The sequence below is a fragment of the Lynx canadensis genome, chromosome B4 (genome assembly GCF_007474595.2).
Source record: "Lynx canadensis isolate LIC74 chromosome B4, mLynCan4.pri.v2, whole genome shotgun sequence".
NCBI classification, from domain to species: domain Eukaryota; kingdom Metazoa; phylum Chordata; class Mammalia; order Carnivora; family Felidae; genus Lynx; species Lynx canadensis.
The window spans coordinates 126,186,904-126,674,490 of record NC_044309.1 but is presented as its reverse complement, the minus strand read 5'-3'; the positions used below and the strand labels follow the sequence as shown (position 1 = coordinate 126,674,490).

Below are 487,587 nucleotides of genomic sequence, written 5' to 3'. Positions count from 1 at the left end.
GTTCTCCCGGCCTCAGAGTTCTGGCCCCTGGCACACGGATGCTTTGGTTGTTTCTTAAAGAAGAAACGGAACTTGGCTGCTAAGCAGGGCTGGGCATTTTGGGGAGGGGCTCGTGATGTCGGTTGTCTACCGGGCCTCACTGGCCCAGGTCTCCCCACCCCAGCTTCCTGTAGTCCTAGTGAGCTGGGCCCAGGCTGGGCGAGGAGCCAGAGTGGATCAGGTGGGGACTTGGTTTGACCTCAGTGATGACGATACCCAAGGGGAGAGCCGCTTGCCCTGCCGTGACCCCCACCCCAAAATGCCGCCACCATCCACAAGCATCAGGTCATGCTGGCCCTTGATGGGAGCCAAACCATGTGGGCAGAACTTGTTTTTCTCCATCTTCCCACCCCCACAAAGCTTCCTCGTGGCACACAAATGGCAGCCAGAACTCCACGCTCTGCAGGCGAATTAGCTCTCTGCATTAGGCAAAGTGGTGACACCTGTCAGGTCCTCCAAGGGTGGCACCCGGAGGTATATGCAGACCCAGGGGACTCGAGCCTGCACAGCCAACCCCTGGTTGACAGAGTGGACAGGTGGTGGCCCCTACCTTTTACCTTGTATCTCCATTTTCCTCGACTTTTTCTGCACGGCCACCTTTTCCAATCTTTTAACTGAACGAAGTTCTCAGGCTCCCCCTGTTGGGTAAAGAGCTCACTCGTACCATACACACGATGCACGGCTTGGGAAAATCATTTAATGACAGAGAAAGCACACCAAACTAGAACAGAAGCCTGTCAGGACTGGCCGCTGTACAAATCGAAGCCCAGAGGCCCCAAACTAGCACTAGACATTCACAGGGGGAAGTCAGTCGTGGTGAAGGGAACATCACGCAGCATTTCTGAGGACACAGAGGAGGCAGGAGGCAGCAGAGACTCACGCACGTGCTGTGTGTATCTGTAACTTGGACTCCTCTGCAGGCAGTTTTTTTCCTTTCTTTTTTTCTCCCTTCTTCATTTGATTGTAGGGCCTGCGGTGGTTTGCAAATGACCAAGTTGAAGAGAGGCCTCATGTATCCAAATCACGTGAGAGCCGATGTTGGAGGCAGATGCGGCCCAGGAGCTGCTCCAGGGATCACACCCATGTAACCTGGCCTCAGTCCTGTGAACAGTGGCTCAGGGAGCATGACAGCAGCTCTTTTAGAATCTGGGGTCTGTGCACAACTTCCCAAAGGCATGCTAGGAAATAGGGTTACCAAAGAAACTTTGCCAACCCCAAAGGGCAAAAGTCATTCTCGTTTCTATCTAGGTTTCCAAGGAAAGGACAAGAGAAAAAGGCAGCAACTGAAAAACTATTTGGAATATTGTGGCACTTCACCAATCTCTTTTGCTTATAATATATGGCAGAGAAAACGGAACCCTGTCGATAGGAACTTTCATCAGAGATAACCCTATACTGTACATTCTCAGAATACAGAAAGAATCCTTCCTATCATACATATTTCATCTTTAAAAATAATCTAACATAGTCATATTCTCTGGCTAGTAGCAAACTATTAACATCTTTTGAGAGTACAGAGAAAACTTTGGGATTCATAGTAAATTCTTGGACGTGCGCGCCCCTCCCGCCCCTGATCAGCATCATCTATGAACACATTTCTGCTAAAGCATCCCAGAATCATTGTTAAAGGAAAGGAATATGTTACAGTTTCACCGAATGGATTTTTAGCAAGAAGTGATGAAACATTTTTACCTTGGCAAAAATGAAGCACAAACATAATGTTTCACTGGCTCGGGCCCATGCAGATGCATGTTTGTTACGTGGGGCTGTTTTACTGTCACCCCGAAATCACAATTAGCATGCAAGTTGTTTTCAGCTATTGAGTTAGAGATAATTATTGGCAGTGCACCTCTTTTGTGTAACCATGATCACTAAGGCAAGATTATTATTTCACTTTGTATAGAATATCAGCAGTATCTTGTCAGATGCATGTTTATACGGTATAGACCTGCGACTTACTGTTTTTTTTTTTTAAAAACCAAAACTCAAAACACAGATCCCTAAACACGATTCAATTGAAAATGAACTGTTGCGCTTTTAGAAATAGATTTTTAAACTACAAGGCTGCCCTGTTTTTGTTTTGTGTTTTTTATGAACATTTTAAAAAGTTCCCACCCCTAAAAATTTGCCAAATTATTTCTTCATTATTGGTAACAGTCTCACCAATTTGCTACCACGGTTGACTCTCGCTGAGCTGTAGCTACTAAGGTCCTTGATGTGAGCACAACACTCTCTGGGGTCGGAACAGTTCAGTTCTCCAACTGTCCACCTGCAACCCGAATGACCTTTACTCCTCAATTCATCCATTTAACAGTGGTCCCGGCAATGGGCGTTCAAGTGCCCCAGGGGTGCTTTCGGATGGGGTTGGCTTGGCTGTCCCATGTTGACCTTCAAGCCCTGGACCCCACTGCAGATCTGATCTGCAGACCAGTGGAATGTCCTTTGTTTCTCAATAGGAACACACAGGAGCTGGAATTGCTTATTCAAGAAAAGCTCGGGCAGGAGAGGCAGCTCCTTGGCCTAGCCAAAAACAGATGCCAGGTGAACTTTGTATGTGTTTGTGTGAAGCCAGTGCAGCAGCAGAACTGGAAAGTCCCCAGGGGACTGTTCCCTGCGCTGGACGTTTCATACAACAGAACCTTTGGAGGATGACAAGTGGATTGACTGAATCCTGATGGCCAACGTCCTCTGTAAGTCCTGGAGCACATCCTGGCCCGTCCCTTCACCATTTTTGTCATAGAGGAGCTGCTTGAACGCTTCGTTTTCGATGAGGACCATCATGTTTTTGAGAAAGTAGCCTTCGCAATATGCGGAAAGCTCTGTGACTCCAAGAAACTGTGGAGGGCAAGAGGAAGCAGGAGACGGTTATGTTTCTGAAATGCACCTGGCTGCCTGCACAGCTAATAATGGTGAACACCTATTAAGGCAGATTGACTATAAAAATGGCCCCGATTCTCTAGGCTTTGCTGTATTCACCCTCATGGGACAAGACTTGGCAACTTCTCTCATGAGAGGGTTGGAGTCCATTTCTTCACTGCTTGGCCTTGTGACTTGCTCAGGCCAACAGAACACAGCAGAAGCCACAGTTGCTGATTCTGAGCTACCTTCAAGTGGCCATGTCTGTGCTTCTGCACTCTTGCTCAGAAACCTGCCTCTGTCACGGGAGCAAAAGCCCTGATGAGCCTGCTTGGAGGGTTAGCGGCTCCATGAAACTGAGAAGAGAGAGTGACAGGGGCCAGCCACGGTCAACAAAGCCAAGCACAGCTGACCAGACAGCTGACGTCAGAAGCAAGGCCCATGGAGACCAGAAGAAACTTCCAGCTGTCCCGTCGACTCATGTGCCGAAGAAGGTTTACTGTTTTATCCCCTGGGTTCTACGGTTCTTTGTTGTGGCTGTAGACAACTGGGACATGAATGGAGTTGCAGACACAGCTCTATGCTCTTGGAGTATTATTAACCTGTTTGACTGTCACAGCAACCCCGAGTGGGCACTGACTACCAATTCTCTGTATTTAGAGCAGTGGTTCTCAACCAGGGGTGATTTTTGCCCAGGGGACATTTGGAAAAGTGTGGAGAGGATCTGATTGTCACGACTGGGTGGTGGCGGTGATGTGTGTACTACTGGCATCTAATGGGTGGAAGCCAGGGATGCTAACATGCCACGATGCACGGGACAGACCCTGCAGCAGAGAATCCTGTGGCTCAAGCTGGCAGTGCTGAGGCTGAGACACTGATCTAGAGATGGGGTTCCTCACAGACTGAGCCGATAAGGAAGGGATTACGTTGACCTAGCTTACCTTTATAAGCCGAAGCAGAGGGCTTGACAGATGGTAGACACTTGGTAAGTTGTTTGTTGGATGTATGAGTGAGCAGTTAACTCTCGGAGTAATGAACTAACAGTGAACATTTACTGGGGGCTTACAATGTGCCAGGCACCTTAGTAGGCACTTCAAGTACATCATCTCCTTTAATCTTCAACTTCCCTGAAGGAAGGCAGATTACCACCTCCAATTTACAGATGAGGGAACAGACAAGAGTGTAGGTTACACAAAGTCACACAGCGTGTCAAGGGCAGAACCAGGAACTGAATCCTTAAGGCTGTGTGCTTAACCATTAAGACACTGCCCCCATTCTGACACCATTAATCAGAGGCCAGGTATTCAGTCTCCTGTGCGCGTGGTGGAGGAACTCACGTTCGAAGCACAGAAGTAAATGCGGACATGTGGGCTGGCTGTCTTCAGATCTTTTCTACAGTTTCCAAAGTCCCTCTATGGCAATGAACTGGAAGCTCAGAAGTTCTTAAGTGCTCCTTGAGATAACATCCCACTGCTTTCTTTAAATGTTGATTTATTTAAATTATCCAAATGCTGAATCATCCTTCTGAACTATCCTGTCCTTTAAAACAAGAGACGTGGAACACCTGGGTGGCTCTGTCGGTTAAGCTCTTGACTTCAGCTGAAGCTGAAGACACTTTTCTGTGCTTCAGTCACAGACTCAAGTGACTTCAGGTCATGATCTCCTGGTTTGTAAGTTTGAGCCCCGCTGAAAGTGCAGAGCCAGGCTGCTTGAGATTCTTTTTCCCTCTCTCTCTTCCCCTTCCACGCGCTCTCTCAAAATAAATAAATAAACATTAAAAAAATAAACCAGAGGGGCGCCTGGGTGGCTCAGTCGGTTAAGTGTCCGACTTCAGCTCAGGTCATGATCTCGCGGTCCGTGAGTTCGAGCCCCGCATCGGGCTCTGTGCTGACCGCTCAGAGCCTGGAGCCTGTTTCAGATTCTGTGTCTCCCTCTCTCTCTGACCCTCCCCCGTTCATGGTCTGTCTCAAAAATAAATAAACGTTAAAAAAAATAAAAAAAAAAAACCCAGAGATGCACTTAATTGTTAGATGGGAAATGATAATGAGGCAGTGCTAACAGGGCTATCTATGGTGGAACGAGCTGGAACACCTGGATTTGAGTTGGGGCTCGCCCACCTCCCTCAATATGTGACCAGGGCTGGGCCACTTGGCCTCCAGCTTTAGGTGCATCATTTTCAAAATAAGAATTATGACACCTGCATCCCAGACCATGATTCTGCCGTTTGTCACAATTAGGAGAGGTAGGTTAGGAATGTAGTTAAGGGAGGGGCTTCTGGCTTCTGAGATCCTGCCCTGGCCCCCTCCCCGCCCCAGATTTACCACTAAGCTATTGGCTGTTGGGCAATTTATACAATCTCTCTTTGCCTCCAAACTCCTATCCATAAAATGGGGTTGATGATAATACTTAGTCAACAGTCTGTTGTTGCGATTAAAATGAGATAATGCATGGAGTGACAGAACAATGGTCTGTCAGCATTCACTCAATATTAGTCAGCACTCACTCAATATTGGAGTCAGCACTCACTCAATATTAGTTGTCATTCATTATAAATGTAAACTATTTATCGCTCTCCTTCTCACCCACTGGTATCCAGTGACCCTCATGCACAAAGTAGGTGGCCAGGCTGGGAAAAAGGGAACTGACTGTGTCTATGGAACCTAGCCCAGCTAACGGACCAAGCTTGTGGCCATGAACTCACTGACACCATTCATTGAGCCAATGGCAACTGTGTGTATAAAAACCACGTGCAACCTTGGGTATGTCAAATCACTTTTCTGTGCTTCAGTTTCCCCAGCCACAGAATGAATGGCGTGACTCAGAGGGTACGATGCTCTTCAGTGCATTTAGGAAGCAGGTAATTATGCAGTCTCTGAGAAACTTAGAAGACGTGGTGAGGTTTATCAGGCAAGAGGGCTTGTTACCACCCAGGGTTCCCATAGCTGCACAGTACCCTGGAGTTGGGAGAGATCTTAGGATTGCTTTCATTCTTTCAACATGAACCCTGACATTAGAGTCACAGAGTACAAGCCCTCATTGTACAGGTGGGGAAACTGAGGCTCAGAATCGCCTATCTTTGATTCTGTGGACACAGAGAGCACCCCCCTTGACCACACCTGGCCACTTGCTTTGTATGTAAATGTCACTCATCACAAGTTAGTGTAAGTGGAGAACAACAAGTACAATAAATACTTACATTTATATTTGGTGATATTTATTCAGTGGTGACTATACATCAGACCCTTGCCTACCTCCACACAAATAATGACTGACAGAACTGGGGTGGGAACTCTCATCTCCTACGCCAACGATTGACAAACTACAGGCCTGTGGGCAAAATCTGGCCCGCTACCTGTTTTTGTGAATAAAGTTTTATTAGAACAAAACCACACCCATCATTTATGCATCATGTATGGCTGCTTTTGCATTACTATGGCAACCATATGGCCTGTGTGAAAATATTACCTGGCCCTCCACAGAAAACCTTTGCTGGCCCCTGTCCTAGACTGTAATTTTTGCAAGAGCAGAGCTCATGTCTTACTAATTTTTTATTATATTCTGATGAATACAGTTCCTGGTAAATAGTGGGTGCTCAATAAACACTAATGAATGAATCCCTAGTTTTGCAAACCTGTGTTCTTTCTAGCACAGTGCATGGTTGGGCTTACTTCATTAGCTTAGATTCAATTTGATGAACCAGCCTCTTCTTTTTCTCAGGTTGAAAGGGCCATCAGAAGCTTCAAGGCCCCCTTTTACGACTGAATAATTTGGGACAGATTTACCAGGAAAAAAAAAAAAAAAAGATGGTTAAGCCATGCATTTATGGGATGGACTTCTCATCTGTATAAAATTCCACAGCTGTCTCAAACAGTTAGATGTAGTATAGAGGTAATGTTGCCAAGGTCTTGTTAACATTTGGGACATTGTTATTAGCATGTAAACTCCTGTGTTTCCTGGGGTTCTGAACCAAGGGTTGGTTTTTCTTTTCCGTTTTTACTAAACTCGCCTCGATGTGCAGTACGATCTGCCAGAAATAGAATCCACATGCATGTGCTCGTTAGTGGTGTTGCAGTATCTGTAGCACAGGGGCAACAGCATACAGAACGGGGAAAGGGCAGGGGCTGGCTGGCTTTGCCTTGTCTTCTATGCAAATGTCACGAAAGGCAGACTTTTGCATTGGAAACACACCAGGATGTGGCCTGGGAGACCGAGGCAGAGTCTCATGTCTGTAAAAGGCAGAGCTCTGGCTGCAAAGGTACATAAACAGAAGGGGCAGTTCCCTGCCATAGGTATTCAAAGCCCATAGCACTACTGTATTCCCAACCTGGGCTCCTCTTGCATCAGGCTGCATTATTAAAAATTTTTTTTTTCAAATTTTATTTATTTTTGGGACAGAGAGAGACAGAGCATGAACGGGGGAGGGGCAGAGAGAGAGGGAGACACAGAATCGGAAACAGGCTCCAGGCTCTGAGCCATCAGCCCAGAGCCCGACGCGGGGCTCGAACTCACGGACCGCGAGATCGTGACCTGAAGTCGGACGCTTAACCAACTGCGCCACCCAGGCGCCCCATCAGGCTGCATTATTAAATACAATAGCTACGGAAGCTGCCTGCCAAGGAGCCTGAAGTGGTTAAAATGGATTGCTGACAACATGACAGGCCATGGCAAAGCCACTTGTGGATGCTGGGTTCACAGGACAATTGGAGTGTCTGTGGCCAGGAGAGGGGGAAGGACCACAAGATTCATAATCAGGCTCTCTTCTTGGGTAGAGAGCAGTCTCTGGATGCTTTTCTGCAGAGTACTCAGTTTAAAGATTAAAAAAAAAAAATGTGCTGTGTCCTGAGAGACCAGATTTTGGTAAAACCCTCATTTAACCAAAGCACCTAGTGTGTGTGTGTGTGTGTGTGTGTGTGTGTGTGTGTGTGTGTGTGTAGTAAGTAGTGTGTAGATTTTGATTTACTGATGGCCAATGAGAAGATCTATTCTGTGTATCAATGATTATTGCAAATATTTCAACCATTTATTAGGCCAGAGAGCAAGGTTAAGAGCCTGTGCTTTGGAGTAAGACAAATCTAGGTTTTCCCATCTGGGTATATACCCCAAACCCCAAAGAACTAAAAGCAGAGAGTTGAACAGATATTTGTCCTGTGTTCACAGCAACACTATTCACAGTAGCCAAAGGGTGGAAACCACCCTAAGTGTCCACTGATGGATGACTGGATAGACACGATGTGGTCTCTCCAGACAATGAGATATCATTCAGTCTTAAAAAGAAATGAAATTCCAACACATGCTACAGCATGGATGAACCCTGAGGGCACTGTGCTACCTGAAATAAGCCAGTCACAAAGGGCAAATACTGTACGATTCCATTTATATAAGGTCCCTAGAGTAGTCAAGTTCATAGAGACAGAAAGTTAGGTGGTGGTTCCCAGGGCCTGAGGGGAAGGGAAATGGTTCCCAAAGTTTCAGTTTGGGAAGATAGAAAGTTCTGGAGATAGATGGTGATGATGATTTTACAACAATGTGAACGGGCTTATGCCGCTGAATGGTGCGCTTAGAAATGGTTAAAATGGTAAATTTCATGTTATGTGCATTTTACCACACACACACATACATAAATCTCCATAGTAGCTGTGTGACCTTAAGCAAGTTCCTTCCCCTGTCTGTGCCTCAGTTTTCTTATTATAAGACTAATGATAGCATTTACTTAAAAAGGTTGTAGTGAGCATTAAAAAAGAAGGTGTAATACACAAAAATAAATTCAAAATGGATGAAAGACCTAAATGTGAGGCAGGAAACCATCAAAATCCTAGAGGAGAAAACAGGCAACAACCTCTTTAACCTTGGCCGCAGCAACTTCTTACTCAACACATCTCTGGAGGCAAGGGAAATAAAAGCAAAAATGAACTACTGGGACCTCATCAAAATAAAACACTTCTTCACAGCAAGGGAAACAATCAACAAAACTAAAAGGCAACCGACAGAATGGGAGAAGATGTTTGCACACAACATATCAGATAAAGGGTTAGTATCCAAAATCTATAAAGAACTTACCAAACTCAACACCCAAAAAACAAATAATCCAGTGAAGAAATGGGCAGAAGATATGAATAGACACTTTTCCAAAGAAGACATCCAGATGGCCAACAGACATGAAAAGATGCTCAACACTACTCGTCATCAGGAAGATACAAATCAAAACCACACCGGTCAGAGTGGCTAAAATTAACAACTCAGGAAAGATGTTGCCAAGGATGTGGAGAAAGGGGAACCCTCTTGCACTGTTGATGGGAATGTAAACTGGTGCAACCACTCTGGAAAACAGTGTGGAGTTTCCTCAAAAAATTAAAAATAGATCTACCCTATGACCTAGCAATAGCACTACTAGGAATTTATCCAAAGGACACAGGAGTGCTGATTTGTAGTGGCACATGTACCCCAATGTTTATAGCAGCGCTATCAACAATAGCCAAATTATGGAAGGAGCTCAAATGTCCATCAACTGATGAATGGATAAAGAAGATGTGGTATATATATAAAATGAAACATTACTCAGTGATGAAAAAGAATGAAATCTTGCCATTTTCAACAAGGTGGATGGAACTCGAAGTTGTTATGCTAAGTGAAATAATTCAGTCAGAAAAAGACAGATGTCATAGGTTTTCACTCATATGTAGAATTTGAGAAACTTAACAGAAGACCATAGGGGAAGGGAAGGAGGCAAACCATAAAAGGTTCTTAAATACAGAGAACAACACACTGAGGGTTGATGGGGGTGGGGGATTGGGAGGGGCAGGGAAAATGGGTGAGGGGCATTGAGGAGGGTACTTGTTGGGATGCACACTGGGTGTTGTATGTAAGTGATGAATGACAGGAATCTACTCCTGAGGTCAAGACTACACTGTATTTTAGGTAACTTGACAATAAATTATTTTAAAAAAAAGTAGGTGTAATATGGCTCTTAGCACAGGCGCCTGCACACTAAAAGGGCTCGTTGGATGTTGGCATAAGACAGAAAACATCTCAAATGCAACCTGAGTTTTCAGGATCACTCTACAAAGCAGCAGGTGTGGGAGATGTCTCTTGAGCTCCACTTACTCAAAAGAAGACTTTTTTGTTTTAAATTCCTGATCTCAACTCATTTCACTGTTTCTTCCTAGCAAATGCTAATCTGCCCATCCTGAGCACATGAAACAAAAATAAAATGGCACCTGGACAAATTATTTGACTTCTGTCGGTCCCAGTATCCCTACATGCGAAATGGATTGGATGAGATGAGGTCAGTGGTTCCCAAAAATTGGAGTCATGACTGGCCTTAGGACTGAAGTCACAACAGTAGCCTAGGGAGCTTGTTAAAAATACAGATTCCTAGGTTCCACTGCAGAGACCATTGTGGGTGGGGGGCTAAACACATTCAGGACTCTCCCCAGGTGATTCTGATTAGTCCACCTGACCAGGAGAACTCCTTGGGGGTCTCCAGGGCTGGTAACCTGTTCTCAACCTTGGTCACACTGGAAATCACTTGGGAAGCTCTGGAAAACACCTTTCCCCGGGCTCTACCACCAGAGGTGAGTTTAATTGGTCTGTGATAGGTCCCAAGCATAGGGATTTTAAGTGAGTGCCCAGATGATTCTACTGCGCAGCCAGCACCAGGAACAGAGTTCTAGAACAGTGATTCTTGCCCTTGAGCATGCATCAGAATCACCTGGACGGCTTGCGAAGCCATAGGCGGTGGGTCTCTCCCCCAGAGTTTTTGATTCAGAGTAGGTCTGGAATGGGGCCCTGGAATATACATTTCTAACACGTTCCCTAAAGATGCTGATGCTTCTGGACTGGAGAACACTCTTCGACAACCACTTGCTACTCAAGGTGTGGCTTAGACTAGCAGCAGAGGCTTCACCTGGGGGCTTGTTAGAAATGCAGAATGCAGGGCCCACCCTGGACCTGCTGAGTCGGGGTCTGCAATATGATTCGTGTTCACGTTAACATTTGAGAAGCACTGTCTCAGAACAACTTTGCTTTGGGAACTTCTGAGTTCCTGCTCTTGTTGTATTTGGGAGGGGTGACATAAAAGGAAAGGCATCTTTTCTAGAGCAGGAGGCTGATGGTGGGAGGAATGCAGGGGTGGCTCAGCCTGGAGCAAGCGGGCCAGTACCAGCTCTCTGCCTTGACTCCGTGTCTGTGAAGGAAAAGCCTGACCCATTTCAGTACACGGCGCATGCTCAGGGCAGCCAGAGTGGGACTGATTACCTTGGCGTGGTTGTAAATATCCACGCAGTTGTCGGTATTGATGCTCTTTGCGCAGATAATCTCACAGTGTCGCTGCAAAGCCTCCAGCTGGAAAAATTTAGCAGCAGACAGAAGCTAAAAACCATAAAAAGAGCCCATTAGTGGCTGGGAGGTGGAAATAAAGGGATGACAATCATGGGGAAAAATCCTTATCTTCCGCAGAAGTGTCCCAAGGTGAAAGGCTGGGAATATAGGCATTGGTAATGTCACTTTAAAGCCCAAAGGAAACACTAGCCACTAAGATAGAGTGATCGAACTCTGTTGCAGGGGAAGATGGCAGAGGAGAGGGGTTTGAAGTGAACCAGATTCACATCTATTCTAGCAGGGGGTCGAGCAAAAATGCCTGAAGTTGTTACGTCCAGAAATATGGGTGAACACCATTAGTCAGCAAGATGGATTTCGGTGCGGCTCACTCCCTCTGTTCATCCAGGTGTCCACACAAATGTCCCCTCAGAGAAGCCTCCCAGACCACCCCGCCTCAGGTCATCTCCCTTCATCACTGTCTGCCTTCCTTACCCTGTCTTAGTTTTCCTTAGAGCCCTTCTCTCCCCAGACATGATGTCATGCCTGTCGCCCTCAGTCCATGAGGGCAGAGATCTCTATCCCTTTGCATTACTGCTGTAGCTTGGCCCTAAGTGTTCAGAGGGATTGCCTTTGGGGAATGGATGGGGGCACGGGGGATGAGGGAGCCTGGGTGAGCTGCTTTTTGTGACCAGCTCTTCTGTATTATTTACATGATTTACGTGTATGTTCGTTATTTTGATTTTAAAATAAAAATAAATGTTACAGAAGAACCTGCGTTCTCAGATGGTAGCTTGGTCCTGAGGTAGAGAAGTGTCAAAGGAGTGGTCCAGAGAGGCAAGAGAGTAACTGTGGGTGGGTGGGTGGGGATGACCATGGAAGGGTTCTCAGAGTATGATGGGAAGGATAAGCACCTTATTGAACATAGGAACTCTTACAATCTTAAAAATCCAATGAGATAGATAATTATTCCCATTTCCAGGGAAGGAAACCGAGGCTGAGAGAGGTTAACTAACATGTCCAAGATCACACAGCTCAGAAGGGACAGAGCCTGGATTTAAACCAAGTTTGGTTCCGACTCCATGTTTTAACCCCTGTGTGGGGTCACCTTTTGAATGACTGATAGTGCTCCGACATCTCTAATCAGCCAGGCACCCTGGACTCCACAGACACCTGAATGGACCCTGGCTCCTTTGCTCAGGATTATCGGAGTAATCTTGGCTTCCCGTTCAAAGCTTCCAGTTTTGAAAAGGAAAACCAACAAGGGGTCCAGGTTTAGGAAAGAGCAGGGACTCTTGGCTTTGGGCAGAAGGGAGCAGAAACAAGGCCCCTGGATTAGGGAGGGGAGACAGGCTTAACGGTGAGGTCGACAGCAGATGGGGGAGAGCCAAGGAGACTCAGGAAGGGGGGATGGTCATCCTCAACTGGCTGGAATGCTCCTGGCTTCTGTATCAACAGACGCACTGTGATTTGGGGAATGTTTTCCAATGACAGAAGTCACAAGGGTAGCTCCTGATGACGGTATCTGAGCCCTAGTTGTGCCTAGACTTAGTCTCCGCCTCCACAGGCAACTTCCTTTACCTGCCCCCCCCTGCCCCCCACCCCAAAGCCAATTAAAAGTGGATTTCACAGAGCTGCTATTCCAAGTGCACTGAGCACCCTGGCCTTCCGGAAGGGGCTCTGATGCAAAACCCTCGGGAGGCAGGACCCCAAACCCTGCACCCAAGTGAAAACCCAACACAGGTCCCCCCAGCCACCGCCAACACCTGCCAGTGACCTGAGTTTACAGAGGAGCCACCGACCCGATGACACAACAGTTTCCTTACCTCCATTATCTCGTTGTTTTTGATGAGAAGTGACTCTGGGCCACCGTAGTAGAGATACTGCATAACCAGCTGGAAGAAAGGACACAGCGAGCAAAGCATCAGTCAGTGTCAGCACACAGACACCGTCAGCTTACAGCCGGGCAGTCTATCGGCCCCTCTAGGACACCTGTCCCCAGCGTGGCCATTCCCGCTTGATCACTGCCTTGTAGGAGAAGTTCCACTTAGGATGCTTCTCCCGGCTGGATGTTTTTCCTTATGGCATGCTGAAATTTGTCTCCTTGTGATTCTGCTGGGTTCCAAGTGCATGCCCGGTATCACATTAAACAATTCTGAACAATTCTCTGTTCTCCATCTACAGATGGCAGTCGCGGCTTGTCTTTCCACCTCCCATGCCATCAGGCTGCCCCCAAACAAGCAGTTTAAGGAACCTACGCTAGGGGTCGTTCCCCTGGAAGCATGGCCCAGTTTGACAGGATTCTTACTTAAGTCCCAGGGGATGACTCTGGGCTCCCATGGGACCACCTGCTCCTCATTACAGCTCGACAAGACCCAGGATGAAGCCATTAGGGGTCCACAGTTTCAATGTTTCACTGATGATGTGAACAGTCTGAGCCAGGCTGTTCTTTGTTCATGTATTAAGGAGGCCTGAATGGTGTGCAAAGTCCCAGAGCTTTGCAAATTGGTGTCCCTTTAGAATGAGGCCCCCAGGTGTGTAGAACTGGTTGTCACTACCTCCCATGAAGCCATTAATTTTTTTCTTTTAGTATTTTTTAAAAATTTTTATTTTTTTAAAATGTTTATTTTAGAGAGAAACAAAGTGCGAGCGGGGGAGGAGCAGAGAGAGAGAGAGAGAGAGAGAGAGAGAGAGAGAGAGAGAGAGAGAGACAGAATCCGAAGCAGGCTCCAGGCTGTCAGCAAGGAGCCCGACGTGGGGCTTGAACCCACGAACCATGAGATCATGACCAGAGCTGATGTCAGATGCTTAACCGACTGAGCCACCCAGGCACCCCAAAGCTTTAATTTTAGGTGGTGAACATGCTCTTCTCCACCACTGTCTTCTGCCTTATGACACATGGACTATACCTGCCTCACCCCACGGCAGTTGTGCTGGAAACATCTGTAGACTGGTTACGTCCCATCTTTGGACACTTGTAAAATGAGGCGCTGGGGCTGGGCTGTCCTCCACAGTCCCTTCAGACTCCAGTGGTCTGTGACCAACATACGGCAGTGGTTAAGAGCAAGGACCCTGCACGTGGGCCCCCTCAGCTTCTGAGCAGCCCTGCCGCTTAAGATCTGAGGGACCTGAATTGAGTTAGGTTCTCTGTGCCTCAGTTGCATCATCTGCAAAGTGGGGATAATATTACCTACCGCATGGGGTTCTGAAGAGGGTTAAATTATATGCAACAGGCCTAGCAGGGGCCTGGCACATGGCAAGAACTGAATAAATCTTAGTTCTTCAGTGTTCTCTGAGGTGGAAAAATCTTTCTCCAGTAGTGCTCTGCTGTGCAGTGCCACGTTTTTATTCAGGCCATTCGAGACCCTTTGTGACTGATCTCAATCTACCTTTTGCACGAGTGTTTAAAAGTCATCATTTAAAAAATATGTATGTTTACAGCTTTATTGAGGTCTATTTTACATAATGCAAACGCATCAACTTAAAGCATACAGCTCAGTGGTTTTTAGTATATTCACAATGGCGTGCAACCATCACCACTATCTAATTTTAGAACATTTCTAACACGCCCAGGAGAAACCCCGTACGCATTACCAACCAGTCTCATTTCCTCCTGGGCCTGTCCTGACAACCACGATGGATTCGCTCATTCTGGACATTTCCTATCAGTGGAATCACACAACACATGCTCTTTTGTGTCTGGCTGATGACACTTAGCGTAATATTTTCAAGGTTCATTCTTGCTGTCACTTCTCCTACATTCTTTATTGCTGAACAATGTATCACGTTTTGTGTATCCGTTCATCAGCTGAGGGACATTGGATGGGTTCCACTGCTTGGCTGTTATGAATACTGCTGCTATGAATCAATTTACTTTTTCAGATCTCCTCTGTCACTCAAGCCTTCTCTCATCCTAATCTGGACAACATCTGCCTTTTATACTCTGATCACTCCCACCCACTTGCCTCTAACAGAACCTACCACTTCTCTTTCAGTCCTGCACTTTTGCCCATGCTGTTCCCTCTGCTTGGATGCCCCTCCCTTCTTCTCCACCTGTTGAACTGGGCCCCCTCTTTTGGGATCTCAGTGGTCACATGTGTGGAGCCTTCTTAGATGTCCTAGCTGTAACCCCTGGCTGGGCACACATCATCCACAACTGCAGTGTTACTTCCCACGAGAGCTTGATGGGACCGTCTATGTCTTGTCCTTCTCTGCATTCTCGTGCCTGCACTCAGCAAGCGCACTTTAAACAGGAACACGAGCCCTCGCCTCACCTCCTCTTTCGTGTTTGAGTCTCCCACGGACTGACTTTGGGCTTCTGTGCCCACCTGCCTCGTCACAGGGATGGTGGTGCATTGATGGTGGTGGCTGAGGCTTTGGGAAATGATAACACAGCATCGTTTACCCTCCCCTCCCTCATCCTGATGGGCCACAGGCATCTAACGTATCATGTCAGCGAATGGGGGGATCCTGGCCTTATGTAAATCAACGGGTCCCCCCAGCGCCTCTCTTTTACAATGGCCAAACCGATAATGACAACAATACGAGCCATGACAATAACTACCCCGAATACAGGGCCTCTCCATTTACAAAGTGTGCCTCCATCATATCAGGTCATTCATTTGAGGTTGGGCTGTTGACTTAAAATGCTGCTCCTTAGCAGATGCAGATCCTGGGGCTAATGGGATTTAAACTGGGCTGTCCCTTGCCGTCAGACTCTGCCAACACAAGCCTTTTCTGCAAAGGGGGCAAAACGAACCCTTATTAGGCCAAAGGGCCTGTTTATGGAGTTGTTTTCCTTGGCAGCTGTCAACCTGCATGGAGCCGGGATTTAAATGGCATCCACGGCCTCACGGAGGCCCCCACTTCCACGTGTAGCCTCAGCTGCGTCCTGCTCTTGCCCGTGTGTGATGTTAAACGGTCTTGTGGGGAGGAAACTCAAAGCAGTCTCATTTAACTAAAATTCTTCTGTCAGCATGGAAGTGGAGTGAACAGGCCCCTGGGAGCCTCCTTCTGGGTCGGATTCAGCCCTCCTTGGCCTATTTCAAGCCACAAATGAGGCTTTTCTTCTTTTATGGGGAAGGGACAGGCACACAGAGAAGTCCCCAGGGCCTGCTAAATCTTCCTAACTCATTACAGTAACTCCAGGCTAATGTGGCCAGGAAACCTTCCCCAGGCAAAAGCAATTACAGGCCTTGGATTCCTCTGGGGCCACGCTTTCCCACGTAGGTCTCTCGTTCAATGAATCTGCACAGCAAACATTTATTGAATGCCTACTACAAGGTTCTTATTACAGGAACCTCCCCAATTAGTTCCAGGCTTTATGGCAAAAGTGCCCCCTTCACGAGCACTCAGGAGAGCTGGGGAGGCATGCATCTTCCAGCACTTAGTTCATACTCAAACTCGAATGGGCCTACGATTCTTTCTTCAGGGCCGGGTGATTTTTTTTTTTGGTGGGGGGGGGGGGGGGGGGGGGGGGCCCAAGTCCCTGCAGTTGGGGGGCAACTAGGAGATCAGGTCTGGAAGTCAGTCAGGCCTGGGTCTGAACCTCAACTTGGCTGTGATGAGTAGCCGGAGCTGGGGCCACTACCTTCCTCCCTCTGGGTCTGTGTACTGGCTGTAGGTGGGAGAAGAGCTTCCCGGAGGGGCGGCTGGAAGGACTGAAGGAGATGATGTACGGCAGTGGTTCTCACAGTGGGTTCCCTGGACCAGCAGCATCAGCACCACCTGGGCTCTTGTAAGAAATATAAATTCTAGGACCCCACCCTAGGCCTACAGAATCTAGGACTCTGGGGATGGGGTCCAGGAATCTGCATTTCAACAAGTTTTGTGTTTTAGCGAGCAACCCCCTTCCTCCCCTGCCCTGGAGATTCTGGTGCCTGTTAAAGCTTGAGATCCACCCTAGTGCAGAGCACTGTGTCTCCACCTTGACTGCATGCTGGCACAATGGCAGATGCTCCAAAATACTGACACCTGAGCCCCAGCCCCTGTTCTGATTGGTAGCCTGGGTGCTGGGAATTTTCAAAGCTCTCCAGGTGACTCCAATGTCCAGCAGAGGCTGAGAAGCACCAGCTTTGAGCCTGACACATAGCTGGTGCTCAAGAAATGGGCACTGTTATGGGGCATCTGGGTGGCTCAGTGGATTAAGCGTCCGGCTCTTGGTTTTGGTTCAGGGCATGATCTCATGGCTTCGTGGGTTCGAGCCCTGCATTGGGCTCTGGACTGACAGTGTAGAACCTGCTTGGGATCCTCTCTCTCTCCCTTTCTCTCTGTCCCTTCCCGGCTCTCACTCTTTCTCTCCCTCTCTCAAAACAAATGGAAAAAAAAAAAAAAAAAGAAATGGGCACTGTTATTATCACTGTTCCCCTGTAGAAAGGGTATTCTAGAACCAAGCATCCAGGCTTTGGCACCAGGAAGACTGGGCTCCAATCCTGGCTGTCACTAAAGTAGCACTAAGACTTGGGGCACGTCATTTAAGTTTTCTGAGCCTCAGTTTATTCATCTCTAAAAATGGCAAGAAGTATCCAGATAAACATGTGCAAGCAGAGGTTAGTGCCTCATTCATAGCTGGAGCCCCACAGAAGTTTCTTCTCTGCCCTCCCAACTCTAATCCTAAAACAAAGCAGCAGTTTCATGGAAAATTTCAAACTCAGAAGTCACCACCATTCTAGAAAGGGCTGTGGCCACTTTGCTCTCAGTAGAAAATGTGGTGAGGAATTGGGGTGAGAGTCTGGGTCTGGGGGGGCATGCCAACTCCCTGGTCCCACACTGGGGATCCAGCTCCTCTCTGCCACCCCCACCCCAACGGGATGGCTCTCCCAGACTGGCCTTGTCCCTGGAAACTGCTTTAATCCTTTCCCCAATGCTCAGTCCATAGTAACCTATCCTACAGGGTCTTGTGCTTAGTAGGGAGATGGTTTACCAGTTATGAGTTAGAAAAATAACAACCCACTTAAAAATTGCCAAGTTGAGGGGCGCCTGGGTGGCTCAGTCAGTTAGCCATCTGACTTCAGCTCAGGTCATGATCTCGCCGTTTGTGAGTTCAAGCCCTGTGTCGGGCAGGCTTTGTGCTGACAGCTCAAAGCCTGGAGCCTGCTTCAGATTCTGTGTCTCCCTCTCTCTGTCCCCGACCTCTGCTCATGCTCTGCCTCTCTCTCTCTCTCAAAAATAAGTAAACATCAAAAAAAAAATTTGCCAAGTTGTCCTACTTGCTAATCTCTTCAAGAACCCATGACATAGATAGAGGTGGTATTAACTTGTTAAAAATGGAGAAAATGAGGCTCAAAGAAGAGTGTCTTACCCATAGTTACTTGGGAAGGATTCTTTCATTTGAACTTTCAACATAACCAAAGAAATACATCTCTAATGGTGGAGATGCAGGTACCTCAATAGGCTTTAGGGGCCAGTGTGAGGGCATGGTGGCTTCCTCTGGATATCCATGGCAGCCCTCTGGACAGCAGGATCTGAGGGGCCAGGGAAAAGCCACCATCTGGCCTGCTTTCTTCCCACTTGGCTCATACTGAGTGGTCCCAGTGTCTTCTCAGTCTCCAATATACCTTAAGACCCAGCTGAATAGACTGATAATCACTTTCCCTCAAACACACCCCATGATTTCCCACTTTTGTCCATTTGCTTATGCTGTTCCCTGCCTCCCACTGCAGTTCCCCCTTTCCTATCCACCAGATGAGCAAACTGAGGCTTAGAAAGGTTGGTTCTTTGCCCATCGTCATGTGATAGACACCAATTTTAAATAGGAGAATGCAGCATTTTAGTCCTGGGCTGCAGCTCTTTCCTTCCAAGTGCAGATTGGAAACCTGACCCGTGGCCCTGGTCATGGCCAGCCTTGTCTCCACCCCTCACCGCCCCCCCCCGCATTATCTCTGAGTTGTCTCAACAACCCTCTTAGAGCATGAATCCCTGGCACACCTGCCTGAATCTTATCCACTCTTACTGCACTCCTCCCAAGGCCCTACTTCCTGAACTGGACCGCAGGAAACAACGTTCTGTTCAGAATTCCACAGATCCCACCCCCAGGTCACCCACGTCGGCTGCCTGACCCTGGCTTGTGGGAGGACAGCATGGAGGGAGGGCAGTCGTTAAAAGTCCACTGACTCCTGATCACATTAGGCTCAACCATGGTTTTGGGACTTCACCCTTGCTGTTCTCTGCCTAGAATCTTCTAACCCCCTTTTTAAGCCCCGAGCCTTCCTAGGGTCCCCCAGCTTCTCTTAAGCTTTCACTATTTCAGCTGACACCTCATAGGAGACCTTCTCCAACTCCCCTGGTCCTAGTTGTCACAGCACATCGCCTCCCTGTCCCCTACCGGTACCTCCCCACATTATATTGTAAGTGACTAATTACTCAGTTACCCGCTCTATCCCGTGACGCCCCAGGGGAGGAATGTCCTTTATCCTTGTGTCCCCAGGTCCCAGCAGAGGGCTAGGCAACCAGTAGGTGCTCAACTAATGCTGTAGGGATAAAAGGATGGTAAGCCGGAGGGTGTGTTAGGAGGGGCCCAGTGTGCAAGGAATTGAGGACTCTGCAGTGGCTAACCCACAGGTGGATGACCAGCACAATGCCCTAGGTCACAACTGGGGCTCACCTGAAAGATGGGGTACTTCACGTAACCGATCTCTATGCAGGTGCTGTCATTTGTTGGTTTGCTGGAGAGGAGTGCTTTGAACCTGAAAAAGAACACAAGAAAGGAGATAAAAAGACCCACACACACATCCACAGTTTGTGAGAAACACCACTCTAATGAGAGAAACATGTAGTATCTTGTATTCCCTGCCCCCCACTCTGAAATACATCATCAGTACATCCACAGATGTCATAATGCAATGCCACCCCAGTAAGATACCATAATCAAATCTGAAGTTACAACTTTATTTTTTTTTTAAACTATTTTTTTTAGGGGGCGCCTGGGTGGCTCAGTCGGTTAAGCTTCTGATTCGGCTCAGGTCATGATCTCACAGTTCGTGGGTTTGAGCCCTATGTCGGGCTCTGTGCTGACAGCTCAGAGCCTGGAGACTGTTCAGGATTCTGTGTCTGCCTCTCTCTGCCCCTCTCCTGCTCACGCTCTGTTTCTCTCAAACATAAATAAACTTTGTTTACTTATTTGGGTGTAGGTAATCTCTACACGCAACGTGGGGCTCAAACTCACAACGCTGAGATCAAGAGTCGCGTGCTCTTCTGACTGAGCCAGCTAGGTGCCCTGAAGTTAAAACTTTAAAGTTAAAAATAGTAGTTTGAACTGTTATTTCTCAAACAGGTGACTGGAACAGAACAAATACCATTTAAAAGCCCATCTGTCTGTCCCACAGGACTTATCACGAAGGCTGCTTCCTTCATGGGGTCCTCTGATACCCGTGGTGCTCCCCACCTCCTGTGCACCTTTGCTCCTGGAGGGCAGGGACTCCGCCCTTCTGCTCTGCTGCATCTCCAGAGCCTATGCCCTTCCAGATCTGCTGCATCGTAGGTATTTAATCAACAACCGTTGACTACCTATCGACCTCCCCACGGATGACCTGCTGATGGGCTTCAGATGTGCTTTCCGGCGATCAACAAAACTGTAAGCTCCTAGTGGGTACAGACCCAGTCAATGGAACACCCTGACACTCAAAACATTTAGGCATAAGCTGTGTTCTTTCCTTCAACTTATAGTTTTGAAATAATAAGATTCGCAGAACAGTCATAAAGACAGTACAGAGCTCCTGGATGCCCTCCACCCAGCTTTCCCGGATGTTAACATCCTACACAGCCATGGTTGTCAAGACTAAGAAATCAACACTGGTATGATATCTATCCTGCTTTTCTACGGCATCATAACCGAGAACCGTGTAAGGCATGGCGTATTCTTCTTGTTGTGGCAAAGCAGACATCTGGGGGTTTGCATGTGATTTTGGGGAGAGGCAGTGGAGAGTCCAGGATGCTTTTAGGAACCCAGGAAGTGTTGGTCACATATATTCATTAGCAAATGTCCTAGAATTGGGTTCTGTTTCTGGGTACCCAGTGTCCTGATCACTTTGTTCATCCTCCCCCCGCCCCCTCCGTTCCCAGCAGCCTGCCTGCTCATTTCAGCGTCCTGCCTTCCTCTGTGACAGAGCTTTGCTGATCCCAGTTCAGCGCTTTGGATAATGCGGCTCTAAACGGCCAACTTAACTCCAATCGAAAGCAGAGAGAGCAGTAGCAGAGGAGGGAGTGATACCACTGTCAACTCCATAGTCAAGGAAAAGTCAGGTTCAAGACCTATAAGTGTGGGATGGCTTACGCCAGAGTTCCTGGATATTTGGAGGACAGGCCGTTCCAGGCCGCTGTGTACGATATTTCAGGTTGTACACTGCGTGAGGGCACTGGGCTGGGGCAGCTAAAATCCAATCCACGCTGTGCTCTGGAGCCCTGGGCCTGGTACACACTCTGCCTGCCCAGAGGACCGGTGCCCTTGCCTGAGTCACACAAAGGCGCTGCTGTTTATACTACTGGCTGCTCTGTGCTTAAAAAAACAATCTCCAGAACTTGCTCTGTATCCATGGAACAACTCCCCCACCTTCCCCTGCCCCTGGCCCCAGGCAACCCATCCTATTTTCTGTCGCTATGAAGCTCACCACTCTTGGTTCTGCACATAAGTGGAATCATACAGTGTCTGTCTTTTTGTGACTGCCTTGTTTCTTTGCATCCCACCCCCAAGGTTTATCAGGTTGTAGCATCTGTCAGCTCTGCCTTCCTTTTTAAGGTTAAATAATATATGTATATACCACATTTTGTTTGTCCATTCCTCTCCTGGAGGGCACCTGGGATGCTTCTGAAACCTGTTGGCTGCTGTGAATAATGTTGCTGTGAACATGGTTGTACAAATGCACTTTGCTCTCGAATTCTTGATTTTGAAAAGATCATCTTCCAGTCCAGGGAAGATCCCACCAAAATTGAATTTCAGAGACTAGTAACAGCAACAGCCACACTCATAATTGAGCTGCTTTCAAAACTGACCATACGTACCTCGGAGAGGCGGTAAATAACAGCACTTTGTGAGCGTAAAATGGTCTTCCTTCTACCAGAAAGGTAACATCAGACATTTCTTTATTGTTAAGGAAATGAGGATCTAGAATAGGAAGGGGAAAAAGGGTAGCTTTAGTGAAGAGAAGGGTGAAGTTTACATTTTTCTTCTGGAAAGTGCCAAGAAGAGCCGACAGGGGAAACCATGGTCATAAAATACTCATTGGCGAGACAGAGGCCAAACAGGAGACAGAACCAGTCAAAAGAACACTCAAATCACTGAAATTCAGTTTTTTTCATAGGAAATCTCCGTAGCTTATTTGTGATTAGAAGTAGCATTTCCCCAGAGGAGACTCAGCCACGGCCTGATGCAGATGATTTTCTGATGGGAAAGGCAAATGTATGCCCACCTCCCCTTTGCTCCTCCTACGTGGGCTCGGTGCCCTCCCTGCCTGATGGCAAAGGGGTCTAGAAACTCTGCCCCCTTACCACTGTATTCCAGGTGGTTCAAAATCCAAGCCCCTCTCTCCCAGAATCAGAGGCACTGAGCCAGTCCCCTGCTCTCATCAACAGCGACAACAAAGGAGGTATATCACTACTCGCTGAGCACTTACGACATGCCAGGCGCTGTGGAAGCTGGCACGCGCACATGCAAACTCATTCGGTCCCGGCAGACAGGGACCATCGTCAGTTGTGCAGTTAGGAAACAAGCATGCAGAAGTTTGAGCCAGTGACAGGTGCAGTAGCCAGGATCTGAACGTGGGCTTTGAACTTTGAATTCGGATTGGAGGGTCTGCATGATTAAGCACTAGGATCCCTAGCTCCACCCCCCTCACCCCCCAATTTGTCTGTCCTTTTAGCCTCTGAGACCTAGAGCTCCTGAAGGTGCCAGTCTGTCCTCAGCTCAGTGCTTTTGCTTGTTGGGAATATCCACTAACATCCCTGCCCCTACTGGGTTCCGCCCCACTCTGCTCCTGAGTCAGTCTGGACCCCTGCACGAGGGCAAGGTGGACCTGACCTCTGGTGGGGCTTCCTATTACGTCACCTGCCCTGACCTGAGCTGCGGGGCCCGGTGGGGGGGGACCTTTAGGAGTCTCTAAATGGGAGATTACCTCTCTGCGGCGTCTGCACTCAAGCTTCTGAGTCTGAGGATACACGATGAACTGCATTCTCAGCTCACGTGAAAAAGATTCTTCCTTGCCTGTGAACGGCACCACCATCTACTGGTTGCCCAAACCAAGGATTCGAAGGCAACAAGACACCTTCCTCTCCTGGGCTTACCCAGATCTAGTCTATCACAAACACTGTCCCCTCTTGCTCCTAAGTGTTTCTCGATTGCCCCATTTCTCTCCATCCCCAATGCCCCTGCCTTTGCTAGGCCACAAGATCTCTTGTCTGGGGACCCGCAGGAGCCTCTGTTGGTCTCTGCCTCCAACCCGATGGTCCACCTCACCACAGTCATTCTTACTAAAGGCAGATCTGATCACGCCCCTCCTCTGCTGTAAACCTTTCCATAGCTCCCTAGCGCTCCAAGAATAGAGTCCAAACTTCTTAACAAGCCTCCTTGTGATTAGACTGCTGCCTTCTCTGGCCTCTCCCTAGTCACATCCCCCTGTCAACCCGCAGTGTGCTCGAGCTACACGAGTGCCACATACTTCCACCTCTGGTGCTTCACCTGGGACACTTCCAACTCCTTCCAAACCTGGTTCACCCCATGTGGGCTTCAAGATTCAGTGCAGACACCTTCTATCAAGGCTTCTTGATAGAAGCCTTGCCTGACTCCCCCCACCCTCCTCAGACTGACCAAGCATCCCCTACCTGTGCTCTCATAGCCCTCTGGTGTAGCCTCATTTGCTACAGAGTATTCACTGTTACTTTGCCTCCCTGTGACTTTGCTTGGGAGATCAGGACCTTGTCTGTTCTTTTCACATCCTTGCTCTGTGTCTAGAACAGAAAGGTGCTAATGCATAGGAAGAGTGTGGGCTCTGAAGCCAGAAATCTCAGCTCTATGACCTTAGGCAAGTTATTTAGCCTCTCTGTGCCTCTGTTTCCCTTTCTGTATAATGGGAATGGTAATACCCATTACACATCTACATCATTTACAGTGAGCATTAAATGAGTTAATTTTTGCAAAGCACTTAGCAACATGGCTTACACACAGTACTACTCAATAAACATGACTATCATAGTAGATGCTTAATTAATATTTTTTTGAATGAGTGAAGAATGCCTTGACTCTTGTTCCACAGTCTTGTTCTTAGATTCTGCCAAGGACAACAGGCTCCTTCTTAGCCTGGGGACTTGCTTGTTGATGGGCCCTTCCCCAGGGGTTAAACAGTTGTCCTGAAATAAAACTCCAATTGCTTCTTTTGGCTGGGTTTAGGCTGTCCTAACCATTAAGAGTGGGGACCAACCCCCTGGATATCTGGGGGCCATGACCCCAACTGCTGGGCACACCCTGACAACTCTATCTTGGACCCCTGGCCGGCTCCATTTTGCCCAGACCCTGGACCCAGAATTTGTCTTCTAGGCCAACTCTCCTCTTCCAGCCCCTGAAGGTAGGATGGCCCCTCAGCCCCTGTGCTGCCCCAGATGGTGGTCCTCCATTCATACTTCTGTCTGTACGTATAGCTACCTCACCTCTTCCCATTAAAAAAAGTTTTAATTTAGAACATATCATAAAAGCATAAAACAGTCAAAATCACTTACAGTCCCACTATCATGAAAATATTTTATGAAAAAAAAAAACCCTCAAACTTCTAAACAATCCAGACGAAGAGAGAAGAGAGGCCACAGAAGTCCTCAGAGTTGACTAAAATTCACATCTCCGCTTGCTTTAAAGACTAAAAGTTTGGAGTGACATTCTCCCTCTTTTCAGCATCCACTCCTTCTCACTCTGTCTACCTCCAGATAGCCATACTCCTGTTTCCCAAATTGCTAAACTCTCCTGCCTGTAGCCCTTTGAACCATCCTCTCTCAGAATTCACTGGGAGGCAAGAGGACAATGCGTCACAAAAAATCAGGCACGTGCTCTCCAGTTTGCTACAGTCCCCACCACTCCCTATTGTCTCACATGGAAGCCATTTCACTCACTTATATGACCTGCCTGGCCCTTGTGACTGATCATTCATGTCTTCCCTTTAAAGCAGGTCCTTAAAGAATCACTATTTGACAACTTGGCAGTTACCCTAGTTTGAAATGCTCTATTGAAGATGCCAACCCTACCTGGTTCATGTTCCATCTATTCATAAATATGTTCTGCCCCTTTTCTTCCATATTGTGAGCTTTGAGCTTCTCCAGTCTGCTCTTCTTCTGTTGATGCTATAACCCTTGGAATTCCAATGCTTGGCCTTAAAAACTAGGTCCTTTTGATTGCTGAAAGAAAGCTCAGCAAATCTGGAAGGAAAAAATGTTCCCTCCTAGCCTATAACTACGGGAAAGGAGATTTTATGCTGTGTCATTGAGACAGCCCTTACAAATGTTTGCTCTAACAAGGGTGTCTGTTAAGGCACTGAGATGTCAGATGTTGCTATGGCCTGGGAATGTAACGTTCAGTTTCCAAAGTCTGTTAATTTGCTTCATCTTTGTGATGTGTTGCTCTGACAGCATTTTAATTAATACCTGTTTTCTACAAGGTAGAAATATTTGCGGTTTTGGTACGTCCTACTTTGCCCACATGAATGGGCAGAAAGGAAAACAGACAACATTTGACGTGGCTCCTCGGGTTTTCACTTCAGCAAAAAGTTGGTGTCATTTCAATTAACAACTTTTTCACGACAGGAGCAAGAATACTTTAAAACAGTTCCACGAATTCAGCCTTTTCACTAATTTAAACTAGCTCACCTGTTCCAAACGTAGTGATTTTGTTAAAGGATAGCATTTTCAGATGCTTCCATTTCTCAAATGTTTCCCAGTCTTTGCAGGAAACAATAGGAAGTAGGAAAGTCCCCAACCTTCATCCTAAAAGGATTTGTCTGTAATATTTTATTCCCCAGGAAGCAAGGAGAAAGTCCCTTGCAACAGAAGGCTGGTGTTTTGGGCTTCAAGGCAGCGAAGCATTTCTTTGCTTTATTTCCAGACTGATCAGCCAGGTTACGGCAGCCCCAGGATCCTTGGAATGAAATAATTGCCTGACGGAAAGTTTTCTCCTGGAAAATTCCAGAAGCTGGGACTGTAGAAGGAGGGAATCATAGCTTTGGGAGGAGGTGGGTAGCTCGTGAAGTGAATCTGAAGGCAGCACAGACCTTCCCTTTCTTCCACTGAGATGTGGGGGGATTTGCAGTGCCTGCCTCCTGGGGCGGCTTGAGGGTTACCTGAGACGGGGAAGGTCAAGTGCTAGGCTGGGGTCAGCCCAGCGCAGTGTCCAACCAGAAGAAAAAGTGATTCCTGGTACTCTGATGGCATTTCAGAGTATCCGGTCTCTTCAGCTCGGGTATGTTCCCCTCACTTGTGTATCTGTGTGTGTGGGGTGGAGGGGTCGGGCACTTATTTCTTCTCCTGGGTCCCTGCAGAAGGACTCCATTAGAAGAACACTGCGGGCCTGGCACTGTCCCCTGCTTGTTCCTCCTCAGGGAGGAAGAGGGACTTCTTAGAGGGGGAGCGGTCGGGGCAAAGAGCTGCCTACACAGCTCTGCCCTCTTTTGGAACCAGAATCTACCTGCCTGCAGGAAGTGCATGGGCTCTGGGGCTGTCGTCCCTGCGGGAGAAAATCCCTCGGTTAGAGGGACTGGTGGGTCTCCTTGTCCACATTTCCAAGGTACAGGCTCCAGTTATCATGTGAGGATACCCTGATCACCACCTGCCTGACTCCTGTATCCATCTTAGACGTCCTCCGGTACTGTTCTTTTGGGCATTTGCTACCTCTGTGTCCTCAAACCACAAGGCAACAGCGAGGGGCAGGGCGCGGTGAGGCACTCACCCAGGCGCGAGGTCTGCTTGCGCTTGATCTCCGTGAGCTTGGGGATGGGGTAGGGCCCGTAGCAGTGAGTGAAGATGACCGACAGCTGCTGGCTGATGACCTCGTTCTGCGGAAAGGAAAGCACAGGTCAGGCTGCCAGGCCCTGGGCGGCCTCCTCCAAGATGTCAGCAGGAATGCCTGTCCCCGGGCGAGGGGGGCCCACAAACTTCTTGCAGGTTCCAGAAGCAACCCCCCACCCCCCCACCTGGAACTCACACCTTGAGGCTGCTGTTTCTAGTGGGTTCACTGGTGAAAGCTTAATTGGTAAATAAATCCTTCTTTCTTTCCCTACTCATGTATCATCCATTGGAAAGCAAGTTCATAGCTCAAAGAATGGCAAGTAAGTTTTTACCCCAAACACACCTTTATCAATACTCAGAATTCTGGAAGCAGCGAATTACCCTGAAAACAGCAGCAGGAAACCCTTTTGATCCTGTGACTGTGCTCTCCGTTACCCAGACACAAATGCTCCTGATTCAGCTTTCTTACAAATTTGACTTTGGTGCTGAAGCATTTCCGGATCCAGGAATGCTCAGCTGAATCACTTTCTCCAAGAAAAAAAAAAAAGGGGGGGGGGGGACGAGTTCTGTAACAGCTGCCTCCGATTGCTCAGGGACAAAGGAGTCTGTTTCTGATCGCCCCGTGTCCTTCACGTTTTTGCCTCTTTCCCCTTGGGACCCACTGCTGTTCATTAGTCTCCCTTCAACTGCAGGTGTGTGGGAGGGAAGCCACAAATCACAGCACTTGATGCTTTTTATTGGGTGAAGGGGGTTGAATCTAGGGGCTGAAAATGAGGATGAGGTAGAAAGACATTTATAATATATTAAGAAAAGTAGGTTACAACACAGTTTGTACCATGTATTTTTGGAAAGAAAACCCCACATATATACTTGGATTGACAGGTATGTATAGAAAATGCCAGGGAAAACAGAATAAGCTACCTTTGGCTGGGATTACAATGTTTTCCCTTTTCTTTTTATCTGCATTTTCTACAACAAACGAGTGTTGCTTCTGTAACACAAACAATAAAGCTCACTTTTCATTTTAAAAGATGGGTTTGGGAAAACTGATGATGTCAGTGGTTCGAGATATTCTTGAATGTGCTTCACTGTGCTCCCGAAGCAGAAGGATACAGCTCAACACGTGAAAAGGAACTGACCGTTTGGTGAAAGTGGAGGAGATCCCACGAGGCACCAGGTTACCGCGGACGAGAGCCACAGAGGTGCCCACAGGTGCAATTGCTATCGGACACAGGGACTCTGCTTTCAAAGATGACGCCTTATGACCTTATGACCAAATGGTCTGAAGTGCTCCTCCCAACACTCACAAAGCGATTGGCTGTCTCAATGGCTTTGTGTGGCAAAGGAACGAGAACTCGGAGAACCGCCGCACAAAGCCGTGAGACAGACCAAGTGTGGTCTCCGGACCAGCAGCCATCAGCACTGCCTGGGCTTGTTGGAAATGCAGATCCTCAGGTCCCATTCCAGACCTTCTGACTCAAACACTTGGAGGGGCCCAGCAATCTGTATTTTATTTAACATGTTTTCTGGTGATTCTGGTGTGCTGTTAGGTTTGAGAGCTACAGTTAAAAAAATTTTTTTTTAATGTTTCATTATTTTTATTTTTGAGAGAGAGAGAGAGCACAAGTGGAGGAGGGGCAGAGAGAGAAAGAGAGAGAGAGAGAGGGAGACACAGAATCCGAAGCAGGCTCCAGGCTCTGAGCTGTCAGCACAGAGCCCGACCCGGGGCTCGAACCCACAAACTGCGAGATCATGACCTGAGCCGAAGTTGGTCGCTTAACTGACTGAGCCACCCAGGGACCCCGAGCCACAGGTTTTATGTACTGATGTTTTCTCTTGAGTTTGACCTCTGAGCTGGGGGCTGTAAATTTGCTACCCGTGGTCTAAAGCCTGCCACTCAAAATGTGTTCCCTAGACCACCAGGAGCAGGATCACCTGAGAGCCTGTCTGAAATGCAGACTCTCACTCCAGGCCCATTGAATCAGAATCTGCAATACGGTGCCCTGAAGATGATTCCCATGTACACTAATGTTCAAGAAACACTGTATGGTAGGCACAGCTATGGCCCCCTGGAAGACTGCATCCCCCAAATCCCTGGGACTGAGAATATCATGAGATACCATGCCCGTGAATACGTTACATTACGGGGCAGACGGGGCTTGGCAGGAATAATTAGGGATACTAACTATGGTTTAAATGGACCTTAACATAGGTATATTATTCTGGATTATCTGGCCAGGCCCAGTGTAATCACACAAGCCCTAAAATTAGAGACAGGAGATGAATTCAGAAGGGATGGAGAAGAGGATTTGAAGCCTGAGAAGGACTTGATGTGCTGTCACCAGCTTCGAGATGGAGGAGACCGCGCGGCAAGCTAGAGGGGGAATGCAGGCAACAAGAGTGGGAGAAAAATGGGATCCCCAGCTGGCAGCCAGCAAGGAAATGGGGCCTCATCCTACAACTATAAGGAACTCAATTCTACCCAAACCTGAATGAGCGTGCAGGTGGAGTCTTCCCTGGAGCTTCCAGGAAGGAACAGGGCCCTGTTGACATCTTAATTCTGGGGCTCTGTGTTTCCCTACACAGAGAGCCCAGTGAAGTACTGTGCCTGGCTTCCAACCCATGGAGACCACGAGATACTGAGCAAGTGCTGCCTTCAGCCTCTACACTGTGGTAACTTGTGCAGCAATAGAACACTACTACATCCCATCTAGAGTCTGCCTCAGGTGGATTGCATTTCATCATCCTCGTGACCCCAGTCTGCCAGGCGCACTAAGCATGCTCAGTGAGGACCTGCAGCTCACAGAAAAGAGGTGGCCTGTGTCTGCGAAATGTGCCGCACAGACTGGGTGATGAATGACGCTGGTCTTGCTCACTTACAGCAGGGAGTGCCTAACCACCTCGGGTGGGGGGATGAAGATCCACTTCCTATGAGAGAGGCCTGAGCAGCCCATGTTCTTCTGTGGAGACTGACTGATCAACTCAAAAGGTACTTAGGAATCATCCGAGAAGTGTATTCAAAGTAACCCAAGCCGGCAGGGCAAGACCCCTCCTCTCGGAACCCATAGCTGGCTCGTGCTTGGTAACTTCAGTATGTGTTGTACCACCTGATGAGGTATAGGTAAGGGCTGACCATGTCTGTTCCAAAGTGACAGTCCCCAAATACTTACAAGTTATCTGGAAGAGTGTCATTGCCCACCTAGCTGATGGCTGCACATAATGACTTGATTCCAAGGAGAGCAGTTGGGAAAAGGGGGAACGAGTAAGCCTGCAGCTGAGGAACTTGGCAAGAGCCACCAGAGGCAGGTGATGAAGGTCACCTCCCATAGTGAACACTCATGTGGAGAGTGTGTGCCCTTGATGTGGTGGGAATGGCATCTGACCTCTGTAGTCCTCCTTCCCAAACCATAACCCCAGTCTAACCATGAGAAAAACACCCCGAATTCCACTAGAGGGCATCCTACAGTAGTATGTCTGAGCAGTATTTCTCAAAATTTGTCAAGGTCACCAAAACCAAGTCTGAAACGTGGTCTCAGCCAACAGGACTAATGTGGTATCCTGGATGGGATCCTGGAGCAGAAGAGGACATTAGACAAAAACTAAGGAAATAGGAATGAAATATTGAATTTAGCTAATAATAATGTGCCAGTGTTGGCTCTTTAATTATAACAAATGTACAATACTAATGTAAGATGTTAACAATAGGGGAGTGTGGGCTAGGGGTTATATGGGGAAACTCTGTGCTATCTTCTCAATTTTTCTGTAAATCTAAAACCATTCTAAAAAACTGAAGTCTCTTCTTGGAAACAATCTGCCCAATAAGGAAACAGAATCATTATGATGGAAGTATTAGAAGTTCAGGAGAAGGGGAAAGAGGGGGAGTCAAGGATCAAAGTGGACATCAACAGTTCTCTGGGTTTTATTTGTTGATCCCCTAAAGGTTTCATGAATGTGAACTTTACCCCATTTGCTAAGTGATGCAGCCATTCGTGACTTAATTCTTTCTTGAAATATTTATTGGGCATCTGCTAAATACCGGACGCCATGGGAGGGGTTGTCAGTGACGCTCTGAATGTCAGGGTCCAAACTGCTGCCTCCTTTCCCAAGGCTTTCTGGCTGCCTCTCTTTCAGACACCGGAGCCCTAAGAGGAAACTCTCCACTGTGTCCTTGAATTCACCTGTGTTTGTCAAGGTGTCTGCTTTGTGCCCTTTCCTGTGTGTTTCCTCCAGGGAGGGGGGACTATGGGTATCATTCACTCTAGTTCTCCAGCACCCAAAATGAATTGGGTCTCCAGGAAGGCTCCCCTAAGCAAGAAGGGGTGTTGTAATTAGTATCGGTTAAGAGCTCTAGTGGGGTGAGACCCATTGGGTTAGATGGTCAGTTTGGAGCAGTGAACTGGGTTATTCTTTGGGTTTGGTTAGCTCTGGGCCCAAACCTGAAGATGGCAGATTGGAATTAACCAAACTTGAGGCTCAGTCTGTTTTGGAGGCATGGGTAGGTGGGGTAGTTGTACTGTGATAGGTACCTATATTCTCCTCTGAGTTGTACATTTAAGAGAAGTGCTTTTAGGTAAAGGTGCCACAAGGCTTGACTGGTCTGTGCATGCAGGCTCTGAGCTGGGAGGCCAGAGCAAGTCCAAGGAGGAGGCGTGGGCTGGGGACGGGTGGGCATTTGGCTGGGCCCAGGTACATAGCACCTGGTTAGCGGTTGTCACTGGCACGCTGCTGGGTACCAGCCACTCAGGTCTCTCATGGAAAATGCTGGGTGTGCACATGGGGTGAACTCAGATCCTCAGGACTCAGAACCGCGTGGCTACAAAGAACCAAAAGGGAATGAAGTTCTTAATACCACAGTTAGCAGGAGCCTCCTGAGACAGATTCCTGTGGATTCAGGGCTGACATCTTTCCTCTCTTCCTCTGACCCTCACTTCTCTCCTAAAAAGATACCAGAACATTTTCTCTTCTTCAGAAAGGAATGCTGGGATTGATCCCAAAGGTCCTTTTCAGGTGGGTTAGGCAGGGCTTCTACCCAGTGGTAAAAACATAGACAGCAGGGCCAGATGGGGTTGGGCCCCAGTCCTGACTCCTCACATACTAGCTCTGTGACCTTAGGAAAGTTACTCAGCTTCTCCGGGTCTCTGTGTCCTCTTCCGAAGTGGATTAAAAATATCTGCTTGGTGAGGTTGCTAGGAGAGCTAAAAAGGATAGCGCATCACAACATGCCATTAGCTTGAATTAAAGGAAATTGCTGAGATTTGACCATTCTTTAACCCCCAAACAGCAATTTCCTATAATTCAAACCAATCTTTTTCTAGATTCTAAAATGTCATACAATTAATGACAGCTTTTAGGAAGAGAAAAAAAAAAACTCACTGCCTTAACAAACATTCATTTTTAAGACCCATTTCAAATTGTGAAATGCTAAAAGGTGAAAAAAGCCGCATCTCAAAATCAGGAGATGGTGGAAATACAGTTACTTTCTGGGGATACCGGCAGTGAGTTCTCTGCCTCAATCCATCATCAACAGCGGTTTGTCTTTAGACTGGCCCTCCTGTGTAGGATATGCTGGGCTGACCTGGAGCAGTGAGCCTCTCTTTGCCGTAGTACACCTGGGAAAAGGTAAAGGGATGGGAAGGGCACCAGACAGAGTCCCATGAGGTCAATGCACAGTCCCACGTCTGTCACTGGAATTGTGTACAAGATGAAATTAAACAGATAATAAACTAAAGTGCTTTTAAATAGTCATCCATATATTTTGATATGTACTCTCTATTCATTGCAAGTGATGTGGGCCTTCTATTTATGGTAATACTATAGCATTTCCTTTCTAAGTACATTTAACATATGGTAAGGTGATTTAAAGGAAAATATCAAATAAATAATAACCAGTGAAAGTATCTCTTAGGAATGAAAGGGAAGCTAGACATTTTCAGATGAAGGAAAATTAAGAGAATTTGTCATCAGGAGACTTATCCTAAAAGAATGGCTGAAGAAAGTTCTCTAAATTGAAAGGAAAGGATAAAAAAGGAAGCTTGGAACCACAGGAAGAAAGAAACAGTAAAAGAAGTATGGATAAAGATAATAGGCTTTCTTTCTTTCTCCTTTTGAGTTTAATTATGTTTGATGGTTGATGCAAAAATTATAAGAGTGTCTGATGTTCTAAATGAGGAAATATTTTTTTTTTTTAATTTTTTTTTTCAACGTTTTTATTTATTTTTGGGACAGACAGAGACAGAGCATGAACGGGGGAGGGGCAGAGAGAGAGGGAGACACAGAATCGGAAACAGGCTCCAGGCTCCGAGCCATCAGCCCAGAGCCTGACGCGGGGCTCGAACTCACAGACCGTGAGATCGTGACCTGGCTGAAGTCTGACGCTTAACCGACTGCGCCACCCAGGCGCCCCATAAATGAGGAAATATTTAAGAACAACTATGTCATAAATGGAGGAGGATAAATGGGCATAAAAGGAGGTAAGATTTCTATATTTCACTTGAACTGGTAAAGTGATGACACCAGTAGACTGTGCTGTTATGTATATATCATGTAATACTGCAAGCAACCACTAGAAAAGCTACTTGAAGCTATAGAAAAGCTATCAAAATACTACAGACAAATAAAAATGGAATTAAAAAAATGTTCAACTATCCCACAGGGAGGCAGGAAAAAGAGAAACAAAGGCAGAGAAACCCAACAGAAAATAAAAAATAAGATGACAGGAACACCTAGGTGGCTCAGTCAGTTAAGTGTCCAACTTCAGCTGAGGTCATAATTGCACAATTTGTGAGTTTGAGCCCCACTTCAGGCTCTGCGCTGACAGCACAGAGCTTGCTTCAGGTCCTCTGTTTCCCTCTCTCTCTGCCCCTCCCCCACTCACGCACATGTGCATACTCTCTCTCTCAAAAACAAACTTAAAAAAATAAGATGGCAGACTTAAGCCCTAAAGTATCAATAAAATGTGAATGGTCTAAATACACCAATTAAAAGAGATTGGCAGAGTGGATGACAGTATATGCTGTTTACAAGAAAATAACTTCAAATATAATGAAAATGGCAGATAGTAAGTATAATGGTCCAAAAAAATCACAAAAACATTAATCAAAGGAAAGCAGGAGTGGCTACCGTAATATTAGATAAGGTGGACTTTAGAGCAAAAAAATGAACAAAAGCAGAGAGGAGCATTATATAATGATAAAAGGGTTAATTCACCAGGAAGACATTGTAGACCTAAATATATATGCACCAAATAACAGAGCTGCATAATCTGTGAAGCAAAAACTGATAGAATTGAAAGGAGAAACAGACTAATCCATAATTATAGTTGGAGACTTAACACCCCTATCTGAAATGATAGAACAAGGAGGCAGAAAATTTGTAGGATATGGAAGAACTCAACAATACCATCAACCAACAGAATCTTAGGGACACTTATAGAACACTTCATTCCACAATAGCAGAAAACTGTGTTTTCAGGTGTCCACAGAACATATCAAGATAGACCATACTTAGGGCCATAAAACCAACCTCAAAAACTTAAAATAATCAAAATAATACAGAAAGTATTCTCTGACCACAATGGAATCAAATTAGAAATCAAGAGCAGAAATATAAGAAAACCTCCAAACATCTGGAAACTAAACAACACACTTTGAAATAATTCATAAGTCAAAAAAGAAGTTATAAGGGAAAAATAAAACGTTAACACTGAACTGAATGAAAAATGAAAATAACACATCAAAATTTGTGGTATACAGCCGGAGCAGTGCTGAGAAGGATATGTACATTATCAAATGCATATATAAGAGAAGAGAAAAAGTCTCAAATCAATAATCTAAGCTCCTACTCAAGAACCTGGAAAAAGAAAAGCAAAATAAACCCAAAGCAAACAAATAATGAAGATAGGAGAAGCAACCAATGAAGGTTAAAACAGAAAAATAGTAGAGAAAATAATGAAACACAGAGTTGGTTCTTTGGAAAGATGAATAAAATTGACAAACCTCTAGGAAGACTGACAAAGAAAAAAGGACACAAATTAGCAAAATCAGGAATGATACAGGGGTTATCATTACATCAGAAGAATAATAAGGGGATTATGATGAACAACTCTACTCACATAAATCTGTTAACACAAATGAAATGAGTTTTTTCCCTGAAAAAAAAAAAAAGCAACTCACCTAATATTAAATAGATAATTTGAATAGCTGTGTAACTATTAAAGAAATTGAATTCATAATTAAAAAAAAAAACTCTCCCCAAAAGAAGTCTTCAGGGCCAGACTGAAAATGAAGAAATACAACTATCTTTATTTGTAGATGACATGACTACCTAAGTAGAAAATTCCATTGAATCTACAGAAAATTCCTAGAATAAACAAGTTCAGCAAGGTTGCAGGATACAAGTTAAATATACAAAAATCAATTATATTTCTTTGTGGTAGCAATGAACACATGGACAGAAAAATTAATATAATATTTATAATTTCTTAAGAAAAGAAATATGTATATGTAACTCTAACAAAACAGGACTTGTATGCTGCCAACTCCACAATATTGATGAAAGAAACCAAAGAAGATCTAAGTACATGAAGAGACATACAGTTCACAAATTGAAAGATTTAACATAGTAAAGATGTCAATTCTCCCTGAACTGATATAGAAGTTTGACACAATTCCTATCAAAATCTCAGCAAGATTTCTTTATTGTTGGTAAAGCAAGTTTATTCTAAAATTTATATGGATGGGTGCCTGGCTGGTTCAGTCACTAGAGCATGCAACTCTTGATCCTGAGGTGATGAGTTTGAGCCCCATATCAGGGATAGAGTTTAGTTGGAAAAAAAATAAAATTTATATGGAAAGACAAAGAACATAGCTAAAATAATTTTTAAAAGAAGAATAAAATGGGAGGAATAAGTCTACCTAACTTCAAGATTTAACTATAGCTACACTAATCAAGACTGTGTGGTAATGGTGGGGGGACAGACATATAGATCAATGGAACAGAGTCGAGAACCCAGAAATAGACCCACACAAATATGCCCAACTGGCTTTTGAAATGTGCAAAAGTAATTCAATTAAGGAGAGACAGCCTTTTCAACAAATGGAGCTGGAAAACTAAACATCCATTGGTAAAACAAGCAAACACACACACACACATCAAAAACCTTGATGTAAGTTCCACACTTCACCTCAGGCAAGATGAATCACAGACTTCAGTGGAAAACATAAAACTAAAATTTCTAGGAAAAAAATATGAGGAAATAGTCATGATTTAAGGCTAGGCAAGAAGTTCTAATACTTGATACCCAAAGCATAATCTCCATAAGAAGAAAAGTTGATAAATTAGATTTCCTCAAAATTAAAAGCTTTTGCTCTGTGAAAGACTCTATAAAGAGGATAAAAAGATAAGCTATAGAATGGGAGAAAATATTTGCAGGCCGCTTATCTGACAACAGATTAGTATCACTCAAAATTCAACAGTTAAAAAGCAAACAACTTCATTAGAGCACAGACAAAAGACACAAAGAGACATTTCACTGAAGAGGATAGCCAGATGGCAAATAAGCTCATGAAAGTATGTTCAACACCATTAGCTATTTAGGGAAATGAAAATCAAAAGTACGAGATATCACTTCCACATCTATCAGAATGGCTAAAAGAAAAAATAGCAATAACACCAAACAGTGAGGATGTGGAGAAACTGGATTATTCCTACTTTGCTGGTGGGAATGTAAAACCTTAGCAGTTTCTTTGAAAATGAATCACACAGCTACCATACAAACCAGCAATTACACTCCTGGGCACTTATCCCAGAGAAATGAAAACACATTCACACAAAAACCTGTGCACAAATGTTTAGAACAGCTGTATTTGTAATAGCTTGGACCTGGAAACAATTCAGATGTCCTTCAGTGGATGAGCACTTGTACAAACCACGGTATATCCATGCCATGGAGTACTGCTCAGCAATGAAAAGAAACAAACTATGGGATCATCCAACAATCTGATGAATCTTCAGAGAATTATGCAGAGTGAGAAAATCCAGTTCTAAAAAGTCACATACTGTATGATTCTACTGAAATTACAGTCTTGAAAATAAGAGAAATGGAGAACAGATTAGTGGTTACCAGGGGGTGATAATGGAGTGAGGGCAGAAGGGAAATGGGTTTGGCTAGAAAAGTGCAACATGAGGAAATCCTGTGGGTGCTGGAAATTTTCTGCATGTTGACTATATCACATTGGTATCTTGGTTGTGATATTTTATGGTACTCTAGTAAGAGATTGCCAATGGGGGAAACCGAGTAAAGGGTACATAGTGCTATCTCTGTATTTTTTCTTACAACTGCACGTGAATCTAAAATGATCTCAAAATCAAAAGTTTAAAAAACTATTTCAATTAAAAAAGTGAGAAAAAAACGAAAAAGTGTACAAACCACAAGAAAAAACCCCCCACAGATCATGTCTTGTCTCTGTCTAAAACCTCCAGGGGTGTTCTATTCACTGCACGTGGAGGGAAACCCAAGCTTTTCACCATGGAGAAAGACTCCGTGCAATCTGATTTTTATCTCCTATGCTTCTCCCTTTGTCCCACTGCACCGGTCACATGGCTTTTCTTCCTGTTGCCCCAACACACCGAGCACGTTTCCATGAAGAGCCTTAGCTCCTGCACTCCCTCACCTGGAATGTTTTTGCTCCAGACCTCTGCATGGCTGGAGCTTTTCCTCACTTCAGTGGTTGTTCAAATGCTACCTTCTCAGAGAGACCTTCCTTACATCTTGTCTAGATTAGGCCTTGGCTGCCCCATCCTCAGAGAGACTATATTATTGTCCAATTTCACTTTTTTTTCCATAGCATTTATCAGGCTCTCTCTCTCTCTTTTGCTGATTCATTTCCTTGCTTACTGTCTGTCTGCCCCTCCCCTGCACATAGCAAGCTCCAGGAGGGTAAAGGACATTTCTCTCCCATCACCATTGCAGCATAGTGAGCACGTGTGACTGCTGAATGATCAGTGCCCTGGGGAATTATGTGTGTGTGTGTGTGGGGGGGGTGGTGGAAACAGGCCAGGAACTTTCTTGAAACAGATGTATATTAAGAAATGACTATTTTTGGGGCGCCTGGGTGGCGCAGTCGGTTAAGCATCCGACTTCAGCCAGGTCACGATCTCGCGGTCCGTGAGTTCGAGCCCCGCGTCGGGCTCTGGGCTGATGGCTCAGAGCCTGGAGCCTGTTTCCGATTCTGTGTCTCCCTCTCTCTCTGCCCCTCCCCCGTTCATGCTCTGTCTCTCTCTGTCCCCAAAATAAATAAACGTTGAAAAAAAAATTATAAAAAAAATAAAAAAAAAAAGAAATGACTATGTTGTTTGGCTCCTGGGAAATCTAGAGATGCTGAATTCTTCTGAAGTTAAAATTTAGAGAAGGGAGCAAAACACATCTGCAACTAGATTTCAAGTAATGTATGAATGAACACAAGTCAAGGATGGGAAGGCGTATGCTTCACTTCATAGTGTAGCTGTATTTCTGGGAGTTGACGATAAAGTGAATTTCTTTATTGCATTTCTATGTTCTTATGCATTATTACTTATCTATCTGATGAAACCAGATACCTGCCCACACAGAACAGCAGATGAAATCTGAACAGGAACCCTTTAATGGAGAAGGAACTAGGCTAGGCAGTTGTGTGATGTGTGGCTACTACTATCCTCCGATATGAAACATTGGAGGGCACAGCTTTGTAGCACTTTCTCAACGCTCTGAATTTCTCTGCCATCATCTCTCTCTAGTCTTCTTTTGACCACAAGAACATCACTCATGCTTGGGGAATGCTTGGCTGGCTTCACATGGCAGCGGTGGGAAATTAATCACCTCTTTTTCCTCCCACCAGGAATGTACATGATGTGTAATACCACACTTCACCAGTAGGGGTTGCCACTGGACCCTTATAAGGGCAAACCCCACTCTTGAATGCACTGTCTTTCCCAGACTGTCCTTCTGACAAGGAGCTGCTTCCTTTCCCTGGCTCCCTCCATCCTTGAAGATCAGTACAGCTGATGGGGGTGGGGTGGGGTCGGGTTGGGGGGAGATTCTAGTCTACATCTCCTGGCAAAGGCCCCTCCCTTCTTCCCAACTCCCAGCCATTGGCTGTCCTTTTGGGGGTAGTAGCTGAGTGGGGCATAAGGGGCCTACTGGGGTGCTGGCAATGTTCTCTTTCTTGGCCCGGGCGCTGATCACACAGGTAGGTTTAGCCTGTGAAGATTCACTGGGCTCTACACAGTTATGATCTGGGCACTTTTCTGTACATACGTCATACTCCAAAATTCCAAAATACAGTTTATTTAAAATTAAAAAAAAATTTTTTAAACATTTATTTATTTTTGAGACCAAGAGAGAGAGAGAGCATGAACAGGGGAGGGTCAGAGAAAAAGGGAGACACAGAATCTGAAACAGGCTCCAGGCTCCGAGCTGTCAGCGCAGAGCCCGACGCGGGGCCGAACTCACGGACCGTGAGATCATGACCTGGGCCGAAGTCGGATGCTTAACCGACTGCGCCACCCAGGCGCCCCAATACAGTTTATTTTAAAAACCCATAGATTACAGGGGCGCCTGGGTGGCGCAGTCGGTTAAGCGGCCGACTTTAGCCAGGTCACGATCTCGCGGTCCGTGAGTTCGAGCCCCGCGTCAGGCTCTGGGCTGACGGCTCGGAGCCTGGAGCCTGTTTCCGATTCTGTGTCTCCCTCTCTCTCTGCCCCTCCCCCGTTCATGCTCTGTCGCTCTCTGTCCCAAAAATAAAATAAACGTTGAAAAAAAAAATTAAAAAAAAAAAAAAAAACCCATAGATTACATTCACTTAATACACAGGATGCCTCAGTAATTTCTGGAATTCCCACTATAGTCTGAAAAAAGGAAACAAAAACCAAGAAACCAAAAACAAGTTTGAACACCTAACCCTGGGAACAGACTTAGGAATGTTTTTCACTAAAGTGGTTGCTTAGGTAATTGCAGGTGAAAGCTTCATTCATTCATTCATTTGTTCGTTCGTTCATTCATTCACTCATTCATTCATGTTAGAGGGATGAAGGGTGATGGGCAGGGAGAGTTTGGTTTTGAAATGCTTCCATAGGGTTTTGCGCTCTGTGGAATCACTGAGGCTCATTACCCAGGAGCTGCACTCTTGCTCCCACTTTGGGTCCTGTGGTGGGGCCTTCATCAAGTGCAAATCCAGCCTGCAGGGGGCCCTGAGACTCTGGGCCAGGATGGGCTGCTGAGAATACCTAAGGAGAGCTGCTTTGCACCCCAGGCCAGGTGTTCCGAGGCTCAGAAAGCAGATGGGCCCGGCCGGCCATGTCGCTGCTGCTTTGCTGTGGGGCCATCCCTGCTGTCAGAGAAGGTGGCTCCATGCTTCCTTCTTCACTCTTTTGGAAGCCTGTCAGCCCAGCCTGGTGGGGGAACCCACGGTGCCCTTTTAGTTCACAGGCCCATTTCTCCTGAGACTTCAGAGGTTCCCGTGTCTTAGAGGGACCCCAGACTTCTGCAAAGTCTGTTCTGGAGCAAAGGGGTAAGAGGCTGGTGCTGGAGCCAGGCTGCCTGGGGTTAAGCCCAGGTCTGCCACTTACAAACTATGTGACCTTGGGCAAGTAATCACCCTCTCTGTGCCTCAGTCAACCCATCGGTCAAATGGGGGATAAGAACATCACCTCCTTCAAAGATTGTGAGGATTAACTGAGTTAATCTTTATGTTGTGCTTAGAATAGTGCCAGGCATATAGTAAATATAAAAAATACATATTTTAGCTTAAAAATCCTCATTTGTGTCTTGAGACCATTATAAAAGGGTTCCGAGGTTAAATGAGTTCGGGAAACGCTTGATTGCCTTTGTGAATTAAGGTATTCAAGGCTCTCCGGGCGAGAAATTGGAGTAAACCAATGTTAGCCTGTAGAAGGGGCTGAAAGCCCTGCTCTCAGGCCAGTATTCGGGGCTGGATGGTACGTGCACTGCAATGGGGTGTTAAATACTTTGGTACCAACCCCGCTGAGGGAATGGCTTTTACAGAACACCCTTTGGGAAATACTCGAGGTGAGTCATACTCCGGCGAGGCCGGCTTCGTGACAGGGTCACTTGTACCGCACTCACCAAGTTGCAGAGCCAGTTTGGAGGGCACGGACTCATTTTATCTTCACACCCACCCTAAGAGCTCAATATAGTTACTGTCCCCATTTTCAGGTAGGGAAACTGAGGCAGAGGGAAGTTAAGTAACTTGAGTGGGGTCATAAGGCTAGTAGTGGCGTAGCGAGGTTTGGATCCCTATAGTTTGGCTCCAGAGTCCATGCTCTGACCCACTGTGCCATATAAATATATATTCATTCCCTCGTGGCCCACTGGGGAGCCCTCAGGTACATGGTAGTTGATGCACAGACTCCTCAGAGCCTCTCAAGGCAGCCTGGTCACCCTGGTGTTTCCATGGCCACAGTGGTGGGGCATTTGTCACAGTCTCCCCCTTGCCCTTGGCTCTCCACCCTTGATAGGATGGCTGGGGGATGGGCATGCCACTGCTGTCCATTCTCGAAGTTCTCCAGCAACACACGCAATGATGCCAAAGGCCCCCTGGCAGGGACGGAACATCTATACTATATCATCAAACAAGTGACTCTGAAGAGATTTTTAAGAACTGATCTCATAATAGCCCAAGGGATGAACTGATGTTCTGAAGGGGCCGCAGCATTTATTTCTCTGTTGTAGGAGTAAGGGGACCCAGGAGGAAGTGGGGGGAGACTCATCTGATCTTCTGTACCTGAAAAATTTTCTCCAGGGCCCGGCTTTGTGGGAACCCTGGAAAGGTCTGTATCCCATGGATCTTGGGAGCTATACCATTTCCCTCTTCCTGCCGGATTCCTATCTGTCCGGCCAGGCCTGCTCACATCTCGGCACCTCCCTGACACCTTCCCTGACTGACTCACACCCCTCAGAGCCCATGCCACCATTCAACATTGTTTCATAAACCTCAGATGCCCTTGGGGCACGTGTGTTGGCAGCATCTCCCCAGCTTTCCTGCAAATTCCCTGGGTTATTAGAAGTGTCTTGGGACATAGCAGGTGCTCAATAAAACAGCTGCCCACAATGACTGCACAAGTAGCTTTAGTCAGCCACGTACATATGCCACCAGTGGCCATGACTGCAGGATTCGTATCCGGAGGGCAGGATCAGGCTAAGGGGCCATTGAGGTCGGGGACCTCCCCGCTTGTTCTCTGCCGCCGACCGACACCACAGCGTTAAACTCCTCTTACCTTGCTCGCTTTCAAGATCTCGAACATCAGGGGCAGGCCTTGAGTAATGAGCTCCTCTGTGTACTCCTCCTCCTGAATGGTCTTAAACTCCTTCAACAGGCACTGGATAAGAGGCCTGCGGTGTTGCTGGAAGGCGATCCGCAAAGACTCCAGCCACGTGTGCAGTGTCCATGGGACACCTGGGAGAGGGAGGGGAGGGCACGGAGGGGAGGAGAGGGCGAGACAGAAAACAACCACAACAGAAGGTGTGTTTTTATCTGGAAGCTGGCCTTCCCCCAGGACATCACCAAACTACGAGACCAAGAGACCGACTTGGGATGAATACAGCCAGGGTAGTTTGTATTTTTTTTCTCCCCCTGAAGACTTGCAGATGTTGAAACTAAAGATCACAATTCAATTCCCTTAGCTATGGGTGTCCATCTCTGCATGCTCGTCACATTAGCGGGGGCTGCATTTTACAAGCTAGAACCACCGTGTAGAACGTGGAATTGTCACACGCTGCTTCTGCCTACTCCATACTTCTGAGTCCTGACTTCATTCACCTCCACCCCTTCTGCCTTCTGGGGAGACAGAAGCCCAGGGAGGGAAGTGCCTTGCCCGGGATGAGATAGCACCAGGCGAGAGCACAGAGCTGGTGAAACCCATCGGTGGACTTTGTCATCTACCGCACTGGCCAGGACGGACGCGTATGTCGGAAAAAGACCCGGGAGGATTCTGCCGCTGCTCCCCTATGCAAAACAACTTTCCCATCTGTGGGCACTTCATCAGGTTCTTCCTCCTTTAATAGAAACCCCTCCAGCAGCTGATTGCTGTGATTTGCTTCTCCCCTGTCGAGGTGAGGCACAGAGGAAGAATGCGTCTCACTACTGTTTATAACGAGCAGGCAATTCAGAGCCTGGAGCGTCATCATTATGGTAAACAGGCTCTCTGGGCAGTGGCATAAATATCCCACAGACTGAACAGCTACCCTGAGAGAGGGGCCCACGTCCAGAGCAGCAACAGGGGGCCTCTCCTCAGGCCCTCAGCCCACCTTGACCTGCCACTCCATGTGTTGAAGGCCCAGGCTAGGTCCTGCTGTTCTTGTGCGGGGCTGTTGCCTCTAGACCGGGGAAGACTGGGCGAGCCTGTTCCCTGGACGCACGGAGGAGATGGGTCTGAGCTCGCTCATTCAAGGAAGAGCCACCCCCAAATTTTCCCGAGAGTGGCTTTGCCCCCGCAAGCTCAGTGGGTGAGCCTGGCAAAGAGACGCCCTCGTCCTAGCTGTTGGCCTGGCCGCTGCTTCGTGATTTGGGTGCTCTAAGGCAGTGATTCCCCAACCACTGGGAGCCACCTGGGATGATTGTTAAACATAAAGATTTCCGGCCTTTATCCATCCAGACCCTCAACAGCAGAGCCTCTGGGTGTAGGGCCTGGCAATCCGTATTCAGACAAGCTCCCAGGTGATTCCAATTCCTAAGTTCTCAGGGTCCAGAGTTTGGGAATCATGAGAAAATGACCTGAGGTCAGGCGTTTGGGGCTGGAAGGGTGATGCTGTCTTTGGGGATAGCTCGGGCAGTTTAGCCTGGAAGGGCTCCAACCAGCAAATGCGAAATTCCCTGGGCCTGTGTGTGTGTGTGTGTGTGCGCGTGTGTGTGCGTGTGTGTGGGTGTGTGCACGTGTGTGTGTGAGTCACCTAGCACTGGGCAGTGATGCTGTGTCCAGTGGCGGAGGGTGCCCAGACTGACCTATGCTCCTGATATCAATTGTGACATCCACGTAGCCATGCTCAGCGCTGTGATACATGGCCTCCCTCAGGGCTCTCAGTTTGGCCTTGCTGTTGCGGCTGGCACAGAGGGGAGGCGGGGCTGTCTCCGCCAGGTCAGTCCCCTCGGCCAGAATCTCCTCCAGGGACAGGATATCACTCTTCTCCTTCTCTGGCTGAGCGAGCAGTTTGCGGAACACATTCCTGTCAATCATAAACCCAGAGAGGAAGACACTCAGAGATGGAAGGGTTTTGCCGGGGCAGGGATGGGGTGTGGGCAGTGGGGACACCACTCGTGTGAGACAAGGGAATGGCAGGAACAACTCTGGAGTGGTGGCTTCAGAGGCCTGACCACGGGTGCTATGTTTTAGGGCTGGGTGGAGGAGACGGTGGAGCATGACTGGCTTTGTTTCCTGGAGGACAACCTGGAGCAGCTAAATGCTTTCCACAAGTATCCAGAAGGCTCTAGAACTGTGCTCTTTTAACCATCAACCTGCACAGGGTCCCACATGAATTTGCTTTACATGGGGTTATGTGTAATAAAATTGGATGGGGTAAAACCTGAAGGCCATGTGACAAGAAATAACCAAACACGAGGGGTTTTATTATTTTTTAAATGGATCCTTGTCACTTCATGGCAGCTGATGTGACGGGCTCCGACCAACGCTGGCAAAGAGTGGCATCTCTGTGAGGCGGAAGCTGATCCGGGAAAGGACAAAGCAAGGCAGTCTGAGTGGATGTGCGCTGCACAAAGTTGGCTCTGAGCAGAAAGCTGGCAGTGAAGGCCACTGTGGCCAGGCCTGGTGTCTGGCCTGCCTCTGGGCCCCACATCCAGAGATATAGTGGGTCTGGGGTAGGCCTGGGAATCTGCATTTTTAACAAGCACCACTTGGGACCTTGTGGCTTTGGCCCATCCTAGCCTACCTGTGTCCGTGGGCTGCGGCCTGGCTGAAAGAGTTCATATCACCCTGGGGGGTTGTAGAAATTCCATTCCTGTACATGGTTCCTATCAGGGGATCCGCACCACGCTCCAACAGCAAACTAACCAGCTCAAAATTTCCTGCAAGCCCAGAGAAGGGGGTTTTATAAGCGAATAAAGCAAACACACGGTCACAGACACAGCGAGGGCCGAGGTGGTGGAGACCCTTGGCCGGGATGAGAATCAGCAACTCTTACCTACGGCAGCAGCCAGCTGGAGGGGCGTTTCCGAGTAGTTCTCCTCGCCGTGCTCCACGGAACCTTCCACCTTGGCCCCGGCGTCCAGGAGCAGCTGCAGAGGAAGAGTGGCCATTGAGACATTTAAAGACATGTGCTGTGAGGACACGTCAGGAGAGCTGGTGGGAGTCAGCACAGTGCCAATGTTCCTGCCCTCCCTCTGGGTCAGTGGCCATGTGCACAGGGTGAGGGCAACTGTACCTTGGGGGATGAACTGATGGCCCCTCGAATCTACTAGAACCTCGGACTATCAAAGTGTGGTCCACGGAAAAGCAGCATCAGCATCCCCTGGGAGCTTTGAAATGCTGGCTCTCAGGGCCCACCCCCGACCAACTGAATGAGAGTGTTTGCATTTCAGCAAGATCTCCAGGTGATTTATAAGTACATTGAAGTTTCCAGAAGTGCTGACTGAGCAGCTCATGGCATCAGAGTGCTGGAAGACTCCCTTTTCGGGTCGGTTACACAAAGCCTCGGAGAGAGCATTAGAGGGATCTCTTAGAACCACAGAATCTTGAGTTCTGAAGGACTCTGGAGACCACCTGGGCCAATGAGGGCAAGGATGCCTTCTAGAACACTCTGGATGGCTCTGAGTATAGTTTAGCCAATGCTAAATTTCCTGGTCAGGAATTAATAAAGAGGCAGAGTGAGAATCCAGGAGTTTACTCCGTTCTGTGCATTCCTGAAGGGCTTCTTCAAGATGGAGATTCTGTCTGTGCCAGATCTCACTCTCAGTGAATGTGCTCTCAGGACCACCAATGGAAAATGGGGAGGGGGGGCAATCTACCTTCTTTGCTACGTATCCAGGGCTCCCTCAGGGCACAGCCAGGAGAGGGCTGACTCCTGGCATTCCGGGACCTGTGTACCTGCAGTGAAGAGGTGGCCTGACTTCTTTTTGGGTTTGCCTGGCTGCCCGCTGCTCCTATTCCTGATTTAAAGGCTTGGGGATGCCACTGCACTTTAAGGGTGGCATTTGTGTCCACTAGGCCACCTCCCGATCCCTTCTTTCTTATATTCCTCTACCAAGAGTGAAGTGGGCAGAAGTTTCAGCTCTCAGCATAACACGTCATACTCTCAACCTCCTGAAACATGACTTTGGGTCTGTCCTAAGGAGTCCCATGACTGAGGAAACAACAAAAGATTCCTGTGGATTTCCAACATTGCCTCATGGTCCCTGGAACACTTATTTCCTGCTCTGTAAACTTCTAAGACGCCTGGAGCACATAACAGCAAGTATTCCTGATGTACCCACAGCTCAGCACCATGAGGCCAGGTGTGATAATGGACCTGGATGCTGAGTTCTTTTTTCCTGATGAAGTGAAGAGCAAGTTTAAGATCTAGAATATATTCGATGGCTATTTGTTGAATACCAACTGTACAAGAGCCAGAAAAAGTATAACCAATACATACTTAAATGCCCAACGGCCCTCGGATGAGGACATCTCTCCGTACTTGGGGAGCCTTGGGTAGCTGTTTCAGAAGACACATCCAAAGGCCTTACTCTAGACCTCTTGGATCAGATTCTCAGTAAGTAGAATCCAAGCAAGTGTCATTTAGAATCATTCCCTTGGCAACTTGGGGATGCTTCTTTCCACTAGTTAGAAACCACTAGATTCTACACAAACACCAGGGTCACACCTCAGGGGAGGTTCTAAGGTCTCACACCATCCAAGTCTCACGATTCACATTGCGACAAGCAAAATGAACAAATCCACAAAATTGCAGCTCAGGCCCCACCCCCGAGCAACCAGGAACAACTTCATAAGTTTACCACTCTTCTGTGTGAGGCTGCATGTGGGTATGTGATCGTTTCATATTGGTTAAGGCCAGGCCATATAGATCATTACATATGATATTTTCACTTATATGATATGAATGTGCTATATTTAGTTGCAATTAACCAATATGAATCTCTTAGGGAATATGCATGCTGGGAGAGGTGACAGATTTGCATGATGGAAGAGGGTAAAATTAAAGGTCAGATGTGGATAGGGAAATACATTAATATACCTGAACTACAGGAATATGTCCATGCAACACAGCAAAAGTCAGAGCCGTCCAATGGCGGGTCTCAGGGTGGACGGATGGATATTTATGAGGAGTACTGACAACCTATAAACAAATTGAAGTTATTTTCAAAATGTGACCTTCACAATATTTTGATTAGCAAATCTGACCTATCTGTGGCTGGGCATGTGGGCTAGAGATGTACAGAAGGACATTCTAGAAGTGCTTTGGGAAATGTCGGTAACAGTGGGGTAGTGACTTTATGTTCTCTGTGCCTCATAAGGTCTCTTTTGCTTCTTGTCTGAAAGGAATTAAACCGATGATTTCTGACTTCCTCTGAGGTGCCTTGGAGAAGCTGTAATGGCAGCTACCACAAGCCAACTCCCCAGCCTGTCCCCTCTTTCTGCTTAAGGAAGGGTGGTGGTTCTGAGAGCCATAGGGTGTCAGACAGCATGAGATGCCATATCATTACATTCGCACCTTTAGGGGAAATTCTCAGCAGCAGCAAACCCCAGGCAAGGCAAGGTCTGCTTTGAGTTTTCAAGCCAGGGAAGACCACTACCCATCTGATGGAGTCACATTCCCATCTGGTCACAGCTCACCCTACCCTGTTCTCATTTCACAGTTCTTCTGGCTTCTCAGTTGACAAGGACCCTCATGCTACTGGAAACCTGGGCACAAAACCTTCCCTGGACACACCACGAGTGAGCAATCTGATACTGGTCCTTCAATATGGGGGGCCTCAAAACACTCTAGGCCAAAAGAGAGGCAACAGGGAAGCTGAAGGTTGGGGCCCTTCAGGAGTGGCACCCACACATGGCTTGTCTCCCAAACACCCCTGGGACCAAACAGCTGTGATGTCTGACTCATTCAGAGCAGCTGAATTCACTCGTCACCTGTCAGGGTAGGCCTTGAGCTGGCTAGGAGTCATGGAATGGGCTAGAGAGGATCAGAGAAGCCCACCAGGACCCAAAGATGAGGAGCCCTTGCAGGGGTCTGCATGGTGATGGGGGATTCATAACAGGCAAGAAAATCCCCAGTACCTGAAACTTATAATATCCAAAATGGTCTGGATGCAAAACTAGGTCTATTGCCTGTTTTCCTCAGATGAATATAAAACTCACTAATTAAAAAAAGCACAGTACTAAGACTACAAGAACATCTAATTTTGAACTAAAAAAGTTTTATAGGGTTGCTGAGTTAGGACTGCAGCATGCCAACCTTCCTAGCCTCTGGGGCTGCCAGACAGACAGGATAGGACGTGGTCGAAAAGCGTGACTTCACCTATCACAAGCCTCGTGGTGTGTGTGCGCGAACCAGGATTGACTGAGCCCCAAACTTATGCTAGGTCCTCTTTGTATTTATTTCTTCCAGCAACTCTCTGAGATGGGTGTGATTATTCTCCCCCTGTTGTGGATGGGGATGCTGAGGCTCAAAAAGGTTAAGCCACCTGCCCCAGCACAAAAGCAAGTTACTAAGACTCAGCAGTTTCGGAATTTGAGCTTAAGTGTCAAACTCTAAAGCCTGCGGGGGTGCGCTTCCCATGATAAATACACCACACTGCCTCACGGAAGCTTTGCCATTAGCTTTAGGACCTGTGGCTTCAACTCAGCCAATAGGCGAACCAATCAGGATTTGGTTGGGAGGGGGTAGGATCTGAGGGAGCTACACCTTAGGTCAGGGTATGGGAAGCAGCTCTGTCTTATGTGCTGATGGCTCAGGAGAGAGCTCCCTGCCCTGATCCCAGAAGGAATGGATCAGTAATAAGAATCAGACTCAGTTCAGCCGAGATAAGGGAACGCTGGTGCTTCTTGTAGCTTCATTGGTTGTTTTTAAATGAAATATGCATGTGGGCAGCTCCCTGGGATTTGGTTGGGCTGGGGCCTCCAGATGGAGGAAATCTACCGGCTGATTTGACCTATTTGCTGGACTGACCGCCCCCAGTGGTGGCTCTCAGGAGAAAAAGCCCCCCCCCCCCCTTTGCTCGTTTTCCCTGGGGGACTGCCAGGCCCAGGGGCCCTGTAGCCCTCTGCACCCTCACCTCGACATTCAGGTCAGCTCCGGCATCCAGCAGCATCTGAACCATTGCCTCGTCCCCACGGACGCAGGCATACATCAGGGGGGTCATGCCCTGTGGTGGGTTAAAAACCAGAGAATGGAGAAGGTTTACAAGGTAGCTGTGTCACTGGACGATAGCAAATGGAAAATCTTACTTGTGTGTAGGTGGCTATGTTTGTACTCAAAATCCAGCATTAAAAAAATAAATGTGCTGCCCTTATGACTCATAAAGTCACAATCCTCCCTATTTTGAAAACCAAAATGAAGGCAAAAAAAAAAAAAAAAGGTGGGGGATTGCCGTTTTTGCAATTATCTTTGCTTAAGTTGGAGTATTTTCATTTGTCTGTCCTAAGGTGCAAGAGACCTAAGGGTGTTTGCTAAAACACGTGGCTGATTTCAACTTACAGGTCTTGGGAACTTTCTGGATTCTGTGGTGTCAGTCCTAAGTTATCTAACTCATAAACACTGTTTCCTTGACATTTTTATCTTTCACAATGTAAGTATCATCTTTGCTCTACACAGCTGCTGGCCAGTGTCAAGGGAAATTGGATGCCTCTGAGCATGCCCCCATCATTGATGTCTGGTTTATCATTTACAAGCAAAAGGCAAGTGAATGAGGAATGGTTTTTAGGAATTCCATGTTTGCCAGTGACTCCTGCTTATTTTGAAGTTCCACAACCATTAGAAGGGAGGGATGGATTTTTCAATAAACAGTGTTGAGAAGGTGGCTACTTGGCAAAACATGCAAGTTAGAGCTTATCTCGCACCATCTAACTGGATCTGTTTCTAGGTGTAAAAGTAATGGAAGAAATCATGAAGGAAAAGCATTATGGTGTTGAGGACCTAAAACCGAAAACATAAACAAAATTGAAAGGTAGGCAATAAACTGAGACATATTTGTCACAGTATAAGAAAGGGTTATATGCCTAATATGTAAAGAGCTCTTCTAAATAGACAATCAAAGCTCCAGTGAAAAACTGGCAAAACGTAAGGAAAATGTTAATAGGGAGGCGCACCTGGGTGGCTCAGTCGGTTAGGCATCTGACTTCGGTTCAGGTCATGATCTCACGGTTCATGGGTTTGAGCCCCGTGTCAGGCTCTGTGCTGACAGCTCAGAGCCTGGAGCCTGCTTCGGATTGTGTGTGTGTGTGTGTGTGTGTGTGTGTGTGTGTGTGTGTGTCTTTCTCTCTGCCTCTCCCCTACTCACACTCTGCCTCTCAAAAATGAATAAACAGTTAAAAAAAATTTTTTTTAAAGATTGATGGGGAAACACATATGTTGTTGGAGGGTGTGTACAAGGAAACAAAGTCTCTGCGAAAGTCAGTTCAGAAAGGTTGATGTCTATGAGCCACTACATCCACTTTTAAGAACTTCCCTAACGATGAACACAGTGTAACGTATAGGATTGCAGAGTCACTATGTTGCACACCTGAAACTACTGTGTCAACTATACTTCGATTAAAAACAAATTTCCCTAATGAAAAAAAATTCCCTAATGAAATAATCAGGGATTTTGAACAAAGACTTGTGTAAATATGTTTAACTCAGCATTATTGATATAAGTAGGGAGAAGCAACCTAAATATCCAACAACTGAGGTATGGTTAACTGAACAAATAATAGGACCATTTTATGTCGCCATTAAAAGTGATTTAAAAAATAGTATTTAATGATACTGCAAAGTACCTATAATATAAATTGTCGAAAAAGGCAAGATATTATAAATCTCTGTTTTAAAAAAATATAAATGTGTGTGTGTGTGTGTGTGTGTGTGTGTGTGTGTGTGTTAGGGATCCTTGTTGCTCAAGAAAATTCTTAGCTGCTATTCCTTCCCTGGAACTCACTGCATGAGCTGCCCATATGAGAAACAGCTCCATCTGTCCCTTGTGACTTTCCATCTGGGGCTCACATTGAAAACTGCTGTTTGTTTCTCTGTCCGTGACACCTTCATCCACATGGTGTCTCCCTGACTGGTAGACGCACGAGCTTCTCCCTGTACCTCAGTTTCAGGGACTTGGGGGATAGCTGCCTATATCTCTGAGGTGCCTCCCAGGGTTCCCCAGAATGACTTTTGTGTATCTCAAACATACCCTGAAAGTTTTGTAAAAATACTCCTGCAGTTGTTCTGTGATGCAGTAACAGACAGGCAGGCAGAGAACTAATTTTAACCACGCTGAAAAAAGGACTTGAGGGACACATACTAAATATAAATGATGGCTATCTGGGTGATGGCATTATTTCCTTTCTGGAATAGGCCTATTTTTCTCAATTTTCCATTTCAGCTGCAATGATCATGTGCAATTTCTATAAAGATGAACAAGGATATTTTTATATTTTAAAAACCGAAACTAACTCAATAAATAAATAAAAATCACCCTAAGTCACCAGCAGGGGGAGTGTGTGTCCCGTGCCTGCTGTTGGCAAAGTCGTGGGGCAGCGTACCTGGCGGAGGTTGGAGGGGTTGCCTGTTCAGAGACTCGGGCCCTGTACCTGTTCGCTCATGGTGTTGATCCCATCCGGCCCTAGGAGAGACACCGCCTGCTTCACCAGGTCCGTCCGCCCACAGTTCAGCATCCGGAAACCGAGGTCCTGTTTAAACTTGGCTTCGATGGCCACAGCGTCCAGCTTCCGAGAAGCACAAAAGCAGTCGTCGGCCCTAAGGAAGGGAGAGACGATCAGTGAGGTGCAGTGGCTTCGCCAGGAACTGGTCCTTGAGGACCAGTGAGAGTTAGAAAGCACCAAGGATCCTTTGCCTTTGTTTTTCATGTCAACTGCCTGTTCCAAGGCTCCAATTAAAATCTGGATGTCTCGATCCTTTGTCCTTTATAACTGCTGCTGATCTGTCTTCCTCTTTGCTTCCACAGCATACTGAGCTAAGCATGGTGACAGCTAATATTTACTGAATGTTTACTGCGGGCTAGGCCCTCTGCTAAACTCTTCACACGAATCAGTTTGTTCAATCCCCACACAACCTCAAAAGGCAAGTACTATCGCTACCCCTCTTTAAACCCTGGGGAAACAGACATAGATAAAGGAGTTGCCCAGGGCCACAAAGCCAACAAGCTGGAGTAAACACTGTCCCAGAACCTCCTTTCATCCCCTCCCCTTGCTAATTCAGAGAGTAGAAACTGAGGAAAGGAGCCAGGTGTTCAGAATTCCTGGTTCTGCTTCTCCCTAAGCCAGTTTGTGGCACAAGGGAGGGCACAAGCCCCTCCCTTACGTTTGTGAGGGAACTACCTTCTTTTTTATCGTTGGAGGAAATGAGAGGGGCTATTGTTCCAGAAAGTTTATGGCACTGAGGCTCCCGTTCATCAGTAAGGCTAGGAGCTGGGGGAGAGCATTTGAGGGCCGAACCACAAAGGGAGCCTCAGAAAGTGGGGGGGGATAGGTGTGTGCTTGACTCTTCATTGAGTTTCTGATACATCATTCGTCTCTTCTGGCAGAGGAACCTTGGGCAGAAGTCTACCCTGAAATATAAACCCAGCTGTAGGAGATACAAGGGCTTGGACAGGAGACCGTAAGAATTTGCTTCTGGCCACCAGGGGGAGCTGCTACAGTGAAGATAGAAACCAGAGTAAAAGACTGGAAGCTTGGTGTTGATGTGGGGTCTAATCTGCATGCCCGCCTGAGCAGCTGGGTGTCAGGCTAGGTCTCCAACAGCCTATCTGTACAAGCACAGTTGCCCAGGACCCTGGACTCCGGGGTTAAGACCTTTTCATGGCAGGCAGGGGAGCCAAGACCACCCAACACTGTCGGAGGACTTTCTGGGCACGCCTGAGGGCTCCCCAGGTGGTGGGAGAGGACTGAAGGACCCTGGGCCTCAGCATCCAAGATGCAATCCCCTAGGGCACAGAATGGAGCTATGCCATAAGGCATGGTACATGGGGCTTTGGACTTGGGACTCTTACAGCGAGGGTGGCTAGATTTAGCAAATCGAAGTGTGCTGTAGCAAATGCGGTGTGGAACAAATCTACACTAAAACACTGCTTATTTGAAATTGAAAGTAAATGTTTTTTTGGTTTTTTTTTTGACTTGGGAAAGGGCAGAGCCATCTGTCATGATTTGAAAAGAGTCTGAGGACTTAAAAACAGAACAAACTGAGGGTTGATGGGGGGTGGGAGGGAGGGGAGGGTAGGCGATGGGTATTGAAGAGGGCATCTTTTGGGATGAGCACTGGGTGTTGTATGGAAACCAATTTGACAATAAATTTCATATATTAAAAAAAAAAAATGAAAAGAGTCTGAGGAGAGACCATGGATCCCAGCATCTCCAGAGTTAGAGGAGAAACCCCAAGTGGGGTGGCAGGCTTCATCTGAGTTCCCTAAAAAAGTGGTTAAGAAAGAAGCTTCAGGCCAAATGGACAACACAGAGCAAAGCGGGTGAGGGCAAGGTGCTGGGGCATACAGCAGAGGCTTCTGGAGGGGGAAAGGTGGGTGTTTGCATGTGTTGTGTTGACATGTCTGGAGCCTTGAATGGGTCAGGTGCATGTGCAGATCTTGGGGAGGTATCAGATTTGACTAATTGTAAGGAAAACTTTTCTTCGAAAAGACCATTATCTAGTTCAGGAAGAGGTTGGTTTGTGAACTCAAGAGCCTCCTTCTTAAGAGCAAAGATGCTATGAATCGTCATTGTCAGTGAATTTGCAATCTCCTCTCTCCTGTCTGCGTCGAAGTCCCTTCTGCTATCCTCTATGCTTGACTAATTCTCTCAAACAAGCATTTTGTTTTTTCTCTGGAGTCAAGCTGAATTCCACGTGACTGGCTAAATGTAACTGAGCACCTACTGTGTGGGGGCACCATGGCAGGGGGCTAGGAGGTGGAAGACACAGACCCCGCCCCGTGTTCCCCGAGCGTCCAGACTCATAAACCAATAATTCCAAGAACATCAGGACAAGTGTTTACCAGCTACAGAGGTCCTTGATTTTAATTAGAAAGAGACAAATGGCAAGAAAATTACTGTAGCAAAGATGATGATAATTGTTATTATAGGAAGCTAATGTTTACTGAATTCTTGCTTTTGAAATCTAAGTTCTTTCCATGTATTAGGTCATACAATCCTCACGACAAGCCCATGACATAGGGGCCCCATTCTAGAGGTGAGAAACCTGCCCAAGGTTCATCATGACAAGCCCATGACATAGGGGCCCCATTCTAGAGGTGAGGAACCTGCCCAACATTGACCAGCGATCTGACACCCCAGTCTGACCTTGCTCGGTGGGACCTGGCACTTTTCCATTGTGCTGGTGTGCCCACATATAGAGGTGCCTTCTGTTTTTTTTTCAAGTGTTTATTTTTGAGAGACAGAGAGACAGACAGAGCAAGAACACAAGTGAGGGAGGGGCAGAGAGGGAGGGAGACACAGAATCCAAAGCAGGCTCCAGGCTCCGAGCTGTCAGCGCAGAGCCCAGCGTGGGGCTCAAACCCATGAACTGCAAGATCATGACGACCTGAGCTGAAGTCAGACATTTTATCCAACTGAGCCCCCCCCCAGGTGCCCCTATACAACTGCCTTCTTGAGCGCATCTCCTGGATGTCTCCCAGGGCCCTCACATTTAGTATGTCCAAAATGCAACTTGTTCTTAACACGTCCACCCCCTGCCCTCCCAACCTGTCCCCCAGTCATCCTGTCTCCATGAATGGCACCATTGTCCACCCAGGTGCTCAGGCCAGAACCTTCTCCCACGCTTGTGTCCATTCCATCAGCCGTTGATTTTGCCACCCAAATCCCAAATCTGTCCACTGCCCTCCAGCTCCACTGCCCACACACTGGTTCCAAACCCCAGCCTCTCTCGTCTAGTAGTGCAGTGGCCTCCTCACTGGTCTGTCACTTCTATTCTTTTTGCCGTCCAAACCAGTCTCTTACACAAGGCAAGAGTGAGCTTAAACTGTAAATAAAACTGTGCTGTGCCTCTGCTTAAATAAGACCTTTCCAATGCCTTCCCATGTACTGAGAATAGAATCCAGCTCCCCCAGGATGGCCCACAGGACTCTGCAGGGGTGGGGCCTGCCCTGCTCTCCCACCCTTCCTTTGGCAGGGGCCACTCTCCACTGGCCAATCTCTCTCCTGACTCGAGGACTTTATTCTTGCTCTTCCCCCTCCTGGCCCCTTCTCACCCCTCAAATAGGAGCTTGAATGTCACGTCCAAAGGAGGCCTTCTATAACAATTTCATCCTTCCTTTTGTTAGCACCTTTTACAATCTGTGACTACTCTATTCATTCTATCTATCTATCTATCTATCTATCTATCTATTTATCATCTATCTATCTTCTTATTTCTTTTCTCCATGAGGCTGTCAGCCTCCTGGGGGCAGGACCACATCTATCTTATGCCTGTGTTATGTGCTTAAAGCATGTGGCATTAACTGATAGGTAAGCCATGCACGGCCTGCCCTTTATTCGTGAGAGCAGGCCCCAGGAAACACCTGTTTTTCAAGAATTCCTCAGTCATACAAAGTAAGTAACGATTCTGGTTACTGAATTTTACTGGCTAAAGCAGGTAAGAAACATCTATAAAGGTTTCTGTTCAACTGGTTTGTTAGAGAATTAAACTCTGCCAAATTTAAATTCCTGCAGCATTCCTGTAAACACGACTCAGAGCTCGATTTACTGTCTCTGGAAAGCCTCGGAAGGATCTACCACCAAAGACCAATAGGTCCCCCTGTGCCTGCCTAAGTGTGGGACTTATTTATGCAGAAATCTACTCAGCCGGTCACCCTGGGGCTTCACCAGAAGGTGATCAGCTTTGTGGTTTCCCTTCCAGTGGCTTTCAACGATGCCATGAAAAAATGTGATCAATTTAAATAAGAGGTCAGCTACCGAGGTAGTCAATTTCTCTGATTTCTCAAGGGCCCTGGCCCCAAGAGATTGGCTCAGTAGTTTCCACCACTTCAAGAATGTGCCTTCAGAAAGATGTTTTCCAGGAAGCCTGCAGGCCTGAGCACACACACACAGCAAGTAATCGGGTTTTCTCCCCTAGGAAGGAGTCGGCATTGAGGCGGGATGTTGGTGCATTCTGCTGGTCTCTTGATGCACTCCCAGTGACGAATGGGAGCTGGTGAGGCCTCAGACACATTTTACTCACGTATGAATTTTTAAAGCTAGCACACATAGTAGTTGTGAGCATGAACTCTGATTCTCAGTTCTGCTATTTAGCAGCTGTGTGATCTTGGGGCAAGTCACTTAACCTCTCTGTTTTTGTCTTCTCATCGGTAAAATGAATTTAGTAATAATACCTTCCTCACAGGATTTTGGGTGTGGATGAAATGAGATAAACCATGTACAGTGCTTAGAAGGAAACAGAGTTTAGCACATGGCTCTCGTTAAATGTTACAGATCTCCTATTACGATCATTATTGTAAATCACCAAGCAAGGTGCATACTGGAGAGAACACACTGAATTTGGAAGAAGCAAATACAGAGACTCGGAGACTGAAGAACACTGTAATAACAGTGTTTCTTAAGGTCTCAAATAGACACCACATCTAACCATTTTCACCAGAATAAAGGCAGTCCTTCTCCCAGTGGGGAAACCCTGGCCCCCAGAGAGACTGCCATGCCCCAGCATGGTTTTGCCAGCAAGCTGTAAGGGAAGGAAGGGGGAACGGGGGTCATGCCTGATCAAAGTCCAGTTTCTGGAATAATTCAACAAGCAGGAAATGGCAGGACAGAGCCACTCAAGGTGCTGTGGGCCTGCCCGGCCAGGCTCCCAGCCCCTCTTTTCTTTCCCACGCCCTGGACCAACCCTGATCCCATGGGTGCTAGAAAGTGCCAGCAGTTCCCAGGCTCCCTGAGCGCTGACTCTGGGCTAACTCTGGGAAGCCTGTCCCCAAGGGTGTGGGCTCCGAAGTGTGACTGCCTGGGTTTGTCACCTGGCTCTACCCTCACCAACTGCTTATGCTGTGCACCTAACCCTGCACAGGTAACTTAAACTCATTCCATTTTCTCACCTGTAAAATGGGGACACTAACATTTATACACATTTTACTGATTTAATAAATATTTATTAGTTCTTACCGTGTACCAGGCATATTATAAGATTTTTTTTTTTACAAATATGAACATGTTCAATGCTCACAATAACCCTGTGAAGAAGGCATTATTGTTATTTACCTATTTTATAGACAAGGAAAAATGGGGCAGAGAGACGTTAATTAACTTGCTTATTGTCACACAGCTAATAGGGGTCAGGATTTAAAGCCAGGCAGTCTGGCTCCAGAGTCTGTCCCAATAACCACTCTGTACAGCCCAGTTTTTAGCAATGTGCTGGCAATCACAGGGCATCCATGCGTGACTCTGGGATCTGAACCTCAAAGGCCCAAACAGTCCCCGCAACCATGACCTTCCCTCATCAGTAATAAAGAAGCCAGCCTTTATTGCATAGCTCCCTGTGTGCCAGGCAGCATACTAGGTGCTCAATTCCTCCCACTTCAACTGACCTCTCCTTGAAGGTCTTATCATTATTCCCTTTCTACTGACAAGGAAACTGAGGCACAGGGCTGAGTGCTCGACCCCAAAGCCTGTCTCCCATGGGGCAGACGGAACCCAGCGCTCAAGACCAGAGTTCATATCCCTTTGTGCTTCATACTTGAAACCCGGGACAGGTGGCTTAACCTCTGTGGGCCTGTTTTCCCATCTGCAAAGCAGGGTTGACAGCAGCACTTCTGTCCCCAGCAGCTGTGACAAGGATCCAGAGGTCGTACTTTTGAACCACCCGGCACAGTCGTGACAAAAACTGCCCGATACGGAGAATGCACCATTTTGTAATTGTAGGTCCTCTTTCCAGGGATTTAATCAGGCCATCTGGAAGTCCCCCACCTCCCCATCCTCCAACGCCGCACTTCTCCAGTCCTTTCCTTGCCCCCAAGGCCCTTTCCAGCTGCTGTGGGGCCCAGTGCCTCTGAGCGTGGCCCTCACTGCGACCCGGCTTACAGAGCCTGAGACAGTCCTGCCATGGCTCCCACAGCTTCTCACTTCCCCTTCAGGGTTTTTGTTCTTGTTCATCTGGGTCTTACCAGTAGGCTGGCAACCCAGGACAGAGCAACTTCCCAGGCCTTTCTCAGAGGCTGTGGCCAGAGGTCAGCTTGGGAGGGGAGGCCATGTGAGGGGTGGAGTCACTTTGCTCTGCTCCCATGGAAGATACCAGTGCCCACCATGGTGGGGCGCAGGCGGAGGTATTTGGCCGCTGTGGGGATCATCCTGGGAAGGTGCAGCCCCCCTCTGCCCCCTGGACCCCAGGACCTGTGATTCGGCGTATAGTACGGTTCCCAAGGGCTTGAGATCACCTAAGTTGCCTTGGAACAGAGTAAAGATATTAACAGTAGTCAGAGAAATAGTGAAGATTTACAGTTTTCCTAACACATTCTAGTTAATTCTAATAATGACATTGACAGGTAGCTTTCCCTATGCTAACCATTTCCCATGTAATAGCTCACCTCATCCTCAAGATAACCCAATGGACTGGGCACTGTTCTCTTTATTTTACAGATGAAAAACCTGAGGCATGGAGGTTATGTCACTTGCCCAAGGTCACATAGTGCATAGGTGGTGAAACCGGCTTTCGACCCCGTTGGTCCGACTCCTGAGCCCACGCTCGCATCCTGCTTAAACCCTCACAGGAGCCCCAAAAGCAAGCATCCGTACCCCCATTTTACAGATGAGGAAGCAGAGACCAAGAGGAGTTAAGCATCCTGTCCTAAAGTCACTTGGCTCCTTCCACCTCCATTTCAGCCCAGATCTGTCTCATCTCAATGTCAGACTTGGGTTTGTGTGTGATCTCCCACACTCTGTCAGCCGAATTCCACAGAATCTGACATTAACGAATGCTTGCTGTGTGCCACGCACACTGGGGGGTCCAGAGAGCCCACCTGGATGAGATTTCTGCCCCGAGAGACTCGGAGGCTAGGGGACATGCCACGATTCATTCATTCCCACATACCGTTCACTGAACACCAGCAACAGGCAGGTACAGGGTTAGGTGCTGGGGTCCCACAGCAAGCGAGCCAGATCAAGCCCTGCCTTCTCAGGCTACACGGACAGAAGGATACTGAGCAAGTTGTTGGCTCCACTGGTGACCACGTAATTGAAAATGGACGTGTCTTGGGAGAAAAATGAGAACAGAACCCTAACTCAAAGTAGTAACCGAGAATCGAGTCCCTGGCCTTTCCTGTTCCTCGGGGGGGATGCTAGAGAGATTTATGATGTCGAGAAGGAGACAACAGGTGCTGATTTCATTATCTGGATCTTCAGGAACTCACTGAAGGGTGGTGAAGACAACTAGTGATGTTGATGTATATGCCAATATAGCCTATTTCCTGGCTGCATAACCTTGGGCAAGTTCCCCCATCTCTCTCTGGGCCTCCCTTTCCCCATTTATAAGTTGGGGAGAACCAGTACCCGTGTTCAGGTTTTGTGAGGAATAGGTGAGACAGTGCATACGAATCTATTTTGGCTATTCTGGAGCCCTGTTCAAATACAGACACGTGGCTAGAGGATGTGGGATGTGTAACGCTGGTACAGACTATGGATTTCTAGAAGATGTGCACATATTTCAGCCACCTGAAACGCAGCACGCACATTACAGGCACTCAGCGCCCCTAGTACCTCTATGCGAACTAGGGTAATATGTTGGCTATGAAGCAACATATAAACTAGGCATGGAAAACAGGGTTAATCTCAGGCTCCAACCCTGATTCACTAGTGCGGCTGGTTGGAGTATGGTGTTGTGGTTGGTTGGGGTGTGGTGTTAAGGAAGATTTTTGAGGCCATGTCAAGGCTTTGCCAGGAAAGAGGGGCATGTAGGACCCAACAGAACAGTTCTGAAAGTAACTGGTAAGGCAGAAATATGGCCAAGATAAAGGCTCAGATGAATGTGACTTTAGGTCGTGGCTGCACCACCCATCAGCTGTGTGATCTTGGATGAATCCCATTTCCTTCAACAGCCTCAGTTTCCTTATCCAGAAAATGGGGGTGTTAGGCTGGTCAAGCTCTTGGGTGCCTCCAAGCATGGACATTCTCTGAGTTTATCCCATGTTTTCTGGTGCTCATGTATTATCCCTTACTAGGCAACAGCTTTCCTCCCTGGCTTCATCCCAACATTTTAGCTTCTCTGTCTTTGCTCTTATTTCATGCAAACACTTATTCGTGGCCAAGGGGATCGTCTGGGAAAGGAATGTGTCACAATGACCACCATCTTCCAGCATCCATTCTCCACCCCCTCCTTATAGTAATACAGCATCTTCTGACCTCACTGAGTTTTGGCATGGCACATGTCTGTCCGGTTAGAAATTATATTTCCCCTTGTGGTCAGTGACAGCCATTTGACTAAGTTCCACTTCCCCCTCCCCAGCTGATAAACAGACTTGCCCATGTCCTAGCTCTGACTGTGCAGGTGAGCCCAATGCACTAAGGCAGGGCTGGCAAAGTTTTTCTTTTTCAAGTTTATTTATTTATTTTGAGAGGGACAGACAGTGTGAGTGGGGGAGGGGCAGAGGGAGAGAGGGAGACACAGAATTCCAAGCAGGCTCTGTGCTGCCAGTACAGAGCCCAACGTGGGGATTGAACTCATGAAACTGTGATATCATGACCTGAGCCGAAACCAGGAGTTGGATGCTTGCTTAACCAGCTGAGCCACCCAGGTGCCCCAAGTTGGCCAAGTTTTTCTTAATGAATGAGGTAGCCGCTATTTTAGGCTTTAGGATAGATGGTCTCTGTTGGGACTACTCAGGTCTGCTGTTGGGGCTCGAGGACAGCCAGAGGCAACAGGCAAACAAATAGGTGTGACTGTGTTCCCATAAACTTTTGTTAAGAAAAAAGCCAGGCTGACTTACGGGCCATAGTTTGCCGATGCCTGCTCTAAAGGAATTGCAGAGCAACAAGATGGAAGGAATTTGGGTCTTCAGGGGGATCTTGTGGAGCAGAGGTGCCCCATGAGCTTGCACTGGCTGATCTATTACACGATGGAGAAATAAACATCTATTATAGTTACGTCACTGTACTTTGAGATACTCTTATCATTTGTCTGACTAATACAGGAGCTAAGAAAGTAACTGCCCCTTATGGCTACTCTCCGAATACATCAGAATGGAAAAATAGCTTTCCTAGAATTTAAAGGGCCAGATTGGGCTGCTTTCTCCCATTTCCTAATTTCTGTGTCTCTAGATAAGAATACGAGAGTCTGTAGGTCCAAGGCAGGGGTTTACTGCTATAGAGTATGTAGGAGAATAAGGTTCTTGGGTTTCATTTATAAGGGTCTGGTGGCCCCCAGGATAAAAGCAAGACAATGTGCTCTCAGTGTGCCAGCGGCTGCACTGGCCAGGCTGCCTGGGGGGATCCTGAGGGTGTACCAGGGCCACAGGTGCCCGGCCCTGGTTTCCCAGTTTATTGACCTCCTACCTGGAGGAGGTCAGCCTGGGGGAGGTGGGGGACGGGGGCACAAAGCCAAGAATTGGCTGGTTTACACTTCTATGGAAAAGCAGCCCTGTGGTTCTCAAAGAGCCACGAAGACAGCCACGTTCTGTTCCTGCTGCAAGGCACAGGAGGTCTGACTGGAAGAGAGTTTCAGAAAGCAGGGAGAGGTGCAGGGTGTGGGTGCAGAGGGGCAAACTCTAGGCCAGGGCAGTCCTAAATCCCATGCTGCTGGCCGGCACAGGGTTTGGAAACAGACTGAAAACTTACATGTGGGGCACCCACGTGCCCAGTCCTCTCTGTGGTCCTTCATCATGCTGGGTCCACTCGTGTGTGTGCCCTGCCTGGCCTCGGCCTCAGAGTTTGGACCCGGGCCTAGCTAAGGATGAATGCGGTCAGTTACAGATATTAAGAATTTAAGATTTAAGAATTCTTCATTAATTCATTCTGATCACATATTACTTGTCAGGCAGTGTGCAAGGCACTAAGTGCTTCCACACTCAGAATATTTTATTGGTTCCCTGGGGTGCCTGGGTGGCTCAGTCGGTTAAGTGTCTGACTCTTGATTTTGGCTCAGGTTACGATCTCACAGTTTGTAGGATTGAGCCCCCCACAGCGGGCTCTGCACCTACAGTGCGGGGCTGCTTGGGATTCTCTCCTCTCTCTCTCTCTCTCTCTGACCCCACCTTGCTCATGTTGTCCCTGACAATAAGTAAACGTAAAAAGTATTTTTTTGGTTCCCTAATAATAATAATAATAATAATAATAGCAAACACATATCATTTATTGTGTGCCAGGAACTATTTTAATTTTACACACCTATATATATATATATATATATATATATATATATATATATATGTCCTACACACACCTGTGAATGAGTGGGTGTCTGTATATACATGTAAAATATGTATGTATACACACACACAGATACTCATTCATATATATGATCTTACCTAATCCTTACTTTAACCCTACACAATTTATCTTCACCTTTCAGAAGAAGAAACTACAGCACAGAGAGGCTAAGAAACTCACCGAGGTCACAGAGCCACCAGGTGGTAGGACTGAGATTTGAACCGGGAAGGCTGTTGCTGGAGCCCAGCTCTTTTCACCCCAGCCCACTGCCTGTCGGTTCTAGTAAAGGTCTTCCACAAACACATAGATTCTATGCTGACGCTGCCTGGGTCACTGCTAGATGTCAGGTGCTGTGCAGGAAGCCAAAGAAACATAAATTCCCACTCACAGGCCTCAAACTCGAGGCCCTCTTGTAACCGCCCCTCCCGAGAGGTCCCCATCACCCAACCATTTCTTCTTTTATTTTTTATTTATTTTTTTTAGTTTTGAGAGAGGGCCAGTGCGGGAGGGGCAGGGAGAAAGGGACAGAGGATCTGAACTGGGGCCTGCGCTGACAGCAGCGAGCCCTGTGCAGGGCTTGATCTTATGAACCATGAGATCATGACCTGAGCCAAAGTCGGATGCTCAGCCGACTGAGCCACCCAGGCGCCCCCATTTCTTCTTTCTCGCCCTTCCAGCCAATACGGCCTGCCGCCCACTCAGCACACAAGCCTCCCGGCTGCTTTCTGGTCTGCATGCACAGTGTGCCCCTCGCTTCAGATCCTCTCCCCGTATCCTGCTTTCCTTCAAATCCTATTCCAGATACAAGTACCACCTAACAGCTTTTGGCTTGCAGCATCCCAGAATGTCGGTGCTGAAAGAGAGCACTGGGGCCAACTCCTAACCTTCCTAAGATCAGGAAACTGGAAGCCTGAAAAGGGTTAACTAATCTGAAGCAGTTACAGATGCATTTAGGAGCAGAATGCATGTCCTCGGCTAGGGTCATTTAGCAAGTCTCTCTATGGATACCTGTAGGCTTGTGTAGGGCGGCGATTCTCAATCAGGGGCGCTTTTGTCACCCAGGGGACATCTGACGATGTCTGGAGACAGTCTGGGTTGTCACGAATAATGAGGTGCTCCTGGTGTCTCATAGGTACAGGAGACTGATGCTATTGCATAGGACAGCATCCCCCTTCCCCAAACAAAGAATAATCCAGCCCCAAATGTCCACAGTTGAGACGGGTTGAGGTTGAGAAATCCTGGGAGAGGGTAATAACGTTTTTTTTTTTTTTTTTTTTGCATTGTCTCTTCTATATCGAGCGGTTCCCATTACAGGATTCTGTAAGCGTGACAATAAAATGGTGGCTTCAGAAATGAATCGTGAAATGACAATTCAGAGGACGACAGGCCTGACTTGGATACCAGCCCCTGGCCCCCCTCCTCAACACACTTTCCCAAAAAAGCCACATTCCATTTCATAGGCTTCAAGTACCCTAGTGGATGAGTTTTTCCTTTTCTTTTGGGTAGCAAAAAGATGAACAAATTGAGGCTGTTCTGTGCTGAAGTAAGTCACACCAAGTTCTCTGTGCACCTTTCTAAGGAAAAAAAAGTATATATTATTGCAGCGAATGGAACATGTAACAGTGCAAAGTTCCTAGGAGAAATCTTTGTCCAAAAATGGTGTCTACTTGCTGTTTAATGCTGCTATACCAAAGTACAGAGAAGGGCCGGCTCATTAACCCGACTCGGATAAGATAAAGAAAGTGTGAGTCCATGTGCTCCTCCCAGCTAATCTTTTCTGCCTTGGGAGAGATCCCAAGGGGCCTGGAACCTTTCTCCTCTTTAGAAGTAGATGGCCAGTTAGTGGCAAAACCCACTGTGTTTGCCTCCCTGCAAAACAAATTCTGGGTCCATTCAAATATGTGAAAAAAGATGTCTCTCAAATGCAAGGGCTACAAACACCCAGGAGAATGAACCTAGTGTGCTTATTTCTGAATGTGCTGTCATGTGATTTTGAGTAGAAAATGACGAAGCATCATTACACATCTCTTGCTTTGGCATCATGGCTTATTTTAAGAGTCGAAAATAAAGCCTATCCTTTAGAGAAAAGAATCACCCCTAATTTTGGCAAGGCCTTAACGTATCCCTTTTTGGCAGAGACTGGTTATAGTCCCCCAGAGAGTTCTTTATCTCCTTCATGTATTGTTATAGGACCTGAATTTTTAGCTGCCCAGAGAAAGATGGTAACTCCCCAGCTCCCTGACGATCAGATGTGGCCAAATGACTAAGTGCTGACCAACAGGAAGGAAGTAAGGGGAAGTGATGTGTGCAGTCTCTGGGGTCTGCTCTATCCTTCTACTTTTCCTCTGCCCAAGAGGCAGAGAGGAAGTCCCGGTGGGTGGAACCAGCCATATGGCACCACGCAGAGGAAGGTAGCACCTAAGGAATGGTGGAGCAACAAGAGGGAAGGTGCCTGGGTCCCTGAGGTGGAGACGCCATAACAGCCCCGACTGCTTATGCCTGGATTCTTGTACGAGGGAGAATTTTAAACTCCTCTCTTATCCAAACTACAGGTATTTTGCATGTCTGTTACACCTAATGAATCTGTATGCTAATGAATCCATTCCGCAACCGGTTTTTAAATTAAAATCAGTTCAGGAAAGCACACAGCAAGTGCTAAGTACCCACTACCTATTATGTTAGGTGCTGGAGATTCAAAGAAACCAGCACACACCCCATTCCCCAAGGAATCTAGAAAGAACTAGTGGTCTTCTATTTAACAGTTTTCACAAACACACACACACACCTGTTCCCGTGGTATGAGAGCAAAGTTTGAGTGTTACAATTCCAACATTCCCAGTGACAACAGCCCCATAGGATGCTCTATGATGGGTGCACAAATGATTTCTGTAAAAGGCCGACTAGGAAATATTTTAGGCTTTGTGGGCCATACGGTCTCTGTCATAAGTACTCAACTCTGCCACTGTGTGAAAGCAAAGTGTGAAAGCAGCCACAGGCTATATAATAAGCAAATGGGTATGGCTGTTTGTCCAGGCAATTTTATTTGTAAAAATAGGTGGCAGACAGCTCTGGTTTGCCAACCCTTGTTCTATGGTAAAATATTTAAACAGGATAACCTTCTCTTTGGGATTTACAAGAAACACAGCATGTTAAAAGCATGGAGAAAGTTTTTTTTTTTTTTTAAAGCCTATTTAATTTTACTTTGCCAGTGTTCCCCAAATTTGAACCGCTTAACACTTTTTTTTAAATAATGCTTATTAATATCCCATAACTGGCCTTCTAAATATGCTGTTGCAAACACTGGCTAAGTAACTTTTATTGTTAATAAATTAATTTAGGCACACATAAAAGAAAAAGCAATACAATGACCACCTATATGCTTACCATTATAATTATATTTATAAATATATAAAGCATTATAATTACAAAGTCCCTTAGACCCCCCTCCTGATTCCATCATTTCATCTACTTCCTGAGATTACCCTATCTCATCAGGTTGAATTTATCATCCTCATGCATGCTTTAGATGTTTTACTGCTTTTATTAAATTCCTGATAATATATAGACTGTTTTGCATGTTGGTAAACTTTATGTAAATGTTAGCACACTACACAAATCCTGTCTCGATTTGCTTTTTTTTTTTTTTTTTTAACACACTATTACATTTCTGGGATTTGACTGTGTAATAACATGTAGATCTGGTTCATTTACTTTCCTTGCTACTCGGTATGCCATTGAATGAACATTTACTCCTTCTCTTGTAGACAGCTTGTTTCTTTTCCCTTTTCTTCATTTTGCAATTATAAACACAAAATGAACACCTGATTTCCATGTGGAGGAGTTTCTCTAGGGTATAAACCTAAGAGTAGAATTATGTGTTTCCAAGTTTCCTTGAAAGTGGACTCAGAGTCCCCTTCAGTGATGTATTGGGGTTCTGACTGTTCTAGATCTTTGCTCAAATCTGGTATCATCAGACTGTCACTTTTTTGCTGACCTGATGGGTGTGAAAGGCATGCCTAGGTGTGGTTTTGAATGCACTTCAGGATTATAAGTAAGGCTCAGCCCTCTTCATAGGTTTCTTGGCCATGTGGCAGCATATTTCCACGTTAAGCCTTCACAGGCATCTTTGGCACTGGTCAACGCTATGTTAGATTTGCACAAGAGGCTGCCATGCACCTGAATTTCTTCTTCTTTTTTTTTAATGTTTATTTTTGAGCGAGAGAGAGAGAGACAGACAGAGCATGAGTCGGGGAGAGGCAGAGACAGAGAGGGAGACACAGAATCCGAAGCAGGCTCCAGGCTCCGAGCTGTCAGCACAGAGCCCAATGCAGCACTCGAACTCACAAACCTTGAGATCACGACCTGGGCCGAAGTCGGATGCTTAACTGACTGAGCCACCCAGGCGCCCGGCACCTGAATTTCTAAGAGATTCTAAGGCTGGAGACTGTAGGAGGTGGGCCTCATTCAAAGTTACTTTCACACTTCCTGATGTTGATTCTTTGACTGGAGCTACTCCCTTCAGCAGAGAGAATGGGGCTTTGGAGTCTGTAGACAGACTTGGTTCAAATCCAAGACAGGACACATTCTACATGTGATAGTGGGTAGGTTTATGAACCTCCTGGAGCCCCAGTGTTCTCAGATGTGCAAAGGAAAATCGAGCCCTTTCATAGAGCTGAATGGAGCAGAGCACGAGAAGCACCCAGGACAGTGTCTGGCCCAGGCAGGTTCTTGATTGTTAGTTCCTCTATCATCTGCTAACATACAGGAGAGATGGTGAGCTGAAGCTCTACCCGTTTCTTTCACCTTCTGCATGCCTCAGTTTCCCCCACAGGTAAAAGTGTCATTCCCATGTGCACACCTAATGTTAGGCCACAAGACTGAATAATCTTCAGGGCTAGACAGGCCTTTGGAGATCATCAAGTCTGGTGATTCTTAATGTTTTATAGAGAAATTTAATGCGCTGATGAAAAGGAAGTTCATTCTGGAAAAATGGCACAGACAACAGAACATCGTGATGCCTAGAAACTTGCTGAGTGATTGGGACCCGCTCCTTCGCTCTTACCCAAAGCACCTTTGTTGTCATGGTTTTGAACAAAGTACTTTGTACTAAGTACATGCCTTTGAATGAGTACGGTTGCCTAATTGCTAAGGGAAGAGAATATTCCTGTGTAAGTATTATTTTAAACTAGAATTTGAGAGATTTGCTAGCAGCTAAGTAAATAAAGCACCCTGGACAGAAATTTAACAGACTCAAGAGGAGGCCAAACAAAACAAAACAAAAAAAGGTCCCTGTTCCCAGGAAGCCAAATCCCATATGGCAAAGTACACACCCTCACAACTGCCAGCTGGGATCGGAAGCTCCAATTTGGAAGCGAGCCCCAAATGCCATTTAAGATGTAGTTCTCTGTGTTGCCGTGAAGCATCAACTGTGTTTCTGTTTTGCTTTTAACACTTGGAAAGCTCAGAACAAATTCCAAGTGTTGGCAAACTGTCTGTCGCCTGCAATATGGTTTCCGCCCATGCCAGGCTGCAGAAAGCAAAGGGTGCTGTGCTCCCCTCACCGGCATGCCCAGTGGCGTCCTTTCGTCTGCATCTTCTGTGCTGGCACAGCAACCTGGGGTTCCGGCGGGCCCTCTCCGTCTTGGTTCCCTTGGTGACCGCTGCCTCTTCTCTGGCCTAGGGCCTCTCTTCCCTCGTGTCACGGTGAGGCCTCTCCTTCAGTCCCTTCCTTGGGACGCTCTCACCCGCACCTGTGACATCAGTGGCCACCCATCTGCCAGCGTTGCCCCCAAAGGCCTCCTTAGTGCGACCTCTCTTTGAGCTCCACACTTGCTTACCCACGTCTCCCATGTCGAAGCCTGTTCTCATCTGTGTCAGTCCAGGAAAAGTCTTAGTCATTTAGTATAGTAGCAGCATAGTAACAACCTTCTGCATCATTCATTCGTTCATTCATTCATTCTACTGGGCCCCAACTAAGTGTCAAGCTCTGTGGTAGGCCCCAGAATTCAGGTATCTGATTTCTTCTTCTTCCTCTTCTTTTTTAAAAATGTTTATTTGTATTTGAGAGACAGAGAGACAGAGTGTGAGTGGGGAAGGGGCAGAGAGAGAGGGAGACACAGAATCCGAAGCAGGCTCCAGGCTCCAGGCTCCGAGCTGTCAGCACAGAGCCCGATGCGGGGCTTGAACCCATGAACTGTGAGATCGTGACCTGAGCCGAAGTCGGATGCTTAACTGACTGAGTCACCGAGGCACCCCTCAGGTATCTGATATCTGCCCTAGCCAAGTAAGCCAGTTGTCTGAGATAAAGTCCATGCTGCAAGACCCTTTCTTCTAGAATATTCTATGCCCCCTAACCTCTTCCCTAACTTCTGCTCACTTGGGGCAAGGCCCTGCCAATGGGGAGCCATATCTGCCTTTGTCCACACACATTCTCCTTTCCTTCTGCTGTCTCTTCTCACTACTGACCCCACCTCAGGTCACAAATGCAGCTGGTGATGGGCGCTCGACTGCTTTGAAGAAGTGTGGTTGTCTAACCATTGATGGCCTTCAAAATCTCCTACTTGTCACTGGGGTGGGAGAGTGGCCCCCTGGCCAGTTGGCCGGGTTGAATCTCTTCCTGCACCCTCGGGGGCTGGCTCACCAGCAGAGAGAGGAGGGTAGAGGCCTCAGCCTCGGCTACAAACCATATCCCAGATGGTATACTACCACATGCATTGAGACACTTATTTCCGCTCTCTACCAGAGGAAGCTGAGGCTATTGTTTTTGGTAACCAGGAGGTAACCTTCTGGGTCCAGAGTGGAGAAATAAAGATAATCGCTAATATCCGATGTGCATTTACTATGACACAAGTATACTATGTGGTTTACATGCTACATGGTGCTAATAAATACATATTATTTTACTGGATCCTTCCTACAACTTCATGAGGTGGGCATATGGTTGTCCCCATCTTGCAGATATAGAAACTGAGGCCCAGAGAGGTAAGCAACTTGCCTAAGGTCATATGGAGAGTAAATGGTCAAGCCAGGACTCAAACCCAGGTAGTCAGGCTGCAAGGCCTACACTCCTAACCACTGAGCTCTGCTTCCTCTCTGTTAGATGCTCGGGGAGCACCTGACTCACTGGCAACCTTGCTCTGGTGGAGAAGCCCTACATGGACTCTCTCATTTCTGCAGACAACCAGCTGGCATGGCAACTTGTCTTTGACATTTTCAAAACTGAATCCATTATTACTTAGCTCATATTGTCCTTGTCCTCTATTTGTTAAAAGCATCCCTAAGCTACACACCCTCCCAAGACAGAAACCTCAGGGTGAATCTTTAATGTAAAAAATTTGGTGAGGGAAACAGGTTACCACATGCTACAGAATGCAACAGTCACATGGGTTTCCCTGCCGTCTCTGTCCCCCAGTGTGATGGGTTGAATTATGTCCCCTTTCAATATGTTGATGTCCTAACTCTCCACCCCTTTACATGTGAATGTGACTTTACTTGGAAATAGGGTCTTTCTAGACGTAAGCAAATCAAGATGTGGTCCCGGGGGTGGGTCCCAATCCAACATGACTGGTGTCCCTATAAGATGAAAATCTGGACAGAGAGAAGGCCATGTGAGGAGGAGGCAGAGACTGGGGTTGTGTTGCCACAAGCCAAGGAATAGCTGGCTTTTCTAGAAGCTGGAAGAAGAAAGGAAGGATCCTCCTCCAGACAATCTGGAAGGAACATGGCCCTTGATTTTGGACTTCTGGCCTCCAGACCAATGTGTCTGTTGTTTTAAGACATCCTACCATACACTCATTTTCCAGTTCTCCTCCATGGGTGTGGATATGACCCTGGTTACTGGCTTCGTTATCTACCCTTCCAGCGACAGCCCAACATGGATAGCAAATATACGTGCATACTTCACACAAGGGTGACACTTTAGACACTATCCTGCATCGTCTCTTTCATTTGGTAACACACGACAGCCATTGAAAGAAATTGTGGTCAAATATATACAACACTGATTTACCGTTTTAAACATTTTAAAGTGTGCGCATTCGGTGGCATGAAGTACCTTCCTATTGTCATGACACCATCACCACTGTTCGTCCTGGGGACTTGTTCATCTTCCCAAACTGGATCTCTGTCCCCAGGAAGCACCAAACACCCCAGCCCACGGCTGCCAGAGCCATGCCTGATACCCCTCACTCCCTCACCCCACATACATCACCAAGTCCTGCTGCTTCCACCTTCACTGGGTCTCCGGCCCTCCCCACCTCTCAGTCCGACTGCCTGCGGCTCTCACCTGGGTTCCCGAAACAGCTTCTGGACTCTGGCCCCACCCCTGCGCGCCTCAGCCCATTATCCACACAGCCACCAGCCCTTCCTTCTAAACTACAAATCTGATGTCATCTCCCTGCTTAAAAGTCTGTGACGGCTCCTACGTCCTGCATATACAGTCAGATGAGCTCAGCCCTATTTTTGGTGCCTGGTCCGGAGCCTGGCCCGCAGGAGGTGCTCAGGGGGGTGGTGCTTGAATGGTGTGAATTCCTTAGGTTTCCTCCAACCCGAGCTCCCACCCTGAGGACCCCTGTGTGGTCCCCTCCGTGTAGACTGACTTCCCTTCCTCTCCTCTCTTCACTTTCTCCACCTGATCAATCTGTTCATTCATCAGCATTAAGATCGAAGCTACCTCGTATGTTTCCAGCTGTCCCGGAGCCAGATCTTTACTGCCCTATAATAGTTACCAGAATTTTCTGTAATTACTTGGGGACATGCCTCTCCCCCGCCTGGCCATGGGGGACACACATGGGATGTCAGCCACACAGAAGGTGTCTGGTCTGTGCCTGCTGAGAGCAGGACAGCCTTGCTAGCTCAGCTCTTGGAGCAGGCTTCATGGCCTGTCCCTGACACTGTTAGGGGAGAACAGCTAGCCTCACCATGACTCTCCTGGGATCAGGGAGAGGGCAGTTTCCGGTCTTCCAGGAGGCGCTAATGCACTGACATCAGTGTGGGGACAGCAGTGGCTCCACCAGGTCACCATGGAGCCCGAAGCATAGATTTAATGTCCGCTGGAGGTGAGGAAGGGACTGGCATTCTGTGGCTGTCCTTCCAATGCCAGCCCCTCTGGAGAGGCCATGGGGAGCTGCAGGAATTTTCCAGAGCCAATCAAGGACAAGGGCACTCCAAGGAAGAAGAGAGAACAGCTCTTGACTCGGTGAGAGGCTGGGGAGCCTTCCGGGGCCCACAGAGCCATGCCAGGGCCCAGGTGCTCCACTTCCACAGGTGACCTTCTGAGGGAGGGAATGGGGAGGCCTCCAGGTCTGGATTCAGAGGTGGATATGGAAATGACCGAGGGAAATGGCTGGCGTGGATGTGGCTCCGGATGGAACCCTTTCCCCCCAGTTTTTTTCCCGGTCTTCTGCCTAAGATACCAAGTGTACCTTTAAATCAGGAGTGTGGCACTGTCTTTCCCCTTGGGAGCCCAAGGTGCTCTCTGAATACCGACCATCCGCCCCTCCCTCCTCAATCCCTATCTACCCCACACTGCTTCCCTGTCTTTGCAGCACTCAGACTATGTGAGATCATCTTGCCCATTTGTCACTGTTGTTTATTGCCTGCATTTCCCCAGCGGTGCCTAAGTCCTGGGGTCCTTGCCCCCCCCCACCCCCAAGCCCAGAACAAGGCCTGGTTCCATACAGATGGGTGGAGAATGATGGAGAGTGTCTCTCCTTCTGACACAAGGGCCGGAAGTCCCCTCACGGGGCGATACTCTTCTTAAAGGGCCACAGATGTTCATGGGAAAGAGGGCCAACAGCTCCAGCAGCACAATGCCTGTCTCCTAGGTGACTCGGTGATCACCAGATGCTATGGCCCTGACGTGGCCTCCCTATGCCCCCCACAGGGCGTCACGGACCACCAGCACCCCCATACATGTTGATAAACAAACCTGAACCTCCAGCTGTCATTAGAGGCTATGTGGGAGGCACCAGAATTTTAGGACAGGTACTGTTGGGGTGCAACCTTCACCTTAGAACCCAGTTTGACCCAAACTGGACAAATGGCAAAAGCCTGTTAACCTCAAAAGGTGTCCGGGAGACCTGAGAAGGGTTAAAAGCAGCAGATCAGGGGCACCTGGGTGGCTCAGTTGGTTAAGCATCTGACTTTGGCTCAGGTTGTGATCTCGAGGTTCATGGAGTTCGAGCCCTACATCGGGCTCTGTGCTGACAGCTCAGACCCTGGAGCCTGCTTCAGGTTCTGGGTCTCCCTCCGCCTCTGCACATCCCCAACTCGTGCTCAGTCTCTCAAAATTAAAAAAAAATTTTTTTTTTTTTTAAATAGAGGTCAAGCAGGGTTCAATTCATTAAATTCATATTCGGCTCCCTTCTGGGGTTCCCCACCCCACGAAGCAAACTTGTCCTGTGAGATGGGCGAAGTCACCTGTTACACAGCAGCAGACCCAGATGAGAGCATCGAGAGTGTCGTTTGGCACCTAGTAAGTTCTCAGTAAATGTAACAAAAGAGGGAAGGAAAGAACGTAACGACCCTGGTCTCCTGAATCCCATCCTGATACCCTTCGCACCTTACCGCTCCCTAAACTTATCCATTCTGGGACAGCTCAAAATCTGTTTTGAATTTAAGAAATACTTGCAAAAAGTAACTGTTTCCTGGAGTGAGCTCATCGTTCTAATAACCCCTAAATCCTGTTGGTAGATGCTGTTGATCAGCTAAGATAGGATTTGAAAACATCCCTTATTATCATTATTTTAACACAGCCCCACTCTGGAGCAGAAAAATTGCCTCTTACAAATACAGGGAAATAAACAGGATTTACTCTGTGTACTTCTAAACTGTTTCAAGACCAATTATTAACAAGAAAATGTAAAACCCTGCCCGCATGTATTATTTGTTCTTTCTTTTATTCTACAGGCCCCCTCCCCCACCTCCCAAAGGAGAGGAAAAAGAGAAGAAATAAAAGGCTGAATTTCCCAGGTTTACATTATCTGATATTTTAATTAAGGAAGAATAAATGGGTCACCCCTGTCAGCTTACAAACTGCAGCCGCATCAAATGGTGTTCCTTTTGAATAAACCCCATCACCATGGTGAGGCTTTACTGTAGCCGAATAAAGACAAAAGCAGAGCTCCAGCAGCATTTGGCCAAGGTCACTCTGAAAATCAATGGCTGTACTAGCATCAGACCTGAGAATCCTTGACTCTGGTTGCTCTGTCCCAGCTGGTATCCAGGCTGCCTCCCACCAGGAAACCTCGGCCAGCTGGTAGGTAATTATATGTGCTAATAGTCACTGACACTCTAGTCACCAAGCACCGAGATCCCAAGTTCCTGCGTTTGTTAGAAGCCCCAATGACCCGCACTTTTCTAGGGCTGTTTACTTAGAGAAGCGGGCTCAGCTCAGCTGGGCTCAGAACCTGGAGCCTACCTGGCAACTTGGAAGGTGAATGTCTGGGAGTGGGGGGAGGGGAGAGAGCCAAGGAGACAGTGTTGTTACCTCCACTGGCCAGGTCCTCCATTCTAGAACTTATCTGCCTCACAGTAGCTGTGTGACTTCAGGCAAGTTCCATTACCTCCATTAGCCTCAGCCTTCCTATCTGTAAAATGGGATAAAAAAGTCTGCCTTGCACAATTGTTGGCGACTGCATGCCACGAAGACAGTGCCTGGCACAGAGTAGGTGTCCAAAACCTTACTTTCCCTGACACCCAGCAGACTCAGGACTGTTGCAAAGAGAAGAGCTGGAGCCTCAAGGTCAAGTCAGATTCGAGCTGGTGATGGCAGGCAAGGGTGGTGGGAGAAAGCAGGCAGATAAGGTGCCACCCCGAGGACACAAGGAGCAGGGGAGTCTAGTGGGCAAAGGATGGGCTTTGGAGCATGAGCCACAAGGATCCCACCCCTGGTACCTCCATCTATAAAGTGTCCCACCAACAGCCTCCTAATCTGTAAAGTGGGGAGAGAACTGGCACACAGTAGGTGCTAAATAAATGGCCGCCCCTTAGCATCTCCCCAAGACCTGTCGTTATTCTAGGTGACAAGGTCATCCCTTATGGGATGACAGTGTAGGCAGGAGCTGCCTAGACAGAAACCTGAGTGGTTAGAACTACGGGCCTGGGGGTCTGGGGCACCTAAATCCATGTCCTGGCTTCACCACTTACGAGTCCTATGACCTGGGGCATGTTACTTAACCTATCTGTGCCTCAGTTTCCTTATCTGTAAAGTGGACATAATAACAGTATCCACTTCGTAAGGTTTGGAGAATATTAGATATTAATGAATCTGTGTAAAGCACTTCAAACAGTGCCCAGAATATGGTAAAGCATTTAATAAAGGCCAGCAATGGTGACTTCATCAGCCCCCGTATGTTCCTGGGCCAAGGGGCATCTCTGGGGTTTCCGGGGTGGGGGCGGGCTCTGTTTTATGCTGTAAATCCTCTATTTCCTGGAAGACCCCAATCAGATCAGAAGGGTGGAAATCTCTGTGGCCTGGTCACACGATTGGGCCAGATGGATTTCAGAGGAAGGGCAGTTTCTCATTGGGTGCACAGTGGGGATTTGAAAATAGTGACTATGTATGAGTTCAAAGTCTTTCACAATGTGTGTTCAGTGTGTGAAGTCTCTAAGCTCTTTGAGGGTTTGTGTTCCAAGTTTGAATCTGTGGCCTCTGGGCTTCTGTATTCAAGGTATGATGTCTGCAAACTCATTAAGGTGTGGGTTTCAAAGTTTGCCTCTGAAGTATCTCGAGTATGTGTTCAGGGTGTGAGGCCTCTGAAATCTTTGAAGATGTCTGTCCTAAGGTGTTTTCTAAATTTATTTTTATTTTTTGAGGCATGACCGATGTATTATATTAGCTTCAGATGTACATAATACAGTGATTTAACACTTGTTATACTTTGTGAAATAGTCACCACCATAAGTGTGGTTACCATCTGTCATCTTACAAAGTTAATACGTATTATTATTATTATTAAAAATTTTTTTATATGTTTATTCATTGTTGAAAGAGAGACAGCACAAGCAGGGGTGGGGCGGAGAGAGAGGGAAACACAGAATCTGAAGCAGGCTCCAGGCTCTGAGCTGTCAGCCCAGAACCCAACGCGGGGCTCAAACTCACGAACTGTGAGATCATGACCTGAGCCGAAGTCGGACACTCAATCGACTGAGCCACTCAGGCGCCCCAGTTAATACATATAACTGACTATATTCTTCATCCCCGTGACTTACTTATTTTATAACTAGAAGCCTGTACTTTTTTAAAAAATTGTTTTTAAACATTAATTCATTTTTGAGACAGTGTGAGTGAGGAAGGGGCAGATTGAGAGGCAGACCCAGAACCCGAAGCAGGCTTCAGGATCCCAGCTGTCAGCACAGAGCCCAACGTGGGGCTCAAACTCACAGGCCGCGAGATCATGACCTGAGCTGAGGTCAGAGACTTAACCAGCTGAGCCATCCAGGCGCCCCAGAACTTTTTAATCCCCTTTACCCATTTTGCCTGCTGCTCATTACCCTCCTCTGGCAGCCACTAATCTGTTTTTTGTATCTATGAGTCTGGGTTTTTTTTTTTTTTTCTTCCCTAGATTCCACACATAAGTGAAAGCATGTGGTATTTGTCTTTCTCTGTTTGACTCATTTCACTTAGCCTAATACCCTCAAGGTCCGTCCATGTTGTTGCAAACCAAGATTTCATTGGTTTTTATGGCTGCGTTGTATTCCACTGTGTATAAACACCACATCTTGTTTATCCATTCATCCATCGATGGACATAGGTTGTCTTCATGTTTTAGCTTACAAATAATGTGCAGTAAACATAGGGATGCATATGTATTTTTTCCAATTCGTGTTTTTGTTTCTTCGGCTGGATACCCAGCAATGTGGCATTGCCGCATCCTGTGGTAACCCTAATTTTAATTTTTTGAGGCACCTCCATTACCGTTTTCCACGGTGGCTGCTGTAGTCTGCATTTCCACCAACGCTGCACGAGGGTTCCTTTTCCTCCACATCCTCGCCGACACCTGTTTCTCGTCTTTTTGCTAATAGTCATTCTGACTGGTGTCAGGGGATATCTCCCTGTGGGTCTGATTTGCATTTTCTGGATGAGGAGCAATGCTGAGTAACTCTTCATGTGCTTGGTGGCCATCTGGACGTCCTCTTTGGGAATATGCCTATTCAGACCTTCTGCCCATTTTATAATCAGATTGTTTTTTTGTTACTCACTTGCATGAGTTCTTTACATATTTTAGATTCGTATCTTGAAACACAGACCACCAAAAGGTTCAGAAACTCCACTCTTCCTCACAAATCCCCAATAGCAGATGGATGTGAAACATTTAACAAACAACTCAGAGACCTCAAACTCTGACATGAAGACCCTCAAACTGCTCAACAACTCACACCTCGGACAAGACACCCGAACGTCTCAGAGCTCTCATACTCTGAACGAAGATGCCCACACAGCTCATAAACATAGACCTGCAAAGACCATCAAATGGCTCAAGGGATTCACTCTATCGGACGCACATACCCAAGTGTTCAGAATGCTATACTCTGTGTACAGACTGGCTAATACTTCAGAGACCTCACAATCTGAAAACAGATACAGAAACAGCACAGAGACCTACAGATGGACATATCTTGGACACATACCTGAAGCTGCCTTGCAGATCATATACCGAGAATACAAACTCCCAGATAGCCAGAGGCCTTACACCTGGGGAAACAGCCAGCCAGTTCAGGGCCCTCAAGAACAAAGGCTCCAACCAGCCAGTAGATCTCACACATTGATACAGACCCTTTAAACAGCTCAGAGAACTCTCCCTCTGGGTTCAGAGTCCACACATCCAGGATGCGGAACCCACAAAGAATCGAGGGACTTCCAATCCTGCGCGGACCATACTAAATGGCTGGGCGACCCCAAATCTGGGATACAGACCCCCAACAGCTCAGAAACATTACACTTCAGGGACACAGACACCCAAGAACTCAGAGACCTCACACACTAAGGGGAAAAAAAGCCCCAAACTGTTTAGAAACCCCACATGCTCAGGAATGCAAGTCAAAATCACAATGAGTTATCAGCACACCCTTGTTAGAATGGCTAGCTATCCAAAAGCTAAGAAATAACAAGTGTTGGTGAGGATGTGGAGAAAAGGGAACCCCTGGGCACTCTTGGTGGAAATGTATATTGGTATAGCCACCATTCCATGATAGAAAACAGTGTGAAAGTGCCTCAAAAAATTAAAAATAGAACTACCATGTGATACAGTAATCCCACTTGTGGGTTGATATCCAAAGGAAATGAAAACAGGATTGCAAAGAGACATCTGTACCCCCATGTTCAAATACAGCATTAGCCACAATAGCCAAGATATGGAAACAACCTAAGTATCAATGGATGAATGGAGAAAGAAGATGCGAAAAAAATATATACGTACATAATGGAATATTATTCAGCCACGAGAAAAAAGGAAACCCTAGCGTTTCCATCAACTTGGATGGATCTTGAGGGCATTATGCTAAGTTAAATAAGTCAGACAGAGAAAGGCAAATACTGTGTGCTCTCATTTATATGTGGACTCTAAATAGAGCTGAGAGAGACGGAGAGTAGAATGGTGGTTACCGGGGGCAAGAGGGTGGGAGACATGGGGACATGTTGGTCCAAGGGTGCCAACTTCCTGTTATAAGATGACTAAGTTCTGGGGATCTAATCTACAGTATGGTGATTATAGCCAATAATACTGTATCATATACTTGAAAGTTGCTATTGCTAAGAGAGTGGGTCTTAAATGGTCTCACCACAAAAAGGAAATGGTCATCATGTGATGGAATGGAGGTGTTAGCCAACACTCTTAAAGGTGGTAATCATGTTGCAATATATAAATGTATCAAACCAACACCTTGTACACCTTACAGGTCCACAATGTTATATGTCAACTATGTATTAATAAAGCCGGGGGGGGGGGGGTGAAGAAAGAAAAATAGAAAGAAAATAGTGACAATGACCACCCGGAAGACAGCACACACATGCATACACACCTCTGAGCTTCCTGCTGTTTTGCATTTAGACCCAGGTTTTGACTCAGCTGGGTGGTTTATTTTCTTTCTTTTGCTTTGGATAAAAATGAGCTCCCATGCACGGGGCGGGGGGGGTGGTCCCCGAATGGCCCAAGAAAAATTCCCACCCTGATGGGGGAGAGACCTGGTTACAGGCGCGGGAAATAGAGGGCTCCCGCCATCCCTACGAATATGAAAAAGCAGAGATGTGCTTTCACCCAGCCAGCAATTTTACTGTGCAAGATTTTGTTGGAAAACTACAGGAAGACCATAATTTCTTTCTCTTGGAGTGAGGGAAGAGGGAGAGAGAGGGAGGGAGGGAGGGAGAGGAGGAGAATGAGACTCAAAGAATGTGAACAGAAACAGGCAGGCCGATAACTGGTCATCCAAGAGCGGAGCGTTCCCAACACGCCTTGCTCCCGTCCTCCTCCATCCCTGGAAGTGCGGGGACCCGCTTAGCCTCAAGCCCGCGTCTGTCATTTCAACCGTCTGCGGGGCGCACGGCGGGCGCCGGGCGGGGCTCGGCCGGCGGTCCCGCCCCCCCCCCCCCCCCCCGGGGAGGACGCCCCTCACTGCGCCCCCACCCGGCCCTACCTGAGCTGGCGCGGCTCGCAGTCCACGCCGGGCAGCAGCAGCCGGGCCGCCTGGCGGACGTCGTCGCTGTCCATGGAGAAGCTGCGGCGGTGGCCGGCGTGCGCCACGGCCACCCGGATCCACTCCATCAGCGGCGGCAGCACGAGGAAGGGCCTGCGCGGGAGGACGCGAGAGCGTTAGGGCGGCCGGGTGGCGGGGGCTGCCGGCTCAGCCCCACCTCCTGCTCGCCGGCCCCCACCCCCCACCCCCGCCCCTGAGCCCCCCCACCCCCACCCCGCTTTCCCTGGGGACCCTGACTCTGAATCCCCGTGTGGTGGGAGGACCTTTGGAGACATCCTGATCGCACGGGTGACCGCACCGGCGACCCCGGGGCAGACTCTCCGGAGTCTTTGGGCCTCAGTTTCCTCATCTGCAAAACAGGGATACCGTGTGACTATCCTGCGAGTGTTATCTCCCTCAGAGATCATGTGAACACACAGGAGATGGCTCACTTAAAGCACCAAGCACAGGGGCTGGCACTTAGTAGAAAACCCAAAAAACGCCTGGGGTTATTGGTACTTGGGACTCCCCATTCTGGATCCGGCCCTAAGGTGTCCTCCAAATCTCCCCTCCCATCTCCCCTGGCTCCCCTCGTGGAGCTCTCCCAGCCCCAGCTCTGCCTGAGCACCACGCTTCCAACAGCAAAGATCCAAGACCCCACGCAGTCTTCCCGGAGCCCGGTGGCTCTGCCCAGCACAGCCAGCACAACTGCCGGCGCCTGGGGGCCTGGCCACACCCCCTGAAGCTCCGGGAGTCTCAGGTTCCTCACCAGCTAAGGAGACCACAGCAGGGGCCAGCTTGTTGCAAGAATTAACTGAGACCCTGCCCCAGGCTGACCGTACTTTGTAAGTGTAATACATTTGTGCCAACTTCCTGTTTCTTCCAGTGATGATTACAAACTCTGTCCTCCCATCAGGATCGCTGGGTTGGCCGGGGAGCCCTATCTCAGGGATTCTGATTGAATTCATCTAGGATGGGGCTGGATACTGGCAGTTTTTACCCCCCCCCCCACCCAAGGGGTGACTTCATTGCACATCAAAATTATCTGGAGGGCTTGTTAAAATACAGATTGCTGGGCCCCACCCACAAGGTGTCTGATCCAGTAGCTTGGGGAGGTAGACAAGAATCTGCATTTCTAATGAGTTTCTGTGTGATGTAGATACTGCTGGTCTGGGGTCACACTCAAAGAACTTCTGCTCTATAGGAATGCAAGCTGGTGCAGCCACTCTGGAAAACAGTATGGAGGTTCCTCAAAAAGCTAAAAATAGAACTGCTCTATGACCCAGCAACTGCACTACTAGGCATTTATCCAAGGGATACAGGTGTGCTGTTTCTAAGGGGCACATGCACCCCCATGTTTATAGCAGCACTATCAACAAGAGCCAAAGTATGGAAAGAGCCCAAATGTCCATCGATGGATGAATGGATAAAGAAGATGTGGTATACACACACACACACACACACACACACACACACACACACACACACACACAATGGAGTATTACTCGGCAATCAAAAAGAATGAAATCTTGCCATTTGCAACTACATGGATGGAACTGGAGGGTATTATGCTAAGTGAAATTAGTCGGAGAAAGACAAATATCATAGGACTTCACTCATATGAGGACTTTAAGACACAGAACAGATGAACACAAGGGAAGGGAAGCAAAAATAACATAAAAACAGGGAGGGGGACAAAACAGAAGAGACTCAAATATGGAGAACAAACTGAGGGTTGCTGGATGGGTTGTGGGAGGGGGGGATGGGCTAAGAGGGTAAGGGGCATTAAGGAATCTACTCCTGAAATCATTGTTGCACTATATGCTAACTAATTTGGATGTAAATTTTAAAAAATAAAAAAATAAAAAATAAATAAAATAATGCTATTATTATCACACACACACACAAAAAGAACTTCTGCTCTAGGGTTGGTGGAGGGCCTGAGAATGTGCGTGTGCGTGCGTGTGTGTGTGTGTGTTAAAATGCACACCCGCCCCACCCACCTCATCTCCAGAGATGCTGATTTTGTCAGGTCCACCAATATAATTTTTTATTTTTTTATTTTTATTTTTTATTTTTGAGAGAGAGAGACAGAGTGCAAGTGGGGGAGGGGCAGAGAGAGAGAGGGAGACACAGAATCTGAAGCAGGCTCCAGGCTCTGAGCTGTCAGCACAGAGCCCGACGCGGGGCTCAAACTCATGAACCATGAGATCGTCACACCTGAGCCGAAGTCGGACGCTTAACTGACTGAGCCACCCAGGCATCCCCCACAAATATAATTTTAATAAGCAGCCCTTATGATGCTGATTTAAGTAGACCAAAGAACACACTTTGAGAAATGCAGATTTCACACAAACGTGCAGACCAAAAATGTTTCCTGTATTCGGCAGAACCATGGTTAGGCTGAGGCAAGCAGGGCACTCAGGGTGCAAAATTGAAGGAGGCCAGGTCATGCAAATATGTTCTAGGCACCTCTCCTGCCTCACCTTGACCCCAGTGCTGCCATTCAGTCCAGCATGGCTGCCACGGGGTGGAAAGAGGGTCATAAATGGAGGGTTGCCAAGGCAACAAACTGCTCACTGTATACAGGCATCCTGAGCTCCCTACCAAGTTTTTGGTGGCGAGTTCCAGTTTGCTAGAAAGCAAGCTGTATATCCAATGTTAACATTCAACAGCTAAGCTTTTTACAGTCGTTCTCAATTAATCCCATTCATGATCTCATTGAAATGCTTAGGACCAACCTATAAGCTAGTTGTGACTACGCCTATTTTCTCCATCAGGAGAATGACGTTTATTGAGGTTAAGTAGCATGCTTTTGATTACAAGGTTAGCAAGTGTGAGAGCTAGGAGTTAGAGCCAAGATGTCTGAGTACACAGCCTGTGTGCCATAACCCCATGTGGTACTGACATTCTCTTGTCTAACTTCCCAGCATGTGCTCTGTTACCAGCATGCACCTGTTGCCCCAGAAGAACGAGCTGATCTGGTTACGGAATTTCCATGGCACACCATTTTCATTTCCGGCCACGCAGCTCAGTCCCCTGTCTGTAAGGCCTCCAGCTTTTTAAAAATCCACACCCCACTTACCCTTCTAACTACAGAGCAAATCCTACCCTACCCTAAACATTCCTCCTGATGATCCACTCCCAGTGGACCCCTCCTATAATAGACCCCACTCCACCGACCTTACCCACTGGCCTTGCAGATGCCCCAGTAGAAGAATGTAAACTCCATTGGGGGCAGGGACCTGGGCCTGCTAGATTCACTGATTCAGCCACGGCCCCAGGAAGGCCCTGGCAGGCTGGAAGCACTTAATAAATACTTGTTCACCAGACAGACAAAGATTTACCGATTTCCTACCGGGTACAATGGATACAATCGAGTTTCTGGACCCATGGACCTGGGAGGCAGTCTCCCAGGGAATTTCTGCCTGAGTCAGCCCGCTGCTTAGGCTGTCGCCCTCATTCTCTCGTTCTCTCCATCACCTAAACTGAATCAGGCACTCAATAAACACACACTGACTTGGAATTGAATTGGATTCTACTGTTTCAGGTGAGCCGGACTTATTTTTGTCACCATGTCTCCGTCGCTGTAGAAGCCAGCCCCGAGCGCTCAGAGAACTCTCCTCTGGGTTGTTTTTCCAAGGCAGCCGCCATCCCATCTGGCCTTTCCTTTGCTCGGTGCCCCCCAAGCGCAGCCCAGAACTCTCAGCCCCTGGGGGGCTGCGTCCCGTCTCTACTGCAGACTGCCCTTCGGCTTCTGCCTTTTATGTGAGGTGCGAGGCCCAGGGCACGCCGCCAGCTCCTGATGAATACTGAAGAGGAGAGAAAGAGACACTGCTGTCTTCAAAATAACACCTGTACCAAGACAGCTGGCGAGCACCAGAAGAAGAAACCTTGAACCCTAGGATTCCAGCCTGCTCTGGACTTTTCTCTGTACCTATTCTCCTTTCACCATTGCCTTCTCTCTCTCCGTCACCCTGACCTCAATAGTTTATAAGCACATGAATTCTTTGCCAGCAACTCATTTAAAAATCTTCTTATCCTGTCTACTCAGAGGGGGGAAAAGTGTTATTTCGTGATGTTTCTTTTGGAGGAGTTTGGAGACGGGAAAGAATTCTAGGGCCTTGAGTTAAGGAGAGGATGCAGGAAACGGAAGGAGAAAGGCTGCATTCTCCTGATGTATTTTTGAAGAGAACCGTGTTCCATTGACTACCGACTTTGTTCTGAAGTTGTCTCCAGTGACTAAAGCCTACAGGAGGCTTGTGAAGCCCATGGCTCAGTGAAGTGGTTAATCTTAGACTGTGTGCTCCACAACAGAATCACGGGGTACTGTGCGTATGTCTGAAAATTCCCCAGGCCTTGATTCACCCCCAGAGTTTTGGTTTAACAAGTCTGGGGTGGGGTCTGGGCATGTGCATTCTAAATTTTTTTTTTTTAACATTTATTTATTTTTGAGAGACAGAGTGAGACAGGGCATGAGCAGGGGAGGGGCAGAGGGAGAGGGAGACACAGGATCTGAAGCAGGCTCCAGGCTCAGAGCTGTCGGCACAGAGCCTGACGCGGGGCTCAAACCCACGAACTCACGTGAGATCATGACCTGAGCTGAAGTCAGACGCCCAACTGACTGAGCCACCCAGGTGCTCCAGGGCACGTGCATTCTATTGTTTTTAATATGAAATTTATTGTCAAATCGGTTTCCATACAACACCCAGCGCTCATCCCGAAAGGTGCCCTCCTCAATGCCCATCACCCACCGTCCCCTCCATCCTACCCCCCATCAACCCTCATTTTATTCTCAGTTTTTAAGAGTCTCTATGGTCTGGCTCCCTCCCTCTCTGACTTTGGGCACGTGCATTCTAAATAAGCTCCTTCTGGGGTTTGATAACTCCAACTGGGTGGCCTGAGGTGAACAGAGGGAGGGCACGGTCAACTCAACCAGGGCAGTGGCCATTGAAATCTTTGCTGCGGTGTTCGAAGAGAAGGTCTGTGGGGTTGGGACCAGGGATTCTAGAAGGGAAGAGAAAGCCTAGGGGTGGGCTTCTTGTAGCATCAAGAGAGCAAGTCGGCTAAGGAAGGTTGTTGGGCCCCAATTCGAGTGGTGGGAGATGGAGAAGATACATGGGTGGGGCCTTTCTGAAACACTGAAGAGAAAGCTGGTGAGGAGGGTGACCGCCGAGATTTGAAAGGGAGTTTGGGCGGGGAGGGGCTGGGCGCTAAGGGGGATGGTGGGGTATGTGGGAGGAGCCTGGTTTGTCTGGGGTTCGGCAGAACCGGATTCTAGCCCTGAATCTACCAGAAGCCCACGGCAGGATTCTGGCTCTGGTCTGAAAACAGGTTCTCAGTGTTTTCATCGATAAAGCGGATGGGCTTGGATCAGATGGTCTGTTTCAGGAGTCAGCAAACCTTCTCTGCACAAGGCCAGATAGGAAATATATTAGGCTTTGTAGGCCATAGAGTCTCCGACTCAGCCACTCAACCCGGCCATTATAGTGTGAAAGCAGACCCCGACAATACGTCAGTGAAAGAACCTGGCTGTGTTCCACGAAAACTTTCTTCACAAAATCAGATGGCGGGTCATAGTTGGCCGACCCTGAGTCTGTTCATTCAGTTCCTTCCTCCTCTAAAATTCTTGGAGTATATTGAAATATAGCCAGTTTCCTGGGGGCTGAGGAAGACGCCCTGAAGATGGGCAGAAGCACGTGAAGATCTCAATGATGGGGACAGAAAGCTTTGGAGAGATTAGAAAATACGGCCCTCCCACAAGGAGGTCATGGTTGCATTTGGGGAATACTGAACCACAGGCATCCCCAGAGGCAGTACCTCAAGAATCAGGTCAAGAATACAACCCAAACCGGGGCGCCTGGGTGGCGCAGTCAGTTAAGCGTCCGACTTCAGCCAGGTCACGATCTCGCGGTCCGTGAGTTCGAGCCCCGCGTCGGGCTCTGGGCTGATGGCTCAGAGCCTGGAGCCTGTTTCCGATTCTGTGTCTCCCTCTCTCTCTGCCCCTCCCCCGTTCATGCTCTGTCTCTCTCTGTCCCAAAAATAAATAAAGGTTGAAAAAAGAAAATTAAAAAAAAAAAAAAAAAGAATACAACCCAAACCATGTCATGGGTGTGTAACTGATGAAATGTCCTCTGTTAACGTCACTCATTCATCCAACAATCCTTTAGAGAGCACCCATGCTGCAGGCACGCTTCCAGGAGCCGGAGACAGAGCAGAGAACAGGACTTGTCAGGTCCTTGATCTCACAGAACTAACAGTATAACAGGGATAACACAGATAAGGAACATATAAACCAACACGTAATAAAGCAACTACAAACTGTGATCAGTGTCAGTGCTGGGACAGAGAATAAACAGGGTTTAGGTGGAGCAATGTGAAGGCCTCTCTGAGGAGGTAACAAAACCTCAAAGACAAGAAGGAATTGGCATCTGTGAATGAGTGTGTAAAGACATGGATGTTCCAGGCAGCATTAACTGTGCAAAGGCCCTGAGGTGGAAAAAACCTTTGCAGCTCACCAAGGGCTTTCACTCATGCATCATCTCCTATACTGGCCCTCCAGGGATGACAGGGGTGGCCAGGACATGAATGAGGAAGGCTCGCAGTGGTAGGCTGAATAAGAGCCCCCAAGACATCAAGTCCTATCCCCTGGAACCTGTGAATGTTGACGGCAAAAGAGACTGCTGATGTAATTCAGTTAAGATTGTGAAAAGGGAAGAGTACCCTGGATTATCCAGGTGGGCTCTACGTGCAGTCATCGGGGTCCTTATAAAAGAGAAACAGGGAGATTTGGCACAGGTGATACTGAAGCAAGATGCTCTGTTGTGGGCTTTGAAGATAGAGGACGGGGGCACAAGCCAAGAGGTGTAGCTCTAGAAGCCGGAAAGGTGAGGAAAGGGATTCTTCCCTCAGAGCTTCCGGAAGAGAACAGCCCTGCTAACACCTGGAGAATAAATGTGTGTTGTTTTAACCCACCAGGTTTGTGGGGACTCATTACAGCAGCCATAGGAAACCAATAGGATCACAAAGCCGGGGGACCGATAGGGTTGCAGTGGGTTAGTGCGGAAACAGGGTGATGAAGAACGAAGCGCCAGCATTTAAGCTGAGAATGAAGGCGTCCACAGGGCTCTGGAACTCACCTCAGACACATAAACTGCCTTGTTTCTGAGGGCAGAGAATACCTCTGCATAAGGGCTGCACTGTATCCCCTCCAAATGCTTATGTTGAAGCCCTAATTCCCAGCACCTCGGAATGCAATTTTTAAAATGAGGCCATTAGGCTGGGCCCTAATTCAGTATGACTGATATCCCCATAAGAGGAGGAGATTAGGGGACACCTGGGTGGCTCAGTTGGTTAAGTGTCCAACTCTTGATTTCGGCTCAGGGCATGATCTCATGGCTCATCGGTTTGAGCCCCACATCGGGCTCCACGCTGGCAGTGAGGGGCCTGCTTGGGATTCTCTCTCTCCCTCTCTCTCTGCCTCTCCCAGCTCGCATGTGCGCTCTCTCTCTAAAAATAAATAAGCAAATTTAAAATTAAAAGAAGAGGAGATTAGGACACAGAGAGACACCAAGGGTGTGTGTGCACAGCAGGGCACGATGTGAAAAAGGTAGCAAGAGACAGCCATCTGCAAGCCAAGGAGAGAGGCCTTGGGGAAAAAAAAATCAAACCCGCTGACACCATGATCTTGGATTTCCAGCCTCCAGCACTGTGAGAAAATAAGTTTCTTTTATTCAAGGCGCCTAGCCTGTGTTAATTTGTTACAGAAGCCCTAGAAGACCAATACACCCGTGGTTTGACTTAAGTCCTGCCTTGCCCTTGAGGTTTTGGTCTGTGGTAGACAAATTTCACTTGGAAGCTCCAACTCTTTAGAGAGCTGACGGTTTTCAGTTCATTTCCTTGAACCTACTGACGACAGCGGGTGAGTTCAAAGTCATCAGGAGGCCGTTCAGGGCAGAGGTTGGGATTAGAACCTCGGGCTTTGGAGAGAAGCTGACCCAGAGCTGGATTCCAGCTCCACCTTCTGGCTGTGTGACCTTGAACAAGGTGTTTCAATTGTTGTGCCTGAGTTCTCTCATGGGAAAATGGGGATAATAACAGTAGCTGCTCAACAGGGTGTGGTGGGTTGCATAATCCCCCCAAAGACGTCTCCCTCCTAATGCCTAGAACTCGTCAATGTCACCTTATCTGGCAAAATTGTCTTTGCACATGTGATTATAAGTTAAGGATTTTGAGAAGAAAAGGCTACCTGGAATCATCCAGGTGGGCCCTAAATGCAATCACAAGTCCTTAGCAGAGAGAGGAGAGAAGGTCAAAGAAGGGAGAATAGGACACCTGGGTGGGTTATGCGTCTACTCTTGGTTTTGGCTCAGGTCATGATCTCACGGTTCCCGAGTTCAAACTCCGTGTCCGGCTCCACACTGACAATGTGAAGCCTGCTTGGGATTCTCTGCCTCCATCTCTCTGCCCCTCCCCTGCTCTAACTCTCTCTCTCTCTCTCTCTCTCTCTCTCTCAAAATAAATAAATAAACATTTCTTAAAAACTAGAAGGGAGTAGGAGATGTGAGGACGTGAGAAGTTACTGGATGAATGGAGGAAAGGGGCCATGAGCCACGGAATGCAGGCGCCCTTCTGAAGCTAGAACAGGCCAAGTGATCCTCCCCTGGAGCCTCTGGAAGGTACCAGCCCTGCTGACACCTTCACTTTAGCCCAGTGAGTCAGATTTCATACTTCTGACCTCCTGAACCGTAAGACAATAAATCTGTATTGTCTGGGGTCTTCACGTCCGTGGCAATTTTTTTTTTAACAGCAGCCACAGGAAACTAAGACAGAGGGCACTATCAGAATTGAATGGATTGGTGTATACAGCCTGGCACCAATGTTCAGCAGGTGGCATCTTCACTCATCAGCATCACTGGCGTGGTTTTTAGCATCACTCGAGTGTTCTCTGGGCTGGCGGAGGGAGAGCCTTGCTACACCACTCCTGTCTTTGCTTTTTAACGTTTATTTATTTTTGGGACAGAGAGAGACAGAGCATGAACGGGGGAGGGGCAGAGAGAGAGAGGGAGACACAGAATCGGAAACAGGCTCCAGGCTCCGAGCCATCAGCCCAGAGCCTGACGCGGGGCTCGAACTCACGGACCGCGAGATCGTGACCTGGCTGAAGTCGGACGCTTAACCGACTGCGCCACCCAGGCGCCCCTGTCTTTGCTTTTTAAATCAAGGCGAACCTCTGCAGTTGCTAGGCCTTTCCTTTATACATTGTGTGGCCTTGACTCTACATCTTTGTTATTTGTTAAGTCTCAGGCTGCAGAGAAATTTAGGTGTTCGAGTGTGATTTAGGAGCTCATAATTCCAGAGATGCAGGGAGTGAAGGAAAAGCAGCAAAATTGATAGCAGACAACATCCAAGGTTGGTTTCCATAGCAATATTCACTGTGATCTCCGTGTATTGTGGGCACGAATGCTAGGAAGACGCCGAGGTCAGAGGTGGCCATGGCTTATTTGCTAGAATGACAGGGTCCCACTGTGCAAAGTACAGTTGCACTGCCCCCGAGGGTGGTTCTGGCAGAGGGTCTGGAGTGGGAGAAGCCAAGGGGGTGCTCTAGGTCGGTGCTTCTCGAACATGAGCGTGCACATGAATCGCCTGGGATCTTGTGAAAATGCAGATTCTGATTCAGTGGGTCTGGGGCAGAGCCTGAGATTCTGCGTTTGTAACAAGCTCCCAGGCGATGATGCACCTGCCAGCGTATGGACCACATTTCGAGTAACCAGGCCCGAGGGAAGTATTATGACTCAAGCCAGAAACCAGGGAAGGTGAATTCTCTTATCATGTTTAAGGAGGAGAAAGTGAGTCCAGAAGTGAGTCATTTGCAAAAGGGGGTAGAGGCCCAGGAGACAATGGAAGGGAAGAAGGAGCTCTTTTGGATCCAGACCTCCTGAGGCCTGTGTGAGCCTAGTTTATGAGCCTGTGCCAAACTGCCAGGGAGGCGGGGAGAGCAGGTGTCTGGCAATTTCTGCTCTTATCCTGGGAGGTGGGTTCTGCCTCCCACCAGGATTCCCCTTTGGTCTTCCAACGGTCTTACTAAACCAAAGTTCTCAGTCTCAGGGAGTTTGTTCTCACCCAAATGCCCATCCCACTGTCTGATAGGAATTTTGTATTCATGACAGTGTTTATCATCATCCTGGGAATGTATCCTATGTGTGTATTCTTATTCAAAAGAATATATCTTATGATGATTAATTTTACATGTCAACGTGGCTAGGTCACAGTACCCCGATATGTGGTCAAGCCTAGTCTGGATGTTGCCACGAAGGTATTTTTTTTTAAGACGAGATTAACATTTAGATGGGTGGACTTTGAGTAAAGCGGATTATCTTCCTAAAGTGGGTGGGCCTCATCCAATCGGCTGGAGGCCTTAAGAGAAAAAGGCTGACCTCCGACCACCAGGGGGTTCTGCCCCCTAACTGCTTTCAGACCTGAGCAGACCTGCAGCCTCCTCCTTCTGTGCTGATGGGGGAACCCCTTCACCCTCACCCACAATCACCAGGGCAGGGAGGAAGCTTGGGTGCTGGGTCCCACAGAAGACTGCTTCCCAACACCCGAGTGTGTAGACACATTGCCTGGGGGCTGTGAAACAAAGGCATCATGGGTAGGATTATGCTTTTCGGGAAGAGCAAGCCATTTCACACCCAAAGGACAAGCCCTTTGAGTGTGGAAGTCAGCCCCATCAAGGGGTGATTATATAAATTCCCCGACATGGGGCAAGGGCCAAGGGTCCTTGAGTGAGGAGGCTGACCTCTGCTAATCATGCCAACAGGCCCCTGTGGCTGACCTTGGAACCTTCTTTGGCTTTCCTGTCACATATTCTGAAGCAGGTGATGTAGGGGGCTGGAGGGCTGCAAATGGAGGGTTGAGGTACCAGCAGGTTCAGGCAGAGCAAATATGATATATGAGTAACAACTGTCCCCTCCCTGCACCCTCGCCCCGCTTTCAGCTCCCCTCCCATCCTGGGGAGGAAGTTTTCTCCTCTGCCTGCCTCCCTCTGCTTCCCGTGGGGAGGAAGCTCCATCACGTACCTCCCTGCCCCCTAACTCAGCGCCACCCCCCACTCCTCTGCACTTTCCCACCTGCATCTAAGCATCCAACATGCTCCCGTCTCCCACCGTTTGAACAGGAGAGGAGCAAAAATGGGGGAGAGGAGGAATTACAGCTCTTCCGGAATTTCAGTCTGCACTCTCCGTCTAGTGCTGCATCTCGGTGGTGGCGGGGGCCTCAAAATCACCCGGGGAACGGATTAAAATGCATATTCCTGCCTTCCTGCCTGATTGCAGGGTGCGTTGGTTTCCTGGGGGTGCTGTAACAGAGTACCACAAACTCGGTGGCTTAAACAACAGAAGTGTATTCTCTCACCATGTCCGGGGCCAGAAGTCTAAAACCAAGGTTCCAGCACAACTGTGCTCCGTCCAGAGGATCTAGGGGAAAGCTCATTCCTTGCCTCTTCCAGCTTTTGGCGGTCCCCAGCGCTCCTTGGCTTGCGGCTATATCTCTCCATCTCTGCCTCTGTGTTTACATCATCTCCTCCTCTGGGGTGGGTGTCAAATCTCTCTCTCTTCTAAGGACACGTGGGATTGGATTCAAGGCCCACCCAGATAATCCAGGATTATTTCCCCACTGTTAGCACCCAAGACTAAATCACATCTGCAAAGACCCTTTTTCTTTGTAAAATACAGGTTGCAGAGATGAGGGCCATTGTTGAGACAAGCACCCTGGGCATCTGCCTGGTTCGTTCTCTGCAGGGGTTCTGATGCCCGCTCAAAGGGAGACCGTCAGGTCTAGAGGATGCCAGCTCTGAGCTGCAAGATGCATGGCAGCCCCGAAGTCCTTCCTCACACACCACGCAGGGACCAACAGACCAGCCTGGACCTCCCCACTCTGGGCTGCTGGCCGCACCGAGGCCAGGCCTGGCTTAGGGGCGCAGAGCCTCTGTGGTGGGAACCTAATCTCAAGTGGCTGGGATGATGGCAGGGCCTGGGATATAAATGGCCTGGGAGGGGAGCCGGGGCTTCAGAAGAGGGGAAGCCACAGGCTGTTTGAGGTGCCACAGAACCTTCCTCACAGCCTTGGGCACAACAGATAAACATTTGGGAGGTGGCAAATGATACAGGGACTCACATCCCAGGGGCAGTGGTTCCAGAAGCCTAAAAGGGCAGGGCTTGGGCTGTGGCAGGCTGAGAGGCAAAGGCCAGGGATGGGCCCACAGGGATCACCTGGGCCTGCCCCTGCTTCCAAAAGGATTATCATGAAAATCTGTAAAGGGAAGCACACAGCCTTACGAGGGAGACCTTTATATGTGGCGCTGGTGTGGTGGGAAGGGCACCCGTTCTAAAGACAGAAGGCCCTATGTTGGAGCCCAGGCTCCATCACTAGCTAGCTGTGGGACTTGGGCAAGTTACGGAACTTCTCTGTGCCTCAGCTTCCTTGTATGTAAAATGGGAGAAATAGCAAGGCCACTCCACGGGATTGTTGTGGAAGATTAAGAGAATCTCTGTAAGGTGCTTAGCACATAGTAAATGCTCAACAAAGTCAGCTGTTATTAAAGGCTCATATGTGAGGCATGGTTTTGACCATTTGTCTTTCATTGGCTCATTTGATAAGGACAAGAACTGTAAAGTAAGTACTATTATTATCCTCATTCTGCAGATACTTAAACAAGCACAGAGAGGTTATACAGCTTGCCTAAGGGGACACAGGTATAAGGAACAGTATTGGGGTGTATATGTAGGCAGTTAGACCCAGAGCCAGGGCTAGTAGCCACACATACTATCATTCCAGGCAGAGGATACAGCATGTGCAAAGGCGCAGTGGCAGGCTGGGGCATAGTGCTTTCGGGGAATTCAGCTTGGTGTGGCTGGAGCTGAGATGAAGGAGAGAGAGTAATGCAGGGGAGGGATGGTAGGATCACACTGGAGAGATGGGGGGAAACACCACCTAGGGCCTCGTAACTTCTGAAATAAAAGTATAAACTCCCAATACTTTACTTTTTCCCCAGAACTGCAGTGGAAAAACACAAAATCAGAAAAGTATTTGAAAAGAAATGTCAAGAATGGATCGACAAAAACACCTCTGAGAATGCAAAATGAAAGGTTCGCTGTAACTGTTCACAAAGTTAACAGAATATTTTTATACTCTGGTAGAGACCATTGGGTATCCCTCCATATGTGTTTTCTTCTTCTTCCTTAGTAATAAAACCCCCCACTAGTTAACTGGGCTCATAACCACCTGGCACACATTTTTCAGTCTCCCTTGTAGCTAGGGGACTGGTTCTTATGATAATATAAGCAGAAGTTTCTTTCTTTCTTTTTGTTAAGATTTGGAAGAATAAAGATTATTTTTAATTTTTAATTTATTTATTTTGAGAGAGAGAGAGAGAAAGAGTGCGCACAAGTGGGGGGGGGGAGAGGGAGAGAGAGAGAGAGAGAGAGAGAGAGAGAGAGAATCCCAAGCAGGTTCCATTCTGTCAGTGCAGAGCCCGATGTGGGATTTGATCCCACAAACTGTGAGATCATGACTTGAGCTGAGATCAAGAGTCGGATGCTTAACCTGCTGAGCCACCCAGGTGCCCCTAACCAGAAGTTTCTTGTGAAACTTCTAGAAAGGTCCCTAAAAGGAGGAAGCCCAGTGTTCTCTGGTCTATGTCCATTCTGCTGGCAAGAACGTAGACACGATGGCTGTTGCTAAATCAGAAAAACTGGACAAGGAGGTGGAAGCCACATGTAGATGATGACAGAGCAGAAAACCCAGAAGCACTTGGATTTCTGACATTTGCTTAGGTGGCCACACCTGGTCCTGGATTCTTCCTTCCAGACTTTTTTATATGAGAAATAAACTCTTATCTTGTTAAATGCCTGCTATGTGGGTTTTCTATCACTCATAGCCAAATCTAATTCTGACACTAATATCATTTCCCATACTGTTTAATGTTTATTTTTTGAGAGAGAGAGAGAGAGAGACAGACAGACAGACAGACAGAGAGAGCAGGGGAGGGGCAGAGAGAGAGGGAGACACAGAATCTGAAGCAGGCTCCAGGATCTGAGCTGTCAGCACAGAGCCTGATGCAGGGCTTGAGCCCATGAACCGTGAGATCATGACCTGAGCCAAAATCAACAATCAGATGCTTAACCGACTGAGCCACTCGGGCACTCCAACTTTTCCTTTTAATAGTTATCGTCTGAAGACTACAAACTTGGAAACGTGAAACTATCTGTTCCCAGAAACCACATGTATCAAAATACTTGTTACAATGAATTGTTTGTTCATTTAAAGCTGTAAACTATGTCATAGGAAATTGAGTTTATTAACCTTGTGAAAATATACTGACAATGGCTTTGAGCTCATTATAATTAACGTAACCAATAAAAATAATAACACAGATGCTCTTGAAGTCAGAAACATATATCAAAGTCTTGATCCTTGCAAACGTTCTCCGGCAAGGAAACATCACACATTTAAAATTAAGAAATCAGGTTTATTTTATTTTAGCTATTCCCCCCCCCCAGCTTTATTGAGATGTAATTGACATGTGACATTGTGTCAATGTGGGGTGTACAGTGGGATGATTGGATACATATGTATTGCAAAGTGATTACCAGGGTAGGGTTAGTTCACACATCAGATCTACTCTCTCAGCCACCTTCAAATATGTAAGACAGTATGGTTAACTATAGTCGCTGTGTTGTACATTATGAGATTCTCAGAACTTACACATCTTCTAGCTGAAGCTTGCACCCTTTGACCAGCCTTTCTCCACGTGCCCCCACCTCCCCACCCCTGACAACCACCGTTCTATTCTATCAGTTCAGCTTTTTTAGATTCCACACATATGCGAGATCATACAGTATTTCTCTGTCTGACTTATTTCACTCAGGATAATGCCTTCAAGGTCCATCCATGTTGTTGTAAATGGAAGGATTTTCTTTATTTTTCTCATGGCTGAACAGTATTCCAATAACAGATCAATTTTGAAACACCACGCGGAATCTCTTTCTTCCTTACAAAAAAGGAGGATAAAAGGGCGAGACCGAGCATGGCCCAGAGGCTCCCCTATGCCCTCCTTGGTGTCTGTGCCACCGGGCTGTGGCTTTGAGAAAACGATATTCTTGTGCTCTTGTAATAAACCCTTTGAACTCCTATTACCCTGCATTTGGCAGTATGACAAGACGGATTAAATTCGTACTCCAGCCCTGATCAATCCGAACCCTATGGAAACAGACTTAAGACAGCTGATTCTGCGGGTCTTCTGGGCCACCATAGAGTGACTGAGTCAGAAGCGTGTTTTGGACCAGCTGTGACTTGTCTCCCCTTGAGGCTCTGTGGGCCTCCAGGGAACTCACCAGTAGAGTTAAGAGAACCTTCTCACGTAGCTTAGAAGAATAGTGTAATATTTTGAAATAAATACATAAATAACAAAATACTGACATCAGGAAGTTGCTGGGGGGTGGGGGGAGCCGTGAAGGCAGCTTCCAGTAGAACTATCTGCTATGATGCAAATGTCCTGTATCTGTATCATCCAATACAATAGCCACAGACCACACATGGCTACTGAACACTGGGAATGGGGCTGGTGTGACTGAGCAGCTAAAATCCTAATGATATTTATTTCTGTATGTATTTATATTTTAATTTTTTAATTTATTCTTGAGAGAGAGAGGCAACAGAGCATGAGCGGAGGAGGGGCAGAGAGGGAGACAGAGAATCCGAAGCAGAGGCTCCAGGCTCTGAGCTGTCAGCACAGAGCCCGACGTGGGGCTCAAACTCACAAACCACAAGATCGTCACCTGAGCCGAAGTCATTAACTTAACTGACTAAGCCACCCAGTCGCCCCTAATGATATTTATTTTTAATTAATCTAACTGTAAATAGCCACTGATGGTTAGCAGCTACCCTGTTGGGTAGTGCAGTTCTAAGGGATGTGGTTCAGGTCGGCATATAATTTCAGATAGGAATCCTGGTATAAGGGGGTAATGGAAAGAGGGCTACAGTAGATATTAGGCAACCTAAGTTTTGATCCAGGTTTTCCATTATCATGGTCTACGTCATCATCATCATTCTCAGGATTTTACAGCACCCACCATTTCTTGAGTGTTTACAATGTGTCACGCTCTGTGCAAAAAGCTTAAACATATATTATTGCATTTAATTATCAAAACAGCCTTGGAAGGTAATTATTATTATCATCCCTATTTATAGAGGAGCAAACTGAGGCTTAGAAACTTCAGAAGCTAAGTAACTTATATAGCATATTTAGATGGGAGATAGGATACTGTAGCTACTGGGCCAGAGATTTGATCTCAAGTCTGCAAGAATCCAAAGTACACGAGCTTTGTCATTATATGGGTTCTCCAAAGAACAGTGAGGCACTAAGTTACCGAACATTGAGAAGCATCAGTTCCTCATCTGGGAACTGAAGAAGCTAGGCCAAATGAACTCTAAGATCTCCTTTTCCTTAAGGAAAAGGTCATGATTTCATACTGGCTTTCTGGGGTGGGGTGGAGGGCACTTTATATAATGAGTGCTATTATTTACAAATTGACCATGTGACTCGAAAAGACCCTGACTGACCTGAGAAGAGTCAATAATTTCCCTAGATGTAACCTAGGTGTAGACCTTGTTACAGAGACAGAGTGTTTAAAAAAAAAATCCCAGGTGACTGACTCAGATCACCAGAAAGATCTAAGAGTATTATTAGCCTTGGATAGAATGTGCTAAAGTCAGAAATAATTCTTCTGTGAACAGTTTTTATGGTAAAGATTATGGTGTGTGTGTGTGTGTGTGTGTGTGTGTTTAAATTAGATGATGAGAGCTTTATAATGCATGTTTCCTTTTTTTGCCTTGGAGGCCAGGAAACTCAAAGCTGAGTTTTGCACTCAATTGCAGTAATAAACCTTAGGAGAGATTTTCCGGTATAGAGGTGTTCTTTAGTGTTAACGACATACATTTTTTTTTTGTATCGCTATCCTTGTTTTGTGGTTCTGTTATGTCTAACTCACACTGTGAGTCTAGCTCAAATCCTTTTCTGAGTTAGATTACTTAAAAATTATTATTAGATAGAACATCATCTGTCTCAGATTATACCAAAGCCCCAGGAATAACTGGAATAATAAAGAAAAAAAGAGAGTGTCACCATGTAGAATGGGGAGGTCCTTTGAAAAGGTAGGGGATGGAAATAGGAATTTCCCGGTAAAAAGAAAATAGAAAAGGAACATGGGGAAAGGAAGAAAAGAAAAGGGAAATTCCCAGAGAGCCTTAAAAATCAAGGAAGAGACTAGGGTAAAAAGAGGCACTTTTGGTGCCCACACAAAACAACCATTTGGCCTTTTAGCAGATTTATGGGACCTCCACATAATGAGAAGAAAACATATGTGCAATTTACTTCTCTAACTAAACGTTACCAATTTTCCATTTTGCTGAATCTGGAAGTGAGAGATGACAGAAACCAGAAAAGAAGCTTCTGATTTTAACAAAAGGAAGTGCAAAAGGGCTATTTCGTAGGCTGGACTCTGGTACTATTTAGGAAAGGACTCCTTGTACGGGGCAGTGCTCCAGGGTGACCCTCTACGCCTACACTCGCAGAACATTCAGGGATGCTAATCACGTAGGTGGCAAGAAAACTGGGTGCGTCTGTTACCTACCTACCACAACCTGTCCAGCCCCCCTCAGGAGAGGTCCTGCAGCCTGTCTCTCTAAATCAGCAGGTGAAGGGGTTGAGTTCTAGGGCCAGCCCCAGGGCAGGCAGAGAAATTACCAACCAGAGGAACCAAAGCACATCGAATCCAGGGATGAGCCTGGGCCAGGAAGGGAGGCCCAGGCATGTGGGGGCCACCTTTCTCTGAGTTGGAGGAATGCAGGGTGGCAAGCAGGGGAGGATGTCTGGATTTGGCTGGGGTGTGGGTGCTGGTTCTGCATGGAAGCTGGGTGCACAGCGAATGGATGAGGCAAAGATGTCATCTAGCCCTTAGATCTCTCTCTCATCTGAAGAGTGACATTAATGCCCACTGGTCCTTCCTCGTAGGGCCACCCAGAGCACAACAGGCGTGGAAGTACAATTATACGGAAGATACACATTCAGGCATCTTCATGTACATCACGCATCTAACACATTTAGTCTGAGTTGTTACCAATTTAAATATCAGGTTCAGAAAAACACAACTGGAAAGGTAAGTCGGCTAACAAAACCCTCACTTTGTCAGGGTCTTGTCCTTTTCCCTTAAGCCCTCCAGCCTAAACTGTAGCAATACCACAGAGTGCCTAAAGGGGGAGCCCCTGCACACATGCTCCGTGCACAGGTTCTACTCATGGTTTTTCTCATTGGTTCCTTACACCTGTCCTCATTTTGTTTCCAGGTTCTCAGTCTTGCTGTATTCCTCTCTGCTCACCACTGGGTTGTGTCCAAGTTGAAAGCTTTGCTTTCCTTAAATCTGATTATACACACTGGTCTCATGCCTTCCACCTTTCTAAGTAGATCTCCTTCTCGTGTCTTCCCAGGATATAGCCCTCTTTCCCCAGCATGGACTTTGTGGTGGTGGCTCCTGCTTTGGGCTTGTCCCAGTGCCACCAGCAGAAACCAGGCCCATGCAATGGACCAAATGTAAAACACCTCATTAGCTTCTTCTTCGGAAATAGCCACACTGCAAGCCCAAGCTAAGTACATGTGATCACAACACTTGGGTGTTGACTCCATTGTCCAAATCACTAGAATGGGGAGCCCTGGAAATCAATAACCATTTCTATCTACATTAGGTTTCCCCCTTCTATGTTCCTGAGGACAGGGATTTTCATAGGAGCAGGTGCTAAGTAAATGTTTGCCAAGTTAAACTGATAGCTATTTCCAAGAGTGCAGGGCTCTGGAGTCAGACAGCTTTGGGTTTTTATCCTGGTGCTGCCAGTTAACTAGGTCAGTGGCCAAACCCAAGCAAGTCACATGAGCCCTGGTTCCAATCTGGAAATGGGGGGAATACGTGCCCTGCAAACTTGCCTGTCACACAGAAGGCGCTCAGTAAATTACAGCTGTCTTTAAATGGCAAAAAGTTCCATCTGAATTAGGAATTGGACGGATTCTAGAAGCCCCAAGGAGCAAACAAAGTAGTGGTGGTAGCTCCTGGGAGCAGATTTCAGCTCCAAATAAGTAAGACCTCAGAAGAGTGTCAGCAATCTGAAGCTGGAATGGAAGGGAAGTCTCTAGGGCTGGTGCCTTGGTTGGACAATCCCGTGGGGAGGACGTTAGGAAGGAGACACAAACATCCGGGGGATGGTTGGATTAGAGACTCCCAGTCCTCCATACCCTATGAGTCCCACACTCCAAATTTAGCCAGTTGGCTACCTCTACACAGACTCTTTCTAGAATTGGACCACTGCATTGTTTTCATAACAATTTCCTCATTCTAGTTGTTCTCTCCAATCTTTTCACGTTGCTGTTAAGATGAAATGTGCTAACATGTAAATCTGGTCATCTGATAAAAGTATAAATTCCTTGGCCTGGCTGTTTATGAACTGGCCTCAACCCATGTATGTTTTCATTCTCTCATGCTCCCACTCCATGCCTGCCCAACGTCATGTGCTCCGGCCACAGGAAATGACCAGTCTTTTCTGGAACACCCGTGCGTGCTCACATCTCCCTGCCTTAGCTCTGCTCTCGTCTCCTCCTTCTTTCCACCCTCTCCATCCAGTTAAACCCAAAGAGACTGATCAAACGTCACTTCCTCTGGGATGTATTCCCCAAGAGCTCCCCATACCCACAATATAGTTAGCTACTTGTTCTCATCGACCTCCATACAGCACTCATTCCATAATGCCCTGTTATCGGCATACTATGTTATAAACGGTATTATGACCCCAACCACATTGTAGAGGCATCAATTGTTCACCTTTGTACCCCCCAAACTTGCACATAGTAGAGCTTGCCACTACTCGAGATGACATTTTCTATTAGTGTCCTTGTTTCTTCTGTCTCCTCCATTAGATCATCAGCTTCATGGGAACAGGGGCTTATCCAGTGTTTTGCTATATCCCCAGTACTTAGTATAGTGCCTGGTTCATAGGCTGTCAACATTCTTTGAATGAATGCACAAGTGTTTATTTGCTTAGCTTAAATTCTGGTGGGTTTCCCACTTTATTGTGGGTGATGGTTCACCGGAATGTTTTCATAAGAACCAAGCAAAATTCTAAAAATAGCTAAATGTGGTTTATTTTCAGTTGTGTTGAGGGTAGGAATCCACATAATTAAGATTCAGTGAGAACCAGGCTTGGGTAAAAACTATGCTAAAAGTCGGGTCCAAAACCCTGGCCAAGGGCCCAGAATAAATCCCAGTGACCGTTGAAGACTTCAGACTCTAGGAGAGTCAGAAATGAAACGGAAACGATGGGCAGGCATTAGCACCACATGGGTCTTGAGATTAGATGTTCCCTGTACCCCCTCTGCCACTACAATGAAACTAGTGTATGTGGGAGGGGCTGGCAAATGTGACCCTGTCCACAAGGCTTTTGGCACAACATACAAGGCCGTGCCAGCTCCCGAACAGGTGAACTCACACACTAACGGGTTTTAAAGTTGTTAAATGGGATTATTCATAGTGCTTTCCCGTTTGTAGGTAACAAGGACAGACTTGGGATATTGCGTTGTTCAGAACTGTATGCTGTCCATACTAAGATAAGACCCAATTCTGTTCAGTTCAGTAAAACCCAATTCGGTTCAGTTCAATTCTTTACTCAACTCAAATAATTCTAGACATCTATGGAGCGTCTCATCACATATGGAATAGAAACCAAACTACGTCACGTGCCCAAAAGACTCTGCAAGATTTGAGTCCATATGACTTCATCTCCTACACTCTCCCTGCTCACTTATTCTGTTTCAGTCTCACTGGCCCCCTTGCTTATCTTGCATGTGCCAAGAATGTTCCTGTCCCGGGGCCTTTGCACTTACTATTCTCTCTCCCTGGCAAGATCTGTGCTCAGATATTGACATGGCTTACTGCTTCAAATGCAACCTCCTTAGAGGAACTTTCCCAGACCACCCCAGACCATATAAGTTGAAACAGCAACTTATATGACTCGTATGTAGTTTGAGGACCTAGTTTTATTTTTCTTTATGTTACTTATCTGTGACTGGTGCTTTATTATTTATGCATTTGTTCCCCATCAGGCATATGGTAGATGTTCTGTAATTGCTGAATAGATGAATAAATAAATGAGTGCCCGCTATGTACCAACTCGTACACTTGGTGATACTGCAATAGTCCCAGCCCTTAACAAACTCTTGGTCTAATGCAAAAGAAATGTGAAAGGAAGCTACCTAAAAAGCTTTATGTGCAAAGTTGTATGGGAGAATGAGTCAGAATAAGCTGCAGTTAAAGGGGTGGGAGTATGTTGGGAAATGCCATCTTGAGCCTGGGAGCAGAGAGAGAGAGAGAGAGAGAGAGAGAGAGAGAGAGAGAATGGTTCAGAAGAAGAATCGAGGCAGAGGAACTTAGTTGAAGAAATGCAGGACAAGTTCAGGGGAGTCTGTGGACTGAAGTAGCTGAAGGAAAAAGGGAGTAGGCAATATTGTGCACGCTGCTCACTTAACCTGTTCCCTGTTTATTGGCCATCTTCTTGGAACAAGGGTCTGTGCCGAGTTTTGTGGAAGACATAAAGGTTTAAAACCTGGACCCTGGTGTTGGATCTAGCAGAGGAGTTTAGTGTGGGCACACACTCCCATTTTCCAGGCAGCCTTGAATGCTAAAGTCTGTTTAACTGTCCTTAATTATCCTTGTATATTTGTTTGATTGGTCTTTGGATTGGTGGACTGGAGCATAAAGTGGTCGGCCATCAGGCAAGGAAGGACAGGTAACTATAATCCGAGGCCAACCATGGAAAGTGCCTTGTGAGACGGTCTTATAAGGTCCTCTAAAGAGGGACGGTGCCTCCAGGGAAGGATTTTGGAGGCAGTGGAATATGCCATCAGTGTTGGTGTTTTCAACAAGTTGGTCCTTGGTTTTGCCTATTTACTGGTTTCCCTTTTTCTTCACAGAATGTTCTTTCCACACTCTGCTGCCATAGAGTCTCCAAGTAAGGGGTGAGATTCTGCCTAAGGAACTAATAAGGGACAGTTGACAGAAGACTGCCACAAAGGCTCACTCCAGCCTGGGAGTTTGAACTTTCCAGTGAAACAGAAGCCTGGGAAAATATCCACCTTCTTTTCTAGCATATTCTGCCTAAATTCCTGGGCAGGCCAGAACCTGACGGGCTGAATCTTGAAAGAATTCCTCACATCAATCTGAAAGAGCTGAAGAAGCCCTCATCGGCAATGTTTCTTATACACAGGGAAAACAAAAACAGAGTGGTTTAAAATCCAGGATAATAAACAAACACGACCACCAAACAAGGGACTCCTGGAATTACGGAGACTTCCTAATCTACGGACATGGCCAAGGGCATACACAATGAACTTTGTGCATGGGGCCAGCTCAAAACTTGCATTCTGACGATGCTGTGTTAAGGCTTTCCCCCATTCTAGTTTATTATTATTTTTTGAAATTTTTTAATTTTTTTGAGAGAGAGTACAGAGTGCAAGTGGAGGAGGGGCAGAGGGAGAGGGAGGGAGAGAATCTTAAGCAGGCGCCATACTCACCACTCGATCTCACGACCGACTGTGAGATTGTGACCTGAGCTGAAATCGAGAGTCAGATGCTTAACTGACCGAGCCATCCAGATGCCCTAATGCTCTGCCCCATTCTAGAAACAGTATAGGACACAGGGTGGGGGTTCACCAGAGATTGCCCTGAGCAGCCCTTATGGTCTCAACATGGTCACACACTGTGTGGCTTTCGGAAAATCTCATGACTTTACTAGAGCCAGTGTCTTTAAAGTTGTGTCTGGTCTTCCCGCTTCCAGAATTTAGGGAGACTGTATGTGTGGAAGACCCTGGAAACCACGAAGTTTCAAGAGATCTTGATAATGACTATGGCCAGAGACCTTGCAGACCAGGTGGAGGCCACTTCTCACATTTCCCATAAGGTGTTTCCTCCTGGAAAACACAATGACATGGGATCTGGGATCGGGCTGGGTAAGCTTTCCATCCAAGGCTCTCCTTTTCTGTAATTTCTCACTCAGAGGAGTCATCAGAAGCCTCAGGAATTAACCCCTAGGTGCTCTACTCCAAAGAGACTACTTTTGTTTTTTTTACATCCATTCCCTCTCCATTGATGTTTTAGTCATGCTACTGTGTGTCGTTTTAAAAGAACAGCAATTCACCAACTGGAAAGACCCAAATGACCGGCAACCTGGGAACCGTTAGGCAAATTACAGTGCATTCACAAGATGGAATATCTCGCAGTCATTAAAAGTGATGTTTATGAACATTCTGTAGTGTACCAGGAAAAAGGCTTGTGGCATATTAAGTGAAATAAAAACAGATATAAAATTATATATACACAGTACAACTATTTTAAAAAGCCTCACTCTCTGCATTGGAAACAAAGATGAGAACAGGTACCCAATAATCATTTCGGTAGCAGAATTGTAGACAATTTTAATTTTCTTTCTTATGTTTTTCTGTATTTACCAAAGTTAAAAAAAAATGAGCAAAGGAACTTTTTGGTAAAAAAAAATATAATATAAAAATTTGACTTTATAGCACCTTGTATTACAGTTGTTAAAAGACGCAGCCCGTGAGGAGAGCAAAATGGAAGGAGGAGAGAATACGATTAAATCAGTGAAAACCTAGGACGAAGTTCCACTAGGAGGCATGCAGACACGTGTGGGGTTCATGTGGGAAGTCCGACTTTGAAGAATGCAAGATCAACTCAGATGCTAGGTCTCCTAGGCGAATGACCATATTTCTACTGCCCTGCTCCTTTCCATAATGTGTGAAACCCAGGTATGTGCTGGAAGCTGTCAATATCACTGTTTCTGAAAGGATAAAACAGAGTGGAAACTTGGCACAGGGCAGATGGTTTGAAAGCTGGCTGAACTCGGGGAGCATTCCCTCTTGGCAGGCCTTTCTGTTCCCAGGCACCCCGGCTGCTACTGGCCCTTGCCATGCTGGGCCAGCCCCCAGTTTGCACTGGGCAGCTTCAAGGGCTAATTTTCACTAATGTTCTTTAAAAAAAAAATGTTTTTTTCCCTGTAGTGCAGAACATTCATGCACACTGTCTGAAGTCCCAGACATAGGGCATGCAGAAGGCTGGCAGTTTCAGGCAAATGAGGAGGCATCAAAAAATCCAAGGAGGCTAATGTAGCTTCCCCTGGGATTGTTCAGGCAAAGGGAGGAGGCCAGTTGGTGACCTCTCTTGCTGGGGGACATGGGACATGGCACTCGGTCAAGCCACACGCTCGAGGACTCTTGCAGGAACCTTCCAACCAGCCCTCTGCATCAGGCCAGGTTCCATGTTCCTGCTGCCTTGCACTCAGATTGGTCTTTCTATCCCCACCCGGCTGTGCCAGGCCCTGGCTGCCTGCCAGAGAGAGCACAAGCTGATCAAAGCCCAGTCCCTGCCTCTGACCAGTCCAGTCCGGCAGTGGAGACAGACAGGGAAGAAAAGAACGCCGCCGAGGCAATGGCCACAGCCTTTGCCTCCCACGCGGGAGGTGATGAAGAGGACACGGGCTCGGGACTCACCCTGCGTGGGCTTAACTTCCAGCCCGGCCTCTCTCAAGCTTAAGCCGTGTGACCTTGGGCAAGTCCTTGAACTCTGTCGGCCTCACTCTCCCCATCTGATCTGAAACGAGGCAGAACTGCAGCATCTCAGAGGGTGATGGGGACGTTTAAGTAGGGCAATCGGAAGTGGCGCTCATCCCAGGGCCTGGCACACGATGGCTCCGGGTGTTGTTATAATTACTCACAGAGGGCTTCACAGAGAGCAAGTTGCGGGGGGGGGGGGGGGAGGGGGGGTTGTCCTGCTGGGGGTGGGGTGTGGCACAGGTTCCACAGCAGCGGTGAGGATGCAGCTGTCCCGAAGGCTGAGCAGGACGTTGCATCTGGCTAAGCCTTCTCCCTTTGTTCCCACCATTGAGGGAACAAAGGCCCAACACCTGTAGGACATAATTTGCTCCCACACACTTCCAACTCAGCAGTGACACTCTAAGTATTATTTAACTATCAGTAAGGCCCAGGCACCGCCTACCTCCTGTGGTCTTAATACAGGCAGGCCCCTCCCCCACCCCCGTGGACCTAGATGCCTAGCTGCAGGCGCTCGACGGTGGGGACGTGGGGTGGGGGCGTTTGGGGCCGTGGTTCTTTACCAATGCATCGAGAAGTATTCGGCATTTGAACAGCTGGCATAACAGCTGTACCTCTGTGAGCCAGCTGAAGGTCAGCTAGCCCCTGCCGCGGTCTCGCTCGCTGCTCTATGGTACTCTGGAGACTTCTGACCTTGGAGCCACCTGGATTGCCTGATCTCATCCATGCCTCCGTCTGGCCCCAAAACTACCTTCCCGGATCCCCTTCGGCCGTTGATCTGCATGCCCCTTCTGACCCTTTGCCCTTTCCTTCTCTGATGGTAAATGAGCTGCATAGGGCAGGAGCCATGTGAGGTCCCCTGGGTCGCCCCCCTCCCTGGCATAGGGCGTGGCACACAGCAGCCACGGGTAGAGTTAAGGGAGTGAGCTCTGTGGCCAGGCTGCTGGGCATGAATCCCCACAAGGCCACTACTGAGCCCTGAGACCTCGGGCAAGGTACTTATCCTCTCTGACTCATTTTCCCCATCTATAAAGTGGGGATGACAATAATACCTACCATCATGAGGTCATCCCGAGGGACAAATGAGTTCATTCATGTAAAGTACTTAAAATGGTGCCTGGCACATATAAAAACTCACTCAACACTGGCTCTTCCTATTACTATGCTCGGGCACTCAATTCACGTTCGTTGAATAAATGGATGAAGGATGAACAACTGAATAAGAAGTTCAGTGATAAATGAGTAAGTTTTGGGGGGCCTGGGTGGCTCAGTCGGTTGAGCATTTGCCTCTTGATTTTGGCTGAGGTCGTGATCCCAGGGTCACAGGATTGAGCCCTGCTTAAGATTCTCTCTCTCTCTTCCTCTGCCCCTCTCCCTCACTTGCTCTCTCTCTTTCTAAAAAATAAAAAAGCCCACAAGTTTTAAAAATTAAATAAAAACTGAAAAGTTCAAGTAGCACTGAGATGAAGACTGGAGAGGCAGGTTCTGGGTTTATAGCAATTGGTTCCAGGAGATAAACATGTTTCTCAGAGATGTTTAACTGCTGTCTAATCAAATGAAGTGATTTGATTATCATTATTCCACTTATATGAGCAATATTTATTGAGGCCTCAGCCAGGGAAAATACCAGAAGGAAAAGGGAAGAGGAGGGGGAAGCATATTAAAACAAGAACATTCCCTGGTTCGAGATTTTCAGGTTTTTAACCTTCAGAGGGACACTGTGCACTCCCCCTGGAACCCCCCGTCCTTCCCGTCCCTGTGGCATGGCATACGGCTGAGAGCGTGAACTCTGGACTCAAGCTTCCTGCAAGAGTCTGCCCCTGACTCGCTGTGTAACCTGGGCGGGCTACACAACCTCTCTGAGCTTGACCTTCTTCAAGAGAAGGAAGAGACAGCAATAGTGTAAGGGTGCTAACACACTCATGACATTCTGTGAGGACTCAGTGAGCCAATGAGCTGAGAAGAGAGCCTTGCACGTCCCAAACACCTTGTAAACTTTGGGGTGGTGATGGTGATGGTTGCTTCGAAGCACTTGGCTGCAAGGTGATCAAAATAAGAGGATGTAAAATGCGCTTCGGCAGGTCAGCTGGTCCCTGGTCTCTCGCAGAGACCGTACTGCTTTGGGAGCGCGGGTTTCCATGGGCTGTTTTTCTTTTTCTTAATTTTTTTTTTACGTTTATTTATTTTTGAGACAGAGCATGGACGGAGGAGGGGCAGAGAGAGAGACACAGAATCTGAAGCAGGCTCCAGGCTCTGAGCCATCAGCCCAGAGCCCGACGCGGGGCTCGAACTCACGGACCGCGAGATCGTGACCTGAGCCGAAGTCGGACACGTAACCGACTGAGCCACCCAGGCGCCCCCATGGGCTGTTTTTCTAAAAGGGGAGTGCTACCAGCCTTGAGTCTCCCGTTCAGGGCTGTCCAAGAGAAGTTTCTGTGATGCTGGAGACAGCCTATCCGGGCGCTCCGTCCAGAGTGGGGACCGCTCGCCACAGGCAAGTATTGAGCATTTGAAAGGAGGACAGGGGTGCTGAGGAGCTGAAGCTTTAGTTCTCTTTAATTTTTATTTATTTACATTCAAACAGCCACACGTGGCTGGTGGTTACTACACTGGATAGTATGGTGCTAGCTCCCCAGTCTCTGTGCGCGACGGCGAGGTTTTCCTTCTTTTCCAATAAAACAAAGAGAAGGTGTGTCAGAGCAGAGCGGACTGCTGGGGCAGCCAGTTAACCGGGGTTCAGAAATGGCCTGGATATTCAAACGAACAAGTGCAGTGCGTGCATCTGATCAGACTGACCCTGCATGTTGGGAGGGAAGGTTGTTCTTAAACTCGAGTCCCTCAGCTTATCACCTGTGGTCAGGAGCAATCTCTCTTCCTTGGCTGGAAAAAACTCCTGAGTCGAGGGGCGCCTGGATGGCTCAGTCAGTTGAGCCTCCGACTCTTGATTTCTGCTCAGGTCATGATTTCACGGTTTGTGAGTTTGAGCCCCACTTGGGGCTCTGTGCTGCCGGCAAAAGCCTGTTTGGGATTCTCTCTCTCTCTCTCTCTCTGCCCCTCCCCTGCTCATGCTCTCTCTCTCAAAATAAATAAATAAACTTAAAACCACAACAACAACCAGGAAACTCCTGAGTCGAAGCCATTTGACAGGCCCTGGAGGCTAGAGGTGTTCAACAGTGTTAAGCTGGTGAGCTTTCAGATTTGCCCTGCTGCCTCTCTCCAGACTGGACACCTGTGAAATCCCGCCTCACCTTTCCCTTGCACGCTTGTCGCTAATTTGCTATCCCTGAGCCACCTTAGCGGAGCCACCTTGTTAGGCTGAAGATGATCATTATATTCAGACACTCAGTGTCTTTCTTTGGCTGTTGCAGCCCCAAAGTTCTGCAGGCTGGCCATGTCTGACCTCTGGGATCCGCTCATGTCGTCAAATGGCAGAGGGATCCAGCATCTCATGAGGCTCAACGCAGCCCCCAAAGCCTATTGTGCGCCAAGCTCGACCAGAGAGACAAAAATCGCCATAAAAGCTTATTTTTTGCCCTTATGTAACTTAAAAATGGGGGGTGGAGTAAGTTGGGGAAATGAATGACAAACACAAAAACTACAATGTGTTGTTATTCACAGCGTGGCCCATGACCAGCAGCATCACCTCACCTGGGAGCTTGTTAGAAATGAAACATCTTGGGCCCTCCCCAGACCTATGGATAGAATCTGCATTTTAATGAGATCCCAGGGGATTCCAATGCACATTAGTGATTACAGTTTGAGAAGCCCTGTTACATTGTATGTTCAGGTTACAAGCACCATGACAGAATAATAATGGGCCTTATCCATAAAGAGCCTAATGTATGCTGGACTTTAAGTGCCTTATATAGATGAACATATCTATAAGACGTCAACCTGAATTAAGAGAGCAATAATCCCCACCATTTATGGATTCTCTGCTATGGGCCATTGAGTGTGTATGGCACTGACATAAGTTAGTTCATTAGTCATCGAAACAGTCCCATGAAGTAGGAATTATTATTTGTTTGCAGCTGAGGAAACTGAGGCCTGGAGCATGTGAAGCGTATAGCGGGTGCCAAGCTGAGGGCTGCTTGGGTTGACACTGTCACCACAGCTCTCTGGGCCAGGAGTTGGAACACATGGGTTTCAGACCCAGTTCTGTTCAGTTCTGCAAGCATTTATTGAGCACTTACTATATGCTATGCACTGAGGTAGGCCCTCAACACCTACATGGCCTGAGGCGGTAGGGAAGGGTTCCTGGGGGAGGTGATGCCTAAAATCAGTCCTGAAGGATGAACTGACTCAGTGAAGGATGACAGAGGGGAGGCAGTGTTCTGGGAGGAAGGCAAAGCATGTGCAAAGGCACTGAGGCACTGCCTTGCAAATCCACTGCAAGTGCATTTATGACCCCAGACAAGTCCACTCATCCCGCTGGGGCTCAGTTTCACCTTCTTCATCATAAAACATGTTCAACATGCCTGTTCTTGGAGTTCTCTCAACTTTAAATGTCCAATGATGGAAGAGTCCCTTGAAAAATCATGCTTTTGAAGTCTACTCAATGACACAGATCAACAAAACTGCAGGTACTATATGGTCCTTATTTTGTGAAATAACCAAACAACTTGGATGTAGACACAGAATATATACCCTATATGGTCATGGTGCTTATGGGTGATTCAAAGTGTCTTCTTTATTTTTTTTGTAGTTACCATGTTTTATTTAATGCATGTACATATTAGTTTTATATAGTATAAACATTCATGAAGATGATGAAACAAATTCTAGGGATTAGGGATGAGGCTTCCAAATGTTACTTCTTCTAAATCAAACCCCTTCGGTAGCAGAACAGCCTAACGAATGTGAGCACAGACCAGCACCTGACTCCAAGGGTTCAGACACTAGCTCTACAACTTTAGTTACATGACCTTAAGCAAATCAATCAACTCTAGTTAAATTCATATAACTTAAAAAAAAAAGTTTCACAAAACATACTTTACCTCATGAAAACTTTTTTTTTCCTACTGTAGTTCATTTATTAAAAATTTAGGTCACAACCCACAACGTTAGGGGTCAAAAAAACTTTTACTGGAAAGGGCCAAAGAATATTTTCAGCTGTGTGAGCCATCTGACACAGCTAATCAAAAATGCAAAAGCAGCCATAAATAATATGTAAACAAATAGGTATGGCTGTGTCCCAATAAAACTTTATAAAAACAGGCAGTGGGCCAGATTTGGCCTTTGGGGCATTGTTTGCCAATCTCTCCACTGCACTGATTTAATGGCCCATTAATGGGCTGTAACCCACAGTTTGAAAAATATTGGGATTAGAGTTGCTTTCACCTTGTGCCAGATGCAGCAATGCTCAAGTTACGAATGGATCCTGTTTTAAAACTTTGTCTCTCCAGTTAATTGTTTAGTATTCAACATGCATGTTTTCCTTCTTAGAGCCATTTACATGGGTGTTGGGATTCCAGGCCAATCCACCAAAGCCCACATACAGCACTGCAGAAAACAGGTCTCCCCCTCTCCATGTGTCCCCATTTGTCCATTGACTCTGGATTTCTCCAGGACTCAGCAGCACTGGGCTGGGCATTTGATGGGACTTTTGTGCCGGACATGATCACTGGCCTTGGGAAGATGAGGAAGTAGCATTCCTCCTCTGGGAAAATGCATTCTGCATCCCTGCTTAGGATGTCAGGAACAGTCCTTCTCTCTCCTCCTTGCTATCAAGGTTCCCAGAGTGTTAGGCTAAGGAGTCCTAATGTTGAGGCAGTATTTTGGTTCTCAGTTGTGGTGTGTAAGCCAATCAGTTGTGAGATGTGTGGCTAACAATGGTCAGAAGTACTCAACTGAACACGTGATTCACTTGTGTGTTATTTATACAAAAACAAATCAATTAGAAGAGTGTGGTGAAACTTTGTCAAATTTTGCGGCTGCCTGGAAACACTGATGACCTTACTGTGTTTAGAGAATTTCCCATATTATTAGTCCATGGTTCAAGAAGGTAGGAATTCAACTTCCCAGACTCCTTTGCAGCTAGGGTGCAGGCATATAACCCAGGCACCACTGATTTGGAAGCAAGTAGTATGACATAGATAGAACATGAAGCTGACAAGGGTGTTGGTAGAGACATTCAGCTTTCATGGGTAACTGTGACAGAGATCCTGCCAGGAGTGTTCAATGCCCAGCCTTGGTGGTATGAGGTATCTGCTGAAGCAGTCCTGGGGTACAACTTGGACACTGCTCTAGGTTGTGCAGCCCCAAAGCCTGCTTTTCTGGCTTTAACACCCATCAGAAGTCTTCTTAAGCTCTACTAAACACTTAGACTCATGGGACTATCATAAGCCACACATGGCCCAGCAGGATAGCATCAGATGTTCCTTTCAGTAGGAGTCCTTATAGCAATTCACCCATCCATCCTAGAGCTCTCTTCTGCCCGGGTGACACTCAGGTGAAAGTAGATGAGATCCACTTGGGTGACTGTGAGAACTATCATGGTTTATGAACCCCACTATCTCTTGTAGCAACTCCACAGATATAGTTTCCAAGGTCCATGCAAGGACACTGCCAATGACAAGAGCCAATGAAATCAGGGAAGCCCAAAGCTCTGGAGATTTATCAAATATTTATAGTACTAGCAGGTAAGATCAATTTTACCAATCAAGAGTTACTCTAACCATAAGCAATGCTGCTTGGTAATGTAGTTGACACTGAAATTTTTATCATATTTCCAGGAGAAAAGAGCTAGAGAATTAACACAACGTCTAATTCTGATGCGGAAGAGGAAAGGATCTACCTAAACTGGGCCTCCCAGAGGTCATCTTTCTGCTTTAAGCAGTCATAGTAGGTTTAACCTTTGCAACACAGTATTTTTACTAATAATGCTGTTTGTGTCAAGGATATCTCTGTCCACTTGCATTCTGATATACACTCCTCAGGGGGAAGGAATGAGGAAGAGTTACAACAGAGTGCTTGGAATTCTACACAACCCTGGTATGTCCACTGGAGTATGTTAACCTTAGACTATCACCTGTCATATATGCCACAGATGAGAAAGCATCAAGAACTGATGTGTTGGAGTGATCCTTTGGTAGGGTGAGTGTCTTGGAAGATGTATTCGGGTACCATTAACTTCTAATGTCTGTTATGTTTGCTTTATTAGCTCTGTTTCTTCAAGTGTAAATTCTTCATTTGTTAAGATGGTTTCATTTCTTTCAAACAGTTGGTGATTGGTGATTATATACTCATGTTTTAGGTCCAGCTTCCCTGGTAGACAGTGAACCACATCTGTTTATACAGTTCTGCTTGCAAAAGGGATTGCCTAAGTATATGTTTTTGTTTGCTTTCAGTGAGACTGGGGGAGGACAGAACTACCTAATTGTCTAGTCTTCTGGTTAAAACACATCTCTGTACCTCTCAGGCATTGCCAGCTACCTCAGGCAACAAAATAGTCCAATTTATCCTGCTATTTTTTTTTTTTTTCATTTTTTGGCCATTACTGAAATCATCCATGGCCAAACACATCTAGGAATCACTGATATTTCCAGTAATGATATAGGGGAGGAAAACCTTGTCCCAGACTTAAGATGATTCTATTTAAATTCAGTAGCCTCAGATCTGAGTTTTTTACATTTACATTAAGATGTTTACACTTATCATTACTAAAATAAATATTGCCTAATCATAAATCTTACAAAATAAACATTGCCTTATCATAAGTATATAATTATATATAAACATATAATAAAACAAATATTGCCTAATCATAAATCTTACAAAACTTATCTGGGTTTTTTGAGTAAAAATATCTGAAGTACCTGAAAGGTTTTATTTATTGATTGACAGTATGATATGTTTATTCTGACATTGAATTTAAATTATTGAAGATTCTGTCCTAGGAAAAAATTAAGTAGAATTACCTATTTCTTAGAAAATTCTTCAAAATATTGGATAAATATTGAATAAATGAAAGCCAGAAATAAAGATGACATCTGAACTAAGATTTCTTTGTAAAACATCTGATGCTCCAATACAAAACAGGCTTTGTTGATGACATTGGTTGTATTTATTTTTAACTAACTTAACAAACACTTGTTAAGCCTGTGTAATGTCCCAAAATACTATGTTGGGTTCTAGAAAAACATATAAGAGGCAGATTGTTTCCCTCAGGGAGCTTTATTATAAACTGAATTAAGGGATTAAAAAAATTAGGTCACAAACTAAGGCTGGGTACCATAATTAACAGCAATTTATTTTTTTCGATGGAATCTGAAGCTACTGTCTTCCTGGAGGCACTTGGAAGGTCAGCATTGTATTTCACAGAGCATCATAAATCTCCAGTGACCAGGCTTTGGCACATATCAGATTCAGTGATATCAAAGATTGGATTCTCCTTGATACAGAATGTTTTCCTCCTCTTCCTTCTCCATGTTGAATTTGCCAACACTTGACTTGAATAAAATTCTAAGTCTGACCTTTTAGTCTTAGACTCTACTCCATGTGGTCTGGGTCATGCCTGTCTGTCTCACTCTGGACCTCCAGCTCTTTACAGGACCTGTTCCTGGTACATGCTTCCAGTGACCCAAAGAGCTGCTCGGAAAGATTTTAGAAGCTCAAAAACTAGTCGCCAAAGTTCTGGAAAAACTTAAACTACAGAAATTTCACACTGGCACTGAGCTCCTTCAAAAACCCCGCAGTGAAAAATGAAACTATCCAAAACAAATGTAGCAACTCTAAAGCTATGCCCACATGAAAGAGTAAAATAGTGCATGTAGGCCTACTTCCAAATACTCCAGCCAAGGAAGGCTCTTTTGACAAGCAGAGATGATTTGAGGTATAAAACAATCCATATTTCAGTCAACAAATGTTTCTGGCTTTCTGCTGGGCATGGACAAAAGCAAATAATATTCAGTCCCTTTTCTGAAGAATATAGTCTAGTGAAAAACCATATAAGCACCATGGCCCTACTTGACATTGCTAGAATAAAAATAAAGAGTTAAGGAAATGTTGTTTGATTTTGGGAGTGAGGAGAGAGAAATACAGAGAGAAAAACAACTCCAAATTAGAGTCCATATCCCACTGGAAACTTCTTATTTAGAAGTTTTGGTATGGAGCTGGTGTAAACCCTTCACTGAGAACAGAAGTCATCTCTCCTCTGAAGCCCTTCCATGTGTGATTTCAGATGCTAAATGCCAAGGCCTATTCCATCAGGGAGCAGGAGAAATAGCTTTCTGTCTAGAAGAAATACACACACAGGTTTCTGCAGGGACAATGGTAACAGCATTTTGGAGGCTCCCCCTAATAAAAAGATGTATGGTATCAGCTACTCTTTTGGGGGGTGAGAGGAGAGCTCCTTTTGTGCCAGGCATGACACCAGAGTCTTAGCTACAATTTTGAATTCACTGCTTACACCAGTCCCATGAAACTTCTGTCACTCTCATTTTACAGTCAATGAGGTTCAATGAGGAAGAATGGCTTGTTCAAGGTCTCAGATAATCCAGTGAAGAAATGGGCAGAAGACATGAATAGACACTTCTCTAAAGAAGACGTTCAGATGGCCAACAGGCATATGAAAAGATGCTCAACGTCACTCCTCATCAGGGAAACACAAATCAAAACCACACTGAGATATCACCTCACGTCACTCAGAGTGGCTAAAATGAACAAATCAGGAGACTATAGATGCTGGCGAGGATGTGGAGAAACGGGAACCCTCTTGCACTGTTGGTGGGAATGCAAACTGGTGCAGCCGCTCTGGAAAACAGTGTGGAGGTTCCTCAAAAAATTAAAAATAGATCTACCCTATGACCCAGCAATAGCACTGCTAGGAATTTACCCAAGGGATACAGGGGGCACTTGTACCCCAATGTTTATAGCAGCACTTTCTTTTTTTTTTTTTTTAAATTTTTTTTCAATGTTTATTTATTTTTGGGACAGAGAGAGACAGAGCATGAACGGGGGAGGGGCAGAGAGAGAGGGAGACACAGAATCGGAAACAGGCTCCAGGCTCCGAGCCATCAGCCCGGAGCCTGACGCGGGGCTCGAACTCACGGACCGCGAGATCGTGACCTGGCTGAAGTCGGACGCTTAACCGACTGCGCCACCCAGGCGCCCCCGCAGCACTTTCAACAATAGCCAAATTATGGAAAGAGCCTAAATGTCCATCAACTGATTAATGGATAAAGAAGATGTGGTTTATTTATACAATGGAATACTACTTGGCAATGAGAAAGAATGAAATCTGGCCATTTGCAGCAACATGGTTGGAACTGGAGAGTGTTATGCTATGTGAAATAAGTCAGGCAGAGAAAGACAGATACCATATGTTTTCACTCATTATGTGGATCCTGAGAAACTCAACATAAGACCATGGGGGAGAAGAAGGGGGAAAAAAGTTACAGAGACAGAAGGAGGCAAACCGTAAGAGACTCTTAAATACTGAGAATAAACTGGGGGTGGGGGGTAGGTTGCTCTTGGTGGGCAGGAGGGGAAAGTGGGTGATGGGCATTGAGGAGGGCACCTGTCGGGATGAGCACTGGGTGTTGTATGGAAACCAATTTGACAATAAATTTCATATTTTTTTTTTTTAAAAAGGTCTCAGATCCAGAAGAAGCAGGGCTGGAATGCAAAGCCAAAGCATCCCAAAGCCAAAGGTCAGCCTAGTTTCCAAATCCATATTCTTTCCAGAGGACCAAAGTAACACAACTCAAAAAATGTCAAGTTCCACTCGGCATTTTGTGATGACCTCTGAAAAACCAACCAAAGAAGAAGGGAAAGACGGAGACAGAAGTGATTCCATAGCATTTTGGGCCATGTTCTCTTTACTCTGTTCTCCCTCAAAGTTCACGCATCTTCACATCTTGTCCCAGAAAGTCTGGAAACCTCAGAAGGTCTCCCAGACTTATAGCCACTCCAGCTACACTCTGAATTCTGAAAGGGATTCCAGAAGAGAAGGTGGAAGCCGTGTAAGGGAAGATGTAATGGGGCCATGCACGGGTGTTGTGTAGGGGCAGGGAGTACATCACATGATGAGATTCCTATTCTAGAAGTTTCAGTCTGATGGCTATGAGGACGATGGAGCTGGTCAGAGGATATTAAGCCTTACATCCTGGGAGACCATTTAGAAATCCAATGCAGTACAGAAGTAAGAGGGAACAAGGTACCCAACCACACAGTGGCAGCAATCTGGGAAGGAAGGGAGAGAGCAATGAGAGATGTTGCAGGTGCGGCATCAGTAACACACGTTGACCAGTGGCTGCAGGACGGGGTGAGGGGGAGGAAAGAGTGTGGGGCGAGGCCCACTTTTCTGGGTTGGTGGTGATGCCACCCTTAGAGATGAGGGAGAAAGGAAGGACAGCTGGTTTCAGAGAAAAGATGATAACTTCAGATGTGGGGTAGTTGTGAGCACGCACAAAGGGACATGTTCCACGGGCAGCTAGGTCGATGGGTTCATTCGTTCTCTCTACAAAAATTTACTGACTCCCCACCTAGCACCAGATGTTGAGCTTGGCATTAGGTGTGGAGGGACAACCAGAACAGATGTGTTCTCTGCCCTCATGAAGCTGACGGGCAATAAACGAACACGTAACGAAATTATGATTATCAACTGTAGTAAGTGTTATGTGGAAAAGAATAAGGTGTGATGAGAAGAACCAGTCTAAGAGTGTGAGACTTGATGGGGAAACTGAGGCTGACTAGGACGAGGAGGTTCTGGAGCTCAGAGGAGGTGCTGTCTAGCTGGAGTTGGAAGGGAGTCATCTGGGGGTCAAGTGCATGTTGGCAGGAGGTAAGTCAGAGATGCTCACTGTCCCACAGGCTGTCAGGGGGGTATGCCTAAGAGCTAGATGCTCCACAGGCCGAGGCTGCTGGCTCCCATTCTCTCAGCACTAAGGTTGCACATTCACAGAAAGCACTCCTGGTGTCTCTGACTGAAGTTATTTTCTGCCCAGGGACAAGGAGCATTTGGCCCCCTGAATTCGGGCATCTTCGGCATGTGGAAATACACGTAGGGTACCCACTGATTTGGCCTAGACCGTGGGATGCCTGATGAAGCTAACTCCAAACTGGATTGAAATATTCATGCTAACTTGAGATTCTTAAAAACAAAACAGGAACAAAAACTCAGCAACTTTTGTCTAACTCGTGCTCCATTCTCTTCCCTGAAATGAAAGCCAAGAGACATGGTTGTAAAAGGAAGCCCAAGGAAGCCCCAGTCCATTCCTGCAGCAGCAAAGCAGCCAATGAGCATTTCAAAATTGCTTGGAACCATTTAACAGAGAAAAGAAAACTGCATTGAGTCCACCAAAATGCAGATAGTATCTACAACAGAAGCAAAAGTGAACCTTTACTGAGCATTTACCGTGTGCTGGGCACTGTTCAATTCACTCACTCCTCCAACAGCCTTATGAAGGACTTACTTTTGGTAGCCGCATTTTTCAGATGAAGAAACTGAGGCATGGATAGGTTAGGGTGCTTTCCCAAGGCCCTCCCCCTCCTCTGACTTTTAATTGGAAGAGCCAGGATTTGAACCCACTCTCTGGATCACTGAGCCCACTCTCTTAACCACTCTTTTGATAAATGGGTCACTACTAGAGTAGTTGCAGCAAACAGGCTCATGTGGAAGCAGGGCCCGACTTGTGAGGCGCTGTGGGGAGATGGGCTCTGTGGGGTGTTCCCAGTGTGGTTTCTGATACTCTGCCTCTGAGAGGGTGAAACCGTCCTGGGGCTTTCCAGACAGAAGGGGACCTGGGAACAACTTAGTTCAGCCACTGGTTTACAGAAAGGGAAGTTGAGGCACAGAGAAGTGGAGGGACTGTGCTTGGGAGGGTCAGAAGCTGTGTCTGAGGAAGTGTCCCCTCCCTGGAAGCCCTCCCTTCTTCCCTTTCCCTTAATTCTGCTTGAGCCAGCCAGTCTCCTGGCCACCTCAGGACCCACTTCAGCTGAGCAGGTGTTTACGGTTCCCCAAGGGAGTCCCCAGGGCAGCCAGGAGGAAATGAAGACACCTCCCACCCAAGGAGCTGGTCTCCCCCAAAGCTGCCTTCACAAGGGAGCCACCCTGCACAGCAGAGTCCCTTACGCCTTCAGAATCTGCAAATCCACCTTTCTGACCCAGGCCGTTTTTAACCCAAACTGGATCAACCCTATGCAAACCCATTTCAAAGACCCCACCTGGGTCTCAGACACCCCTTAGAGCACAAGATTCCAACCTGGACCCCTCCAGCGAGTTTCTGGGCACTGTGCAGTTGTGACCACCAGCATGGCTCCCCTCTTGTACCCTTCTGCCACTCTGGAGAAAGCACCCACCCACTGCAAGGTGGTGCTGGCCAGAGGAGCTCCTCTCTTTGGCCATCCGGAGCCAAGGCAGATCTTACCTTTCCACCTGGAGGTTGACTTTGGAAGGCTCCACGTTGGGATTTTCCCATTCCATTTGCGGGCAGTGCATGAAATAGCAAAGGGTGTACAGGGCCTCTGGCTCCCAGTAGAGCGCCCCCTGCTTGTGGTGCAGGGGGGTGCCGTTGCCATGGTGCTTGGCATTGAGGGGCTGCAGGTGATGCATTGCTCGGGACACCAGGTCACCTGTGGACAGAAGTAAGATTTCAGATCCTTGTCAAGGCAGTCATGACTTGCAGAGAAGATGTGCTGAACATCTCTGCAGAGATTCCTTTTATTAAAAAAAATTCTTAATGTTTATTTTTGAAAGAGAGAGAGAAAGAGAGAGGGAGAGAGAGAGAACAAGTGGGGGAGGGGCAGAGAGAGAGGGGGAGACAGAATCCAAAGCAGTCTCCAGGCCCTGAGCTGTCAGCACAGAGCCCGATGCAGGGCTCGAACCCACAAACTGCCAGATCACCATGAGCCAAAGCCAGATGCTTAACTGACTGAGCCACCCAGGCGCCCCTCTGCAGAGATTTTTAATCCTGGGACTCCCTCATTCAACTGGAGTGGTCCTCTGGGACCTCCAGGTCTCACATCGAGTGGAGAGGAAAGCATCTGTTCAGTCACCACATGACTGTCCCTGCTTGCCAGGTTTGGGCTGCACTTGAAGCACAGAGGGCTGCTAAGATAATTAGAGTCCTGCCCTTCTGGAACCCACTGCTTCTAACAAGGCACAGGAAGCCCTTTGTGTACATCACCTTGGGACACACCTTCTGTCACATCCTTTGCTGTAGCCAGTACTGTCTTCCCTGCAGTCACAAGTATGGTCATGGACTACACTGTCTCTTGCCTCTGAGCCTGTGCACATGCTATTTCCTCTATCTAGAATATTCTTTTTCTCCTCCTCTCCAGGCTAATTCCTACTGATCATCCAGGTATGAGCTTATGTATTAACTTCTCAAGGAAGTCCTCCTGGAATCTCCCTCACTCCCTTGTGTGTTTATCACACTGTACTTTCTTATCACAGCATTTAGAGCACTGTGTTAGGATTGCCATTTCTTTGTCAGTCTTTCCCAGTGATAGAAACTCAGTCTTAAATGACACTTACTATATTGTACTTCAATTAATCCTCACAGCACCCTAAAGTGGGTACCTTCATATACCCATTTTACAGATAAGGAAACAGAGGCCCAAAGAGGTCAAACAACTTTTCGAGGGTACACGGCAGCCATACATGGCAGAGCCAGGATTTGAACTCAGGTAGTCTGGCTCCAGAATCCACGCACTGAACCATGCTCCTTGAGGGCGGGGGGCTTTGTCTTACTCTTCCCAGCACTAGCAAGTCCTGGGAACACTCTAGTCTTTCCCCTGCTTTCTCCAAAGGGAAGGAGTCTTCTCCTTCATCAGACCAATCTGCATGCCCCCAGGCTGGCCGCACAGGGAGGATCTTCCTGTGGGGAGGCTGGCTGGGTCTGGAATTCCTGTCTTTTCTAGGCTGAGATGGTGTTCCCCAAACTTGGGCCATTTTATACCACCTTCTCAAGTGCAACTACATCCAAGCATCATCTGTGCCATCATTTACTTAATTTTATTTATTTTTTTTTCAACGTTTATTTATTTTTGGGACAGAGAGAGACAGAGCATGAACAGGGGAGGGGCAGAGAGAGAGGGAGACACAGAATCGGAAACAGGCTCCAGGCTCTGAGCCATCAGCCCAGAGCCCGATGCGGGGCTCGAACTCACGGACCACGAGATCGTGACCTGGCTGAAGCCGGACGCTTAACCGACTGCGCCACCCAGGTGCCCCTCATTTACTTAATTTTAAATGGATTCATTTAGTTTTTTTAAGTATGGGTCTGAAGGAAATGTTCTGTCACTTATAAATGGATGATCAGTATCACTTGCCATAAACACAAGATCACTATAAAAGTTAATTCAACGAAAACAAAACCATATAATTAATTTATAGCTGAATTCTCATACTGGTTTTTTTTTTGTTATAAACAACAAGTGTTAGAGAAGTGTTAGGGGTTCTTACCAAATAGAGCCTTTCTTCTTGAAGCAAGGAGAATTAAAATAGAATTTTTCATTTTTTATTTTTTCCTCCAAATTTTTATTTAAATTCTAGTTAGTTAACATATAGTGTAATATTGGTTTCAGGAGTAGAATTCAGTGATTCATCAATTACATACAACACCTGGTGCTCCTCACAAGTGCCCTCCTTAATACCCATCCCCCATCTAGCCCATCCCCCACCCACCTCCCTCCATCAACCCTTAGTTTGTTCTCTATCATTAAGAGTCTCCCATGGGAAAAAAAAAAATCTCTTAGGGTTTGCTTCTCTCTCTCTCCTTTTTTTCCCTGCCCATATGTTCATCTGTTTTGTTTCTTAAATTCCACATATGACTGAATAAAATAGAATTTAAAAGGATCACTCCATGACCCATGTTATTGAATGTACTTCTCTGTTCCACTCATCCAGTAGCATGTGTTGCACACTTTGGGAAACACTCAACTAATATATTTGTGATGATTAATTTTATGTGTCAACTGGGTGAGCCTATGGTACCCAGTTGTTGGATTAAACAGTAATCTGTAGGTTGCAGTGAAGGTATTTTTCACATTAACCTTTAACATTTAAATCAGTAAGTTCTGAGAAAAGCAGACTATCTTCCAAAATGTGGGTGGCGAGCCTCATCTAATCAGCTGAAGGCCTTAAGAGAAAAGATGTTGAAGAAGGAATTCTGCTCTCACACTCAAGACTGAAACATCAACTCCTGCTGGAATTTACTGTCCCTCTACTCTGTCCAGGAACCCCCAGTAAGGGAAGGAGACTGTCTTCCCCATTCCCAATCCTTCACTGCCCAGTTGAAACCAGGCCTGCAGAGTCTATCACTTCTTTGTCATCCAGCTGTACCTTTTAACATGACACTTCGACCTAAAGTCCAAAGCCAAGAAAGTGAGGCCACTCCCTCAAAAGATTGACAAGAGGGCCATTTATCCCCCTTAGGGGAGTCAACTATGGAGATGAGGTCTCAGCTAAGGGTAGAAATGGCAAATATTCCCCTTTCCATTCCATGTCCATGGCAGACATGGTTAATCAATTGCAGAGCTCTCATGCACTAAGTGTAGATGTAGCCTCTAAATCCTTCTTGAGACAAGATTCCAAGTGGCCACTATTTCTTATAGGGGTTTTCAGAGGAAAAGAAACTTCCATGTTGTCAGAGTCCTGAGGCCTTAGCAGGTCAACCTAACCAGAGTACAACCCACTACGCTTAACGTCTGGACAGCAAGCAGATGCAGGGGTTGAACAGAGAGTAGTGGGGGGGTCGCTTCCTTACTCTCCCCTGCATCTTGCCATGCCTAGCTCAGAGCCTGACCCCCTGTCTCCATCCATTCCCCACAGCAGGAAAATATGCCCAAGAAACTGGAAAAAAAAAAAAAAAGAGTCAGAGAAGGAAATTCTCTTTTAGAAGTAGGTGGACAGGGAAGACCCCAAAGGGACCTGCAGGTGGAAAATATGGAGAACCAGTGCTCAAAGTTAGGTAGGAGGCAGGGGAAGGGATTCAAATCCCAGCTCTGCCACTCCTCTGTGTACAGCCCAGCAAGTTGCTCAACCTCTCTGGTGGGAAGTGATACGCCCCCATCAGGTGGTTGTGAGGGTCACACGCAGAATGAGGAAATGCCTGGCACACTGTTGGCACCAAATAAACAGCTCTCTTAGGCTCACTGCTCTTCCTTCTCTCTGGATGGCGAGATCGGGAAGGTGTGTGCCTGGGACATGCAGGGACAGTCCAGCCCATGCCCTGACCCAGTGCCTGACTTGCAGCTTCATGCTGGGGTTGACATCATTAGGAATCAATGCTACAAAGCTGCTCACCCCAGGCATGTGTTTGGGGTGCAGTTAGGTCCTTAACTGCTTCTTCTTCCCTCTTCTCTCTACCCTTTCATCTTTTAGAAACATGCTCCTCGGGAGGGAGGGAAAAAGGAAGCCAGGAGCCTGCTTCTAGGCTGGTCATGTCAGTCTGTCTCGTAAGGGGCGGCTCTAAGCACTGGCAATGTAAGAGCCCAGTTGGCCAATGCTGAGCAGGAGTCTGGAAGAAAACAACAGATTGGCAGGTCCAGGGTGGGATTGGGCACAATGACAATGTGTTGACTTTTCTGATGAGGAGGATGATATGAGGTAGATGGAGGTGGCAGCAGAAGTGGGAACCACGATACATTGAGAACCTGCTACCAGGCCACTTATACACTTTCCAGTTTAATTATATAAGAACCATATGGGACACACACCCACTTCAGAGATGGGAAAATCAAGGCAAGGGGCAATTGGCCCAGGTGTCACTCAGGAAGTAGCAGGCTGTGACTCCAACTAGGCCTCCAGGGCTCATGTTCTTTGTCACTACACCACAGTCCCTCCATAAAGGCACTTATCTAGAATCTACCTCAGGGCGTGGCCTTTGAAAAACTCTGGTGAAGTGTTTGAAGGCTAAATCCCAAGTCTCCCAAAACATATGCCATTGCGGAGTCCATGGGCCGGGGCTCAGGAGATTGGTCAGCCTCTGCTGACAGAGTAGAGCTTCCAGCTGAGGGGTCTCAGAGTCCGACTGGTCTGCAGGAGGGTGTGGGGGCTGATGGGTCAATCCGCATAAATGACCCCGCAGCCTCTTGGAAGATAAATTGCCCTAAGGGAAGAGAGCCTGGAGGGGCACATAAGTAACCAGCAACGTATAGGCAGGAAGCTGGTTATGGAACCAACAGAAGCCTGGTCTCTCAGATCAGAATTCCAGCCCAGGCGATGGCAGAGCTGAAAGAGCTTTTCTTGGAAAGCTGTGAAAGTGGGTAGAAGCCACGCAGCTGGGCTCTGCGGCCAGAGGATGAGGCTCTGATGGGCAACAGCAGACAGACATTTGGTGCTCCTGTGGGCATGACACTTCTGATAGTTTTATACACATGATACCCTTTAGGTGCCACACAACCCAATGAGGTAGGTCCTGATAGCGTATCTATTTTACAATTGAGGAAGCTGAGTCCAGGGAAATCATTTGGCTAAGTCACACTGCTACTGAGTGCAAGAACTGAGCTTCAAACCACTGTGATTTGGGCCTCTTAGCCACTATATCACACTGCCTCCATGATGGTAGGAGAGAAGGGGTCTTCATTCACTGGTAGCTCATCAGGAGCTCCAGAGATCATGGCTGACTTGGATACACCCAGAATTTTGGCAGAAAAGCTTAGCCCATGTTTAACTGGCATCTGTCAGTAACCACATCCTTGGTGGGCACAGAGTGGGGACAAGCACAGAGGCCATGGCAGACAGGGTCAATGGCCAGCAGCTTTGGAAAGTATTGCAGACTTCCCAGTTCTGCCCTTGGCTGTGATGTCAGGGTCCTTAAAGGTGGCCCTAGCTGTGGGCAGGGGCACAGTGTGAGGTTTCACACAGATTCATGGGAGGCCAAGATTTCAGAGTGAGCCACAGCAAGGCCAGAGGAAGGGATGGCTATATGTGAGATGCTACCTGGGGACTCTCAAAAACTGCTGGGTGATTCTGTTGCCTCTGGTGATGTGTCTAGTAAGAAGTTGTTATGGCCAAGGTCAAAGAGGCTGCTGCCTGTATTCTCCCCTAGGACTTTGATGGCTTCCTGTCTCACATTTAGGCAGAGGAAAGGGAAACAAAGGCAAAAATGAACTATTGGGACCTCATCAAGATAAAAGTCTTCTGCATAGTGAAGGGAACAACAAAACTGAAAGGCAGCTTAAGAACGGGAGAAGATATTTGCAAATGACATATCTGGTAAAGGGTTAGGATCCAAAATCTATAAAGAACTTATCAAACTCAACACCCCAAAAAACAAAGAATCCAGTGAAGAAATGGGGAAAAGACATGAATAGACAACGTTTTCAAAGAAGACATCCAGATGGCTAACAGACACATGAAAAGATGCTAAGCATCACCCAACATCAGGGAAATACAAATAAAAACCATGAAGAGATACCACCTCACACCAGTCAGAATGGCTAAAATTAACAACACAAGAAACAACGAGTGTTGGTGAGGATGTGGAGAAAGGGGAACCCTCTTGCACTGTTGATGGGAATGCAAACTGGTGCAGCCACTCTGGAAAACAGTATGGAGGTTCCTCAAAAAGCTAAAAATAGAACTATCTTATGACACAGCAATTGCACTATTAGGTATTTACCCAAAGGATGCAAAAATACAGATTCGAAGGGGCACATGCACCCCAATGCTTATAGAAGCACTATCAACAATAGCCAAACTATGGAGAGAGCCCAAATGTCCATAGACTGATGAATGGATAAAGAAGACTGTGGTATGTATATACACTGGAGTATAACCCAGCCATCAAAAAGAATGAAATCCTGCCATTTGTAACAACATGGATGGAGCTAGAGTCTAAGCAAAATATGTCTGTTAGAGAAAGACAAATACCATATGATTTCCCTCATATGTGGAATTTAAGAAACAAAACAGATGAACATATGGAAAGGGGTAAAAAAGAGAGAGGGAAACAAACCACAAGAGACTCTTAATGATACAGAACAAACTGAGGGTTGATGGAGGGAGGTGGGTGGGATATGGGCTAGATGAGTGATGGGTATTAAGAAGGGCACTTGTTGTGAGGAGCACTGGGTGTTGTATGTAAGTGATGAACCACTGAATTCTACTCCTGAAACCGATATTGCACTGTATGTTAACTAACTAAAATTTAAATAAAAAGTTTTAAAAAACCCACAAAAACCTATTGGGTGAACTTTTCAGAGATGCTGGATTTCCAGTGAGTTTGCACTTAAGAGGCAGGGTCTGAGGGCCCCCCTCACTCCCAGGGGGGGTGCAGGTGGAAGGACTTGGGCTCCCCAATAACTGACTCAGCACATCACTCACAGCCTTCAGGAGGAAAGCTGGGCTGCAAACAACAGGGGGGGAGTAGGGGGGAAGAAATGAAGGGAGAAAGGCCCCCATTAGGAAAATCTGAGGAGCATTTCTGTTTCTAAATCGTAGGATGCATGGTAACCTCTGGAAGGAGAACAGTAAACTGCTGGGTGCTTGGCCAAAGAACCAAAGACCCAGAGACTCTGAGAGTTGGGTGTGGCCTCCAAGCTGATCCTGGGTGTCCTCCTGGGTGTCATCTCTGTAGCATCCAGCGTGGGAAATGTCACTGTCACTATTGTTACAAACAGTAGTAACAGGTGCCATTCACTGAGCACCTACATTGGGCCAGGGACAGTGAGTAAGCACCTCACAGGCACTGTTTCTAATCTTCATGTGCTCTGCAAAGCATGTGTTATGTTAGACCAGTTTTACAGCACTAATCTGCAGCTGGGGGGATTTTGCCTCCCAGAGGACACTTGTCAAAGTTTGGAGACATTTTTGGTTGTCATACCCAAGGGCCTGATACTTGGTATCCTATGGATAGAGATCAGGGATGCTGCTAAACATCCTACAATGGACAGGACAGTCCCCACAACAAAGAACTTAGCTCCAAATGTCAATAATGCCAAGGTTCAGAAATCTTATTTTACACATAAGGAAACTGAGGCAGAGACAAGAGTCCAATCTGGGTCTATCTGACTCTAATGCCTGTGCCCTCACCCTACATCCTACTCTTCTTCCAGAGACGGCCCAATGCAGCTGTGGTCAGCTCCAAGTCCATACCGAGGCAATCCGGTTAATGAATGCTCCATGCCCTGATTGAGTAATTCCATTTCTGGGAATCCTTCCCAGTGTTAGAACCCAAAATGCAGCAAATCTTTATGCACAAGGATTTTCACCCAACCTTCTTTATGGGATCCAAAATTTGACAAAGAAATGTATGTTTAAAAATAGCAGCATGGTTAAATAAGCTCTGGTACATCCATGTGATGAAATAATAAATGGATGCAGTCATTAAAAATGTTTACACAGAACTGAAATAACACAAAAAAAATACTCCTGTTAAGTAAAGTTGAAAAACAAATGAAATTCACAATCGCATACTGTGAGATCAGGATTATGTTATTTATTTATATTTTATTTATCATTATTATTATTATTTTTTTAATTTATTGTCAAGTTAGCTAATATACAGTGTATACAGTGTGCTCTTGGTTTTGGGGGTAGATTCCCGTGATCGCTGACATACATCACCCAGTGTTCATCCCAACAAGTGCCCTCCTGAATGCCCATCACCCATTTTCCCCGCCCTCCATCAACCCTCAGTTTGTTCTCCGCATTCACAAGTCTCTTATGGTTTGCCTCCCTCTCTGGTTGAAACTATTTTTTCCCCTTCCATTCCCCCATGGATTATGTTATTTAAAAACTCTGCACTGAGTAAACATCAAAAGAAAAAAAACCCAACACTCCAAACAACCTCCAAAATATTGACCAAAGATTTCTCTGTCTAGTGGGATTGTGGGTGGCATTCCCTTCCGACTTGTCTATAGTTTCTGAATTTTGAGTTACGGCATGCATGACTTGGCATTATCAGGATAATAAGCTTACCAAGGTGATATGTTTTCTTTCGTATACCTTCCATCTACGTCAGGCTGGAGTATCATCTTTCCATACATCTTTCTCAAAAGCTCTCATGAAAAGTTCAGAACAAGAAAACTCACAAGGGAATGAAGAAGAGAAGGTCCATGATTTGGACCCCTGTACCACCCTTCTAGTTCCCCAAGATGCTGGGGCACCTCTGACCTTGGTTGGACTAACCGTCTCCTCTGAGCATCATTTAGCTAGCCCTGCACTTCCAGGTTCCTTGTTTTTGCTCCTCTTTTCTCACCTTGGAGTGCCCTTTCCCTCATTCTCTCAACTACTGAAGACCTTTAAGCTGTGACCAAGTATTACTTCTTCCATGCAGCTCTCCAGGATGCACCCAGTCAGAATCCCCCGTGTACCCACAATACCTGCTAATAAAGTCTAACATGTTACTTGTTTCTGTCATGTTTCATGGTTAATTGTTTGCACGGTATGCTTTCCCTACTGAGCCTCAAGAGCAGAGACTGTGCTTCATTCATTGTCCTGTTCCTGGAGGGGCAGAATGTGTGGTGGCTAAAAACATGCTGTCTGGACTCAGACTGCCTGAGTCTGAGCCTCCAATGTGCCACTAACTAGTTGCATGACTTTGGGTGAGTTATTTAACCTCTCTGTAAATGGGGATTTTTATAAACTAATGGATTTATTGGGTGGATAAAAATAGTACCTACCTTATAATATTAAATGAAGTAATGCATATAAATCACTTAAAACACTTGAAGTCTAGCATATCCTAAGTGCTTAATAAATATTCAGCACTATTTATTTTTTCTTATCACCATCACCATTGCCATCATCATCATATCACCATCACCACCATCATCGCCACCATTACCATCACCCTTACTACCATCATCTTCATCACCACCATCACTTCCATCATTAATGTCATCATCATCATCATCACCATCACCACACCATAACACCACCATTACCATCATCATCGCCACCATCACCACCATAATCACCACTACCATCACCATCATCACCACCACCACCATCATCACCACCACCATCATCACCACCATAATCACCACTACCATCACCATCATTACCACCACCATCATCACCACCACCATCATCACCATTACCATCACCATTGTCACCATTACCATCATCGCCATCATCACCACCATAATCACAACCACCATCATCACCATTACCATCACCATCATCACCACCACCAACCATCATCACCACCACCATCATCACCATTACCATCATCATTGTCACCATCATCACCATAATCACAACCACCATCATCACCACCACCATCATCATCGCCACCATCACCACCATAATCACAACCACCATCATCACCATTACCATCATCGCCATCATCACCACCACCATCACTTCCATCATTATCGTCATCATTATCATCACCATCAACATCATCAGCCTAGTTCCTGACTGGAGGCCCTAAGGTCATCTCTGAGGAGGTCTGGCCACGGGAGATGGAATTGGCACAAGTATTCTGCAATCGCTAGCCCCATCTCAACCACTACCCTACACGTATGTAGAGCACATATCTGCTGCTTCACCTGTCAGCTTCAGGAACTGAAAATAACAAACACACTTGTCACTAGCTGCTCTAAGTTTGGGCAGCTGCAGTTGGTTCCAGAAACCTTATAGAATTCACTTATAACCAGGTTTCTCAAATGTCAGCCATGGGGGAACACCATCAGGACTTCTCTCATATCTGTGGGCTGCAGGTACAATTTATCTACTTAATGTTTTTCTTTAAATTAGCTCATTCTTTCACTCATTGTAAAAGGAAGCTTCATATCAGTGCCATAAATGGAAAACCAATATTTTTCTAGCACTCATGAAAAATTCATAGCAATTAAAAATAAAAAGTGTTTTGTGTATCACCTATGATCATCTCCTGTCCCACCCTTGGGAAATGCTGCTGCAACCTGCCAGACTCAGGTTATCAGAGAAGCTCCCACTAGCCATCCCCCTGCATGCCAGATGTGACCTCCCAGGACAAAGGGCTATACATTCCAATGGCAGGCTTCTTTTGAACAGAAGACAGCAATGGAGACAGCAACTTCACCTTCTTCCTTCCGCTCTGTCTCATCCACACTCAGCTGCCACTTACTACAGTATGTTTTCAAAACATCCTATAACCCTGGGAGAGAAAGTATCGTCACCCTTTTTCCATAGATGATAAAACCAGAGATCAGAGTGACCAAGTCACTTGCCTTATGTTACACAGCATGGAGGAGAAAACAAAGGCATTCTCCAGCATCATAAACTGCTGTTTAACCTGCCTCACCAAAACCCCTTCCCTTGAAAATGAAAGAATGAAAAGACCACGTGTAATCCAAGTCATTAGATGCAACAGAAGACTGAACTCTGGATTCAGCAGGAAACTTACCATTCATTCACTCATTCATTCCATCAAATATTTAGTGAGTCCTACTGTGTGCCAGGCATCGTTCCAGTCCCTAAGGATATAGTGATATTAAAACAAAAATCTCTCAGCTGTCATGGGTTTACAGTTTTAGTGGCGTGGACAGAAAATACATAAATAAACATACAGTATGTCAGGTGGTAATAAATGCCATGAAGAAAATTGAAGCGGGAAGAGTGTATACAGAGCAGTCGGGGAGGGGGAGGCGGGTGGTCACAGGAGGACCTCTCTGAGGAAGTGACATTTGAGCAGAGGCCTGAATAAAGTGACAGAGGAGCTTTGTGAATATCAGGGGAAGAGCTTTACAGGCTGAAGGGGCAGCAGTGCAAAGGCCCTGTGGTGGAGTGGAGTATTTGAGAAATACCAAGAGGCCACTGGCCACTTTGCTACCTGAAAGGGTCACAGGTGCACCCCAGGGGCTAGAGGCAGCACGACTCTCTGAAAAGAGCCCAGCTACATTCCAAACAAGGAGAGAAACCCTCTTGTCCAAGCAAAAAGGACTGAGCTTTTTTTTCTTTCTAGTGATACTGAGGAGAGATAACCCAGAAACTCTTTTTACTCACTGTTGTAAATTAATGGCCCCATTTTGACTGCCTCATTGAGTGGAAGCGACAAGTTCACAGTTTAGTGTGAAAAGACAATAAAAAGAGGCATTTTACAATGAGGCTCTCATTTTCTCCCCTTTAAACCACAGAAAGCAAACACTGTAATTAATGACTGTCCAATGGGGTTTCATTGAGAGCTTGTGGCTAAGGCTGGGACATCAGGCAGAAGAAATGAGGTAAGACCTCAGAGGACACAAATGTGGCATTGAATGGAGCCAAATGCAGAGTCAAGCTGATTCAAAAGTAAGAAGATCCAGGACTTCTGCTTTTCCCATGGCCTTACTAGGAGAGACCGGATGGACCCAATTCCCTCAGATCTGCTCACTGGTTCAGGGAAGGAGTGCCTGAAGGAACTGCCCACCAGTCTCTAGGTCAACTGTGATGTTCAGTGCATCACCGTGTAAATTTTCTAGGGCTCAAGGTTAAAAAAAAAATCCCAGCCTGTGTTAGTTTGGGGGTCTCTTAGCATCCTAATTTAGCTTTGTGCTCAAATATTTTAGACACACGTAGGTTTAGTTCCAGGTCTCTGAGATCAAAATCCAGTTCCATAGAATATTTAATATTCGAGTGGACCTTCATCAGGAGTTCCCCTCATTTTCTCCAGATCTTTTTCTCACAGACTCATTCGCTGTGTGCCATCCCGTTATTCACTGACATGCGACAGCGATTTCCCACACTAGGAGTGATGTGTTAGGTGTTCGTGATGTGAAGCTGAATTGGAACACAGTGAATCAAGGCAGAGAAAGAAAAAACTGGGTTTGAATTACCACTGCCACTTACCAGCTATGTGGCCTTGGGCAAGACACATATCCTTCCAAGTCTCAGTTTCTTATCTGTGAAATGGGAATACCTTTAATCTATTTCAGACACTTGGCACACGGTAGGTGCTCCAGAAAGAGTGGACGTGTTTTTGCCCCAAGCCATAATAGGCTGGACAAAGATAAGTGCTCTGGACATCCTGATTGACCAAGTTCTGAATTTTAATGTGATGCTCTGAAGCTATAGGCAGGGTCTGAAGCTATAGGGGGAAGTCTCAGCCCGCAGGGTGGTCCCCATCTGGATAGAATCCTCTGTGACTTTTTGCACCTCCGATTATGCTTAGAGGAGAGCATCCACGATGCATCCTACAGAGCAAATGGCAGATCCTCAGAGCTGGAACACAGCCCTCACTGCACCTGTAACATGTAGAAACATCCAACGGGCTTCTCCCAGAGGGAGGGCAGTCTAGAGGCGAGGCGGAAAAGCTCAGTCCCAAGCCCTCCAGCTCATGGGTATGGTTGATCTTAGACAAGTTGCTCATTCTCCTCTTGCCTCCATTCCTGCCAGTGTGGACAACAGTCATTACACTGGAAATAACTCATGTGGATTTATCATAGTTCCCTGGTTCAGTAACATCAGCTGCTGCTATTATTATTACTGACTACTGAGAAGGCCATGGGTAGGGGCTCTGCCCTTGACCCTGGGCAGCCTGATTCCAGAAGAGCAGGGATGTCTGGGAACAAACTCACTGCATCTCGCCCTTGCAGAAAAACAGTAGTTTCTACAATCCACACTGGTAGAGTAATCTCTGAATATGAAGAACGGCTCTCTATGTACACAGAGACAGCAAGGCTTGTATTGATTCAGACCACAGAGCAAGCCACTCTAAATTACAGTCAGATCAGAAAAGAAGGCAATTTTATTACCTCCAGTCGCTGAGGTGGCTTATCAATGTGTTTCTGCACACACGTTCTGTGGGGCTGACTTAATGAATGTACAAAACCCCTTTGTAATTAGCAGCACCCCATTTGTATGCCAACAATTCGTATGTGAAAGTCAACATTCAACGAGGACGACAGCGTCTAGCTTACAGAGCAAATTGTCCTTAAAAACAGTTCATGCGGCCAGCCGCTCCTGTAGGCTGCCTGCTTTGGTGAAGTACAGATGTACTTAGCAAATCCTTTCTTAGAAGAGTGCCAGAAGTCGGTAGGGCCCCAGCCCAGGAGCCAGACTCCAAGAGGGATCCTTAACGTATCCCAGGAGAAACCTTTGGGATGCCAGTGCAGAGTCAGTGAGGGAGCTCTTCCCAGGTTATGTCCACACAGACACCACCCCACTCTGGGGGCTGTTTGGACCCGCTACAACCAAATCTCTGGGGAGCCGTTAAAATGCAGACACTTTCTTATACCTTTCCAATTATTGAAGATTTCAAAATATCATTCGCACACATCACTGCTTCAAAATAATGGAGTCATCAAAACTGTTGTTAGATCCTGGTACATAATGTGCTAATAAAAGTGTAGAATGACTACATCGCAATTTTGATTAAAAAGATTTAGGAGCTGAATTTTATTTATTCATTTTTAATGTTTATTATTTTGAGAAGAGAGACAGAGCATGAGCAGGGGAGGGGCAGAGAGAGAGAGAGGGAGACACAGAATCCGGAGCAGGCTCCAGGCTCTGAGCTGTCAGCACAGAGCCTGATGTGGCGATTGAACTCACGAGCTGTGAGATCACGACCTGAGCTGAAGTCGGCTGCTTAACCGACTGAGCCACTCAGGCACCCCTCAGTAGCTGAATTTTAATATAATCAGCCTCCTTTGTAAATGTGTCCACTTATTTCATGCATTTAAAAATATTACTCTGAGGCAGGGTCCACAGGCTTCACCAGACTGTCAAAAGGGTCCGGGGCACCCAGAAGTTTAAGAACAATAGCCAACTGGTAGCTGGAGACCCTGTGACTGGTGGCATGTTGTGACTTCTGGGTCTGATAAGAATCAAGCACAATTTCCAAATTCAGGTGCAAGGAAATCAGCTCCCTAATGACCACAGGGCTCACAACGGCTTCAATCAGCTATGACTTCTCTTTCTGGAGGGGCAAGCTATGTGCCTGTCCTGTGTATACAAGAATTCCTTTGGGAAGAGGTGCAAGTTGCCTTCTGGACCCTGAATCTTTCATGGTTCAGAACTGTCTAGAATTTCACACCAACTCATACTTCGACATAATCCAGCATTTCTGAGATCAATGCTCCGGTCCCATCAGGAACATAACAGTCAAGTAATTTGGCAATCAACGGAATCGTAAGTAAATACAGTTTTATTATTTTGTTCTGAATGGCCAGACTCAAAGAGCACAGCCCTGAATTAGAGGGTGCATAAACATGGCAAATCACTGCTCAAACTGGAGACACCCAACCTTCCTGACAATCCCTCCCTTCTCTCTGCCTTTCTGCTCCTCTCTCTCCCTCCCTCCCTCCCTCTCTTTCCCTCCCTCCCTCTCTCTTCCTCTCTTTCCCTCCATCCCTCCTCCTTCATATTTCTTGAAGGCGTACTATGTGCCGGGCAGTATTCTTGGCATGGGGATTACATCAGTGAACAAAATAAATATCTCAACTTACTCTCTGTAAGAATATATTCAGAGATAAATAATTTTAAAAAAGGAAATGAGTACAAATATAGAGTGTGGCTAGGTGGAGGGAGAAGGCAATGATTGCTAATGGTTATCAAGTTTCTTATTGGGGTGATAAACACTGGTATTCTAAAACTGATTGTAGTGATGGTTGGTATACCTTAGTGAGTAATTAAAACCCACTGAATTGCACACTTTGAAGAGGCAAACTTATCTCAGTGAAACTTTTGTTAAAGAACAAAAAAATACAGGAGGATAAGGGTCTTCAGAGTATCATAATTTTGTGTGAGACTTGAAGGTAATGAGGGAGTCAGCCATATGGCTATCTGGTGGGGGAGTGGTCGAGGAAGAGGGAATAGTAAGTGCAAAGGTCCTGAGGCATGCCTGCTATATTCACGGGAAAACAAGGGGCCAGGATGGCTGGGGTGGGCCTTGGGGGAGAGTGGATGAATAGAAGGGATATGTGGGGTGGCTCGGAAGCAACTGTAAGGGCTTACTTTAACTTTTCCTATGGGTCTGATGGAAAGTCAGTGGAAGATTCTGAACAGAGGAAAGATGTGATCTAACATATGCTTTGTATAAACATTTTTTAAATTTCTTTTTTTAATGCTTATTTATCTTTGAGAGAGAGAGAGAGTGTGTATGTGTGTGGTGGGGGGGCAGAGAGAGAGAGGGAGACAGAGGATCTGAAGAGGGCTCTGCGCTGACAGCAGACAGCCTGATGCAAGGCTCAAACTAGTGAACCGCGAGATCATGACCTAAGCCGAAGTCAGCTGCTTATGCGACTGAGTCACCCAGGCGTCCCCCGGACGTACACTTTAAATGGATCTCACTGGAAATCGACAGTGACCAGCCACCCTTTATAGACCATTTACTGTGTGCCAGCCACCATGGCAAACCCTCTCTATGGACATTAGCTCATTGAATCATCACAACTATACTATACTTTAAGTTAGGTACTATTTTTTCTTTATTTTACTTTTTATTAAAAATTTTTCTAAGTTTATTTACTTTTGAGAGGGAGAGCACCAACAGGGGAGGGGCAGAGAGAGACGGAGAGGTGGAGGGGGTGGGGAGAGAGAGAGAGAGACAGAGAGAGAATCCTAAGCAGGCTCCGGGCTGTCAGTGCAGAACCTGATGTGGGGCTCAAACTCACAAACTGAGATCATAACCTGAGCCGAAATCAAGAGTCAGACACTTAACCGACTGAGACACCCAGGCACCCCTATTTTCTTTATTTTATAGAAAAGGAAACTGAGGCTCAGAAAACTTACGACAGTGACAAAGCCAGGAAATTTACCAGGCCTGTCTGACTCGAGCCCTTGCCTTCCCCACGGCTATCATGGCACCGTTTTGTGCACACAGCATGTGCTCAATAAAAGGTGTCACCTGGTTGGTTACAAAGCACTGTCCTGAGGGCAGTGGCACGTTGGGCATGGAGAGAGCCAGAGAACGGCATCCACTTACTCAGCTCTGCGATGCTGCCCACACGGGTGGCCAGCAAGGACTGCTCGATGGTCCTCAACTCCGACTGGCTGAACATGGGCATTTCCCCCGGCTTGTTCGTCCGCTGAGGGTCTCTGTGAAGGTTCAGGCTGTCTGGCAGGCACAGCACCCCTGCAGTGGGTGGGGAGAGAGAACGAAAGAAAACAGGCCGTTATTTTTCAGTTAAGCAGAGGAGGGGCGCGAAAGCCTTGCACAAGCTCAAACCACACCAGAGTTGGTACTGCAAAGCCAACACGGGGACCAGGGCTCTGAACTCCTTTTAGAAGTGATGACTAGTTATTTTAAAAGATTTCCTGAGAATCCTGACCTGCTGATTTTAACAAACGTGTGGGTATTCATCTGCGTGCACACATTGCTAGGGGACACGAAACAGAACACTCTTTCCCCCTCCAGCCTGGCTTCTATCCACTCAGAGATGCCTTTTGAGAAGCCAGCAGTCACTGTCCCATTCTCCCTCCCAGAGGCAGCCGCCATCCCTGAGCATCCCTGAGCATCCCTGAACAGCCTGCTGGCAGTCGCTATTTGCCCAGAAAACTTAACTCTGGGTGGTTGGGCTGTTATTTGCTAGACAAAACTCTGGCTTTCTCTGTGGAGTTACATGTCAGGAGGTAGGAGAGTCCCCATGGACATTTATAACTTTATGGTGAAAACCTATGGGAAATCCCTGGAATCGAATAATTTCTTCCCTTCTTTTCCATTCCATGAGCATTTAGCAAGAACCTGAGAACTTAATTCGGTTTCTTATTTAGAAATATTCACTTCTCCCTTCACCACCCAAAAGTTCCTATGCAAAGCATGCTTTCTTGCTCCTTGACTTTGGGTTTGACGAACTGACTTACTTTGGCAGAAAGTATATGAAGGGACATGATGGAACCGAAGGCCTGAAAGTGCTTGTATGGCCAAACTTGCTCTCTTGTACCTCCGCCATCATCGTGAGTGGAACATTCCCTTGCTAGTCTGCTAATCGAAGGGGGGTGAGAAGACACATGGAACAGATCTAGTACCTCCCTGTAGCTTCGAGCTCCTCCACAAAAACAAACACGTATTTGGTATGCCTTTGAGGTAGAGTGGGGTTTTTTTACTCAGCATTGTTTTGGTGATAACTAACAGATACAACTACCAAGTGCAGATCATTGAGGACACAATGGGCAAGGCGGGCAGGTATTGTGCTGTGCTAGGGATTGAGGATTCGGTGATGGATAGAATACACACACTCTCTGTTCTCGGTGGGCTCATAGTCTAAGCGAAGGAGAAGACCGTTAACACACATAACCATGAAGCTGTATAGTACATGCTCCACTGTAGGAGAACAGGAGGAATGAAGGGGTGTCTTAGCAGGGATCTGAACAATGAGGAGTTGTCAATAAATAGGAAGCATTTATTGAGTGCCTACTCTACTCCCAACCCCGTTAGAGGGTTGCATTTTGGAGCTACAAAAGCAGCAGAAGACATATTTGAATAGTGCATAAACTAACCAAGGAGACAAGACTGCCAATGGGAAAATAACATGGGAACGATACAAGTGATAATATACAGGTGCTGAGGGACTTAAGCCAACTGGTAGGGGGAGTAGAGACAGAATGCAGAGGTCAGCAGTTCAAGCCCACTGCTTAGCCTGCTTGAACTACAAAGGCTCAGCAAACAAAGACTCCTGCTTTGCAGATGGGCAGGTGTGAGGAGGTACCAGTCACACACCAGTTCTGACCCGTGTTGCCCAATTAGTGACTCTAGACACACTGAGCCAGTCACTTGTTCCTGGGTGTTTCCCATTCACACCTAACAGGATGACACAGCGGAGAAGGCCATGCCAGTAGGTGATTTTTGGATGAATCCCGAAGAAGTAGATGAACAATGAAAATAAACGGTCACTGGTAATATTCTTACAATCAGGAAACTGATCAAATAAGTGTCTTTCTAAAATTTTTCTCTGATATTTTTCAGACATTTGATTGTGACTCAGGATAAAAAAACCTTTTACATCACAGCCCAGTGTATACACACACACACACACACACACACACACACGCACACCCCATACATACTTTGCATGTTTTCCATGAAAAAAAAAAAAAAAAACCTCATGATCCTTACTACGTAGGACGCACTGTCATTTTTTCCCTTTTCACCTCTCTTCTATCTTATTAATAAAAATGCTGGTCTGCAGCCCCCAAAATGATCTCATGACCCGCTAATGGGCCACGATGAGCAGTTTGGAAAACACCGTGGACTGTCATAGGACACAACTCGGCATTAAGTGGATAATACAGATTCACTGGGCACTCTTTAGTCCTGTGCAGAGCTCCACGTGGGATGGAGACGTGATGGAGAGCTGATCCCTGCAGTTCAGAAACTCTCAGCCTTGTAGGGAAGATAAGACCTTCACGGAGATGCCCAACATCCAAGGCGGGCCTCCTGCCTGTCTCCCTTCCCTCAATAGATGAGTCATCTTCCTGTTCACCCCAGGCTGGGATGCCCTGAGTCATCCTTGCTTCTTCCTGCTTGCTCACCTGCTGAGACATTTGGTCAGAGGCCAAGTTGAGTAGCCGTTGCCATGGCAATGAATGTTGGTCCAATCCCTCATCGGATGTCCCCAGTGTCCCTGACTCTTATTCAGAACACTACTACCTGTGGAGAGCTCACTGCAGATGATCATGACCTAGTGTGGTAAGTAGCTCAAGGTTCCAGGGGATGAGGTGGTGGTCAGAGGGCTTCACAACAAAGGTGACCCATCTCCACAAGTGAGCCCTGAGTGTCGGGGAGGACAAAAGTTTCCTAATTTATAGTACAAGTGACACTTACATGCACTCAGAGGATTGCTTTCTTGGAATCTGCATTATAGGCAGCAAGTTCTCATTTCAAACATCCATGTGAAACATTGCTTCACACACTGCTTGAGGTATAAGCAACTGGGGTGGTCTGGAACCCAGAGAACTTCAGTCCTGGCTCTGCCACTACCTATCGGTGTTTAACTTTGGCCAGGTCACAAAGCCTCTCTGGACCTCAGTTTCCTCTTCTGTGATGTAGAGGTCATAATGATGGCCTTGTCTCCCTCAAGGGGCTGCTGTGGGCAAGCAATGAAATGGGATAATGTGTATTAAAGCATTTTGCATGTGCTGAGCAAAGAATAGGGGGTCAACATATGTTAACTGTGATGAAAATCACAGTTAATGTGTATAAACCCAGCTTTGGACTACTTTAGGCTTTATAATAAGAATAAATAATTTCCCTTGGAAGTTTTCCTCCTTTTTTTAAAGAGGGTTGTCAAATTTACATGTGAAAATAGAATTATTCAAAGAAGCTTTGGAACCTAGATTACTAAGATTTAATAAATCTATAATGATCTATTATGCAAAGATCATACACCAGGGTTTTCTTTCTTTCGGAGGACTCTGGGATATATACATAAACTGGAATTATTTGTTTTTTGTATAAAAATGAACTGGGTCAATAGGAAGGTCCTAGCATGTTATTTTAGTTAGTACAGGCCAGAGCTTTGGACTACTCATCAATTTCCATTACTGGAGCCAAGGATAGCCACAGCCTGGTGCTTGAGACTCAAGTTCAAAGACAGGGGAACCAACATTCAAACATGACTTCTCTGGATCTGGAGGGAATAACCTCCTTGGGGAGCAGGTGATCATCAGCTATGGTCAACAATGAGTGTGAAGGGGTCATGGTCTCCCTGAAATTCTCTTACCTTGGGGTGGGTTGTACATTTGTCTAAGGGGAGAAGTTCGTTCACTTTCTCAAAGGGGTCTGTGGGTCCTAAAAGACGATGGCCTTTGAATGTCCATCCTCCCAGCTACAACCAGGTCTCTCTGCTTTGGGACTGGCTGTAGGTGGGGTGCCGGGGTCTGGCACAACCATGAGCTCCAATCCCACAGCAGCCTCTGTGCAACCTGGACAAAGAACTTCCCAGGTCCCCAGATTCCATGTCTGCAAAGAGGGGTTAAAATATCTCCTTCATTGGTTTATTGCAGTGATTACACAAGATAATACGTATCCTTAAAGCCTCTGGCCTATAGTAAGCTCCTGCTAAATACCCTGTTCCCACAAATGTGCAGTTTTGTTTATTTAATGTCTGGATTCAAACAGTCTTGAGGATCATCTTTCCAAAATCTTGTGGGACTGGAGACAGACAACCTTTTGGTTAGGTTGCTTAGAACATAAAATATGAGAACTCCTCCTCTGGGCCAACCACATGGGCATTCTGTCTCCGATGGGGACAATCAGGGCTGCATTTCTGCCTCCCTACGTGCCTACCTTCCTACATGCATAGGAAAGCCCCTCAGCAAATATAAAGTCCCCTCCCCCCATCCCTTCTCTCCTCTCAGCTTTTCTCCAAGTTCCATTCTATTATTGGATCTGGATGCCATTTACCCACCAAGAGAAAACCAAATAAGACAGCCACCAGCCCTCAGCCATTCTCCCCTCAATGACGATGGTGACGACAGTGATGGAGGAGTTCAAGGAGATTATGCACGTCTTGGCACTCAGTACACAGGCTTGGGTTCTGCTTTGTCTGTCTGGCTGCAAGAGGAGAGAACAAACTCTCCAAGCCTCGCCTGCCAAGCTAGACCTTGTTTGCTGCTCAGTTATACCCAGAATTTAAAGTGGAGGGTCCTGGCACCAGGACCAGCTTTAAGAAACAGGAAGGAAGCAGCTGGCGTTCAGCAGACCAACTCTTGAACGGGTACCAGCGAGACCTGGCCAGGTTCAGATTTCTGTGGTGCCCAACCCCAGCTGTGTGGCACAGGGCTTGCGACTTGGCTCTTCTGAGCTTCTGTTTCTTCCTCTGTAAGCAGTCTGATGCTATCTACTGCCTAGCATGGCTGGGAGGCCATAATGGGATAATATATATGGACAACCTGGCACAGAAAAGGGGGTCGATGAATGTTTGCTAATAATCCAAGTGAAGTTCTTCGAAGCTAAAGATTTAGGAATTCAATAACATGATGCCAGAAGGCTTTCTTTTACCGTTAAACTTATTAAGGAGCAAGATAGGAAGTTATCAGATTTTTAAAAATATTTGCACAACTGGCTTGAAAACCCCTTTTTCCTTTAAGATACTTGGCAGTGGGAAACAAACTCAGGGCTGGCTTGGCGAACCCATTCATGTGTGACAGGCATGCCATACTCCAATTAGAATAAACCCAGACCATGGTTCATTTTTCCTTCATAATGAATTACATTCAAAGGGAAAATTCTTAGGACTTCTGAAGTCAAACCATCAAAAGAAATGCGAGGTAGAAAACACAAAGATGGAGAATTTTCAGAAACGGGTTCAATAACATGCCCATAAATGGAGCCTGAAGTACTTAAACGGAATAAACATGCTGACCTTGAAAGAACATGAAGATACTTAGGGATAAACCACAAACATTGAGCCCCACAAGGACAACAGGACACATTTCTGCCCTCAAAGGCTCCTGGTTGGCAGGAGAGACAGACCCAGCACCAACGGAAACACTATGAGGGATGGATTAGGGCAGAGGCGTGTGTGAGGTCTCACTAGGGAGCACAGTGAGGTGAGCACACATTGGACCAGGAGTTTCAGGGAAGTTTCCCAGGGTAGCTTAACATGGGGGCTGGGACTTGGGGAAGCAGACACCCTATAGCTGTGGAGTAAGACTGTGGAATCTGGACCCCAAATGAATACTTAGGTTGAATTGAAGCTCTGCCACTTTACAGCAATGTCACCCAAGCCTCCCTGTACCTCAGTTTCCTTGTGAATAACACAGGCATGGTCATAGTGCAATCCTCATAGGGCCACTGGGTGATCAAATAAGTAAACACATGTGAATCTTGGCCATATAAATACCTCAGTAAATAGCTCACTATAATAGCTCACGATGATGATGATGATGATGATGATGATGATGATGATGATGATAAGGACATTCCAAGGAATAAAAAAGGCCCAGAGGCATGTGTTCTGCATGTAACTGGCTGGAGAAGAGGGAACAAGATGGAAACAGAGTGTGCAGAAGGAGGGACTGGGAGACAGGGACAGAGGGCCCTGGGTTAAAAAGGGTCTAGATTTAAAAACTAAACCTTTACCTTCCAGCTACCGTGTTTCTCTCTCTTCCTTTTCACAGACAAAATCCTAGAAAGAGTGGTCTGCACCAACTATCTCCGTTTCTTCCTGGTCCTCAGGATCAGACCTAGACCTAGTTATTGCCATTTCCGCTAAGTGCCCAGCAAGTTCACATTCATCCTTCAAGGCCCAATTCAAATGTCACTTTTGAGATCCTAAGACTCAAAAAAGCTACAGACCCTGTTCTTAGGGAGTTCCCAGTCCAGAGAGGGAGATCCTGAGAAATGATGAAATCACAGCTTATTGTAGCTGGTGTACTTGCTGCATGCTGAGGCAGAGAGAGTCAGGGACAAGGTAGGGTCACAAAGGAGGAAGTGGCCCAAGGTGACACCATAGCCTGCCCTCCCCATATGAGCCAGGTGCAGCCAGCTTTCCCTAGCAGTCAGCTCAGGAACAAGGGAGCTAATTAGAATCTGAGTTTGGGTGTGTCAGCCTTGAGAGCAGGGCACAGAGGCAGCCATGCTGTCATTAAGGCACTGTGTGTGGTACGAGGCACACCAAGACAGTGAGGCGACACTAAGAGCATAAATAAGAAAATCAACTTGTTACAGGACTGTGAAGAAACAAAAGCAAAATATTCTGCTCATTCATTAATTCATCCATTCATTCAGCAAGTACTGGTTCAGCACCCACTAGATGCTGGGGTGCACTTCCGGGTACTAGGAATCCCGTACCAAAATACTGGAAGCCCTTGCTGTCTTGGTACGTGTGTTCCAAATACGTAAGTAGAATATGTAGCTGGTTGGCTGGTAAGTGCCATGGAGAAGAGAAGAACGGGAGGATGGGGAATGCTGGGTCCAGGAGCAGGTCTGTCCTACTAAGAAGGGGGCATTTGAAGACAGACATGAAGGAAGTGAGCATGGGAGCCAGGCTGATATCTTGGGGGAAGAGCAAGCCAGCAGAGGGGATCATAAGGGTAAAGACCTCAAGAGGGGTGAGCTTTTCTTGCTGGAGGAAGGAACAGAAGGGGAGGAAGTAGTAGGCAATCGAGCCAGAGAAGTGCTGAGGGCAGTTTGGGTTGAGCCTCGTGGGCGACTCTAGACTTTGGTTTTTACTCTGAGGAGGATGGGAGCCACTGGAGGATTCTAAGTAGAGAAGCGATGTGCCCTGACCTTTCTGGAGGGCTGGTGGGTGGAGAACAGGTTGTAGGGAAAGGCCAGCGCAGAACCACAGTAGTAACAGTGAAGATGGTGCAAAAGTGATTCTCCACACAATGTGAAGGTAAAGCCAGTGGAGTTGCTAATCGGGTGCAGGGTGTCAGAAAAAGAGAGCAGCTGAGAACAGCTCCAGGGTTTTTGGTCTATACAATTGAATGGATGGATTTGCCATTTACCAAAATGGGAACATCGTGGGAGGGGCAGGCTTATGGAGAAGATCAAGAGTTCAGTTTTGTTCAATTTGAGATAACTGCTGGACACCCCAGAGGAGATGCTGGGCAGGCTTTCTTGTGTTCAATTTGAGATATCTGCTGGACACCCCAGAGGAGATGCTGGGCAGGCTTTCTTGCTGTCTCTCCTCACCTCCCATGAAGCAAAGCCTTATCATGTAAGCCCCATGGTGACTTATAGCTTTCCCCCCATGTTTCTTCTTCCCTGTCCCTAGGGAGCATTATTAAATATCCTTACAAGATTGTTGGATGCCCCCTCGTCCTCCCTCCTCTCCCAGCGTTCTCCCTTTATCGCATTATCCTTGCAACTTCTCCTATAGAGTCCTGAGCTACATGCATCTCATAGGGGCTTAGAAGGAGAAGGAGACTCATCTACCCAGTGTCCTTGTCTCTGTAGGGATGAACGCCTGGGTCCCTGCAGGGCTTGTGAGCAAGCCCAGGAGTCCCTGACTCCTCCTAAAGGACATTTTAGACCTCCAGCTAGGTCTTGGGTAGCTGTGGAAATGACAGAGGTCAGATTTTAGAGATCATCTGGTTCCCAGGACATGGACTGTGGCTTTCTGGAAGTTCTCTGAAAAACATCTCCCTTGCTCACTATACAGCAGTGATACTAATGGGTATTGAGTCACACGGTAGTGATAAACCTCAGCTCTGGGTGTGACTGACAGGGAAGTTGTGTGTTAGAGTGTTTTGAGTTAAAAACTGGTCTCTGATGTTTCAATAAACACGTGGCAACAGGCCAGAGTAAAATAATGAGGAGACAGCTTTATGGACAATGGAGACTCTCTTGTCTTACATCAAGGTGCATCTTGCTCTTGAGTACTTATAATGCAAATTCATCCACCAATCTATCTGCTCAACCATCCACTTATCCATCCATTCAAACTTCTGTTTATGTAATGGATCATCATTTAATCAATTAAAGGGTAATTAATTAATTAAGCTTTTTTTTTTTTTTTAGTATCTACTATGTGCTACACATTGTGCTAAGCAATGGAGATTCAGCAGGAAACAAAACAAAGTAGCAGCTCTTGTGGAGCTTAATTTCTATTCATCTATCTATGCACCCATCCATCTATCTCTCCTTCCGCCTGCCCTCCCTCCCTCCCTCTCCTCCTTCCTTTCCTTCTTTCCTTCCTTCCTTCCTTCCTTCCTTCCTTCCCATATAATCTGCCAGATTGGATTACAATGAAAAGTAAGACACAGACCCTGTCCTGAGACGTTATGAGAAACTCATAATCTAATGAGATAAGTACACATGCTCATGAGTGTCACAGGTGCTATAAGAGAAGTCCATACATGCTACACAGATGACACAAATAGAATCGGGATATTCCCCACCTGGGTGGTGTGTCAGGAAAGGTTTCATAGATGAGCTGATGTTCACTAGGTGAACTGGATTAGGGGGTGAAGGAGAGAAGGGCAAACCAGACAAAGCAGCAAAAGCCAAGGCATAGAGGCAAGAAAACTCCTGGTGCACTGTAGGGAGCACCTACAGCTGGGGCACTGGACTGAAAATCACAGTGAGGTGGTATCTAGGGAGGTAGGTGGAGACTGGATCATGGATGGGCTTGAGTGCCTTGCTGAGGGGCTTGTACATCATGAGAAGGGGGACAGTTGAGTCCTCTGGCCTCATTTGTTGCCTCCAGGAGGTCAGGACTCATTGCTGGTGTTCTGGACAAAATAACCATCAAACACCCAGATTCGTCCATAGTCAGTGAGAGATATGACGGAGGCAGAGAATGGCACCCTGCTCAGGCTGCCACCAGACCCAGATCAACACGTTGCCCCATACCATTCTTTGCCTCTCAGATCTCCTGGACTCAGAGTGCTGCCTGGGGGTCTTTTCTGGCTCAGTGGGTGTCTCAAATTTGACCTCTGGCTTTCCTGGACCCTTGATACCCACTTGATCCTTCTCCGTCTCTGTCCGAGCCTCAAGATCTTATCCAGCCCCTTGGTGTGGCTGAGCAGGGCACGTGGCTGGATTTCCTGACCCCTCAACACTGTGTTGACAGCATCCCGCCTAGGCTGACTCTTTGCTTCCTTATCAACATATTGAGATAATGTAGGAAGTTGGAAGCTTGCCTCCATATATCCTCTGTCCACTCTTCATCTTTCACCCATCTTAGCCATTCATTAAAAAAAAAAATGTAAGCTATGTTAACTAACTTGAATTTAAATTTAAAAAAATGTAAGCTAGCTAATTTCAAAGCATTAATTAGAAAGCTATCCATGCCCATTTAAAAAACTTCAACGCAAAGAAGGGGATAAAATGGTATACTGAAAGCAACCTCCTTTCCTCTCCACCAGTAACCACTGTTCTCTGTCGTGTAAGGTTTCAGAATTTTCTGTCCATTCTCATTTATTGACTTATTCATTCACAAATAGCTACTGAGCCCAGACAATGTACAATTTGCAGACAAGACAAACAACACACAAGCCCTACCCTTATGGAGCTCAAAGTCTGGCTCGGGCAACAAAGTCTGGCTTGGGTAATCACACAAATAAATGTACAAGTGCAACTGTGTGAAGTACCATGAAGAAAAAGTACATGTGTGTGCACCATACCCTAACCAATGTGACAGCTGAAAAATTGTGTCTAATTTGATCTCAAGTAATTACGAGCAAGACAACTTTTTCACAGCTACTAGCATCTGTTTTCCTTTGTTTGGGAAGTGCTTTTGCATACTTTTGCCTAGTGTTCTATAGAAATATCAGATCCTTACTGATTTGTATAATTCTTTCTATAATAAGGAAATCTGCCCTTTGTCTGACATGCGCCATGCACACATTTTCTTAGTTTGTCACCTGCCTTTGAGTATTTTTCAAGTAGGATTGTTTTTGTTCAACACAGGCAAATGTATTAGTCTGACTCTCTTTGAGTTCTGGGTTTGGAGTGGTATATTTTAAATTTAGGTGGCCCCTATTCATTTCTATTTCTTCTTTCTCACCACCTCCCCTTCTAATAGACTTTATTTTCCAGAGCAGCTTTAATTCACAGCCAGATTGAGCATAAAATACAGAGACTTCCCACATGTCCCCTATGTCCACTCATGCATAATCTCCCCCATTATCGATATCTCCATCAGAATGGCACATTTGCTACAATTGAAGAAGCTACACTGACACATCACTATTATTCAAAGCCCACAGTTTACATTAGGCTTCACTCTTGCTGTTGCACATTCTATGCATTTGGAAACATGCATAATGAATGACATGCATCTACCACTATGATGTCATACAAAGTAGTTTCACTGCTATTCAATTGTTCCTCCTCCTTCATAAAATTAGTGCTGTACCTATTCATCCCTCTCTCCTCTTAATCCCTGCCCATCACTGATCTTTCAACTGACTCCATAGTTTTGCCTTTTCCAGAATAATATAGTATTTAGCTTCTTCAGATTGTCTTCTTTCACTTAGTTCCTCACGTATTTTCATGGCTTGATACTCATTTCTTTTTTACCGCTGAGTAATATTCCACTGTCTAGATGTACTACAGTTTATTTATCCATTTATCTAGTGAAAAAAATCTTGGTTGCTTCCAGGTCTTGGCAATTATGAATAAAGCTGCGATAAATATCCATGTACAGGTTTTATGTGAACATACATTTTCTATTCCTTTGGACAGATACTAAGGAGCTCAATGCTATATTAACCTTATATCTTGGAACCTTGCCATTACTGCTTAATACTTCCAGGAGTTTTTGGTCGGTTCTTTTGGATTTTCTACATAGATAATCACATTATCTGTGAATGAAGACAGTTTTATTTCTTCCGTCCCAATCTGCATACCTTTTTATTTCCTTCTCTTGTCTCACGGTATTAGCTAGGACTTCCAATACAGTGCTGAAAATCAGTGGTGAGAGGGCACATCCTCACCTTCTTCCTGATCTTAGTAGGACAGATTCAAGCCTTTCACCATGAAGTATGATGTAGCTGTAGATTCTGTAGATATTTTGTCGATAGAGAGTTTTATCAAGTTGAGAAAATTCCGCGCTTCCCTAGTTTACTGAGTTTTTGTTATGAATGAGAGCTGGATTTTGTCAAATGATATTCTGTATCCATTGATGTCGTTATGTGATTTTTCTTCTTTAGCCTGTTGATGTGATGGATTACATTAATTGACTTTTGAATGTTGAATCAGCCTTGCATACCTGGGATACATCCTACTTGGTGTATAATTATTTTTATACATTATTGAGTTTGATTTGCTACTATTTTGTTGAGGATCTTTGCATCTATATTCATGAGAGATATTTGTCTGTAGTTTTCTTGTAATATCTTTGTCTGGTTTGGGTATTAGGGTAAGGCTGGACTCACAGAATGAGTTAGGAAGTATTCCCTCTGCTTCTATTTTCTGAGAAAGCTTGTAGAGAATTGGTATAATTTCTTCTTTAAATGTTTGGGACAATTCATCAGTGAATCCATCTGGGTCTGGTGCTTTCTGTTTTGGAAGGCTATTCTGACTCAATTTCTTTAATAGATATAGGCCTATTCAGATTGTCTATTTCTTCTTGTGTGAATTTGGTAGACTGAATCTTTCAAGGTATTGATCCATTTCACTGAGGTTATCAAATTTGTGGGCATAGAGTTATTCATAGTATTCCTTTATTCTTCTTTTAATGTCCATGGGATCTGTCGTGATGTCCCCTCTTTCATTTCTAATATTAGTAATTTCTTCTTTTCTTAGTTAGCCATTAGCTTGACCAGAGGCTTATCAATTCTATCTTTTTCAAAGAAACAGCTTTTGGTTTCATTGATTTTCTCTATTGATTTCCTGGTTTTAATTTCATTTACGTCAGCTCTAATTCTTATTATGTCTTTACTTTTGCTTACTTTGGATTAATTTGCTCTTCTTTTTCTAGTTTCCTAATGCAAAAGCTTAGATTATTGATCTTACATCTTTCTTCTTTTCTAACATATGCATTCACTGCAATAAATTTCCCTCTAAGCACTGCTTTCTCTGCATCCCACGCATTTTGATAAGTTGTGTTTTCATTTTCATGTAGTTAAAAGTAGTTTTAAAATTTCTTTTGAGATTTCTTCTTTAACCCATGTGTTATTTAGAAGTGTGTTATTTAACCCCCAAGTATTTGGAACTTTCCAGCTTTCTGTTTCTAGTTTAATTCCATTGTAGTCTGAGAACAGCCATTATATGATTTTTATTCTTTTACATTTGTTAAGGTGTGTTTCATGGCCCAGCATGTGGTCTTACCTGGTGAGTGTTCCATGTGAGCTTGAGAAGAATGTGCATTCTGTTGTTGGATGAAGTAGTTCATAGATGTCCATTTTTGTCCAGTTGATTGATAGAGTTTTATCATTTATATTCATAACGAAGGCCTCCAAGGCCTGTAAGATCCTGAATCACCCAAGAAAGATTAAATCATGTTCAACCAAGCTTTAGTGTCAAGTATATCTAATTGTGTTCTAAGTCTTCCAAGTTGAGTTCAGCTGTGTCCTTACTGCTGGATTTGTTCATTGCTGATAGAGGGGTGTGAAAGTCTCCAACTATAATAGTGGGTTCATTCATTTCTCCTTGCAGTTCTATCAGTTTTTGCCTTTTAAAAAAAGTTTATTTGAGAGAGAGAGAGAGAGAGAGAGAGAGAGAGAATGAGGGGGGGGGGGGGGAAGAGAGAGAGGGAGAGAGAATCCTAACTAGGCTCTGCATTGTCAGCACAGAGCCTGATGTAGGGCTCAGTCCCATGAACCATGATATCATGACCTGAGCCGAAATCAAGAGTCAGACCTTTAGCTGACTGAGCCATCCAGGCACCCCTTGCCTTTTGTTTTTGAAAGGTATGTTGAGGCTATTTTAACTGTTTCTTTCCCATTTTAATTTTAACTCTAAATCTCAAGTATCTGAATATGATTCAACTAGTGAAGGTGGTCACGCTAGAAAGCGAAGGAAGGAGATGATGAATAGTAGAGGTGGTATGGAGGTGTATCTATTTACAAAAACTTCTGGATTCATTATTTGCATATGCATTATGTACCCTGAAAAAAAATTTAGCTTTACCACCTCTTGCCAATTCCCCACTTCTACTGTGTTTCACTCAGACTTGCTTGATAAACATTTACGCATTGAATTAATAAGTGAGTCCTGGGTAGAGTTCTTGATGGAAAAGAACGGTAAGTTGTAAAGAAAGGTGTTAATGATACATTAGCACCCCACTGAGGATTTCTCTCTGTTACAGAAATAAAAGGGGGCCGCAAAATGAATTTCGTACCAGTTGCCAGAGCATTTTATGCCAAGGACAAATATCCACAGATTTGTTATCCCCAGGATGTCTAGAAACCACTTTCAGGTAATTGTGAGGGTACCTTCCACGGTGGAAGCCCATGTGCTTGGCAGGTTTTCAACTAGAAATCTCTTTCCAAGGGAGCTTCTGCAAAGTAAGAGCATGAAGATCATTTATATTCATAACGAAGGCCCCCAAGGCCTGTAAGATCCTGAATCACCCAAGAAAGATTAAATCATGTTCAACCAAGCTCTAGTGTTAAGTATATCTAATTGTATTCTAAGTCTTCCAAGACTGATTATCTTTAATTAAACAGCCTGGTGACTATAGACTTATCACTTATTTGATATGATATAGTGAGGAACTATTCACTAGGATGTTTAATCAGTTGAAATACCCTATGGCTGACCACACAGAATGACAGAGGGTGTGTGTGTGTGTGTGTGTGTGTGTGTGTGTGTGTGTGTTTACAGGCACAGAGGAGATTAGGCCAACATTCTGAGATCTGGCTAAATGCTGCTGTTAACATAGTGTAGATGTTAATGGCACATAAAAGCATAAATCTGCCATTCGCAGCCTTCCATGTACACATTGATATAAATAACTAATAGGGCTTTCACAATCCATCCAAAATACAAAGATTACTAAATTGGCTTTTAAAAACATTAGAATCCCATTAGGTTAAATTCAGCAGCTGATTGCTGAGCAAAATAAACCACAAGAGGACTCTAAATTCTCCTTTGTTGCTGCTATTAAAAGGTATTGCACTTTGGAAGAGGCCATGGACCCCTGGGGAAGTGAGCACATGGTTCTTGTTGGCGAAGCGGGGCCAAATCCAGCTATACATCTGGATAAGGATGCTTCCAGAGAGAGTTCTCCCCCAGCGCCTGGTCTGGGAGTTCTATCAAGGAATATATGAAGTAGCCCAGATGTCACTCAAGGTTTCTCACCCTTTTAATTATTATTATTATTATCATCATTATTATTATTTGTTATTATTCCCTTCCCCTCAATAAGCCTTCTTGGACCTTTTCTTCCCTCCCTGTCCCCCACCTCCACTTTTATTTTTGGTATTCTGATGCTCTGACGTCTGGGGCCTAAGGGACCATAGAGGGTCTGCCCCTCCCTTGGATAGCCAGTTCCTGACAGCAAACTACTTGCCAGTGAGAGTAATTTTCAAATGTGAACCAACCAGTCCAGAGCTCACACTCCTTCATTAGGCTCTCAAGCTCCAGGTCACTGTCCCCCTGCCCTAATCATCCCGGGGCCAGGTATCAGACAGCCAGGCACAGCCCCTATGCCCCAGAGCCCACTGAAATTCTTTAAACCAGTCAATCCTAAATCTGCTTCCCCTGCCTCACCAGCTCCTTCTAGTGGGAACCACAAGAAAGACTCATTTCAAAAAATTAAAAATAGATCTACCCTATGACCCAGCAATAGCACTGCTAGGAATTAACCCAAGGGATACAGGAGTGCATACAGGCACTTGTACCCCAATGTTTATAGCAGCACTTTCAACAATAGCCAAATTATGGAAAGAGCCTAAATGTCCATCAACTGATGAATGGATGAATAAATTGTGGCTCATATACACAATAGAATACTACCTGGCAATGAGAAAGAATGAAATACGGCCTTTTGTAGCAATGTGGATGGAACTGCAGAGTGTTATGCTAAGTGAAATAAGTCATACAGAGAAACACAGATACCATATGTTTTCACTCTTATGTGGATCCTGAGAAACTTAACAGAAGACCATGGGGGAGGGGAAGAAAAAAAAAGGGAGGGAGGGAGCCAGACCATAAGAGACTCTTAAAAATTGAGAATAAACTGAGGGTTGATGGGGAGCGGGAGGGAGCAGTGGGTGGGTGATGGGCATTGAGGAGGGCACCTGTTGGGATGAGCACTGGGTGTTGTATGGAAACCAATTTGACGATAAATTTCATATTAAAAAAAAAAGAAAGACTCATTTCCCTACATTTCCCCCTTCCCCTCTGCCTCCTGACCTGTCCTGGTGTACCCCATCCTGCCTACCCACCCACAGGGTGTGATGTGCCACACACATGCTCTTGGGGACCAAGAGTAACAAACTGTCTTCTCAAACTATCTATCTGCCTGATCTGTTGGCCTTACTGCACCTCAGATTTCATATTAATACACTACATTTTTAAACACCCCACCCCACGGAATTTTAATACCATAGATACACTGGTCCTTTGGAGTGTCACAAACCACTGTAGTGCTTAAGGGTTAATTTGTTTCCCACGAACCAATTTTTACCCCCTTGGCACTATATTGCCCTTGCTGAAAACCTGGCAGTTAAGTAAACCCTTGCTACATGCGAGAACAACTTGGGGAGTTTTAGAAAGTGCCTACACCTGGTCCTCACCCCAGACCAATTAAACCAGAACCTCTGGGGGCGGGGCCAAGACACTAGTATTTTCAGCATTCTCCTGGGTGATTCTAATCTGCATCCAGGTTGAGAACCTCTCAGTTATAACCCAACTCACAATTGCTGCCCCCCCCTCCACTGAGCCTGGCCCCCATACACCCCCATCTACCTTTACAGATGAGAAGAGCCACGGGAAAAAAACAGCTGACTCAGGGCTCCACGCCACTCGCACACTTCTGGAAGCTCTATCCCATCTGATTGCAAGAATTTGGTGTTCAAGTGCAGACAACGTGCCAGACTATTGTTATAGCCACTTGTAGTAGGTTGAATGATGGCCCTGAAAAGACACATCTGTGTCCTAACCATGGCGCACCTGGCATGTGATCTTACTTGTTCAAAGGGTCTTACAGATGTAACTAAGGATTAGAGTGGACCCTAAATCCAGTGGCATGTGTCTCTTAGAGAAAGGCAGGGGAGGATCTGAGACACAGAGACAGGTAGAGAAGAAGGAAGCAGAAACTGTGGTGATGTGCCTACAAGCCCAGGAACACCAGCCAGAAGCTGGGAGACGCATCCCACAGATTTACCCTCAGGCCCCCAGTACGAACTGACCCTGCGAGCACCTTGATTTCAGACTTCTGGCCTCCAGAGAATACATTTCTATTGTTTCCAACCTCCCAGTTTGTGGGGTTTTGTTTGGCACAGCCATAGGACTGATTTCTCCTTCTGCTTAGAGCAAAGACTTAGAGCCCATGACCACCCTGTCAACTGCAACAACCTTCAGTGGCTCCCCGCTGCCTGGAAGATACGATGGAAACTTCTCAGCCAGGCATTTAAACCTCCATGACCTTCACCCTACCTAGCTGTCCAAGCAAATGTCCCACGACTTTTAAAGTGACAGAGGGGCTCACTTCCCTTGATATGGCTCTCTATTTGCATGCCTCTGCTCGCAAGATTCCTCCATCCAGAATGCCTTTCCCTTGGCCTCTTACAGGGAGCTTTTCCACTTCCCTTCAAGGCACAGCTCAAATGCTACTTCCTCCCGCAAGCTGCTCCAGATTTCCCCAGATGGCTAGGATCCTTCTTTTTCCCACAGCAGGGTGACTTATGGAAATTCCACATCCGTTCAGCATCGTGTCAAGATAATAATAACAATGATGAAAAACAATAGTTAAGGTTTTGTGGCACTTGCCATCAGCCAGGCACTATTCTAAGCATTATGCACGTCTTAACTCTTTTAATCCTTACGACACCACTTTGCATTTGACAATTGTTATTATTATTATATTAAATATAATTTATTGTCAAATTGGTTTCCATACAACACCCAGTGCTCCTCCCAACAGATGCCCATCACCCACTTTCCCTTCGGCATTATTATTATTAAAGGTTAGACTCAAGCATGTGTGCATATGTACACACACACTTTTTCACCCTGTGTGTGTATATACATATACATGTTTACATACATATACATACACACACATACACATTTATAGTGTCCATCCATTCATTTAATGTGCGTGCGTGTGTGTGTGTGTGTGTGTGTGTAATCAAATGCCCTGTAGGACAAAGATTTGTGCCACATAGAAAACTGACACGCTTTCTGCCAAGGAGGAGTTTCTTGAGAGATATGAATACCCATTTTGAAAATTCGTGTTTTTTGTTTAGAACTGTGAGTCATGAAAGCCTTGAAATCTGGGAGGGCTTACACGCCCTAGGTCCAGCCCCTGCCCCCGAGTCAGCACAAACATTTCCTGAGCACCTGTTATGTGCCAGACCCTTGTCAGGAGAGATGGTGAAGCCATGGTCACTCATCATGAGAGCTTACAGTTAAACTCTTAGTTTTGGAAATGAGAAAACAAAGGTTTAACCAGAGAGGTTAAGCAACTTTCCTGAGGTCACACTAAGTTGGCTGAGTCCCATTTCTGGGTAATAGAAAGCCACTTCCAATTCCAGGCATGAATTACTGATTTAAAAAAAATCAGAATGCAATCCTATATTCCTAACATTGTGTGGTAGGCAAAATAATGGTCCCCAAAGATGTTCACATCCTATCCCCTTGAACCTGCAAACATGTTAAATTACCTGGCTGGGAGAGGGGGAATGGGAAGGGGGGATTAAAGTGGCAGACAGAATTAAGGTTGTTAATCAGCTGACTTTAAGATAGGGAGATTGTCCTGTGCTATCTAGGTGGACCCAACGTACTCATGTGAGTCCTACACATGGAAAGAGGCAGTGTCTGAGTTATGCAGTGCTCGACAGACTGAGCTGACCATAGCTGGTCTGGAAGATGGAAGGGGCCACCACCCAAGGAATGGGGGCAGCCTCTAGACACTGGAAAAAGCAAGAAAGAGGATTCTCCCCTACACCCTCTAGAAGGGAACACAGCCCTGACGACACCTCAATTTTACCTCAGTGAGACTCAGTTTGGACTCTGATCTCCAGAAAAGTAAGAGAATAACTTATGTTGTTTTAGGTCACTAAGCTTGTGATTTGTTACAGCATCTACAGGAGACCGATGCGCCCTATAACTTTAAGGCTGAGTCTTACAAAGCTCCTCAGGGGGCCTGATGGAGTCATTCTGAAGTGAACATCACTTATCTTTCTAGAAGCCCAGACAGCAAGTCTCACTTTAAATCTTAGGATCTGTCTGCAGTCAGGAAACTTCCATCAGCCTTGACTTTTTCCTCTCTAGGTAAATTCCAGAGTTTAATGCAGAAATAGAGATGACCAAAGAATGCCATTTTTCATAATTTTCTTTCTCACTTCTTCCAGACACTTCTCTCTTTGCCTCGAGATCACGGTCTCTGTCATTTTATTTTTAGAAACACTCTTTGTGTTCGTTCCTTGCAGCCCATCGAAGAAGGGATTTTTTGTGGGCCCTGGCTCAGATTCTGTATGGAGACTGACTTCCGCTTTGGGGATGTGCCTGAGATTCCAGGCCCTCCTGACGTGGAGGGAAACAAGAGGGGCTCACGGAGCAGGGCCAGGCTCCATGTTCTAGCGTGAGGAGGGGGAATCACTCCTGCCCGCTGGTCCAGAGGGTTGAGGTGGGAATGAACCACTTCCAGGAGAAGGAAGGATGCAGCTTGCTTCAGGTTCCTAATTTGGCTTCTCCCCAGTTCTCAGCATCGAACTGGGAGTGTTTCCTGCCTCCATTCTTGCTGCCATTCTGGACACTAAAGTCCTGATTTCTGATTAAACATGGTTTCCTATTTTGCATCTCGGTCTCTCCCCAGCCAAGGAAGACTTCACGTGACATTTGAGCTGAGATTTTTGGAGTGTGCGATTTTAAAAAGGGAAGGGCATTAATAATAAAGGGGGAAGGAGCTGGTCCAGGTAGAGGGAGAAACGGGGTAGAGGGGACACTCCTGGTGGAAATTCTGGGCAGGAGGCTGTGCCCGAGGAGAAGACAGGAGCCTAGGGGGCAAGATGCAGAACTATATATGAAAAGTCTTGACCCCCACAGTAACGTTTTAGAAGTTCAATGGGAGACCATTGACGTTTCCAAAGCTTTATAAACTTGGTAGCCATAATGGATATCCTACAGGGTGGTGTTTATCCCAGTGGGAGTATTAGTCCCAGCTCAGATAGTGGCTGCAGTAATAATGGAATTAAGAGTAGCAATAATAACAACAGCAGTAGCATTAGTACTATAGTAGTAACAGCAGCTGTAGTAGCAGGTGCACTGTGGGGACTGAGTCATCTGCACCATCATTGCTACAATTAACTGTCATTTCATACTTACTCTGTGCCATTCTAAATACTTTGAGTCTTATCTCGTGGGATCTGCACGGTAACCAGAGGAGGTCACCACTGGTATTATCCCCATCTTACAGATAAGAAAACAGAGGCAGGGGAGCGTGATGTGTCCGGGGCAAAACCGCACAGAAACCCAGACACCCAGGACTCAGGCACAGTGAGAAGCTGCCCTCTTCGGGCCTTTCACCAGGTGGGGCTGGCGTGCCCGGGCCCATCACCCCCAGGGTGTGGAGTCCAAGCTGGGCCCCAGAGCCCCACTGCTGCCTGCCTGGAGCCTGGTGCACCTGCAGAGCCCAGGAGCAGAGGAACACCACAGTGTGGCTAAGCCAGTACAAGTGGGCCTGCCTTCCCCCTGAAGGCCGGACACTGGCCAAGTGGTCCAGCGGGAGGCATGACTAAGGCAAAATGTAATTACCCCAACTGCAATTTAGCTCTGCTGCTGGCAAAACACGGCACGTCCCCCATCCACTCCCCCTTCCCAGTCACCAAGGGAGAGGGGGTGGCATTCCTGTGGACAGCAAGCCTCAGTTTCCAAATGCCTCAGAGAGAGGACCCTGGGGCAGGTGGGGGTCCTGGCTGCCCCCTGCCTTCCCCTGGGTCCTAAGAAGCGACTGCCAGTCTGCTCCCTATCTAGTCGTTTCCCTGGCTCTGTTAGTGACAGCTCCCCTGTGTCCTCCACGATCCCCCTGCAGGAGACAGAGCTTAAAAGGCCTGTTCTGCAGACTCCAGGGGGACTGTGATGCCATCTTTCCGTGCCTTGATTAAGAATGATCCTGGGGCCCTGCTGTAGGACAGGCAGACTCCCCTGACAGCACCAGATACAAGAAAGGGGGAGCGACAGTGCAGAGCAAAGGGGGGTGCTGCCTGGGGACAGCTGCTCAAGCTTGAGGGAGGGGGCAAGGGGAGCGGGAGGGCTATGGGGAATAACTCGGCAATTCTAGAGCAGCGGGGGAGAGGCACAGGCTTTGAAAGCCTGCAGGAGAAGAACATTAAAGAGAGGGAGGGGAAGGTTCCCCCAGGCCTCTGGTGGACACTCCAATGACCTCTTGGCTCTTGGCCCCTGCAAGGTCAAGCCTTAGAGCTGGGGCCACTCGGCTCCCTGGCCACACCCAGCCTGGGCTGGGAGAGTCTTCTGGCCCCTGGCCTTCGGTCAGCAGGCTGTGGGGCTCCCTCTGATGTCTGGTCAACTCCCTACCTCTGACTTTCCCAGACACTTCACCAGCGACTCAGCTCGAAACCCTTGGGGCTAGTCCTGCCTTTTCTTGCCCAGCCCCCACTATCGTGGGAGAAAGGAGGGACTTGGCAGGACTCATTCGTAGGGCCCAGAATGCCTCGATGCCTAGTGCTTTCTGGGAATCTCACAGTGCTTCTCAGATCCCTTTTCCTTCCAACCAAGATCCAGAATTCAATGCTCAAGATCCTATCATCTGTGTGCTTGTAACCAAACAGGGCTGGGCTCATATCTGCCCTCTTTCCTTAATTACCGTGTGGCTCTGAACAAGTCACTTGACCCCTCTGAGCCTCAATTCCTACATCTGTAAAGTGTGCATAACAATACCTCCCTTTGCAGGCTTGCTATGAGGTCTAAGAAGGTAAAATACGGTTTTACTGTCCTGGGACTGTCATAACAAAGTACCACAACCTTACTGGCTTGAACAACAGACTTACTGTCTCACAGTTCTAGAGGCTGAACATCTGGGATCATAGTGCTGGCAGGTTGGTTCCTTATTTATTAATGTATGTATGCATCTATAAATTATTTTAGGGGAGAGAGAGAGAGTACAAGCAGGGGAGAGGGGCAGAGGGAGGGAGGGAGGGAGAGGGAGAGAGAGAGAGAGAGAGAGAGAGAGAGAGAGAGAGAGAGAGAGAATCCCAAGCAGGCTCCACACTCAGTGCAGAGCCCGACATGGGGCTCGATCCCACGACCCGGGGATCATGACCTGAGCCAAAATCAAGAGTCAGACACTCAACAGGTCGAGCCACCTTCTAAGAGCAAAGACAGACAATCTGTCCCACGCTTCTCCCGGAGCTTCCGGTGATTTGCTGGTTTCTTGGCATTCTTGGAATGGAGAAATATCACTTTCATCGTCACCTCCTGCTCTCCCTGTGTGCATGTGCATCTGTGTTCAAGTTTCCCTTTTTTGTAAGGATCCCAGTCATGTTGGATTAGCAGCCCACCCGACTCCAGGATGACCTCATCTTTAGCTAATTACCTCTGTAACAAACCCATCTCCAAATAAGGTCACGTTCTGAAGTACTGGTTGGGGGGGGGGGGTTAGGGCTTTTGAGGGGTCACAATTCAAACCATAACCCCTATGTAAAGACACCAAGCTTGGAGTAAGTTCTCAAGAAATGCCAGACTCCTTTCCTTCCCCATAACAGAAGCTAGCCTCAGGGGCTGAGAGAAGTTTCCAGCATTCTGGGGCTCCTTGGCTGAGGATGCAGATTCTGCTTGGAGGGAAAATGCCACCCACAAGTGCCAGGGGTCTGCCTTCGTGCTCTGGCCTGACCTTCCCGTTAGGGATGTCCTGCCCAGAGAACACCTCCTTGTTCCAGGCTGAGGCTGTCCTCTGCATGATCGCTCCACCCACCTGAGACAGGGAAGGGACAGGGTGAGGCCAGCCCCGCCTCTGTCTTTCTGTCCAGGCTTCCCTGCAGGGACCCTGGGTGTAGAGGCCCAAAGAGCTGCCTCAAGCCCCACGTTACCCCTCTGGGCTAGCGCTTGGCCGTTTCCCTCTATTTTCTATCAGGAAGAGAATTCTTTTCTCTCCTGCTTGGCCCTGGGGAAGCAGAGCTCCTCTCTCCAGCACTGCCTGGGGGTTAACGTGCTTCCTGTTTATCTAATATCATTTTGATCTTAACAGCGGCACTGTGAAAACAATACCAACTAAACACTGATGCTGGCTGGCACTTAGTAATGTGGAGTTGCTTCCAGATTCTCAGCTTACTCTGCACCAGCAGCCGACCTCGGCTGGGTTATCTCCCCTGGAAGGCGGATGGCAGCCCAAGGGCACAAAGCTAATAAATAAACGGAGAAGTCAGCACAAGGTTTTTCCCTGCGGCTGTCCCCAAATGGGGCTAGCTTGAACTGCGACACGGTTTCCTTTGGTTGTGTTGAGGGTGGTTGGTTGGCTTCTTCCAGAAGGACTGGGCAGACCTCACGGTGGGGAGAGGGAAGCATCTAGGAGGGAGGAAGAAGAGAGGACAGCAAGGGAGGCAGGGGACAGTCTGAGGGCCTGATGCACAGGACGGGGAAGTGGGTGGGGGTGGGGCTTGGCCACTGTGGCTAAACTGTGGCTGGGGGCACCTGTGCACTGGCCTTGTGAGAGGTACTGGCTCTGGTGGGAAAGAGGCCAGCTCTGGAGCCTGGATGAGGCGAGTGAACATCCTGCCCTTTTGCCTGCCTTCCCGAGGGCACCTTGGGCCAGGCCCTCTCGTCTCTGATCTTCAGCCGCCCCATCTGTAAGACGGAGAGGGCTGGCACATGATAATTGGTAGCATCACCCCCATTTCTCAGATGAGAAGATGGTGCATGGTCAATGAATTATATTAGCAGGTGTGAACAGGTGGACATGAAAGGAAGCTTCCAGAAAGCGGGGGGGGGGGGGGGGGGGGGGAGGGGCGGCTGGGAGAAGGGATTCTTTCTACTCTCAAAATCTCATTTCTCATCCAAGGAATTTAGAAACAAAGTCTCCTCAGAAAATTGCTCCTTTTTACAGCCCTCTCCCGCCAAAGCCCCTGGACCCCAACTGTCAACAGCACCACGACTCATCCCATCATTGCATGAAACGGTTTTTCACTGTTAATCCTCTATTCCACCTGTTGGGCAAGGAGTGCATTCCATTCCATTTGCAGCTCCAGTTCTTAGCTCAAGGTCTGGGAAAAAACCCAAACATCTTGCTGCTGTTTGTTGAATGAATAAATGATCGAATCTGTGAAAGAAAGAATGACTGCCTTTAAAAGGAAACTGCGGAAACTGCCCACTTCTGTCACCACAGTCCCTCCGGTTTAGTAATGTTGTGAGCAGACCTGAAGAACAGGGTGTGAAGACAAGGACTGTGCACCTGCTCTCATCAACAGGACACTGACATGCTGAGGCATGTAGCCAAGGGGTTATTCTTCGTGTTACATTATGAACAAATGACAAGCGTGGAGAGCTGGTCTTCTTCTCCACGGTCTTGGGAGCATCTGATTCCTTGGCCACAGGGGCCTGCCTACTCAGATGTATAGTTCTATTAAGAAGCGTCAATGACTCTTGTAAAGGTGTGGCCCCAGCAGGCTTTGGAGCCAGGGAGATCTGAGTTCTAATCCCAACTCTGCCTCTCTCACAAGCTGTGTGGCCTTGGCCAGTGATTCAGCCTCTCTGCGCCTCTTTCCTCATCTACAAAAGGGGCTATCAATAGCCAAGTGTGGCTGTAAAGACTGAATTTAAGTGAGGCAGTTATTTAAAAGCTCCTAGCCCAGTCCCGGAAACACTGAGTGGCTAACATATGACAGCACTCTTTCTCCCCTGATCCTCATTGTAGGTCAAGAAAGCAAATTGCTGGGGCGCCTGGGTGGCTCAGTTGGTTAAGCATCTGACTTTGGCTCAGGTCATGATCTCATGGTTTGTGAATTCAAGCCCCGCACTGCTCTCAGCATGGAACCTGCTTCAGATCCTCTGTCCCCCCTCTCTCTGCCCCTCCCCTGCTTGCTCTCTCTCCAAAATAAATAAACATTAAAAAAGAAAAAAAAGCAAACTGCTTTGCCCAACCGTGCCTCAGTTTCTCTCTCTGTGAAGTGGGGCCAGTCACATCTGCCCAGCCTCCTTACAGGACTGTTGTAAAGAGATGAAGAAAGTAAAAGTGCTCTATAAACTTTATAAATGTACCAAGGCAAAAGGACTTTTATTTTGTAGTTAACTCCTATTGGGCATTTGTTCCAATTCAATTCCTAAGGGCGTGAGAGCTTCCTGGGCTGGCTTCCTCCTGGTGAATAGCCACATGCCTCTGCCCTTGACACTATCATTTCTGATCCTGTCACCTAAGAAAGCTGGAGGCAGTGCTATGCCACCATTTTCCCAGTCCAGATGGAATAATATTCTTACCCAAGTGCATAGATGATGCTCCTTCCAACCCTTTTCATGGAGCACTTTTGGTCTCAGTGATGACAGTCGGGCTATCACCCAGGATGGGATTGTCCACGATTTGCCCGCGATATCCGCCCTCTCAGGAGCACAGACTGGCCATGGGGACTGGAAATTCTCCCTAGGCAGGCCTGCTTTCACACAGTAAGCCAGGGAAGGTGGAGGAGGGCTAAGGAACAGCTCCCTTCTTGCAGTCACTGGAATCTGGCGGTCACTCCCTCAGTCATGTCAGGGCAGCCAGGGCAAGATTAGGATATTAGGAGTCTGTGGACACAGCTCCATCCACCTATGAGGGGACTTTTGCAAAGGGCCAATTACGCCCTAATTGTTGCATACAAATATAGTTTGTCAAAGCATAACTTAAATGCCTCAGGGTACCTCCCTATGCAATGGAGCCCTGCAACACATTAAAGGAAAAAAAATTTAAGGGTTCAAAGCCTTGAACTGTTTTGTTAGGTGGGGACAGACAGTCAGGTGGCTTCCACTTGGGAGCTATTACTCAAAATCCAACAACATTAAGTTCATGGATATCAACCCACACACAGCTTCTCTGAAGTCTGGATTATTCTGAGGATGGATTCCGGGAATTCAGAGCACTGGATCAGGATAAGAACCATTTTTTTAAAAGGCTTTTAACATGTATTGCCAAATTAGTTTTCTAAAGGTTGTACCCCAAGTGATATATACGTAAGTGACAACTTCAGCATACTTTTACCAGCACTCTGTGTTATCAGGACCGCCAGAATCTTAAGCCAAATAATATGCTATAAATAAAAGTATTTCAAAGAGAGCTTGAGATGTCCTTTTATTTCTTTTTTTTTAATGTTTTTTTTTTTTTTTGAGAGAGAGAGAGAGAGACAGAGACAGAGCATGAGTGGGGGAGGGGCAGAGAGAGAGGGAGACAGAATCCAAAGCAGGCTCCAGGCTCTGAGCTGTCAGCACAGAGCCCAATGCGGGGCTCAAACTCATGAACTTTGAGATCATGACCTGAGCTGAAGTTGGTTGGTTAACTGACTGAGCCACCCAGGGGCCCCTCCTTTTATTTCTTCTTGGAAATTACAGTCATCTTTGATGCTTCCTTCTTCCTTATACAATTATTCACCAAATCATATGGTTTCTTCTGTGCTAAGTTCTCTTATGTATTTTTTCCATCCCTGTAACATCCCCGCATGCACAGTTCCAAAGACCTCTCCAGGGGCCACCCATGAGTATCTCTCTCCTCTGGGTCATCCCGCCTAATTCCTCTCTTAAAAACAAAATTTTGGATGGTGGTGATGATTGAACAGCATTGTGAATGTACTTAATGCCACTAATCTGTATACTTTAGAAATGGTTAGGATGGTAAATTCTATGTTATGTTTATTTTACTGCAATTAAACAAAAAACCGTTTGATTTCTTCCCTGCTCAGAAAGCTTTAGGGGCTCCCTCTGCCTACCAGACACAAGTTCAAAGTGTTCAGCTTTGCTTTTAAGGTGCTACACAACCATAACATAACAGTACTCCTAACTGACACTGAGCCAATACTGGGGTAAGCGGTTTACAGGCACTGTCCTGGTCAACCCTGACACTGTTCCTATGAAAGATGGATGACCAGATGAGGAAATCGGGGCGCAAAGAGGTCTTTTCCTTTTAAGATCAGCTATATTGTGGAATAATTTACTGACCACAAAACATCCATTTTAAGCATACAGCTGGATGAGTTTTGACACAGCTACAACTTGCATAGTAGCAAAGACCCCAAACGAGTCATAGCCCATGTCCACCATCCCCCAAGCACGAAGAGATTTAGGTTGCCAGACAAGGATATACAGCCACCAAACGTAGTGGCGGAGAATTGAAGTCAGGTCTGATTCTGGAACCACGCTCTTGGCCTCCCTGTCCCCCTTGAATCTCCCAGTACTTTCCAGTTATAACTCCCCAGACGCGTCTCATTGATGGCAGCCCCCTGTACCTGAACCATACCATTGATCTCCCACCTCTGCCCTGGGATGCTGTCCCTCCTCCTCTCCTTGACTGAATTGCATGCCTTCCTAGGAGCTTGCCTCTAATTTCTCTCCTCCAGGAAGTCTTTCTGCCTTGCCCCAGCCAGCCCAAGGGCAGGCCCCCTCTCCCCTGAATGCCCATCACCTTGTAATCTGTGTAACCCTTTGGGTGCTGCTCAAATACTCAACTGATGGTGATCAAATACCATTTTTATTTTGGGGATTAAACAAAAATTGTCCTTTACCTCTCATGGACCAGATGATCCCTGAGTCTTTCTGGCAATGACCAGGATTTTGTGACTGCAAAAATGTAGCCGGGGTCTATGTCAATCAGTGGTTTTCCTCAAAGATCAACCCCACTGGAATGAAAGGAGTAAAATTACACCTGCCGACGTATTTCCTGGTGCCGGCAGAATTTCATGCAGACATACTCCTCATGAGCAATCAGTGAGGCCTTTGAAAATGTGGCCAAGTCTGAACACCAGCGAACGCGGCAGGTGACATCCCTTCCTTCTCCTGGCAATGCCTCCCAGCCAAGTTAAACAGATCCTGGCACAGAGCTTTGGCCAACCTTTCCCAGCCAAGAAGAGTGAGGAAGAGCAGAGGCAGTCAGAGGAGGGCTTCCTATTCCCAGAAAAACTCTCCCCTCTCTCGCCCATTTGCTGAACCCACTTCTTTGAGGCAAATTCAGTGCTGGGCACTGGAGCTCCAGTGGTATATAAGCTGACCTCCCTGGCCTCGAGGAGCTCACGCTCCAGAAAGTTGCTCCCACCTTAACCTTTAGTCCCTGAGCATCTCCTATGTGCCAGGCACTAGGGTGTGGGGTGAGGAAGAGCGTTTCTGCCCTCGAGGAAAAACTGCGAAGAGATAGACTTGGATGTACTTTATCATAACACAACGGAATGTGTGCTGTGTAAGAGTCTCTGTTTTCCATCTGTAAAATGGGGATAATAACTACCTGTGGCAACATGGTAAACAAACTGACCTCCGAAGACACACTTCCTGGGTCTAAACTACGACTCACAGTTGTGGGACTGTGGGAAAGTCACTTAACCTCTCTGTGCCTTGGTTTCCTCATCTGTAAAATAGTGATCATAAAGCACGTGACATGCTTAGAACAATGTCTGGCATGCATTGTTCCACGAACAATGTCTATTTGCTCTTTGGAGCCCCTTGCGGGGCCTGAGAAGGATATGATTAGCTTTGTCTTGGGCCTGGGTGGTTTAAGAGGTTTCTAGGCAGACAGACTACTTAAGCTGGATCTTGTAGGATTCATAGGAGTTTGCGAGAGAGAGAGAGAGAGAGTGTGTGTGTGTGTGTCTGTGTCTTACAGATCAGCCAACTTTTTTTTTATAAAGGGCCAGACAGTAAATACTTCCAGTTTTGTGGGCCATATAATCTCAGTGGTAACTACTCAGTTCTGCTGTTGAATGAGTATGGCTCTGTTCCAATAAAACTTTATTTACAAAAACAAGGCCTTAGGCCATAGTTTGCCAACCTCTGAGTTAAGAGGATTAAGGGGACACAAACCTGTATTTATGGCAGATAAATATGTCATATTTTTAATATGTCATGGTTCTTTAGATTAGTGCTTTTGGGTTTTGTTGTTGTTGTTGTTGTTTTGGTGCAGAACTGATCCTCAGGCTCTTCCACAGCAAAGTTGTAAACATTTTTTTAAAACTTCTTAAAACTAACTAGAGGGAAAATTAATGCACAGATAATCATCCCTTTATTAAAGCTGTGTGTGTGTGTGTGTGTGTGTGTGAGACAGAGAGAGAGGGAGAGAGAGAGAGAGACATAGAGATAGAGAGACAGAGAGACAAAGAGGCAGAGACAGCACAGCTACATCCCAGCCCGTGTCAGAGACAGCATTCCAGCATCTTCCCCTCCTGACTGACATTCCTGGGGGCCAAGAAATTTCAAGAAGAGGCAGCTCTGGATGGCACAAAGCCTGCCTCTTCCAGAAGTCCTCAATGCGTGCCACCTTGAGGAGGGAGGTAGGACAGATGCTGGTGCTCTGAACCTGCCCTCCCCCCACCCCTGGTTCATGTCCCTCCCCCCTCCGCCGCCGGTCATGTCCCAGTCGGGTCACCGGACCCTTACATGGGTTCTACCAGGAAAGGCTGGGCTGGTGTGTTAAGGCCCATGTCTGTCAGCATCGGGGCCCTCACTGTGTCCCCTGACCCCACACCTGGGTAGACTTTTCAAATGTTGTCCGTGTGGCCAGGATGGAATTTACAAATGTGGGGTACTAAAAAGAACATGGGCTTTGGAGCATGACCGGGGCTCCACCCTGAACCTCAGTTTCTTACCTGTAAAATGGGTTGCTATAAGGATTTTATGAGGCAATGGATACTAAGGAGCCATGTCAAGCACATTATTGAGCATCCAAGAATCTTGGTTACCTTTCTGCCCTCCGCACAAACTCCCAACCAGGTAGTTTTCCTGCTCCAGGCTTGGACATCTGTCCCCTCCACAGCTCACGTGTTCTGCTATTGAGAACTCAAATCAGAAAGACTCTGCCACTAGGCATGCATCAGAGAAACACTGAAGGAGTCAAATGGATATATGAAGTCATTTCTTCAGATTAACCACAGAGATAGAGTTTTCTTTCATGAAAATAATTTCATCCCTAGTTTTGTGCAGTCCTGGAAACATCGCTTTCCAGACAAAGTTATGCTGTATGTCAAGAGAACATGGGGGAAAAAAAGAAGAAAGAAAACAATGATCTCATTTATTGCCCTGCAGGTGGATCCCCCCTTGGGCTGGTAGAACAGCTGATTTATTTGCAAGGTTGGGTTATTCGTCTTACGAGTCCAAACATTCACCTATTTTCATTGTTCTGGCCTCCAAGGTGCAGAAACATGCACAGATACACACAGACAGATACACCCAGGGTCCCCTAAAGAGTGTCCCTCTTAGGAAGCAAAGGGCAGAGAGCCAGCAGAAAGAGGCACGAAAGAAAAAGCATCACGTGAACCAGATGGCCCTGTTGCTCTGATCTTGGGAGTGGTACCTGTGCCATTGTCCCCCACAGCCCCTGCCTGCCTGGGACACAGCAGTGGCAAGGTTAGGACTGGGGTCTGGAGCTGCAGATGGGGACTCTCCTCCCTTAGTGGGGACAAAGGTGATAGCGTTCACTGGTTTTCTGTTCTCCACTAGTTTTTTTTAAAAATTTTTAATGTTTATTTTATTTATGAGAGAGATAGAGACAGAGCTAGAGTGGGGGGAGGGGCAGACAGAAAGGGAGACACGGAATCCGAGGCAGGCTCCAGGCTCTGAGCTGTCAGCACAGAGCCCGATGCAGGGCTCGAACCCACAAACCACGAGATCATGACCTGAGCTGAAGTCAAACGCTTAACTGACTGAGCCACCCAGGCACCCCGTCCACTAGTTTTCAAATCTCTTGAAATCCTGGGGGAGCAGCATGTGGAGAGGAAAGAGGAAATGGATTTGAAATCAGAGGGGCTGGGCCTGCTTTGCCATAGGTACATCCTGTGACTTTGGGCCAGTTACTTACCCCGTGATCCTCAGTCTCCTCATCTCTGAAATGGGCATAATCTAATCTACCAGCCTATGGTTCTTGTACACATTAAAGGAGAGAACGTGTATGAAGGTATTTCTGAAACCCCTAGAGCACGCCTCCTGCAGGCTTCCTCACCTTGGTGGATATGCACTGGACATCGTCACTTGCTATTAAAGGCATCTCACACTGAACATGTCCCACACTGACCTGTTGACCTATGGCTGCCCCAAATCTCCTCCAGCGTCTTCCTTGTGCTTCCAGTGCTCCAGCCCAAACCCTGAGCCTAGCCTCAACTCCTCGGTCCTCTTACATCCACATCGAATCTGTCTGTTGCCTCTTCTTCAGAATAAGCTCAGAATCCCCACTGCCACCACCCTGGTGTCACCATCCATCTCTGACTGGGACTATTGCCATGGCCCCAGGAGTGGTCTCCCTGCTTCCATCCCTGCTCCCTCCCCCACCTGGCTCTATTCTCAATGCAGCAGCGAGGTGATTCTGTCTTAAAAAAAAGTTGCTCAGGTCGCTTCTCTGTTCAAAAGCCTCCAGTGCCCCCACCACACTGGGGTAAAGGCTGAAGTCCTCACAATGTCTGGGTGTGTGGGGGTCCACGACCCCTGGGGCTCGTCCGCCATCTCCTTCCCAGCTGGACCGCTTCCATGTACCATGACCCGGCCCCTTCACTTCTCCTTGAACGTGCAGGTAGACTCCTCCTTCGGCTTACCCTCCGGCGAGACCTGGACCCATCCTCTGCCTGGAGCCTCTCCCTGGACATCTCCCGCTCTCTCCCTCCCCTCCTTCAGGTGTCCCTGCAAATGCCACATTTTCGGAGGCTCTGGAACTCCTGGCAGAAGCCACAGCCCCTGCCCCTGGCATTCTCAGTCCCCCAACCCATGCTGTTTTCTCCCCAGTGAGCTTTTCTGATCTGACATACTATCTGCTTGACTTCTTACATATTCACAGTTAGCTCTGTGAAGGCAGGGGTGGTTGTCTCTTGTGTCTCCTTCGCCATCGTCAGCACCCAGAATAGTGGATGGCACAGAGAAAGCACTCAATGGACACCCACGGAAGGACTTCCAGATAGTTCTCTATAAGAGGCACACTCGATATTCACGGTGTGTGTTGGATTAAAAAGAAACAGCCTGGGTCCATCTAACCAGCCATCTTGTCTATATCTGGAAAGAGCTTTGGGAAAGCAGTTTGGAATCAGACCAACCAAGCTTGTTCAGCTTTTAGCTGATGCCAGTAAAGGAGTTTCCAGAGATCTGCTGGGGAAGAGAAGGAGACTGCAGGGAGAGAGGCTGGGGGTGCCTGGGAAGGGGCAGGGAGTGTCTGCTGTGCAGGGTCTGACAACCTGCTGGTCCCTGGCAAAAGCAGGGGCCAAGGCATCCATATGGTGAGAGCCATCCTCTCCACAACCCCCCCCCCCCGCCATGTGCCCTACGATGAAATGGGATTAAAGTAAGCATCAGAGGGAGCTCGGGGTGGGGGTGGGGGGGTGGAGAGGTAAGGGGTGTGTGTGCGTGGGGAGTCTCAGGGAGGAGATACCCTACACTCGACCCGTGGCCTGGAGTGGGAACTAACGAAGGCAATGTGCATGCTATTCATATTTACCAGAGGGAAGGCACTAAGGGCATGAAGTCATTTCCCAAGTCCTGGACCCAGGCTCTTCTGTCCTCCACCTCTGAGTCACTGGCCAGTCACTGGGCTGAGCTCTCAGCCCTGGGCCACCGTCTCCCAGCTCTCCCCCACCTCTTGTTCCCTTGGGCCGGTGACAAGACCAGGGTGGGACCTTGAGAGGCAGCAGCTCTGCCTTAGGAGGCTGTGGCAGAGTGGAAAAGGCAGGATGCTTACCAGCTAGGGGTGGTGGCCATGTGTCCTTCTGGTCCACCCAGTGTCTACTCCCCCTGCTTCCGGCAGCAGCACCCCCAAATTCCCTGTGAAGGACCTTCCCCTTCCTACTCCGTCCAGCCAGAGAGGCAATGTGGACTCTCTGTCTGTTCTGGGCTGGTCATTCCTTCCAGCACCCGGAGGCTGGATCAGTGGCGGACATGTTGCCTAATTCAGAGCCACAATGTGCTTTCTCGGGGACCACGGGCAGAGAGGTACTTTATGTCCTCCTTACTTGAAGCTGTGAAGGTACAGCCTGGAAAGCCAGTGATTATCTTGTCTGCACGAAGGGAGGCAATGCCTCAAGGAGAGAGCAGAGTTGAAGATAGCAGAGCAGAGTCAAGAGGTGGCCAGAGGCAGGATCTCACGACACTGTCAGTGTCCCCCGATCCAGCTGTGCCTGAGCTGAAACCTGGACGTTCCCATTACTGAATGAAGACACTTGGTTTAGTCTAGTCTGAGCAGGCTTTCCACTTGCCAGAGGATCCCACGTGGATACACACCCCCAGGCTTGGGCAAGTCAGCTCCTCCCCCTGGGTTTCAGTGCCTTAGCTCAACATGGCGGGGGGGGGGGGGGGGGTTCAGTGAGGTCCCAGGTCTCCTCCAGTGCTGTGCTGTGAGTCTGCACTGAGGGCCACCACCTTCAGCCAACTCCAGAATTCCTGCTAATGGGAAAGAGATGCACCCTGGTGTCCAGAGAAAATCAGGCCAAGTGTGTGCCGGGCAGGGCTTCCTGGGTCAGACCTGGATCCTCATGGTCCCTTTTGTACTGAGGGTTAAGGGATATCACGAAGCCTTCCATGCACCTGCTCACCACACACAATTCTATCACTCCATAGGATGCTAATTAGCCCTCAGCCTCTTCTGGAAGCTTAGCAATAGAAGGCATGCAGCCAGTAGCCCTGCTCAGCCTCTGTGCACATCCATAAGGCGGGACTTCCTTTGTTCTCTAAAGCAGGGTTCTGCATCCTCAACGCTACTGACATTACGGGCCAGATCATTCTTGCTGTTGGGGGGCTGTTCGGTGTATTTCAGAATGTTTAGCAGCATCCCTGGTCTCTAAGCATGAGACGGCAATAGCATCACCCCCCACCCCCCAGTTATAACAGCTGTCCAGACACTGCCACGTGTCACTGGGGGGCAAAGTCATCTGTGATTGAGAACAACTGCTCTAAAATACTGATTAGCCAAGGGGACAACTCTTCGTTCCTAAACCTGAAGTGTTCATTTTACCTCTATCCTTCCCTCTTTCCACCAAAATCAGTCAATTGATTTCTCTGTTTCTCTTTAGTCTTGTTTTTTGGTTCCAGGGATTGCCCCTGCAGAATTCTGGCCTTCACCTTTGGGTGTGATTCTCTATGCATCACGGTCACAGACTCATCTAAGATGCTGATGAGTGGGCCATCTCCTGCATCAAATGCCACCGGGGCACAAGGACACACGTACACACCATTCTGTCTATGATGTCAGAATCCTCAGACCCCTTATGGCTAGAGCGGCAATCCTTTCAGGTTCATGGGGCTTAACCCTTTCAGACCTTCTCATGGGTCTGAGCAGAATGAACACAGAACTTGGGGTCAGAAGACCTGGCTGGAGTTTGGGCTGTATTACTTAATTGGCCGTGTGACTTTGGACAAGCCATCTGAGCTCACTGAGCCCCGCTTCTGGAAAACTCGGGAGACCTCACTGCCTTAGGGCTGCAAGGAAAGTAAGGTACCATCAGATCCAATGATCTCCATTCTCTCTACTGTTCATTCCACCTGACGTTCCCTCTGCCAGGTTAATTTTCCTAGGGCACAGGTATGCGCGTGTTCTCCTCTGCTCAAAAATATTCCTTGGCTCCCTATTTTCCAGAGGATTGCATCCTTTTTCGGTCACCCAGTGCTCTTCACGACTAGGTCCTGTTTCAATTTTCCACCCTAGCTAACTACTTCAGTGCTTACATGTTTTCTGAGGTTTTTACCTACAAAGCTTTGTTCATGCTGTTCCTGTACCTGGAATGCCTTTCTCCATCCTCACTTCTATTTACCCTCTTTGAGGCCCGGCTCACAAAGGCCCCCTCCTCTGGAGGGAGACACAACCTGTGCCCATCCTGAGTTCCTGTAGCACCTGGCATCATAGGTTCTGTCTGTATCCCACAGCAGCGGCTTCGGACCCAAGGACATTCCTCTGCGTAGCGGTTGAGAGCGTTCCTCCGCGGCTGAGGCTGACTATCCTGGATCAAGTCCTAGACACCACTTGCTTCCTCAGTTCCTCTCTGGGCCTTCTCTTCCTCAGCTGAAAAATGGAGCTAATAATAGTGCCTCCTTCCAAGAATTATTGCACGCATTAAACACAGTGTCAGGCACTAAGCCAGGCTATAGGATCTCATATGGGCTTATATATGTCAAATATATATCAAATGCTTATATCACAGTGCCTGGCACAGAGGAGGCGCTCAATAAATTTCAGTATCATCACTGCCATCATTAGCAGGCCCTGGGGAGAGATTAAGAAAAAAGACTTCCACAGGGCTGAGGCAAATTGATAACGACCAACTTCTAATTCCTTAGTGGCCTCCAGAGGAGGAGCTCATTAGAAATAATAACAGCGAACACCTACTTTGTGCTCAGCAGGTGCCAGGCACTGTCCTAAGCATTTTATATGCATTTGCTCTATAATTCCCACTGCAGCCTGGAAGGCGGAGTCAATGAGCTCTCTTATAGAGACGTGCACATTGAATGCAGAGAGGGCAAGTAACTCACCTGAGATCACACAGCTGAGCTGAGCTGAGACTCAAGCCCAGGCCAACGGGCTCTTGAGCCCCTCTACACTTCTACCCTAACAGGGTGTGTTTGTGATGTCTCTCAAGGCAGAGACCCTGGGTAGTCCTTCAAGGGGCATCCTGGATCCGGAGAAGACAGTGGCAAAGCCCACACAGGAATCTAAAAGGTGCCTTTATGCGGGGTTATCTGTTGTTTAGTCTGAGCTCCGTCCGCAACCACCTGGGATTGGCTACCACACTGCAGGCCCAGAAAACATCTGGAGCCCAGATGTGTCTGCCATTCCCTGGGCCAAGAAAACGTATGCACAATTTTCAAAGCTTGCTGGTTCTCAAAATATTTTAAAATCCTTTGCAGGGAGCAGGGAAGAAGTTGGGGGGCAGAGTTAGAAAGAACATCCCTGAGGAAGGGTCTCAAACAAATCCCATTTCCCCTATCAGTTTCAAATGTCTGCAGGTTCAGGGGTTCAAAGGCTAGCACTCCTGGTTTAGCGTGTATTAGGGCGTACTTAGCAGCTGGTTGGGCCCGAGGCCATTCTGGGGTGTCGGGGGCTAACAAGGTGGGAATCTGGGACAGCCAAGGCACGGACTACTCTTGGATTCTAGATTATGATGAGACTACAGTCCTCTCTCCAAGATATGAGATGAGAAGGGTGTCAAGGCCCCTGTACCCCAAAACACACTAGTTATATAAACTATAAAAATGGAGGGATGAGACTGAATTTTTACCTGAGATGATTTAAGTCATTGTCTCGTTATTCAAACTCTTCAGATGATGGAAAAGGAAAAATGGTTTGGCAGTGTCTACTCTCACTGTCTTAACACGGATTGGTTGATTCTTTTCTTTAAACATTCACGTATTTGCTTATTCAAGCCACATCCCATCCCATTCATTCACCAAACGCCTACCGTGAGCACCTACTGTGTGCCAAATACCCAACTAAGCATGGGAGGCACAGCAGTAAATCAGAGTGATGTGGGGGCACCTGGGTGGCTCAGTCGGTTGAGCATCCGACTTCGGGTCAGGTCATGATCTCGCAGTCCGTGGGTTTGAGCCCTGCATCGGGCTTGCTGCTGTCAGCACAGAACCCGCTTTGGATCTTCTGTCTCCCTCTCTCTCTGCCTCTCCCCGACTCATGCTCGTTCTCTCTCTCTCTCTCTCTCTCTCAAAAATAAATAAACATTAAAAAAAAAAAAAAAGAAAAGAAAAGAAAACAGAGCAACGGGGCCCTCCCTTCATGCCTGACCGTGGGGCCTGGTCAACAGGATCCCAGCCCCTGTATTCCCTTCCAGCTCCTCTCCAACCAACACTCCCAGCTTTCAAAACTCAAATAAGATCATGGCTTCTTAAAAGCAAACATGTATGGCATATAACTAAAGACCAATTTAAAGTCACTGCATATAGTTTCAGCTCCGGGACAAGAATCCCCATGCTAAACCAACCCAAATAATTAGCAGCAGCAGCAGCATCTGTGCTTTGGGGAAGGCCTATGCTGAGTTATTACCACAGCGGACGAGCTATTTGACACAACGCCAGGCTCTCTGTAAGGATTTTTCTAGGGAGGCTTTTCTTCTCCACAAAGGGTTCAGAAGAAATCCCTTCAGGTCAATTTCAGCCACAGTTTTGCTTGTTCTGATCAACGGTCTTGTTTGATTGCCACTGGGACAGTATAACTGACCAGGTTCCCCTTTTCCTAATGCCTTCCAGGAAGCTCGGAGCCCGTTTACGGCTCACCAGAGCAAGCATATAGAGAGTGGTAGAGGGTTCATTTCTAAATTCATCTCATTTCTGGCTCTTTTTTGTGTCTTCACCTCTGTTTTTCTTTTATTTCTGTCACTGAGTTCACATTTAGTTTATCTTTATATAACCTTGAAAGCAAACTTTAATCCATTTTGGAACATGGTGGTAGATAAAACAGAATTAAGAATGGAATGAAATAAAATAAAGTAGAATGAAATAAAGTAACAGTTTTGAGCTTGAAGTTTTGAAAAATTCCAGGTCTGCCCATATACCAAGATGACATATATACAAGCATTCACACTAAAATACAAAGAGTACATTCTAGCATCGTCTTTCCAAAGGCCTACCAATGGAAATAGATTGATATTCCCATCCCAACTGATGCATCTGGCAGAAACAAATTTAAGTGCCGGTGTGTCTGCTAATGACCTTCCCATCCCAAGAGAAAATCGCTTTCCCTGCCACCTTCCACTAACAAGTATTAAGAGGTGGTCAGCCTTCCATTCCTTTGCTTTTCATAGTGATGTCTCTTGACCTATTTGTTGAACTTTGTATCGTGGTCATGTGCAAAAGGCAACAGCAGGCCTCTCTCAGGCCACAGGCCCCCTTGGCCCTGCTTCGGTCAGAGGTGAGAGACGGAAGTGGCCTTGTGCCATCTTTCAAAGCGCGAACACCAGTGCCTCGAGTTTTAAGCACAAAGAACCAACACGCTCAGAGCCAGAGCACAGACCTATTTAAATGCCCCTCATGAGCCAGCACAGAGCGCTGGCAGTCCTGGGGACACAGCTGATGCGGATTTCCTCGGAAGGCTGGACCCTCCAACTGGAAAACAAAACTGCTTTCCTTTAATTCAACTTAACATGTATTTATTGAGCACCTACTATGTGAACAGCATATTAGGCACAAGTATACAGGCATGAAATGAACAAGGAGTAGGTATGTGCATTTATACATGCACAAATAAGCAAATTAGCAAGCAAGCAAATGCACGCACGCAAACTTCACGCATGTCCTCACACGTATATGTTCCCTGCCTTCAAGGAGCTCACAGTCCAGCTGGGGGTGAAGTCCAGCTGGCCTACAGTCCTGGCTCGCTACCTTCCACCAATTTCTACGGAGACTCTACAACGTAGCTTAAGCATCACCTCCTCTGAGAAGCCTGTCCTGATCTCTCTCCAGCCTGTGTCTCCCCAGGCAGGTCAGGTGTCCCGGGTGTTACTAGGCCTAGTAGCAGTACTGATGCTATGAGATACTCACAACACCCAGGCTGTGCTACATAAATATCTGCAGAACGGAAGAGGGGGCGAGGGAGTGAATGAATAAATAAGTGGACGATGTTGCTGTTTTCCCCAGTGAACTGAACCAGGACTATCGACTCTGAGCAGCTGCTGTGTGTCAGGCATGGTGTTAGATGCGTTTCACATGTTATTTACTTCTTACGAGAACCTTAATGATGGAGGAACTGTCATTATCTCCATTTTTCAGATGGCAAAACTGAGACCCTAGGAGGTTGTCTGACATGTCTCGATTTCACCTTCAGGCAAAGGAGGAGCCAGGATGAATCCAGGCCTCTTGACACCCAAAGGGGAAGATGAGGGACAGATGGTTAGGTGATTTCCAAGGTGCTCATTTTCCACTTTGGCGGCGTTAGGATCCTTGGTTTTTCAGGACGCTCAAGTCTCTGGGTTACAGTTTAGAAGGAGGGCGTTGGGTGGTAGAACACAGCTTGGTGGCTGCTGGCTCGCACCTGGGCACCTGGCTCGCCAGGAATCGTCACCAGGGAGGGGCAGGCAATGGGCTGAGCAGCTGGAGTCAGCCCTGCGCACAGTCGTCTCCACCTGGACAGCAGGGGCCCCGGCCAGCCAGCCCGCCCCCTCTGCCCTTCCCCTCCTCCAGCAGGGCCCCTTCCTTTGCTTGTCTCTCTCCCCACCCAGTCTGCTGAAGGAAGTGGTGGTTTGATTCTGCAAACTAAGCAAATCAGGGCCCCAGCTGCTGGAGGAATGTTTGCATCTTGCCCCATCCGGCAGAAATGCAATCTATCGCTTTAATCCCCAGCCACCAAGAACCAACATCTCGATGCCAACACGGTGGCTCCAGGGGCCTGGGGAACTGTAAAGATGTTCTCTGGCCAGGCCAGAAAGTCCTATCCTGAGGCATGGTGCAACCATCAGCTGGCATGGCATGCTGTCCTGTCAGACATTTACCCGTGGTGGCCGGGGCAAGGCCAGAGAACAAATCGGTACAAAGGAATGAACGTGGGCTTTGGCGTAAGATGCCCTGAGTGCAAGGCCCAGCTTCGTCATGACTTCTTTGTGCCTCAGTTTCCTCACTTTTAAAAATGAGGACAACAACAGTGCCATCTGGTTTGCTGTGTGGAGGAAGTGAAACTGCTCATGTAAAGTCCCTACATCCCAGGGTCTGGCACAGAGATGCGGACGATTCACCGTAGATCTCTTGAGGGGTCGCAGTGCAGGAGGGTCTGGGTCAGATCTGGGCTCTACTAGGATCCCTCTGTGCAGAAGGACCGGAGGGGACAAGACTGCAGCAGGGCTCCCAGGCAGGAGGCTGGGGACAATAAGCCCCGGGCAACAGAAATGGTTTGCACTCACCCTTGGGTTCCTTCTGTTACTGGTGCTCTGAGCACCCAACCCATCAGCTGAGTCATGCTCGGTCCCTTATGTCCACCATATCCTTCGGTAATCACAACAAATGAATCGAGGTCTTATTATTATTTTCCAGGCTGCAGGTAAGGAAACAGGCTGGGAAAGGTCAAGGTCTAGTCAGACTTCCATTGAGCCCAGTAGCACACAGAGACTGCTTCCTGATCAGGGACCTGGGGTGAAGCTGTCCCTCAAAAGGCACCAGAGGGAGGTCAGTGTGAAGGCGTGTTGTTTAAAACCAAGCTGGGATGGACATTCCAGCAAATCCATTGCTGAGTGGAGTTAATGCTGCAGCCAGATAAGGAGCATGGGAAAAAAATGATCCTGAGAAGCCCGGTGTTGGGAGAGCCAGGTAAGTCAGGGAGTGGGCCAAGGCTAGGAGTTGTGAGTTAAGAAAGCTGAGTCCCTTTTTGATGGGGCCCAGCGCGGGCAAAGAGGCTGGTGCTTTTCTTTTCTTTTTTTTTTTTTTTAATTTTTTTTCAACGTTTATTTATTTTTGGGACAGAGAGAGACAGAGCATGAACGGGGGAGGGGCAGAGAGAGAGGGAGACACAGAATCTGAAACAGGCTCCAGGCTCCGAGCCATCAGCCCAGAGCCTGACGCGGGGCTCGAACTCACGGACCGCGAGATCGTGACCTGGCTGAAGTCGGACGCTTAACCGACTGCGCCACCCAGGCGCCCCGAGGCTGGTGCTTTTCAACAGTAGTTTCCAGACCTGGCCGGGCATCAGAATCACTACTGGGGTTGGTACAAAAGTATTGTTCCCGTGGCCCCAGCCTGGGAGAATGTGATTCAGTGGAAGGATAAGATCTCTGTGTTAAACTCACCTCAGGGGCGCTTCTGCAGCCCTGGGGGGCTGGGAACCAAGCACTGTGCTCAAGGTTGGTAAAATGTGGTACCAAAGGCAGGTTCATCATATTATTCACGCTGATTCAATGTACATTTGGCTGTCCCCTCCTTATCTGTCCTAGCGCCAAGGGCATCCTAATCTCAAACCTTTCCGATTTCTCTAATGCCCTGCCTCCCTGTGTGGCTAACCACCTCCTTCCCAACATCACTGGTCCAGCGACAGGCCCACAGTCCCAGCCTGTCTGCCCCAAGGCTGAGCCATTTCAGGAGACAGGCTCTGATTTCTTAATCTTTGCTCAAGCATCCCTGCTTCCCATGGCTTTTAATCACTCACAAAGGGCCTGCTGTTCGGAGCAGTTCTCCCTTAAATGTGTCGATATCTTGTTATAAATCTCTCACGCTGCTCCTTCCCAGGGGCCTGACTCAGGGTCACAACCGCATTAGAGAGACAGCGAGCTGAGGGGCTCCTGTCAAACCTGATGCTGGAGGTCCAAGCACATAGAAATCAGCCATCCCACCCACAGTACTATACCCAACAGGACTGTGGGCAAACCATCACCAAAAACATGCTCTAGAATGTTCACAGCAGCACCATATATGGTAGCCCCCAACTGGAAACAATCCAATGCCCATCAATAGTCAAATGGATAGATCCAAGTGGGGTTTCTTCATGGAGCATGATAAAATACAGTTATACGCAACAACGTGGCTACATCAAATGAACATAACATTGAACAAAAGAAGCCGGTCACAAGAGTATACACCCTGCATGCTTCCATTTATGGGAAGTTCACAAACAGGTGCACTAATCCATGCTGCAGGAGTCAGGATGGCATTGCCCTGGGAAGGGGCAGTGATGGGAAGAGGATACAGGGGAGGAGCGGTCATGCTCTGAGTCTTGGTCTGGGGGCTGATCACACAGGTGTGTTCCAGCAGTGAGAATTCGTGGAGCTGTATACTTCTGATGTGTGCACTTTTTGTACGTATATTACACTTCAAGTTAAAAACAGTCTTGCCCCAGAGATGTCCATGAACGGAAAAAAGAAAAAAAAAAAAAGGTACGAGACGAGGGATCCAAAAAACTGCCACATGGGACTCCTCTGTCCTCATTCAGCTACTGGCTTGCTGTGGCCTCACCTTGATCCCTGGACGCACTAGAGTAGGATGGCCTCTGTCATCCGGCGGGGCCTGTCTCTGATGATGGTGCTAAGGGACATGCAGAGGCAAAGGTCATATCCAAATATCTCTGACTTCCTCAAAGAACTCCACGGAACATCCCCAGAGTCAGCTAGACCTCTCTCAGCGCTCAATTTTGTCATTACGCCCTATCTCACCAGCCTGTGAGGTCCTCCGGGTAGCGCTCCTCTTTTCGCCGTGAGCGCCCAGCCCCAAGTAGAGGAACAGATCAACTTCTGTTGACCTGAACAGCCGATGTTCCCACCAGGGGCAATAATGACAACAGGAAGAGCCGATGTTTGTACAACCTTTCCTGTGTTTGTGCCCAGCCTTGTTCTAAGCCCTTTCCAGATAGTATCTTATTTAATTATCAGAGCAGCACTGCGAGGCAGGTTCTATCCACTAGCCCATTTTACAGCTGTAATCTGAAGAACAGAGAGCCCAAGTAATCTGCCTGAGGTCACACAGCTAGTAAATGGCGGGGCAGGGTTCCAAACTGAGCAGTCTGGCTCAGGATCCATGTTTTTACCCTCTCCCTAAAGATGTGCCTTGATTTAAAGAAGCTTCGATGGCTTCTGGCAAGATAGGGGCATCTACGATCCTGTGTTTGCTCTATCTACCTCTTCCCTTTGACATTTTATAGGGTGCCACCTTAGCCTTTCTTGGCCTTAATCCTCCTGGATGGGAGAGGCCTTTGAGGTTTATCTGTTCACATCCACGGCAGCCACTCACAGCCCTTCGTCAATTTGACTGCCTTGCTCTGGACTTTTCCAGCCTGGATCTGCCTTTGCTGTAGAAACAACAGGGATGGATGGAGAGTCTGGGCTCTGTCACACAAGACAAGTTCAAGAGCCCCGTGGTGTTTTCTCTTTGGTTCCCAGTATCCTTCCTGGTAATGACTGGCTACTCTACTTCTAGGTTTAGGAGGCGTTGAGGAGCCCCCAAACGCCGCTGGGCCAGGAGCCGGGGTGACCAGTCACCCGAGTCCCTGTTCTAAAAAGCGGGGAGATCGTGCTATTCTGTCTACTCCAGGGGGCAGGGTTATAACCAGGTCCAAGAGGAAGGTGTGGGAGCCTCAATGATTGCAGCCCATGTGCAGTTGTCTAGGAAGAAAGCCTTAAGGCAAGGGAGCCAACATTTCAGAACTCCAGGCACGAGGGGGAATTTGGCACCCGCCACGCCGGTGAGCCTCACAGCTCCATGAGGGAGGCGTTCTGAGTCCCATTCTGTAGATGAGGCTACTGAGGCACGGAGAGTTCACCCCACCACGGACTTCAGGATGGATGAGCCCACAGAGCCCCGCTAGCCCATCTTAAAGCCCGAGCTTCTGGATCGCTGACAGAGAAGCTGCTGCTACGTTTCCCTCCCAGACTCCAGGGCCATTTGCAACGAGTCCCATTTGCAAAGGCTACACATTGGGAACAACACTGGAACAAGCCTCTCGGTGCTACTGCCCTAAGGATTAACTAAGATGACACACCTCAATGGCTCAGCACAGAACTTGGCACACAGCTAGGGCTCAGTGTCTACCAGTATTGCTTTTACTACAACTCCATCCTCTCCCCTGCACTCCTTTTTCTTCTCCCCTTGACCTGCAGTGGGCACCCCTGCTTCTGTTCCCAATCCTAAGATTCCAGGGAAATGGAGAGCAGACCCCGTAGGTTCACCCAGATAACCCCTCTAGTCCCAAATCTTGTGATCCTTCTCTCATCCCTAATACTCCTCAGTACTATGACTTCACTCTGGTTACTTAATTTGCCTTGGTTTCCTCATTCATAAAACAAGGTGATAAAATCTTTCGTAAAGTTCTTATGAGAATCCATTGAGTTGCCATCTATATCTATATCGATATATATAAATGCTCAGAGTAGTACTTGACTCAATGCACCACGTAAGGATTTGTATTATGATTATAATGTACATATAATTATAATGTATGTGAAAAAACGTACTGAGCACCAACTGTATACATACAGTCCCATCCACCTATGCATCTGGCCATTCAACAATTTATTATTCATTGACTGCCTCCTTCATGTCTGGCACGCTGGGTCCTTCACATCTGTTCTCTGACAGCAACAATTCTCAACAACTGTTCTAAGGTGCTGGGGATGCCAGGGGGATTAAGACTGCCACACCTCACCCCCCCCCCTCGTCTCTCCCCCATTAGACCAAGCTCTCATTTCACCCAGATGGCCAGTGAGGCACCCAGCTAACTCCAGCTTTCCAGATGGCTCAGTGCCTTCTCCCCTGAGTTTCCATTCTGGGTGGGTTTCCTCCTCTCTGGCCACAATCCCAAGAAGCAGAGACAGCCCCTCTCAGCTGAGGTCCAGCCAGTCAGAGGCAGGCACTGGGAGAGGTGCCACCAGACTGGGGTCGGTTAATCTTGCCTTTAATTAGCATATGCGCTAAGTGACAAGGCCCAGGGGTGACCCCACAGATGGTAGCCTGCTTGGCCGCGAGTGATAAATTGGGTGTATCCAGTTCTGTGAAAGGCCGTGTCCATGCTGGTTCCTGTGACTGCACCTGTCACACCTGCTGCTCGGGGGGTAGCATGGCCGGCCCAGGCCCTCCTCAATGCCCAGGGCCAACGCCCAGGGCAGCCAGAGGAACATTGGGCCAAAGTGGAGGTAGGGAGGGTGGGAATCTCCATTTTCCCTGGGCCTCCAAGATTGGCTTAGCCCGACCAGATTTTTGGGAGGAAGGAACGAAACATTTATTGAGTCCTTGCCAGAAGCACCTTGCTAAGAAATAGTAATAACTACTGGGTCAGACCATATGAAATTGCCATTTCTGTAAGTCAAAAAGGAACTGAATACTGACAATCCCATACGGTTCAAACTATTATTATCTATCGAGCACTTTCTATGTGTCAGGCATTGTCTTCATATTAACCAGGTGAGTCTTTATAAGCTCACTCTTGCTGGTGGAAGGACCTCCTCCCTCTGGCTTTGTGCTTCAGAGTAGAAGGCTTTGATGGCAATAGCCAGCCTGTCACCTCACTGTCTCCATCCCGGTATGTTCCAGGCCCTGTCCTAAGTGACTGACATGTGTCACCTCATTTACTCTTCACAGGAGCCCTATGAGATGGGGGCCAGTGTCATTCCCATTTTAAAGATGAGAAACTCGAGTCCCAGAAATGTCGAGCAGCTTGTTCAAGGTCATCATAACTAGTAAAGGGCAAAGCCAGCACTGGAACCCAGGCTATGACGTGTTGGTGGTGAAGAAGCTCATCTCCTTCCTCTCTCCCTTCTTGTCTGTTTCTGGGAGTGAGTGGCTACAGGAGACACAGATTCTGCCTGTGGGATCCCTTTATGCAAAACCTCACAGGGGCAGGCTCTGTGCCTCCGGGGGACGGTGAAGTCTGTCCGGAGCTGCCAAGGGCTAGGGTCTGGCGTTACGAAGTCCCCTGCGGCTCCACAGGGAAGCCACCTTCAACCCAGCCTCCCCCCATCAGAAGGGCGATATCGTTATCCTTGTCTGCCTGCCTAGTTGGCTCGCTCTCCCTCTCTCTCTCTCGGAGAGAGAGGGAGTATGGGAAGAGAGGTGTTATTTATTGAACCCCTAAGATCCCCACACGAACCATCCCCATTTCACAGATGAGGAGGCTGAGGCGTGGGAAGGTTGGATGACCTGGATGAAATTCTCTGAGGTCAGACAGCCCTGCTCATGTCTGCTGGACCCTGTTTCAGCAAGGTCACCTGGGTCTAGTGGCTCCAAGCCTCAACTATCCTGAAGGTGTCACAACAAAAACAGAGCACGGAGTGGCCACACTCTGTGGCCACAGGTGAACAACACCATTCAGATCATAGAGTGGCCATGAGGATTAAATGTGATAAACCACAGGTTTAACACTCCTAGAAAAAAATGTGTGGTGCAGAGTCAACACTCAATTCATGTTAACTATTAGGTCAAGAGCAGCAGGGAGAACACCCACCTCCTTCCTACTCCCATATCCTGCTTTTTTTTTTTTTTTTTTTTACCTAGCACTTATCCAAATCAGAAATGATAGTATTTATGTATTTGTTGACTTTCTTATTATTCCCCACCCCCCCAACCAAAATGTAAACTCAACGAAGCTTACATTATCTTGTCTTCATTCTCTTGTTCATCGCTGTATCTCCCTTGCCTAAAACAGCGCCTAACACATCGTACATGCTCAATAAAATACTTGCTGAAAAACCTAGTATATTAATACCTGATGGCTTCTTTCCCTTCACAGAGTAGGAAGAACCACTCAGCCCACAACCCATAACCCAGGGACTGCTCCTCTTTATAGCTCGTCCTTCCCCACCCAGCCTCACCCACAGAGGACCTTTGAAGAGGCACCATTCATTTTCATGGTCATCTTCAAGGTCTCTCTCCCCCGCCTGCAGCCCCCAGCAATGTGTCGCTCACACTCACATCCCTGGCTCTCTGCAACTTCCACGGCCTCAGTGGCCCCTGCCAGAAGGCAGAGCCCCCTTAAGCCCTACCCGATCACAAGGCCACTGCCTGGCCAGCTTCCCTCTCTCTCAGCATAAAGGGGGAAGAAGCCCTTTTCCCTGTCAGGCCCACAGAAGTGAAAAATAAATATCCCACGCTGCTGGCTGACTCCAGCTCTACCTCACTGCTTCCAGGGAGCCCTTGGTCTTCAGATTTTCCCCTTTTTGGCTTGATTAAAACAATGCCAGCTCCCTGCTGCCCAGCCTTCTGAGAGGCATGCTTTGCTTTTAATTCAGCTGACCTCAGCTCCTGCAGGAAGGGCTCATATGTGAAAATCCAGGGGCAAAGGATGGGTCTGGCATGTCCTGGTTGTAAAAAGCATGGGCAAGTTTTGGCAAAGCCCAAGAACTTTTCAAGTCAAGGCAAAGACCAGGGGGTCTCTGCAGGCATCTCCTTTTGCCTCTTCCTGCACGTGGCTGGGGACTTCTGGTCCTTCAAGTGGATCACATCTGGAGGGATCGGCTGGTGGCCACATCTGGAGCCCTCTGAAGCCAGCCACGCCTCTGCTCTTTGTTTACTAGCCGATGGCAGGCAGCAAAGTGGCTCCAGAAAGGGGGAAAAATGCATAAGGGAAACCGTTCTTCTCGTACACAAAAGGTGGGGTAACCTTTGATGTAAAACAAAGCATTTTCTCCTTGTCCTTTCCCTAAAGTCCCTTTCTCTGAAAGAGAAAAGCAGGAGAAAAATGAGTGCCACTTCAAGAAGCTGGTTTCTCCCGATCCCCGAGTGCATCAAAATACAGACTGGATCTTGGTGTGTGTGTGCGTGCATGTGTGTGTGAATGTGTGTGTGTGTGTGTGTGTGTGTGTGTGTGTGAGCATGTGTGTCTCAGGGCTGTGCACGAATGCAGCATCTTAAGCAGGTCTAGAGTTAGCATCTGCTTAGGAGTCAATAGATGGGATTCAACTCAGTGAACAGTTATCGAGTGCCCCAGATGGCGCTGAGGACGAGAGGGTGACAAGACAGCTCAGGCTGCCAGGAGCTTGTAGGCTGTCTGTACCACGCCAGGCTGGGCTGGTCTTGCTGCGGGCACAGCATGCCCACAGGGAGCACTGGCCAGAAGAGGGCATGACGGTTGCTCTCCGCAATCGCACAGCACAAAGACCCACTTTTATGTGGTCCCAGCTAAGCTGAGGCCGGCCGTCACGCAGATGGCTTCTCTACCCCACCTGGCTGTTCCATTCGCGGCCCCCCAACTCTGCAGACAGTGAGCTCTGGCTAAGACTCTAGCTCACAAAACTAACCGCACGGACAGCTGCCCTTTACTGAATGTCCACCATGTGCTGTGTGGCACTGTTCTAAGTGCTTTACTTGATTTTTATCTCCCTCCACAGCCCTACGAGATTGACACTACGGACACCCAATCCCTTTTCCATAAGCCCTTGGGGCCAAGATGCAGTTCAGAATTAAGAAATGTTTGCATTTCAGAAAGATGATACAGTGGACTGCTGTAGATTACTGACACACACAGAGGATCCAGGAAGAAGCCCGTAGTCAATCACCTGCACACATCTGCAACAACTCGTAGGGATAACCTCACTTGGAATAATAAGACTACAAGAGCCCTGTGTCCTATGGGCCAGTTTGAGCCACCGAACTAATTTCTGCCAATGTACGGAAAAAACGCCTCTGGTTTCCAGAGCTTTCTGGGTTTTGGAGTTGCAGATAATGGACTATGAAGCCCTACTCTGCAGAGAAGAGTGAAATGTGGAAAGGTAGAGCCGGGGAAGAGAGGCAGGCTTTATCCCCAAGCCAACCACCTCCCGAACTGGGCTCTCAGCCCCTGCACATCACACAGCCTTTGAGTCCGTTGTTGTGTTCCTACCCTGCGATCCCAAATGCATCTTATGCTTTACTGTCTGGGACTGGGATGTAAACTGGCTTGCTGAGTTTGGAAATCTGGCTTTCATAATATTTTAAGACTTGTTTGCCTACTCGTAAAAAGCAATGAAAATAAGGTTTTCTACTGAAAGAAAAAAAAATGCATGCATATGTGGGAACTTCTGAAGAGTTAACCTCCACGGGTGCAAAGACCTGCAGAGGCTGCTCCCAGCACACCTCCCCAGACCTAGTGGTGTTCACACGCTTTTGTTCACACCCGAGAGCCAACCATGCAGGTTACTGAACACACCGGGGGCTTTCGTTCCTGTGGCTTTTGCAAATACTGTTCCTTACTGCCTTGAATGCCCCCCAATTCCTGTTACTGTTTGGCCAACTCGTATTCATCCTACAGAAGCCCTTCCTCGGTGAGGCATGTACTGATCTGATCTGGGATCACAGAATGAATTGCTGTGCCCCTCTTGGCCCTGCTCAGAGCTGTGAGGCTCCTGGTTAACTCTCTCGGGGCACTTTCCACTGAGCATTTGACCAGATGCCAGCAGACCCTGCCTGTTCTTTGGGATCTGGACAAGCCAGGCACCAGCTCCCAGTTCCACGCCCTTCTGAAGTCAAAGCCTCCCTCAAGTTGTCTGGAGATCGCAGAGTCCGCGGGCCTCTGCAGCCTCCAGTCTTCTTCCTCTGGGCTGTCTCATTCACACAAGGACCAGCACCTTCTCAAGGCCCACCACCAATCCGGCTCACAAAGCACACATCAGCAGAGCAGACTATCCTAGACACGTGCAGTTGGGGTGGCTGGAAGGGAGGTGATGTTTCCACTGTAGAAATAGAGCCCATCTCAAACTAAAGGGAGGGTCCTGTTCTTAAATGTCCCCCACGGGATGATGCCTTACTCCTCTACCCTTTGGGGTCCCAAGCCTCCGACCATCTCACCCTGTTTTCTTCTTGCTTCTGTTCCACCCTCACAGGAGCAGACCTAACTCCGACTCCTGTTTCCTTCACTTTTCCCTCGTGCAGGCCCTTCCCATCACCCCCCACCCCATCCCCTGGGCCTCAGGCTCCCACCTTCTACCGCAAGCTGCTCATCCAGACTTTTCCCCACAGCAGGCAGCATCCCTCTGGAGGATCGGTTATTTAATAGCCTCGTATAAAATGGCTCTGCTTATTACAGTTGTTTACTGTCTGTCTTCCCTGCGCTGTCTGTTTTGCCTAGCAGTGTCCTCTGTCTCTAGCACAATGCTGGGTGCATAGTAGGGCTTTGATAAGTGATTTTGTGGAATGAATGAATGAATGAATGATAAGCGAATAGCCCTGAGAGGCAGTACAAAATGCAGAGAAGAGTTATTTCCTACAAGAGCAGGGAAGACATAAACAGAGGAGAGAGTGTGTGTGTGTGTGTGTGTGTGTGTGTGTGTGTGTGTGTGTGCGTGTGCACATGCATGCACATGTGTGTTTTCTGGGAGTGGGGATCATGGATGTCAGGCCTGGGAATACGTAAGGTAGGAAGTGACAAGACAAGCCCATGAGATCAGGTGGACAAGCCCAGAGCCTGAGGCATGAGCCACCAAGAGCAGCCTAGTGATCAAGGGACAACAGTGGTGAGCTTGACCTCAGCACAGAGCTCCTGGTTGTAACTTTTCCTCCCTGGCATGTACATGAGGGTAGGCCTCACCTGTCTGTCCTCCTGCCCTCTCCATTCCTAAGCCTCCTAAGCTGGATGCCTCCACTTTCAGAATGAAGGGACCGAATTTGTTTTTAAATCTGCATGTCCGTTTGCATATAAGAGGCCATTACTGAGTCCCTACTCTGCGCCAGCTCCCATGCTGGGTGCTGGGGATACAAAGGTATTAAGGGGCTCACAGGCGTGGGGGAGGAACAGAGACATAACACAGATGATCCTAACACAGAAAGTGGAGCCTGGTGACCGTGAGCTTGTGCTCTGGAGCCAGACTGCTGAGTCAGACCCTGGGCTCTATCACCTAAACATGTGACCTTCTGAAGGTCACTGCACCTCCTTGCCTTGGGTCCTTCATCCCTAACATGTGGATAGTAATGGTGCCTACCTCTCTGGGGGAGTCATGAGTTTTAAATGAGTTAATATGTACCAAGTCTTCAGAACACTATATGGTTTGCAGCATATTCTGCGTGAGTTTGATATACTACCGCTACTGATGATAATAGCCATTACTGTCACACTGTGACAAATGCTACTGCAATCCTTGCCATGGTCCTTGGGCCCCATCTAGCCCCTCTCTGACCTCAACTCTCAACACTCTCTCTCCTGCCCACCCCCCACGCCTAGATCAGGGTTTCTCAATCTGAGCATGACTGATACTTGTGATCAGAGATCATCTTTAGTGTGTGTGTGTGTGTGTGGGGGGGGGAGACTGTCCTGTGCACTGTAGACATTTAGTAGCATCACCACCTCCCTCCCCTCACCCAGCTGTCATCTACAAATATTTCCAGGCATTGCCAAATGTCCCCGAGCAGGTAAAATGGCCCCTGATTGAGAATCACCACTTTAAATACACTGCTCTTCTTGCTGTTCCTCAAACAGATAAGCCTACTCAGACCCCAGGGTCTTAGCACCTGCTGTTCCCTCTACCTGGTGTGCTCTTCCCTCAGGCAACCACATGGCTCAGATCCTCCCTTTTATTCGCATCTCTGCTCAAACGACACTACCTCATCAGAGACGCCTTATCTGAACACTGCAACATGCAATGCGCGCACACACACACACACACACACACACACACACACACAATCCACATACCCATTTCATGGCCCTCAAATTCCTTTTCAACCTTCACCCTGTAGCTAACTACATCTGACCAGAGTTTGCACTGGCCCCCCTCAGAAGGCTGTGGGTCCGACACAATGTAAGACGCAAAGCCCGACTGCAACTGTCCCCAAATGTGGCTCCACCAGCCCCTTGAGCCTGTGCTTCCCCCACTGGGCAGACTCAGATGAACTGTGGCCATCACCTGGTCTCTCCCTTATTTTCAGATGGAACAGCAGAGGCCCAGAGATGGGGGCGGATCTTCCCAGCGTGGCAATGTAGGGACCAGAATCCCCATCTCTGCTGATGCCAGGCAGGGATGGCATTCTTTAGAAGCAGAAACGGAAAGGGAGGCTGGTTGAGGCCCCTTCACACAGCATTAGGGCAGGCTCTTTATCTGCAAAATGAGGGTAAGCCCCTTGTGGGGTTGTTGAGGAGATTAAACGAGAATGTTTATGAGGCACCCAGCACATGCCTGGTGCAAAGTAGCAGCTTAACAGATCACACCTGTTATTGCTGTTCTTATCATTATTATTGCAAGTCCTTATCGCACACCGAGTTTATGTGGCTTAGGTACAGGCTTTGGAGTCTGACTGTATTAGTGCAAATCCCAGATCAGTTGCTTACTGGCTGTGTGATTCTGGGCAAGTGATTTAACCCTTCTGTGCCTCAGTCATCTCATGCCTAAAATGGGGGGAATCACAGAACCTCCCTCATAGGGAGCTTATAAGGATGAAACGAACTCATGTATGCAAAGTGCTTAGTACTGTGGCCAAGTACCTAGCCGGTGCTCACTAAAGGTTACTAACACCAGCGTCATCAAGGATCATGACAATGACCATCGCCACCGTCATCGCCTCCGCCACTGTCCCCAGTACTACCACCATCAGGTTCTCATTGTTCCAAATTGCCCATGCAGTGGGGCACGATGCCAGGCCCACAGGAGGGCTCCGCAAATTTCTGTGTTGATTGACTTTCACATTTCCACCCCTTAGTTCCCAGGGAAGCTTCTGCTTCTCCCAAAACAGAGGATTTCTCAACTCTCAAAAACTGTTCTAACTACAAGAGAAATCACAGGAGGGCCCCAAAATGCACTCCAGACAGTTGTAGTCATTGAATATTAAACCAATATTAAAATCTCACTTCTTTCAAAGGTGTTAATGAAAATGAGACTTCAACTTTTCTGCAAATAAAAAGTGCAAAATTTACAGATTCCCAGGATCTGCAGAGCCCCACCAAACGGAAGCTGATTTAAGCCTTGCAATTTTCCCAGGGATCCTGAGGGCAACAGGAAACAGAAAGGGGCTCGGACTCCTTCCTCCCATTCAGACCATCTTCTCTTGGGGCACCCACTTCTTTGCCCCAACCCGAGATGCAAAATCAGATGGAACTCTCCAGAGGAACCATGGCTCCGGTTGGCCCTCCTTATTTATTCATTAGCAGCTTTAAGTCTGGCCGACGTTGGAATCGTGCCAGCAGGAGGACACTTGATTCGGCAGAGAGCTTCCCGGCTCCAGGCCTCGTTTATTTTCTTTCTCTGGAGGCTTCAGGGCTGCTGTGAATCTCTGAGGTTTGGGTTTCCGACTCCAGGCTTATCGGTGTCCTTCACCTCCCCAGCTTTCCTACCCTCAAAACCATCTTTTCTTTTTCAGGGCAAATGGAAAGTAGGAAGTTGATTATTCAGAAGCCTTAAGAGGCAAGGACTTAAAAACCAAAGGGGAGGGGGTGGGTATTTGGTTCCCACGGCTGTGGTGACAACCCCCCCCCCACAAACTCGGTGCCTTAAAATAACACAATCTGTTCTCAGAAGTCTGAAATTAAGGTATCACCCTAGTTGTTCCTTCTGGGGGCTCGGAGGGAGAATCCGTCTCAGGCCTCGCCCTGCTTCTGGTGGCTTTCGGCAACCGTAGAGCTCCTTGGCTCATGGCTGTATCCCTCGTTTCTGCCTCCGTCTTCACATGGCCTCTTCCCCCGGTGTCTGTTCTCTGTGTGTCCTCTTTTCTTTTTATAAGGACACCAGATTAGAGGCCCACCCTAGTCCAGCATGACCTCATCTTAACTAATTATATCTGCAAAGCCCTTCTTTCCAAATAAGGTCACTTTCCGAGGCTCCAGTGGACACGAATTTTGGGTGGGGACAGTATTCACCCAGTATAGGGGGCAAGGACTTAAATTATTTAGTACTTCTCCCCAACCCGTCCCCGGGACCCTCTCTCAGTGCCTCACGGAGCCCTCAGTCCCCCCAATGTAGCATGGAAAAGGAAGCAACACTGTGGCCCCTATTTGGGAGCACTTGGAGATTTCAAACCATTTTCCCAGCCAGTATGTCAGTGTAATCTCACAATGGCCATGGAGGGAGACGCAGTTTCCTCATCTTCCAATGAGAAAACAGCTCAGAGAGGTTAGGCCACTTGTCTAAGGTCACACAGCTGCTCAGTGGAGAGTGGGGCCTAGATCCCAGGCCTTCTCCCCCAAATCCAAGGCTCTTTCTGTCTTTCCATTTTCTTACCAGGGAAAAGGCAGGGACTGATGAGTTTGCAACAGAAAGCAGGTGGCTTGGAAACCTGTTGGGGGTTTGGGGAGAAACTGCGGCTGAAGGAGGTAAGAAGGAGTAAGGGAGTGTCCCGGGACACAGGTGCAGGGCCCCCGCAGGGTGGAGGGAGCCAGCTTGTTTTCTCCCCAAAAAATCAAGAGAAGCCTGAGTTTGTCGGGTCCCTCTTCCTGCAGTCCCCCCACATAAGCTCCCTGCAGGCTCCTCCCGAAGACTCCTGGCGCTAATTCCGTCTTCACCGCAGGCCCTTCGAGAGATCAAAGGGAGATGCGGTTGGGCGGCTGGAGCACGGGAGGGAGGAGCTCAGCCCGCCTGCAGGGGGCGCTCGGAGGGCCGGGCCGCCTGGAAGGACATCTCAGCGCTTGGGGGCGGGGGGGGGGGGTGGGGGGGGTGGAGGGAAAGCGCAGGCAGAGCCTCGCCTGTTTGATAAATGGCTATAAACTAGAGTTTGATAACTGGCTTCTTTGTGCCTATCCGCCTGGGGGCTGCCGCGCACCTGCTGTTCCCTCTGCCCAGAACATTCTTCCCAAAGAAGGGCACATGGGCCTCACTTCAAGCCTTTGCTCAAAATCACCTCATCTTTGAGGTTGTCTCTGACCAGCCTCTTAAAATCTGACCCCCCAGCACTCCCTAGCTCCTTCCCTGCAATTTTCTCTAACATCTTATGTATTTTAGTTTTCATTTTATAGCCTATCCCTCTGCATTGTAAGGTTCAAGAGAGTAAGGATTTTCATCTGTTTTGTTCACTGCTGAATCCCTAGTGTCTGCCATGTTACCCAGACCTCAATAAATATTTGGTAAATTAATACATGAATGGGTGAATTTACTACAAGATTCAGCATGGGAACGTGAGGCTCTGGATTCAGATTTTCTAGAATCGAATCTGCCTCCTCACTGCCTGGTGTGGGACCTTCGGCCTATTACCTAAGTGTAGCTGGGCTTTACTTTTTTCATCTGTCAAATGGGGATAGATAATAACAGTGCGTATCCCATACGGTTGTGAGGAGGTCAAGTGAGTGAATCTGAAGTGCCTGACACATTGCCAACCTTTCACGTATACATCAGCTGTCATTATTATTATTGGATTGTTATTATTATTTGGGAAAGAACCCTGCAAAGTTCTGCAGGAGATGAGGTAAGGGAGACACGCCCCCTACCCTCAGGGTTCTTAAGAATTCCAAGGCATCCACCAAGCTCCAGCATCTATCCCAGTGCGGGGCACGGAGTGGGCAGCAGATAAAGGGCAAATGCCTCATTCTCCGGGGCCCCTGACAAAGGATGGTTCTATGTTCCATGGCCTCATTCACGGGAGGCAGCAGAGGGGAGGTGGGAGGGTGGGGCGTGCCCAGATGAACTGGGCTGTCTGCTGGCTTTCCCTCACCTTTGCCCGGCCACGGAGGCCCCCTCAGACATCTGGAGTTCAAGTTCTGGCTCTGTCCCCAGCTGGTTGCATGGCTCTGGAACAAGTCACTTGACCATTCTGGGTCTTGGTCTCCCCATGAGAGGCATGAGGGAGTAGAGCTCCCTTCTAGTGGTGATGCTCTTGGGTCTTTATCTCCGCGGGCCTGACCAGGCCAGGTTTCCACCTTGAGGACTTGCAGAGGGAGACACATCCCACCAGATTCCGTCCTGACCCATCAGACCAGCATCGATGGGGCTGCTCTTCGGGGTCCAACCGGACTGCCAAGTGCCTGAAGGGTGTGGATCTTGGTCTTAGTGCCGACTGGGCTCCAGCTCCAGCTCTGCCCCTGCTTGCGTGACCTTACGTGAGCCACTCAATTTCTCTGAACCCATTCTCTTCATCTGTCGAATCACAGTTAAAACCCCTTCATCCCACAGAGAGGTGTGACCATGAAATAACAGAGCCTGCATAAAACCCCCACAGCAGTGCCTGGCACACAGTAGGGGCTCAGTACACTGTACCCCCCTTCTCATCCGGCCGGCAGGAAGGGGGAGATGAGGGGGAGGAAGGCAATGAAGACGGCAGCAGGGAGCAGTTAGCACGTTCTCGCAGCCAGTGTTGTGCAGAGTTAGATGCATCACCTGTTTCAATTTTCACCACCTTATTATTCCCATTTTACACGAGAAGAAACTGGGGCTTGGCAAGGTCAAGCAAGCTGCTCAAGGTCACACAGACGCTAATGGACAGGGCAGGAACTCAAACCCATTTCTTTGTGTTGCCAAAGCCTTGGTTGTTACTGCAATGCACTGACGGCCTCTCCCGGCCAAGCACTGAGCCGCTGGCTCCCTTGGCCCACCCGGCCAAGCAGGAAAGTACAGGCAGAGGAACAGGGTGTGAGGCTTGGCACACAGCAGGCAGCTGAGGCCGTGCCTCCACGGCTGTGGGTGACACTGCAGCTTTTTATCAAGTTCTTTGGGCCGTGTTCTCGCTGTCTGCCCAGAAAGGCTCTGCTCCTAGGCTGGGAGCTGGGACAGCTCTGCTCACAGAATCCTTTCTGCTCTAACTAGATTGAACACTGTGTATCTGTACCCAGAGACCCCATCCATTAGTTGATTAAAAGCCATAGATCAGCTTGCCTGGGACCCGCCAGCGCCATTATGAATAAGAAGTATCAGGAAGTCTCTCGGCATAACCAATGTCTTCGAAATTGCCATGGTGACAGTTAATAAAACTTCGGAGTCTGTCTTTCGGTTAGCCAGCTCTGCTGGCAGGCATTAACATTTGGGATAGCCTTTGAAACCATTTGTATTTAAATGAGGCTGTGAGTGCCATATCTCAAAGTTCCACACCCTCAGATTTAAAACAACCACTGCCATCAAAAATGAGCTTGTCAAACAATTATTCCCAGCCAGCAGAAGTGGCTCTGAACAGTCTTAAGGGCTGCCCAGGATTAATGAGAGGCAGTAAGATTACCGCAGTGGCCTTAGACATGATGACTAGAGCCAAACTGCTCAAGTTCAAGTTCAGGCTCCACCACCTCCTACCTGTGTGAACCTGGGCAAATTACATAACCTCTCTGTGCTTGTTTCTTCACGTATAAAATGGGGACAAAAAGCTTAGTAACTATTTCAGGCAGTTAGTATCAGGATCCAGTGTGTTAATATTGATGTCTCAGTTTGGGCTTCTGTAACTCAGTGCTTTATACTGGGTGACTTACAAACAATAAAAACAAAGCTCACAGTTCTGGCAGCTGGGAGGTTCAAGATCAAGGCACTGACAGATTCAGTATCTGGTGGGAGCCTGCTTCCAGGTTCATAATGCTGGCTTTTCAGTATACCCTCACATGGCAGAAGGAACAAGGGAACTCTCTGGGGTTTCTTTTATGAGGGCACTAATCCCATTCATGAGGACTCCACCCTTCCTCAAGGCCCTGCCTCCAAACACTACCACGTTAGGGGTCAGGCTAAATAAATTCTGCAGGGGACACAAACAATCTCTAGCAATGGCAAAGGCTTAGACTGGTCCACGTGTCGAGTGCCTATTTATTTACTTACTAAACATTTATCGTACACTGACCGTGTCTCCAGTGCCTCAGGCCTCTCTGACCCATACTCTCTGGTAGTGCCCTTCCACGCTGACTCTGGGCCGGACCCGGTGACTTCATTTGGCCACAAAAATGCAGTGGATGTGACGGTGCTCCAGTTCTGAGTCTAGACCTACAGAAATCTCGTCGAGTTCTATTCCTTTCTTGGGGCCCTAGCGTGGCGACGTGAATGAGCCGGATTCGCCTGCTCCAGCCTGACGGACCGTGGGGGAGAGCCCAGCCCAGAAAACAGGACTGACTCCCTGACCTACACCTGACTCAGAGGATGCATGAGAAATCCCAGCGGAGACCAGAAGAACCATCCGGCTGTGCCCCCCCCGAAACTTGTATTAATAAATCCTTATTGTTTCCGTGATTTGGGTTTTGGGGTGGTTTGCTCTCCAGCAATACCTAACTGACACAGGACACACAACATACTGAGAACTGAGTGCGATACTGCTCACACCTCCAGGGGTTCGAGGTCCAGCAGAAGAAACAACACCAAAAAATAATCCCATCACAGCTGGGCCTTGCGGGGTCACCCACTGAGCGGGAGAAGGGCACTGCAGGCAGAACGACCAGCATGGGCAAAAGCCGGGAGGTGTAAAAGGAGCGTGAATCTGACTCTTCGCTGGGTTTGGGGACAAACCCAGACGTTCAAGTATTTCTTCCCCACCTATTGCCATTCTCCGATGAGCAGGGGATCTGAGCATATGCCGTCCCTGAACCAGGAGGCATTACATGAACCAAACAACCTTCCCCACATCAGACACAGGAGACTCCCGTAATCATCTCCACAACCGAAGGAGGTAAGAGTTTTTCAAAGAGGTGAGGAGACTTGCCTAAGCCTCTCCCAGCCATGTGGCCCCCTGCCCCAGCTTTGGAAGCAGAGGGACAGCAGTTCAAACCACTCACTGGGTTTTGTGGGGGTTTTCCTGCCCCTTACTAGCTGTGTGACCTCAGGCTAAATATGACCCACCTGTAGATAAGGTGACACTTGCCAAGAGCTCAGGACATTTGCTATTACTATTCATTATAATTCAAAGTAAGCTAATTTAACAGAGGAGGAATTGAATGTTAACAAATATTAGAGGAAAGTGGGGAGTAAAGGAAAGCAGTGAAAATGCATCCCTTCCCCCAGCATGGGGGCCCTGGGGTCTCCATGCCTTTGGGGCCTGGAGTTTAGAGGTCAAGGGCTACTGCCTCCTCCTGCCCCAGGAAGGACACCAGTCCCTTGACAGCCTGCCTTCCCACCCCCAATCCATCTACGGCCTGCTGCAGCACGGCCTGCCCTGGGAGGCAGTGAGGACACGTCACCCAGGACAGATGCACAGCTGAACTGTTTCCCAGGACACGCAGGCTGGGCTGCTCGCGTATCTGGGCTCCTGCTGCCTCTAAGGAAAGTTCTTCAGACTTAATCTCAGAAACCCTGGGTGGATTCACATTCGCCTGCAAGAGGTGAGCCTCCTACTTAGGGGCAGGACCGGCTCCTGTCCCACAGCACCTCGTGCTTGGCTGATGCTCTGCCGACACCGACTTGAATTTCTTAATATTTAAAAAAAAATTTAATGTTTATTTATTTTTGAGAGACAGCGAGAGAGAGAGAGAGTGAGAGAGAGAGAGAGACAGAGAACATGAGCAGGGGAGGGGCAGAGAGAGAGGGAGACACAGACTCTGAAGCAGGCTCCAGGCTCTGAGCTGTCAGCACAGAGCCCAACACAGGGCTTGAACCCACAAACCGTGAGATCGTGACCTGAGCTGAAGTCAGATGCTTAACCGACTGAGCTATGCAGGCGCCCCTTACTTCTTAATACTTTTTAACCAGGGACCCTGCATTGTCGTTTTGCACCATGGCCTGCAAATCACTTGGACTTTCCTGCTTGTGGCCTATTCAAGTGTGAGTCCTTTGCTTATCCCCAGTCAGATCTGCATCAGCAGGGATCAAAACCGAAACCCCCTCTGGTCAGATGGACTTCGATATGTACTCATTCAACAAGCATTTCCGAGCACCTGCTGTGCCAGGCACAGGGCTAAGTGCTGGGGGTCGTGTGCAGGGAGTGAGGCATAGCTACCTGTAAGAAATCTGTGCATTCTGTCTGCACTCTTGACTTCCCTTCCTCCTGTCCCTGTACTCCTCCCACTCCGTGAACAATGCTGCCATCCCTCAATCTCTCCAGCTGGAGATCTGGGAGTCCTCATGATCCCTCCAACCCCCCACCCCTGTATGCAGAACCACAGCAAGTCCTATGGGTTTTACCTTCAAAGCTTAGCTCTAATCTGTGCGTGTCTCTGTCCCCACTGGTACCCCTCCTCCAGGCCACCAACCCCTCTCATCTGGGGGCTCCAACAACTCTCAGCTGGTCTTCCCACCTCCATTCTTGCCCCATCCCATCCACTCTCTCCTTCCAGAAGAATTAGATGTAAATAAATCATATCACTCTCTTGTTCAAAGCCCTCCAATCACTTCCTAAAGCTCTTAGTATAAAATCCCTGCTCCTAACCTTGGTCTCAAGCCCCAGTATCTCCTAATGTCACCTGATGCAGCTCCCCCTTGCTCGTGATTATCTAGCCAACCAGGCCTCCTCTCAGTTCCCTGAGTACGACAAACTCTTTCCTGCCACAGGGCCTTTGCACATGCTGTTCCCAAGACCAATTTCCCCATGCTGTTCCTTTCTCTTCTTTTAGTTCTGAATATAAATGTCATATCTTCCAAGCAGCTTTCCATGACACTCTGTCTAAAGGTGTTTCAGCCCTGCCCCATTACCCTGTATCCCATCTTGTTTTGTTTTTTTTTTTTCCAACCACCACTTATTACAACCGGTGATTATTTTGTTGACACATTTTTCTAAATTTTTAAGAATCCCCCCTCCATGACCCACCTCTGAAGAGTTCTGTAAGCTCCATGAGGGCAGGGATATTTTCATCTGTCTGAGTCACTCTTAGCCCTAGTCCCAACATAGTGTCTGTCACACAATCAGTGCTCGCTAATGAATGAATTCGTTTGCTTGCCAAATGAATGAATGGGTGAATGAATGAATGAGCTCACAGTCCTGTGCAGGAGGCAGAGAAGTAAGTCAATAATTATGATCCAGTCTATACCAGGGATGCTGCAGGAGCACAAAAGAAGCACATCTTTATCAAAATGAGGGATCAAAGGCTAATAATGGTTTGGCCATGAATACTCTACAGGCAGAAACGTATATAAAATGCTTAGCTCTGTGCCTGGTATCCAGTAAACACTTAATACCTATTGTTGGTTGTTGGCTATTGTTATTCTAGTAGTATTATTCTTACCCAATATGTTGATAGTTGAGCAGAGTCTCAAGGGGCAAATGGGAATTAAACAGAGAGTGTGGACATCCCAGCTGAGAGGTCGTGGAAAGCAGGGAGGCAGGACTGAACACGTGCATCTGGCTGGCTGGGAGGAGCACTGGGTGGGTGGAGAGAGCCCAGAAGGATGCATCTAGAGAAGCAGGCAGGGGTCAGATCCTGAAGACCTTGTCAGTCGTGCTAAGGGGCCCAGACTTTGGGGGCAGTGGGAAGCCCCTGGGGAATTTGCAGCAAGACTTGATCCGTTTTTGACAGTGCATTGCGGCATTTGTGCGGAGGATGAATTAGAAGGGGCCAGGTGAAGACAGTTATTTATGAACTCCAGGGAGCACATCCTTCCATCTCACGCAGCCCTTCGAAGGGCTCAGCATCCCGTAAAGCAGCGGGAGGGTGATGGGGTGTCGCAGACAACCCTGCCTTCAACATGCTGTAAATGGGCTCACCTTTGGAGTCTCAGCCTCCAGCTGAAATAGAAACGAAGTTTCCACCACACATTTTGCAAGGAAGAGGACAAAAAGAGGTATCAAAGCATACCAACCTCATCTCAAATTAAGTCGTGAGCAAGAGGACAAAAATCCATCCTCTGTGGTGCCATATTCTTCTCTTTTTAATGTCACTTCTTTCAAACCTATCAAAGCAAAGTGTGCTGTACATGACAGTCACATAATATCTTGGGGGCTGCTCCAGAGTCCATCCTCCCTGCAAAAGGGCACCATTTTTTTCTAATGTTGAATTCCTTGATCTGAGGATATTCAGAATTATTTCAATACTTTTTTTTTTAATGATATGTATCTTAACCCAGTAGGGGAATTTGAATTTTCTTCTGCCTTCTTATGGGGATAGATGAAAATGGGGACGGAAGGAAGGAAGGAAGGGAGGGAGGGAGGGAGGGAGGGAGGAAGGAAGGAAGGAAGGAAGGAAGGAAGGAAGGAAGGAAGGAAGAAAGGAGAAAGAGGAGGGAGAGAGGGTGGGCGTGAGGGAGAAAGGAAGGAGAAGTAAAAAGTGAGGGAGGAAAGGAAGGAAGGAGAGGAGGAAGAGAGGGAGGGAAGGAGAGAGGGAGAAAGAGAAAGAGAGAGAGAGAGAAAGAGAGAGAGATCTGTAAGAATAAGATAGATCAGAATAGTGACTCCCAAGAAGTGCTTCAAATCACTTCCTACCCATCCCGATGGGCTGGTCATGACTCAGAAATCCAGCAACCGTACATTAGTCATTTGGACAGCAAAAGTTTGCTATTAAGGGAAGACAGAGCATTGACATTTATTGAGCACCTACTGCATACCAGGCACGGTGCTACACTTGCCATCTCGGTTAAACTTAACATCTTTTCTTCGGAAATGACTATCTTATTACCCTTATGTTCAGACGCAAAAACAGCACACTGAAAAATTAAGTGATGTGGCTAAGGATATGCAGACAGCACATGACTGCTGACGCTATTAGGCTCCATGGCCAACACAGGGTGGCGCTTGGAGAGATTCCAAAGAAGTGGAAGGTGGGGCCATCCCTTGAGAGGCTCGGTGCCCCCGGGGCCAGGGAGGAAGATGTAGGCAGTGCCATGAGAGGCAAAGGAGGTTCTCTGCAGCCTATACTTTGGGACGTCCATTTGTTACTTGTCCCGCATGCCATGTGGAGACAGGATGCTGACGCAGGCAGCTTAGGTATCAGGAGTGCTGCTTCACTGGAGTGCACCGGGCCTGTCTGTGCTCCGAGACAGGCCCACCAGCAGAGGAAGAGAAATCCAGCCGCAGAGCCTCTCCGTGGCCTGGGCCTCCTGGAGCCTTGCACACTGGCTGAAAAGCTCTGGAGTCTAGCCGGCCCCCACTTACAACTTTACCAGTGGGAAACCTAAAGGCCCAGAGACACGAGTGCCTCGCCCAAAGCCACACAAGTGGCAAACGGCAACCCCAGAGTGGTCCCAGGTCACCTGGCTCAAGCCAAGGCTTCCTCGTACACCTCCTCCTGCCTCTTAGCAATCAGTACTAGGCTTCTGCACGATTCTCCAGATTCTGCTTGGATTCGTTCATTCATGCATTGATTCAAGAAACCTCCTCTTTGTGGTCCCGAGGCCCCACAACGAATAAATGTAGGCTCTGCCCCGGTTCACAGATGCAGCTGACGGTGGGTGCTTTGCAGGCCCTGCCTTGGGCTCCGTTTGGAGTTCTGCTTTAAGTTTAAATGATCTTGTTCCCACCTCTTCTAATTTCTTTGGAAACCGCCCTCTTTTGGCTGCCAACTACAGTGAAAGCAGTTGGGTTGGAGCTCCGACTCCGAATGGCGCCTCCTGGGGGCAGAGCGTGGAACTACAGGTCCGAGACTGGCTTCACGGAACGCTTCTCAGGTGGGATTTAGGCAAATCAGCCAAGCACACAGCTGTCACTCAGTGCGATTCCCACCATTTCCACACTTTCATTCATTTACTCCTCACAGCAACCCCTGACGTCAGTAAACGGTCCTCATTTTTGCAGGTGGATGAACGGAGGTTGAGAGGGTCGCATTCTGTGCAAGTCACCGTCACACGGCGCACCCTGCGGGGCAGAGCCTGGCTTGGGAGATGGTTGCCAACTCGGGTTAGTCAGATTCTGGCTTCCATCCGGGCCTTGTTCTTCCAATCTCCAACATGGGGATTGCAGAACTTACTTTTACAGGGTTGCCCTGAAGTACATTGAAGACAGTTCTGGAAAAGTCTTCCACCCGTGTTTAGTTATCAGCTCTTTCATGAATACTTGGGAGAGAACAACATCCGAAGGCTAAGCGGAGCGTGGGGCCCCTGGAGCTTGCCCTGGCCACCATCACCGGGCCCACATGGATGCGGGTCAGAGGCCAAGGCTCCATTCTCTCTTGGCCCTAATAAGCAAGTTCAAAATCACAATTTTTAGCTTGCAGGAGCACTTAACAAAGAGGCTGTGCTTGGTGCCTCTGATCTCCCTCTCTCTCTCGGCAGAGGAGACTGGGGACGGGCCCATAATTCACAGGGACAAAACCAATACACGGGCTGACCCATGAGTTCCATCGTGAACCTTTCTCCCTGGTCATTGTGAAAGTTAATGCAGTCTGGGGAAGCGCAGCAGCTATTTAAATTTCAAATGTGGCCGGCTGCCTGAAACATCCTGGCGTGCAGATCAGGGTACATTTCACTCTCTCACTATGCCTACCCCCAACCACTGGCTTGGGGTACAGGTCTGGGGGACTCGGATTCTCAGGTGACCACCAACACGAAGAACCAGGCAGGCCTTAGGGAGGTGGAGACAAGGTTTAAAAAGTCAACCTAATGGTCTCCTCTTCTTCGCCAGGGAGCAGAAGCCTGGGACCATACATTCTATTACCACTAATGTTCTGGAACAGACTGCTCCAGAACACAGAGTTAACTAAGGAGGGCTACGAGATCCTGAGTGGATGACCACCTTTCAAAGAATGAGACTATGCTTTTTAAAAAGTCTACTCTTTCAAAAATTACAAAGCTCTTATTTGGAAGGCACTTTTCAAAGCATTACATCATCCAATCTCCTCACAAGTTATTATCCCCATGTTTCAGATGAGGAAACTGAGGCGCTGAGAAGTTAAGTAAACTTGCCCAGGGCCACTGTCAGTTTGGCAGCAAGATAGTTGGGATCTGGACACAAATCTTCAGAATTTGAGTCCAGCCTTATCCTGCCACCCCAAGTCTATCGGACAGTGCATTTGGAAGGCAATTCTTTTCTCTGGGATTAGAGACTTCACCGGCGTCACGGGTCACTCTGGGGACAGATACAGAGGCTGAGGGAGCCTAGGATGAAGCTCTTTCAACCCAAGAAGGACAGAGGGGCTTCTCTGACTTTCATATGGTCACCTGCAGTTTGCCTCCCTGCCCACACAGTGAGGGACACCAGAGGAGGAAATGATCCCGGTCTTTTGAGGTGTCTCATTTATTGAGTTTGGTGTCCCTGCTCTAGTGCACATTAGATTTCCAGTCTCTGTCATTTTTAAAACCTGACCCAAGATGTGCCTCTTCCCCATCCCAGTTTGCATGGTGCAAGGCCCTCCCCTGTCTCCAAACTGTGCCCCTCATGAACCACCACTAACAAACACACCATTCAAGTAAAGACAGCAGACCCGACAGAATATGGTAGCTTTGGAACAAGTCCCCAGCCCACCTTTCTACCCAGACTAACCCCCAGCCCCTTCCATCTAGGAACTCCAGAGAGCCAAAACCCACTTCTCACCTAGGAGGGGAGCCTTTCTGAGGATGCATTCACACATCACCAACACTGCATCTGCTCTGCTTTAGTTAAAGCACTTTTTCCTGTCTGGGATGCCCTCCCATCCGTGGGAGGTAGAATAATGGCCCCCAAAGATGGGGCTGGAGCCTGGGAGGATGTCACCTAACATGGCAGAAGTGACTCTGCAGATGCGGCTACGTTAAGGACCTTAGGATGGAGTGATTCTCCTGGATTACCTGGGGGGGGGGGCAATATAATCACGTGGGTCCTTGTAAGAGGGAGGCAGGAGGATGAGGCACAGAGAAAGAGATGGGATGACAGAAGCAGAGGGGCAGAGAGAGATCTGAAGACACTATGCTATCAGTCTTAAAGATGTAGGAAGGGGCCGCAGGCTGAGGAACACAGCTGGCCTCCAGAAACTGGAAAAGGCAAGGAAGTAGATTCTCCCCTAAGGCATCTGGAAGTCACACAGCTCTACCTTGACTTTAGGGCCTCTGACCTCCAGAACTGTAAGAATCATAAACTAGTGTTATTTTGAGCCATTAAATTTGTGATGATTTTTCATGAGAATCTCTGTCTCAGAGTCGGCTTTTCAAGAACCCAACCCCCACCAAAGCCTTTGCTCAAATGAAACCTTCTCAAGGACTTCTCCGGTCCCAGCAACTCTCTGCCTCACCTATTCTGGCTTTTTCTCCATAAAACTTATCACCATCCAACATGTTCTGCATTTATTTACTTATTTACCCAACTACCTATTTATGTATTTATGTATACATTTACCTTCTGTCTCCTCCCCTAGAATATAAGCTCCAAGAGGGCAGGGACTTTGTCATGTTCATGCTTGTATTCTTTTCTAGACGCTAAGGCTAAGGGCAATCAACAAAACAATGCAAGGGTTGATAAACAGCTGTGGAATTAGTGCATTAATAATGAGTGAATGAGTGAGTGGCTTGTCCTTCTAATCACATGCTTCCTTGGTTGACTCCTCCAGTTTCTGGCGTCCCCACTGCCTGTTTCTCCCTGATGGCCTCCCACGGAGGCCAGTCCCTCTGCCAGGCCTGCTGCTTGGTCTTTCCAAGCTTCTCTCTTGCTCTTGAGGAACCCAAGAGAACAAGGTATGCCATTCATTTTCCCAACTTCCGACCAAATGCATCCTACCCTTTTGTGGACGTGTAACAGAAACATGGCTGCCCTGGGAATCATGTACATCAGGTGGAGGAGAGGAGACTCCAGGGCGGCAAGCAGGCCAAATGCCCCCAACCCTTTCCTCTGAGCTCTTTACTTAAGAGTCCCCCTGGGCCTCTGGGAAGCACAATTATGTCACAGGATTTACATGCTTTATGCTTTTCATGAGTCCCTTACCACCTATCCTGGAACCATTACCAGCTGGGAGGAAAAGAAAGGAAGGAAAAATGGGAGAAAGGGGGAAAAAAAAAAACACCTCATAGACCTCTTCCACTACTGAATTTCCACTACTCCACTTCCTAAAATTTTGGAGCCTGGTGACAAGACACTAGCAGATGTTAAGATATTTGGCAAAATAAATAATAAGCCTTCAAAATCAATGCTCTGCAGTTAGCAGTAGGCAATTCAATGGCAACTAAGAAAATGTTTGGCTTCCAAAGGGCCCAAAAAATGAAGTGAAATCTGTAGTCTTCTCTACTTTTCAAACACAAATTAGGTTAGAGACCAGAAAGGAGGGAAGGGACTGGAGAGAACATTCCATTAAATTCTAACAGGGCCTGAATTACTTTAGAAATTTCTACCTTAATTGGAAAACAAGGATCCAAATTGAAAACCTTCACTCATTCATTCATTCACTCGTCTATCCGTTTAGGTCATGTTTACTGAGCACCAGTTATGTAATCCATGCTGGACCCTACAAATGCAATGAAAGGATGACCCCTCACTGTCCTCAAGAATAACAAGACTATAGACCAAGGATGTTAAAAAGAAAAATTGATTCCAGGGCTCCCATTCCAGAACTACTGAAATCAGAACTTCTGGGGTGAAATCAGAATTCTGCATTTTAAGTAAATACCACAGGCGATTCTTAAGCTCTTAAGAATCTCGACTTGAAGTCTGAGAACCACTGGCTTATCATCCCCACAGGATCAGAGGCTGGTTCTGGCTCTTCCTCCAGCGCCCAGCTTCCAATTCAGAGTGTCATCCTCCTCTTCTGTAAAAGGGGAGACATACTCAAAACTCGTACAGGTCATTGTGAGAATTTAAAGGAGACTAAACATGTCATGCCCTTGGTTCAGGGTCCAGCATGGTGTAAGCATCCACTCAATGTAGCTATCGTCGTTATTGTTCTCATACTGCTGGGGGCCACCCCTTCCATTCTCTTATGCTGTCTCTTTTTTTTTTTTTTTTTTTCAACGTTTATTTATTTTTGGGACAGAGAGAGACAGAGCATGAACGGGGGAGGGGCAGAGAGAGAGGGAGACACAGAATCGGAAACAGGCTCCAGGCTCTGAGCCGTCAGCACAGAGCCCGACGCGGGGCTCGAACTCACGGACCGCGAGATCGTGACCTGGCTGAAGTCGGACGCTTAACCGACTGCGCCACCCAGGCGCCCCTCTTATGCTGTCTCTTTTTCCTCTTCTTCCTTTCCCTGCCCCCTTCTTTCTCTCTTCCATTTGAGAAATAATTACCATGTGACTTGTAGGTTCCCAGCGCTGTGTTAAGCAGTTGGGAAGTTCAAATGTGATCATCGCGGACATGGATCCAGGCCCGATGGAGGAGACATTCTCCATGCAGGAGAGTTGATAATAACTTGTGAGCAAACAAAGTAACCAAGACTGCACCAATTTCTATGAATGAAATAAAGAAGGCACAGAGATAGAGATTTAGGGAGGGACCCTAACTAGGACGCATGGTGAGGATGTCATCTCTGAAGTGGCAGCTGGAAGGATGAAAAAGGCTTGGAGACTGGAAACTCCCAGGCAGAGGGAATAACATGGAGGATTTTCTGGAAAGCAATAGTGAGCCTGAGGTATTTGGGAACTGAGGGAGATCAGTGTGGCTGAATGGAGGAGGCAAAGGGCTGAACCTGGAGGGGGAAGCTGGTCAGATGAGGTACAGCCTTATAGGCTGGTGATGGTCAGAATAGTTCACAGGCCTACACAGCATCCAAATGGATGCTGACCGTGGTGCTGAGGCAGGGGTCCCCAAGGCCCCAAATGCTCCAGGTGTTAACCCTTTGCTGATGGATTACGAGGAGCTGTGGGGTGGAGGGGTTCCTAGGTCATGAGCCAGACAAGACTTCTAATAAACCATATGGCCCTCCCAATGAATACCAGCTAAATATCATGCCAGCAAATAAGTCATATAAGGGCATTTAGATTTTATTCTAGGCACAACGGGAAGCCACTGATGGATAAAGCAATAGGGAAATAACGGCAGCAGGATGACATTTAAAAAACCTATTCTGTTTGCTCTGTGTAGATGAATGGGAGGGGCCAGAGTGTGAGGGGAGGCAGGGAGGAGACCTCTGTGCTGGTCCAGGAGAATGGGGGGAGGGGAGGGAGAAGCAGAGGATGAGGAGAGGTGGGGCCAGTTGGTGGTCTTAGCCCCTCCTATGTGGTCCCCAAGGCACACGGGAGCCCAGCCCACTGATGGGACCCCAGGCATCTCTAAGGGCTCACCAGAGGGGAATGTGTAGCCCAAGCATCCCAGCCAACAACCGCACAGACAGGTAGAGGTGAGATTTCTGACCTGCAGATCCCTCTCTGGGAGTAAGAGGCCCAAGTTGAGAAATGAGAAGCTAATTGGTCTGAATGCTTCCTTACTCATTCCAAACATTCCCAGAGCTAAAGTTCACACCCAGCTCATGTCAGATGGAGACAGCCAACCTTATTATTAAGCCAGGCATGCCTGGCTAAGGTTAAATCCTGGAAAAAGAAAAAAAACGCAGACATCTGAAGTGCTATTATCTACGAATTATAGCACCATTAAAGACGTGCAATTATTAGCCCTTCGTGTGTGTGGGTGACTGTCTATGTTCAAGTAACAAACAGTTTGTTCTTCAAGAGACAAATGTTAGCCACACTTCTATGGCTGTTAACAACCACAAGAATAAAATAAAATGTGTGATGCCTTATGTTTGCAAAACACATTACCATTGCTAATTGCCTAATATTGGCACAAGTAGGAATGCTTTCTTCAGCTAAACTGATATTAGATAAGAATTTTTTTGAAAGGTGGTGCGATTCATTGGCATTCAGAGCTATTTTACCTAGAGCAACTGCCCTCTGAGAGGCAAGCAGCTGTAGCCCCCTGATGCTGAAATGTATTTTTTCATCAAGATAATCATTACAAAGGACCTGGTGCTAATGTGCCATTTTGTCTCATCTTTGGTGAGAACTTGGGGGTCGCTAAATTAAATGGCTCCCAGAACTCAAGGGGGAGTGGGGGCAATGATATGGCTTATTGTTAAAACAAAAAAGAGAAAAAGGGAGATGTTCTCAGAGGGCTGATGCCTTTTATCTGTTGGAAGATAGGTTTCCAGAAAGCATAGGTATTTTGCGTTTCCTGAGGATAAAGCACTGAGCATGTAAAGAATATCCTCGTGTCTCTCAAGGCTGCAGCACACAAGTTTCTGACTGGCTTAAGACAGGGGAAGAGCAGGAAAAGGGCAGGGTCCAGGTGAGGGTTCAAACAGCTCCATTGGAGATTAACACCACACTCCAGCCTCCATCACGAGATTCTGCGGAGTCGGGATAAGACTTTTGTTTTTTTTTTTTTTTAAGGCAAACTCTTTTCTGTGGCCTGGAAAGGCACAATTTGATGGCTCTCCGTCCTCAGTGGAATGGCTTTCAGACAGTCCCCTCTACACCTGGTAATGCATGAAAAGAGGGGTGCTGTGTGAAACCTGCCCCCCAGCCCCCCCATCACGTTTCCAGAAAATAACATTCCATGGTGTTCACTGTAACCCAGAGAGAATCTGTGCCTTGGGGCCTGGTTGTACCACCTTAGACCTGAGCTCAGAGCAACTCAGAGTTTCTGGGTCACCTTTCAATGGCCTCCCCGTTAAAGAATATCCTCCGGAGAGGCCAGCTGTGGTTCTCACTGAGTGGCTCCAACCAAGGTCAAGGCTGTTTGGGGGTAGTACTGGGACAAGGGTAAGAAAAGGAAAACAAGCCCTCGTCCCCAAAGGGGACAGTAGTCAGTTGAATGCTGCACCCACACCACACACAAAGATATGTCCACATCCTAATTCCTAGAACCTGTGAATGTGACCTTATTTGAGATGTGATTAAATGAAGGATCTTGAGATAGGGGATCATCCTGGATTATCCAGGTGGGCCTCAAATCCAATGATTAGTGTCCTGATAAGAGAAAAGCAGCGGGGAGACTGGAGATAGACAGAAGAGGAGGAGGTAATGAGACCCTGGAGGCAGAAGCTGGAGGATGTGGCCGCAAATGGACATACGACTCAGCTGCCAGAAGCTGGACGAGGCAAAGACCCGATTTTCCCCTAGAACATCTGGAATGACTGCGGCTCTACCAATGCCTTGACTTTGAACTCCTGGCCCCTGGAACTGTAAAAGAACAAATTTCTGTATTTTAAGCCACCTAGTTTGCAGTAATGTGTTACTGCAACCGGAGGAAACTAATACACATAATCAGAAGATCTTACCCAGAGGAGCTGGGGTACTGCCTGGAGCCCAAGCTTTCTCAAGAAGGATCCATGGACCCCTAGATGCTCATCAGGGGATGGCTTTCCACCCCTGAAATCATACACAAAAATCTCTGTGACTGGGCACTCGGGCATTTTGGGGGGGGGAAGTGTCTGCTTTCATCAGCTTTCATCAGACTCTCAAAAGGGACAAGGACCCCCCAAAGTACCAAACACCACAGACCTCCACGAAGGCCCAGAGCTGTCCAGGGTCACACAACTCATCACCCATTCACTCATTTATTCTTGCAATCATTCTGTAAAGATTTGTCAAGCAACTACTATGTGCTAGGAGCCCAGCTGTGTGCTAAATAAGCAGAACTAGTAGATTTCCCACTATGCACTGTGAAAAAAATAGAGAGAGACAAGTTCAACACCTGGAGTCTCTACCCACTAGGTCCAAATTCCCTTAAGCCTTGCCTGCTTGTTGCATCTGGAAGACTGTGGCAGGCAGGATAAGCCTCCTGGATGCCCTGAGTCAGTCATCGGCTTGACTGTGTTGCCATGGGAAGCCCTCACACCCTTGCAAGTTCCAGAAATCCCAATAGGGCAACCATACTCCTGACTGCCTATCTCGCCCAGAAGTGGCCCCAAATCCTTGTTTAGACCACGTGACCACATTAGTGGCGTAGAAAACAGTCCCAGAGCTAACTGCAGGTTATGCTCAAAGCCCCAAGCCCAGCCTGTCCCTCCCTCTTCAGTACTCCCATTGGCCTTTGATTAGGCCTCTTAGCATTTGCCACATCATTCCTGAAAGGAATCAATAAGCTGTTTGAGGGCAGAGGTTGAGTGTTACTTTTTTAAAAGTGTTTACTGGGGCGCCTGGGTGGCTCAGTCGATTAAGTGTCCGACTTTGGCTCAGGTCATGATCTCCCTGCTCTTGGGTTCAAGCCCCACGTGAGGCTCTGCACTGACAGCTCAGAGCCTGGAGCCTGCTTCTGATTCTGTGTCTCCCTCTCTCTCTGCCCCTCCCCTGCTCATGCGCTCTCTCTCTCTCTCTCAAAAATAAACATTAAGAAATTAAAAAAAAAAAAAAAGATGACAACCAAAGAGGCATATTAGAAATGATGTGATCATTAAAAAAAAAATTTTTTTTTTCATTTATTTTGAGAAGGAGAAGGGCAGAGAAAGAGGGAAAAAGAGAAGCCCAAGCAGGCTCCACATGGTCAGAGGAGAGCTGGACACGGGGCTCGAACCCACAAACAATGAGATCACGACCTGAGAGCCAAAATCAAGAGTCAGATGCTTAATGACTGAGCCACCCAGGCACCCCAAGTGTCACTTTTGAATTCTCTTCTCTGAGTACCACATCTGACACCTTGGAGAGCATTCAGTAGGCATTTCCTGAATGAAAAAATGAGCCTGTGATGTGTCCCAGGTTCCCATTCCTTTCACTGTGGCTGAGAAAAAATCACGAAAACTCCGTGTGGACAGACATGGGGACACGGGTGCGTGGGCGCCATGCTGCGGCACAGCAGTTGGCTGCATTTTGATGAAGATGCTCTGGAAATACAGAGAAAGAATCTAAAACGGTCTGTACCTGCGCTGTCCCGTGTGGCTCCCACTCGCCACAGGGGGCTACTTAAATTGAAACGAACTAAAACATTTTTAAAGTTAAAAATTCAACTTCCCAGGCACACTAGCCACGTTTTAAGTACTTAATACGTGGCTAATGGCTGTCATAGCAGACGGCACAGCCATAAAACATTATCATCAGTGCAGGAAGTTCTGGACAGCCCACGGCTATGCCCTCTGGCCCCCTATCTCCACTTCAGGAATTATATTCTAAGGAAATAATAAAGGAAGACCAAAGTATCTCGTAGAGAGGGCATCATTTAAAACAAGGGAAGGCTTGGGGCGCCTGGGTGGCGCAGTCGGTTAAGCGTCCGGTTAAGCGTCTGACTTCAGCCAGGTCATGATCTCGCGGTCCGTGAGTTCGAGCCCCGCGTCAGGCTCTGGGCTGATGGCTCGGAGCCTGGAGCCTGTTTCCGATTCTGTGTCTCCCTCTCTCTCTGCCCCTCCCCCGTTCATGCTCTGTCTCTCTCTGTCCCAAAAATAAATAAAAACGTTGAAAAAAAATTTAAAAATAAAACAAGGGAAGGCTGGAAACATCCCAAATGCTTTTACACAGGAGACTGGCTGTGAAAGCTATATTAACAACAAAGGGAAAAATAATGGCCCCTCACATTTGTGTTTGTGTACGCAGTCAACAAATATTTACTGGGCACCTACTGTGCACCAGGCCAAATGAGGCAGAAAGGATCTCTGTCTTTGTGGTTCTTTCATTCCAGAGCGTGGGAGGCAGATGATAAAAGTCCACGAACGCATAAAGAAGATTATTGCGAAATGTGTTAAGTATCATCAAAGAAATAAAAAATCCTGAAACCACAGACGGTGATGGTGAGGGGGGAGGGTGCTATCAACAAAGGGTTCTCATGTGCCTGGGGTCCCTAACCCTGAGAAGACAACTTAGCTTCTCTCAGAGCATTTGGATTAAAGTTAGGACCCAGGAATATGCGCACACAAGTGTTTCGTGGAAGCAGCCAGGGAAATGGCCGGCGTAGGCCGATGACATTTCCATAAGAACACCTGTAGGTGGGGGGGGGGGGGGGGGCAACAGCCGTCAGAAGAGAATCCAGAGGCCTTGTGTTTCATCTACATTCAGCAAGTATGGTTTTGGTTTGTTTGCTTTTGTAACACAGTCAAAGCTCACGCTTTCAAAAAAGAAGCTTCAGCTAAGTTAGGGGCACACGGATATATTTGTGGGGGACAAGGAGACCACCTAGGGATGGTGCTGGTCACACTCGAGAGCCACCTTGTACCTCCTAGGTTACCCATCCTGAGCAGAATTAGTTATTTTCTCTTCCACGTCTCCGTCAGCTTTTATTCCTAATGCAGAAATGGTTCCTGGACATGGAATTATAGTTAGCATCTGAATCCTGGGTCTGCTTTAAGTATTTTTGGATGGAGTATCTGAGGCTGATGGAAGCTGGCATATAAATACCCCAGCCCTTGTGCCTTGCCCCACAGGTAGGATAATTCTGAGATGTGTGTTCTGTGCTGGCTGGAAATAAGCTGTGGTCACCCACTGGTAGCTGGCTTGCTCACACATTCCTCATTGGTTCTCTTCCCTTCCTTAAGTCATGTCTCCACTCCTCTACCTTCACTTCCCATGTAAATTTCTAGCACTCAAATTTTTCTTTTTTTTTTTTTTTTTGAGAGAGAGAGAGAACGAACACAAGCAGGGGAGGGACAGAGAGAGAGGGAGACACAGAATCTGAAGCAGGCTCCAGGCTCCGAGCTGTCAGCACAGACAGAGAGATCATGACCTGAACCGAAGTGGGATGCCCAACCGACCAAGCCACCCGGGCGCCCCTAGCACTCAAATTCTTGCTCAGAGTCTGCTTCTGGGGGCCTCAACCTAAGACAAGGTTAGGTCAGACACCTACCCTCTGTATGGCTGTTATGAGGATTTAAAGACAAGAATAGGTATGTATCATAAACCCAGAGTGGCACCCAGTAGGCACTTGGCAAATTGGACGTCCTTCCACGGGGGCTGCTCCCTGCTCAGGTTTTCTATCCGCTCCCAGCACTGCCTTGCCCATCAAGCCCTGTAGGGCCTTCCTAGGCTGCCTATGTCCTGCTTTACTATTTCCCCAACAGCTGTTTGGGTAATTACAGATTCTAATTATAACTCATCTTTGTGATTTGGATAAATCCATTAGAGCCACCTTCAACAAACCTCCATTGCTCTTCTTGTCTTGAACGTGTTAACCCTGCTCTGCCGTGAAGAAGAGGCAGGCAAATAGGTGTGCTTGTTAATGAGTGGGCTGTGAAAAGGAAGCTTTTCATAACAGAATCTCATTAAGAATCATCACCTAGCGCATGGGTCTCAAATTAAAGAGCGCGTCAGAACCTTTGGCAGGGTGGGGGTGGGAGAGCTTGTTGGGAATGCATATTCCCAGGCCCTTCCTGCAGAGGTTCTGATACAGAAATCTGGACAGTGCTCAGGCATTGCATTTCAACAACTTCCCCAAGGGATCCCCCACAGCACACACTCAGAAACACCTGGTCCTTTTGTTCCTTACTTGCGATGACCCTCACTGGCCCAGTGCTTGGCTCCGAGTGACCCCCCCCCCCCATCCATTCAGCAACTCTCAGCGCACACCTCTGTCCCAGCCACAAAGCTGGGAACCGGGGCCACCATGAAGATTTGCGAAATGAGAGCAGGGTCCTACCTGCTACTTTCAGCACCTTGGAGGCCTGCTCTAAACACACAGTAGGTCCTTTGTGAAGACTTACAGAACGCCAGGGCCTTCCTAATGTAAGGGGCGGATGGTTCATGCCTCCACAGGAATTGAGGGGCCACCTCATTGAGGACCCCATAGTTTGATGGTGACTCCAAGAGGTTAAAATGTACCCCAGGGTCTTACACACAAAATCAGCGTGCAGCCCACTTGTATCCTACACTTTACCCTTTTCCCACAAGCAAAAAAGGTTCTGGCTCTCTCTCCCGAACCTGTCAGCCTCCTAAGCCTGAGAGTGACCTCTGACCTCTAGGGCTTTCCACCCTCAGTACCACCTGGCTACACAAGGGAGGACAGAGTGGGTGGAGGGACATAATACAACCTCAGTTGCGGCTGCATGGACCTGACCTACATACTTGTCCAGGGGAAAAAAAGTCACAACGTGTAGTTTTTTCGGTTGACTATTTAAAGTGCCTACTATGCGCCCAAACTCTCAGGAGTGCCGAAGTGACTAAGCTAATAAGTCCACTTATGAATCGGAATGAGCGTTTTCCTCCCACTGGTCAGTGTTTAACAAGAACAGAAATCAAATCGAGTGAGTCATTTTTCAGCGCAGAATTGCAGCCTCCACCTTCCATTCATCCAGGTCAGACAGACCCTGACTCATTTACTAGAAATATCCAGCAGGAGCACGAGCACTTACATGTTCACATGTTTATGGTGTGTGTTTCTGAGAACGGAGAGCCAGGAAGCTTCTCCGTGTATTTTATAAAGTTAACACAAACTTAAACCATATGCAGTGAGGGGCGCCTGAGAGGCTCAGTCTGTTAAGTGTCTGACTCTTGATTTTGGCTCATGATCTCACGGTTCCTGAGATGCAGCCCCATGTGGGGCTCAGCACTGGCAGTGAGGAGGCTGCTGGGGATTCTCTTTCTCCCTCTTTCTCTGTCCCTCCCCTGCTCATGAGTGCACTTGTGTGCTCTCTCTCTCAAAATAAAGAACCATTTAAAAAAAGAAAACAAGGGGCGCCTGGGTGGCGCAGTCGGTTGAGCGTCCGACTTCAGCTCAGGTCACGATCTCGCGGTCCGTGAGTTCGAGCCCCGCGTTGGGCTCTGGGCTGATGGCTCGGAGCCTGGAGCCTGCTTCCGATTCTATGTCTCCCTCTCTCTCTGCCCCTCCCCCGTTCATGCTCTGTCTCTCTCTGTCCCAAAAATAAATAAACTTAAAAAAAGAAAAAGCTGCTGAGGATTCAACTCAGTTTTTTTTTTTTTTCAACGTTTATTTATTTTTGGGACAGAGAGAGACAGAGCATGAACGGGGGAGGGGCAGAGAGAGAGGGAGACACAGAATCGGAAGCAGGCTCCAGGCTCCGAGCTATCAGCCCAGAGCCCGACGCGGGGCTCGAACTCACGGACCACGAGATCGTGACCTGGCTGAAGTCGGACGCTCAACCGACTGCACCACCCAGGCGCCCCTCAACTCAGTTAGGAAGGAAGGAACGAAGGAAGGAAGGAAGGAAGGAAGGAAGGAAGGAAGGAAGGAAGGAAGGAAGAAACCATATGCAGTGATATCTCCTAAAAATTATAAGTCTTGACTAAGGGGATAGTTCATTCTAATAATAAAATATGGCTCAATATTAGGCAAAGAATAAAGTTCAATCACACTGATAGATCCTAGGAGATAAACAAATGATTTTCTCTGTACATGACAAAAGATATTTTCATAATTTGCTCTAAGATTTGAAAACCCAAGAGCATAGGACATTTTCTTACTGTTGTGGGCAGTATGTCTCTAACTAATCATCAACATCATACTTAATGATGTAACTGTTGAGGTATTCCCACTACATTCTAGTACAAGAAAAAGCGACCCAGCACCATTACTTGTCAACATTATCCTGGAAGTTGTAGCCAATACAATGAGAAAAGGATGAACGGATAGATAGGTGGAAGCAAGACAAGTATTGGAGAGAAGGGGCCCAAGTTGTGAGTCTACTCTGGTGGTGACCATCCAATCCAGAAAGCCAAAACTGTGAGGAAATGGGTGCTCCTGAACACTGATTATTAGAGTACAAGTTGTGCAGAATTTTCACGTGTAGCATTTAAACAACAAACATCAAAAGCAAAAGGCTTTTTCACACCTTTTAATCTAGTAATTGCCCATCTAGAAATGTGTCTTCCGGAAATAATCTGAGATGCATGGGCAAATGTCATGTTCAAGCACCCTCATCATTATGCTATTTACAAAAGTACAAAAGGAGAAACAACTTAAATGTCCAGCAAAATGTCCAGTAAATAAATAATCTTCCCTAAAAGTTGGATAAAATCTAAAGCAGTACTTTAAGATGATATTTTAAATTTTTTTTTCCCACGTTTTTTATTTATTTTTGGGACAGAGAGAGACAGAGCATGAACGGGGGAGGGGCAGAGAGAGAGGGAGACACAGAATCGGAAACAGGCTCCAGGCTCCGAGCCATCAGCCCAGAGCCCGACGCGGAGCTCGAACTCACGGACCGCGAGATCGTGACCTGGCTGAAGTCGGACGCCTAACCGACTGCGCCACCCAGGCGCCCCAAAGATGATATTTTAGATAAGCAAGACTTACTGCAAGAAAGAAGGCATCACACACTACTAAATGAAGAAGGGAACGGTACAAAGAGTATGCTCCGTATAACCAGATTTTCTAACTAATAGCTCTAAGCATAGAACAGACTAGAAAGACTCCCACACAAATGTAGAAACTTACTATCTTGGTGTTTTAGTTTCCCTTTTCTTCATGCTTATTAGTAAGTAGAAAAGTGTTTAAAAAATACAATGTGCTATTTAAAGATTAATGTGACACAACACTTACGAGCAGTAAGTGTGGTGTGCCGTACTTGGTAAGGACATGCTTGTATCTCAGAAGGCCGCACCTGCCACGGGCACCCACTGCCAGAAACGGCAAGGCCCGTGCGTGGACCAGTGACAGGCTAACAGCTTTTTATGTACTCTGGCTGATTTGGACCATGCATATCTGTGAAGAGAAACCAGATGTACACAACCATGAAACAGACTGTTTTGTGCCCTGAGCTCCGGACAAAACCTAACTCAATGGCCGAATCTCTGAGAAACCCTCATTCTCTGAGAAACAGCTTGAGGAGTAATGAGAAATGAGCAGTTTTTCCGGAGCTGACCTTGTGGTTCAAACCTGGCAGGTGAGGGCCAGAGCTTCAGAGAGCCCAGCCCACAGGGTAAGGACGCGTTCGGCCCAGGTGAGCGGATGAGGCAGCTGTGATTCACCACACACTCCACTTCCCTACCTCCCAGGGAAGAGGGCAGAACAGGCGTGAGAATGAAAACTTAACCACTGGCGTGGGCTGACAAGTGTAGTCGGCCAGTTGTCAAGGCTGACGGCAGAGTGGTTCTCATCTCAAGCCCAGAGGAAGGAGGAGACAGAGGGGCTACGGACCTGGGCGTCCAGGTGCGGGTCCGGTGGTGGGTGGGAGGAGGTGGGGTGCAGCCCAGGGTCAGCTCAGCTGGTCCTGCCCCTCCCCTAGGCACCACCCAGGCTGGGGCAGCTGACTCAACTCTGACGCAGAGAGAAGGCAGTGGAGCCTGCCAGCTGTTGCTGAGAAAAGACCAGAGCTTTTCCTGTGCTTTAAACCACAGAAACAACCCCACACCTCCTTCTGCCCTCACTCTGGCAACGAATCTTCCCTTACCGATGGGCCTCCCCTCCCTCTCTTTCCCCTGGACCTCTGTGCCCTCTGCCCTAGGTGCTTGGATTAGGGAAGCAACGTGGCAGCTACGTGACTGGGAACCCATCTCATCCCCTCTTGGTTCTCTCATCTATAAAGGAGGACCGACAGTAGCACCCGCTTTACAGTGCCTGGCACCTAACAAGCTCTCAGTAATGTTAGACTGTATTATTTTAACCCGATGCTGCCTCTTCACCGTGTGTACTGTTTTCGTTTGGCTTCTCCAAAAGCAGATCCTCAGGCAGGGACTTAGGTGGGAGTTGATGATTCGGGAGGTGATCCTGGGAGGCACCGTGAGGAAGCGGGGAGAAAAGCCCAAAGAAGCCTTGATAAGAGGGTTACACTATGGGTAATTGGGGCTCAGCCTTGCTGGGAACCCTCTGAGAGGCTCTGAGCACACCCCAAAGCTGTCCCACCAAGGAGGCAAGGACAACGGGTGTTTTAGCCACCAATTCCCATCCTTCATTGGCAGAGGGTTGCTCCTGGGGTGTTAACTCCCAATACTTCCACCAGTCCAGCTGGCTGCGGGCTGAAATGCCCCCATGGCCAGAGGACATGCAGGGCAGATATGCAGGAGTATGTGGGAGGGGACCAAGGACAGGGCCAGGTCACTGACGGCACCTGTCGTCGGGAGTGAGAGGTGTTGGGCAGTGTTGATTATGCTAAAATCTACCAGGAATTTCAGGGCTTATTGGGTAAGCTGGTCTTCCTTAGTAATACATTAATTTGCTCATTTCTTCCATCTCTTGTTCAGCCATTCACCAAGCAGCTACGGAGCACCTCCTGACTGCTGTGTGCCAGATGCTGCAAGAGTCAGAGGAAGGAGTTTGGTCTGAAAGGCAGAGAAGGTCAGGAGGGGAAGTCCAGGCACTCAAGGGACCAGCACAAGCTTCCTCCGGGAGAGAGGGAACCTTCGTCGTGCCGAGGAGGGAGGAAGTGGGGTGGCCTGGCTGGACCTGGCACCCTCGGAAAAAAAATGGGGTGGAGACAAGGAGCGTCAAGTGGGTTAAGGGTGTCCTGGGGGACTCCTACTTTCGTGGGAAGGCGCTAACATGCTGGGTGCAAGGTCAACACTCAGTCCATTGTGAAGGTTAGAATTAGACTGTGATCTGTAAACAATGGAGAGCCATCTTTAATTTCTAAAGAGAGACGTGGTGAGTATTTGAGGAAGCCGCTGTGGTGGGCTGAATAAGGATGCCTCACCAAGGATACCTACATCCTTATCTTGGGAATATGTTACCTTGCAGGACAAAAGGGACTTTGCACAGGTGATTAAACTCAGGATCTAGGGATGGGGAGATGGTCCTAGATTATCTGGGTGGGGCTGATGTAATCATGGAGATCCCTAGAGGAGGGAGGCAGGAGGGTCAGAGGTCATGGAAGAGAAGGCAATGTGATGATGGAGGAAGAGACTGGAGGGGTACAGCCACAAGCCAAGGAATGCCAGCAGCTTCTAGAAGCTGGAAGAGGCAAGCAACAGATTCTCCCATGGAGCTTCCAGAAGGAACCAGCCCTGCTGAGCCTTGTCTGTAGCTCTGTAAATCTCACTCTGGATTTCTGCCATCTGCAACTGTGAGAGAATGTGTATGTGTGTGCGGCTTTAAGCCACGAAGTTACAACGGCAACACGAAAACCACCACAGTGGCTCTGGGGACCGCAGGGAAAATGGATGACGCTGAGAGAGCAGCAGGAGAGTAAAGGGCCACTGCCAGGTCACAAGGGTGGGGCCACAGCGGCAGGCATGAGGGAGTGATGGATTAAAGAGGAATTGCAAGGTCAGAACCCCCAGAACTTGGCAGAGGCGGGAGTGGAGTGAGGAGGGGGCGAAGCTTTGCTCAGGTTTCTGGTTTGAATGATGGAACAGAATATGATGGGGGGAGAAGGCAAGCCCGAGCTCCAGGCCCTCTTGCCTCCCAGGGTCAAGGCAGTGCTGACCCTGCATCTCCATGACAGCTGCCTTTCTCCACCGGGCTGACCCTCAACAAGGCTAGCGTGTGCCAGTGAGCTAATCCGGACAACCCACCTCGTCAAGAGGGCCAAGAGAGCCACCTAGGGGGCTGTAGGGGCCATCTGGATGTTGCCTTGGTGACCAGGGAAGGAAGGGAAATCCAGCGGGTGGGTAGGAAGAGAGGCCAGCAGTGCCCCCTGCCTCCTAGCTTTGGAATTGGTGCCGCCATAGCAGGGGAGGAGCCCACTCCGCCTGTGGATTTGAAGTCCATGTCCCGCCAGGGATGGGGAAGGCCACCTGCTGGGATCCACACAGACTCACAACAGGCTGGCAGCCACCACTGCAGGTTTGGAGTCACCCCTCCCCCATCCTTGTCCCTATCCCTCCACCTACAGTCTGCGCAGACACAACGGGGCCAGCCGGCCACTCCTGGGCTCCAGTTCTGTCCTCCGTCAGTCGAAACTGCTCCAAAAGAGGGACGCGGCACCGCTGTGAAGTGCTGATGACACAAAATTGGAGGATAGTAAATAAAAAGGAAGCACCCAGGAGAGGAGCCGAAAAGGAGACACACCAGCATTTATACAACTACGCCCAGAACCGTGAACACCCCCCTCACTGGGGGTGGGAGGGAGGTGGGCCAGGAAGCCATGGGGGAAAATGCAAAGGCCTTCTGCAGCCCAGAATAGTCCCCCCTGGGAAGAATGAACTGCCAGAGTCTCATTAGACAATGATAGGAAGTCAAACCCAAGTGGGTACAGGACTCCCCCCATCTCTAGACCAGGAGGACTTGAAAGCTTACAACCTTCCAGGAAGACAAGGCAGGGTGGAAGGGTTAACACCATCTGAGATGCCCCTGCATGCCTGGACCAGTGCTAGCTCCAGAGGGTGCAGGCTGGATAGAGCCGGATGGATGCTCTCAAGGAGCTCACAGGCCGCTGGGGGCACAGATGTGGAAATAAATGAGTGCAGCGAAGTCCTGGGGGACATCTGATGAAAATCTAGATGGCATATGGTGGGCACTGGGGCCGCTCTGACAGAGGGGTCTGTTCCACCTGGATGATTCAGAAAGTCTTCTTGAACAGGCGATTCTTTTTGTTTGTTTAATTGAGGTGAAATTCACATAACATGAAATTAACCATCTTAAAGTGAACGATTCAATGGCATTTAGTATATTCCTAATGTTGTACAATCACCACCGCTATGTAGTTCCGAAACGTTTCATCACCCCATAAGGAAGTTTTAGACCCACTGGGTGGCCCCCATTCCCCCTACCCCTAAGTCCCTGGAAGCCATCAATCTGCTTTTTGTCTCTATGGATTTACCTTTCCTGGCTATTCCACATAAATGGAATCCATGCAGCATATGGCTGCTTGTGTTTGCTTCTATTCACTTAGAGTAATATTTTTGAGGTTCCCCTGCATCGTAGCATGCATGTGTCAATACTTCATTCCTTTTTATGGCTGAATAATAGAAGAGGTGATTCTTGAGCTGATCTTGAAGAATGAGTAGGTGTGTGCAAGCCAGGGAGACAAAGGCGGAATGGTGTTCCTGGGAGGGGGGGGGATGCTGGCAAAGGCACGGAAGCATGGAACATCAAGGTCTCCTCTGGGGACCTCACAGAGGTCAGGATGGCCAGAGGGCTGCAGGGCAGCCAAAGATGAGACTGGACTCCAGGAAGGGCCTAGCAGGTTAAGGGGGCTCTGTGCTTGGGTAACGGGAGCCACGGAAGGCAAACCAGGGCGCCATATGACTAGATCTGCATTTTAGAAAAGATGTTCTGGCTGCCGTTTGGACCAGCAGAGAGATGAACTGGATGCTCCTGGGAGGTGTTTGGGTCAGGACTAATTCTGGAGCCATAGGGACACAGAGGAGGGAGCAGCTGAAACCCGACAGGCTTGGCCCACCCACCTTGGGTAACGGATATATAGGAGTCTTGGATAAGTTCTGGAAGAGATGCCTTGAGGGTGGAAATGGGGGAGATGGGCTATCAGCTCTGATGGGTGAGTTAAGTTTTAGGGTTCTGTGGGTCATTCAGGCGGGCCCCTCCAGCAGCAGCTGGTGGTACCTCAGACTAGGCCAGGAGAGGGGTCTGGGCTGAAGAGGAAGGTTTAGGAATCTTGCTTCATGTATTTTTTACAGCAGTCTACGTCAGAGAATGGGCATGCGCCCACTCTAAAGACGGAGAAACGGAGACTCCCAGAGATGAAGCCACACACCTAAGGCCACGTAGCCGATTAAGTTCCGGAGCCAGGGTTTGAATCCGTGCTTGGCTGGTTCCAAAGCCTCGGAGCTTTCCGTTAAGCCAAACAGCTTAAATTCTTTCCTTGCACCTCCTATCCCTCCCCCCAAATCCTAAATTCACCCAGCACTTCCATGGGAAAAGGAATATGGGCCTGAACGTGCCACAGAGCAGCCATTCTGCCATCTTGATGTTCCACGGCAGGGGGCCGAGAGGGGAGAGGGAGGGAGGGGGGCGCTGTTTTCCAAGTAAACACTTAAAATTCCTGAGGATGCCCTGGAGATGCTGCTGAACCTGAATTAGACCCCAGCATCCACAGGGTGCAGCGGCCTCAGGTAAGGTAGCGGGGGAGCTGTCCCCAGGGCGGGGAGCTGGAACCGTGTGTGTCTTTTGGCAACACTTAAGGGCCCCCTCCAGCCTCTCAAGGTAATGGCATCAGCTGATCCCTCTCACATCACGTGGCCCAGCTTATGGCGCCACGGTGGGGAGGAAGATGCAAGTTAACAATTTCCCGGGCAAATCTGGGGCTTTGGGGAGCTTCTTAACTGGCAAGAATCAACCAACCCCAGAGGCAAATGAAATCCAGGCAAGAGAAAAACTACCCAAAGCAAGTAACTCGGGGATGTGATCGGATGTCATTCTAAGCAAGAGAGGCGATGGAGGAACCGTTATTTTAATGAAACGAAAACAGCACCTTCTCAGAATGTTTCTTTAAACGAGTCCAGCTTGCACTCTCAAGGCCAAACCGCCTGAGCTGCTGAGGACAAGGCTGGGAGCTGTACCACGCTGTCGTAAAACTTGCGTCTGTGTAATTCAGTGTGACCCAGCCACTCTTTTTCACAGAAAACCTGATGTGCAGAGGTCATCACACATCACTGGCTCGAAATTGGGAGCTCTGTGCCGAGATGGCCCACTGTGCTCTGAGCCGCCTCCTCTCCCGCCCCGCACTCAGCCCACCTCCCTGCTATTATGATTCTCCCTTCTCCACACACAATAGCTCCGTACAGTGTTCTGTCCCTTCTGAATGTAGGGAATATGGTGCTTCTTTTTGCTTTCACTGGGCTCCTCAGGTGGCTAGAGAACATGTGACTGCCAGTTTTTCAGGCTCAGGTTCCTTTTCTTGGCATGCAGATATCATGTTCTGCAGCTGGATAATGTGGGGGGAAGTACTTTCAAAACCGGTATCCAGAACATTGTAGTTTTCATCCAGACAATTACTTTTTGTGTTTCTGGGAAAGCACGTTTTGTGACACGAGAAAAAACGAGAAGGAAAAATTCTCATTTAGTACAAAACATTACTTATTCCTAGGTACTATAAACTGGTATTTTTGCCTACTCAGCACCCATTTTCCATCCTCCTAGGAATGCACAATTATTTTCTGGAGTGGGGGAGGGGAAGTATGTTTCTCCCGATTCCAGATTGGTTACATGGCAAGTGTTGCCAATCAGTGTATTCTATTTCCTTGGACACAGTGATCCGGTTAGGTATACCCAGCTGATGTAAGGTTGATGAATTCTCCATTTTATTGAATCCTTTAAGGAAGACCTATCCTTTTCCTATGGCAATTGCTAGCTGTACGGTTCATTTAAGGCTGGAGCTGCTGGGGGCTACCATGTGAGAAATGAAGCCAAACTAAGAGATGAAAAGAAAAGTGACTAAATCCTGAAGGTAAGATCTGTGCTCCTGGAACCAGCCATACCTGAAACCTGTGTATGGCTATACTGTTTAGCTACGGGAGCCATGCTGAGTTGGGTTTCTGTACTTACAAGCAAAAGGATCCTGATTCCTGTAACCTGACACTATATTTTGTACAAAGGAGGTTTCAGAATTTCTCTTTTCATTTTTTAAATGTTTACTTATTTTTGAGAGACAGAGAGAGAAAGACAGAGCATGAGTGGAATAGGGGCAGAAGGAGAGGGAGACACAGAATCCAAAGCAGGCTCCAGGGCTCTGAGCTGTCATCAGAGAGCCCAACATAGGGCATGAACCCACAAGCCGTGAGATGATGACCTCAGCTAAAGTCGGACACTTGACTAAGCCACCCAGGCGCCCCTCATTTAATCTACTTGCAAATCTTGCTGGATCTGCCTTCAGAATATATCCCAAATCTTACCACTTCTCATCACCTACACTGCTACCATCAAGGTGCAAGCCACCAAGGCCTCTCACTTAAACTACTGGTGTCACCGTTTCCCTTCTTATCCCTCATAGCTGATTCTCCACTTAGGCAGGCAGAAGGATCTTTCTGCAGTTTCACTCAGACCAGGTCACTCTTCTCAGAACCATTCAACGGCTCCCACCCCACTTTGGATAAAATCCAAAGGCCTTCCATCTGGCCGGCTCCCTGTCTGACTCCTCTCCCATTACCCCCTCCTCGCTCCCTGAGCCCTGGGCAGGCTGGCCTCCTGGCTGGTCCTTGCTTGCGTCAAGGACATTCTCACCTCAGGGCCTTTGCACCTGCCTCTCCCTGTCTGCAACCCTCTTCTTCCCATATTTTCCGGCCTCTCTCTTTGCTCAAATTCCACCTCTTCAAGGCCTCCCTTTACCATCCCATCTAAAACAGCCCCCTCACTCTTACCCCCTGGCCTTACTTTATCCTGTCGCCTTTTCTACCACCTGACATTACATGTATTTCCGTTTGTACACTGCCTGTGTTCCCCCCCCCCCCACTGGACTGTAAGTTTCATGAGGACAGGGCCCAGCACAGTGCCAGGCATGTCGCGGGCACTGGGTAAACATTTGTTGAGAGTCCGAGTGAGGGCTGAGCAGGTAACGAATGAGCTTGGGCGATGCACAGCTTCTTTGGCTCCTCCATTTTCCCATGTGTGAAGGAAGCGACGGGACAAGATGTATGGTTTTCAAAGTACATTTCATCTTCAGGCTGAGTGGGGGTGGGGGGCACTTCGGAGCTGCCTCCCTGCTTCAATAGAGCAGCTCAACTTTTATTTTTAGACACTGGGGTTCCACAGAAGAAGCAAAGGCATACTGCTGTTAAGAGGTGGCTCCGATGGTCTTCTGGGTGACTTCAAGGCTAAGCTGGCAACTTTCCTCCCCCTCACATCATTCTGGCACTTTTCACATTGACTCTTAGCAGAAGAGCCTTGTGGTCTTTCTCCCTTTGCCTTAAATCCTGAAAAGTCTGAGCAGATTCTCTTTCTCTTCATTAAAGAAGCACGGAGGGGTTACTGTCCTCTGGCACCAATATATTATCTGGTCAGTACTGCCCTGGAAGACCCCAGCAGAGAGGTCCCCATGCTCTGCATGTTTAAGGGAAATCCCCTCCCTCCTCCTCACTTGGCAACAAATCTCTCCTTTTTTCTTTTACCGCATGCAATTTAGAGAAACTGGCAAATTTTCTCTAAAACTACGGAGATGTTAAGTTTTAACAGGAAGGGAAAATCGATGCGTGCATGAGGCTAATTAAAAAAGCTCTCAGTAGGACTGTGCTTTTGTCCTATTCTTGCACCTTCTCTTGGAGGCAAAATTTTCCTCCGTAGACTCAGCATATTGAGAGATTCACCTGGGGGAGAAAAAGGCTCAGAGTAAACCTCAGACAGTAACCCTCCAGTGGACCTTCCCCAGGAAAGGGGCTCTGAGACCTCTCTTCTCTTTGAAAACTCGCTTAGAAAGTTGATAGAAGAGACAAGAAAAATTGGTAGCCAAGGCTTATGTAATCTGAGCAATACTGATTCAGGCAGCTCCAGTGGAGGATTCCTACCTGTAGGGGCAGGAGGAGAGATGGAAGGCAGGAGAGAGAAGAAATGGGTGTGGCAGGGGAGTGGCCTCGATGCCTTTAATTAACCTCAATTCCCAGGCAGGTCTTTTAATCTGCAGAGTCCAAAGGAGCTTCTGAAGGTGAGTTAGTAGGCAGTCTTGGCTGAGACTCCACAATGGAGACCTCAATGGAGCCCTGGTTCCAACTCAGGAAGGTTCTCTCCAGCACACTGCACTGCCTCTCAGGACTTCTAGTCAGTGTCAGAGAAGCCAAGGATGAAGAGACTCAGGAGGGACGGTGTGGGCAACGGTCAGGTGCGGCAGAAAGATCAAGAAGGACATCACCTTAAACCTCACCACTGGGTTGGCAAACTGGGGGCCCCTGCAAGGGCATTTTCAGTGAAGTGGTAGGGGACCCTTGCCTTGGGCTCGACCCTTGTGTGGGGAAGACAGTGCAAGGTGGTTTCTCTGACATGCAAATCTGACCACTCTTTCTCTGCTGGAAACCCTTCACTGGTGTCCCTCGGCCAGCCTTCCAATCTGGCCCACAGGGTCTCCTGTGACCGCCCACTGTCACCTCCCTCCTCAAACGGACGCTCTATTGCTGCCATTCTGCCCGGCTCTCTCTGCTCGCCATGCTGTGTCTTGCCTTTGTCCCCGAGGCTGCCTCTGCCACGAACACCCTTCCCCCAGCTCCTCCCCAGACTCTGTTCCTTCATCGGGTCCTCTCTTGTTCTTGCCGCAAGCGTGCAAATGAGTGTTCTCTGAGGCCTCAAGTGCTAGTAAATCTAGACCGCAAGTTAATGAGGGTGATAACGAAGTTCACTAACATTTACCCAGCACCTCCTCTGTGCTAGACTCTGGTCTAAGTATTCCTCGTGCAATAACTCACTCCTCCCATCCCATATGGTAAGGCCACGTCAGCCCACAGGAGAGAAGCCAAGGCACAGAAGGGGTAAGGAGCTGAGGGTAACAGGATAGCGGTGGAGTAGCCACAGGGAGTGTTAGGGACTAAGTGTTCAAAACTCATATGTTGAATATGTTGAAGCCCTAACCCCAGTGCATTTGGGCATTTAAAGAGGTAATTAAGGTTAAGTGAGATCATAAAGATGGGGTCCTGATCTGACCGGATGAGTGTACCTGTGAGAAGAGACACCAGTGGGCTCTCTTCCTCCATGCCCTGCCACACTCTTACCCGGACCACCCCCTCCACCATCTGATGCCCAGGAAGAGAGCTCTCACCAAACACCAAACTGGCTGAAGCCTTCATCTTGGACTTCTATCCTCTAGAACTGTGAAGGAAAAATTAATTTCTGTTGTTTAAGCCACCCAGGCTATGGCTTTTCATTACGGTGGCCCAAGCTGACTAATTTAGGGAGCAACAAAAACAGAGTGTTCCAGGAAGTTCTTTCCAACGGGGTAATCTTTCAGCTGAGGCCTGCAGGGGGTGGTCACAGGAATACCTGGTGGTGGGGAGACCAATCCAGGCAGAGGAAGTAGCAAGTGCAAAGATCCTGCGGCAGGAACCGTGCTTGCATAGTGGAGAAACAGAAGTGCAGTGAACAAAGGAGGCTGGTGCTGGGAGGGTCTGGAGAGGCAGGCACGGGGCAGAGCGTGGAGGGCCTCTTCGGCCAGGAAACAGGATCTGGATTTTATTCTAAGTGCCCCCCAGTGGCCTGCACCAATCTTACAAGGAGACCAAGGAAGACAGAGCCTGGAGGAGTGGCGTAAGAGAGAAGTTCACAGAACAAACATCTCTCCCTGGCACACAGGCCACTCACTGCACACAGCCATGGAGGCCGTGTTCCACACAACTCCACGGGAGCAGTTCACCAGGGCTCTGTTGTAAATGTAGCCCCTCAGGCTGTGTAACCCAGTGACCCTGCTCATCCAGCCCTCCAATTTGCTTCTAAGAACAAGCGTTCTCAAAGTGGTTCTGTTTTATAATTAAATTCCAGCAACCTGCTCCCCTTAACTGCATTAAATTACCAGGCCATCTGCTACCTGGGAACAGAGGAGCAAAGAAACAGCCTGGGTTGGGGGAAGCAGAGTCCCCAGGAGAGGTCTAGGCACCTCCTCCTAAAGGCATTCTTCCTTATGCACATCCAATCGCTCCCGCCCAGCAGCACAGGGAGGGAGAGAAAAAAACAATCTGGAGAGTGCGGGCAGGTTTATTGACAATTCTGGTTGATGTGCAGACACCTGGGAATGGGTATGAGATGAGAAATAGGAACCTGTAGTTCCCATGGGCTCAGCTGTCTCCTGGAGGTGAGTATCTCAAGCCCTGGGTATGATTCTGTTCCGTCAGGGTAGTTCTGACAACGAAACCACTTTCCAATCCAACACCTGGGTGAGGTGTGGCTTCACTATGCAGACTGGAGGCCACAAGACACGGTCAGTGTCTCAGTATCCACTGAGCCCCTGTGCTGCACCGGGATGGGGTCAGTGCTGGGCTTCATTTGAAGGGAAAGCATGTTTCAGAGGGAACAGAAGAGCATGGTGGGGGGTGGCACTTGAGATGCCTCTGGAAGGAAAGACAAATGCAACAAATTCCTCAAATATTTGACTATGGAAGACACGGAGTCCCAAAGATAATAAAGTCTCAGCATGCTGCTTCCAAAGGGCTCACATTCCGCCAAGGGAGCAGGACCATGTTCAAGTACCATAAGAGCCGGCAGTACATCTGTTAACAGAATGATGCCCAAATGCCACGGAGTGAAAGAGATATGAAAGAGTAATTCTGTCTGGGAAACATAAGGGATGCTATAGACAGGAGCAAACATTTGACATGCCCCCAAAGGTCTAATCCAATCCCTGTAAAAAGACAGGTGGGGTGGGGTACCTGGGTGGCTCAGTAGGTTAAGCGGCTGACTCTCGATTTCGGCTAACAGTTTCTGAGTTCGAGCCCCACATCGGGCTCTGTGCTGATAGTGCGGTGTCTGCTTGGGATTCTCTTTCTCCCTCTCCGCCCCTTCCCTGCTCATGCGCTCTCTCTCTCTCTCTCTCTCTCTCTCTCTCTCTCTCAAAATAAATAAACTTAAAAAAAAAAAAAGACAGGTCGGGTAAGTGCAATAATGGGCCTCTAAAGATACCCATGGTCTAAGCCCTGGAACCTGTGGATATCTGACTTTACAAGGCAAAAGAGACTTTGCAGGTGTAATTAAATGAAGGATCCTAAGATGAGGAAATTATCCAGGTGAGTTCAGTGTAATCATAAGGGTCCTTATAACAGGAAGGCAGGAGGGGGAGAGTTAGGGAGAGAGAGAGAGATAGGATGTTGGAAGCAGCAGTCAAAGCAAAGCCACTTGGGAAAGACGGATCATTGCTGGCTTTGAAGATGGAAGAAGGTGCCACCAGCCAAGGAATGTAGGAGCCTCTGAAAGCTAGAAGAGGCAAGAAACAGATTTCCCCCTGGAGTCTGCAGAAGGAACACAGCCCTGCTACCCCTCACTTTTAGTCCATTAAGACCCACCTCAGACTTCTGACCTCCAGAATTGTTAAGGTGATAGATTTGTGTTATTTTAAGCCACGGAGTTTGCAGTGATTGGTTACAGCAGCCAAAGAAAACTACTACCGTGGGGAAGGGCATTCCAGACAGGAAGAACTGTGCACACAGAAGCACAGAGGCCTAATAGGTACAGTTGGGTTTAGAAAACCAAGCGGGGGACTTGGCCACATAGTACATGCAGGTTACATGCTGGAGAGGATGTTGAAGAGTAGTGGGGGCCTTTGAGGCCATGCCTGAGATCTGGGAACGTGCTGTGTAAACATTAGGGAGAACACCAGGGATGTTTAAGCCTGGTTAGGTGGGCGGGGGGGTTGGGGGGGATGATCAGATCTATCTTTGAAAAAGACAACTCTAGTGGTGGTAGGGAAAATAGTCTGAAGGAAAAATGAGAAGAAAAGAACTAAATTAGCACCAGGAACCCCAACACCCATAACTTGTGGGTCATGGCTCACATCCAGCAGAAGTCTTGCTCCTGACAGGCTGTGGAACCTGTGGACAGGTGCGGATGGTACCATCTGACCCGGGAGTGAAGTCCAGCGTGGGCCAGGATGTGACGCCCTTCTTGTGGCTTCCTTACACCTACCATAAAGTCCACAAAACTTCCTGGAGTGAAGGGGAGTTCCTGAGAGAGAAAGAAGGGGGTGGGTTCTGGATCCTGAGACCGAGGAGGTATTGGCAAATGAGGAAGCAAACGCAGACACTTGGAGAAAATCACGGAGCAGCCACTGACCCTGAACGGGGGTAGGATTGGGGACAGCAGCTTTCCGTGGACACTGGGCTACACAAAATGGGATTCTGGGAAAGGTTTCAATTTTTTTGTTGTTTTATTTATTTTTGAGAGAGAAAGACAGAGCATGAGAGGTGGAGAGAGAGGGAGACACAGAATCTGAAGCAGGCTCCAGGCTCTGAGCTGTCAGCACACAGCCAGACACAGGGCTCGAACTCCTGAGCCATGAGACCATGACCTGAGTTGAAGTCAAATGCTTAACTGACTGAGCCACCCAGGCATGCCTCTCTAGGAAAGGTTTTAAAACCTTTACTGCCTTTTTTTTTTTTTTTTTTAAGTTAGAAAACTACTGCTCAAAATCAACCCCACAGATCTCTAGCTGAGTATCTGGGCCTTAAGGGAGCTCAAAGTCTTGCCCAAGGTCATAGGAGGGAAATGAAGGGCAGAGATGAACACTCCTGCTAGCTCTCTGTAATGCCAGCTTTCCATCACGCCAACTCCCTTCCTGCCTGCCTGGTTTCTAGGCCACAACATGCCGTTCACTGCCCTTAGAATGTCTGCACCCCTGTCGCTCGTGGAATACCTACTCTGTGGGGGATGAGAAGTGTCCTCATCAATTCCAAACCCTGAGAATAAAAAACATGATGGCGAGGGTAGGTGGGCTGGCAGGGGTGGGAGGACAGGATGCGGGACCAGAGTGCTTTCCAATAGCCAGGCACTGATTTCTTCTATTTCCCTGAAAGGTCTCCTAGGATGAGCTGAGGAACTTTCTAGAAGTGTTTTCACAACTTTTCCCCACTGGTGGGTCCTTCCATACACATTCCGGAGAACTAGGTTCTGCTGGGTACTCGCATAGCTGGTTAGGCCTCAGGTGGGCCTAGGAATTTACACAGGTTCTGCCAGCTGTATCATAAGGGGAGGGGGTCTCACTTCTCAGGGGATTATCGTGCGAGCTCAGCACCGGGTCTTAGCACATGGTGGACACTCGGTGAGGAAGAGTAACTGCCACTGATGGAACAGGAGCTCTGTACGGGCACTGATAGGGTTTTCCACATATTACCCCTGTGAGGTTTAGAATAGAGGCATCTCCATTACACAGGCTAAGATACTGAGGCTCATAGAGATTTAATAATATGTCTAAGGTCATACAGTGAGTTGAATGGTGAAATCTATGAATGTAGAAAGAGTCTTTGCAGATGTAATTAAGTTAAGGATCTTAAGACCATTCTGGATTATCTGCAGGGGGAGGACACTAAACCCAATGACAAGGGTCCTTATAAGAGACAGAAGAGGAAGTGGCCATGTGAAGACAGAGGCAGAGATTAGAGGTCTGCTGTTGAGGCTCCTAGGTGGCTCAGTCGGTTAAGCATCCGGCTTCGGCTCAGGTCACGATCTCGTGGTTCATGAGTCTGAGCCCCGTGTCGGGCACTGTGCTGACAGCTCAGAGCCTGGAGCCTGCTTCAGATTCTGTGTCTCCCTCTCTCTCTGCCCCTTGCCCACTCATTCTGTGTCTCCCTCTCTCTCTGCCCCTTGCCCACTCATTCTCTGTCTCTTTCTCTCAAAAATAAAACATTAGAGGTCTGCTGTCAGAAGCCTGGAGCCACCAGGAGCTGGAAGAGGCAAGGAAAGATTCTCCCAGACAGCCTTCAGAGGGAGCACACAGCCTTACTGTCAACGCTTTGATTTTGGAGATCTAGCCTCCAGAACTAGGAGACAATACATACATTTCTGTGGTTTCAAGGTCCTGAGTTTGTAGTAATTTGTTCCAGCAGCCCAAGGACACTAATATAGGTCACAAGGCCGGGGGATGGCCAAGGTGGGTGGGTCTGTCTGACCCCAAAGGCCGCACTTTCAACCATGAATGAATGGATCCATGGCTGGATGGATGAATGCAGGAAATCTCCTAATAGCAGAATATCAATACGGTTTCAATGACAGGATGGGGAAGAGGGAGATCCAGCAGGAAAAATCAATCGCTAATTTCTTTGCCATCAGGTATCACAGTTGACCCTCTTAATTCTGCCTGTTCGTTCGTCATTAGGGGTCCTGTGCTCAATAGGAAGGGGAGAAGGGGCCAGCAGGCCTTGCATGAAGAAGCCATGCCGTGAAATGAAGATGGAAACACCTGCCTGAGCCAGACAACTAGCTGCTTGTCAGCTCTAATGTAAGGGGGTCACTCCTGGAAAGAGAACAAGAGGTAACACAGGGAGGTGGCCGGTTCCTTAACAAACTATGCAGCAAAATGAACGATTTAGTCTTCAAAAGGTCATAGGGGTTCATCCTCTTTGCTGGGGACTCCTTGCCCTCCTACCTCCTTCCCCAGGCCCAAGGGATGGGTGTGGTGCCTTCACGGCAGAGGAAGGGCCAGCTAGTGGGATTTCCTGAATTTGCTAATAGGTTCTCACACTACAGGTGCTCAACAGAAGGCAGGAAGAAATTGGACATTCCAGATCTCTTTATCTAGGCGTTAGCTCTTTTTTTCTTTTAATTTTTTTTTAATGTTTATTTATTTTTGAGACAGAGAGAGACAGAGCATGAACGGGGGAGGGGCAGAGAGAGAGGGAGACACAGAATCCGAAGCAGGCTCCAGGCTCTGAGCTATCAGCACAGAGCCCGACGCGGGGCTCGAAGTCACGGACCGTGAGATCGTGACCTGAGCCGAAGTCGGACGCTTAACCGACTGAGCCTCCCAGGCGCCCCTAGGCATTAGTTCTTGACATCACGCTTCAAAACCACACAGGTAATGGAAGGGGGGCTGAAGGACCCTTTTTCTTACTACAATAAACACATCCACTCTGGTGGATCTGCTTAGATTCTGGGCTCCGTTAGGACATGTGGGCCAAGCATTTCCCCAGGCTGCATTCACCTACTGCGGTTCCTGACCACAGACTTTTCCAATTTGCAGCTGGGCCTGCCTGAATTATTTCAGGCTCCGGAATTTTTCCAAACTCCCATTACTGGCTGGCTGTGAAACAGAGCGTAAAATGCCAGTCATTTTTTTTTCCTTTCAAATTCCATAGTCATCTGACATCATAACAGATTTCAAACTCAGTCAGTCTGGATTCAAACACCTCTTGGCCGGCTCTAAAGGACAAGAGGCAGCTGGGCATGATGCAAAGCCCCTTGAACTTGAAGTCACAAGGGTTAAAGATCAAATCCTAGCTCTGCCATTTATGGACAGCATGGCCCCGCCAAGTGCCCTAACCTCTGAGTCTCAGTGTGTGTGTTCACCCAGTAACTAGCTACTGAGCTCTCCCACTGTGGCCAGCACTGCTTTTCTGCCAAAGGAGGCAGCCTACCAACAAGAAAAAAAATATCAGATGGTGATAAGTGGTACTCAGACCATTAAAATGGGCAGTGTCAGAGACAATGGCCGATTGCAGCTTTAGATAGAGCGGTCATGGAGAGCCTCTTGGAGGAGGTGACATTGAAAATAAGACCCGAGTGTCAGGAAGCCAGCCTTGCAAAAGCAAGGGGAAAAGCATTCCAAGAAGAGGAAAGGGCTAATGCAAAGGTCTAAAGGCTGAACCACGCCTGGAGATCCAGATGGAAAACGTGTGACCAGAGCATAGTGTGTGGCTTAAGACGGTGACATATGATGCTGAAGAAAGGCAGGCACCAGGCTGTGCAGGATGACCAATAAGGTGCAGGAAAAAATGTGACAGCTTTTAGTTACATCTACTTCTGAATCTAAAGGCAGAAGGAAATCAAACTCAATCTCACCATATTATTGCTACTAGTGAAGGTATTTAATTTCTAAATGAACATACACAGAATGAGGGTACACGCTAAAATTATTTTCGTGGGGGAACACAATAAAAAAAGTTTAGATGTCACTAATTTAGGACTTTGTAAAGAGTGAGCAGTGGGATGGTGAGATTTTAAGGAGCTCTAATTGGGAGGGCGACAGGAGCTGGTTGATATTTTGAAAGTATCGCTCCCTACAGAATGGAGCTAACTTCCCTGGTCCATGTGACCCACACAGGGTGCTTAGAGCCCCCGCTAAGATAATGCTTGTAACACTGTTTTTATTGCTTACAGAAGGGCTGTCTGCATAGCCTGAAATGTGTTACGACTCTTACCAAATACCATATTATCCCTATTACTCAAAAGAGTCTTACAAAAACTGATGCTCATTGGAATTCAAAAATTCTACCGGCCGCCGAATTTCACGTTGCCCTCCACCATTGGTTGCCCACACCATTAATTGGTGTGTCCCCAGTACGGTTTGCATCTCTCTGGGCCTCGGTTTTCTCATTTGCAAACTAACAAAGAGATCTCGGAGGCCCTGCCCAGACCTTCTACATCTCTGTACTCCTCTGCTAATGCAATTTCATGACTGACATTGCCACGGGAGACACAAAACACAAATGGCTCTCCTTCACTGCCTCTTTCAACCTTGCGAGACTGAGGTGTTCCTGCTTGGATATATAACATCCAATGGAAGTGTGTGGACTTAGGCATCGGAGCAAAGCTCAGACCATGAGCCACGTGGCCAGGAGCATCTTATTTGAAGTTGCCAAACCTCAGCTTCCTCATCTGCAAAGTAGGGAGGTACGTCATTCTGCCCACCACTCGGGCTGTCGCAGGAATAAAACGAGGCGTTGTATCCAGTGTTAGCGTCGTGCCTGGCATCCAATAAGAGTTCAATAAATGTCTGCTGTTGATGGCGGCAGTAAAGGAGAGTAATACAGGGCCGCCCTATAAACACTGCCAACTGTTGTCATAAGGCCAATAGGTCCCAAACGACACTGAAGTCGCTCATCTGTCTCAAGGAGTCAGAGTTCACATCCTCCAGGCGAGCACAAACTGAGTCACTGCCTCTTCAGCTCACAGCACAATAGGCCACAAGGGAACTTGCTCCCGGCCCTCAGAACCACTGGCCGAGCGTGGCTGGATGGAGCTCAGAAGTTCATAAACCACTCCATCCATTCATTGAATTCAATCTCGCCCCACAAGGCACAGCAGATCAGTCCTGCGGGGCTGAGGAACACAGTGAGAGGAGGCTGGAGTCTGCACAGCTCCCTGGGGCCCTTGGGCTAGCGGACCCTTGACTCAGAGATGACGGGTCCAAGGCTCACAGTCCTACAGATGAGAAAAGCGAGGGCCGAGGCGTCCTAGCATTGAGTCTAGGTAATACACCCACGAGGTAGGCAGGACATCTACACAAGACTGAAAAACCAAAGCTCAGGCAGGAGCCTGGGACCAAGGCTGGCTTTGCCACTCAGGAGCTGCATGAACTTGGGCAAGTTATTTAACCTTCTAGTGCCTCATTGCTCCCATCTGCAAAATGGAACTCACGGGTTTAATGTAAGATAAAATACATGTGTAAAACACTTAGAAACAGTGTCCATCACTCAGTGCTCAGTAAATATTGGCTATTCCCAGGTCTCCCTAAAATCCAGTCTGGCTCCCGTCCCCCCGCCCCCACCCCCCCGCAATCTTCCCAGAGATGAGCCCCTGTCACTAAGAGTCAAAGAGCTCCCCAACCATTGCCAGTGTTTAAACCATTTCCTGACTGTCTTTAAATCTGCAAATTAGAAATGTCAACACATGCCTTGAATGAGCCAGATAAGGATGGGACAGCAATCCGCTGGACTCCAGATTTTAATAAAAGAAAAATAACCAACAATATCAATTTCTTTAAAAAAAACACCTGCTGTACAGTTTCCAAATTCCCGCTCTTTGCATCTCTCCCCTCTCTATGCATGTTGCAGTTAAATTACCTTTCTCGGAAAATCTCGGCCACACAGAGCACGCTTGTCTCCTTACAAAGCTGCACACATTTTTAGCATCCACTTGGGGTTTTATTGTGGAGAGTACAATACACAGCAAGAGACAGTTTATCATATTTGGTCGGCTTGCCCCTCATTTTTCCAGCTGACAGTTTTATTTATTCCATTGCAAGGACAGATTTAATGGAGGGGCGGGGGTGGGGAGAGGCATTCCTGGGCTTTGCCATCCAGCCCTCCTGCGCTCATCCTTCATTTTCCCACAGCATTCCTGGGAAGAAGATCCCCTACTATGTCCCCGGGGCAATGGGGGTGCAGAAAGGAAGACATCTTCTGGAGCAGCAACCCAATGAATGTTTCGGGGCTACTGTCCCCACCCAGGGGTGCCTGGGTGGCATGGTTGGTTAAGTGCCTAACTTCGGCTCAGGTCATGATCTCGTGGTTCGTGGGTTCAAGCCCCGCGTCGGACTCTGTGCTGACAGCTCAGAGCCTGGAGCCTGCTTCGGATTCTGTGCCTCCCTCTCTCTCGGCCCCTCCCCCAATCTCCCTCTCTCTCTCTCTCTCTCTCTCTCAAAAAAATGAATAAGACATTAAATTTTTTTTTAAAGAACAGAAAAATGATACCTACGCAAATCACTGCCCCTCACTGCAGTTCTTACACTGGCCCTCTCCTGGGGCTTCTCGGGAGGCCCAGCCGACCCCATTAATGCCCCTGATTCTCTCTCAGTCCTGCTTTTACTCACACCCCCTTTCGTGTGACTTTGCAGTTCCCGCCACTGAAGGACCAGAGTCTATTTCTCTACCTCTTGACTTTGGGTTTGACCATGTGATTGCTCTAGCAACAGAATGAGGTGGAAGGGACAGTATTGTCCCAGCCTAAGCCTTAAGAGGTCTTGCATGTTTGCCCTCCTGCAGCTCTGCAGTGCAGTGAGAGCTACCGCTCTCTCAGACAGGTCCCAAGACAAAGACAGAGGAAGCAGAGCCAAGCCCAGACCTCAGCAAGGAGCCACATCCTGCTGGACCCCCAGCTTAAAACGCACAGTGGCACAGTCAAGCCTAGAGTAGTTCTGCTACCTCCCCTGACTCTCATATACGGAAGCAATTATAAATTGTTGTTTTAAGCTACCGAGTTTAGGGTAATTTGTTACTCAGCAATAATTAATCGATCCAAGAGAGGAGGAGGAGCATCTGATCCATGTTAAGCCAAGCCTTGTACATACATCATCACATTTCAGCCTTCCAAGTGCCCGTATGAATTAGGTACCATTTTATGCCCACTTTACGGGCGAGTAAACTGAGGCTCAAAGAGTAACGTGTTCAAAGTCACGGGTAAACACTGTTCTCAATGCTTTACATTAACTTATTTTTATTTTTTTAAGTAGGCTTCACACCCAGCATGGAGCCCAACACGGAACTTAAACTCATGAGACTGAGATCAAGTCCGGAGCTGAGATCCAGAGTCTGATGCTTAACCAGCTGAGCCGCCCAACACACCTACTTTGCATATATTAACTCCTTTAATCCCCGTGACAGTGCTAGGATGTGGGCAATGTTATTTTATTTTTTTGTTTTTTATTTTTTTTTAATTTTTTTTTTTTTAACATTTTTATTTATTTTTGGACAGAGAGAGACAGAGCATGAACGGGGGAGGGGCAGAGAGAGAGGGAGACACAGAATCGGAAACAGGCTCCAGGCTCCGAGCCATCAGCCCAGAGCCTGACGCGGGGCTCGATCGAACTCACGGACCGCGAGATCGTGACCTGGCTGAAGTCGGACGCTTAACCGACTGCGCCACCCAGGGGCCCCGGGCAATGTTATTTTAAAGAGGAGGAAACGGGAAGGGAAAGGCTAAGCGACTTACCCAAGGTCAAGCAGCCAGAGAGTTGGTGTGAGTAGGACTCAAAGCCCACGCCCGACTGATTCCAGAGCCCGAGTACTGGAGTAACGGAGTGAGGGCCTAGTCTGGGAGTGCGACTCAGAACTCCTGCAGGAATACAGCAGGACTTTAAAGATCAGGGAGTGTCAGCCAGGAATGGGGGTGGTGGGCATCAGAAAGTCACCTATGGTGGTTCCAAAGCAAGGCCCGGAGATTCATGCTTACGCTCCGCTTGTTTATTGGTTTAGTGTCTGTCTTCCCCCATTAGGCTCTACACTCTCTAAGGACAGGGAGTCCTACCTGTTTTGGTCACTCACATACGTCCAGCGCCTGCAACGGTGCCTGGCTCCTCATAGGTGCTCACTAAGCAGGCTGAATGAGCAAATGAAGGAGCGCTCCGTGAACGGCGGCTGTGGATTGGCTGAGGCGACTCTGGCACTCTGAGCTGACTTTAGGCTGGGGAGGCTCCTGGGCTTAACAGCAACAAGACCCTGAATCCTGGGGTGATGGGCAACGTTACAGAGCGGGTGGGTAAGTCATCAGCTCCATTGGTGGAGTCCTGCTGGTGCCAGGCACCATACTGAGCACTCTGCATGTATGACCTCATAATCCTTGACACAACACCCTGGGACAGGTGCTATCACAACCCAACGGCCAGCCCATTTTACAGACGATGAGACTGATACCCAGGGAGGTTAAGTAACTTATCCCCCAGCTAAGAAGTGGCAAAGTCAGTATTGGAACCCGGGAGTATGTATGACTCCTTCCCCCACCCCCCACCCGACTTAACCACTACCTGACCCTGCCCCCCACCCCCCCCCCCCCGCCATACACAAACCAGAGAGGGCAAAGAAGAGAACTCCCAGGTCATCCAGAACATGCCCTCGTTCACAAATGGGGAAACTGTGGTCAGAGAGTGGAAGCATCACGCCCAACGCAGGGAGCTGGACCCACACCTGGATCTCTAACCGCCCAGTTCAATCCCTGCTTCCCAGGACGTGTGGAGAGCAGGCCCGCGGAGAGCAGGGCGACGGAGGAAGCCGGCTCCACCAACTGCAGGCGGGGAGGCCTTCCTTGGCCGGGGTCCATGCCAGCGCGTGTGTCTATTTACAGCATGCCCCCCCCCCCCCCCCAGGGACTGGCTTCCCTTCCCGGTGTGAGCTGGCGGGTCAGACGCCCGCCTTGGCTCTGGCCCAGACTGGAGGATTTCACGTGTCTGCCGTTAATACTGCTCTCCTGCGGCCGCATGGCCGGACGAGCCAGGCAACTGTGCCAGCACTGACCCCTGGCCAGTCCCCGACACTTGGATGGTGGCTGCCTCCAAGAAGGGATGAGGCTCAATAAAGGAGATGTGCCTAGATTTAAAGGAAAATACAATAGGGACCACTGCCACCCTTTAATGGCTACTTACTATCCGATCCTTACGAGGACCCGGATAGGCTGCTGTTATCATTATCCCCATTAAACAGACGTGAAGAGCCGAAGTCACGCTGCTTAAGTAATAATCAGCCCTTAGTGTGGGCCAGGTACTGGGCCAAATGCTCTGCATGTATTAAGTCATGACAACACCACAAACACACCCCGCTGTCACCCCCACCATCCAGACAGGGACCCTGAGCTCCGAGAGATTAAGTACCTTGCCCAAGGCAGCAGATAGTAAGTAGAAGACCTAGGCAGCCTGATTCCTAACCATCAGGCTCTCCTACCTCTTGCACCACAGATGTGGCAAAAATCATGGCTTAGTGCTCTGATTACTAGAATTTGGGAAACACAATGGCCCTGGTCCATTGTGGCCACTCTGGTGACCCCACCTCCTCAGGGTCATCCTGAGATCTGCTCTGTCCCAGCCCACTCATGGCTGACTTCTTTGGGGACCCTCCACCCCAACACTAATACAACCCCAGCACACAGGTCCAGACTCTCCTGGGGCTTGCTGGTGGGGAGTTCAGGGCTACTCCTCCAGACCTTTGGTAGCCGAAGCTGGGAGGCTGCCTAGTATCTAGTTGGAGCGTTTTTTCGTGTTTACTTTTTTGTTTATTTATAACCGCCAGAAGCCTTTAATCAAAGTCTCCCACAGAAATCTGATAAACAGAACAAATAACAAGGTCACTGTTGTGGGATCATAGGATGCCAGGAGTCTGTGGAACCCACTTTGAAAACCCTTGCTCTGTGCCAACCCCTCGCTTTAAAGACAAGAACACCAAGGTTCAGAGAGGAAAACTGATTTGCCCAAGGTCACTCAGCAATGAGGAACCCAGCGAGGACCAGATCGGGACCACCTGGGCAGGGGGGCCAAGAGCAGGCTGGCAAAGCCCCAGATGTAGCCAGGGGGAAGCACGAGGGGCTAATGACCAAGGAGCTGGGCTCTGGCACCCCAAGCCTGGGTCCAGATCACAGCACCACTGCTTCCGGTGGTACGTCCTTAGAAGAGTTATTCCCAGGGCTTCATTTTCCTCTGTTGTAAAATAAAATTAATACCACATACGGTTGTTTTCAGGGAATGAATGAGACAGAGCATTTCCCAAGACACTGTTACATAGCAGGGGTTCAAGAAACATCAGACCATGGGGCGCCTGGGTGGCTCAGTCGGTTAAGCGGGTGACTTCGGCTCAGGTCATGATCTCACGGTCCAGGAGTTTGAGCCCCACATTGGGTGCTGTGCTGACAGCTCAGAGCCTGGAGCCTGTTTCAGATTCTGTGTCTCCCTCTCTCTGACCCTCCCCCGTTCATGCTTTGTCTCTCTCTGTCTCAAAAATAAATAAACGTTTAAAAAAAAAAAAAAAAGAAACATCAGACCTTATGAGGCCTCTCAGGATGGAGCCCATGTACACTCATCAGTTAGTTCAGGGTCTGTCTGTCTTGATCTCTGTCTCTCGCGCACACACACACACACACACACACACCCCTGTGGGCCAGTTTAGCCCACCCTCTGGGGAAGAGACTGCTTCCCCTTCACGGCTTCAAATGGATCCTTTGGAAGCTGTGATCCTCAGCTTTCTGGGCCAAAGAGACTTAGCTCTATCTAGAGGAATCATCAGTATTCTGGAAGGGGCCTGCCGCCCCGCCCATCTGCTGAAAGATCTGGCTGCAGTGTGGCCCTCGCCTCTGTCTTTTTGCAGGGGCTTCTGATATCCCTGACACACGCAGTTTTCCATTTTGCCAGTCCTCTCACTTCACTCCTCCTCGAGACCCTGAAGGCCCTTACAGCGGTATGCTATCACCCCAGCCTCTGGTCCTGTATCCCCTCCCTTGAAAAGAAGCGAAGAGTGAGCCCCCTTCAGATGCTCAGCTATCGTCACCAGCACTGGCAATGCTCCACACACACCCCGGCAGAAGGGTCTGCAGCAGCTGTGTGCATCTTCAGAAGGGCGGGCCGTATGAACTTGTCACAGTGTGTGCAGAGTGTGATGGGCCCTCCCTGCCCAGCGCTCCTGGACAGCAGAGCATGGCACGTTCACTGCTTGCCCGGTCTCAGCTGGCGCTCCTGGCTGGTCTGCCCAGCCCCACCCTGGGACACACACTTGGTTTCTTCCATCCATGTCAATCCTCATGGACACTGGCGGGTAGCAGCCTCCTCGAGGCATCCGTGGACTGAATGTCAGGCTTTAGGTGACCCAGGTCTGAGAGGCCCACGATGTTGGCTGGGGTGGCCCAGGGACAAACAAGGTCCCTTCAGAGCACCCCTATTCCATGACTGTCTGTGGCGAGGCTGGTCAGGCACGTGTTCTTTGGGAAGAAGAAAGGAGCATCTTTAATTAAGTGGATTCACTCCCCTCCCAGAGGCAGCCACCACTGGACAGTGGTATGAACACAGGCTCTAAAGTCACAGAAATGTGGGTTCAAACCCTACCTATCGGTTTCATGTCCTTAAGCACGGCACTTGGCCTCTCTGAGAATCTCACAGAGCCCTGGGAAGATTAAGAGAGATCGCGGATAATGGGTATCTAGCCCCTGGGACAGAGCCCGGCACCTGGTGGACCCTATCAGATCATAAACCCTAGTTGTCTCATCTCCCTTGGCAACAATCCCTTTCATGCTCTTTGCCTGAATGCACAGAAATATCAAGGGCAGCATGAAAAGGAGAAGATGCACAGTAACTTGTACATGATTACATATACAACATTATTCCCAACAGCCCAAAAGTGAAACAACCCAAAAGTCCATCAGCTCGTGAATGGAAAACGAAGCGGTGGTCTAGCCACACAGAAGAATATTATTCAGCCAGAAAAAGGGGTGAGGTTCCCAATACGTGCTACAACACGGATGAACCTTAGAAACAAGGGCCAGGAGAAAGAAGCCAGAAGCCAGAGGCAACATGCTCTATGATCCCACTTGCACAAAATGTGCAGAATAAGAAAATCTAGAGAGACAGAAAGTAGATTAGCGGTTGCTAGAGGCTGGGGGAGACTTGAGACGAAGATCGCTAATGAGCCTGGGGTTTCTTTCTGAGGTTATAGAAATGTTCTAGAATGGGACAGCAATGGCTGTGAACATGCTACAAACAACTTAAACGATTAAAAAGAAACCAAAAAGAAGAAAATGAGGTCAAATAAATGATGACAGTTTCTATTTTAAAACAACAAAAAAAAGAGGGGCACCTGGGTGGCTCAGTTGGTTAAGCGCCTGACTTCGGCTCAGGTCATGATCTCACAGCTCGTGAGTTCGAGTCCTGCGTCGGGCTCTGTGCTGACAGCTCAGAGCCTGGAGCCTGCTTCAGATTCTGTGTTTCCCTCTCTCTCTGCCCCTCCCCCACTCATGCTCGCTCTCTCTCTCTCTCTCTCTCTCTCTCTCTCAAAAATAAACATTAAAAAAGCAACAACAGCAAAAACAAACAAAAAAAAAAGAAACATGGTTATGTGCATCAGGTACAAAGCTCCTGCTGTTAGGTGACCATTAGGAGGGCATTAATCTACCAATTCAACTAAAAACACAAACCATTTATTAAAGTTCTACCATGTGCCAAGCCTTGGGCAAAGCGGACTGAGAGGCAAGGTCAGACCACCTGGAGGGCCCTCAACCAGCTCGGAGTCTAGTGGGTGGGGGGCACTTTACACAGTGCCATGGCTGTCACATAAATGTAGTCATGGGTGATGTGCTGTGAGAGATCAGAGCAGAGGAGGTGGAGCTTCCCCCTGGGGAAATCAGGGAAAACCCCATGGAAGAGGCAGTACCCCAGCTAGACCTTGTAAGTAGAATCCGGACATAGTAAAAATGTTGCGGTATTCTAGGCGAGCAGAGGCCCCAAGGTCGGAAAGGAGGAGGAATCTATGGGGAAAGAAAAGCCATTTGACTGGGCAAGAGGGTGTTGGGGGTGACAGAGACAGCGGGAAGCCAGGTTGTGCAGGTTACAAAAACAACAGCACACACACGAGCAGCCACCATTCATGGGGTGCTTACTGTGGGCCGTGATTGTCACAATCACTGTGTATAGATGAACTGTAATCGTTGCACTAACCCTCGGAGGAAGACAACGCTCTCATTCCCTGATTTATAGATGAAAAAAACTGATGCACAGAAAGGTTAAGGATTTTGTCCCAGGTCACATGAATGAAAAGTGGCAGAGCCAGCTGTCCAACCCAGAGCTGATGAAGCAGTGTGTAGTCTCCTGAGCCCTCCCTCTGACTAAACAGCTGAAAACAGCTAGGATCCCAGGGCAGACATTATGGCTGTGCAGCTTGTGCACTACACAATTCTAGAGGGCACCATGCACATAGATCACACTGTGACTGGTACCTTCTAGAGTTGTGCAGTGCACAACCTGGCCAACTGCATGCCACGGCCCAGACGGAGGTGCCTCCTAAGGCTGATGAATCATATCAACATGTGATCTACTCCCATCATTAACTTCCACTACTAACATCACTCCCGAGATCTGCTCGCCAAAGCACAGTGTTGTGGCAAAACAGCAGGGCCCCAGCTTCACACCAGCCTAGGTTTGCACCCTGGTTGGATCTGCCATCTCATGCTAATGTGAGGCCTGGGGAAGTAATACCAGTGCCTTCCTTGTGGGTGGCTGTGAAGTTTATACGAGCTCAGACACACAAACGATTCCTCAAACACAGCAGGCATCTGGCACATTGTAGCCACTGTGATGAATAAGGCTTGCAGTGGGGACAGGGCGCCCCGATCTAGGTCGCCCCAGCCAGGGAAGAGGCGGTGCCATCCATCAGGGCCGGCAGTGGCAGTGAAAAAGCGCCTGCCTCCGATGCGCGTCACAGCACCATTAATCAGTGCTCCCCAAACCGGGAGAAAAACTGGGTAGGCATTATTCCTAGAAGCCAGAGGAAGTCCCAGGAGAACCGAAATCCAGCAAGTTATTCACAAAACACTCCATCTTTCAGGATACTATGTGAGCTGCTAGAGTTGCTTTCAAAGGCAATCTTGAGCAGATCTGTGTCTATTATGCATTTTAAAGAGATTGGCGCAGTGACAGGGAGGAACTCACGAGAGGCAGTGGGGCGCGGGCACAGCTGCTACACCGTCTTGAGGAGAAGCTCTGTCTTCACAGGGCCAATTCCAACTGCGGTATCGCTGGTTACTCTCCCTCTGCTCACGAGAATATGGAAAGATTCTGCCGTAGAAACGAGTTCTTTCCAGCAGACGGGACACGGATCATTAAAATAAAATCTGGTTGCCACTGAATTTGTTTTCTACACCGATTCCAAAGATTCCGGCCATTTTATTGGGCCCCCTCTGTCTGCATACTTCTGACTTGGGGAGGGGGCCGGGAAAGGGTCCTCTCTCGCTGACATCCTTAGGGTTCCTACTAAACATGCTTGTTAGGCACTGTCTCTGCACTCTGGGATCTGGGATCACAAATGACTCTCTATGAGTCCTCACAGACCCCAGCCTGGGCCCCTAGAGAGCTGTATTTTTTTTTTTTAAACAAGAATGTAGCTACATTGATGGAGGGTTTTGTCAAGGGTAAGGGGAATAACGTTTTTAAGGATCAACTGCTGGTGAGCATTTTGCAGACACGACCTCATTTATTCTCCCTACAGCCCTAGGAGGTATTAGTAGGTATCAGTAGGCCCATTTGAATAATGAGAAAACCAAGGCCCACTGGACAGGTGAAGGCACATCTGGGCAGAGGTAGCTGGTAGGCAGGTGGTGCCCATCCCCCAAACTTTCCATATGGATTCTGGAAACAGACAGCCTGCTTAAACAACCCACCGCATTTCTGGCCTGTGTTGTGCCAGGCACGGAAATATCTAGAACCAGGAAGGCTTCGGCAAGTCCAGATCTGTCAGTAACAGACTATGGGTGATGTGCACATCTCTCCACCCTCACCAAGCCTTGCTTTGCTCGTCCACCAAATGGAAGTTAATGGGACCCACCTCACAAACATTCAGGAGGATTTGCTTACATCTGTGATCTACAGACCATGCCTGGGACATGCCTGGGGCATTACAGGTGCCACACTGAAGGTCATCCGTGTAAGCAGAACACGTGATTTGCATCCAAGGCTCACAGGGGCTCTGGAACCTGGAACAAATTGAGACGAAGGGGCAAGGATCCATGCCTAAGGCATGTTGTGGCTGGGGTCCACCCACCCTGCTTCCCCTCCCAACACAGCTTGGGAAGGGGTGAAACGTGGCAAATGAGAGACCCAAGAGCCACAGCTATCATCCTAGAAACTGTTGGCCCCACATTTCCAATCCATGGGGCTGGCCATGAAGATGCAAACCCAGAAAGAGGAGGTATTTAGGGGTTAGTAGAGAGAACACGATGTCACTAGTTAGGAATTCTGTCTGCAAGGCCTTGGGGTAAGGTAAAGCAGGGGTGGGGGTGGGGTGGTAGCAGGCACCCCCACCTCTCACCAATCAGAATCCTGGGGGAGGAGGCAGCAGCTTGGGGTGCTGGTCAGAACTTGAGAGAGGTAATAAAGCAACGTGTGGGGAAGCTGAAGCTCGGCTGAATCACTGAGAGAAGCAAGCTGCAGGACTGAATGGCAGTGAAGAAGTCCCAGGGGGCCATTCGGAGCCCAGCGGGTGTGGCCGGGGGAGGAGAAGGACAAGGAGATACCCATCCCGAGGGCCTTCCATTACCTCACTTTATCCTCAGCACATCCGGGGGAGGCAGCTGTTACGAGGACCACTTTACAGACGAGAGAGCAGAGGCTCGGAGAGGTAAAGATGTAGCCTGTCAAGTAGTAAAGGTGGGCTTGGAATCCAGGCCTACCTTTCTCCCTGGCCATGCTTTATCACGAGGGAGTGTAGTTAGTAGTTAAGCACACGGGCTCCACGTCAGGCTGCCTGGGTCTGCCTCCCAGCTCTGCCGTTCAAAGCTGTGTGGCTTCGGGTAAGTGATTTAACCATTCTGAGCCGCACTTTTCCCAACTGTAAAACAGGGATGGTATTCATAGTACCCCTCTCCCAGTATTGTTACAGAGACTCAGTAAAGTATGTCAAGTAGTTAGGATGTCAGAGGAAGGCTGCAGTTGGTGGCTGTTTAATAGTGACTTTCTTACTCTCATCCTCACCAAGACTGGCTTAAGACTCAAGACAGGGCCGAGCCAAGGCTCCCAAGGACCTGGAGAGCAGATGGGGAAGTAAGGCAGGAGGAACACAGGCAGGCGTCTCTGAGCGGCTATCACCTACTGTGTAAAGAGAAGAGGCCGAGGCTAAAACCGCTATGCATGTGGGATTAAAAAAGGAAAGAAGAATCCTTTTATACCACATTATTCTGTTTATTAGGTTATTCTTTTATAGAGAGAGCAGTGGTTCTCAGACCCTCGGATTTCAGAGATCAGGAATTTCTCCCCAAAGTAGAGAGCAGTATTAGGGACCAACTTTGAATCATATCAAAATGACAGAAGCAACCACTAATTAGTATCACCATCGTTTTGGATTTTTTAAAGGACATTGTTCGCATCAGCTCAAGATCAAGCACCAGCCTTCAAACTGTACAGATTTTGCAGGGTTTTTTGTTTTTTTTTTAACCTTATTTCTGTCTCATTTTGTCACAGACGGTTGAGACCCTTGGGCAGGGACCTGTGTGCAGGCCAGCGATGGGGCGTTCCTGGTGTTGAATATCCTCATCCCGCCACTGGGAATACTGGTGGCTACAGAGGTGTCTATGTCCTCTAATTACTGAGTGTTAATGTAATCAGCAAAGCGGAGAGCCAGCTGGAAAGGATGGAGTCTAACATCCCGCAAAGACAGACAGCTAAATAAGTCATAGGGCTTGCAGACAGCCTGGCTGCCGGGGTTATGTAATCACCTCCCCTTGGCTCCCCTTCCGTTGGTCTATTTCTCCATTTGGCCTTTTTTGTGCTTTTGCTTTTGCCTTCTGAGGCCGAGGCTCTACAATAGGCAGAGAAAATATTGGACATGAAAGAGAACCCATTTGGGAACATGGTACAGACAGCCACCTCATTTGTCTTCAGGCTCAGAACCAAACCCCAGGTTTCCATGGGAGCTGGGATGTGGCCACAAGAGAAGGCCTGGCTCTGCGTGGTCCGGCATGTGAATGTGGCATGGCCGGCCACGGCCTGACACACGGCAGGCAGGAGGCAGGGGATGGGCCTTCCCAGATGGCTGGTGGCTCCTTGACAAACTCAGTCAATGCATTTTAATTTGACCAGGGCCTTTCGAAACAGGGCTGCGGAGGGAGGCAGGAAGTAATCATTCTCTGCCAATCCATTTTCCTCTGGGCACCGGATCTACATGTAAAGAACCAGAGGAAGGAGATCGGCTTGAGCACGTTCCCAGCAGTCAACTGGGTAAAGGCCACTCCGCCAGGTAACACCAGTGCAGGGGTGTGAGTCTCTCTGTGTGCTCTGTGCACCCCCAAGTAACAGTAACGACAGTAAACGCGGGAGCACTGGCCACTTCCCAGGTACTGGACATGCCGCTTTGAACGCTTTATCTCACTGAATTCTCACCCACCCTGGGAAGTAGATCCTGTGACCATTCCCCTTTCACAGAAGAGGAGACTCAGGCTCAGAAAGGTTTGGTCCAGTGGGGTAGCCATATGCATGCAAACTGACACAAATTTCACCATACCAGCTCAGCGAAGGAACGAACAAAGACAGGGAAATAATGATTCCGCATGTCCAAAACCCATTTGTACATAAGGGGTGCCTGGAGTGCTTATTAAAAACACAGAGTACTAGGGTGCCTGGGTGGCTCAGTCTGGTTGAACATCCAGCTCGACTTTGGCTCTGGTCATGATCTCACGGTTTCATGGGTTCAAGCCCCGCATCAGGGTCTGCACAGCTTGGGATTATCTCTCTCTCCCTCTCTCTTTCTGTCCTTCTCCCACTTGCGCTGTCTCTCAAAATAAATACATAAATTTAAACCACACACACACACACACACACACACACACACACACACACACACATACACACACACAGAGTCCTGGGCCCTGACCCAGATCTACTCAACCAGAAATTCCAGTGGAGGGGCTGGTAACCTGTCTGGTTAAGTAAGTGTCCCAGGAGATCTTATCTGGGGGTGCACACTGAGGTGTTTATTACACACATATTAGCAAGTAAGTTAATGTATATAAAGCATTTAAAATGGTGCCGGACACATAGTGTTAGCTGCTGGAATACTAGTGATATGATGACTATTGTCATTTTGGGCACAGGTGATTCTGCTCAGTCTTCAGTCGATGAGCTCATGCCCAGAGTACAGGGGAGATGGGCATCTTGAGTCTGCTGCTTCCTCCAGGGATCCCAGCAGCTCAGACAGTCTCCTCTCTTGGCCCTGAGTATGAGTCCACTGTTCAAATACACAGGCAGAGCCAGATTCTAACACTGGAGGGAATGGGTTTGGGGGTGGCGAGCCATGCCCCTGCTGGGGAAGCCTGTTTCCACATGGCTCCTTTCTTCTCAACGTGTTTATTTTTTATTTTTGGGACAGAGAGAGACAGAGCATGAACAGGGGAGGGGCAGAGAGAGAGGGAGACACAGAATCGGAAACAGGCTCCAGGCTCCGAGCCATCCGCCCAGAGCCTGACGCGGGGCTCGAACTCACGGAGCGCAAGATGGTGACCTGGCTGAAGTCGGACGCTTAACCGACTGCGCCACCCAGGCGCCCCCACATGGCTCCTTTCCTGATGGTCTTAACAGGCCACCGTGTGACTTAAATATTGTTGAAAAAAGTCACTCTCAGAGCACGTGCTCAGTGGGCACCTCAGCACCCCTCCTCCCCAGCCAGCTGCGCTTCTGTTTAAAGAGAACTGGTTTTCAAATGCATCCTCTATACACACACCCCACCTACTTCATCTGGTGCTCAAGCAAAGAAACAGCAATCTGCTCCAGCGACGGAAAAAAAGCTAGCTGTGATGGACCTGTTTTGAGAATGTTGTACCTGTACATTTTACTTTACAGACAAATGCAAGGGATTTTTCCAGGATAAAACGGACTCTCACTTAATACATTGATGTTAGACTTAATCTCCGTCATCCCCACCGCATATAATATAGGTCTCCACTGTAACTTGTCTGGGATCACAGAAGTCAATGCCAAGTCTGGTCTGCAGAGTCCAGCATGTTAAGGTTTTACTGAGTGTACTGATTCTTAGAAGGTACTGGGGAGCCAAACTGTGCTTTGTAAATTGCACAGAGCTGTGTGGAGCTCCCTGTTAAATAAGTTCTGTGCTGTGTGAGTTTAGACCCTCTGTATAAACTGTAAACAACCACCTAGCTCTAGTTCCCCCAGCCCCGATTTATTGGTCTCCCAAGATGCACGCACTGTATTTTAAAGAGAGACTGAGCAGCATGGGAACTTTTCAGCCACATCCTGAAATGCAAGAACCAGAAGCGGGGAATGAAGAGACGTTTCTGAAAGCCTTGGAGCAGAGGCAAATGCTGCTGCACAGGGAGATGGCAACATGAAATGCAGTCCCTTGGAGTGGCGCAGGCAACCAGAGTGCTTTGCTTTTCAATGGATGGGCTCTGCTCCTGGCCTGAAGAGAACCCATCCTGGGAATCTACCTCCAGCCTCCTCTTTCAGTTGGAAAATGCTAATCAGTCCTGCCAATGAGCTTGGAGACTCTAAATTTTTTTCTGGGAGCCAACTTGTGCTGTTGTGCACATGCATTACCTAATCTCTGTGTGGATGGGCCTGCGGCCACGTGAAATTGCTCTGAAAAATGGCTCTATCCCAGTGAAGGCAGGCGTGCATAAACACCAGCTTCCACAAACAAACTTGGGACTTGCCTGCACACAGCCACCCACAGTGGTGTGGCATCTGTCACTGCTCAATGAGCCAGGCTTTCTTCTCCAAGTGGGGGCCCACCCCAGCCCCAACCCAGTGCCAGGGCAGACAGTTCACACAAGGCAGCCAGGCTAGATAGTAAGAAGTCCATAATTCATACAAAAGCCAAGAAAGCAGCAGAAGAGAGACAGCAAAGAAATGAAAGTCCTGGCCAATGACCCTGCTGTAAGTTCTCATAGTATCCTAGGCTTTTCTATCATAGCATTTGCCACAATTAGGATTTAGTAATAATTTATATCCATGGACAAAACAAAACAATGAGCCTAGAAAAAGACCCACATATACGTGTCAAATCAGTATAGAACAGAACTTGCATTACAGAACAGTATGGAAAAGATGGGCTGTTTAAACCAAGGTATTGGGACAAATGGCTTTCCTTAGGGGAAAAAAATTAAATGAGACCCCTACCTCACACCACACACAAAAATAAGTTCCAAATCAATTCACCATCCACATGTGACACTGAAACACAAACTTCAAAATTATAAGAAGGAAATATAAGAGAGTTTCTTTATGGTCTTAGGTCTTAACCAAGATAGGAAAATTATAATCATAAAAGAAAAGGTTGACCAATTTGACCATGACAAAGAAACCCCTAATGTATAAAGCCCAATGATAAGCAGTACACTGGGAAAAGGCTTTTGTAACATACGTAGTGGATAATCAGTCCCCAGGATTTATCAAAAGATTCCACACACACACACACACACACACACACAGGTAATAAAAGGGAAGCATCCCAGTAGAAAAAAAATGGGTAAGGAATTTGAATAGGTATTTTACTGAATAGAAGACCTAAATATCAGAAAACTTGGAATAATATTCAACTCTCTAGTGATCAGAGATATGCAGGTAAAGCCAAGTATGAGATGCTATCCCACACCCAATCAGATTAGCAAAAATTAAAAAGTCTAATAATACCAAGCATTGGTGAGAATGTGGAGAAGCAAGAACTCTCATACGTTGCTACAGTAAATCAGAACAAACACTTTGGAAAACAAGTCAGCACTGGCCAGCCAAGCTGCAGACATGCACACCCTATGATTCAGCAATTCTACTTCTAGGAATACCTCCCATGGGAGCCCAAGGAGAGGCTTATCAGCTGGATCACTGAAGCCCTGGGGGATAGCAAAGGTTGGGAATTTACAGAATAGCATGTGGCTATCAAAATCAATGAGCAGACTCCATGTTTCAACATGGATATACTGGAAAAACAATACTGGGTAAAAAAAAAAAAAAGTTGCAGAATACCACCTACAGTTCCATGTTACACATGTAAATGTAACACGAAATAGACCATCTGAAGGGCGCCTGGGTGGCTCAGTCGGTTAAGCTTTGGGCTTCAGCTCAGGTCACGATCTCCCAGTTTGTGAGTTCAGGCCCTGCATGGGGCTCTGTGCTCACAGCATAGAGTCTGGAGCCTGCTTCGGATTTTGTGTCTCCCTCTCTCTCTGCCCCTCTCCCTCTTGGGCTCGATCTCTCTCTCTCTCTCTCTCTCAAAAATAAATAAACATTAAAAAAAAAATTTTAAAGACCATCTGTCATTTATGAACACACAGAGAAAGCAAAATATAAAGACAGACTGTAAGACTTGCCCCAAATTCAAGATGGCTGCCTCCAGGGAAGGAAGGAAGGAAGGACCAAGGGTGACTAACGAGGAATTTCAGCTTTAACTAAAATGTTTCCCTTCTTTCATTTCAGAAAGTCATGCAAATATGTGAAATTCTTAACCACTGTTAATTCTAGTAGGGGGTTTTATATTCTCTGCACTTTTAATTACTGAAAAGAGAATTAATCCCCCAAATTAAAATTCATCACATGAGAAAAATCATCCAAGTCACTAGTGATTTCAGGAGTACATCCACCCCCCCGGGCAGATCCTGGGACTTTGTCTTGTCCAGTGCTCTGCACGCCCACCACAGTCTATCTGTGCTGAACGAATGAACCTTTCCAATGTGTTATACCTCATTCAGTCCTCACAACATTCTTAGAAGTGTCCCCATCGTACAGATGAGAAAACTGTGGTTTGGAATGGTTAAATGACTTTCCCAGGCTCACAAGGCTAGCAGATTTTGAACCTGGGTCTACAGGCATGGGTGGGGCAAGTTCAGGGCACACGAGAGAAGCAGGAATTTCGGGAGAAGGTGGGGCAGAGTGCATGAGTTGCAGGCATTGTTTTCCACTCTCCATGCGGATTAACTCATTAAAACAGCACGGCGACTTTATGAGGAATGTATTATTATTAATGTGCAGAAGACAATGAGGAGAGACAGAGGCGGACTAGGCTGGGTTGCATAGGGTTTGCAGTGCAAGGGCTGGGCACACTTGGCCCTGGACCTCCCAGGTTTAGGCAGGGCAGTGCCAGGAGGACCTGAAGGGGTCAGGAGCTAACAGGAAACATGTGTTTGCCCCAGCCAGGGCCACACCTTCAATGCTTATCCCCACTGTGGGACGGTGCCCAGGCCCTGGTCCTATCACCTCGGGCATCCTTCCAGGCCCAGCTTCCTGGTGCACATCACACCATGCTCCGAGTGTCTCTGGTCCACCCTTCTGTGAATTACTTATCCTGTACAGAAATGGGCACTCGGGAGACGGTGGGTGGGAGAGGGGAGGCAGCCAGGAATGAACAGCCATAGAGTAAGGGATGTGACCCAAGCTGGCCCCTGCTTGTGAAGGGGGGGGGAGATGTGACACTCTCACAGCACCTAGGGAGTGTGGCCAACTTGGGAGGCCATGGACACACCCAGAAAGATCCTCGGATGGGGTGGGTGGCAGCACCCACCTGACCAGGGTTGAGTGGGGGTGCTTGCAATGGAGAAAATGCTTAGACACACTTGGCACAGGAAGCTGGCCTGGAACAGTGCACAGAGCACCGCTCAACACGTTTAACACAACTCATTTGGAGCTACTGGCTGGGGTGCCGGCAGCACAGGTGAATGCCCAGATGGGTGTGTGCACTGGAGGGAGGGGGTGCCAAGGTCAGAGGCAAACAGCCTGGACCCCTAGACAGCATGAGCAGGGAACCTAAATGCCAGGTCAGGAAACCAAGCCCCAGCCTAAGCCCCAGCCTAAGAAGGAGCAAACCCAGAGGCAGCAGGGCAGAGAATAAAGCTCAGTAAGAGTGCAGGTAGGTGTTTGGGTCTGACAGGTGAGGACAATGAGAGCACTTCCAGAAGCCACCTGCTGATGAGGGTGGCAGTGGGCTGCAAATGCATCGGCTGCCTTGGTCAGACAGCAGGGGAGGACAGGTATGCAGGTGGGGGTGCTCAGAACTCCACAGAGAGGCCGGAGAGGAGAATAAGGACCCTGGTAAAAACCCCAGGACCTCTGCACAGAGTGGCCCTCCAGGGCTGGCCGCAGGGCTGCACTGGTTCTGCTGGGAGTCCCCAGGCCACCCCGACGGAAGTCCCTGGCCTGCCGCTATTTAGGGGAATAATGCTTTTGATGATCATCATCATCCTGGTGGTGATGACAACAGCTACCACGTATTGAGAACGTGCTCTGTGCCAGGCACCGTTCTACATGCTTCACAGGCATTAAGTTCCTTCGGCATTACGATCACCCCATGAGGAAAGTGTTACCTTGCAGGGAAAGAAAATAAGGCACAACAAGGTGAGGAAACATGGCTGGTCTCAGAGCCGGGAAGTGAACCCCATCGTTCGGCTCTAAAGCCCATCCCCAAACAGGCTGTGCAGACCAGCTCACAGGTGAACCTGCAGTGATGCTGTACCCTCGTTATCAGGGTGGCCGGGACCAGAACGGACAGAGATGGCGGTGCCAGAGGAAGTGCTAAGCCAACAGGATGCAAAACTGCCTAATGAAATGTCTTTTATAATTCTTAGTTCGACTCCAGAGCTCTGTCATCTATCACTCTGACCCCAGCTAAGTTGGTCATCTCCTCTGAGCCTTAGTCTCCCCCTTTGAGAAATGGGCCAACATGAGACATGTTCAACATCTACTGGAAGACTTATGTGAGATGCCCTGTACAAACTGCCTGCAGAAGACCCACTTTTGGGGGTTATTTGCAGGGCTTTGAGAAGCATCACTGGGTAAGTTCTATGCAAAAGGGCTCAATAAGCAATGGTTAAAAACCCTGGCTTTGGAGTCAGGCAACCTTGGGTGGGAATCTGGACCCCGCTTAGCTGTGCAACTTTGGAGAAGTGAATTCACCTCTCTGCGCTTTGGTTTAATCATTGACTCAACAAACGTTTATGGAGAGCCTACTATGACCCAGGCAACAGGCATGACTCTGTAAAGTGGGGCCAGGGAGGGGGGCTGTGAGGATTAAATGGCATCACCTCTGGGGAGGGCATCACCCAGTGCTTGGCCACAGTCACTGCCATTGAGCAGCTACCGTAAGTGCTAGAGCTCAGGGCCCCGTCGTTATTTTTTGTCTCCTGTCTACACTGCTACGGAGCACAAGAATGGCAAAAGGGAGACTCCGGATGCTTAGGGATCCTCATTTCCCTGGCTCTCCCTGGCAGCCCCCGCACCCTACGCACCTCTGCCGAGATGTGAAATGAGACCCAGAGATTGCCTCCTCAGCCCTGCTCCCTCTTCTTACTAGAAAGCAGTGTTGTTCCTGTGACCTCATTAGAACACCACAAAAGATTTATTTTTAAGATGGGAGCTGATGATTGCATTTTGCAGAGCAGGAGCTCCTGTCACTGCCTGATCCCCCTGCCCGGCACCCCTCAGGGAAGCATTTCCTGAGTCCCCCCCCCCACCCCCCCATGCCAATCACCAGCTTCTTCGACGGCTGCCGCAGAGGCACCGCCGAGGCCCTTGATCGGCACGTCCAGCACACCTGCTTCCCCTGTCGCCTCCCCAACGGTTCTTGCTCTGAAGACTGCACCCTGAAGGAGCCCAAATGCCTCCTGGTTCCCCATCTGCCTACTTCCTCTGGCCTTTTAGCGATCTGTCCACCGTGAGTCTGTCAGGAGCTTCCACAGGGAGGTAGAGCTTTCCTGAGTCAGAGAAAGCTCTGAGCCCGTAAAAAAGGCTGTGCCTTTTCTCTATGAACATGACCTCCACTTTTCACTTCAATTCAGTGCCTACTGTGTACTTGACGCTGGGCCCGGTTCATCGAAAGAACAGGATTCCTATCCTCATGGGGCATACAGTCTCGTAGAGGAGACGGGCTCTAATTAGGAACTAATCGGGCACCACTTAAGCACTAGTTAATGTGGAATGTTAACTAGTTAACTAGGAGTGTTGTTCATTCCTCCCCCACAAGCACCCAAGGTTTTGGCCAAACTTTTTTGCCTGATATCCCCCCACCCCCACCCCATGAAGAGCTCCTCAAAATCAGCCCTCCTTCTGAGGGGTGGTAAAGTCACTGAGGTGCCAGACTGCCTGGGTTTGAATCCAGCTCTGCGACTTTAGGAGCTGTGTAAACTTGACCAAGTTACTTCAGTTCTCTGTGCCCCAGTCTCCTCATCTGTAAAGTGGCAATAATGATGGCACCCAGATCTTTGAGTTGTTTGAGGGTTAAATGAGTTAAATTAAAACTGTAAGTGCCCTGTGTAGCACACGGTATATATTATACAAATTCAACTACTACTGCCCCAGAACTCAGACTTTTTTCTAGATCCCAGTCACTTTTCAAGGTCCACTGTAAGCCCCACTCCCTCCAAGAAGCACTACCTGAGGTTGCCAGCCGTGGACTCTCTCTCCATCCTCAGAAGAACCAACCATATCGGCACGAACCCGCTTCACTGCGGTGGCTGGTCTCCAGAGGGGGCGCTGACTGCTCTGATCCCCCTGGGGCCATGCCTTTGGTTAGTCTCTGCCCATGTTGCGTCTGGACAGGACTCTGGCTTGGCAGCTTCTGCTTCTGAGCTCTTGGGGTCCCTGAACCTCCACGTAAGAAGGCCAGCTACCATGTTGGAAAGACCACGTGGGGAAACCACGTGGAGAGATATATAGGAAAGGCCATGTGAAAAGGGAGCAGCCTTCTACCAGGGGAGGAGGACAGACACACGCTCCCAGGAGCCTCGCTGTCCTGCCTGACCTCAGACTTGGCAACCCTCTCCCATGAGGACATCAGCCATGGCAGTGAGCCATCCTCAGCGTGCCAGTCCAAGAGAGCCTGAGCTGTCTCCAGTCCCAGCTGACATCACTGGAGACAAGAACCACTGAGCTGAGCTCCATCATTACCCAGAATTCCAGGATATAAGACGGTTGTTGTTTTAAGTCACTATGCTTCGGGTGCTTGGTTACATAGCAATTAATAACCGATATATTCACTCTGAGCCGGAGTATGGGAGGAGACCCAACCCAGGAGTTTGAGTAACCACGCCAGTGTCAGAGCGCAATGTAAAGGAGTTCTTGTTGAGGGCAGGATGTCACTGTGGGGCAGTGCGTGGCCTCGGATGTCAAATGGCCTCGCTGTGAATCTGGGTTCTGTCAATTATAAGCCACGTGATCCTTGGGTATATTCCTGCTGATACCTGTTTTCTCATCTGTGAAATCGGATTATAGGGGTTGTCGTGAGCTTAAATGAGATGAAAGATACGAAATGCCTAATACATGAGAATTAAGCATTTTGAGCTACTGCGGGGGAGAGACTGGAACAGTCTGAGTGATACAGCTTCCTCACAGAGTTCTGTTTAATTAATTTTTCCCCCCAAATATTGTTGCAAATGTGTCAAGGTGAATCGCATTAGCCTCTGGCTCCGTTTCCAACCCCAAGCATTCTACAAAGCTGGCTTGGGATCCCCCAGGGGCACAGGTATAGTCCCAATTACCACAGGCCAGTTCCCTGCCTCTCACGTTGCTCCTTTGAAAAAGGAAATTTAAAAAATTGAACTCTGATGTTCAATGTTGATTCATTCCAATATGGAAAAACAAACTCTAAACGCTCTTCCTCCAAGGAACACAAAATCTGAGCAAACTCATCTGATCCTTGTTAAATTAATGTACCCACAAAAGGAAGGAAAAGCATGGGTCCTAATAACCCTCCCCATTGTCACCAACATGGTCATGAGCACCCTCTGTTTCTGAGCACTGACTAGCACTCTACAGCTGTCACCAGAGCCTCGGTGGGCCCAGGTATGGAGGCTAGGGCATAAGGAACGCCCCAACAGAGGAGATACTTTGGTGCTATCCAGATGACACTCACGCGGTCCCCAGCCCAGGACTGCAAGGAGGCTGAACCAGGGCTCAGGCAGGAGGGGGAGCACAGGAGAGGAGGGGAAGGAGGAATAGGAGGAGAAAGAGAAGGAAGGGGGAATCTCAAACTATTTGGTGAAACAAGGCCCTAAATCACAGGGGACAAAAAAAAAAAAGCAACAAAGCTCCTGTACGAGTGAGATGCTACAGGGCAGGCAGGCATCTTTTTCATCTTCATCTGCCCATAACTTAGCCAAGGCCTGATATACTGAATATTCTTGATATGTGATTGCATCGGCGCTAAACTGAAACCAATTGGAATAAGCCAAGAGCCCCCAAATCCCAGATGGGAGGGGCAGGTGTTGTGGGTCATTCAGAGGAAAGTCACTTCTGCCTGGTGGTCTAGGAAGGTTCCAGCGAGGAAACGCGCTCATTAACCTAGCACCCTGCCTGGCACAGATGCTTCTAGGTCCTTCAAGATACTGTTGAACAAATAAATAAATGGACTTTAAAGTGAGACACCTATCTTGTCCCCCATCTTTGCAGCACCTAGAACACATGTTGCCATGTCATTACTACATCTGCTGGTTCATTTCACGTGTCTCCCCACTGGACAGCTTGCTTTGCAAGCTGGCAAGGACCCTGCCTACAGTGTCACCACTGAGTCCTCAGCACCTAGCCTGACATTGGGTGCACAGTAGTTGTTTGACAAATACTAACATCAGGACAGACTGACCAAGGGACAGAGCCTGCCTACTGCCAAAGAGAAGCAGGAGGGACCTGTCTGCAACAGCAGGCTCGTGAATGTTTAAAGTGGGCTTGGAATGCAGCTGCCTGTCTTATCCACACCATCCCCTTCTGCATTCTCTCTCTCTCTCTCTCTCTCTCTCTCTCTCTCTCTCTCATACACACACGCACGCACACACACACACACACACACACTTCCCACTTCCTGTGACTTCTCAGCCACCCACCTGGGGAGGCCCAGGCTGCTGTGACACACCAAGGATATCACTGTGACATGACACAATTAGAAAGCTGTGTGTGGCAACTTCAGGGAGAGGCTGAGCAAGTCAGTCTGCCAGGGGCTCAGGAACACCTGCTCTCACCTGTGCTACAACAAAGGCCAAGTAATGATCAGTCAGGATTGTTGGCTCCCTGGGCACAGTGTGACTCAAGATAGAGCCGGGCAAATGCTCTTTTAGGTTCTAGAAGAGTTAACACAAATCTCTGAAGAAGCTGAGATGCTTCCCCTGGGTGAATGCTACCATCCCGCTGATCCTAAAACACGTCCCTTTTATTTAGCACTTTACGTTTATAAAGGTCTTTACTTGCACCATCTCATTTGAATAGTCGTTCAGCAACAAAAATTTACTGAGCATCTGTGAAACACCAAGCACCGTGCTGCATGTTGGGGATATAGCCACAGACAAGCTGACAAGATGCCTGCCCTCATTACGGCCATATAAGGATGTCACTGGTGCGAGACTCCCACAAATGTCAACTGACCGGTGACAAAGGGATGGACTATAGCCCTACATAGGCTGATGAGAGTGGATAATGGGGAACTGACCTGGTTCGGCAGGTGTGATGACTGCCTAAGACCTCAAAGAGAAATGGAGTCCATTAGGTTAAAGGGAAAGGGGTGAAGAAGAACATTCCATCAGACGGAACAGTCTGTACAAAGGCCCTAAGGCAGGAGAGAACCCGGAGAGGCAAACAAGAATATATTCACCTAATCCCCACTTTATAGAAAAAGGACTAAGACCCAGAGAATCACAAGGCAGAACCAGGACTGGGCCGAGCTCTGGTCACAAAGCTTAAACCCTGGCTTTGTGAAACTCGATGGAATCTTCAAAGCCCCCAGGGTCCCCTTCCCAGCCCCTGCCACGGGTCTAGCTCAGGCTGGGCTGGGCATGTGGGTGGAGACGGCAGGAGGGTGGGGGGCAGGGCTGTTCTCACAAGGACTCGCAGGCCTGCAAGGAAATGGCACCACGTGATTGCCCAAGTTGGGGCAATGAACTTGGACTTGGGGGAGGTGGTCAGCCATCAGGCCCCGTGAGCTGTCATGGTGGCAGAGTCGATCTGATCCTCTATGGTATTGGGTCAAGCACCACAGGGGTGGTTTTCCAAAGAACAGGTCAACCCTGCCAGGCAGAGGCCAGCACACCTCAGGAGGAGCCGTGTGGAACCCCGCCCCAGCCAGCAGGGAGGAAAGACAGGCTCCTCAGCCCTGACCAGGGCATTTGAGCCAGACTGTCAGTTCACACAGCTGGTATTTGTCAGGCTCTAAGAAGGGACGCGAACATGTGGCAGTCACTGGCTCGTGCCACCAGAAGCCCCCCAGTGGCTCTCTCAACACCTTGCTGTGTCTTCATCACAGCGCTCGTCACCACCGGAAATTATCCCACGTGGCAACATGTCTGCTGTCTGTCTGTCCAGAAGACGGCACACCCCGTGAGGACGGAGTCCGTCCGTGCCCACCTTCTCACTGCTCTATCTCAGAAGCTGGCACTCACTCAGTAAGTAGCGGGGGCGGGGGGTGAGTAACGATGAAAAGAACGAATGACCTCCTTCAAGGAAGGGAAAAGGAACTAGTGGGGTGTCTCTAAATGCGCCAGAGCCTGGGCTGGGAGCTTTTATTCTTCATCCTGCTAACTTCTGTCACCTCCCTGAAAGGCCAGGCTCATTCCCATCGCCCAGCACGTGAGCTCCGGAGCCTAAATGCGGTCCAGGAAGGGGTGCTGAAACCAGGACGGCAATCACAGATACACAGAAGGAGAAGCGGCCTGACAGGTGACGCCACGTGGGGGCTGAGAGAGAAACAAGGTCCTAGCTCTCACCTAGGTTCCTGGTTATGACTCCTGATTCCACAGTGATTCCATAATGACTCCACAGTGGTTAAAAAAAACCCATAAAATTGGTCACAGTCAGCAATGCCTTGTGTAGTGGAGACTGTGGGGCTTCCTCCCACGGCTCTCTGGTTCAAGATACTCTGCCCCCAGAAGCTGAGTCCCTTCCTAGGAACTGCTCAGCCTAAGGGAGGGTCTTGCCCCAAGTCGCACACCGCCCTCCCCCAGGGACAGCTGTGTCTAATGGCGGGTCCATGTGGAGCTACAAAGGCCTGGCCCCCTTGCCTGAATTGAAGACAGGTCTGAAGGGACATTCCAGACTCAGAGCCACCCCCACCCCCCACCCCGTGTCACTGGCTGAGGCCTCTGTTGCAATTCAGCCACTCCCTCCGTCTGCTGCTGCTTCTCAGAGCTGATCCCAGGAGTTCCCTCCAATAATCCTCCTGCATGCAAATCTCAGAGTTGCTTTTCCAGGAAGCCCAACCCAAGATGCCTCCCAAGATGCACCTTGGAAGCCAAGGAAACCCAACCGGGATCCCAATTTTGGGTCAGTGTCCTTGGCTTCCAGTCAACCTGTTTCACTGAGACTTGGAGAGCGTTCTTGTTCCTGGCTAGAAATGGCCATGTGCTGGTTAAGGATGTTGCTGGCTCTCGAGCCGGGCTGCCGGAGTTCAAATCCCAGCTCCACTCTCCCTAGCTACAGGGCCCCAAGCAAGGCTTCTTTTCTGGACAGGATTTCCATTCCCAAAATGGAATGTCTCCCAGGATGTGGAGTATCACAGACGTCAATACACAGAAGTCTTCAGAACACGACCCTGCGCTCTGCACGAGCCCCTGACCCCATCAGCCCTCAGCCGCTGCTGATCTCACAAGGTGCACACTCGTCCTCTCTCTCGTGGGGACCACAGTGTGCAGGTCTGCGGCCCAGCAAGCCCAGCAGAGCCTGGCCCCGATGTGGATCGCTGGGTGGACGGGCAAATGGGGGCATGCCTGTCTGCACTTGGATGGGGGCTCCCTTTCTCCCACCTTGCCTAGCCTTCTAGAAGCTTTCAGAATGAGGGACCCTGAGCAGATGGAAGACACTGTTATTATCTAAACTGTCTGAAACTTGCTTGCCACTAATTCAGATCAACCAGGGACACACCATTTCCATAAATCAACCAAGCACACAATAGGCCCACCCAGCAAAGCATAAGATGACAATAATAATCATGTGTATTTATGCAATGCTTTTGTTCTGCGAAGCTCCAAACAGTCGACAATCATTATTCCTGTTAATACTACAGCCGTCTCGGAGAGGCGGGCAGCGAACAGGCGCCTCTCCCCTTGAACAGGCAGGAAAATAATACTGATAGTAACAGTGAATACTTATTGATCCTTTATTCTGCGCTGGGCCGTATTTCAAGTGCTTTATAAATATTAACTCACTTGTAACTCTGTGAGGTAATTACTATTATTATCCTCATTTTACAGAGGAGGACACTAGAATGTAGAAAACGGAAAAGGAGCAGAAGAAGCAGGATGGCACCCCATGCAGCCTGCCCCTGGAGCCCGCCTGCTTAGTCCCTAGACCAAGTCGGGGCGCCTGCGTGGCTCAGTCACTTAAGCGTCCGCCTTTGGCTCAGGTCATGATCTCGCGGTTTGTGAGTTCGAGCCCTGCATTGGGCTCTGCGCTGGTGGTGGGAAGGCTGCTTGGGATTCTCTCTCTCTCTCCCTCTCTTTCTCTGCCTCTTCCCCACTTGCACTCTCTCTCTTTCAAAATAAGTAAATAAAACTTAAAAAAAAAATCCCCACACCAAGCTGCCTCCCAAAACCCCGGGGTCAACAAGGCGCGAGGGACAAATGCAAAAGTCCGAGCTGTTGGAGGAAGGCATCTCAGTGATGGTGATAGTCCTAGACTCGATAAACGTGCCGGGAGAATGGGCAAGGCCCACGTACCCCGACTTCAGGAGTGGGTCTGCACCCCAAATGTGGCATATGCTTGCTAGCTGATCTCGCCCCCAAACCAAGGGCCACCAAGTAATCTACAGCAGTCTTTTGGAACTTTGCCCGACTAAGCATCGGAGCACGACATGGGCTGGGGAGACAACATGAGGGCACTGGTAGCAATGGCAGGCGAAGGTGCCACCCGGGGGCGGGGGGGGGGGCGGGGGGTGCGGGCGGGTGAAGGAACTGAAGAACAAGGAAAGAGATAAGCCCATCTCTTTCTCCATCTCACCTTTCCCTCCTATTCTGCCATGAGTTCAGACCGTGCCCATGGGATCTTTTGAAAAGGAGCCAAATCCCATCGCTGCCTAAACCCTTAAGCGCCTTGCCACCCAAACCCCTGACCTTGGCAAGACCGGGTCCTGACCTACCTCTCCTGAATCATCCCCTTCCTCCCCTTTCCCTGCTACACCCAAACACACGGATTCTTTGGGGCCCTTGCACACTCCCAATCTCACCACAGGTAAGTGACCTCCTCCAGGAGGCCCTTCCCGGATGCCCACCCCCCAGGCACCTCTACATATCCCTACTCTAATTCTCTTCCTAGCCTCCTCACCGTATGATTTGTTCTTGTTAATTTATTTATTCATTTATCATTTTTCCCCCTGATTAGAATGCGAGCTCCATGCCAGCGTGGTTTGTGTATGATTTGGTCACGACTGTATCCCCAGCCTGGAGAACAGCATGATGCTCAATTAATATTTGTTGAATGAATTATAATAAGTAACACTTGCTGAGCAGTTATCCCACGCCAGGAACAATCTCTGCGATTTACATAAATTAGCTCATTTAGTCCTCACAACACCCCGCTGAGGCTGCTCCCATTACCATCCCCATTTTACAGGTGAGGGAGCTGAGGCAGAAGGGGTTAAACGCTATTCGGAAATGACAGAGCCAGGAGGCAAATCCAGGCAGCCGGGCTGCTAGGTCCTCACTCCACACACCACACTGAAGACCAACCTGTCCTCCCTGCCCTCGGGATATAGCCTCAATTCCTGAAAACAATGAGCAAGACTCGGGTGACCAATCTAATCTCCTTTCTTGCACCACTCTCTGATGCACAGACCAAGTTCCAGCCCTCCAGACCCTTCTGGAAGACCCTGCCCTCTCCTGTCTTTGCCTTGCTGTTCTCTACTTGGAGCTCTCCTCTTTCTTGACCAACTCCTTTCTTACCCATCAGGGTCCAGCTCAGGCAGCTCCTGCCTAAGCCTCTCCTAAGTCTTGGGTCAGACACTCCCTCTCTGTCCCTTTAGCATCATGCACTTGCCCTAACCTTGTACGTAGCCCACCGTGATGCGCATGTGTATTCACCCACCTGCAGTGACACCTGTCCACACCCATTCATTTGTTTCAGCAAATATTTACTGCAAGCCCACTGTACGGCCAGCCTTATAGGTGCTGGAGAGAGGCCACAGCAGGCAAATCAGTCTCCAACCACGCAGAGCTTTCTAGTGGGGGAGGCAGACAAGAAACAAACAGAAATACAATGTAACGTCAGGGAGACTCAAGGCGACAAGAGGCAGAGGAATGGGGTAAGATAATGAGGTAGGGCTAGCCTAGCCAGAGTGGTCAGGGATGGCTATGCATCCACGAAACCAACAGTGTCCAAATGTTTTTTAATCACACACCTTCCCAGTATATGGATATACAGTTACATTTAATTATAGACTATACCTAATCACTGCTGCACTCCTTTATCATATAGTTATTTATAAGACAGATACAAAATGTAGAAATACCAAAAAGATGAGCAAACAATTACTAGGAAGGGATGTTCTAGAATGTTCTTCTTGCCCCCTGGTGCATCACCTTACACACTCATGCATGCGCTCTGATTTAGAGACCATTGTGCCAGAATGTCAGCTCCGCTTAGTGTTAAAGAGGAAAAGTGCAAACAAAGAAACAAGGCTACTCTCTGATCCTAGCTAATCACACACAGCAGGTACCCAAAAATAATTTGTCAAATGACTCAGGGGATGGTGTTCAGTAGGTGTTAGCTAAGTCAGCCCCAGACAGATCATTTCCTAATTCTTGGTCTCAGTTTCCCCATCTATAAATAGAGGGTGTGGTCTAAATAGCCAATGGTATCTGTGAGTCTACACAGGCACAGAGACTCAGGCTGCAATTCACTCAGCCTAAGCCATGCCACTGCTTCCTGAATGAGAAGGGGGCCCAGGGTCGCCTGGGTGGCTCAGTTGGTTAGGCGTTCGACTCTTGATTTCTGCTCAGGTCATGATCTCACGGTTCATGGGATCCAGCCCTGTGTTGGGTTCTGAGCTGACAGCATGGAGTTTGCTTGGGATCCCCTCTCTCTCTCTGCCCCTCCCCCACTCACGCTTGCTCTCTCTCTCTCTCTCTCTCTCAAAATAAATAAGTTAACTTTAAAAAAAAAAAAAAGAAGAAGGGAGCCAACTCTGTGGAAGTGTAACGTGCAGCCAACCTCTGGTGTGGGCAGGGCTTTCCTTTGCTGGCCTTTTGGTGATTTTCACTGGTTTACACAGAAGGAAAAAGAATGCAAACAAGGAAACAAACGCACTCCATCTCCTACCCGAGCCAATTATGCAGAGATTCAAGAGAGTAATGAAAACCATAAAGCATTCGCTGAAATAAGAGCTCCCAATCTTCCATAATCTTTGGTGATAAAACGCAGAACAGCAGGCCAGTGACACCCATTCATAAATCCCAGGTCCGTTTACTAGTGCTCACTTCGGAGCACGCGTGCCAGTGCCGAGAACCCATCCTGTTGTTCTGCACGCCGGGAGTTAGAGCAGGTCCGTTAGGGTCACACAGGACTCTCAGCATCCTGCAAGACCCGGCAAGGGGCCTGAGGGTTCTGTGGCCACAGGCACCTGGATGGCGAGAGGACGCTTCCCCTCTGGACACAGCAGCCACACACACAGCACTACCAGGCGTTTGTGCGGATGGGAGCGAGCCTGCTGCTTGGTGAGGGAACCCGGGGCTCAGAGAAATCAACTCGTCCCCGAGTCGCAGGCTAGGAGTGGAGCCCAGCCTCAAGCCAAAGCTTCCTGGCAGCCTGATCCATGATCCTCATTCTTCTGGAAGGTTCTATGAACTCCTCAAAGTTGGGCCCTTCTTTGTCAATCTCTGTCTCCCGCTGCCCAGGCACAAGGCCTTGTGCCCGACACTGAGGAAGGAAGAAAGGGAGTGAGAGAGGAAGGGATTCAGGGAGACAAGTGTGGGGAACTCAATTCATGGCTTGTCTGCCAATACTGAAACAATGCTGGAACAAAGACTGTTAACAGAGCCCTTACTCTGCACCAGCTAGAGAAACCCACGCTTTAAATGCAATGTCTCATACCTTCTCCAAACCAACAACCTATAGGGGAAGCCACTGGTGTTATTCCCATTGTATAGAAAGGGAATTGGAGGCTCTGAGAGATTCATTAACTTGCCCAAGGTCACTCAGCAGGTAGGTGGTAAATCCAGAATGTCAACTTTGACAGCTCAGATACTTAATTAACCACCACCCCACACTGCCTGCCACTGGGAACAGAAATCAACTTAAAAAAAAAAAAAAGCTTATTTATTTTTACAGATTCCTTTATTTTTAAGGGCTTTTTAAAAAATGTTTATTTTTGAGAGAGAGAGAGAGAGAGTGCAAGCAGCGGGGGATGGGAGAGGGAGGGGGAGGGGGAGAGGGAGGGAGACACAGAATCCGAAGAAGGCTCCAGGCTCCGAGCTGTCAGCACAGAGACGGATGTGGGGCTCGAAACGACTAACCATGAGATCATGACCTGAGCAGAAGACATATGCTTAACCGACTGAGCCTCTCAGGTGCCCCAAAAAGTTTATTTATGTTGAGAGAGGGACAGAAAGTACACATGCACACACACACATAAATGGGGGAGGGGCAGAGAAAGAGGGAGAGAGAGAATCCTAAGCAGGCTCCACACTCAGCACAGAGCCCAACGTGGGGCTCAATCCCATGGCCCTGAGATCATGACCTGAGCTGACAACAGGAGTCAGACGCTCAACCGACTGAGCCACCCAAGCGCCCCTCATCTTAAATTCTTTCTGGCACCTTCTGTTACTCTGTGCAGTAAAGCAGGAGTGACCCTCACATCAGTGGATGCCGCACCCTAGTGACTCCCATTTTACACCCTCCCGAGGACCCGGATGCCTGTCCACAGGGCAGGGTGTGCAGCCAAAGCCCCGTCATGGGGCATTTTCACAAGTGACAGAAGATCCATTCTCGTTCCCAAAGGCAGAAGGAGCCAGTGCAGTTGTAGATTTGGGCATTAACAGTCAGGATGAGGACGAGAAAGAAGACAGAGGGAAGAAGGACCGGTATGTGGAGGCAGAACCGGGAAGCTCATGGGGAATGAGGGCCCCGCTATGGGGCATGTCAAGGTGCCAAGGTGGAAGCCAAAATGATGGGAAGGTGGGCACCCCCAGGTGGAGAGCCACCAGGAGAACGGGCTGTGTGGGTAGACAGTCCTGGCTCCACCATTTACTTCTACGAGACCTTGGACAAATGATCCTCCCAGAGCCTCCGTCTATAAAATGAAGTTAATAATAGTACCTGCCTTATAGAACTGTTGCAAGGATTAAATAAAATGGTGTATATAAACTGCTTTGAGCACAAGGCTTGGTGTATGGGAAACGCTCTGGTGGTAGCACAGCCAGGCTGACTGATGTGTAAAGTAAGGGAGGTGGGGGTCCAAGGCATGAGCAGGTAAGATGTAAGGAGCGACCATCACATCACCCGTATCTCCTAGTAGAGCAACGTTAACAGACCACGTCTGAGTACAGCCAAGCCAGAGAAAGTGGTTAAGTGACGTGCCCAAGGCTGAGTCACAGCATTTTCTGGGCAGGGACGAGGCTGAATCATCTGATATTCCAGCCCCTGGCATCAGCTTTGCACAGGGTGGGCACCCCACTGATGGCTGAGAAAGCTACATGTGGCTGAGTCTCCTGAAGTCTCTAATGAGATTATACTCCCTACTTCCTCCCTTCTCCTGCTTCCTGCCCCTCCCCCCGATGATTCATTTATCTTCTTCCACACTTCTTGACCATCCACTACATTTCATGGTCCTTCTGGAAACTAGGAGGGTATTGAAAGAAGTCCAGGGCAGGGCTGCAATTAAAGCAACCAGACATAAACAGTGAACAGGCAGAACACAGATTATGTATTAGGCTTGGCCAATATCCCAGCACCTACCCAAAACAAGGTCTTTCCCTTGCCTGTGTGGGCTATGGTGAAATCTGAAAAGGGCGATCCTATTCTGTCTTTCCCTTTCCAGACCATCCAGTCCCCAGCAGGCCTTTGCCTAATGCCACAGTGTGGGCTTACAGTGGCCCAGCAAAGACTTATCTCAGCAGTGGAACATCACAACTCAGAACCACAGCGAGAACCATACGGAGCCTGATGCTGGCCAGTCCCCTTCCTCTGGTCATCACTGCCAGAAAACAGTTCCAGACCTTCAACCAACACATGCTGGCCCTCCGAGGCCCAAGACATTTCCAACGGGATGCAGGGGGGAGGGTATGTGGCAGGCTGGGTTCCCTGAGAAGCAGAAGAGGGGACGGATATGAGCATGCAGACTTACCTACATAGAGGATATCTATTTCCTATATATCACCTATATGATATCATATGTATATACATACACACACACTATATGTACACGCAGAGGAGTGCTCTTGGGCTTGACCCCTGGGTGAGGGGGAAGGTGAGAGGCAGGACAGAGCAGAGGGAGAAACTAGGATGACCCTTCAGAACTGTCCTAAATTGGTGGGTGGGGACTGGCTTTTATATCCCTACGTCAATTGGTCAACGAGTATGGGCTGCCTAGGAAGGGCGCATGACTTCACCCCAGGTGCTCTCTTGAAGTGAGGCCATTTCCAAAAAGGACAGGAGCCAAGGGCTGTACCATCAACATGGAGCATCTTCAGGCCTGAGGGGGTCCCCACAGCTCCTCTCGGTGTCTGAGACAGTCCAGGTAATAGCCCTTGACTCTTTCTCCCCATTGAAGAGCGGGGAGAAGAAAAAGAGAAAGTTTTTATAACCTAAAAACACAAAAACAAAAAACAGAGCAGGAAAACACAAGGCCGGGGTTGAGATGTTGGCCTGAGCTCCTGTGGAGCACCTGTCCCTTACCCCTCTAAGCCCCTCATCTGTAAAATGGGTCCACTGATAGTATCTCGCACATCAGCTCCTATAGGCGTGACTACAACACCCGTGCCTGGCATCCGGTAATCACTCAGTGGAAGGCAGCTGTGGTCTTTATTACACACCGGGCACAGAGGAGGAAACGGCTTGCCTCAGTCCACCGCAGTGAGCTTTCTGTTTCTCAGCTCTACCCTAACACAGGTTGTGTATAGAAACATTTCGGGAGGTTCCTCGGTCATGGCAAGCAAGGTGTCAGTTGCTAAACAGTTTCTCTGTGTCCTCTTAGAAGCCTCTTCTGTTCCAAACACCAGGGGAGGCCAGAAAGGCTTAACCTCTCCCCAGAGGAACCTGTCCTCCATCCCAAAGCACTTACTCAGGGCCCAGGAGAGAAAATCAGTGCCATTCTCCGAGGAGTCTGGATACCAGGGAGTGTGGGATAATCAGATCACTCACCATGAAGGGAAACTACTCCGAAAGCCTTCAGCTGGGTGGTGGCCACAGAAAAACATGGGAAGATTCAGGGCCATAAACTAAGAGGCCACCAGCTTGAGTCTTAAACTCCTCCAAGGCCCGGGAAGCAAAAGCTGTCCTGGGGCTCGCTCTATGTACCCGAAGCATCACCAGCGGGCGGGGAGGCCAAGAATCCTGTCCTGGCAGGCTTGGGAGGGGCTGCATCTGTTGGGGACAAAGAACGCAGCTCCTTTGGAAAAGGCCAAGGAGAACGGTGGCTGGAGAAAAGTGCCACCCCCTGGCCCGCCAAAGCGCAGAGATGTGAAAGCGGGATCTTGGGTTTGGTGCAGGGAGGGTCCCAGTCTGGGAGGTTGAGGAGGCAGAGAGGACACCAGCAAGGTCTCAGAGCCCACCCGCCCTGTAGGGCAGGGTAGAAATCTCTGCAGCTCCAGGAGGGGCCTGGCCAGCGTGAGCAGCAGGGGAAGGAAATGTAGGTTAGACATCTAGGGCACTTCTGAAGCTGGGGCTGTGTCTGCCAGGAAGTCAGGCAGGGGCGGCACGGGGTGGGAAGCAGAAAAGGCAAAGGACCAAGCGAGCCTCAAAGCCTCCGATCTGGAAAAGGAGCACAGGGGGGAGAAGAAAGAATCCCTCTGATGAAGCAGAAGGGGGGGCGTTCTGGGAGGCCGGCTGAGGAGGGGCACAGCTGACGGCAGCCCCCTGCTCTGCCCGCTCCTGCAGCGGACGTGGGGGCTGAGTGAGACAGTCCCCTTGCCGCCGCGGGGACTCATGCATGGAGACCCGACCTCGAGCTCACCAGGCCTCTGCCCGGGAGACTCCCGGTAATTCGGCTAACGTCCTCTCTGCCAGAATGAACGCCTCCCTGCGGCACGTTCTGAGTTCTCTGCATGGACTCCACTCCAGCATTTATCCTTGTCTGACTTTTATTTGCTGGGTTGTTCACTCAATTCTTCCACCAATATTTACTGGGCATAAATAAGGCACTGGGCTGGGGGCTGTGTCAGATCTCCCCTCTCTCGAGGACTGTAGGGATCCCAAGGCTGATGCCACCCTCACTTGACCTCGGGCAATTCCTCCTGCTGTCTCACCTTCAGCTCTTTATCTACGAAAGGGAAGGGCTTGGGTGTGGGGGTGTGGGTGACTAAGAGGGCAAATGGGGGTCAGGTCAGAGCCTCTGCATAATCATGACTGCCATTTATTAAGCAGCCAGTACGAAGCGTCTGGAACTGCTTTAGAGGCTTTATGGCTATTATCACTAAACCTTACGACCAGCCCACAAGGTGAGAACTGTTCCACCCGCACACAGATGCAAACCTTGCCCAGTGACTGGCACATGGTGGGAGTGTGAATAAATGCTAACACCTGTGTTTACTCCATGCTAAACATTTCTAGGCCAGTGGTTCTCAACCAGAGGTGATTCTGTCCCTTCCCCAGAGGACATTTAGCAATGTGTGTGGGGTTGGGGCAGTGGTGCTGACATCTAAGTGAGGAGAGGCCACAGATGCCTCTCACCAGCTTACAATACACAGGACAGCCCCCCACGATGGAGAATTATCTGGTCCAAACTGTCGGTAGTGCTGAGGTCGAGAAACCCTGCTCCAAGACTGAGGACCCACCAATGCAGCAAATGGACAATGTCCCTGGAGCTCACATTCCAGAACAGTGGACAGTGAACAAATACCAAGGACATAAGTCCTAAGGAGAAAAATAAGTAGGACAGAAGAAAAGAGTGATGGAGTCACCGGGGACAGAAGGTGACATTTGAGAAGAGACCACAGGGAAGTGAGGGGGTGAACCAGTGGCTGCCTGATGTGATGAGAGAAGGCCCTGGGCAGGGCACAGGCTCATCCTTAGGTGTAGTGGTAGGTCTGTGTGGCTGGAATACAGGGAGCATGGATTGAGTGGTCAGAGACAAGGTCAGAGAGTTACTCAGACAACTGAGTTAGCCGTGTGGACACTCTTTGAGGTGGTACACACCTTGAGGACACAAGTCATGCCCTCGTATGCAACCTCTCGGCGCCACACATTTGCTGGAACTAAGGGGAAGAAGACGCCAAGTTGAGTTGCATTTTGGCTCAGGGGAGACGGTTTCCTGTACTGCAAAATTTACATGAGACAAATTGTCCCCGCTTTGTTCTGGTTTTGGGCAGGAAATGGGTTTAATGTGCTGTCAGCTTTTATTGTATAATTACTGGTTGGCTTTCATTCATTTTAGGAGCAAGAGTATACAATGATAACTGAATCTCTGATGCTTGGTATTGTTAGGGCTGTTAGTACGGGTGCCAAGCGAGATGCCTGTGCACAGTGTAGACACACCCTCTGGTGATATGAAGGGCAACATATACGGTATCATCCCCCAGGGTAAATACCTAAGCCAGGGGTGGCACAGGTTCATGGGGCCAAACTGCTACCATGTTGTTACTAAATGAGTATCTGCCATCCCCACTGCCTGTGAAATATCTGCCTTATGGTCCCTGGCCTTGCATTGCTGATATCCCTTCCTGCCGTGTCAGGAAACATCTCCCTGATGTTTCACAATCGCTCTGACTGTCGGGGGTCTGCAGAAAGGACCTCTTTACTGGGCCACTGGGGAACCCATGTTTTCCTTGGTCTTATAAGCATATCAGTATCGCTGCTGTGGCATCAGGATAAGTACCACCAAGAAGAGGGCAGCAAGACTTAGAGCTGACTGTGAGAAGAATTTCAACACTGTCCTCTTAGTCTCAGTGGGAAGGCAGTCATTCGTTGACCCAACCAATAATCATTGGAGATGACTATAGGGCAGAGCTGGGATGATGCAGAGAGGAGTCAGGTACACATTCTTTTCTCGAGAGACGTACGGTGTAGTAGTGAAGTCAAACATATACCTAATTAATAACATAAGGTACAAAGTACCAATTGATAATTAACAAAGGACTGTGAAGAGGATGACTATTTGTCAGGCAGGACAGCATGAAGATTTCATTTCATACGACAACTCTGATCAACAGTGGTTGCCAAGAAGAGTGTTGAGGATTCTGAAGTCCCATCTGAGCTCGGTGAGAATATGTCATACATTCAATTAATTGTGTCTGCCATAAACAATGAAACCAAGAGGTTTCTTGGTTCAGAGACGTATCAAGTCTCTTTGTCATCCAAGCTTAAGTAGAGACCAACTAAGTAGACATATAGCTTTAAGAGCGAATTATGTCCTTCCTTCTAACCTTGAACATAGAAATATAGCAGCTATGCTCCACTATTAAAGTGGAAATGGAAGAGAAGTAAAAAATGTAATTGCATAATGTTAAGTGTGTATTTATTTACCTCCTTAACTCTAGAAGTATTTAAAAGGCAAGAGAAAGAGACTCAGCCAAGGTGCCACCACTGGAAATCAGAGGGTGACTGGCTCTGAATCAGGGCAGCACTCTGGGCCAAGGGCCCCTCTCCTGCCCCAAAGCTCCACCAAGGCCATCCTGGGGAACCTGGTAAGGGAGCGGTAAAGTCTCACCCTAGAACTGGATTTGCCAGTCAAATTCTCCCTTCCCAGGGACTGGATAGGCATAATGAAATAAACAGGAACCTTGGGGTCAGATGAACCTGTGTTCATTCCTGGCTCTACGACTTTCTGGTCATGCGAACTTGAGCATCTTCTTCAACCCCTCTGAGCCTCTGTTTCTTCATCTGTAAAACAGGGATGGTAACATGTACCTCCTTGGAGTGTCCTAAGAATTGGGACCCTAGAGAGGGACCCTAGAGACCCCAGTCCTTCAAGAGACTGTTCAGCAACAGCTTTGGGGCAGACTTCCTGTCTCCTTTTGCGGGGACCTTGCCCACCATCGTTTCGTAGGCTGTTTGAAGAACCCTGTGGGCAAGGCAGAAGCAACCCAGAGAAGGGCTTGAGTCTCAGTCTGACACAACAAAGCTCCAGAATGATATTCCCACTTGCTAGTCAAGCTTCAGTTGAGCCAAAACGAGCACACAGGTCTCAGAATCCAGAGAGGAATAGAAATGCTTTATTAATATCACAAAGTGGGGGGGGGGGGAGAGTGTTCTGGATTTGCTGTGCAAGCAGTGCTTCAAAGCACAGTGATTAGGGAGGAGAAGAGGAGGTGGGTCAGGGAGGTTCACACCTTGTGAGGGCCACCATATCGGGAGGTGGTGGTGGCCCTTCTTGGCCAGTGTGCTGTCAGGAGGAACGGCTATGTCCTCTCACCTAGAATGACAGTCCTCCAAGACTCAGGGAAGAAGGTAACAGAACAGAACCACAACCGAAGGAGCAAAAGCTTAAATTACACACAAAAATTTTTTTCAAGGCTTGTTTTTGAAAGACAGCCAGAAATGTGTCTTTCCAGAGCCAGCTTTGTGTGGCCTTTAAACCAAAGTACTACCAGCATCATAGGCTGAGCAACCCCACCAGGCTGCCCATCCCAGAGCCTGGTTGTAAAGCCTCTGGTACTTCCTTTACACCTGTGGCCCAGAGACTTGGCGTTATTTTGTTTTCATTTTTATTTTCACGTCACGGAAAAGGGATAGGGGTGGGGGAAGGAAAGCAAAGCAGAAATACTATATGTTTCTAAAGCCCCTGTGCAGAAATTGCAAGGCAGCAGGAAGATTCTGATGACTCATTCAACATGCTGAGCTAAGCACCTACCATGGGCCAGGCCGTTGTCTCCAAGCCTCATACCACTCGACAAAGCAGGTGCCCCATGGAAACCTCAGCAGTGCCCTGGTTGTGCTGGTGGGAAGGCCAATGGGAAGCTTTCATGAGGCCACATGGGCCACCATGGGGACACCCAGAAACAAGTGAATGCAAGTGATGGAGGCAGAGGTAAGGCAGGTAGAGGTAAGAGGCAATGACATCTGGGGAGTTGGGGTAATATGTACCTACAGCTTGGTGAAGCCTGGGGAATTGGCTTAAAGTATCATTATCGTTATTGTTGGAACATGATGATCAAAGAGGAAATAACATTTATTAAGTGGTATGCATTCACATATATTACAGCATTTAATTCTTAGGACACTCCTAGGAGGTACATGTTATCATCCCTGTTTTACAGATGAAGAAACAGAGGCTCAGAGGGGTTGAAGAAGATGCTCAAGTTCACATGACCAGTAAGTCGTAGAGCCAGGACTGAACGCAGGTTCATCTGACCCCAAGGTTCCTGTTTATTTCATTATGCCTCACCACCTCTCAGCATTATGGGAAATCATCAAGGCTCCCCTACTCAAAACACACCACACAAATTCTGCAAAACAAAGCCTCCTTCTGCCTGTGGATGGTAAAGTTCAGAGCACTCACTAGAGAATCAGAATCTCAGAAATAAACCCGTACAGAGAAGAAATGGATTTATGATAAAGGTTGTTCCTTGTATCAGTGGAGAAAGGAATGATTCTCTAGTAATGTTGAGAAAACTGGATCACTAAATGAATTTGGATCCTTCCTGTACACCACCCATAAAGGTAGACTCCAAATAGATGAAAAACCTAAATGTGAAAAGACAACTCCAAGGCTAACGGAATAAAGTATGAGACTATCTTTCTGAACTTAGGGTATGGGAGGGCTTCTTAAATAAAATTCCCAAAGCACAAACCACAAAGCAAAGTAAGTTGATAGATTTGATTACATCAAAATTAAGGGATTCTCTTCAGCAAAAGACACTGTGGACAAAGTTAACAGGGAAATGGCAGAGTGGAGAAAGAGATTTGCAATGTAGCTGCAACACTAGAATGGCTTAATGATAATGCTGAGTTGTATAAAGTGTTGGGGGAGGGATATGGGAACCCACATGCACTCCAGGTGATGGTTGAGATCTATGCAACCGTTCTAGGGACTCATTTGGTAGTGATCACTGAAACCAAGTACATATAAATCCTATGACCCAATAAACCCACACTTAGAGATAAAGCCCAGAGAGAGATTCTGTGCAGGTTCCTAAGGGGACAAGTAAGAGGGTATTCATGACAGCACCGTGTGTGGTAGTGGAAAAGTGGAAGCAACTAGCTATCCTTAAATGAATAAATCCAATATATGGTGGGTACCTTCTATGTGGTAGTTGTTAGCACCATTCATCAATTATTCAGTCTTCCTCCTTCTAGATTCATGGTAGGGTTACAGTTCCCAGCCCTTTTGAAGGTAGGAATGACCATGGGACCTATTTGGACCACTTCTGGGACCAGTGTGCTGTTTGCCACCTTCTGTTTACAAGCCAGTGGGTGGCCACCTTCTCCTCATGCTGCTGTGGCAAAAGGAGGAGGCTCTGTCACCCAAAGTCCCCGAGTGAGATGTGAAACAAAGCTCTACTAACTGGACAGACATGGAGTATGGCCAAACAGTAAACCTTTATTATTTTAAGGCACTAAGATTTTGGTGCTATTGCTGCAGAATAACTTAACCTACCTTGAAAGATGCACCTATGCAGCTGCGAGAGGCAATAAAGCAGACGTACAGCCAACAACAGGGATAGATCTTAAAACCATGGTGAGAATATGGCGAAAAACGGTCAGTACAGAAGAAGCTCCCAGGTGCAGTATCATTTCCATAAACACAAACACACAGCAACAACACATGTTTTATAGACACATACCTGTTCGAGGGTCTCAAACACCTTAGAGGGGTCCCTTTAGGAGAGGAAAGATCATAGAGGAAAAGAAAAAAATTAAGAACGAAAACAGGAGAGCGCCTTGCACTAAGGTTGATGAAACTTCCATGAATCTGTGAGCATGAATAACTCAACTCTCTATTCTATCTAAGATCAAAAAGAAAAGGAAAGAGGAAACAGTATAAATAACTCTTCTGGGTTGACTTAGTATGCATTTGAAAAAAATTTTTTAATGTTTTTATTTATTTTTGAGAGAGAAACAGAGCATGAGAGGGGGAGGGGCAGAGAGAGAGGGAGGCACAGAATTGGAAGCAGGCTCCAGGCTCTGAGCTGTCAGCACAGAGCCGGACGCGGGGCTCGAATTCTTGAACCACACGATCATGCCCTGAGCTGAAGTTGGCCGCTTAACCGACTGAGCAGGTGCCCCTGACTTTGTATGCATTTTAAATACTGCATGCCAATCTGTCTTCTACTAGCACAGTGTATCCCTTTTCCCCACCAAGTTTTGTGTTTTTGGTTTTTTTGTTTTTTTAATTTTTGAAGCATAGCTGGGGAACCCTCATGCACTTTTGCTGAGAATGTAAACTGGTGCAGCCACTGTGGAAAACTGTATGGAAACCCCTCAAAATTTTGAAAGTAGAAATATCATAGGATCCAGTAATTCTACTACTGGGTATTTACCCAAAGAATACGAAAACACTAATTCAAAAAGATACATGAACCCCTGTGTTGACTGCAGCATTATTTACAATGGCCAAATTATACAAGCATCCCAAGTGTCCACAGATGGATGAATGGATAAAGAGTGGTGTAGATATATACAACGGAGTATTATTCAGCCATAAAAAAAGAATGAACTTTTCCCCAAGTGTTCATTGACCCAGACAGGCTTCACCTCACAATCTCTGTAGTTCCCACACCTCCTTGGTACGAAGAGATAAACGACAGCCACACCAGCTACCACCAATCTCCCATTTCTCTGTAATCTGGGGGAAGATGCCTCCTGAGGGAACAGAGAAACAAGCAACCTGACTGGAGACACAGAACAGAAATACACCAACAGTGGCAAACTCCAGGCCAATCGCTTTGATCCGCTGTATCCTCTCCCTAGTGGGGAGCAGTCGTGGCTCCTGACAAGATCTGAGCTGAGAACGAATGGCCAGCTCAGGCCCACAGCAGCAGGAGATGATACAAGGCTCTTAGTCAAGTGCTCCTGGCAGTCTGAGTTTGCTGGGTCCCAGGAGGACGTAGGGTTCAGGAGGAGGAGGCTGAGATGGAAATCCACTCCCTCACCACACCACAGCAATGACTATGCACAACACACTGAAAGACAAACAGCTCAGCTCGAACAGCTCATTGGAGAGGCTCACTGCCATCATTTTCCCTCCTTGGTGTGGTGCGAAAGGGCTGAGCCTGAAGTCAGGCAGACCTGAGTCCGAGTCCCTGCCCGTCGGCATTGAATTAATTCAGGGTACTGAGCTATTTATCTCCATGCCTGGTATTGGATAAGGCACACAGCAGAAGCTTATAAATATCTGTTGAACTGAACCGTTTATGTGCTTCTTAGTTACTCTTTTTCCTCAAGAAACCACCAACTTCGATAAGTACGTTCATTTTATTTGGGGCACCCCTGCCCAGAATGTAAATAATAGTAATTCCTTTCAATTATCAAACATGTGATACAAGGTGCTTGCATATTCAAGATTAATCCTTATATCAATTCTCTTATGATGCTCATTATATAGATAAGTAGGCTAAAGCTCAAAGAGGGTAAGTAATCAACCCACGGTTTTTCTGGAATGCAAGCTAATCAATGTGGAAGGAACAACAGAATTAGAAAACCACCATGTTGCAGTCCTCAGCATAATAATCAGCTCAGGTAAGGATCAGCAACAGAGGCAAAAGACTTCTTTCTGGGAGAAAGACAGTTGGGGAACAGGATGTTCACATGCTCTCAAAGTATCACTCGCAAATTACTGAATAGCTACAAAGGGAGAACGAGTCTTTACAATGGAGAGATCTTATAGTCATCACCTTTAACCAAGACGTCTAACAGTGTTTCCAATTGTGAGGCAGCCAGCTATTAAATGCTCCCATGGGACGCAGGAGTAAGTACACAGCAACACCTGTGGGTATTCCTGCCAAGCATCTTTCACGTACTATAACCGTGAGGAAGCCATCAGACAAATCCAGAACGTGGGATTTTCTACAAGACACGTAGTCCGTTCTTCAAGAACAGTCATGAAAATGTAGAAAGGCAGGGGAGCTGTGCTAGATTAGAAGGGACTAAAAAGATAAAGCAGTCAAATGTAATGCATTGCTTTCTAGATGCTTAAATAGTTGTAAAAGTCATTCTTGGGACATTTGAGGAAAATTACAAAAGGACCGAATACTAGATGGTATTATTGCATCGGTACTAATTTGGGGGGATGTGATAAGATTATCAATGCTACATCTCTTGATTGTGATAATGGTTTTGGGATTATATAGGAGAATGTCCATGTTCTCAGGAAATGCAATTGAAGCATTTGTAGTAAAGACTGGGGGTAAAAGTATCATGATGGCTGAGACTCACTTGTAAACGGTTCAGCAAAACCAGAGTATGTGGATGTGTAAAGAGAGAGCAAGGCATGGAGAGTTTGCAAATGAGACAAAAAATAGTAACAGCTGGTGAATCAAGGTAAAGACAAAGGGTACACAGGTATTCATTTTCCTATTCCTTCAAATTTTCTGTAGCTTTAAAATTTTTCAATTGGAGCAGCTGGGTGGCTCAGTCAGTTAAGCGTCCAGCTTCAGCTCAGGTCATGATCTCACAGTCCATGAATTCGAGCCCTGCATCGGGCTCTGTGCTGACAGCTCAGAGCCTGGAGCCTGCTTCCAATTCTGCGTCTCCCTCTCTCTCTGCCCCTACCCTGCTCATGCTCCGTCTCTCTCTCCGCAAAATAATAAATAAACATTAAAAAAAATTTAAAAATTTTCAATTAAAGTTGGGAGGAAAACACAGGCGTTCTGATTTTAAAGCCAAGCATCACCCAGGACCACGACCCACCCCTCTAGGAGGCTTCTGGTGTGTAAGCAGTGTCCCTCGTCCCTGTCCCTAGGACTGCCATCAACTCCTTTTCGAGCCAGAAAGAATAATCGATCATTCAGATATAGGGGGTTACTTTTCTTCTCATTCATTAAAAAAAAAATACTTTGTTGAGAGAGAACCAATATATACTCAGTATGGATTATAAAATGAAGTCTATTTTCCACCCCATTTTCATTTTAATAGTAAAACACATTTGCTAAATGTCCCAATTAAAAGTTGAAGAAAAAGCCATACTTCACTGTTTAAGCTGCATTTTCACTAATTTGGCCGCTGGTTAAGGGTTTAGGAGAGATGGCAGCTGTCAGGCAAAGTGCTGTCCTCCTCCCAGCCCTCTCCCCAGCAGGCATGACTAATCAATCACCGTGTGCTTTCCCCCTAAGCCTGAACCTCTTCCGCAGACTCACATGGTACCCTGCAGTGCTTCCTGGTGGTAGAGTTTTCTTTTTTTCCTTTGCTTTTCCTTTATTTTTTTATTTTAAAGACATTAGAAGAGAAAAATATGCACTCTTCCCTTCCCAGGAGACGCACATCCAAAGAGCTTATGTAAGAAGTTTTCTCTGGAAAGCAGTTGCTTCCAAGGTCCCTGATTTCCTCCCTTCATTATTTATTCAACCATCATCTGTTAACTGCCTACTGTGTGTTAGTGTCTTGGGTGCCAAGATGAACGAGGTCCAGTTCTCTTCCCGAAGACGTACCAACAGATACTGACAGAAGTCCACAAAGGGCGCAGAGCAAGGAATGGCCAACGGGCTGGGAAGGGGAAGAAAAGGCCTCAAAGAGAAGGTGGCACATTCTCAGACACCTTCTGGAAGAGGGCGTGCGGCTTGAAAGGTGCTGGTGGCAGTGATGTTATCATCAGGGACGTATGGCGTGTTCTCATGATGCAGTATCCCTACTGTGGCTCATCATGTCCCGCAGGCACCATAGCTGACTGTCGCTGGATCCCAGCATGAGGTGGTTGTTGGCTGCCAGCATCCCTTTGCAGGCCGTCGAGTTCCTTGAGAGAGGAAAGCTACTCTCCCGTGAGTGAAATGTACCTTTAAGTTTGTGGTGGGTAGGCTCACTGCAGCAGATAGAACGGGCAGTTCTCTGTTGGGGTTTGTGCAGTGCCCAGCTGGACCCACCTGAGGTCGTGAAACACCTCCCTCCCCGATGTCTGGAATTCTATGTCATCATGTGAATAGTGCTCTAGCAAGGAGAGGACATGGTGGGGCAGGGGGAGGGTGATGGAAACCAACATTCACTAGTTACATAGTAACTGCTACGTAGGTGTTTACATCCACTCATTTACCTCAACAACACTGGGAGTCAGGGAAAGGGTGAAGAAGATAACCCAGAAGCCTCCCTTCTGGCTAGCTCAGGACCAAAATCTGACATAATGAAGAAGCAGGTGGAGAGAAAGGGAAAAAAAAAATTTTTTTTTTTGGTGTTTACTCTGTGTATTAAGTGTCCACGTATGTGATGTGAAAAGCTCTAAAAGGTAAGTATTATTGTTCCTATTTTGCAGATGAGCAAGCTGAGGGTGCAGGAGAGTCTCTTAGTCATCACGTTGCTATCACAGCACAAACAGCAGGCACACTTATTTTGCATCAGGCTCTGCAAACACTTTATATCCATTACCTCACTCAATTAGCACAGCAACCCTGTGCCACGAGCATTATTATGACCACTTGAGCCGTGAAGACACTGAGTTAAGGAACAGTTCGATCACCTTTCCTAAGTCAAGGACACACTCATTTAGTAGGTGTTGGTCTGGAATTCAAACCCAAGTCCATCTCTACGCCCGTGTTCTCGACTCTACGCCCGTGTTCTCGAACACTGCTAACACGAACTCTCAAACGTGTGCCGTCTACCAAGTGCCAGAGGGCTACACAGCAGCTGCCGTGACAGTGAGCTACCCCCACTGCCACCCAGGGGAGTCTATTTGGACCTCTTGAAGTGTGTGCAAGTTATTCTTTAGACCCAATCTAAAAAGCAAAGCAAAGCAGCCTCAATAGCAATTAAAATTATATTTTGGCGGGAGGAGCCTTCAGCAATAAAAGCTTACGCATGTTTCATGCTCGCTACATGCCATGCACCGTTCGAATAAACACCACACATAAGGTGGTGGACACAGCACAGCTCACCCATATTCCTGGGCTTCTGGACCGTTTCTGCCATCTTGAATTTATGCACAGCCATGCAGTTGGCTCTGGCCAATGAAATGCAAGCAGAGTGATTCGTGTCACTGGCTGTTGAGCATTTGAAAGCCAGTACATAATTTCCCGTCATCTGTCTTCTTCGCTGTAGCAAGCATGAAAGCACATTGATACGAAGGGGCTGTAAAACTGAAGCAGCCTGGGGGATGTTGAGCCAACACACGGAAGGCAACTGCACTGGAAGTCATCCAGATCTTTGGAAGATTTTGCAAGAGTAAGAAATAAACTTTGGTTGCAACAAACTTCTGAGATTTAGGATCTGTCTGTTACTGCAGGGTAAGTAGCATAAGCTAGCCTGGTTTGACGAACAGTCAACAAATCCTGCTATCAGTTCTGTGATGTGCGTGCTATTATCCCCGGTTGACAGACACAACCTACAGCACAGAGGGGCTAGGTAACTGGACAAAGATCACACAGCTAATAAAAGGTAGAGCCAACTGTGAACCTCACCAGCGGAGACTTCAGAATCCATGCTCTTTATCAGTACCCTGTATTTCCTCACTAACATTTTTAATCAGATATACTAATGCATAAACATCGAGGTCTGTAAGTTTCTTGATACATCTTAGCCAATGATTAAAGAATAAGAGAATTATAAGAACATATACTTAAAGAAACACCAAAATTGCCTGCTTTAAAAAAGAAAAAAATAAAACCAGCCTAGCTTCTGCTTGTAAAAGCAGTTAAACTGAAAATGGGTTACAACAGAGGTGACTGTTCTTTGGAGAATTGCCTGGAATGGGGGAAAACAACTTAAAGAAAAACTCAGTTTCTCTTTCTTTACCCAATCCCTTAGAGGTTACCCCAAAGGGCCATCGGCACAATTAAAAGTATAATTAGTGTTCTCACCCACCCCCCCCCATACATGTTTTTTCCTAATTAAAAAAAAATATTTAACAGATTCATTATATTCTTCCTAAATCAAAGCAAATCTTTAATGAGTTGCTGAGATCCTCAAGATAACATGGAACCATCAGAAACCGCACATTGTGAACGCGAGTGTGTCTCTCTCGGCCCTCTTTGAAGCAAGGACACTTGTCAAGGTCCCCTCTGTTGTGTGCAGTCCGTTATAATCGTTGCTGGTTGCCATTTAGGATACTTGGTTAAGTGGTTCTTTCCAAAGCAATTAATGAATTTCATGGGAACAGGGCTGGTCGGAAGGTCTGCGGAATGCTGCGAGGGGCACGCCATTTCACCCCAGGGGCCCCGACAAGCTGGCCAGTCTGGCTCTTAGCTGACTCTTCCCTTAAGTTTAGGGCTTGTCAAACCTTTCAAAAGTGGGAGGATGCCGATGATGAGAGAAACATTACTAACGACTGAGAGAGAGTGGTCTCTGGAGTCAGCTCCTTCGTGTTCGTCCAGCTAGGAGATCTGGGACACGGTTGCTTAATCCTCTAAGCCTCATTTACAAGACAGGAATGGCCAAAATATCCATTTCATTGTTAGAAGGATCAAAGGAATAAATGCATGCAAAAAAAAGCCTAGCATAGTGCGCCATACAAATTAGCTGTCATTTTAATAATAATTATTAGAGAACACTTATTGCCCTCTCCTGTTGTTTCCTGCCATGCAGGGGGACATCCATTTGTATAACACTCCTCGCTTTTCTTACCCTCTTACTCACTCCTTCCCTGGGGAGTCAGAGTGATTCATCTGGTGAGTTTGTGGGGAGAGCTGGGCAAGCACAGCTCAGCCCATCAGCTCACCTTCTCCTTGGAAGCCGGCTGCCTGTAGGAAGCAAGCATTCTGCTGAACTCCTGCATTGCCACAGCTTTCTGGGGGGAGGGCTGCCGTTTTCCAGCACGGCCCACGGGTAGGTACTTCCGGCTGATTGGTTTCAGGGTCCAGTATTAGGAAGGGCATTGTTTCTGCATATCGAAGCCATGTTCTCCAAACTAGTCTTTATTAGGTATAAAAGCGATATTTTCATCTCCATCTGCCTGGCATATCCTATGTACATCAGCTGTGTTAGAACTGGGGTAGAGAAAGGAGGTGTTATTTATTGGACTGCCACCAACCTCAGTGATTGTTGTAGCAGTCTAACTGGCAGGCGTTCAAGGCCTTTTATGAGCTGGCTGGTCCAACCCCTGCAATCCCACGTTTAGCAATTTATCCTTAGGATATAACCAATCACATATGAAAAGTTGTATCACACGGTAATTCACTCCAGAGCTGTTTATAGAATCAAAAGAATGGGATACAACCTAAGTATTCAATATTAGGGAACTGACCATAAGATAGAACACGGTACAATAATTGAAAATGATGTTGCCAAAGAACATTCATGACATATACAGATGTTCATAATCTGAAAAGTGAAAAAGGCAAGCACAGAACAATATGTACTATTTTGTAAGGAAAATATTAAGCGCCTACAAACATTTGGAAAAAATATACAAGTTGTTAACATTTCAGGTGGTGGGATGGTGGGTCACTTAAATTTTTCATGTATTGATTATGTAAAAATGCTCCAATTTCTCCCTGATGGACATGTATTTCTTCTAAAGGGTACTTTTCATTTCTCAACAAGCCAGGTGCATGGTGGCTGATGGCGAGAACTCCTCGGAAGGGTTCGACCTCTGCTTCCTGCTTCTTTGGAAACAGAGCCATTAGGTCAATATGACTGTATTCCTACAGCCACGTGTCTTCCCTGACTTCGCAGTTGAGGGTCTGGTCGTTCTGTCCTGAAAGAAGTTAGGTCAGGGTTCTGCAGGGCCCAGGAGCCCCCGCAGGACTGGTGTGCTGGCAGGCGAGGGGAGGTGATGACCCAAGCAAGGAGCCTGGAACAGCCTGGAAACAACTAACGGGAAGTGGGCACGTGGGGCTTGGGGGGCTTCCCTGCCAAAGGTTAAAGTCCCAACTGCTTGACATAGCATTTGAGGGCTTTCTGATCTGGCTCTCATACTTATCCCACTGGCTCCGCTCCTCACCAGCAAAACTCTTGTGACTCTTCAAATGGTCCACGCCCTGGTCCCTCAAAACCCCTGATGAGGTGTCTCCTGTCCCCACCCTCCTCCAACCAGCTCTCATCTCTTTGTGATGCTCTCCTATACCACCAGCATCCCATACATCTGCTTGCACTGCCAATGTCCCCTACGCCTACTTACCCCACCACCATCCCCTACGCCTACACCACCAACATGCCCTACGTTCACCGATGCCACCCACACCCCTACGTCCACCTACACCCCCGACATCTGCCTCCACCATCAACACCTTCTACAGCTACCTACACCACCACCAGCTACACCACTAACACCCTCTATGTCTGCCTACACCACCACCATCACCTACATCTATCTAGTACCAGTGTTCTCTAGGTACTACAAAGCTCTGAGCCTGTGGGCACAATCTGAAAAGGAGCAGGTGCTTAGAAGTCCAGAGGACCCACAGGGACTCTACATGTATCTACTTAGGAGTCATTTCCCCCTTTGTAGGCTTTGGTCTTCTCTGACAAATTTGAGGCCAGGATTGGGTGTCCTCAGGGTCTCTCTACTCTGACAATGATCCTACCTCCTGGGCATCAGTCCGTGCACCCCTGCCTCTCGCCTTTTGTCCCCTCCAGTTTAAGTGTAGGCACAGCATCTGACCTTTTCTATTAGTGTGAATATCAACTTCCAGAGACTAAGATGATGGCATTTCTTGAGGTCAGGAGGTCAAGTCAATCTCACCCACCAGAGGGAACATCAGACTCTGAGGGATGGTTAGGAATAGCCTAGATGTTTGATAACGGTGGATCTTACATCAGAATCCCCGCAGGAGGGCTTGTTTGAACAAAGGTTTGGATCCCACCTCCAGGGTTTCTGATTCAGCAGATCTGGGGTGGTTCTGAGACTAAATTTTGAGAACCATTATTTGAGACCTTCCAAGGTCTGGCCCCTACCCCCATTACTCGTCCGAACTCATCTACACTTTCCACTTGCTCAACACGCTCCAGCCAGACTCCTTGCTATTCTTCAAACATACCAGGCACATACCTGCCTCAGGGCCTTTGCACGTACTATCCCCACTATCTAGAAGACTCTTCCCCTGTTATCTGTATAGCTCTTCCCTAACCTCTTTGAAAATCTTTACTAAATTGTCACTCTCTCAGTGAGGATTTTTTCCCTGCAGGACTTGTCCTCACATAGCATACTATATATTTACATCATTGGTTTTGTCTCTGTCTCTCTGACTAGACTGTAAGCTCCATGAGGGCAGGGATTTTTCTTGAATTTACTGCTGCATCCCAGAATAGCATCTGGCATACTGTAGGTAATCTAATATTTGTGGAAGAAAGAGAGAGAATGACAAAAGCATAGAGGGAAGGGAGGCAGAGATGGGGGGGAAAGGAAGCAGAGAGAATGGGGAAGGCAGAGGAAGCAAAGGAAGGGATTTTACAGACAAGTAAATTCTTTCAATAGTTGTAGATCAACAACACGGGTGCCAACTTTGTTATTTTGCCAAGTAAGAGTTTTAAAAGCTCAGAAACTTTGGCGTGCCTGCACGGCTCAGTCAGTTAAGCTTCTGGCTCTTGGTTTCTGCTCAGGTCGTGATCTCACGGTTCATGGGTTCAAGCCCCACGTCGGGCTCTGCACTGGTGCTGTGGAGCCTGCTTGGGATTCTCGCTCCCTCCCTCTCTCTCTGTATCTCCCCTGCTCACTCGCTCTCTCTCTAAATAAACTTTTTTTTTTTTTTTTTTAATCTCGGAAACTTCAATTACCATCTCCTACCCCATCAGGGCCCTGCAGGGTGGACCATAAGCTGCTGAGCACAGGGCAGCCTGGGTGAATGGTGGCCTGGAGTTGGATGACACGCAGCCTGTAAGGCACCAGACGGTGCTCTGAACACCGTTTCGGGAAACAAAGGACATTTTAGCCCCACTGCCTTTCAAGTAACAGAGCAGAGGCTTTAGATTTCCCTTCAGATACCAACTCGAATACCTGGGACATTGAAGGATGCTGAGGCCATCTCCAGGACACCTGCCATGGAGTAGCTGGTAGGGACAGAAGCACAGGTGTGCCAGACATTTGCTGTCCTTGCAAAAGATGCTCCATAACTACTGGCTGAATTCATGGACGACATTTGCCTGCCTGTAATATGCTGGCTGTCTAAGGGTACAAATACAATGACATTTCAAGACACTGACAAATGCACATGCAACTTCCCAAAGCTGTAACTCAGGAAGATTCCCTTGGACCCCCTGAACTCCTTGAGGGCAGGAACTTATTATCTGTGTATTCTCAAGAATAAATTCAAATCCCACCTCGGCTGGGCTTCAGTAAATATTTGCCCCCCCCCTTTTTCTTTAATGTATTTATCATTTCTGAGAGAAACAGAGAGAGAGAGAGACAGACAGAGTGCAGGGGAGGCGCAGAGAGAGAGAGGAAGAGAGAAAATCCCAAGAAGGCTCTGCACTGTCAGTGTGGAGCCCGATATGGGGTTTGAACTCACAAACTGTGAGATCATGACCTAAGCCAAAACCACGAGTTGGACAACTTAACTGAATGAGCCACCCAGGCATCCCCGTTTTTCCTTTCAAGCTCAGAAATCAAGTTCTGGCTTCAGTGCCTATGTCTAGAGGGTCTGATTCTAAAGTATGAGAGAATTCATGAGACCCTGGATGGCTCCGTCAGTTAAGCATCTGACTTTGGCTCAGGTCATGATCTCGCAGTTCATGGGTTCAAGCCCCACGTCAGGCTCTGTGCTGACAGTTCAGAGCCTGGAGCCTGCCTCGGATTCTGCATCTCCCTCTCTCTTTGCCCCTCCCCCTTCCTGTCTCTCTCTCTCTCAAAAATAAATAAACATTAAAAAATAAAATAAAAAGTAGGAGAGAATTCAGGGCCACTAAGCCAAGTGCTTGGCACATAGTAGGTCCTCAATAAATGCCGACTGGTTGGTTCACTACAAGATCTCCCGACTTATCCAAATATGGAACACAGCTCTGTGGTGTGGACTGCTCCCGAGACTGCTGCTTTGTGCCCTCCTCAGAGGAGATGGTGTGGAATCTGTCTGGAGTGTCGTTGGACTTGGCGAGCACAGGGGGGAAAGCAGCAGGTGGCACACAGGATGGGAAGGAAGACCTTTGACTTGAGAAACAACCAGCTACTGGCTGACTTCCCCACATTCAGGGATCAAAGCAGGAAGGACAGTGGTTGAGATGAGAGTACCCACAGTCCCACAGGCCACAAGCAAGGGGGGCTGGATGGATGTGTTGCCAGCTTCCCAACATTTCCACCATGGCTCAGGCCATCAGTGCTTCTATGCACCCCCCACCTCCCTGGTGCCAGGACCCAGCTCCCTGCCAGCCTTCCTTTCTCAGGGAAAGAAGGCTCAGGGAAAGAGGCTTCCTTCCAGTCTTCTCAGGAAGGAAGGGGGACAAGCCACTCATTCTTCACTGTGCCCCTCTTCCTCCCTTCCTTCTGTTGCTGAGTCATTAATGATGTGGCAAGTCCCTGTGATGGGTCTGTTACAGTGCCTGGTGCTGAGGATGCCACGAGAAAGAAAACACAGGCCCAGCCTGCTTGTAACTCCCCGTGGAGGGAGAAAAGACCTGTAAACAGCTCATTGCATACCACGCCGTTCGCTTCTGCCAACGCGGCCCACCTATCGCTGGTGGACATGAGCTGGTTTTATGTGATATGCAGATAAACACTTTTGTTCTGGGTTATGTGTTTATTTTCGTATATATTTAAAAAAATACAACTAGCACATCAAACCCTCTGTGTCACATGCATTTGTGCAGTAGATGTGTATTTGATAAATAAAACCTGTTCGTGAGACGTTGATTACAATAAAAATGTGAGATAAAGCACAGGGGGTAGAAGGAACTCATGGAGGTGCCATGCAAATGACTGAGGTTTCAGACACACTGGTAGCGAATGAAACACTGGGGGTTCAAATCCCGGTCCTGCTGCTTACCAGCATGGTGACTCTGAATGAGTTATTTACTCACCCGGGGCCTTGATTTCTTCCTGCATAAAGTGATTATGTCTACCTCATGGATGCTGATGTAGATAATTAACCTTGTAGGTGCAGATTCCTTGTCATTTTATTATCATGCCATCCTATTCTCCCTGTGCCTGTAATAGACGGTTGGAAAACTGCTGCACTTTTGGTTTGGGGGGGGGGGGAGGGAAGTGGCAAGTGCTCAAAGCCCTGAGTGGAGAGCCAGCCATGAAAACAGATAAGGGAATGAGAAGATGGCTTCATTTATGAGCCCAAGGAGCTGGGGGGGTGGGGGGGGGGGGGGCCTGATGAGACAGGAGGCAGCCAGACAGCAGAAGCCCAGGCTTCCAAGCAGCAGCTGTTCCCGGGGCCCCAGCCCCACCGATCTCACTGGGCTGCAGCCCACCCGTGAAGGCACCGCACCTTGCCCTGAGCAGCACGTCAGAGCCAAAGCACAGAAATTCTAACAGGCTGGGTCTCTTGTAACACGGATGGCCCAGCAGGAGGGCCTCGGAAAAGACCTCCAAACTCCAAACACCCCTGGCAAGGGCAGAGACTTAAGTCTTTGATTCAGGTGGGCAAGGGGGTCCCTCCAACTTTGCTGTGCATAAGAGCAGGGGCTCCTAGGGTGAAACATCCACGCAATGGAATGGAGCTCAGCGATTAACACAGCAACACGGATGAATCTCAAGTGATTATGCGAGGTGCGCGAAGCAGAAGCAAAAGGCAGCCCCAGGTATGGTTACAGCTCTCACGTTCCAGAGAAGGCAAAACCAGAGGGCCAGAGACTAAGCCAGGGATTGCCTGGGGTTAAAGGTAAGGATGTGGAGACGGTATGTGGAGACATCACTTCATAACCATAAGCCTGGCTGTCATAAAAAAATACAGATAGTAACAAATGTTGGCGAGGATGTGGAAAGGGGTCCTCAGACACTCACTGTGGATTTGAAAAATGGTGCTGCCACTGCAGAAAACAATCTGGCGGTTCCTCGAAAGGCACCCCGTGACCTAGTAATTCCATAGGAAAACACACGTCCCCACAAAAACGTGTATGCCAGTGTTCGTAGCTGCATTATTTACAATAGCTAAAAAGCAGAAACAACCCAAATGTCTATCAACTGGCAGATGGATAACCAAATACAGCACATCCACACAATGGAAGATTGTTCATAGGGCGCCTTAACTCAGTCAGTTAAGTTCCGACTTTGATTTCGGCTCAGATCGTGATCTCACTTCCTGCTGGGGGATCAAGCCCCGGGTCAGGCTCCGCACTGGGAGTGCAGCCTGCTTAAGATTCTCACCCTCCCCTCTCCCTCGCCCCCTCTCCTCACCAACCCCTCTCTGTTTCTCAAAACAAAACAATGGAACATTATTCATTCATAAGAAGGAATGAAGTACATATAAATGCTACGACACAGAGGAACCTTGACTTGCTGGTCAGTGAACGAGGCCAGTCAACAAAAGCCCAGACTGTATAGGATTCCACCTGTACCAAATGCCCAGAATAGGCAAATCCTAGAGACAGAAAGTACATGACTGGTTGTCAAGGGCTGGGGCAGGGGAGGAGGACACAGGAAGAGGGAACAGACTGTGTGTAGGGCTTCCTTCAGGGGGGATGAAGGCGTCCCGAAACAGACTGTGGTGATGGTCATGCAACTGTGAATATGTGCGCTAAAAACCATTGAATTGTATACCTTACACAGGTAAATTGTGTGGTATGTGAATTATATCTCAAAAAAGCTGTTATGGGGCACCTGGGTGGCTCAGTCAGTTGAGCGTCCGACTTCAGCTCAGGTCACGATGTCACAGTTTATGGGTTCGAGCCCCGCATCGGTCTCTGTGCTGACAGCTCAGAGCCTGGAGCCTACTTCAGATTCTGTGTCTCCCTCTCTCTGTTCCTCCCCTGCTCGTGCTCTCTCTCTCTTCTTCAAAAATAAATGAAAACATTAAAAAAAAAAAGCTGTTACAAAAACCAAGAGATAATAAATTACCCCAAGTTAAAAACAATGTATGGGGAAGTCTTAAGTACAAAGGCATAAAACGAGGGACCTTGCGGGGGAGGTTAGAAGAGTCTCTTGTCTGCGGTATTGGTTACCTGACCATGCATTTGTCAAAACTCACAGGACCATACGTCAAAGATGCAAATAAACTGGCCCATCCCAATCAATATGAAAAACGGTTACCCTCTCATAGACACTGTGCTAAACCCTGTACGTGCCTTGAATTATTTAATCCTTAAGACAAACTACTAAGTATTCCTCTCTGCATTTTACTTTCCCCAGTTTACTCTGGGCAAACGGAGGCTCAGAGAGGTTATGTGACTTGCCTGGGATCACAGTTAGGAAGTGTTTTTCCGAATTTGAACCGAGTTCTGTCTGACTCCAGATCCCATGTCAGTAACCCCTGTGCTCTGCCTCCCTACACACTGATCATCTGGAACATTCCCTGGGCACCTCTCTCAGGCAGTCTTCAATGGTCACCTGTCTGCTCATTACTGCCCCACTGGTGAGTTGCTTGAGGGCTGAGACTGTGCCTTAGGGTGCTCTATCGCTCAGAGCCAGTCACTTCAACAGGCGCTCCACAAATGTTTGGGGATCAGGGTATAATGAAAGAGAGGCAGGGAGAAAGCCATTTGGAAATGCAGACGAGCAGCCTAAGATGAGCTGAATTCCTGGGTCTCCTGACTCTTGGCCTCCAGCCTGGCCAGGATCAAATATCTGAGCTGGAGCTGAAGAGAGGGAGACCACACCTCAACTCCTGGGCTCTCAATAGCCTGGAGGCAAAACACTTATCCTCCAGGCTACATTCCTCCAAGATTCGGTGTTTCTGCTCCTGAAATAATTTCCTCATCTCACTAACTCACAGGAGGCAATGAGAACCAGGTGGTTCATACAGGCCACAGACTTCCTCCGTGTCTCTCAAACCCATTCCCTTCTCTCCATTTCAGCTGTCTCCCCAGGCTACCATCATCTCATTTCTGCCTACAGCCTCTGCCAGTCTCCTCCCCGGGCCTGATCCTTCACCCAAAAAGTCCCACAATCAGAGAAAAGGCTTGAAAACAGGAATCTGATCACATCATTCTCCTGATACCGAGCATAGCGTCGGCCTTTAAGGCTCCTTGATGAAAATGAGAAAAAGGCGCCCTCCTCCAGGCAGGCATAGGCCCTGTCCTGGGGCCCATGCCTTAGTGAGTTGAGGCACCCCCTTAGTTGGCACCCTTGTACAGGACACAACCTGGGTAACTGTACAGGGCAATCCTGACCTTCACTATCTGCCCACTGCTCTGAGGGCAAACACTAACCTCCTGCCAGGGGCCTCTAAGGTCCTGCTCAACATGACCCTGGTCTATTTCTGCAGGCCTTTCCTCTTCCGGGCTATGCCCCACCCCTCGCTGCGACCCCCCCCCCCCCCCCCCCCACACTCCACCCTCTGTCCAGACAGTCGGCACTGTTCTGGATTCCCTAAGGGTTCCATGTGTGCCCTCTCTTTGCGCAAACTGCTCCCTCTAAGACTATGCAACGCCTGCACCTCTTTCAGCTCTCACCTTAGATGTCCCTCCCTTCACCAGAGCCTCACCTGACCCCACCATGCCAAACACATGCCTCCTTCCTGATACCCTTCTTCGCCCTGTACCATAATAGCCTGTTTACTCAGCTGTCTGTCCCCTGGACCCCAAGTTCTGCAAGGGCAGGAGCCAGCTGCTTCTTCGCCAGTGTATCTGGAGCACATATCTGGCATGAGGGAGATATTTATTGAATGAATGAATCAATCAATCAATCAATCAACTAATGAAGAGGTGAATGAGTAGGACACAGAATTTCAGATCGGGAAAGGGCCCCTGCTGACTCAGCTGGACCACCATTTTACTGAGGAGGAGGCGGATGCCCATGACTTTCCTCAGCTCACAAGCATGCAGTCATTAGAGGCCAGGCCAACCCTCCACCCGCTACAGCAGGCAGAGAAAAAAAAACCCGCAGCAAAAGGGATGCTCTTTTAGGAGAAAGTCTGATGGCAAAATGCGGTGGAACACAGCGGTTAAGCCCAGGGCTTTGCATTGCAATCAGAAGGCCCAGGGCTACTTACTAGCTGTGTGGCCGTGGGCGGGTGATTCAAACACGTTGGGTCTCCAATCTGTAAAATGGGAACTGGGGGAACATACCGCATGACGTGTGGGTAGCGATGAAAGAGACTCAGCATGAAAAGTACTTAGCACAGGGCCTGGCACTTGCTGATCAATTAAAATGAGCTGTGAATCCTGTAACTGAATAATGCTTCATATCTCCGTGATGCACCCTCCTTCCCCTCCCTGCCCCCATTGGGCCCCAGGCCCAGGCTTTCCCCTTTGCCAATCTCTTCAGCACAAATCCTACCTCTGGCTCCCTCCCATCCCTCGCTATTGTGCAAGGCACAACTCAGATCTCACTAAAAGCAAACTGAGGACTTTCAGGGCTTTCAAACAACCCCCCTCAATCTAAAATATCCCCTTCCATGTCTGGGAAAGAAGAGGGAGGCTTTAATAATGCGGATCAGACCATGTTCCATACCAGGTCATTCATTTGCAAGGGAAGACCAGAACGTCTGGCAGATAGCACCTTTTTAAAAATATTCCCAACCTGTTCCCCCAGTATCTTGATGCTTGCAGCTTTGGGTAGGTTTTATTTTGGAACCAAAGGCTCCAATTGTGTTTCTCCTTTTAGATCTCTGGGTGGCACATCGCAAATTTACCTCTAGATCTCCAGGGAAGCAGAATAATGAATTATTAGCATTTTATCTGAGGGATGCACATCCCATAAAGTCGGGGAACAATGTGATTTTTCCCCCAAATTAATTTCATTTTATTCTAAAATGGCCTATAGAAAAGGAGTAGAAGAAATAGATTGTTTCCTGATCAACAAAGATCACCCTTTGCTTTGAGAGGAAAGAAAACAGTTCATTTTCCTGGATTACTGGATGGAAAGCAAACAGGAACTCTACCTCACCTAATGCGCATGCATTTTGTGTTCTCATGGCTTTAATCCCACGGTCACTGGGGATGGTCAACAAGCATGCCAGCAAGAGTGAGTCTGGATGTTTTTCTTAAGAGCCTGAAGGGCGCTGTCTGTGTTTCCACAGCACTCTGTCTATACCTCTGACATGGTACCTCTCACATTGCCCTGCACTGCAATTCTGTTCTTCATGCTTGTCCCACCACTAGGATATGCTTCTCAAAGTCAGGCATCTCCCCCTGCATCTTTATCCCCAGGTAGGATTGCCAACTACAATACCAAATGCACCGTTAAACCTGAATGTTAGATACGCATGCAATATTCAGGACATAACTTACAGTAAAAAATATTCCTGGGGCACCTGGGTGGCTCAGTCGGTTAAGTGTCTGACTCTTGATTTCCGCTCAGGTGATGACCTCACAGTTCAGGAGACAGAGCCTTGCCTTGGGCTCTGTGCTGACAGCACAGAGCCTGTTTGGGATTCTCTCTCTCCCTCTCTCTCTGCCCCTCCCACATACCTGCTCGCTCGCTCTCTCTCTCTCTCTCTCTCAAATAAACTTTAAATAATCCTTATTTATCTGACATTCAAAATTTCTTTGGCACCATTTTTTTAAAAATTAAATTTAATTTAAATTTTAGTTATCACACTGTGCAATGTTGGTTTCAGGAGTAGAATTGAGTGATTCATCACATACATACAACACCCAGGGCCCATTACAACAAATGCCCTCCTTAGTACCCATCACCCATCTAGCCCATCTCCCATCCACCCCCCTCTGTCAACCCTCAGTTTGTTCTCTATCATTAGAGTCTCTTATGGTCTGTTTCCCTCTCTTCTCTTCCCCCCATATCTTCCTCTATGTTCAACTGTTTTGTTTCTTAAATTCCATATATGAGTAAAATCATAGGACATTTGCCTTTCTCTGACTTATTTTGCTTAGCATAATACACTCTAGTTCCATCCACGTTGTGGCAAATGGCAAGATTTCATTCTTTTTGATGGCTGGGTAATATTCCATTATATATATACACACACGTTATATATATATATATATATATATATATATATATATATATATATACACACACACACACACACATATACACACATACATACACACACACACATCTTCTCTATCCATTCATCAGTTGATGGACAGTTAGGTTCTCTCCATAGTTTGGCTATTGTTGACAATACTGCTATAAACATTGGGGTGCATGTACCCTTTCTAATCTGTATTTTTGTATCCTTTCGGTAAATACTTAATAGTGCAATTGCTGGGTCGTAGGGTATCTCTAATTTTAGTTTTTCGAGGAACCTCCATACTGTTCTCCACAGTGGCTGCACCAGTTTGCATTCCCACCAGCAATGCAAGAAGGTTCCCCTTTCCCCACATCCTCTCATTGGCACCCTTTCTATTTGCCAACTATGGCAATCTTAACCCCAGGGTTTCTTCTCAATTCATCCTCACGACTCTGAAAAATCATACCCATGTTTCCATTTTATAGTTGAAGAAACAGAGGCTCAGGGAAGCTAAATAACCTGCTGAGATTACACAGCTAGCGGTGGTAGATCTGACTGTGAAATTCTACCTTTCCATCTACGTGCTCCATCCATGTTGGGGAATGAATGAAAGAAGGCATGCATGCATGCAGACGGTGAGCGGCCAGGGAACCCGCTATGCACCTTACTCTGAGTCATCACTCCCTCCCTGGAATCCCAGCCACACTTCCTTATTAGTGAGATTGCTGCCCCACATTCTTCTTCTTGGGAAAGGGCCAGCTTCCTGGGAACAACACTGATGCGGTAGATGAGACCAGGTTCTCCCTAAGTGAAAACAAATCTCCTGGTGCCAGGAACAGCGGGGGGGCGGGGGTAGGGGAGTGGACAGAGCAGGTTGCTCACCATCCTGAGAGACCATGGCGCTGGAGCTCAAGGCCTGGACACTGACCACCCGCACCTGCAGCCGCCCTCCTCTGAGCTCAGAGCAGACAGAGAGCACAGGGCGGGGGTCCTACCTCCACTCCAGCCCTGTGACCTCAGAAAGCTCACAGGGCAGCAAGGCAGGCTCACAGAGAGCCACACTGCAAGGTAGAGGGCAAATACCAAAGCGGTTCACACCCTGGCTGCTCCCTCCGCCTGGTACTCTCGGCCCAAACCCCTCACTTCTGCTTGAGGGTCCCCACCCCCAGAGGCCTCCCAGCTGCCCCCTCTAAAAGAGCACCCCCTGCAGTCTCTACCTGGAATCACCATTCATTTGTTTACTGCAGGTCTCCATCACAGACCTGAAGTTCATGAACAGTCCCTCTTGTTTAGCGCTTTTGTTTCCTTCACTACTACAGCCATAGCGCCTAAAACACTCTCTGGCATACGTTAGGTGCTCAGAACATACCTGCTGAGTGAAAGACTGAATAGAGGTCTCTTTTAAAAGAAAAATAATAAATATATATGGGCATAGATACACACACATACACACACACACAACATAAAAACCCAACTAAAATTAAATACAAGTAATGAAGTGCAGGGGTGGGGGGTATTTCTAGGTAAGCCCTTCAAGGACCCCACCACACGTCTTCACACATATACTATTCCCTCTCTCTGAAATGCACAAACCATTCATCTTTCACAGCCCAACTCAGTTGCCTCTTTCCCGCAGAGGATGTCTCTGACCATTTCCCCCTGCTTCCCACCCCGCTAGAGAGCCCATTACCCCACCCTCTCTTTTGACTCGCTGGTGCTGTTACGGTTGGGGTTATGTTCCCGCATTATAATTTGTTAAATCGCACGTTTTGCTGTCCTTGTGGCAGATTGCATTTTACCAAAATGGCTGCAGTCATCTGTCCCGTGGCACGTGCTCCTCTGCAACGTGACCTTGCCACTCCCCGACATGGATGTGGGGCTCCTCCCCATCCCTTGGAAGCGGGCTGTGTGCTGTGCCTTTTGGCCAACTGTGAAAGTGACTCCGCACCAGTTTGGGATGTAGCCGTTAACTGAACCGGAAGCTTCTACCTTCCAACTCTTGGAAGCCAGCCACCATGGCAGAAGGGCAATTACCCTAAGACCTCCATGCTGCGTTTAGTCCCATGTGGGGCCATGTGGAGAGGCCCCAGAAGACAAGATGCTGTGTGGAGATGGGTGGAAAAGCATCAAGGCACCAAACCGTGTGTGTAAGGAAGCCATCTTGGGAGTGACTCCTCTAGCCCACCTCTTGGCAACCCCAGGGATGTGCAAGCCAGACGTGTGCATCGGAGATGAACTGCCCGACCGAGCCCTTTCCAGATCCCTATGCACAAAGCTGAGAGCAAAATCAATGGGTTGCCTTAAGCCACTAAGTGTTGGGGTAGTTTGGCTTGAGCACTAGTTAATTGAAACACCCTTGAAGACAGGAACTCTATTTTATTTAGTTTTACATCCCCTAATCTAGAACAGCGCGAGGCTCACAGCTCAATAAAATTCTGCAGGGTTGAACTGGCTCAGATTGAATTTAATTTCCCCCAATTTAGAAGGACTACTTTAGTAAATAAAGCCAAAATGTCCTGAGTCATCAGCTGAAGGTACTACCTGGCCCATGTGAAAAGCGGAAGGGTAGAGTTTACATGGAAATTTATAGAATATTACATGCTACTCTAAACAAAAGACTTTTACAGGGATGAAATAAAACTACGATTATCCCCAGTAAGTTTCAGGAATATTGCCGGTTATGACAGTCACTGTAAAAACATCGCATAAAAATACTCCAGTTTTGTGTCTGGTGCCAGGGAGCCCTGATGTATTTTTCTTCATTCCCTGCAGGACCAGAATGGGGGTGTGATCCTGTGGCCTTGGCTATTTACTCTCAGGCACCCGGGGATAGAGTCTGGGAAGCCAGCATCTTCGTCTTTAGTAAAAATTGCATTTACTTTGTATTGTCTGAAATTTAGGAGCAGTCTCAGTTTGAAGGACTTTCTGTTCTGTGATATTTCCTGTAACTGAGATCTGGCTATAGGATACCTTCATAGGACTGTCACAAAGGCCATTCTCGGGTCTGGGATGCCCCTTCATGTACCTCCTAGCTTTCCTCAGTGGGAGTGCTTCTCCAAAATCCTCTCTGTCTTGCTCCCACCTAACTCTAGACCTTCCATCTCTCCCAAAATCATAGACTCAGACCCAAAAGGGATCTCAGAGTTACCGATGTCATGCCCCGGTCAAATCCCTGCTCCAGAGCAAAGGCCTTTGTCTTCCACTGTGCAGGGCAGTTGAGTGGGAATAGGTACAAACCACCTCAAAAGCCCCAGGTGTGAGTCATGATTCCACTATTTATAGACAATGAGACCTTAGACAAGTCACATGACCTCACTGGGTCTAATCAGGCCAAGGACACTCATGGGACTCCCATGAGGACTGCATGAGATATGTGTGTGCTGTGAATGAAAGAACTAGATGAATGGGTGAACAAAGGAATGAATGAACATTGCTGATGAGGACTGAGACCAGTATTAACCATCCATCAGCTTCGGCCTGAAATAATGGCTTTCTTGCTGCAGCCCCAGAAGCCCCATAAAAACTCCCCTCTCTGACATTCGAGATCCCACCTTCATTCTCTGGAGCTTCTGGATGTTGCAACTGCATGGTTTCCAGCCTTCTGGGACCACCCTGCTTCTGGAAGAAGCCTCATTCTGGCATGGGCAAACCTTCACCTTAGTGACTGGGTCAGGGATGGGTTCCACCAACATCTGGTCAGAATCAAAGCGCATAGGACGTGTTTATGAGGAAAGGAAAGTGCTTTCTCGTGTCCTGATTTAACAGGAGGAAGTCAAGTCTGGGGTAGCGACAGCCAACTGGCTGGCACACGAGAAGCTGAGCTGAAGATAAACCCACGCAGGGAGGAAGCTACAGCTGAAAAGGGCAAGGGGCAGCTGAGGTCTGAGGTCAAGATGGGAGTCCTCAACCAAGCAGCTCGTGCAGCCAATCCTGTTCCTGGACTCCTCATTTACACTGGCCAATACTTCCCTTCTCTTTATGTTTACGTGAAGTCTGGGTTGGATGTTTTATCACTTGAAACTAATACCAAGCCCTTTCTCTCCACAGAAAAAATCGTTTCTCACAGAAGTCTACCTTCATGGAGAGTTCTAAAATCAGAGAAACGGGGCTCGCTTAGGCAGCATACATACTAAAATTAGAAGGATACAGAGAAGATTAGCGTGGTCCCTGTGCAGGGGTGACACACAATTCGTGAAGCTTCCATACTTTTTTAAGTAAAATAACATAAAATCAGAGAATGGAGCATCTTCTTGGTCTTGGGCCTTAAAGATGTATTTTCCAGGCCCACTGAAGTGTCCACTTATTTATAAAGGGTCCCTCTGTTCCCCTTCACACTTGACTTTGCCCATCTTTTCAACCCTGAGACAGTCCATGGTGATTCATCGACAAGATACTTCACACTCATCCCCAAACACTAAATATCCTGCAAACAGAGGCAAGTAAAAAGGGACTCCCCTTCCAGACAGACAGAACCTCCTGAGAGCCAGTAAAAGCAAGAGAGGTATCCGGCTGAAGCTTCTGGTGAGCCAGGATAAATGACCAGGCTGGAAGACCACTGTCTTCCATTGGAAATAAACAAGGTCTGACCATAAAATCACGAGTGCTTTCTAGAGCAACGACAACTTCTTTTAGAGACCTTTATGTACTAGAGTGACTTTAAATTTTTTTTCAACATTTTTTTATTTATTTTTGGGACAGAGAGAGACAGAGCATGAACGGGGGAGGGGCAGAGAGAGAGGGAGACACAGAATCGGAAACAGGCTCCAGGCTCCGAGCCATCAGCCCAGAGCCTGACGCGGGGCTCGAACTCACAGACCGCGAGATCGTGACCTGGCTGAAGTCGGACGCTTAACCGACTGCGCCACCCAGGCACCCCATGTACTAGAGTGACTTTAAAAGCAAATCAGTCATTTTTGAAAATCAGAATTTACTTTTATCAATATAATCAGGTTGTTCAATTAAAACATACAGAAATATTAAATCTGTATTGAAGCTCAAAATTGTGTGGAATCAAGATTATGTTCATTATCAAGTACAGGGACAATGACTTTAACACAGAAGGCATAGCCTGTCTCCATGTTCGCTTTAGCAAATCTTTAAAGTGACCCAGAACACCAGGACCATTCCTCAGTGCTAAAGGATGAGCTGGCCACGACAAGAGTGTCAGCCATCACCCCTTTATGAGGCCAATTACATCCAGTGGTTTTGGGGGCTCAGGGTGAATCATTCAAGAAATACTCGTCTGAGGATGAGATCTCAGAGAAACCCAACCTCTGAAGTCCTGGGATTCACTGGCAAAAAGCTGCAAGCATGAACTGGAAATATCTGTTGCCTTTTTTGACAGGCACTTCTTCAGCCTGAAAAACAACAGGTGCCATTCACCAGCTACAATGGGCACTGCTGGCTGCCAACCCAATCGATATCCCTTCCTGTCCTCTTCCATAGTAAGAGCACTCTGACTGGGGAGTCATGGTGGGAAAAATATGTCCAGCTAAAGAACTGAATTTCTCAGCCTCCTTTGGAGAAATGGTGGCTGCAGAGGGGCCAAGCGTTGGTTAAAGAGATATAAGCAGAATTAATAGATGGGGCCAACAGTGAGGCTCCTTAAAAGAAGGGCTTTTCTCCACCCTTCCTCATTCTTTATCATGCTTAAAATGCAGAAATGATGACTGGAGCTGTAGCAGCCATCTTGGGGCCATGAGGTACCTTGAGAATGCAAACCATGTGCTAAAGATGACAGGGCAGAAAGACAAAGGAACCTGAGATGCCGTAGAATCACCTACCTGACCTTGAACTGCCAACCTGCCTTGGGCTCTTATAAGAGAGGAAAAACAACTCCTTGCCTTGTTTAAAGCCAGTTAGTTTGGTCTCTGATACTAGCTACCAAACACAATCTGACATCAGATTGGCCAATTAAAATCAAGCTTATTGGTCAAGAAAGGCACCTTCAATTCTGGCCACCTTTAGCAATCGGAATGCTCTAACTGGATACTACATAGGTTTGTGCTCTAATTCTGGAAGCTTTGATCAAGTAATATCTTCACTGAGCACAGGGCAGGGAAAGGAGCAAAAGAATTGAAAGGTCCAGACTCTGCCCTCGAAGAGCTTATGGGTAATGGGAGATGCAGGTTAAAGCCACAGCAAAAGATTTCCAACAAAAGGACCCATGTGATCCACATATGAAGCATTTCAGACAGCAAAGGCAAGGGCTGTGGGATTTCAAAGAAGGGAAAATCTGCTTGTTCTGGGACAGCCCCAGGAAGGATGTAGGGCTTGACTTGCAGCCATGCAGCTGAGAGGAGGGGAAGGAAGGAGCCATTCCAGGTGGACAGATTGCTCGAGCAGAAGCTTGGAATTAGGAATGAAGTGTTTGGGGGAAGATGGGAGTAGCCTGGAAGCTATAGAGGTTCCACTGAGGCAGGTATTAGGATGTACCAGGATGAGAAGCTTGCACTTGACTCTGTAGCCAATAGGGAAATAGTACTCAGAGCGCGGCTGGGGTGCCAGGAGGGATGGACTGAACAGGAAGAGCAAGACTAAGGTGAGGCTCTAGTAAGGAGGCTGACTGTGGTCTGTACGGTCCTGAGACACTCTGGTCGGAGATGGGGGTCAGTGGCTCTGGCCCGTGTGGCAGGTAGAATGATGGTGGCAATGGTACGACCACAATCCTTGTAGCTGAGAGTCACTCTGAATGGTGAGAGAGACACAGCAACTGACCACGTGTCATCCCTCCTCCCCTCTCCTGCAAGCAGGCTTCTCGGATGGAAGCTTCAGCACTTAGACTCCTCCCATCCCCCAAAGGAAAACAGAACATGAATCTGGCATCCATAGGCAAAGAAGGATGATAGCTTCAGCCGATGGATAGTTCGGGATTCCAGACACAGGATCATGATGACTGGGAGTGGAAGGGAACTCACCTGTCATCAGGAAACCCCAGAATTCTAGAATAGCGTGGGCTCCTGGAAGGTTCCTCGGGGATAATCGCACCCATTGGTGTTCAAACTGGGTTCCATACTGGAGTAGGGTCCACTATTCACAAAGGGGATAGTGATCAAACAAAAACAGATCTGCTTTTTTGTGTTTCCTATATTTAGGTTCCCAGAAAGGCTGCATTCCAAACATGAGGGTTGCTACCAAGTCTGAAATCCACCAAAAACCCAACTCCCTTCCTCATCTTACAGATGAGGGTAATGCTGTTCCCATTCACTGAGGGATCCTCAGCTCCCAGCACAAGACCAGCCACAAGGTAAGTGCTTTAGAAACACCTTCCAAACAGAGCTATGAATGAAAGTGGTTACAGGTGGCTTTCAGTGGCAGGGCCCCAGTGACTCAATCCCCATCACGCCTTTGGCTCAGCGTGGCCCAGTTATGCAGGGGCTGAGCTCGGGCGTGTGCTAACAGCATCCTCGGCTCCTCTGCTCACAGAGTTCCCAGCTACTGGTAGCTTGGGAGTCTGCCTCCCTGCCCCCCATGTGGCCGGCTGTCTCCAGCCTCCACTGCAGCTCATATCATCCTGCACCTGAGGAATCGCACGAGCTTCCCAGGGGCATCAAGTGCGTCAAATTCATGGTTGTCTTTCCAGCCCCCAGCACTGCCCTTCTCCTCCTCACCAAATTCCTGATTAAAAAAAGAAAGAAAGAAAGAAAACAACCCTGGGCAAGTCTTTGAAGACACACATGGGAACGTGCAGACCGTTATAGTGACTGAGCTAGGGAAGGGCTCCATCCTGGGAAGTCTCTGGTGAGCCTCCCAGGAGTGTTTTTTCTGTCTGGTGCTCATTGTTCTTCTAAAATGGGAAGGTTGGCCGCTTAATCAGCCCCCCCAAGGGCTGTGTCAGTGCCTGCGGAGCTGTAGGAAAAGGGACCGGTGAATTGTACAAGGAAGGAAACACACCGCAGGGCCACACCGCTAAGCCCAAACACCCATGGACCAAATTGCCTGTCCTGTCCGGATTTGTAGACGACGCAAGGCACCATCAGCAGCGAGCAGGGAGAAGCTGGAGAGGAATCACTCTTTGGTTTTGTGCTAGATTCTAACTATCTCAACAACTGCATCATAGTATGAATGTGAGTGTGTATGTGAGACTGGGTGTGAGTGAGTGTACATACGTGTGAGATGTGCAGTGCAATTCTCAGAGTGGCCTGAGGCTGATCTCAACTCGGTTTCTTAATGTCACCAGCACGGGATCATTTTTTCCCACTAGGCAACTCAGTTCCTGGGCCTCTTCTTGGGCCTACAAAAATACCCAAAGCCTTAAAAGTGAAAATTGTCAGCTCCAAAACATGAAAAGAAAACCGCAAAGCCATAATGAATAGCTGTGTAATTAAGCGGCTAAAACCTGTAACATGAAGTCAACATCATGAACTGCTGACGTCAACATTCATTACAATTTCATTACATTCGGCGGGGGGGGGGGGGGGGGGGACGGGAAGGGCTGGTTAGATTTTTCTCATTTTGCAAGAATTCCTGAGGATACATGATGACAGCAAAGAAATCAGAGCCCACCGAAAAATGAGATGTACGTGTGGCAAAACAATTCCAAAAGCAAAATCATTACAATTTTTTTTCCAGCCATAATATAAATTTGATGGGGTATGTCTGGGCGTGATGTGGGACGGTGCCTCCAAAGGCAGGGAGGCTGGAATAAGGAAGATGTTAAAACTACCTACGTGACAGTCTGCCAATTTTAGCTATCAAAACTCAACTAAGATCAGAAGCCTTGGCAAATGCCCGATTTCTGACAAGTCTGCTGGACTAATGTAGGCCCGCATACACACACACACATGCACACACACATGTGCGTGCACACACACGCGTGCACACACACACACACACACAATGGCTGCCTGTTTTCCTGGTACTGCTGAAGTTAATAAACACTTGCCCTCACTTCTTCCAAATGGAAACAAACTGAAGCTTTCCTTGATATATGATGTACTATCAATAACCTCCTAATTCTCCTTTCACAGAAAACTCATTTTACTTTAAGGAAAACATGATGAATGATTAAGATCCATAACAGAGACCCTGTGCACAGAATACGTAAGGATTTCTAGTTGTGACAAGCCTTTGCAATGGAAAACTTTTGGCAAACTGAAAACAAAGGCAAGAAACCTGTCCGGGAGCGTGTCTCCCACTGGGCACGCCCCCTCTTTTCAAGTGCCCAGTGCAACACGGAGCAACTTCTTGTATACAAGAACAGGATGGATTATACAGCTGAGATAAGGCACACCAGCCTTCGAGAGCCTCTGAACTTGTGCTTTCTTTCAGAAAGAGTTTGCTCAGGCTGGGCCATAGATTCCTCTAGAAAGTCAAGTGGAGAGGCTCTCATAGCCCATTCTTTCTGGGCCCGTGGGAAGCTGGCTAAGGGGCTGTGTCCTGCAGAGCACAGCAGGAACCCTCCTCCTTTCTGCGTGGACATCCCATGGACTTTGTGACCTTCAAGCAGCAGCATCTGAAGCCCATGAGAAGCCTCCTGCAATGGCTGAAGATGTAAAGGTAGGGGCCAAGGTCAGATTCAAGGCTCCATTGAACCTTGACCTGACAGGCTGCAGGGGAGGGGCACAGTAACCCCATACCTCCAAAGGTTAGGAGGGCCAAAAGCTGGGGTAACCTCCACATCCTGGTTAGTCTTCAGATGGGACCCCTGTGTACTCTTTCTCCCTGCCTTGGGATATTCAATCCAGTTTCTCAAAACTCTTGAGCACCCACAGGGGCGCCTGGGTGGCTCAGTCGGTTAAGCGTCCGACTTCGGCTCAGGTCATGATCTCATGGTCCGTGAGTCGGGCTCTATGCTGACAGCTCAGAGCCTGGAGTCTGCTTCAGATTCTGTGTCTCCCCCTCTCTCTGACCCTCCCCCGTTCATGCTCTGTCTCTCTCTGTCTCAAAAATAAATAAACATTAAAAAAAAATTAAAAAAAAAACCAACAACTCTTGAGCACCCACAATGCACAAAGGGCCGACTTGGGACGCACAGAAAGAGCACCGGACTAGGATTCAAACAGCTGCCCCATGCTGCCACTTACTTAGCGACCTTGAGCAAGACAGGTCACCTCTGGCACCCTCAGAATAGGCCACTAATGCCTACCACCCATGCTAATACGCAGGGCTGTTAGGAATACTGATAGAAACAATTGATGGAATTTTGTAAACTGTGGAGGCCTAAAGAATGAATAGTAACAAGCACTGTGGGGTTCACAATTACAGTTAGTGCAACCTGAGAAACAGCAAACGTTTCCTCCTCTCTTCCAGGGGACCCTTGCTTCAAGGCTACTCAATTGGCAGATGAGTTTGCTCCCTGAGGAAGGGGGAAGACGACACAGACCTGAGTTAGTCAATAGGAGCATCAGGTTAAACTGGCTCAGCTTAAGCATTTGAATCAATAAGTGTCACACCGTTCCAGGGAAAAAAGTGGTCCTGGTCTTTGTAATCCCAAAACTGGACTATATACTGGTAGCGACGTGTGCTTTTCCTCCTATACCAGTGCCTAGTGTTTAGTAGACGCTGAACTACTTCTCAAATGAAGGACAAAGAGAGATGGAGAGAGACCAACAAAACCACAAACACTGAGTCATGGTGGGGGGTACTGGGGGTGGGAATAGATACACGGTTGCTTTCTCTTTACAATTCCACATTGCCAATCTGATTAAATTGATTATTCGTCTAATCGCTGATTCTTTTTTTTTTTTTCCGCTGTGGAACTGACCAGCTGTCTTATCATGGTCTAGACACAGTCTTAGTGTTATTAGAACATTTGAGGAGTTCTCACGGGTCACACTGCACCCTTGTTGCCGAAGGCCAGCATGGGTCACAGGACAGCCTGCCAATGGCCCACCAGGTGGCCAGGGCGGGACTCCCAGCTCCTGCACCCTGACAGCACGGCCCTCAGTGGGTCTCTTCAGCCTCTCTGACTCAGTTCCCCAGGCTGTGCGGGGCACACTAAAGATACCGACCTCATCGGTGGGGCTGGAGGGACTGAGCTGAGAGAATGTCTGGAGAGTGCTCTACACTGATTCCGACTCAAGGCGGACCTCAATCAACAGGACAAAGGGTTGAATCACAGTTGAGGAAAGGAAACAAAGCCTTGTTTCTTTTTCCCTGGGGCAGTATGGCAGCATGGACACCAAGCTGGGATTCAGGGAGCTAAGGCCCAGGTCCAGCCGTGAAGTGAGGACCTTCCACTTTCTCTGACCCGATCATCTGCCAACGGTGGTGCGGCCCCACGCACATCTCTTAATCCCCCTGGCTCTCAGATGTCTGGTTTGCAAACTCCATCAGACACCCATCTGAAGGCAGCAGGGCTATACCAGGAGCCTTGTGTGGCTTCTTCCAGTTCGAAGATCCAAGAGTCTATATGCAGATACAGCTTTCAGCTTTGAATGAGAGCAAGGTGCCATCTCACAGGAGGAAAGTGGGTATAAAGGAATAATGAGGAACCATTCTTTTTCTCTTCTTCAAAGAGAGAGGCAAGCTTTGAAAAGGAGAGTTTTTCAGGGCTGGGAATTTAGAAATACAGGGGAAGACTCCCAGCCCGTTGGCCAGTGGTTAGCTCCAGGCTCTTGGTTTGCCTGTTAGTGAAGTTTCATTGATCCATGGCTCATTTCACAGACTACAAAATATTTACTCAGTGCCCACTATGTGTGGACACCGTTCTAAGTCTCGGGGTGATGGTGGGGAGTGAAATATACAAATACCCTGCTCGCATGGAGCTTGTGTTCCATGGCCTCATTCATTCATTGAACAAATCTGTGTAAGTGCCAACTATGTGCCCACTAGAGACCCAGAGATGAACAGGAAATCGCCTGGCCTATAAAGATGGACAGGGAAGTGGACTGTTCACAGTATAACCTGATGGGTGGTACAGTAGAGGTTTCAGGGGACTAGGGACTGAGAATTTCAGCAATAATAGTTGTCATGTGTCAAGCGCTCACTGCCCCACACTAAGTGCTCATAAGAATCATGGCATTTCGTCCCAGCCCCAAAACATTCCTATGCGCTGGGGGGGGGGGGGGGGACTAAGGCCGGGAGAGAAGAACTCACCCAAGGCCACCAGCCAATAAGGAATGATGCCACGTTGTGAACCCAGGCTGTCTGATCTCAGATGTTTGGCTACATAGCAAGATACGCCATACAGACTCCTCCCCAGAACATCAGCCAGATTAGACATTTTAATGAGCAAACAACTTAAGCCATAACATCCCAAAGCCCCCATCTTCCACACTGGGGTTTAGGAATTCAGGACTGATCCTTTGGTTGATGTAAAACTGATTTACTCCCGGAACTTATTAGGAAAAAAATATACATATTTCTTTAATACAGAGGCAAGCCAGCTTTAAACCTCAGACCTCTGAGAGCCATAGGTGAATGTAGCAGCACTGACAAATGAAAGCAAGCACTTTGACCTGGAAGGTCGGGACGTGTCTGGCTGGACAGGGTTATTTTTGGTTCAGAGATGACTTTGATGAGTTCCACCTTTGCTCCCTTGTATCAAAAATGGCACCCAGGAGGTGAGGATGCAACAGTGAAGGGGGGATAAAAAGAAGAGCTTTGCATTAGGAGAAAAGCAGAATTGCAAACAATAAGGAGGAGGGGGAGAGAGGAAACATCTTAGACTTGGAAGCATCTAACTGGACCCTGCATCCTACCAGTTCTGTTTGTTGCCAATAATGGTTCTTCTTCTTTCTTCCATCCCCTTGGGATCCTGGAGCTCTACAAGGTTCCAAGCACAGCACCTACCTAACTCTCCCTTCCCTATTCCACTTGGCTCAGTGCTTCTCCCAGCCCCAGGGGGACACACCCTCCTGGTCTCCACAGCCAAAGCCAAACAAAGCACAGAAACAGGCACATGGTGGCATCCCTGCTCCCTGAGTAGCTGAGCCTCCTAGGATGTCAGAGCAGGAAGGACTTGCTAATCTTCCAGACCAGTGCTTTGCAGACTCTATTTGGCAACAAACAGAATCCCTTTCTCAAATGCATCTTATGCAAAAGTCAAATATACTAGAACAGATGGAAGGGTAGCAGCTCTGGTGAAGTGAGTGTGCAGGGTGGGACGGGAAGCCTCCCCACCTGAATGCCCTTTATAGAACTTTCAGACCATGAGAGTCCAGTCTGAAGTCAGTGATTTGGTCTAATCCCCTCAGTTTATAGATGACACACTGAGACCATTTTGCCTCCATCCCTTTGAGAAAACATACCATACATCTTCCTGGTTCATTGCGGTTGGTGTGGTCCCCACCAGGCACCTTGATCCTGCTTGTTTTCCCCGGGCCCAAAGTGGTCCCTGGGGTGGCAGGCGAAAATACCCCCACAGCTCAGGACATGATGGTGGTGACTACCTCGCAGGCCACAAGGCACAGATGAGCCCTTCCTCCTCCTAGATGCTTTCTTCCATTGACTATGAGGACATTTCTGTTCTTTTTACTGGCTCCTGCTTCTCAGCGTCCTTTGCTGGCTCCTCCTCGGCCTGGCCCACGGAAAGGCCCAGCCCTTGGCCCACCTATCTCTTCTACACTCATTCCCTAGGGGACTTTGTCATGTCTCATGGCTTTAGAAACCATCTATATGCTTCTGACTCCTAAGTTTATACCTGCAAACCAAAGTCTTTCCTGAATGCAGCCATGATTATCCAACCACCTAGCTGACATTTCTACCTAAGGATCTCAAAGCCTCCTTAAGCTTCGCATGTTCCAAACTGGACTCCCAATCTCTCTGCCGTCTGCAAACCTGTTCATTCCCCAGTCTTCCCCAGCTCAGTTTATGCGATTCCATCCTTCCAGTTGTTCAGACCAAAAACCCTGCAGTCATCCTTGACTCCTCTCCTTTCCTGACCGCACTCTCCACCCCCGCCCCCCCCCCAATGTGTCAACAACGTCTTTGTGACTCTTCCTTTTTTTTTTTTTAATTTTTTTTTTAACATTTATTCACTTTTGAGAGACAGAGAGAGAGAGAGAGAGAGCACAAGCGGGGGAGGGGCAGAGAGAGAGGGAGACGCAGGATGAGAAGCAGGCTCCAGGCTCTGAGCTGTCAGCACAGAGTCCGACACGGGGCTTGAACTCACGAGCTGTGAGATCATGACCTGAGCCGAAGTCGGACGCCTAACCGACTGAGCCACCCAGGCGCCCCATGACTCTTCCTTTTCATTATGACCCCAATCCAACCACTTCTTAGCCACCTCCACTACTAACACCCTGGTCTAGTGCACCACCATCTCCTGCCTGGGTTATTTTAAGAACCTCTATCCGGTGGTCTTCATTTCACTCTTCCTCTTCTACATCCTGTTTTCAACCAGCAACCAAAGTGATCCTTTTAAATCATAAGTCAGACCTACAAATCCTTACCGAAAATCCTGTAATGGCTTCCTGTTCACTAAAAGTCAAAGCCAAAGCCTACAACAGCCTATGAGGACCTGCCCAACCTGGCTTTCTATAATTTTCTGTTTTCACTTCTTATTCCTCTTGGCTCACCTACACTTCTCTGCCACAAGGGCTTCTTTGCTACTCTTGCCTCAGGGCCTTTGTACTGGCTGTTCCCCTGCCAACAGCACTCCTTCCTCAGGTACTCACACAGTTTTGTTTTGTTTTTTTTTTTTTGTTTTTTTTAGTATTTGCATTACCATTTTTTAATTTTTTAAATTTTTTTGTTGTTTATTTTTAACAAAGAGAGAGAGTGCACACAAGCTGGGGAGGGGCAGAAAAAGAGGGAGACAGAGGATCTGAAGCTGGCTCTGTGCTGAGAGGAGAGCCAGATGTGGGGCTCAAACTTACGAACCGTGAGATCATGACCTGATGAAGTCAGATGCTTAACCAACTAGGCCACCCAGGCGCCCCGATACTCACACAAAGTTCTCACCTCCTTCACCTGTCTGCACCAATGTCACCTTCTCAGTGGGACCACCCTAACCACACTATTTATAATTACAACTCACCATCCCAGCCCTCCCAATCCCCCTCACTCTGATTTACCTTTTCTATGGCAGTTATCGCTTTCTAACATCCTATATTTGCTTACTTACAATTATTGTTTAAGGTCTCCCCCAACTAGAATTCATGGTCTATGAAGATCTTTGTCTGTGAACTGATATATGCTAAGTGCTCAGAACCATGCCTCCTGCCCAACAGGCCCTCAACAAATATCTGTCAAATGAATGAATGAATGGACAAATGATTATTTTGTAGTTTACAGATCGCTATCACAACTGATGATCCTTTGAGCCTTGAAACTCTTGGGATTTTTTAGACAAGAAAACAAGTCCAGGGGTTCCTGGGTGGCTGAGTAGGTTAAACGTCCATCTGACCCTTGGTTTCAAGCCCAGGTCATGATCTCATCGTTCTTGGGTTCGAGCCCTGTGTTGGGCTCCACACTGACAATAAATACAGAGCCTGCTTGGGATTCTCTCTCTCTCTCCCTCTCTCTCTCTCTGCCCCACCCCAGCTTGCTCTCTCTCAAAATAAATAATTAAAAAAAAAAAAAAAAGCCCAGGGGCACCTGGGTGGCTCAGTCGGTTGAGCCTCAACTCAGCTCAGGTCATGATCTCACAGTCTGTGAGTTCGAGCCCCGCATCAGGCTCTGTGCCAACAGCTCAGAGCCTGGAGCCTGCTTTGGATTCTTTGTTTCCCTCTCTCTCTGACCCTCCCCTGTTCATGCTGTATCTCCCTCTGTCTCAAAAATAAATAAACATTAAAAAAAAATTAAAAGGAAAAAAGTCCAGAGAGGTTAAATCACTTGCCTGAGACCACACAGCTTGTTCTACAGTGGGCTTCATCCCCTCTTCTGTTTTTAAACCCTTAAGAGGATGGTATTTGACCACACCGGTGCTGATCTCTCCAAAGCCCAGACCCCATCCAGCGCTCTCCGCCCTCCCCAAATTCGCACCCAGGCTTGCTGAAGACCACATCTACAGGTACAGTGCACAGGGTGCTAATTTTTCCCCAGAGGAGCATTTATATACTTTTACTCAAATGAATGCATATCTTGTCTCTAGGGACCATGTGACACAGATAGAAGCTTCCAGGCCAACTTCCGACCCTAAGACCCTCCTCCAGAACACAGGAGGGACACTGATATGCTGCCCCATCCCTGGCCTTCTGTTTACTCACATACCACAACTGGATGTTCGGTAAGGTATGGGGGGGGGGGGACAGACAGGGGAGAGAGACCCTTTGCAATCAAGAGGAGGCTCTCTTTGTTCTTTCTTAACAACTATGGGCTGAAATGTGAGGTTGCTAAGTGCCACTTAATAACTGCTTCTAGCCTCCTGCTGATAAATTTCGTTCAGGCCTAAATTGCAGGAAAAGTTACAGCAGCTAGTTTATTTCTGTCTCATCCATCATACTGTGAATTGTGTATCTGCTCACGATGGCTCTTTTCACACAGGCCACTGGGAAGCTAAAGGGCAGCAAATCCTGGTTCTCAGGCCTTCGGACTCCAGTGGCCCCTGGTTCCCAGGCTTCAGGATTTAGACTGAATTATACCACCTGCTTTTCTGGTTCTCCATCTAGCTCTGGCAAATTGTGGGACCTTCTGGCTTCCACAACCGTGTGAGCTGATTCCCATAACAAATCGCCTCATATATAATCTCTATATATCCTATTGGTTCTGTTTCTCAGGAAAGCCCTAATACAGTGATAAACACTCCGTAAATGTTACCTTTTCCCATTAGTAAATTCCAGGCTTTACTGTTTTCCAAAGTGTTGCCTTGTTTGACACTTATGGCAGCATGAATACCAGAACCTAGTATTATCATTATTTCCCATTCTTGTAAGAAGAAACAGGTTCAGAGAGGTCAGGGGCCTGTCCCAGGCCACACAGCATATGTAAACCCGGTTAGGCCTGAGCCGAAGAAGCCCTCCTACTTGCTAGAGGGTTCAGGCACCTTCCTGCACCCCCTCCTTTTCTACCACCAGCCCCCACTCTGCAGGCTCCCAGCTGCCCCAAGGGGTTCCACATGCTGAGACCACCAGAGGCTGCAAAATCTCCAGCTTGCTCCTGGTCTGTCGCTCTTTCCTCCACAGCTCTCACGCTAAGGGAAAGGAAAACCTGGAACAGCAAGAGGGTCAGCGGCAGCAGCAGGACCAGGAGGGAAGGAGCCCGGGAGATGGAGAGGGGAAGAGAAAGAGGGGGCGCCCCACACCTGGCCACTCGCTTAGCCTCCCGCCCCAGGAATGGGAAGAACAAGCATCTGGAGACTCAGCATCTGGCCTTGAAAATGGCAGCTGCAGAATGGAGAGAGTGGGGGGAGGGGTGGGGTAGGTTTCTAAAGAGAGTGGGGCACACGCAGAATTCAGAATTGAGAGGAGATTCCCAGCTCCGTTCCCGGCCCCGATGACATGACTGTGGGAAGGTAATCACGAATCTTAACCCCCAATCCCACCCAGGATCCCCGGAGGTCTGGTATCCCCAGTCACCCCTGGAGGCACACAGGACGGCCAGCTGGGCCTCCCCAGACTTCACCCCACAGTCTGAGGAGACTCTGTCCTACGACCCTGTGAACCTCTGCCGAGGAGCTATGGTCACGGGCACAGTTTTACATTTGGGTGATTATCTGTGGATAAACTAAACCTACTTCAGGTCTGCAAGCTTCTCAGGGCAGGACCATGTCCATTGTTGCTCACAAGGGTGAGCCCAGGCCCTAGCCCTCAGAGTCAGCAAAGGTAAGGCTGCAAGGGGTAGGGGGGGCAGGAGGCCAAGAAAAGAGGCCAGAGGGGAGGCCGAGGAAAGGAAACGCTGTATCTGTTCCCCAGTACTTGAAATTCTCCGAGGCCATTGAGAGAGAGAGAGAGAGAGAGAGAGAGAGAGATTGGTAATTTGTGTCTGCCTACGCATGCACATCCTGACTTCTGGGTGGTGCTATGGGCTGGGATTAGGAAGAAACAATGACACACGCCACCCAAAAGAACCCAGTTAATCCAAGCAGCCTCAACTTCTGACACGAGCATTGTTTTTTAAGGTATCAAACTGCCTCTCTGATTTGCTTTTGGATGTTAACGCACTGGGGAGCGGCTAATATGGTTCCGCACGGAGCATGCCTGATCTTCATAGCAAGTAACTGCTTTCGTTGGCTCAGTCGCAAGCGAATGGGGAACCTCCCCCATGCTTCTGGACTAGCATTTCTTTTACTGTGATACGCAGAGTAAAAGCTGGAGATGGTATAGCCTGGCTGTAAATTAATCTCGAAAACTGCTGTCAACAACGCAGCTTCTCAGCCCTCTCTGCCCCCAAGGAGTGAGCTGGTCTGGAGGAAGCAATGCATCACAGAGAACAGGAGACGGGCTAAGAATCCAGAAGCCCGGGTACTGGTTCCAGCTCTGCTGTAAGACCTTGTGACGTTGGGCAAGGGGAGTCTCACTCTGAGCCTCAGTTTCCCTACCTGTAAAATTGTGAGGGTTGAATGGAATGCTCCCCAGGAATGCTACCACATGGGTGGGAGAAAGGGAGAATCTGAAGTCCCTCAGACTTGAGCTCAAATCCCCACTCTGCATTCATTGCCTCAGAGACTCTGGGCAAGTTACGAAATGTCTCATAGCCTCAGATTCTTCTTGGGTAGGATGGGGCTGATAACAATATCTAACTGGCCTTCCCACATTCACCTTCCCCTTCCTTCCTATCTGTTCTCAGTACTGCAGCCTACATGAGCTTCTTAGACCACAAATCTGATCACAGAGCTGCCCTCCTTAAAACCTTTCAAAGGTTTTCCAGTGTCCTTGGGAAAAGAAGACTCTTTAATCTGGAAGATGGCTTGGTCCAACCTCCACCCAGCTCTCCTCACTTTGTTCTCCCATTCCAGCCACCCTGGCTGCTCTCCTTCTTACCATGCTCCCTTCTGCCACAGGCCCTTTGCACATTCTGCTTGCATCATGGAGTATCTTCTACCTTTTCAACCAAATGGGTCATTCTTCGACTTCACTCAAGCCTCACATCCTCATCGAAGCCCTCCCTTACTCCTGACTACCCCAGGTATCTCTCCTTTGTAGCAACCATCACAGTTGTATACCTACATGATTATTCATGATGAAAATAATTCACTACAGGCCTGCAAGCTCCATGAGGTCAGGGACCATGTTACTTAACATCTAACATAGTGCCTACAGAAAAAATCATAATGAACATAATAAAACAACACCAACATTTATCAAGCAATTTCTACATGTCAGACACTTCCCTAAGAATTCACTTTTATTATTATTCTCACTTAACAAAGGGGAAGAATGAGTCACAGGGAGGTTAGGTAACTTGTCTGATATCATACAACCAGTTAAGTGGTCAAACCCTGGAAGCCTGGTTACTGGCAGAGTGTTTGAAGGTTTTTACTCAATACATGAAGCAGGGTTCAGGAAGCAGATCTTTAAGCAAGGAAGCTGGCACCTCTTAAACATTTGATAATAATAATAATTGCTACCAGACATTAAGTGTTTGTGATACGTCCAATACTACCTATTCTAGGGACTTCTACATGAACTAACTCATCCTCCCGATGACACCATAAGGACGTACTACCATTATCATCATTTAACAGATGAGGAAACCCAGGCTCAGAAAGGTTACCTGGCTTTCCCGAGGTCACCAGAGTTTACACCTTGGTCCACTAACTCTAAAGTCTGAGAAAACTCCAGCCCTGGGATTCTCAGGGGGGCCAGGACAAATTCTCCATCATGCCACACAGATTTCTGCCCTCAGTTCTAGTGAGAAGGCCCACCCTCCTTCTGGCACTGAGTCTACTGACCCAGCTAGGCAGGGTATGGACAGAGCTGTCCCCTGGAGACCACAAAGCCACCCACCGCCCCGAGGCCTCGGCTGAAGAGGCTACACAGCAACCTCACAGGGCAGCCAGGATGGGGAAAACCAGCACGAGCTGAGAAAAGAGCTGGGATCCCCTTGGAGGCTCATCTTCAGCACGGTGCTTGTAGCACTTCAGAGAGCACAGGTTCTGAAGCCCAAACCCCAATTCTACCCCTCAGTACCTATGGCAACTCAGCCAGCCACTGAACCTGTCTGAGCCCGGGTTTCCTCCCCAGTAAAATGGGAAGACGAAACACGCACTTCACAAGAATGGGGTGAAGACTGCGGGAAGTATTCTGGAACGCCCTGCTAGTACACTACCTGGCCCAGCAAGTGTTAGCCCCTCTGCAAGGGGTGCTGGAGGGGAAAAGACAGGTACATAATACACTTTTCCTAGGGCACCCACTCGTTTTGGATTCATATTCTTCCCATGCCTAAAAGGTTCATACTGATTCACCATGAATCCACACCACACCCCACTTCCGGATTAGGATGACAATAACAATAATAATAAACGTAAAGCATGATAGGTATAAAGTATTTACTTACCATGAGACACTGGGAAAGACACTTTGTATACACTGTGTCATTTCTTTTATATTATTTTAATCTTCACAAATATCCTAAGGGGCAGTCCAGAGCCAGACTGCCTGGGTTCAAATCTGACCCAGCCATTTGTGAGCTGTGTCACCTCAGACAGATTCTTGAAACTTTTTGTTCCTCAACTTTCTAATCTAGAATTGTAGTTGGGAATGGCTACCCTGCCGGAGACCGTAATTCCCAGCCCCCTCGTTTCTAGGTGAGGCCATGTGACTGAGCTCTGGTCACTGGAATGTGGAAGGAGTTGATATACTCACATCCAGACTGTCCTATAAAAACCTCCTACACTCTTCCACACTCCTGTTGTCCCCGAGCATGGAAGTTCTGGGGAGTCAAATGTTCCAGAAGGCAGAACCTCCGTCAACTTCTGCGGAACAAAGCACTTCCCTGCCCTGGCATCAACTTTTCTCAACATGAATGAGACGACCACTTTTCTTGTGTTTAGCCACTAAGATGTTATGGTTGATCTGATCTAACAGCTACCATCACCGTGACTACTAAAGAAATTGGTACCAGAAGTGGGGTGCTTAAATATGTGGTCCTGGCTTAGAAGTCAGATAGTAGAGTCTGGGAAACTGGACAGCCTCATGTTGGACAGTGGTAAAATGTTAACTGTCACCTAGGACGACTCAGAGGCAGAAACTGGGCCAACTGAGCCTATAGGCTCTAGAGAAAGATGTTTAGGAAAAAAAAAATGGTAATAGTTTGCTTTATTGCTCCTGGCTGAGTTTAGCAAGGCATTAGTAAGAAAGAGGAGCTGAAAAAGACAATGACTTCTAGATCCCAAACAATAAGAGTAAAGACTGAGAAGACTTTTAAGTGAAACAAATGATCAGATTAAGGGTATAAGCTTCCGCATAAGCCTGGTGGCTGCAAGGTAGCTGTCATTCAGGGGAGATAAAGAAAGGCATCCAGGTAAGAAAGTGAAGAAATAATCCAGTTTGATAATTAGCTCTAGGAAATGACTATGGGTGTGGCTATCGGCACATTCGATGTCACTGATGAAAATCCTACTAAGTTGTTAAGAGAACTGCATTGGCAAAATCTCTAAGCGTGCATTTTAAAAACCTTTTACTGTTACAGCATTAAAACAATCCTTGGGCCCCTAGAAGTTCAAGGGCAGGAAGGAACTAGGTTACAGAAGATTTAGAGCTTCAGGTTGGTCACACCCCTCAGGACCTGCTTCAGGAAGGGCCAAGAAAAAAAAATGGACAAAGACAATCCTCCCACCACAAGGCAGAGCCAGGAGCATGGAGAACAAGAAACCAAGAAATTTCTCCCAGGAGCAGACTCAGGGCTTAAGCAAGGAACATCACCCATTTCCAGGGCACAACTACACAGTGCCTGCTTGCCAAGGTTTCAGAAGAACTAACCCAGCGACTTGTGTGTGTCTTCCACTGCTGCTTTTTCCTAGTGGGAGTTTTACTGCGGCTACCCTGCCCTTTCCAATGTGGGATATGGATGCAGAGGGGCAGATAACATGTCTCTGTTGGCTCATGGCTCCCTGGACCATGAGAAGCCATATACAATCCAATGGCTAGAACTCAGCTTCACCCAAAGATCCTCAACTTTCCTCTGCAAGCAATGACTGCACAGAATATTAGTGTCCTCCCTTGGGAAGGGGAACATGTTTTAAGTGAGAGAAGAAGGATACACACAGATATTTGGTGGCTGGAGAAACCCTGGCACATCTGACCAAGGATATATAAGCACAAACAATGGAGATCCCTTCCAGGCTTAGCCCGAAACACCTTTCGTAAGATCTCTACTCTCTCCTTTCTCTACCTATTGGCTAGATGAATGTCCAAGTATGGCCCTGAAGGCCACATACTGAAGGTAAAGAAAGCCAAACCCATCAATCTTGGTACCTAACTGACCCTCCTTCTCCTCCCCCATCACTCCTCTCCCAATCAGACTTTAGCAAGTAAGAAACAACCTTCTATTATGTTAAATTCCTGAGATTTGGGGGTTGTCTTTTGTAACAGCGAATGTGATTATAATGATTATAATAAAGAGAAACCATGCCTGGCATGTAATAAGCACTACATACCTGTAACTATTATTAGAATACCCATTTTACTGATAGGAAAGCTTGCAAGTTATGGGTGTGCCTGACTTCGAAGTCAGACCTCTCGGTAGACGATAATCAGACCAACTTTAGAGGTGATTTTGGTGCCTGGCTCAAGGTCACTAATCATGATAGACCCAGAATTGGAGGCCTTCCTCCTATTCAAAAGGCATCAGCATGAGGCTCCTGACACCAGGTCTCCGGGTTGATCCCTCCTCATTTTATTTTGCTGTTATTTTTATTTTCTGTTCCATGAAACACCCTACTTGCAAATGCCCCAGCACTGAACTGGCAAGTCTGCATAGGAAACCAAATAACCCTCCACTGACCCAAATTCCAAGTTTTCATTTACATTCAGCTAGTTAATTAAAAACGTGCTCTGTGAGCACAGACGCTGCCGTGGCTGACTCTTGAGATAGTTTTGCTATTCTTTGGAAGAAGCTAGGTTTCTTCTGTGACATTTTTGTCCAGCACAGCAACACTGCACCATGGAACAGCATGACCAGATAGGGGACAGGAAAACTGCTGAGTAAGCCATTCAGTGCACAACAGAATCTAAGGGGGCAACGGCGAAGAAAAAGACCTGAAAACCATCCTACCCACCAAGCCAGTGTTGCCGGGGCTGGGGCCCATGTTAATTGATGTTTATAAAGTGATTTGGGATTCTTGAATGAAAGAGACTATTCAAAATCAGCAGCCTGAATAATCAGTTTTTTAAGGAAGCCATTATTGCTAAGTGCCTACTATGTGACAGGTGTTTTCACATACTTGATCTGATTTAATCCTTTAATCACTGTATGTGGTAGATTTGGATTTTCTTCCCTTTTTTTTAATGCCTTTTTTGTTTGTTTTGGTAATCCTCACTGTGCAGATGAGAAAACCAAATTCAGCAAAATTAAGTCATTTGCTGGAAAGCAGCAGAGCTGATATACGAGGCTAAGTCTTTCCCAGTATAAAGTCCTTATCCCTTTCATCACACCACACTGCCTCTTCCAGTCTTCCCTTCAAACTCTCTCTGCATTACAACAAAATTTCAGTCAAGGATGTCTATCTTTTTTTTCTTAATGTCTTTGTTGTTTGTTTGTTTGTTTTTACTAAAGTACATTTTAAAATATAGTGAAACACACATTCTTAAGTTTACAGTGCAATGCCATTTCAATAAATGCATATACCTCTGAACTCTATTACCTGGAAAGTTCCCTAGCACTTCACTAAGCATGCCTTTTTAAAAATAATACAGCTTATTTAAAAATAAGGGGCGCCTAGGTGGTTCAGTTGGTTAAGCAGCAGACTTTGGCTCTGGTCATAATCTCACCATTTGTGGGTTCGAGCCTCGCATCGGGCTCTGTGCTGACAGCTCAGAGCCTGGAACCTGCTTCGGATTCTGTGTCTTCCTCTCTCTCTGCCCCTCCCCTGCTCACGCTCTCTCTCTCTCAAAATAATAATAAACAAACATTAAAAAAATAAAAAATACAGCAAATAAAATAAGCTACTTTCTTTTGACCAAAACAATCTTTTTGTGACCTTGGCAGTGGGGGCTGAGCCCATGGAGCCAATCCGTGAGATGGGTGCAGTGAATTATTTGACTCTGGGAATTTTGGGAAGGGGGATCCAAGTAAAATCCTGTACCTTGCTGGCTCTCTCCACACCAGAGAGGAGTTCATTTGGATGAGATAAAGATGTGTGATACCACTGTGCCTGGATTATCACAACTACCATGACCATTTTGGCCCCTACCATGTGTCAGGCACCAGAGTGTAATGCCTTTATACACATAATCTCATTTAATCCTAATAATTACCTCTATTTTACAGCTGAAGAAAATGGGGCTCAGAGAGGTTAGGTAACATGCCTAAGAACACACGGCTAGAACAGGACAGCCTTGAAATTCAAATCCAGGAAGTCTGACTTAAGAGGCCTTTAGAGAGTTGATTATAGATGCTGATGGGTAAATTTTAAATCCCAAAGATTTAATGGGCCTCTTACATTCATTCAACAAATAGTACTCAGCATCTGCTATATGCTAGGTGTTAACAGACATCTAATACGCTCCAGCTGTGTACCAGGTGCTCCCTTAGACTTTGGTAGAGATTATAAAAATGTAATAATCTAGTACGGCCCAGTTCAGTTTGAAAGAAACAACAAGAGTAATGTGTTGGCACAGAAAGACTGTCAGGCTGTAAAGGGTCTCTGTTCAACTGGGTTGGATGGCCTAAGAGCAAAACAGTTAGGTTCCTTGTGCCTCAGTTCCTCCTCTGTATAATGGGGATAACAGCAGTAGCTTTTCAAGGGAATGTTGAAGATCAAATGGGTCATCTGAATAGCGCTGGATATATGTTGGCCGTTATTACCTGTGTACTGCATATTTGCGCAGTCCTTAAATTTACTAACGGCTCAATAAATATTGACGAATAAATGAATTCACAAATGAAATAAGTGATGCTGCGGAGTTAAAGGGGGAAAAAATCGATCATGTGAGGACTGGGCTCCTTAATAAGGCCGGCAGAGCAGAAAGGCTGCCATGCAAAACAGCTTAATAGGTTTGATGTTTAATGTATGTTTCAGATACCTAAGAAATTAATTGCTCATTCCTTTCTCTTCTGCATAAATGACCTGCCATTTTAGACAAGCTCAAAGAAAAGAGATAGATCACAGTGAAATTACAGTATATCTCATACTAAGAAATGGCTGAAGGGGCCCCGACACCCAGGAGTTAAACTCTGTGGTGTGGTAAACGCTAGGATGGCTGCAAACCCCAATCACCACACACTCACCCTGCCCAAAACCAACTCTGTGGTCTTCTCCTTCCTTAAATTATACTCACTCCGAAAAGGATAAACACAAACACTGTCTTTAAAAGATGTTAAAGATCATAAAAGTAAAACCAATTTGAAAAAAATTTAGAGGTTACTAATACAGACAGAGCTACAGAACGCCCTTATTTTACAGATGAAGAAACTTGAGGCCCAAGAAGGAGGGTCAGCTAAAGTCTTAACTTCAAGAGAATGGCAAAGACGCGGGTGGAGCAGGTTGCCCAGATTCCCAGATCCCAAGACTGGCGCCCCCTAAGGGGAATGCTCCTTACTCGGAAGGAAACACTGTGAGAGATTACTAAAAGGAAGGTCCAGTCCCAGCAGGGGGCTAAAGGTTTGGTGGGCCAGTAAGAATTAAGGATGATTGTAATGGGAGAGGTACGATCAGGGGAGGTGGGCGCACCTGGTGGGAGGAAAATTAAGCCCTCTGTGCTTTTTTTTAGGGGGGGGGGAGGGGAGGATTCCATACACAGAGCAGTCCAGTCCACAGGTCCCGGGGTTTTCAGGTGAATCCTCCCCCTTCTGAAGAAGCTTATACAAAGACCAATCAATAATACCTTCTCCTGCAGGTTTCCGCCTCGGTCAGGATTTCATGTGTGTTTGGGGGGGAGGTAAGGGGGAGCCTCTGCGCCCTCGGCTGGCAGCAGAGTGGGAAGGGCTCCGGCCAGGAGATCCTCGAGAGTCTCCAGATCAACGCGGAAGTCGCGATCCCGCCCCTCCCCCACCCCCACGCCCACTTTGCTCCTTCCTTCTCCTCCCCCAACAATGATCAAAACCAGGTGAAAGGACCGAGAGCTAGAGGGCCAGTTTCCAAAGGGCTTTTGCTGGAGCCCCGCGCGCCTGCCCTCTCCTGCGCACACTCACAGACACATTTAACATACACACGCACACACTCACAAGCACACACTTGGCACCCCCAGAGGCCGGGCCGCGCCCGCCGCATCTTTCCTTCAGCCCCCGGGAAACCGACAGGCAGCAACATGAATGAAATCTACCCAGAAAGACTGCATTTCAGCTCCAACCACGCAATCTCCGGCCAAACCACCGAATATGTAGCAAAGTTTTATTTCGCTTTTAGAGTCTCCAGTTACGCTTCTACCATTTCCTGTGGAAAACTGAAGCTTTGAAGTGTCTAGCTCTGGCTTTCGCAGACAGGCAGGACCGCCAGCTCGAGCTCTCGAAAACAAGAGCCCCCGGCCCCACCCCCTCCACCGCCAGAACTGCAGGTTCAAACCCACCCAGCTCCCGCCTCCAAAACGGGGGTTGTGGGAGGGGATGACAGAACCTGCTGGAAACGACGCCCTCAACTGACAGCCCCCTCCAGAACCCCGCCCCACTCCCATCCTGCCCGGGTCTCGAGTGGCGCTCCTTAAGGCAAGTAGTGACAGCTGCAGCTCCCTGCCACGGAGAACGGAGAGAGGCAGGAGCTGGAAGGTCGGATATTGAGGAAGGGGGTGTCCGTCGAGCAGCACCCACCAGCTGTGCGCTCTAGCCTCCAAAAACTGCCCCGGGAAAACTTGGGACCTAGAAGTCTTCCCGCTCGACCCTCTCACCACACACACCTCTCCCCCACAGTTTCTAGGCCAAGCGATCTCTCCACTGTTCTGCCTTGACGGCCGCGGGGCCTCTCCTACACCCGCGCCCAGATAGGGTCCCGGAGGGCGCAGGGAAGTATGAGAACTGGGCGGCAGTAGCAGGAATGCACTTCTTCCGTAATTCCAAGCAGCCAAAGTCCTGCGCCCGAGAATTTGGCATCTTCAAGGTCAAAAACAAAACAAAACAAAGCACAGGGCTATGGCAGAAATACGTACTAGGGGCAAATGATCAAACCTGTGCCCCCACATGGTGATGGGTTCTTCCCACAGTCAGCAGGCGGCAGCCGCCGCCCCGCCCTGCAGTAGGGGCAGAACTGTGCGCTCCGGGACTTCGGAACCTTAGGAGCCGCGCGCGTAAAGTACGCGGATTCCTAGCGCGGGGGTGAACAGACGAGTTTCGGGCCGCCTCCAGCTCTGCGGTCCTCTCAGAGGCCTGGGACAGCAGTGGGTGGCCAGAACGACGCGGGGGGGAGGGTGCGAGGCAAACTTGCAACCAGAGTTGGAGGGGTTGGGTGGGAGGAGGCGGCACCCGCGCGGCCACTTACCGCTGGCATTCTTCCCGCAGATGAGGTGCTGGTAGGGCTGCAGGAGCCCCCAGATCTCGGAGTCGTTGTTGACTGTGTGCTCCAGCGTTTCCACGGTGAACCTGGGCGCCTCGTGGAGTGCGTGGTGGTGGTGATGGTGGTGGTTGGCGGCTGCTGCCGGTGGGGCTGCGGCGGCAGCAGCGGCGGCCGGCGGGGCGCAACAGCTGCTGCCCCCGCTGGCGCTGCTGGCTGCGCTGCAGGCGCCGCCGCTCGCCGCTCCCCCTCCCGGCGCCTCCCGCTCCTTATCCGCCGCGGGGGCCGTGCCGGGGCCCGAGCTCGGGCCTGGGCCGGAGCTGGAGCCCGGGCCAGGGCCGCTGCAGCTCCGGGGCAGTCCGGAGGCCACGACCCTCGAGTAGATGTCCCGGAAGAGGCTCTCCATGCAGGCTGTCAGGTAGATGGCGGCGTGTTCGTGGATGCGCAGCGCCACGCGGCTGTCCACCATCCAGCGGTACACGCGGCCCACAGAGAAGGTGAGGCCGCATCGCGCAGACTTGCCGCGGCCCAGGCGATCGCCGCCGGCACTGCTCATGTTGTAGAGGGACAGCGCGGCCAGCGCGGCCGCCGTGCAGTGCGCCGCCAGGCCCCAGGACAGCACGATCTCCATGGCGCTCTGGATCTCGTACTTGGTGCACTTAGCGAAGCGCAGGCTCAGGCGCTGCGCCTCTTTGGCGATGCGTACCAGCGCCCGGCTCACCAGCGTCGACAGCTTGGCCAGCGCGTCTTTGGGCAGGCCGCCGGGGGCCGCCGGGCCTGCCCGGGGATCCCGCGAGCGCAGCAGCAGCGTCTCCAGCTCCTGGAGGGTCCAGGGGACCTCGTCGAGGTCCGGCAGCAGCCGCGAACAGTGCTGGCCGGCGCAGTCCAGCCCCTCGGAGTCTTCCACCAGGGCAGTGTTGACGGTGTCAAAGCTGTTGTGCCGGCTGTGCATGGAGTCAGCTAGAGGCGGCCAGCAGCTCCCGCCATACGGAGACGCCGGGTGCGAGTCGGAACAGCACAGGGACAAGTTGGAGGAGCGCACCGAGTCCGCCGCGCCACCATAACCCGAGTCCAGCGTCAGATCCTCCAGGGTCCGCACCACAGGCTTCTTACCTCTCCTGGCCATCGCTGCGCCACTTCATGCTGCGGCCGCCAGGGAAGGAGCAGCGAGAGCAGCGGGAGCCGGCGCGCGGGGAGAGCCGAGTCCGCGCTGCTTCGGTTCACTTTTCCACCAGCCGCTACTACCAAGTGTTACTACTTTCGGCTGCTTCCCCGGGCCGCCGCCGCCGCCGCTGGTAGACACCGGGCAGACCCCGAAGTCATCTTCCAGAGCCCGGGCGGGAGCTGGGGCGCACTGGGGAGCGAGCGAGGCCGGGAGGAAAGCTCACGCCGGGACTCGCCCCTTTCTTCCAAAATAAAATAAAAAGTGTCTGACCCGCTCCCCCCTGGGCCCTGCTGAGCGCAGAAGCCGCCGGACGCCGACCTCAGTGTTCGTAGGACGGAAATGGACTCAGATGCCGCCGCAGCAGCAGCTCTGCCGGCAGCTGGCTCCGGGGTCCAGGCTCCCGGTTCCCGGCTCCCGGCTTCGGGCTCCCGGCCCGAGGTTCGCTAGAGCGCCAGCCCGCCCTGCACTGAAGCGCAGCAGTTACCGCGGCGGCTGCAAACCCTGCCGAACCCCGCAACACCCTGGCAGCCAGCAGGGCGGGCGTATGTAAAGCAGGGCCGACGGAGAGCCAATGGGATTAGAGGATGCTAATTATCTCGCCTTTTTTTTTTTTTAAATTCCTCTGCTCCACGTAGCCCCGCCCCTCACACACGCCCCCGGCGGTGACCAAGGCTGCAGGAAGTGGGGGGCAGCGGCACGGCAATTACGGGGGGTCTGTGGGAACGAACAGCCGCGGATACTGTCCCTCTGCTGCTGTCCCTGCCCCTCAGTCTCCTGGCTTTGGTACCAGGACGGGAGGGTGGTAGGTTGGGCAGGTGACCCCCACCCACCGAGGTGTGCTACCCGCCAGTGGTTCACAAAGTGTCTGCCTGGGGTCACTTCCTGCCCCTGAGTTTCGGATTTCACTTTGTTTTTTTCTTTCATACGCAAAGCCTGTTTTTTCTTCCTCTACCCTTCCCCCATCTTTGGGTCCCCATACCAATTGAGGCCCTCTTTCAGCCCTAGTTCGCCTCAACGTGGAGGGAAGGTTAGAAACCAGGCCAGCTAGCTGAGAGGCCAGGACGATGGATACCACTAGAAGGCTGAATCTCAGGACCTGAGCCACCTGCCACCAGGGCACATGAACTAGGTTCTTTTCAATAGCCAGAAGGCCGACCCTGCACCCATCCTTCAAAGGCCCGGGTGGTGGTGGGCTGGAGGGAAGGCTCCAGTCCCACTTTGCCATCATGGTGCATGTAGTTCCAGACAGCTCAGCCTTAAAAGGGTAAATTTGCACGGATGAGAGGTTTGTTTTTTGACTAAAGAAAGATATCACATGTATGCATGACTTAGCTGCAGTTGTATCAAATGTCATGGGCTTGTTTATTTGTCTCCACCCACCAGGGCAGAATTGATACCCTTCCCACCAGGGGATTCCCAGCTCCCACACAATGTCTCTGCCTGAGGTTCGGGACCCTCTTCCTTCAGCTTAGAAGTCCCCTCCTACAGAAAGGTAGTCCAGATCCCCCAGTACCCACCTGGGGACTTCACCTGCCTACCCCCATTCTGAAGCTGTTGATTTCTGGGCCCTTTTAACACTAGGTCGTTACAATATGATAATGTTTCTAGATTGCACACTGGCCAAGGGGTTCACTGTGCATAGGCCTGTCACAAAATAGTCACTCAGTAAATGTGTGCTGTAAATGGGTGGATAAAGGAAGGAAGGACATGCGTTCGAACTGTTGGTTCAAATGGACTTTCCCAGATAACCCCATAGATCGTCTGATGTTTCTCCTATCGATCATCCCCAATCCACTCATCCCTTCACCCCCAACAAACCACTACCCTCTGTAGCTACATGAGTACATGAGTACATGAGTACATGAGTACATATACTCATCACTTTTTACTTTGACTATTATAATATTCTACCACCTGTTCTTCTCTCCTGCCTCTTCTCCAAACCATCCAGTCCAGGATCTTCCAAAAGCCCATTTCTGACCTTGTCATTCCTTTCTTGAAAAAAAAAAATTCAAAGGCTCCCCATTGCCTTCCAGATAAATAAAGTTTGTACCAATTAGCTGGCCTTCAGGGATCTCTCCACTCTGTTTCCAGACTCTCTTTCCATAAAATTCCAAACCTTCTATAAAGGATTGTGATGATTTTATGTGTCTGTCAACCTGAGCCGGCCACAGGTGCCCAGTTTAAACATTGTTGCTGGGTACGTCTCTGAGGGTCTTTCCAGATGAGATCAGAATTTGAATCTGTGGACTCAGTAAAGTAGATTGCTGTCCCCAATGTGGTTGAGCATCGTCCAATCCAAATAGAAGAAAAGGTAGAGGAAAGAGGAATTCACTACTTTTCCCCCCACCTCCTTGATTGAGCTGGGACGTACATTCTTCAGCCCTCAGACAGGGATTTACACCATTGACTCCCCTGGTTCTCAGGTCTTTGAACTTGGACTGAACACCACCAGCTTTCCTGGGTCTCTAGCTCACAAACGTCAGGCTGTGGGACTTCTTAGCCTCTATAATTTACATGACTCAATTCCCCATAATAAATCTCTCTATTTTTTTCTCTGTTTTTTCAAAGAAGCAGAACACCAATAGGAGTATATGTATATATGTATACATGTATATGTATATATGTACATACATACATATGTATATATATACATACATATGTATATATATATATATATATATATATATATATATATCTGATTCTCTGGAAAACCAACTAACACATGGATACATAGTCTTTAATGAGCTGAACCCTGCCCCCTGCCTTTTTCTCCAGATTCTGTATCATCAGGCTAACTTCCTAAGCATATATTCACACTCACGTAGACACACAGATACACTCACACATATATATAGACACATATGTATAGATACACTCACACATACACATAGACATGCAAAGATACAGACACACTCACACACATAATCTCTATGCTCAGCCATACTAAAATCACTTGCTGGTTTTCCAAATTACCGTGTTATCCCTTGCATCCCATATGTTTCTGCAGATGCTGTTCCCTTCCTTTGCTCAGGACACTTGGCTCCCTGTTCTCCAGCTAGCAAACTTCTCATCCTCTAAGATCCAGCTCCAAGATTGCCATCACTGTGAAAATTTCCCCATGCTGCCTGCTCTCCACCCTGTCCAGACCTGGGAAAGCATATCCATCTTTGTTGCTTGGGATTTGTTCTCAGGTCCTTTTTTCTTCCCCTCTGCATGTTTCCCTGGTGATCTCACCCACTCATATGCCTTCAGTTAGCACCTATGTGCTGATCATGCTTGAGTGAGACCCACCCAGTGGTGCAGGTCGCAAGAAGACAAGAGAAAGCTTCATGCATAGGGGGAAAAAGAAGCTGAAAGAATGAGCTTAGCACTAATTTATTTTCTTCTGTAGCACCAGGTCAACTTGGGTTCCAGTGCTGCCTCTGCCAATTTCCCAACCACATACCCAGTGTTCACTCATTTAATCTCTTTTGTGCTCCCTCTCCTTGCCTTTGAAATACACAAAGTCATCACATCCAGCTTTATAGGGTTGCTGGGGGGTAAGTAAGATTTTTTTCCATATAAGAAATTAACACAGTATCCCACATGTGACAATAACCCTGTAAATGTCTCCTGTTATCTTCCATATTTTCTGATCCTCTGCAATAAACACCTGTGTCTTATAAAGTCAGAGGGGAGAATGACAACTGTTACATATAAAATCCAACTTCTTCCAGGATGGGCTGAAATACTGCCTCCTGTAGAAGGTTTTCCCGTATCTCAGCAAACGTGCTCGTCTCTCTTATGCTGTAGATGTTGCGCACAATGCCTCCTCTCACCTTCCAGGGGCACACTCCTCAAAAGCCAGGATCTGGCCTCTAATACAGTGCCAGCACTAATGGGCGTATTCCTTAGTATTATGGATAAATCAAAGCATATGTCCGTTTTGTACACTAAAATAAATCCTTAATGATAATGTTAAACATCTGTGGGTGAATGATCTCTAGACAGTGAGAATAGTGAATGCATCAACCAAGTGTTAAATATTAGCTCCATATATTAGAAAATTCACTGTCTGCAAAAATGTATAAGGAAGAAAATTTAAATAATCCAAAATTCCACCTTACATAGGTCATCCACATTAACAACTTCTTGCATTTCCTTTCTAGTCTAATTTTTCCCCCATCTTTTCTTCTTCTAAACATATGTATTTCAATAGAGTTGGAATTTTCTGTAAATTATTTTGCATTTTGATTTTTTTTTCCTGAAAAAATTTCCTTAGAGCACCTGGGTGGCTCAGTCAGTTGAGCGTCCGCCTCTTGATTTCAGCTCAGGTCATGATCTCCCGGTTCATGAATTCGAGCCCCACATCGGGCTCTGTGCTGGCAGTGCAGAGCCTGCTTGGGATTCTCTGTGTCCTCTCTCTCTGCCTCAACCCCGGTCATGCACACTGTTTTGCTCTCTCTCTCTCTCTCTCAAAAATAAATAAACTGGGGCGCCTGGGTGGCGCAGTCGGTTAAGCGTCCGACTTCAGCCAGGTCACGATCTCGCGGTCCGTGAGTTCGAGCCCCGCGTCGGGCTCTGGGCTGATGGCTCAGAGCCTGGAGCCTGTTTCCGATTCTGTGTCTCCCTCTCTCTCTGCCCCTCCCCCGTTCATGCTCTGTCTCTCTCTGTCGCAAAAATAAATAAACGTTGAAAAAATAAATAAATAAATAAATAAATAAACTTTAAAAAAAGCTCCTCAAACTTTATAGTATAATCATTTCCACATGCTATTAGATACTTATCCAAAACATCCTTTTTTGTGTGGCTACAAAATATTCCAACACATGTTTGTATCTTAATTGGTGTATTGATTCCTCTCTTGGTTGTTTCTAACTAGTATAAGTAATGCTCTGATGGACCTCTTTGCATAGAAACAACTCTCTTCTTTGAAACCAGAAGTCTTACATATGTTATCCTCTAAGAAATGCCAATAGACAGTAAACATATACTGAAGATTAAAGAATAAACAAAAAAAGCCCCCCAAAATTAAATTGCTGGGATTATTTTGCCTATCAGATTAAAAAAGATTTATCAATTCAGTCATGATGAATGTGTGTCACGGTGGGGCATAAACTGGGGCAATCTTTTGGGAAGGCAGTTTGCCAATATATATCAAAATGTCAATGTGAATTCCTCGTGATTTCCCAGAAATCGTATCTTCTGATGTTACCCAAAGTGATTCTTGTGAATTTTTCAGAAGTATCCAGGATGCTCTTGGTAATTTTTTTTTCACATAGGACTTTGGGAAACAATCTAAATGTCCTTCAATTGGATCTGATGAAATGAATTATAGTAATTCATACATGGGAACACTAAACACTTGCAAAGAATAATGGTGGTGGTCTTTATTTCCACGCTGTATTGGAGTGAAGAAGTTTTTGAAAATGGGTTTTGGAATTGCATATGTAATATGATCCCATTTGTGTAAAATGCTTTGCGTAGAGCTAAATATGTATATAAGTATGTAAATTTGCCTAAAAAGATGGAGATAATAGCTATAACTAGTTTGGTGGATTTCTGGTGTTATTTTTTTTAAAGGAGTTTTATTTACTCTAGTTCTGTCCATTTTTTCCTTCTTTTTCTTTTTTTTTTCCCCATGATTTTTAACTTTCTTCTTTGTACTTCTGAACTTTTTATAACAAAGACATATCATTTATACCACAGCCAGAAAGCTATTTCCAAAAGAAAATTAAAGTATTTTCTGCGTACTGTTCTGAAGCCTACCTGTTAATCAATGTAGTAATATAATCCTTTGTCCTTCGGCACTCTAGAAGCCAAACAGCAAGCACGGCAACTGACCCAACAACCATAACGTGAACCAACCTCATTCAGCTGGATTCACACATGTTGGGTGCCTTGTCACATGCTCCCTACACATCTACTGTGCATGAGCTGCAACACCACCTAGGATTGAAGCTGGCTCTGCTACCTTCTAGCAAATCCCTCAGCCTCTCCATGCCTCGGTTTTTCATCTTTATTTTATTTTATTTTATTTTATTTTATTTTAAAATTTTTTTTTATTTTTAACGTTTATTCATTTTTGAGACAGAGAGAGACAGAGCATGAACAGGGGAGGGGCAGAGAGAGAGGGAGACACAGAATCCGAAACAGGCTCCAGGCTCCGAGCTGTCAGCACAGAGCCGGACACGGGGCTTGAACTCACGGACGGTGAGATCATGACCTGAGCCGAAGTTGGACGCTTAACCAACCGAGCCACCCCCAGGCGCCCCTCGGTTTTCCATCTTTAATTGGGGATAATAATAGCACATGCCTCAATGGTGGTCTGTGATGATTGAATGGAATCGTTAGAGCAGCGTCTGGCCCCCCAAACGATACAGTTGTTATTTTCCACCTGAAAGCCTCCACCTCCTAGACAGATTATCTGATGGGGGTCTCCAGGTAGTAACTCTAGGGAAAATGGGCAGACCCTTTCTTACCAGCGGCGTGTTGCTGTACCAAAGTCCTCTGCTCAAATGTAAGCTCTGCAAGGAAAGGATCGCTGCTATATGCCCAGCACTTACTTGGCACTCAATACATGGTTGTTGAATGAATGATGAATGGGTGTGTGAAAACTGCACCGTAACCCAAACAAAGTACCAGGAAGACAGCTCCTTCCCCTTCCTTGTGTGTCTTCTTTCAGATTTCCACACAAGGATGCTAATGAAGATTATCGTTGGGATCCAAGGCCAAGATCAATCAAATCTTTCTTGCTGTATCCCTCCTCCTGCAATTCTAAAAATGGAGAGGTACAGCCCTTGTCCACTGGGAACTTCTGCTCCAGGTGGGGGATTCAGCCAGGAAACAGACACCACTCTACCGTGTTTCCATCTGAGGGGATCTAATACAAAGAATCAGTTACAGAGGAAATGGGACAGCTGAGTAGCTAAACAGGACAGGAAGGAGACAACCGGGAAAGTAGCATCAGCAAGAAGGTGCTCTTCAACCCTGGAGGGAATGGGAGATAGTGTTACCAGAACTCAGAAACCAAGCCTTTGGACACGCTCTAGAACCACAATGGAGGCAAAGCAGGAGAGGTTGCTGCATGTTGGGAGGGGCTACCTGGCAGGGTTTGGGCGCATGAATGAGACACAGCTGCTGCCAGGAACACAACCTGAGGTGGGCAGATAAGGATTAAAAAACTCTGGGCTCCAAATGTCCATCGATGGATGAATGGATAAAGAAGATGTGGTATATATATATGTATATAAAATGGAGTATTACTCGGCAATCAAAAAGAATGAAATCTTGCCATTTGCAACTACGTGGATGGAACTGGAGGGTCTTATGCTAAACAAAATTAGTCCATCAGAGAAAGACAAATATCATATGGCTTCACTCACATGAGGACTTTAAGACACCAAACAGATGAACATAAGGGAAGGAAAACAAAAATAATCCAAAAACAGGGACGGGGACAAAACGTAAGAGACTCTTAAATATAGAGAACAAACAGAGGGTTGCTGTGGAGGAGTTGAGGGAGGGGGATGGGGGTAAGAGGTATTAAGGAATCTACTCCTGAAATCATTGTTGCACTATACGCTAACCAACTTGGATGTAAATTTAAAAATAAATAAATAAACAAACAAACAAACAAACAAACTATTTAAAAACAAAAACAAAAACCAAAAAACTCTGTGCTTTTCATGAACCCTCATCCCCCATCTTCTGCCAGTACCAAACCCACCAAGAAGCTGGAGGGTGAGGGAATTCTGGGAAAGGTAGTTCCTGAGATACAAAGTAGACAAAGCCGATCAGAAGGGCAGGGGTAGATATGAGTACAAACAAGCAAAGGACCAGTTCAGTCAGATAAAAATATATTTCAAGACACGTATCTATTATGGAGTGTCCCAACATAACGCTACCGACATTCAGAAGTGGAAGCTTTAATTCTGTCCCCTCTTCATTCCCACTGTCCTTACCCCGGTAAAGTCATTTGTCGCCTCCTGCTAGGACCTTCCAGGAGCCCCGCACTTGGTCTCCCTGATGCCACTCTCATTTTCCCATCCACTCACTTCTGTTCTGCTGCCTGGGATATTTTTCTGAAACAATTCCATTGCCATCAGAAAGGAGTAGTGTTGGATTCTGTCCAATCTAATCTCATTCACTTCGATCTACCCTCATTACCTACCTACACACTCTCTACAAACTAATTATACTTTCTTAAATTCACTATGTGTCTTCTTCATTCATGCTATTCTCTCTGTATTAAATGTCCCCCCCCCCTTTTTTTCCTATTGGTCTCCTATGCATCCTTCAAAGCCCATCTCAAATGTTACCACTTGGTAAGAACTACCACACTCATCCTGTCTTGCCCTGTAGAACTAGTCTTTCTCTTTGCTCTGCTTCTTTAACATTGAACATGTACTTCCATTAACCCTTATTGAAAATCATTAGCTACTGATACCATTGTCAGTAGCTGCAACAGCCTTCTGTTCTTTTCTCTGTGCAGAAGACTAGTAGTTAAGAGTGTGGACTTGAGGTCATAAAAATTCATGTTTACCAGTGGCTGGTTGTGTGGTTTTTAGATAAGTTTTTAACTTCCGAGTTTCTGACTACTAATTTTTTCTATCAGGAAAATCATAATGCCTCATAACTTTATAGGGTTTTAGCTACATGAAACAATGCATTTAAATACTTAGCACAATGTCTGGCACATAGAAAGGCTCCGTCCAATAAGTATTTATCAGGGGTTATATAATAGCTACTGCTATAGTAATATTACTATTATTATTATTATTATTACATTGTATATATTGCTTTGAAAGCTCCTTTTTCACTAAAACATATTACTTTTCTCTGTCCTTAGGTGTTTTTTACATTTTCCCAACTTTTAATTTGAAAAATTTTAATCAGAGAAGTTAATAGGCAAACACCCAATCCACCCTTCACCCAGATTCACTATTTCTAACATTTGCTTTCTCTCGCTCTTTCTCTCTGTGAAAGGTGTATGTGTGTGTGTCATATGCTGGTTCTTTTCAGAACCTTTTGAAAGTAAGCTGCAAAGATCATCACATTTCAGCATGCCTCCCACCGCATGTATATACACTACATTCTCCTACAAAGAGAACCATTATCGTACCCAAGAAATAGTACTCATATATTAACAGTATCCGACATACAATTCATATTTCACTTGTCCCCCAAATATCCTTTGTATTGTTTTTTCCATTAGCTCATCTGATGCCTACAAAGAATTCTGAATGGATGTCCAATAATTTGTTCAATGAATCTATTATTTTTGGACATTTAGGTTCTTTCCAGGATTGCCTAATTGTACACAGCTCTAAAAAAAAAAATCATTGCAGCTATTTTTAAATATATTTGACTTATTTCCTTGGGAAAACTTCCTACGGTGGAATTTGGTCCAAGGCAGTGCAACATTAGAAAAGCCTGATGCATGATGCTAAGTTGCCCTCGGAGAAGATTGTACCACTTTATACCCACTAACAGTGTACAAGAGTGCATCACCGCTCCTTTGACACCACGGCTATTATCATTTCTATATTTATCAATTTAATAAGAGGAATAATAACTAACATTTATATGCCATTCCAAATGTGTAAGGTGCTATTCCGAGCATATGACATACATCACCTTGCCTCACCCTTGCAATCACTCTATAACCTTCTTGTTACAGATGAGCAAAGAGAGCTTCAGCAGCTTGCCCAAGGTCACACAGCTGGGGAGCAGCAACCCAGGGAGCCCTAATCCAGAGACTGTCATGATCTACCTTCCACTATTACCTCTCAAGAGAGTCTCTAACACTTATTTGAATAATTTTTCATTTAGCTGAATATTTTTCACATATTTGTCTTTTATCGCTTTGCTTGTAAGAATACCCTGTTTACATCATTTCCTTTTTGGAGGGGGTGGTGTGAGGTAGATCCTAAGATATTTGTCTTTTTCTTAATAATTTTTAAGGATGACTTCTAGAATAAAAATGTAACTTTCTCTGTAATGCAGGTAATTCTCCATTGCTTGTCATTTTTCCTTTTAAACTTATGTAGGTATTTATATATGTGTCTATCTAGCATAACGTTTTTATTTTCTTTGTGGCTTGAATTTTCCCTTTATTTTTTAAAAAGTTTTTATTCATTTATGCACTTAAGTAATCTCTACACCCAATGTGGGGCTCGAACTCATGACCATGAGATCAAGAGTCGCTTGCCCTTCTGACTGAACCAGCCAGGCACCCTGACATTTTCCCCCTTTAAATTCATTTGTTTATTTATTTGCTTGTCTGTTTATCTATCTAGCATAAGATTTTTCTTTTCTCATAGTTACATTAGTCAGTTCTTCCGTTTGAGTTTGCCAAGTGAAAAAAGTCTGCCCTATTTTCTGGCGGATAAATATTATCCTATATTTTATCTTATATCTTCACATTTTACTTTGAAACCCTCAATCTATCTCATTTCTCTGCACCTTTGCCAACACCAGCATTGCTTTAGCTCTAGACCAGACCTCAAATACCTTTCAGGGATAGAAATGGGACATTGTTTGCTGAGAGGTGGTCCCGGGACATTTACTACTTTATTAAATCTGGAAATGTCACGTGCATTCCAAGGGACAGTGCACCAAAGACAAACGAGGATTTCCATTTCAATCTTTTTCCTAAATGAGCTACCCCTCCTGCTTTCCACCCCAAATATGAAACACTTGGTCCATGTTAGACAGTTAAGAGAAAAGCCCTGTTTCCCTGGCCTTCTCTGAAGTGGGCTGTATGGGGACAGCAGTGGTAGTTGAGGGAAAAGCATGCCAAGAATTCATTTCACTTTGAAAGACCTTTTCAGGGCTTTATTTATTCCAAGAGTTCTTTAAACACTTTAAATACAGTCCAATGAAGTGTTTCGGGCACTAGTTCAATACCGATTATGTCTCCTCTTCTTGAGGACAATGCCTTGCTTCAATACACATTAGTGTTTTCAGCAAACCTTTGATTTTAACATTAGCCAATCCCATTCTTACTTTCCTTTGCTCTTTGCCCAAATATTGTGGCTGAAACCATTACTCACAAAATGAAACAATTAGTGAACTTCCAAAAATACTTCATTAGAAATACAGCAACCCCATCACCCAAGCAACAATTTGGTGTTCTCAGTGCCTTACAACACAGTAGATAATCAGTCAATGTTTGCTAAGCAAATTAGCAGAGTGTGCATGGGGTCCAGGGAAAGAATAGCTATTAAGCCTATAATGAACAAAAAGGGGCATACTCTGAAATTTTTGCAGGGGAGCTTAAGCCTCTGAAATTACAACTTTAATTCATTTACTCATTTAGCTAATAGAGAATTTTCCAATGTGTGTTCCATAAAACATTTGCCCTATAAAATGCAGAGGAAAAGGAGTTGAAAAGCTAGAGACCCATTCTCCCTCTCTTAAAGATTCATGATGAACATTTGCATATTAAAAGCTCTGTCTATTCCTACAACATAGAAACATGTTTAAATGAATTTAAACCCCATAAGGGCAGAAGTCAGTTCTGTTGTGCTCACTAATGTGTCCCAAGAGCTTCATATACTGCTATTAGATATTTATTGAATAAATGGAAGAATGTTCTAGATGTCTATTGCTGATAAAGAATTACCCCAGGGGCACCTGGGTGGCTCAGTCAGTTGAGCATCCAACTCTTGATTTCAGTTCATGTCACAATCCCAGGGTTGTAGGATCAAGTCCCATGTCAGGCTTCATGCTAAGCATGGAGCCTGTTGAAGATCTCTCTCTCTGTCTCTCTCTCTCTCTCTCTGTCTCTCTCTCTCTGTCTCTCTCTCTCAGCTCTCTCTCTCTCTCCCTCTGCTTCTGTCCCCACTCTCTCAATCAATCAATCAATCAATATTTTTTTAAAAAAGAATTACCCCAAGTCTCAGTGGTTTGAAACAACAAACACTGACTACCTCACAATTTCTGTGGGTCAGGAATCCAGGTGCAGTTAATGTGGGTCCTGGCTCAAGATCTCACGGGCTGCAGTCATCTCAAGCCTCACTCGGAAAGGACCTGCTTTCAAGATGACTCATGTGGCCCTTGGTGGCCTCAGGTCCTCACGAATTATTGGCTGAGGACTTCAGCTCCTTGTCACATGGGTAGCTCACAAAATGACAGCGGGTTTCCCTCTGAGCAAAAGGGCAAGAGAAGGTACCCAAGATGGAAGCCATAGTTTTTTTAATAACCTAATATCAGAATTGACATCCCATCACTTCCATTACAGTCTGTTAGATGTGAGTCAGTAAACCCAACCCACACCCAACAGTGTGATTACCGAGAGATAGGATCATGACCACTTAGCCTGTCTACCATAAAGAATGACTGGATGAACCCAGGATTATCTGTTCTTATTTGGCCTCCTAACTTTTTTTTCAAGTAATAGCTTTTAATTTAGAAAAACACTTCAGGAAACATGTAGAACTAAGACGTATTGAGTGCTATGTCCTAGGGCATAAAAATAAATAAGGCACAATTAATTTATTAATTTATTATTTAAAAAAATAAATATATTTTGAGTACCTAGCACTGTCTCCTTGAATATCTTAGAGTTTGGGGCGCCTGGGTAGCTCAGTCAGTTAAGCGGCTGACTTCGGCTCAGGTCATCATCTCACGGTCTGTGAGTTCGAGCCCCGCGTCGGGCTCTGTGCTGACAGCTCAGAGCCTGGAGCCTGTTTCAGATTCTGTGTCTCCCTCTCTCTGACCCTCCCCCGTTCATACTCTGTCTCTCTCTGTCTCAAAAATAAAAATAAACGTTAAAAAAAAAAAAGAAGACCTTAGAGTTTAGGCCAAATCTGAGAATCCCTTTTAGAGGTATCACCTTAGGAGAAGCACGCTTAATTGATTCGCAGTACAGATTATAACAAAAAAAGAAGGAGGGGCATTCTGTCATGTTTGTGGTCTTTCAACTGACCAACATGTGCCCTCCCTCATGTCCCTCCTTGACAGAGCACTCACTGGACATGACCTAACCTTGGCTGGAGGATTGCTTCTAGCAGGATTTTGAACTTTTTTTTAAGTGTCCTCTATACCCAACATGGGGTTTGAATTCACAACTCTGAAATCGAGAGTCGCGTGCTCTACTGACTAAGCCAGCCAGGCACTCCAGGATTTTGAATTCTAAATGAGTCGCACAAAGTGCAGAGCTAGCGAGCAAGCATTCACGGTGGAAGTGGCATTGGAGCATGTGAAATCATCAAAGCTGATCATAAATATAAAAAATTCTTAATCACGGCACTTCATAGAATTGCATTTCCCAACCCTCCCCTCTCCACCCCCAATACATTGGGCATGGTCATATGTCTTGCTTTGGCCAGTGAATGTGAGGGGATGTAGCTCGCTATTGCAAAAAAGCTCTAAGAGCTGATTAGGTTGGTGGGCTACAATTATCCTTCTCTGTTCCAGATTCTGGAATCATGGAAGCACAAGGCCTCCATTGGCTTGGGCCCTTGAGTGACTCTGATGAGCAGAGTCACACTGTCCACCACTGTAGAAATATAATAGAAATGAGAAATGAATCTTTGTCATTTAACACATTGAGATGCTGGGGCTGTTTATCACTCCAGTGTGGTACAGCAGTCGATGTTCAGCACCAATAGATCGAGTGTCCAATTGAGGTGGTGCCAGTGGTATCAGCCTAAGAAGCCATGACTTTCGCTATATTTTTTCCAACCTCTTTTTGTTCCGCCTATGCTCTGAAGCTGGGTCTTTGAGCTATCCCCTCCCAAATTCCCACCAACAAATCCCTCTCCTGCATAAATCACTCTGGGCAGGTTTCTGTTGCGTTCAGCCCCAAACCTTGCCTGATACTAATTCTGTTTCATCAAAAAGGTATCTATTGAGCCCAGTGTGGCCATCACTGTCCTAACTGTAGGCAAGCTTAAGACTGAAACTCGGTAATAAATAAGACATAGTCCTTCATCCTCAACCTCCAGGAATTTATAATCTCGTTAAACAAATAACATGCACATGAATGAAATCCATTGAGAAATTTAAAATAAGTCACATGACACTGGAGGCACAGGGGTGAGTTCTTTGTCTAGAAACTTTCAGAGGAAACATACAAATAAAAAGAGATAAGGCACATATATTTTAATCTCTTTGTATTACCCTTCACTGGTCCAGCGGCCATACATGTTTCAATTTGAAAAATATTTTCTCAACATAAGAAATACGATTATTACAACAGCGCTTGGTACACTGGAAGCAGCAAGTACGTATTTGTTGAATGACTAAATGAATGAATGTGGCCAGGAGCACCTAGGCTTTAGAACCAGCAACCTAGTTTTCAAGTCTTGCCCCTACTACTTGTTAGCGGTGTAGAGCGGAACACATTCCTTAAGGCCACTAAGCCTGGACACAGAGACTTCTATAATCCCCACCACAGAATGGAGATGCTAGTATTGGTTTCCCAGGATTGTTGGCAGAATTGAATATATATGATGGTATATAGGAAGCCTGCAATAAATGGAATATAGGCATTTAGACGCTCACGTATATGTATCTAAGTGTGAAAATCAAATGCCCGATGTGGCACATGCTATAAGTCACCTCTACAATATCCATCTCTCCTTTCTCCTACCATTAGAACCTTGATTTTCTTCAAGATAGTCACATGTCCTGCTATAAGACCACGTTTCTAACCTTTCTGGCAGCTGAGAGTGGCTGTGGGGCTCAGTTCTGGCCTAAGAGATGTAAGCAGAGATCTGTGAGGTATTTCTGGGAAAGATTTGCTTTCTTGATGTGAGTATCACCTCCTTCTCGCCATCACTTCCTTCTTTCACCAGCCTGGAACATGAAAGGGAGGCCGGAGGTGGAGTGAACATCCTATGCCCGCAAGGTCACCATGGGGAAAAGAAAGCCACCCATCAAAGATGGCAGAGAGGAAACCTGGAGGGGCCAAGGGGGCCCTGATGGCCTTGTGAGCCACCTACTGGCCTGAATGAGCCAACATTGTTTGGGTCTTCTGTGAGGCAGCAGAATTCTGAGCCTTTAACGTTATGTGCGATCCTTTGACAAACATTTATTGAGCACATACAATGTACAAGGTACAATTCTAGGCCCTAGGGATATAGCAGACCAAAAAGATACTAAGGGGAAGAATATTCTCACAGAGGGACCAGCCAGTGCCACAGCCAAGGTGGAAGGATGTGTGCTCAGTCAGAGGAATAGCTTAGGGCTGAGTGTGGAGTGAACAAAGTGAGCAGGGAGGAGAGTAGGAGGAGGTGGGGTCTGACAGGTGACAGTGGCAGTGGGGAATTGAGGGGGATTAGGGCAGGGGTCAGCAAGCTTTTCCTGTAAAGGGTCAATAGATCTGAGCCTTTGCAAGCCATGTGGTCTCCACTGCAACTGCTCAACTGCTTAAGAAAGCAGCCGAAGACACCATGTCAACAAAAAGTGCGCCAGTTCCAAACCTTTATTTATAACAGGCAGCAGGCAGCTGGGTTTGGCTGGAGGGCCATAGTTTGCAGAACCCTCATGCAGGGCCTTGTAGATCAGTGTAAGCATCACTCTGGGCATTGGGTAGAGAATAAAAATAGGGGGTAGAGGGCATGAGGGAAAGCAGGAAGACCAGTTCAGAGATGGCTGCAATAATCCAGGCTCCTGTCACATAAAATATTTCCTTGGTTTCCAAATCATCGACAAGAGTATGACAGCGTTCCTCAGATGATTTATTCAACCTGCCATACCCCATGCATAATTAATGACACCCACCTTCCCTCCAGAGGGGAGGACCCCAAGTGTTTTGCAACCTGATTTGCCAAGCAGAACTTTTTATCTAATTGAAACAGTGGGGGAGATTTTAAATAGGCAACAAGCAATTAGCCAAATTGGAAGAGACACGGGACACCAAGGTTCACACACCCACAAAAATCAAAACCAAAAGCAGCCCAGCCCCCAGCTCAGGTGATCTACAGAGAATGAGACCTGGGATCTGGGCATTTTGTTGGCTTCACGGTAGAACAGGCTCATGACAAACATTGAAATTTGGATAGCAATAATGGAGAAGGTGTTTTCCTCCTGTCTACTTCACACATTATGCTGGCCTTGGGCACAGGGAAGCCTCTTGATAAAAAGCAGCCATGTCTGATACAGATAAAGCTGAGATGGACATGTTCAACAGCCACCTGTTTGTACAAGAGCCATGCTGGGTGGGGTGGAGGGAGGTCGGCAAACACTGTTGAGGCCTCCCCATCACCATTCCTTCCTTCCTTCCACTCAGAGGAATCCTCACTTTGTTCTCCCTGCTCTGAGTGGCCAAGTCCCCAGGCAGGCCCCTTCCCTGCCCCAGGGACGAATCCTTATTGGTCTCTGTCAGCCAGCTGTGGGGTTCTCATTCCCCTTGCTAAATGCAGTGGCCGTGAGAATATGCCTCTGAGATTCCCCTACTGTAGGTAGTGTAATTGGACATCAGCCTGTCTGCCATGCTCAAAAATCCATCCCTGCTTTGACCATGACTCACATTTCCCTTGGGCTGCTCTCAGCCAATGACAGAGTGTGACAGGGATACTCAGGCAGGCTTGTTTCTGGGAGACACAGGGCTCCTCCCACAGGAGGACCTTGCCGAACATTCCTTAGGCTACACTGCAGTGCAAGGTGCTTTCACCCAACCTTCCTCTTGCTCTCTCTCCTTCACCCAGGGTCAGACCCACGTTACTGTCTGCTGGTTCCCCTGTGCCTTCCAGCTCCCACCCCATTTTGTCTCACAGACGTCCCCCCTGTTGCATTTCTAGCATGCTTTATCCTACCCCAGCATCTGCTTCTTAGAGGACCTGGGCCAACACACCAAGTAATAATTACAGCACGAGCATGTGATACAGTTTGGCCAATGAGATGCCAAGGGGAGTGTTGGGAGGGGAGCTTTTAGGAAGCTTGTCTTTATTCTTAGAAAAGGGACACAAGTTAGGACAGGTTTTTGTTGTTGTTGTTATTGTTTTGTCTTTGGTGTGTTTTGTTTTGTTTTGCTTTGCTTTTTTTTTTTTTTTTTTTTTTTTTGCTGTCTCAGGACCAGGGATGGGTCCATATTTTGTGGGACATAAAGCTTATATAATTTGAAGTAACTTCTTCAAGTAAAAGAATGCACATACAGTTTCTTTCCAAAAATTTCGCAAAGGTATATGGTCACCCGAGGACATTGCTGGGCTTTGAAGGGACCTGGGAAAGTGAGAGACCTTCAAGCTCAAGTTTCATTAGCTTCATGGAAATCTTCCTCTGTTTTTGATGTTGCCAGCAGCATGTGATGACTGAAGCTGGGGCAGCTATCCTGGGGTCATGAGCCAACACACTGGAAGGAAGCTGTCCTTATAAATGTTGCTGAGCTACCCAAGTACCCAACTCTGGAACCATCCTACTTCTGGATTTAGGCTTATGAGAGCCAATGAATGAATAAATATCCTACTCTTTAAGCCAAACTTAGTTGGATTTTCTTTTATTTGCAGCCCAAAGCACTTTGACTGATCTCAGGTTTATTCTGAAAAGGTTTCTTCTGCCAGCCCCATCCCAGGTTATGTACTAGATGGTGAGGAGTGATGTGGTATGAGAAAAGAAAGGAGAGGTAAGGTGGCAACTGCATAGCAATGGGGTCCCCATGGCTGATGTGTCCTTAGAAAATCGAGAAATTTTTCTAAGCAGACACTGTGAATGAATGTTAGAATTAGAGAATACACTTGACTGTAGGGAAATGGTGAGTGTCCTGACAAACAGGAAAACGTTCTAGACCTTGGTTGTGGTATGGAATTGAGTCACTGGAGAGACAAAGGGGAGTACTTAATCACATCAAAACCCCTGAGCTGCCCCAGCTGTATCACTGTGAAATATAATGAGAACTTCTAAAGGGGCAAAGCACCAGCACTGAACCATGGAGTTTCACAGCGCATGTAAAATACTTCTACCTAAGCCAACAATATTTTAACCAAAAAACTGGTATCTTTGTAGCCGTCACCTAATGACAGCCATGTATTGAGCCCTGGCTTTATGTCAGGCACTGTACCAGCACTTTACATAGAACGTTTCATTTAATCCTTATAACAAATTTTATGATAGAAGAACTAGTATCCCCATTAACAGATGAGGCAATTGAGGATCAGAAAAGTTGAGTAACTTGCCCAAAGGCACACAGTCAGGAAACGATGGAACCAGAATTAAATCTTAATAGTGTAGATCTAGCACTAGGTTTTTCTTACCTCATTTTTCTCATCTTCAAGACCTTCACAGTTTTCTCCAAACTTTATTTTCTTTTTAAAAATTTTTTTAACGTTTTATTTATTTTTAAGACAGGGAGAGACAGAGCATGAACAGGGGAGGGTCAGAGAGAGGGAGACACAGAATCTGAAACAGGCTCCAGGCTCTGAACTGTCAGCACAGAGCCCGACGCGGGGCTCGAACCCACGGACTGCAAGATCATGACCTGAGCCGAAGCCGGCCGCTTAACTGACTGAGCCACCCAGGCGCCCCTCTCCAAACTTTTTTTTAAGTTTACTTATTTATTTTGAGACACACACACACACACACACACACACACACACAGAGTGAGAGAGAGAGAGAAAGAGAGAGGGTATGAGCAGGGGAGGGGCAGAGAGAGAGAGAGAGAGAGAGAGGGATAGGGAGAGGGAGAGAGAGAACCCCAAGCAGGCTCCATGCTGTCAGCACAGAGCCTGATGTAGGATTCCATCTCACAAACCGTGAAATCATGACCTGAGCTGAAACCAAGAGTCTGACACTTAACCAACTGAGCCACCCAGGCGCCCCTCCCCAGATTTTTTATATAAAATGCCAGATTGTCAATATTTTCAGCTTTGTAGGCTAGAGAGTTGCTGTTGCAACTACTATTCCATGCTGCCGTTGCCACGCAAAACCCACCCAGACAGTACGTAAATGAGTGAGGGTATCTCTGTTCCAATAAAACTTTATTTGCAAAAACAGGCAGTGGACCTGGCTTGGCCTGTGGGTCATGATTGCTGATCCCTGTACCGTGTAATCACTCACTTAATTCTCTTAGCATTCCCATGCTTCTCCCACCCATGATCTGCAGTGCTCATTGCTACTAACATACAGAGTCCAGCTGCTCCATTTTGGCTGTGACAGCACAGGTGGGTTACCGTGAATTTGCTGAGGCTTCAGCTATGTAGGTACACATGTACAGGTTTCTTCTAAGGCTCTGGGTGAGCCCCTAGCAATGGGACTGCATATGAATGAATGAATGAATGAATGAATGAAGAAATATTTAATTTGCCTAAGGAAGGCATTTTTAAAGTTTATTTATTTATTTTGAGAGAGAGAGAGAGAGAGAGAGAGAGAGAGAGAGAGAGAGAGAGAATCCCAAGCAGTCTCCACACTGTCAGCGCAGAGCCTCACTCAGGGTTCGACCTCACAAACTGTGAGCTCATGACCTGAGGCAAAATCAAGAGTCAGACGCTTAACCGACTGAGCCACCCAGGCACCCCAAGGAAGATCTTTTAATAATATTCCCTCTCTCTCTCCTATTTTCCTTCGTATCAGATGGCATTGACATGGTCATGGGCATTTTGGAGATGTGGTCTAAGAAGAACCATTTAGTTTGGATCGAGTGGAATGTTATGCTGTTCACAGTCAGTGATGCGTATGGTTAAGCTATTGCTTGCCGCCCCATTGTGGAAATGGCTTCCAGAGCATTCCTCCAACACACTGTGACACTCATCCCTCGTGACCTGAAGGTGCACGGCTGGTGATGGCACAGTACTATGAAACTGTCCCACAGAGCCTGGTACTGGAAGGGAGTGGGTGCTGAGGGAGAAACAAGGCTTAAAATGTAGGGAAACAGAATCCTGTCTGTGGAAAATTCCTTTCAGCCTCAGACATGTAAATTCCTAAGTGGAGGATTGGGTTCTCATCCATGCCTAATCAAAACAGAATTTCTCTCTTTTCAGGAAAATACTTGATTATGCCGCATACATGATTATGAACGAACTACACATTTTTTATGAGTCCTGCACAAAATAGTAAGGCATTTAAAGAATGTTAGCTATTTTATTTCATTTTCCCTTCATTGTTCTTTAAAAATGAGTGGAAAACAGAAAATTGATGACATTGATATCAGCACTAAGAAAGATAACTCTCAGAAATGTAACACTATTAAGAACCAACAGGGAGAACACGGAGTAGACAAATCAGCCCACTTTTAGCTTGAATTGGACACCTACTGATATAATCTGGCCAATCATATTCATTTGCGAAGGAAAAGAACAAAATGAAAGAACATGTACCAAGTACAGGAATCATATCATCAAAGACGATGCATAAGTAGGAATTCCAGTGTTTGTAACAAAGAAGCCTCCCCTCTTTTGTCTCTTATAACATTTGACTTACACACACATTTTCAGTAGCTCATTTGTATAAAAGTCAGACACTAAGGACACTTCATGTCCCTGAGCCTTAGTTTCTTGATCTGTAAAATGGGGATGATACCATGATCACTGTGAGACCTCCATTAGGAAATGTTTGTGAACGTGACTGGCAGAGGGTCAGGCTCCAGTGAGGGCTAATACATTGAGGTCTCTTTCCCCCACCAGTTTGTTGGACATGGAGTGATAAGTTACGCAATGTGGAAGGCCTTGTTCGCCAGTGTTTGCCAATGTCTGCACCATTTCCCAGTCTGGCCATCGGCTTAGGGATATTGCTGAGTAACATCCTACACTTGTTCAGAAATGATTTCAGCCCTTGGCAGTAGATGCAGACCCGTGGTCTGAAATGAGAGTCTCTGGCCACCCTGTGCTGCTAGGAATTGGCCCGGAGTGATGTGCACTCCAGAGGAGTGTGAAAAGAAAGACAAGCACCTGGAAACCGTTTAGGAAAGAGGTAATAATGGAGAACCTGTCCTTATTGAACTGGCCTGAACTTGGTCCTCTGAGAGATGTGCTCAACCATGTACATTTCACCTTCATATCAATTCTATAAGCTGGAGATCATTACTCCCTTTCACAGATCAGGAATCTGGGGCACACAGATTCCAGGGAACTTGCCCAAGAATACACAGCAGGATAGTGGCAGCGTAGGTCGAGAGCCCCAATTCCTTGAATCCATCTCTTGTGGTCTGTGGCACTTACTCCTTCCCCATCACAGATTCCATGGCTCTCCCAAAACTTTGGGATGGCTTGCTGGTCCTGCTCTGCTCCTACCGCCCACTGCCCACCAAGCAAGTGGAAGGACATTCTGTAATGTTGCTCTTACCGATAAGCCAAGCATCTAGAAATTCTAAGGTCATGGAGATGCCTCTGGGGATGCCAGACCAAGAATTCCAAGTCCAGAGAGTTCTATTTTTAGTTTATCTGCAAGAAAAACTCTACCCCTGGGTGCCTAGGGGGTTCAACTGGTTGAGCGTCTGACTTCAGCTCAGGTCATGAGCTCACAGTTTGTGGGTTCGAGCCCCACATTGGGCTTTGTGCTGACAGCTCAGAGCCTGAAGCCTGCTTCGGATTCTGTGTCTCCCTCTCTCTGCCCCTGTCCTGCTCATGCTCACTCTCACTCTCTCTCTCTCCCTCTCAAAAATAAACATTAAACATTAAAAAAAGAGAAAACACTCTATCCAAGATCCTCATTCATTCATTCATTCATTCATTCATGTGTCAATTGAGGATACACTATGTGTCAAGTGCTGTGCTGGGTGCAGGGAAATAATGGTGAATGGACAGATATGGTTCCTTGCTTTCTGGACCTTACATTACAGTAGAGAAGACAGGTAAACAAATAAAGAATATTACTGCAAAAGGGGATAAGGGCTAAGTAGGAGTCCAAAGTTGAGGTAGAGACCAAAACTTTGGGTCAGGAGTCATAGAGAGTCCCCTCTGAGGAGGTGACACTGAATCCGACTCCTAAAGGATGAGGAGGGGGCAACCAAACAAAGGGTGAAGAGTAGGTTGGGGTGAGGAAGCTTTCCAGGAGAAGAAAACAGCATGTGCCATGTCCTGAGACAGGAAAGTTGGGCCTGTTGGAGGCTAGTGTGGCTGGAGCATGGAGATAGCTGGAGAGAATGGTCAGAGTTGAGTTTTGGAGAAGTTGTCAGGGGACAGGCAGTGGAGAGCCTTGTAGTCATGGGAACAAGCTTGGGTTTTACTCTGCCATGGGAAGCCACTGAAGTTGAAAAACATTGTCTTCTAGCTGCAATAGTCAGTGGGTTAGTCAATCTGTAGAAATAAGAAAATCTCAATCTGGACGTTCATCTCCAAACGGTAGGCTGACTATGTTAGTGGTCCCTAGTGGTCCCTATTCTCCCCTCTCTCTATTCATTCCCTTTGCCATGTGACTTTCCAATTCTTCTCAATAAAGATTCACTTAGAATATGGACTGGATGTAAAGCATAAGAGACTCTTAAAAATTGAGAACAAACTGAGGGTTGATGGGGGGTGGGAGGAAGGGGAGGGTGGGTGATGGGTATTGAGGAGGGCACCCTTTGGGATGAGCACTGGGTGTTGTACGGAAACCAGTTAGACAATAAATTTCATATATTGAAAAAAATAAAATAAAATTTTACCTCAATTTACAACAACAACAAAAAAAAAAGAAAAAAAGAAAAAAAGAATATGGACTGGATGTGTGACTTTACTTTGGCCAAAGGACTGTGAGCAAATGTCATACAAGCAGGGAGTTGAAAAAACACTTGCAGGTTTCTACTTCCTCTGTCATCACCGTAAAACATATCTGGCCTAGCTGGAAGAATAAACACACAGACCAGAGCTGAGACCCAGCTGTCTCATTCAAGGCCATTCTGGATCAGCAAACAGCAAGCCAACTCCCACACCTGTGAGTGAGTGCAGGTAAATCAGCTAAGCTGATTATCCAAAATACACCTGATCACAGGCACAGGGGTGAGCCCCGCCAAGATCAGCCCAGTCCAGAACAGAGGGACCATGCAGACTTGGGAGCTAATAAATGTTTATTTTTCTATGCTGCTGAGGTTTTGTGGTTGTTTGTTACACGGCATTACAGTGGCAGTAGATAACTGATATACATTCAAGCTCAAAGTGCTTAAATCTAAACTCCTGAAACCTCAAAATCCATAGTTGAGATGGAATGTTTGAATGGCTTAGTTCCTTCTAGCAAGAACTCTGGAGTCTCAGAATCTTGGATTCACATCTCAGCTCTGCAATGTATTGCCTGTCAGTGCTTGCACAAGATTGTCCACTTCTCTGAGTTTCAGTTTCCTTATCTGTGGGATGGGTTTTAATCCCCATGGGTGGGGTTTCCCACCCCGTAAGGCTGTTAGAAGAATCAAGGAAAAAAACATTTTGTAGATATTAAATACTCTCTCTGCAACTATGAGGTGGAATCATCATCTATATGTATGGAGAAGAGAGAATAAAAGCGAAAAAAAGGAGCACCTGGGTGGGCTCAGCTGGTTAAGCATCTGACTCTTGATTTCAGCTCACGTCATGATCTATCTCATGGTTTGTGAGATCGAGCTCCGCATCTCGCTCTGCACTAATAGTGCAGAGCCTGCTTGGGACTCTCTCTCTCTCTCTCTCTCTCTCTCTCTCTCTCTCTCTCTCTCCCTCCCTCCCTCCCTCCCTCCCTCCCTTTCTCTCTCTGCTCCTCCTCTGCTCTCTCTCTCTCTCAAATAAATAAATTTAAAAAATTAAAGTGAAAAGGAAATAGAAGCAGCTATGGAAAGCACGGCATGGGGAAGGCGTATAAGAGCTTTCATAGAGCTTTGAGTTGAGAGCCGCTGTGGTTAGTAAGTTGAATCTGCTGTAAGGAAGGACCAGAGGACAGGGTTATCTGGGGCACAACATATTTTGGTTGTAAATCACTTTTCAGGTGGTGCATTAAAAAGGATAACCAGAAGTTACAAAACTGTCAGGCTAGTGTTACCAGAGGCCCAGAGGGAGCCTCCTGGCTGGCACTTCCCAGGGGTGTTGCTTTTGGCAGATATAAATGGTCAAGGTGTCCTACCTGTTAAACACGGTCCTGAGGCCAACAGTGGCTGATTTGGGTAAAGATCCCTCTCCCTGGTCAGGCAACACTTGAGAGTATTTCCCTTTCCTGTGTTCTGGTCCCACCTTCTCCTTCCTAGGAGGCCCTCCCTCATTGATTCCTCTTCCTGCCCCTTAAAGCCCTGCCTGACACCGCATCCTCCTTAGAATACAAAGTGCAGTACAGATGTGCTCAAGCCTCCCTATTCTAAAGTCCTCTTTCCCCTGCCAGGCCCTCCCCCTTCCTTCCTTTGCAGCCACCCTTCTTCACCGTTGTCTACACTTCCCACTCCCTCACTCTCCATTTATGCCGTCACTTCCAGAAGCATTCAGTTCAAGTTGTTTCTTGGCCCCCAGCAATGAACTGCTTATAAAATCCCAGAGACTTTACATCCTTGGTATCACCCACTTCCATTGTCTCCTTGTTGTTCTGATGGCTATGACCTTGTTTTGATATCTATTACTTTTGATTTAGAAAATTACAGCAATCTCTGGTCTCTCTCTTTGCATTGCAGATCATTTCTGGACTCTTCTCGCTGAATCATAGCTCTGAGCCTGGCCCTCTCTGGCTCCAGATCTCTCAGTGGTTCCCCATTGTCCACAGAAATAGTTTAAACTCTCTCAAGTGCTTCACAAACCTTCATGCTTTGGTCTCATCCAACTTTCCACTTCTATTTCCTACCAATCTCATTCATGAATCCTACGCTCCCATGAGACTTAATTATTGGTCATTCATTGTACATATTGAGTACTTTAATACCTTCATTCCTTTGCCCACGCTGTTCCCCCTTCCTAGTCCATCCCCACAATTTCTATACACCTAAATCATACCAAACCTTCAAAGCCCAGCATAAATACTTCCTCCTCCAAGAAGCTTTATTTTATCTTCTCAGAGGAAATAAATCTTCCTCTTGTCCTTCCCTGGAAATTGATATTTTAGGGACTTTTCATAGAATTTTTGTATATATTATATCTCCCTTATTGTACTGAGGACTTTTTGAGAACACCATTCATTTTTGTGTCACCATAAATGCCCAGCACAGTGCATTGCACACAGCAACTACCCAATTAGCATTTTTGAACAAATAAACAAGTACATTTCAAAATATCATTGGCATGAAGATGGTAGCCATAAATCATAACCACCAACAATTATACCATGTACCAAAGTCATGTTTATCATGCTAGTTAAGGCAGGGGTTGCAAACTTAAAAGACTACTAGGGCCAGGCAAGTCGTGTAGATGGTAAAACAGGCTTGGGTAAGTACAGAGGCAAATGTTATAGTGTCTGTCACATCTAATGGGGGCAGCTGATACTCAGCACCAGAAAATCATGGGCAGTTGGAAATATGGGCCCAGCATTACAGGTCATTTGATTATTACAGAGATAGTAGAAATAAAAATATTTATATTCAAATATAAAATCTTCCAGTTTTTACATTTTATTTAAATTTTATAGACAGGGCACAAGTGGGGGAGGGGCAGAGCGAGAGGGAGACACAGGATTCGAAGCAGGCTCCAGGCTCCCAGCGACGCGGGGCTCAAACTCACAAACCGCGAGATCATGACCTGAGCCGAAGTTGGACGCTCAAACGACTGAGCCACCCAGGCACCCCATTTTTTTTTTAATTTTTTTTTAACGTTTATTTATTTTTGAGACAGAGAGAGACAGAGCATGAACGGGGGAGGGGCAGAGAGAGAGGGAGACACAGAACCGGAAGCAGGCTCCAGGCTCTGAGCCATCAGCCCAGAGCCACGACGCGGGGCTCGAACTCAGGGACCGCGAGATCGTGACCGGAGCTGAAGTCGAACGCTTAACCGACTGAGCCACCCAGGCGCCCCCGCCCCCCGCCGCATTTTTTTTTAATGAATCTTTTTTTAAAGATTTTTTTTTAACGTTTATTTTTGAGAGAGAGACAGAGCATGAGTGGGGAGGGGCAGAGAGAGAGGGAGACACAGATCTGAAGCAGGCTCCAGGCTCTGAACTGGTTAGCACAGAGCTCGAAGCGGGGCTCGAACTTGTCAACCGTGAGATCATGACCTGAGCCGAGTTGGAGGCTCAACCGACTGAGCCACCCAGGCGCCCCTAAAATCTTCCAGTTTTTAAAAGTTGGCAACTAGCTCAATTTTTTAACAGCTAGGCTGCCAATTTGCAAGTTCTGGGTTGGAGAATGCTATATTCTGTTTAAATGAAAACACTAGTTAATTGACTTACCAGATACAATATACCCAAAGATGGATGGCTCTCTGAGAATCAGAGCATCCCTACAATGCATTTAAGGCTGGCTCCATGGTTGATTCAGAAGGCACTTTGTGGCTTTGCCATGTCTAGGCATCTCATTTCCAACATCAGTCATCATCAAGGAAAACAGAGCTTTCTGGGAACTTAAATCCTCTGTTTGTCTGTATTCTAGAGACAACTGCATTGCTTTTTTATGACTGCATCTATTTGCAAGCCTGTTCTCATTTCCCCTCAGTCTCCTGCACTGGCCAATCGTCTCCTGGCCTCTGGGCAGGTATCAGAGAGCTCCAAGACCAGGTCTCCCAGAACTTCAGACTTCATATAACCTCAGTGACTTGGCAGGGCCCACAGTCAGGTACTGAGGGTCAATCAGGAAACCACCATGCCCCCAAAGCCCCAGATCATCTGTATAGCAGCATTCTTATAGGAATTGTCAATAATCTTTTTTTTTTTTTTACATTTATTTATTATTGAGAGACACAGAGTGTGAGCAGGGGAGGGGTAGAGAAGGGGAGACACAGAATCTGAAGTAGGCTCCAGGCTCTGAGCTGTCAGCACAGATCCCGACCTGGGGCTCGAACTCACGAACTGTGAGATCATGACCTGAGCCGAAGTCGGTCGCCTAACTAACTGAGCCACTCAGGCGCCCCAGGAATTATCAATAATCTTGACGGTAACAATGACTATGTATTGAGCCCCTAAGCTAAGCATTTGATAAGCTTGCTGAACTGTCACAACAACCTTGCAAAGTAGATAATTGCATGAATCAGGAAAGTTAATGGCTATAACAAAACAATACCCAAATCCCAGTGCTTGAACACAAGGAAAGTTTATTTCTTGCTCACTTCACGATCAATGTGGTTTGGGTTAGGCAGTGGGGAGCTCTGCTCCATCCAGTTATTTGGGGACCCAGAATCCTTCCACCTTGTGGCTGGACCCTCCTCTGGGTTCCCAGGATTCTCTCTATTCAGCTGGAATATGTGGAAAGAGAATAAGGATTGCACATGGGAGATTTTTGCCAATTGGTTCTAGAAAAGGCTTCCATCATTTCTTCTCCCATTCTATGGACCAGAACTCAGTCATGGGCCATACCTAACTGCAAATATAGTCAGGCTCTGTGCTCAGGAAGAAGAGGGGAACCAGATATTGGTGAGCTCCCCAACCATAGTGGTCATCCCTATTTCCCTGCTGAGAAAAACAAGATTCCAAGAAGTTACATCATTTGCCTAAGGTGCCAGACCACTGCATGGCAGAGCTGGGCCTCAATCTGGGCTGGCCTGGCACCGATGTCCTTTTTTCACTGCTCCACTTGGTCCTCTTTGCATCTCCCATTCCATCTTGTACTGCTGGTATTAATGAATGTGACATACTCCCATAAGACCACTTGCATCTGGGGAATGTCTTGTTGGCATATCCCTGTGGGATTTTGAGCTTTCCTAAAGAGGCAGACTCCTTTCTTCTAGGATAGAAAAATATAAGGTGTGGGCCACAAGTGATGTGCACCTCACCTGTCCATCAGGGTTTACCCAAGACACTCTTAGACTAATGATGTGCCATTTCATATTGTTAGTTTGCCTGTATATTGCTTCCCCTGCCCCCAGTGGCTTGAGAGCACATTGAATCTCATATTTCCATACTTATCAGTACCTATTCATGTATTTTTGTTGCTTAATTTCTCAGAGTTAAGGTAGCTTAAAGGCTCATACAAACGTGACAGTGTTAATTATGTGACAGAATTCAAGAGTAAAATTAATCAGCTACAGATAGGGAGGCTGAGTGTTACTCTTATCAAAAACAAAAACAAAAACAAAAACAAAAACAACTAGACCAGGTGCTCCTGTTACATACTCTCCCATCACTCTGTATTCTCATGACATCATCACAATTACAATTATTAAAGTTGCTTGTGTAATCACAGGTTTAATGTCTGTCTTTTTCTGTAGACTATAAATTCCATGAAGGTAAAAATCATGTCTTTTTCATTCACTTGTATCGGTCAGCTAATGCTGTGTGATAAACAATACCCAAACTTAGTAACTTACAACAATGATTTATTATCACTTACATATCCACAGGTCAGCTGGGGTTTGACTGACTGAGGCTGTTCTTCACTGAACTTAACTCCAAGCTGACAGTGTTTCTTATTCTTTAGAGCCACTGGCATGTTTTTCTCGTGGCAATGACAGAAGTGCAAGGGGCAGTGAAAGCAAAGTTGCTTAAGGCCTAGTCTTAGAATTGGCCATTCTGTCCACACTCCATTGACTAAAGTGAGCCACATGGCCAAGACTGATCTCAGTGGAGTGGGAACATACACTCTGCCTTTAGCAGGGGCAACTGCAAAGTCACACTGCAGAGGGTGCAAATACAGGGATGGGTGAAGACCTAGGGTCAATAATGCAGTGTTTCACATGGCCGTATCCGCAGTAGCAGGCACACTGCATTGTATATCAGAAATGTGAAATAAATGTTGCTCAATAAATGTAGAGAGCATTCCTGTAAATCTCTCTGGGTTGAGTCCTACTGGTTGGTAAAGACTGTAGAAGGATAATATGTTAAAAGATTGATTTATATTTGTTCCTCCCCAATTTTTCCCTTCCTGCAGTTCAAGCGGGGAGCTGGGAAGACTTCAGTGCCTGCTTCCAGGGAGGAAGAGTTGAAGAACCTGGAACCAGTTTTTTCCATCTTTTGTTCAAGTATCAGCCATTTGAAGAGAAAATGTCAGTCTCCTCCTAAAAGAAGGGAGGGTAGAGAGACTTTTGAGAGAGGAGGACTTAACCAGACAGGAAGAGGAGCACTGACCACGGAATGTGGCAGAGACCCACAAACTGCTCCGTGGCCAATTCTGAGAACATGCAAGAGCTTCTGGGAGGACAGCTGATCAGTGTTCCTGAGACAGAGACCCTGAGACCTTGGGCCCATCCATCAAGATCCCCAAACCCTGTGAATGGCCCAGAGGCAAGTATTTACCCTCAGACTAGGACAGTGAGAACACCTGACCACTTGAGCTTCCCAGATCCTGTTAAAGTTTGTTAATTTGTTGTTTGTTTGTTGTTTGTTTGTTCATTTATTTTTGAGGGAGGGTGTGTAGAGACGGAGGGAGAGAGGGAGTCCCCAGCAGGCTCCACACTGTCAGCACAGAGCCTGATGGAGGTTCGAACTCATGAACTGTGAGATCATGATCTGAGCTGAAATCAAGAGTCAGATGCTCAATTGACTGAGCCACCCAGGAGCCCCTCCCAGATTCTATTAAAACCCTGGGACCTAAAGGAATCCACAGTACAATCTGAGACTAAATTTCCCACAACCCAGTGGAATAAGGGCCCAGTGTCATAATTAAGGTGATTTAAAGAAAATAAAGAAAATGCTATTTCCTATACACGTGATTTAGAGAAGAATTATTCACACTCATTAAACGATGAAAATTGTAGCTGGGAGACGGCAAACCAAGGCTCTTTGAAAGCTTAATGTAATAATAGTATTTCAATATTTTGAGGACATTGGTTACCGTTTTCCTATGAAATCTTACAGATCCATACAAAGGCCTGCAGAGAACTAGGGGAGAGATGCTGATAATAAACTAAAGGACCTTTTCCCCTACCTTGCAGCGTTTGAGGGCTCTTTTGTAAAAACCCACACAATCCCAGACTGTGAAGTTAGATTAGCAATAATGTTTAAATTATGCAGGCTCCCAGCTGTGCTGTGCTGTTTGCACACTTTCTAGGAAGTGACTAATTATAATTAGTGCTTAAATACAAAAGACATACCATCATTAAAAGAAAAGGAGAAAATAAATCTTACATGTTTAGATCCTGGTCTCCCAGCACTGGCTCTTTTCATTCGCTTATGCTGGGATTGCTAGCTGAAGGACAGGAGGGAAATGTTGGCTTCTGCACTACATGTGAGGAGATGGATTTAAATGTTTGTGGGTCAAGTGAGGACACCAGACACAGAACAATTCCCAAGACTAAGAATCTGATGTCAGCTGGTCACCTCACCAGGAAGGGAAGGAGGAGCAGAAACAAGGAGCAAGCCATCAGCAGAGCTGAGTTCTTATCCCGGCTCTGTTCCTTGTCGTTTGTACGAAGGTCGTTTGTTTCTCTGGGTCTCAATTTCCTGATCTGCAAAGTGGAACCAACAATGCCTGCTCTGGATGTTTGGTAAGGTGTGTGTGTGTATGTGTGTGTGTGTGAGAGAGAGAGAGAGAGAGAGGGAGGGAGGGAGAGAGGATATTTTTTTCCCTGAGACAAGAGCCATTATTTTTTGAGGGCTTACAAGGTGCCAGGCCCTGGACTGGATCCTTTGGATTTGAGGGTATAGAGCAACACAGCACCTCCTGTTCCCTGCCCCACCAGCCTTCCTACTTACCTTTATTATGGTGGTTTTCCCTTTCATGTCTCCACTACCCTTTCACCGTTAGGGACAGGATTCAAGTCTTGGTCCCATCCTCAGCACCTACCATTGTGTCTGCACATAGTAGACATTCAATAAGTCTACATTCAATGGAAGAAGAAAGGACGACATATTGTCTCATAGTTATAGAAAATGACTTAAATGTGTTAGTCTTGCCTTATCCGCACCGTAAACTCTTTGAAAACAAGGGGTGTGTCTGACATTTCTTCTGATTTACTACAATGCACAGTGATTCTGCGCATGCAATTGTTCATACATTTCCACAAATACTAATTGAGTGCCTACCCTGAGGAAGGCTCTGTAATAGGTACTGAGGGCGCAGCACTGACAACACAGCCACCCATCCTGACTCGTGTGATGTAAATTAGAAAGGTGGAAAGGAGAAGTCAGATTATTAATGAATCACCAAACCAAGAAAGACTCCAATGGCAAATTGTGAGTAGCAAGTAATGCATCAAAACAAACACTAGTAGCTGCCTATTGAAGACCATCCCCCTTCTTTCTTTTGCTAAACCAACCCTGAATTTGGTTGGGGGCCCTTATCCCTAGTTCCAAGTGACTCAACAAAATTTAGGTAAGTTGAACTAAACTGTCAACATACTTCCATTTTGCTCTGCCAGTCACTGGAATGGAGTGGACATGTGACCCAGTTCTGGCCAATAGGCCATGAGGGGGAGTCTACTGGTGGCTTCTGGGAAATATTTTCCTCCCTGATAAAAGAATAGCCCTTTTGTCCTTTTTCCTGTCCTTCCTGCTTGGGATGCAGTCATGTGATAGCGTGATATTTGCAGCTGTGGCAGCCATCTTGTGACACTAAGGGACACTCTGGTCACACACACGGATGATGGCAGAGCAGCCATAGTTGGGTTCCTGATGGCATCGTTGGAGTCTCTAAAGAAGCCCAATGAATAGCTTCCCTTTTCCCATTCTGAGTTCTGAACAGATTGAGAAATCAGATAATGGAGAAGGATGAAGGGGAAAATATCATCTTTGGCTGCTGATAAGTGCTAGGTATGGGATATAATTTAATGGGAGAACCAGTTAGGTTTGAGCCCCCAAGTTAGGCAGACTTGGCACTACAGATCACACCCAGAGCAGCAGAGAATGAGTGCTGCATGTGGCAGGCTCTGCCACAAGAGGAGCTTGCCCAAATCTACCAGAGAAGCCACTCTTCCACCCCAGGGACAGAGACAGTAAAGGAGAATAAAGAGGCCAGGAGTTACAATGATTGAACTTCCTCCACATGGAAGGAAACTTCAGGGAGCACAAAGCTGCCCTCTCTCACCCCAACCACAGAGCTGAGCCACTGCACCAATTCTAGATTTGCCTTCAATCCTCTTATTAAATGAGACTTATAAACCTCTATTATTTAAGTTACTTTTAGTCAGGTGTTCTGTTTATTACAGCTAAAGCATCTTAATGGATCTAAGCACCATAAAGGAAAAGTGGAGGATAGCGAAAGGGATTATGTAAAGGGGAATATCATCTTCTTTGGACAGGGGTGGAGGTAGTCATGGAAAATCATCTCCAGATTAGTGATGTTTAAGCTAATCCTGAAGGATGAGGGAGTGAAGGCTTCACAGACAAAAGGAACAGAAGTGAGCAGACCCTGAGGCATCAAAAGAAGGTCCATGTGGCCAAAGTGGACTCAGTGAGAGGGAGATTTATGAGATAGGACACCAGAGGGGGAGGCAGGTGCTGGATCATAGCTTTATAGGCAGGATGTGGCAGGTTGGACTCCTAGAAAGCAGGAACCCAGAAGTTTTACATGCAAGGATGTTTATTAAGGAGTATCTTGGGACCTTTCAAGTGTGAGAGAGAGGGAGGAAAAGAAGCAGATTGAGCACAGATAAGCTGAGCTGTGATCCAGGCTCAACAGCAGCCTCTGTTGAACCTCTGGGGAGTACTAAATATAGACTAGCCCTTCATAGCTATACCAAGATAGGTCAAGACAACCGGAACTTTGTACCCCGCCCCCACATGGATCTGTCACTGCATGTGTGTTACCTAGGAAAGGTGGCACTGTAGCTGGACAATGCCTGAAGGGGCTCACCACTGAGGGGGCAAAGTTGCCCCCATTAAGAACCACTGTTGGAGCCACAGAATATTGAATAATTGCCTAAAATCAAAGGCACATCCTATATGGCCTTGGTCTAATTGTTCAAGATCTTTGGGCTTCTACTTGGAGGTAGGGTGGGAGTTGGACTTAAGGAATGCTTAATGACTTCTTAGAGGGAGGATTAATGATTCCAGAAGACTTGCACACATTGAAACCTGCACAAGTACAACAGAGGCCACCTCCACTGTACTTTAACCTGCTCACAAGCTGATGATTTACTAGTGCTTGATGAGTTTTGTGAATAAAAGCAAGATCACAGCTATCCGGTCTTTCCGCTCTCTTACTAAACCAGTTCATTGTCTCCCTTCTGGCATTTTCCTTAGGCTTCTTATCAAGGCTGACTCAGCTGTTGCCTTCCTTCAGAATTCTTCCACCTCGCTTTGGACTCTTTGAATCAGGCCCCAGCACATATTGTGTGTCTTTACATACATTGTGTGTATGTAAATGTATGTATGTCTTTACATACTGTGTATGTCTTTACATATTGTGTGTCTTTACATATTGTGTGTCTTTAACATGCACTATGTCAACTTCTGTTCCTGAAAAAAAATTAGCTACTCAATTTTTGAGCCACTGCCTCCATGATAAGAAGAAGCTCTCATAATTGGAAGGGATGCCTTACAGCAAAGACACTTAGACATTGGAGACTGAGTTCTGTAGCTGGCATCTGATGGGTATTTGGGGGCCTCCACAGCTCCCCTTCTTCAACTGATAACTGTCCCTCCTATGTTTTGGGGAACAATCCTTTGGTATATGTTACCAGTCATGTTCCATACTATAGCCTCTGGGGTTGCCATGGTCACACAAGATGGACCAATAAGAGGGTCAATTACTGCTGGTCATAGTGATTGGTTCAATGATGACCATGTGGCCTCAGCTGAACCAATCACTGCTCAGCTTCTTCTATTCTAGTCATGGATTTGAATGAACCTGGAGTTGCTGGTGGTCATCTACCCCACCAGAGGGTGAATAAAGCCCAGACAAGGAGAGATAGCAGAACAAGGAGTAGGGAGACATAACAGCATTTGAGATCCCCTGTGTACAGATATCCTGGAAGCCAACCTGTCCATCCATCTCCTTGATTATGTGGGGCCAAAAATTTCCATATCCTTCCCACCCCATGCTTTAAAAAAATTTTTTTAATGAGTTTGAATTGAGTTATGTTACTTTCAGGGAAAGATTTGTGACCATACAGATTAATTAAGCCATGACCCTGATATCTGTAGCCATATCAGATATTAGCACTGAAAGATTCATTTATTCATGTGATCATTCAAAAAATATCTATCAAGGGCCTACTAATTTGAGAAGATATAAAAATAAAAAATAAACACAAAGAGTATCAGCAAAATCTTGTAGAGAGCTCTATATCACCTAAGTCAGCCCCAGCCATTTTCTTTGCTATGCCTGTGCTGTAGGAGACAGCAAGTTTCTTTTCAGTGGATATCCAGGCAGAGAGTGAATGGCCATCTGGCAGGAGAAAGATGCTATAGATATTTTCAATCATTGGTGGAGAACCAGATTCAATGAGTTTTAGGGTTTATTTCAATCACAACATTCTAGGGTGGAGGTTTCCATGTCCTTTACCCTTTCCATTAGAGAATATTCCCAAACCAATTCTGATCCTGTCCAGTCCCAACTTATGGAACGAAGGTATTCTGCATGGCAGCACACAATGGGTGAATAATGAAATGGTGGATAAGTGTTATGTGGGAACCTCCTTTCCCCATTGCTTCAAGTTTCCAAGTGGAGGGACTGCCATTAGAGTAACACTTTTGCCCTCTTTCACCAGAGGAGGAGTGCCTTACCTGATTGGAGGATTTAAGCTGAAGTCAACATCGTCAGTTTCATCTTTCTCCCTCTCTCTCTTTGGGGGCCAGAGGCTCACAGAACATTCTCATCAGCTCTAAGCAGATCTGTCCCCACAGGAGAGGCCTACGTTTTGGGAATTAAGTTCAGTACTGGGAAGCATCAGCAAGCAATTTGGCCGGATCTAAGCCATGCTTATTGTTTTATCAGCAGTAAAGCTGACATTTTTATCTCCATATGCCTGACTCTTTGGGGTTTTTCTCAATTAATTAGGAATTTGGGTAGGGAACAGGGGTGTCATCTATTCCTTAAATCCCAACAGAATTCTCTTACTTGTAGATGAGTCCCACCCACCTTGTTGGCCTCATTCCACACTACCCCCTGCCCTCCTTTTAATCCTCCAAAAACTATTAGGGTGCTTGTCACTTCTTTCATCTTCTTGCTATTTCATGCTTTTATGCCTTTGCTTGTATTATTCCTTCTGCTGGCATATCTTCTTACCCCCACCCCACTGCCTCATCAGCTAATGCTTATCCATTATCTGTCCATAATATCTCGTCTCAAGGAACACCTCACCCAGGAAGTCTTCCCTGGCTGGCACCTTCCCACCACTCCAGGCTCATTTTGATGAATACATCTGCCATATTGTTTTAAAATGTCAATCTCTCACTGCTAGATTATGAGCTTATTGAGGTGACTACGGCCTTATTATTCATCTCTGAATCCCTCAGAATTCAGAACCTTTTGCAGAAGACATGCATGGTAAATGTGTGTTAAATTGATGCATAAACTCGCCAATAGTGGGTAATACCCATTCCTGAGGCTAGGCAGAACTGGGAAGTGTATCTATACCAGTCAGAGGTCAGGAGCAGAATGAAAGTTATAGCCAAGGAGACAAGGCCAACCATTTAGTCCTCAGGGCAAGGCAAAGCAAAAAATGACAAAGTGAACAGAAGTAAAAACAGACAGGTGGAAGAAGAGGCTGAAAAGGGATGCAGTACAAGGAATGGACGAGGGCAAGGAGTACATAACTAAGGCTGTGAAGGACAAATGAGCCTGGTACTCATCTATTACATGGTGCCAGGTGCATGGTCAAGGGAAGGGATAGAAACCCCTAAGATCGCAGGTAAGAATTGGACAGTGGAGTGCAAGGGAAAATCATAAGAGCAGAAGAATATGGTGCCTGGTCCTAGCTGTGCCACAAAATACTCAGGTGAGCTTGGACAAATCACTTCCTTTTCCTATGAAAGAATTTCCTCATCTATGGACCTGAATAGCGTGTCCTAGATCACTTCTCTCTTCTCTTCCAGGTCAAATGTATTGTGATTCTTCAAATACTATTCCATAGTATGATTGCAGAGGATTCCTCTATTACATAAATAATATTTAGTCACCATGTTATCCTTTATATTCAATCAACCAAAGGTACTACCTGTATTTTGATCTCAGTTCTGAATCAAGATTAGACTGAATTATTTCAATTCAACTATAAACATTACTATAAACAACTATAAAACATTTACTGATGCTATAATTTTCTCCGTTCATTGAGTGCATACTTCTTGTTCTTCTCTGTGCTTGGCACTATGATACTCTCTGTTCTGAATGAATTTATAATCTAGTTGAAACAACAAGATTAACATCTTAGAAAGATTAAGAGAAAAATCCAAAAATCCCTTTATAATTTAATGCTAAATTATGTGTTAAAGACTCCAAGGAATTAACAGAAATGAAAGGATCAAGAGGGTTTGAAGATATCAGGGAAGATTTCTGGAGGAAGTTGCCTGCAAAGGTGAAGAAGACATAGATAGGACAAGGGGGGATCAAGACAGACAGATGGATGAATGAATGGATGATGGGTGGATGGAGGATGGAGGACATTCTTAAGAGGCAAGGAAAAGCAAGAACTTGAAGATGATCATGAATTTACGTGGGGCTCACTATGGAAACCTGCTAGAGTAAGAACAAGGAAAAGTGATGGAAGATAATATTGCTTGTGCTTCTACTGTATGCTGGGTGCTTGTAGCTGAGATGTCTGGTATCTGCACTCCACAGGCCCTCTCACTAGGAATCACCCCCATCCAGAGCTGAGGGGGTGTGCCTACAGAGGGCTATGTTATACTATGGGATGGGACACTGGGCCTGAACTCAGTCAATCCAATTCTTCTCCCAGAAATACGGCATTGGACACAAGGAAACTGAACAGCACTTTCTGTGGCAAGACTGGGGGTATAGAAAGTTCTAGAGAAAGGGTTAAAGAGTGAGAGATGGAAGGGAACCCAGGAAAGCTAAGGACGCCAGGCTGCAGAGAACAAAGAGGGGAGAACATGCACAGAGGAAAAATTGGGACATCATAAACCGATTTGGTGGCCCCTGGGGATGAGGGATGTGCCTGGATTCTGAAAATCCAGTTCCTAGTTCCTCTTCCTGAAAATTCTGTACTGTATTTCCTGTTCCTTCATTTCAGCTGAACCAGTTTAAGTGGCTTCCTATTCCTTATAATGAAAAGAGCCTTGACTATGACAGTCTGTCCACAAACGTTTTTCCCACTTAATCCTCCCAACAATTTAATGAGATAGGTATTATTTCCACATTATTAATGTGGTTATCAAGGCTTAGACAGGCAACATCACCTGCTTAAGCGCTCAGCTTAGTAAGTAATTAACTGGGATCTGACCCCAGGCCTGTCAGCCTCCCAAGTCCTTCTACTTCACCACACGCTGTCCTGAGGGACATTTCACAGTATCAGAATCAACACATGATCTCAAGAACACTCTCTCTGTAACCTGCACAAAACATCTCCACTTTGAGGAGTATGCTGTGTTTACTCACAGGCCAGTTCAATAACTTTCCATAATTCTGAGATTCTCCTGTGGTGGCCTAGAAAGCCTATTTGGAAATACACTAATTCAGAACTTATGAAAAGTCCAGACACTGTTATTTGTGACTCTTATGGAGTCAAATTCAAAGCAATCTTGTCTCTGATAATATCCAGAGTCTAGTGAATAAAGAGAAGCTGGTTAAAATTAGTGGAATTTTTCCAAACCAAGAAGATTAAGAATTTCCTTAATTTGGGGGTCATTCATTCTAAGCAAATTCCATGGTAGCCATGCCTAATTCTTATATTTTAATGACCCATTACAAATACACCTTCTTCATTCAGTCTACATTCTAGTCAGACTCAACTCTTCTAATCCTCTCAAATACCATATTACTCCAACCTCTATGCCATAACATGTGTGAAAATTCATTTCCTTCTTCCTGTCCATCTGGAAAATATCCATTCTTCCTTCAGGATTCAGCTAAAGAGTCACCTCCTCACTGAGCTCCTCCTTGGCCACTAACTCTCTGCCCCATGCAGGTCAGATGTTTCCTCTATGACCCAGGAAACTCTGACCTTAACTCTCATCCTTCTATGTTGTGATTGTCTCTTTGCTGAATGAAGGGAGATTTTGTCCCTCCCAGGCTGAAACATGCCCCTTAGGGTTAGTAAGGTTGAAACTAGCAGAAAAATTAAGCTTGTTTTCAGAGGAACTGTATTTCCATAATCACCTATTGTGTCTTTTCAAACCCTACTAAGAAATGCACTAGCTGTCTCTGGCAGAAGCCTGGATTTAAGATCAACTGATATGGTTCCAGCCTGTGAACAAGCAAGGCCCTACATTCTTTACTGAGGATAATGAGCCCAAGACCCCATCCAGTTTATAGTGGCTCTTGGCGCATGCTCATAGTCCCTTCCCCTTGTCCTAAGATAACTTCCTGATGTCGGGGGCTGAATCTTGCCTCATTCTGACGTTAAGTCTCCACCCCAAAGTGAACATGGGATGTATGTCACATATATGTTTGTTCAATGTTCATGCTCCATCCTTCCTCATGAGCAGTTATGTTTCCCTGCACTTTTCATCAATATGTATGTAATCTTGGGGTTCAGTTGGTTAAATGTTCAACTCTTGATCTCAGCTCAGGTCGTGATCTTAGGGTCATGAGTTCAAGCCCTGCATTAGGCTCCATGCTGGGCCTGAAGCCTACTTAAAAAAATGTATGTAATCTCAACCTCTATGATTATTTAAAAAAAAAAAAAAACACCTTGTTCTTTACTCCTGCAAGGAGGCAGATTTGAGGCTTTCCCTCCTGTCACCTCATTTGGCTGCCTCTCAAATAAACCCCTTCCTTGCTGCATACCTGATGTCTCAGGAATTACCTTTGCTGCACACTGGGCAGACAGATCTAGGTTCAGTTACAATATCGGAGCACCTCTCTTTCCTTTCCAATTCCTTCCTCCCCCCACCCCATCCTCCACCTAATGGGAAAGTAATTGCTAATCTGATGCACCTGAGAAGTTGATTGGGCCACATGTCATTAGCGAGTGAGGTTGCCATGGTCAAGACCATTTTATAGGTGGTCAGCAGGGTTAGGATTTTCCTGGGCTTCTGCTGCCATCAACAGAGGGTTCTGGGAAGTGACTCGGGCAACTTTCTTTTTTCTTCCACTTCTTCTCTTTGGAAAGTTCTGGCAAAGTAAGAGAATACACAAACATGGGTATGGCAGAGACCAGGCGGCGCTACCCTTGGGCCAACCATCCTCTCTTCTCTCTGCCAGCGCCCCAACCTGTGCCCATGTAGGTAAGCTGAGTGGGGTGTGCTCTGTGGGCTATGCTGTCTTTTTAGGGGAAAAGAAACAGGAAGCCCTACTGGAGTTTCCCAGCTGAAGTCCATTGATCCAGCTCTGCTTCCAGGGAAGCCCTAATTTGCATGAGTGGTGGTGGGGTAATTGGACACCTGGTCATCCATAATGAAGTCAACTTTGTTTTTGATTTACGTCTTTTCCCTCGTATAAATTCTAGACTCTTGGAGTCAGAATTCTGGGACTAGAAGACTCACAGAGCAAGGCTTGGCACTAACATCTCACCCACCACCCCTGCAACACTCTTCTTCATGAAATATTCTAGTCCAGTGACTTTCAACCCTGGGTGTGCAGCCAGGGAAAACCGACCTTGCCCACCAGAAATTCCTGATTCTAATGTGCAGCTAAATTTGAGAACCATTGTGGGGCACATCGGGGCTCGGTTGGTTGAGTGTCCAACTTTGGCTCAGGTCATGATCTCATGATTGGTGAATTTGAGCTCCACGTCAGATTCTCTGCTGTCAGCTGTCAGTGTAGAGCCTGCTTTGGGGTCCTCTGATCCCATCTCTCTGTCCCTACCCCTACTTGCATTTTCCCAAAATATTTTTTTAAAAAATAAGTAAATTTGAGAACCACTGCAAAGAAGAGTTGAACAATTTCTTTCACCCTCCCTGACTGAGTTCTGCTATGAGGCCGTAAAATAAAGCTTCACGAATCAGTAGATTTAAGTAGAGCTCTGAGTGACCTTGATTTCCTGTACCTCCTGTCCCACACACCCACCATCTGTAAAATAAGAAGTTTTACTGAGACCTCAGCTTTTAGCATTCTGGAAATAATGGACACCTTTGAAATTTTCATTGAAAACCACAAGACATCTCCCCCAGGAAAATGACCATTCGCCCACACTCATATATTTGCATACAGCTTCTGGGGAGCTTGGACCCCCTGAAACACTGGCCTAAACAACCATTTATCCAGCCCATAATTCCAAATTCTTCAACTCTTACTAGGTAGGAGCAGTGGGGCCAGCCCCACCTCACTCCCTTCCACAGTGGTTCAAAACACACATCTGTATCAACACCAGCCTCAGCAGGACGCTCACAGAAGGGGCAGTGTACCGTTTCTGATGACAACAGAAGGAACGGCAGAGCCCATTTTTGGTCACATAGTCATTGAGACCTACTAGGCACCAGGTTCTAGGGGTATAGTGGTGAGGAAAACAAAATAGATTCATGGTATTTATATCCGATGGGGATTTGTACGAGTTCATACGTTCATTGAGTGGAATTGCTCACCCTACTTAAAAGTATGTCTCTGTCCTCTCTCCTCTAATGACTGAAAAATACATAGGTGGCTTTTTGTAAGAAAAGGCAATATTTTCCCTTAAAACTGGACAAGAGTCTCTACCCCTTGACCCAACTTTGTGGGTCCCATTCGAGCTTCCTCTGCCCCTGCCCTCTACACAGAGTGAGGAGGTCCATGAGGCAAGGATACATATTTACTCAGAGGCTTCATGCCATCCTCCTACACCATGCTCTATTCCCATGACCTATATCCCTACAGTAATGTCCCTGAATCTGTTCCCAGGGCTTTGCCTCATTCTTCTCTAGACCCAAAAGCTGGACTACCCTGGGTGGCCCCAGGAAGCTGTTTGCTGGGGTGTGGAAGAAGCTAGCATGTGCAGACTAGCATATTCACGGGAATGTGTGAGGCCCCCTGCAGAGATCTGGAGATGGTAAGAGAGGTAGGGTGAGTTGTGGGCTGGGGACTGCTTTTCTCCAGGCTGTCACTTGATAATTCTAAACTTGGAGAGGACTGAGAATTCTAATTCTTTTTAAAAAAATTTTTTTTCACGTTTATTTTATTTTTTGGGACAGACAGAGACAGCATGAACGGGGGAGGGGCAGAGAGAGAGGGAGACACAGAATCGGAAACAGGCTCCAGGCTCCGAGCCATCAGCCCAGAGCCTGAGCGGACGGGGCTCGAACTCACAGACCGCGAGATCGTGACCTGGCTGAAGTCGGACGCTTAACCGACTGCGCCACCCAGGCGCCCCCGAGAATTCTAAATTCTAACCTGGCCTTCCAGGCAGTATAAAGGCATATTTCTCAGAGTAGAAAATAGAACATATTCTAGTTAATAGTCTCTTAACTTAATTTTATAACTTTAAAGTATTTCTTTGAGAGGAGAGAGCGTGCGCACAAGCAAGCAGGAGAGAGGGGCAGAGGAAGAGAGAGAAAGAATCTTAAGCAGGCTCCATGCTCAGTGAGGAGTCCTATGTAGGGTTTGATCCCATGACCCTGGGATCATGACCTGAACTGAAATCAAGAGTTGGATGCTTATAAGAGACTCTTAAAAACTGAGAACAAACTGAGGGTTGATGGGGGTGGGAGGGAGGGGAGGGTGGGTGATGGGTATTGAGGAGGGCACCTTTTGGGATGAGCACTGGGTGTTGTATGGAAACCAATTTGACAATAAACTTCATATATTGAAAAAAAAAAGAGTTGGATGCTTAACTGACTGAACAACCCAGGCACCCTAACTTTTAAATATTTATATAAATGGTATTTGGGCCTCTATATGTATCCTTGTCCCAGGCCCCTGAAATGTTAGGGGAGGTTTGAGGAAACACATATATGGTATGAATCCACCCAAGCCACTTTGGTTTCTCATGGCCTTCCTTCACCAGTCCCTTATAATAATGGTGATGATGATGATGATAATAGTTAACATTTTAACAGTAAAATTGTTAAACTTATGTAACATTGTATGTTAACTATACTTCAATAAAAAAATAAAATTCTTACTGAAATGTAACATACAGACATACAATTCTTATTGAAGCGTAACCAACATATACATAGAAATGGACAATCATAGGGTAAACACCCTTGTAACAACCAACTGGGTCAAGACACAGAACATTACCAGCATCTATGTCCCCTTCCGATGACTACTCCCTCCATCCTTCCCAAAGGTAACCGATGTTCTGTCATACTTTTGCCTAGTATTGAACTTTATATCAATGGAATCATATCATATGTATTCTTTTATGTCTGCCTTCTTTCCCTCAATATTATCTTCATGATATTCATCCATGTTACTGCATGTAGAACCTGTTCGCTTATTTTCCTCGTTCTCTAGATTTCCATTGAGTGAATATACCCCTCTCATGTACTCATCCCATTGCTGATGGACATCTGGATTATCGTCACTTGGAAAAGCTAAGAATAATGCTGCTACAACCATTTTTGTTCATGTCTTTTGGTGTCCATGTAGACTCATTTATGTTGAGTACATACTCCTAGGAGAAGGGTTGCAGGGTCTTAGGGTATGTATACATTCAGCTTTACTAGATATGGCAGAAAGTTTTCCCAAAGAAGTTGTACCAATTTCCATCCCTACCAGCAATGTATGAGAGTTCCGATTTCTCCATAACCTTGACAAGGACTTGATACAATAAGCCTTTTTCATTTTAGGCATTTTGGTGGGTATATAGGGATATTTTGTTGTGGTTTTAATTAGCGTTTCCTTTGTGAATGCTATTAATATTATTAATTAATATGAAATAATAATGTTTTTGTATATTCAGTAGCTATTTGGAGATCCTTCTCTTTTTTAAAGTTTCAGTTTAAACATTTGGGTTCTGTGCCTTTTCTTTTTGATTTGTAGTTCCTTATGTATTCCAGATACAAGTGTGTTGTTGGTCGTATCTAATACAAATATCGTTTACTACTCGTTGGCTTGCATTTCACTCCCTTAACAAAAGAGATAAACAACAATTTAGAAAATTTAATTAGAAAAATCTTTAGATAAACAAAAATTCTTTATTTCAATATAGTTCAGTTTATTAATCTTTTCTTTATGGTTAGTGCCTTTTGCACACTGTTCAAAAAAACCTTTGTCCAAAAAACCCCTGAAGAACAACAACAACAAAAAACCTTTGTCCATAAAGACCATTAAGGTCTGAAAATATTCTCAAATGTTATTCCCTAAAAGCTTTGGTTTATCTTTTATATAACCCACCTGTAATTGATTTTCATGTGAGGTGGAAGCCAAGATTTTTTATATGCATAACTCCTTGACATAGCTTAACCATTTATTGAAAAGCCCTTCTTTTCTCTACTGAACTGCAGTGCCACCTTTATCATAAATCAAATGCCCACACAAGTGTGGGTGTGTTTCTGGATCATTTTTGTCTCTTTCATTAGTCCATTTGTCTATCTCTGTGCCAATTACTTACTGTCTTAACTACTGTAGCTTTATAACAAGCCTGAATATCAATGTTGTTGTTCTTTGTCAAGATTGCCCTGGCCATACCGAGCACTTTACATTTCCACATGCATTTCAGAGTCAGCTTCTCAAATTCCAGAAAGAAAAAATACCCTGCTGAGATTTGATTGGGACTGCATCGATCGGCTTTCAGAGAATTGGCATCTTTAGAAGAATGAGTTTACCGCTTCATGAAAAGGGAATATCCTTCTATTGGGGCATTGTTTACTTTCTTTCAATAGTAGTTTGTACTTTACAGCAGAGAGGTCTTGAACTCCTTTCATTTCACTTATCCTTAGTATTGGATATTTTGGTTCCATTGTAAATGGAATTTTAAAAAGTAATTTTTATCTGTAGTAAAATATATAGAAATACAATTTATACTATTATATTTATATGTATTATGTTCAATGAACTTGCTAAATTCATTTTTGGTGTTTTTTCAAAATTCTTTTGTTAATTCTAGGAGCTTATCTGTAGCTTCTTTCAGACTTTCTATGTTCATAATCTTGTCATCTATGACTATGACAGTTTCTTTCTTTCCAATTCTTATACTGCTATGTATATTTTTTCTTTATTTTTTTGTCTTTATTTTTCTTTTTCTAGACTTGTAGTTTGTGTTGAATAGGAGTAGCGATAGGGAACATCCTTGTTTCATTCCTGATCTCAGAGAAAGGCTTTCAATATTTCATCATTAAGTATGATGCTTGCGTAGAATTTTTTTAATAGATATCTTTATCAGATTTAGGATGTTAACTTCCATGATACATGGTACCAATTATTACTCCTGTGGTAAATGAATGTGGTAGAATCCTTACCTTTGCTACTGTTGCAAGGAAAGCAGAGTGCATTCCCCACCTCCCTTGGATTTGGGGCTGACCGTGTGATATGCTTGGGGTTGGCCCTGTGGGATGCCTTGACAAAAAGGATGTTAGTGAATGTGACATAGTCAGAGACTTAAAATGTGCTTGTGCTGTGAGCTTGTACTTCTAAACCTCTGCCATCACCATGAGGAGAACATACCTGGGTATCCTGAGCCATAGAATGTGACAAGACAGGAAGAGACACCTCAGCTAATGCACAGACCCATAAATTTAATCATAGCTGCTCCAGTCAACCCTCAAGTTCTTGTTCAATGTATGGACAAGAAATAAGTGCTTATTGTTTTATATCACTAGTATTTTATGGTAGGTTGTTCTCTAATAATAGTTGGCTGAAACATCTTCTATCCCTAGTTTGCTAAGAGTTTTTAACATGAATAAGTGTATAGAAGCAGATTTATAATACAGCTAATAAGACTTCAGCTTCAGGATACCTCACTTCCAAGGACGCTCTTCAAGGCTCTGAGGCCCTAGCAATGTGTTTACATGAACAGATACTTTGCGAAACGTGAAAAAGATATACTTACTACAATCAGTTAAAATCACTGTGTTTTTCTACCCCAGCTTACTGTGATTTTACTTCTTTTTATGTTATATAGCATTTAAATGGCCATGAGAATTTTGAGGGATCTAATAAAGGAGAAACTAAATTGGGAATACAGTTGGTTTTGTGTTCAGTAGGAGATACTTATGTACTTTTCAATCATGTCCATGAGTAGTTGAGTTATTGCTTGCTGTCCTATTGTAGGAATGACTTCCATGAATACTCCTATTGATTAATGAGTGTCATCAAAATTCAAAGAGTACTTAAAAATAGCTACAAGAAAATTTTATATGCTTTGAAATGTTAGAGCTCACATATGAAAGAAATTTGATAGATTTTTCTCCAAATTGAAAACAATCTGATTTACATTTCATTACCAATAACAAGCTGTGAAGATAAAATATATTTTTCTAATGTATGTCTAAATATTTAATAAAATTTTAAAAACAAATCATGCTAGAAAAAAGACCAAATTATCTTTTCATTTTCTCTATAGAAAATATTACAAAAATAATTGCCAGAAAAAAATAGTGACTGAAGGTTTATTCAGCAAAAAAAAAAAAAAAAAAAAAAGTCAGGAAAAATATTACAGAGTTAAGTCAGACAATTAAATAATAAAAATAATTTGTTATTATTTTGGGCTTTAGAACCCTGTGGAATTTATCAGATTTTTACAACTTGTAATTTGTTGGAATTTCTTATACTGAATAAACACTTCTGTGCCTTTTGTATTTTGCATTGAAAATTTTGCATAATTTTAATTAATGAATTAGAAATTGTATCAGCTTCATGCCTCACAAAACCTTGATGCGCTTCTAGATATTTAGCAAAGATTCCCTCAATATCTATTTGATGCTCCTATGATTTTCCCCCTTTATTCTGTGAATGTAGTAAATTACATTGATTACTTTCCTAATGTTAAATCTAGCTTTCCTTCCTGGAGTAAATCTATCTTGGATGCACCATAATATCCTTTTACTATGTGGCTGGATTTGATTTGCTAGTATTCAGGTTAGGAGTCTTTTAGTTGTGCCTAATGCCTTACATTACATTCACATTTTACTTGAACTAACCGGAGTGGGTTTCTGTCACTTGGAATCAAATGATTTCTGACCAAGCTCTTTGGACAAGCCACCACTCCCACCAACATGCTTCATTAGAATACAGTGCACTAGTATCTTTTCCCCAGCTAATTATAGTTTTTCCTCCCAGAGCTTCTCATTTGTTAACATCCTCATAATGTCACCTATTTCCTTTCTTTTTTCTTTTTTTTTTTTTTAATAAACTCCCTGGACAACTCCTTCACAACAACGGTTCCAGCAAACCTACCTATGAGAAGTCAAGGGCATATTCTGGTTAAAAGTAGGCAGCGTCGGTGAAGGAACAAAGTCTTCTAACAAGGTCAGAATTCCACCAGGCTTGCGTTCCAAAGCCCAAAGCACAGTTTGAACAGGAGAGGTAATTGAGCCAGCTGCTGAGAGGCAGCAGCCACATTCCCCAACTCATTAATCTGCCTCCCTCAGCTAGGAAAGGGACCCAGGGCTTCTATTGCAGCAGCATGAGGAAGTGCACCATTTTCATGCACCATTCCATAAAAATCCCCCCTGGAGCACTTACCTAAAAAAATAAAAATAAAAATAAAAATACTGAGGAATCAGTCTCTGCAGTTACACAGAGGTCTTTATTTAGCAAATCTCACCTCACAAAATTTATCTAGTTGTTACTTTTTCCTCTCTTGGCCAAACATAGTATCCAGTGGTGGGTCCTTTTGGTCCATTCTAGTAGTCCACACTGGGGCCTAGACTTCAGGAAAAGGCTGTAGAAAGGTGTCTGCCTGGGAGGGAATTGGAGGCAAGAAGAAAAGTCTCTGTAGGGAGAATGACCCTGCACCCAGGGTGGAATCAATTCCTCTGTGTCAAGACAGAACAAGGAAGAGAGTGACAGGTATTCATCTTGTCCAATGGATCTGCCGTTCCCTGGTATTCAGAAATAAACCTGAGTTTCCTGGGAGAAAGGAAGTAAGAGGCCAGTAAGAATTTAGCAAGTGCACCAAAAAGAATTTAGGCTGCTTGTCTCATGATTCCAACAGAAATTCTCCCAACTCCTGTCCCAGTGTGATGATGATGATGGTGGTGATGATGATGGTAGTTCATTTGATTGGCTGTTATGTATCAGATGATTTGTACATATTATCTCTAAGCAATTTGGAAGGCAGGGCTTTTTCTTCTAATTTTACAGATGAGAAAAAGAGATTGGAAAAGTTAAGTAATTTGCCACAAATACTCTGTAAATGGTGAAACTGGGATCCTAAACTAAGGCCCATGCTCTTTTCAAAACATCACCCTATCTTCCAGCTTTGCTTGACTGTCACACCAAAATGGTAATGAATATTGAAAAATGAGATTGAATCTGCATTACAACCAAGTAACTATTCTCCCACAGAAAAACAAAATAAATACTCTCAAACTATTAACGATCATTGACAAGAATTGACAACTAAGAGCGAAGAAATGTTCCCAATACCCAACCTTCTAAATAGAGCCACAAACAACTGGGCCACATAGCCATCTGGAACTTCACAAGAGCAGCAGAAGGACTGGTTCCATATCAGGAGGAGAGAGGTTGTGGGGGGTCTGGGTAATCACAAGCCTAGTGGGTCCTACTGCACTTGGGGTCAGAGCCTTTTTCTTCTATAGTGGATGGGAGGGATGCTTCCCTACTTCTTAGCATAGGAGTTCTCAAAATTTTTAGTTTCAAGACCCCTTTATATTCTTAAAATTTTTTGATAACCCCAAAGAGCTTATGCTTATGTAAGCTCTATCTAGGAACATCCACAGTATCAGAAATTAAAACTAGAAATATTTAAATTATTTACTTATTAATGCATTTAAAAATAATAATAAACCCATGACATGCTAGCATAAATAAAATTTTAATGAAAAATATATTTTCCCAAAACAAAAAATTTATGATAAGAGTACCATTGTTTTATTTTGTGTTTGTGTGTTTCTGATTCAGCAACATTTTCTCATGATAAAGCATACTTTTTTATAGTATAGTATCCTATGATTTGATATACCAAATACCTACTGCTGGACATTTAGATAATTCAAGTCATTTTTCTTTCTCTTTTTTTTTTTTTAAGTTTAAGTTCAAGTTAGTTAACATATTTGTTTTACACTTTTGAAAATTTCCTTAATGTCCATTTTAATAGAAGACAGCTAGATTCTCAGGTCTGCTTCTGCATTCTGTTACATTAGGTTGCTTTGATCAAAGAATATGAAGAAAATCTGGCCTCACACAATTATGCATTCAGAAAAGAGGAATATTCTAATAGCTTTTTATGTAACTGGAAATATTCTTCTTTGATATTATACCAAAAGTCAACAAGTGGTAATTTCTAAAAAACAAACAAAAAGCAAATAGTAACTTCGAAGGGTTATTTGCAATGTGGAATCTGAAACCAAACTAGTCTTTTTAAATGTCTTTTGTACTTTGTTATATTAAAACCCATCAGTCTGTCTTGTATTCAGAACAGATCTTTTACCCATATCTTATCACATCATTCATTGATCAGTCATTTGGAAACGTTAGTTCACGGAGTTAAACAGCTATTTAAGTTAACATACTTCATAATACTAGTCAAAAATCACATTTGTTATCAGCACCCATGGTGCCATCAGGAAAGTCTTCAAATATAAGAAGCTATCAAGCTCATGGTTTCGAATGCAAGTCTTGCAAAATGCCAATTTCTGTTTGAAAACTCAACTTTTATCAATGGCAACAAATCCCATCAGCTACTTTTCCTGGAAGCGACAGGCTTTGTACATTTTCAAGAGCTGCCAAATACCCAAGTTGGGATAGCACGTGTTTGCATGCCAGTCATTCTTTTGAGTAAAAATGGTGTCCCATGAAAGAAGTGACTAAGTTCAACCTATGACTCAGCTGCGAATGTGTTTTCTGAAGACAACCGTCGTCCTTCAGCTTGTAGAGAAGTGCTTTGTGTGTACTTCCCACTTTGTTGCACAGAATATTATTATAAAGACATATATCAAGGATTGGAGATTACTAAATTTAATCATTTTTACTATTTCATCCAGACTTTCTTAAGTGACACTAGAACTTTTTTTTGTCCTGGTGAGTGTGCGGTGGTGAAGGATCCAATGACTGCTAGTACCCTCAGGTGCCACCACTTTAATTCATGCTCAGGTGCCAGCATTTCTACCCACCAATTACTTCTGTACCATCAGTGCAAGTGTCAACACAGTGAAAAAAGCAAATAATAATTTATTGTGAAAATATTTTTGACCTTGTGATTCCTTGAAAGGGTCTTAAACACCCCATGAATCCATAGATCACACTATGAGAACAGCTATCCTAGAAAATTGAGGGGAGGTAAAACTAAAAAAAAGGGGGTGTCTGCAAGAAGAGGAGACCTGTTCTCTCTCTCTCTCTGGATGCTTATGGAATTGCAGCCAGTATTCATACCCTGAGGGGATTCTTGGCCGAACTTGACATGTGTACCCCAGAATTTGGGAAAGCCACAGCACAGGATTGTACATCTTTGTCCTGCATTAGGATGCCTGGTGGAGGGGGTGAATAGGGGCTGAGGAGCAATGAGAAAGGGGAACTTTTTGGTAATTTGTCCACTCAGAGGAAGTGCCTTTTAATGGTCTGCAAAAGGCAGTGTGTACTTAGTGGCAGCTCTGTTTTGGGGTATGCATGCACCCAGAGGCCTCTCACCTGGAGGCTTGTAAAGTCAAGAGTCTTGTTGGAATAGTCTTTTCAAAAAATTTTTTTAGAAGTTTATTTATTTTTGAGAGAGAGAGAGAGTGCAAATGGTGGAGGGACAGAGAGAGAGAGGGAGACACAGAGTCCGAAGCAGGCTCCAGGCTCTGAGCGGTCAGCACAGAGCCCGACGCAGGGCTCGAACCCATGAACCGTGAGATCATGACCTGAGCTGAAGTCAGACGCTTAACCAACTGAGCCACCCCGGGGCCCCTTGTTGCAATAGTTTTGACCAGAGGGAGAGAAGGATCATGGATAATGTGCTTAGGAAGAAAATGATGCATCTTCCACCCTAGCCCAGTTCCCTGCAACCATTTGAGAATGTCAAAGGGGAAGTCAGAGATTTCCAAGGCTCCATGTCATGGAGCAGGGGGTTAGAGGAAGAGGCAGGAGACGTGGGTAGTCCAAGTCTGCCAAGAGATGGGATGTTCCGTCCCACAAAGTGAGGAGCCACTGGCAGGGGATTAAAGGGTCATGGACAGCAGGGGTCTGGATGAAGCTCAATATTGCCCCCAGAAAACCATACATGTCATCTACACAGAGAGCACCTCATCAAATAGAGGAGACCCAAGGGCATTTCCCCCACCCCACCAGCTCATCTCCTTTTCCTGATCCTTATATCCTATAGGGAATCGTCCCAAGAAAGGAAGGGGAAGGAAGTGAACCAGATGCTGCTCAAGCCCTCCTCCCCTTTCCCCCAACCCACCCCACAACTCCCAATGCAAAACAAACAAACAAACAAACAACAAAAACAAACAAAAAACAAAAAGGAAGAGTAGCAGCTCACAATGCCCTGTTTGGGAAAGGGCAGCCAGGGAATTTGAAATGGACATTCAGAGCAAGAGTTTTTAAATTGGACTGAACTGAATTTCAATCATCTGATGTGTCAAGGAAATTATTGGATCAGCTCATGCACTTGATAAGGGATCTACTACCCAGTAGGGAAAAAAGATTTAACACAGTATGGCTGGGGACAGTGAACAGAATAAATAAATTGTTATGTGCTTATTCCCCCAAACAGCTGAGACTCCTCAAATCAGTCACATTTAACAAAACTGACTGAAAGGAACGACCATAATTCCTTTCAGCACACCCTTAATGAACCATGCAAATAAAAAACAAATGTTTTTGCTCTGCCTGCCTTGGCTGAAGAGCCTCCATGAAGTAACAGTGAGAATACTGGTTAAAATGAAGATACACAGCTTCTGTCCTCCCTGCACCCTGTTGTCCATTGTCACTGTACAGACTCCATCTCTTCTGATGCCAGTAGACTGTCAGTCACATTGCCTTACTTTCTTTCTGATTACAAGAATGGCAATGCGAATTCAATCTCAGCCAACAATGACACCCCATCTTGCTACAACAACTGGTATAATGGGGGAAGGGGAGAGACACACGACCAAAGGCAGGCCAATCAGACCTCCTCCAAGTAATTTGCTCTACGGTTGCTAGGAGAGGTAGTTGTTCTCTGTTATTCTAGAATTCATGGAGCTCTAAGGATGGGCTAGCCTATTGCTGATAGAGTCCATCCTTAATGGATGAAGCCTACAGAAGAATGACGAGCGGAAGAAGCAAACAGAGCTGAGGGGAAGAGAGACGAGACAGAATGCTGGACCTCCTGAGGCCAGCTGTACCTAGACTGACAACCCACCCCTTGGACTTCCAAGATGGGGCCATATTTTTCTCTCTTTGACTAAGCTAGGCCAACTTGTTTTTATTCTCATATGAGAAAATATTGTTTTTATTGTCACATATGATCAAACAGAGTCTGAATGCACAGGATCTAGATTTGGCTGTTTCACTTACAACATTTAAGCCTGGGTAAATTATAAACTGTCTATTCATTCTTTCATGATCACTCATTCACTTACTCAAGTGGGAGACCCTGAACTTGGCATTCAAGGATGAAAGATGGAATTATTTGATCCTTGTCTTTAAGGCGCTCACAGTCTTCTGGGAAGACAAAAATTGGGGGAAAAATAACTACAAAAACAATGAAAAATTGTTTTTAAAATTCAAGGGCATATAGAGAAAGCACATAAGTCTGTCTGGAAATATCAAGCAATGCTTTGAGCTTGAGAGTTTGCTGCCAGAGACAAGGGCATTCCAGACAGAGAAGAGCACCCGCAAAGTCACGAAGGCAGGAGAGGAGTAGGCACAGGATGACTCTAGCACAGAGTGTGAGGTGGGGAGTGTGCCTCCCATAAGTCAGGACAGTTGAACAGGGCCAGGTCATGAACTATGTCATGCAAAGTATTTTGGTCTTGGTTCTAAAAGTCAGGGTGAGCCACTGAAGGATTTTCAGTATGAGAGATGGGAAGGACTTGAAAATTTTAAAAATCCAACCAATAAACAACAAAACAATTCCAGACAATTGAAGAGGTCAATATGGGAGACAAGAGAGGAGTAGTGGGAAGGAGGTGTCGGGGAAGTGGTTCTTGAAGTGGTCCAGGTACGAGAAGCCTCAGGTCATAGATATAGCAATTGAATAGACAGATCATGGTGGTTCTTGGATGTGGATCAGCAAGGTGAAGATTGTTTCTGATGAGAATAGCTCTTACACTTCTGAGATACTCAACCATTTTGGTAGTCATGGATCCCTTCAGAGAGTTTATGAAATCTTGTACTCTCTTCTCAGAAATATTAACACGCATAAAACTATAACTAAACATTTCCTAAACACTTACTATGTTCCAGTCACTGATCTAGAAGCTTTATTTATTTAATCATCACAGCAAACCTAGGTAGGTATGAACTTAGGTTCCGCACTACCCAAGTCACCTAGGAAGCAAGCAAGGGCAGAATTGGAACCCAGGTAATCTGACTCAAACTCAGTGATTTAATGGCTATGCTTCACTGTTCGTCATACACGTACCTAGTTTGTGCCTACAATTCAGAAGGGTCCCAGATTCCTTCACCCAAAGCTCATTCACTATCACTTAAAGTCCACAGATCTAGAGCTAAGAACACCTCCCCGTATATGAAAGCCCTTGGTAAATTCTATAAAGGAAGATCAGTGTAAAGGATTCTTATCATTGATCTTGGGTTGCCTCAAACCCACCTCATCTCACTATGGCCAGAAGTGATCAGCTTTATGCCCTACCCCAGTGTTATTACGGGCCTATCTAGGAAGAATTTAATAACATTTTTTCCCCTCATAGATTCCCTATGAAAAGTTATAATATGGATATACTATCCATCTACTTATGTGCTGTGTGTATATCTGTGCTTTATGCATAAAATACAGGTAAGATATTTTCAGTCCTCCCTCCTACCAGAATCCATTTTCATCTGGTTAGGGGTGTACTGCCTCCAACGAGGATACACACATAGCCCTAACTACCCACCCATCAGAGTTGTGTCCTGGTATTCATGCCCTTAGTGTCATATATTCATGCCCTCTTTTAAGTGTAGACTGACTTTTCCTTTCATTTAAAAAAAATTGTGGTGGGGGCGCCTGGGTGGCTCAGTCCATTGAGTGTCGGATTTTCAGCTCAGGTCATGATCTCGCAGTTTGTGAGTTCAAGCCCCGCATCGGGCTCTGTGCTGACAGCTCAGAGCCTGGAGCCTCCTCAGATTCTATGTCTCCCTCTCTCTCTCTCTGCCCCTCTCCCTCCTCACGCTCTGTCTCTCTCTGTCTCAAAAATAAATAAAACATTAAAAAATTTTTTTAAATTGTGGTAAACTACACTTAACATAAAATTCATCAATTAAGTGTACAGTTCCGTGCCATAAGTGTATTCACATTGTTGTGCAACCATCAACACTATTTCTAGAACTTCTCATCTTCTCAAATGAAACTCTGTACCCATTAAAAACTAACTCCCAATCCTCCTTCCCCATCCGCCCCTGGCAACCACTGTTCTACTTTCTTTCTGTCCCTATGAATTTGATTATTCCAAGTACCTCTTTTATAAATGGAATCACACAATATTTGTCCTTTTGTGACTGGCTTATTTCATTTAGCATAGTATCTTCAAGGTTCATCCATGTTATAGCAGGTATCAGAATTTCGTTCCTTTTTTAAGGCTGAATAATATTTCACTGTATGTGTATGCCACATTTTGTTTATCTGTTCATCCACCAATGGACATTTGGGTTGTTTTCATATTTTGGCTATTGTGAATAGTGTTGCTATGAACATAGATGTATAAATCTGTGTTTGAGTCCCTGCTTTTCAATTCCTTTGTGTATATACCCAGAAGTGGAATTTCTGGATCCTATAGCGATTCTATTTTTCATGTCTTGAGGAAACACCATACTGTTTTTCCACAATGACCGTACCAATTTACATTTCCACCAGTGGTGTATAATTTCTCCTAGGCTGACTTCTGATTTGCTTCTAACAACTAGAATAAGACAGAAGTGATGGAATTCACTTCCAACATTAGGTTGTAAAAAGGCTTATCCTCCTTGGTTTGGTGGCTCTAAGGGAAGCAAACTACCATGTTGTGAGCTTCTCCGTGAGAGGTCCATGTGGGCAAGGAAATGATGTGTCTACCCAACAGCTGACAAAACACGTGAGGCCTGCCAACAGCCACGTGTATGTGCTCGGAAATGGACCACGTTCCCATGGAGTGTTGTAATGATTGCCTTCCCAGAAGACAACTTGGACTGCAGCCCTGTGAGGGAGTTTGAACAGAGACACCCAGTGAAACAATGTACAGATTTCTGACCCACAACACGTGTGAGATAATAAGTGTTTGTTGTCTTAAGCTGCTGAGTTTTGAGAGAGCGATTTGTTATGTAGCAATAGATAACTAACACAGTGAGGCTAGATACAGTTTTATTAAGAAGAAAGAAAGGAAAACAGGTTTGCATGCTGTATGAATGGCCCTGCAGAGGGGGGGAAATCCAGGACAGAGAGGAGAGACCTGCTGAAGTGATGCCGTTGGTAGAGGGAATGCAATCCCATGTGCAGAAGGAGGGCTTGCCTTCAGATAGAAGCGCAGTTCATCTGCACAGTGAGAGATGCATTTACTGGAGAAATATCATGTGAAGTCTGTGGTCACGAATTTCTAGTGAAACCAGAAAGAAGTGTGTGTGTGATTTTTCCCCAGCCATGTTTAGTTGCTCAAATTTGGACATGGAGTCAGTGGTGCTGGATTTAACTAGGGCTTCTTTTTGCCAAGAGAGGATGACATAGCTAGAGGGGACAAGGTGTTGAGGATATTCTTAAGGCAATGTATACTGTATGCTATAAAGGCTGTAGTACATATAAGAGTATGTTAATATAACAGTATATATGTGTATCGCCAAACATATATGGTATACATATTGGTATACAGTATATCTATATACTATTATGTATCTACTTATAGTCCTATAATGGTTTGGCCATGGATAGTGACCTGGTAAGATCCATAAACTGGAGGGTCCCAGTGGGGACAGGATTGTTGCAGTTGGGGTACTTTAGAGAAAGACGCTAGTAGCTAGAGAGTGGACATAAGAAATCAAGATTAGGGAGGATGTGGCTATGGGGTAACAATAATGGAGAGATGGTGAAGAGAAGGTCATTGAAGGAAGAAGTTCAAGAAACTGAACACCAAGGCGTTTCAGGTGGTGGGGAGGGGGGTGGATCACCTATATGAAATTGTAACATTGAGAGATAGTAGGACTACACCGATAGGTTATAAATAAGGAGGCCATTAGCGAATACGGTATGTTAATGTTTTTTATTTATTTTGAGAGAGAGAGAGGAGAGAGAGAGAGAGCATGGGGCAGAGGCAGAGAGAGAGAGGGATGAGAGAGAGAATCCCAAGCAGACTCCATGCTTTCAGCTGCAGAGCCTGATGCAGGGCTTGATCTCACAACCGTGAAATCATGACCCTGAGCCAAAACCAATAGTTGGACGTCTAACCGACTGAGCCACCCAGGCACCCCATGAACATGTGTGTTTTATTGTGAAGGCATTAAAAAGTCTAGAACCAAATAGCAAAAGACAAAAAAAAAAAAAAAAATCTTATATGGCCAACACTCTGTTGGCACTATTCTAAGTGCTTTATTGTGCATTAACTCATGTGAATCTTCAGAACGACTCTGAGAGGTAGGTATTGTTATTATAGTATTCTCATTTTAGAAATGAGGAAACTGGCACAGAGAGCTTAAGTAACTTGCTCCCAAATCCCATTGCTGGTAGGTGGCACAGTTGGGTATGAGCCCTAGCAGTGTAGTCTGGGGTCCTTACTTTTCATCCTTCCCTCTCTTCTCCCTGTAGCAATTCTTCTTCTTAGACAATTCCTAAGGCACCAGTGTCAGTGCCACACAACTTGTCACATAACCACATGCTGTCATGCATTAATCATCACGCTGTGTGTTAGTCCAAACTAACAGCGAGATACACGTGTATTCTCACTGTCCTCCTCCTCTGATCCCACATGCATGCCACACACACACCACACACTCACATGCACTCACACGCACTTGGGTATCCCTCACACATACAGAGCTGGATTCACAGTCGAGTGCCTTCCTGGGGAAGCTGGAGGAGGCAGTGATGTGAATGGGCTCTGCAGCTCTATATTGGCTGCGTGTCCTTGGGCAATCGTTTTGCTTGGCTGAGCCTTGATTTCCCAATTGTAAAATGGGAACTCCAATAGCCCCTTCCTCATAGAGTGGTTGTGAAGATAAGTGGGAATCATCTATCTAAGCCCAGTGTCCAATACAAGTTGTTGTTATTGTAATGTGTTACCATTACCATCATCTCCTTCATCTCCTATCACCTCTTTCCTCCCAGGTTAATGGTTTTCTGGTAATTTCTTGAATATGTCAAGCTCTGTCCTGCCCCCAGGCGTTTACACTTGCTGTGTCCTCTGCCCTGAATCATTTTTGCTCTACATTTTCATGAGGTTGTCATGAGATTCATGTGATTTTCGTTGAGATTCACTTTCCTTTGATTCAGGTCTTTGCCCAAAGGTCACCTTACCAAGGAGAATGTACCTAATTATCTTATCTAAAGCTCACATGCACGCACGCATGCACACACACAACATTTCACTCTTTAACCTTTTATTGTTTGCTCATTACTATCTGAAATTATTACATGTGTTCGTTGTTTATTGTCTGTCCCCCTCCCTAGAATATAAGCTCTAGGTAGGTAAGAACTTTGTATATTCCTTGTTCATGGCTATAATCTGGTGCTGGGTGTAAGAAAATGGTAATGATTCTTTGCTGAATGATCATCGACTGAGGTAATAGCCATAACTGCTTATAATAAAGACCATCATAAACTGAGTGTTTACTCTGTGCAAGACATTGTGCTAAGTACTTGATGTAAATGGCTTCGTTTCTTCTTCACAAATAGCCTAAGAATAGGTATAATGGGTCCCAGATTTAGATAAGACATGCATGAGGGGCAGAGCAGCTAAGTGATGTGCTCAAGGTCACACAGTAGGTGAACGGAGGAGGCTTTTGAATCCACCATTCTGTAGACAAGCCGGCAGTCTTGACCACCATGAATTTCAGGTAAAAGACTCTCCTGTCCTTCCTTGCCAGAACGTTCTTGCACTCCAGCACAGCTGCTGATCTGGCCTGAGACGGGCTGCCTTCAGATCCACCAGGGAGTATCTTGGGAAAAAACCCAACTCAGCTCCTTGGAAAGGAGCCCCAGCTGTGCTGGGATCGTCAGGCCCTGAGGGACCACTGCTGGCTCACACCCTGCCTGCTGGTGTCTCCACACGTCAGTGATGATTCTAAGCCACCAGGTAAGGGAGTTGCTGATCCAATGGTCTCAACAGGCTCCTATCCTTCGTAGCCTGCCTTTGCTGCCCCCCTGCCTTCTAGCTGCATCAGAATATTTGGTATTTCGAGAAGAAGACAGGCTGCATCTCTACCCTTTGCCTCAGAATATTCTGCTCCACCGCCTAGAATTCCCTTCCTGCCTGCTTGTCGCCTATCAAACTCCTGCTCATCCGTCAAGACCCAGTTTGAGAGTCACCTTCTCTGATCTTCCCCAGGTGGTGTGGACTGCCCTTCCTCTGACTCCCCCCTCTGTGCTATAGAGATGAGGGGTTAAGCAGGAGGGGCTGGAGCCAGGCAAGTTAGATTCACACAATTTGCTTCTCTGCTGGTAATCCTGTGTGACATCAGACTTAAGCTCCCCAAGCTGCAGTTTTCTCATCTATAAAATGGGGACAATAATAGTACCTACTTCATAGTGTTGGAGTGAAGCTTAAATGGGATAACATATGTAAAGCATCTAAGCACATGCCTGGTGTATATTGAACCTTCAATAAATAATAGCAACTAGTGTTATGAATTCTAGAGAACCTCCAGTCAGGATTGAAACCTGTGTGTCCGCTTATCTCCCTCACTGGACCAAAATCGTGGGGACATCACCTCATATCCCTAGCCTTGCGCTAGGCCTTGAAATACTGTGTGCTCCAAAAAGGTTTGTGGAATGAATCTGCCAACTTTTAGGAAGCATATGCATTGAGGGAGGGGAGGAGAGAGATGTCTCTATTCAGCCTTGAGAAGCAATAGGATCAAAACTGATTTTTCTGTCTCATTTTTGTCGTTTTTGGCAGGGCCAGGTTGTCTTGTTGGGGGTTGAAATAGTAAAGATGGGATGGAATGAGGTGGCAAATAGCCCAACCAAACCCTGTGGCCTCTGTGCCCACCCTCAGTCTACAGCCTCAGTTTCCCTCATCTCCTTAGGCATCGAATCTATATTGGGAAAATCTTGTTGAAAGATGGTTGCTGCAGGACACCTCAAAAAAACCCAAAGCCCAGAGGAAAGTTTTTGGCCCCTCTTCACCAGGGTCATGTGCCCCAGATTATTTCCTGAGGATTTCCTGAGGATGTGTGTAATCAGATACTTGATTGCCCTGTGCTGGGAGACAGGAACAACGTTCACCGACAGGCTAATACTGGGGCTCAGGTTTCTTCTTGACTTCCTGTGCATTTGGCGATCGTGGCTTAACTGGTGATGAATGATCCCATGACTCAGGGTGCACATTACAATGGGGCTCCCTGGGCTTAGAAGGGGGATCCCTATTCCACACCCCTCTCCTCATCTCCCTCCCTCAAGGGGTTAGTGCCCTGACTGTGGTGTGGGCGCCTCCTTTCTACCGTTTTTTTCCCCATTTCTCCCGCCTCTCCTTATGTTACTTTACTTGAGGAGAAGCCCTACTTGGAGCCAAAGTGCTTTTGAGAGAACTGCTCATAAAAAATACTCTACATTAACTTAGTACATTAGAGTCTTTTTTTCTTTTAAAAAATAATATTCCTATTATAGAATAATAAATGCTTATTATAGAAAATGTGGAAAATGCAGGAGCATTTTTAAAAGAATATTTAAATCACCCATAATCTCAGAGCCCTGAGAAAACCACAAAGAGCATTTTTGCACATTTCCTTCCAGACTATTGTGTATGCTTACATATACATTTGTATATAATTAATGCCAGACTATGTATTAAACAGAGATGTATGCCATACAGTTTGCATATATTTAGATCTCATGGCTTTCTCTGATATGTTCCCATCATTTCTTTTCCCCAGGCCACCATCACCAAAAGGAAAGCAGATGTTAGTGTCCTGGGATTCAGCATCCAGGAAAGCTAAGACCCAAAGAAATAAAGTCACTTTCTCAAGGTCACACATATTTCTGGCACAACTGGGATTGGAGCACAGGTCTCTTGGATCATGGCCAAGGCTTCTTTCCACTGGACTGAAAAAAGAATCTGCCCAGGGGTACCAAGGAAGAAGAGTCTTCAGTACTGGTGCCAATTCATAAAATGTAGGATCAGAGTTCTTAGGTTATTTACATTTTTACCCAAAGTCCAAAGATAGAAAGTACTGAAATGCTTTTACGAAGCAAATCTGAAAATGTGCTGTGGTCACTGAAGGAAGAGAGAGACCCCCTCTTGGCCCTGACCTTGGCACTCTCATCTCTTTTAGTTAGGGTTTTAATTTATGAGTTGAAACATACTTACTCCTATTTTATGCAGAAAAATTATCTGAGGATATTAGGTACCTCACAGAATCTCCAGAAAGGCTACAGAAACATGTTTGATGGCCATGTGGCCAGAGACAACCAGACCTAGTGGTGATTGTCAAATATTTGACAACCATGTGACACGGGCTTCAATTAATCAGAATAGTATAAAATGGCAAATAACCTCTACAGCTGTTCTGGGACAGATTCGCTGAATATCAGCCCTACCCAAATCATATCTTGGAAGCACTCCAGTAGGAATACTATATTAATCAGGTTTCCTCTTTGATAAGCCACATAACAACAAATTATCTCCAATCTCAACAACAAACATTTTATTTTATCTTCATGGGTCGGTTGTGGTTTGGCTCATCTTACCCAGGCTCAGCTGAGCTTAGTTGAGGTTTGGGTCCAGAATTTAGGCTAGGTTCAGGTCTATTTCAGGAATCTTCATTCTAAGGCCCAGGTTGAAGGGACAATGGCTATGTGTCACATGTTCTCATAGTGAGTGTCGAGACTCCAGTGGGCTCATGGAAATGTTGCCATGCTTCTTAGACCCTCTGTCTAGATAAAACTTAGACACTGTCCCTTCCATCTACTTTCTATGTCTCAAAATAAATTATACAGCCAAGCTCAAGGTCAATGGGTCTGGAATGCAGACTCTGTCTACTGTCATGGGAGGCACTGGAAATCACATGTCCAAAAGCATGGCTTCCATTGTAGGGAGAAAGTGAAGAGTAAAGACAGTTATTTAGTCTACATGCCCCTACTGCTGCTACTCCTACACACAGCCCCTTCAGTTGACAACACTAATGTTGGGCACTAGATGCTACTGCTGGAGCCTCTATCTCTACTTCTTGTAAACGGAAGTGTTTGCCAGCATCTTCCTCAGAATGGATTCTACCCAGAAACTGCTTTTCTGCTTCACTAGTTTCCAGCTCATTTTCTAGAGCAGGTGCATCCCATTGACTGTATCCTGGCTACCAAAAAGTCTAGAAAAGCAAGTTTCTGGCTTCAGTTAGAATGTAGATGGGGAAATTGATTCATTAAGAGGAGCACTTCTCAAACATAGGAAGGGTTTTCAAGGTATTGGGTGGCCAGAAAGAATGGCAAATGTCTACTGCACCCACCCTCACAGTTGACCTTAGGGAGTTCAGGGAGATGTGAAAATCCAGCACAGCCCTTAACTAAGTGATCCTTCTACAACTTTCCTTACTTACATGCTCTCATCTCCCTGACTCTCCAGCTCTCTGAATTCAAATTTTCTCACTCTAACTGCTCTGCCTCCTTTACTCAGATGACTATCACAGAAACTGCTGTTTCTGCACAATACCCATTCCCCCCTTCTTCTTTCCAGTAGAGAAACCCTGTCCTGTAAAGGACACTTACCTGAAGACTACATTCCCCAGCTTTTCCTGAAGCAAGTTATGGCCTTTTGCCTAAGCTCTGGCCAATGGATATGTGTGGAAGAGATGCATGAACAACAGCTGGATCACGTCCTTAAGAGGAAGTTGCTTGCCCTTCACTTCGTATTTTCCCCATCCCATAGACTGGAATGTCAATGCGGTGATCTGACATCAATTGTGCAGGAAAGGCAGCAGCAGAAGAGATGGCAGAGCAGCAAATAGAAGGAACCAAGTCTCTGAGTGACCTTGTGAAGCAGACTGCCTATCTCCCTGGGCGAACAGCTCTGATTTATACGTGAGAGGACAATTAACTTCTATTCATTTAATCCATTGTAATTTTGATCTCTCTAAAGAAAAGCTGAATCAATACTCTAACAAAAACAGAAACCCACTCAGTCTCTCTTTTGTGTAAAAGTAGATTTTTTAGAAGAGTAGATAAGACATGGGCTTTGGATTTAGGCATACCTGGGATTTGAATCCTGACTTTGCCAATTACTAACTTTGTGACTTTTGGCATATTACCTCAAAAAATATTTTTTATCTCAACCTCTCGATCCTCAGTATTTTTATCTGTGAGATAGGGTTATACCATCTTTATACCAGCTTCATATAGTGGCTTAGTACAGTGGCTGGCATATAACTGTACTAAGTTATACTAACTTAGTACTAGCAAGTATTCCTATTACTTGAGAGTAGAGTTTGGACTTTGGTTGCAACATATAACTCATACATGTGACAGCCAAAAGCCTATTTCAACAAATTTTTCACTTACTTTCTCAAATCGTTATTAATTTCTGCTGTGTATAAGACATTCACCTATATAATGTGGGAAGTACAGAGTTAAATAAAGAATAATACAACAAGAACAGATAGAATTTAAAGTTAAAAACACAATACCGCTATCACCACAAAACATTAAATACTTAGGTATAAATTTATCAAAATATATATAAGTTATGTATGAGGAAGATTATATAATTCTCATGAATGATATCAAAGATTAAATAACTGGAGAAATATTCCATGTTCATGGAAAGGGAGACTCAATAATTGTCAAGATGTCAGTCATTCCCAACTTGATCTACAGATACAGTGACATCCAAATAAAAATATCAGCAAGTTATTTTATGGATATCAACAAACTGATTCAAAAGTTTTTGTGGAGAGGCAAAAGACCCAGAATAGCCAACACAAAACTAAAGGAGAAAAACAAAGTAGAGCACTGATGCCACCAGACTTCAAGGCTTACTATAAAGCTAGAGTAATCAAGACAGTCTGGTATTGGTGAAAGAATACACAAATATATCAATATAACAAAATAGAGAACCCAGATATAGACTCCCATAAATACAGTCAACTGATATTTGACAAAGGAACAAAATCAATACAGTGGAGTAAAGATAGCCTTTTCAACAAGTGATGCTGGGTCATCCACATTGCAAAACAGTGAATCTAGATACAGAATTTACACCCTTCACAAAAAACAACTCAAAAATGGATCCAAGACCTAAACGTAAAATGCAAAAATATATAATTCCTAGAAGATAATATAGGGAAAAGCCTAGATGATATTGGGTATGGTGATGCATTTTTAGATACAACATCAAAGACGTGATCCATGAAAGAAATAATTGATCAGTTGGACTTCATTAAAATTAAAAAGTTCTACGCCGCAACACAATCTCAAGAGAATTAGAAGACAAGCCACAGACTTGGAGAAAATATATGTGAGAGATACATATGATAAAGGACTGTTATTCAAAATATACAAGATTTTTTAACTTTTTTTTTTTGAGAGAGAGTGTGTGAGTGGGGGAGAGGGACAGAGAGGGAGGGAGAGAGAATCTTAAGCAGGCTCTATGCTCAGTGCAGAGCCTGACACAGGGCTCAATCCCATGACTCTAGAATCATGACCTGAGCTAAAACAAGAGTTGGATGTTCAACTAACTGAGCCACAGGTGCCCCACAAAGAACTCTTAAAACTCAACAATAAGCAAACACACTGTCTGCCTAAAAAATGGGTCAAAGACCTTAACAGACACCGTACCAAAAAATATAGACAGATGGCAAATAAGCACATGAAAAGATGCTTCACATCATATGTCATCAGAGAAATGCAAAGTAAAACAATGAGACACTACCATACACCTACTAGAATGGCCCAAATCCAGAGTACTGATGACACCACCAAATGCTGGGGAGGATGTGGAGCAACAAGAACTCTCATACATTGCTGGTAGGAATGCAAGATGGTATAGCTACTTTGGAAGACGCTTTGGTGGGTTTTTTTACAAAATTAAATATACTCTTACCATATGTTCCAGCAATCTCACCACTTGGAATTTACCTAAATGTTTGAAAGTTTATGTCCACACAGAAACCTGCATTTAGTTGTCTATAGAGCTTTATAAATAATTGCCAAAACTTGGAAGCAACCAAGATGTTCTTCAGTAAGTGAATGGAAAGACTGTGGTATATCTAGACTATGGAATATTATTCAGTGCTAAAAAGAAGTGACCTATCAAGCTATGAGAAACAAGAAAGAATCTTGAATGCATGTTACTAAGTGAAAGATCTGAAAAGGCTACATACCAAATGATTCCAATCATATAATATTCTGGAAAAGGCAAAACTATGGAGACAATAAAAAGATCAGAAGGAGGGTAGGGATGAACAGGCAGAGCACAGAGGATTCTTAATGCAGTAAAAATACACTTTTTGATATTATAATGAAAGATACACGTCATTAAACATTTGTCCAAACCCACAGAATACACAATGCCAAGAGGAACCATAATGTAAATTATGGACTTCAGGAGATTACGATGTGTCAATGTAGGTTCATCCTTGGTGAAAAATGTACCATTCTGGTGAGTGATGTTCATAGTGGGGGAGACTATGCTTGTGTGAGGGCATGAGTTATACCAGAAATCTCTGTAGTTCACTCCTTATTTTAATGTAAGCCTAAAACTGCCCACCCCCAAAAAAGTCTTTTTGAAAAAGGAACAATACTCAAGTATTCAGTATTGCACTCAAGTATCTTACAATTTAGTGAAAAAAGAAGGAAACAGGGACATCCAACTAATCCATGACAGAAGAAAATAAATGTAAAAAAAAAAAAGAGTGTAGGCAAAATGCTGGGAACAATTCTGCTCCAATGGGAGTAGAGTTACTGGACAAAAATACAAAATATCCAGGAGCGCCTGGGTGGTTCAGTCCGTTAAGTGTCTGACTTCAGCTCAGCTTATATCTCATGGTTTGTGAGTTCAAGCCCCAGTTCGAGCCCCACGTCAGGCTCTGTGCTGACAGCTCAGAGCCTGGAGCCTGCTTCGGATTCTGGGTCTCCTTCTCTCTCTGCCCCTCCTCCTCTCACAGTCTGTCTCTCTCTCTCTCTCAAAAATAAATAAACATTAAAAAATTTTTAATACAGAATATCCAAATACATTTTTAAAATAATTTAAAGTTTATTCATTTATTTTGAGAAAGAGACACAGAGAGCACGCACACAGGGGAGGTGCAGAAAGAGAGAAAATCCCAAGCAGGCTCCTCACTGTCAGTGAAAAGCCTGATGTGGGGCTCTATCCCAGGAACTATGAGATCATGACCTGAGCTGAAATCAAGAATCAGATACTTAACAGACTGAGCACCAGGCACCCCTATCCAAATAAATTTGACTTTCAGATAAACAACAAATGAATTTTAAGTATGTCCAGTGAAATATTTGAGTATTATAAATTATTCATTGTGTATCTGAAATTCAAATTTAATCCAATATCCTACATTCTTATTTGCTAAATCTGGCAACTCTAAACTTGAGAGGATCAAGGGAGACTTCAGGGTGGAATTGGCACTTGAATTATGCCTTAAGGGATAACGAATAGGATTTCAATAGCTGGATTTATTAAGGCTATTCCAGGCTGAGAAGACAGCAAGAACAAAGGATGAGAGATTGAAAATGTCTGGAGTATCTCAGTAACTATGCATTACAGCTTGGCGATTTGTCTAATGTAGCTATCATTTTGGTGGAATCTAGTTCATATTGAACCTAGCGACAGATACAGAGAAATGCGCAGCCATATTGCAAAATTCAAAAACTAAGATCTAGGACCCTTAGCACAGATGTCCTTAATTTTCAAAGTACAATTAAACCAGAAAGTGGGGAATTTCAAGGAAGGTATTGTGTTAGTGACATGTTATTCTAAGAACAGGAATTGCCACCCAGACCTTTTTTTGCAAGACAATCATAGTATGTACTACCTGAAGCTTATGCTCAATTCATAAGGACCCTAGTCTGCCTCCTCACGCACAGCAATGAGTCCCAGGAAGCCATGTATGTTCTATGAGGGCTCTGTCACCTTACCCAACATTGATTGGCTGACTATAAACATATGACTCATGCTGAGCCAATGAGAATCCATATCCTGGGTGTTTGGAATTGGTACTAGAAGATTCTAATTCATTTTGAATTCATCTCTTGAAAGGAGGAGATTCACAGTTATTAACTGTAAATCATTGACTGTTACAGCAAAGTCTTATTTCCACAATGGCCTCAAGAATTCTGCTCACTGGATATGATAACGCTGGAAGCCTGGAAACCTGGAGACTCTTCTGAATTTGATGATCGTAAGTTGGAAAAGTTCTCAGCTTCATGCTAAAAACTGATATGGTATCATACTCTGAAGTGTGCAAATAGGCTGATAATTTCCTTTTGCTCCCCACTAATTATTCCTCAGCCCTTGTCAGGGCCTGGACCCTTGGTCGAGATGAGGCCCCTTTCTCCATATTTATTTATGGAATATATATATATATATATATATATATATATATATATATATATTTATGGAATAGGAGTAGAGATGTATCCTGATCCCTAGGAGTTCTCTGCTTCATGCCTGCTGTAAGCTGTGAGGGCTGTGGTTTGCATTATTGATAAGGAGGCAGAGAATCTGAAAGGTCAACACAGCCTGTTTCTAATACCTCATTCAAGCATGGGCTTGCACACCACACCTGGCCTCATGATTCTAGTTTAGTGAGTTTGGGATTTAATACGACTCATGGGTTTGAGCTGGTTTTGATTTGTTCCTTTCGAATTCCCACAGAAAAGAATTTAACAGACTTATCAGGTGAGTTGTCTCTGAATAGAATGCAAGTTTATTGGCTACAGTGTCTTGCATTCACGCATAGTGGTCAGGAAAGAAATTGCTAAGGAATTAACACTACAGGATGATTTCTCTACACTTACTAACTAGATGTGGCCTTGAGCCCCATCAGCTTTGGTGTACTTGTGGACAGAGGATGCCTTGAATTGAGAAACAGGAAAAGACCATAAAGAAAGGATTCACTAGTTTCCTGAGGCAGGGAGGAGGGCCATAGGATGTCTTTCTCCTGACATTTCTCTAGCATTCTGTTGAAACTGTATCCTGTTTCAAAAGTCCTGGCGAAAGAATCTCATTTCAGTATGGTTTACAGTAGAAACACCAAACTGGGGAATGTGTTACCAATCTTCAAATCACCCAAGGTGCTAGACAGAAATGTTTTTCATGGCTGGGGCCTACAAAAGGCAGAATCCACAAAGCCAGCAACCCCGTCATATAATCAGCTTAACCAGACTTGCCAAGGTGACGTGGGCCCTTACCTAACTGGCTGGCAAAACCTGAGAGTGGCTTCATGATGAAAAAGGCAAAATATCAACAACAACAACAAAAAGGAGTTGGGCGGGGGGGGGGGGGGAGAAAATATCTTGTTGGTAATAACAATGAAATCCGTTGTACGGAAAAAGCCCCAGTTCTCTGAACCAAAGTAATCTTTCATCAGTGTCCATGTTTAATGCCTTTCTGGGATGATAGGGATTTTTAATACTTTGTATTTCATGTGTGAGATTAATCTGATGTTCCATTTCTCATACCAGGCTCTAGGGAACAATAGTAATTTTCCACTTTGTAAAGATTTCTCTCACTTTTCATCCCACTCAAAGGCAGATGTTCTAAATTTTGAGCATCTTTTGTGTAACACGGGGATTCCTAGAACTATTATGAATGGATTTTTAGAAAAGGGTATTGTCACTTAACTCTGGATACACCAGAGAAATTGTGTTATCATGCAGAGTTACAGTCCTTCTGAGAGCCGATACTCAGTGTTTTATAGACACGACCACAAACCCTGCACTTAATCAACTGTCCATTATATGCCTGCACATTAGACAGTAAAGCCTTCCAAATTATCAATAAATCACTAAAACAGAGCAATGCAGAACTGAACCACAGACATTTTATTCATTCATGAGTTCCCAAAGAGAGGAATTTTGCAAGAAAATGGCCCAAAAAACTCCCATGGGTAAAATAACCCCAAGATATCCAGAGGTGCTACTCCTCAGCTTAGGAACTAGCTACAAAGTGTAAGAAGAGGCTCCTGGAAGCACAGCAAGTGGGTAGATGGTTGTCTTACCTAATTGTGCACATCAAGAGTCAGGCTAAAGACAGACACATCTGGGTTCATGTCCCAGCCCCACCACTTACTAAGTATGTGACCAGAGACAAGTTATTTAACCTTCCTCTACCTCAGTTTCCTCATCCATAAAGTGAGGATGATAATAGCATCTGCCTGATAGAGTTGAGATACAGTTAAATGAGATAGTAATATTAATATCAGTGGCCAACTCTTCCATCCAGGAAACATAGACCACCTGAGTCTTTCAATCAAAAGGAATTCAATATAGGAAATAGGTTATACAGGAGATAATAGAGCTAAGACACCAAACAGATGCCCATAAGGATGCTGTTAGGGTTGGAAAGACAGAAGGGGCTGTCCTGCAGGAGCTGAAATTATAGTAGGATTTGAGCTGGAGCCATAGAGGAGATGCCACAGGATGCAGAAAAAAGAGGAATAAATACTCTGGCCTTTCCCCAAACCCACCAGAGCTTCCCATGGCTGAAGCTTCCTGGGAGCTATAGGGTCAAGGAGTCCAGGAAACATAGTTCCCTCAAATACAGAGTAGAGCACAGGAAGGACAGGGATGGGTGGGAGTGCAAACAGGCAGTAAACCAGCAAATGCTGACACATACTGAGCCCTACCATGAATACGGCACTGGGCTGAGGGCTTAATAAGGATTAATTCATTTAAAACTGTGACTAACTCTCAGAACCAGGGTTTGAAGTGCCAAAATAAATGTTAGACCTATACTGAAGTACTTGAATGTTATTAAAGCAACCCAATGAAAATAATGGCATGTGGGTGCCTCTGCTAGATTGAAACCAAATTGAGGGGAGGAACCATGTCTTACTCATCTTTTGGTTCTCTGCACATTGTGAGTACCTTACCCACAGTGATCCCTTGGTTCATATTTGTGAACCTAGATGAAATTGTGAGAGAGGAAAGTATGAATCAGTGAAGTGAGTCTGTAGTAAGTAGAAGAGTATCTCCCATCCTTGCTACGAGTTTGCGTTTTGTGGTTACTGCACCATCATCACCACCTCCCATCAATATCTTGACATCTTACTTCAAAAACTATGAATATTTCATAGCCAAACCCGATAGTATTGAGCATGCCTCACACCTCTATTGTGGGCACTAATTGTTACTTCCCAGGAAAGGAACAAGGCTATTTGGAGACACGGCTGATTCTATGTCTGAGGCAAGAGATATATAGACGAGTCTGGAACATTTTGTAATGCCAGAAAGCAAGAAATCTACCCAAATCAAAAACCATGTCTAAAAGGGTCGGAAGCCAACTTTAAGAGCCTCCCACTAGTTAAAGATGGGACAATTTAAGCATCAATAAGAACAAAAAATAAAAACTATGATAGGCTAAATATATCAAATCTGTTAAAATCCATAAATTCATATGGATACTAAGGGGCAAAAAAAAATCCCTCATTGGTTGTCTTTGGAGAATGCCTGGAAACCAATTGTTACAGGCTGACTTGTGTACCCCTAAATTTCATGTGGAAGTTCTAACCCCCACTATCTCAGAATGTGACTGAATTTGGAGATAGGGCCTTTAAGGAAGTAATTAACATTAAATGGGGGTGAATCCTAATCCAGTACAACTCATATCCTTATGAGAAGAGGAGATTAGGACACAGACACACACAAAGGGAAGACTATGTGAAGACACAGGGAGAAGACAGCCATCCGCAAGCCAAGAAGAGAGGTCTTAGCAGAAAGCAGTCCTGCCGACACATTGACCTTGGGCTTCCAGCTTCCAGAACTACAAGAAAGTTAATTTCTGTTGTTTAAGTCACACAGTCTATGGTACTTGTGGCAGCCCCAGCAAACTGGTACACCAGCTCATTGTTCTGAAATTTGTAAGTAAAGGGAAAGACATTCTTCAGGGTAACCAAACAGTTGATGAGGACAAGTTTCTCTTTATGGAATATATTCCGTCTAATAAAGAAGGGATGAGATAATTTTTTTTAATTTTTTTAATGTTTATTTATTTTTAAGACAGAGAGAGACAGAGCATGAACAGGGGCGGAGCAGAGAGAGAGGGAGACACAGAATCCGAAGCAGGCTCCAGGCTCTGAGCTGTCAGCACAGGGCCCGACGCGGGGCTCGAACCCACGGACCGTGAGATCATGACCTGAGCCGAAGTCGGACGCTTAACCGACCAAGCCACCCAGGCGCCCCGAGATAATTTTTTTAAAATCACTAATTTGCAAACCCTGTAAAGATACAATGGTTCTAGGCAGTGGTCATCAATAGCAGTGATCATCACAAAAAGAGACAACTAGATAGCAAGGCTCCTAATGGAAATATACATTGTCATCTGTCAATTACTTTTTGCCAAAACTCAAACCTGAATCAGACCAGTTCTCTAGATCTAACTAATAATTCACAGAAAATATATGGGACAGAGGAACATGTTGAGCAACAAAGGGACGCAATCAGCAAAATTCAGGAAATGGCAAATTATATATGACAAGTGGCCTAGTTTCCTCAAAAAAAAATTACAAAAACTAAAAAAAGGGAGGCTAAATCTATAGATTAAAAGGGGCTTAAGATACACATCAAGCAAATTCCATTTATAGTCCTTCAGATTCTACTTCAAACAAACCAATTAAAAAAAAACATTATGAGTGGGGCGCCTGGGTGGCTCAGTCAGTTAAGCATCTGACTGCAGCTCAGGTTCTGATCTCGTGGTCCAGGAGTTCGAGCCCCACATTGCTCTCTGTGCTGGCAGCTCAGAGCCTGGAGCCTGCTTCAGATTCTGTGTCTCTGTATCTCTCTGCCCCTCCCCTGCTCATGCTCTTCCTCTCAAAAATAAATAAGCATTAAAAAAATTAAAAGAAAACATTATGAGACAAGTGGGAAAATGAACATTGACTGGATATTTAATAGTAAAGAATATTTTAGGTCTTATAGTGATTTTATGCTATGTTTTATAACAATGTTTATTTTTTATAGATGCATACTAAAATATTTATGGGGGAAATGATGTGATACCTGGGATTTACTTAATCTAATGCGAGAGGCAGAGTAAGCAAGTTATAGATGAAATCCATCCATCCGTGGGTTGGATGTCATGAAGCTGGATGCTGGGTACATGGAATTTCATTAGAGTATTCTCTCTACTTTTGTGAATGCTTCAGGTTTCCAATTATTAAATATTTCTTAAAAAAGAGAATGTTCCAATGTTAGAGGTTATCAAGCAGAAGCAAACATGCTCACTCTTACTAGTAATTCAAGAAATGTACAGAAAAATACCTTTTGGCCCATTGAATTAGCAACAATTTTATTTTAATGGTAATTCCTAATAATAATTTCTAAGGTTATGTGAAAAGACACTTGCATGCATTGTAACAGGAATATAAATTGGTAGATATAACGCTTTTGGAAAGCAATTTTGTAGTATGTAGTGAGAATATTAAAAGAAACATTTCTATCCTATTTAGAAGAGAGAAACCTATTTTTTATGTGCATATTCTTTAAACCAGTAATTTCATAGAATAGTTCCTAATTCCTAATATCCCTAATTCTTGAAATAAAGAAGGAAAAGCTTTATAATTAATAAATATGTCCATTGTACCACTACACCATTATTTATAATAGAGAAAAAACTAGAAACTAAACATGGGTCAAAAATCAAAAAAAAATTAATTAGAGCAAAATATTATCAATTAAAATGTTTAAAGAGGCCAATCAAAAAGGATGGAATCTTGCCATTTGCAACAACGTGGATGGAACTGGAGTGTATTATGCTAAGCGAAATAAGTCAATAAGAGAAAGACAAATATCATATTATTTCACTCATATGTGGAATTTAAGAAACACAACAGACTGGGGCACCTGAGTGGCTCAGTTCGTTAAGCATCTGACTTTGGCTCAGGTCATGATTTCGTGGTTCTTTAGTTTGAGCCCCGTATCAGGCTCTGTGCTGACAGCTCAGAGCCTGGAGCCTGACTCAGATTCTGTATCTCCTCTCTCTCTCTGCCCCTCCTGTGCTCACACCCTGTCTCTCTCTTTCTCTCTCTAAAAAAAATAAACGTTTAAAAAAAAAATGCAACAGATGAATATAGGGGAAGAGAAGGAAAAATAAGATAAAAACAGAGAGGGAGGCAAACCGTAAAAGACTCTTAAATACAGAGAACAAACTGAGGGTTGCTGGAAGGGAGGTAGGTGGGGGGATGGGCTAGATGATGATGAGCATTAAGGAGGGCTCTTATTGGGATGAGCAGTGGGGTGTTACATGTAAGCGATGAATCACTGGGTTCTACTCCTGAAACCAATACTACACTGTATGTTAACTAACTGGAATTTAAATAAATAAATTTTTTAAAAGAGAAATATTTGCAACTTGACTATGTCTAGAATTTTATGTTCAAAATCAATCCCATTCTACCTTTCTAAACATTATCCACTACCATTATCCTATAATAAATTTCTGTTTCAGCCAAAACAAAAAATGTTTAAAGGGTTTGTAACTTGAGGCAAGGTTTATATTATAATAAGTTGTTTTTAAATATAGGATGAAACATTTTATGATTATAACTTATGGTGCAATGGATTTTTCAAAGTTGGAGAGAAAGAAAAAGACAGGCAGGCAGGTGGGGAGGGTGGGAGGATGAGATGAGCAGATAGGTGATAGAAGAATGGATGAATAGATACTTTTGTCTCAATGTGACACTGCACTCCTCCCTTGGTGGAGTTTTGTAACTGCTTCTACCAATAAAAGTGACAGAAGTGCTGCTATTGACTTCCAAGGCTAGCTCATGAAAGACTCCTGCCATGTTCTCTCTCTTGAGACAAATGGCTTTGGAATCCTGAGCCACCCTACGGATGTTCACCATATCCCCAAAAGACTACGTGGGCAGGGGGCGCCTGGGTGGCGCAGTCGCTTAAGCGTCCGACTTCAGCCGGGTCACGATCTCGCGGTCCGTGAGTTCGAGCCCCGCGTCGGGCTCTGGGCTGATGGCTCAGAGCCTGGAGCCTGCTTCCGATTCTGTGTCTCCCTCTCTCTCTGCCCCTCCCCCGTTCATGCTCTGTCTCTCTCTGTCCCAAAAATAAATAAACGTTGAAGACTACGTGGGCAGACCACAACGAGAGAGAGAAAGATACCTGAGAAGTCCCATCTACTTGAATCCTCAAGCCCAGGCACCAGACCCAAGTGTAGAAGCCACTGAGAAGAGTCTAGCCCCAGCCTGACAGCAATCACATGAACCACCCAGCCCAAACTCCCAGCTGAGCTACTCCTGAATTCCCGACCCATGAATGATAAAATTGCCATTTTATGGCACGGAGTTTTGGTGTGATTTCTTACGCAGTAATAGATTGCGCACACACACACACACACACACACACACACATATATACACACATATATGTAAAATATATAACTATATAGAGTAACACAAAAAATATATTTAAAAAAACACCACAAAATATTAACAGTGATCATCTGGTGGGATTATGTGTGTGTTTTCTTCTCCTACTTTCTGAATTTTTTGAATGATCATATATTTCCTTGAAAAACAAAAAAAAAATAAATTTTATGTTGAAAAGCATTTCACTGTGAGCTTTTTTTTTTTTTTTTTTTTTTTTTTTTGGCATCCAGTCTCCTTCAACCAATTTCAAGGGTTCCCACCAGGGTTTCTGGAGGAACGGGTGCAGGTGCATGAAATCAAATACAGCCAAAGCCTTGAGGGATACTAGAGACCATCTCATCCAATCCCCCAGCTGCTCTAAGCCTCCAGTATGCATGCCCATGAGACAACTATTGTTCAGCTTTTCTGTGAATTAAATGTTCCTCCATGACAAGAGATTTATCCGACACAGAGCTAGTTATTTCCACCTTCAGGTTCCAATGACAGGAAGTCTTTCCTTCTAATGAACTGAAAAGTGTCTCTCTGGAGTTTCCACTCACTGGCCTTACTCAGGAAATATTCATGAAGTTCATAAAGCACCTACCATGGGCCATGCATTGTTCTAGGTCCTAGAATACAACAGAAAACAAAACAAAGTCCTTATTCCCAGGGAGCTTAGATTCTGGTGAGAGAGGTGCACAATTACTATGATGTGTATATATACATGCACACACACACACATACACACTCAAATATAAAGACAGTACTAAGTGCTATGGAGAAACTAAATCAAAGTAAGGGGAGTGAGAAGAGTACAATTTAAAAAGGTTGGTCAAGCAAGGAAGTCAAGCAAGGTCACCATGAGGAAGGGACCATGAGGCCTGACTGGAGTGAGGGCACCTTGTGAATGAGGGAAGGACATTCTAGAAAGAGGAGCATCAAGGGTGGAGTCCTGAAGCAGATGCCTGCCTGGTATATCTGAGTAACAGCACGAAGGTGGGGGTGGCTGGTGAGTGGTGAGTACAGGAGAGAAAGGCTGGAGAGCAAGATCAGGGAAGAATGTGAAGGCAGACAGTAGAGATATTGAGGGCCATGCCAAGGACCTTGGATGTCACTCTAAGTGTAATGGGAACCCACTGGAGGCTTTCAAGCAGAGGAGTGATGTGAGCTAATTGATGTTTTCAAAGCATCACCTGGCTTTTGTGTGGGAACAGAAAAATGGCGGAGAAGAGGGAGAGAAGGGAGACCAGTTGGGAGGTTGATGCACTAGGCCAGCCAGCGAATGGGTTAGAAGTGATTGGATTCTGGATATATTTTAAAGGTAGAACCAGCAGGACTTGTTGGATTACATGTAGGTGTGAAGTGAAAGGAAAGTCTAAGACAGCTCCAAGTTTCCTTATTTATTTTTTAAAGTTTATTTATTTTGAGAGAGAGAGTGGGGGAGGGACAGAGAGAGAGGGAGGGAGGGAGGGAGAGAGAGATAGAGAGAGAGAATCCCAAGCAGTTTCCACCCTGTCAGCGCAGAGCCCAATGCAGGGCTCAAACTCACTAAATGTGAGATCATGACCTGAGCCCAAGTTGGACACTTAACCGACTGAACCACCCAGGTGCCCTGCCAAGTTTCTTTTAAACAAGCAGCATTGCCTCAATAAATATTTGTGTAAGATGGAAGAGATATACCTATGATTGGTTTGCATGCTCCCCAGAAAGAGAGACAGACACCTTCCCAGGGCAGTTTAATATATTAGATACTAATATATTAAGGACATTGTAGTTAGGATAATGTTAAAATGAATATACCCAGGAACCCAGAAAAGGATCAATAAGGGCTTCCAGGGGGAGAAGTACCTCTCTAAGACTTAGATGACTAAGCATGGACAGGTGAAGATCTTTCCAGGGGTGGGACCAGCCTGCCTGACACCTGCAAGCAGGCAACTCAGGGAGGTATTGAGGAACACACCAAGGACCGGGTGTCACTAGAGGTTAGCATGCAAGATAGGACATGGAAGGAACTCAGGATGGAAAAATCTGCAGAGATCAAACTGAGAAGGATCATGGTCATTCTAAGGACCTTGGTTTTTATCCTGAGAACAGTTAGGGCCACAGATAGGTGTGAAACCAAAGAGATCTTTGGTAAGACGTGGGCCTCAGAAAGATGATTCTGGCAACCAAAGTGTGGAGGAAGGAGTCAAGATCAGACTGGAGGCCAGGAGGCCAAGGTGAATGCTGGAAGACTAGTTCAGGGAAGAAATGCCAGGAGATAATAATGCTAATAGTTGATAAAGGCAGAGAAAACAGAGGGAAGATGTATTAAGGAAACAGAAGCATTATGCTAAGTGAAATAAGTCAGAGAAAGACAAATATTGTACACTCTCACTTATTTTATTAAATGTTTACTTATTTATTTTTGAGAGAGAGAAGAGAGAGCACAAGCAGGGGGGAGGAAGAGAGAGAAAGAGAGAGCGATACAGAATCTGAAGCAGGCTCTAGGCTCTGTGATGACAGTTCAGAGCCCAACGTGAGACTTGAACTCATAAACTGTGAGATCATGACCTGAGCAGAAGTGAGACGCTCAACCAACAAAGCCACCCTTGCACCCCTGTATGATCTCATATGTGGGATCTTTAAAAACAAAAACAAAAACAAACTCATAGATACAGAGAACATATTGGTGGTCACCAAATGTGGGGCTGGGGGTGGGCAAAAACGGGAAATGGGTGAAGGTGGTCAAAAGGTGCAAACTTCCAGTTACAAGACAAAGAAGTCCTGGGGGTGTCATGTACAGCATGGTGACTACAGTTAACGACGCTGTGTGATAGATTTGTAGGTTGAGAACAGAGTAGATCTTAAAAGTTCTCATCGCAAGAAAACAAATGTGTCACTATGTGTGGTGATGGGATTTAAACTTACTGTGGTGAACGTTGCACAAAATACACACAAAATCATTATGTCATATACCTTAAACTAATATAATGTTATTTGTCAGTTATATCTCCATTTTTTTTAATTTTTGAAAAAAATAAATAGAGGGTAAAATGGGTAGGTCTTGAGGACTGACCAGATGTTGGGGTGACTGACTGTGGTATAGGATGGCTCCAAGTTCCTCATGTGAGAGATTGAGGTCGAAAATTACGGGGAAGACAATGGGTGTACTTGGACTTTGGAGGTTGAGTTGCCTGAAGGACACATGCAAGTGACTGGTCCAGCAGGCGGTTAGATATAGAAGTCTGAAGCTCAGGGGAAATGTCATGGCGGGGAATAGAGACATGTCCATGTCATTCTGTCCCTTGGAGCTCTACAAGTCAAATCTGATTTGTTTTTCACATGGAGGCCCCTTAAATACTTGGGGACAGTCATGACATTCTTCAACTCCACCCCGCTGAGCTGCCTGGAGGCCAGACGCTCTTAGTTCCTCCCAACACCACTCACTTTGGGGGCAGTCAAGTTGAGTGCTGGGAATCCTTGCTACTCAAAGTGGCTTAAGGACCTGCAACATCACCTCGGAGCTGTGAGAAATGCAAAATCTCAAATTTACCCCAGATCTACTGAATCAGAGTGTGAGTTTTATTTAGCAAGATCTCCTGGTGATTTGTGCACCACGCTGGTTTAAAGTACAGACTGGATTCACACAGCCAGGGTTTGTACTCTGGCCCTGATGCTTATTAGTTGTGTGGAGGCAGATTATTAGGCCTCTCTGTGCCTCAGCTTCTTTTTCTATCCAATGGGAATGATTTTAAGACTATTGCATAGGGATGTTATACAGGCTTAAATAAAACAATCCAGGTAAAGCACTGGATTGTCAGGCACAAAATAAGTATGATTTTATTATTGCTGACAGGGCTCTAGCCCCCTTGTTGTACAAACCAGCCTTCTCTGAAATGCCTCTAATTTGCCTATGCTCCTTTTAATCACCCAGAGCCGAGAACTACCACTGACTGTGGTCTGGCCAGCCTGAGTAAATTGGACTAAGTTCCTTCTGGAGGCCCCCTGTTATACCTGCTGTCTTCAAGTACCGTAGAACAGAGTATGTTGCACATGGGGTAAGTATTAAGCTAGGGAGCCAGACTGCCTACATTTGAATCCTGTCCCTGTAACGCTGCAGCTGGGAGGCCTGGCACAAGTACTTTAACCTGTCTGTGCCTATTTACTAATCTGTAAAAATGAGATAAGACTAGTACCTACTTTGGGGGCATCTGGGTGGTTCAGTCAGTTAAGCATCTGACTTGGGCTCAGGTCATGATCTCACGATTCGTGGGTTTGAGCCCTGCATCGCGCTCTGTGCTGAAAGATTGGAGCATGGAGCCTGCTTCAGATTCTGTCTCCCTCTCTCTCTGACTCTCCCCGACTCACATCTCACATTCTCTCTCTCTCTCTCTCTCTCAAAAATGAATAAACATGAGAGGCAGGAGCTGAGGTGCATCACCCAGGCCCTGTTCAACGCTCTGTGTGGGAGCATCTTCTGCACCTTCCATAGCCCCACCTACTTCCCAAGGTGCCTGTGCGCTTCTCTGACATCTACATGGCCTCCCTCCGGTGTCTGTCAACTATGGTGTGGACATCACCTTCTATGCACACTGCACGCCCCAGCAAAGGAGGTGCTACTCTGGATGGACCAGCTTTGCACTGGCTGCCTGAAGACGCCCTTGCTTGGTGACATGGCCCCCATCCGCTGAGGGTACCTTTATTGTCCAGAACAGGTCCTAACCCCTCCTGCCCCACCCACACCAGGCATCAGTCCAGGGCAGGCAACAAAATGGTCTCCCTCCTGAAAAAAAAAGTAGCACTTACTTCATAGAGTTATTTTGAAATTTAAATGACTTAAAGCATTTAGAATAGGGCTCGTGGCATATAAAGTGTTCAATAAATGTAATAATCTGTAAAATCTTATATCTCACCTCACAAAATCGTGACATTTTAGAGGTCCAGAAAGGTTAAGAGACATGCCCAAGCCACACAAGCTTGAGACTGGCTCAAAACTCAGGTCTCTTGACTCATATCTGTGACCCCTCCTCATAGCAGGTACATGACAGGCTATGTGAGTGGCATTCTCACTTTGCACCTGCTCAACCTAACAGTTGGGTATAGCAGATCTGCCCTCCCCTGTGTTCTGAGCATCAGGATCCAGCTGCTGTCCTGTGGGCTATGGAGGGGGGAAAGGGACCTACTGTCTACGCTCACGGAATCTTAATGTCTTTGGATTTTGCTTTAGGTAAGAAATGGGTTCTATAATTATGACTTAAATTGTGGAGTTAATTTCAGTGAGAAATAATCTTGATTTTTTTCCCCTCCCTATTGCCTTAAGTCTTAAAAAATGTTGATGGCAAGGATTTTGCTCAGGAACCTGGTACTGAATGTATTCATTTATTCACCTTTTCGTGTAAGTGCTGGCAAAGTGACAAAGAAATCATCACCTTTTTGGGTCTGGTGGTGAGCTGGAGTCTTGTTGTTTTTGACTGAGTTGCCACCAGAGAAACAAGGTGCTAAGCCAGGGGCAATGGGTCAGCCATCAGTGAGAGTGACGACAGGCTTGTGGATCCCAAACTCTCATGAGTACTGGAGCTGTCATGCCCAAGGCCCTCCCCGGCAAGTTGACTCAGTAGGTCAGATGGGGTCCAGGAGCTGGCATCTGAATAGTACCACAAGTGACTCTCATGAAGAACATTCACACTGAAGCATAGTGCACATGAAGAGAATTGTCCTTGGATTTGGACAAGAGTCAAGTTTCCTCGTGAGAACCTCTCTAAGCTTTGGTTTCCCTCAGCATTAGCTGATGAGTGAATCCACCTCACAAACTTGTGGGAGTTAAATGAGAAAAAGTGGATGAAACACTTAAACTTTGTGCCTTGATAGTCTGTGAGGCTCAACAAAAGTGAAGTCAACTATTCTTGAAGTAGCAATTTAGCTTTGGGGGTATAAGCACAGATACTGGAATGCAACGCATCTGGTCTCCCATCCCATTCCACCATTTACAAAGTGTGAGACCTTGGGGCACCTGAGCGGCTCAGTCAGTTAAGGGTTGACTCTTGATTTCAGCTCAGGTCATAATCTCACGGTCATGAGATCCAGCCCTGTGTTGGGCTCTGCAGTGAGTGTAGAGCCTGCTTAAGATTCATTCCCTCTCCCTCCCTCTCTCTCTCTCTCTCTCACTCTCTCTCTCTCTCTCTCTTCCCCACTTGCATGTGCTCTCTCTCTAAAAAACAAAACAAAACAAAGTGTGATACCTTGGTTTCTCACACTATTTGAAAAAAATGGGTCTAACACAGCTCCTCCATCAGGGACTTGTTAAGATGGAGACAACATGAGTCAAGAACTTAACACAATGCTTGGTATAATCATTAGTGCTGCTCCCCAAATATTTCTCCTCCTTCCCAGCACAGGGTAGGATTGCACCTTCCCAATTTAAAGTTAAATATGACCATGTGACTTGCTTCGGCCAATGGGATGTAAACAGAACTGATAGGTCACTTCTGGCAGAAGTTTTAAGAGATGCCGTACAATCGGCCACATCCTCTTTGCTCTGCTGGGAAGACTGTGGGGGCACAGGTCCCTTTGACAATCTGGATCCTGAGAGCCCATGTGGAGCAGAGGCTGCCCAATGATCCCAAAGGACGAGCACACTGAGCAAGGAGAAAACTTTTGTTTGGTTAAGCCACTGAGAATCTGAGGTCATTTGTAATTGCAGCACAACCTAGTCCTCCCTGCCTGATAAACCCTCTTGCTACACAGTAGCCTTTCAAATTATCAGCTATGGTTATTATAATTATTGTCCTTGAGTGGCTTACAACTCATGTAGAACAGAAGAATCAAGAAAAATGAAATGTTAGGGATGCCTGGGTGGTTTAGTCAGTTGGGTGTCTGACTTCAGCTCAGGTCATGATCTCGCGGTTCTTGAGTTTGAGCCCAGGTCAGACTCTGTCCTGAGAGCTCAGAGCCTGGAGCCTGCTTCAGATTCTTTGTCTCCCTCTTTCTGCCTCTCCCTTGCTCACACTCTGTCTCTTTCTCTCTCTTAAAAATAAACATTAAAAAAAAAGAAAAATGAAATATTAAATTTTAAGTTTTCACTGCCTATAACAAAGGCTAAATAAATGAAAAATTTCAATCTAGTACATATTCTAGAAAATAGTAAAGAGAATGAGACTGTGGCCTACAATCATAGAAAAGGTCTGGTTTATATTAAATCCACGTTTACTGAGACTTTAATTTTTGTTCTAGCTAAAGTAAAAAGTAGTTTAATTCCTGATGTGTCTTGTCATATACCCTAGACCTTGAGTTCTGGGAAGAATCTTGAATTGAATATTTAAGCAATTATAACAACCAGGGGCTCCCAAAGTGTTACCTGCTTTTATTAAATCTCAATTTCCAAGACAGATGTCTTCCCTTTTGGCTTTTCATTACAGAAAAAAAAAGGAAGGAAGTATAGCAAATAGCTATGGGATAAATTGGTGCCTGTCCTTTCTTACTAATGGCATTTCTTCCCTTGATTTCTCCCTGGTTTGAGGTGGTTGGTCTAGGCTCTTGTCTGCTGTCCAAGTTGCTAGCATTCTAAGGTCTAGGCAGTAGGACTGGAATGACTAGGCTGCCATGGGGAACCAGGGACCACAGCTTTCAGCACCATCACCAGGTACCCAGCCCAAGTGCCAGAGCACAGAGCCTCAGAGCAGAGTCAGGGCTGTGAGCCTAGGGCATGAGCCACAGCCACAGAGTGAGGACACCACGCCTGCACAGAGACCTCTCCTTTATCCACGGGGCTGCCTCAGTTCCCCCTTACACCCAGATGCCATCTTCTGCAAGGGGTGGTGGGAGAAGAAAAAAAAAATCCCCCAAAGGAGTGTGAACTCAGAATTGATAAGCTGATGAGATAAACTGAAAGAGACTTCCCCCCACCCCGAGAATGGGGACTGCAGAGCAAGAGATCAGTTGTAGAAAACTAAAGTACTGGGGCTCGGTCAGTTAAACGTCTGACTCTTGATTTCAGCTCAAGTCATGATCTCACAGTCGTGGGATCAAATCCCTTGTCGGTCTGAATGTGGAGCCTGCTTGGTATTCTCTTTCTCCCTCTCTCTCTACCCATCCCCTGTTCACGCTCTCTCTTTCTCAAAATAAATAAGTAAACATTTAAAAAAAGAAGACTAAAGCACTATTTTTCACACCTGGGTAAATTTTGACTCCACCATATCTTTATTTATAATCATATGCAGTGAAATTATGATGATTATACACTACTCGCATCTGAACGAGGGTGAAAATACTAACCCTCCAGCAACGTGGCACCTTTCATGAAAGACCCTAAAACAGCATTCACGAATCCAGTAGTTGTCAAATTTAAAGCATGCATTAGAATCATCTGGAAGGCTTGTCCCACTACTGATTACTGGGTCAACACCCAGAGTTTCCCATTCAGCAGATCTGGAGTTGGGGGCTTAGAACCTGCACCTGTAACAAGTTCCCAGGTATGCTGATGCTGAAGGTCCATGGACCGCACTTTGATAACCAGTCCACTGATTTGTCTAAGTCCAGCATTCGGCTAGGTCTTCCTTTCTATGGTTTCTCAGTTGATATTACATACTGGCAGATGAAATACTGCATAACCCAGCTGGAACCACTGTGTTGTCACAGCCACCATCATCACTATCATCTTTATCTTCTCCATTACCATCAATGCCACTTGCTGAGCATTTACTGGGAGCCGAGCCCTGTCCTAAGTACTTTATACAGCTGATCTCATTTAATCCTTACAAATTTAATCCCCACAAATACCATTCCTTTCATTTTCCAGGGGAAGGAACTGAGGCTTCAAGAAGTCAGGGAACTTATTCCAAGTTCTGGTTGTGCCAAGTGACACAGCTGTGTCTCACACTGGGCAGCCTGGACCCAGAGTCCAATTTCCAGCCACTGGTGCCACACTCTTTCTCTTGAATAATGGTCTTTATAATGGGGGTCACTGAGGGGGCCACAGAGTGTCAGAACTGATTTTAAAAACAGTAACAGGGGCCTGGCTGGCTCTGTCTGGTAGAACATGGCAACTCTTGATCTCATGGTTGTGAGTTCAAGCCCCACACTGGGCATGGAACCTACTTAAAAAAAAAAATACTGAATATAAAAACTATTCTAGGTGTCCTTAAGCCACGACAGACACTGGGACCTTCCACCCGCCTTTTTCTAGATCATCTACACTTGCCACCATTTCACTTACTTTTATTTATTTATTTAATTTTTTATTTTTGAGAGAGAGAGAGAGAGAGAGAGAGAGAAAGAACAAGTGGGGGAGGGGCAGAGAGAGAGGGAGACAGAATCTGAAGCAGACTCCAGGCACTGAGCTGTCAGCACAGAGCCCAACGTGGGGCTTGAACCCACGAACTGGGAGACCATGACCTGAGCCAAAGTCAGAAACTTAACCAACTGAACCACCCAGGTGCCCCAAATTTCACTTACTTTTCAAAAACCCTTCCTTTCTCCAAGCCCCAGAATTTCTATTCATTTTGCTGTCAGAGTTTAGCTCTCTCTGCTTTCTCCTCACTTTCTCAACCATCCTTGGTAGGGGGTGCGAGGGGGCACAGGGAGGGGTGCTTGCTTGAACACCTAATTAAATTGAATTGTACTAAACAAAAAGCCATCTCCTCTAGACAGAAATTATACCACCGTTTGTGAGCAGAGCAGCTGTCAGCAATTGTGTCTTAAATAGTGATTTAAATAGATTTGTTGATGTGCATAATGTATAAAAACTCACTTGCACGGAGAAGCAAGTCCAGTAATGGCGGGAGCAAGATGGACGTGAATAAGAAAGTCCATGTTAAGTCCACCTTCTGGGACCTGTGCTAAATCCGAAGGGTATTTATCACTGTCTCCCTTTCTGCCAGCCCCACGGCTGACTGATTTTTGAGTTGCCCCTGCCCATGTGGCAGGTGGCCTCAGCAGTGTGAGCAAACTTCAAACCCATACTTTAAAAGAGTCCATCAGGGCATGAATTTCACATTAGTCAGCTGCCAAGACCGAGCTCCTCAGGTTTTCCCTGTAAGAATTCCCAGTCTGAGTGTCACACAAGACAAAGTCCTCTTCCAAGTCCATCTGAGCAAGAGAACGTGTGTGTTCTTGTTCCCCAGACCTGACTCAGTTCTGCTGCCTGGGGACCGGAGGGGGAAATCCTGAATGGAAACCCCACTGCTCCTCCCTTCTTCTCCTCCTCCCCCAGGGTCAAGGGCACATTCCAGCAGAGTGCAGCTTTGCCTAGGGTGAGGGAGGCAACCTTCCCAAGGGTCAGCTGGGGTGGGAGCAGGGCGGAGGGGGAAGAGGAAAAGGGGAGGAGGGAAGAGGAGGGAAGTGGAGGAGAGGGGAGCCACAGGGGAACAGCCAGGGTGGTCATTCTTAGTTTCTGGCTTCCAGGCAGAGCCTTTTGCACTCTCCAAGAGAGAACTGATAAGCGCTTGCTCTTATCTCACACCCTGGCACTCTCCCTCTTACACACATTCTCTTTCCTCTTTTCCTGAACTTAAAAGAAATACATGCTCACTGGGGGGAAAAAATGAGGAAATCAAGATCCTCCCATCCAAAAAGAACCAGTTATCAACTTTATGTATCTCCTCCCAGCTATTTTTTCATGTATCTAAATACACAATTTTAAAAATAAAATTGCCCCATACCATAATGTACTGTTTCCTGCTTTTTTCCCACCTCATAATAAGTTGTGGATCTCTTTCAGTGTTTATCAGTGCGCGTCTACATCATTGTTCCTGGTGGTACATTGTATGGTAGACTATTATAATTTATTTAATGGTGGCCTCTTGTTGAACTCAGCGCTGGAGCACGATCCTCCTTCCTCCCCATCCTGCCTCCAGGCAAACTCTTTGAGCTAGTCTCTCCCCACAGCCTTACTGGCTCTCACTTTCCCCCCTGCCTTGGGGCTCTTGGGAAATCTTGGGTCTTTCTCCTGTGTCTCCCCCACTCCTTTTTTTTAAGTTTTTTTTTTTTTTTAATGTTTAAGTTTTGGGTTTTTTTTTTTTTTATTTTTTTTTCAACGTTTATTTATTTTTGGGACAGAAAGAGACAGAGCATGAACGGAGGAGGGGCAGAGAGAGAGGGAGACACAGAATCCGAAACAGGCTCCAGGCTCCGAGCCATCAGCCCAGAGCCCGACGCGGGGCTCGAACTCACGGACCGCGAGATCGTGACCTGGCTGAAGTCGGACGCTTAACCGACTGCGCCACCCAGGCGCCCCAAGTTTTGGGTTTTTTTTGAGAGAGACAGAGTATGAGCCAGGGAAGTGGGCGCGCACACACACACACACACACTCTCCGAAGCAGTCTCTAGGCTCTGAGTTGTCAGCACAGATACTGACTTGGAGCTTGAACTCACAAATTGAGATCATGACCTGAGCTGAAGTCAGACGCTTAACCACTTAACCACTGAGCCACCCAGGCTTCCCTTCCCAACTCCTTATAAGCTCCTTGTGGGTGGGACCATGACCTCTAGACATCTGAGATTCCTACAGCCTTTACAACACTGCCAGTGACTGACTGACTGCAGGATGGATGGACTGACACTTAAGTCACTTCTCTCCCATCAAGAGTTCTCCTCCACCTTGTGCTTTATTCACCTTCCCTCTCTCACACTCATTTTAAGTCCTTCTGTACCCCTCTTGCCCCCTCTTCAATTTTACTTCTGACACACATTCTAGAATTCTTTTTCGTTCTCTCCTTTTATTTCTTTTCCTCTGTCTCAGACAAAACACACACCCAAATCATACCCACATCCCCTTCCAATCCCCCCAAGACACACACCCTCTCAGACACATACTCCTAAAAGGAGCACCTACGACACATAAACGAGGGCCCTCTGTGTCCCTCCTCTGTTCTTCATCTCTCCTCAGTGAAGAAAAACCAGGCTGAGCAGACCTATTGACAGCCTGCCTGTCTGATTGCTATGCTGTTGAGGGGCTGTTTCACCCAGACTCTAGAGCTCATGGAATTCCTCCAGCCCCTCAAGTACATTGAATTTGAGCTAAGAAAAGAAGAAAGGACAAAAAGCAATGTCATCCTGGGTCCTCATGGTGCTAATGGATATGGGAATTTCCGAGGCATGGAGTAACCCTTTCATGTCAATGAGCAGACCAGACAGCAATCCTGGTGAAGGGGAATGTCTTCAGGGGTGTCAGGAAGATTTATAGGAAGCATGGAAATAACGAGGAGTGATTTTGGAGTGCTTCTACCGGTTTTCAAATGAGCATTACTGTGCTTTATCTAGGTGGAAGGATTTGTCTGTATTTTGATTTGCCTCACCTTTAATGATTTTCTAAGGAAAAACTTCAGAGCTTCTGAATCTTTCCAAATGTGTTGTTCGTTTTCTTGGCATTGCCCTCCAGCAGGAAAATGGCCAAGGAAGGGGCTTAGGTGAGGAGGGACTTATATTCATGGGGTGGGATGGAAGAAGGACACCCGGGTTCAAGTCCCACCTTTCTTAATATCCCAGTAACCCTACACAAGTCATTTACTTTGCACCCCAATTTCCCCATCTGTAAAATCAGAAAATCATTTTCAGCTCAATATTTCTGTGTGCATAATGACTTTTCCTTTGGTGGGCAGAGAAGAAATGAAAGTGAAGAGAACTTGTGAAACCCAAGAGACAGCATCCATCTCTCAGCCACATATAAAGCAAATGGCAAAAAGACAGTCTGGCCACTGGTGGGTGAATGCTGACTCATAATAAAACTCAGTATCAGAAAGACAAGAAATATTCCTGGGGAACTGTGATGAAGTCTGTAATCATTCCCTCGAGACCGTCTTCTCCTTAAAAAAATTTTTTTTTAATTTATTTATTTTTGAGAGAGAGACAGACAGAGCGCAAGTGGGTAGGAGCAGAGAGTGAGAGAGGGAGTCACAGAATCCGAAGCAGGCTCCAGGCTCTGAGCTGTCAGCACTGAGCCTGACGCGGGGCTGGAACTCACAAAGCATGAGATCATGAACTGAGTGGAAGTTGGAGGCTTAACCAACTGAGCCACCCAGGCGCCCCTGTCTTCTTCCTTTTTAAGTAATGGAACCTCACCCCCATCCAAACAAGCACATGGAATTTTAGCTGGGCACCTAATCACCCAGCCAGAGCTAAAATTTGCCAGGGTCCCTTGCAGCCACTGAAGAATGCGAGCTAAAGGTCCATTGCACACAATGATATATGAGCCGTGGTGACTAATGCAACTCCTACATCTCTACTTCCGAACCAGTAAAGTTCACTCAACTCTGGACTTCACATGAGAGAAAAAAACAAAAAACAAAGAAAACAAAAAAACTCCTTACTGCAGATTCACCTTTAGCCTGACCAACATGGAGGTCTTCAGATAAAGGTCAAAAAACTTAGGAAGTGATTAAAAATGCCATCAGGAAAAAAGAAACAGCAATGGGATTATACTCAATGAAGGAAGACCGTCTAGAGAGACTGACAGGCCCGGGTTTGAATCCGGCTCTGTTACTTACCAGCTGAGTGACCTTGGACAGATAATTTCCCTTGACTCTGTTTCCCCATCTCAATAAAACAGGCAAATGCTATCTTGTTTAGGGTTATTGCGAAGACTTGAGGTCAAGATAGGGAAGTGCCTGTATGCTCAATAAATGGTAGTTGAGGTTATTATTCAAAAGGCATCATTATAAGAGCCAAGCAAAGAGGGCATATACGTTGAACTCTAAGGAGGAAAGGCTTTTTATTATTTTCATTTGTGGGGCAATAGCTCTCAGCTTCGGGGTTGTCAGTATTCCCAAGTGTCGCCTAATGTGAGAGAGACGGCAGTTAGCATAATGATTAAGAGCCCAAAGGGGACCTGGAAAAAGAAATACTGTAATATAAAGTGCCAATTTTGTGGGGCTGGGATCAGGAGACATTTCTTTCTGGTCCTAGAACCAAGAATTGTGCCTAAAAGGCACTGTAAATTGTGTAGCTGATCAAGTCTTACTCCCAGCCCTGACTGCTAGAAAACTGGAAGCCAAACATGTGGCTTTCCATCTAACAACAAACAGGCTGGGAAGACAGGCCCTTTTGTATTTGCCTAACTCTTGACTTCATTTGCTATCTGTAACCTGGCTTATTATTTCTCTCTCTTGCTTTTTCCAATTTGTGTTCTCTTGTGGTATTTTATGAATTCCTAGAAGACCTGTAAAGTTTTCCTTGGAACAAAGAGTGAACGGATGGATGGATACAAGAGTGAATTAATGACTAGAATCTCAAATTAGGAGAGGATCTTAGAAACCATGTAATTCAATTCAGGTGTTTCCTCTGTAACATCTTAACAGATGGTCAGTCCAAGTGCCTCATCTTGATTTTGCAGTGATTAGAAGTTCACCACCTGATAAGATAACCCACTCCAGTTTTATTAGAATATCGCGGTTTATGGAGAGTTGACATCTGCTTCCAAATAGGAAGTAAAATTAATATTCATAGCAAGAGGAGGTAAATTTTTTAGTAAGAAAAAGGCAACAGAAGGACAGTAAGGGTATAAGAACAAAATGAAATGATGTTAGTACTTATTCTCAATGAACCCATATTAGCTTTAATTTCTAAGTACTCATAAACCATCTGTGTTTGTGATTTTGCCAGTAGGCTTAACTAGTTCTGTTTTGTAAATAAAAATGAGATGTATGCCAAGGAAGTGAAAAGATGACCCACGGAGTGGAAGAAAATATTTGCACATCATATACCTGCTCAGGGATCTGTATCTAGAATACATAAGGAACTTTAAAACTTAACAATGAGGCGTGCCTGGGTGGCTCAGTCGGTTGGGTGGCCATCTACAGCTCAGGTCATGATCTCGCAGTCTGAGAGTTTGAGCCCTGCATTGGGCTCTGTGCTGACAGCTCAGAGCCTGGAGCCTGATTCCGATTCTGGGTCTCCCTCTCTCTCTGCCCTTTCCCTGCTTGCTCTCTGTTTCTCTCTCTCTCTCAAAAATAATAAACATTAAAAATTTTTTTAAAAAACTTAACAATGAAAAGACGCATAACCCAATTTAAAAATTGAGAAAGGATCTGAATGACATTTCTCCAAAGAAGATCTACAAATGGCCAATAAGCACATAAAAGGATGTTCAATATCATTAGCCCTTAGGGAAATGCAAATTAAGCCCGCAATGAGATACCACTTCACAACCGCTAGGATGGTTGTCATAAAAAAGATTAGACAATAACAAGTGTTGACACAGAGGTAAAGAGGAATCCTTATATTCTAATTACTGAGAAACGTAAAATGGTGCAGCCCCTTTGAAAAACAGTTTGGCAAGTCCTTAAAAGGTTATACATAGATTTATCGTATGACCCAGCAATTCTACGTCAAGGTGTATACCCAGAACATATGTCCACACTCAAAAAAAAAAAAAACAAAAAAACTCTGACACAAGTGTTCATAGCAGCATTATTCGTAATTGTGGAAACAACCCAAATGTCCATCAACTGATAAATGGATAAGTAAAATGAGGTATATTTACACATTGAAATGTTATTCAGCAATAAAAAGGATGAGGTAAAAAACCATACAGCATGGATGAACCCTAAAAACTTGAAACTAAGTGAAAAAAGCCAATCACAAGAAACTACATAATACAGGATCCCATCTGTATGCAATGCTCTCAATGGGCAAACACACAGACCGAGAGTAGGTTAGTGGTGTCCGGGACTTAGGGGTGGAGGTGCAAGTGTAGCTGCACCTGTAGGGAGTGACTGCTCATGGGTAGGGGATTTCTTTAGAGAGTGAGGAAAATGTAAAAACATGGTGGTGAGGGGCGCCCGGGTAGCTCAGTCGGTTAAGCGTCCAACTTTAGCTCAGGTCATGCTCTCCCAGTTTGTGAGCCCCAGCCCCAAGTCGGGCTCTGTGCTCACCGCTCAGAGCCTGGAGCCTGCTTTGGATGCTGTGTCTCCTTCTCTCTCTGCCCCTCCCCCACTTGTGTTCTATCTCTCAAAAATAAATAAATGTAGAAAAAAAATTTAAAAACCGATTGCAGTGATAATGGTGCAATTTTGTGAATATACTAAAAACCATGGACTCATACATTTTAAGTAGGTGAGTTGTATGTGAATGATATCTCAACAAAGATGTTATTTTCAAAATGGAGCGGAGATGTTGAATCAATCGTTGCTCTTGGTTGCAGACAAATAAATCTATTAATGGTTTCAGGAGAAAAGGCAATGTATTAATGTTATTAGGAATCTCATAGTCTCTCCAGGAGGGTCAGGATGTCAGTCTCCAAACCATACGTTGGGGATTCCTCCAGTGTAAGCCACCATTCACCATAGAGTCTACACAGAGCTTGCACTGATGAGGTTAGGAACTGATGTTAGTTTCCCCTCGCTGTTACTTGCCGAGATCTGGGCATCTTTTTCACCGAGGTTTACACATAGCTTTCTCACGATGGTCTCCCCTGAAAAGAAGTCTAGAGGAAGGCCATCTGATTGGCTGAGCCTAGGTCACATCTAAGCTGCAGTAGAAGCCTGCAGAATGACTTGTGGTTTGTCTTAAGGGGCAGGTTATATAATGTGAGAAATATTCCAAGAAAAGGAGGAGATTTCTATCTTCTTTTCTTGCTTTCCATTGGACTGGGTGGCTTTTCTTCTGCAGGTTTAAAGGTTATGGATTTTATTTTTGTAATGATGACTGCTGTTAACACCGTTTTGTTGTTTTCTTTATATCATAGTATGCTGCCTACATCTTATGCACATCTACTCTCTTCATTCATTGGCTTCACCTTGGTAGCTTGAAATCTATCATGATGGGAGTATTTACACCATGAAAACTGTCAAATGTTACAAATCACTTCCTCTGCCCCCACCAAGAGCCAGTAGTTAAGCATTTACTACCATGCAACTGTCTTTATCCCTATTGATATCTAAATTGTCACTCTAACGAGACAGTAGTTTAGTACAGTCCTACCCATGGAACTATGCTGGTCTTCCAGCTGTGTATTATCTGCCTGCAATAAATACAGAAATTTAGAGTAATTTATAGCAATTTGAAATTGCTGTGACATCCACATGTGTAATTTTTCTATTTCACAAAAGCATCAGTCTAAGGTAGATCAGAAATTTAAGATTGGTCCATAACCACAGATTGTTTGAGCTGCTTTAGTCTACTTTCATGGTTCTTTGTTCTACACCTCTCTGTTCACACAACAGGAACTTTCCCAGGCATGGAAAGTCCCATTATCTAATATAGATGGATTCTTCCCCGGCTTCTTACCTTCTGGCTTTTGAAAATTGATTCTGATGTCTTTGCTCAGGTTCTGCTGTTCTGACTTCTCCTTAGCAGCCTCCTGTCCCAGCTGAGGGACTAAAAGATTATCGGAGTTTAAAACAAACAAACCCACCTGGATTACAACATAGCTCTTCCTCTTTTCCCCTTCCCGTACATAAAACCAGTTGGTATATGTACAAACTCAGTTGTCTTTGGGTGATGAGACCGTAGGTAGAAGTGTGTTCTTTTGCGTATCTGAATTTCCTGTATTTTCTACAATGACTGTATACTTTGCTATAAGGAGAAAAGTCCATGCCTTCCATCTCCAGGGTTTCATGGACTTTCTGTGGATTTTCCTACTTATTCCCTTGTTTCCTTCAGAGGAAATGCTGAATGAACTTCAGCATTGCACACATCATTCCTGGAAAGTATTAGGACGCTGTCATAGAACTGTTGTCTTGACACTCTCAGATATTAAGTCCATGTCAGAACTGTCTGCAAACACCTACTTTCCAGGTGGAGTTTTGCTCTGTCTTCCCCAATTTCCTACCAAATCCTGTAGTTCCTGCATTTACTGAGAAATTATTCTGATTTTGGTCTTCTGGAACATCATTGCTAATATTCCCCCAAAGTGGGTATGATACCTGCACTAAACCCTGAGTTCTCCATATATAAGGCAGGGATCTTACTGGGCTTATCACAAGCATTTTGAACACAAGGATTTGTGAGAACTATTTTGGTTTGCAGTCAAACTTTAAGCATTGCAAGACAGTAATACATGGCTTGCATTTCTATAAAATTTTTTTTTTACATCCAAAGGATTTTAACACTTACAATATCATCTCATCCTTTTCTCAAGTAAGATCCTTGAAGTAATGATAATTAGAGAGGTTTAAATTAAGCCCACAGTGTGGTAAAATTTTTACCTATAAATTTTGATAGATTTATTTAATGCTATTATCCAATCCTGAAAAATTATGGGGAAATTGGTACTCTCATATACTACTTACAGGAGCATGAATTGGTATAATCTTTCTGGAGGGCAATTTATTTCTCTGTATCAAAAGTATAAAAAATGCATGTGCAGAACTTCTTGCTAGGGCAGACAGAAGATGTAGGCAAATTCTTTTGCCCCCCTCCCCACTATAAAATTGGACAAAATTGTTAAAAAATGATAGCTTCAGAACTGTGGAAATTGAGCAAAGGAAAACACAAAATTGAAACCTATTTACTCATGAGAAACTGCTAAACTTCGGTTAAGAATCAGTCTTACAGGGGCGCCTGGGTGGCGCAGTCGGTTAAGCGTCCGACTTCAGCCAGGTCACGATCTCGCGGTCCGGGAGTTCGAGCCCCGCGTCAGGCTCTGGGCTGATGGCTCGGAGCCTGGAGCCTGTTTCCGATTCTGTGTCTCCCTCTCTCTCTGCCCCTCCCCAATTCATGCTCTGTCTCTCTCTGTCCCAAAAATAAATAAAAAAAAAAAAAAAAAAAAAGAATCAGTCTTACAGAAAGAGTCTATGGCATTCTTGCCTGGAACTACTCCCATCCCTCCACCTAGCTCGTGGCACAGAGGTGCTTTCAGGGCAGGGCAATCTGTGAATAGCAGTAGCTTTGCTATTGGAGGGGTCTTGACTTGGAGTGGATGCAGGAAAACCCGTGCCCAGCAGTATTGTCAATAAAAGTAACAAACTTGGTAGAAAACAAACAGGAAAAATCTACAGTTATGAGAGTTTGAAGTCACACTGCTGGTTGGGGTGAGTGGCAGAACGGAGGAGTAGCCAGAAATTTAATAGGGAGATACTGGACATGAGCGAGTCCTAGGAGCTAGGTGAGTAGTCCATGCATGTCTATCTACTTAGGAGCCTGCATGCTTTAATCTGTAGGCCTGAAGAGTTCAACAACCCCTATGTCGGATGGATAAACACAAAGACAGTCTAACCTAGACACTTAATAGTCAAAGCTATTGAATGCCAAAAACAGAAACAAAACCTTAAAAGCAGCAAGAGGGAAATTACATCACCTATGGGAAAACACCATTTGATTAATGGCTAACTTCTTTTCAGAAACAACAAAGGGCAGGGGCGCCCCTATTAGGCATCTAAAATGGTGTATAAGTGCTGTGCTTAGAATAAACATAATTAGGAGTTTGGAGGAAGGTTGTGGAGATAACCATGAGTTTTATTAGGGATTATTCAGCTGAAGGTAATTAAAAACAGATGATCAGAGAGAGAGAGAAGTTCATTTTCTTGGTTCCTCAGAAATCTGGCATAATCGTCATGACACAATAGATGCTCAGATGAGTGTCCTGGAAGGCTGAGGACTTAAGCCTTCAGTCGATGATCCACAGGATAAAATCATTAGAATGGGAAACTAGGGTACCTTTGGTGGCTCAGTTGGCTAAGCATCAGACTCATGATTTCAGCTCAGGTCATGATTTCATGGTTCATGGGATCAAGCCCCGAGTTGGGCTTCATACTGACGGCCTGCTTGGGATTCTCTCTCTGCCCCTTCCCCTGTTTACACTCTCTCTCTCTCTCTCTCTCAAAATAAATAAATAAACTTAAAAAAAAAAGAAATAAACAACAAAGGGCAACAGGGAGGGGAATGGCACACTCAAAGTGCTGAAAGAATAAACTGCTGAAAAAGAGTTCTATATCCAGCAAAGCTATCCTTCAAAACTGAAGGGGGAAATAACGATACTTTCAAATAAACAAAGATTGAAGGAGTGTGTTGCTAGGAGACCTGTCCTAGAGGAAATGCTGAAGTCCATTAGGCTCACAGAGAAGGGCACCAGGTGATAACATGAATGACAGAAAGAAGTCAATGGTAAGCATGTGGGTAAATAAAAAAGACTGTATAAGCATATTTTGTCTCTTCTCTTCCCTTAATGTCTTTAAAAGACAGAAGATTATATAAAGCAATAATTATAACACTGTATTATCTGGTTTACAATATATGTAGATGCAGTACATATGACAATGGCACAAATAAGGGCTAATAAAACGAAGATATATTTGAGCAAAGTTGCTATGTTTCACTCAAATTAAATCAGGAATAACCTCAATTAAAATGTGATAAGTTAAGATACATTATTGTAATTCCTAAAGCAATCACTAAGAAAACAGCTAAAAATATAGTTACAAAACATGATCTCGTTAGGGAAATACAAATCAAAACCACAATGAGATACTGCTTCACACCCACTAGGGTGGTTATAATAAAAAAGAAAGAAAGAAAGAAAGAAAGAAAGAAAGAAAGAAAGAAAGAAAGAAAGAAAGAAAGAGAGAGAAAGAAAGAAAGAAAATAGTAAGTGTTGGTACAGATTGAAAAATTGGAACTCTCATAAATTCCAGGTGAGGGTGTAAAAAGGTACAAATGCTGTGGAAAACAGTTTGGTGGTTCCTCAAGAAGTTAAATAGAATTATCGTAGAATACATCAATTTCACTGCTAGGTATATACACAAAAGGTATATCCTCAAACAGGGATTCAAAGAGATACTTGTACACAAATGCTAACAGCAGCACTATTTGCAATTGTCCTAAGATGGAAACAACCCATATGTCCATCAATGACTGATGGATAAACAAAATGTGATGTGTATATACAGTATATTACTCGGCCTTAAGAAGGAATGAAGTACTCATACATACTATAACGCAGATCGATCTAGAAAACATGTGAAGTGAAAGAAGTCAAGTACAAAAGGCCACATCTTGTATGATTCCATTTATATGGAAGACAGAAGAGGTAAATCCACAGAGAGTAAATGGTTGTCAGAGCCCAGGGTTTGGAGGGGGAAAGGGGGAATGACTGCTTAATGGGCATGGGGTTTTCTTTTAGGGTGTTATGTTTAAAAGTAAATGGAGTTGGTGGTTGTACAACAACGTGAATATACTAAATGACACCTAACTGTACACTCTAAAATGGTTGGTTTTATATTATTTAATTTTGCCTCAGTTGAAAAAAATATAAATCCTACATGTAGAAAATCCTAAGAAATCTGGGCCTCCTGGATGGCTCATGTGGTAAGTGTCCAACTTCAGCTCAGATCATGATCTCACTGTTCCTCAGTTCGAGCCCCGTGTGGGGCTCTGTGCTGACAGCTCAGAGCCTGGAGCCTGCTTTGGATTCTGTGTCTCCCTCTCTCTCTGCCCCTCCGCCACTCACACTCGGTCTCTCTCTCTCTCAAAAATAAATAAACATTAAAAAAAAAAAGGAAATCCTAAGAAATCTACCAACATTTTTTAAAAACCCTACTAGAAGTAATATGTGATTTTAGCAAGTTTGCAGGAAATAAAATCAAACGCGAAAACCAACTGTATTTCTGTATATGGAAGCAAACAATTCAAACATGAAACTAAGAAAACAACTCCATGGGGCACCAGTCTGGCTCAGTCAGTTGAGCATTCAACTTCAGCTCAGGTCATGATCTCATGGTTCCTGAGTTTGAGCCCTGTGTCAGGCTCACTGTGGTGAGTGCAAATCCCACTTCGGATTGGATCCTTTGTCCCCCTCTTTCTGCCCCTCCCCTGCTTGCACTCTCTCAAAAATAAATAAACATTAAAGAAAAGAAAATTGAGGCGTCTGGGTGGCTCAGTCGGTTAAGCAGTCAAGCATCCGACTTCATCTCAAGTCATGATCTCGCGGTTCCCGTGTTGGAGCCCCACGTGAGGCTCTGTGCTGACAGGTCCGAGCCTGGAGCCTGCTTTGGATTCTCTGTCTCCCTCTTTCTCTGCCCTTCCCCAACTCTGACTCTGTCTCTCTCAAAAATAAATAAACATTAAAAAAATTTTAACAAAAAAAGAGAAAAGAACTCCATTGGGGCGCCTAGGTGGCCCAGTAGATTAAGTGTCTGACTGAGCCCCACATCAGACTCTGTGCTGACAGCACAGAGCCTGCTTGGGATTCTCTCTCTCTCTCTCTCTCTCTCTCTGCTCCTCCCCTGCTCATGTGCACTCATGCTCTCTCTCTCTCAAAATAAATAAATAAACTTAGAAAAAAAAAAGAAAGAAAACAACTCCATTAACCACACCATCAAGAACAAAACACCGAAGGACAATGAAAAGGTAAGCTATAGACTGAGATAAAAAATATCTGCAAATCCCATATCTGATAAAGGACTTGTATCCAGAATACATAAATAATTCCCGCAACTCTAAAAAAAAACCCTGAAAACTGGCAAAATATTCAAACAGGCACATTACAAAGGAGATATACAAATGGCTGATATGTATCTGAAAAGATGTTCAACATCACTAATAATTATGAAAATGCAAACTAAGACTCTAGTGAAATGCCACTACACATCCCTAGAATAGCTACAATCCAAAAGATTGGTAATATCAAGTGTTGGCAAGGATGTGAAGAAACCAACGCCCTCATACATTGCTGATAGGAATGTAAGATGGTACAGCCACTTTGGAAAACAATGTGTAGTTTCTTATAAAGTTAAAAACAAGCTTATCTTATAGCCTAGTAATTCCACAGTTAGGTATTTACTGGAGATATGGAACATATGCCCATGTCCACACAAAGACTTGTACGTGGATATTCAGAGCAACATTTTTCACAATAGCCAAAAAGTTGAGACAACTCAAATGTCCATCAACTGACAAATGGATAAACAAATTGTGGGGTATCCATACAATGGAATATATTCGGCAATAAAAAGGAATGAAGTAACTGATATATGCTACTAGATGAGCCTCAAAAACATTATCCTAAATGAAAGGCAGCCAGACACAAAAATCTAAATATTGTATGATTCCACTTATATGAAATTTCCACAAAGGGCAAATCCATAGAACAAATCAGTATTTGCCTGGAGTTGGAATAGGAGTGAGGATTGTCTGAAAATTTGGCATGAAGGAACTTTTGGGGGGGGGGTTGACAGGAACATTTCAAAATTGAATCATGGTGATGATTGTATGACTCTATAAATTTACTTAAAAACCATTGAATTGTACCCTTTTGGTATATTTTATGGTATGTAAGTTATACCTCAATAAAGCTGTTAAAAAGGTATGTATATTTTAGTCAGTAATTCTACTTCAACTTACTTTTACAATCATAACCATTGACGTGATCAAAGCCTTAGCCCTATTATAAATAGCCTCAATTATAAATAGTAAACAATTTGAAATAAATTACACGGTTCAACACTCAACAGTGATTAAATAGAATGTGGTATAGCTTTACAGCTATTATGCTATACAATAATACAATATTATACGTTTTTAAAAAGTATGGAAACATATTTATTAACAATAAAAGATACTCAAGACATTCTGTTAGGCCAAAAAAAAAATGAGATCATAAAACAATATGGGATGATTTCATTTAAAAAATAAACACAAGCGGGGCGCCTGGGTGGCGCAGTCGGTTAAGCGTCCGACTTCAGCCAGGTCACGATCTCGCGGTCCGTGAGTTCAAGCCCCGCGTCGGGCTCTGGGCTGATGGCTCAGAGCCTGGAGCCTGTTTCCGGTTCTGTGTCTCCCTCTCTCTCTGCCCCTCCCCCATTCATGCTCTGTCTCTCTCTGTCCCAAAAATAAATAAACGTTGAAAAAAAAAATAAAAAAAAAATAAAAAATAAACACAAGCAGAAGCATACAGAAAATAAAATAGGAGCACCTGGGTGGCTCAGTTCGCTGAGCATCTGATTCTTGATTTCAGCTCAGGTCATGATCTTACGGTTGTGAGATTGAGCCCCATGTTGGGCTCTACACTGAGTGTGGAGCCTACTTAAGATTCTCTCTCTCTGCCTCTGCCCCTTCCCCCAATTTGTGCACTCTCTGTCTCTCTTAAAACTAATAATAAATAGATAAAATAAAATAAATATAAAATGAATGCAAATACATGCCTGCATGGAAATAAGTCTGGAAGGGTTACACTAAAATTGTATCCGGATGACAGGATTATGGGTGACTTTTCTAGTTCTTTTTTGTCTTTGCTTACCTGCATCTTATAATTTTATACAATACGAGTATTTATGAAACAAGAACAAAGTAAGATTTAAAGGAAAGTTCTGCAAAGTAGGGATGGCCAATCAGTACAGCAAATAAGTGCGATCAATTCCCCACATAGGTCTCCTGGTTCACCACCTCAACAAGTGAACTGCCTCATAAAAATCCCTTCCATTATACCATCTATATCATTAATTATTACACTTCAGACTTGTCTAATATTTTGTAGGTCACAGCATGCTTTCATGACATGTCACACTCCATAATTCCTTCTGTCCTTACAATAACCCCATAAGCAATGAGGAAGAGTATACATGCATGTGCATATATAAATAAAATAATTAATATAATATACACCAGTATGTATATATTACATGTATATACTAATAATTAGTATGTATTTATAGTATATACATGTAGTATATACTATATACATGTAGTATATAGTATAATTAATATGTATTTATATATACATATACATTTTTCATTTAGTCCTTATAACAAACTCTGAGGTAGGTATAATTATTCCCATTGTGTAGCTTGGAAAGAAAACTGGGTCACTGTTAAGGGGCTGGCAAAGTTACATTATCATCCCCACTTCAGAGATTGGAAAACAAGAACTGAGCTTCAGAAAGGTTGACGTATGGCAAAATCACACAGCCAGAAAGATAGAGAACCAGGACTTAACCTTTCCATAAGAAGTGATCACCATTATGAGGTCCTACCCAGAATCTTCTGTATTGTTTGAATGCTGACCTTCTTTGAAAGTGGGAAAATAACAGGCGTTGGCACAAACGGATTTATTTTAGTGCCAGTAGCAAGTAACAAAAGTTGAAAGAAATGGTGGATCCTTTCCAACTGGTTGTCCAGTAGGTGTTTGGCCTACTTTCTCTCTTCATGGAGTTTGGGTCTTTAAAAAGGTGATTTTCTTTCTTCAGATTTAGACCTTCATTTGGATTTGAGTAAGCACAAGCCACAATGTTCTGCTCATATAAAGGGCTTAATACAAATGGGTCAAGTCAGTTTGGTGATGGATTTAAGGCAAAAACTGCAATGTTAAACATAACGAATGTAAAAGCACATTCTTTTTGGAAGCCGATGCTCCGAATATTAAAACACGTGTTTGAGTGGATTCAACATCTTATAATGCCTTTTAGGAACCAGGCACTATAAATATGTGCATGTAGTGTTGTGAGCAGTCAGGAGAAGTGAGAACAGGTAGTAGTTGCTCATGAATCCAGGGTTGTTTTTACAGCTGCCAACACTCAGGAATAATAATATCTATTTTTATGGAGTGCTTACTGTGTGGCAGGCATTGGGCTTAGTGCTTTCTATGCAGGATCTTACAAAATTTTCCTTCCAACAACCCCATGAGGAAGGTACCGTTTTTAATTTTTTTTTTTTTAACGTTTATTTATGTTTGAGAGACAGAGCACAAGCAGGGGAATGGCAGAGAGAGAAGGCGACACAGAATCAGAAGCAGGCTCCAGGCTCTGAGCTGTCAGCACAGAGCCCGATGCAGGGCTCAAACTCCCAAACCAGGGGATCATGACCTGAGCCAAAGTCAGATGCTCAACTGATTAAGCCACCCAGGTACCCCCAGGAAGGTACCATTTTTATTCTCTTTTTATGAGGACACTGAGGCTTAGCTACAGTAGTAACTTACTCAAGGCCACATGGCTAATACTTGGCATAGATAGAACTCAAAGCCAGATCTGTTGGACTCTTACTTTGGACTGTGCTCTAAAGTAGACTCTTATTCATTGGACCTTATACTGCCCCCTCTGAGAATGGCAGTCACAGGTACCCCTCCTCTTTGCATCAACTAGGTGTATTCTCAGAATGTTCCTGAAGACCTCTAAAGTAGTAAGAAATACCACATTCGTACATTATACCAATTTCAACGAAAGTCTCTAAGCACGAAGGAGATAACTACTTCCTGAAGTTGGAAATTTTAATTAGCTGGTAAGGAATAGAATGAGAGATAGTTAAAATTTTTAAATGTTTATTCATTTTTGAGAGACAGAGAGAGACAGAGGGACAGATTGAGAGGGAGACACAGAATCCGTAGAAGGCTTCAGGCTCTGAGCTCCAGGCTGTCAGCACAGAGCCCAAAGCTGGGCTTGAACCCACAGACCATGAGATCATGACCTCAGCTGAAGTCAAATGCCCAACCAACTGAGCCACCCAGGCACCCCTAGAATGAGAGAAACTTAAAGTCCATTAATTCATTCAGCTCAGATTTCCAGGTGACTATGGAGGTGACAGGCCTTTTTTTGAAGCCCAGAGTATCTGGATTTGACCGTACACAGTCCTGACTTCAAGGAGTCCATGTGTAGTAGTAGATATATGAGCACCGAAAACTAACTGTCACACCGTATTAGAGGTGTTATAGTGACATCAGCATAGTGTTTTATATTTTTAACCTCTAACAAATGTAGGCACTGATCAACCAGGAAGTTTGGACCCCACCTGTAGACTACTGGTGTGACTGTGAACTCCTTCTAGGAAATGTCAGCTTTGAAAAGTGATGTATGGAAGAAAGGGAACGCCTAAAGCAAGGTAGTAGTCAATGATTCAAATTGAAAAATGAGTTGTATTTCACTAGGTTAAGAAAAGCCAAAAGGGCATTTTACAGAAGAACAGTATGAACAAAAGAAAGGCAAGGAGGCCAGAAGGTGCCTGACCAATGGGCCAGGGATGCTAGGAAGTGGGTACCTAATGGGGAGAGTAGGAAACACACTGGGAAAGGCTGTCAGAGCAACATTCTGAAGGGCCTTGAATGTCACGGTGAATAATTTGACCTTCCTTTGCAGGGCTGGCAATGTGGAGCCTTCACAGTATTTTTGAGCAGGAAAATGATACAAATATAAACTGGTAAGAATCATTAGAAATGTCCTAGTCCATCTTCCTTAAAAATGCAGGTGTCTGTCTCTGAGAATTGATCAGCCAACTGCTCTATGAATATGTTCCAGAATAAGCAACTTATCCTTCTTAAAGTAGTCTGTTTCTTTGCCAGGGGAAATACTTTCTCAAATGCTTTTTTAAGGAAGATACACTTTGTTTATGGTATTGAATGAATGAATGGACGAATGGATTTTGCTATACTGTCTCTGCAGAATGAAATACACAATAACTCCCCATTGTTTCCAACGTTTGTAGTTAAATTTGTTCAGTAATCTCCTTTGTGACCTAAGATTCCCAGCCCCCTCCACTATTTTGATTGCTCTCCTTCTCAATATAGTACTTTAAAAAAGTTTTTAAGTTTATTTATCTTGAGAGAGAGGAAAAGCACGAATCAGTGAGGGGCAGAGAGAAAGGAGAGAGAGAATCCCAAGCAAACTCCACCCTGTCAGCAAGAAGCCCGACGTGGGGCTCGAACTCACCAACGGTGAGATCATAACCTGAGCCAAAGTCAGAGGTTCAACCAACGGAACCACCCTAGTGCCCCCTGAATATAGTACTTTTAATTTATTATATCCCTGTGATGTCCAAGGCTAGACAATAGACATCCCATACAATCTATCTAGGACATTCCTGTTCTTCCTCTGGAAACTCTCCTTCAGCCTCAGTTTTTGTTAATCACTATTTTTTTAAGCCTTTAAGATTTGCTTATTCCAAAATTAATACAATGCTCATTATAAAATAAGTCAGGTAATACAGTGTATATAAAGTGAAAAATATAGTCCTCTCTTCCTCCTACTTCCACTGCTGAAAAATAACTACCATGAGCTTTTTTACATGTCCTTCTAGCCTTTATCCATATACTAACACAATGTGATTATTCCATTATCAGAATTTAATTCAGATTTTTAACATCTGGCTGACCTTTGTCTCTGCAAGCTCATCCAGAGATTGGGGTCAGCCAAACCTCATCTGTCCCACGTTGGGGAACTTTGCTGGTTCTGTGACTAGAAGCAGTGCTTTATTATTACTATTTGTTGGATTTCATCATGCTGGTTTGGGCCCGTTGTTCCAACATGTAGCAGTCTGATTCTTTGCTTTATATCACCCATAGACTTAATAAGTGATCTCGGCAGGGGAGCCCTGTTGGGCCATCCCTATTTAAAATCCTTTGGTGTCTTCCCACAAAAACTCTGAGCTTCCATTTCCTCATCTGTAAAGGTAAGGAGAATGATCTGATGGTCTTTGAGATTCCTCTCTGCTTTAGAAGTCTTTGGAACTGTTGGAGGTGTGACATGTCCTGCTAAGTAAGCCTCCTTCTAGCAGTAGCCAATGCTTGACGACCTAGGGAAGTCCATGTTTCCAAAACATATTATAGAAGGTGAAGACAATTATCCTGGGAAGCTAATCAAGGACAAAGCAAACAGCTTTGAGGAAATTATCCAGGCTTCAGTTTTGAAAGATGGGACACCGTTAAGGTCAACAGGATATGAAAACATTTGCAGCAATTCTAAAAAGAGGGACCTAGCTTAGTACTGTTTCCAAGTTTAAGTTCTGGATACATTTTTTTTTTTTTTTTTCTGGAGGGGGAGTTTGATTTTTTTAAAAAAATCAAACCTGTGTGTTATAACTGTGGCTCTGGCTTCCACAAAGGTCAACTGGAAGTTAGTAACTTCTGAAGGTGACTTAATTGCTTGGCTAGGCAATTCTTTTGGATGGGAATCTTTGCCTAACCAGCCTTGTGAGACTTTTCTTGAAATGGAATTTAGTTCTACCTCAAAAACCTTGTCCTCACTTAACCCTGGGGAAAAAAAGAGAGCCCCGCAAAGCAGGGCAAGGAGAGCCTTGAAGTGTAATTAATGTATGAGTACACTTTAATTATTTGGCTGAAATACATTATGGGAATAATTTTCATTTTTTAAACGATTTAATTTTTCCTCTTCTAGCGTAAAGGATTTAGCAGTTCCTAATTTTTTTTTCTCAAGGGCATATTTGCAGGATTCTGTATGACCAGAAACCATTGTTCTTCCCTCCACGCCACATACCACAGTAGGGAATATTGCTGCACTTGGCCTTGACTGATTTTAGGGAATAGAAGTACAGAAGTGCTTTTAGGAATAGGGGAGGTGATAGAAAGGGAAATCCATTGCATAAGTCACCAAGATGATTAGAATTAAGTGAAGCTACCAGAACAGAAGGTGTCCAAGCATCATTTGGCAAGAGCAAGGATTCTGGAGCCAGACTGCTGAGTTCAAATCACCCACAAATGTAGGGCCAACTAATCTTTGACAAAGCAGGAAAGAGTATCTAATGGAAAAAAGTCTCTTTAGCAAATGGTGCTGGGAAAACTGGATAGCAACATATAGAAGAATGAAACTGGACAACTTTCTTACACCACACAGAAAAATAAACTCAAAATGGATGAAAGACCTAAATATGAGACAGGAAACCATCAAAACCCTAGAGGAGAAAACAGGGAATTTCCTCTTTGACCTCAGCCACAGCAACTTCTTGCTCAACACGTCTCCAAAGGCAAGGGAAATTAAAGCAAAATTGAACTATTGGGACCTCATCAAGATAAAGAAACAATTAATGAAACTAAAAGACAACCGACAGAATGGGAGAAGATATTTGCAAATGGCATATCGGATAAAGGGTTAGTATCCCAAATCTATAAAGAACTTATCAAACTCAACACCCAAAAATCAAATAATCCAGTGACGAAATGGGCAGAAGACATGAATAGACACTTTTCCAAAGAAGACATTCAGATGGCCAACAGACACATGGAAAGATGCTTAACATTGCTCATATCAGGGAAATAGAATCAAAACCACAATGACATATCGCCTCACACCTGTCAAAATGGCTAAAAACAAAAACACAAGAAACAAGTTTGGCAAGGATGTGGAAAAATGGGAGCCCTCTTGAGCTGTTGGTGGGAATGCAACCTGGTACAGCCACTCTGGAAAATAGTGTGGAGGTTCCTCAAAAAAATAAAAATAGAACTATCCTACAACCCAGCAATAGCACTACTAGGAATTTATCCAAAGGATACAGGAGTGCTGATTCATAGGGGCACATATACCCCAATGTTTATAGCAGTGCTATCAACAACAGCCAGATTATGGAAAAAGCCCAAATGCCCATCAACTGATGAATGGATAGAGAAGATGTGGTTTCTATATATAATGGAATACTACTTGGCAGTGAGAAAGAATGAAATCTTGCCATTTGCAACAATGTGGATGAAACTCGAGGGTATTATGCTAAGTGAAATAAGTCAGTCAGAGAAAGACAGATATCATATGCATCATATGTTTTCACTCATATGTGGAATTTGAGAAACTTAACAGAAGACCATGGGGGAAGAGAAGGGGAAAAAATAGTTTCAAACAGAGAGGGAGGCAAACCATAACAGACTCTTGAATACAGAGAACAAACTGAGGGTTGATGGTGGGGCAGAGGGGAAAATGAGTCATGGGCATGGAGGACAGCACTTGTTGGGATGAGCACTGGGTGATATATGTAAGCAATGAATCATGGGAATATACTCTGAAGCCAAGAGCACACTGTATACACTGTATGTTAGATAACTTGACAATAAATTATATTTAAAAAAAAAACCAATAAGACACACACACACACACACACACACACACACACACACACACACAAATCACCCCATACCAGTTGCATGACCTTTGTCAAGTGTTACTTAACCTCTATGTACCTGCTTTTTCATCTATAAATTTGAGATAATAACGCCTGCTTCAGGGAGCTGTTGTGCACATCAAATGAGTTAAGACATGAAAAGAGCTTAGGGTAGTACCTGGCTCAGAAGAAGTCTCAATAAAAGCTTTACATACAATGTGCACAAGTTATATGCATATTTGTAATACTTATTCAAATACTAATGAGACCTTCACACGTATTAGGATAACTATTGTTTCAATCAGCGTTCAGAAAGAGGATCAACAGGAAATTATATATTTAATATCTATTAATATACATAAATTATTATATTTATCATATATTGATTTATTATAAGTAGTTGAGTCAGATGGTTATTGAGGCTGGCAAGTACAAAAAATCTCCAGGGTAGACCAGAAGGCTGGAGAACCAGGAAGAGTCAATATTCCAATTCTAGTCTGAAAGCCAGCGGCTAGGCAATTCCACAACTCAGAAGGGTAAGTCTTTTTGTTCTGCTTAAGCCTTCAACTGATTGGATGTGCCCAGTCACGTTATGAAGGGAACTCTGCTTCAGTCAAAACCCATTGACTTAATTGTGAATCTCATCCAGACACATTCTCACAGAAACACCCAAAATAATGTTTGACCAATTCTCTGGGCACCAAGGCCCAGCTAAATTAATACTCAGAATTAATCATTGCAGCTATTAGCAAATAAACAGAAAACAACAAGGGTTGACAAGGATGTAGAGAAAATGGAACCCCTGTACATTGCTGGCAGGAATATAAAATGGTGCAGTGGTTGTGGAAAATTGTATGGCAATTCCTCAGAAAATTAAACAGAATTACCATTTGATTAGCAATTGCATTTCTGAGCATATACATAAAAGCAGGGACTGGAACAGATCTTTGTATGCTCATATTCGTCATGTTCAGAACAGCATAATTTACGGTGGCCAACAGGTGAGAAACTCCTTCCCCCAAATAACCTGTATCCCTAATATCTACTCCAGTCAGGGGCAGGGCAGCTACCTGCCTTGGAGCCTCACCCTGGCAATAATCACAGACTTGCAAATCCTGATGATGATGATGGTGGTGGTGGTGGTGGTGGTGGTGGTGTCGGCTGCGGCAGCTAATACTTACATACAATCTGGCCCACTTACTATGTAATAGAAACTTAGAGTTTCTGTGTTTCACACGTCTTATCTTAGTGAAATAATCCTATGAGTTAAAAACTGCTACTATCACTCCTTTTTACAGGTGGGAAAACTGAGGCACACGCCAATTTCATATACCAAGAAAGTGACAGTCTGGGATTCCAACCCAGCCAGTCTGACTCCAAATTCCATGCTCTTCACCACTGCACATTATTCCCTGAAGAGGCTTAGTCAGGTGATTCCCAACCTGTGACCACAGGGTGGTCATGGAGCTAATAACGCACAGTGCCTGAATCCATATGGCCGGCAAGCATGATCTGTAAACAAATATATAATGCCTGAGACGTTGGTGTACAAATACTTTTCAAATATAGATAGATGCTGCTGTGATGAATAAAATATCAATTCGGCTTTAAAATATTGAATACATTGTGACTTTTACTCATTATATAGTTTCTTTATCACAGATAAAAGGGAGAAACAAAGCCCATCGTGATATATTCAATTACAGTCTTCTTTTCACCTTATTTTGAGACACTGATAGATTTGCTTTTTCCTAATATTTTAGAGAAACAAATCAAAGGAATAAACAAGTATAAATTCTAAACGAAGTTGACTTAAAAAAATTTTTTTTATCGAAGCATAACATCTATAGGGAAGAGCGCACATACATATCAGAAATAGCTGGGCGAATTTTCATAAACTGAAACCACAGTGTAACCAGCACCCAGATCAGAAACAAGAACATCACCAGCATTCCAGAAGCTTCTTCCTGCTTCTTGCAATCACTATCCAACTCCCTTCAAGTGTAACCCTTTGTATCAGGTAGAATTGTGTCTCCCAAAAAAGATATACTTAAGTCTTAACCACCAGTACCTGTGAAGGGGATCTTATTTGGATGTAGGGTCTTTGCAGATGTAATCAAGTTAAAATGAGGTCATCCTGGATTAGGGTGGGCCCTAATCCTTAGTTTTCTCACATTTTCTTTCTGGGGATCTCTGAGAAACTTGTTATGGAGGTAAATTATTTGTGCTTTTCCTGTGCTGGTTCAGTGAAGCAATTTACATGCAATAATAAACAAATAATAAAATTATACTTGGAAAGATGAAAAGCCATGAGAGAAAATGATTTTATTAGTTTGCTAGGACTGCCATAACAAAACACCACGAACCGGGTGGCTTAAACAACAGAAATTTATTTACTCACAGTTCTGGAGTCAGAAAGTCCAAGGTCAAGGTGTCTTATGAGGTCCCTCTCCTTGGCTTGCAATGGCTACCATCTTGCTGTGACCTCACACGGTCTTCCCTCTGCACATGCTTGTTTGTGTCCTAATATCCTCTAATAAGTCAGATGGGACTAGAGCCCACCCTAACAGCCTCATTTTAACTTAATTCCCTCTCTTTAAAGGCCCCATCTCCACATACACTCACATTCTGAGGTCCTCAGGGTTAGGGCTTTAACATACAAATTTGGCTGGGGGGGAGGGGGAGGGGAGGGAGCAGGGACACAATTTAACCATAACAGTGATTTAAAATTGTTTTCACTTGAAACTTCTAGGCTCGCCCTGATCTCACAATGGAGGACTTTTGCGTAGCAGATTTTAGACAGTAAAGCCTGAGCCAAGGAGATTGTGGGCGGGCAGCCCTAACACAGAGGCTGTCTCTGAGGCCTCAGGATCAGATGTCATGTGTTGTTGTTGTTTTTCTTTTCTTTTCTTATGTAAAGATGTTCTGGTTTTTAAATGTGGAAGGAAATGCCAAGTGAGGTTTTAAATCATCTTCCACGATGAGATCCGACACCAGTATTTTCATAGGTAACAGCCGTCCTGCCCGTGACGGACAGTGATTACCTTAGAAGGAAACTTTCCCAAGCTTCCCTTTTCAATGAGGGTACACACTTTCCAAGGTTATGACGCCTGACCCTCACTGTTGTCGTTTACATACTGTATTTTGTTTTGTAGGATTTCATTGACAGGTTTGTAAACAGGGGCTTTTGTCATCACTTAGGAATGAAAGCAAATGAGTAAATGCTCCCTCATTTAAGGAGCCTTGCTGAGTGCTCACAACGTGCCAGTCAGTCTGCTATATGGTGTAGTGGAGGAGACAAAAGAGGGTAGAGATAATTTTCCAGGAAGCACGATAGGTGTTGTGATATGGTTAGCCAGAATGCTTTCAACCCGGATGCTCATTTCTCTGAGAATTGCTGCCTTCTGATCCACAGGAATAGGACCTGGCAGTGATGTGGCACAGTGATCCTGCCACTCGGCTGTAACAGATGAGCTAAGAGGTGGACAGCTATCCAAACTCGGTGAATTATGGTCCGTCTCTTTTGGGACTGTGGTTCAGGGATGCTCATCACCTTTGCTGATGACTTGAACTAAGGCCACGTGAATTCGGAAGCTGTGGGTGGTCATCTGCTGCCGCTGCTTGGCCAAATAGACAACCAGTCTATAAACAGGGGAGAATAAAACTTACTCTTAGATGCAAAGATGGAGTACCACGTGAAGGGATAGAGAGAGAGAGAGAGATACCGAGACAGAGGAGAGAGGGAGAAAGACGGGCACTATTGGTATTTAGGGCAGGATAATTCTTTGTTGCTGGGGACCGGCATGTGTACTATAGGATGTTTAGCAGCATCCCTGGGATCTACCCACCAGATGCTGGTAGCACTCTCCCGTTGTAATAATTGGAGGTGTCTCCAGACAGTGCCAACTGTCCCCAGTGGGGGTAGGTTGGGAGTGGAGGCAAAATCATACCTCCACGGAGAACCACTGTGCCAGAGTGAGTGAGGTTCTGTTATTTGCAACTGAAAGGGCGCTCACTGAGACCCTTCCTGGAGGAGGTTAAGCTCTCTCCAAGCATCTTGATGCTCGGACAGAGGAGAGGCAGCAGAAAGGATGCTTGGACAGAAGAGCTAGACAGGATGTTGGCGCTAGACTCTTTGAGAGGACAAACAATTTAGAGAAGCAAGGTTTCTACTATTAGAGGTCACTACAGGGAGAATAATATGATTTTCAATTGAACAGCTCTTTAACATTTGAAGCATAAATATGGTCAACTCTTATTTTTCTAAATTGAATTTAAACTAGCTGGAGCACCCATTTACCACATTATCAGGAATAATCACTCTTTTGGTTCCTTTTTCCACCATGATTATCTGAAACAAAGTCTGGAGCTTAGCTCAAAAGGGAAGTCAATTCTACTTTTAACCCCAAGGGAAAGAGAACATTGGTTCTATGCAGAAATCTTCAAACTCTATTGTTGGTGAACTTCTTTCAGTAAAGCCTTATTGAGGTTGTCTCCCCAGGGTATGTATGTTTGTATGTATACATTTGCTTATTTATAAACCATAGTCCTTTTATATTAATATATTAAATTTTATACTAGTATACTATGTTATATTATAAAACACGGAAAACACTAACATTTTAAAACAATTAAAAATCCATATAATCCATACAATGGAGTAGTATTCAGCCATAAAAAGGAATGAGCTAGAGGTGCATGCTATTACATGAATGAAACTTGAAAACGTTATGCTAAGTGAAAAAAGCCAGTAACGAAAGACCACACGAGATATGAAAGTTCAAAATAGGAAAATCTATGGAGACAGAAGGTAGATTAGTGATTGCTTAAGACTAGTAGGCATACCAGGTAATAGGAGGATAGTACCTAGGGGGTTTGGGGTTTCTTTTTGAGATGATGAATTGTTCTAAAATGGCTATGATAATGATTGCGTATATTTGTAAATATACAAAAGCCATTGAATTGTATACATTAAGTTGGTGAATTGTATAGTATATGAATTTGATCTTAACCAAGCTGTTTTTTTCAATGGATACAAATGAAAGTTCTCTTGTATCCCCTTACCTCTTGGTTTGTGCTCTTTTGGGGAAGCACACCTCACTTGGGAGAGCTCAGGGGTATTGGATCAGACCCATTCTGGCAATGGCCTTCCACTGCCACATTCCAGGGCTATGAAAAGCTGGTCATCCTTCCATTCACTCAATATAATGACTAAGGTAAAAACGTTTCAGCACCAAACATTGGCAATGATGTTGAGATGCTGGTGTGGTGAAGCTGTAACGCTCATTCATTCTTTGTGGGAGTGTAAATTGGCACACCAGTTTACTGTTAAAACCTCATATATGCATTCCCTACATCCCAGTAATTTCATATCTTGGTATTTACTCAACAAAAATGCAAACAAAAGAGATGTGCTAGAATGTTTACAGTAGTGTTGTTCACAATAGCCCCAAACCAGAAACAACCTAGATGGGCATCAACAGTAGAATGGGCAAATAAATTACAGCATATTCATACAACGAAATTCTAGTCAGTAATGAGAATGTGTGAATCTTCTACACAATAAAGGAATGGATCTCATGAAAATAACTCGCGCAAAAGAAGCCAGACACAAAGGAGCATGTACTGTATGATTCCATTTAGATGAAGAACAGATAAAGCTAATCTTTGTTGTCCAATTCAGGCTAATGAGGACTTTTCGGGATGGGGCAGAGGCTAATGACAGGCCATGAGTGGGAGGGTTCTGGGTGGCTGGCAACGTTCTATATCTTGACCTAGGTGGTAGCTACATGGTTGGGTTCACTTTATAAAAATTTGTCGAGCTACCGCAATTAGATTTTTGCCCTTCTCTCTGCATGTGTTATACTTAAAAAATTTTTTTTTTCAATGTTTATTTATTTTTGGGACAGAGAGAGACAGAGCATGAACGGGGGAGGGGCAGAGAGAGAGGGAGACACAGAATCGGAAACAGGCTCCAGGCTCCGAGCCATCAGCCCGGAGCCTGACGCGGGGCTCGAACTCACGGACCGCGAGATCGTGACCTGGCTGAAGTCGGACGCTTAACCGACTGCGCCACCCAGGCGCCCCAATACTTTAATAATACATTTAATTTGAAATAAGTGAAGTGAAAAAATGTAAATAAATAAAGTTGAGGCAGAAACTGCCAGGGCCCTGATAGGAATAGGTGGCTTACTCTAACGTTTTGCCTCTATGACCCAGCTCAGCTCCCAGGACAGAAGGCTACCAGGGTCCTCCAAGTGATTCCAGGCCACACCCTCTGCCTCCTACACACTGTGCAGGATCAAGGAAGCCTCCACCTTCCCAAGTCCTCAGCTCTTTCTGCCCTTCACACAGCCCTTTCCACCCTCTTCCCCACCTCCGTGGGCCAACCACCCAGGAGGGTTTTATGAGGACTATTTAAACATCATTCTCTTTCATATCCAGAACCGCTTGCCCTTTCCTGGGAAATGCAGAGGGGTCAGACCAGTTCTTTTTCAACCTTAAACAAAGGATTGATTTCCCAGTTCACACCATTTCCAGTCAATTGCAGCTATCTACTCGCCCTCTCGTGAGAAACTCTCCTCTGGACTCAAGGGAGCTGTGTGTCTACCTCTCCAAGGGAGGCTCTCTCCCTTCCCTTGGCAATAACTCTTGCTTATGGAGGGCTTTCTCTTCATTGCATCCTGTTTTAGGTGCTTTCGATGCATCATCACATTTAATCTTGGGAGGTAGGTACTATCACTTTCCAGACAAGGAAGCAAGAGACAGCAAACCATTTGCGAAGGCAATTCATTCCTGTAAAACAGCTGCACCAGGGATTCCAACCTTCCAGTGGTTCCCAGGTGAATTCATAAAACATCTCTCAGAAGAGTGAAGGGGAAAAATTGTTCTTGCTAAGCATCTCACTTCAATTATAGATTATATAAATACAATGACATGAGGGAAGTATGTTAAATGCCAAAGAGAGACATAAACAAAGGAGGGGTGAGATATCATCACACAGAGGATGGCAGGACACGTGGCCCTGAGGAGGTGGTGTTGGCCTCAATGATTGGGCAGGAGCTGGACAGGCAGAGATGGGGGGACCCCCCTGGACCAATGCATGGAGAGCTGGACATGATTGGAATGCAACTGGAGATCCAGAGTGAGGTCCAGAGAATGTGGAAGAGTAATTGAGAGGTGGGGCTAGAAAAAGAGGCAGGGTACACCCCACTGTCAGTGTGTTGGTAAATTTTATGTGGCAGCTTGACTGGGTGTTCAGATATTTGGTCAAACATTGCTCTACATGTTTCTGAGAAGGTGTTTTTGGATGAGTTTAACATTTAAATCAACAGACTGAATAAAGCAGATTGCCTTCCCTAATGTGGGTGGGCTCCATCCAATCAGTTCCAAAATAAAGCAAAAAGGCTCATGTGATTATGGCAGGTGACTGGTCTTGGGATCTGAAGGGTGAGGCAGCAAGCTAAAGCCCCAGGAGACCCAGTGGTGTAGTTCCAGTCCAAAGGCCAGTAGGCTCCTGACCCAGGAAAAGCCAATTCGATTCTCTCACACCATCAGGTCTCTGCTCAAAGGTCTTCCCAGAGTAGACTTCCCTGACCATCCTAAAGTAGCCACCTCCCCCACCATCATCACTTTTAATCTAAGTATCCCTTTCTATATTCTTTACAGCACTTACCCCTACTTGAAACTATATATTTGATTTTTATCTCTCCAATAGCACATAATCTCCATGATTATTATTAAGAGTTCACTGCTATATCAACAGCTTTAAGAATAGCAGCTGACACACAATAGATGTTCAATAAATATTTGTTGAAGGAAGGAAGGAATTTTAACATTGCATTTGTCTTTATTATGGGAGGTACCAGTTCTCTTGGGCTCATCACTGTGCCTCCATCATCTTAGCACAGTGCCTTGCTAAGGAGAATTTAGGAAAATACACTGGCATGAGTAACTGCCTGGATTCTGGTTATTTCTAGACTTGCTTCTCTTCCACTCTGAATTATAAACTCTCTGAAGGCAGGGACCACCTGTCTATGCCCCATCACCTGTCACAAAGCTTTGTGCATTGTAGGCCATGAGTGTGTTGAAGCTGATTGAATCAAGCCTCTAAAGTGGATAGTAATTGCTATGCACCTACAAGAGACTCCATCAATATTTTTAAGTTGCTACTAAACATTTCCATTCAAACCTTCAATTATTGGGTTCCTTATGAAGAAGGAACACACAAATTAAACAAGAGAATGACCACTTGGGGAAGATTTGGCCCTCATTTTGATTCATTGGATGGTTTTATGTCTACAACACTGGCAACCTGCTATTTGTGCCACAATTATTTTGTTGAATATAGGAATGGATCCACTTACAGTGAGATTGGATTCTCCTTAAAGTGCCACTTTTGCCATTTTTAAAGGATGCATCTCTAAACTACCATTTCTGGACATAGTGTTTCAGAAAGTTGCATCTCTAGTGAAATACAATGGCCTTGATGAGAAATGCTTTTTAGAATAAGCAAGTGAAGGAGAAAAGAGACTTCTTCTTTTGATCGGAGGGTCACAAGAGAATGGAATTGTCAAACTTTTGCCCCCGCGAGAGAGCTAAAGTGCTGAGCTTAAGCTGTTTCATTACAGGGGGAAGTGAAGAGTGGAAACGAGAGGAGGGAAAGAATGTTAGTGTTATTTAGTTAATTTCCTATGGAAAACTCTAAGCATGCTTTGCGAATGATCTCGATCTGCAGTGTCCATCTGGAGCTTGGCTTCTTCAGTTGGGTCAGGGCTGTGTGCGGGCACCGCAGCACGGAGATGATGCAAGTTCTCTTTTCATCCACACCTTCACTTGTTATATGCAAAGCTCAGGAGAATTTGTATTCTCTCTGATTCTGGGGAAATCAAATTTAGAAACAGGACAGAAAGAGAATTTTCTAGAATCTAATGATTCCCATTATAAGCCAAAGGCAAAATGTTAGCTCAGGGCGGCGTGATAATGAAGCTGGTCATTAACAGCTAGGAAATACCATTCCTGCAGACTGTGCTCTGGTGAACCACGTGAAATGGGCTGGAAGATTACAGATTGCCAATATATCCTGCTCTCCCTGATCTGTCGCACAGTGAGAGTTGAGGGTTGTCACATGTTGCTTGTTTGTGTGAAAACAAAAGAAGCTGAATAAAGCTGGAAGGAATCTGTAAAAAATCTGGAAACAATATGGAAGGGTGATTTTTTCAAAGGTGATCAGATTCCAAGGGATGGAACAGGATTTTTTATCCATAAGGAATGTACATAATTCCAAATGAAAAAAAAAAAAAAAAGGTAACCCCCTACCGCAAAGAATTCAGTTCCCATAAGAAACTAAAGCTTTTTTGCCAAATGGCTATGAATCATGCACCAAGAGAAATTTTATCTTTATAACTGATAAGTTTTTTAAAATTACCGTGGAAAACAAGTACTATATATTTTAAATTCTGGTAGAATATGCAGACCCCAGTTTAAGAAATACTGTGTTGAAGAAGGCCTGGCTTCTGTCAACTTTAACTCCTATCATATGGTCACAGGCTTATAACTGACATTTCTGGAATAAGCCTAAAAGTATGTTAACTATTACTTAGAGGTAAAAGAGAAAATGCATACAAATTTAGTGCATTTCTTTAATATGACTTTGCTTCTATTTCTGTGAGCCATGAAGCATCTAGTTTTACAAACATGTCTTCCCCCAAAATGGTTTGTTGAGTTAGTATTACAGGTTAAACCCTTCAGTTTACCAGAACACTCAGGATACATGTTCTGGAACTTTGGTGATCAGATCCTAAAGACTAAGAGCAAAGATCCATACAACTCCAGGGCATAGAAGCAGAGAAGTGCTGAAGTTGCTAATCCTGGCTCTTGAAGGCCGATTGTTAAATATTCAGGAATTTTATAAACTAATTAATAAAGTGATGTTATCTTGAAATCTGCTGTGGTAGGAATATTTACACCATGGAAATTGGCACACACTACATATCTTAGCTTTTTTTTTTTTTTTTTTTTTTTTTTTTTTTTAGAACCATTTTACCAGCACACCTCACTACATAGAAGGATTTTTGGAAGCAGGCAAAATCAGAAGCTGGCAAGTTAAGCCCAGGAGTCCAGTCCAACTGAGAGGCATGTGGGGTTAAGAGCATTGGCCTCAGAGTCAGGCAGACAAGGTTCCTGACCCCAGATTGCCGGTCAGAGTTGTATGACCCTGGCCAACTCAGTTAGTTACCTGAGCCTGAGTTTCCTCGTTTGTAAAATAGGATGATAGCCACCTCACATGTTTGTGAAGATTAGGTAAAACAATATGTGTATAATCACAACCTCACCTGGCACATAGTAGCCACATATGGGTTGAATATTGAGTCAGTTCCAAGCACACACTTGTTAGCTCAATTTCCTCATAGACCTCTGGGTCCAAGTCACTTCTTATCCAATTCTTACCACACCTGAGGTCTCATCTGGCCTCTCTATGCCTTGTCTTTAAGCTCCTGTTTGCCCATGCTCTCTTGTTCTCTTGCTCTCTCTCGCTCTCTCTGTCTCTCTGTCTCTCTCTCTCTCCCTCTATGCCTGACTTCCAGGGCCTCATGGACTGGCAGAAGCTGGGGGGGGGGAGGGGTTGGGGGAATGGGGGCTGAGTTTATCTGTAATTCACATGTTGAACAAGCATAACGTGCGACATAATCAAAACCCAATTTCGTATTTGTCTCTCACCATTTCTTTTTTTTAACATTAAAAAAAATTATTTATTTATTTTAAGAGAGAGAGCTAGTGGGGAGGGGCAGAGAGAGAGAGGGAGAGAGAATCCCAAGCAGGTTCTGTGTTGTCAGCTCAGAGCCTGATGAGGGGCTTAAACCAACAAACCGAGAGACCATGATCTGAGCCAAAACCAAGAGCTGGATGCACAACCGACTGAGCCACCCAAGCGCCCCCTCCCCCCATTTCTTTAAAAGTGATTCAGTGACCAGTCCGATGGTTCCTCAAAAGGTTAAAACATAGACCTAAGTGTATACCCGAGAGAAATGAAAACATGTATCCAAACAAAAGCTTGCATACCAATGTTCATAGCAGCATTATTCATAATAGCCAGAAGTGGAAACAGTCCAAATGTCCATCATCTGGTAAATGGATAAACAAAATGTGATACATTCATATAATGGAATATTATTGAGCAAGAAAAAGGAATGAAGCCCTGATACATGATATAGCATGAATGAACCATGAAAATATGTTCATATTTTCCCTTGTGGGGAAATGGGGAGTGACTGCTAACGGGGATGGGTTTCTCTTTGGGGTGATGAAAATGTTATAAAATTGACTGTAGCAAGGGTGGCTTTAGACTTGGGGTGAAGGAGGTAGAACTGCCCACCCTCCTTGGGGACAGAGAGGACTTGCACGGCACCTGCCCAAGGAATCTTTTCCACAGATTCTCTCTTCCACACTCTGACCCCGTGATCTGGCTCAGGAATTCAAGGGTCACAGAATTGTTCTTGGAAATTTGCTTTGTAAGTTTTGCAGTTGTAAATGTGACCCCTTGGTCTTGAACTATGTGGGCCTGCTAAGTAGAAATACCATACTTGCTTGTCACCTGGCCTGGTTCCTGGGCAGTCTCTGCTCTCAGGGGGCAGGCTACTCAACGACCAGTCTTTAGATATGGTGAGAGAGCTAGGAGACTTGGCTGCCTTCTTGAAAGGATAGCCACAAAGATTTCTGGGTTAGCCTGGCCTTTTCACATGGAAAAACAGTGGGGATGGAAGCAAATCAATTTACTCCTTTATCCAACTGCTTAGAATTAACTTAAGAGCAGGAGTTTAGTGGGCAAAGAATTTAGTCCACAAATCTAGGGTGCAAGATATGTCACAGTACCTCACTTCCTGAAATCAAATGTAATTTGCTGCAAGCTCCCAACTTTCTCTTGGCTGGCAGGAGATATGTTGGGACCTGAGTAATCTGTATGGTGGGGAGGGTGGGTTGAACTCTCTCTTCCTCTTCATTGGGTAATTCAAGAATTCTGGAATTAGTGAGGCCAGGAAATTGGATAGGAGGTGATTCATCATGTTGTAGTGGTCACCAGGTTTGCCTCTGCCCCTTCATGCTTTGTCTGCTGAGGACTGGGCTCCACCATCCATCTCCTCGATGCTGGTCTGCAAAACAGCCCGAGATAACCTCTCAACAGTGGTCCCCATGGTGCAAGGACATGGCATCCTGCAGTCATCCTCCAATCTGCGAACCTATCTCCACACTTCTCCCCACTCTTGGATGAGCACTCCCACCTTCCCTCCCCACAATCTCCTCCCTTCACCATAATTTTCTTCAGTGGGTCTTTAGAACTAGTGTTGTTGGCCTTATTTCCTGAGGGCGGGTGGGGAAAATAGATGCTAAGTTAGCTAATCTGTATGTGTGTGTTAATAGTTTTTCCTGTTACCGAATCTCAACAAACCCTAAGACTCAGCACTCAGACAGACTCATGACATGTTCAATAGAATAACTCTAGACATGTGGACATCTCGGTGGCCTCCATAGGGGAGCCAAATCATAGATAACAGAACAAGCCCATGAAAGAAACATAACAAGGAGGTTTCAACTTCTACTACTCTCCAGCCAAGTTCTCTGACTACCCGGAGGCCCTGCCCAGCTGGACAGCTGGGATTGGCCCCTGTGAACATATCTACCATCCCCCTGTCCCCAGTCCAGCCCCAGGCTGTGTCTGGAAGTTGCATACATGCCCCAGGAAGGTGCAGACATGTTGATGGTCAAGCCACAGCAACCCAGGCCCCGGTACAAAGCCAGCCATTCACTGAAATAAATTTCAGATTTAGAATTTTGTGTAGGAAGACAACAACGGTTTTGATTTGTATTCTCTGAGCAAGAAACTAGACAGGCCTTTGCCCCACTTATATTTTATTAAAAACCCTCTGCTCTGTCAAAGCAGTCTGTGTACTGACCTCTGAAAGCCCATTACATCCTCTCCTGGGAATCTCACCATCTTCCTTCCTGCCACCCAGATGTAATAAGGCCTAGCCCTCTCCTGACTATGTCTGGGAAGCCTGTGTTGGCCACATTAGTCTGAGGGGCTCTCACCCCCTCTGAATCCTGACATCACCTCTCTCCGCCCCTCCCTGGCACTCAATTCTCATTGGCTTTTATTGTTTTCATGTTTTATACATTTGTCTCCTCAAGGTCATACACCATGTCCTCTGCTCTGGCCTTCCATCTCTTCTGGCACATGGTGGTTTTGATTATCATTGTTATTTTATCATTATTTTGTTATTTTGACAAATTTTTGACGTTGTACTATGTTGATAATTATTATTATTGCTACTATTCTTACAGCTAACCCTTGTCAAGGACACATCATGTGACAAACACTAAATCGAAGTGTTCACATGTACCTCTTTATTAATCTTGATGGCGACCCTAGAAAGTAGGTACCATTATTAACCCCATTTCATAGACGAGGAAACGTGGGCTCCCAGAGGCTGAGTCACCAGCCAGAAGCAGCAAAGCTGAGTCTTAACTTGGCTCCATCTGACCCCAAACCTACATTCTCAGTTTCCCAGGGTTACTGTAGGTCAGATTACAGAGCAGCAAGTAGAAGGTAAGGATTTCTTGTTTACTATTTATTTTATAGATGAGCAATCATCCCAGACAAGTCTGGAATTCAGAGAGAGGACTTGCCCCCAGTGCAACAGCTTGTCCAGGGCAGAGAGGGGTGTAAAGGCAGGAATCCCGACCTCCCAAGCCAGCACTCTTTCTTCCACACCCTGGAGCTCTGTTATAGGACAGAAATACTCTTTTTGGAAACTTAGTCTTTTTGTACTTCTCTACTGTAGAACAAACCACCCTTTAGCAAAAACCAAAATAGTAATTTTCTGTGGAGTGGATAATCACTCACTCCAGTAAACTAAAACAACATATTGTGGTTAGAGCTGTAGAAATGTGAAAAATCTTTTGCTTTGTTTCTCTCTGTATATAAAAGTATATATGTGTGTCTGTGTATACACTGCGTGTGCTTACTTTACACCCCACCTAACTTATAAATAAGAGATGCTCCTGGTCTGGCCACCCACCCACTGCTGCTCTGAACTCCCGTCACAGATCAGAACAGAACCAAATAGAACATCAGTTTCTGTAACTACTATTTGTAATCTTTAGTTTTAAAAATCCACATCCTGGAAAACTTCTGAACAGTGTGGCATTGACGAAGCATGAGCGACGGTGATGGGAGAAAGGGGAGGAGAAGTCGCTGAGGCTGCGCTCTACCCAGACACCCCTCCCAGCACTTTTCACGTTTTAATAGAGGTCAGTTCGTCAGACGTTTACTGAATGCTTATTACCTGCCAGACTCTGCTAGATGGTGGAGATGCAAAAAAGGAATAAAACTTCATCTGCAGCTTCAAAGACTCCTAGTGACGGAGTAAACAGACATGTCAGAATAAACACCCTTACACAGATAGGGAAGATTAAAAGAAAATAAAGAAGTCTTCAAGTACTGAAGGGATCATCTTAAGGAAGAAATTGGGGCGGGGGGGCACTATGGTATACACAGCAGTCAGACCGTCAGCCCGGGTTTACATTCCAGCTCCATTACTGAGCTCTGAAAAATGGGGGTAATGTCCATAGCCGTACCTTGAAGTTGTTGCCATGATTAGAGAAGATGATGTATATCAAACACTTATTGCAGTGCTCAGCTTGGAACAGTACTCAATAAATTGCAGAAAAATAAAATGTCAGTTAAAAAATAAAAGAGGTGAGTACCCTGTAACTGGAAGCATAAAAGCAGATAGCCACTTAGGCAGAGATGTGGAGGGACCCACCAATCAGACAAGGGCTCAGTAACTTGATGATTTCTAAGGGACCTTCCATCCCTGCGTGCTAGGCTTTTGGGAATACTCCTTAAGCATATATGTTGTGTGTGTGGATCCAAGGTGAGGAGGGAAGCACGAGTGGAAGACACAGGGAAAAAGCTAGACAAACAAAAAGGCAGTATGTGATAAGTATTCATTGAGTAGCACAATAAATAAATCCATTAATTCACCAGTAATTTAAGACATGAAGCCAAGCTATGTAAGATGTTTTTGGTCAGATGAGCCCTCTGACATCATTCATTTTACAGACTTTAAAAATTGTTTTACGTTCATTTATTTTTGAGAGACAGAGAGAACAAGAGGGGCAAGGGCAGAGAGAGAGGAAAAGAGAGACTCCCAAGCCGGCTCTGCACTGTCAGCATGGAACCCAATGTGGGGCTCGAACTCACAAACTGTGAGATCATGACGTGAGCCCAAACCAAGAGTCAGACGCTTAAGCGACTGAACCACCCAGGTACCCCTACAGAATTTTTCATAAAGCAAGTATTTGTATAGACCTATTATGCATTATGCACCGTTGTCAGCACTGTGCAGGTATTAACCAACCTAATCCTCATAAGTACAACCTGATGCCTGTGTGCCTCTTCTTATCCCCACTGGACCGATGTGGAGAGGATGAGGGACTTGCCTAAGGCCTCACAACTGGCAGGTGGGGAGAAGACCTTCAAGCCCAGGCCATCCCGCTCTGGAACCTGCACTCCGCACCTGTGCTCGTGGACCACAGGGGACCAGGCACAATGCGAGGGACAGGCGCTTCAGCAGTGCACCCCAGTCCTGACCTTCTCAGAGTTTACATTCCCCTGCAGGGAGACAGCAACAGACAAGCAAACCAATAACCATAGAATGCCATGGGATTGTACTATGAAGACAAATAGAGCAGCATAAAGGGCTACATGAGAATGGGCTGGAGAGCTTATTTGTAATACAGTAGTTGGGAAGACTTCCCTGAAGATCTGAGACCCAAGTGAGGTGAAGGAGAAAGGTATGGAAAGTGCACCCCAGGCGGAAGGGCAGAAAGCGCAAATGCCCTGAGGCAGCAGTGTATTTGTCTTGTTCAGGGAAGAACAGTGGGCTTGGAGTTGGAGACGAGGGGATGAGTGGCAGGAAGATACTGAAGAGGAGGCCAGGGGCTAGATCTATATGGAAATACTTTGGCTTTTGTTACAAGTGTGATGGACAGCGATTCACAGGTTTTGAGTAAGGGAGTGAGACAGGGTGCTACCCACGTATGTTGCTGGGTGGAAAACAGACATCAGGGAGCCAGGCACGAACATGGGGCACCAGTTAGGAGGCTGGCTGGTTCAGTAAGCAAGGCCAGAAATGATGGTGGCTTGTGTCGTAGTAGGAGGAGAGACAGTAAACATGGTCAGATTTGAGACATATTATGAAGATGCTTTTCACAGGATGTGGTGCCAGGGTATTCGTTTACTTGTTTATTTATTGTCCATTTCGGGCAATAGAAAATGACCTCTAACAGGGCCAGAACTTTGAGTTTTTGTTTTGTCTGACTCTTCTTTTCGTCATTTTATGCGCAGTTCCTAAAATAGTGCCTACCGCATAACCAGTATTCAATATATATTTGTTATGTATTTGTTTAATGAATAATACATTGAATATGAGGTGTAAGGAAAAGAGAGGTGTCAAAGTGACTCCATCTCAGGCTGGATCTTCCCATATCCTGAATCATTATGAGATCAGCTTTAATCCTATGCCCTGAAGACATATACATACACATATATGTTCACCTACTAATCACAGGACATGACCTTGGGAGGTCATCTAATGCAGCCCTGTGCCCTCAAATGAATATAAATTGTCAATCTCCTTTGGACTTATGAGGCTAACTGAGGCACAGATAGCTGAAGTGACTTGCCTGATAAAAATTAAACACAATGATGATAATAGATACATTTATTTTGCATTTACTAGGTGTTAGGTCCATTGAAAAATGCTTTATAATTTTCACACTTACTCACAGAGGCAGGGACTATTGTTATCCCCATTTTACAGATGAGGCAAATGTGACACCATGAAGGTGAAGCAGTGAGCCCAAAGCCACACGGCCAGGAAACCATGGAGCCAGAACTCAAGTTCAGGTTTGGTCTTGTGTGAAAGCAACAATTTCATGGAGTTTCCCAGGGTCACATAACTCATTGTATTATAACAACCTATGTTGGTCTACCATCCTCTTGGGTGTGATGGGTAAGAACAACAATAAGAGGTCATGAGTAATTGGCTTCTGTGAATTCCTCCACTGGCTTCCTCGTTCTTGTGTCCTTTTGGACTTAGATCCTGTTAAATTCAGGAGGTGCTTTTCTCAGTCCCTGGTTTTAATCTCCCACAAATAGATAGTCTTTAATGAAATGTATATAGCAGGTTAGCTTGAGCATACGATGCTGTGTGTGATTAGAACAGATTGTGAAGACCTATGGAATTGATTCTTATCGTCTTTTCAAAAGATTCAAAAGCTTGGGGCGCCTGGGTGGCGCAGTCGGTTAAGCGTCCGACTTCAGCCAGGTCACGATCTCGCGGTCCGTGAGTTCGAGCCCCGCGTCGGGCTCTGGGCTGATGGCTCAGAGCCTGGAGCCTGTTTCCGATTCTGTGTCTCCCTCTCTCTCTGCTCCTCCCCCGTTCATGCTCTGTCTCTCTCTGTCCCAAAAATAAAAATAAACGTTGAAAAAAAAATTAAAAAAAAAAAAAAAGATTCAAAAGCTATTATAGTTTACCTTCCTTTTATGTCTGAATCTGTTATAAATGGCATAGGAGTTAGATGACATTTCCATATACAGCACTGGTGGTCACTCGTCATCTTTTCCATGTTCCCATGCATTTAATGACTTATTAATTAAGACTGTTATTCAATCTCTGGTACTTATGAAATGTTTTTATATGAAGCCAATAGCTAACACTGAACCACTAACTAAGAAAAGTCATGGCATAGGTTGAAAAATAAAAACTCAGGGCACGCCTGGGTGGCTCAGTTGGTTGAGCATCCAATTCTTGATTTCAGCACAGGTCACGATCCCAGGGATGTGAGGTGGAGTCCCGTGTTGGGCTCTGTGCTGACAGCATGGAGCCTGCTTGGGATTCTCTCTCTCTTTCTCTCTCTCTCTCTCTCCCTCTGCCCCTCTCCCCCACTGGCACTCTCTCTTTCTCAAATAAATAAATACATTATATGTATATATATATATATATACACACACACATATATATGTATACATATACATGTATATGTATGTATACATATGTGTATATGTTATATATATATACACACACACACATATATATGTATATGTATACATATATATGTGTGTGTGTATATATATATATAAATATATATAAATATATATATATATAAATTCTTTATATATATATATACACACACACACATATATATGTATATGTATACATATACACATATGTATACATACATATACATGTATATGTATACATATATATGTGTGTGTGTGTGTATATATATATATATAAAGAATTTATATAGGAAGAAAAACTCGAAGCATTTCATGATACATTAAATTTGTGAAGGCTAACAATTGGTATTTTCTTCCACTTTTATGAGAACGTAGTTTTTTTTTTTTTCAGATAAGTAGTAGACGGCTTTTAGAAATGATTGAACACTTTAGAACACGTGGCATATTCACAAAATAAAATTTCATATGTATATGTATCAAGAAACAGGTATAGAATTTTAATACATGATGAATTATAGGCCTACTGTTTATACCAACTGGACAGACAGTTATAAAACATGTCAAGAGTAACCTGCATATACAAAACCAGGACAAAGATTTTCCCATTTTCTAACAGAGTGCTCAAAAGGGCCAGTGTCACTTAGCCTCTATGAAGTCATGATGGCTATTTGGTGCTATGCTGTCTCATTTGAGAAAGAGATGTAATTAGGCCACAGGAACTTAAAAATATAACCCTAATAGCTAATTTTTTGGGGTGCTTAACTATGCTAAGTACCATTCTAAGCACTTTAAATGTATTAACTCAATCCTCATAACAACTTTGTGAAGCAGATAATATCATTATTGTCGTTTTGCAGATGGGGACAACGTGCAATGTGAGATTGAGCGAATTATACAGGATGATGTAACAAGTAAATGGCTCAGCAGGGATTCAAATGCAGGCAGTCTGACTGCAACGTCCAGGTTCTTAACCACTGCACTCTGGTGTTTCTCAACAATAATTTAAATAAGATATTTTTTTTCAGCTCTTAGTATGTGCTAAGTAGTATTCTGAGACTGTCTTTTTTTTTTAATTTCTAATGTTTATTTATTTTTGAGAGAGAGAGAGAGACAGTGTACGAATGGTGGGGGGGGAGGGTGGTGGCAGAGAGAGACAGAGCGAGACACAGAATCCTTAGCAGACTCCAGGCTCTGAGCTGTCAGCACAGAGCCTGATGCGGGGCTCAAAACTTGTGAACCACAAGATCATGACATGAGCCAAAGTTGGATGCTCAAGCAACTGAGCCACCCAGGCGCCTGTATTCTGAGACCATCTTTTTTTTTTTTTTTAATTTTTTTTTAATGTTTATTTTTGAGACAGAGAGAGACAGAGCATGATTGGGGGAGGGTCAGAGAGAAAGGGAGACAGAATCTGAAGCAGGCTCCAGGCTCTGACCTGTCAGCACAGAGCCTAACACAGGGCTCAAACTCACAAACTGGGAGATCATGACCTGAGCCAAAGTCGGACATTTAACCGATTGAGCCACCCAGGTGCTCCCTGAGACCATCTTATCTCTTATCTCCTTTAATCTTTCCAGCAACCCAATGAAGTTGGGTTTGCTGTTGCCATTTTACAGATGAAGAGTCTAGAACTTTAAAAGCCTTAGGTTTACCTTCTTACAGGTTTCTGCTTTCTTTTTCTTCCCATTGAGCTGCACGTGTTAGGAGGCAGAAATAGAATGAATGCTTCAAGCATTCATAAACATAAAATCTCAATACTGGAAATAAACAATAACAAAACACAACCACTGATATGAGCCTTCTCCACCATCTTTGACTGGGCCTGAACCTCCATTAACAGGGTTATTAATTCTGAATCTTTCTCTCTGGATAGAGAAGTTGAATTCTGTTTCAGATTAAACACACACACACACACACACACACACACACACACCTTTCTTCATTTTAAAGAAGCTGAAGTAAAACAAGATGAAGCTATTATTTAAAGGGAATCCATGACTTTTAAAAGTCAAAAAGCTGCGAATTCAAGACTAAGTCCAAGGCTGTCAGTTTTCTAAACCATATAAAGCTGTAGGAGGGAAAGGTGGAAGGACTGTTTGACAATCCAAACCACAAGCAAAATGACTAGTAGAGATGCCCTTGCTTTAACCTTGAGACCCCTATAAAGGGCATATAGGGTCTTACAGCCAGGCTGGAAATGGCATAATTACTTCTATTCACATTCCATGCCAATCACATGGTCCATCCTAATTGCAAAGGAAGCTAGGAAATGGAGTCTTCCTATGTGACCAGGAAGAAGAAAATAAAACAGGATTTGAGAAATGTATAGTTTATCTCTGTCCCAATTACGATGATTTCTACAATTCTACCCTCCAATTTCTATTTAATATTTGAGGAGGCAATTATGAAAATGAACCAAATGAACTCTATCCCTTGCACCTAACACTAATTCCTCACATATTGTAGGAAAGCACTAATGAATGAATGAACCTCACAGATTTGGACATGACAAGCTCATCACCCTATAAGTCTAGGACTTGGAATACAAACAGAAATTTCTCCTTGAGCTGGCTTCTCACCAACTTCCGTTTCTTCCCGCAGAACTTTAATGGTTTAAAAGGTTACTTTAGAGAGCACAAAATGAAGAAATGAATTCTAGAACATGAGACCAAATGTTTGACCTGGCTTTGACATTTTCTAGGTATGTGGCCTTTAGAGAAAACTTTCACCTCAATGGACTTCAGATTCCTCATCTACAAATGGTGGGAGGAGATATAGAGAGACTATGGGGTGCCTATCCAGTAGTTTTTTCACTTTTTCTTGGATAACAGAAAGCCAACTGTTTGTAGGTGTCAACCTGCCTGTCTTCATAGGATTAATTGTGATTGACTTAAACCAACAATGGGTGATATGCTTTTCAACCTTAATTAGTCTAAAGGTAAGCTTGTGATCAGGTTTTGGCCGATGAGATTAGGGGGAAATCTGCTGGAGGACTTTGGGAAAAGTTTTTCTTTGATAAAAGAGGAAGCTACACAAAAAGGAGATTTTTTGGCCCTATCCATTTCCTTCTTCTTGGGATGCTGAAGTGTGAGACTGTGATACTTGGAGTTGCTACAGTTTACCTAGCACTTTGAGAGGAGAGCTTGCAAATACACTAAAGTTCTAGCACAGAAAGATTAGAAGAGGCAGCATCCCTGGTGACATTGTTGAGCCTTTGAAATAACCCCGAGACAACGTATTTCTAGTCTTAGTGTTACATGAAAAATGTGCACCATTATTGCTTGAACCACTTTATTTGCATATCCTCTTACTTGCAGCCAAGAACATTCCTAACCAACAAAATAGATAACTTTTAGAAGTCTTCCCAGATCCAAAATCATCAGAGTATCAAATAACATTTTAAAAGGAAAAAAAAAAAAGTAACTGTTCTAGAGTATATGAAGTGATAGGAAAAGTTTTAAAAGGAGAAGAAACAATTGAAGGTGGGTTAAACTTAGATATATCAATCAGGTGACAAGCATGGCATAAAAAGTGGAAATGCAAATTGGAATATCCATAGAAACAAAAAATAAGGTCAGGTCCCTGTGGAGGAAGGAAAAGAGCAGGTGTAAGTCTGTAGGAACAGAATGAGACAGTAGGTATAACCTGAACGGTTATCAAGGTTTTACCAAGAAACAAATGCACGGTTTTATCAAGAAACAAATGACCATGAAGTCTTTTGGAACTATATTCATTCAAAGTAATTGCTGTCTTTTGATAAGTAAAAGAATACTAAAAATAAGTGACTTCAAATGATCTCTTCCCATCTAAATTTTATGTGTTTATGGTTGCTTTTCATAACTGCCATTTTTCCAGAAAAGATTGCCTATGGTCAGAAGATTAGAACAAGTTGAAAGTCAAACCAGAATAAAGAATAAAGGAGCTGCAGACTGTCTGAAAGTCCTATACAAAACAAAGTTATTCACTGCCTGTGTCTGATTCTATGGTGGCATTAACCTTTTTGGTAGAATATCTATGAGCAAGATATCGGACATTTACAAGATACTCTATAAATAGTGATAGAATCTGATTTTGTGTAACATATTTTAAGTGACAATTCTCTATTTAGAGAAATAACCAGAACTAATTGATGGGCTTCAGTGGGACATAAGCCAACAAGAACACTTCTGGGGTCTTCTAGAAGAGACATAAAGATCTCAAGTCCACTTTGAACAATAGATCACATTTACAACCCTGTATTTGGGTGATGTACAGAGGGTTAATAAAAATGGCCAGTGTTTATTGAGTGTTCACTTTGCCACATATTGTATGTTCATTTTCTCATTTAATCCTCATAACAACTCTCTAAACTAGAAACCTTTAGGGGCGCTGGTGGCTCAGTTGGTTGAGCGTCAACTTCAGCTCAGGTCATGATCTTGCGGTTGGTGAGCTCGAGCACCCTATCCGGTTTGCTGCTGTCAGCACAGAGCCTGCTTTGGATTTTCTGTCCCTGCTTTTTCTGCCCCTCCCCCACTTGCGCACGCGCTCTCTCTCTCTCTTTCTCTCAAAAATGAATAAAACACTAAGAAATTATTTAAACTAGAAACCTTAATTGTCTCCCTTTTACAAATGAAGAAACTGAGAATTAGGTGAAGTAACCCCACCAACGTCACTCAGCCTAGAAAGAACCAGAACCAGGACTCAAGCTCCGTTCTGACTCAGAAATCCTGTTGTTTACTTCTGTACTCCACTCCCTTTCAGCAGGGCAGGGGGAGAAAAGAGAAAAATGAAAAGGAAGAGTGGGTTCTGTAACAGTCAAGGCTGTATGAAAGGTACATCTCAGAGAGGCAAGATCAGAGAAATGTAGGCTACCAGCAGGAACAGGAAAATGTACAAACTTTCTTGGAGATGTGAGAGGATTGGGGGAGGGAGACCACTTAGCTTGGAGCTGGGATAGAAACAGATAAAGCCAAAAACACAAATACAGAGTTTTTAAATTTTTTTTAACGTTTATTCATTTTTTGACACAGAGAGAGACAGAGTGTCAGTGGGGGAGGGGCAGAGAGAGAGGGAGACACGGAACCTGAAGCAGGCTCCAGGCTCCGAGCTGTCAGCACAGAGCCAGATGGGGGCTCGAACTCACGAGATCATGATCTGAGCCAAAGTCGGACGCTTAACCGACTGAGCCACCCAGGCGCCCCACAAATACAGACTTCTAGAATAACCAGAGAAAGAATTGGACAAAGTACAGTTGAATTCAGGTTTCTAATATATCTGGATTTTTCTGGTATCACAGGAAATCTCAAAACAAGTTTTTACCTCCCATCCTAGATTCTTCCTAATTCAGCTTTTCAGATATCTGGTGGAACTCTCATTCTGCAAAAGCAAAACATTTGCTGAATCCTCCACTTGCCTTGTTAGCAATTTCTTCTTTTAGAAGAACCAGGAGCAATGATGAGGGACATGTGACCGGGTGGAGAGTGTGCTGATGAGCTCAGATTGTCACAGGGCATGTACGAGAAGAGGGGATGAGGGACACATAATCAAGACCGAATGCACAAAGATGAGCAAAGCCCTGTAGGAATAATGTCCGGGAGGTTAAAGCCCAAATCTCTAAAGCTTATTTAAAAATGCTAATGGGAATGCAAGCTGGTGCAGCCACTCTGGAAAACAGTATGGAGGTTCCTCAAAAAACTAAAAATAAAACTACCCTACGACCCAGCAATTGTACTACTAGGCATTTATCCACGGGATACAGGGGTGCTGTTTCGAAGGGATACATGCACCCCAATGTTTATAGCAGCACTATCAACAATAGCCAAAGTATGGAAAGAGCCCAAATGTCCATCGATGGATGAATGGATAAAGAACGTGTGGTATATACATACAATGGAGTATTACTTGGCAATCAAAAAGAATGAAATCTTGCCATTTGCAACTACATAGATGGAACCGGAGGGTATTATGCTAAGTGAAATTAGTCAGTCAGAGAAAGACAAAAATCATATGACTTCACTCATATGAGGACTTTAAGAGACAAAACAGATGAACATAAGGGAAGGGAAACAAAAATAATATAAAAACAGGGAGGGGAACAAAACAGAAGAGACTCAAATATGGAGAACAAACTGAGGGTTACGGGAGGGGTTGTGGGAGGGGGCGTGGGCTAAATGGGTAAGGGGCACTAAGGAATCTACTCCTGAAATCATTGTTGCACTATATGCTAACTAATTTTGATGTAAATTTTAAAAAATAAAAAATAAAATAAAATAAAGTAATTTCAGCAAATAAAAAAATAAAAATGCTAAGAATGATTAAAAAAAAAAAGGATTCTTATAGTTTATACGGAGAGTAGGCCTGCTGCTTGGGGCTGAAAATGCAATGTTAACAGACTTAAAAATAAAAAGCAACACATGGGAACAACCAGTAAAATCAAATTAGAATATGTTTAGAAAGAAACTAAGAATGAAAATGTGAGTGGGATCTATGGGAACCACAAGAGATAGTGCAGAAGTTCTGGAGTAGCAACAGAAGAGCTGTTTACCACTCCTAGGACAGAAGGAATCTGAGGAGAGAGAGATTACCAGGACCTGGAGGGACAGAGGGTCATATAGAGCTGGAAGCCTTAAGAAGATCAGTAACCTTCAGCCGAGGGACATGCAAAACCCCAGGCTGCCTTGCAGGAAGAAAACATACATCTCTGTCCTTCCCTTCTCTCTTCCTTTCATCTCCTGCAAGGGCTGTCACTGGCTAAATCCAGCTGGTACACAGAGGGCAAAGAGACATTAATGTAGAACAGTCCAAGAAGCTCCTAGGGCAGAGAGAAGAGCAGAAAAGGGTGAAAGAAATCCAGGGGATCCACAGAAGATAGCTGGCTCACCGCCTCAATGACTTGGTGCTTCTACAACTACCATAAAATGTGGGCATCAAATAGGGACTAGCAAAACATCTTGAAAAGCACAAAGTATGCCCAACATTTCCCTGGCTTTAGCTATTTCTCTTTTTCTGGCCTATTACTTATATCTGAACCAACACTGATAATGCTACCCTCCTGCATTTCTGCAAATATTCCTGTACAAAATGCCTCTTTCTAGCATTGAAACGGAACAATGTTTTTAGGTCTCTCTAGCTTTTGGTGGAATGAAAAGAACCACATGGCTAGTTACTTTGAAACCTATAGTAGAGACAGCTGACACCAAAGAGCCATGTTCCCTTCCATTATGTAGCCTTGGTAGTGGGAAGCAGCCACTCAGCCAGGGACTACGTTACCCAGCCTTGCTTTCTTCTAGAGGAGGGTCAGGTGACTAGTTCTAACCAATGGAATAAAAACAAAGGTGATTTTTGGGTCGGTAAGCCAAGGCCATTACTGATATGATGTTAGACCATGCTCACTTTCTCTTTTATGGTGAATATTGGAGGTCATGTTTATGAAGACTGTGGTGTCACAAGATGGAGAGACCCTAGTTCCTAAGTCACCACTTAGATGAAAACCACTCAGGAGAGTCACCTGACCGGGAATATCCACATTTTGAAAGTGACAAGTAAACTTTTATTGTGTTAAGAGTGGTTAGTTCTTTGTTATGGCAGATTAGCCTATCCTCACAAATGTAAGACCCTCTACTCTGTAGTTACTTCCCGCAATCTCACTTTTAAATTCCCCACCCTTGGCTTCAAATTATAGTGGTTGGTAGAAAAGACTGGAGTAAAAAATTGTCCCCCAAGATTTTGCTGTTTGACCATTCTGTGACAGAAACATTTGCACTAAATTTGTTGTTGCTGTTGTCCAAGGACATCCAAATTATTTTCTTTTTGTAAAATTGCATTTTGATGCAGTCCCGGAATCATATAAAGACTATTGTATGAGGAGTATCTGAGTCCAAGTTCTACCACTTCCCTATGCTGCCTGACCTTGGGCAGGTCCCATCAAGCCCTCGTCTCAGTCAAGCAAGGATATTAATAATGCCTCTCTGTCAGGTTGTTGTGAGGCTCAAGTAAGATAAGGGATATGGAAACACTTTGTTCACAATAAAGTTTCAGACAAAATCAGTTCCCATCTCCAGGAACAGGGAGTCAACATGCATTTGCCTTTTAAATTCGTTCTCTGGTCATGATGCTGTCAAGTTAGCAGCCCCCCGCCCCTTCTCTCAGATCGTGAGGTTCACTTCCTTCACTCTTTCTCACCTCTATTAACAGGAAAGTAGTTCTTTTTATTGTTTGGACTTTTTGCAATTTGAGTTTTGCCCAAGGAAGAATGATTTTAAAACCTGGCTCCAAAAACAAATTAATAGAAATAACTTCTGTACATTTTAGGGCCACAGGTTTACAATATAGTTCATTCTTTGCCCTGGGCTGTGGTTTCACAGTGAAGTTGTTGGACTTCTCATGTGCATCCCTGACCAAAAAATGTGTGTGTGTGTGTGTGTGTGTGTGTCCAAATGCCCAATTTATTATTCCAAATAACATGTGCCTTTTGTTGTTTTAAGTTTCCTCTGCATTTCTAAGTAGGATTTTTTAAATCACTGGTTTTCTTTTTTAAACCCAAGACATAAATAGTGGATCGGCTTGAATCCTCTTGTTTTATAAATGAGGAAACAGAAGCCCAGAAGCCCAGAGATATTTCATGACCCAATTTAAGTATGACCTCCTCCAATAAGCTTTTCCAGTTTTCTCTTCCCTCTCTCAAGCTGAGTGGGGTACCCTTCTTTTGTCATAGAACATGTTAGTGATAGACAGAACCAGGTTCTGAATTCTTCATAGGAAGACACCAAGTCTTCTCTGCACCCCAAGAACTTCTGACCTTCATACAAATTTCCAGCTATCTTTTGCTTCTGTGTCCTTGGTCACAATGGTGTCACATGATCTAGCTGCAAGGGAGGCTGGAAAAGAGAATTTTTAGCTAAGCACAATACATCCTCCACAAAAATTGGGTTCTGTAAGCACTGAAGAAGGGGAGATGGATATTGAGGGAGCACTCACAATGTGCTGCAGTCTGTGACATGGTCGGAGCTTGATAAATATTTGTAGACTGAATGTCAGCACTGGGCATTCAAGGTTCAATGAGCTGATTGTCTAAGTTCATCCTGGTAGTAGAACCGGGGCTAGGACTAAAGTACGCTGAGTTTCAGCCCAAAGCTCTTCCCACTACCTACTATCACCTCCAGTATCATAAATCACCTCCTACTATCATAAATCCAGTTATAGGAGTATTTGGTTCTGCATTCTTTTCAAGAATCATTGTTCTCTCCCTGCAGTATCTGAGTTCTTCTAAAAGATATGTAACCAATCTTATTATCCAGGGTTTTCTCTCCAATTCCCCTGGAGTATTTATCCAAATGCCGAAGTAATAGGAATGTGACATTGATGGGAATCTAATAAATGTGAGATCTTGGTGGGTTTGTGGGGTTTTCCCAGTTTTTGACTTCACTTACTTCCAGACTCAAATGTTATATGACAGGTAGTTCTATCTCACCCAACATTACAGAGTTATTAATAACTTGCCCTGCTGAATAAATCAGAGACCCTGAAAAAATGTGGAGTAAGCATTTGTTATGCACATATGGGATTTACCAAGTTTCTGCATTTGAAGGTCTAATATTAGGATTCACATGTTGTGCAAGGCTTTGCAGAGAAAAAGACATTTCACGTCTTCTCGACTTTGAAAATAGGGTATACTTTGCATGCAAACAAGTCTATGTGAATACAGTGATTTTGAATAAATCACCAAGAAACAAAGTTTCAATAAACTGTAAGAAACACATTTGCAAGATCATTTTTAAAGCAGAAAATAAAATTAGGTGCAAGAATTTACATGGCCTAATGGATCAGGAGTTAGGCTGCACTTTTGGTTGGGCTGTGCTCATAATTAGCAGTGTGACCTTATGGAACCCCTTTAACATTTATGGGCTTTGGTTCCGTCATCTGTACGAGGAGAGGGTTGTACCAGGTGAACTTCAAGGCCCTGTGCACGTCTAAATTCTGTGATTTCATTTCTTATGCGCTGAGATCAAGAAAGCCAATTTATGGAGTTAAATGATGGCTGATTCCTGAAAAGGGCATACTAACCTTTTGCCAGCATTACCCTTGGATTTACGGCTGATAACATTTTTGGAATTTATTTATCATAGAATCGTTACTAGTTTGGCATATTATCATTTGTTGGCATTTTACAGGCTTGTAATCATCAGAAACAACCTGTTTTGAATTCTACGCTTTTCACTTAACATTTTATCACAAATATTAGGCAATACCTCCACAGAGTCTTCATAATCATGGTTTTAGTGGTACCATGTTATTCCATTTGGCTGATACGCCACACATTTGGGGTCATCCCTGCACCTCCTCTCATTCTCCACATCCAGTTTATCAGCGAACCGTATCAGCTCTACCTTCAGATTATATCCAGAATCAAAACACTTTGCACAATCTCCACTATAACCACCCTGTCCAAGCCACCTTTACCTGCTGTCTGCACTATCTTCATGGTCTTCTATCCGGCATCTGTGCTTCCACACTTGCCCAACACAGTGTGTATTTCACACGCTGCATTAGAGAGGTCCTTTCAAACCGTTGTCCTATCTTCTCCCTCAGACTTCTCATCTGACCCAGAGCAAATCCAAATCTTTCTGTGGCCTTAAGATCCTACACGACCCAGTTCCCTCCTACCCTGACCTCATCTTCATCCATTGTTCCCCTGGCTTACTCAACTCCAGCTATCCAGGCCTCCCTGATGCTCTTGCCAGACACGGTCCTGTCCCAAAGTCTCTGCCAGCACTGCAACCTCTACCCAGAATGCCATTCCCCCCATGTTGTCATGGATCCCTCTCTCATTATTTTCAAGTCTCTGTTCAAAAGTCACTTCATCAGAGAGGTCTGGCCTGCCCATCCTGCTAAAATAGCAACCTCTCTCCAGCACTCTCTGGGTTTCTTTATTTTTGTGTATGGCACTTATCATCACTTGACGTGTTATTTACTTATTTATAGCCTTTCATCACCACCACCCATCCCTGGAAATGGAAGGCCCATGAGGGCAGGGACTTTGTTCACTGCTGTATCCCCATGACCAGAACAGTAGCTGGTCAATCAGTATTTTGTTTAGTGAATGAATTAAACCAGTTGATCAATGTAGGACTTCAGGTTATAGGTCTGGTGGTGAAATAGTCAGGAAGCAAGACAAGACAAGCAAAAGAGATCGTATCATGAAAGATCCCTGTGGGTCACACCAAAGTTTTAAATTTCATCTTTACCTAATTGGGAGACATAGGAAGACTTTAATCAAGGGAAACAACAAAACAATACTTGTATTTAAAGAGTAAACTCTGCCAGTAGTGGTGAGAATGCATTTGAGAAGAAGGAAAGAAGGCAAGGAGGGAGCTATTGCAAAATCCAAGAGAGAGACCATGCAAATCAGAGCCAACTTAACAGAAGGGGAAATAGGAGGAGACAGATTCAAGAGATATAAAGGAAATTAGAACAGCAGGATTTTGAGATTGGTTGTGGGGAGGGAAGACAAGGAAAAGGATGATTTCCAAGTTTCCAGTTGGGTATCTAGAGTGGGTAGGGCCGCTCTCCACAGAAGAGGGAGGAAGGAACAGATCTAAGGGAAAAGATGATAAGTTCAGTTGTGGACTTAAGTTGAAGTTACCTTCCAAGTTGAAGTTGAGTCTTCCAAGTGGAGATGCCCGGTAAGCCTCTGAACATACAACATAGGATCTCAAGAGAGAGTCTGAGTTGGAAGTACAGATTTGGCAGCATTGGCAAATAGTCATTGGAGTGGCTGACATTCCTCAGAAAGTATGTTGGATGAAGAGGAGAAGGGGGGTTGGGGATAGAATCCTGGGGTCAAGGAGACAATGAAGAAAGAGTGGAAAGAGCACTGAGCAGCAATGGTTTTAAGACCACAGAGTGGTCTCTGGAGTCAAAGCTATAGCAAGTTCAAAAACAGTAGTACTGAAGTGGATCCCTTAAACCCAGCCATTGGGAAAGTCAAAAGGGACATTGATAGGAGCAATTTCAGGCTTAAAAACCAAATTGCAGTGAAACTACGGAGAAGGGAGAAGAAGCTAAAGGCATGGTTAAGAATTTGGAGAGAAAATTACAGTGTGCCTTTTTTTCTTCCATTTCCTATAATTCAGACTTTTGATCTGACTGCAAGAAAAGTAATCAGTTGGGGGAAAACCACTTATTTTTTGGTGATGACCTAACTCTGCCAAGTCCACCTACTCAGCCCTGAAAAACAAAACAAAACAAAACAAAACAAAACAAAATAAAGAAGTTAGCTGGTTTAAAAGAAATATTATCTGTGGTACCTACCCATCATCCTTTTTCACCTCTTTGCCATGAACAGAACTCTAATTTTGTTCAAGGTAGAAATGTGTTCAGCTAAAAGTCTACTTTTCCTAGACTCCTTTGCAACTAGGGAGATGTATGTGCAAATCTTTGAGTGGGGCTTTCAGGAAAGTGCCTTAAAGAATATTAACTCAGGGGTGCCTGGGTGGCGCAGTCGGTTAAGCGTCCGACTTCAGCCAGGTCACGATCTCGCGGTCCGTGAGTTCGAGCCCCGCGTCGGGCTCTGGGCTGATAGCTCAGAGCCTGGAGCCTGTTTCCGATTCTGTGTCTCCCTCTCTCTCTGCCCCTCCCCCGTTCATGCTCTGTCTCTCTCTGTCCCAAAAATAAATAAACGTTGAAAAAAAAAATTTAAAGAATATTAACTCAACACGATGGGTCTTTTCTTTTGATCCTGGCCTTTCCTTGTCCTCTTTTCTGGAAAGGAGATGTGATGACTGGATCTCCAGTAGCTGTATTGGGCCCATGGAGCTACTTTGAGGATGGAAGTTACAGGCTAAAGACAATACATTCAGATCCCTAAAGCAATCACAGACATACTATCCCTTCCTTAAAATGTCTGCCTACAAGTTTCTTGTATTTGAGAGAATTTTGGTTGTAGTTGGGTCTCTGCTTGTTATTAGCAGCTGAACACAATTCCTAACTGATATGTCACCTTGTACACTTGACTTTGAATTACTATTCTGTTCGGGTCTGGCCTTCTCCAAGAGCCACCAACAAAGTACTGCAATGTTAAGAGCACTGAAATAGCTAGCTGCTTGAGAAGTAGACTTACCTGGTTGCTGATGCCTGAAATCCCTGGGATAGTGTCCAGAGCCTTGTTTTCCCACTCAAGATAAGGCTGATGTTACAAATATCCATGAGAGAGATGTCTCATGGATTGAAATGTATCCTCTGAGCTTGAACTGGGTTTTGATTAGGGTGGGGAAGGAACGCGATGTGGATGGACACCTGGGGAAGGGATGATATCAAAGGGAGAGGAGCTCCTGGCAGGGCCAGGCAAGTGGGCACTAGAGCCCAGATGGCATATTTTACCAGCTTCATGAGTAGACCGCAGGGTGGGCCCAGGAGAGGAACCAGGAGTAAAATACCTAAGTTTACAGAGCACTTCTTCTATACCATGCACTTTACTTACATTATTTCATTTAATCCCTACAACTTCCCTGTGAAATTAGGTGGTATTGTTATTAAACCCATTTTACACATTAGAGAAACAAGGCACAGAGAGACCATGCAAATCAGAGCCAACTTAACAGAAGGGGAAATAGGAGGAGACAGATTCAAGAGATATAAAGGAAATTAGAACAGAGACCAGACATCTGAACCAAGGTCTAGGTCATGCCAGAGGCTTAGCTCTAACTAACGATAATTGAAGTAATAACGACAGTAGCCAGCCTATGTCAAGCACTGATCATGTGCCAAGCATTTTATGTGTATTAACATTAACAACTCCATGAAGTAGTTACAACTCATGTTCCCATTTTGTAGATGGGGAAACTGAGGTGAGGAGAGGTTAGGGAGTTTGTCCATGGTCTATGTGGCTAGAAAGTAAAAGAACTTGAAATTTGAACTCAAATTTGTCTCATTCCAGAACTGATATATATTGAGGGGAGAAATTTAATTTTTCTAACCTTTTTCAAGGCCCATCACTTTTAACCCACAAAAAAGCCCGAACATAGACAACATCATGCAGTGCATCTTAGTTATTCAATGCTCAACTCACTGCTAGAAGTGAACACTGTATAAATCCACTCATTTCAGGCATTAATGACACCCAAGAGAGTGACACCTGTTATTCTCCTTATTTTACAAAATTCGGAAGCACAGAGATATGAGACTTACCCAAATACAGTTAAGGAATCTAAGCACATTCTGACGGGGTGCCATAGGACCCCAGCCCTGGCAGTTTAGCAGTAAGGTGAAGAATGGAGTGTAATTCTGAGCTTGTGAAGTTCCCATCGGCCTCAGACTTAAGGAGGCAATTTTAAAGATGAAACTTTATTTCCCCTCCTCCTCTCCCCTTTTTGAAATAAAGGCTTATTTTTCACTCTTGAAGAATTCACTCAGTGCAGCAGGCAGTCTGGGAGCAACGTTCATGTGTTAGGGACTCAGGGGCTGGGGCTAGAGGTGCCTGGGATGGAAAGGAGCCCATGGATCATACTGACATCTGAACAAGAACCTTGAAAGAAGGAGGAGACTGAGCTGGGCTGACTGGCTATCAGCTGCCGCTTTCTGAGGCCTCGGGCATGTTCTATTTCAGCTGACAGGAAAAGTCACCCAGGTGAACAGAGGACACAAAAGAAATCCCAAGCCGAGGCTGGAATTCACTTTCAGGTGCATTGAGACAGGCTCCCCAAGCATCTTCTTGGCCTCTACTCTGTCATGACCCTGATGTGGATGGGTTGAGACTCCATCAATTTGAGATGAAGGGTTCTAAAAGGGAGGCAGGTGTCTGAAACATTCTATTGGGTGCTGCTGCGAGGGATAGTGGCTGCAGAAGGTCAGCACCTCTGAGTTCCACCATGTTAAATAGCCCGAAGAGCGGACTGTTAAAGCACATATTGGTTAATGAGAATTTTTGCATGAGTTCAAGCTTGATGATATTTTTTAAAATTAAAATCATGACAATGAGAGATTATTTCCCACTTTCTAAACACCTGAATTTTTTAAGTAGTAGTCAATGCTGAGATAGGATAGGGACATGGAATGATTTTCTCATACTCACTGGGTGGGCATGAAGATTGCAAACAGCTTAACAAGAGCCTTTAAAAAGTTCATATTCTTTGACCCACTGATTTCACTCAAGAATTTATCCTAAGGAAATAATTAGAAATGCAAACAATGATTGGCATACAGAGGTATTGTTATAAATACCTTTTTTTAAATCTGTGCAGAGCAACCACTACACAAACTCACCTTTGTGGAAATTCCCCTTTTCCCATGATAGAAATGTCATCTTTCCACCCACACCACCCCTTGGCCACTGCTGATTGGAGGAAGCAGGACTGGGCACCTGACCCAGCCTCGGCTAGTGAGAGCTCCCACCACCTTGACCAATCATCACTTATTGGTCCAAGGATGGCCAGTTGCTTTTAGGTTTGGTTTCCCTTGCACCTGAAATAGTGTAGTTGTTTACTGTTATAAGAGCAAAAGTTGGAGACATAAAATGTGTTCTAATGTAGGACTAGTTAGATAAACTATGGTACACCCATAAATGGAATACACATTCCATAATAAATGGAATGTATTATGGTTGTTACCATCAGCATCAAACATGCTGTGTCATAGCTTCCATGGTGGACAGCTTGACCCAGCATATCCTCCTCCATCCCACATCCCACCTTTTTCCTCCTTTTTATGTAAAACTACTGGAAGGGTTTATGTAAACTCACTGTCAGCAGTCTCTCTTTCCATCCTTTCTGGAATCATCTCTAATCAAGCTTGGCTCCAGCAAAATTGCTTTTGTTAAAGTCACTAATTACTTTCACATTGGCAAGTCCATTGGCCAAATTCTCACCCCACATCTTTCTAGACCTTATAAGCAGCATTTGATGTAGTTGATGGCTTCTATCTTCTTGAAATTCTTCCTGCACTTAGTTTCTGAAACTCAGCTTTCTTGTTCTCTTACCTCCCTGTTCACTCTGTCTCTCTCTCTTTTTTAAAGTTTATTTATTTTGAGGGGGGGGGGGAAGAGGGGCAGAGAGAGAGAGAGAGAGAGAAGGAGAGGGGAAGAATCCCAAGCAGGCTCCACACTGAGTGGTGCCTGATGTGGGGCTCACACAAATTGTGAGATCATGACCTGAGCCAAAGTCAGATGCTTAACCGACTGAGCCCCCCAGGCGCCCCTGTTCACTCTGTCTTAGTCTTCTTTTGCTGGTCCCTTCTCATTCTCCTCACTTCTGGACATTGTAGTGCCCAGAACTCAGCCCTCAGATCTCTATTATTTTCTTTTCATACTCCTTTAGTGACCTCATCCTGCCCATGACTTTAAATTCCGTGTATGTACTTTCTGTGTGCTGTGATGATTTGCAAGTTCTAGCTCCAGCTTGAGTTTCTGCCCTAACTCCAGACTCCTATGTCAAACTGCTTACTATACTTCTGAACTTTGATATCCAGTAGGCATCTCAAACTTGTCCAAAATTGATTCTGTAATTTCCTCTACACCCCAAGATTCATCTCTGGAACTCGTTCTTCCAATCTAAGTAAATGGTCACTGCCATTTGCCTTGTTGCCCAGGTCCATTTATTAGTAGGAGCTATTCCTGGACAGTAGAGTCACAGATGATTTTGTTTCTTTGTTTTTCTTGGCACTGTTGAATGAGCAGCATTGATCAAAGAAAAAATCAGTCATATTGGAGAAGAGTATGGATTTAGGAATAAAAAGTAGATAAGGACTCTGAATTAAAAAAAATTTTTTTTAACGTTTATTTATTTTTGACAGAGAAAGAGAGAGACAGAGCATGAGCGGGGGAGGGGCAGAGAGAGGGAGACACAGAATCAGAAGCAGGCTCCAGGCTCTGAGCTGTCAGCACAGAGCCCAACACGGGGCTCGAACCCACAGACCATGAGATCATGCCCTGAGCCGAAGTCGGATGCCCAACCGACTGAGCCACCCGGGCGCCCCTGTGAATTCAGGGTAATGTGTACAATGTGCAAATTAAAACAAGTGGAAAAACAGGTAAAATAAGGAGGTGGAAACAGAAAACTGCAGAATGTTTGCATCCTTATGACCAAGAAAATGAGGTAGCCAAGAGCCGCTGGAGTTTGACCAAATGGGGCAGCCTGTCCGTGTGAGACTGACAATTGCAGGACTCAGCTTTATGCCATGTGCTCGCCAGACATTAGCATTTGGTCTGGGTTCTAGACTAGGTTAGACTCAGTTCAAAGTTCCTTCTCCTTAGGATTACTACTTGGACTTCAAGCTGTATTACAAAGCTGTAATCATCAATACAGTATGGGACTGGATTACTCCTGAAGTAGCACAAAGCATATGAATAGTACAAGGATGCAGGATAATGGACTTGGCTCCCATCCTCTCTTATCTCAGAGAGTCACATCTAAACTTATCCCACACTGATGAAGTATCTTCCAGATAAGAGGATCATAGAGTCACAGGCTCGTTGTTTCCTACACCCTCAGCCAGGAAAGGCTAGCGACAACTAATATCGCCATATAAGGCAGAAACTCTTCTTCTCAGTCAGTCGGGTCATCTAAGCTTATGGCCTTGGTTCCAAGACTTGAAATTCTGCCCTGGGGTAATCTTCCATCACCTGCACTTCCACTTCAAGGCCAAGGGTTTTCTGTTTCTGTCTGCCCAGTAGTTTTCTGTGTGCAAGGCTAGCCCTGAAAATCTGCATTAGTCAGGATTCTCCAGAGAAACAGAACCAACAGGATGTATACACATATATAAAGAGAGATTGATGTTAAGGAGTTGGCTCACACAATTATGGAGACTTGGCAAATCCAAAATCTGATGGTGTAGGCCAGCAGATGGGGGACTTGGGAAAGAGCTGCAATTTGAGACTGAAGGCTATCTGCTGGCAGAATTCCCTCTTCCTGGGGGAGGTCAGTCTTTGTTCCGTTAAGGTCTTCAACTGATTGGATGAGGCCCACCAACATTATGGAGAGTAATCTGCTTTACTCAAAGTCCACTAATTTAAGTATTTAAGTACCTCATCCCAAAAAAAAGCACTTTCAGAGAAACATTCAGAATGTTTGACTGAATATCTGGGAACCATGGCACATAAAATTGACTCTTGCAACAGCCATACTTCCATTAAGGGATCCCTACTTCATGATGAGACAATTCCATGCAAGTGAAGTCAAAAAGCCACATGGTCTAACTGGATCCACCGTGGGAGAAGGTCAGGGAGGGGTTTGGGAAAAGGTTTGTGTGGTAGAGAGAACACATGTGAGTTGTGCGTAAATGGCTTAAATTGAGCCTGTGAAGCTAGAGCTTCTGGGTTCCAAATGATGTTCTCACTTTTCCTATTGACATCCAATAAGGTCCGTGGAGATAATAAATCATGTGGTTGCATATCCATGATGTTCTGCCTACTCCACCCATTGGCATCACTGCCTGGAGGGAATCTTAAAATAGAGAGTGTCAGGGGGCGCCTGGGTGGCGCAGTCGGTTAAGCGTCCGACTTCAGCCAGGTCACGATCTCGCGGTCCGTGAGTTCGAGCCCCGCGTCGGGCTCTGGGCTGATGGCTCAGAGCCTGGAGCCTGCTTCCGATTCTGTGTCTCCCTCTCTCTCTGCCCCTCCCCCGTTCATGTTCTGTCTCTCTCAGTCCCAAAAATAAATAAACGTTGAAAAAAAAAAATTAAAAAAATAGAGAGTGTCAGGAGCTCATTTACTTGTTGACCTGGGACTACAATTGTAGTTGCCCAGTGGTTAGATTGCTATAGCCCAGAAAGGCTGAGCATACCTGAGTACGATCATGGGAAAACAAGGAAATATATATTTCTTATTTTAGAAATTTCTTTATAAACATATTAAAATAAATTGTATATAACAAGTATAACAAAAATAACAAACATTAAAAACTATGTTTGGGGTGCCTGGGTGGCTCAGTCAGTTAAGTGCCCAACTTCGGCTCAGGACATGATCTCACAGTGCATGAGTTCGAGCCCCACGTCAGGCTCTGTGCTGACAGTTCAGAGTCCGAAGCCTGCTTCGGATTCTGTGTCTCCCTCTCTCTCTGCCCCTCCTCCACTCACACACACACTCTCTCTCTCTCCCTCTCTCTCTCTCAAAAATGAATAAATGTTAAAAAAATGTTTTTTAAATATGTTTGTTGAGGGAGAGGAAGGAGAGCAGAGGGTTGGGGTTAGGAAACAAGAGAGCAGAATAGAAGAACTAGGAAAGGTACAGAAACACATTTCACCTCTGAGAAGCTCTTCTCCCACTGCCCCATCCACGTCACTGGTTGGCCTTAATCCCTTTGCTCTTGATTGGTCTTGATTGCTGCCATCTAAACTTGAGTCCTGAATTCTGATGTTACCTGTTATTTGATTCCAATAGTCCATGTTTCTGAACTTGATCTATGAGATTCAATGTGATTAATATCACAATAAACGTTTATGGGAAGAGTCCGAGCCTTTTTCCTAACATTGGATTAGCTGCCTTTGTAATATTGATTTTTATAAGTTATTTTGCCATTTCTTCTTTATAAAATCATGAATTACAAGGCTGGATGATATCTTAGGGTTCATTAAATTCAACCCTCTGAAGGTTAGTAAACTGAGGTCCAGTGAGGAAACTGATCGAATGACTTGCTGGAGACCAATGTCTCACTGAGGTGAGCCTAGGCTCCAGCTTACCTGTTTTCCAGTGCTCTCTCTCGTGCATCACAGGGAGAAAAGGCACACTGTATTACAGAGAAAAAGCAGAATCCCTTCCTGCCAACAGAGGCACATGCCTCCTTCCACATATCGCACGTTACTCTGGGAATTAAGAGCTCAGTTTGGTATTAAACAAGATGGCTCACGTGGCTGATCTGGCCCAAGTGAAGGATCAGCAAAATGGGGACCTGAGCTTCTCTGTATGATAATCAGGAGCAGTCCCTGAAGGAGTAAGACAAACACATTAAAAGCCTTTCTGCAAAGCCAATTTTGGGCAATGGTCTGATTGCTGGATAAATCACACCAGGAAATTGAAATGAGTGGTGAGGATGGCACAAGCAGGGTACATTATAGAGCAGCAAACAGTTCTCTATGCCTTAGAGAAATTACTCTATCAGAAGTGGAGAGGAGCCGTGCAGTATGTCCAGGGAAATAAGGAGAGACAAGGAAGAGGAAAAGAGCATATATGAGATACATAAATCAAAAGGATAAATTGATGGTAGAGGTGGTATGGAATTAAAAGGAAGTAAGAAACTGATAGCTAAAGACAGGGCTGAAAGGGGGTGGAAAATTGCAAGGGAACAAAAACCCAAGAGTACACTTACCTCTCAACAGTTCATGGACATGATGATTTGCTCATTGTGTGTCTGGTTTTTTTTAGTTCCAGGTTAGACTGACACGAGCACAAAATACAGAACTCGTGTCCTCTCTCTTTGCTAGCCTATACACAGAGAATGCAAATTAGCATGATGCTAAGTAAAGCGAGATCAAGAGATTAAATTCATTTATTTAGTCTTAGCTAAGAATCTTATTCAAACTTACTTATTGAGCATCTAGTATCTATCTACCAGGCACTGTACTAAGGCATAATAATACACAGGTTGCTGTGGTCCCTGTGCTCATTGAACTAACATTCTAAAACCTGTGGTCCCGGTGCTCACTGAACTAACATTCTAACAGGGGGGAAAGTGATATGCTACAAAGGCACATAAACGTGATTTAAGGTATTAGCTACACTATGGGTTGGGTTTCAGGACTTTATTCTGCTACATATAGTAGAAAAATTAAATAATAGTGGCTTATACAAATAGAGGTTGATTTTTCACACACAAAAGGAAATATAGGTAAATAGAGATTTATTTTTCATACATAGAAATACAAATATAAGCAGTCTGGGGAGGGTGTGACTGCTCAAACATGACACCAGAACCCAGAATGAGCCTATATATCTAGACAGGGAATGTGGCACAGTGATTAAGTACAGGGATGTTGGCATAAGGCTGTTACTTATTAGCTCTTGTTAACTCTTATTATTAAATCTTGGCTCTGCTACTGTGTGACATTGGGAAAGTTACTTAACCTCTCTCCAATTCCCCAGTCTTCTTGTCTGTAAAGTGGTGATGAAAGTAGTAGGCTTCCCCCCACTCCAATAAATATAGGGAGCAAAGGAGCAAAGCAATACAATGGGACCAAAATAGTCTTTTCAACAAATGGTCCTGGAACAACTGGACATCCATCCACATGCAACACAGTGAATCTAGATATAGACCTCACATTCTTCACTAAAATTAACTCAAAATGGATCACCAGTCTGAATGTAAAATGCAAAATTATAAAATTCCTAAAAGGTAACATGGGAGAAAACCTAGATGACCTTGGGTTTGGTGATGTCTTTTTGAGATACAACACCAAAGACACAATCCATGAAAGAAATAATTGATAAGCTAGACTTCATTAAAATTAAAGACTTCTGCTCTGCAAAGAACAATATCAAGAGAATGAGAAGACAAGCCACAGACTGGGAGAAAATATTTGCAAAAGACACATTTGATGAAGGACTGTTATCCAAAATAGACAACTCAAAACTCGACAGTAAAACCACAAACGACCTGATCGAAAAACAAGCCAAAGCCTTGCCAGACATGTCACCCAAGAAGATAAACCGATGGCAAACATGCATTTGAAGAGATGCTCCATGTCCTATGTCATCAGGGAAATGCAAATGAAGACAATAATTAGATGCCTCTACACACCCATGAGAATGGCCAAGATCCAGAACACTGACAACACCAAATGCTGGTGGGGATGTGGAGCAGCAGGAACTCTCATTCATTACTGGTGGGAATGCAGAATGGTGCAGCCACTTTGGAAGACAGTTTAGCTGTTTCTTACAAAAGTAAGCATACCCTTACCATACAACCCAACAGTCGTGCTTTCTGGTATCTGCCCAAAGGAGTTGAAGACTTAGGTCCACACAAAGACCTGCACACAGCTGTTTATAGCAGGGTGTTTATTTACATTTGCCAAAACTTGGAAGCAACCAAGATGTCCTTCAGTAAGTGAATGGATAAATGAACTGTGGTGCGTTCAAACAATGGAATATTATTCAGCGCTAAAAAGAAATGAACTATCGAGCCATGAAAGGACATGGGGGAATCCTGAATGTATGTGACTAAGTGAAAGAAACCAACCTGAGCAAGCCACACACTGTATTATTCCAACTATATGAGATTCTGGAAAAGGAAAAACTGGAGAAACTAAAAAGATCAATGGTTTCCAGGGGTTAGGAGGAGGGATGAATAGGCAGAACACAGAGGATTTTTAGGGCAGTGAAATTATTCAGTATGATGTTACAATGATGGCTACATGTCATTATACATTTGGCTAAACTCATAAAAGGTACAACACCAAGAGTGAACCCTAAAGTAAACTAGGGATTTGGATGAGTATGATGTGTCAACGTAGGTTCATTAATCATAACAAATATACCACTCTGGTGGGGAATAATAGTAATGGGAGAGGCTGTGCATGTGTGAGGGCAGGGGATATATGGGAAACCTCTGTACCTTCCCCCTCAATTTTGCTATGAACAAAAAACTGCTCTAAAAAATTGTCATTTTAATTAATAATAAAAATTATAATAGCCCCCACCCCCTCAGACCTATCGAAAGAATTAATAATTTAAATATGCAAACCACTAGAATAGTGCAGTAGGCAAAATGTGTTGTTACACAGTGTTAATATTAGCATCCTGCCAGCCTTAACAAGTTAGGTTTTGTCCTCATGTTTGGCTCCTAATGGTCTCAAGAAGGCTGCCACATCCTCAGGCATCATATAGCGTTCTGGACAGGAGAAAGGGGAAAGAAATCAAAATGGCATACCACCTAAATCTGGCCTTTCTAGAATCAAGAATACAATAGCTTCTCTGCAGGCCTTCCCAGCAGACTTTGCTTTCATCTCATTGGACAGAACTGTGTCATGTGTTCACATCTGGCTGGAAGGAGGTGGAGAACAAGGTTATAGATGGGTTCAGGAGATCATGCATGGGGGCTGAGAATTGGAATATGGGCATAGGATCAGCCAACTAACAGTGTCTTCCATGGCTTCCATCCAGAGACAACCTTTGTTAGCATTTGACATATGTCTCTTTTTATGTGCACTTTCCCCCCTAATTACTTGGATCAAGCTGATCAAACTAAATAGTCACTGCTTCTTATTCAGTATTATCCACCTGGGTCTCATTCCCTCCACACAAAATAAGGCACCCCAAGTTATTTCAATTCCAACCATTTCAACCAACTCAACCATTTACTACATGCCTACTATGTATGCAGAACTATGTCCTGAGCTGCAAGAGGGCCTGAAAATTTACAAGTGATGCCTACCTTCACAGATCATATCACCTCTTTCCCAAAAAGTGCCCAAAATAACAGAATTCAAGAACACTATGGAAAGAAATCTGGCATTAAGAAATGTTCACCTTGGGCGCCCGGGTGGCTCAGTTGGTTAAGCACCCGATTTCGGCTCAGGTCATGATCTCCCAGTTCATGAGTTTGAGCCCTGTTTCAGGCTCTGTGCTGACAGCTCAGAGCCTGAAGCCTGCTTCGGATTCTGTGTCTCTCTCTCACTCTGCCCCTTCCCCACTCACGCTCTGTTTCTGTCTGTCTCTCTCTCAAAAATAAATGAACATTAAAAAAAGAAGAGATGCTCATCTCTTCAACCTAGCAATTTCATTCCAAGATTATTCTAAATAAACAGTTGGGAAGTCAGACAAAAATTACATGCAAAAAGACATTGACTATACGCTGTTTTCAGTAGCCAAAAAGGTCATTCATGCGACTATTAAGCAGTCACAAAAATTATGTTTTTGAGGAATTTTTCATGTTATGAGAAACACATTTTTAATGTTTTTATGTTTATATTTGTAATATTATGAGATACATGTTATGAGAAAATGCTCATCATATATTATTAAGGGGGGCAGTTTACAAATGTGCATATACTATGCAGTACGTAGACTTTGGAGTTATACTAGTTCCAAGTTCCTTCTTTGCAATTCACCATTTATGTATTTGTTTATTGGGGGCCACTTTACCTAACTTCTGTAAGCCTCTAAAGCCAACATGGAAAGGGAGAGGGAGGAAGGAAAAACATTTTAAGAAGAAAGAAATGCCTTGGTAAGGCACCACAGAGCAAAAACTGTTAAGGGCCCAGAACAAGAAGCCTCTGCAACGGTCCCAGGCTGCCGCGCAAGCTGCTCAGCCACTTGGACCGTCTGATCCAGCAGATCCGACGGTCCTTGAGTCGCAGTGGCAAATAGGGATGTTGTATGGAGCCTTTGGCAGGTCCCATAGATGACTTGTAGCACAACCCAGCCATCTCCGCAGATAACTTTTTTCTCCTTTTGAGAAACAGCTCTTAGCCTGCTACCTTAGTAGAGACTAAACACTTAGCCATGGGTCATCAAGTTTCCAGGAGCCCTGAACTGCTCATCATGAACTGGGTGTTATCTGACACACGAAGTCATAGAGTTGGGTGTGCACAGCAGCACTCCATCATCAGATGCAAGTAGGCCCTGAAGACACAATTAAGTTACATGAAGAAGTGGCCCAAATGCCCATGGTCCCTGCTTGGGCTACACTGCCTCTCTCTCCCAGCCTGCACCTATGGCAAGGGAGTGGGGAGAGGGGCAGAGAGAAAAGGAGAGAAAAAGAATCCCAAGCTACAGCACAGAGCCCAATGTGGGCCTCAAGCTCACTAACCGTGAGATCGTGACCTTAGCCAAAATCAAGAGTCAGATGCTCAACCAACTGAGCCACCCACAGCGAGATGTCAATACCTTGAAGGGCTGAGGCGAGGTTCTCCAGAAGCCTGTGTGTGTTCTGAATCAGTGTCCAAAAATGGTGCTGTTTTTCCAATAGCCAGGATTTATGGGTCCAGGCATCAAGGGATGCAAATGAGAGCAGCACCAGTCACTATTATACCCTAGTGACCCACCAGCAACATTTCTGCTTCCTGGTCCCACAGACTCTGCTGCTGCAGAGGTCTTAGTTCCAAAGCGAGGAAAGCTTCTACCAGGAGACACAATGATTCCGTTGAACTGCAAGTTAAGATAGCGGACCAGCCACTTTGGACTCCTTATGCCTCTAAATTAACAAAGAAGGTAGTCGCTGTGCTGACTTGGTGGTTGATCTTGACTCCAAAGGGGAAATTGGATTACTATTCCACAGTGAAGTCACTAAGAGAATACAGGAGATCCCTTAAGGCATCTGTTAGTATTACCACACCCTATGGTTAAAGCCAATGGAAAACTATAATAACCTAATTCAGGCAGGACTACTAATGGTTCAGATCCTTCAAGAATGAAGGTTTGGCTCACCTCACCATAATGGGCTGAGGTACTTGCTGAAGGCAAAGGAAATACAGAATGGATAGTAGAAGAAGGTATTATAAATACTGGCTATGACCACATGAACAGTTACAGAAAAAAGGACTGATTGTCATGAGTATTTCCTCCTTCTTTTGTTATGAATATGTTTGTGTGTTTGTGTATGTGTATCAAATATCTTCATTTCCTTCCCACTTATTCCCTTATCATGTAACTTAAGATGAAGTGACTTATATGATAGTGTATTTAAGTTTTGTTAATTTTACATCATAGTATTTAAATTACGGGATATCAAGGGGAATAGCAAACATCACTGATGAGTAAACATCACTCATTTACCTCCCCTGCTGGGGAAGGAGTCAGTGTATTTTTGGTTGTATTCAGGATAGTTATGCCATGTCATACCAAATTATAACTTTGTAATTGTCTTGGCTTATAGATTAAGTATGCTTTAAGGAGAGGCATGTGGGTGCCAAGTTGACAAATTGGCAAGTTGACAAGTTGAGGAATTGACTAGTGGTGGTAGTTAATTTTATGAGCCAATCTGACTGTGCCACAGAGGTGTCCAGATATTTGGTCAAACATTATCCTGGGTTTCTGTGATGGTGTTTTGCAATGAGTATAACATTTAAACTGATAGACTGAATAAAGCAGATCACCCTCCCCAATGAGGGTGAGCCTCATCCAATCAGTTGAATACCTAAATAGAACAAAAAAGGCTGACTCTCTTCTAAATAAAAGGGAATTCCTCCTGCCTGCCTGCCTGCCTTCAAACTGAGACATTGGTTTTGTTTTGTTTTTTCCTGCCTTTAGATTCAAGCTGAAATAGTGGCTCATCCTTGTCTCAAGCTTTCTAGCCTTCAGACTGAAACTACAGCATCAGCTCTCCTAGTTCACAGGCTTTTGGACTTGGACAGAATCTTTAACATCAGCTCTTCTGGGTCTCCAGCTGGCTGACTGCAGTTATCGGGACTTGTCAGCTCCCATAATCCTGTGAGCCAATTCCTTATGATATGAATATCACACACACACACACACACACACACACACACACACACACACACACCATATACTATTGGTTCTATTTCTCTGAAGAACCCTAATATAGAATCCTTTCTTGCTTTTTCTTTTAAAAAAATTTTTTTAATGTTTATTTATTTTTGAGAGAGAGAGAGAGAGAGACAGAGCGTGACCAAGCAAAGGGCAAAGAAAGAGGAGACACAGAATCTGAAGCAGGCTCCAGGCTCCAAGCTGTCAGCACAGAGCCTGACACGGGGCTGGAACCCACAAACTGCAAGCTGAAGTTTGCAGGACCTGAGCTGAAGTCAGCTGCCTAACCAACTGAGCCACCCAGGCGCCCTGTTTCTTTGCTTTTTCTAGGTACCTCCTTAGAGGACATGCTGAAGAAGTTCCAGATTGATAAAATACCTCCATCTATCACTGACTGGTCACTCCTCACATAGGACTCAATGTCCATAAGAGAACTGGGGAAAGAAGATCACTGGCTTTAAAGGAAATCCAGCATTTGTGGAGGGAGGATATTTCCTCTCCTAAGTCAGGCAAACCTTTTACAAGGTTAGGGGTACTTGCAAGAAGGGACCCCTTCCCCATCCCCCAGTGGAGAATCCTTGTTTCCACTGACCCACTATCAAACTATCCCCAAGCATGTGGTGGTGAAAGAGCTCTTGGCGAGTGTTCTAAAAGTCCAGAAACAACCCATCAATCTTTTTATCCTTCTCCTCACTATGGTAAAGAAAAATGGGTGCCTGATATATGTGTAGCCTTTGATCTGGGAGCCTTTGGAAACAGACTGGCACTCACTGAACAATTTCTAAAGATAAGCATCTTGGTGGGATGGGTCATAGCCACAGGGCTGGAAGCATCTATGGTGCAGTAAGGTATGGCTGGGAAGAAACCCCACTTCATCCCAGTTCTCTGTGGCCTTCAGAGGATGAAGAAGAGGACTGTGGAAATTTCTGTGGCTCTCCTGGCTTGGGAAATACCAAGGTAAGCAAAAGAGTAGAAGTCTCTGAATGGCCCTGGTGACCACTGGGCCAAACGATGGGCTGCCAACCAGGAGAAGCAGTCATCAGTGACAGAGGATAAGGTTGAACACCATCCCAAGAAAACACACACACATCACCTGCAAGGACACGGCCACTCCAATAAAGAGCATTGGTAAGGGAGCCCTACCCCAGGGGAAAAGAATACAACATACCACAGTTGCAAGCAAGACTAGGAAAAATAAAATTTCTGCATGGTTTTTGTACCCACATGGATTGAGACCCTCAACAAACTTGTTACACACACGATTATCAATTTGGGTCTTTGAATCAAGCTGTGAGATGAATTATTATTATCCCACTTCACAGACGAGAGAAAAGAGCCCCACGAGCCTTGTTAGATAGGTGCCCTGTCCAAGGTCACAAAGCTGATACATAGCAGGACCAAAAGCTGAACTAGAAGTCCGGTGGTCTTTCTACTAATCACAAAATCACTATTATCTTTTTTTTTTTTTTCAACGTTTATTTATTTTTGGGACAGAGAGAGACAGAGCATGAATGGGGGAGGGGCAGAGAGAGAGGGAGACACAGAATCGGAAACAGGCTCCAGGCTCTGAGCCATCAGCCCAGAGCCTGACGCGGGGCTCGAACCCACGGACCGCGAGATCGTGACCTGGCTGAAGTCGGACGCTTAACCGATTGCGCCACCCAGGCGCACCAATCTTTTATGGACTGGTTATAATGCAGCCAGACCCTAAATAAGGATTTCAGTTACAGTAGCTCATATAATCCTTACAACGAGGCATATCTTCCTACTTGTATTTTGCAGATGAGGCAACTGCCTTTCTCATTGCAAGTTCCTGGTGCAGTGATCTGCAAAGCACTGTGTGTGTGTGTGTGTGTGTGTGTGTGTATGAGGGGTGGGGGAGTAGATATAGCTCCTGCTTTCTGTGGCTCCCAACAGTGTGGCAACCCACAGCCAAGTCAAAGGTAAGTAACAAATCAAAGTAGAATATGATTAAGAAGCAAATGACAGACGTAGCCTATACCATTATAGGACTCCAAGTAGGGAATGATCCCATGAAGATGAGGTTACTGTCCAAGACTTCAAGAAAGAAATGACAGGGGAAAAAAAAAAAAAGAACAAAAGAAATGGTGTTTTTTCCGGGCCCTAAAAATATTATCCAAGATGGGAAGACTAAGCCTGGAAAGAGTGAGATGGGACCCCAAGAGGTGAAATGGGGAAATACTCAGCCAGGCCACAAAAGAAGAATGAACAATGTGGATTCCAAAGACAGTAAGTCCTCTAGCCTGGCTCAAAATGAGTCTTTGGGAACAAAGTCCTATTTATTGCATGCTAGAACTTTCTCTTTATCCCTCTTTCTCCATCCCTCCCAACTGCTTACACCTGACATACTCTTACTCGTCTGTTCAGTTTCAGCTTAGACATTTCTGCCAGGATGCCTTCCCTGACTGCTCTCATTGACCCCCACTACAGTTTGTACTGTGCCTCTCGATTTTAGTACCTACCACTTTATAATTCATTGTTTACTTGCCAGAGCACCCCCACGGCTACCAGTCACTAAGCTTCCTGAGCAAGACTATACCCATATTATTCACCACTCAGTGTCTAACAGTGTCTGGAATGCTATAGGGGATCCAAAAACTATTTGTTAAATGAGTATGTGACTATCTATAGGCCTCTTTACATGCTAGGGTAAGGAGTTTTTATTTCATCCCCAAAGCTCCAGGGAGTCATTCAAAATTCTAGAGCAGGTGAGTGACATATCAAAACTAGAATTTTTAAAAATAAACTTATTTTGGAATAACTTTAAATTCATAGAAAAGTTGCAAAGATAGTACGTAGAGTCCCCATATACCCCTCACCTGGTTTTCGCTGTTTTTAACATCACATTTATCACAACTAAAGAAACCAACATCATATTTATCACAACTAAGAAACAACAACAAATAGTTAATGGTTAACATTACTATTAACTAAACTCCAGATGTTATTTGGAATTCAACAGTTTTGTCATTAATGTCCTATATCTTTTCCAGGATCCAATGCAAGGTGCCACATTGCATTTAGTTGCCATGTCTCAAACTCAGCATCTGGTCAAAAATCTGGTAGCCTGGAAAAGAGAGTCAGAATGAAGAGACCAGTCTGATGGGAATTTTAAGAACCCAGGCTTAGGGGTCCCTGGGTGCTCAGTCAGTTGACTGTCTCATTCTTGATTTCGGCTCAGGTCATGATCCCAGGGTAGGCGGATTGAGCCCCACAAACACAGAGGCTGCACTCCCTCTCTCTCTCCCTCTGCCCCTCTCCCCTGCTCATGCTCTTTCTGTCTCTCTCTAAAATAAAAAAACAAAACAAATCCAGGTTTAGGGACTTAGCCTAAGTAGATGAAAACAGAAATGAATGGGAAGACATACTGATAAAGGAAAAAATTGCATTTGGTAAGAATTTAGAAATAATCTGTCTATTGGTCTCCTTAATATTCTTAAAATTCCAAGTCTGCTCCTGACTCAGTGTCTTCACACCTATGGCCTTTGCCATAGAATGTTCTTCCTCCTCATAGATTTTCTTCTTTCCTTCAATCTTAGCTCAGAAGTGACTTTCTCAATGAGGCTTTCCCTGACCTACTTTTCATTTGCTCCCTAACACTTGATATCCCTCTTTCCTGCTTTTTTAAAAAAATTTCTCTCTTAGCACTCATCTAACATGCTATGTAATTGACTTATTTATTGTACTTATTTTCTGTTTCCCTCATGAGAGCAGAGATTTTTGTCTGTTATGTTCACTTCTATATCTTAGAGCCTAAGACATTTCCAAGCACATGTTGAATCCATGCTACAGGAATCAGCCCATAGGGACTCCAGAGTTTGCAATCTGGGTGATGGGGAAATGGTGGTTTGATTGGCAGAAATAAGATACCTGAGGGGCGCCTGGGTGGCTCAGTCGGTTAAGTATCCAGCTTCAGCTCAGGTCATGATCTTACGGCTTGGCTTGTGAGTTAGAGCCTAGAGTCAGCTTCGCGCTGATAGCTGGGGGCCTCAAGCGTGCTTTGGATTCTGTGTCTCCCTCTCTCTCTCTGCCCCTCCCCTGCTCATGCTCTGTCTCTCTCAAAAATGAATAATAAACATTAAAAAAGAAAAAAAAGAAAGAAGATACCTAAGAAAGTTAGCTTGGAGAGATTCAGCACCTGACATTTATACTAAGTCCTGCTAGAGGGTCAATCATGAGTGTAAAGAGTAGAGGAAGAAAATACTAGATATTTAACTTCTGCTACCCATGATCCCCGTCTCCCCAAGCAGGCCATTGTCTCTCAGCATACAACTGGTACCTATTCACTCTCCAACATGCCCCCACAATGTTTACCAATTCGCTGGGAAGCACTGGATGTAGAGCAAGCCCACTAAGGCTCCTGTCCTGGCAGAGATAAGAACTAGTTAGGTGACCTTGGGTGATCACGTCATTTCAGGTCTCAACTTCCTCATCAAAAAAATAACAATGTTGGGGCACCTGGGTGGCTCAGTTGGTTAGGTGCTTGACTTCAGCTCAGGTCATGATCTTGCATTTCATGGGTTCGAGCCCCGTGTCAGGCTCTGTGCTGACAGCTCAGAACCTGGAGCCTGCTTTGGATTCTGTGTCTCCCTCTCTCTCTGCCTCTTCCCAGCTTGCTCTCTCTCTCTCTCTCTCTCTCTCTCTCAGAACATTAAAAATAATAATAATAATAATAATAAATAATAATAAGAGTGTTGAAGATGATTTCTAAGATTCCTCCAAGCTTTACAGATGCTGTGATTCCAGGACCAAAGGCTGCAAGCTAAGCCATTACATAAGAGGTGTTCTCCAGCCTTCAGATGGGTTCAGTATGGGCCTCCTTACACTCATATAGCAGATGCAGAGTTGGACAGCTTGGGAAGGGGGGGGGTCTTCTAAGGGGACAGGGCAAAGCCATTTCCTTCAGAGAGATGCCAAAAAAGAGTGCAGTTTTACTTTCTAAACTGAATCTATTGCAGCCACAGTATAGCAATCTCATTCTTAGAGCGCCACCTACTGATAAAGGGTTTTGCAGGGGGGGGGGGGGTTGGCAGCAGATAAAATGGGCTCTCAAAGGGTTAAATCTTCCTAATAATCTTGGGCATTAGTAAGTATGTTTCAGGAAAGAGTTTCAGGTAGTATTTAAAAACAAAAATTCTCCCGCAAAGCAGCTTCTATTACAGCTTTAACATTTAGAAAGCAAAAGGAGAAGAGCTTTGTAGGCCTTCCTCGGTATTTATAACAAAGAACTAACCTTTAATTTGCTCTTCTATAGAAGAGATCCCTGGCTTAATAAAACAAACATTTTCCTGACAGGTCTTAAAGGTTAACCAAATTTGAATAGAGAAATTTACATGTTAATTGCAGTAAGGGAGATGGCTGTTTTAAAGGGTCCCAAGGGTAACCCTGTTCTAAAGGAAAACAATCACTCCATAATGTTTGCTTTGGTAAATTCAGCCTCTCCTTTAGTTTCTTTTCAATTTGGGCCCACCTGTTCTTGTGACGTGAGCTCTGGGCAATTTTAAATGACAGCCTTTAGCTCACACTCTCTTTAAAAACAAACCAAACACACTCAAAACCCATTTTGAGCTGGCAGTGAGGCCGGTGTAGCAGATTATTTATGATGTGCTAAGCTTGCCTGATCCAGTGGGAGGCCCAGATGGGCCCCAAACTCTTGTCTTTTCCAGACAAGAAACCTCTGCCCAGTCATTCCTGACTTTTGAAACGGTTGTCTTTAGCAACTCCCACACTAGGGCACTTGAAATCATTGTGTGCATTCTATTGGGGTGTGTGACTAACATCCCCCAAAGAGCAGAATTTAGTGTAAGACAGACTTAAAGGGGTTAGAAGTATATGATAAAAGGAGGCTATTTTGAAAGAATTATCCTCTAATTTGTCTGCTAGAAGGAGAGAGAGCATTATAATGGGATATGAGGTCCTGATAAGGATGCTATTCATATCAGGTAGGATAACCTAAAGCCTTGGAGGCCAAGACGCTTCAAAAGATAGTTTTATATCTTTTGCCAAGGAAAGAAGGTTCTGAGAAATCCAGCCATGGTACTAAATAAATAGTTGAAAGCTTTGGTGCTAAGATCAGGAAGAATTGGATTTGAATCTCAGTCCTGCCTCTTACTCACTGTCATTTAAAATGCTGGGTAAGTTACTTATCCTTTCTAGGACTCAATTTTCTCAGCTATAAAATGTAATAATAAGAGGACCTACCTCAATAGGGTGTTGTCAAGATTGAGTGTGACATACAGCATTGGGCACCTGAAAAGGGCTCAATAAATGGTAGTGATCATTATTAATAATTAGCCAGCATTGGTAAGGGGACTACAGGGGCAGAATGAGACAGTTGGAAAGGGCATTGGGCTGGAAATTAGAAGACCTAAGGTTTTTATCGCAGCTAAATTAAGAACTACCCATCTAACTTGAGGCTAGTTCAGTTGGTTCTCCTTAAGTCTGTTTCTTCATTTACCAGATAAAATCTCTAGTGTACTTGGTCCTTTTCATCTCTGAAATTAACATCAACAAGCTCCGTTGCATTTATAGTGGTTTTAAAATTCAGAGTAATGGAAACAATGACTATTCTGAGGCTAAGAAAGTACTTTCCAATCAAATCTTTAGGTTGAGTATTTCCCCCCAAATTAGAGCTATCATAAATATGAGAACATTTTTGGAGCACAAAGACTTCCTTGTAGATTGTTATTAAAGTTTTGAGTTGGAATGAGGTTGGGGCGGGGGAGGGGGGCAGGGAGGGGGAGGGGGAGGGAAGCCGAGCATGAACCCCAATGACTTGGCCAAACCAAGCTCCAGGCTGGCTTTGTCAGGTCACCTTGAGACAGGGCTGGAATAACTCTGAGGTTTAGCGTGTCGGGATCCCTAAGGAGCAACTGCCCATTGGAGTGAATTATGTCAAATTGAGGAGCTGCTTGTAAATGAGCAAATATTCCCCAGGAATCTGATTTTAACCAACACATTGTACCTTTCAAACTGCTGGGGACAACATGTGGGAAAATGACCCTGTAATCAGACCAGACCGCCATTGAGAGATCAGCCTGGAATGGAAATGATTTTGGATATAGAAGTCAAATTTATGACTTGTCTTATTCCACCAGCTTTTATTGATTCTTTGGGTAGGTTGGGGATAGGTAGAGTTAACATAGCCAGTCCGAAGGCAACTAGCCTGCTGAGAAGTGAAATTCTCTTTTCCAGAAAATTTAACTTCTTCTCAGTAATGAATCAGTCCAAAGGTAAGACCCCTAAGAACCACATAAAGGCAAGTTGTAGCTATCATACATTTAACCTTTGACAGGCAAAGCATTCCGGAACTGGGGCATTTTCTAATAAACTCAAGTATTTGTTTTACCAACTATTTTGATTGGTTTTGTATTGTTTTAAAATAAGTGAATTATATTCAAATAGAATTGCTTAGGATTGAGAACTATTTTCTAAGTCCACTTAGAAAACCAACGCCACACATTTTTATTATGAAATTAACATTATAAATAGAACAATGAAAATAAAAACAAACATTTCCCTTAATCTCAAAGAGAACCATGAGTAATGTCTTACAGTATTGTATCGCAGTAAGTATATAAAAATACTGTAAGTATTTTTTCTATGTAGATGTGAGTAAAATTGGTATAGAATCTATAACTTAAAAATAACTATAAAGAAAGTTCTGGCATGCTTTGAAAATCAAAAAGATTGACAAGGAATGAATAATGGGCAAGTTAAAAAACAAAAACTTACAATATTCAAAACCTGGGAGGACCTAAAAAACAAAACAAAAAACAAACGAACAAAAACAAACTGGTGGTTGCCAGAACAGAAGGTATGAAGGGACAGGAAAAATAGGTGAAGGGGATTAAGAGGTGCAAGCTTCCAATTATAAGTAAATAAATCACCTGGATGAAAAGTGCAGCATGGGAAATACAGTTAATAGTATTGCAATAATGCTGTATAGCAACAGATAGTAATCACACTTATGTTGAATATTTCATAATGTATATAATTGTTGACTCACTATGTTATGTACCTAAAATAAATACAATATTGTATGTTAACTATACCTTGACTAAAAATAAACATAAAAAAGCTCAGGAGGGCATTTGACAGATATTCTGGAATACAGTATAATTTTTAAAAAACAAAACTATATAATTTAAAAGGTGTTCTCTTCTTTGCGGAGGCTTTTTTTTCTGGCTGGGTCTATTTGTATCTTTTGCCGTTTTTGCTTCTAATCTCTGCAACAACCTAAGACCATTTAATTATGCCCTGTATATCTTTTTTAGTGTCCCTGTTATTGAAAACAGACGTCAAAGCACTTCCCCAAAATCTAACCACAAAGAGCCTCATTAAATAGTTAAGGAAAGTTATATGACTTAAGATGTTATGCGGCCCTGAGACTGAATAGTATTGTCAGGTGAGAGGAAAATTTACAATTAAAACTAATTGTTAGTTTTAGTCAGTTAAGTGTCCAACTTCGGCTCAGGTCATGACCTCCCAGTTCGTGAATTTGAGCCCCAGGTCAGGCTCTGTGCTGACAGCTCAGAGCCTGGAGCCTGCTTCAGATTCTGAGTCTCCCTCTCTCTCTACCCCTCCCCCACTCGTGCTTTTTCTCTCTCTCTCTCTCTCTCTCTCTCAAAAACAAACATTAAAAAATTTTAATAACAAATAAAGTAAAATAAAATAAAATAAAACTAATTGAATATAAAACACTGCAAAGATCTGTGTATCAATAACTTTGAAATGAGTCTGTGATTTGCTACCTTAGGATTCAAGGACTCTCTCGGGGCGCCTGGGTGGCTCAGTCGTTTAAGCAGCCGACTTCGGCTCAGGTCATGATCTCGCGGTCCGTGAGTTCAGGTCCTGCATCAGGCTTTGTGCTGACCGCTCAGAGCCTGGAGCCTGTTTCAGATTCTGTGTCTCCCTCTCTCTGACCCTCCCCCATTCATACTCTGTCTCTCTCTGTCTCAAAAATAAATAAACGTTAAAAAAAAATTAAAAAAAAAAGATTCAAGGACTCTCTATGAACGTGGTCATGTTATCTAGGGAATTAGGGGGAAAAAGATTACATTATATGACTCATTGCTGTGTTATGTGGCTTGAAGGTATACACCTCACGCAGTCACCTGAAACTTGGCCAGATTCTGATATGTCATCTACGCAAGTCACATATACAACAACCAAAGCCGAAAACCAAGATTTAGCAGGTTGGGGTCCAGCGGGTTAGCACCATTCTAATTCACAGAGAATTTCTGAATCTGAAAAATAATTGAGGGGCAATGGATATTGCTGAATATTCCAATAAATAACAATAGGGGCTAATGTGCACTGAGTGCTTACTTTATGCCAGACACTTAGCTGAATTAATTCATTTAACCCCAACAGTAACCCTGGGAAGGAAGTTCTGTTACTTCCCTGATTGTACAGATAAGAAAACTGAAGCATATGATTCGAAGGGACACATGCACCCCCATGTTTATAGCAGCACTATCAACAATAGCCAAAGTATGGAAAGAGCCTAAATGTCCATCTACTGACAAACAGATAAAGAAGATGTGGTGTATATATATATATATACAATGGTGATCAAAAAGAATGAAATCTTGTCATTTGCAACAACGTAGATGGAACTAGTGTGTATTATGCTAAGTGAAATAAGTTAGGCAGATAAAGACAAATATCATATGATTTTACTCATATGTGTAATTTAAGAAACACAACAGATGAACATAGGGAAGGGAAGGAAAAATAAGACAAAAACAGAGAGGGAGGAGGCAAACCATAAGAGACTTAAATACAGAGAACAAACTGAGGGTTGGTTGCTGGATGGGAGGTGGGGGCGGGGGATGGACTAGAAGTGGGGATGGGCATTAAGGAGGGCACCTGCTAGGATGAGCACTGGGTGTCATATGGAAATGATGAATCACTAAATTCTACTCCTGAAATCATTATTACACTACATGTTAACTAACTTGTATTTAAATAAAATTTTTTGAAAATATTGAAGCATAGCTAGTAAAGGGCAGAGTGAAGATTTGATGCCAGGAAGCATAGCCCAGAGCCTATGTGTTTAACAAGACACTATCTTTTCTCCTCATTAAAAGAACAAAGATTCACTAAAGGTGAATCACAGGCTCTCCCCCTGATTCTTAGTTCACTTAACCTTGTCATCTTTTGGAACTCCCTAGAAACCCTTGCTTCCCTGGAATAATGTCCCTGGTTCCTTAAGCTACATTTAGTCCATTCTGTTTTACTTGCCTTCCCTGTACCATCTACTTCAACCAGTTTAACCCAAATCATTTTAAAAATTACTTTTTTTTTTTAAGTAGGCTTCATGCCCAGTGCAAAGCCCATCATAGAACTTAAATTCACGACCCTGAGATCAAGACCTGAGCTGAGATCAAGAGTCAGACACTCAACCAACTAAGCCACCCGGGAGCCCCTAAAAGTTAGTCTTTGAACTAATTGTGCTCCCTGGTAGAATGCTTCAGGAGGGCAGAGCTGTGTCTGTCTTGCTCACCACAGTGGTCTCAGTACAGGGCCTGGAGTAGGCACATGATAAATCTTTACTGCATGAATAAATAAATAAGCATATCATAGCCGTCCTTGATCATGGGAGATGAGAGAAAAAATATGCCCTGCATGCACAAAGCATACCACATATAGGAAAACATTGTGTAATGAAAACAGTTAACCAAAAGCAGACAGCAGGATCGCCACAGAGATCAGGCATGACATCTGCTGGTGGCTCTGGGCATATAGGAGAGGCTGGTTCTCAAACCGAAAACTCCTTACGTGGCCCTACTCACTCACCAGGCTGCCTACATTTCTGGGGCTCTCATATAGTGCTGTTCTCAGAGGGGTATGACATAAAATGGAAATAATCATTACCAGTCTGACAAGTTCTGGCTGTGAACGCTTGAAGGAAAAAGGGCAGAAAGAAAGAAAGAACGAATGAAAGAAAGAAAGAAATAGTCACTTACACCCACCTGGAAGCTAGCTCAGTTTGTCCAGGCTTTTTGTCGTTCATTGAACTTTATACAAAAGAAGCAGACAATCCCCAAAGATTATGTTGATTTAGTATAAATACATTCTGCATTTTATCATGGGCTTCTAATGACTAGAGCTTATCTTTACTAACTTGACCCCGTTCATTTGATGTGGGACCCTTGGGCCTTGTATTCCATCTCCCGTTTAGTTTACTTATTCATTGCACACGTTTTTATAGAAGGCTTATTATATGCCAAATGCTGTGCTGGTCACAGCACATAAGAGTGAACAAAACAGATGCAACCCGACCTCACAGTGTGGTCTGCCGGAGAATGCAGATGTGTTGATAAGACAGTTGCAAAAATAACAGGGACCTACTGCTTGTGTGTGAGATTCAGGAAGTTTTTAAATATCCTTTAAGTGGGAAGCACAACTGGATATATTTGTTTATGTGCATTTTTCATTGTTTTCATATTCTTATTCATCTTTAGTCTCATGGTTGAGGGGAGACAATACTACATGCAAAACATACAAGAACATACATAACCAAGGCATAAACAAACCATCCAGCTCAGCTACTTTGAACTGGATGTACCCTGTAATTGAGGCCAGGCAGGGTCAGCTCTGAATTAGTTACCAAAAGAACTCATTTAGAAATTCTATGTAGTGACTACTCAAAGAACAAAAAGGCAGGTGTTGTAGATTGTATTGTTGTTCATGGCCATTCTCTCCTCCCTCCCTGTGATATAATTATACTACCCCACCCCTCCCTGACATCAGGCTTGGCCACATGGCTTGTTTTCCCTAATGTAATGTGCATGGAAGTGTTGTATGCATCATCCAAGCAGAAGTTTTAAGAGCTTTCCAGTAGTTCTACATTGTTCTTTTCCTTCTGACACAAAGCAGCCCATCTTAGGTATGGATTTCTCCCCCAACCTACGTCCTTGAAAGAAGACATGGAGAAGAGCAGACCAGTGAATAACACATAAGATGAATAAAAAGTAAACATTTGTGGTTGAATCCATCGAGATTTTGGGGTTGTTTCTTTCAGGTGTAGAATTTAGTGATTCATCATTTATAACACCCTGCCTCAGGCTCTGTGCTGACAGCTCAGAGCCCGTAGCCTGCTTCGGATTCTGTGTCTCCCTCTCTCTCTGTCCCTCCCATGCTCATGCTCTGTCTCTCTCTGTCTCTCAACAATAAATAAAAGTCAAAAAAATTTGTTTTTAAATAGTTGACTAGATCATCAATTTTCAGGGTCATCCAGTGGGATTCAAACAGAGGCTTGAAAGGAGGTGCAGTACATACAACAGGCACAACTGCCTGCAGCAAGACAAGAAATTAAACATAAAATAAATATATAAAGAAGTTGATACTCAAGCCAACAGAAAAGTCAATGAAGATAAAGATGATTGAATGACCATGAGCAGGCTTGATGTAATATCTACATATACGTAGCATGTTGAACCCAAGAACAGGAAAATATTCATTTTCTACAGGCCTTGCAGAATAGTTTATGAAAAATGACTTGTGGACTAATCATACAATAGTCTCGACAAATTTCAAAAAAATTAGTATCCACAATCTCTGAGTACAACGCAATTAATTTAGAAATCAAATTTGTTTTTTTGAGAAAGAGAGAGAGAGGGTGCAAGCGAGCGAAGGCGAAGAGAGAGAGGGAACACGAGGGGCTGAGAGAGAGACAGAGAGAGAGAAGTGGGGCTCATCTGAAGCAGGGCTCAAGCTCACCTGAAGTGGGGCTTAAGCTCACCCCATGCAGGACTCGAACTCACAACCATGAGATCATAACCTGCTCTCAAGTCAGATGCTTAACTGGCTAAGCCACCCAAGCACCCTAGAAATCAATTTTTAAAAATAAACCAAAAAAATAACACACTTGGAAGTTGAAAATATACTTTTAAATAGCACAATCATAATGAAAACTAGAAAATATTTAGAACTGAACAATCACACTACCTGTCAAAACGAATGAGATATGGCTAAGGGAGTGTTTACAGGGACATGGATAGTACCCCAAATGCATATACTGTAAAAGAATAAAGCCTAAAAAGTAATCAGCTAAACATCTACATTAGAAGTTAAATATATATATGCAGAAATTCATAAAGAACAAACACACACTCTATTGAGCAGAGAGGCTCAACAAAACTAAGAGGTTTTTTTTGTTTTTTGTTTTTTTTAAAGACTAATAAAACTGACAAATCTGGGGGGGGGGGAATTAAGAAAAAAGAGAGAACACAGATAAATACTATTAGGGTCATAAAAGGGATGTAATTAACTGTTGAAGAGATAAGAGGGTATTAAGAACAACTTTAAAAAGACAAATAGCTAGAGGTGCCCTGGTGATTCAGTCAGTTAGTCATCCAGCTTTAGCTCAGGTCATGATCTCACTGCTCATGAGCTTGAGCCCCTCGTCGGGCTCTGTGCTGACTGCTCAGAGCCTGGAGCCTGCTTCGGATTCTGTGTCTCCATCTCTCTGCCCCTCCCCTGCTTGCACACACTCTCTCTCTCTCTCTCTTTCAAAATATTAAATTTTTTAAATTTTTTAAAAAAGACAAATAGCTAGAAAAATGTAACTTACCAAAACTGACTCTACATGAAATAAAAAACCTCAACAAACAAGCTTTTAAAATGTTAAATGACTAATCAAAAATATTTCCATGTAAAACACTATGCTTTCATAGTGTTTCATAGGGGGAGGTTTCATCAAATATTTAAAGAACAAGTAAATCCAATTTTACATTCTTTTAGGATATAGAAAAAGAGGAAACATTTTCTAAGTCAATGTATAATATCAACAAAGCATAACATACGCCAAAGACAGACAAGAGCAATAAAAGAGTGATAAATTGGGGCACCTGGATGGCTCAGTCAGTTAAGCATCTGACTTCAGCTCGGGTCATGATCTCATGGTTTGTGAGTTCAAGCCCCACGTCAGGCTCCGTGCTGACAGCTCAGGGCCTGGAGCCTGCTTCAGAATATATGTCTCCCTCTCTCTCCACCCCTCCTCTGCTCATGCTCTGTCTCTGTCTCTCTCCCTCTCTCTCTCTCTCAAAAATAAATAAACGTTAAAATTTTTTTTAAATATTGAAAATTATAGATCAATTTCAATAATGATTACAAATGCAAAAATCCTAAACAAAATTTAGCAAACTGACTCTAACTATGGATGAAAAACATAATTGATTATTACAAAGTTGGCTTCAGTCCAGGAATTCAAACTGGTTTACGTTTTGAAAATATTTTACTATACCAAGACAACAAATTAGAGTGAAGAAACCATATGACCATCTCAACAGATGCAGGAAAATAATTTAATGTAATGAAAAATTACGATTTGCGAAAAAAGCTCTATGCAACAAAATTAAAGGAATAGAAGAAAACTTTTTTAACCTTATAAAGTTTATCGAGGGAAAAAAGCTATAGCAAAAAATCATGCTTAGTAGTGAGATATAAAGGGGCACCTGGCTGGCTCAGTTGGTAAAGCAAGTGACTCTTGATCTCAGGGTTGTAAGTTTGAATCCCACATTGGGTGTAAATATTACTTAAAAATAAAATCTTTAAAAAAAATAGTGGATCTAAAAATAAAAATATTCAAGATCAAGAACAAGACTTCTGTTTATCATTGTACTAGAGGTTCTAACCTGTGAAGTAAGATAAGAATAAGAAATAGGGGCACCTGTATGGCTCAGTCGATTAAGCGTCTGACTCTTGGTGTTGGCTCAGGTCATGCTCTCATGGTTCATTACTTTAAGCCCCAGGTCAGGCTCTGTGCTATTAGCACAGAGCCTGCGTGGGATTCTCTGTCTCCCTCTCTCCCTCTGCCCCTGCCCCACTTGTGCTCTCTCTGTCTCTCTTGAAACAAACAAACAAACAAGAAATAAAATAGGTGAGGTTGAAAAAGAAGAAACGAAACTGTCTTTGTTTGCTGATAATAGGATTGTCTACATACAAAACTCTGAAGAATCCAAAGATAAAGTTTAAAAATTAATAAGAGAAACGTTTTTGGTTATGAAATCAGTATACAATAGTAAATTGCAATTGTATATGTCGGAAACAAAGAGGATTTACAATGATAGTAAAAAGTTACTTACAAATAAATCCAATAAAAGACATGTAAGACCTCTATGGAGAAAATTATAATTCTAACATTGAAAGACATTAAAGAAGACTATTAAGTTAATTAAGCAAGGAGGCTGTTAGACTGAGTTAGCTTTCATGACTAAGCAAACCAAACCTAAGCCCATAATGCCTCAAGGTTAAGAAACAGAAACCCAGGACAACCAATCACAAACAGCCACTAGGCTCTCCCAGATAAGGCAACCCCTTAACTATAGACAGTGAAATAATGTCCTTGCTTTGCTTCTGCCTCTTCTCTGTAAGTCTTCTCCCTAGCTCCTGTTGTTGAAAACTTCCTATCCGTTTCCAGTTTGGCATTGCCCAACTTCAATGGAATTTTGCTCCAATAAACCTTAAAAATTGTAATATGCCTCAATTTATCTTTTGTTTTCCACAAGTAAGTGGAGAAACATATATAACAGATGTGGGGGTATGTGTGTGTGGGGACAGGGATGTAATCAAGTAAGCGAGTTCCAACATTATATGAAAATGGAAAAAAGAAGAGCAAGGTAGAAATACTTGTCCCATCAGAGAGTAATTAAGATAAACTAACCAGTGAAACAGAATAAAAAGCCCTGAAATAGACCAACATGTATGGTAACCAGATTTGTTACAGAGCAATTATGAATTCTCTGTCACAAACTACCCCAAAACTTCATGTCTTAAAATTACAGCAACCATTTTATAATTTCTTACAATCCTGTGAATTGACTGGCCAATCCTAGTGCTGTTCTCAACTTGACTCAGTCATTCCAATTGCATTCAGGTAGTTGCTGGAACCAGCTGGAAAGTCCAAAAAGACTGCTCTTCCACAGCTGGGGCCTTGGTGCTGACTGCTGCCTGGGGTTCTGTTTTCTTCTAGATGACCTCTCTCTATTTGTTAAAGCTAGTAGCTAGGCCAGACCAGATTCAAGGGGAAAAGAAATAGGCCCTAGCTCTTGATACAGTGGCATAGTTATAAGGAAGGAAGGAACTGATCATGGCCATCTTTGGAGATTATTGAACACAACTGGAATTCTAGGCTAGTGAGAAATGGAGGGTCTATACAATGGGTTAAGCATATTAAATAAAATGTAATTGACCCATACCTTATTTATATATATATAAATCCAGATGAGTTAAAGGCTTAAATGTGGAAAGTAAAACCATAAAACTTATAGAAAACAAACAAGAGAATATATTTAAAACCTTGGAAGAGAAGATTTCTGAAGCAAGACACAAACAGGCATAAATCCTAAACAAAAAGATTGGTTAAACTCAACCACATTAAAATGCAGAATTTCTGTTCAACAGAGGACTGTGTGAAAAATGAAAAGACAGACCACATACTGGGAAAAAATATATTAGCAACACATACAACCAACAGAGGACTATCACCCAAAATTTATGAAGGATTCCAAACTTTCAAAAAGAAAAAGACAACACAATTTTAAATGGGCAAAAAACTTGAATGGGAGCTTCAGAGGGGGAAAAAAAACCCCCACAAAACCAATGGGAAATAAATGTGAAATGATTGTCACCTTTATTATTATTTAGGGAACTGCAAATCAAAACTAAAATGAGATATTTTAAGGGTACCTGTCTGGCTCAGTTGGTAGAGCATGGGACTCCTGATCTCAGGGTCATGAGCTTGAGCCCCACATTGAGCATGGAGCCTACTTAAAATCTAATAAAATAAAATGAGATATTTTACATCCACCCAATTGGAAAAGATTTAAATCCTCACAATATCAAATTTGATTGGATGTGAGGAGCAAGAGATACTCATATACTCTTCCAGTAGAAGTAGAAGTAGATACTACCTGTTTGGAAAACAATTTGACATTAATTAATAATTTCAAGGGTACACATACCCTATGATCCAGCAATTCTACTTCCAGGCATGCTTTCTAAAGAAACTCTTGTACATAAATATCAGAAAACAAAGTATTTACCAAGGCAATGTTTATAATAATGAAAAAATAAAATATACATAAATCCAGTGGTAAGAGAATGGATAGATAATGGCTTGTTCTTTAAATTGAATACCATGCAGCAGTAAAAATGAGTGACGTTAGCTGCATTTCAAAAACATAAGATGAGTAACAAAAACAAGTCACAGTAGACTAGATTCAGTACGATTCAACTTACAAAAAGTTCAGCAACAAAGAAAACTAAATGATACATTGATTGAAGATTGATACATGACAAAATCATGAAAAAAAATAAGGAGAAGACACTGGTAATTGTCCATTTTAAAACTAGATATTGAACAATATTCATTCCCAACTCTATCACCCCACAATGCCAAAAAATAAAAAATAAAAATAATAGGGGCACCTGGGTGGCTCAGTTGGTTAAGCATCTGACTTCGGCTCAGGTCATGATGCTGCAGTTTGTGAGTTTGAGCCCTGTATCGGGCTCTGTGCTGACAGCTCAGAACCTGGAGCCTGCTTCAGATTCTATGTCTCCCTCTCTCTCTGCCTTTCCCCTGCTCATGCTCTCTCTCTCTCTCAAAAATCAATAAACATTAAAAACTAAAACTAAAAATAACAAACTAGATATTGAATATACGGGTGTTCAAGGTACTGTTATTTTTTAAGTTTACACATCTTTTATAGTTATTACTTTTTATATATTCGTTATCCAATAAAAAACAGTAAAAAAATAGTCTTTTAAAAATGCATGAAATACTGTGAATGATGAATGCACAATAGCAGAAATAATAAAAATAACATTTTAAACCAGAGAGACTTAATTCCCTTGTCTTTGTTTCCCAAAAACACTATACAAAAGTAACTTGGATTTGTTTTTTCAGTCTTCTAGTTTAACACCAGTAATTTTTCTTCCCCATTCAGCAGGGACATGAAGGGAGTGAGTAAGTAAGCCATGGGGCTGTCTGGGAGAAGCTTCTGGTACCAAGGGTAGAATGGAGCAGGGGAAAAAAGAAATCGATATTTGTCCCAGTTAAAATTAATCAGACTCATCAAGAAGGCAACTGTAAATCATCTCAAGTGGCTGGCGTCCGGTTTGTGTATGATATTCATCCCACCTCCCACCAGTGTCCCTCTTACCCTCAGATCTTGGCTTACACTGATCTCATTATGATAAAGATACTGGGTTGTATTACAAAGCCCTCATCCATTAACTTGACACAGTAAGCTCTATGTCTAACCACCACTTCCTAATTCCCATGATCCCACCCTAGCTCTCAAGGGCTGCATTTCGTGGGAGATCAAAGTCCCACATTCCCATTACTTCTCAAATTTGCTTCCTTTTCTCTATCTTCACTGCCACATACCTCATTGTTTCTTGCCAAGAGTGGTCTTCTTGCTTGGTCCAGTCAATCCTCCCTGCTGCCAGAAATGTCTCTTTTCTTAAATTATGAATCAGCTCAATTCACTGCTTAAAAGACTTATTTAATTCCCTTAAATTCCAGGAAGTGTCCATAGTCCACACTTTGGTAGACAGAATGCTTTCTTTCTTTTTTTAAGTTTATTTATTTTGAGAGAGAGGGAGAGAGAGAGAGAGAGAGAGAGAGAGAGAGAGAGAGAGAGAGGGGGTAGGGGCACAGAGAGAGGGAGAGAGAAAATCTCAAGCAGGCTTCGTGCTGTCAGCACAGAGCCCGAGGCTAAGCTTGATCTCACGAGTGGACGCTTAACCGACTGAGCCACCCAGGCACACTGACAGAATGCTTTCTAAAATGGCTTTAGGCAACATCCTCCCTCTTTTTCTCATGCTCTCTGTCTTCTAGTCTCAGTGAAATGATCCTTCTCATTTCCTGTATATTCCATGCCCCTGTGCTTTTGTACTTGCTGTTGCCTCTGCCTGGACTGTTTGTTCTTCCTGCACTTTTACTAAAACACCTGGTTTCCTACAGATTCTTCAAGTAATAGCTCAGAGGTCAGAAAGTGCCTTCTCTGATAGGAATCACTGCTCAACCATAGCACCTCCACTTTTCACAGGGTGCCAGAAAAGTTAGGAAACATGGGATACATTTATTTTTAAATAGTATGTGAGCTAAATTTTCAAAGAATATACTCAATAAATGTTTCTTCCATCTTCAGACTCCTTTTGCGAAGTAGCACAACATTTAAAGCAAAAGTTTTGATGTGTGATCTAAAAAGAGTATGACGATTACACAACAGACAATACTAAAGTCTGAAAACACAAGAAAAATATGTAGTGCTTTCTGTCTACATATCCATCTTCCTTAACCGGGTTATATATTCCTAAAGGATTTATGCTTTCTTATATTGCTAGCTCCTAACACAAGTCCTAACACACACAGGCAAACGATAATTGCTTGAGAAAGAGTAAAATAATATATAAGTTCAGAAAAAAATAAACACGTAATACATTTTATTTACAAATACTTATCAAGATACTCTTCTGTTATAGAGTGGAAATACAAATGTGTAATGTTGTATCAAACAATGCTTGGACTAATAGAATTTTACTTTTATGAAAAGGTTGTAAATGATTGTTGTCCCTTGGAACTGACAGTGTAATGAGTGTGTGATAGTGTATTCTTATTGCATCACGGCCATATGCATTGTGGAATAAAATTATACAACTATATCTCCATATGAAATTTCTCCTGCAAATTTTACCAGTGTGGATCAACCTAGTGTTCAAATATTTTTCTCCTGCAAATCAGTTTGTTTTTTAAATGAATTAATGAATGAATAAGACATTCAATAAATACGTTCCATTGATTTGAACATGGGTAAGCAATTAAAGATATATGAAGTAGGCAAAGTCTAACTTTGTCCAGGAGAAGTTAAATTTAACAAGTATGGAGTGCATTTACTAGTTCCCTTAATTTAGGATTCCTGCCCAACATCCTAGTCCAAGTTATTCTAAACGTATTTCCACCTGCCTGGCTTCCAGAACACTCTACATTTTAGTATCAATCCGTTTTCTAAGAGAGTGATGAGCCACGTGGTTTTGCAAACCACACTTCAGGAATTCTAAGCCTGGTTCTTCCACCACTGTAAAACCTTGGGAAAGTTACTCAGACTCTCTATCTCAGTTTCCTCACCTCCAAAATGGAGAGAAAATAATATTTATCTGAAAAAGTTATCATGAGGAGAAAAGATGAGTATACCTACAGCAGACCTCTCTTTGGGCTCTTTATTAATAGCCCAATCCTCTTCCCAAAAGACTCTGCCTCAGAATCACATTAGAAGCCCATGAAACATACAGTTTCCTGAGTTTTGCTCAGCTCTACTCAGCCAGAATCTCAGAGAAGAAGAGAGATGCCTGAGAATCTGGAAATTTGATTCTGATCAAAGTGATAATTCTGATGTACGTGTGGTAGGTAGGCACAATTGTAAGAATGACCCCAGTGACCCTCGCTCTTGCATGATCCCCTCCCTTTTGGGTATGGATGGAATCTGTGGTTATGTGAGATGTCACTTCCCAAAAAGGAGATTATCTGGGTGGGCTTCATTCAATCACATGAGCCCTTTAAGAGCGGAGAGTTTTCTCCAGCTGGTAGTAGAGGAGAAAACCTGCAAAATCCTAAGCAGAAAAGGAGAGAACCCCAGGGAGCTGGCCTGTACTTCTGACCTACAGAATTGTGAGGTGGGTGAGATGGATGTTGTGCTAAGCCACGGAACTTGTGGTCATGTTTTATGCAGCAACAGAAAACTGGAATAACATCTCAACTTGGAAATGGCTAGACACATTTTCATATTCCTGTCCCTCTACCCTCTACACACACTACTACTGATTTATCTCTGTCTACATTTGGACATGTGTTTTTCTTGTTTGTTATTTTTTAAACTGGAGGTGGAGGAGTGTTTTTATGAGGGGAACAGCTGAGTACTGGGAGAGGAAAAATCCAGAAAGGGGAAAGGTATTTGAACAGGGTCTAGTTTTCAGCTTCCAGGGAAAGGGGAGTTTAGAGACGGGTGAGTCTATTCAAGAGGGATTTGAGGGGCTCTGGCATAAGCAAAGGTACTTTGGAAGAGACCACCCCACCACGCTACCCAAATCCTTGCCAAACACTGCTCAAGCACCCAGGGGTTGGTACGTGAATGTACCCAGAGGCATTATCACTGGCAGAGGACTAGGGATTCCCAGGCTGGGCAGTAAGTCTTTTCCAAAAAACTGCATAGACAGCGTCCTCAGACATGTGATACAAACCAACAGGAGGAAGATGTGAGTCCCACCTTTGGTGGACTTCTGGAAATAACTGGAGGCACTGATAGGGCAGGTTGTGGTATAACTATCAGGGCCCATCAATCTGGCAGACATCCGGGCTGCACATGGGAAATACTTAGTATGTGCGATATTTAGCAGGCTTTTCATAAAGGATAGGCCTAATCTAAGCTTCCCCTTAACTGACAGGAATGTCTTTGAGCCCAGATCACCAAATCCTATTCCTGGCCTAACTCTATATCCCCGGTTAAGTTGAGCAACAAATCATTTCTCTCTACTGTGGGTGCCTTCTCTTTTGCTTCCTGCCTAAATACCTCCACCGTGTCCTATGAAGGAGGATTGTATCCCAGCTTGGTTTCAGCTATAATATTTGGCCAAAATCCATTTTTGGCATTGGCTTTTTGAAGGTCAAAAGCCTTCTGGCATTCTGAGTAGCAGCATGGCAACTTTAATACCATTTCTGGCCTCCCTGAACTTACTTTTGATCAATACAGAAGTGACTTTGAGGTCACCATTAAATCTAAGCAGTGTAACAATGTCAATAACAGAATAAGATAAATCATTTGGAGTCATTATTAATATCTGAATATGTATTTTCAAATATAGGCAAGTGTTTTAGATGTAATAGAACAAAAAAATATTTATGTGCTCTGGACTTTGAATTCCTATTACTCAGTTGGTCTAAACGTTTATTTTTAGTTTGCAAGAGTAAAGTGTTAGAATAATTAATGAGGATTATGAAAGCTCTTCATGTTCTGAAAAAAATCACTAATACATTTCTAATACATAAACAGAGACAGCATTAACTAGAAAACTTTAGGAAGAACATATCTTTTTGAATCAACGAAGCTTTATAAAAACTTAAATACACAAAGCGGAATACTAGAGATTAGACTATAATTCTAATCTTCCTAGAACGGTGTGGTGTTCTAGTATTCATAACATTAAATAAAATAATCTCCAGAAGTGTATTTGGCTTTTAGTTATTTAATTCCATTTAGGCTATGAATCTTCAGTTGCATTTTCTGAAAGTAATTAGCATGCAGCCTAATGAAGCAGAATTACTGACTGTAAACAGAAAGATAACAGGCTACTTTCATCATTTCCTTCAAGCAAAGACAAACCACAAGGCAGACAAGGGATTTTGGAATTGCCTTGTCATGTACTTATCCAAGATGTTCAAACAAGATGAAATAGCAGCTATTACATTCTTAAAAGGCTGCTTGAACAAAAGAAAGCCTTTAATGCAGCACTTCGCAGATTAAAATACCAATATAGCAGGGCATCCTAACCACAGAATGCTGCCTGCAGAGCAAGTGGTTCATACGCTAGAACCTGCTGAAGAAGTAACCAAAGCAATATTCCTTAAGAGAGCAAGTATTTCTTATCTGCAAAGATTCTCCTATCATTCTCTGCCAGCGAAGATGCTAAAATTGGTGTGCAAACCACAAAAGCGGAGCTGCAGATGGAAATGCAGGGAATTGTGTTACCTTGGAAGCCAATTAAATCGGCCTATTGCCACATTTCTGGACCCAGGATTTAAGAACATTTTTTTTCCCTCAAGTGATGGTGTGAGGCAGCAAGTACATGCAGAAATATTAGGAATAAAAAATGGAAGTGATGACAATAATTTACGTCTGCTTCAGAAAATAGAACATGTCTTCTTCAGATAGTGCACAGAGCTTTTATTTGTGTGGAATTGCCTCAAAAAATTGTATCCTCACCATCGAACAAGGGGCCATGAATATAAGAGGAGTTTAATGAAGGCCATTTTTCCAATACTCTATCATATTTTCATAAGCCAGAAATTAATTCTGTGTTGGTGATATTCACTTTTTGTCCTGATTATAATAGTCTTGGGTATTTGGCCAAAATGTGTAAGTGTATTTGGCCAAAATCTGTTGTCTACCAACAGAAACGACAAATGTTTTGTATCTTTTAGATAGGCTAGAAAACTATGGCTCATCAGCCTATGTATTAACTATAAATTGTTAAGCCACAAAACTCAAATGTTTAAAAAACAAACAGATATCAAGCATATTTCTCAATAGCCAAACTTTGTTGCTAGCTGAGCTCCCAGTCTGCCTGAGGGCAGAAAAAAGTCTGGAAGTTTCGTTTTTCTCAGTTGGTGAGGGATGTTTTGAGATACCTTAGGTTTAAACTCAGTTGATTTTGAACTTCCCCCCTCTTTTTTTCTTCAATTCCCTTTTTCCCCGGGACTGATCTAATTTCCAGGTGGCTTAGAAGCAGGGCTGGGAAATGTCTGATTTGCAACTGTCCCCAGTCTTAACACTGACTTTGGTTCAAAGGGCAAATCTCAGCTGAACTTTGGGTGTGGGCATTCTTCTTCTGGCCTCCTCAGAGGGAGCCTTGCCCCAGGCTGCATCACCCACGCTGCTTTCTACAGCAACCCCTCTCTGGAATACGAATTCTTCTGTAAGCCCACTCTTTCATTTCTAAGCCTTTTGTGGGGACTTTGGAAATTTCGCCTGTTCTTTGCAGACTGACCTGAGTTAGTCTGTCCTATAACTGTCAGTCAGGTTCTTTTGATAAGAATCAGGAGTGTCCCATGGTTACAGGGACTGATTTG

General features: G+C 45.7%; 1 protein-coding gene and 1 non-coding gene across 2 annotated transcripts; one reads left to right on the top strand and one right to left on the bottom strand.

Annotated features, from left to right (window-relative positions):
* Positions 1-720: 720 nt before the first annotated feature.
* BTBD11 (BTB domain containing 11) lies at positions 721-316,253 on the bottom strand. The gene is made up of 17 exons (XM_030320460.1): positions 314,579-316,253; positions 133,897-134,046; positions 117,484-117,688; positions 79,360-79,512; positions 51,955-52,120; positions 49,449-49,538; positions 47,411-47,512; positions 45,365-45,458; positions 45,113-45,248; positions 44,172-44,392; positions 42,448-42,626; positions 27,119-27,224; positions 22,204-22,306; positions 19,811-19,892; positions 13,035-13,103; positions 11,149-11,262; positions 721-2,874 (listed from the first exon to the last, which is right to left on the bottom strand). The coding sequence occupies exons 1-17, from the start codon at positions 315,714-315,716 to the stop codon at positions 2,665-2,667; spliced, it is 3,318 nt and encodes a 1,105-aa protein (XP_030176320.1). The 5' UTR covers positions 315,717-316,253; the 3' UTR covers positions 721-2,664.
* LOC115519559 lies at positions 291,294-291,395 on the top strand. The gene has a single exon (XR_003970565.1). It is a non-coding gene; the product is annotated as a U6 spliceosomal RNA (small nuclear RNA).
* Positions 316,254-487,587: the final 171,334 nt, after the last annotated feature.

Coding starts and splice junctions, on each gene's coding strand:
- BTBD11 (XM_030320460.1), bottom strand. CDS start 315,716: ATGGCCAGGAGAGGTAAGAAGCCTGTGGTGCGGACCCTGGAGGATCTG. Junction 45,459..47,410: donor GACATATTCCTGTAGTTCAG/GTATATTAATGT, acceptor CTTCCTCTGCAG/CTGCTCCTGGACGCCGGGGC. Junction 22,307..27,118: donor CAAGCAGACCTCGCGCCTGG/GTGAGTGCCTCA, acceptor TTCCTATTCTAG/ATCCTCATTTCCTTAACAAT.